General features: G+C 37.0%; 1 protein-coding gene and 1 pseudogene across 2 annotated transcripts; both read left to right on the top strand.

The window, feature by feature from the left end:
- The first annotated feature begins 123,172 nt into the window (after positions 1-123,172).
- Tox (thymocyte selection associated high mobility group box) lies at positions 123,173-436,697 on the top strand. Of its 2 annotated transcripts, none has more exons than XM_090338640.1 (9): positions 123,173-123,628; positions 283,704-283,769; positions 305,632-305,874; positions 384,454-384,735; positions 401,103-401,333; positions 415,057-415,137; positions 426,793-427,179; positions 435,649-435,797; positions 436,411-436,697. In XM_090338640.1, the coding sequence occupies exons 1-9, from the start codon at positions 123,527-123,529 to the stop codon at positions 436,445-436,447; spliced, it is 1,578 nt and encodes a 525-aa protein (XP_090194766.1). In that variant the 5' UTR covers positions 123,173-123,526; the 3' UTR covers positions 436,448-436,697. The 2 variants fall into 2 exon arrangements, with proteins under 2 accessions (XP_090194766.1, XP_090194767.1); XM_090338641.1 differs by lacking the exon at positions 123,173-123,628 and adding an exon at positions 123,639-123,945.
- Positions 436,698-482,190: 45,493 nt separating this feature from the next.
- On the top strand, positions 482,191-483,252 carry LOC150058768 (E3 ubiquitin-protein ligase RNF146 pseudogene; annotated as a pseudogene).
- Positions 483,253-576,716: the final 93,464 nt, after the last annotated feature.

The raw sequence follows: 576,716 nt of genomic DNA, 5'->3' as shown, positions 1-576,716 counted from the left end.
ATGTTCTGTTCTTTTGTCTTGCCTCACTATAAAGGCTTAGCCTTACTTCTTATGTTGCTTAATCTAGTGCCTGATGTTAAGGAGAAGCATTCAGTCTTCTACCATAAATACATGGTGTTAGGGTCTCTTTCAGTGCTATTCATTTAGCTTTAGAAGTGCTGCTGTAATGTTGTGCTAAGAACTTGAGTGAATAATCCATGCTAAATATTTGCAAATATTTTCTGCCTCAAGCATTGCAATCAATAGGCACAGAGAAATCACTTAGTATTGCATCAAAAATATAAAACATGCAGCGCTATTTACCATAGCAAAGATATGGAACCAACTCAGATGTCCCTTAGTAGATGATTGTATCAACAAGATGTGGTACTTATACACAATGGAATTCTATGCTGCCATCAGAAAGAACAACAAACGGAAAGACTTGGGAAAAAAAATCATAGTAAGTGAAGTAAGCCAGACCCAATGGAACATAGGCTCAATAGTTTCCCTCATTTGTAATAATTAGTACAGACCTTGGACTCTTCCAGGAGAGGATTACAGTAGGTCAAAATCTAGATACATACGGCCATATAGGATGAGGCTAAATGAAAGGACCTCCAGTGTATGGAAACCACAGACCTATAGCCACCTAATATTTGGTAAGAGAGCTATAAATATAGGATGGAAGAAAGATGAATTCTTCAACAATTGGTTCTGGCAGAATTGGCTATATATGAGCAGAAAACTGAAATTAGATTATAATATATCACCCTCAACCAGAATCAACTCCAAAGGAATTTTAAAAAACTCAGTGTAAGACCAGATAGACTAAAAATATTACAGAATGGAATAGGTGAAACACTAAGGCTCCTCAGTACAAGTCGAAAATTTCTGAGAAATTTCAAGAATCACAACAAATCAAAGAAAGACTGGATACATGACATTGTATCAAGCTGAATAGTTTCTGCATGGTTACAAAAAAGAAAACATAGCTAGCAAGGGAATTAGAAAGCACACAGAATGTGAGATCTTCACTAGCTATGCATCAGACAAGTGTCTCATACCTAAAAATATACTCAGAGCTCAAAAAGTTAAACCACTCCAAAATAAATTTTCCAAGAAACAACAACTCTATTACATTAATTAGTAGGCTAAACATTTAAAGAAAGATTACTCCGAAGAAGAAATAAGAATGGCCAATAGACATGAAGAGATGTTCTACATCTCTACCCATAAAAAAATACAAATTCAAACTTTCTTAGGTTTCTACCTCACCCCACTTAAAATGGCCATTATCAAGAAAACTAACAATAACAGATGTTGGCAGGGCTGTGGACAAAAGAGAATGCTACTACACTGTTGGTGGGTATGTAAACTTGTCCAGGCACTCTGGAAAGCAGAATGGAGGTTCCTCAAAAGACTAAACATAGAGATTCCCTATGACCCAGTATTCCCACTCCTGGGAAATTACCCAAATGACCACAAACCAGGCCAGACTAAAGCCACCAGCACAGTGATGTTCACGGCAGCATTGTTTACTACAGTCAAGATATAAAATTAAAAAAAAAGTAAAAAAAAAAATATAGAATCAATCCAGATGCTCCTCATTTGGATGAATGGATCAAGGAATAACATTGCTCCATTCATAGGAAAATGGAAAGACTTGTATATATATATATATATATATATATATTAAGAGAAATAAGCTAGATCAAAAGAAACATAGACTACATGATTTCTTAATTTGTAATAATTATAATGTGCCTACAAGTTAACCCAATGGATTACGAAAGACAAATAATTATACTTGGAAATGATTAAACAGCTATTTAAACATTCACACAGTAAGACCAAAGAAGGATATTCTTTTTCTTTTACATTTATTTTTTGGTCCAGGTGATATACAGAGGGGATACAGTTATGTTCCTAGCATAGTGAGTACATTATTTCTTGAACACACAGATTGACTCAAGTAAAACATGAATATAACCCTACCACAGGTTCTCTTGTCTTCTAATATGTAAAGTATACATTTGATCTTTGTCTGTTTTATGCCATAGAACTCCTAAAATACCCAGAATTCTCAATAAAATTTGGGTGATATAATGGTTTATTTGGATGGTAGTCACTTCAGAATGGTTAATTTCCCCAGAAAGGTTGAGCAGGAATAAAAGATTAGAACCTGATAAACAGAAAGCCCACAGAGTGGGAGGAGATCCCCACTAGCCATACAACAGACAAGGGCCTCATATCTAAAATATATGTACAACTCAAAAAAATAAATCTCTCGAAAACAAATCCTCAAAAAAAATAAAAACCATCCCATCAAAAGATAGGCTAAAGACTTAAAGAGACATTTCTCTGAAAAGGAAATAAAAATTGCCTATGGATTTTTTGTTATAGTATCTCACTTTGTTATCTGATATTTATTTGTATTTGGTTATTTGAAATTTGATAGGGAAGGGGGGAAAACCAAGACGGGTGGGGGTGTGGGGGGGAGGGTAATTGGTACCAAGACATGTGAAAGGGTATCAATGTATGTGAATTAATGCACCTTCTATCTGAAAAATATCATGTAACCCTTTTACTAATTACAATTAAAAAAATGAAATTAAAAAAAATTGCCTATGGACATATGAAGTATTGCTCCACATCTCTGGCCATAAAACAAATGCAAATCAAAACAACTTTGAAATTTCACCTCATTCCAGTTAGAATATTCATTATCAAGAAATCTAATAACAACAGATGTTATAGGGGATGTGGCCTAGAGTGATTGCTACTCCATTGTTCATGGAGTGTAAACTTGTTCAACCACTCTTGAAAGCAATATGGTGGCTCCTCAAAAGACTAAACATATGACCCAGCAATTCCACTCCTGGTCATTTACCCAAATGTCCAGAAACAAAGGCGTACTAAACTTACTAGCACAATGATGTTCCTTGCAGCATTATTTACAATAGCAAAGATATAGAACCAACCCAGTAGAGCTAAGGCACTTCCTATAGGAAGTCTAGGAAAGACAGAAGAGGATCTACTCAGGGGGCCAGACAATCTTGATGAAGTATTGTTTTAGTCGACTAATTTCATCTTATAATAAACAAACTATGATTGAGCCTAAGAAGTACAAAGGAAATAAATGGGAAAATACTCAACAAATTGTCTTAGAAAGCCTAATCCGTGAAACCTTTGTCATATGTTAAAACTATTCCCTATTGAGTAGGGAAAATCAAAGAGTTTAGCTTCTGAGTAGAAAAGATCATATCATGTAACCACTATGGAATAGACTTTACATGAAAACAGAATCCTGCATTGTCCATTCTTTACTTTTTTGGCCTATATATATTTATACATATACATATACACACACATATACATATATATAAGCTGTAATAATGATGCTTACACACACTTGGTGGAAATTGTTCAGTAAATTGACATAGCTCTAATCACATATTGTTATCCTTCCATTTTCTGGCAAGAACACCTCAAGTCTCTTCTTTGGGTAAACAATATCCTTTTTACAATTCTATTAGCTATAGCTCATATTTTGTGCATTAAAGCTTTGGACTTATTCATCCTAAATATCTGTAACTTTGTGGGATCTCTTTGTAAATGCTATTTAAATCTGCTGTTCCATGGCAGATGTTATCTTTGGCTTTACAATTATGACAATCTCTGTTGCTACATGGAAAAATGATTTATACAATTTTTGTCTCAGAGTGTTATGGGCAAAGTTAAAGAGATATACATACTGATATCAACAAAGTTCATCCTCGTTAACTACAGGTGCTTGTGTTGTACTTAAGATCTGGCAAGATATAGACTCTAAAATCAAAGATAAAGCTAAAAAGAGTTGAAGAAAAGGAGATGTAGTATAAGGTTAATGGTCACAGGACTAGGACTGTCATTACCATGACATACTGTCAACTAATAATCCAAATTTTTCACTGGAGTTTTACATTCCTCCAAATTAACAGTATTCCTATGGATTGCCAACAAAATCGAAATCAAAATGGGAATTAAGAGAAACGAAATTATTGTTTGATATTCATTTCCAATATTCACCATACATTGAATATAGTTATAGATATCACATTGTTAAGTAAGTCATCAATTTACTACCAGGTTTATTTTTCCATATTTTTCATATTTTGCTGATGTCATGAAAAGTTACTGAATGAGATGTTTCTACAGTTTGACCAACAATATTAAATGGCAACTAAAGTGATTCCATTTCTTCTTTTTTACATTGGCCTCAAAAATGTATAATCTTGTCAGTTTAAGTTGAGCTGTATCTACTTGTGTTTAAAGCAAAAGGTAATTACGTTTACTGCAATCATTCATATTTTCAGAATATTTAAATTTGTGTTCTTTATATTTCATCAGCCAAGATGATTCATTCTGGTCATGTTGTTTCTCCTAGAATACTCAGAGACAAGTTCAACATCCATCAAAGGTGCTTCTTAGATGTAGAAAATTCCAAAATGTTAATGTATTCACTTAACTTAATCAAGAGTTGTTAATAAAAGTATTTCCCTCTTATACTTGCACAATGCCTAATATCCCTTCCATTAATGTCATTTTATAATGGCTATCATTTGATATATGGTTATTTCCACTGAACATTGTATAAGACACAAAAGTTGTGCTAACATATTATATAGAAATGTCTGTTTAATTAACTCATTATTAATCAACCCAGCTTAAGACAAGTAAAATTCAACTTAAGAATGGGTACATTTTGATAAAGATACACAAACAAAAGATCTCAGACTTAGTTGACATGCATCCTGACCGCCTGTGAAGTGGTCACTGTTGGGTAATTGTAATAGTGTGTTGAAAACTCAGATTCTATTGTGACTCAAGAGACTGCTGAAAATAATAGGGAGGACAGTAGAAAAACTCAGGATTGAAAAATTACTTTTTTTCTAAGCCATTACATGGAAATCTTTGACCAACAGTAGCAGGACTTTAGCCATTCTTGGTCTGTTAAAATGACTCATGTACATCAATGGCCTAATAATGAAACAGGTTCTCGTAAGCAGAACAAATGCCCTTACCTCTAAAATATGATAGTCATTAATGTAGTACTTGTATTAATGCAATCCTAATGCACTAAGCAGAGAACAAAAACTTGATGCTATCTCTCACATGGAGGAAAAATGTCATTCCATTGATTGTGCCTGGAAAGAATCAAGTGCCCCATGTTCTAATGGCTTTGAGCTTATATAGTAATTTACAGGAAGCTAATGTTGTGTACTCGGGTTGGAGATGAGAGCTAATTCTGTAACTCTGGAGTGTTTTTAAGATATCAGTGAGGTTGACTCATTTGAAGATAAACCACAAGTCCTAGTATCCAGTATAGTAAATGTTTCTTAAAAGGAAATATATTCCCAGCATTACATTAAAGCTGTTGCTGATGAGACCAATTTAGGAATTCTTTTTAAAGGCGGATACTACTTTCCAGTTCTTTAGCTTACTTTGCTGAGTTTTCCTGCCTAAGTACACAAAGAAAAGGGAGCCCCAGGCTGGAGGTCATGGAGTCAGGAACTGGAGTACTTTAGCAGACTGCTCTTCTTCATCACTCTCCCCTTTTCATCGTGCTCTTTGTGATGGCTGATCAAAACCAGCAGCTGGTTGAGATCAGAGGAGCCACCTTCCCCTGCACTTGAGAAGGCTGATTTCTAGTCATCTCCCTTCTTTGTCTGAAGTCGTTGTGATCATAAACAAAGCAGAGAAGGGAGCAAGAAGAAAGAGAAAATGGAAAGGTTGTGGCAAAGAAAGGCCACAAAACAACCAAAATCCATCCAGAATAGGAAAAAGCAGGAAATTCCATTTATGAATGGGTTCCTGATTTTTAGATAAGTGACTAAGAAAGGCATTATCCTGTTATCCTTTTGAAATTATGTATCAGAATATCCAAGTAAATCACTTGATTTTGATTTTGATTTTGATTTTGACACTTGCAATTGATTCCATCATGGATAAGTTAAAATCAAACCGCATCTTAATTTCTTTTTGTAATAAAATAACTTCTAAAAATAAATCATGTTATCCAGGTAACCTCTAACTTAAAGGATTCTGAGATAAGTTTCAAGACATAGCTTCATGGGCATTCATTTATCACCTACAACACGTTTTCTCTACCATACCATGGATCTAGCACTTGCCATTGACTGCTCTAGAACATCTTCTATGTGGTCCACTTCTCTCTCAAGCTGCAGTAACATCCCTGTAACAACAGAGTGTTAAGCTCCTTCTAGATCATCCATAATCTTTATTACAGTCTCTTGCATAGTTATTTTTATCATTATGGTATTGAAATAAAGTTATTGGATTCCAGGAATAACATTAATCCAAACTTAGAACCATCCTCCCCCCCAAAAAAAACTGTAAGGAAATTGAACAACTCACTCAGAATTAACTATTGCTAAATGTTATCTATATATTTATTTAACTGGGAGTCATAAAGCGGAGACTATCTCCAATTCCCACTTGTAGAGAAATTATTTTTGATAGTGTACTGGGGGGAATGGACTGCTGGTAGCTGGAGGTATCATCATTGCTACTCTTAAATGAGCTAGCACAACCATATTATTAATAGGATTAAATATACTAATTACTGCAAACTACACTGTGTACATACTAATTCCAACCCAACGAGGAAAACTTCCAAACCACCTTATAAATTTAAAACCATCTTACACTTGAGAACATTTGCTAGTTTTTTGCTAATGGTTCAGGCTCATGGACAACAATTTCTAAATATACCTGTGACCCATTCATGACATACTAGCATAGCATGATGACTTTGGGAATGTTTCTGATGATCTGTATGGTGTTATATAGTGCTTTTCATATTGATGTGAATATCAGAATTGATAATCTAGCTTGGATTCTTACCATTGAAAAATAAGATTCAGATGTGATGAATGTATATATAAACACAACCCAATGCCAGAAAAAGAGTAAGGATCAGATTGGATCCAAGAAAAAACATTCCAAAAGATGAGTTTAAGCCAGGCACCACTGGATCACACCTGTAATCCTAGCTACTCAGGAGACTGAGATCTGAAGATTGTGATCTGAATCCAACTTAGGCAATAAAGTCCATGAGACCTTTATCTCCAATTAACCACCAAAAAGCCAGAAGCAGAGCTGTAGCTCAAGAGGCCGAGTGTTAGCCATGAGCACAAAAGCTCAGGGATAGCACTGTGACCTTGAGTTCAAGCCTCAGGACTCACACACACACACACACACACACACACACACACACACACACACACACAAATATGAGTGAGTTTATGTTTACAAAGTCAGAAACATCAATTTCAGATACATCAATTGAGTACTCAATCTCCACTTACCTCAGGGCTACGTAGTGGATACGCAGCTCCAGTCATGAAGAACCAGCTAGAAAACTAAAAAAGAACCAATCTCATTAATACACAGAAAGTAGAGAAGGAAGTAGCATCAATGACAGAAGTACAGATAGAATCTTGGGAACATTAAAATCTGAAGTTTAACAAGTAGAAGACTAGGATTTAAGAGACTGATCTACATGAAAAACAGAAATCAAGAGAATGATGAAGCATCATAGGAGGATAATGCCTAGAGAAATCTGAAGAGAACTACCTACAGAAATGCAAGTCAGAGGTCACTCCTGGTGGTACCTGGTAAAGAGGAAAACAAGTCTTAGTGTACGTACTTGTGGGCAGAGCAGAAGGAACTGTTTACCCACAGCCAGAAGAGAAGAGAATGGAAGCAATGAAGTGAAGCCTTAATTAAGGTAAGGAGTTGGGTGCCAGGTTAGTAAACAGAACTACAGATGCACAGTACATTTGAATTGCAGATAAATGGCACATAATTTTGAAGCACAAATAGGTCTATTGTAACATTTAAAACACTGTTCTGCTAAAAAAAATTATTCACTGTTGATTTGAAATTCAGATTTAACTGGGTGTCCTGTCTTCCATCAACAATTTTAATGAAAGCAATTGAGATTTGGAGGCTATGTGAAAGTGAGCTTTAGCCCTAGACAGTTTCTCAGAGTGAGCCCATGACCCTGGAAGTACTTTAAGAGAATCTGATTCCTGTGCCTGCTACAAAACTGTGTAACCATTGTCCCTAAGGTAAATGCTAGACATCTCCATGTCTGAGGTCTCACATGCTTCTGTGGTTCATTAAAGTATCAGAGAGGCTTCAATAATTAACTCCGAAAGTAGGAAATAAAGAAGCAGATAGGAGATATTAGGGTGAAAAAATACAGATCATTAGTGCTCATTCTCAGTAGAAAGATTAGATTGATAATTCTTTTTATTTATTCATTTTGGTGCCAGTCCTGGGTCTGGGTACTATCCCTGAGCTTTTATGCTAAAAGCTAGGTCTCTACCACTTGAGCATCAGCTCTGTTTTGAGCTTTTTAAAGTGATTAATTGGAGATAAGTCTCAGAACCTTTCCTTCCCCCACAAGCTTCAAACTATGTTCCTTGGATCTCAGCCTCCTGATTAGCTAGAATTATAGCCACATGCCACTGGTATCTGTAAATAGATGATTCTTATATCCAAATTTTGAAGGCATCTGTTCAGAACTGTTGAGTCAAGTTGATAATATGAAAAGAGATTTAAAAATGCTGCTGTCACTGCAGATACTAACAGGAGTTGTCAAGAAATTGGCAACAGTATTAAGAACCCCAATATGGCTTAGCAGCCTTGGTGTGTAATGGTTGATCTAAAGCATAATTTCATCCACTCTTGATGGTGCAGCGATAATAAGAAAAGGAATGGACATTAGATAATGGGGATATCTTTGAGATTAATCAGGCTAAAAGTAGGCGAGAATGTCAGGAAGACAAAGAGACAAAGCACTGAACAAGCCCAGGCTGCAAAAAAAAAGCCCATCAACACCTGAGAAAATGCCAACGACAGGGAAAATATAGAACAATCTCAGAGGTAGATGGCACAGTTGCCATAATGTTGGGCTTCTAAGGAGAATCAAAGCTATTAAGTGACAGGGGAGGATTTCTGTACTCTGGATAGGAGAGTTGCTAGTTGAAGAAATGTAGAGACCAGGCATTGGTGGCTCACGCTTGTAATTCTAGCTACTCAGGAGACTGAGATCTGAGAATCACTGTTCCCAAGCCATCTCAGGGAAGAAAAGGACTCCAGAGACTCTTACCGCCAAAGAAACTTTCAAAAACTGAAGGTGGTTCTGTGGCTCAAAGTGGTAGAGTGCTAGCTAGGAGCAAAAGAGCTCAGGGATCAAGCCCAACAACTAAAGAAAAGGAAAGATGAGATAGAGAGAATGGCCAGGCAGACTACATTTATACTTTTATGGAATTCCACAAAATCTGAGCTATGAGCTAGAGTTAGAAAGAAATCAAGATAGATGAAGCTGTCTAATGACCAATCGTTATTAAATCTTGTTTTTTTCACATTTTTCCATATATTTTTATTGTAATTAATAGAAGGGTCACATTATATTCACCAGATAGAAGGTGCATTGTTTGTTTGTTTTTTAATTGTGCTTATTTATTTGTGGAAACTAAATCATAAATTCTAATGAAAAATTGATTAGATTCTCACCTTTTGTGTGAAAATGTTCCCCCAAATCATCTCTGAGGGTTATGGCTATTATCACAGTCTGCACGGTAACAACCAAAAGTTTACCCTTCTATTTATAGTTCCTCTGTTCTCTTATGATGCAAATGTTTGTTTTCTATTGAAGAAAAGCAGTATTTTCTTTGCAATGATAAAGAGTCTTGGTTTATAGCAATCTGTGAAATGCATTAGGTGAAATGAGATTTTTTTTTACTTTTTCTCGCCTTTCATGAAAAAATTCAATAGCTTCACATTATATGCGAACATTTTCTCACAACTTTCCTATTTAGAAGCTATTATAAAATAGTCAAATGGGAAGTAAATGTTCTCTTCACTTCACAGACCACTTACAGGAAAACACAAATGTACAGATAACAAATTCAGGAAAGTGTAGGATAAAATTCTGAGGATAGCAAGAACAAAAGAAGCATCAATAATGAAGAGTCTCATCATGATTTATGCTACAGCATTTAATGTTTCAAATGTGCTTTCCAAGCTCCTCTACCCTTAGAAGATTATTATCTAGAGACTGTGTTCGTTCTACTATCTATTATCACCAGGACATAAATATATTGGCAGCATTAAACTACATAATAGAACAACTAATTTAATTATGCTAGAATTGTGGAGAGGAAAGTTTCGAGCATTGCTGTGGAAATAATTAATGATGAAATCCAGCCAGAAAGGAGATCTACTTGTAATAGAAACTGGTAAAAAATATTATTTTCAAAATTACGATGTTAGTTTTACCACTGATTATTCTTAGCTGCTCAATTCTAAGATCATCTTGCTTGATGGAATTTTATTGTAAGTATTTTCATTTATTATGGCACTACATGTAATTGAAAATATATACAAACATGCATTAGCTTGCATTAAAATTTTGTATAAAACCCAGGCACCAGTGGCTCATGTCTGTAATCCTACCTACTCGGGAGGATGAGATGTGAGGATTGCAGTCTGAAGCCAGCCCAGGCAGGAAAGTTCATGAAATTCTTTTCTCCAATAAACTACTCAGAAAAAGCTGGAAATTGCGCTGTGGCTCAAATGGTAAAGTGCTAGTTTGACCAAAGGAAAGCTCAGGGACAGAGCCCAGGCCTAGAGGTCAAGTCCCAGGACTGGCAAATAGAGGGGGAAGGAAAGTGAGATGGGAAGGAGGACAGGGACAGAGAGGGAGAAGGGGAAGACAAAGAGCAGGAGGAGGAGGAGAAAGGAGAAGGAAGGAGGAGGGGGGAGGAGGGAGGAGGAGGAGGGAAGGGGAGGAGGAGGAGGGAAGGGGAGGAGGAGAAGGAGGTAGGGGGAGGAGGAGGAGGAGGGAGGGGGAGGAGGAGGAGGAACTTTGAATGGAAAATACAGAATTGTTAAATTGTTACACTACATGGACTCCCAACTCTGATACCTTTCTCAAGGACAGTCTGTTTCATTGCTTTCCTTATACTTTCAAGTAAATTTGTTGTTTGCTTTAAACAAAAAAACAACAAAAAAAAGAATTGCTATACCACAGTATGCACATACAACTTAATACTACCATGCTATTAAAACTCATTTTCTTGAATAATATTTGATCATATAAAAACAGTCAAATTTGTTATTAAGGGAGAAAAGGAGACTCAAATCAAAATAGTTTGTCCCAACTGATAAATATATTTACATATATTACAATAATAAAATTAGACAGCAAGAGGATTCATAGAAGTATTAGTGGTTCTCTCACGTCATGAAATAAACAAATAAATGTATTTGCAATGTAACAGGTAACAAAGTCAGATACAGTAACAATATGAGGTTAACCAAAGGGCAAAAAAAGAGAAGAAAAATAACATGATACATTAAGAAAAAAATTCACAAAAGATAAAGCTCTTGTTTCCATATCCTAGATTTCCTTTCATTTAGTCCCATCCTATATGACCTTATATACCTAGGTTTCGACCTATTGTAATCTTTGGCCAGGAAAGACTCAAGAGTCTTGAGATCTGAAGATCAAAGCCAGCAAGACAAACAAGTCCCCATAAGACTCTCCAATAACCACCAAAAAACTGGAAGTAAAATTGTGGCTCAGAGTGGTAAAAATCAGCCTTAAGCAAAAGAGCTTAGGAACAGTGTCCAGGCCCTGAGTTTGAGCCCTATGACTGGCTCAAGATAAATCATACAGCATGCAATTATTTCTGGGTGGTTAATTGCCCTGGTTGGCTTCAAACTGCTATCATCAGATCTCAGCCTTCTGAGTAGCTAGGATTACAGGAATGAGCTGAGAACACTGGGCTGCAGCATCCAGTTCACCCACTTAATCCTCCATTAAAACATGGAAAAGGATAGCAGGTAAATGAATAGTACAGTAAGTGTACGACAATATGTCAAACTACATACACTGAATAGTCATAGGAATGTGGTAAAAGGGCAACCATCTGGGATATCTCCCAAACCAATATTGAATTTCAACTCTACCCATACTAAAGATGCCATCTGGATAAATCACTTCCATTAAATCTTCTCTTCTATTGAAAATAAACAGGACATTGAGTTGAAATGTAGATAACAGGAGATAAATATTGACAGCACTTTATACGGCAAGTACTTAAAAAATCACTTTCTCCTCCCACTCTCTTCCAGTTGTCAGCATACACAGAAAGTACACATTTATAGTGTCCTATGCTGACAGTGAAACATATACTTAAACATCAAAAATAGTGTGGAATAGTCTCTCAAGATCCAATACAATCAAATCAAACACATCAAATAGAAAAGTACAAAGTACACAATCACTCTGGTATATTTAGAAATCTTTTCAGGTGGTTTTGAAGATAAGCGGGAAAGAATGTTTATAAAATATTTCTACATATTGAGGGAGAATCCAATAATTTTTCCTGAGAGAAAAAAATGACTTTGAAAGTATATTACCTGTCTTTTTATCTACTAATTTATATGGGTAGTTGCTAGAATAAGATTTCTTTACAATGTAGAAATTTGAGTTGACCATTAAAAATTGTTTTTAAACATACTAGGCATATACAATCAGTGTGTACTATTATTTCTAGAAATATTGCTGTGCACAAAAGGGTAATAACTATTTGGACCAATAATAGATCAGTACACTTCATCAGGAAGTTTGCTTTGTTGGTAAACCAAGAAAATTCAACATTTTAATTTCTTCTAAACATAGCAATTGGAAAAAGACAAATCAAAATTAAAATGACAATGAAGAAAATGAGATTTTTAAGTACTATTATTGTTTAATGGTAATTATTTTAATTACTCAACAAACTAAATTTCATTTTAATGTATTTTTATTGTAATTAATAGAAGGGTTACATTATATTCACTAGGTAGAAGATGCATTACTTCACAAACATTGCTACCCGTTCTTATGTTTTTGTCCCTATTTCCCTCTCTCCACCCTCTCCCCTCATCTTGTTTTTCCCCCTTCCCTATCCTCTTTCATATAAACAAATAAATATTTATATACACACAATATATCAAATGACAAGGTAAGATACTGTAACAATATGAGATAACCAAGGGACAACAAAAGAGATGAGAAATTACATAGTACATTAAGAAAAACAATCACATATTATATGGCCTTGTTTCTATATTCTACAGGTCCTTTCATTTAGCCTCATCCTGTATCTCCTACTTAGGTTTTGCCCTATTGTAAACCTCAGGTAGGAGAATCCAAGGTTTAGTCCGAGGCTAATTGTGACAAATGAGGGAAACCATTGAGCCTGTGTTCCTTTGGGTCTGGCTTACTTCCCTTAATATAATTTTTTCTAAGTCTTTCCATTTCCTTACAAATGGGGCGATGTCATTCTTTCTGATGGCAGCATAAAATTCCATTGTGTATAAATGCCACATCTTGATTCACTCATCAACTGAGGGGCATCTGGGATGGTTCCATATCTTCACTATTGGTAAATAATGCTGCAATGAGCATCATTGTGCTAGTGGATTTAGTATGTCCTTGTTTCTGGACAATTGGGTAAGTACCAAGTAGTGGAATTGCTGGGTCATAAGGGAGCTCTACGTTTAGTTTTATGAGGAATAAACAAACTAAATTTCTTTAACAAAAAATAACCACCTACTAATAGAAATTGAAATATAGTCCAACATCACAAAATAGAAGACATTATAACTAAGTTATTTAAAACTTCTATGGAAAATACCGAACTCTCCAACATTTATTAATTATTTAAAATATCACAGAATACATTATTTCTGCATTATATGCTTTATTTGAAAACACAGAAACAAAGAGTTCTGGGGATCATACTCAAGACTAACAAGTATCACTAAGCTACACTTCTAGATCATGTTCAGCTTCTAATACAGCCGCCATGTTCAGATTGATCAATTATAAGGAGTTTGAAAGTAAGTATTTCTAGGAACTGATATTGGTAACTGACACACTGGAGGAACTTCTGTTTTTAAACATTGGGAGATTTCATTCAGAAAATATATTTTCTTCTTATAGATGATTTTTAAATCAGTTTTGCTTTATGCTATATATAATAATTGAAAGTTTGAAACAGTATACATGCCCAATGGTTAGAGACCAACTTAGTAAATGATGGAAAATAGCATGAAATATATGCATGGACTTATTTATAATCATTGATAATGAGTTTGAATGAATTATCCATTGCCATGGAGACATATTACTATGAAAGTCCTTTTGCTTTTCCCCATCCTGGGGCTTGAACTCAGAACCTGGGTACAATCCTGAACTTCTTTGTGTTTAATCTAGTGCTCTATTACATGAGCTGCAATGGGACTTCTAGCTATTTTTGAGTAGTTTATTGGAGGTACGCATGCACTTTCCTTCCCAGACTGCTTTCCAACTGTGATTCTTACACTTCAGCCTCCAGTGTATCTAGGTTTACAGGCATGAGCCACTGGAGCCAGACTGAAAGACCAGATATTCACATGAACTTTTATTTCATCTTTGAGAAGTATTCAGATTTGGGGTATAAGTGTGGGTGTGGGTAGTGAAAAGAAATGAATAGGGAAAATTCACAAATTCTTTTAATACTAATAGAATGAATTATATTACGGGCATTTTTTGTGTATATTTGACCACATTATTTTTTCAGCATTGAGAAAAAAGGATTAAAATTTGAGAAAGAATAACATGCAAAATATTGTGTTAATCTAATCTTTAAGAATTCTTATATTTTTATTCATTTAATTTGTAGCGAATTTTGATTTTTCTCCTTTAAAAGTGTTTCCATTAATTTATCTGCTTTATTTCATTGATCTCATGCTAAACATTTTATTATTTTGTATTTCTATTTGTAGTGTCATTTAAAAAAAGTGTAATTGGGCCGGGAGTTTGGCCTAGTGGTTAAAGTGCTTGCCTAGCATGCACGAAAACCGGGTTCTATTCCTTGGTACCACATATGTAGAAAAAGCTAGAAGTGGTGCTGAGGCTCAAGTAGCAGAGTTCTAGCCTTGAGAAAGTCCAAGGACAGTGCTCAGTCCCTGAGCTCAAGCCCAGGACTGGCAAAAACAAAAAAAAAAGTATAATTGACTGAAATTCATCCAGATGTGACCACTGATACTGGTTAGAAATCCTATTTAAAACCAGAGTGATGTATATATGTGTATTTGGTTATTTAAAGTCAGATAGGAAAGGGAGGAAAATGGGGTAGGGTGGGGGGAGGGAAATGGAGACCAAGACATGAGAAAGGGTATCAATGTGTGTGAAGTAATGAATCTTCTATCTGATGAATATAATGTAACCCTTCTATTAATTGCAATAAAAATTATATGAAAAAAACAGAGTGATGAAAAATATATAGCAAGGTCAATTTTAGTTTTATAAAAATTTTATTATGAAAAAATTGTTTCTCATCAAATTTTAAACCAATTGTTAGGATCAAGAAAATTGTATCCTAGAAACCTAGGAATGTTACAGTATTATGAAAAATATTAGCTTAATTATCACAGATTAAAAAACAGCAGTTCATATTCATTTTGTTGATAACATACTCCAGATTTTAATAAAATAGAAGTATTTCTTTCCTAATAATAAAATTCTGTTTATTATTCAAACCTTTAAAATCCAAAATGTATTTTCAATGAATTCAAAAGCAACAAATAAGGCATCTACTTTTCATAATGTCATATATTAGAGCATAATTAAAATACAAAATATAGGGAGAAAAGAGGATACTATATTCATTCTCTATAGCAGTATCTATAGGAAATAGTCTGAAAAAAAGGCAAAATATCCAAACAGAGTATGGAGTCCATGTATGCCACTCCTGTTGCTGGAAATGTAGTTTTCTTTCTTCTTTCCTTTCTTCAGCTTCTTTCTACATTATCTTTCTCCAATGTTCTCTTTCTTTCCTTTCTTGGTTTATTTGGAGGGGAGTTGTTTTGGGGGATTGCTTTTTTGTTTTTTGTTTGTTTGTTTGTTTTTGTTTTTGTTTAGGTTTTTGTTTCCAATCCTGGGCCTTGAACTCAGGGTCTAAGCACTTTCACTAAGCATCTTTGCTTAGGACAACATTGCCTGCCCTCCCTTCTTGTTTCTTTCTTTCCCTGATATTTCCATAGGTACAAGTAATATACATGAATCATATTCACCTAACACTTTCTTGTTCCTACTCTCCTTGTGCACATTATTAATGGTTTCATCATTCTATTTGCATACATGCATATGATGTACTTCAATCCTATTTTCTCCTCAATCATCCTTTTTCCTCCCTCTTTGAATAGCCATTAGCCACTCTGGTCTCACTTTTAATTTCACTCTTTCTTTCCAGTATATATTCTATATATGGATCAGGCATGCAATATTTGTCTTTGTGAGTCAATTGTGTTTAACATGATGGCCTGCAGATCCATCTATTTTCTTCCAAAGGATACAATTTCCAGAATAGAGTTAATATGGCTGTATTCCAAATGAGCACAAAATATCGAGTTCTATTCATCATTTCTACTTGGCTGAAATTCAAACTGGAAATGAAAAGATTAATTCATGGTAACCAAAAATATAAAATATATTTTAGAAATAAATTTCAGAAATGTGTGTTGTATTATAAAATAATAATAGCATATTTAATATAAATATTTTATTTTTATGTCATTCCTGGGCACAATGACATAGATGCCCCTCTAGATGACTGGATCAACAAGATGTGGTATTTATACACAATGAAATTCTATGGTGCGATCAGAAAGAATGGCATTGCCCCATTTGTAAGAAAATGGAAAGACTTGGAAAAAAATATAATATTAAGTGAAGTAAGCCAGACCTAAAGGAACATAGGCTCAATGGTTTCCCTCATTTGTAGTAATTATTACACATCTAAGACTTTCCTAACGGAGCATTACAATAGGTCAAAACCTAGATACATAAGGTCATATAGGATGAGGCTAAATGAAAGCATCTCTATGATATGGAAACAAGAGCTTTATCTTGTGTGATTGTTGTTCTTAATGTACCATGTTATTTCTCTTATCTTTTTTTGTCCTTTGTTTAATCTCATCTTGTTACTGTATCTGACTTTGTTACCAGGTTTATTGTATATACATTCATTTGTTTATTTGAAATAGCAAAGGGAAGTGGGGAAAGCAAGATGACTGGGAGGGGATGGGAGAGGGAAATGGAGACAAAAACATAAGAAGAGTTATCAGTGTGTGCGAAATAATGCACATTACCCAGAGAAGAAAAAAATTTTTAAATGTCATTTTTTTCCAGTCCTAGGCTTGAGCTCAGGGCCTGAGCACTGTCCTTGGACTTTCTCAAGGCTAGAGCTCTACCACTTGAGCCTTAGCACCACTTCCAGCTTTTTTCTATATATGTGGTACGAGGAATCAAACCCGGGTCTTCGTGCATGCTAGGCAAGCACTCTACCACTAGGCCAAACTTCTGGCCTATTAATTACAATAAAAAATATATGAAAAAAAGTCATTTTATCTCATATAAAAAAACAAAATAAAAAGAATATCTTTAACAACATTCCAACAATCAGGTTTCAATAGATACTGAAAAAGTAGGATGAAGACAACCAAATATTTCATAAGTTATAATTTCTTGATCTATGTAGGCAACAGTTAAATCATTAATTTTTCTCTATTGTCTATTTTTATTTAGTTTATTTCCACTCCTACCATTATTGGTTTTTCCTTTCTCTCCTAAGGTAGAAGTCTGGATAATTTATTTGTAGATATTTTTATTTTTTAACGTATATTTTAAAGTCATAATTTTTTTCTGTTTTTCTTTAACAGCATTTCACATATTAGAATATTGTGTTTCATTTTAATGAGGTGAAACTTTTTTAATTCACAAAGAATTTCTTTTTTGACCCATGGGTTATTTAAAAATGTGTTATTCAATTTGCAAATAGTTGAGGGTTTTGCATTTATCTGTTTTATTGAACCCTATTATAATTACAATATGGTCAAAATGCATAGCTATGTTTCAGTTTTATAATGTTATTCAGACCTGTTTTATGGCTCAGAACATAGATCATTTGTGCATGGTTACCTGTTAATTCTCTGTTGCTATTACAACATTCTCTAAGCATCAACTAGGTCAAGTTCTTTGATATTGTGGTCCTGGTCTTCCATCTCTATTGAAATTCAATTATGAAAAAAAGAGTGCTAAAATATGCAGCTATAATTAAAGGCTTAACTATGTATCTTTAACTGTCAGTACTTGCTTCAAGTATTCTAGAGCTCTATAATTAGGCACATGCACATTAAAGTTTATTATATTTTTGATGTATTCAGTCCTCTGAATTCAAAGAGGAATATTTTACTTTGAGAAGTAGAACATCCCTTTTTCTGTCTCTAGTTAAGTTTTCTGTTCTGATGTATATATATCTTGTGACTTCCTAATTTTTACTAATTCCTATATGTCATGATACAATTTATCCTATTTTTTGGCTTAAATTATTTTTTTATCATTTAAAATAATTTTTTTTCAAAGCACATGTGTTTGGGCTTTCCATCCAACCTGTCACATAAATACACATACACACACACATACACACACACAAATATGTATTTGTATAAACAGATTTCAATTCAACATTTCAGTTTACAAGTATAATGCATTGTCTTTTAATTGGAATTTAATGTGGCATGATTATTAGTATTTTTAGATTTTTAGATTTTTTTTAATGTGGCATGATTATTAGTATTTTTAGATTTTTAGATTTAATCTTATTTTTCACACCTGCTAATTCTTCTTTCCTAATTTCTTCTATCTTTTTATTTTTGCCAGTCCTGAGCTTGAGCTTAGGACCTTGGGTTTTAAGGCTAGATCCCTACCACTTGACCCATAGTAAACATCCTTCTTTTTCTATGTATATGGTACTGAGGAATTGAACCTGAGTCTTGTGCATGGTAGGCAAGCATTCTACCACTAGGCCAAAATCCCAGCCCCTCTTCAATCTTTATGACTTAGCATTATTTTTTATTGCATTTTATTCTACTAATGAGTCATCATCTCTATTTTTATATGTGTATGTAGCTCTTTGTACAATTACTTAAAATAATTTAACTAGGTAAATGTGTAAAAACAGTATAATCATCTCTTCTTTGTGCTATTTTGTCATATATTTTAATTCTATATATTTTATAAAACTTTATAATGCATCATCTCCAAGTCCTAAGAGAGCAGATATATGCAATTATACCTAATTAATATATTTTCACAATATTTTTTTATTTTTATTTTTTTCATATATTTTTATTGTAATTAATAAAAGGGTTACATTATCTTCACCAGATAGAAGGTGTGTTACTTTACATACATTCATATCATTTCTCATGTCGTTCTTTCTGACAGCTGCATAGAAGTCCATTGTGTATAAATACTACACCTTATTGATCCATTCATCAACTGAGGGACATCTGGGTTGATTCCATATCTTTGCTATGGTAAATAGTGCTGCAACGAACATCATTGTCCTAGTGGATTTAGTATGTCTTTGTTTCTGGACGATTGGGTAAATGCCAAGTAGTGGAATGCTGGGTCATAAGGGAACTCTACATTTAGTTTTATGAGTAACTGCCATACTGCTTTCCATAGTGGTTGAACGAGTTTCCACTCCAACCAACAGTGTAGTAGTGATCCCTCCTGGCCACATCCCCTCCAGCATCTGCAGTTATTAGTTTTCTTGATCCTGGCCATTCTAACTGGAGTGAGGTGGAATCTTAGAGTTGTTTTGATTTGCATTTCTTTTATGACCAGAGATGTTGAGCATTTCTTCATGTGTCTATAGGCCATTTTTGTTTCTTCTTCAGAGAAGACTCTCTTTAAGTCTTTGGCCTATTTTTAATGGGATGGTTGTTACTTTGGAGATTAGTTTTGGAGTGATTCAATTTTTTGAGCTGTTGATATATTTTAGATATGAGGCCTTTGTTTGTTGTATGATTAGTGAAGATCTTCTCCCACTCTGTAGGCTTTCTACTTAATTTGCTAGCTATATCCTTTGCCATACAAAAGCTCTGCAGTTTAATGCAATCCCACTTATCCAGCCTTTCTCTGATTAGTTGTGTTTTTTGGTCCTTATTAAGAAAGTTTCGACCTGTGCCTAGGAGACCTAGTGTATCTCCTATTTATTCTTGCAAAGCTTTTACCTTGAGGTCTTTGATCCATTTGGAGTTAATTCTAGTGCAGGGTGATAAAGAAGGATCCAACTTTAGTTTTCTGCAGATGCTTAACCAGTTCTGTCAGCACCACTTGTTGAAGAGGCTGTCTTTTTCCCATTCTATTTTTTTGCTCCCTTATCAAAGATTAGGTGGCCATATGTCTGTGGGTTAATATCAAGGTCCTCAGTTCTATTCCATTGGTCTTCAGGCCTGTTCTAATGCCAGTACTAAGTTGTTTTGGTCACTGCAGCTCTGTAATGGAGTCTAAAGTTTGTAATTGAAATTCCTCCTGTGCTGTTCTTTCCTCTAAGTATTGTTTTTGCTATATGGGGTCTTTTATTATTCCATATGAAATCTTGGATTGCTTCTTCTATTTCTTTAAAGAATGACATTGGGATACAACAGATTTTTTTATATTCACCCTTGTAGCTATTGTTTCTTGATTCTTTTTATACTGGTGTTTTTGTTCACCTGATTGCTTAAGCTTGTTTTTTTAAATTTAACATATCTCATATTTCAAGTCTGATGGTCATACATTTACTCTCTTTCATTTGTCTATGGAAAAGTGTTTATGATATTTAGAAACAAACGTTTACTGAGTAAGAAATTGTAATGTGACAAGTGGTCAGAGCTCTGTGAAATGTCATTTGAATGTCTTCTTGCTTACATTATATCTGACAAGTCTATTTTAATGCTTTGTATATAATTGTTTTCACATACACGCTAACAATCTTAACTCTTAGACTTTATCACTTGTATTCCTTATTATAGATTTTTCTTTTTTTTTTTGCCAATCCCGGGGCTTGAACTCAGGACCTGAGCCCTGTCCTTGGGCTTTCACAAGTCTAGCACTTTACCACTTGAGTCACAGCACCACTTCTTGCTTTTTCTATGTATGTGATATTGAGGAATTGAACCCAGGTCTTCCTACATGCTAGGCAAGCACTCTACTATTAGGCTAACCTCCTGGCACTATTACATCGAAAATTTGAAAGTTATTTGCTGTCTCTTCATGAATTTCCATCTTTTTGTGACTCAAATACCAAATATGTTAGAATAATTCCTGTAATTCCATTATTCACTGAGTATAATTTTATCTGTAGCAAAAGTATAGTGAATTCTTTCATTTTATTACACTTTGATTGTTCTTCTGTTTTGTTTTCAGTTTTTCTGTCACTGATACCTTTTTTTTTTTTTGCCAGTCCTGGGCTTAAGCTCAGGGCCTGAGGACTGTCCTTGGATTTTTCTCAAGGCTAGAACTCTTGAGCCTCAGCACCACTTCTGGCTTTAAGTATGTGGTACCAAGGAATCGAACCCAGGTCTTCATGCATGCTAGGCAAGCACTCTACCACTAGGCCAAACTCCCAGCCCTAGAAGACATTTTTTTTTTGCCAGTCCTGGGCTTGAGCTCAGGGCCTGAGCACTGTCCTTGGACTTTCTCAAGGCTAGAGCTCTACCACTTGAGCCTCAGCACCACTTCTGTCTTTTTTCTATGTATGTGGTACCGAGGAATCGAACCTGGGTCTTCATGCATGCTAGGCAAGCACTTTAACCACTAGGCCAAACTCCCGGCCCCTGTCACTGATATCTTTACATTCATTTACCTCTTTTGAAGTATGTTTCTCTATAAATCCCATATAATATATTCCCGTTTCAGTATTTCTTAACAAGAGCTACATTTGTCTTTTCAAAAATTTTCCATTGTTGTCATGTTTTTCTTTAAATCCTTGCACTTATAGTCCTCTTCTACCAATTCCCTCATCTGTGTCACTTGAGGTACATTTCTCTTTACTGAATTTTTTCCTAGTCATAGAGGCATACGTTCTTTTTTTGTCAGCCATTGGGCTTGAACTCTGAGTGCTGTCCCTGAGATTTCTAGCTCAAGGCTACTGCCCTACCCCTGGAGCCACAGTGCCTTTTCCGGTTTATTGGAGATAAGAGTCTCAAGGTTTTTAGTGCCGGAAGTGGCTTTGAACCTCCATCCTCAGATCTCAGTCTCCTGAGTAGCTAGGATTACAGTCATGAACCACCACACTGGGTAGCATGTTCAATTTCTTGACATAGCTAATAGCTTCTAGTTGGATGCCCAACATAGTGTTATTATATCATTGTTCCCTGGGTTTTGTATTTTTTGTTATGATAGACTTTGTTACTTTCAAAAAACTTTGTTAATCTAGGTCTGCCTTTATCTTGAACATTTTTCATCCCTGTTATTAATGTGAGTCTGTTGGGAGCCATCACTGAATTCCTCAGTTGATCAAAAAGAGCTTTCTATTTGAGGTAATTTAGAGGTTGACTCACTTTCTCTATGTCTGTCTATTGTTAAGACTATTTCATTTTCAGCTCCAAGCTTTTTCCTCTATCTTTATGTATTTTCACTCTATGTGAATGAATCCTAGAATCAAACCAGCACTTAAGGACTCAAGATTTTTGTGTTTCCTTTTCTTTTTTTTTCTTTACTAAATTTTATTGTTGAGATCATGTATAGAGGGATTACAGTTATATTCGTCAGGTAGTGGGTTCATTAGTTCTCTCACATTGATATTCCTTCTCTAGTTTCCCTTTCTGAATAGTCGAATCTCTTCTTTATTCTCACAATTCTTTCACTTTACCATGTATAGTAATGTACAATCAAGAAAAGTCTAGAATAATTCCACATCACATTTCACTTGTGTCCTTCTCAAAGGTCACAGTTCTCTGTTTTCTAATGTGCTAATTTTTTGGTTGCTTAAGTTTTCTGCTTACTCACAGTGCCAGAGAAAACTCTGTTCCATGGTACTCTAATCTTAGGATCTCAAAAATTGGGGAAGGAGGAGACTTTTTTCTTTTGTTTCAGTCCTGGGGTTTGAACTCATGGCCTGAATGCTGTTACTGAGTTGTTTTTTGTTTTGTTTCTAGATTTAATGTTAGCACTCTACCACTTGAACTATATCTACAATTCTGGTTATTGTTTTGTTGTTATTGCTGTTTTGTTTTTTTTTTTCTTTAGTAGTTTTTGGAGATAAAAAATCTCATGGACTTTCCTACTGGGACAAACTTTGATCCTTGATCCTCATACTTCAGCCTCCCTCCGATGTGGGTAGAATGACAGGCATAAGCCTCTGGCACCTGGTGATAAAACCCTTTGTGAGCGGAGTAAAATGATTGACTTATCAGAAATGAAGAACACAATTACAAAGTCTAATAAAGTAGCTACCCTACTGTTAAACATATCAGTAAATAAATGTGTAAGTAATCCTTATTAATCTTATATTATATTGTAATAATTTTATGTTTAAGTATAATCTGTTCATCTTATAACACAAAAATAATTAGTAATTCTTTCAAGTATATTTATACCTGCTTTGCAGAAATTGAACTGTAATTTAACATTTCAGATTTTGGGAATGATTTTTATATTAACAATGTAAGTATTGGATTTCAGATTCTTAAGCTATTAGTACTTTTTAAATAAGACTAAAGGTTTTTCTGCTAAAAATCTTATGTTGGCAATTAATCCCAATTCAAAACATGCCTATTAAGGTGTGTACTTTTATGTGCATGTAATAGAGGGACTCTGTAATGGTAATAGATTCCACCAGATACTTAAAGTTTTATCACACATTTTCCTTAGAATTGGTCTGATTTTTTTTGTGAGGTTATGGGTCTTGAACTAGGCCTGGGTACTGTCCCTGAGCTCTTCAGCTCAAGAGTACCATCCTATCCCTGGGCCTGGGCGCTGTCCTTGAGCTTTTCAGCTCAAGACTACTGCCCTACCCTTGAGCCAAGCCCCACATCCCATTTTCTAGAGGTTAAATGGAGATAAAAGTCTCAGGTCCTTTTGTGCCTGGGCTGGCTTTGAATCTTGATCCTCAGATCTCAGCCTCCGAGTAGCAGAATTTGTCTGATTTGGATTAATCTGTATATAACAGTATATCAACAAAATGGTAGTATTAATGAGAACATTATTTTGGAAAGTAGCAGGAGCTTAGGACAATAATGCGTCCTGTTAATTCAATCATCATTTGTTCATATGATGATAAGACATGTTTGTTGTATCCTTGTTTCCACAGGAGCTAACAAGAAGTTTTGGGATTCATTGATCAGTGTAGTTTTAATTGTATGATTAGAAACAGAACTTCAAACTTTCTTCTAAGAAGAAAAATATGATGCGTGTATAAAAATATAGTTCATGGTAAGGTTCAAAGTTTGTAACTATAATTATATTTTACTTTTTTACCTTCCATTTCTAATTCACATAAGGGAGAAACATTGCATTGCACTGAATTGGGAAGCAATCTCATTTGATATTTTTAAAGTTCTATCTAATATAAATGTGGACTCTTGTAATGATTTCAGCCATGAGAATAACTCACAGCCTATGGTTATGAAAATGGCATTGTCAGTGTGTCTTGCTTCTTGTTCAACGTGGCCTCCTTTCTAGGGATCAGGGCCTCTGTCTCCCCTCTCAGATTAATGCCTACCATGATATTGCCTAAATCCTCGCCCCTCACTTATTTTAAGGTTTAGGGAGGATATGTGGGAGACATTCTCCCCTTCCCTGAATTCTTAGCATAAGAATGTGCCTGCATAGTTCCTTGCCCTAAGGTCACTAAGCAACTTTTGCCTGCTTGTATTGATATGTAAACATCCTACCACCTGACCTCCTACCCTGAGCAGTACCCCAACCCCCTCTTGCCTCTCCTGAAGAGGCATATAAGCCCCTGTGTGAAAAATAAAATTCGCAGCTTGATCAGAAAAAAAAAAGAAAATGGCATTGTCAGAAGAGGAACGTCTGCATTTGCTCTTACTGAAATCAAATAATAAGGAAGAAATGAAGATAGCAAGCAAGAGAAAGATGATCAGTCCCATTTCTTTTCTTCCCACTGGAGACTTAAAGCATGTGAGAGAAATATCATCCATGTGGTGACCGTGGTCACTTTGCAGAAAAGATTGTCTTTAGAAAAGAATCCACATGGGAAAGAGATGTTCTTCCCAGAGTAGCATTTTAGGAAAGCTAGGAGTATCCATAGAAGATATACAATGTTTGAGCTGAAAAGGTATATAGTTATGAATCATTAATTTGGTATATTATCCATTTGGCACATTGCTATTTTCTCATTTTCCAGAAATGTCAGTTTGTCACCCCAGGACACAAGTGCACTCCTTGTAGGAAAGGAGTATATGGCCCATTCTATTTTATACCCAAAGGTAGACTTCAAATATTAGTTCAATTCACTTTCTCTCCCTGCTGTTCTTTTCATTAAAGTTATTTGCTCATACATTTTGATCTTCTAGAGATCCTTGTCTTTCTCTCATCTGGTACCTATGGGGAAAATGATCAAGAGAACTTGAACAGGCCTTATGACTCAGACTCTTAAGAGAAAGGCTTAGTGAAAAGTTTGGAACTTTATGCTCTGGCAGAAATATATTTGTTTCTTTTCACCTTTTGTCGCCTGCATATGGGGAAAAGTAATGGCATTGGTTTGATTGCTTGGCTTGCCCTAACAACAGTGAATCAAGATTCACCTAATGGTTGTTGTTCAGAGCAAGAGCCATCCCTTTATAATCTAGCCTTTTGAATGACCCTTAAGAGCAAGCACAGAGATTACTACATTTTCTGAGAAGATTAAAAATGAAATCTATTATCTGTAAGAGCAGTCAATACCCTGTAGATTCCCTGTTGCAGCAAATGGTTAATAGTTGAGATTTATTACAGATGGAATTAAGACCACCTGCTTCTCCACCTTGAACCATTTTACTGCTAATAATAATAGCATGGAATTTGGAATTAGGAATTATTAAAAGCTCCATTTTGTTGAGAATAAGCAGTTTCAAATCTTTAAAACCTAATACTTAAAAAAATATTTTCATTTTAAATCCGGTCTGATTAATCTTGGCCGACTCTGAAAAGCTCTTTTTCATCAGTGTTTCTTCTATAATCCTATTGCTACAATTGGCACATTTAATGCAAGGCCTCCAATGTATTTAAGTGTTCACATAAGTCACCAAATTTCCATTCATTTATTCATATAATAAATGTTTTCTGATTTACTCTGCATAGCAACCACTCTCTAAGGTACTAGGGACAGAGCATTGATTAAAGTAGTCCAGGGCCTTGCATGCATCAAGAGTAAGCAAATAAAATGCATAGTGTATTGTGCAGTAAGCACTATGAAAACAATGAAAAAAGTATTTCAGATGAAATAGTACAATGTGAGTTTTATGTTAAAGATATGTACCAGGTACAACGTTCACAAGTATACATGTTCTATATGATGGAGGCACTTGGGTGAATCTAGATGTGATCATAGTCTACAATATTGTAAAAGACATATACCAAATCCTTGGAAACCTGAAAATGATTGTGAGCTTCTTAAGTGAATGGTTTGACTGAAGACTGGGAAACACCTATGTAATTTCAGGATGAAGGCTGGTCATAGGAAAGATGAAGGCAGTATTCAAGGATTTGGTTCAACCTCCCACTTCCAGGAAGAGAGAGCAACTTAGGTTAAATATATCACTAATAGGCACAGTTGCTCACTGGTAGAGCACTAGCCTTGAGAAAATAATAAGAAGCTCAGGGACAGTGCCCAGGCCCTGAGTTCAAGCCCCAGAACAGGCAAAAAAAAGAAAGAAAAAAGAAATTAAATGTGTTGGCCACCATGCCCCAGCTTCTCTTTCTTGGCTGTAATAAACTGTACTGAAAAATGTCCTTTTGACATGCTGATTTCATTTCCTTTAGATTTAAATGCAATAATGGGATTGTGGAATCATATGATAGTTTTATTGTAAATTTTTGAGTGTTTGTCGTTAATAATGTCCCTACTAATTTATGTGCTTTTTTTTTTGCTTTTTTTTTTTTTTTGATGGGTCATGGGGCTTGAACTCTGGGCCTGGGCACTGTCCCTGAACTCTTCAGCTCAAGGCTACCGCCCTACCCCTGAAGCCACAGCCCCACATCATCCCTACTAATTTATATCCGCACCAATAATGTGGAAGGTTTACTTTTCCTCACATCCTCACCAACATTCTCATCTTTTGTATGTTTAATGATAGCTGTTCAACTAGAATGATATATAGCTTTGACTATATTTCCCTAATGTTTATGAATGTTGGGGAATTTTTGCAGATAAATTTTGAGTATTTTTATTTAATTTTTATTCATTCTTTTATCTACAGACAATTGTACAAGGAGGTTACATTTTAACATGTTTATCCCTAACTTGCATCTTAACCAGAATGATGTCTCCTATTATTCTTTTTCTTTCATCCACTCTTCCTCCACTCATTATGTCCAATTTCCCATTACCTGTTCTTTACATTCAGTATTATGGCCATGTCTGTCAACTCTTTTCTTTCCTATTCATTCATTCTTCTTTCAGGATCTCACTCCCATTCAAAATATATTTCAGCTTCTTAATACTCATTTTGTTAAACTTTCTACTAATTTCTTAAAGGGTTTATTCCATGGAATTTCTTCCTGAATATATTGTCAGGTTGGTTCTGTATGTGTTTACTTAGAGGTTGTATTGTTGGGTCTAAGATCCACATATGAGATAAAATATGCACTCATTGGTGATTTTTTCAGTATTATTTTTTCCAGAGAACTCTTCCCTGCAAATGATATAAATTCATTCTTCCTGATTGCTAAATATAATTCTATTGTGTGTGTGTTGTGTATTGTGGGTGTCTAGATCCATCTGGAATATTTCTTTTTTTTTCTTTCTTTCATTTTTTTTATTGTAATTAGTAAAAGGGTCACATGATATTTGCCAGATAGAAGGTGCATTAATTCACATACCTTGATACCCTTTCACATGTCTTGGTACCCATTTCCCTCCCCCCTCCACACCCCCCACCCGTCTTGGTTTTCCCCCCTTCCCTATCAAATTTCAAATATCCAAATACAAATAAATTCAATATATCAGATAACAAAGTGAGATACTATACCAATATGAGATAACCAAGGGACAGCAAAGGAGATGAGAGACAACATAGTACATTAAGGACAACAATCATTCATTATATGGCTTTTGTTTCAATATCCTGCTAATTGAAAGGACCTCCATCTGGAATATTTCTATAAGTTGCTACAAAGGATATTTTTATAAATGTTTCTTATGTCTATACTTGATTCTGTAACTTAGTTCTATAATAAATATGGGTAGACAGGTAACATTATTGCATCCTGTCTTACAGTCTTTCAGATAAATCTCCAGGGGGTATTGCTGAATCATAAGTTATTTCTGTTTAGATTTTTTTAGGAGTATTCATGCTGCTATCTATAGTCACTGACTAAATTACATTCCCATCAATGTATAATAGGGTTATTTTATGGACAGCATGTAATGCATTTCTGGAGGTATTTGTTGCCCACTTGAACTTTGTTAAAGTGTCTGTTTGACTACTTTGCCAATTATTGATTAGATTATTCTTTGGGGTTTTAGGTTTTTAGCTCCTTGTATATTTTCATAATTAGACCCTTGTCAGATGTGTATGACAAAGGTCTTTTCTATGTATATTTTACCTCATTTACAATGTCCTTCACTGAACAGAAATATTTTTAGCTTGATATATTCCCATTATCGATTCGTGCTCCTGTTCTCTGAGTCTCTGGAATTCTATTCACAAAGTTCCTACCTATGCCAATAAGTTCTACTGTGTTTCCTGCAGTGGTTTCAAGGTCTCTGGCTTTACGTTAATGTATTTTTATTCACTTTGAATTGATATACATGCAGGGTGTGAGATAGAGAGCTGATTTCATTCTTCTGCATGTTGGGGTCCCATTCTTTTGGCACCATTTGTTGAATAATCTGTCCTTTATCAAACATGCATTTTAGTAAATTTTAGCCTCATTTGTGAGAGCCTTTGCTGGCTGTAGGTGCATGTCTTTCTGGGTCTTCTAGTCTATTCCATTGGCTTTTCTGTCTTTTTAGTGCCAGTACCAAGCTCTTTTTGTTATAATGGCTTTGTAGTATAATCTGAAGTGTGATATTTTGACACACCTGAATTTTTAAAATATTTCCTTGTCTATTCAAGGTTTTTCGGTTTCCACCTTCATTTTAAGACTTATTCTATTTCTGTGAATAAAAACATTGGATATTACATTAAATTTCCAGATTGCCTTTAGCAGCATGAGTATTTTCATGATATTGATTCTGAGTCCAAGAACATAGAACGTCTTTTTTTTTTAATCTTCTTTGATTACTTTCTTCAAGGTTTTGTAATTTTCAAAGCACTTTATGAACATTAATGAGATTTATTTCTAGATTTGGAAAGGATTGCAATTATAGTAAATGGAATTGTTTTCTTGATTTCCATTTCATTCTGTTCATTGTGTACAGAAAAGCTACTAATTTTTGTATATTGATTTTCTCTCCTGTTCCTCTTCTCAAGTGATTTGGTGGTGGAATCTTTATGGCCTTTTAAAGATAGTATCCATGTTGTCTACAACATGATCATGGTTTCTTTCCCTGTTTTGATTCTTTTTTTTTCCTCTTGTCTTATAATGGTGATTAGAAATTCTAGTACTAATTATATGAATTAACATCATGAAAGTGGCAATATTAAGCCCTGTAATCCTAGATAAGGGGACTGAGATCTGAGGATCATGGTTCAAAGCCAACCTGGGTATGAAAGGTCCATTAGATTTTTATCTCCCATTAATCACCAGAAAACCAGAAGTCTCTCTGTTGCTCAAAGTAATAGAGCACTAGCCTTGAGCTAAAGAGCTCAGGAACAGGGCCAATGCCCAGAGTTCAAGCCCCACAAAGAAAGAACGAGAAGAAAATACTGTTTGTGGGAATATAAACTTGTTCAGCCACTCTGGAAAGTAGTTGAAGGTTCCTCAACAGACTAAATATATAGCTTCCCCATGATCCAGCAAGCCCAGTCTTGGGCATTTACCCAAATGACCACAAACCAAGGCAAAATAAAGCCACAAGCACAGCCATATTCACTGAAACATTGTTTACCATAGTCAAGATATGGAATTAACCCAGAGGTTCCTCAGTGGATGAATAGATCAAGAAAATTTGGTATGTATACACAATGGAATTCTATGCTTCCATCAGAAAGTATGATATTACCACATTCATAAGGAAATGGAAAGACTTGGAAAAAATATTTTAAGCTTAGTAAGCCATACCCAAAGATTTCCTTCATATATAATAGTTAGACTGAGCATATAAATCTAAAAGTAAACCCACTGGTTAGTAAAAAAACAAATAATTACACTTGGAACTGATTAATTAAACCTCCATCTAAATGTTCACACAATGAGACCCAAAGAAAGATATTCTTAGGAGAGTATCACAAGGGCTCAATAGCTATGTGCCTATGATCATATATAATGATGCTTTTCGAAAGAAAACTGCAAGATATGGAAATAAGAGGTTTGGTTATTGTACTGCTTGCAGTTCCTTTTTTTCCCCCTCTTTAGATTATTCCCTTTGCCACTGTTTTGTTTTTCTATTTTTGTACCCTTTATCTTGTATATAAGTTTATCTGATTTTGGAGAGGAGAAGGAAACACACAGAAATGGTGGGACAAAAGCTGAACTAATTTAGCAGTGATACTCAGTAGACACTATGTTGGAAATTAATTATGCAACTTGGGGGAGGGGTTAGGCGAGAAAAACTGGGAGAAAATGAGGGAGAGATGTCACGTCTCAAAAAGAAATGTAATCATTACCTTACTTATGTAACTGTAACCATTCTGTACACCTTTACAATAAAATTAAATAAATAAATAGAAAAAGCAGTTTAGTATTAATTAATTAATTTTTTTTTTTTGCCAGTCCTGGGCTTGAGCTCAGGGCCTGAGCACTGTCCTTGGACTTTCTCAAGGCTAGAGCTCTACCACTTGAGTCTCAGCACCACTTCCGGCTTTTTTCTATGTATGTGGTACCAAGAAATTGAACCTGGGTCTTCATGCATGCTAGGCAAGCACTTTAACCACTAGGCCAAACTCCCGGCCCTAATTAATTAATTTTTAAAAATTCCAATACTCTACTGAGTAAGAGTGGAGAAAAAGTATTTCGTGTCCATGTTTTTAGAAGAAATTGTTTCCACTTTTTCCCATTAAGTATGATATTTTCATATATAATCCCTATTGCACTAAGATGTAATCCTTCTCTTCCTAATTTCTTCAGAACTTTTAGTAGGAAAGGATGTTGAGATGTGTCAAAGAACAGTTCTGTACTGAGTGAAATGATCACCCATTTTCTGTTCTAGATTTATTCCTGGTTTATTATATTTATTGATTTTTGTATGTTTAACCTGCCTTACATTCCCAGAACAAAATCCATTCGATTATGATGTACAATCTTTTTGATTAGTTGTTGGATTCTGTTGGCAAATAATTTATTGATGAATTTTGCACTGATGTTCATCAAAGAAATTGATCTATAGTTCTTTATTGTTGTGTCTCTATCTGGTTTGAGACTAAGTGCATTGTTAAATTCAAAGAATGAATTTGATAAAAATTATTTTCTATTTCATGAAAATATTGAAGGTATCGGTGATAGTTCCTTAAGAATCTTGAAGAGGGGCCAGGAGTTTGGCCTAGTGGTAGAGTGGTTGCCTAGTATGCATGAAGACCTAGGTTTCGACTCCTTGGTACCATATACATAGAAAAAAAAGATGGAAGTGGTGCTGTGATTCAAGTGGTAGAACTCTACTCTTGAGAATGCCAAATGACAGTGATCAGGCCCTGAATTCAAGGCCCAGGACTGGCAAAAAAAAAGTCTTGAAGAATTCTTCTGAGAACCTGTTGCGTCATGGGCTTTCCATTATTGGGAAGTTCTTTATTATTGTTTCAATTTCCTTTTTTTTTCTTTTTTCATATATTTTTATTGTAATTAATAGAAGGGCTACATTATATTCACCAAACAGAAGGCGTATTACTTCACATATATTGATACCCTGTCTCATGTTTTGGTCCCCATTTCCCTCCCTCCCCCCCACACCCCTCATCTTGTTTTCCCCCCTTCCCTATCCTATTTCAAATAACCAAATAAACCTATATATAATATATCAGATGACAAGGTAAAATACTGTAACAATATGAGATAACCAAGGGACAGCAAAAGAGATGAGAGATAACAAAGCATATTAAGGACAATAATCACACCTTATATGGCTTTAGATAAAAATGTTTCTTATTCCCTGGTATTGTTGACATTTGCTCATATTCAAGTTAAAGATTCTACTGGTCTTTAAAATTAACATAGCCTATTGGGAGATTGCAAATAAAGTAGACCTCACTGGAGATGTAGCTTACTGCTTAATTTAAGATGTTTTTCTTGCTAGTAAACTTATATTTCTAACTTGTATAAATTAATCACTATCTTTTAAAAATAAATATCATTTCTATAGAAGAGTTTCCAATCTCTAGAGGATATCATATTTAAGGAGAATGGGGCTTAGTCTATAAAGAAGACATTTTCACTTTTTACTGAATCATCTGACTTTTTAATTATTTTAAATGTTAGATACTGTTTGTTAGACTTAGTGACAAGAAATCAAATGTCAATGTCATTGTTGGATACAACTTGCCTTTCCACTAACATGTGCATTACAAAGTCTCTTCATGTTTCACAGCCTTGTTCTAGTTGAAATCACATATGCTTTTTCTTCCTTCTAGTCTTGTAGCGTTTTCTGTTTCCCCTGTGGCTGCCACACTCCTCTTTCCCACCAGATCTACCTACCAGTTGGTAGATTTGGGAATCACTTGAGATCAAATGCATACTTTCCCCATCGAGCAACTAATAGGGTACAGAAACATAAATAGAATAGTACTAAATATCTCTACTTACAACCCTTGTTTGTTGTACAAAAGATGAAATAAAATATAGTGTTTGACTTTTGTTCAGAATGCATGTTTCTCTTTTCAGAGCCTTACACATGACTCTGAATGAGTGCAAAGACATTGCTTATTGATTTGTGTAATACCTACTGTAAACATAGGCAAATTTGCAAATACAGAAGCTGTGGCTCATTGATGAGCTCTGTTTTGACAGATTGGTGGTTCATGGAGATTGTCTTTAAAGTCAGGAGATGAGAGTAAACCAAAAAGATAATAAGGATAGAAAAGAGGCTCAAGGGCAGCTGTTATGAAGAACTCAGTGGATAACATGAAACCAACATGATGGGCAGTGAGATTGCAGAACACTGGTTAGGATGGGATTGTGCTGAGTGTCTTGTTTGCCTTTGGGTTACTAGATGCTTTCTCCATCATCCTCTCCCTGACTCTCTGTCCTAGGAGGCTGATGTTTAGGATGCATTGTACTAATAAACTGACTGAATTGAAACATCTTTGAACAGCTATTGAAAGATAATAAAAAGTTAAGAAAGGGAAGAATCAATGCCCTTGGGGATAGAGCCCTGCAGTCTGTGTGCAGTCCATGTGATTATCTTCTTGGATAGATTTGTGCACTCCATGTGATTATCTTCATGGATGGATTTGATAGATTCTATTTGATAGATTCTAACCTTTGGGAGCCTTGGATCTGATCTCACTACCCTCTTTCCAATCTCCCCAGGCTCTTTCCATTGGCTAATCAATTTCCTTTTTTGTTATAGATCTATTTAGATGATTTATGTCTTCTTGTAGTTAGTAATTCTTATGACTTCTTTAAAATATGTGGCTTGTTTTAAAACTGATTATTTGCATATTTGCTATTCAATTATTTGGATATTTTGTGTAGTCTGGAAATTAACCTCTTATGTGTATAGCTGGTAAATATTTTGCCTCATTCATTAGGTTGTCTTTTCATTCTCTTAATAATTTCATTTGTTGTATACTGCTTTTGAGTTTGATATATTACTATTTAGTTAGTTTTGTTTTTGAGTCCTGTCCTGGAATCTTATCTAAAGGACCCATTCCCAATCTTGAAGCATTTCCCATGCTTCCTTCTAGGAGTGTCATAGTTTCAAGCCTAACATTTAAAGTTCTAATCCATTTTGATTTGTTTTTTAACATATGTTAAGAGATAGGTATTTGTTCTCCTTCTTATGCATATGACATTCTGTTTTCATGTTGACGTTTATTGAAGAAATTTCTGAAATACACATTCTGGAATTTTGCTGGAGATCACACCTACAGATGTGTCCATTTACCTCTCAGCTCTCTATTTTCTTCCACTGGCCTATGTGTCCATTTTTCTGTCAATACCATCTTCTTGTTTTTATTACTATATCTTTGAAATACATTTCAAAGTAAATGAAACACTTTCCGTTTTTGCTACTTTTTATTCTTGAAGATTGCTTTAACTATTCACATTTGCTGGTAATTTCATGTAAATCTTTTAAGTGAGATGTCTATTGATAACAAATACAGTAGAAAAATGCTTAAAATAGTTTATTGAAAACATATTTGGAGTTATTGTCATATAGATGGAATGGTATCAAAGACATTAAAAAGAGAATAACCAAGGAAAATACTTAGGCTACTACTATATAATAAAGAACTCAGTAACATCTCTGAGCAAAAACAACAAAACCAATTATCAAGACCTAAAATACTTTTTTATTAAAGAAGTTATTAACATTGATTTTTTACATCATATTTCAAATGATGTGTTTAACAAACAAGTATTCAAGAAGGGAATCTCTGTATACAATCACTGGCACTTAGATTTTAGAACGTAATTAAAATTAGGCTGAGGGATTCTATATCATAGATGCATATTAATCTGTGTAATAAATATTATGTCTATAGAGTCAAAAATTTTATGTCTATATAGTTGTGTTTATATTTCCAATACCATGTCCATAGCATTGGGTACGCATATATTGAGTCATCATTCTTGTACTGTTAGAATTGGAGGGACACTGGAACTCATAGGCACAGGTAAAAAAATTCCTGAAAATAATCCCAGGGTCACAACAGATTGGAGAGAGACTCAATAAATGGGACTATCTAAAAATAAAAATTTCTGCACAGATAAAATCATAGCTACTAAAGTAGAAAGCCAACCAACTGGGAAAAGATGTTTACCAATAATACATCAGACAAATGCTTAATATCCAGTATCTACAGGGAACTGAAAACCTAAAATATTTTTTAAAAAACATAATTCTTGGGCTGGGAGTTTGGCTTAGTGGTAGAGTGCTTGCTTAGCATGCATGAAGACCCGGGTTTGATTCTGCGGTCCCATACACATAGATAAAAGCCAGAAGTAGTCCTATGGCTCAAGTGGTAGAGCTCTAGCCTTGAGAAAACCCAAGGACAGTGCTCATGCCCTGAGCCCAAGCCCAGGATTGGAAAAAAAAGCATAATTCTTTAATCATAAATATTTTCTATTCTTGATCTTAACCGAAATGAGTATTGTATACTTTCAGGTTGATACATGAAATAAAATGCTATGGATTAGGTATCATCATTGCATGTCATCTCTCTGCATAGAAAACAGTTTTAAAATTATGCAAAAATCTTCAAAGAGCTGAGAACTAGTAGTTTAGGTCTTGTAATCTTAACTTCTCAGGAGGCATAGATCTGAAGACTATGATTTAAAGCCAGCACCAGACGAGAAGAAAAGATTTTTTTTTATTCACCAGCATGGCAGTAGGAAAGAATTTTGGTGGGCCAAGATGTTTTAGGACCCTAAAGACAAAATAGGAGAAATGAGATATGAGGCACTTGCAAGGCTTTTGTATCAAAATACTAGTGAGATATCAATAAGATATTACCACATCTACTAGCGGATAAAAACACGCCAGATGAGAAGAAAATTGGAAGCATTTCTGATGGGTTATGTAGAAATTAGCAGAAACCGTTAAAATGCTTAGTATATAGGTGAAGGAAACTTAAATGCACAGCAGAACTAGAAAGTCCTAATTTAGTTAAGTGCAGTGGTGCATAGCTTTAGTCTGCACCACTTTAGAAGAATCAAAACTAAATTACACAACATCTAAGTTGAATTCTAATAGGCTGAACATGCTGTCAGGCATGTTTCTGACTGGTAAAGGATATCAAGCTCAGCTTCCTCTTTAACACTCTGCAAATCTCGATGTGACAAGGCAAAAGAACTCTAGTGAGCACATGATAATAAAAGTGCTGAGGACTGAGGTATAAGTTGGCTAAGTCAGAGATAGAGACCTACAGAGATATTAAAAAAAAAGAATAAGGAAAAACTGGGATTTTATTTTCAAAGGAGAAGTTGGACTTGATGCTACTGGTAATAGAAATACAATGAGATATCAAGATTACCATGTTTAATTTACTATAAAAATGTTGCTAGGTTTCTGTAACCAATGAACTATTTATCAAAAAGAAAAGTAAAATAAAAATAACATGGGAAAAAGTCAAGCTAAAAAAAGGAGAAATTATTTGGAAAAAATCATAAGAAACTATGTTATCTCTCATCTCTTTGGCCATCCCTTGGTTATCTCATGTTGTTACAATATTTCACCTTGTTATCTGATATATTTTATATGTGCTTAATTGGTTATTTGAAATTGGAAAAGGAAGGGGGGAAATCAAGATGAGCAGGGGGAGGGTGGGAGGGAAATGGGGACCATGTCATGAGAAAGGGTATCAATGTTTGTGAAGTTATGCACCTTCTATCTGGTGAATATAATGTAACCCTTCTATTAATCACAATTTAAAAAATAAAATAAAATTACTAAAATAAAAAATCATAAGAAAACTAAAATCTATGCAATTTTAAAAGAAATGATTGTTGTTTACACATAAGAAATAACTCATGCTTTAGAATGAAGTATACATAAAACAAAAGAATACACTGACCAAAGAATATGTTATTTCACATACTGATATCAAAGTATATTTTTCATATATTTTTATAGTAATTAATAGAAGGGTTAGATGATATTTGCCAGAGAGAAGGTGCATTAATTCACATATATTGATACCCTTTCACATGTCTTGATCCCCATTTCCCTCCCCCCCACCCCCACCCCTCATCTTATTTTTCCCCCTTCCCTATCCAATTTCAAATAACCAAATACAAATGTATGCGATATATCAGGTAATAAAGTGAGATACTGTAACAATATGAGATAACCAAGGGACAGCAAAAGAGAAGAGAGATAACATAGTACATTAAGGACAACAATCATTCATTATATGGCTTTTGTTTCTATATCCTAGAGGTCCTTTCATTTAGCGTCACATTGTATGGCCTTATGTATCTAGGTTTTGCTCTATTGTAAACCTCTGCTACAAGAGCCCAAGGTTTCTACTGATTATGACAAATAAGGGAAACCATTGAGCCTATGTTCCTTTGGGTCTGGCTTACTTCACTTAATATGATTTTTTCTAAATCTTTCCATTTCATTTCCTAACAAATGGGGCAATGTCGTTCTTTCTGACAGCAGCATAGAATTCCATGTGTACAAATACCACATCTTGTTGATCCACTCCTCAACTGAGGGACATCTAGGTTGGTTCCATATCTTTGCTATCGTGAATAATGCTGCAATGAACATTGTTGTACTAGTGGCTATGACTCAGCAATTCCACTACTTGGCATTTACCCAATCATCCAGAAACAAGGACATACTCAAAGTATATTTTAATGTAGAAAATATTTCAAGAGGTAAAAAGCATATAACATAAGTATTCTTCCACCATAAAATTAAAATAAAAAAATCAATATATGTCCAATAACAAATAAAAATGATAATAAATTTAAAAGATTAGATATACCTATACTCATAGTGAGAAACTTTAATATACTCTCAATAATGGCTAAAACAAAAAGATATAAACTATAAATAGAAAATTAACAATTTTAAGTTAATTGAAATAACAGAATAATAATAAAATACATATTTTTTTCAGTTACATGTGGTGCGCTTACCAAAACTGGCCATATGCTGAATCATAAAATAAGCTTTAAAATCTTCAAAAGATTACTTAGTGTCAGAGAATTTACTCTGCCAATATTGAGATTAAACAAAAATTAATGAGAAAAATTAGATAGAAAATCACCACTAGTGAATGAAGCAGCTCATTCCTAAATAGCACAGTAGTCAAAAACAGAAAGTCAAAAGAAATTACAAAATATTGTAATGTATCATTATGACAAAATTACATATTAATATATAAGAAGCAGCTAAATTTCTCAGTTTAAAAAAAAGAAAAAGGTTACAATCTTTTTGGTGGTTAAAAAATACAAGCTAAGATTTCAAGTTAATTAAGAAAAAAGAGCACAAAAATCAGAAAGAGGAATAATTTACTAGAAAGAAAAGTTAATGAAATAAGAACTAACATATAATATTAAAAATTAAGTAGGATGAAAATGATAAAGTTACAAGTATTATGACTTCTTCACTTAAGCCACATATTGTCAAAGTCCTAAGTTAAATAAATAAGTAGTAAAATACTGTTAATTGTCAGTTTAAAGCAAGGTAAACGGCAGTTATTTTACCAAACATTTTTTATGGTAATACATATGTGAAAGTTTACCTATAAGTTTCTCTTTTCTTCTTTCTCATAATGTAAGTTATGTTTTCAATATTATCTTTTTATGTAGCTGTACAAAGGCATTGCCATTCACAGAAGCAGTTTATGAATACAGTGCATGTTGATCAAGGTCACTGTTTTCACCACACATACTCATCACTCCCAACCTACCACTTCCCTTGCTTATCTTAACTTCAGGTTATGTTTTTAATTTTGTTACAATTCATCTTGAGCTGTATCATTACTGCAACATTTTCAAACCACTTTGGTCCACTCCTCTTCTTTTTCCTAATTCAATGCATGTTTGCCTGCATTCTCTCTCCTTGCCCCTTCATTCTTCTACCCCTCTCCCCTTGGCCCTCTCCTCCACTCTTGCAAGGACACATTTTCTTGCACTTATTTTGTTGGCCTTTGACTTAGTCTTGATAAAGAATTGCACTATTTGTGGTCTCCACAGAGAGCACATTTGTAAACCACTAGCTTACCACTTAATGTGTTTACTAGTAGATTTATAAGTACATCTTGGCTATACAAACGAGGGAAGCTGTGTATCCTATGTTTGTCTGTGTCTGGCTTACTTTGATCAATGTAATTTTTTCCAAGTCTTTCCATTTCCTCATGAATGGTACAGTATCATTCTTTCTGATGATCGAGTAGAATTCCATTATGTACATATGACATATTTCCTTGATCCATATACATCCCTGTTCATTCAAAAAAATCAACTTGACCCTAACATTTCCATCATGTAGCACTGACATTATAATATTTTAAAATATATGTTATCTTTTTAATCACATATAAAAGTGCCCAGCATCTAAAACAATATAGGAAACAAACTAAAAACTTAAATATTTATCAGAAGCTATTTTTGAAACTTTAAATGGAAGGGAAAATATGTTAAAATTATCTTTTCAACATATCAACTAATGGCAAAAAGATATGGCAAGTTAACAGAAAAAAAAAGAGCTTGCTAGCCAAAATATAAGATAAGCCTATACAAAAGGTGTTATGATAATCAAAACACTAACGTTACTTTTATTCTGAAACATTTGATGATCACTGAAAAAATGATGACAATGATGATACTGGTCAAAATTAATTGTATTTTTGCTGCATTATTAAAGTCTAGCTCCTTTGTGCAACTACTTACAGATAAAAATAAAATTTTAAAAAGAAAATAAAATGAGGGAAGAATCTGATGGAAATATACTGTAGGGTCTCCTTGTAGTTTAAAAATAAAAAGAGAAAGAAAAAGGATAGTAAGTTAAAAACAATAAATATGTATACATGAACATAGATCAGTATAAGTAATCAAAGCATCTTAATACTGATAGAAATGTGGAAAAATAACAAAAGCTCCTAAGTCCAAAGGCCATTCATCTTGTTCACATTTTCATTCACCTTTGTTCACATAGAAGGGTTTTAGTTTTTCACTTTACATTTTGGTCTAGATCCATTTTGCATAATTCTTTCTTATCTTCATTATCTTTGTGGTTTTATTTAATTTTATTGTCAAAGGTTACAGTTACATACATCAGGTAATGAGAACTTTTCTTAGTCTATGTCTAGGATGGTTCTAGCAGAGGATCACAATAGCGCAATAGCTACATGCATAAGACCCTATAAGATGCGGCTGAATGAAATAAACTGTAAGATCATGGAAACAAGAGGTTTTCCTTTGTGGTTGTTCCTTTTAATGTACAATGTGAAGTTATTTCTTTTTTCTTTTCATATCGTTCCTATGGCATACATTTTTATAAATTTTGCAAGCCTGTGTTTAATACTTTATCTTTTCTGAGGATCTTGGTTCAAAGCCAGCTGGGGCATGAAAATCCGTGAGACTCTTATCTGAAGTGCCACTTTGGCTAAAGTGGTAGAGCACTAACCTTGAACTAAAGAGCTCAGGGACAGCACGCAGGCCCAGAGTTCAAGATCCATGACCAATTGACAACAAAAATACATTTTTTTTTGTCATAACAAAACTACTTCTCTGAACAGTCTATCCTTTATCTTTTAAAATATCCTTGCTATGCTATCAGAAGTCAATTGGTGGCTGGGTGCCAGTGGCTCACATCTGCAATCCTACCTACTCTGGAGGCTGAAATCTGAGGATAAGGTTCAAAGCCAGCCCAGGCAAGAAAGTCCATGATACTCTAATAAACTACTCACAGAAGAGAAAAAGTAGAAATTAGTGCTGTGGCTCAAATAGTAGATGCTAGCCTTGAGTCAAAGAAGCTCAGGGATAGTACCCATGCCCAGAGTTCAAGCCCCAGGACTAGGAAAAAAAGGTAAGTTGACTACATCTGTGCTGGTACATTTCTATGCCTTGTACTTTGTCCCATCACACTGGAGTCAATTGTTTCATCAAGAAGCCATCATCTCAAGTGCCATAACTTGACAGTCTACAGTGAGTTTTTCAATATGTTTTAATTGCCTAGCATACTGGTTATTTTTTATCCTCTGAAAATATGTATGTAGTAAGTTATGTTAAAATTATATCCAGCATGAGAAACTGTAATTTATGCATGTAATTTTTAATTTTAAATGCCTCTTTGCTATGATCTTTGGTGATTTTTTTGTTTGGTTTCTTCATAAAGTGCGTGTGTGTGTGGGGGGGTGTGTGTATGTGTGTGTGGTACTAGATTAATTAAGCTATTCCCCTTTCCCTTCCCTACATTTTAAATAAGCTTCCATGTATCCCTTTGTCCCAGAGCCATAAAAGCAATATCTTCACTATCTCAAGTATACTAAATGTTGGCTGTTCACACTCACAGAGTTAACTACACATGAATTGTTCACTACCAGGGAACTAGGGAGGGCAACCACCTCCTATTACTAATTTCAGACTTACAGCATACACCCCTCTAAATAACCTAATCACAGCAGCAATCCCCTAACCCATAGTTTAATTTTTTGAAATCTTGGTTGCCCATAGTCCATAGTAGTCTGAGTACATAAAATGGAAAACTCCAGAAATAAATACTCCAAAAATATTAAATGATGTATCAATAAATTTTACAAAGTACATTGTTAGAACTCTTCTCTTTTATTATGATGGCTAATCATGAAATGCAACCAGCTTTATCATAAGTATGCATCTATAAGAAAAAATAATAGATACAAGGCTGGATGTGAAACCACAGGCCTCTGAACAAAGTGAGGGAGCTCATTTTTTTTGGATGAGAGAACCAAGGTTCAACAAAGAGTGTGATGAATATACAAGAAGAACTCAAACAAGAGCAAAAGGCAAGTATTCAGGAGAAAAATGTCAGTAGACATTGCCTAGTAGACATCTACACTGCCAAGGTCATTCAAAGTCTGGAAAACCTAAAAGAGCCAACTGGACCATAAAACTAAGTGTAATGTGGGATCAGACACTAAAAGAGAGACGAGACATTAAGTAACAAAAGGAACATGCCAATAAATTCCAATGAAAATTGACACATAAATATTGGTTCATTGGTAGTAAATAATGGATTATATTAACACAAGATACAAAGATATTAAGAAGGGAGACAGATTAGAAAGCATACAGAGTCTCTGGATAATATTTCAAGTATTTTGTAACTTTAAACCCGTTCTACATATTAAAGTCACATTTTCAAAAGACAACGTTGGCTTTAAGCTTACACTTAGGTGGGCTAAAGAGCTTACCTAATTTCCACCTTATTGCCAGAAGACCCTTCCATACATAAATATAAACTGTGAACCACTCTTAAAACAAACTTATTTAGGAATAATAAATGTCATTTTAAAAAATGATACCTGTTGGCAGGGAGTTTGGCCCCAGGAGTTTGTGATAGAGTGCTTGCCTAGCATGCACAAAGACTCAGGTTCGATTCCTCCTTACCACATAAGAAGAAAAAAGCTGTAAGTGGTAAGTGGTGCTAAGGCTCAAGTGGTAGAGCTCTAGTGGCGAGAAGAAAAAAAAAAGCCCAAGGACAGTGCTCAGGCCCTGAGTTCAAGCCCCCAAACTGGCAAAAAAAAAAAAAAACCTGAAAAGAAAAAATACCTGTGGCTCACGCCTGTAATCCTACCTACTCAGAAGGATGAGATCTGAGGATCACTGTTCAAAGTCAGTCTGGGCACAAAAGTCCATGCGACTCCTATCTGCAATTAACCACCAGAAAACCAGATGTGGCACTGTGGCTTGAGTGGTGGAGTGGTAGCTTTGAGCTGAAGAGATCAGGGACAGAGCCCAGGCCGAGAGTTCAAGCCCCATGGCCTGACTGATGGAAAAAAGAAAAAGAAAAAGAGAAAGCTATTTGAAAATATAGCAGAACAAAGAGCTGCTTTAGTTTTCTAGTAGTTCTAAAGATGGCAATTTGATTGAGATTTTCTTTTACAAATCATAACTTATACTATGAAGGAAAAGATGTGTGGAACAAGAGTATTTACTATTCAGGACTATATTTGTACTTACTATTCAGGACTATATTTGTACCACTATCCAGTTCCATTTATAGGAAAATCAGAAGTATTAAAACAAAGCTCTTTTCTACCCAGTCAATTGCTCTCTAAATTACATGAATTATTATTTTAAATGGACTTAATCTTTTATCATCCATTTGAAATATTACCATTCATTTGAGATGGCAGGAGTTACCACACATCTAAAGTGACATTTTTATCTTCAATAAATTCTAATTCAGTTCATACATTAACTGGAGAAACACAATTTTAGAGTGGTTAATCAAAATGCTTTATGTATTCTTTATTCCATACCAGTAATAACATAAAACTCTAACAAAAATAATTATTAAAGTATTCATTTTAATAACCATAAGGAGACTGTTCTCTTTTGACCCATTAAGGAGAACACTTTAAATGTACCAACCTTGTTTGGCAGTTCATAACCCCGAAAATGTCATTATTTTCCTAATTTTCTTTATATGTAAGAATTTCTCTAAGGGCATTAGGACTCATATACTTTTATTTAAGTATTTCTTTATATGTAAGAATTTCTCTGTGGGTCTTATAACTCATATGCTTTTATTATTATTCCAATAAAAAGATCTCTTTCCTAACCCACCATTTACTTAGTTTTAAGGTAACGGACTAACAGGTGAGACCTGCAAAGGGTAGATTGTTCCTTACTATTATCTGTTAAGAACAGGACACTATAGCTTTCTATAATTATGATCCCATTTTCACAATGGCATATTCTGAGCTATTTATGAAGTTAAGTGTCATATTTAATGTAGATATATATGCCTGTAATTATAACATAAATCTTATTTTGAGTTTAATTTCTATAATTAATATTCTAGCATTCAAAATTTATAAATTCTTAATAATACTAATTCTCTCAATATTTAAGAAGCCTACCCTACTTTGTTTACTCTACTATTCTGAGTGATTTTTCAAGAACTTTCACTTCATGACCAAAAGCCATTAAGTTGCTTCTAAACTAACATGGACTTGTGATCTAGTTTTTTTTAAGGTATATTTAAAGGCATACTTTAATTACAATTGTATGCCTACATTACACTAAGTCCTTTACACATAGACACAGCTCACCAAGAAAGTGGTGAGACTAAGGAGAAAGGGAAAAAACGAGTGCAACAGCTATACTCACAAGACAATATGTTGGGAATGAATTTTACAACTTGAGGGGAGGGAGTAGGAGAAAAAAATGGGGTAACAAAAGAAATGTACTCATTACCTTATACATGTAGCTCTTGCACCACTGCAAGTCACCTTGACAAAAAAATTCAATTTTAAAAACAGTACCACCTTAACAAAAAAATGTTTATTTTGCTATTTGTTTTTTAAAATAGTTGTTGCATAGTAAATGAAAACCAGGCATATATATACCCATACATAGCTATATACATACATATATACATATATACATGTATATATTCACATATATATGTATATAGATATAAACATAACTCATATATACATATCCCAACCCCAAAGGCAAGACTCTAATGCACAACGTTCACTTATAGCCATTCTCTTCACTTCAACAAACCAGGTCTTTTGAGCAATTTTAGCCACTTATTATTCTTATTGGCCACTTATTATTATTTTACAATATTCAACTTGTAGTTATTTTAAGACTTCATTTGGGGCATTTACCAAATAAGATTAATCTCTACCTTAGTATATGAATAGGATTGCTGGATGTTTAATAATTACACTAATAACCAGTTTCTCTAATCCAGCTATTCAGGACACAGGGATTAAAAAGATTATGATGCAATACCAGGCAAAAAAAGTTAGTAAAACCTCTATCTCAACAAATGAGCTCCTTTTAGTGTTATGCACCTGTAATTCCATATATATAGGAAACACAGATAGAAGGATTATATTAAGCACAGATGGAAGGAAGCCAGACAGAGAATGAGGTTTAGTGAGAACCTATCCAAAATACACTAAAGCAAAAAGGGCTAAGGGGGTGTGATTCAAGTGGAGCACTGCCTAGGGAGCATGGGGCCTTGAGTTCCAATCTAGTACCACCAAAATAAAAAATTAAAATCATATCCATGATATGCTTCAGTTTCTAACTGAATCTCTTTTTGACTATTAATATCATTTACATCTACAAATTAGTCTTCAAAAGAATCAAATCTTAAACAATTTAGTCATTCCTTCAGGCAATCCTTTCTAGTCTTCACAGAGGATTTTATATTACATTGATGAAATAATTTTTCTTTTTTTTAACACATTCTGAATGTCTCTGTCCAGAAGCAATAACTTAATTTTGACAAATACTAGTTTTTCAGTGAAATAATTTCAGAGCTTTTGCCTTGACATTTTCCTTTCAGTTTTCAATGTTCTTGAGGAGTCTAGGCTGATTATTTTTTCAATTTTAAATACTAGTCTTAGTATTTTTTAATGCCTGTCCTGGGACTTGAACTTAGGACCTGAGTGCTGTCCCTGGACATTTTAGCACAAGGCTAGTGCTCTACCACAGAGCTCTACTTTCAACTTTTTCTGTTTTGGTAACTAATTGGAAATGAGAATCTCACAGATTTTTCTTCTGGCTGGCTTTTAACTTCTATCCTCAATTCTCAGCTTCCAGAGTCACTAGGATTACAGGCATGAACCACCAGCACCCACATTATTTGCAGTATTTTAACTAATAAGAAAATAAATGATGGGAGAGGAGTAGGTCCTAGTGGTAGAGTGCTTGCTTGGCATGCACGAAGCTCTAGATTTGATTCTTCCATACCACATATACATTAAAATCTGGAAGTGGTGCTGTGGCTCAGGTGGTAGAGCGCTAGCCTTGAGAAAGGTCAAGGCAGTGCCCATCCTGATTTCAAGCCCCAGGATTGGCAAAGAGAGAGAGAGAGAGAGAGAGAGAGAGAGAGAGAGAGAGAGAGAGAGAGAGAGAGAGAGAGAGAGAGAGAGAGAGAGGAGGGAGGGAGGGAGGGAGGGAGGGAGGGAGGGAGGGAGGGAGGGAGGAGAGAGAGAGAGAGAGAGAGAGAGAGAGAGAGAGAGAGGAAGGAAGGAAGGAAGAAAGAAAGAAAGGAAGAAAGAAAGAAAGGAAGGAAGAAAGAAAGAAAGGAAGGAGGAGGAGTGGGGGAAAGAGAGGAAAGGAGGGTGGGAAAGAGAAAAACATCAATATATACTACAATAAGCTAAAATCTTGCACAGAGTTCAGAGAAACTTGAATGCAAGTTGGGGAAAATCCACACAGAATCAAGTTTGTGAATTACAGTAGAAAATTGGAATATATGGAAAAATGCATATTGGTGGAGGAGAAAACAAAATATAAAAGCAAAATATGGCTTTCATTTCCTTTGTAACATAACATTTCATAAAATGCTAATTGGGCTCAAACATGGTATTTCAACACAGATAATACAATAGTCCATCTGCTTCATATATAAATCTTATTTGTAAGTAGTATATGCCTTAGTTCCATATATCTAGTTAAGATGGAAGCCATCTATACCCTCTGAATTGGATCATAATCACCATGACTACAAGGTCATTCAATGACCTTGACAAGGAAAAGAAAATAAATAAATTCATAAAATTACATTTTCACACATTTTCAAAATTCCACTTTGAGATGCATTTTTTCCTTTTGTACACAACAATACCCTCATAAATTCTACTCTCACAATATAAACTTAAGGGAGAATGGTGATGAAATTCACATTTTTATATTGATGGGAAATCATAATATAATGTTAACTGAGTTACCTCTAAATCTGTATCTGATTTGAAACGATGGTTTGCAAGCTAAATAATTTTTTTCTGGCTCAATTACTTCTGTGCACAGTAAAAATAGAATTCTAGCCAATGACAAAATTTGAAATTAGAGAGTGAGAAAAAGCAAAGAAGTCTATGTATGATTAGTTACCTACTTGTGGGATTTCAGAAAGAACAAATTTATGGAGTTAATGTAATGAGCGAGTCTGAGATCTTTTCCAAGAACATCAGCTTGCCTAATTAGATTTTTGGACAATTTGCCAACCATAAATAAGTTACAGGAAAAGTTTTTCATTTTTATGAGCAATGTATTTTCTTAATCACTCCATTTCACTAAATTTGGCTTCTTCTCAAATCTCTCATTTATCCTTGAATATTTGTAACTGGTGGTTATTCTTTTATTGATGAGAGGATCATCCTCTTATTTCCAAATAAATTGCCCGGTAACTGCCACCTTCGCGCTTTAAATGGCTCAGGGTACAGCATCTTTACTCTCTTTTTTTGGCTTTCTGGTAACCATGAAAATCTATTCCTGTGAGTCATTATAATGATTTAAATTTTCATAAACCTTAAGAACCTCTGTTTGTGTTAATGGCTAACAATTAATCAAGAATGTAGCAGAAAATGAGGGGATTTTTTATAATTTAACCTTGCACCTTATTTAACTCAGCTTATAACATACTTATAGCTTAATTATACACGATATGGTTCCAATATGCTTCCCAAATGACCAAGAAGTCATAGCATATGGTGAGCTATAAGCTCAAATTCATCATTTTATTTTGACATTAGAGGGATAAAATATCAGTTATGGCAGAAATGAACACCTGGATATTTACGCAGAGAGCTTCGCTAGAGATCTATCTTTCAGAGTTCTACTTTAGCTATGGTTACTTTAGTCTGTTATACATTTGAAAAGGGAAGCCTATCAATTTATCATAACCAATGAATAATATCCTAATTCAATATTTTTTAAGTATCTTAGCCCTTTACTTCCAAGTAATAGACAAAACCCTTTTCAGGGTGATTTCATTTTAATTTGGAGAGAATAGATCAGGGATAGGATAAATCTTTTTGTAAGTGGCAGTTATGCCTCCATGCCACATAAAGACCTACATGCAAGACCAGGAGTAAAGGCCATCTTCCCCCCCAGAGGCAAGAAAAGGAGAGCACCCCCACAGCTTCAGGATGCCCACCCACCTTCAGACAGCTCCAAAGCCAGTTGAATATTTTGTGCATTGTTTTAGAATTGCAGTAAATGTGAGGTCTGTACAGATGATAATTGGTGAGTGGAGGACATAATGTGACCGTTGGAAAATAGCCATCAGAGAAGGAAAAGAGAAGCTTCGGGTGCAGATGTATGGAAGATGATGTGGCATTGTCATCTGACTTTTTGTTTTTTCTTTTGTCTATCTCTCCTGCCCTCTTTCAAAACCAATGGGCTTTCACAATTAATAGCAAGAATAATGAAAGATTTTAACCAAGCTTCTTCTCTAAACCTTATCATCTCAGTAGAGACTCCAGTCTATATACACATACTCACAATGCAACACATCCAAAACAAAAACAAAACTAAAAACACCAAACAGACAAAAATGGAAGCCCCCAATATCAGCAATCATTTGTCAATGAACAGAAAACAACTTTGACTGCCCACCATTTGCTTCTCAGTGAGATTGATGCCTTAGGGCTATGGGGCATTAGAGATTTCTCCTGTTTTTGCTGAGTAAAATCATATTTCTCTAGCTTGTTTCAAGACAAGGCAATGTAGCTGCTTCCACTCTCCCCAAGTCCCCACTCCTTTAACCACTGATTATGAATATCAGCCCTTAGTTAACAACATAGCATTGCCCTGCCTAGCATTGTCTACTGGAGAATAGCAATGCTTCTGTTGGGATCTGTAAGCTGTGGAAGAATAAGGCCTTTCTTTTTCCTTTAATGTGAAATATTGACAATTCTTATCTCTCTTTCCCTCCCCCCTTCTCTCTCTCTCTCTCTCTCTCTCTCTCTCTCTCTCTCTCTCTCTCTCTCTCTCTCTCTCTCTCTCTCTCTCTGTCTCTGTCTCTCTCTGTCTCTGTCTCTCTCTTCCTCCCTCTCTCTCCTCTCCTCCCTCCCTCCATTCCTCCCCCCCTTACTCTCTGAGTTAGACTTCTTACAATATAAATGGACAATGTAATTGCTCATGGGAAGAGGAAAAGAAACAAAAGAACAGAGCTGAAACCTAAAACCTGTTTTCTCCATTCTCCTCTGAAGGCCCTTTGCCTATCTGGCTCCATTGTCTCTCAGTATTGTTAAATGACACAAGTCAGTGCTGTTCATCAATTTACCCTGTGTCTGCCTGACTCATTTGCCACATTAATAGTTCCCCTGAAATCCTATCACTTTGCTAGAGGATTGATGTAAGTCTCCAGCAATTAACATAATTACAAGCCTGATTATCTTCTAATTGCATTATGAGTATTTGGTTATTCACTACTCAAATTAGAGAAAATTAAAGAGGAGCAAGATCCTGTGGTGTGGGCGTTGAGCTTTCTAAAACAGTCATGAGCATTTGAATGCAAAGTGATAACCAAGGTGAAAACCATTTTGAATTTCTTTTAGTTTGCAGTTGATGCACTGCATTTTAGAGAAAGGCTTCTTTTTTCTTCTTTTTTATTAGTAGTACACAAAAATTCTCTCTGAATTATTTATAAATATTCTCTAAAATACCAAGGAGCATAAAAATAAGCTATGGTTTATTGGTTCATGTAATGAAACTATAATTTAAAAAAATAACAAATACCAAGGGAAAAGAGATAGACGAATGAAGACGAGAAAGGTGGGAGAATATAGCCAGAATATTAAATGTATAAATGTGAAAATGGGGCTTGTAAAATTGAGGGTGAGAATGGTAGAAAGGGAGAATGATGAAAGTAGTAACTGATCAAGATGCATTGTATTCATACACTGACTTATTGAATTCAAACCTCTTTGTACAACTATTTAAAAATACTGAAAAGTAAAATTAATAATATATGAATAAATGACAGAGTAACAAAACAAAATATTCCAAGTCACATAAATAAAAGTACCAATGCTTAGTAAAATAATAATAATAATTCCCAAATAAAATTTAATGTTGCAAAGACAATGAGATGTTAAACTTTAAAGTATGCAATCTTTATCCACTATGGTACAAAATCTTATATACAGGATTAAGCTTTGCTTTAGCTAGAGGGCAGAACCAGCCAAAATTGAACTATTTTAGTGGAACAAGTGAGTCACCATTTCTCTTAACATGTCACTGGGCCGCAGTGTTTTGCTTCAATTCTTGTGACTACTTTTCTGCCTGAATCTCAAGGGCCCTACACTACCTCCAGTATTATTGATAAGAAAAATATACCATGATTGGAACTAGCTCAACATGGTAATGGAAAGTCTGCTATTGCCAATTTTTGAGAAAGTGTCACCATTGGGGTAAAGTGAAACTCAAAATGCCCAAGAAGAAAAAGATTGTACTCCAGATGTCACAGTAGGAATTGCTACAGGCCTTCCCATATAATAAATCTGAGTTTTCCAAGTCTCTAAGTGCCACTTGCCTCTTTCCAGAGTATTATCCACAACATTATGACTAGCTTGATAATGAACACCAAACAAAACACAGGTAAAAAAGGAGCGTGGGATGGGAAGGCTTTTTGGTTCATCATTACACATTTGGAACAAATTCTAAGGGAGAATAAGATGAAAATAGTTTTAAAACAAACTAACAAACATTACAAACCTCCTTATTTCCTAAAGACAGGCTGTGAAGTCTACAGGAATTCCTTCAAAAGTCCTCAGGACTTCCTTGATCCTAATTTTTGCCAACATTTACAAGATGGATACTGAGTTTTTTGCCTCGGGAACACAATATTTCAGTGTCTGAAGTTTTTGTTCATGTTAAGACTTCCATTGAGGCCCGGGACAGGTGGCTCACGCCTGTAATCCTAGCTACTTTGGAGGTAAAGATCTGAATATTGCTATTCAAAGCCAGCCACCAGTCTTAGACAAGAAAGTCCATGAGACTCTTACCTCCAGTTGACCACAAGAAAATTGGAAGTGGTGCTGTAGCTCAAAGTGATAGAGCATTGAGTTAAAGAGCTCAGGGATGCCACCTAAGCCCTGATATCGATCCCCCCTCATGATCAAAAAAAAAAAAATCAGATGCGATGGCTCACTCCTGTAATCCTACCTACTCAGGAGGCTGAGATCTGAGGATCAAGGTTCAAAGCCAGCCCAGCACAAAAGTACCTAAGACCCTTATCTTCAATTAACCTCTAAAAACTGGGAAGTGGGGCTTTCCTCAAGGGTAGGGGGACTTGACTAAAGGACAGTGTGGTAGCCTTGAACTGAAGAGCTAAGGGACAGTGCGCAGGCCCAGAGTTTAAGCTCCAAGACTCCCCCACCCCCCAAAAAAGACTTCCATTGAGTCTCTAGCCCCTTCTTAGGTTCCACCAGTGAGAAAATATCATGGTCTTCATTTTTTAGAAATTTTGCAATTTGGAAATATTGGATGGGAGGTTATTGATTTATTTAATAAAGGTCAGTTAAGTTCTAGACATGATAAGCTCTGGATCGCATTTTTCATATGGCTGAGGTCTATCAGGAGTATAAATAGTGCAGCTGCTGTGAAGAAAATAGCAGGATCTCTTTTCAAGTCGAAGACCAAAGAAAGCGTAGCTGATTTGTGAGTCAAGAGAATGCTTTTCCTTGCTGGGTACCTGTAGACACAGCACTAGGGAAGCTGAGTCCAAAGAACTACTTGAGCCCTGGGCAACACAGAAAGACATCCAACTCTTAAAAGGAAAAGGATGCTTTTCTGATGAAGTGCCACTTGAAGTGAGATGTGGAGTCCAAGCAGGAAATTGTGGACAGGAAGACAGTTTATAGAGAACATTCCTGACTCGGGGTATGTGGCTGAAGGGATCAGGGAGCACAGGAGAAGCAGTGAGAAGAAGGATACTGTGAAAGTTCAAGTGGAAAGGGAAAGGGGCTGAGAACATGAGAAGGGAAAATGCAGGACCTCAAAGCTGTCCAGGGCCTCAAAGCTGGAACTTCTCTTAGCAGAATGGACCAAGGTATTCATGATTAGGGTAGAGAAGACAAGGAGATTGGGAAAAGCTCACCCCTCAGAAATTCTGGCCAATTGTGATTATAAACTGGTTGACATAGGTAACAACAGACAGAGAGGTACAGGTGGATTTAAGAGAGACTGAGAAGGTAGCATCTACAGAATAAGACAGAGATGAGACACTGAGGAGATAATGAGGAAGTCATGAGTGTCCAGGGAACTCCCAAGTTTCTAGTTTGTAACTAAAAAGAAAAAGGAAAAGAAACTTGTAGGTCAGCTTTGTGTATATTCCTCTTTGTAAGCTTTGAGATAGAGACAGCCAAGCAAAAGCATTTAGTTAATGGTCACATACCTGGGTGTGGATCATGGGGAAAAATATCTAGATGAGCAAAAAGTTTAATGATTGATTTAGCAGGACACTGGTAACCATGACTATAATCCTAGCTCCTCAAAAGGCTGAGATCTGAGGATCACAGTTTGGTGCAAGCCTACAATGACAACAACAGAACTTCAGAATATTTGGTTCATAGATCCTGAACTAAATAGAAATCTAAGAGAACATGGTTCACTTGGGATAGAAAAACAAACCACAGCAGAATTAAGGGTTCCATTTTCAGTGGCTCAGTTGAAAAAGATGAGAGGGTAGAGAAGAAAAAAGTATTTTGATCTCTCAAAATTTTCTACAGATGAAGGGGAAGAGGATTCTGAAGATGAATTAGGGGAAGGCTAACAGCTGGCATCAAGTTGGGCTTTCATTCAGCAAACCAGGTGCGGCACAGGGGTGACTTGAACTAAAGTAATGCACATGGGATTAAAAAACGGAAAGTGCCAACAATCATTAGTCGATAGACTTGTCAAGGCTGTGCCACTTGATGATGAAATGGATGTTGGAGATGAAATAAAGATGAGAAGTAATAAGATCTGAAATCTGTGGCTTAGTAAATTTATTGAAACAGGAAATAGGAATAGTGAAGGAGCAAGAGGCTTCTATGAATTCACTTCAGAACTTAGAAGGCTTTTCTTTGAAATCTATCAAGAATACTCTCAGTAGGGCAGCAGGGTTCATGTTTTAACTTGCATTGGTAATTGTTTGAATATATTCTCTTATTGTTCCAACTCCATTTTAAGTCTAACCAAGCAGGAAACATATGGGCAAGATAACAGAGTAGAAACAGGAAGGAAAAGAACATGAGCTAGCAATTCACACCCAAAAGGAAATCATTAATAATAATTAAAATGAAATCTTACAACAAATATATTCAAGTTAAAACTAGCATTGTATCTACTTCCAGCAGAAAATTTTTTTAAGAATGTACAAACATTGAAGTTTGTACACTAACATCTTACACTAAAGTACTTATTTTGAGCTGCATTTTTAATGTGATCAGGCATAATACGGCTGCTTTTGTCAGTTTATGTAGATACTAAAATATGAATTAGATTTATCCTAAATGCTTAGATAAGATCTAATAAGAAGTACATTTTTATGAGATATAGTCATTCAAAAAAAGTGATGTAGTCATTTGAAATAAAACTTATGAAAATATTTGTGAATTTAAACCTACTTATTTGCCAACAAATTTGGCAACAAAGTATAAAATGTCATTTTTTCAATGATTATAAAAGTGCAATACACATAGTTAAGTCTTTCTACTTTTGAATTCTACTTTGGTCATTATAGTTGGGTTGAACTTTTTGGCTACTCATAAGGAGCAAAAGTCTTGTCTAATAGACTTGTTCCTCCAATTTCTCTCACCACCATTTATTTTTCCAAGTTCTTTCCTCAACTAGGAAGGAATCTGTGGATGTGTTATGTGTGATTTAGAATCATCAATGGCTCTCATCAAGGCCCATGAAAGAGGTACCTTCAGTCCTCAGAAGTTTTCTGACACAGTGTCTCAAAATATACCATTCACTTTGCACTTCAACTGCAAAACCAATCTTGCTAGTAGTGCTCTTTCTCCAAGGCATGCTTAAGCAGATCCAGGTTGAATCGGTCGGCTCTCCATCCCTGTAACAGACAACTGAAATAAACAATTTATAAAGAGAAATATTTTTTTTTGGCTCACAGTTTTGGAAGTTTCAGATCATGATTGATTGGCTGCAGTGTTTTTGGAGCCTATGGTGAAGCAGCCAATAGAAGAGGTGGCAATTTTTCCTGTTTACTTATTTTGTTTGGCATAGGTTTGCAAAGAGAGTATTCCAAAGAAGAGTTTTATCTCAGAGCCATAGGAATAGGAAACAATCAAATTCAGGCCTTCAAAAATCTTTAATATTATCTACTTGTGTTCCCAATGTCCCCCTTCGCAATATAGCAAAATGAAATAAAATAATAAATAAAAAAATCCAAAATATTTCTTAATTCTCCTAGATCAATTCCTGTGTTCTAATTGTTATCGGCAGGGTCTTTCTAACCAGTACTGTTCCCTAAACTTACTATTAACTTACTTATCTTTGACTATGTATTTTTGATAAGCTATTCTACCTCTGTAAGTGAGCAATTTCTCTGAACAGCCTTTTGACCCAGTAATAATTACTCTTCAGATATGAATAGTGTAAAATATCAAAAAATTTTAAGAACTATAATTATTTTATAAAGATACTAGATAAAATATTTCTACAATTCTATTTTAATTTTATTATAAAAATGAAAAAAATAAATTGATAAACATTTTCTAGGTGGACGTTTCAAGATCTAGCCTGATGAATTCAGAGAGTCATGAGAAATAAATAATAAATATGTATATACACCTTTCCACATATACATATATATGATTTAGAAATGGCAACCTACCTCTCAAATGAAACAGATTACTGGATATAGTGCTTTAGAGCTCTACATTTATTGAAACACTTGGCATGGTACCTTGAGTGTGTACATAGTAAATTATCATTTGTGGAAGTCTAATTGTTTAATTGCTCTCTGGATTTGTGCAGCCTAAGAGCCCTATGCTCTCATGGACCACTTTAAACCATTTATTATAAAATGAAACTTACAATTTCAGGGAAAATAAAAGTAACAGATTATTTTCCATTGTAGGTTGAAATGAATAAACCCTGATACTAAGATGTAAAGCAAAAATACCTTGTTAATTAATTTTCCAGGGGAAGTGGTTTTGTTTTAATAATATTACTAGACTTATTATTATAAGGTTAAAAGGTTACCATTTAGCCTAGTTCTTGGTTTTCTTTTTCTTTTTCTTTTTTTGTATTGCAGGGAAATTTTACCCAGGGCCAGAATTTAACCCAGGGCCAGCACATGATAAGCAAACAAGGAGCTGCATTCCCAGATCAGACTAACATTGTGTTTGGTAGATTTTATTGTTTGGAAGAATTTCCAGCTCAAAAAAAGTGGAACATACAAAGACTTTCCCTTTTCCTACCTCTGTGTTAGAGTCACTTTTCTTTTTTGAAATTTTTTTCCATATAATTTATATTATAATTAATAGAAGGGTTACATTACATATCTAGGTTTTGCTCTGTTGCAAATTTCTGCTAGAAGAGTCCAAGGTTTCTACTGATTATGGCAAATGAGGGAAACCATTGAGCCTATCTTCCTTTGAGTCTGGCTTACTCCACTTAATATGATACTTTTTCATATATTTTTATTGTAATTAATAGAAGGGTGACATGATATTTGCCAGAAAGATGGTGCATTAATTCCCATACATTGATACCCTTACACATGTCTTGGTCCCCATTTCCTTGCCTCCACCCCAGCCCCTCATCTTGTTTTCCCCCGTTCCCTATCCAATTTCAAATAACCAAATACAAATATATCCGATATATCAGGTAACGAAGTGAGATACTGTAACAATATGAGATAACCAAGGGACACCAAAAGAGATGAGAGGTAACATAGTACCTTAAGAAAAATAATCATTCATTATATGGCTTATGTTTCTATATCCTAGAGATCCTTTCATTTAGCGTCCTACTATATGGCCTTTTGTATCAAGGTTTTGTTCTATTGCAAATCTCTGCTAGGAGAGCCCAAGGTTTCTACTGATTATGACAAATGAGGAAAACCATTGAGCTTAAGTTCCTTTGAGTCTGGCTTACTTCACTTAATATGATCTTTTTAACTCTTTCCATTTCCCAACCAATGGGGCACTGTCATTCTTTCTGACAGCAGCATAGAATTCCATTGGGAACAAATACCATATCTTGTTGATCCACTCATCAACTGAGGGACATCTAGGTTGGTTCCATATCTTTGCTATGGTAAATAAAGCTGCAAGGAACATGGTGTGCTGGTAGATTTAGTATGTCTTTGTTTCTGGATGATTGGGTAAATGCCAAGTAGTGGAATTGCTGGGTCATGGGGGAGCTCTATGTTTAGTCTTTTGAGGAACTGCCATACTGCTTTCCATAGTGGTTGAACGAGTTTGCACTCCCACCAACAGTGTAGTAGTGATCCCTCCTGGCCACATCCTCTCCAGCATCTGTTATTATTCGTTCTCCTGATCCTGGCCATTCTAACTGGAGTGAGGTGGAATCTTAGAGTTGTTTTGATTTGTATTTCTTTTATAGCCAGAGATGTTGAGCATTTCTTCATGTGTCTATAGGCCATTTTTGTTTCTTCTTCAGAGAAGACTCTCTTTAAGTCTTTGGCCCATCTTTTAATGGGATGGTTGTTACTTTGGAGATTAGTTTTGGAGTGATTCAATTTTTTGAGTTGTTGATATATTTTAGATATGAGGCCTTTGTTCGTTGTTTGGTTGGTGAAGATCTTCTCCCACTCTGTAGACTTGGATTGCCTCTTCTATTTCTTTAAAGAATGACATTGGGATATTGGTGGGTATTGCGTTGAATTTGTAGATAGCCCTTGGCAAGATTGTCATTTTCATGATATTGATTCTTCCAATCCAGGAGCATGGGAGGTTTTTCCATTTCCTCAGTTCTCCTTTAATTTCCTTTTTCAGGGTTTTAAAGTTTTCATCAAAAAGTTCCTTTACATTCTTAGGTAAGCTAAGTCCTAGGTACTTTATTTTCTTTGAGGATATTGCAAAAGGAGTTGCTTTCCTGATTGTTGCCTCATTCCTCTCACTGTTGGCGTAGAGGAAGGCAGTTGATTTTTGAGGGTTAATTTTATACCCTGCTACACTTCCAAAGTTTTGAATCAGGTCAAGGAGCTTGGGAGTAGAGTCTATAGGATTCTTTAAATACGGGATTATGTCATCTGCAAAGAGAGAAAGTTTTACTTCCTCTTTCCCTATTTGGATCACCTTTATGCTTGCTTCTTGCCTTATTGCACTGGCTAGGAATTCTAATACTATGTTAGAGGAGTGGAAAGAGTGGGCATCCTTGTCTCGTTCCTGATTTTAGAGGGAATGGCTTTAGCTTTTCGCCGTTAAATAGAATACTAGCTGTGGGTTTGTCATACACAGCCTTTATTATATTGAGGAATGTTCCATGGATTCCTAGTTTCTCCAGAGCTTTTAACATAAAGGGTGTTAGATCTTGTCAAATGCCTTTTCTGCATCTATTGAGACAATCATGTGATTTTTTTTGTCCCTGCTCCAGTTGATGTGTTGAATTATTTTAATTGATTTGCATAGGTTGAACCAACTTTGCCTCCCTGTGATGAATCCTGTTTGATCATAGTGTATAATTTTTTTAATGAGTTGTTATAGACGGTTGGCCAGTATTTTGTTGAGAAGTTTTGCATTGATGTTCATCAAAGAAATAGGTCTATATTTCTCTTTTTTGATGAATCTCTGTCTGGTTTGGGGATGAGGGTTATACTGGCTTCATAGAATGAGTTTGGTAAAGAACCTTCATTTTCAATTTCGTTGAAGAGCTTCAGGAGTATTGGTGTGAGCTCTGCTTTGAAGACCTTATAGAATTCAGCTGTGAATCAATCTGGCCCTGGGCTTTTCTTAGGTGGACGTTCTCTTATTGCCATTTCTATTTCAGTGCTTGAAATAGGCCTGTTTAGTTGGGTTAGCTCTTCTTGGTTCAGTGTGGGTATGTTAATATTGGCTAGGAATTCGTCCATTTCTTCTAGATTCTCAAATTTGTTGGCGTAAAGGTTTGAAAAGTATTCCCTCAAGATATTCTGGATCTTGGTAATTTCTGTCGTGATATTACAATTTTGTCTGTGATTTTGTTTATTTCGGTATGCTCCCTGCTTTTTTTGGTAAGATTGGCTAAGGGTTTGTCAATTTTGTTAATTCTTTCAAAGAACCAACTCCTTCGGGCCAGGAGTTTGGCCTAGTGGTTAAAGTGCTTGCCTAGCATGCATAAAGACCTCGGTTCAATTCCTCGGTACCACATACATACAAAAAAAAGCTGGAAGTGATGCTGAGGTTCAAGTGGTAGAGCTCTAGCCTTGAGAATGTCCAAGGATAGTGCTCATGCCCTGAGCTCAAGCCCAGGACTAGCAAAAAAAAAAATGAACCAAGTCCTTGTTTTGTTGATTCTTTCTATAGTTTTTTTGGATTTCAATTCATTTAATTCTGCTTTGATGTTAATAATTTGCTTCATTCTAGTGGGACTAGGGTTGGTTTGTTGCTCTTTTTCCAGAAGTTTAAGGTCACACATTAAATTGTTGGTTTGCAGTTTTTCCAATTTGTTATTGTAGGCACTCAGAGCTATAAATTTTCCTCTGAGTACTGCCTTTGCCGTGTCCCAAAGGAGCTGGTATTTTGTGTGCTCCTTTTTGTTAAATTTCATAAACTGTTGGATTTCTGTTCTGATCTCTTCGATGACCCATTGGTGGTTCAACAATGTTTTGTTCCATCTCCATGAGTTACAGGGTTTTCGTTGGTGGAGTTGTGTGTTCAGTTCCAATTTGATGCCCTTGTGGTCTGAGAGCGTGCAGGGAATAATTTCAGTGTTTCTGAATCTGTCCAGGTTTGTTTTATGGCCTAAAATGTGGTCTATTTAGGAAAGTGTTCCATGTGCTGCTGAGAAAAACGTATATTTTGTTGTTGCTGGGTGGAATACTCTGCAGATGTCTGTTAGATCTAGTTGGTCTATATAGTTGTTCAATTCTAAGGTTTCTCTGGTGAGTTTCTGCCTTGTTCATGTGTTCAAAGGTGAGAGTGGTGTGTTAAAGTCACCAACAATCACTGTGTTTCGATCTATGTATGGTTTCAGTGAAAGTAAAGTTTGCTTGATGAAGTTCGGACCTCCGGGATTCGGTGTGTAGATATTTAGGATCGTTATGTCTTCCTGAAGGAAAGATCCCTTTAGTAGTAGTGTGTAGTAACCTTCTTTGTCTTTTCTCACTAATTTTAGTTTGAAGTCTATTTTATCTGCTATGAGAATGGCAACTCCAGCCTGTTTATGGGGGCTGTTAGCTTGATAGACTTTATTCCAACCTCTCATTTTCAAAAGGTGTTTGTTTTGGGGGGTAAGATGTGTCTCTTGAAGACAGCAGAACGATGGATCCTGTTTTTTGATCCAACTAGAAAATCTATGCCGTTTAAATGGAGAGTTAAGTCCATTGATATTGAGAGTCAGGATTGAGAAATATTTATTAGTTCCTGCCATTTTTACAAGCTTTCATTAGGGCCTGTGTCCTGATAGTTTTTGTGGTACTTAGATGTTATGAGTTTTAGGTGCCATGTCTTTCTTTGTATTACATTTGTGTTGGTTTTCCATGTGTAGAACATCTTTGAGAATTTTCTGTAGTGTTGGTTTCATTGCTACATAATGTTGAAGAATTTCCTTGGAATGGAATGTTTTTATTGTTCCCTCAGTTATGAATGACAGCTTAGCTGGGTACAGTATTCTTGGTTGGTAGTTATTTGACTTCAGGGCATGGTATATATCATTCCAATATCTTCTTGCTTGCGTGGTCTCTGCTGAGAAATCTGGGGTTATTCTGCTTGGTTTGCCTTTATAGGTGATTGTTCTCTTCTCCCTGACTGCTTTTAGGATCCTGTCTTTGGCCAGTTCAGATTATAATGTGGTGGTGGGATGTCCTTTTCTGGTCAGGTCTGTTTGAGGTTCTAAAAGCTTCTTGTGTCTGGATGGGCCTGCCCTTCTGGATATTTGGGAAGTTCTCTGAGATGATTCCCTGAGGTATATTTCCAATACCATTGACCTCTTTCTCTAGACCCTCCTCAATACCAATTAGCCTTAAATTAGGCTTCCTAATTGTATCTTGGACCTCCAGTAGCATTTTCTCATATTTCCTAGATTTGAATTGAATCATTTTCTGTTCTTTTTCTATAACAACTAAATTCTCTTCAACCCCGGAAATTCTCTCTTCTGCATTGTCTAACCTCCTATCAAAGCTATCTACTTTGTTCTTCATCTCCCTTGCCTCTAATTGCTCATTTTTGATGCCTTGCAACTCTTGTTTTAGATCATGCATGGATTTCTTTAGCTCCTTGATTTCTATTTCAGTGGTTAGCTCAGCAGCTTTATTCTCTTTGGATATTTGTTGGAGTTCAGTCACCTTTTTTTTGTGGATTCTATGAATTCATCCATTTTTCTTTGAAAAACCTTTATTATGGCCTCCTTTATGGCTCCCCTTTTTCACATATCACCTGTTGATGGTTTCCTCTTGTTTAGCTGTCGCTTCCTCCCTTATCTCTTTCTTTATGTTTTCACATTTTTCATTAATGATGTTTATCAATTGCATTTGTATAGCACTTGGAAGGCTCTCCTCTAGATTTGCCACTGACTGCTTCATTGCCTGTTTATATTGGGTGGGAGATGCTATTCCTTGATTTGACATTTTTCTTGAGTTTCTTGTTCTGCCGATTTGAGGATGGGAGCAAGATTAATACAAGATTATAATTTTTCAGAAATAACCAACCTAGACCTTTTTAGTTGGCTGACAATAGATTATTACCTCTTTTAGATTGGTAATAACACTCTCTGTTTCTTTTTGTACACTTACATATAAATCTAATACAATCACAGATGATCAATTTATGACCAAAACATTAAGCCCCTCAATCCAATCGCTATTGTATTTAAGTCCCTCTGGACCTAGAGTACAATTGAACACCTAGATACACAGCAATGCTCAACAACCATCAAATGTAGATCCATGCATTATAAGAGTTGAAGGATGAACAAAGGACCAGAGATAGAAAAATAATATGAAAGATGACAAGGGAGGTAGGAAAAGAATAATACAGGAGTGTAAGAATATTATAGTAATGAAGAAAGGGTATCATGTTAGGATAACTGACCTAAGGTGATAGACAGGTAGAGTATTTGTGTAGAAAGTTTAGATGAACTTAGACAAAACTTATCAAAATAAGAAGAGTAATAAGAAGAATATATAGAGAAAAGTGAGAGGTTGATATAGGAGGTTTCAATGATACCAACTTAAGAAAGAAAAGAAAAAAAAGAAAAAGGAAACAAAACATCAACAAAATAAAAGAAAACAGAACACACACACACACACACACACACACACAAAACGAAAACAAAAAAAAGAAAAAGAAAAAAGGTGGGGGGAGATTCCTCACAGTTCTGAGTTCTTACCCAGGAGATACTAGGTTTAAGAACCGTTCATTTTAAAAGCAGGTGACTTTATCAATATGGATATCATTTTTGTTCAAACTGTACCCAGAGCTGTCACTGTGTTTCTAGGAACGACCACAGTGACAGCAGGGATGCGGAAAAAGCAAGGAGGAAAAAAAGAAAAAAAGAATGGCAAAGAGAAAAATAAGAACATTTAAAAATGCAAATGAAATGGGGTAAAAAAAAAAGATAAAAAAGGGTATTCTTCAGTTTTGTTTTTTTTTTTTTTTTTTTTTTTTTTGATGGGGGAGAGGTTAGGAAACTTGCGTCTCCACTAAATTCGGAATCTAAACACTTCACAAAGTCTTTTTCTCTTGTGATTTGGTTTTGCAGTTTTTCGGATGAGATTGCTTGTTTGGTAGAACAAAGCTGAAAGATCCACGGGGAGCTTTGTTTACCAGGTCTGTGGTTGGCGCAGGGGGATGGACTTCAGCAGAGCTAGGGCCAGATTTCTGGCTAAGGGATCTCTGGGAAATCCTTTGCCAGTTAGGTGGCGCTGTCAGCAACAGCTCTCAGGCTCCAATTTCTTTGACCTTGTCGTTGCCAGCAGTCAAGATGTCCAGCTCTCAGCTGGTGGGGGAGGGGCTCCCTCTCAATGCCGTTCCCGGAGCAGAAGTGGAAACTTCTCCTCTGAGGTACTCACGAATTGCTGGATTCTCCAGTTCCGTGAAGCTGGCAGCTCCGTGCACGACCGGGTATCGGCTCTGGGCTCGCACAGCTATGTGTGGCTCTGTCTGCAGCCAGCGGGTCTGTGCTACTGTGGAGCGCTTTCTCTGCTCTGATTCAGAAGAGCCTTTGTCTCATGGCCGCTCCTCTGCGGAGCTCCATGCTCTCTTTTTGCGCCAGTATTCTTCCTTTTTTTCCTCTCTGCCTGAGTTCTCTGTGGTCCTAAGGCTTACTTAGGATCAATTTCTGTTAGAGGACTGTCTCCTGCACTGCCAGTACATCAATCTTGGCAGGAGCTCAGTATGTCTCACCCTGAACCACCTCCATCTTCCGCCGAATCATCTTAATATGATTTTTTTTTTAGTCTTTCCATTTCCTTACAAATGGGGAGATGTCATTCTTACTGACAGCAGCATAGAATTCCATTGTGTATAAATACCACATCTTGTTGATCCACTCATGAACTGAGGGGCATCTGGGTTGGTTCCATATCTTTGCTATGGTAAAGAGTGCTGCAATGAACATCGTTGTGCTAGTGGATTTAATACGCCCTTGTTTCTGGTCGGTTGGATAAATGCCAAGTAGTGGAATTTCTGGGTCATAGGGGAGCTCTATGGTTAGTCTTTTGAGGAACTGCCATACTGCTTTCCATAGTGGTTAAATGAGTTTGCACCTCCACCAACAGTGTAGTAGTGATCCCTCCTGGCCACATCCCCTCCAGCATCTGTTGTTATTAGTTTTCTTGATCTTGGCCATTCTAACTGGAGTGAGGTGGAATCTTAGAATTGTTTTGATTTGCATTTATGACCAGAGATGTTGAGCATTTCTTCATGTGTCTATAGGCCATTTTTGTTTCTTCTTCAGAGAAGACTCTCTTTAAGTCTTTGGCCCATCTTTTGATGGGATGGTTGTGACTTTGGAGATTAGTTTGGGATTGATTCAATTTTCTGAGCTGTTGATGTATTTTAGATATGAGACCTTTGACTGTTGTATGGTTGGTGAAGATCTTCTCCCACTCTGTAGGCTTCCTAATTAGGTTACTAGCTATGTCCTTTGCCATACAAAAGCTCTGCAGTTTAATGCAGTCCCACTTATCCGCCTTTCTCTGATTTGTTGTGATTCTTAGTCCTTATTAAGAAAGTTTCAACCTGTGCCAAGGAGGCCTAGTGTGTCTCCTATTCCTTCTCATAAAGTTTTCAGTCTGTCAGCTTTTACCTCGAGGTCTTTGATCCATTTGGAGTTAATTCTAGTGCAGGGTTACAAAGAAGGATCCAACTTTAGTTTTCTGTAAGTGCTTAACCAGTTTCACCAGCACCACTTGTTGAAGAGGCTGTCTTTCTTCCATTCTATTTTTTTGGCTCCCTAGTCAAAGATTAGGTGGCCATAAGTCTGTGGTTTAATATCTGGGTCCTCAGTTATATTCCATTGGTCTTCAGGCCTGTTCTTCTGCCAATACCAGGCTGTTTTGATTATTATAGCTCTGTAATAGAGTCACTTTTCATAGTATGGTAAAATACCTGAGGAAATCCACTTAAAAGGATAATAAATTTATTGTCTCTCATGGTTTTAGAGGTTTCGTTCTGTTACAACTGGATCCATTATTCCACTGTTTCTGAACGTGTGGTAAGAGCATCATGGAGGAGTATAGTAGAGACAGGGGACTCATGGGTCAGAATGCAGAAAATAGCAGGTAGAGGAAGAATCCAGGGACACAATGCTTCCAAAAGTCCATTGAATTATGTATCCATCAGTGGATTAATCCACTAATTAGATGAGAATCCTCAAGATCTTGATGACTTTCTGAAAGTCTCTGATCTGAGCATTGCATTGGAGACAAAACTTTCAATACATGAGCCTTTGGGGAGCATTTCATATCCAAATTACAACACTCTCCTTTTTTCCACACAGGCAGAGACTTACCTATATGCACAGCTTGCATTATCATTCACTTTGAAAGTTGTGCATTCTATATATCTCACCAAGTATATGGCAACCTTGCTACTTCAGTGCCCTATGGAAGATTTTCAGATCCCTAAGAGTCCTCTATGCCCCACCTGTCCAGCCTCCCATCCCAGCTTCATGCAGCCACTGTCATTTACCTCACTTTTACAGGAATAACTCAAGTTCTTCAGATGTTTTGAAATATCTTTTTGAACTTTCTTTATAGTTCTGATTGTACAAACTTATTTATAGTAACCTCTTACCCATCAACGTGACTGCCTTTTGAAAATAATACCTTTGTCCAAAATGAAAATCTGCAAAAATTAAATATCAATGATACAACCATCTCTTGAAAAACTATGAATTAAGGTACTCCAATAGACCAGTATCCTGTAGGGATACTGAAGTGAACCAACTAGAAAAGGCCAGATTTTCATGTTTTTATTGTATTCCAACAATATCTGATATGACATGGTTCTAGAGGTAGAAAGGGACAATACCTATTTCTGGCTCTCCATCTTGCTTTTTATGACTATCTAGTGAAAAAGCAGCAATATATGATGATGAAAGTGTGATTTAAAAACAGTACCTCAGGTAGGCACCACTGGCTCATGCCTATAATCCTAGCTACTCAGTGGGCTGAGATCTGAGAATCACCATGCAAAGCCAACCCAGGCAGGAAAGTCTGTGAGATTCTTAACTCTAATGAACAAAAACCAGTGAATGAAGCTGTGCCTCAAGTGGGTAGAGATATTGCCTTGAGCAAAACATTCTCAGGGACAATACCCAATCACTAAATTCAAGACCTAGAACTGGTACAAAATAAATTTAAAGTTAAATAAAACAGGTCCTTACTGGGCACAGTGGATCATGCCTGTGATCCTAGCTACTCAGACGCTGAGATCTGAGGATCAAAGTTTAAAGCCAGCCCGGGCACTAAAGACTGGGAGACTCTTAACTCCAATTAACCACAGAATACAATAAGTGGCACTGTGGCTCCAGGGGTAGGGTGGTATCCTTGAGCTGAATTGCTTAGGGACAGTACCCAGGGCCAATGACCAAGCCCCAAGACTGAAGAAAACAAAACAAAACAAAAGATAAATAAATGAAACAGTTCCTCAGAATTGGTGTTTTAAAGGGATTAGCTTTCATGTGATTTTTGTCTTCCTTAAATTATTTATCTATATATTCTAACTAGAAATTTCAAGGGTAGGTGATTCTTAAAATAGAAAGAGGCAATTTTTTTCTTCACTGCTGTCACCATGATCATTATAAATTTTTAAAAGGTTATTACATGAAAATGCCATGTTTGGGGCCGGGAGTTTGGCCTAGTGGTTAAAGTGCTTGCCTAGCATGCACGAAGACCCGGGTTCGATTTCTCGGTACCACATACATAGAAAAAAGCCAGAAGTGGTGCTGAGGCTCAAGTGGTAGAGCTCTAACCTTGAGAAAGTCCAAGGACGGTGCTCAGGCCCTGAGCTCAAGCCCAGGACTGGCAAAAAAAGAAAATGCCATGTTAAATATTTTTTGCATCTACATACATGTTATCTCATCAGAACTAAATACAACATATACTGTTGCTTTTATTCTATCCAAATTTCCATGTTCAAAGTATATTTCAGCACCAATAATCAAGCAGAAATGTTATTTGTTAGGTTAGAGATATAAAATTTATGTTATTATTATTTTCAAATATGAAAATATCCAAGGAATGAGCAGTACATACACAAACAAAAATTATAAGCAAATCCACTATACCTTTCTCAGTGAATTCTGTTCAAATGCCCACTATGTACTATGCCCACTGCTGGATTTAAACCATCTTATGCTAAGTAAGATATAATTCCTGCTTTCTAAGATTTCTGTCTAGAGACCAGAAGTATCAAACAGTGAGCCATACAGCAATATTTACTAATTGCTAAACTAGAGCAGTCAGAGAGCATTTTGCATGCTAAATAAGCATTTTCTCTATATTTCATTCCTCTCTCCACACAGACTTTAAATTCTCCTACATCTCCTGGGCTCCAAGGTTTGAAAGTATGATAATCTTACAATCTTCCTTCTAGTAATACTAGTTGAATCTAAAGAAAGGAGATGTTCTCCAAGTTACTGATTTTGTGACGTCACATCTTCACATGAAAGAAGTTGTGTAAAAGAGGACAAGGAAAGGAGCTTGGGTAGACAATGAAACTGAACAGATATTACTGTTTTTATATTTTTTATTGTGATTAATAGAAGGGTTATATTATATTCACCAGATAGAAGGTGCATAACTTTAAAAACATTGATATCCTTTCTCATGACACGGTCCCCATTTCCCTCCCACCCTCCCCCTACTTACCTTGATTTCCCCCCTTCCCTACCCAATTTCAAATAACCAATTAAGCACATATAAAATATATCAGATAACAAGGTGAAATATTGTAACAATATGAGATAACCAAGGGATGGCAAAAGAAATGAGAGGTAACATAGTACATTAAGGACAACAGTCACTCATTACATGGCTTTTGTTTCCTTATCCTGGAGGTCCTTACATTTACTGTCATACTATTTGGCCTAATGTCTCTAGGTTTTGTTCTATTGTAAATCTCTGCTAGGAGATCCCAAGGTTTCTACTGATTGTGACAAATGAGGGAGACTGTTGGGCCTATGTTCCTTTGAGTCTGACTTACTTCACTTAATATGATTTTTTCGAAGTCTTTCCATTTCCTTACAAATGGGGCAATGTCGTTCTTTCTGACAGCAGCATAGAATTCCATTGTGTATAAATACCACATCTTGTTGATCCACTCATCAACTGAGGGACATCTAGGCTGGTTCCATATCTTTGCTATGATAATTACTTTTAATTAATAAACGCACTTAGGAATTTTGTGATCAACTGATTATTTGCAAATGTCCAAATGGCCAAGTCTGAAAAAAACTAGTTTTTGTGTATGTTGAGATGATTAGTTTTTCTTGCGACTGAAAATAATAACAAAAGTTCTTTCTCCTGGAACAGCATAAACTCATCAATATACAGCAGAGTACATCATTTAAATTAACATTTTATTATGCACATGGTAAAAAAAAAGTATGTCTTCATAGATCAGGTTTAATAAAATACTGTGGTTTAAGATCAAGGCCTCATACTTGCTGAGCTGGTAGCCTACCATTTGAACCACTCCTCCAGTGCAGCTTTTTACTACTTACATTGGAGATGGGATAAGTCTATTTATAGAGGGCTTCAAACCATGATCATAACTGTAGATCTCAGCCTCCTGAGTAACAGGAATAACAGGCATCAGACACCAGTGCCTCACTGAGTTTAGCAGCTTTAACAATTGCTTTTGCACTGTCAATTGCAAGTATCAATGAAGTGTGAAAGGCAAGCGGTTCCCTCAGGAGTTTCTCCAGCATCTGCAAACTGCTGCATTAAGACATTTTACCCATTCCCTCTTCCTGTTCGCTCTTGTTCTCCCTTAGCAAACTCTTCCTTAGAAAAGCGTCTAACCCAATAATATGCACTTAAGTATTCTTCCTACATTCTTCTGAATGGTGTTGTACAATGTGAGAGATACTTCAAAATTATCAGATAGTTCTATTTTCAAATCATTGCGATTAGCCTCCACAAATGCAAATCTAGAAGTGACCTTCCTGATTTCTTTGCAGCACACACAGATAAATCTAGCAAAGATCCACAGCTAATGCATATAGTGAATTTTCAAAACTAGACATTTAAAACCAATGGCAAAATTAAAAAGGAATGCCAATCAAAATGGCTACCTGAATAGATATGTGCTGAAGAGAATACAATAGCTGACAAACTTATGAAAACATGTTTGGCTTCATGAACCATGGGAAATTTTGAAACCACACTATATGATCATTACATAATTATCAGTATGACTGTAATAAAAAATAGTGGCAATACTAGATGCAGAGATGTCAAATCATTCACACCATGCTGAGAGAATGGGAAATGGTACCATTTTATGCGGGAAAAATAATGTATGAGAGATTCCTATAACCCTAACAAAGAGCTAACCTTTAACCCAGAAATTTTACTGTTTGGTGTTTGTAACAGGGAAACATAAAATAATGTCCACAAAAAAGTTCATGAAATACTATGCATCAGCAGGAAGTAAAGAGATACTGGTAGAGTGAAAACATGAATGAAAGCACCAGCAATGATACCATTTTCTATAATCCTAGAACTAAGGTTGACTTCCCTGATGATATGATCCTTCCACACTAAAGTTAAAAAGCAATAGAGTATTGTTCCTTGCTTCACTACCTTACTAAGGAAGGCTAACTCTGTGCTTACCTGGCAGGAAAAATAATTTATTTCTCTGTCACTTTATTTATTCACCTCCAGCAAGGTAAATATAAGTTGTTACTTGTTGTTTAGGTGCCATAAGACATCTACCCTGTCACAGGAAACATGTCCTATTAGGAAAGTAATTCTCTCCACTTCTTTGGGTAGTAACTATATCAGAATTATTTATAAAAAAAGTTTTCAGTAAATAAAATATGCATGCAAGCTAGTTACCAGTGGCTCATGTCTAGAATCCTAGCTACTCAGGAGACTGTGACCTGAGGATCCTGGATCAAAGCAGCATCTTCAGTTAACCACCAAAATGCCAAAAGTGGAGCTGTGGCACAAGTTGTAGAATGCTAGCCTTGAACAAAAAGCAGCTCAGTGACAGGTCCTGAGTTGAAGTTCCAGGAATGGCAAAAATATATACATAAAATATTTTAAAACTGTACAAAAATATACTCAATGTGCAGTATAATTTCATATAATGAAGTCAAAAGTTTCTTAATACTTAGGATTACATATGGCTTGAATATCTTAATTTCACAATGGTGTTTGAAATTACATTAATCATGCTGAGTCAAATTGCTTCCTACACGGACAAATTCAAATTCAACATTGTCATAAACTTAAAATACAATAACTTTAATAGTTAAATTGTAGTAAGAACCAACAGAAAAGACAAAAAAAACGTGTCTGCAAACTTTTTTAACCGATATGCTGTATGTAAACTGAGGCTCTCTGGAATCTGCCAGATGCATTATGCTAACAATCCTGTGAAGGAATTTCTAAATCCTAGGAAACATCTGTATCTCATGGGAAGAAAAGGCTAGATCAATGACCATGGAAAGTATCTTATAGCTCTATTTACTTCAGTCAAATCAAAGAAGAAAGAATGCCAGAAAATCATTATCAGACTGTCTTTGAATTTCTTCCCAAGAAATTCTGTTTTCCTGGGTTTACACAAAGACAAGCTAGACATTTTACTATCTGTGGCAGCTTCTTTTTTCTATTTGCCTCAAGTCTGTTTTGAGAGTTCGATTACAAATAGAGGTTGAAAATTTTAAACCATATATTTCTTTCATAAAAAGAATGGATATTCTACTGTTCCAAGAAAACTGGAATTGGAATGCTCTTGGAGAGGAAATAATCACTGCCCCTGGAATTTCATATTAGGTTGATATTTTAAATAAGTAAATGTGTATATATAGTATGTAAGACTGTAAAGCATTTTGTAATATAAAAAAGGGAGAATTTAAAAAAAGAACTAAAAACAGGACAAATCTTAGGTGAATTAACTCAGTTGTTCAACCATCAGCAAAGTAACAGTGACCATAGAAGCATGGCTGCATCCAGGCTCAAATATGTAATCAGCCTTCCACACTCATGGATTCCGAATCCATAACACAGACAACTGCAGCTGCTAAAAAACACATTGCATCTGTAAAACAAATATACTGACTCCTTGCCTTATTGATAATCTTTAAATATTACAGAATAACAACTATTTCCATGGTGTTTACATTATATTATAAATTATAAGTAATCTAAAAGTGATTAAAGTATAAGGAAAAGATAATGTCTGTTATATGCAAATACTATATTGCATATCTTTGCATATTATTTTATATGACAGATGAGTTTCTGTAGATTTGGGGATTCTTGAAATCAAATCTTCCTAGATATTAGGGGATAAATATGTTAGTTTACAAAAGGTCTGATCTTACATAGTGAAAGGCTGATAGAATGGTAAGATAACCAATCTGCACGACTTTGGTATAACTGTAGTAGGAGACAATTCCAACTTAGAACTGAATAGGCCATTCCTAGAGGTAATAAAAGATTACTTTTGGCGAAGCTAGAGAGAGTACATTTCTTGTTGAACACTGTTACTCTTTCCATGCTTTTTCTACCAATTTCCCTCTCCCCCAACTACCCCCCAAGTTCATTTGCAACATATTATCTTGTGAGTACCACTGTTACATTATGTACTCACTACCTTAGGTATGTAATTATACATCACCTTGACAAAGTTTACTTTGTGTGTTTGTGTGTGTGTGTGTGTGTCTGTGTGTCTGTGTGTCTGTGTGTGTGTCTGTGTGTCTCTCTGTTTGTCTGTGTGTGTCATGGGGCTTGAACTAGGCCTAGGCGCTGTCCCTGAGCACTTCAGCTCAAGGCTACTGCCCTACCCTTGGCCAAACCCCACTTCCTCTTTTCTAGAGGTTAGATGGAGATAAGAATCTCTGGTCCTGGGCTGGCTTTGAACCTTGATCCTCAGATCTCAGCCTCTTGAGTAGTTAGGATTACAGGCATGAGCCACTTTTGGCACCGACTTTTAAAAAAACTTAAAGAAAGAAATATAAAAGCTAAAGAGAAGCTAGATATCACTGGCTCACACCTCAATTTGCCAAGATCTGAAATATAGAATTTCAAGGTCAGCTGGAACCAAAAAATCTGTAAGATTCTATCTCCAAAATAACCAGCCAAAGGCCGGGCTTGGAGCAAAACTCAAAATACTAAAATGCTAGTCAAGCAAGTCAAGTAAGCACAAAGCGTTGAGTTCAAACCCTGATAACCAGGAACAAAAACAAACAAAAAAGAAATACAAAAAAGAGGAAGTCTTAAAAACTAAGTACAGTGGTGTACTCTATAAGATAGTATTAAAATTACAGGGATGTACAGTTTCATAAGTCTAATATAAGTTATATATATATATATCACACATGTATATGACAGATATGGAATTCTTCATAACACTGTTACCAGCCCCATAACATATGAACTTGAGACAAAAGGAGTTAAACTTACACTAGAAGAACACTTGCAGATTCCCTTGGTTTGGAAATGGATTTCCTTGCATTAATCTAGTTATATTTGATCTTTATGCTATTTAAAGTAGTAAAGCTAATAGTTAAATAAAATATTTTAAAGTCTATAAATAAAACTGAGAAAAATTATATGTTCTTTGTTGTATAAAAAGTATGTGACCAAATTCAAGAGTTGCTCATTTCCTTAAAATCCTTTAGCACACTAGAAAGAGAAAATGATCTCTAGCAAAGAAATATCTAGAAACAAAAACAAGATGATTGGTAGGGTGTAGGGGGAACGAAAGTGAGAGAAAAACATAGGAAGAGGTATCAGTGTTCAAGAAGTAACGTATCTACTACCTGATGCATGTAACTGTAACCCCTCTATATGTTGCCCCGACAATAAAATACAATTTAAAAAAAGAAATATCTAGAAATGAGAAATTAAAGAAACACAGTATATTCAGTGATGGGATCCTGAAACTCTAACAACTTGTACTCAACAACTGATCAGGGATCTTGTGAGATAAGAAGAAAAATTGATTAGCATCACATAGCTAATATTATTTAACATAACATGATTGTATATGTAGAAAAATGACAGGAGTCAATTAGGATTAACAAGTAATCTTAAAGATTCTAGATACAGAGTCAATAAAAACAATCATATATGTTTCTATTTGACTTTGTTACCTGGTACATTGTATATGCATTTATTTGTTTATTTGAAATAGGGAAGGGGGAAACAAGATGATTGGGAGGGGGTGAGGGAAGGGAAAGGGAGACAAGAACATGAGAAGGGGTATCAATGTTCAAGAAGTAATTTACCCATTACCTGACAAATATAACTGTAACCCCCGTACATTATCCTGACAATAGCATACAATAAAAAACTAAATTTTTGAAGCTGTTTTTCCTAATAGCATAAGGTCAAATTTAAATAAAGATATATGAGAAGAACACACACACAGAGTCACTAAAAGGCATTAGAGATCTTTAGAAACTTTAATACTGTATTATTTTCACAGATTAGAAAATTTAGTATTGTAAAGATATTTCTCTTTCAATTTATGTATAGATTCACAGACATTCCATTAAAATATCAATTGTCTTGAAGCTAGGGAGCTTGAACTCTAAGCCTGGGCACTGTCCTTGAGTTTCTTTTGCTCAAGGCAAATGCTCTACTACTTGAGCATCATTTGTTGCTTTTTTTTTAGTAGTTTATTAGTGATAAGAGTCTCACTGACTCACCCAGCTCATCTGGTTTTTATGTATAAAACTGTTTTATGAATGAAACTGGTGTATTATGCTACTAAATATTGAGAATAATTATAAATCCATATTAATTAAAATAGAACAATTGCTCAAGGGTTGGTCAACCTTATGATTAGCTAAAGATAGTGCAAATAACCCACTCAAACAGCCACCTAGTTTATTTATGACAAGGGTGGCCTTTTTGCAGGGAACAAGTTTCTGTATGAACTAGTAATACATAAGCACAAAGATAAGTACAAATTGGGAAAGTAGAGTACGTGGTAGTAGGTCACCAGCCTAGCTAGCACAAGGCTCTCAGTTCAAAATCCACAAGCACCAAAATATTTTAAAATATATGATGATGATAGGTAAAATGTAGATGACAAATACATACATACATACAGACAGACAGACAGACATATGAACATACATATGAACATACTTTCATAGGACACATGATAAAAATTATGAAGATATATAGAGACATAAAGACATAGACACCCTGCTCCCTGCCTACCACTATAATCAAACCTCAACTTCAAATTGATTGAAAATCTAAACATAAAAGATAAATAATAATTAAAACAAATTAAAAATACGAAGGCTTCCTCCCCCCCCCCAAAAAAAAACCAGAACTGTCATGGCTATTTACTCAGAAGTGCTGAAACAGAATTTTAAAGAGATATTTTCAGGGTTTAGGATATGGTTCAGTGGTACAACACTTACCTGGCATGAGGATTTAAGAGTGCTATAGCATGAGGGATAGAGAGGGGGTGGTGTTCTGTCCATACTGCCACTTTCAGCCTTGTCCTCAGCATTCTTTATACATAACATTCTTTATTCCCTGAACTGTAGACACACTATGAGCAGAGAGGCATGGTGGGCCCTGGCCTGGTAAGTGTGTCTGGCCCTTTCACAGCATTAGTGCTCCTGGGACTGTGACACATCACAGCAATGCCCTAATGGCTGGTATGATCTGTTGAAAATGTTGGAGGAAATGTCTATTAAGAAAGCAACAAACATGTTTTTTGACTCTTAGAAATCTGTTCTTCAGAAGTAATAGCAAAAATCTGCATGCCTACACTTATTTGCAGTATTATGGACTAGAAAAAGTTTAAATCTAAGAACATAAAACCCAAAAGGGCCAGGTGCCAGTGGCACATGTCTGGAATCTTAGCCACTATGGGGGTTGAAATCTAAAGATTGTGCTTTCAAGCCACTCCCAGCAAGAAATCCATCAGATTCTTATCTACAATTAATCACCAGAAAGCTGGAAGTGGAACTGTACCTTGAATGGTAGAGGGTCAGCCTTCAACAAAAAAGAAACAAAGAGACAGCACTCAGTCTCTAGATGAAACCACAATACTAGCACTAACAAAACAAAAATGAAACCGGGAAAACTCCTCCAAAGTTTTCCATAGTGCTTTCCATAGTTGTTGAACGAGTTTGCACTCCCACCAACAGTGTAGTAGTGATCCCTCCTGGCCACATCCCCTCCAGCATCTGTTGTTATTAGCTTTCTTGATCCTGGCCATTCTAACTGGAGTGAGGTGGAATCTTAGAGTTGTTTTGATTTGCATTTCTTTTATGACCAGAGATGTTGAGCATTTCTTCATGTGTCTATAGGCCATTTTTGTTTCTTCTTCAGAGAAGACTCTCTTTAAGTCTTTAGCCCATCTTTTAATGGGATGGTTGTGACTTTGGAGATTAGTTTGGGATTGATTCAATTTTCTGAGCTGTTGATATATTTTAGATATGAGGCCTTTGACTGTTGTATGGTTGGTGAAGATCTTCTCCCACTCTGTAGGCTTTCTAGTAAGTTTGCTAGCTTTGTATTTTGCCATACAGAAGCTCTGCAGTTTAATGCAGCCCCACTTATCCAGCCTTTCTCTGATTTGTTGTGATTCTTGGTCCTTATTAAGAAAGTTTCAACCTGTGCCAAGGAAGCCTAGTGTATCTCCTATTCCTTCCTGTAAAGTTTTCAGTGTGTCAGCTTTTACCTCCAGGTCTTTGATCCATTTGGAGTTAATTCTAGTGCAGGGTGACAACGAAGGATCCAACTTTAATTTTCTGCAGGTGCTTAACCAGTTCTGCCAGCACCACTTGTTGAAGAGGCTATCTTTCTTCCATTCTATTTTTTTGGCTCCCTTGTCAAAGATTAGGTGGCCAGAGGTCTGTGGTCTAATATCTGGGTCCTCAGTTCTATTCCATTGGTCTTCAGGCCTGTTCTTGTGCCAGTACCAAGCTGTTTTGATAATTATAGCTCTGTAATAGAGTCTAAAGTTTGGAATTGAAATTCCTCCAGCGCTGTTCTTTCTGCTAAGAAGTGTTTTTGCTATATGGGGTCTTTTATTATTCCATATAAAATTTTGGATTGCCTCTTCTATTTCTTTAAAGAGCGACATTGGGATATTGATGGGTATTGCGTTGAATTTGTGGATAGCCCTTGGCAAGATTGTCATTTTCACGATATTGATTCTTCCAATCCAGGAGCATGGGAGGTTTTTCCATTTCCTCAGTTCTCCTTTAATTTCCTTTTTCAGGGTTTTAAAGTTTTCATCAAAAAGTTCCTTTACATTCTTAGGTAAGCTAAGTCCTAGGTACTTTATTTTCTTTGAGGCTATTGCAAAAGGAGTTGCTTTCCTGATTATTGCCTCATTCCTCTCACTGTTGGCATAGAGGAAGGCAGTTGATTTTTAAGAGTTAATTTTATACCCTGCTACCTTTCCAAAGTTTTGAATCAGCTCAAGGAGCTTGGGAGTAGAGTCTATAGGATTCTTTAAGTACAGAATCATGTCATCTGCAAAGAGAGAAAGTTTTACTTCCTCTTTCCCTGTTTGGATCCCCTTTATGCTTGCTTCTTGCCTTATTGCACTGGCTAGGAATTCTAATACTATGTTAAAGAGGAGTGGAGAGAATGGGCATGCTTGTCTTGTTCCTGATTTTAGAGGGAATGGCTTTAGCTTTTTGCCATTAAGTATAATAATAGCTGTGGGTTTGTCATACACAGCCTTTATTATACTGAAGAATGTTCCATAGATTCCTAGTTTCACCAGAGCTTTTAGCATAAAGGGGTGTTGGATCTTGTCAAATGCTTTTCTGCATCTATTGAGACAATAATGTGATTTTTGTCCTCGCTCCTGTTGATGTGTTGAAAAATTTTTATGAGATATCAATGTTTTTGTTTTCAACCACTTTCAAGAGAACTACAGTCTCCTCAACAACACTTTTAAAAAATCTCCTTTCTCTTCCCTTACATATTACTCTACTTTTTTCAAATTCCCCTTTCTTAAGTTATTGGTTGTTCTGCTACTTATATGCATTTTCTGATGCCATTCCTTTGTTTTCCTCATAATACTTCCTCAGTTCTTCATACTACTTCATGTTAAAAGCAAAAGAGCTCATTTGGAAGATGGCCCCTTATTAAACGTGTAGAAAGAAAGGTATTATCAGCATTTGACTAGCTCACACTAGAACAGGAGCTGCTTGAGGACAAGAAATTTTGGTTGATTTCCATTTTGTAGAATATACATGCACTTAAGAATTTGATACAGTGGTTGATAGGTTGGATTTTTAGATATTCTGAGAATCCACCTTTACATCCTAAATACACTTTTTCAGATTTTTGAGGCTGGATACATAAATTTTGAGCAAAACATACTATTTTATTCAAAGTGTATCTGTGGAGAAAATCTGAGTAGGAGTCTTTTATTTATAAAAATGTAATATCTTGGACTGAACTTATTTTCTTGAGCAGTCAAGAGTGTTATGAATTTCACTCTTTATCAGAGAGAACAAAATACAGGACTCAACAAAGCAGAAAGCTCATGTCATAGGTAATATAATGCTTTGGTCTTACAACCCAGCACAAAGAATTTGATCTTAACACTACGTTCTAAATTAGGAATTCTAGGTAAGAAAGATTCTATGTGTCAATGAGTCCAGCAGCCATTTGGAATACTTCCATGGGTCTTAACTAAGACACTTAAAAAGGATGCTCTTTTGAACATTCCGGAATCTTTGTGATAGGCAACAGATCTTTCAGAGGAATCTCACGGTGGAGATGTGGACTGAAAAACATAAATATCAAATCACATTTACATAGCTGTAGTAATCTTTAATGAGATACTTTTGGGGAAGGAATGTCAGAAATCATGGAACTTTAATGTGTGGTTTTCTTTTTATCTTTAGCCTTAGAGACTTGCTTCAACTGCTTATCTTATAATTGAAGTATAGTTGCTATTGTCTTTGGTTTGGTTTGGTTTGATTCCGCTAAAAGTTTGGAGATTACATACTAACATAGCTGAATTGCCTCACTGGCTTTAATTGCTCTTCTGGAATTGTGTCAGGATTTTTCATATATGTTTATTGTAATTAATAGAAGGGTTACATTATATTCACCAGATAGAAGGAGCATTACTTCACAAAAATTGATACCCTTTCTCATGTCTTGGTCTCCACCCCTCATCTTGTTTTCCTCCCTTCCTTATCCTACTTCAAATAACCAAATAAACATATATATATTTATAATATTAGATAATAAGGTAAAATACTGTAACAATATGAGATAACCAAAGGACAGCAAAAGAGATGAGAGATAACATAGTACATTAAGGACAACAATCACACATTATATGGCTTTTGTTTCTGTATCCTGGAGGTCCTTTCATTTAGCATCATACTATATGGCTTTATGTATCTAGGTTTTGCTCTATTGCAAATCTCTGCTAGGAGAGCCCAAGGTTTCTACTGATTATGACAAATGAGGGAAACCATTGAGCCCAAGTTCCTCTGAGTCTAGCTTACTTCACTTAATATGATCTTTTTCTACGTCTTTCCATTTCCTTACAAATGGGGTGATGTCATTCTTTCTGACAGCAGCATAGAATTTCATTGTGTATAAATTATGTCAGGTTTTTGAGTTTATTGTTTTTATAGTAGACCATGTGGGCTTAGGCATAATTGCCATTGCTGGGTGGTGTTTATAGTGCTACCAATTATCAATTGATTTCTTCTTCGGATTAAATTTTTGGGAAAAAATAGCAAATAGTTTTTGCCATCATAATTCTGGTGTTCCTATCTTTAACTGATAAAATGTAACTTTAAAAATACTATTGCATTATCTTAGTTTAACCAGCTGGAGATGGAAAATGGAGAGCTTTTCTAACATCCTTGAGATACAGAAAAATAAGAAAGAATGAAAGAGATGGATGGAGAAAAGAAGAAAGGAAGGACGGAAGAAAGGAAGGAAGGAAGGGGAAATGAAAGAAGCAAGGGAGGAAAGAAGGGAGGGAACAGAAGGAAAGGGAAGAGAAAGGAAGGAGGGAAGGAGGGTGGGAGGTGAAGGAAAAGAAGGGAAGGGAAGCTACAGGGTAAAGGAGAAACAGAAAGGGTAGGAGAGAGGGAAAGAGGGGAGGAAGGAAGGGAAGTAGGGAAGGAAAATGGAAGGGGAGGGAAGGGAAGGGAAGATTCAAGGGTAAAGGAGGAACAGAAAGACAGGGAGAGAGGGCAAAAGGGCAGGCAAGGAGAGAGGAAGGAGGGAGGAAGGAGGGAGGGGGGAGAGAGGAAGGGAAGGAAAAAAATTAGTCTGAAACTCTGATCATCAGTGTCTTACAGAATCATGGAAGCTATTTTACTAGAAGGAATCTAGAGAATACCCCTTTGTGACTTAGACAAGGCACACTTAGTTCATTTGTACATCGGTGTGCCCATATGCACAATATAGATTTTAATGAATGATAAAGTTAATTGTGTGCATCTCCTTTTCTAGGGAATATAGCTTTAGGATAGCCTACAAAGAGGAGAGAAGAGTAAAGCATCAAATAAACTTAGAGACTCCCAAATCTTTGATAACATCAGAAAGTTACAGTAATAATTGAATTATAGAATTATAGAAAGTCACAGAAAAATTGGCCATACTGCACAGAATCCTTAAATTTTCAATTCGGGTAGATCTGAGGTCAGAATAATAGCATACACATATAGTTGGGTACATATGGATATGTAATTGCCAGATGGAAGAAATGTAAAAGTTAACAAAGAAGGCAGAACCATTAATGTGCCGTCAGAAACAGAACAATAATTATGCGGAATTGTATGATGTGTCTTTTTCAATGCTTTAATTATGTGTATTGCGTAATCTCCTCTGGCATCTCCTGCAAGAATGCAATCTTTTATACAATGCCTCCACAGCAAAGAATTGTGTTTTTGCTAGTTCAGTGGATTTTCCCATTCTCTAGGTTAAATTTTGAGTGTGAAGAGATAATCCCAGTATCCTAAGTGAGTATTTTTCATTTCATCCCTCACAAAAACATGTTGTATTTCCAAGAGTAAAAATTGTTGATTATGATTCTAGTATCCTTTGAAAATTGTACCTCACCAACAGATTAAAGTGTTTCCCTGGTATCTTGTTTTATTCAACAGCACAATTTCAGTCAAAGTGAAAAGACCATCTTTATTATTTTAATGTTCAGAATTCATTAACTTTAATGAGATTTTGAAATGCAGAATGACCACAGGATTGGGCCATTAATTCCTCTGAAACATGAATTTTTAAAATGAACATTTGAGGAGGAAACAATATCACAATGAACCTCTTCTTTTGAGCTCCTAGAAGGCGGAAACAAAATCTGACTTATTTTTACAGTATTCTGAAGAGGAATGAGAATGTGATCCCTAGAAGGATTCATGGCTAATTAAAACTTTCAAATTGTATGATCTGAAAATTAGTGTTTGCAACAAAATCAACCACTCAACCTTAAGTATGGTATTCTGTGGGCTCAGCTATAATGAGATGCTTTCATGCCGTGTGCAACCATTGACATTTGTCATAATCCTCAGACCACCCAATATAGCAATCTGCTATTTGGAAAAAGACACCCTACAAGCGATCTCTCTCTCTCTCTCTCTCTCTCTCTCTCTCTCTCTCTCTCTCTCTCTCTCTCTCTCTCTCTCTCTCTCTCTCTAAAGAGTCATCAGTTATCTATAGAATTCACTCACTCATCATGCTAATGGCTTCTATAAATATCCTGACAGATCATTCTTTCCGACATTGTCTAGCACAGAAAGGATAAGAAATGCCTCCTTAGAGGCTTGGCTGGGCAGTGAGCTGACTCTCCACCTCTGGTGAAGACTCTGTTCATGAGCAAGCAAGTGAAGCTCTACCCTGCTGAGGATTCCATGTGCAATGATGCATAAGAAAGTGTTTTAAAATATGAGACCATAGTAATTCTCTTGAATACATTTAAGCTTTTCCTATTCTCATGTTTAAATGGTGAATTATATTTAATTAAAGATTACTTAAAGAAGTCTTTTTATGGGGGAATCAACATATCTAATTTACCATCCTGTCTTATCCCAGGCTGCTAAAACAAAATACTGTAGATGATGAAGTGCTTTTTTAATAGCAGCCACTTCATTCTCAGCATCTTAGTTCTGGAGACTGAAATCCCTGATCAAAGTGGACTATGATTGGTTTCTGGCTTGAAATAGTTGTGTTTTGTTTTGTTCTTGTTAGTCCACGTTGTCTTTTATGCTCTTCTCTTTATTAAGAAAGAGCCACAAATCCCTTCAGGAAAGCAGTAGCCACATGACCATTTCTAAATCTTGAAACCCCATGTACAAATGCCATTCTATTAGAGATTAGGGCCTTAATATATAAGTTAGGAGAGGAGGGTAGAAACATTCACATAACCTTGAATAAAGTCAGTACCTGGAATAGTTTCATCAGTTTGTACCTTATTCAGTGGACATTCTTCGACAACTATGTTTTTTGTGTTTTTTGATTGTTCTGTTCTTCTGGTGCAGATCCGGGGTTGGAGGCAGGGGGGGTTGAACTCAGGATTTGGGCACTGTCCCTGAGTTTATTTTGCTCATGGCTAGTGCTCTATCACTTGAGCCACAGCTCCTGTTCTGGCTTTCTTTTTGGTAGTGAATTGGAGATAAGATTCTTACAGATTTTCTTGTCCAGGCTGGCTTCAAACTGTGATTCACATATCTCAGCCTCCTAAGTAACTGGTATAGCAGGTGTGAGACACTCACTCAGAAACAATGTTCTTTGTTATCTGATATTATATATATATATATATATACATGTTTATTTGGTTGTTTGAAGTAGGATAAGGAAGGGGGAAAACAAGATGAGGGGTGGGAGTTGGGGGAGGGAAATGGGGACCAAGACATGCGAAAGGGTATCAATGTATATGAAGTAATGCACCTTTTATCTGGCGAATATAATGCAACCCTTCTATTAATTACAATAAAAATATATGAAAAAAACAAGGAATTGAAGTTAACAGCTAAAACCTGAGTCTACCAAACAGAGCCAATATAACTTCTAAATCTCTCTTTATTGTTATCTTCTCTACTATACACTGGAAGGAAGTGAAGAATTCAAACTAATATTTGATGACAACTCTTAGATACAAACAATTTTTCATCCAAATTGAAAAGGAGTACAATTAACAATTAGTGTTATCACTGATGCAATGAAAAGTTCTAATTAATCCAGTTATTGGTAACTATTCTAAGAAAACAAAAATAAACTGAGGCTATCCTTGTAATACCCAAGCAGGCTTTGTGCTGAGGCTGTAAATGCTTTGCATTATTGAATATTTTACATACACAACATAGATGGATAGAATAGGTGTCATTATCCTTGCTTGACAGATGAAGAAACAAAGGTTCAGAAAAATAAGATATACTGTCAATCAAGGAACTGAGATTGCTGCAGAGCTGCTTGTTGGCAGTGTTCTAGGACTCTCCTAACATGTTACTCCTGCTGTGAATTAGAGAAAAAAATTAAGAAAAGTGAGGGAAGGGGTTGGTGGGGAAGGCTGGGTGAGAATTATGAGAGGAGTGATACTGATGAAGACATATTCATATACTTAGTTGTTGAGTGGTAACTTGCTTGTACAACAACTTAATAAAAGATATTAAAAATTGACGAGGAGGGAGCATGCTCGTGAATTCTCTGTCTCTCTCAGTATGTAAACAGGTATGTCATTATATAAGACAAATATATTGGCCAGAGGTTTTTAGAGATGGAAGATGATTCTGACTTCAGTAAAAATAAATTTGGAATTTCACAAATCCTCCTATATTGAACAGTGGTATTGACTTCCAGTTCAATCAATTCATGGTTGTATCTCCTACAAAAATATTCTTCCCTTTAGAATTAAGACTCCTAAACAAGCAGACCCCAGCAAGGAAAAGAAGTATTTTTTTTTACCAACAGATAGCAAGGATTCTATTCAGCTAATTCCATTCATTTCCACCTGTTGTTTCCTACTGTCATTAACCCAGAAGCTATATATCACCACATACCGATGCTGACTGAACATAATAAACTTCTTGGTGAACCTTGTCCCAAACCCTCAAAGCATGTCCACCTAAACAATGCCATTACAGTGACTTCAGAAAGCCCCTTCATCATTCCATCAGACCAGTGCTTCAGGATGATAAGGACACTAGTAAGACCAATAAATTCTGGGGTGACAGGTCCATTGTTATATCTTGTTTATCATGAAGTTTCTCAATAGAAAAATGATAATATCAAATGTCATAAGAGTGCATGAAATATGTTATGCCTTTTGGAAAAGCAGTAAAGTCATAGAAAGCAAATTCAAATTCGCATTGAATAACAATCATCTTACTTCATCCAGGAAAATCCACTGCCCCTTTCATGATGCAAGTATTCCAATGTTATCCACATGCCCTTAGGTCATAGGCTCACCTCCCCGGAGATGATGTCAAAGTGAGAACTCAGTGTGAATCTCTTCTGCTAATGAAATAAGTATTCGACAATGACCATAACCATGACAATTTTGTTGAGTACAATCCAAGTTATTCAACCTTTGTTCTACTATCACTGGCAACATCCATGAGTCCATACAGCCATGACAGAGTTAACTACAGAAAAAGGCTGACTGATATCCACAACATATATCATGATGTTTATTCCCCTATTCCTTTGCCAAGATCACTATTATATGCAATAAAGATATCTTCATATTATTTGATCATTTATGGACATTTATTTACACAGTATTTGTCCAGATCCTCCTTCTACTCAATCTTCGGTCATAGTCCTTTCAGATCTTTAGATCTGAGTTAGAGCAAGAGGCCTGTATACCAACATTCATCAGTATTTGGAAGATGCTATGGCCTCCATTCTTCATGGATGAAAGCTCCAAAAAGAAGCTACAGCTAAGTACCCTCTCCCAGCAGCCATCCCAGGTGCCCCGTGAAGGTATTCAACACCATTCAAGAGACTCTGGCTCTGCCTCCCATTCTGTTTGCTGAGCGATTTGACACCAAAATTTAAATCAGAATAAATAAAAGGTTTTACCCAGAAACTTTAAGCATTAGGTTGCTGCTGACTTTAACAATACTGACACAAGCAATTTGAAATACGTCAAGTACGAACATTTTCAAATAGTAATTTGCTACTGAGTCCTGAGTCTTCTGTTATTCCCTGTTAAAAAAGCAGTTTCTCAAAGCAGAGAATCTCTGGAATGCTGGCTAGGGACTTTCATTTCTCTGCCTGCTTCAGTGCACATTTTACTAAATGCACAACAACAAAAAAGGAACATGCTTCATGTTCTATGACCTGAGTTCCATTAAGTCTCAGAGGTGGACTTTCACTGAGAAAGTCACTCTTCTTTCAAGTCATTCCTTAAGGAAGATACAACCCCCGCCCTACCCATCCTACTGATAATTTAAATATATTGCATATGATAAATTACTCTGCCGTTTCTCTCTCCAGCATGTAGTAAATCTGTATGTAAGATGATTTGTGATACTATTTTCTTCTTGAAATGATATATACATCTAAAAGATGCCTTCATTAACTAGATTAAATCTTAGTTTGAAATTGGAGTATTCTGAGATTCTCTGCCATCTCAGCCCAGTTCACCCAAGCTATGCAATCAATAAACATACACTACCTGCTTCCATCCTATCAGAATCACATAGAGTAGCCCAGATAAGAGGGCAACGGAGACTCTGCCAAAGCCTACTGGTCGCCATGTAGTAGTAGTAGTAAGCTCTACTGAGTTTCAGTAGACACTTGATATAAAGAATTTTAAAAATGAACTGGGATTTTAAAATGTCTTGTTTTACAGTGAATATTCAAATGGCTGATATAAATCAAATTATTTAAGTTATTCCTTCAGTATAGGACTGATTCAATAAATATCAGTTGAGAGATGCCACTCTGACAATGTATCTTGGACTCAAATAAAATTAATGTATCTATAAATCATGACAGAGTGAATGTCCTGGGCTTTACCTTCAAATTATTTGGTATTTAAAATATCATTTCCTTTGGTTCTGTTTCTTAAGTTAACATATACATATACATATACATATACATATACATATACGTGTGTGTGTGTGTGTGTGTGTGTGTGTGTGTGTGTGTGTGTGGTGTGTCAGGAGACTGAAAACAAATGCCACTATCTCATTCCTAGCATCTTCTCACACTTACAGGTACTTTTTCCAAAGGATCTCTAGTTTGTGACAAGCAGCATTCTTGCTTGTCTGTTTCTTTATAATGTGCAGTGAACAGTGTCACTTATTTTCATTTCCTCATACTTAATTGCATACTTCTTGCTTCCAACATTAAGCCAGTGGCAGATGGCAGAAGCAATGAACTAAGCTGGGACTATAGCATTACACACTACGTTTCTGTTCTTTAATACAAGCTGGCTGTTTTCAATCCAGTAATCACCACTGGTCGTGAAAAACACTTTTCCTGTGCAAGTTTAGAGTAGGCAGAAGATTCCATGGGGACCAGAATCCAAGGGGGAAGACCACAATTAACTATTTTATTACACAGTATGAACAATAGATGGCAAACAAAATAATTTTGACAAAATTTATAAATTAATCACTAGATTTTGCAATCCAAGATGTAAAGAATACACCTTGCATTCAAAATGGGTTTTTAATCCTAAATTCTCTCTCCATAAATTCTAAGCAAAGCTGTTCAAAATGTCTCAGCAAAAGAAAAAATAAATATAAATACCCATCTATATCATTATTAGGCATATATAATTGCAGGCCACTTAGTAGCAAAATCAAAAATAAATGATGGTTTTCCTCTGCTCAGAATATGACTCTGGTTTTGCAGTCCTCAGGTAAAATTGTTTAACATTGAAACACAATTAAATTAGCAAAAACTTATTCCTTTCCCTCAAGTAAATGCAACAAGTATTGGTTGAGAAATTATTTTTGAGAATTTATTTTATTTATTTTATTTATTGGTTGAGTTATTTTTCCTATAACTGTCAGCAACATAGCAAGACACAGACTTATGTTTTCCAATGATGTCATAGGGGTTGCTAATATGATGTCTTTTGGCATCTGAAACTGAAGAATGTTTTGAAATGATAAATAGTAACGAATATCATAAGAACCTCATTTCCTGAGACAATACACTTTTTAGCTAGGAAAAATAATCAACTCTATTGTAAGGAATGTACATTCTGCTTACTTTAGAAATTTAATGTAAGTTTACTCTGAAATGAAGTAAAGCTCTGTATCACTTGAGCCATAACATCACTTCCAGCTTTTTCTGTATATGTGGCACCAAGGAATCAAACCCAGGGCTTCATGCATGCTAGATAGGCAGTCTACCACTAGGCCACTCTCCCAGCCCTTAGTTTTTATCTATTAACAGCCATAACTGCTGTCCTTGTGGAATATAATTTCCGCAAGGGAAGAATATTTAATATATTTTTCTGATGGATTCCAAACTTGAAGACATTGTCTAGAATATAATAGTTATATATACATATATAATTTGGTAAGTGAGTGAATACATAAATTTCTGAATAAATCATCATCATTAAAGATATCAGAAATGGTAATTTGTCAAAAAGTACTGACATCAGTTGGTTTATATCAAAAAATCACCCAAAGATGATGGAGAAATTCACATTCATACCAGAATATACAGGCTGACTATAAATGTGTAAACTCTACACTGAACCAGAGGGACTTTCCCAACAACAAAAAGTTTTTGGTGCTAAGATATAAATGGAAGCCACCTCTCTAACTTAACTAGATTTCACAACAAATCAAGTCTTTGCGACTATTTAAGACAGTTATAAAAATATACAATTCATATTAACATTATACATTATACTTGGTGTATTTGTCATGTGCTTTGTTAGTTCTGTGCTTTCATTAATGTTACCATTGATTCTTTTCAAATCATTACTCAAAATTTCTTTAATCTTGAAGTTCATTTCACGAAAAAGTAGATTCCCGGTTCAGGTAAATTTGGAAAACATAAAGTTAGGTACTTTCTTTGCAACATGTTTTTGTGTGGATTTGAGTCTGATAGATACCATGATCCTAATTTATTTGCTATCAGAACCTTTCATCAAGAACCTTCTGAAAGTTTGAAAAATGATGGCACAAGTAAAAATATGATTTAGTATCAATTAATGTTCACATTTGTGATGTGTTATTCACTTCAGATATGATTAATAAGATATATTTGTAAGATATCAGACATATGACTTGACATATAGGTACCTAGATGGAAGATTCATATTCAGTAGGTAGAATGACTAACATAACACAAACATGTAGAAGTATTATGCTAATCTTATGTCACACATGTAGGATAAAATAGGAGTTGAAAATTGAACAAAAGATACTAAATAAGGAGGAGAAGCTGCAGAAGAGAGAAAAAAAGTGTTTTTTTAAGCCAGAAATATTTCTAATACGCACTATAAGAATTCAGACTTGAGGAAAAAGTGGAAAACACAAGGAGGTCTTGACGATTATGACCTGTGAGGGTGGATGCTGAGTTGAAGCCCCAGGACTGACAAAAAATAAAATTTAAATAAATAATAGATTAGATGAATAAGTCTCAAATTGTATTCTAACTCTTGTCCAGACATCTAGTCTCCAGGCAGCATTCAAATGCTGAAAGACTCAGAATAACCAAAGCAATATTGAAGGAGAAGCTGACACTTTTAGATTTTAAGACTTAGTATGAAAAGCTACCAACAGAACCATGTTCCTTGAAGCATTATTTACCATAGTTAAAATATGGCACAAGCGGGCCGGGAGTTTGGCCTAGTGGTTAAAGTGCTTGCCTAGCATGCACGAAGACCTGGGTTCGATTCCTCGGTCCCACATACATAGCAAAAAGCCGGAAGTGGTGCTGAGGCTCAAGTGGTAGGGCTCTAGACTTGAGAAAGTCCAAGGACAAGGCTCACGCCCTGAGCTCAAGCCCAGGACTGGCAAAAAAAAAAAATATGGCACAAGCATGGGTGGCGGGAAAGTGGGAGAAAAACATGGGAAGGGGTAACAATGTTCAAGAAGTAATGTACTCACTACCTCATAAATGTAACTGTAAACTGTAACCTGGACAATAAAAAAGATTGATAAAATATAGTAATGAAGGGAAATACAGAATTTGTAAATAACATATGAATAGTAGAATAAGATAAAAATATTTACAGCAGATAAATTTTAGGGAAAGCAAATGATTTAAGAACTTTTTCAGCTTCCTCTGGCATTAACATGAACCAAACAGGCTTCAAAGAGGTGTTTTAATATCTTTATTCAGGGGCTTGATACCATGAGGCTGAGTGTTGAAAAACTGAGAATGAACGATAAATTCTATCCTACAACATGTGAAACATGGGATTATATAGGCTGCTCTGGAGCTTCCTTGAAGAAATAAAAGGAACAGATGAGAGCTGCCCAAAAAAAGACTTAGTATGAAAACTGCAGAAGAGAAAACAGTGTACTAAACATAGTCAACTAGTTGTCAACCTAAGAGTAAAAGCTAAACAATGAAATAAAAATAGTCTTTCCCAGCAAAGGAAGGCACTGATGACTCATACCTATAATCCTAACTAGTCAGGAGGCTGAAACCTGAAAGATAACAATTTAAAGCTAGTCTGGGCAGAACAAGTTCACTAAAGTACATATCCAAAATAAGCTATAAGAACATGGCTAGAGGCACAGCTCAAATGATACCTTAGCCTAGCAAAAAAGTTCAAAACCCAATACTGCGCCCCCTCAAATGTAAAAAAGGAAAAATAGTCTTCACAACAAATGGTGTTGGCACAACTGGATATACAAGTGATGTTAACTTTTTATTCATTTTTCCTGAGAAATATTTGTATTGTATGTTATTGTCGAGGTGATTTAAGGGGTTATAATTACATTCATGAGGAAGTGGGTACATTAGTTCTTGAACATTGATACCCCTTCCCATGTTTTTCTTCCAATTTCCCACACCCCTCCCAATCATCTTGTTTTTCCCTTTACCTTCCTTACTTCAACTAAACAAAAAAGCACATATATATATATATATATATATATATATAGTATACCAGGTACCAAAATCAGATAATAAACCACAAGGGGGAAAAAACAGAAAAGAAATAGCTTCACATAGTACATTAAGAACAACATTCACAAAGATAAACCTCTTTTTTTTTTTCATAGCCTGGATTTCATTTCACTTGGCCTCATCCTTATGGCCTTATGCACATAGTTTTAAACTATTGTGGTCCTCTAGTAGGAGAATCCCACAAAAATTCATTCTAAACAGATCACAAATATAAATATAAGATGCAAAACTACAGAACTATTGGGAAACTACGGAGGAGGAAAGGTTGATGATTTTGAGTTGACGATGAACTCAAAGTCATGATCCAGGAAAGAAAGAACTGCTAAGTTGGACTTCATTAAGCTAGAAGTTTTCTATTCTACAAAAGACATTGTCTAAAATGAATATGTTTTAAATCCATAAACTTGGTGATTGTGTTTGGAATGATATAGCTGATAAACAAGTATTACACAAAACATACTAATAAATTGGATGTGTTGATTTACTCCTATAACCACAGCTACAAAGAAGGTGGAAATATGAGGATGGAGGGCAAGGATGGAGGCTATCTCCAGTAAAAGCATAAGATTCTCTCTCTTAAAAAAAAAAAGCAAACTGAAAATAAAAGGAGTAAGAGTGTGGTTCATCTTGTGCCTAGAACACATAGCACCTGAGTTCAATCCCTACTTCCACAAAATAATATATACTAGTAAGTGCATATACATATACACACACGTACCCGTACACACCTACATATATATGTATAAATGCATATATGTGTGCCTTTTTAGAACTCCTAAAATTCAGCTATAAGAAAACAACCTGATCAAAAACTCAGCACATTCCTTGCCGGTAAGTAACAAAGAAGATATATTGATAATAATCACATTTAAAAATGCTTCCTAATATGACATACAAATTAAAACAAGCTTACTCTAAAAGCATGATGCGAAATGCTTGTGAAGATGTAGAGACAGAGGAATTCTCATTGTATATGAGAATATAAAATGGCAACCACAGTTTGTTCTCTTATCATTGGTAGTTACACTAAAGAGAGTTGAAAACTAACACCCAAACAAAAACCTGCATATTAATATTCATAACAGCTTTAAAGGTAAAAGCAACCAAGATGTCCTTCAGTAGATGAGCAAATCCATTTTCCTCTTGACATTACTATGAACCTAAAAGTACTAAAAACATTGAAGGTTTTATTTTAAAAAGAAACTTGAGTCTGAATATGGTGTTTAAAAAAATCCTTATAGGATTTAAGATATCATGTAAACATTGGCTTTCATGTGCCTTCTAGCATCTGATTACAAATTAGGGTGAGATTAATGAAAACAGATAGTTAAATAGTGACGTTTTCTGTGCAATTTAGAAGACAAGAACCACTAGGCCGGGGGTTTGGCCTAATGGTAGAGTGCTTGCCTAGCATGCACAAAGACCCAGGTTCGATTCCTCAGTACCACATACATAGAAAAAATCCGGAAATGTTGCTGAGGCTCAAGCAGTAGAGCTCTAACCTTGTGAAAGTCCAAGGAAAGTGCTCAGAGTCTGAGCTCAAGCCCAGGACTGGCAAAAAAAAATGTATTTCTCTTGCCTAAAATTTGGTGAGTAACCCCACATAAAATTAAGAATAAATGAGTATAGCTGGTTACTGGTACCTTACAATAGCAACTTGAGAAACAGATATTAGAAAAATCATAGCTTGAATCCAGCCTGGGTGGAAAAGTTCACAAGTCTCTTTTTTTCCCATTTAGGTGCATTTCTTTTTTTTTATAATTTTTATTGTGATTAATAGAAGGGTTACATTATATTCACCAGATAGAAGGTGCATAACTTCACAAACATTGATACCCTTTCTCACGACATGGTCCCCATTTCCCTCCCACCCTCTCCCTGCTTATCTTGATTTCCCCACTTCCCTATCAAGTCTCTTTTTTAAACCACAGCTAAGCATAGTGATAAGTGCCTGTCATCCTACACTACACAGGAAGCTGAACTTCAGGGAATTGTGATTTGAGTCTGGCCTGAAATGGAAAGTATGCCAGACTCCATTCCCATAAATTACAGTTCACACTAGCACGTGAGAAATGGAGGTTGAAACGAAGTCCTCCACTAAAAATAATTGGTTACAAACAAGGCTAGAGGCATGGTTCAAGTGGTAGAGCTACTACCTAGCAAGCATAAGGCTCTGAGTCCCAACACAGTACTGCCAAAATAATTAGAGAAGAAGAAATAAACATTAAAAGACATAATATTTGTAAATTATGTGAGAAGAGAATGTCATTCAACATTTTCAATCAATTATATCCATAGAATTGTTTGGATGAAAAATAAAACATGTTTAGTCTGATATTTATTGTTTCCATTCAGGCAATTTTATTAGAAAGTAAGGTATTTCAATCTGAACATGCACATAACATGTAAATGTATTCAGTACCTTACATATGTAACTGTAACCCCTCTGTACATCACCCTGACAGTAAAATTAAATTAAAAATATTTTTAAAAAAAGAAAAATAAAACATGTATTAGTCATAGTGTGCTAATGGATGTAAATAACAGTGTATTTCAACACTGGTTTATGAAGATCAGAAGCCAACAGGCCCAACCCATATACATACAAATTCAGATATTGAATTAAAACCCCTTTGAACAGCACTTAAAGATAACTTTTAAAAATGTTTAAAAAGGGCCACCAGTTTATCCTAGTGGTAGATTGTTTGCCTAGCATGCATGAAGACCCAGATTCAATTCCTTGGCCCACATACATAGAAAAAGCCCGAAGTGGTGCTGATGCTCCAGAGGTAGAGCTCTAGCCTTGAAAAAGTCCAAGGACAAAAAAAATGCTTAAATAGTCTTACTATAGGTATAGAAAAGGATATTTCCAAAACACAAAATGGGATGTAAGAAAAGTTGAGACTATATGATTAGCAACTAAATTTGGAACATGTAACTAGTTGCTGAAACCAGGATGTGAATGAGGAAGTGGAAATAGTCCATAGCTACATGTTCAAGCTGTATTGAAAATAGCTATGTATATGAGTCTGAGAAATAAATGTTTTATCTTGCACTTGAAAACCATTTTCCAAAACAAAGCATAAGACCAATGTAACACAAAGCATCTACTTTGGAAACAGTGCTAATCTGAAGATAACAGAAAACAGATAATGTCTTTATATGCAGAACATCCCCTCATCTCATCCTTTTCAGTGGGAGTCACATACAAAGAATAATCACCAGCATAATAAGATTTCTGAATTCCAAATAAAGAAATCATAGCATGGCAGAATTTCAGCTAATGGATACTCTTCCTAATTCCCTTGCTGGGGAGGAAAAAGAAAAGCAAAAACTAAAAGAAGCCAGAGAGTCCACCAATGGTAATGCAGATATCGGAGCAAAGCCACAACCCTCACTCTTTAAGCATCCATCACTTCCCCATTATCCTGACCAAGCAATGATTGATGATACTTTCAAAATGAAAGAAAGAAAAGAAAAGACCTAGCTGGGATAGAATTTAGAGACGAGAAGCTCCCTAATTGCTCCTTACAATCCTCTTCATGATACAAGACAAAATCCATTAGGAAGAAGGTGAATAGGACAGATTGAGTCACACAAGACAATGCTAAAGCAGAGAAATCCCATGGCAACAACCCCACCCAGGTTTCTCATAGGGATGAACTCAAAGAGTGGATAAGTTACCTTAGGTCATTTTAAAAATACTTGCTAGGGAAGCCTTCAGTGTGGACAAAAATGGCACCTGACATCTCACTAGTACTCTGCTCTGATAAGCCCAGATATAAACCCCCAAACTAGTACAAAAGAGAACTTCAAAGGTCCACAGTACAAGCCTAAGCTAAATATATGAGTACACTTACCTTGTGTATTCTTCCAAGAGTTTCCTTGTCGTCTCGTGTCAGATCATTGACCTATCTTGCATCAAATTTGTGGCATATAAAAGCTTTAAGGGTTGTTTTATGTTCTATTTTGTTTTGCATGAGTATATCTATTTATTCCAACTCTAAAAATGCAAGCAATAAAACAACAACAACAGCAACAACAACAAAAACCCAGGCCTATTACTGTATGTCTGTAATGCTAGTTACTTCAGAGGGGTGATAGGAAGATCATGTTTCAAGGCCAATCTTGATTACTGAGTGAGATCTTAAAAACAAACCAGGTGGGGTGGGCCACTCAGGAGGTGGAAAATTACATTTTGAGGCTGATCAGGGAAAAAAGCAATATCTGATTAGAAAACCAAAATAAAAGCAAGAGGAATGAGGGTATGGTTTACTTATGTTTGTCTAGCAAGCTGGAGCAGTAGTTCAAACTCCAGTGGAAAGAAGGAAGGAAGGAAGGGAGGGAGAGAGGGAACAAACATTTTGACATCATCAAAAGTGCTTCGAAGGAAATTACGAAGAAAATTTTAAAATTCAGGTACAATGTTCATGTTTATAATTCCAGCACTCAAGAGGCTGAGGCAAGAGGAGAGCAAGCTCAAGACCTGACTTGACTACTTAGCAAGACTCTGTGTCAAAGAACAAGCAAAACATACTGGCAAGAGTAAAAAGATAATCCACAAAGTAGAAATAAGTATTTGAAAATCTAGCAAGTATTTTAAATGATCTAACACAGCCAAAAATATGAAATATATATCCATACAGAAATTGTATGTGACTGTTCACAGTAGCATTATTCATAGTAGACAAATCTGTAAAGAGATTTGTGTTTAGACTATAAAAAGAAAACTTAAAACCTGACTGAGCATGGTTATGTTGACCTATAATCTCAGCTGTGTGGAAGATATGGACCAAGCCAGCTTGAGCAAAGATGAAACCCTATCTAAAAAATAACTAAAAGTCTAAAGGGCTGAGGGCATGTTCCAAATGGTAGCACATACGCATAGAAAGCACAAGGCTTTGAATTCAACCCTAATATTGCCAAAAGGGAAATAAAAACACAGTTACAAATCAATGCTAAAAAGTTAAGTAACTCAAAGTAAAAATGAGAAAACAACTAGCATAAACATGTTTTTAAACATCTAGAAATGGCTGATAATACATGAATAGATGCTCAAAATTATTAGTTATTATGGAAATTCAAATCAAACCCACAGTGAGATATCACTTAATACTAGTGTGGCTAGAATAGAAGAAAACTTACACAAGTATTTTCTGAAGTGGTAGAGAAAGTAGATGCTGCTGGGCATGGAAGTAAAAGGTTTCAGTCACTGAACATTCTCACACTTCCACTAAATATCAAATATAGCATTGTCTTTGGCATAGCAAACTTACTTCTAGGCTTATACCAAACCAAGAGAAATGGAGCCATAAGTTCACAGGAAAGCTCATATGTGAATGCTCTCAGCAGCGTTATTCCTAATAATGATAAAAATCATCAAATGATAGAAACAAGTCAAATGACCATCAACTAATGAATAGATAACTAAAGTTTGTGTGAATAAACTTGAATATAAATATGAAGGGTAAATAAAATATGCATTCATTTGTCCAGACAATGAAGTATAAAAACGAATGGAATACTGGTAACACATTACAACAGGCTTGTTTTAAACATCAGGCTAAGTGGAGGAAGCCAGTAACAGAAGACTTTTATGTTACTCCACATATATTAAATATCTAAAAGTAAATCTATAGAGACAAAAAGAAGATTATTTGCTAGACTATGTGAGCTGAGAAGAGAATGGGGATATGGAGTTTCCTCTCTGGCCAATGAGAATGTTCTGAGCTACTAAAAGTCCATTAATCTGCTAAAAAAAAATACTGAATGACAGATGAATTATATCCCAATACAACTGCTATCAAGGAAAGCAGGAAAGGCCATAATAATACCTGTAAAATAGACTCCAGAACAGAGAAAATTACCAGAGACAAAGGAGCACTACATGATGACAAAAAAGAATATTGCATGCCCAAACTAAGATTCTCATGGTTATACACAAACCACAGAGCTTCCAAGTATATAAAATAAAATATTATGTTTATAATATAAAATAGAGCTGAATGGAGGAGTAGACAAATATACAACTACATTTGGGGTTTCTCCTTACACCTGAACTATTAAGAGGACTATGACAGAAAACCAGAAGATATAAACAATAAAGCCACTCAACAACATTGACTTGAAATATATGAAAACTCCAACTAACAACAGAGCACACATGTTTTTCAGAAGAGAATCGAAATCTCTAGAAAGGCTAATGAAAAAAAAAGAAAAAAATAGACTAATGAATCTCAGAATAGAAAAACGTAAACCCCTGTATCAAGACTAAATATTAGTTAGGTGTCAGTGGTTTCTACCAGTCAACCAAGCTACTAGGGAAGCTGAAACAGGAGAATTGTGGAAACAGAAAAAAAATAGGAGAATAAAGACACAGATGCACAGACTAGAGTTGTTCACAATGTAGTTATGCTTTCAGTCTATTCCTCCCTGCAACTATTATGTTTTCCTGACTTTATTGTGATTCATATTGATACAATGCCAAAAGAAAAGCAGTGCAATAGGTACACATTTATTATTATGAAGCTGCAATGCTCGAAAGGATGTTATGCTTCTATACAAATTTCAGCACTCAGAGTTAAGGTTGTTGGCATTGTGGGTTTCTCAAAATACCTGCTTTGACCCTTGCTTTAGTCATTAACAACACTTTATATAATAATTATAATAATGATGACACAATCATTAAATTAATTTTCTTATTTAAAAGATTATCTTACCATTATCAATTTCTTTTTTCTATTTCTTTTCATTACTTTTCTCTTTTTTTCAGTTGTGCAGCTTTGAACTCAAGGCATGGTCCTGAGCTCTTTGGCTCAAGGCTACAAATCTAGCACTTCTAAAAACAGTTCCATTCTGGGTTTCTGGTGATTAGTAAGAGACAAGAGCCTCAAGGACTTTCTTGCCTGGGCTGGCTTTGAACCATGATCCTCAAATCTCAGCCTCCTGAGTAGCTAGGATTACAGGCTTGAGCCACTAGCACTCAGCTATCATTATCTTTTAAACCAAGATTTATTTCAATGTTTATTTGTACAATATGACAAAAAAAGAAAGGAAGAAAAACGAATACCCGAAATGTCTCAGGAAAACTTGGCTTTCTAAGCACATCTACAGTTGGTATTGTGTGCTCCAAAGAGTACTAGATATATTTTAGATGATGGTCAGTAATTGAATCCTTTTATTTTTGTCAGCAGAAACATTTGTAGGTTATTAATGAAAGCACTAAAATACATATGCATAAACCTTTTCACATAAAAAGGAAGTGTGCATCAGAAATGGCACTGTGGCTCAAGTGGTAGAGTTCTAGCTTTGAGTACAAAGAGGCTCAAAAACAATGCCCAGGCCCTAAGTTCAATCCCCACAACCAACAAAAAAGAAAGGAAAGGAGAGAAGGAATGAAGGAAGGGATGACGGAAGGAAGGGAGGAAAGAAGAAAGGGAGGGGGGAGGGAAGGGAGCATACATCATTAGCAACAGGCCAAAGTTAGATGATTCCAAAGCAGGGTGAAAGTAGAGAGATAGAAATACTTTCTTTTCCCTATGTAAGAAATGTTAGTTAAAGATGCATGCATAATCTTGTTGGACAATAACGTAAATGTATTAAAATAGCTCAAACATGTAATTCTTCTTTCACTTAGATTAAAAGTGGAAACTGCCTCTCTTTTTTATTGCTGCCTTCTAAAAGTCACATGCAGGCTTTCGCTAAGTCAACAGAAAGCCAAGCCCACTGCTCCTAAGTGTACTACCACACAACACAGACTTTTCCAAGCATCACAAATCATGTCAGTTTTAGTCCCTTTGACCATAAAGACTATGACTTCTCTGGGCTGCGTATCAGAGCCAAAAACTTAATAAACTACCTAATGATATTCTTATTATATTTAAATGCTATCCGCACATTTCCTAATTCAAACAGGCTTTACTGAAGAAAAATTGCTTCCTCAGTTGGAAGTTTTAAGAATTGTACTGAATCAAAACTTAAGGCCAGGAGTTTAGCCTAGTAGTAGAGTGCTTGCCTAGCATGCATGAAGTCCAGGGTTCAATTCCTGGGTACCACATACATAGAAAAAGCTCCAGTGATAGAGTGCTAGCCTTGAGAAAGCCCAAGGACAGTGCGCAGGCTGTGAGTTCAAGCCCCAGGACTGGCCAAAAAAAAGTCAAAACTTACACTAGGTAAACTTTATTCATATACACATAAAAGTCTTGTGGTTCATCAAATTCATACTTCAGATTTTCACTATCACTAAAAGAAAATTCTCTTAAGACATGTCTCAACAATGAGACTTTGTCTTTAACTGACAATGAAAAGATACAACTGAAGAGGAAGGAACATTTGGCTAAATTTATATACTTTATTAACAAGTTGGAGCCATGTAGTTAAATTAAGAAAGGATCTTCATTTAATAAATAATATTAACTCATTCCCATTGGAAATAGGAGATCAAAAATGTTGGTTATCATCATTCTTTTAACCATTAAGTGGCATAGATTCACAGAAACTAATTTGTGTAAAAGGTTTCAGATCAGATTCAAGACACTGAGCATAAAGTATTAATGAGGCCAGTTTTACCTTCTAGAGTCTGTATTCTAGAGAGAGCAACTTCACCAATAGATTAGACTAGGTGATGAGACTCACAAGAAAATTTGACTCCATTCTGCTTCCTTAATGGATGGCCCTACTATTTTAAAACTATCTTTATTTACTTAGAAAGCTTCCTGGTACCACAAATTTTCATTCCTGTTGAATGTACATCTGGTACAACTCCAGAAGAATAAACATGGAAAGAATAATAGTCATTAAAGATAATAATTCGCATTGTCCGAATCAAGCCTACATTCTCCTTTCTAATTTTATTCACATTGCCCCGTATTTTTTGCCTTAAATTTTTATTTCAAATAATCTTTCTTCATTCTCCTAAAGCAAGTAATTTGTTTCATCGTTGATATCACAATGCTAATATGTGTACAAAACATAGCCAAATGTTCCTTTGTACCCAGTCATATCTTATCATTGTCAGTTAAAGACAAAGCCTCATTGTTGAAATATTTTTTCAAGAGAATTTTCTTTCAGTGAATCTCTAATTGGAATTCTTGTCTCCTGGCCGACTTGCATAATTGGAGCATAGAAGCTTTTGGATCTCTCACCACGGGTAACAGAAGATTGAAAGCTGCCACAGCAGCTGCCCCTTCAGAAATTCCCCAAACTTGTCCTCCTAGGCCACTGCTGTGCCTGCTCTACCCCCACCTGCCACTAATGGACAGAGCCTGTGCTGATGCAGCCAAATGTACTCTTCCCATGGAGGAAAAAGATCCAGGAGTTCTCAGCTCTGATCATCTCATCAGCCTCATACATCCAATAAAGTAATCTTTGTGTCCGTATTCTAAGAACTACACCCACCAAGTCCATTTCTGTAACTGCAGATAGTCCATACCCTACATATACCATGTGATTTTGTTCTTATACCTATAATCATGTTTTAATTGTAAATTAGGCATGCAAAAAGACCAAACATAATAGATAAATCACGTATGGTGTTTCACTACCATCATGCTAGCTACTTAGGAAGTGAAGATCATTACTTAAATCCCAAGAATTGCTTATTTTTAAAAAAAATGACACTCATGTTATTTGTACATAAAACTCATTTAAATGAGGTGGCCAAATGGAATTTTGAGCATAGAAATGACAGTAGGAAGAATTCAGTTGGCTCAAGCTTGTTTTGTATGACCTGTATTTTGAAATCTCTGTCACAGAGACCAATGTCCAAACACAACTCCAAATTGTTCTTGTGTTTCTCAGCTTTCTGTTCCATTCAGATGCTGCCACTAGGAAGAGGAACCATTTCAAGAACACAGAGGTGGGAAGATTCCAGACAGATTTGAAACCACTATAGCACCCCGCAAAAAGCACTTTCTCAAGCGAGTACTATGCATAGAAAAATTCACAGAGAAATCCAGCCACGAGTTAATCAGACATCATGGGTATGGAGCCAGCCATAGATGGACCAGGAAGTTTCTCTTGTATGGTATATATAAAGTTTATATATAGCATATAGAACACTTACCTTTATAGAACAGGTTTAAGAATAAGATTAGAACTGGGGGCTGGGAGTTGGGTGTAGTGGCAGAGTGCTTGCTTAGCATGCACGAAGACCCGGGTTCAATTCCTCATTACCACATACATAGAAATGAAAAAAAGAAAAGGAAACCCAGAAGTGGTGCTGAGGCTCAAGTGGTAGAGTTCTAGCCTTGAGAAAGTCCAAGGACAGTGCTCAGAGCCTGAGCTGAAGCCCAGGACTGGCAAACAAAGAAAAAGAAAAGAACTGTTGACCCTATCAAACTAGAAGAAGCTGTGGGCACTGCCTGTTGCATTATGTGTCCATGATTTCTTGAATCGCTCTAAGAGATAAAAGAATCAAAAAGAAAATGAAAGTTGAAATGTGAAAGAGATAGAGTTGCATTTCAAAGCAAATTAAAGCAAGATGTAAATAACTCCTAACAGATATAGAAGTTATAATCAAAGACCTAATTGAAAAATACATTCTAGAATACAATATGGAGAATACACTAAGATTTTTTTCACCTACACACATATATTTAAATATATTTAAACTTAATGTGAATTAACATGGAGCCAATCAAATGAAAAACAAGCTAATTAAATATTCATCACATGTTCTAAAATCTTTATTAAAGACAAAGAATATAGTTTATGATGTCTGTCAAAGAGATGTCTAGGCAAATGTTATTAAAGACATATTCAGATTTAAGCATAAAAGAAAGATACTGGTATTATTAGTTTCAGACAGATCATAATTCATGGCTACAGGCATTAAAATAAAAGAGAATAAAAGCAAGAAAGAACATGTATCACTCCTTCACGGGATATACTATGTGCTAAATAACAGAGCATCAGAGTATTTAAGACTTTTAAGATCATATGCATATATTCACAAACAAATGGACTACAGTGATGTATATTCAGGGGAGGATTCCAATTATATAATTCCCTTGGATAATTTATAATTTAACAAAATGAATACAGGAAGCTAGCTAAAGCATGTTTTGTCAGGGGTGAGTGAAATCAAGGGAAGGGGCAGACAAATAGAAAGAGGAAAAATAGGTGAAGATAATCACATATTCTGTGCACATATGTGAAAATGAAACCAGGAAACTTGAAGGGGTTTATGTGGTTGGGAGTGATGGGAGAGAATTATGGCAGATGTGACACTAATCAAGATATATTATATTCATAAACTGACAGGTTGAATTGAAACCCTTTTGTATAACTACTTGAAGATAATAAAGAAAATGAAATGAAAAGAAAAAGATTCTTGTCTTTAAAAAAAATCTAAATAAACTTTGTGGAAAAGCGTAACACATTTTTTCCTGAGTTTTTGTCAGATCACAAAGGTAAGCAGCTTAGAGTAGACCCTGATATCTGGCAGGTCTAAGCATCCAGGGAGAATTCCAATGAGGAGAAACTACAGAGTTCAAAATACCCGGAGCACATTCAATGTATTGCCAGTCAGTGTTTGATTTTTTTTCCCCATAATGCCACCTAACTAAGGATTTGCAGCCTTCCATAAATCTTAATTTTGTACTTTACTCATGTAAATTAAGTTCATTCGATTTTATGTTGATGAAGGAGGGGCAAAATTTCCATTTTCACAGACTTATGGATAAGGAAACTCTCAGTAGATCATGCAGCAGTTTAAGCACAGCTGACCATAACTCAGGATGGACAGATCTTCTCAATCCACTTCCACTAAGCTAAGGAATGTGTATACAGGAATTTAATTTGTTTTGGTTTTGAACATTTTTATTTTAAAAATAGTATTTTATTAACTATACTTGGTCAAAACCATGAGAAATAAATCTGCCGACAAGATTAATTTATTACTATAGAATTACAAAATTAGGTCTTGTGATTTCTGCCGTTATAAAATTGTTTTTGTTTTTATTTTTTGCCAGTCCTGGGCTTGAACTCAGGGCCTGAGCACTGTCCTTAGACTTTCTCAAGGCTATTTTACCTACCACTTAAGCCACAGCACCACTTCTGGCTTTTTCTATGTATGGGGTACTGAGGAATTGAACCTGGGTCTTCGTGCATGCTAGGCAAGCACTCTACCGCTAGGCCAAACTCCTGGCCCAAAACTTTTTACTATAAATATTTTGCTTTCAAAAGTGCATCAAACACTTACAAAAATTTACACATGAAACAAAATTTCAAAGTTTCAATCAGTAAAATCACATATAGGAAACAGTGACAGCTAACTAATATGTGTGTATTAACTGAGTTAAACAATGCTCAGTTAGCTCACAAGATATTAGATATAGGGAGGTCAGGGTCTCCAGGAGAGATTAACATTTGAATAAGCAGACTGAGTAGAGAGGATTCACCAGCACCCATATGGGCTAGCACATTCCAATTCTTTGAGGACCAGGATAAAACAAAATGGTGGAAAGAGGGTGAATTTTTTGTCTTCTTGATTGGGAACATTTTCCCTTGCTATCCAACATCAAGTTCTTGGTTCTCTGGCCTTCAGGTTCAGGCCACAATCTATCACTATCAACTCTGTCAGACTTTATATATTTGATAGGATTGTCTTCTCCGGTTTTCTAGCTTGCAGAGGGTGGCAGGCCAAGTGCCTTGTTCTACTTAATTATGAGACAATTCCCAAAATAAATAACTAGTAGAAAAGTCCCCCCAAAAAATGAGAAGTAGAACAGGAGTAGTTAGAATGTTTGATGGGACTTTTAGATTCTTTTCAGGTATCTACTAATCCATCTTTTCATCTGTCTTGTTTTGGCTACAGTAATTTGTATTTATTCATTTTGTTTTTACTTATAATATGGTAACTTGTAAATGAATAGTCTTTTCTTCCAAAATTAGTATCTTGGGATTATTTTATATTCGCTGGGTATTATGGGATTTTACAACTTATTGTACACCTTTGCTCTTTAACTCAGGAACATAGCTTCTTTCATCCAATACTCGAGAAGTTTTTCCTTCTTTCTGATGTATATTTAGTTTTGGTGAGAAGTGAGGAGAAATGGTGTATTTGCAATTAACTCTCCATTTTTGTTATTTATTTTTCCAGTAATGGAGTTTGAATTTAAGACTCTGGTTTTTCTAGGCCATCAATTTACCACAAGATTCAAAACTCTGTCAACACCCAACTTTCCATTAACCTCATTCTTGAAATATAATTCTGAATCAGAAACTTTTTCCAAGCATTATTTTTCACTACTTTCTGCAATTTGGAGAAAATACCTATCAATAATAATGTTGGGTATATATAATATAAAAGGTATTTTGTGCCATTTATTTATTTATTATATGCAAAGAGATGTACAATATTTGAATTGAATATGTGAATTTACGTACAAAATTCATATTTGTATGTACAAGGCATCTAATGTGTGTCCATTTTTATCTAACTGCTTTTATATCTCACTTCCTTTGCTATTCTTTCTTTCTGTCTCTGTCTCTCTTTCTGCCCCCACTGGGATTTGAAGACAAGGCATGGTACTTGATAGGCAGATGCTGTACAAATTATAGTGCACCTCCAGACCTTTTTCTTTTTTCTCTTTCTTTCTTTGTCCATATTTCTTTTTTTATTTTTTATTGTAATTAATAAAAGGGTTACATGATATTTGCCAGATAGAAGGTGCATTAATTCACATACATTGATACCCTTTCACATGTCTTGGTCCCCATTACCCTCCCCCCCACCCCCACCCCCCGTCTTGGTTTTCCCCTCTTCCCTATCCAATTTCAAATAACCAAATACAAATAAATCCAATATATCAGATAACAAATATATCAGATAACTGTAACAATATGAGATACCCAAGGGACAGCAAAAGAGATGAGAGATAACATAGTACATTAAGGACAACAATCATTCATTATATGGCTTTTGTTTCAATATCCTGAAGGTCCTTTCAATTAGCTTCATACCATATAGCCTTATGTATCAAGGTTTTGCTCTATTGCAGATGTCCATATTTCTTATTTCTTTCTCTTTCTTTCTTTCTTTCTTTCTTTCTTTCTTTCTTTCTTTCTTTTTTGCCATTTCTGGGGTTTGAATTCAGGATCTGGGTGCTGGCCCCGAGCCTCTTTGTACTCGAAGCTAGAGCTCTACCTCTTGAACCACAGCACCATTTCCAGCTTTTTTGAATAGCTTATTAGAGATAAAAATCTCACAGGGACTTTTCTGCTTGGACTGACTTCAAGTTGCCATCCTCAGATCTCAGCTTCCTGAGTAGCTAGGATGACAGGCATGAGCCATTGGCACCTGGCTTGACCATTTTCTTTTTTTGTTTGTTTGTTTCTTTCTTCCTTCATTCCTTCCTCTCTCTCTCTCTCTCTTTCTCTCTCTCTCTTTCTCTCTCTCTCTCTCTCTCTCTCTCTCTCTCTCTCTCTCTCTCTCTCTCTCTCTCTCTGTCTCTCTCTCTCCTCTCTCTCTTCCTCCCTCCTCTCTCTCTCTCGTTCGTTTGTTCTTTCTTTCTTTCTTTCACTCTTCTTTTTGTTAATAAGATCTTGCTTTGGGTCCAGGCCATCCTGGACCACTATCCATTTATTTAAATTTCCTATTTAGCTGTACTAACAGATATGAATCATGTACCTAATGTTTTCATTGGTTGAGATAGTCTTGCAAACTCCCCCACCCCAGGCTGATCCTTTCAATCTTTCCCTAGAAAGTAGGTAGAATGACAGGTGAGATCTACCTTGTTGGGCCTCTCTAGTCTTCAAGAGCTGGGATTGTTAAAAGTATGAATGGGGAATCAATGTAATACATCACATCAATAGAGCTAAGGATAAGAATCATATGACAATTTCTCTGGATGTGGAGAAGGTATTTGACAAAATACATCCATTCATGTTGAAAGCAATAGAAAAAATAGGAATAAGAGGTACATTCCTCAAAATAGTGAAAGCCATATATGAAAAACCTACAGCCAGTATTATACTAAATGGTGAAAGACTGGAACCATTTACCTTAAAATCAGGAACTAGACAGGGATGCTCACTCTCTCCACTTCTCTTCAATATAATGCTGGAACCCTTAGCCAGAGCAATAAGGCAAGAAAAGGACATCAAAGGGATCCACATAGGGAAAGAAGAAATTAAACTATCCCTATTCACAGATGACATGATCCTCTACTTGAATGACCCAACAAACTCCACTCCCAAACTTCTAGAATTAATAAACTACTTTAGCAAAGTGGCAGGATACAAAATTAACCTTCAGAAGTCAGTAGCCTTCTTGTACACCAACAATACACAAACAGAAGGCCAAATCAAGAAAATGATCCCATTCGCAATAGCCCCCAAGAGAATAAAATACTTAGGAATATACTTAACCAAAGATGTAAAGGAATTATTCAATGAAAACTATAAAAGCCTAATGAAAGAAATTAAAGAGGATACTAGAAAATGGAAAGACATCCCATGCTCATGGCTAGGGAGAACCAACATAGAGAAAATGGCTATACTGCCAAAATTGAAGAATAGAAGACCCAGAAATAGAACCACATACCTATACTCAACTTGTATTTGACAAAGGAGCCAAAGATATACAGTGGAACAAACACAGCCTATTCAATTATTGGTGCTGGCAAAACTGGGCAGCCACATGCAGAAAACTAAAAATTGACCCTAGCCTGTTGCCATGCACAAGCATTAACTCAAAGTGGATCAAAGACCTCAACCTCAGACCAGAAACCATGAAACTGCTACATGATAAAGTAGGAGAGACACTGGAACTCGTAGGCATAGGCAAAAGATTCCTGAACAGAATCCCAGGGTCACAACAGATTGGAGAGAGACTCGATAAATGGGACTACCTAAAAATAAAAAGTTTCTGTACAGATAAAAACATAGTTGCAAAAGTAGAGAGACAGCCAACCAACTGGGAAAAGATATTCACCAACAATACATCTGACAAATGCTTAATATCCAGTATCTACAGGGAACTCAAGAAACTAATCCCTCCAAAACCCAATAAACCATTCACTAAATGGGCAAGGGAACTAAAGAGAGACGTATCAGAAGAAGAGATTAAAATGGCAGAAAAGCATATGAGAAAATGTTTATCATCCATGGTCATAAAGGAACTGCAAATAAAAACAACCCTAAGATACCACCTTACCCCAACAAGAATGGCCAAGATTTTGAACTCAGAAAATGACAGTTGCTGGCAGGGTTGTGGAGAAAAAGGAACCCTACTACACTGCTGGTGAGAATGCAGACTAGTTCAGCCACTCTGGAAAGCAGTGTGGAGGTTTCTTAAAGAACTGAAAATAGACCTTCCCTATGATCCCCCCATACCACTTCTGGGCACCTACCCTAAACATTATAACCCAAGATATGATAAGGACACCTGCTCAGCTATGTTCATCTGTGCACTATTCACAATAGCCAGGCAATGGAAACAATGCAGATGCCCTACTACAGATGAATGGATACAGAAAATGTGGTATATATACACAATGAAATTCTACATAGCCAAGAGACAAGATAAAATAATGGCATTCGCAGGGAAATGGATGAACCTAGAGCGAATCATGTTGAGTGAGACAAGTCAAGACCTAAGGAGGGCCGGGAGTTTGGCCTAGTGGTTAAAGTGCTTGCCTAGCATGCATGAAGACCCGGGTTCAAGTCCTCGGTACCACATACATAGAAAAAAGCCAGAAGTGGTGCTGAGGCTCAAGTGGTAGAGCTCCAGCCTTGAGAAAGTCTAAGGACAGTGCTCAGGCCCTGAGCTCAAGCCCAGGACTGGCAAAAAAAAAAAAAGACCTAAGGAACAAAAGACGCATGGTATCCCTAATATGTGGCTATTAAATCCAAAGAGTATAAGAGCGAGGACTCAATAACTGCATACCTAAAGCTATGGACATGGTAATGGAAATATAAACATAATTATATAGACATAAAAACCTATGACTCTATAGACATAATGTTTTATTTCTTAAATTAATATGTTTCTATGACATACAAACCCTTAGCCTAATTTTGATTAAGTTCTAAATACTAAGCCCCAGCGATTGTAAATAGAGATTCCCTCCTTGAACACTTGTTTGTTAAACTTGTCATTTAAAATATGATGTAAAAAGCAACATTAATAAATTCTTTAAAAAAAAGTATGAATGGGGAACCAGATTGCTTCTACAATTTCCCAGCTAGGTAACCTTGTCACATTATTTGTACTCTTTGTGCCTCAATTAATCTGCCCTATGAGGATTAAAGGAGTTATTGAGTATAAATTGCTCAGAACTCTGTCCTGCTTGTTTGTGTTAAAGAGCTGCTGTGAATTGAGTACCTTGAGTATTTTTAATCCTCTTTTTCCCTTCCTTGTGTTTCATTCTTCTTCCTAAATGTAGGGTTCATTTGTTCCAGCATTTATACTTGTAAACATTCATTTTCTTTCTTCTTATTGTTATATCCTGACTCTTACTACATACTTATTAAATTGTTTCTTTCTATCACACAAGTTTCTTTTCTCTTTTGCATTTCTCTCTTCCAGTTTGCTAATTCCTTTTGTAGCTGTTTCTAATTTAATTTAATGATTAAGCAGTCCATTCCATCTCTATTTTTATTTCTAAAACACAATGTATGTATGTGTGTGCGAACATGCATGTGTGTGTGTGTGTGTGTGTGTGTGTGTGTGTGTGTGTGTGTGTGTATGTGCATGCTTCTCTGGGGGCTTGAACTCAGGGCCTAGGCTCTATCCCTGAACTTTTGCATTCAAGGCTAGCACTTTGATCCACAGCTCCATTTCTGGCTTGCTTTTTAATTGGAGATAAGAGTCTCACAGACTTTCCTGAGTTGGCTTTGAATCACGATTCTCATATCTCAGTCTTCTGAGTAGCTAGAATTATAGACCTGAGCCACAATTTTTAATCAAATCTCTCTGATCACTTTTGTCCTTACCTTCTTTCATCAAACTTTTAATAATCTCTTCTTACAAGACATGTTTAATATAATGTTATACATTTTTTTAGAGAATCCTGACAGTTGATTGAAGGGCTTTGGTTGCTCTAACTTGATACTTTTTAAGATTTCAGTTGAGTGAATTCCTTGAGATTGGGGGGTGGCTCTTTTTTGGGGGTGGGGTTGGTTTGTTTTTATTGTTATTGTTTCTCCAGTGCTGAAAATTGAGTTCAGGGCCTCAAGCTTGTTAAGCAGGCAACTTTGCCATGGGAGCCACAAACCAGTATTGCTCTTTGATTATTTTTCAGATAGCTCCCTGCTCTTTTACCCAGCTCTCTCACTCTGATCCTCTGTCTGCAGCCTCCTTAATAGTTAACATTATAGAAGAGAAGCACCACACCCAATCTGAAGCTTTTGTTTTCCCCTCCTTTTAAAAAACTATGATTGTTATGATTAAAGGTGATGTACAGAAAGGTCACACTTATATAACTGAGGTAAAGAATACATTTCGTTTTTAACAATGTCACCCTTTCCCTTACTTTTTCCCACTTTCTCACTCCCATTGTCATCCACAAGTTGTACAGTTCATTTTCAACATAGTGTTTAGTGAGTACCAATGCTGCATTTGTGTATCCTCTGTCCCTCCTTGTGTGCCCTTTCCAAGGCTATTTTAAATGCCCCACCACCCCCGCAGATGATTGGCTTCAGAGCCTTTTGGATCTCGTATATGGTCTAAAATTATGATTTGCATATATATGTACTACCTTGGTATTTGAAAGCTGGAGGGCATCTAGTAGCCAACCATCACTCCCCCTTACTCATCGTTTTTGTTTGGTTAGGGCCTCTCAAGCCTAAATATCCTTTGAATGGACACTTCCGTCTGCAGAATTTCCCTAACAAGTGAACCAGATCCTCCATCAGAAACCAGGGGTTACTCTCTGCTGTAAACACTACAAAGCTTCCCTCCCTCCCTCCACCTTGCTTGTTCACTCTGTTTGCTAGGGCAGTCCTCTTGTGATTCTGTGTGACAGATGTCCTCCCCAAGCTGTGAGTTTATGTGGATAGTAAAGGATTGTCAACTTCTCCATTTATGTGCAATGTGTCCTGTGTTCAGTCATCTCCATACACCAAAAGGGGAGATCTTCCCTTACTACTGCTGTGAAGAGGAGGCCAGTAAAATATGAGCCTTAAAGCAATTATCAGTCAACAACAGTTCAACTGAATTTAGTGTTAGTATTATTTTTTTTTGTCAGTGGTGGGGCTTGAACTCTGGGCCTGGGCACTGTCCCTGAGCTGTTCAGCTCAAGGGTAATGCTCTACCATGTTAAACCACAGTGCAACTTGTGGTTTTCTGGTGGTTAATGGATTAGAGTCTCACAGAGTTGGTGCATGGCTGGCTTTGAACCATAATCCTCATATCTCAACTTCCTGACGAGCTAGGATTACAGGTGTGAACCACCAGCATCTGGCTCAATTAAATGTCCACTTGGTGAATTTGAAGCCATATTTTATGTATTATGTAAATTCAGATGTCTATTCCAGGTAAATATAAGCAAAGTTGATATCTTGTTTCAAGGGTGGAGATTTTGAGACCTCCCAATTTTTAATAACTAGGTAGATTCACATAACCACTATTCCTTTCTGGGATGTTTTTGTAATATACTCTTGAGGGTGTCTGTTGCCTTGTGTGTGGCTCTGTAATTTGACTTTTAGCCCTGTAACTCCCATGTAAAAGACTAACTCACAGTTACTCACTCTATAATTTTTGCTTTTCTTGCCTTTTCTAATCTCTTAGAAGTTCTTTTTCTTTAACTGAAATGCCATCATGTATTTAAAGTATCTTTATTTATATACATTTGTAAAGTTGCTGTTTCTTTTACTACACCACACAGGCACAGAACCAGAATACAAAATTTAACTTGAACCTTTCTGAATGTAATTAAATCTTCTTCAAGCATGTGATTATTTTTGTTGTTTCAAGTGTTTCATGATAGAAATGCAGTATGATTCAGCAAGCAATTACATTTGTTTCAAAAATCTTAATATTTTTATGATTATAAACAGTGTTTCTGCTATAAGTAGAAGTAGAAAAGCCTTTATATCTCTGATTATTTCCCTCAAAAATGCTTTCCTGGATGTGTTATTATTCTGACAAAAGGTATGAACCCTTTTGAGCTCTTGATATGTTTTGCCAGATTGCTTTCTGGAAAGGTTGTAGCAATTTACAATTCACTGCGTGTGATAGGTGAGAAGTGATGTATCATCCATGATTCAATGTGCATTTCCTGATTACTCAGAAGGGTGAACATTAACTGTGCATGTTATACGTTAACCAAGTCCCTTGTAAGAACAACAGATGATTTTAATTACCCAGTTTACAGCTATGTTCATCTCTTTATTCATATTATTTGTAAATCTTACTGTACACATAGCTCTGTATTAAATCCATGGATTAACTCCACAGTCCAGTATACTTGAACAGCCACGGAATAGCTGGCAGGGAAGGAAATAATTATTCGTGACACAAGGAAGTGTAGCAGCACATGAAGGCTTCTGCTCAGGAAATGTACTGCTGTTCCAAAGGAAAGGGCCTGATTTCACAATGTCTAGTATTTACAATGAGCCTTCACATAATTCCTCGCTTTCTACCGAAAAGAAATATGTCATGTTGAAATCTGACTATAAATGATTTTTAATTTTGTTATTTTGTGGTTGATATTGCTCTTATACCACAGGGCTTAAAAAAAAAACATTGAGGACTAATTATTTCCTTTATCAACACCATGCTTGTTTCCACTGTTTTAGAAAAAGAATATGGTAATGGTTATCTAAAGACATGTTGAGATAATAGCTGGATTCCAGTAGCTAATGCCTGTAATTCAAATTACTCAGGAGGCTCAGATATTGAGGAATTTGGTTAGAAGCTAGCATAGGCAGAACATTCTGCTACACTCCATTTCCAAAATAACCAGCCAAATGCTGGAGCTAGGGTGTGGCTCAAGTGTTAGAGCAACCAGCTGAGCAAGCTTGCTAAGCAAACAAGAGGCTCTGAAGTTAAATGCCAATTCTGCTAAAATAAAAAATAGGAAAAAGGAGGGAAAAAAGAAGAAAAAATAAATAAATGCAGAAATATTTCATGAATTATCACAATTTAAGATGCTGGTAAAACCATTACCCTTTCTTAGTTTTATTAATTACATTCATGCAAAACCTCTTCTTCAAAAGAAAATTAAAAAATTTCCCCAAGTGATGCATTTTCAGGGACAGCTGTTCATTCAGCTTCTTGTAATACCATCATAATATTCTACAATACTCCTCATCATAATGAGGCCAGCCGAGATACAAATGTGGCTATCCCAAAACAATGGCAGGAGAGAAGGACACTCTTCCAGTGACCCCAATAGTCACATATCTTTAAGCTGTCTCTCTCCATCTAGCAACAGATTCAGCTGATCACATGCAATGCAGGAGAGGATAAAAGCACATACACAATCTCATTTGTCTGTGGGACCTGGATAAAAAAAAAGAAGCTGAAAATACGTGTGTGTGTTTTAAGTAAGTATACATTTCCATGCAATATATAAATACATAGTGCACATACGATCCTCATTATATACTATACATTCTATAGTTGTTGGTTGTAGGACTCCTTCAGGGGAAGCCTGCCTGGGCTCTATCCCCACCCAGCAGCTGCTGTCTGTCTCTCTACATAACATATCTTCTCCAACAATCTGGGACTGAGAATAGAGCCTCCCACATGAATAACAAATTAAATGAGGTAATACACACAGGCTGCTCAACAAATGCAATTGCTACCCTTTGTCCATATTTTTCATTAAAGTATGCTTTACATTTCTAATGATATTCTTGCTTTAGAGATGAGGACATCGAAGCTTAGAAAGGTAGGTTGTTCTCCTGAAAGTCTTTGTAACATTATTTAGACTTCCGTTGGTGGATCTCAGAGCAAAAATCTTTGTTAATCCTGACAGAGACTCTCCCCCTCAGCAGCTTATTAGCCAAGGGCAGAGACAGATTTTCTTAGTCCCTTAGTAAAAATCCTTCCTTGCATTAGGATAGTTTCAAGGAAAGGAGAGCAAAAGTGAGAGTTGGAGGAGAATGTAATTTCCCTCACTGTATTCTTCTAAGTGTAATGATTAATTATCATGATAAATGAAAACTTGGACCTTAATTTATATATGCACGTCCATAAAGCAAACAAAGGCACATCTGCTTGCAAGCAGATTTGGTTCGAGGATATTGAGATCCTTCTTCATGGGCAAACTGAATAAGGCCAAGATTCTCCCAGTGACTGTAGGACTCACTTCTGTGAAACCTTTCAAGGATCCCTTCTTTGGATCCTCACTACAACAGAAACAAAGCTCTATAGAGCTACTGCCAACATTACGATGGTTTCTTTTCTGTAGAATGCTTTTTCTGTCTGATCACTTGGCAATGAAAATCAATCTGATTTGTAGTCTCTGTATCCTGCCAGAACCTCAAATTCTCAAAATATTTTAGAAAGGAAATGTGCGTACAGTACAAACCATCTGAGAGGACTAGAGAGCTGAAAGGAAGTTGTCCAATCAGAAAAAGTAGAGAAGGGTACGCAGATGGGATATGTTAACTATTACAAATAAACTTCATGGTAAATAAGAAAAAAAATCACAGAAAATTCAGCAAAATTCCATACTGCTTTAGGTTCCCAGGCGAGTGCTTCTCCTTTCTGTAATGCTCTGGATGCACCCTCAACAAATGAAAAGAGCCAAAGACAGTGACAGACACACGCTATCAAGGAATCAGCACAGAGCTCACAGTAGTAGATAGAAGAGGAGCCCCATACAATAAAACTGTTTCTCTAGGGGACCCACTGAACTCCTGTCTGGGCCTGTCTCCTTACTTTCTTTTTACAACTTTCTTTCCACTTCAAATAAACTCTTGTTAACTTTAAACACTTCCTTGATTCTATAATAGGCAGAGAAAAGTCCATACTCCTAGACTTCATTGCCTCCCTCGTTCAATCAGTTCTTCCTCTTCCTTTAAAAATGACTAAAAACATGGCTTAAAACAAGTGATTTTGTTATGTGAGAACAGATAAAGTCAATGTTATTTTCTAGGCTCCCTATTAAATTTTCAATTTCCAACACTGAGAACAAGTGGTTTACAGCCTCATCATTTCTTTCTGTTTGTTGAAGCCAGAAACCCATAATATGTCTCTGAGCCGAAGCCAGGTTTCTTCCACACCCTGAAATCTTTGCTCCAGATCCATCACCACCACTTCTGAGTGGAAGGAAAGTTCCCAGAATTCCAGGTGTTCACACTGAGACATGCAATAAACAGTAAGTAGGATTTTATCTATATACTTACAATCTGTATGTGTAGATTCTAAATGAATGAACTGGATAACAGGTCATGGGAGCTTAATGAATCAATTAAATGAATGTACTCATATGTTTTTGAATTTAGAAAGAAATTAATGTCATGGAATATAAACATTTGGAGAAAGACTAGAAGTGTAGAAGTGTAGCTCTGTGGTAGAGGGCTTGGTCTGAGGCCCTAGGTTTCATTCATCAACACTACACTACATAAACAAACAAATATTCCTGTTTTCCCAATTTATCAGGGAAAAGTATTTAGTCTTATTAGTACTTTTTTGTGTGTATGTGCTTTTGCAACTAAAGCCAAATGATACAGCTGGATGAGTAACTTTCCAATGTATCTTCCTCCAGTCGCCAGGGAACAAAGTCAACACAGTCAAAATGTAGAACTAGTGTGTATATGTCTGTGTGTGTGTGTGTGTGTGTGTGTGTGTGTGTGTGTGTGTGTGATGTGCACACGTGCAGACACACGCACATATACGAGTGCACATTCATGCCCACATGTGTTCAATTCCTTCTTACTGTGATTATAAACTTGTCATTATTTTGTCAACATGTTCTGAAGAACAGGGTGCTTGCGTTCATTTTATATCAGTTCAATTAAACAAATAATTATTAAGGACTTACTGTGTTCAAGAAATTGTGCTGGACATTTCAGGGCTTGCAAAAACAATAGGACATAATGATATTTCCCCTGAGGCTTGTCAGCTAGCTGAAAAAAATACATATCACTGTACAGTACAGGGTGGAATGTGAGAAGTCCTGTTAAGGGATTGCTAACAAGTGCCTCCAAGAATGAGAAGGCTGAAAGCTCAGATTCCCTTGGTCACACAGGAGAGATTTCCAGAAGGCAAGAGCAGTTAAGATGAGAATGGACACATGAAGACAATCATAGGATGTCAGACAAAAGGCAAATGGCTGTTTAGAAACAGAGGCCAGAAAAACTCAAGGAACGTAAAAAAGAATATGAAGTTAACAGTTCTGTAGAAACACAAAAATTAAGAAAGACAAGAAACTCCCATCACGGTGCAGTCACAGAGTGTAGGTAGAGTTCTAACTCAACTCCAACAGTAGTAAAATTGAGCAACATTCTTCAATATGCATAAAATGCCTCTAGAAGCTTCTAGACAGAATAAATACTAGCTTAAATTCTTGATGAAAAGATACTAAATCAGTATGAAGCAACTTTATGAGTTTTCATACGTGAAAGTAGCAGCTTAAATGCTGAATAGAAATTTGTAAATTAATTTACAATTTTTAAGAATGCATTGGAACTTTATCACATTTTACCAAGCAGCAGCCTCTCTGAAAGACCTTTTTGCAGAAATTGAAATAATTAAATTGGAGATTCTGTGTAGCTTTTCAATCATTTTATTAAAAAAAAACTCATTCTGGTTTTCTCTGAGAGAGAGATAAACCACTGCTTAAGAAAGTGGCTAAATCTTTTTTTCAAGTACTGAATTCACCATAAAATATATGACACTATTCCCAAATAACACCTAATAGAAGCCAGTCACATCCACAACAGAGCTTCCGTTCCCTTTTCAAAACTAGCTTTGTGTACTTATTTCTATTCCAAATGTTGCAGAGACAAAAGTGATTGAGATACAAGGCTAATTGAAAACATAGTTTATAAACAAATCATTAGGACCCAGTAAAGAAGGAATGTATCCAGATTGTGAAGGAAAAGGAGAGGACAGATTTTATTTAATGAATGTTCCATTTGGGTCTGAGGAGACAGTTATTGTCTTGTAGTGAGACTCTTGTGTTGGGTTGTGAGGAAGTCCTTCTTGTATAGGAAACACTAGCTGCAGATGCTTAAAAGCAAGAGATACCATTGCAGTGATTTGCAATACAGCAAATGGCTGGGTATATTTGGATCCCAGAAAGCTGATCATAGCCCAGACAATGGCGGTCAGCTTGGCTCCTACTCTGACAAGCGTGGGAATGGGGCAAGGAGTTCTGAAGTGTGTACAAAGATCAAAGGATAGGCTAAAGAATAGTCTAAATGAGCATTGATAAATGATAAGAACTACTAAATTGATCTCCAGTAAAGATGGATTTTATATGTCAAAATTATATATGTGTATATTTGTGTTCAAAGATGCATAGCAACATAGCTAGGTAATGCTGGTAGATAGTTAAAATAGGCACATGGGCCTTAGAAAAGAGGAAGGAGACATAGCCTTTAGAGAGATTAGAAAACGAACTGCAGTTGAAACTTCGGTAGTAGATGATCCTGTAATAGAGAGTGTAGGAAAGTTGCTGTGGATTTGATGTCTGGAACTATGCTTGACGTGTTTGTTGAACAGGTCTTCAACTGCTTGAGGGAATCAATGTATGACCACTCACTCCTGGATTGTGCTTCTTATTTGAGGTCTATAACTTTGGATTACATCATTTCTCTTTCTGATTTTGTGTTTTCTTCCTTCACATTGAGGAATCCTTGGCTGTCTGCCCTCAAAACAAAAAAGCAAGATTACTTAAGATTTTCAAAGTCTTAAGGGGGAAGCCACATTAATATCTCTAAGAAGACTGGAGAAGAGGAGAAATATGGAGATCCTGATGAAATTATATAACTCTTTTCAATAAAGGATATAACCTAATAAAGTTAGTAGAAATCTCAGGTCAGTTTCCATAGAAAATAGGTCAACTGTTAAATGCTGGTGTCTCAGCCTGTAATCCTAGCCACTCAGGAGGCTGAGATCTGAAGATTACCTTTAAAAACCAGCCCTGACAGGAAAGTTAAGACTCTTATCTCCAATTAATCATTAGAAGCTGGAAGTGGAACTCTGACTCAAAGTGATCAAAGTGGTAGATCCATCCTGTGAATAGACTAATATGGGAGATAGAATGAGATGGGAGAGGGGGTTTTGTGAGGTCTTTCTAAAGAAAGCCACATACAGGACACATTCGCAAGAGAACTAGTTCTTGTTGCAAAAGCCACAGGAATATTTGCTTCTGGCAGAAAACAAAAGAAAACATATACAGGAAGACATGGTAGACCCGTATTGAAAACCTGAGCATGTGGTTGCTTGTGAGATATGTTTGCACCCAGTCTATGAAATAGAGCTTAATTTTGTTAGTAGTGCCTTCTAAGGAGATACATTTTAATTCTTCTAACATCAAGTTTACTGAATTTTATTCTATATCAAACCTGTCAACATATAATCTTATATTATTTTCTTATATTACCTTTAGAGTCTTAGATTATATGCAAATCTGTATTCTGTAAGTCTTTGCATTTACTATGAAGTAAAGGTTCATTTGTATATATAGATATACAGCTTTTCCAGTACAATTTTCTGGAGAAACTATAATTTATCTACTGTGTTACTGAAGCATGTTTGCTGAAAATCAATTGACCATGTAAAAGTGAATCTCTTTCCCAATGTCTGTTCTGTTCATTTGGCTTATATGTCTATCCTCATGCCAATATCTCTTGGTCTTCATTATGGTAGCTGCAGTAAGTCAGTGTAATTTTTGTTATCTTTTCCAAATTGTTTTAGATCTTTCTGCATTTCCATAAATTTTTTTTGCCAGTCCTGGGCCATGAACTCAGGGCCTGAGCACTGTCCTTGGACTTTCTCAAGGCTAGAGCTCTACCACTTGAGCCTCAGCACCACTTCTGGCTTTTTTCTATATATGTGGTACCAAGGAATTGAACCTGGGTCCTCATGCATGCTAGGCAAGCAGTCTACCACTAGGCTAAACTCCAGGCCAGCATTTCCATAAATTTTTAAACTAAATTTATTTTCAACAGAAAAGCCAGAATTTTGATGGCAATTTCATTGATTCTATAGATTATTTTTGGCAGAATGACATCTTAATTATATTGAGGTCATCCAACACAGAGCATGGCGCATTTCTCCATTTATCTTGGTCTTCTTTAATTTCTCTCAGCAGTGTTTTATCAGTTCTCACTGCATCTGACTTGTATTTGTTTTTTTATGGTTTTGATACATAAGTGTTTCTGTTTTTTCCATATTCAATTGTTTGTTGCTAGTATATAAAGATGAATGTTTTGTATACTCTTCTTGCATGTCAATTTATCTAAAGTAATAAATTAATTCTAGTAGCTTTTATTTTGTTGACTCTGATAAAGGCTATCTACTGAGAATATATATAGAGGGCCTAAAATTCAATACCAAGTGGACAAATTCAAGTTTTTAAAAAGGCGAAAGATTTTTAACAGAGCCTTAACTAATGAAGATATATTAAGGATAAACATGAAGTGATTCTAAACAATAGTCATTAAAGAATTTTAATTTAATTAATATGATAGTGACCTGCTAAGGTAGCCAACATTAAATAAATCATCACATAGACATGCTAAAAGAACAGACATCAAAAGACTGGTAATGCTAAGATTGTCAGCAAAGATTGGGAGAAACCATTCATTCCAAAGAGGAGTAAATGATGGCGAGGTCATTTATGAAATCAGATAAGAATTTTATTATGAATTTAAAAATGCATTCGTCATACAGTCTAACAGTCACATTCCTACATGTTTATTCTAAAGAAATGAACATGTATGTCTACACAAGTATTTGTCTTTGAACTTTCATCACAACTTTACTCATAATAGTTAAATCTAGAAATAATCCCAAATGTCAATCAACACGTGAATAGAAAATCAAAATTGATAATGAAATACTACTCAGTAATAACATGGAATGAACTACAGATAAATATAATGACACAGATGAAGGCCAAATGTGTATGCTGAGGGATGAAGGTGGATATTCAATATTCCATATTGAATGATCAACTTCCTATGGCTTTTTTTGGGGGGGGCCCAAGTAGTTATAAAAAATCAGGTCAGCAAAGGAACAAAAGGTGCATGATATCCTTAATATCTGGCTATTAGATCCAAACAGTACAAGAGCGAGGACTCAATATTTGCATACCCAATGCTATGGACATGATAGTGGAAATATAAACACAACTACATAGACATAAAACTTATGACTGTATAGACATAATGTTTTATTAGAGAATTATTATGTATCTATGATGTACAAACCCTCAGCCTAATTTTGACTATGTTCTAAAATCTAAGTGCCAGTGATTGTATATAGAGATTACCTTCTTGAACACTTGTTAAACATGTCATTTGAAATATGATGTAAAAATCAATGTTAACAAATTCTTTAATAAAAAATAAATAAATAGATAAATTGATAAAAAGAAAATCAGGTCAGTAGTTTCTGGGGAATGAGAGTTGTTAGAGAAGTGTGACTCTAGAGGTTCTCAGGAGAAGTTTTTGAACCAATGAAGAATTTTGAAATGTGATTGGGGCACTGATTTGCAAATATCTGCATATCTCAAAATTTACCATATTTGTACACTTATAATGGGTCATCTTGTGGATAAGTAATTCCTCAATAGGTCCGCTTCAAAAAATTATGGTGAGGTTAGTTTGCTATAAGTTCAAGTCCATGATTCTAACTATGTTTTAACATATGTTAAATTATGTTTTAACATAGCTCTGGAAAGTCCATTTGATGTGCTATTTGAGACTATACTCCATAATCATTCACAGTAAGTACTTCTGAGGCAAAGCATATGAATATTTCTTCAGTAGGGTCAACACATTCCATGAACGGTCCTTCTCAGTTCAGATTGGATGTTGCTTCTAAGGTTTGTTGCCCATATTCGACAAAACAACTTTACATTTTCAGAGATTTTGCATTTCAGCATTTTTATAAGGTATATAGTCTTGTCCAAGATGTTTGCTGATGTTGAGATTAAGTAGGCAAGATACATAGGTTAGAGAAGTTCAATTCAAAATTACTGTTATTAAATATATGTATTTATAAATTAGTATGTACAATTAAGTATTGTATACATATATGAACATTAAGATCTTATAAATGTATTACTGAATTCCTAGTTTTACGCCCTATGTAAACTTTTGTCTGAGGTCAGCTTGTATTTATTTTTTAGTAAATGAAATCCATGGAAACACTAAACGATAAGATCTAATATAAAAGATAGCAATTTTGGACTTCTTTGGCTCATTTTCCAGGTGAACTTCTTTGTGTGCTATTCAAAATATATTAGCTAAGTTAAAATCCTCTAGCCTCTCACTCTTCTTTATTATTATTATTATTATTATTATTATTATTTATTGTCAGGGCGATTATAGAGAGGTTACAGTTACATTCATAACATAGCCCTCACTCTTCTGTAAGGAATGAATCTTTCCAGAGGTATATCAGTTGCTTTCACAAACTTTCAGTAGTGTGGAGGAGTTTTTTGTCCATCTGTGTGCTCATATTTCAGTGCTGAGTTTTAAATTCAGAGCCTTGCTTTTAACAAGCCAATTTCCTGTATTTGAGTCACACCTCCAAGACCTTTTTGATTTCTTCCCTTCCTTTATTTATTTTTCAAATAAGGTCTCCCACTAATGCCCAGCCTTGCTTGGACTACGATTCTCCTTTTTATGCTTTCCATGTAGCCGGAATGACAAGTAGAGACCATCCTACCAAATTTTGTATTAGTTAAGGTAGAAATTTCACTAATGTTTGCCTCAAGCCAGATCTTATTTCTTGAGTAGCTAGATGTAGAAGCTTGAGCCACCTTGCTCAATGGTTCTAGAGATTTTAAAACCTGACCTACGAAGGGCCCAACTTTTCATTTACAATACTTTCAGAAATCATGCCGGAGAGTTGAGTGCAGTGGCATGTGCCTACAGTCTCCAGGGACTGAATCAGAAGGATCACTTGAGCTTATACATTAGAGACCAGACTGGACAATAAACATACAAATAAGAAAACAGCAACAAAAGCAGGAGAAGAATAAAGAGGACTATGTCCAGCAGTTGTTTACACCTATGATAAAACCTCCAATTTCTACTATTATGTCCAGCTGTCCTATCTTCACTGAAGTTGATTGTCTTCTATTTCTTTTAAGAACTCTTAACAGATAACACCTGAGGACATTACATTGCCTCTCACTATTGCCCTTTCCAGACAGGTCCTTTAATCTTTTCTGAATGTCTTATTTCCCAATCCTTTAATCATCTCAGTGATTAAAATAATAATAATGATGATGATAATAATAATAATGATGATGATGATGATGAGATGCCCTCCTCAGTGTCTCATTGGACGTGGGTACTGGCTAGGATATGTCTTTCCCTGTGAGTTATCTATTTGTCTACCCAGGTTTTACATTTTCTGTCTAAATGAAAATATTATCATTGACTCACCAAATCTTTGGGACAAAAGGCAATAACAAAACATAGCTCTGTATACATTTCAAGAGTAAGGTGTAATGTATACACATAAACCAGAAATAACCTTTCCTTTGTATTACTTGGTTTCTTTTGGGTTCCTACTTCATGTTGGAAAATATAGATCTTGATTATCCATTTTCCTCAAATAGCATTTATGAAGGCAGGAATATTAACTCAGGTAAGCAAAATGATTATTCCTTTCATCTAAGTAATTCCACACCTACTCACCTTCCAATTGACTTTTTATAGGGTATTAGTTTGCATTAAAAAAATCCATCTAATTGCATTGGATAAACCACTTCACTGCCAAGCTCCAGGCCCATACTATGTTGCAGCTGCTCCTATTTAAGGGATAATTGTAGCCTCATTCTTCTACAAGGAACTAATTCTGATTTTGAAAGGATTTGTGCTCACAGTTTATCCTGATGAGAGAGAACTGGATTATTGCCGTGTAAAATAACTGAAGAGTCCTATTACAGCTATTATACCACAAATGTTGTATATTGTTGAAGATCAAAGTACTGTAGCACACTCCATGGTGAGATGTACAAGCATGGCACACTTCCAATATTATGTAAAAAAAGAAATACTACATTTTATGAGTCATTTAGTACCATGTGAGGTATCTGTGCATCCGGTATCATTTCCTTCAAACTTTCCTCATCATTCTGAAATCCTTTATTTTCTGGTTGAAAGACTTACAATCTCATCATTTCTCACTAGTCTCCTCAGGAAATAAACTTCAGCACTCTGTGTTCTTCCATTGGATGATATTACTTATTTCATACCATTCTATTTTACATTTAAATTACTTTAGGAAAGTGTTAAATAACCCCAGAAGACTGCATGTTTTAACTGATAAACTGAGAAAATGTAAATGTTTCCCATCAAACCTATTGGTGTTTTGAGTTTTTTATATATGCGGGACTGAGTATTGATTAAGCAATAAGTACACAAATGAAGCACACAAGCATACAATAAGCATATAATAAGATGCCTAATAATCCAAGGGGCCCATGTCAGGTGCCAAATATATGACAAAGATGGTGACACCAGCAATTCTTCAGAAGCTTACTTTGGAACAGGCTAATAATGACTGGATCTTATTATAGTGATGCAATGTGGAGTGCTTGATGTGTATTAATATTTGGTATTTTAAAAATAATAGCAACTTTTACTTAATTGATAGATGCTGCTAACCTTGAAGAAAAACTAAATCTAAAATCTACCAAAAGGATGGATAATCAGTAGTTCCATTTTCTGTTGAGTGATTGTTTTAATAAAATTCTTATAATCATAGATGGGATTAGTTGTCTAGAAGACTTTTCTCTGAAGTAACAAGTTCTGTCCTTATAATCTGGAATGATCATCACAAGAGTTAGGACCTACCTGCCTAATACCACAAGGCAGTACACCTGAAATGTGGCCAGGAAAAGCAACTGCAAATCTGAAAACACAACAATTCATATATAATTAACAAGAACACAGGTGATGTTGAGGCAAAATGAAGTGCTGAGTGAGGGTTGTAATTATTGGTTAGATTATCCACCATAATTTATAAAAGACAGTGAAATTAAATGTAAACAAAAGTAAGACCAAGTCAATGACATGGCAGGCATGTCACTGACATCTAGTATTTCTATTATACCAACATTGGTAAGAAAAATATTTCTTCATGACACACATTTTCATGGCATAAAGTACATAAAATTTCTAGTCCAATGGCCCTACATAACAGTTCATGCTGGTTTACTGAAGACACACTGGGCAGATGGCCAAACTCCATCTTTACAAGGGCACAGCACAAGAGGGTGTCTTGGTAGTGGTTAGCCTACATGTACCCTTGATCAAGACCAACACAAAATGGCAATCTAGCCTGCTTAATAAAATTTCATGCTAAAAGCTTGTTTATAAAGCTTTCTTTAGGCTAGGCAGTGGTGGCTCACGCCTGTAATCCTAACTCCTCAGGAGGTTAAGATCTGAGGATCACAGTTCAAAGCCAGTCCGGCACTAAAGTCCATGAGATTCGTATCTCCCATTAACCACCAGGGACAGCATCCAGAGTTCAAGTTCAAGACCGACAGAAAAAAAAAAAGGTTTAGTTTGTGCTCATCTTCCTTCCCTTATACAATTGTGGTTCTGAAAATCTCTGGGATCAGTTCCTACTACAAATGAATAGAATCCATGAAAAATTAGGGATGACTACATTTTAAAATAATTAGGAATATATCCACAGGTCACAGGAGACTGGAAAAGATTTTTCAAGAAGTCTACAAATTCACTTAGAGTAGGAAACCATTTGTAACCAATTTGTTCTCTTTTAGTTGTTGTACTTCAAAATGATATAGAATATATAGGCTTAGTGCTTGGGATTGTCTATGTCTTTATTGAATAATATAGAATGCATGGATGAACAAATAAATGAGCAAACTTAGTTATGATGTGGAGTCAGCTAGTTTCTGAATTAAGATTACTTCAGAGGCTTAGTTATTCAGTTTTCCCCAAGTTCTCCCCCCACTATTCAATACTTGATAGGCCTTAGCTAGGGCGTTATAAAGGGATTATTCTTTTGGAATAGAGTTCATGACTTAATCTCTGCTTAAATGGTGAGATTTCAGAGGATTTGTCCTCCATCAGCTTATATTCCTACCATGTAAGGCACACATACACCTCTTGGATTCCATATTCTGAATGCAGGGCCCATGCATTTGGGTTTCTACCTAGATGGAGGAAGGTAGTTGTGCTGATGTATACACACAGAAATATCTTTACTGCCCAGGTGCCAGGATGCTGGTGGCACTATCATTTCACCCCAACCACTTCCTCTTTGTGAAGTTCCAGAGCCACCAAGCAGAAATCATATATGAGTCCTAAGAAAGCTTTTAAAAATTGGCCAGTAATTATCATATGGGTAGAAATTTGAGCGTAGGTAAGTTTCATTTAAAACAGAAAAGGTTTTCTTATTTATTATGAAAGGAAGTACCCAGAAACACATTTTAACATCTATGATTTAATTTAAGAGCTAATGCTATAAACCACAAAACTTCAGGGAAATTTGATTATAAAGATCTTTATTAGCAGGAAGATCAAATTTTCTATTTCTTTTGGATTGTGCCTTTCAGCCTTGTGATTGTTAAAAGAGGACATTTAAAAAAAAATGTTCCATCTTCTCACCTCCAACTCTGCAATGCTGATTCTGATGGTTAGGAGAATGTTGTATTTTGCTACTTACGAAAGCGATGAGGAAAGAGGGAAAAAAGACAAAACACTGACTTCAGAGAAATAGAATGTGAGGGGTGCCAAGGCATAACAGAAGTTCTAGAAACTACCTTGCTTAGAGGAGAAAAAAAGAATGTTAATGTTATCGTTAGTTAACTTCCAAGGCTCTGATTGCTCTTGGAGGGTGAATGGGGAATGTTGGCAACATGTGGATAAAAGAAGAGTGCAGGGTAGCAGAACATTCTCAGTGCCTTCCTTGACTCCAGAAAGAACAGGAAACTAGAAAGAACTTCCTTGGCTTTTGTGTGTAAAGCTGCTCCCTATTGAAAAGGTGAATTTTGACCACTTAGACATTCCAGGGGCATTTTCTTGGGAGTGTGTGTGTGTGTGTGTGTGTGTACACGCGTGCTTGTGTAAAAGGGGAAAAATCTGGTTAGTGAACAAGAGCCCCTAAATCGTCCCAATCACCAGTAGACACAAACTTGCACATTTCCCAGAAAATATGCCTGGTGATGTCTGCATTTACTCCATTCACCTACAAGGAAAATAGAGAAAGAGAGAAACTCCAGTTGAAGAACACGATTGGAGGTGTGGCTACAAAGAGTAAGAGAGCCCCATAAGGGGTTAGTAACAAACGCACATGTTTTCCCTCTCCCCTGATTGTGATTGTATGCTGCTAGTCATTTTCCTCCTTTACCCTCCAAAAGCATCCCTGGTGGTCTTTTATAAGTCCCTTAGGGAGCCTCAGCCTTCCCAAATACTCCAGTGGGGTGTATGGATGGCAGGACAGAAGTGCAAGGGAGCTGGATGGGGAACCCAGTCGGAAGGTGGAGCCCTACTTAGAGCGCCTAGGGCCGGGCTATCAGGACGGCTCCAGTAGGTTCGAGTCCCGGGTGGAGCTGTCCTCTGCCGGAGCGCGCAGAGTGTTCCGGTCCCCCCAAGAATGAGGCTGCTTGGACAAGTCACCTCCTCACCGGGCCAGGAAGAGGGTGGCGGCGCAGTGACTGGGGACCGGACCGCCCAGGAGCCCGGAAAGTGGGTGCGCAGAGGAAGGGGTGGGGAGGGGCGCGGAGGAGGAGGAGGAGGCGGTGGGAGAGGGCGGGGCGGGGCGGGGCGGGCCCAGGGGTGGGGCGGGGCCGGGGGCGGGGCGGGCCGGAGGCGGGGCCGCGGGCGGGCTGAGCCACAGCGCCCCCTGGCTGCGCGCTCCCCACGGTGGCCCCGGCCCGCCGGCGCTGGGACTCCTCCGCCCCTTTGTGTGAGAAGCTCTGGTCCCGAGGAGCACGGAGGCTCCCGGAGCTTTGGCTCCGGACCGGGTCGAGCATTTCTCCCTCCTGGTCCTTAGTTCCCAGCAGCAACAGCAGCGGCGGCCGCCATTGGGGGCTGAGAGCACCCCGCGTTCTGCCGCGCTTTCTGCGCCCCCTTTTCTCAGCCCGGGGCGCTCGCTCTCCTCTCCCCAGTCCAGTTCCTCTCTTGATCCTGCCCCCCACCCCACCATCACTTCACTCTCCAATCTTAGGCATCCAAAGTGGATGAAAATAAACTAAAAGCAGAGCGAGTCCGAGTCTCCCATACAACGCCCAGGACGGAGCGCCCGAGCGCGCGTGCCGGGCGGCGAGGGGCGCGGGAGGCGGGGATGGGGGGCGGGCAGGCGGGGGGGACAATGAGCGCATGAAGTTACCTGCCCGGCAGCGGTGGCCGAGAGGCGGCGGCGGAGCAGGCTGCGCGCTCGGCGCCGACGGGTGCGCGCCCAGGCTTGGGGGGGGGGAGAGAGTTGAGCGCTTTGCCCCCCTCTTTTTTTTTTTCTTCTTTTTTTTTCTCCTCTTCTTCTTAAACAAACCACAAAACGGATGTGAGGGAAGGAAGGTGTTTCTTTGACTCCCGAGCCCAGACACCTCTCTCCGGTCCGTCTAAGGTTGTGTATTTTTTTTTTTTTTTTGGCTGAGCACTTTTGTTGTTGTTTTGGTTTTTTTTTTTTTTAAAGAAAGAAAGAAAGAAAAAGGAAAAGAAAAGGAGTTGCTTGATGTGAGAGTGAAATGGACGTAAGATTTTATCCACCTCCAGCTCAGCCCGCCGCTGCACCCGACGCTCCGTCTCTGGGACCTTCTCCCTGCTTGGACCCCTACTATTGCAACAAGGTGAACGCTCTGCTTTTGTTTGTTTCCCGGGTGTTGGCGCTATTTGTGCCCGGGAGGGGGGCGGCGGCGGCGGGCCGGCGGGCCGGCTGCGCGGCGCTGGGGTCGGCTCTGCGGACCCGGCCGGCTCGGCGGAGGCGGAGGCCGGTCCCGGGCGCGCTCGCCTCCCTCGCAGTCCGTCGCAGCCCTGCGTGCGCTCGGGGTGTAAATATTGTGGAACAGCTCCGGGGGTTTGGCCAACACGGCGATTGTGCGGAAAGTGACACGATTTGCTCGGATTCTTTCCTTCCTGCTGTTTGCGACTCAGAATCCCTGCTTAGGTTTGCCGGGGGGCTGGTGGGGGCGGGGGAGGGAAAGAGCAGGGGCGGGGGGGGGGGGTCCCGTTAGGAAAAAGAAAAGAAGAAGAAAAAAAGCACGGAATACTTTGGGGGTGTGTCTGGGGTCCCGGAACTGAGGGAGAGTCAGAGAATTGAGTTTATTTCCCAGTCTCCCGAGCAGCTGGGGCTGGTGGCATCTTGTCCTAGCCCCGGATCAGTTGCCGCCGGGGGAGGGGATAGGTGTAGCTCAGAGTTGGGGTGCAGGGTCTACCCCCACCTCCACATCCGCCCGGGTCTCCCACGGTGAAAATTGTTCCACAACTCTTTTTTTTTCTTTCCCAGACCGGTTCGGGCGGCCGAACCCCAAGTATGATGTTGCATTGGGCCGTCGGGGGTCACGATTTGGGGGGTACAGGTCCCACTTGGGTCCGTGCGTGCGCGGAAATGGCAAGTTCATTGGAAACCACGCCAGCGCGCCGCGTTCAAGTCCTAATATCTGGTGTCCGACATGGTTTTGGAACGGGGTCCCGACTGGGCTGCACCCCCAGCCAGCTGACCCTGGGTGCCAGAGCCGCAAGGGATCCCCCACCCACCCCCGGGTAAAGCGCACGGTGCTGGTGACCTGGAGTTGAGGGTGGGGAGCGGGATGAGGGTCTCTGGCCGGGCTGCGGCGGACCTGGCCTCGGCCAGTGGGTTAGGACAGTCAAGGTTACCTAGGGAAGGGGTAACCGTTAAGAATTCCTGAAGTCTCACCCCCCATCCCAGGGAGAGGGTGCGGGGACAGCCACCCCCCCACACACACACCACGAACAGCCACAGGGCCAAGCCTAGGCTGGCCCCCGGCTTGTTGGATGTGTGTGAGCAGTCCCTCTGGAAAAAAGGATGGAGGGGCGAACAGAGTTTTCTGCTCCCCGGGGCGGGCCTTCTAGACGCCCGGTTTTCTCTTGGTGTTCAACCCGCCTGGTTTCGTCCCCGCAGGTACGGTGCACGCGAGTTCCCGGGTGCATTCCTAGGTGTGTGTGTGGAGGGGGGGGGAGTCCTTGAGATTACCAACATCTGCCTGGTGGCTCCGCACCCGCAAACAGCTTTTCACCATGGCATCGAGGTGTTTCCAGGGTGTCATCCTCAGCCTCTAAGGCTCCCAACCCCGCTGCAACCGGGACTTCAGACTCACACACGTACACGAGCGCGCGCGCACACACACGCACACTCACGAGTTGGGAGTTAAGTGAACCACAGACAAGAGAGGCTCCTCGCGCTGTGCAATGTAAGACTTTGCTAAAAAGCGCTGTGCTGGTGCTCATGATGTTTCAGTGTGAAGAGGAGAGGGAACTGTGGATCCTGGGGCAGGCAGATTAGCTTTGACTTCCTTGGGAACCTTTGGGGTAGGGGCAAGTTGAAGGGTATTGGCAACTTCTGCCAGCGTGAAGGAGTTGGTGAGATCAAGTTTTATATTTGCTGGTAGCAGGTTTTTTTTTTTTTTTGAGTCCACAGGCTGTTTTGACTTTTCATTTTTTTAAAAAAATTTACTTATACAAAGAACTTGGTATTACTAGCAAATAAGATAAATAGAGTTCTGACTTGGAGATTAAAGACCTGCTCCACAGTTGTTTCTAGATCCAACTGATCAGACCCACTTTTGGCAATGAAACTGGACAAATCTTATTAAATTTATCAGTGATTTTAGGCTTCAAAAAGAAGGTAATGACTTGGATACACATTTCACTCCTCATTCTTGTGGTGCTAGGGTCAGGTTTAATTTAAAAGTTAAATGCTTTGGAAAATCAGGAATTACTTCAATATATTAAATCATTTTCCCATTAAGTGCTTTAAATAATTTTAGTGCGTGGTGCTGTGAATTGAATAAATTAATTTGGAAAGTCTTAAGAATTTCTGTGCTAGCTCATTGAAGTTCCTTTTAAGTCACTCTGTATATAAGATGCAAACTGTTCTTTTTAAATGCAAATTAGCTCTCCTTTCTATAGACTAGTTGCAAGTCTTTTATTTAACTTGCTCAGGGAATAATGGATTTTTAAAAATGCGAAGTCATAGAGTTGTGTTTAGTAGTAGTAGTAGTAGTAGTAGTAGGAAAAAAAAACCTTATGGAAATGTTTTCTCTCTGGACCAGGGACCCCTTCTCCTGCCCATCCCTAGGAGCAGACTATCAAATATACTTGTCACTGATCCCCTGTTTATATTAAATGTACAGGGGTTTTGAGTCCCCACAAAGCCTGAGCTCTCCTGTGCCAACATAATTAGCATTGGTATAACATTTCTGACCAGCTCACTGTTTGAGCTCATTTTTGTGATGTGGGCTTGCAAGGGATGTGGAAGACAGACAGAAGTTTAAAATAAAGGAAGAAAGAAATTTATACCCACATTTAGTAAAAATACAAAGATGGATGGACCAGACTTCCCAACAGACAAGACTGCAAAATAAACCATGTTTTCCTGCCGAGGTGCAAGGGACATGTAGTTGATTACAATCATTGTGTCAGGGTGTTTGTTTTTAATAGAGTGATAAGATCACAAATTACTAATTATCTTTCTTGTAAACCTGTCAGTACTTTTACTAGTTAAAGTTGGTGTGCTAACTACCAATGAAACCAGTACTTTTTTGTGCTTCTGTGGTTTGTAACTGTAAATAGAGTTTCCCAGGAACTTTTTATTATGATGATCAAAATGAGGCTCTTTTTCCTGACTCTTTCTAAACGTTTAGAAATGTAATTGTTTTACTCTCTTGGTGCTTTCTAGCACTCTTGACACTATAGATTGCCAAGACACTACTTACATTTATTCACTTAATATACTCTGTAGAAAACAGTTTGGAAAGCAGTAGAAGCCAGTGATCTATTGTAAGAGCATATTACATTATGAACATATCACTCTGCAGACTGGCCTTTATTTTTGCACAGCCCGTGGTCAGAACAATGCAAGTGATGGTGGGTACAGCGAGCACACGGCCAGAACTGATGGTATGATGTTCTATATAGCTCAGCCTTTGAATGATTAGAATAGCTCAGTGACTGGCCAAAAACATGTGGATTGGCAGGAATAGCATTCAGTTCTTGCAACTGAAAGCCCAGTTGTATTCAGACATTGAAAGATGGGTACCAGAGTAGAGTTTCATCTAATTGGACTATTTTAAGTAAGAGTCTATCCCTTAATTGAATTGAATATTACCAAAAGAAATTGGATTAAATGAGTTCACAATTAGTGTTCAGTAGTAAAATGCAGTCCTATTTTTCTTCTAGTTGAAGATGTCAAATCATCAGTTTAAATAAATACCTACAGAGTAATAACTGCTTTCAGCTTCTTAGTGCACTGTCATTTCTGAAGATTGTTTTCACTGATTTTTATGCTAAAACAGAATGAAGATATGGCATTTTTTCATTTTTACAACAATGTGATGTGTTCAGTTATTGCTCAGTATCTTCCTACATAAGGAGTGGTAATACAATTATGTTATGACATGGCTAATGACAGGGATGCTGACCTCAGACAGTAGTGGGAGAGGAAATAATGGGCTTTACTGTTCCCAGTGGTTGCTTTTGTGGCATGAGGACCTGAATCTTTCTCTGGTAGATTTAAAATTAGGGAAATCCTGAACACAAACTCATGCTGATGCTAGTTATATGCAAAGTGAAGAAAAGACATCTGGAATACTGGGCTTTTGTATTGCCATTAGAAAGGACAGTGCACATTTTTTCAGTATGTGTACATTCTTTCCATGTAAATGCCAGGGAAATGACCCATTTGTCATGAACTCTGCTTGAAAATGTCAGGGTAAGCATCAGATATAGAATAGCTCTGAAAACTCAGGATTCATTATAGACTTGGGAAAATCTTGGTTGGGTTTATTTTTCTATTTATAATGTGTTATGTGCATTATGCTCTAATGTGTCCAGACTTACATTTAAAACATAACGCCTATAGGTATGTTAAGATAGAGTCGTTGGTCATGTTTTGATTAAAAATGTTAGAAAGAGAAGGAGGGTGGAAGGAGGAGGGGAGATGCAGAGGGCCAGGAGAAAGGGAAGGATTATAGGCTATTTGGAACATCATGCTTGATTAGATATCTATCGAACTCTGTAACTTCTTGAACTTTGGGAAATTTATAGTTGATTCTGCATATGTCATTTGTATAATTAAAATTCCCTTGGGAATTTCATTAGCTGCCACTTTTCACAAGTTTGAAGTCTTTAAATGTGCTGTAAGTGATTTTAATTCCTGAAAGAGCATAAATCAAAATATCATAGTTTGGATTGCTAAATTCTATAGCATACAAAGGCCAGAAAGTAGCTGTCTAGACTTTGTGGGATATTTTATTGTCATTAATTCCACTTTTAAATATCTCTACAAAAGAATTGTAGTTATGAACTTTGGAGGGATTTTGTGTTATTTTTAACATAGCATACAAATTCTAAAATTCTCAACATGTATGTTGACTTATTGAATGAAGATATTAAATAGAATTTTGATATTCTGCCTAGAAAAATGAAGTTAATATTTGAATAGATAATTGATATTTTGTTTGTTTGTTCTTGTTTGTTAGTGGTTCTGTTTTTGTTTTTGTTTTTTTAACTCAGGGCCTCCACTGCTTAGCCATGCCTCCAGTCCCCCTGACCTTCTTTCTCAGGATGTGATTGCAAGTGGATTAAGATCAGGAAAACAATAAGATATTTGAAATTGGAAGAATTATAAAAATTTCCAGGCTTAATAGTTACTTCCTGGGTGCTAAGTGTGAATTCTAATGGGCTCTTGTTTTGCTGTGTGGGAGCTATGTCATGCTATTTTATGTATATCTGTAATGGTCTCATTCAAGAGGTGTCTTTAGCTATGGAAGATTATATACATTAACTTTCTCTTCTGGGACTATACTGGTCTTACTATTTCCTCCAATTTTCACCTAAAACTAAACTAAGGATGTGGTAGTCCTGGATGCCTTGTTCTTTTTTCCTGTTTACTGTGGCCACTATCAAAACCATCTTTACATGTCAGGTTTTCTTCCTGTATTTTGACTCTATTTTCAGGTTAATTGGAATACTGTTGACTTTCTTAAAAAACCTGAATTCTGATGCTGTCCGTTTCCTATCCCTAATCTGAATGAATGACATGGTGATGCAATGAAAAACTAAGAAAATTTGGTTGAGAGGGAAAAAATGAGCATGGCTCCTCAATCTAAGCTATCAGTCTCCTTCTTACTACTAATGGTACAAAGAACTCAGAGATCAGCTCCTTAAAATCTATCCTTAGTAAGAATATGTTGACTGGATGCCACTACAGTATGAAGATGATATTGTGGTTCTTAGTTGTCATGAAAGAGATTAGGCAGGTTACAGAGATCAGAAGGGTCAGCATGCTATTGAGCTTCCATGAGAACATGCGCAGATAGCTAAAATGGGAAGAGTTGGCCCTGTAGAACTTAATTAAAATGTGTGTGGGGTGTGTGTGTGTGTGTGTGTGTGTGTGTGTGTGTGTGTGTGTGTTCCTTCCTTCATGCTTACAAGAGCTAGTCCTAAGTCTTGAACTCAGGGCCTGGATGCTATCCCTTAGCTTTTCAACTCAAAGCTAGTGCTCTATCATTTGAGCCACTTTTGGCTTTTCTTTTCTTTTCGTTCTCATGAGGACTTGAACTCTGGGCCTGGGCTTTCCCTCGGCTCTTCAGCTGAGGTCTAGCATTCTACCACTTTGAACCACAGCACCACTTCTGGTTTTCTGGTGGTTAATAGGAGGTGAGTCTCATGAACTTACATACCCAGGCTGCCTTTGAAATGTGATCCTCAGATCTCAGTCTCCTGAGTAGCTAGGATTAAAGGCATAAGCCACTAACACCTGGCCACTTTTGGTTTCTTTTCTTGGTTAACTGGACATAATAGTCTCACAGACTTTACTGTCTAGGCTGGCTTTGAACTATGACCCTCAAACCAGAGCCTCTAGAGGAGCTAGAATTGCACATGTGAGGCTCCTAGTTGAATACTCACTCTTTAGATTCCATGGTTTCCTTCCTGCATTTTAAACTACCTGAATGTGAATCTTAAGATTTTCATGTAATCATAAGATTGGATGTTCTACTTTTACATCAATAAAAATGAAATGTGATATTTGTGAGCAGATTAAATTAAATTTAAAAACCATTAAATTTAAAAACTTACCAGTTATTGTTTAGAATAGAATTTGTATTCTATACAAGAATCTAAAATTTATGTTTTTTGAATGAAAGAAGGCTGTGTCACACCATCATTTTTAAGTTCTGTAGCTGCGACAATCCTAGCTGCAATTTTTGTCTACAGCAGACAAAATGCTTCTGGTTGAAGCATCCAGTACATAAATCCTTCCTTGTTTAAGTGTTATGTTCACATTGGCTATTTGTTTTTACCAATTTTAAGGTTACTATTTTTTTTTCATTTGTTTCCACTTCTCAGCTATTGCTATATTTTCAATTGTTATTCTTTCAACAAGTATCTACAAAATCAATAGTCACTGGTCTTCCTTGGTTGGTAGTAGTTTGTGTTAAATGGACTGTCTATCAGGAACCAAGAATGCCAAACTGCTATGGCTTATATCTGCCCTAATGTATTTCAGAATTTTTGTTTGAAACCTTGTATGCCAAGTTTTATCCTGAAAAGTAATTTCTCATTAAAACAGTTGAGTTACAAACTGCTTAGAAATGTGGATTATAATGGAAGTGCCAACAGACTGTTAATTATAAGTTTTTCCATAATACTTTGAGAGATGGAATTGCCATTAACCTGAATGAGTTTTTCCTAGTTATAACATGTTTCTCCCTACAGCATTCATTTTGAAAATGGGAACATTATATTGCTCTGTGCTTGGATGCTGATAGGGAGGGGAAAGATGGTAACAGGGACTGGGGGCAGGTTCTGCTAGAAAGAAACCATTCTCTTATGAAGAGATAGTGAGTGACATTTTCCTGGCCTCTTTAGTTTGATCTGTGGCAAGTTCCCCTAGTGTGATTAAAAAAAGTTTAAACTTCTAAAAGTGATCCTCTGAAAAGTTATCTCTGTTTATTTACAGTTTTAGAGGTCATGGGACCAGTGACACCATGAATGTATTTCACTTTGTCCATATTTCACTTGTGAGTTTTTAGTATAACCATTTGTTTATTGTTTGTCATTTCTTTAGTTATAACTTTTTATTGGTCTGTTATAGGGCTTGAACTCAGGACTGGGCACTGTTTCTGAGCCTCTTTATGCTCAAGGGTAGCCCTTTACCATTTGGGGCACAGTGCCACTTCTGGTTTTTGAGTGGTTACTTGGAGAGAAGAATCTCACAGGTTCACGGGGACTTTTCTTCTTGGGCTAGCTTCAAGCTGTGATCCTCAAGTCTCAGCCTCCTGAGTAGTTAGGCAGCTTTGGCTTTTTAATGAACCCCTTTTCTCTGAAAAGACGCCTCTAACTAATGAAGGCTATAGTTGATAAATAGCTTTGCCAGTGATCAATAAAGTATCCCTTAGTTTGAGTAACTGTGGGAAGTTACTTGTGTTTAGTCAATAGTACTTACCAAGTCATCTTCTTCCTAAATATGTTTTCATGAAAGTCTAGCCACTTTCAGGAGGCTTCTTATACCAGAGAAATTGTGTGTGTGTGTGTGTGTGTGTGTGTGTGTGTGTGTATGTGTGTGCGTGCATATGTGCACTCATTCTTTAGTGAACACGCAGCAGTATTTCTGTGTAGGTATGTGTCTGACTTGGTGCTAGGTCTGTTTCAGAGAACAACTCCACAAGAATTTATCCTCAATTACTGACTCCATCAATGTATACGACGCAGCAATGAAAGAAGGAAATTGCCCCAACTACTTGGAATCTCCCATAACCATCTTCTTTTAGGGAATTTAAGCCTATTGCACAGTAAAAGGTGCCCATTCATATTAGCTCTTTAATTGGCCATGTATAACCTTAGTAAGAACAGAGAAATAAGTCTTTTGGAGAAAAACCCTAAGCTCTTCGCAAGCAAAGGTTCTTTGTTGATGATAAGAGATAAAAGCCAAATATCCTTACACCTGTGTTGACTTAATACTGGAGCAACAGAAGTCTGAGCAGGAGGGTATATGATTCCCTCTCTGTCCCTCTCATGCTCTGGACAAGCCCAATTTGGCTGTGTGGCTTAGTAAAGTTCTGACATTAAAACCTACATCCACCTGTGTGTGTCCCAATCTCCCATGCATTCCATAGGGAAAATAATTTCTCTTTGTATCCAGGTAGCCTTTTGGAAATGAGGGAGCTGGCAGCAGTAGATTATTTTGCAATCCTGTGATGAAAGATGTTCTAAAACTCAAAGAATGGTAGGCCTTAGTAGGATTCTGAGCTCAGCCCAGATAGTCTATTTCTGCTAGCTCTGGTGGAATAAAGGTATACCTAAAAGTTTATAGACCAGTGATGCTTTCAGGAAGGGAATAAAAGAGATAACTCGGGAGCAGTGGTGGGGGTGGGGTCAAAGACAAATTTGGGGAAAAGGAGCCTGTGTAGATACATCTGTAATCCGCCTCCCTCAGATCTTGTAAGCCCCAGGGGGTCCCCTTTTCCTTCTCCACATTCAAAGGCCTGGCACCTAATGAGAGAGTTGCTATTGATGAGGGACAGATGCCTGTTTTGTAATATAAGAAGATAAGATAAAACTTGAGAATAATTGCTAAAGAGGGAAGGCCTTTCCTGTATCTTTTCTGATACATATATATATATATATACATACATATGTATACATATATAATGGGTCAGAGATTAGGATGATCAAGACTGATTAATGAATGGACCAACTGGATCTAAAGAAAGTGCTGTTGCGTTAAAGAATAACTCTATTCTGCTTGATTTTTAAGTCGTTTAACTCAATGAAATGGTTAATTTAAAAACTGATGGAGTACAATGTTGTATGCATTGGGGTCTTCATACATCCATAAAAAACAGTTCTTCCTTTTGATGCCAATATTCCTCAACTTAAAATGCCAGTAACAATTGTATAAAGAGAAATGTTAATAATCAAGAGGCAGAATAACCTTTCAACGAAAAGTATATTTTATCATTTGGCAGATGCAGTCATGAACATTAATCATAGAAACCTGCAGATAGTAGAAGCTTAATATCAAAGCTAATGATTTATTTTATGTTAATGACTTTCTGCTCAGGCATAAAAGACTGTTCATAATGGACTCTCAGAGCTGTGTTCAGTTACTAAGGCTAATGGGATAATCTTTCCTCTCCCCAAATTAAGCTTTTTGAAATAAATTATGCTGTTATTTTTCAAGGTAACTCAAAAATTTAGTGCAAAACTAATCTTTTAAGAACTGCTTAAAGTAATAAAACAGAAGGGAAAAAAAGATCCCAAAGTAGCGTCTCTAGTTCATGAACAGTTTTCCTTAATTAGAGAAAGTTTGCAAGTGTTGCTAATACCTCTGAACTCGCAAAGCTAAATAATTTTAAAGTCAGGCTTCTGAGATTCAGCCTTCTGAGATTCAGCTCCTGGAAAGACTTCTCACCATGAAACCAGTTTTCCTCATCCATTACCAGCCAATAATGAAGCTGAATTGGTTGTAATACATTGACATTTTATACTGAGAAGTTTTAAAAATCATGTTTACAATTAGTTATAACCAACATTATATTTCAATAAGAGATAATTTGCCTACTAAAGTTCACATAATGTGCTAATCATGTCTAGTGGTTAATAGAGGCCTCCTACCACTCTCCCCTGACGGCTATAAAAGGCTATTATATTCATGGCAGCAGTTCAGGTACAGCTGCTTCGTGTTAATAATGCATCATTGTCCTACTAATCAACACAGCAAAGGTCAGTACCCCTAAGCACCTAAACAACTTCTTCTCTTTCCAAAATATTTATTAATACCTCCACGGCATCTCTGTGCAGTTCCTTCAGCTTCCAAGTCAGTTAAGTCCACTCCAAGCTACTTGTGAGAAAGGTTTTGTTACCTAAGCTTGAAAGCGATTAATATATAGTCATACTAATCTTATGCCATAAACATGTTACCATTTCTATAGTCATTGACTGAATTAGTGTCAGATTGTTACAGCCATGAGCCCTTTTATAATTAAGTAGGTTTGTGCCAGAATGAGATTTTTTTTTAATTACATGGTATTTAAAGAGACATCTAAAAGGAAGTCAACTTTTCAATAACCAGAAACATTCCAAGTACACACAATGTCCTGGATAGTAGGAAGAGATATTTAAAACGTAAAGAGAAATTAATCAGTGTTACTTTATAACCTGATACAGTCATGACATTATTTTCTTAATTGTTCTTTTGGCATAGGAAAGCAATAATAGTAAAAGCTTCTTAAGCCATATTTTCTGCACACAAAGAACATAGTCACAAGGGATTTCCAGTTTGCTGGAAAAATCATGCAAATCAATAAGCCAGCACTTATCTGCATTAAAATTAGGTAGACAATAATTTATAGGCACTGTGATAGTCTAGTTGTCTCCATACCCTCAGTGTTTATGTAAGATAACCCTTGCTTTTTGTGTCCTTAGAGAAAAGCCAGAAGGGTAAGAGAGCAAGATCTCTTTTCCCATCTTATGTTATTGTCTTCTGTTGTTTTGTTTTTTAAACTGATTTTGAGAAGTGTGTGTGTGTGTGTGTGTGTGTGTGTGTGTGTGTGTGTGTGTTTTCTTCAAGAACTGGGAATTTTAAATCTTTTTAGAGGAGGAAAAAATGAAATTTCACTCTGTTCCCATCCTTAGGAGCTCGAGTGAGAGGAGCAAGATTCTGGCCAGCACCCAGTGTACAATGGTACATTTGTCATGCTTTAAATATATAATGCCTACACTAAAATATGTACAGGCACAGTTGTGATCTATGAAGTCTCTGGCTCCAGTGCCATTGTTTGTAGTCTCTACGGTTGTCATACATTGTTCTTTGCACATCATTCCCTTACAGCAGAATTTGACACAATTTCTAGCTTTCAGCCCTGCACCATTTTCATTGCACAATATACATGAGTTTGACAGGGTGTGTTGAGGACAACTCTGGCAAGCAATTGATATTTTGAAGTGGCAAGCGTTTCAGCAGCTGCCTGCTTGTGCAAAAGGCATGATAAGATATACTGTATTGTTAGTTGCAGGGAAAGCATTAAGGTTTAAGCTCTGTAAAAATGTACACATTATTCGTCAGTGGTGAAGCAAGTCTTTTATGTTTTTTTAGAGCTTAGCTCTCTGGCTGATGTGAACTACAATGACATTGGTCAGTAAATGAATAGGAGTACTTTGAATTTGAACTGCTGCCAATTTTGCACCCACAAAGGATCTGACAAAAGAAAGATTTTATGTGAAATGCAAAGCACACCCAATGTTTTTGGGAGGAGGAGGGAACAGGGAAAGGAAAAGAGAGTGTATAGATAGATTGAAAGAAAGATGGGAGAGAAAGAGAGAGAGAGAGAGAGAGAGAGAGAGAGAGAGAGAGAGAGAGAGAGAGAGAGAGAGAAGAGGAGACAGAAAGCAAAAGAGAGACCCCCTGTCAAAGAATATTCTTTAATGCATATTTGTAAGGATATCAAATACTTAAGATACATCTATTTTTCATGCCTCATCAGCTCCAGCCTAAGCTGTTTGATCTAATGTGCTTTTAAAACCTGTTGTATACACACAGGCTTTCAGAGTATGTTCATATGGAATTGCGAGTGTTTTTCTAAATATCTTACTATGCCCCGAAGGCCTGTTGGCAGAATATCAGAGTCACCCACTGCTGGAGTCCTCAACTCTTTCTCTATCTGGTAGTGGGAAATTGTAGTTTAATCAGTTATGGCACTTTCAGTGTGTAACGTTCATTAGCAAGGCAATTTGTCCTGACTCTTAATGGTCAGGATGCATCTGGTTTCTCAGTCACAGAGCCTGATAAGTCAGAAGACAAATATTTCAATATCTGATAGTATTAAGTTGTTTCAAATTTCTAATCCAAAGTTAGTTGCTCAAAACAGACACAGCAGCAGATTAACAAGCATCCTGTATTCAATTTTCCTGGGCCCTGTTTTTGTGGATTTATGGCTTTAAAGCACACTAATACGCTATTAGGAAGGGCACAGTCTTTGATTAGATGTTCAACAGAAACTAAGTTATGAGCAGAGTACCTTCTGGGTTCATCTGGACAGAATTTATGTGCATAATATTTTCTATAGAGTACCATAAATTCAAAGGCTTGATGCATGCAATATTTTTTTTCACACGCTACATATTCTTCTCATGATTAAAAATTCATTTTCTCATTGGTCCATAAGCTGCTGCTTAGGCACTTTTTATCCTTTTTGAGTTTAGAATTTCAGTCTATTTTTTTGTAGTTTAAATTCAAATGGAAAAAAAAACGTTAAGAATGAATTAGAAATGGCCTGTTTTCTTCTAGCAGATTGCTTTATAGGGTCATGGTTCCTAAAAGGGGAAAAAAATAAAGACACTTTCCTTTGAAAAGGCTAGACTTCTTTTTTTTAAACACATGTATTTTCCAGGTATGGCATTGCATAGCTGGGCAGACAAAATCTTCTTGACAACATTTTCATTTGCAATGAAGGACCCTAAAATTCAGAGCATAATGATTTCTTAGAAACTGAACCCAATCTTGGTAAGAAATCCTGTTCTTGCTAGTAAGAAAAGCTGTTACTGTTTAAGTTCCTGTGGAGCCTTTAGTTGGTACGCTTGGCTGAATGTTGTCAAAAAGGCTTTCCTTGTGATTGACAAGCCGGCAGGAATGTGAATGGAGATTTTAATTGCATATCATGTGTGCATATCAGAGTGAGTGAATTCATGACTTTCCTTAGCTCCCTATCTCTGCAGGTCAGCCTTACCAAAAAATACTCTTTTATGTGCAGATTTTCCAAAAAGAGAAAGGTGTGTGTCTACTGAAGTCATTTGTTATTCATTTCTAAACTGAAACACTTGTGTTCCCTTAGCTGAGGAGTTTGAAAGTGGAACAGAAATCTATTTAGAGACTTCTTTCTTTTGCTCTCTGTACATAGACTATACTAGCATGATATAATTTTTTTTTCATTGCAACTTGGGAAAGGTCTGCCAGAGCATACTTTTCTTACGGCACTGGCCATAAAGAAGTGTATTTGTCTTGCTCCCAACCTCCTACCCTTTGCTCCTATCCTAGAGTACTTTGAAAAGAAACAAATATGTAAGTTAGTGGAAAAAAATGTACTGATGTCACTTACCTGTCTATAATTTGCAAATCTTTAGAAAAGACCTTCCCTGGGGGGGTGGGGGAGGGGTAGTGAAGAACAGACAAGAAATAACTTTTCTGAGAAGTTGCATTGTACAACATTGTATCTGAATTTTTACACAAGTAGCAAGGTCACAATGCTTATTATAAAATGACTTAATAAATACATGAATGTTAATTTCTTAGAATAATGACTCCTCAGCTGACAGAAGGTCAAAGATTTATTTCTGCTTATTATTGTTTTGGTAAGCTGTCGCAATTGTAAGGTTCTGCTGGTCCCACTGAGATATCTGCAACAATCCATGTGAGATTGCAAAGTAGAGTAAAACTTCTAAAGGAAGTTGGCTACAATGATCTTAGATCAAGACTTACTTATTAATGGAAGCTGTGTTCAGGTGGCTCATTCCTGTAATCATAGCCTCTCAGGATGCTGAGATCTGAGGTTTGTGGCACAAAGGCAGCTTAGGGAGGGAAAGTCCTTGACACTCTGTCTCTAATTAGCCAGTAAATAGCCAGAAACAAAGCTACAAAGAGACAGTGGGGGGGGGGGGGCAGTTTAAGTCCTAGAACCTAGTAATATAAAAACAGGGTGTGTTGAGGGGCGGGATTCTTAATGAATATGTTATATATAATTTTTCACTTGATTGGATGTGAAAGTTTGGCCCTTGAGAAATGATTTAGCACATAGCTATGTTTCTGTGTCAATTTGAATAGGTTAGAGAAAGATTAGTGTCAGAGTCACTTTAAATATAACTATAGTAAGGAAAGTAACTATGTAGCCTTTGCATATCCCAAGAGGATCTAACTTTATTCTGGAATCTAATATGTGATGGCTCACGACACATTTTAGACTATACCAAATTGTGCATACACTCATAATACAGCTTTAATGTTGTATGTTGTGTAGCTTGGTTAGTGTGTGATTACCTACTATTCCTTTAAAGATACTAAAGGAGAATATTCTACTTTATTTTGAAACTTTAGCTTTCTATATTATGGGATGACATTTTTCTAAACTTATGGAAGCTTATTTTGTACTTTCCAGTGAGAATTAAGGCTAAGGGTAAATCTACTTACAAAATGAAAAAAAGCTGAATGATTTTCACTTCTAAAGATGATATTCTGGTAATGAATTTCATCAAGCAGAGAACATTTCAGTAAAAGTAGTAAAGTAGTTCCTATTTTGGTTGCCTCAGTTAAGGCTGTGGTACTGTTTCCATTAAAACTTGTTATTTTCAGGTAGCACCAATGCAGTTCCCATACAAATATTTGCACAAGGGTGAAATGAGAATTTATCAGCCTAAGTAGACTTTTATTTGGAATGCACTTGTTAGGAAGCTTTGGGCCTTGGTAATAGCACAAGGTTAATATGTTTTGAGAAATTGAGAAGCATTTACTGAACACCAATTAGAGGCAAAACCTTTTTCTGAGTGTGAAGGGGGCAGGGAGAGGCCTAAAAATGGGAAGATCTGGCTTCAGCCTCCATGTGGCTCATCAAGAGAAGAATGTAAATAATCAAGATGCAGTGACAGTGGAATTGAGGGGCAAATCTGAGGTCAGAGTGCTGAGGGTAGAGGAGAACTACTGAATTAAAGATGGAAGCATGAATCCCCGTTGCTTCCTGGAAGAGATGGTATGTCAGTTAGCCTTCAAAGTTAGACAGAGAAAGAGGACAGTTAATTTCAGCATTTTGAATTATTCCTTTTAGATTTTACCCATAACGATGACACAAAATAATTTTAAATAAGCATAGGTCTGGTGTATGGCTAAGTAATGAAGTACTTAGCTTGCCAGTCTCACTGGGTTTAGTCCTAAAACCCACCACCTGCTCTAACAACAACAACGAAACCAAAAGACAACAGAAGAAGCAAAGTAATAGTTATTTGTACTAGCAGAATGCAGAAAAGGAGACAAACACATACCTCTTATATGTTATATGTAGGTATTAAACTATAATTCCACATTTAAATTTGGCACTTACTCTCTCCCAGTAGGAGCAAAAATGGAAATGTGATGTGTGACAGAATTCTGCTTCTCTGAAACACATATTACTACTAATTATTCCTGCATAAAAGTTTTCCTCTGGTGCAAAGCTGCAACATTTTAACTGAAAGACTGCCAAAGACCAGAAGTGGAGAACTATGATGCTATGTAATGGGGAATCTGACTACTGGCTTAAATACTATGGGAAGGTTGAGGGTTGAGACATCAGTAGTGGGGGATGGGGTCTAGGGTATTAGGGGAAGTTTTGGTGCCGTTCAGATTGTATGTTGTCAGTGGGTTATTGTTTGTCTGTATTGAAATCATACCAAGGAGAACTTTCTAGGAAGATCGCTTAATAAGAAATTCGTGGAATTGGGGCTGTAGCTGTAGCTGTAGCTTAGTAGTGGAACACTTACCTAGGATTCCTGAGATTCTGCGTTTGATCTACAATGAGAAGGAGAATTCTACTGCCATGGCATTGTGTTTTGCTTCTCTACATATGAATTTGAGAAGCATAAGAAAACATTATGGGTCCTCTGACCTTATTATTAAAAATGGATCAGCGACCTTGAACAAACTCCATTAGGTTATCTCTGCTTCAGAGAATGGAATTAGAATGCTTGACTTACCTTATTTCTTTCCCTGATTTCCACTAGTTCTCTACTTTGATAGGAAATTGTGACAGAGTATATTTGATCTAAGTATAAACTATAAGGGACATTAGCTAGGGACATTGAGCTAAGGCTCAATGACTGCTGGTGCCCCAGCAGAGTAAATACCATGATTTGAAAGGAGACATGATGAAGAGGCAGTAAGTCAGATATCCTGGGTAGAGTTTGGAAAGAAAAATCCCTTGGTTCTTGGCACAGGTTGATGATGCTTGAGTATAGATGAAGCTAGTCAAGGGTGCTATTATATTGTTAGACATTTGTATAGAGCCCAGCCCTAGAACTTGGAAAGTCCATAAAAAGGAAGGGATCATGAAGAAACTGAACAAGTATGACAATGGACTGGAGGTATTTTATAATGGAAGTGTGATGTACTTGAAGCCATTGTGGGATCTCTAATATAAGAAATAATTGAAACAGATTTTTTCCCCTCTTACTTTCTTTCTATTTCTTTTTTCACATATTTTTATTGTAATTAATAGAAGGTTTACATGATATTTGCCAGATAGAAGGTGCATTAATTTACATACATTGATACCCTTTCACATGTCTTGGTCCCCATTTCCCTCCCTCCCACCCCTACCCCTCATCCTGTTTTCCCCCCTTCCCTATCCAATTTCAAATAACCAAATACAAATATATCCGATATATCAGATAACAAAGTGAGATACTGTAACAATATGAGATCACTGGTGAATATAACTTGTGAGACAATCTAAAACATTTTCAAGATTCCTTAAATTTACTCTCTTAGGTGCCCATTTCCTGACACTGTTTCCCCACTTGTGTCTCCCCTTCCCCCAGAGTTTGGTGATGTGTTCTTTTTCTGAGTAGCTGATCTAACTTCTCCATCACTAGGACATGCTTCCGTAGAGTCCTGTGCCTTCTTGGGAAAACCATAGCTCTGGTGAGAGTAGGTGGATGAGTAGATTTTATATGTGTGAATGGAAGATTGGCTGGGAAATGCCAATCTACTTGATGTCCAAAACATACCATTAAATTAGGGTGGATTTTATTATTGTTTTTCTGAGTTCCTTAAATTTGCTACTTTTAAAGGAATCCTTCAAAAACTGTCAGACGTACCTAAGTCATGGATATTTTCTAGTAATGATAAACAAGTTTTTTTCTCTTAGAAAACCTGTAGATAGATCAACACTATCACCATTGCCTATATCCACATTTGTAGACACACTTAAGTGTCATCTGATGTTGAGTCCCCTTCTGAAAAAAGTTATTTTATGGTGATTTCATCTGAGAATGCCTTAGAGTACAATTTCACATACTGGGTGATAGAAAGATCGTTATGTGCTGTTTTGTCCTTATTAGTAATTTACTCAGTGTTTTCTGAGTGGTTACTGGATGCCAGAAATTGGGCTAAAATTGTGAAGATAATAAAAACATGTGCATTTATAGAAGTAATAATCTTAGAGGTAATTTAAGTAACCCCAGTAACAGAGGAGTGGACCAAGAAAGTTATTGGACAGCTTAACTAGTCCACTTAAATATGACACCAGTAAGAATGGAATGTCCTGTGTTGTTTTTTCCTATATTTTCCATTCCTGTTGCCCACATGATAGAGCTTAGAACTCTTTCTGTAGTCTTTCTGGATGAGTAACTGATAGCCTGTGAGATGTAGTAACTTGGTAACTTAAGCTAAACGCGATTGTTTATGACGTAGCCAAAGGAATAAATTTTTAAAAATTGAAATTCTAATCTTACAAATATTTAAATATTTGGAAATATGATCTAGGTATCATTCAAAGATTAAAAAAATGGAGATTGTACTCAGATTTTCCTTTAATGCTTTCAGGATCTGCAATCAGTAGCTTAACATTATTCAACATGAATTTTATATCTGAAGTCATTTACAAGTTCCGAGTATTTGTAGAATGGTAACATAATCACTGCTCATTTTGTTCAGGTCCATCATAATGGATTTCAAAAGGTGTAAACACTATTGTGTGTTGTTAAATTATTTTTTCCTGATATATTCTATGTATCCTGGGTGATAGTCACTGCAGAAAATGGCTTATGAAATAATTCTGTGAATCTCATATTTTCCTACCATCTCATTCCTTATCCTAATATGGTATGGAAGCAGACTGCAATTACACTTCCACAATTACTGTATTATATGGGCTGAAATATGCTCCTGAAACTCTCATTACCTTCTCCATACACCATTTGCAAAGACCTGCTGTTGCTGTCAGCAGCGCTTCTCCCGGACAATCAGCCTTTCTTAGTGGGTTGTGTTTAAATTCAGAACACCACAAATACAAAGCACCCCTCTCTTTTTGCTGATGAATTTTTAATGTTCAACCATTTATAATAATTCAAAGGACTTCATTATAACTCCTGCAGGATTAGGCCCATGCATTTCATAAGGGTTGGATCTTAATTCATGATCACTGTCAAAGAGAAAGAAGTGAAAACAACAATACCAATTTTTGTGTTTATATTTGTAGCAACCTGAGAATTATGATGTCACCCTGCATTAGAGCCTGTTCCTTGCAGAAAGAGGTTGTTCAAGATTTTCTACTTCAAATAATTTACTCAAAAGCTTTTCTAGTCTCCATAATGACATTTTCTGGGAAAATAGAACACAAACCCACTCCATGACTGTAAAGGGAAACTGGAATACCATATATTCAAATATGGAATACATTTACATTTAATAGCAAAACCAAGAATCTTTCTTTTACATTACAAAGAGAAATATCCTCTCTCTCCCCCCTCTCTCGCTCGCGTGCGCGCGCTCTCTCTCTCTCTCTCTCTCTCTCTCTCTCTCTCTCTCTCTCTCTCTCTCTCTCTCTCTCTCTCTCTCTCTCTCAAGCAGCCAGTTATTAGGGTCTTTGAGAGTCTTCCAATACGAAGTTTGGTTGACTTTGAAAGCCATATGGCACAGTCTGTTATTCTAACTTGATGAATCTTTCCTTCATTTTATTTTACTCCCAAACTGTACTTATATTAGAACAACTACATATTAGGGAGTCCTATATAAAGTTGTGACATTTAAAATGTAAATAATAGGAGATATTTAAAACATAATCACCTTATGTGTTTCCTTCTGTCAAATGTCGACAGAGAGTTCTCCTTTCCCCTTTGAAAAATTAGAACTATTTGAACCAAATGCTAATATTCTAACATGTGGTTTCCTATAAGTCCATAAAGTCAAATTTCTAGAACCATGTAGATAATAGATTACAAAGCTCAGGTTTTTTTTTCAGAGTGCTTAAATGTATAAATATAGTTCTGAAAACAACATAATTATTCATGTATTTGCTATCAAAGCATTTGCTGCTATTTTCCAGGTAACTTATGCTTCTGATTATTGACAGCAATGAAATGGGCTCATTAATTGCCCTATTTGTAGCCTGTGGGGGTAGAAAAATGAAGATGGAGGAGAAATTCCAGGACCTGTATGGTAATTAAAGAGCTGAGCAAAATAAGGGCCAAGTTACTTAACTCTCATCTTTCTTTTCTCTCAGATAAAGTGACAGATATCCTCTTAGACTCTTTGTAGACCACGAAATAGGGTATCCATCATTTTGTTTCAATACTAATCACTCTATCAGAAGAGTCTATGACCTATTACAAACACCAAATTCAGAAACGTAACACTGTTGTAAGTTATTATATATACCACAAGAAGAAACATTATTGCATCCATTTTATGGATAATGATGGACAATGCACAACCAAGTGAATTTTCAAGCAGCAAAACTTGGCAGATGCTGAAATCCATTTCACCAGTTCCTTAAAGAGGCCTTTGCTTTATTTGCCTTGAGTGTAATCTCATTGCGACTAAGAAGAAACTTGAGTTTAGTAAAGTAGCAAATAATAAAACATTTAAAATTTCATTGTGCTAGGAGGAACGTCACAGATCATAAGTTGGAAATGGAGTTTGGAAATCAGAATGAGGATATGATCAGAGGCAGGTGGCCAGAGTCCACGAAGGCAGAGGACAATCCAGGGATTTAGCAAGCTAAGCAGACATACTCAGTCATCTTGATTAAAATAGATTCCTGTCCCATTTGCAGATTTATTATTGTCATTATTAGGATTCTTATGTAGCTAAAACAAATCCTAGCATTTCTGATTCAGACAACTTGGAAGGGACGATTTTAAGTGGGGAGTGAACAGAATCTCTTCATGGGCCTGCATTCTCTCAGCCTGTCCTATCACGCATATTCATAATACCAGCTAGATCTCAGGAGGCAGAATTCCTGACATAACAAATTTCCCTACTGGAAAAATTAAAAATGAAGAGAGAGGATCATGAAAGAGAAAATAATGTTTGTGTGTGTGTATGTGTGTGTATGTGTGTGTGTGTGTGTGTGTGTGTGTGTGTGTGTGGTAGTGCTTGAACTTAGTGCCTGGGTACCCTCTGAGCTTGTTTTGCTCAAGGCCAGTCCTCTACCCCTTGAGCCTCATCTTTGAAAAGTTTGGTGGAGATTACGAGTCATATAGATTTTCCTGTCAGGTCTGGCTTCTGAACCAGGATCCTCAGATCTCAGCCTTCTAAATTGCTAGGATTAAAGGCATGAGATCTAGGCATTTCAATCGCTTATCCTCTCACTATTCTGCTAACCAGATAGTGCATATAATGCAATTTGTCTCTGTTAAGGCAGTGATAAATGATACCCTTTTATAAAATTGAGAGACCCACTGTGATGGATTGGAAAACAACAGTGTGTTTTGGCAAACTGGCTTGACAGCCGTTCATTGAAATCAACGTAAAGAAAACCTCTATGTTTATGAAAGCAATATTAACATTTATATTCATAAGCCATAATAGTTACATATTTGGAAACTTTTAAATTAGTTTATTTTAAATTCTCCAGGAAAACTATGGAGATTTCTTTAGTAGCCTCTACAAAGTATTCAGTCAAAGCCATCACAGAAATAAGTCCTTGCAAACTTCTAAGTTATTTGAGATAGATGGATTTTTTTCCTAGCAGGTCTGGTAAAATGCTGAAAATGAGAAATGTTCCTTGGCATAAGGTGAAACATTGGGTTAGTGTCTTTATTTTTCTGTGCCTCTGTTTCCCATTTCAGATTTTTTTTAGTATTTACAAAGAAGATTAAGTGATAATCACGTAAAGAGCCTCTCCAGCTGCATGTCACAGAAATGTTCAGTAAATACAAATTGCTGTTGTCGCTGTGGAAAACACTGTGCTGGAGGAAGTAATGCTATCCATAAATTCCAACCTTTCTGAAAGAAAGTAGCATGACTTAGAGTCCCCTCAGACTCCAAGAAAATGCCAGCATGGTTGGTAAGATCACACCATTGCAGCCATACTCTGTGAGTTATTGTCTTCTTAGACTTGTAGTTAGAACCTAGCCAGAAATACTGTACTTCGGGGACATCTGTTCCAAAGTAACCAGCAAGCTTCTTGATTCAGGGTTCTCTACATGAAGCCTTGGAAGCACCAAGTACCCATGGAGTTCCAGACTGAAGACACAGTATAGTCTACAATTGAGCAATGATTAAAGCATCTCACCTAATAGTACAGCCCAGTAGTATTCTACTGCTCTCAGTCTTCCAGTTCTGTTTCCTTAATGCACTTATTCAGATTAATTTATTATATTAATAAGCTGACATCCTAGGCCCCACGAATCATCAGATAATGAAGTTTCAACTCAAGGTGCCTCTAGACTTCTGTGGGTAGGACACATCATTTGTACAGCCTGGAAGAAGCAGTGGACCTGTCATGCCTGTAGATAGATGGCTTCACTTGGCTCTTCGCTATTCCTGTAGCTGTCCCAGTGCTCAAACAACTACCAAGAGTCTGTAGCATGACACCCCTGTGCAACCCTGTGCCCTTAGTGACCTTTTATTTTTTCCCAAATTACCGGAAATGATCTTCAAGTCATTGTGTGTGAAAACCATTATCTGAAAAGTGAGAACCAAATTAGCTTTGTTGTGGATTTCTACATTGAGGTGCAGTCTTTTAACTAAGTTATATAGACTTACTGGTTGTATGTGTCACAAAGATTTAAGAACTGCTTTTATGATACTGTAGGACAATGTGGATTTCATCGAACATGCTTTCATTGCACTGAATTTATGACGAAGGAGTGGGGTTTCTTTCACATTGGAGATAAGCACAATTTGTATTGGTTATCACTTTTTGCTTTAGTTTGAGGTTAGTAAAAAGTAAATTGCCACAGCTCAAAGAAGTTAAGATGGGTTAGTAATTCCCAACACACTAGAGAGGGCGTAAAAGCTCTTCAAATGGCCACTATAATATTATTAGAAGTGTTAATGGGTATTTAAAAATTAAACAAATTAGAGTCATTTTTAAAACCATGTTAGTTCATTTTGCCAGGTGATAATAAGAGTATGAAAAAGATATTACTACTCAATTTGTACTATTATTAGTGATTTGATAATGAACAATTAGTCTTTAATTAGTGGTGCCTTGTATAGTTTTTAATGCATTTGTGCATTCATTTGAAATGTATAGTAACACTGATAGAGTGGTAAGGATTAGCATATTTGGATCACTGTTTTACAACCAAGGAAACTGAGATCAAAGTAGTAAAGTGAATTATTTAGGAATAGATGGCCATTAAATAAAATCTGAGAGTGTGCTGTTAAAACCCATCCATCTCCACATATCTAGTTTATAGTTTATGGACATTACTAAAATATCAAGTCATTGGCCGGTTAGAAGTTCTAGGTAAATGCAAATTTATTCTACCTGAGAAGAATCTTTTTTTCCAGTTCTAGGATTTGAACTAAGGTCTGGGCTCTATCCCTGAGCCTCTCTATGCTCAAGGCTAGCACTCTATTACTTGAGCCACAGCATCGCTTCCAGCTGTTTCTGAGTTGTCTATTGGAAATAAAAGTCTCATGGACTTTCCTGCACAGGCTTCCTTTAAACATTGATCCTCAGATCTCAGCTTCCTTACTAGCTAGGATTATAGGCATAAGCCACCAGAGCCAAGCTAGAAGAATCTTATTTTTAAGGAAGGACCAACATTTTTCTTTTTTAAATAATGTTATGGAAATGTGGGTTGAATTCAGAGCCTCTCACTTTCCTTTGTTTTCTTTTGCTCAAGGTTTGCACTCTACCACTTGATCCAGACTTCCACTTCTAGCTTTTTGTTGGTTAATTGGAGATGAGTCACACAGATTTTCCTGCTTAGGCTAGCTTTGAACCATGATCTTTAGATCTTAACCTCCTGAGTAGTAGTTAGGATTATGGGCATGAGCCATCAGCAATCAGCTCAGAATCTATTTTCATATAGTTATATTAAAATATTATTAATATTATCTTTCTTCCAGGCTATTCTTGGCAGACATAAATGCAACAGATATGAAGTCAACATTGATTATGTAAGAATACTACTAAAAAGGCATGTTAGAAATCTGAAGTGTAATTTTTTTCTATGTCAGAATGAGATTATTATCTCCACAATTACAATGGAAATTCAAGGAAAAAAAAGAATTTCTTGAGCAATTATTTTATGAATTTGTGCAGTTGTTATATCTTTCAATGAATGACTTCAATCAATTAATTCAAAAAACTTAACAAAATCATGGAAGATACAACTATGGTTACATATGGTACTCGAGTATATATATATAAGACATTTATGTAATGATGATATAGAATAGTGATAGTTCCATGAAACAAATGCAAATTTCAGTAGGTTTTGAATAATAGTATCCAATACCAGTCTTCGCTTAACATAATTTTTTTGGTGTACAATGTAGCTGTGGCTTTTGTGTGACACTACCTAATATAATGACACCTGCAAGACAGAAAGGTTTCTTGAGTGTGCTTTCATTTGGAACCAGAATAAAAAGTGACCAAAATATACAATTTCCTTCATAGAGTTGTCTATGGAAATGTAAAGTTCCTTAGAGACTTAAATGACTTAAGGACTGTGGCTCCTTCTTCAGAAATGTCAAGCCTGCTTAAAGTGTAGTCTGCAGCACTTTGGAAGGTCGTCTGCACTGATATAAGCCAATGATTGGTTTGCATTTCTTAAACAGATGATGTAGCTCAGAGATCTGTGCTTGCCTAATATGTTTGAGAGTCTGGGTTTAATCTCCACCATTGCAAAGATGTGAAAAATAAATAATAAATAAAATTAAAAGCTTTTTAATTACCATATTCTTTAAAATCAATTATGCTTAGTTACAATGATTGTTTAACAATTAAATATACTAATGAAACCCCTAATTATTGTAAATCCAATAATTATGGAATAATGATAATAACATTAAAGTAATATACAATTACAGTATTATGTGTAATATTATTTAGTGTACATTATAAGTATCTTTCCTCTTTTACCAAATTTTTTCAATGCAGATATCTGTGATAGAGATACACTTAATATATTTAATATTGATTCCATAAAACATTAAATTTTAACCAAATTGAAATCATATCCTGTCATATTATTTTTGTTTTGTTTATCATCAACTTTCAGTAAATTATAATTGAAAATCCTCTGCTTGCCAGCATGCATTACTACTGCCTTAGCTTTTCTGTTATTTTGAATTATAAGTGAATATTTGTCTCCTTTAGTGTGACAAGACAATAGGTACATGAAAATAATGCAGGAAATCTTGCTGTTGACACCTACATACTAATAGAAGTTGACTAAGTCTGTAATTAATTCCTCTTATTGTTATACTCCTTTCCTCCTAGTGGGGATTGAACTATGGAGCCTCTAGACCCTTTGCCAGTTGAGTCTGATAGGACAGGATGGAACACAATAGCTAATTACAATATATCATGGAAGGTGCCAGTGTTCCATAGCACATAGATGAAGGCCCTAACCCAGCTTAGATTGAAAAACAACCCCCAGGGATGAGATGAACAATGGAAACTGAAGACTCAGTAAGAATAAAGGTAAGGGTAGAAAGTGTTTTTCCAGTCAAGTGAGAAGGATAAATGGAGATGTGGAGTGAGAATCTTAGGATCCTTAGGGAGCTACTTGTAGACTTGTTTTTGCTAGAATCAGAAGGATGTGGAAAGTAAGGGCTAGACTTTTCTCATAAGTTATGTTAAAGGATTATGCATTTTTAGTTGATTTTTGAAGAAGTAAGGTATGCAGACATTGGAAAAATATCTCTGGTTTGTGTATAGTGAATGGAATTATGAGATACTAGGGAGGAATATGTCAGACAGATAATTTCTCTGTTTTAATATAGTAGCAGATGTTTCTCTTTGAAATATGTGAATTTTATACTGAGCCTTAATGAGTACAGGAGACAGAAAAATAATGCTAGAGCTTCTTTTAACAAATTTCCTGAACCATTGATTGGAATGAAAAGAGAATAAAAAAGAATGGAGTGGTAGCATTGGCCTACCATGGAGAACATCAATGGAAAGTTTTGCAATGTACACAGGAGAGGAAAGGAAATAATTTCCAGCGTAGCAATATTCATTACAACTACGGATGAGGCATGTCAGAAGCCTATTTTATGTTGAATACTTTAATTCTTACTGTACCCTTAGAGATTGACTATTATGTGTGTATTGCTCAAAAAAAAAGCTTGTTTGGAATGAAGAATAACAGGACAGAAAACGAGTCATGGAGTAGCATAAATTTTAGGGAGTAAATACAAAAAATAAATCGCAAAAGGAAATAGGATGGATTTCCAAGTAGAGTCTTAATAGACTAGTGCCATGAGACAAGAAAATTCCAGAAAAAATGTAACAACAATGATTATTATAATATAATAAAGATGTGAAAAACATTGTCAGTATAAACATCACTGGCAACTTCATAAAAGTGGCTTTAATAAAATGCTGTCTTGAAATCACTATATAGACTGAGGGAAACATCAAGCAGTAGTTGGGGAAGACAGCCTGAATAGTTATTTTTAGAGAGGAGTGAGTTCCTTTTAGATATAAGTGTTTTTTTTTTAAAGTGGAAACTTTTGATGTAGCCCAAACCAGACAAGCTCAGGACTCACTTCTTGTAGCTGAATTAAGCAATGAGCAATGAGAATAAATGCAGAAGAAGGATGCATTATGGGCCTTGAGGACGCTATTCAAGTCAGTGTTCCTGGTTACTTGGTGAACTAGGATCATAGACAAAGGGTTAGCATATAGGATTGCTTAGCTTTGAAAAGATAAATCAGGATTTGGAATGCCTTCCATGAGGTAAGAAACTAATTGCTAACCAAGAGCAGCAGCAAGGATTTGTGAGCAACATTGAGGATCTGGCTAAGGGTAAGGAATATGGAGATGGGAATTTCTTCTTCCTGGAAGGTTAGCATAATTGTACTTCCCTGTAGTGGCATCTTGCATACCCTTCCCTCTCTTTATTTGGCCACTTTTGTTCAAGTCAGATGCTCACAAGCAAGTGACCTCTGATTTGCTTTTTTCCATCTACATTTTTTTTTAGAATTCTAGTTTCTCTATTTCTCTTGAGATGGGATGTTTTGACTTTTATAAACTGTACCTAGAAATACACAAAGTGTATGCATATTCACATTGACTGTCTCTGATATTAGAGGAATTCTGCTCATGTCCCACATTGGAAACGCATTCTACCAAGTGGCTCTTAGATATAAGCAAAACCTAAAAGCTCTCAGGTGTGGTGGTGATACTGTAATCTCAGTACATGGAAAGCCAGAGTAGAAGGATCATAAGTTCAAGATTAGCCTGAACTACATATTGGGATGCTGCTTAAAAAATCACATTGTTATGGCTTAAATGAGTTACCAAATTAAGGGTTTTCTGGACTATGTAGAAAATATGTATGTCTTATAAAATGTTTGATAGGTTCTCCTGGAATAAATTTTCCTAAGTCAAACAAATAAGGACATTGCTGGACTCAGCCTCTTTATATACTAGCTTTTATATTCTTGAAGCTGGATGCTAGCGGCTCATACCTCTAATCTTAGCTACGGGGAAGGCTGAGATCTGAGGATCACAGTTTGAAGCCAGCTCAGGTAGGAGAGTCCATGAGACTCTTATCTCTCTACCAGAAATCTAGAGGGATCACGGTAGCTGAAGTGGTAGAGTATAAGACTTGAGCAACAAAAACCTCAGAGCCAGCTCCCAAGCCTTGTGTGAAAGAAGAAAGGAAGGAAGGAAGGAGGAAAGAAGGAAGGAAGGAAAGAGAAAGAAAGCCCTGTCTGTTGCCAATTCTTTATAGTTGTAGAGAATGTGTTTGGGAAGAAAATAGCTTTTAATCTGACCATCGCTCCATTGACAGTATACTATAGCATATTGATAGCCCGAGTATTGAGATAGAGAGGATGGAAACTGCATTCTCATAGATCGTCAGTATGACCCATCATTTTCTGGCCAGAATGCTGACCAAAAAGCCTTGGCTTTGTAGAAAAGAGGGCACTATTAGTGTGCAGAACCTCAGTAGTTTAGATTAATCAGCTTAATCTTCTTTGAGACTTTTACAGGCCACCAAAGAGTAAATGAAATCCCATAATTGCCTCTGAATCTGCAGTGTCACTTCTGATAGCACACGTTAAATAAGGCATGTACCCTAATGGTCATAGAGGTCAGTATGGCAGAGCAGCCAACTGACTTTGAGACATGACCCTGAAGTGAGAAATATATAACAGGAAGCGAGAAGAGGTTCAACAGCTATTTCATATGGTTCTAAAGTGATACTAGGTCCTCATCAGCATGCTATGTCTATATGACATGCCCTAAGTACTTTATCTATGTCACCAACACCTATATTTACATCATAAACTCATATGATTACGTCTTAAGTCAAATATGATACCCCCTAACTGTGTATCATAGCCTGAAACTCTGCATAGGCTTTTTACAAAGTTAGCACAAAGAGATTAAGCTTATTATAAAGACCTTGATTTCCAATTTGTCATGGAGTGCTATTGTAAATTCTTTCTAAGCTTGTGCTTATTTTATCTTAAGTAAATGTTGGATGTTGAAAACTTGATTTACCATCCACTCGGGTTTAAAGCACTGCATTTCATTAAGTGTTAATACTAAAACTCCGTATTATTTTTAGTTACTGGGAAGCCCTTAGAATGAGCTCTCACTTGTGGCTAATAAGTGCCTTTTTATTTTTTATTTAAAACAATGTGTAGTCATGTCAGTGTTCAAAGCTACCCAAATGTCACATTTGTTTTGGTTCACAGTCAGTGATGCCTTGTCTGTGAGTGCCTGGGCTTCTCTTACACCACAGCTACCTCATTTGCCAAATATGGGAGTGATCCTTTGTTCATGTTAATTGAAAATGACATCCTTATTCATCATATGCAATCTTTTTTAGTCATTAAAATTCTGTCCAAAGCCCATGCAACTAAGGGGAACAGCTAAGTAATACCCTGGGCTTGTTCATCTATTGTTATCAGCCTTCTGCTTTTATTCTTCTGACATGTACTGAAGCAGGATCCAGACTGTCCAAGTTTTGCCTTAGGAATCTGTACTGAAAATATAATTCTGGAGCAATGATATTGATGATCTAGAAACATACTTTTGGTCTCATTCAGAAGATGTCATTCCACTTGGTGGTTCAAAAGCTTAGGCTGGATTATTTTCACCTCAGAAATACAAATTCCTCTTGATAAATTTTTCCTTCACAATGTTCCCGATCGTCGTAGCAGTGGATAAAGATAGTGAGCATAAATGAACTTCTGAAAGAATTTAAGAAAGCTTTACAAATAAATTTGGGTCTGAATTAGACTACTAATCACTGCCTGAATTATGACAGAGCCACCAGCTGTATCTGTTTAATGTCTTATTCTTTCTTTGTAACCTTCTGAGAAGAAGTAAAACACACATTAAAATAATTTATATTAGATGTCAGAAATATGGTTTTCTTAATACAATAAAGGTTTCCATCCCTTTGATTAAATTTATGTTTATATTTGACATGTTCTTGAGGCACATAAATTCACGTGACAGTGTGGCTCTATGTTCCCAGTACCCAGGGCCAGGTTGAGTTGAATTTGGACACATGACATAAATAAAAGTGGTTTTATGTTTCACCTTCATCTGGTAGGTGAGCACTCCACCTTTTCTTGTGAAACATAATCGGTTGTGACATGGCAAAATTAGATCCTGGCTATTTATTATCTTCTGAAATCAAACCCCATAACTGGAAAGCATGTGGTAGGTCTACCAGGGCAGCTTGCATGCACAGAGGGAAGGGGACTCTCCCCTTTTCCAAGCTCAAGGTGATTTTTCTCCAACGTCTTGAGCATTTTAATTAATTACCTCGAAAGACTGAGTAAATTATTATTTGAATACTTTATGGCATTACATGTTAACATTTCAAGGACGAAGTGCTGTACTTTGCTCCTCAACAATGCTTCATCTGTCAGAATATATCTTGGAAATTTATGTAATTTGTGGCAGAGTAAAGGAGGGACAGAGCTCCAGTTCTCTGAATTATTAGGAGACGTCAGAGTTAGATGTGTCTTGGTTCCACAGTTGAAGAAATATTTATCGATATCTGACTTCAGGTTACTAAAATGAACAGTGAAATGGATTTAGCTGAGTGTTCACTATGCATGTGAAACAAAATTAGCTTTGATGAAGTTTTGGGTTTTATTTTAACCTTGGACAAAGCTGAAAACTAAGAAGCAAATGTCTTCAATTCAAAACAAAATGAAATTCATGGAATGGCTTTGGATTTCCAGCCTGGCCCCAGCTTTACTTCACCAAGTGTGATGGGACAACTGTGTGCGTCTGCTTCTTCCTATAGGTAAATGGTGTTTCATCTTAGGTAGTGACACTTCTCAAAAGCGTGTGTTTCACTTTTTCAGGTATGCTTTTTATCCTGCAGAAAATCTTGCATGCCAGGTCTGACAAAGTCTGTTTAAATGTAGAAAGTGCATAATATATCACCGGCTGTTTAGATGATCTCTTGTAACCAGTAACAAGGGTTTCATTGCAGAAATAATCTTTGTTTCTCAGGCAGGCCACTCAACCTTTTACTAACTTCATCCTACTATCAGTAGATTAGATTAAATTCCCATTTACTGCATCATATTAATATTTTCAATGGCACACTAATCCAAGAAATAAATGTGTCAGTTTCTATGGCTACATTGTAATGGGCACAGCCATCAGAGAGTGCCTTAAGGCCATATAAAAGTCTTAATGTACAGATTGAATAGAAGCACATTATTTATTACGCAGTTATCAAGCCAAGAAATTTAGCAATCTCATTTTTTAGATTTGCTCATTTGACCTGAGTCAATTTGCCTGACTGATAATATTGAATATTTAGTATCACAATGTTTTTGCACTTTTAAGGATAAAGTGTTTCTGGCTAATTTGTGATTCAGAGCAGTTTATTGAATTGAGTGATTTTTTTTATGTTCCTGAAATCTTTATTGATAAATTTAGCTTTTAGTCTTAGTGAGTTAAAATTTAAGTGAGGCTCAGGAATAGGCTTTATATAGTATAAGCCTGTATAATATCACCTCAGGAGGCTATTTAGCAAAATCAGTGTCAGAGAGAAATGGAACCTAAGCTGTTATCTGGTAGTGAATCTCTGGGAAGGTAAAAGTAAGGATGAAATAGAGTGGAATGGAAGTATGTACCCCAACTGTTCCTCAAACCTTTATACTCAAATAAATTTTATGCCCCATGGATTTTTGGTGGAACAACTCCTTTTACCCTAAGAATTTGTAACCGAGGATTCAGAGAAAGAAGGATTTGCAAAGAAAGCCTTTCTTTTTATTCCCCTGAGTCACACATCGTTCTTTTCCTTCCTACACTAAGACAAAACTGATAGGACCATTTACTTATGAGAAACTCTTCATACACTTTCTACCCCCCTTGAAAATACTTACATCTGAACCAAAAAAACGTGAAATAAAAATGACAGTTACAAGTGTTGGGGCCTGTGGAATCTTCCTGGAGCAAGATTTCTAAAAGGTAAGACTGTGGGGCAAGGCCAGTTTTGCTGGTTTAAAGGTTTCTGTATCCTAAGGAAACACATAGCTTGTCTTTAAGTGAGGGTACTTCATACCCCAGATGAAACCGAATTCTCCACTTATATGTGCAAAGCAAAACACAAGAAAACAACAAAACCAACTCAATCAAGATAACTCCTACCAGCAAATAGAAACAAAACAAAACAAAAAAACCCAAACGACAACAGCAAGAAGACAATCCAGAGTCATTTGGGGAAAGGTAACTTGTGCCCAGGGAAACTGACATGGCTTTTGCCAAATTCCAAAGAAGCTTCCCTACTTAGGCCAGCAGACAGAACCCATGTGATGTTGTACATTTTAGAAAGTCAGGAAATAAAAGTAAACTTAGAAAATAAAGAAAAAGAAAAAAAGGAAACAAATGACACATTCAAATTGGTAATTTGTATATAGTGAACCAAAAATTGGGTGGAATTTTCAGTGGCAAAGTGTTTACATGGGTTCAATCCCCACTATCAAAAAAAAAAGACAAAAATAATACAGGTTAACAACAATGGTGCCAGGTGCTGTTGCTTCACACCGGTAATCCTACCTACTCAGGAGGCTGAGATCTGAGGATCTTGGTTTAAAACCTTTCCAGGCACAAAATTCCATGAGAATTATCTCTAGTTAACCACCAGAAAACCAGAAGTGGTGCTGTGGCTCAAGTGGTAGAGAACTAGCCTTGAGCTGAAGAACTTAGGGACAGCACCCAGGCCACGAGCACAAGCCCCATGTCCAATCAAAAAACAAAACAAAACAAAACAAGAAAAAAAATGAGCGAAAGAAAGAAAGGGAAAAAAAAGAAAAAACAAACAAACATGGGACATGCCTGACTGAAGTCAAGTTTTCATCAAAGCTGATGTAGACGAACTAGTTTAGCTATTGAATGTGTATTCATTGCTGGAGAGCTACAAATTATTCTGTTGAAATGGCTAATTTTTGTTCACTCTTTCATTGAACTGCAAATACAAATTTAAGAGAATTGCATTTCTTTACATTTACTAATAGAACATCATTTAGATAAATGAATTTTTGGTTGTTGCCATAGGATAATAACATGGATGATTTCTCAAAATCTTCAGGCAGGTACTTAGAATCTCCTACTATTGATTATATTTCTTTCTTTGCATTCTTTCCTGTTCATCAGGACTTATCATTTAGCAGATTTAGGATCTGAAATTGGCCATTATACATTGCTCATTGGTAAATCCAATTGTAATCTGCATTAACATTAAGAAAACAGTACTGTAGTTTAGTTTGGGATTTGGATAAGTATGTTTAAAACTTGTGAATCTTTTACTGCCTTTGAGAAATCTGTTGAAAGATAAAATTATGTTTTTCTAATGCTTCCTTACACTTCCCCTCAGAGAGCTACTACTAACAATGTAAACAGTACCAGTGCCCAAAGCTGACATTTCTAGAATTTCACATATCAGTAAAACAGTAAAACAATGCAAGGAGCCAGTGAGAAGACAGAGAGGCTTAGCAGAGCATTTTAGTAGCTTTAAACAAGTCCTCCCAGTCCACTGAAGTCTTAAACTTTATGTCCTGGAAAAGCCTATTTCTAGTAAGTCACAATAACTCTCATGACAACATTTTGTCAGCTTGAGTGCTAAGGAGAAGTAAAAAAAATATTAATAGTAGGTAGCCCAATGCTGAGAATAGAAAGAAATTTGTTATCTAAGCACCACATTAAAGTACCATATTGGTAGGAACTGATGTATTTTTATTTCACCACAATGTCATCTTTGCCTCAGTTAAGGAATGATTAATGTATACTTTTGTTGTTATTTTCTAGAACAATGTGAATATTATTGTCTCTTTGTTTTCTAAGATATAGATAAAGGTCCTTTGCTCTTAATGGAATACCTATCACTACATTTTTTTATAGTATTAAGCTTATAGTTTGATAATTGAAAGCTTCATGTTTTAGAGCTTCTTTCAAAAGTCATACACAAACATTTAAATTATTTTGATAATAAAATATGGCAAGCCTTTATTTAAAACAAGTCTGTATGTTATATAAACCTAGTGACTGGAATAAGTATTTTGTTAAGAACATTTTGTGGTATATTGAGATGACATGGAAAGTTATTTAAGTCTGTGGGTAAAGAAATGCAATGTTTCCTACCATAATTTTTTTATAAGGTGAACATCAAAGCAGTTATGCACTCTGATCTCTACAAAATTCCGGTATAGTACTGAGATCAAAATTTGCATTCTTACAGCAACAAGTGTCTTCTGTACTAACAGTACTTCTAATTTGAAGTAAAAATATATGAGGACTTTTTTATTCTGCTTTTGGGGATTATTCATGAATTTAGAAATGATCCATGCAAATATTCTTCCAGAGACAATGTGAAAAGGAATTCCTACAGTATCTTGATTTCTAAAACAATGAGGTTAAAACAAAAAGAATGAAATTACTGTCCCTCTTTCCGATGGTCATGAATAATGACAGATATACATGGTGCAGAGTTCACCTACATTATTGTCAGCTGCAGGACTGGCAAGGGAATATTTATTACAGGAGGAGGTAGGACAGAGACATAATGCTGAAAAGAAGACAAGGGCAGAATTCAGTACTATTTTGTTTTTCTACTGAAGTAAACTATAATAGTCCTCCAAGCTTTCTTAATAGCATTTATTTCAGAGCACACTTATTGCAAATATATTTCATCTCTGTAAATGTGCTTTTATGTTGTTGATTTATAGACTGAAATGTCCAGGCACTCATTTTTATTTTATTTTTCCATTACAGCTGTCTAATAACCATGTACATTTGAATAACTCTTCAAATATCACATGAATTGTTGATAGGAAGACCAGTGGATTGTTTAGGTCTTCTTTGCGCATTATGTACATAACAAAATAGTATTTAAAATAGAGAATGCTAGGCCTTTAAATTGGAATTTGAAATTTGCTTAAATCAGTAAAACCAAGAAGCCTAAGTTACAACATAAAGATTAAAAGGTGCATTCGGTGCAGCCTCCTCTCCTGGTAGCACCTCCCCCTCCCCTTCCTTCTCTCCTCTCCCCTTCCCCCCATTTCTAATTTTAGCCTATTAAGACATGGAATTCCTTTCCTGGGTTAGCCTGTCAATTGTCCATTGAGGTACAAAGGGAAGCCTGTCCTTCCTTGGGTTGCCTTTCTATCTTTCTCTGCTTACCCTCTCTCCCCACCCCCAGTGTTAGCAAAGTAGGTCCAGAAATAGCCTGGCTAGTGGAAATACCTGATGGAGGGAATTCTCTTAAAATGCAAAAACAAAAGAAACCAAAACAAAAAATAAAACAAACAAACAACAACAAAAAAAAACAACTTGGCAAAGGGGCGGGTAAAAACAAAAGTGGGTGTGTAGGGGGGCTCTTTTCCTCCAATTTCAAAATAAAGAAAAAATGAGGGACATATTTCTCCTCTTGCATTCATCTATAGAGAAAACAAATATTCTCAAGTGTAGAAATACACAAGTGAAGATATGTTAAAAGAAAACCTAAAAGTAATTTTTATCACTTAGCTGATAAAAATCATATGGTTTCTCTATGTTATACTTGAGAATGATTGTAGTTGTAACAGAGATGTTCTCTAAGATATATTCCCTAGAGGGTATATTAGCTTCTTTTTCCTTTAGGGGTAAAAACTATGCCTTTCTTATTTTCTTCTAAAATTTGTATTACGCATACATCTAGAGGCACTCAAAAATATATGTTTAATATATTTGGAAAAAGTAGTTGTAAGAACATATGTGTGTTAATTAGCAAAAACTGATATCCCTAAATGTATGAAATGTGTGTTAAGATAGAACTGCACTATCATACTGTTTGCAACACTCCACTAGTTTAGATGTTTCTAAGTAGGCTTCATGGAGTAGTTTGGCACCAGGAAACCTTTTAACCTCATGACCTAAAGCCAAGGGCCTCATGGAGCGTGTGGCTGTTAAGTGGCCATCCTGACTCTTGGAATTCATATTTTTGGTTCCCGCATTCTCTCTGGAACATTTTCTTTTTAAAGTGTTTAAAGCTGGATATGCCTATTATATGTAATCCTTGCTATTCAGGTTGAGATTGGGAGGACTGCAGTTCAAAGCCAGCAGCCATTTAGAAGCATAAATAGGAGAATCAGAATCCTTGCTAGGCTGGCAATAAAAGCAAAAAGGAGCTGAGAGGGTGTGACTCATGCTTACCAAGCTCGAGGCCCTGATTCCAAATAGCAGGACTATTCTAGGATATAGAAACAAAAGCCATATAATGAGTGATTGTTGTCCTTAATGTACTATGTTATCTCTCATCATTTTGCTATCCCTTGATTATCTCATATTGTTACAGTATTTTACTTTGTTATCTGATATATTGGATATATTTGTATTTAGTTATTTGAAATTGGATAGGGAAGGGGGGAAAACAAGAGGAGGGGTGGGGGTGGGGGGGAGGGAAATGGGGACCAACACATGAGAAAGGGTATCAATGTACGTGAATTAATGTACCTTCTATCTGGCAAATATAATGTAACCCTTCTATTAATTACAATAAAAATATATGAATAAAAACAAAAAGGAAACAAAAGCAAAAACAAAACAGCAGTCTTTATAATGCATTAATAGTTCTCCTTCATTTGAGAGAAAACAAAACAAAAGAATAAATGCAAATATATCAGAAATATCAGATAACAAAGTGAGATACTGTCCTTCTGTCTGGCAAATATCATGTAACCCTTCTATTAATTACAATAAAAAATATATGAAAAAAAGAATAAATGCTTCTTCCAAAATTGAACTAACCACAAAATTTGCAGCTGTGTGTCTATGTTACAGCATTTACAAGATTAGAGGGCAGGATTGAAACTGTAGAAAGATCTTAAGTAGTCAGAATGAATGAAATCAGTGCTTTAGTTGACTGGAAATAGATGAGAGAACTAAATTAAAATGGATCACTTTGATTATGATGGCGCAAGGTAAAACAGTTTTATCTTTTCTCTTTTTTAGGATATCTGATGATGCAATTTAAGTTGTGAGCAAATGGACAACCATATACTCAGTTCTGGGGAAAGATACAATATTGCCATAACCATGGGAATTCTGCCATGCAGTATTTGTTAGCTGTCTGTGGAGTTTTAAAACAGACTGGAATTTCCTGTTACTGTTTGGCCTCAATTTTCTTCATTACCACCTTCCTTTGAACATGATGTCCTCTGAAGTTTCATTCTGTAGGAAAAGTCACAGTGATGAGTTATCTCATATAATGTGACCAATCACCTTCAGTGGCATTTTATTCTACTTTTCATGGAGAGACACTTTTTTTAAGTGCTGCCTTTCAGTGAGTGATACTGATTGATGCTCTGAACTATCATTTATGCATAGAGTCCTTCTTCTGTTACACTATGGCAAAAATGAAAAGAATCTTAAACAAATGGGAATGTATTGTTCAGGAGCTTGCTGAAGTCTTATATAGGAATCAGACCTACAGTTGTGGCACTTAATTTGTGCTGTAATCTTGCATGGAAACTGCAAACTTCTACACAGGATTACATTCCTTCCATTAAGAAAATTACCATATGTACTAGCTGATACAGCTTCTGAAGTTTATAATGCCCACTAACCCACAGGGAAACTTGGGGAAGCAGGATAGAGGTTGCCGTTTCCAGATTCCTCTGGAGATGGATGACGGGAAAACATTTTCATTAGCAGGGCAGTGAGTGCTCAAACCTCATGCTACCTCAATCGTAAGGATCACATTGGCCCCTGAGATTCCACTTGTTCCAAGCTTAAGGTATGGCACAAGTAGAACTGAGTTTCATGACTTTTGGTGACATTATTTATATTTTATATCATTTAGCTGTGGGCCTAAGTAATACTTTTTTGTTCCCTTTCCCTATTTTCTTTTTTTCCATATATTTTTTATTGTAATTAGTAGAAGGGTTACTTTATATTCACCAGATAGAAGGTGCATTACTTCACATACATTGATACCCTTTCTCATGTCTTGGTCCCCATTTCCCTCCCTTCATCCCCACACCTCCTCTTGTTTTCCCCCCTTCCCTATCCTATTTCAAATAACCAAATAATACGTATACATGCGATATATCAGGTAACAAGGTGAAATACTGTAACAATATAAGATAAGCGAGGGACAGCAAAAGAGATGAGAGATAACATAGCACATTAAGGACAACAATCACTCACTATATGGCTTTTGTTTCTATATCCTGGAGGTCCTTTCATTTAGCGACATCCTATATGGCCTTATGTATCTAGGTTTTGTTCTATTGTAAATCTCTGCTAGGAGAGCCCAAGGTTTCTACTGATTAGGACAAATTCCCTTTCCTTATTTTCTCCCTACTTTTCTCTCCAAAGTTGATTCATCTTCTCCCTTCATTGGTGCATGCATTCCCAAGTGCAGTCAAGGCCTGTGTTGAAAGGAAGAGATTGCTGCTTTTTATGCTTAACATTTATCTTACTGTGATTAGGGGTGGAAATGATCATTCTATATAGAGTTGCTGGTCTTCCAATTACATCTATTCTTTATAGTCCAATAAATAAGTTCTCCTTTTTAATAGCACATTTTCTACATCATAGCCCTTAGCAAACAAGCATAAATCAATAAGTATCGAACTTCATTCTGTATTAACCATGTAAATAAAATGTCAGCAGCCTAAGCCCTTAGTCTGGAAAAGTCTTGATCTTTCATCAATGGCCATCTGGAACCTTCTAAACCCTATTGGGAGGGAGAGAACATACAGGATCAGATCTCCGCCAAAATCATTGCAACTGTGCACGTGTATATATATATATATATATGTGTGTGTGTGTGTATTTGTGTGTATATATATATGCATATGTGTGTATATTTTATGGGGAATGCTGAAAGAGGGACCTTGGGGACCCAAGGGTCAAAGCAATGACACATGCGTTCTCAGGTAGTAAAATAAGAACAAACAAAGCCATAGTGGCTCTTTAAGTCATTTACTTATGTTAGAACTGAGTTGCTTCACTCCTACTCTTTGTGATAACAAATGCTCCAAGGAAACATTCTAAATTTATAAGTGCCATGGAGAAAAGGAGAAATATTTCCTCACTTATTTAGACAAGAAGGAAGATGCTGTAATCACGCATTGATGTGGAGGATTTTTAAAAGAATGGAGGATTAGGAAATAATCTGAGTGCCTGTGGTTTACACTTGTAATCCTCCCTACACAAGTGGCTGAGATCTGAGGACTGTGGTTCAAAGCCATCCTGGAATGGAAAAGTCTGTAAGACTTTTTAATCTCCGATTAACCAGCAAAGCCTGATGTAGAACTGAGGTTCAAATGATGCTAGCTTTGAACAAAAAGGGATAGTTATTGGGCCCTTAGTTCAAACCCCAGCACACCTGTGTACACACACACACACACACACACACACACACACACACACACACCTAATATTAGCTAATAGAGCACCCATGTACAGAGAAAAGAGTGTGTACTGTTGTGGATATAGACTTTAAATTACACAGGAACACTTGTAATTTAGAGGAAGTGTTCATCCTGACCTGTTGGGAGTATGACTTTCTACAAGTTCTTCATCATAGAGTAGAGCTGCCTTGTGTCTTCAGGGAGGTTCTGGTATTATTTAAGAACTCTGTCATCAATACAGGAGTACAAGAGTGTGTGACTCAGCTTAGTCAGTATTCTTGGTCAAATGGGAAAACTGGAATATTTGCATATGTATAATGAGCTATGTATGTCAGTATCAGACACAACATAAATCATGGAAATTTGTTTCTTTAATATATGCCTTATATACTACATAGCCTGAAAGCAACTTTACACTACATATATAGTATATTGTTTAACCACTCTGGAAAGCATTGTGGCAGTTCCTCAAAAGACTAAACATAAACATAGAGATTCCCTTTAACCCAGCAATCCCACTCCTGGGCATCTACCCAAACTTCCACAAACAAGGCCATACTAAACCTACCAGCACGACCATATTTTTTGCAGCGTTATTTACCATAGCTAAGGTATGGAATCAACTCAGATATCTATCAGTAGATAAGTGGATTGAGAAAATGTGGTATATATGCACAGTAGAATTCTATGCTGCCATCAAAAAGGATGACGTTGTCCCATTTGTAAGTAAATGGAAAGACTTGGGAAAAAAATCATATTAAGTGAAGTAAGCCAGATCCAAAGGAACATATGCTCCATGGTTTCCCTCATTTGTAGCAATTAGTATGAATCTAAAATTCTCCAGCAGGGGAGCACAGTAAATCAAATGTGCATGGTCATATGTGCATATGACCATCATAGTCATCATGTGCATATGACCATATAGGATGAGCCTAAGCGAAATATATTCCAGGATAGCAAAAACAAGAGATTTATCCTTGTGGTTGTTGTTTTCAACATACATGTGAAGTTATTTCTTTACCCATTTGTTCTTTTTTTGTTTTTGTTTTTGTTTGACTTAATAGAAATTGACTTTTATAGAATTAAACAAATAGCTGCTGACAGAGTATATGTGGTTCTCTTTATTTTTATTTTTTTGGTCATGGGACTTGAACTCTGGGCTTGGACCCTGTCCCTGAGCTCTTCAGCCCAAGGCTACTGCCCTACCCCTGGAGCCACTTTTGGTTTTCTACAGTTAATTGGAGATAAGAGTCTCACCGACTTTAGTGCCAGGACTGGCTTTGAACCATGATCCTCAGATCTCAGTCTCCTGAAAAGCTACTATTGTAGGTGTGAGCCACTATGCCCAACTTTTGTTTTTTTCTTTTCTTTTCTTTTCTCTTTGCTTTCTTTTTCTCTTATTTCCTTTCCTTTTTCTGTTCTTTTTTTTTCATTTCTTTTTTCGAACTTTTTTTCTCCAATAGTTTATCCCCTGTTGTTGTTGCATCTGACTTTGGTAACTTGAGAAATATATATATATATACATATATATATATATATATTTGTCTGTTTGAATCAGGGAAGGGAAAGGGAAAATAAGTTGATATGACAATGGACAAAGGGCGAACTATTGTAACAGCGATATTCACAGGACAGTATGGTGAGAAATGAACTTTACAACTTGAGAGGGGGAGGGGGGAACAAAATAGTGAGAAAAACATGGAAAGGTGTAACAGTGTACAAGAAGTAATGTACTCACTACATCACCAATGTAACTGTAGCCCCTCTTTACATCACCCTGACAATAAAACATAATATATAGTGTATACATGATTATATATATATTAAATGTTCTGCATAGCTGGTATGTACTGAATTATTCAGCACATGGTATCATGTTGGCATCCAAAAAGTTTTAGATTAAAGAGTATTTGGGAATTTATATTTTTGAATTAGGGTTACTCAACTTGTGTAATTTGAGGGGATTGTTGTGAGGGTTATAATTAATATAAAATGAACTATGTGAATTTTCCCTGTGTGAATTTGAACACAGACCCTGTTCTGGTATTGATACAGATTCACTAAATCTCAGATGTTATTTGACAAGATTTTCTCTGGATTTCAGTACTGAGAGACATGTGTAATTCCAATAGATAGCAGTACAGGATGAAATATAATGAAATAAATGTATGACTGGTATTTGGGGATACTAAAGAGATCTGCTCTGTAAGACCCAGTGGAGAGAGTCTTTTTTAACAGAGATATTCTTTACACTTAAAGTACACTTGAAACAACTCATAATAATTTTTTTAAATTACCCCATTATCAAAGATTACTAGAATGAAAAATGTCATATTAATCACATCACATATTATTAATTTTCCAAAACAAGAGATTTCAATCTAAGAAGAGACCAAATATCTTTGACATCATACCAAATTTGTGTGTGTGTGTGTGTGTGTGTGTGTGTGTGTGTGTGTGTGTGTGTGTGTGTGTGTATTTGTGTGTTATTAGGGATTGAAATCTGACCTTACTACTTGAGTCATAGCTCTGGTCTGAATTCTTTCTTCTTTTCTTAAAGAATCTAAGTATGTTTTATTTGATTGGTTGTAGCAATGTGAAAATTTACATTTGCATACTAAATGAAGCCAACTATCAGAAGCATTGTTCCAGCAAAGGCCTCCTGTACCTCATTATTAGCTTGCTGTTCCCTTATAAGGAGAACCTCCATATCATTGTGCATAAGTTACTTTCCTTTGCAGAGACAAATGTCTGCTCATTTTCACCTGGCTGCTAGCCTTTTCTCAGGAACTCTCTGCTGCTTGACTTTTTCTTCAGCCTCCTTACTAATATACTGTCCGGAGACATCCATTGAACTACCCCAGTTAAGTCAGTTTTGTCCTCAGTCTTGGAAGCATATTGCAAAGGTGAGGTCTCTCACCTTGGGGGATTCTGCCTACTTGTTTAACTGCCTTAGTCTCTTGGTTCTGCTCTGTCTTTTTCACTTTGTGATTCCTTTATGTAGGGCGAGCACTATGGTTCCTTCCACTGATTGCCTCCTTCCTCTCCATCCTGACTGCTGAGCAGGACACACCTCTTGTTTACGCTAGGAGCTACAAAAACATCTTCAGTTTCACATCTCCAGATGTAGGAGAGGAAAATGACTTTCCTCCTTTCCTTTTAGGTTCTCCACTGTGACTGCTATAATAACAGGGTAATCAAAGAAGAAAAAAAGCATGTACTTTCATATTAAATTAATTGAAAGCATGTATTTGATAGGAGTTTTCTATGGAAGGGACAATTTTATAAGAAATGATGACCTAAAACTAAATAATGACCTAAATGATGAAGAGTGGACTGAGTGGCAGAAAATATGGTAGGATAAAAGAGTTGGAGCTAAGTGCAGCTAATTTAAGAAAACTCAACACTGCCTGTCTGTTGGGACCCCTCTACTAGAATGCCCATGTTTGGAGGGAAGGGTTCTCCTTTTCTCTGAGGCAGAAGAGTACCCCTCTTCTCAAAAAATTCCAATGTCCTTCTTTAGAGAAATAGCCTTATCTCTTACATCTCTACAGCATAAAATCTTCAATATCCAAAACTCCATTTTGGGGGAACATGGTTTTATGAAACTCATCACAGGTGTTTTCAGACCAACAAACTGCAAACTGCATTTGTCAATTCTTCTCAGTTCACAGTTTGTCACGAACCTCTTTCGGTTTCTAGATCTTCAAAGTAAAAATCTGGGAATCTACTCTGTGATGTTTTTTTACATCTTATTACTAAATGTCTTATTGGACAATATCTGAATTTCTGATTCATGGAGAACCTGCAGTTCCTGCTTTCTGCCCCACTTACATGTGTTTCAGGAACAAATAGGCTTGTCGTCCTGGGTCACAATTTAATTTTCTCCTTCTTCTGGTGTCCACTTGTCCTCCCTTGCATGAACTCTTCTACCTTGTGTGGCCTCCATGTAGTATGGCCAATCCAGAACTCTCGAAGTTCTGTGAATTCTTAAGTCTGTCCTCTCGTCCTGCTCTCTTACACTGAATGCTCACATAACACTCAATTTTTTTTTCATTGAGGTACAATTGCAAGGCGTCTTTTAAACTTTTCCAGAAATTCCAGTTTACCTTGATTTTTTTCTATAATTTCTGTCTCTACAACACCAAGAAGTATTACACTCTAATATGATCCCATTTTGAAACCTTACTTTATTGTTACTTTATCTTTTTTTAAAAAAAGAAAGAAAACAAAACACCTGTGGCTTGAACTCAAAGAGACTGAGTGGTATCCATGAGAGTTTTTTCTCCCAAGATTTGCTCACTACCACTTAAGCCAACAGCTCCACTCCTGGCTTTTTGGTGGGTAATTAGAAATAAGTCTCATGAACTTTCCTGGCCCAGCTGGCTTTGAACAGTGATCCTGAGATCTCAGCTTTCTTAGTAGCTAGGATACAGGACTGCTCTCCTGCCTAGCAATTGTGTGTGTGTGTGTGTGTGTGTGTGTGTGTGTGTGTGTGTAAGTAATAGCTCAACAGTTAGGATCATGTCTCAGGAATCATATATATATATATATATATATATATATATATATATAATCTACATGTATTTGGATGTCATACAAAACACATTATAGATAAATGTTCATCCAATACTACTGATTGCCAATCGTTTCTTTGGCTAAGAAGATGCTTCTTTCTGAACAGATAAGTTTTCCCTGTTCCACAAATATTTAACTTTTTGCTGACAAATGTAAATTTACTTCCGTGATGTTGGAAGTCTTTTTAATACTTAGCCACCCATGTATTTCTTACTACTTGTCAAATAAGCACTCAGGCAGCAGTATCAATAGGGGCCTCATGTTCTTCTGCCCTCTTCCCTGGAAATATGTGTGCAGATAAATGATACATAGCATGTTTGAAGATGGATTTGTTTTTGAAGAAATGAACAAGAGATTAAGTGGCTATCCAAGGTTACTTATTCTGTAGCAACACTTATCTTCATAGATTAGAATAGAGAATTGAAATTATTACATGGACAATCTTGAAAATAGAAAGCAAAACTATGTATGTGTGGTGTCATTCTCCTGCCATCAAGGTTGCACAGAAGACAGACATTAAGAGGATAAATATTCCAGGTGAAGCAAAAGGGACGAGAAGAAAATCTAGCCTGGAAGTAAGTATGGAGTCCTGAGTTCAAACCATAACCCAGCAAAGCAAATGAGAAAGGAAAATATATACTTATCAAGAAAAGTGGGGCAATGGAGAATATTTAATGAAGCTTGAAAATTGATACTTCATCTGAATAATAATAAACATGAATGGTCCTGACAGTTAACTTATTTAGATGAAGGACCTTGTAGGTAGCATCTAGTCACATCTAGTATATTGTGGGTGTTTTGGAGGGCAGAGAGGAGTATTGAGCATATTGTATTATCATTTCTCAATGGAACATTTGATATTGTTTAAATCAGGTCTTTCAAATATGCTGAAAAGAAGACTCTCAAATTTAATTACATAGATCTCTAGAAAACCTGGACATTCTTTTCTAGCTCAGGGATTTGTGTTTAATTTTCTGGGATACTACCCAATAATAATGACTTAAGCACTAGACTCCTATGACAAAAACTAAAATTAGAAATGACATAGTACAGGTACTGTTCTCAAAATGAATTAAGATTCTAAATACAAGGACTATGGTGACCATAGTCGTCATTCCTCATGAGCCTTAGTAGCAATCTGGTTATTTAGTTGGTTTTGGCAGATGCTATTTTGGAGAGTCATTGCTGTGGTCTTTTCTTATCATTTTCTTTCTCTCTTAACTCTCTCTTTACCCTTTTCCATTTTTAAGTATGTTGAATAAGATTTAGAAATTATAGCAGCTCTGAAATCTTACTGAAGTACTTATGCTGATACTTGAGATGTTTCTGAGTCCTTCTAAAAATAATAACCAAAGCATAGATACAGGGTTCTAGGTTCCCAGGTAAAGTTGTAAGAGTTGTTGTTGACTATTTGACACTGATTTTAGTTCTTACTTTCTGGCTAAAAGAGTTTTATAGATATGAACTCACCCATAATTATCACTAATACTTAATATTCACAAATTATTTGATCAAATCACATGATTAGATTACATTTTATATAAATATTATCCTCACATCTTATTATGACCCTCATATCTTTACATACTGAAGACATTCAAGGACATGGTAGAATTTTTCTTTTTTAAAAAATTTGATTTTATTGTCCTTAATGTACTATGTTATCATCTCCTTTGCTGTCCCTTGGGTATCTCATATTGTTACAGTATCTCACTTTGTTATCTGATATATTGAATTTATTTGTATTTGGTTATTTGAAATTTGGTAGGGAAGGGGGGAAAACCAAGACGGGGGTGGGGTGGGGTGGGGGGAGGGTAATGGGTACCAAGACATGTGAAAGGGTATCAATGTATGTGAATTAATGCACCTTCTGTCTGGCAAATATCATGTAACCCTTTTATTAATTACAATAAAAATATAAAAAATTTTGATTTTGTTGACAGGGAAATATATCAGAGGGGTGACAGTTACCTACATAAGGTAGTGAGTACATTTCTTGTTGAATATTGTTACCCCTTCCCACGTTTTTCTTGCACTTTCCCTCCTCTCAATTCCTCCCCCCAAGTTGTAAAGTTCATTTCCAACATATTATCTTGTATCACTGTTACATTGTCCTTTGTTTTGCCATTTTGTTGTTTCCCTTCCCTTCTCTAATTCAAGTAAACATATATACAGTACACTAGGTATTAAAATCAGATAGAATTTTCTATCTCAACAAAAACCACAGAATGAAATGTGACTTTAATGAGAGGGAGAGGTTTGAAAAGTCTTGTGTGTTAGAAATGCAAATAAATGGTTAAAATAGGAGTCTTTATTTTAAAAAATGAACCTATGACACATTCTGATCAGGAATGGTGTTGTAAGCATTACCATCTTGGTAAAGAGAACTAGTCCTTGAAGTTATCTTCTGTTTCAGATGTTTTCCTAAAACACCTTTAGGCCAAGAAAGCCCATCAAAATTCAAATTTCAGGTCAGTTTTCCATACTATATGGGGAAAAGGGGTTGAGTTATGAGTCATGTACTATGTTTGCTATTGAGGATTTTTTTTAAGAAAAATTGTTCTGTAATGGGAAGATCCAGTCTACGGCCTTACACATACTGTGGCCATGCAAGTACTCTACCACTGAACTGCAGACCCCAACTCAACTGTTGGGGGTTTTAAATTGGACCATTAATTAATTTTATAACATTGCTCTTTTATCCCTCTTTCCTACTTCTTCTTCTCTTTTTATCTCTCTCTTTCACAAATGAAGAGAGATTCCAGGAAATTTTTCTATGTTTCTCATTTATTTCAAAATTTACAAATAGTAGTTCCCTCTCTCCTTTCTGAATGCTCAGAAAGATTAAAAGCCACACACAGTCTCTATAGAAAAGGGAGCTGTTTACTTTGCTATACAATTCAGTATTTCCTGAAACATTCCCTTCTTTGCCCCAGTATCTATTAATATCTTCAAGCGCATTAGTGTTCATTGGAACACAGTTTGCATAATATTGATGTGTTTACCCATTTGAATTCATTCCTATGAAATGTTGAGAATTATTATTATTTTTAACATTAGGTTCTGTTGCTGTGTAGCCATCATAAGCTTTTGTTAATAATGAGTTTGACCCTCAGGCTTGTAAGCTGAGAATAACTGACAGGGAACAAGGAAAATTAATTTGCAAATTAGACTCTTGGGGAGAATTTTTGTTTGCTTTTTTTCTTAACAGTAGCCAAGGCCCTCTTGAGTTTAAATGGCCTTCATACTAGAGTTCAATGTAACATTTCACAGAGCAGAAAAAGTAGTAGATTGTTTCTGAAAGAATCATGGGAAAACTTTCCAGTGAAAAGAATTACTGAGATACATTTAATGCCTTTGCAAGACATATAATCTGGTAGAGGGACAAACAGAAACTGCATGATTAATAGAGGATAGGAATTCTTTGTGTTACTCGTTGTCGTAGATATTCAATATCATGAGATTTCCCTTGTATCTGTTATTTGATTGTGTGTGTGTGTGTGTGTGTGTGTGTGTGTGTGTGTGTGTGTGGTGCCACTGGTTAAGATCACAAGCTCATTTAATATGTTATTAATCTGTTCTGAACAGGCAGCTGTTGTGTGTTTCACTGGTTTGTACTTTACTGTGACCTAATAATGGAGGGAGAAGCTAATGAAAGCTCACTAGTGTTCCTTTTGTACCAGTGTAGCAAACTTGCTATTTGCCTAGGCTTTTACCGTGACATATTTGTTCATTAAGTTATCCTGTAGCACATGTATAAAACTATTGTAGGACTGTGTCTGCATGGTGGAAACCATTTGGCACAACTAGGCCACATAATGCTTTTCACTTTCCACAAGACTGGCATTCAGCAATATCCAAGAAGGGGTGGGACTGTTTTCCTGTGGTTTGGTATATTTTCCCTCCTCATTTAAATGTTCCTCCTCTTTTCCTGTGTATCTTTCATACTTGAGCTTGAACAGTGGGGCTGATTTCACTGTCTTTTTATCTACCTGAAGGTATTGAGCTTCCAGTACTGGGTGTGCTTTCACTCAGCTGTCATTGGTAAATCATGGAATCATCTTATTCACTTATTGCTTTATTCCATGTGTGAAACTTAACCTGATTATTGGATAATTTTTGTTCCCTTTGGAACATGAATTTTGGCTCTCCTGTGAGCTTTTAGGAAGAGAGCCAGGAGTGAAAAAAACGAATGGAACTTGGAATGGCATTTCATTTCTGCCATAATTCACAAAGATGGTGCACTATATCTGTCCTGTTTTTTTGTCCTTTCTAGTCTGACAGATGTGGGTAGTAGAAAACTGCTGAGTTCCAGATCTAGTCCTTGTAAGTAGCTAAATGATTAAGAACAAGTCATTTAACTTTGGGACCTTAGTTTCCTCTTTTGTACAAGAAGGGAGTCAAAGAAGTTATTTTTAATCTAATCTCAGATAATATTCTCGAGGTCTAATATACAAGTAATAAAAATACAAGATATGAAACTTCTTCTAAGTTACTTCCTCTGAAAAAACATTAACAACAGAACTTGTTGTCTACTTTGTATTAACTTCACTTGGCAACAGAGAACAATAATGACTCCCGAATCACTGAAAACCACTGACTAATGTGCAAAGCTGATCCAAATTACTCACTTTTATTCTTTGCTTGTTTTTTTTTAAGTTACTGTGATAATTTTTTGCTAGTTCTTTGGAAAAAATCTTTTTTTCTGCATGTGTGTAATTATGAAAATGTTATTTCAGTCAATGTAATTTAATTAAAATGAGATTTTTCTGCCAACTATTTTAAATAAATACAGTATTCTTTTCCTGGTATGAAAGGAGTACCTATTTGCTGTCTTCTTTCCTCACTAATGTGCTGGCCTGTTTAGCTAGAACCTGAGCTTGTGGAAGTTTATTCTTAACCAAAGCAGTTCCTTTTTCATGTAAGTAGGTTAAATGTGCATTGAGAGCCTCAGGGCACTTAAAAATTTTTTTTTGTCCACTTTTAAAAAGCTCCCTCAAGTGGGCCCCTTATACAAACCTAGACTCATATGTTTGGAAGATTGATCCAAATTAACATTAGAATGGTCCTTTCATTTAAAAAATTATACAGACTATTTAAAATAGGCTAAACTGACATAGATTGAATAAAACTGAATAAGGGAAGTAACATTTCTTGTTTCAGTCTACTTTTGTGTTGAAAGAACTGAAGTCAGAGAAAGAAAAAAAATGTAGTCTACTAAGGTACAATTTCTACCTCCAAAATTACAGGAGGAAATTATTTGTGTAAAAGGTACAAATTAATGTCATTCATTTTCTTGTGATTTTATATGCCCTAGTACTATAGAAGCTGATCAAGAGTGTATGTATGTTTTGACTTTTGAAACGCCTGCTTATTTCTTTTTAAAGAAATATCACATTTTCTAGATATACTAGCATTAGATGAATGGCTACACTGTTCTCATTTGCACGTTATGTAGCAATTTTTATTCAGGGCTAAGACAACGCAAACATTTTAATTTGTAGAAAAAGATGGAGTTATTAAATGTGGGTAAAATTGCTTAAACTGAGTTTTTAAAATATGCTAGAAAATGAGAGGACTACAAATTATACTTTGGCTCTAATTCAGTACTATACAATAACTCAGGTCTCTAAAGGTCTTCCAAGAATGACAGAGAAGCCATGATTTTTAGACATGTGCATTATATATGATAATAGCTTTGCACTGAGAAAGGTCTGTATCCTAGTAATAGAGGAAACATTCATTTTAGCATTTCAGACCATAGGGAACATAGTAATTACAAAAGCACTAATATCTGGCTCTTTTTCTAGCCCTGTTCTCCCCTCCCCCATGCCAGCCCAAGCCCTTGAATAATCCCAATGGAATTAGTCAAAGGACTTTAAAACCTATGTCATTTTCAAAGTCTTTTATTCTTTCTATAGTACATTCTGAGCAACAGTGGTCCTCCAGGAATGTCTAACAGCTCCTGAATATCATCACAGAAAAAAGAATTAAGGCTGTTTTTCTTTACTTAATATGTATGTAGACATTTCATTTATGTGACTTACAGTGATGAAATTTAGAAATAAAATACCTTTTCATAGTTGCAATTAAGTCTATAAAGCTGTGCTTTCAGTCAAAGTTTGCCTATTTAATCAAGGGTCTAGCCAACAGCCTATCTTTTGGAACAAAATAAAACTGTGACTTTTTTTTATTGGTAGTAGAGAAGCATTAAATATCATCACCTAATTTACTGTATATGAACTACAGTATTTACGAACATGAGATAAGTTTACAAGCAAATTCCCTTTCACTCTGACTAGGCTAGAGCACAGGTATTTGCAGTGTTTAACTAAGATGCTTACAAATGTATTGTGTTTCATTAGCTAGAAAACTGAAATTAATATTAGGTAAAACCATGCATTTTTGAAACAAACAAAAGGGTCTCTCCTGAAGAATTTTTAGCAGTTTGTTTGTGCTCAAAACAGGCAAAGAAAAAGTATTTATATTATGTATCTATTTTTCTTTATTATGATTTATATGACTAATTACTTATTAAAGATATTAAGCTGAATCATTAAAGAAGTATTTTAACTGAATCATTTCAAATGTCTCTTTAAGCTGAATCATTTAAAGAAGTTAATCTATAGTGTCAGAAAGAGAAGCTGATTTAAAAGCTAATAGACAGGCTTGCTTTCTGTCCAATTTGAACTATTCCTCATCCACACATTTCCCTTCTCTCTGACAATAATCCCCATAGTCACAGATTATCCACTCGTTGAGGAAACATCAAAGTCTGTGGATGACCTTGAGTTCCTTAGTAAGGAGTAATAGATTGAGAAGTTTTATGGTTCTTTCAACCTCTCCTCTAAGGAGCAACTATAAAATAACACCTGTTCTTAAGTTTCCTTTTGAAAGGCGAAAGCAATCAGTGCACAATAACCCTTTAAGCTGTCTTCCCAGAGCTGCTAAAAACCATCATCCAAGGAAGACATTCTGATAAAACATTGATACAAAAGCTCTAGGAAACTCTTCCCCTCCTAGCTCTCATTCCACTTCCAAATTCTATTTGTATTTAATTAGACAGTTAAGTTTTCCATATTTGTGTTGCACTTTCTTGTATATTTCTTTTCTTTGTTTTTCCTTTTTCTTTTCATTCCTTGCATTGGGACTTGGCTACATATTCGGATTCTCCTCTTTTCCATTCAGGACTAGTGCTCTACAACTTGAACCAGGCCCCAATTCTATCTTTTTGCAAGTTAGTTAGAGGTAAGAGTTTCTTGTAAAATTCTGCCTAGCTGGCTCTGGGCTTGAATTCTCAGATCTAAGATTATAGGTGTAGCCACGACTCTTTAGTTTCCAGATCTCCCAATTATTTCTTGATACTCCTTTCAGCCACCAGTACCTTGCATCACTTCTTGTTGATGTGTCCTTTTTTAAAAGCTAATCTCTGTGGACATAGAATTGTCCTCACCTCCTTATTAGGATCATATTTAATCTCCATTACACGGTGAAGTCTGGAGACTCCCCAAACCTGCCCTTGCAAGAGTTCTGAGCCCTTCTCCTGCAACTGCTCTTCTGTCTTGCTATACCTTCACTCCCATTAGAGGAGCTATCACAGGGCTTTGTAGTTTCTTTTTGAGAATTCATAAATGTCTTATTTTTGATGTTAAGTCAGCCCATCTTTATCTTTTGTATCCCCAATTCCCCAGTTTCAAGACGCTCTGTGAGTGGAAATGGATGAAAGCAGGAAATACTTAGGGGAAATGTGAGTGAATGAATGGATTAATGAGTAAGTGAATGAAGTAGGAAGAGGAAAAGCACTTTGTGATGAGATAAATGGATATTACATAGAACTGTTTCTTAGTGCCATTCCAATTGGCTTGGAATCTTTGGTTCTGTGTGAGGCAGGACCCACGGATGCTGGTGAAGGTTCTTCTGGGTTTGGAGTCCCAGGAGATCTCAGCAGTGTGCCAGGGGCCTTCCCTTAAAGTATTTTGGTTAGAAAAAGTAAATATTACTCAAAAGAAGATTTAGACTTTGGAAATAATTAAGCAACATATAAAAGAAAATACAAAATCCTCCCCTCCCCCAATAAAATCTGAATCTGGAAAAGTGAAGATGGGACTCTGCTAGGGTGGGCTCACCCACATAGACTTGGTCAGATGGCCACAGATGGCCCGTTTGCTCTTCTCTAGCTCTTCATTTCTCTTCTGTGGTTATGTCATTACAACTCTTTTGAATTTTTTCTCATCAAGATTTGTGTAGGAAAGTGATAGTGGCAAGACCAAAAGCAAGGGAATAGGCTTGATTCAGAATTCTTGTCCTTTTATGAGACCCATTGGCCAGAGGACAAAGGACAAACCAATCAATGATGCTCACCAGACACTGTTAGCAATGAACATTGCAACTTGGAGTGGGGGGGGGGGGATGAGAGTGGGGAGTGGTAAGTGGGAGAAAAGGAGGGAGGGTGTAGCAATGTTTAAAAAGAAATTATTTTACTTCTGTGACTGTAACCCCCCTGTTTATTACCTTTGCACTAAATTTTTTAAAATACTGAAAAAAAAAGTGGTTAAGAAGTTCAAAGGCGAAGTGGGGTTTTTCACTACTAGCAAGGGACTAAAGGGAAGGGGACGAGAGGGGATTTTCTTTTTACCAGATAAACATTTAAAAATTATTTAAATATTGGGGTAGAGGAAACTACAGAAGTGAAGTCCATCAAAGGCAGGAAATGCTAGGTAATTACAGAACCATTACCGAACATTATCTTTTAGAAATCCGTGCTCCATACTGATATACATCAGATCTTTACATCAAATATATTTAACAGGTGCTTTGGTTGCATTTGTTACAAATGATACACATTGTTTAATTAGAAGCTGACATATGGCCATGTATAATACCTAAATATTTTTTATTAAGTGGTATGTTTTTGTGCACATGTATTCATATGTACAAACTGTGCAATTGTAAAAAGAAAACAGTTCATTCTCAGCGTCTGTTTTGCAATGCTGACAAGTTATCAACTGTGTCGTACAACAATCTCTTGGTAATTTCCTGTAATCTTTGCTGACTCATTTCTCAGTAAAACTGAAGAGATGTAGCTTTATGGAAAATTTTCAAATAGAGAGTGAAATAAAAGAGGGTACTACTAAGCCTGAAAACTTCTATTATGTTTTTTTCGATTGGGTTTTCCTCCAGCAGAAGTTGTTCTCTAGCTGGCCTTAGTTAGTTTTAAATAGTTCAATTTCTAATCATTAATATAAAATATGAATGATGCCTAAAACAAAAGTAAACTTATCTGTTAAGGCAGGGGTATGAACCCTTTCTAATTTATAATAAGGGATAATATAATAGAGTAACCTAATTTATGATATTGTTAAGAGAATTGATTGAAAGCATATGAATATTCCTTCAAAAAGTTATTAGTACTCAATAAAACCTGCTATTAATACATTATCATTACCGTGCAGTGATAACGTCAAGGATGGTGGTCAAATTATAAGCCTGTAAGAAAAGAATGAAGGGAAGAGTGAGGATAAGTAAATCTGTTGAGATCCATTTTAGTAATCCATAGATGAAGACACAAAAAATAGAACTTTTGCCATGATGAAATAAAACCCTCTGTTACTAGTTATTATGAAAATAGTGGTCAAACTACCTGGAAGGATAGTATCCTAATTAGATGAACAATAGTTGTAAAATTTTAGTTTCTTGTCAAAAATACTTTTAGTCTTGTCTAATTATGGAAAAAATTAAATTTTAATTGATCAAGGGAAAAATGATACCAGATCAACATACTCATTTGTTATAAAAATCTAGATTATTTTCCTTTGAAAAGTTGTTTTAAGACCTAAGTGTGGAAACAAGAATTCAGTCACTTCTCAACAGCCATGCAAACTACTTTCTCCAAGTTCTCTACTCATTTTTGGCCCAACTAAGAATTCTTTTGTAACAATGCCACAAAGCAGCAGCAAATATGTTCTCTCCCGCATGCTGCATGTAAGGGAAATCAAGTAGGGAACAATTTCACTAAGTCTTTGCCAAGGTCAATGTTTCTGTTTTTCAAAGAGTAATGTGTTTTCCTTGACAAATAATGTAATCCTTTCTGCACTGAAATATGGGCCTCCTGATATGGAATTCTTTCCTGAATAATAATATAAATCCATGTTATCTAATTTGACAGTAGACTACTGTGTGGACATTTAAGAAACAATACTAGCATTCAAAAAGACATATTTATTACTAGTGCTTTTTCCTTCTTTTTCTATTTTGTATTTTACTAAGTAGGTGATAGTTCTTAGTAAAGTAAAATAAAGAGCAAAAGTTTTTTTTTTTTTCCCTTGCTCTAACCTTCAATTAAATTGTTTTCTTCTTTAATTGGGCCACTGGTAGGAGCTAATCTGATCTTTTGATATTAAAGAGAGCCCCCTCCCCATTTCTCAATCTCTAACAAGGCAGTCTGAATTTCATTTTAATTCTGCTGAATGGAGACAAGGGAAAGAGAAAATGATACTTTTTCTTTATACTCTGGGAAATAATCATTTGTAGCAAACTGACTCTTCCATAGTTATCGTTGCTCATTATTTCAAATACTGCTGCTTCTTCCCAGCGCAAATAGGAGAACAGCTAGAGTTCTTGAGAATCATAAGATGAATTCTGAACATCTGGCCAGATGCTTGTTATCCTTCAAGAGGAATTTACATTTGCTTGTTTGTTTACTTTTCATCCTGTGGAAAGGGCTGGTCTTTTTGTCATGGTAAGAAGTTGTTATCCATGTCCTTCACCAGCAAAACTAAAGACCAGGACTGGATATCATCTTGAATACTCTAAGCTTTCTGTTACATTTTTTAATCAATGAAAATAAAGTCTTTGAATGAAGAAAAATGCTAGGAATTCTTTCTTTTCCTTGGGAGGGGGGGTGTTGCTACTCAGAAACTCAATCTCTCTCTCTCTCTCTCTCTCTCTCTCTCTCTCTCTCTCTCTCTCTCTCTCTCTCTCTCTTCTTTCTTCTCTCTCTCTCTCTCTCTCTCTCTCTCTCTCTCTCTTTCTCTCTCTCTTCTTTTTGCTCATTGTTGATGTTTTACTACTTGGATCATGCTCTAGTTCTGGCTTTTTATTTTTTAAGCATTCTTATATTTTGTTATTTTATTATTTTTCTCATTTAGCTTATTCTGAATTTCATTTACTCACTACACAAGTTACTTCATCAAAAAGCCTTTCTTAATCCCCAAGCTGGGCTTGTGTTGTTCTTTGCTGATGAATTGGAGATGAGTCTCCTAGATTCATCCTTCCTGACTGACTGAGCAATGACTCTCAGATCTCAGCCTGCTGAGTAGCTAGGATTATAGATATGAGCCACCAGCTCCTGGCTAATCTGGTAATTTTTGTTTGTTTGTTGCAAGTAACCAGATAAGGGACACCTGAAATAAAAGAAAGGTCCTAGATAAAAGCCTTTAAGGAGAATTACAAGTGCAAACTGTACTTTTTTTAGAGCTTGGAAAGCTAGATTTTTCTGATTCTGACTAAATAGCCCATAAGGGATAAAGAGGTGAAAGAATAAATACTGTGGCCTCACATGAAAGACTTCCCATACACGTTGATTCATTAGCTGGGGCAACATGATTCTGAAAATGTGGCTGTTTTTTTTTTCCTGAACTTTGATTCTCTAAAAGCAAAAAAAAAAAAAACAAAACAACAACAAAAAAAACCCCACCACCAACAAAACCCCTGAGAGTTGAAATAATGAAAGTGTCTCTTGCTGGTGCATAAGCACTTGTCTTCAGACCACCAGTCATACCACTCACACACACTCGTGCTCAGTTACACACCTTACCTCCGTCTCCTGCTGACCTGTCCACCTCCCATTTGCTCCTTATGGACCACTTGAAGCAATCCATTCATGCTATTTGCACTCCCACTTGAGTGTCATCTTGAGGACTTACACCTGAAACATCCCTCCATCATGCTTTGCTTTTCATTACTGTTGTTGTTTATTTTTCTCCAAAGCAAAGCTCTTGCCCAAGCTTCATTGTCCTAGAAGGCCACCATGGAAGGAGAGGAGGAGAGGTCCAGACAAGTTGCTCTACCTTTCGAATAACCGATACCATTTAACAAAGCTCAGAATATTCCACTCTTTCACCTCAGATGTCCTTGCTGTGACACAACAGACCAGCCCTTCATTCCTGATTCTTTTTTAAGCTTCTGAATAGTGGGCAAATGAGTGGTCAAAGAAATAGCCCTTGATACAGGCATAGTAATGTTTATCTTTTATCTACAATATATGGTTTTTATACCTCTTAGAGCAAGGACTAACCTGTGCTCTACATCCTAGGGCAGCCTCTGGGTCTTCTCTAGTGACACATTCATTTTCAGCTGCTGACTTTCAGGGAATTTGGTATGTGTAGAGCATCATGCACGAGCTCTTTGTGCCCAGTGAGGTACCTTTTAGCTCAGTAACAATTTGCAGTAACATTTCTTAGTGAAAGAGAAATTGCTTAATATTATTAAATGGTGAAGAATAGGATGTGCTTCAAACTTCTAAGTTTTTGTGATTTAAGTCTTTAAAGCAATCATTATAATGTAGATGATTATGTAAAGGATACATATCATTTGTATAAAGTTTGGTAGGGTGAGCTATTAAAATAGGTAATTGTAGCTTATTAGTTTTGGCTTACTCCTGTAATTACTCAGGTGGCTGAGATTTGAGGATCTCAGTTCAAAGCAAGCCTGACCAGGAAAGTTTGTGAACTAATCACACACATAAAAAGGAAGTGAAGTTGTGGCCCAAGTGGTAGAGCACTAGCTTTGTCACAGACAGTGCCCAGGCATTGAGTTCAAAACCCAAGATCAGCACAAAAAAGAAAGAAAGAAATTCTACCATTTACCATACGTTGTGTTTCAGCATTTATACATATAATATATAGATATATACCATTCTGTGAATACTGTTCTAATTTTGTGTGTATTGTGTGGTAAAGAGGGAAAGTAGGGAAAAAGATGAAGAGAAAAATACCACACACACACACACACACACACACACACACACACACACACACACACACACACACACACCAGGACACATACATAGAGACAGTTTATTTGTGTTAAAACATAGGCTCTGGGTTATTTGCTATTACTAAATTCATTATGCCTCTGGTATTTGTTGCAAGGCAGAAATGAGGTACTAGGAACTACTATTTGCTGAGTGTTTCTGTTGTAGTGTTGTTTTAAGCATTTTCTTTTACATACCGCCTTTTTATTTCTTGCAATAAACCTGTTGTGTGCTGAGGTGTTGTTTCAGTGAAATAATGTCTGTCAAGAGCTGTGTGTACTGTCAGAGGTACAATGAAAGCTAGCTATTTGTATGTGGTTTTTAAAAATATATGTTGTAACTAGTTGGTTATAAGGTTTGTACTATTCTCAAGTAGTAAAGTACTGAATATTTTAAGTTTCAATATAAATGTATTGGTTTTGTCTTCAAATTTAAATCTAAGGATATGTTTCCTCCTGTCTTTTTCTAGAGAAAAAATTTAGATCCTTTCATTAGTAAAGGCCAGGGCCTACTTTGAATTATTACCAATCATCTGACAGTTTCTCTAGACATGTCCTGACGTTACTTTACTTCCTGAGTGGTTAAAGCTCATACGTGACTCTGGAGACTCTTGTACAGTTGGTTTCTTGATCAAGTATTTTCTGAACAGGTAGAAGGTAGCTTTCCGGTTACAATAGCTTGCAGTGGGAGTTTCTGCTTTCATGTTCTTGTCTTTCATATATTGAGTGACATTTATTGTTGGAATACTGACGGCCACAGATTCCATTTTCTAAATTAATGATGGAAAGGATCACAGTAAATACAACCCTAAGGACAGTAGAAGGAAAGCACCCAGCAGGTTTGTCTCAGACATTCTACTGAGCTTTCTTCCTGGGTTTATTAGAATGATGCAATGACAGTTTGGGAGAAACTGCCAAGAAAAATTGAGAAATATTCCTTTACACTGATTTTTATAGGATGCTTGGCCAGAACTTGGATCACTTTTCCAAAAGAAATGTTACAAGTCTTATCAGAGAGTCACTTTATAATTACTCCAAGTAAGGCTCCTTTTTATTTGTTTGTTTTTTCCTTGTGCCACTACTGTGACTTGAACTCAAGTCCTAGTTGCTATTTTTGTTAGCCTTTTCACTCAAGGCTGATACACTACCACTTATATCACAGATGTACCTCTGTCTTTTGGGTGGTTAAGTAAAGCTGAGTCTCATGGACTTTCTTTCCCAGGATGGCTTCTAACGATAACTCTTAGATCTCAGCTTCTTGGGTACTAGGATTATATTTGTGAGTTACTGGTGCCCAGGTAAGTAAGGCTCTTCTCAGCATAAAATTTAGTGCCATCTTCCACTAGGGTAGGCCTTGCCTTCCTATCCCAGGCTTGTCTTCATGTACTCTGGTTAAAGCTGAAGCCTCGGACAGATAAAAGTTAGTGATGACTATTGGTAATAAAGCCACTGAGGATTGCTAGGAGTACAGATCAAGTTTGCAGGTTTGAAGAAAATCAGATCCTTAGAGTTTTATGTTATACCTAGGGAAGCTTTCTCCACTTTGAAATGAAAGAACTTTACATTTTGATTGTTTGGAGTTTTGTTTTAAATGATTTGACACTTCTGTTAATTTAGTTTTATCCAGAGTATGAGGCACGGAACTAATAGCCTTCTCCATACTTCTCCAATGGAATCTTTATCATGTATTTGAGTAGGGGCTACTTTTTTTTTTTTTTTTTTGCCAGTCCTGGGTCTTGAACTCAGGGCCCGGGCACTGTCCTTGGGCTTTGTCAAGGCTAGAGCTCTACCACTTGAGCCACAGCACCATTTCTGGCTTTTTTCTATATATGTGGTATCGAGGAATTGAACCCGGGTCTTTGTGCATGCGGGCAAGCAATCTACCACTAGGCTAAACTCCCGGACCTGAGTAGGGGCTACTTTAAGCATGTTTTTCTTCCGTTTTGGTTATTTAGTGTGTACATTCCTGGTGGCTGCATCAGAATCCTCCCTTCTTACCCAGGCCCTCCTGTCTTGTTACCTGAACTATGTGCTTGCAAAATGCTAATAGGCTAAACTAAAGGGAGGAAAACATGCATGGAGATCCTGGTTCTTTTTTTGTAGGCTCCTACATAAGTAACTGCTGTCTCTGAGGGGAGTAAGCAGTGAAAAAGCCTCCTCAGGTCTCTGCAAGCTAGTAGTGATTCAGTGAGTAGGTTCCTCTTGGTGTACAACACTGCTTTTCCCCTTGGGTCTGTGTGCAGCTGATCTGAACACAGCTCTCTCTTTGATGTTACTGCAAGCTCAGTGTTTGCATCAACTCTAGCATAGCTCAAAGTAAGACAGTAAACTGATCCTAGAATCATCTCTGTGGTATGTTGCATAGTCTGAGAAAAGCTACTGGAAAACTATTACAGTAAAACCAATTATACCCACCTATCCTTTCCCCTTTCTTTTTCCCTCCATCTTCTCTTTCCATTTGTCTTTTCTATTCCCCCTCCTCTTCCTCTTCCCTTTTCTGCCTCTTTCCATTCTTTTTGTCTTCCTTCTTCCTCTCTCTTCTTTCTTTTTTTCTGTCTATGAGATGTATAACTAGTAGTACGTGGCAGAGAATAATTTTACAAGTTACGAGAAAATATACGTTTAGAGGAATGTATTTGGTCTGTGGTGAGGCCTAAGCTGTCATGGGCAAGCCTTTAATACAATTCACAGAAATATGTTTTATTTTTAATTGTTGTTCTTGGAAATGTTGCTAAACATATATTTTTTTAAATTTCCAGTCTTGGGCTTGAGTGCCGGGCCTGAGCACTGTCCTTCTGTTTTCTCAAGGCTAGAGGTTTACCTCTTGAACCACAGCACCACTTCTGGCTTTTTTCTATGTATGTGGTACCATGGAATCGAACCTGGGTCTATGCATGCTAGGCAAGCACTGTTCCCCTAGGCCAAACTCCTCCCGGCCCTAAACATATTTCTTGAACAATGTGTCTGTCTCCATCAAACTCTTAATACCACACCCCCACTTGTCTTCCCTTGTAGTTACTGAATACCAGTCATTTTGAATTACACATGCAAATTTAGGTGCCAATCCCTGAGAAATCACAACTATCTGAGAGGTAGATGATCAGAATAAAAGGGAACAGTTTCTGATTTCTGAGGTTTGAAAATAGTGGATGAGGTTCTGAAATTGTAATGGATGTAAAAGTATTTTATTTCTTTTCTACTAGAGGAGCAAGTAAGTAAAGATTAGAATGAACATGCTATGCTAATGACCTCTGTATCATGCTTATTTATGAACTGTTTATAATAGAGTTAATTATAGCGTGAATTATTTATTGGTATTATAATGCAGCCATTTGATTAATAATTAAAATAGGTTGTCATTATGCATATGTAGCTCTAAAATGCTATAGAATTTTCTTAGATCATTTCAGATATTCGTTTTCACACATTGAGCGATGAATGCTGAATGGGAGATTGATTTTCAAGTTAGTTCAAACAGTTGAACTAACCACTTTTTTTAACCATTCCGTGATTTCATTTCTAGTTAATTAGTTTCTAGTTAATCTAGACTGCAGATGTACAGCTGGCACGTGGTGCTCAAAAAATGTGCACATGTTTTTCTTTTGGAAACCATGAATTCTATTACTTTACCTAATCTGCAGTAGTATATTTTTACTTTACATACAATATGCATGTTTAAAATACTGCTTGGTCTTGAACTAGTATAATTTTAAGAAAAATGATGTTAAAACATCATTAAGGAATTTTGCTTTTTGACAGAACTAGATTAGGCATTGAACATCTCAAGTTTACAATGAAATTCCAACCCTAAGCAGCAAGCAGGCATTCTCAATATCACTTACTCATTGATCCAAATTCCTCAGGTTCCATCAGAACACAATGACTCCTGAGCAATAACTCTTCCATAACACCATTTGAAATACATGACAGTTACAGAAAAATGGTATAAAAATGTCAGCACTGAACATAAGTGTTAGAAAGACGAGGTTGCTGGATATAAGACAACTGAATTATTGGTCTTATAAAAGGAACAAAACACCAGTCAAGATTATGTTTTATGTTTTTTCTAGTTGAAGCAGACCAATATATATATATATATATTTATATTAAACAAACCTGCTGCAATTCTGAATTACCCCTCTCCACACAGACACACAGCAGAGACAGAGAGGATCAGAGAGACAGAGAGAGAGAAAGAGACAGAGACAGAGAGAGAAATATCAGCAGACTGGGCAATATAAACTATGTGTTCTGTTGATCTTTACACTAGGGATTGAACTAGGGATTGCAGTCTTTATCGTTTTATGGGTGACCTTTTTTTTTCATTGTAACATTAAAATATTGAAAGGGAGAAGAATTTTTGCAATTTGGGAGTCAAAACATTGCCTAAGCCAATGAGGGCATGTATATGTTTACACATTAAACAAAATGCTTTGAACAAAAATGTTATCACTGACCTAAATAGTTGTTGGTTTGATAGTATATTTGATTTTTCTTCATTCCGGAAATGTCAGGGGCATACTCTGAAAGCAATAATCATCATTAGTTTTATTGCTACATTTATTTCAACAAGATATTTAGACTTATGTAAGTGTTGAACCATATAGAAGTCCGGATTTTTGTTTCTATGTGATACTTAGAGAATTTAAAATATTTTAGTCTTATAAAATATTTTGCAGCAAGGAATTGAACCCAGGGACTTGTACCTGCAGGTAGATCTACCTGTGAACTACCTCTGAACTATACCTTCACCCTCCTAAATATTTAACTTTATTATATGTGTGTGTGTATGCGTACGAGTGCATACACACACACACACACACACACACACACACACATTGACACTAGGGCTTGAACTCAGGGCCTGTGTGCTATTTCTTAGCCTTTTTGTTTAATACTAAGATTCTACTTCTTGAGCCACAGCTCCACTTCTGGCTTTTTGGTGGTTAACTGGAGATAAGAATCTCATAGACTTAACTGCTTAGGCTGGCTTTGATCTCAGCCTCCTGAGTAGCTAGGATTATAGGCATGAGCCACTAGTGCCTGATTTTTAATTTTTTTTTATAATTTTATCATTATTTATTTTTTATTAGTTTATACATTTATTTTAAAGCTTCTGTATGTAATGCTCATTTCTAAGAAGAAAACACCTATAAATATGTTTAATTTTCATTCTGCCAAGATGAGGTGTATTATATATTCTAAGGGATATCAGTGGCATCTCTATGATGCCTAAGCTAATGTTTGTAGAAGAAACTGAGGAACGGAGATGCCATGTTCATCCAACTAGTAAATGGAAGATCATCCAACTAGTAAATGGAAGAACAGGATTGATGTAGAACAATGCTACCTATTATAAAAAACATAATAGTAGAGATGGTAATTCAATTCCAATAAGATCATTGATTTTAAGAATAGTCACATTTAAATATACACATTTGAGTACACACTTGAATTAATTCTGAAAATTCAATCCAAATTATTGATCCTATGCCATGTTGGGTGTAGGTTATCATAAAATTCAGAAGGGAAGTGTGATTTATAAACAGTGTGATGTATGTCTATATCACATGTGACATTTGATTTTATTAAGCAAATAGCCCAACACCTCAGTTCATGCTTTCACATGTAAAAGCATAGAAAATGACTTTTAATAATTCACGTCTTTTTTGTGAGAGTACACTCTTTGCATGATGTTAAGTTTGACTTAAATGTATTATGTTAGGCATAGTATGATGTTATAATGATCCCTAAGTATGTTTCCATTATATATTTAAATTTTTACTTCCTATTAGCTTTACAGAAGGATATGATAGAAAAATGCTATGAGATGATTCATTAATTCCATCCAAAAACGAAGGGATTTTTGTTGTTGTTGTTGGTTTCAGATCATGGAGGATAGGACCTCTTAGTATTATTTTTTCCTTTCTATGCAAATTCTTAATGAAGATTCTGAAAGAAAATCAAAATAACCAAAATGTTGAGCAAAATGGCGTTAGGGTTCTTCAGACATCCTCATTTGATTGACTCACTAACGACAGCCTGTCAAGTATCTCTCATTGATTTTACAATTAACACAAACTCAAAATGAATGTACTATTGCGACTTGAAATCTGAATCTGGGTGTTTCTAATAAATGTGTTACTTTGTTACTTGTACAAGAAATCTAAACTCAGCCCAGGCCGAGTTCAAGCCCTATGACGACAGAAAAAATTAAAAAAAAATAAATTCCTAAAAGACATTATCGACCCCACAAATGTAAGGCTGAAAGGCAGTGAAAATCACCTTCAGTGTTTACCTCCGGGTGTTTATAATGATACAAAGAATTAGGAATATATGAAGGTGTGAGATATTCCTCGTTATGTTGTTGCTTTTGAATTTATAATAGACATTAATTAAACTAGTGTTTTTGCATTGTATCAAGGAAATATTTTAACTCAGTAAGAAGTACTTTTTAAATTTTACTTCATAAATTTGATTGGAGGAATTGGGTCAAAGGAATATTCCATTCTTTATTTTTTTTTCTTGCTGGGGATTAAACCTAGGCTTTATTTTTCACATTATAACCAACTACTCTACCACAGAACTACATCTTCAGCCCAAAGTATGGGCTATTGAAATGATGTTGCGAATAGGTGAGAGTTACACTCAGTTTATCAATTCTAAAGTGTCAATAGACTTGATTAGTTTATGTGACTTTGGAAAAATCCACTCCAACAACAGCCTGTGAAGAGAGAATAAAACAACCCAGGGTTCCAACTCCAAGTCTACTTCTTCTATCAGATCTGAACTGTTGTTAAATCTGCCTTTCTCCTGCCCTAGCCTGAATTCTGTGTAATGAGCTCTACCATGGGACAAAAGTTACAATACACCATCACAAAACATGAAATCACAAGCTCTCTTATATTTAGTGCAAGGCTTAGTAGGGAGAGAACATTCACAAGGGATCAGGTTACTGCAAACTAACCTCGCTTGAAAAGAATCTGGAGATCGATACCAAGCTTATGAAATTGCCAGTGTCAAGCATCGTCTGGCTGTGTTTTATTGCTTTTATTAGTATGACTGTATAATACAAGACCATAGACTTCTGTGCTTTTAATTTTCAAAGCCTACTTCAGATAAGAACCCCGACCACTCTACTCTTCTGTCTTCTTTGACCAAGTTCCAAAAAAGAGACAAACTTTCTAAATACTCGTATTTCAAACAGATTCACTTTCTTTTGGGAAACTATAAAGCACTCTGTGATCTATAGAAGTGGCTTAACTCAGGAGTTCATAAAGGTATCAGTAGCCAGCAGAAATGCTCTTCTACCTGAGGGTTAGAAATCCATTGTTTGAAATCCTATTGAATTCCTTTTTCTTAAGCAAGGGATTTAAAATAATTTATAGATTAGAAAAAGGGAGAGCTGGTCTACCACACTGCTGTTCTCATCAGGCTGAATAATTGCTTAGGTACTGGCCTGCTTTAGTATCTTATTCAGTCAAGGGAGATTTTTTTTTTCTTTTTCCACCTAAATTTAGTTTCTAACACAACTTTGATATATTGTAGGTACGATTATTAACACATTGGATTTTAAAAAGTAGAACAAGATGTTAGATTTTCAGGTCTTTTCAGCTGAGAATATTGATAGAAAATGTGTATTTCCTCCAGTTCATTTAAAGAATGGATATAAAACTTTGGAGTCTTTGTTATCATTGAAGAGGAGAATTTATTGATCAGCTACTTAATTGTCATTGATTCTCTGGATGACCACATAATTACTATGTGAAGTGTGAGTCACAATTGTTAATACTTGAGTGATTAATTAACTGTTCTTAGGGTACCTAAGCAGAAAGAACAAACTGATTTATGTTATGGATTTCAATACAATTAAGATGTTTTCAAAATATATATTCTCTTACATCACCAGCTGTATTTTTTTATATTCTTACTACCTGATCTAGTAACAACTGATTTTTTATACTATTATTTAAAATGACACCATGGCCTGATTTCAAACTACATAAAAATTGCTCATGGTTGCTAAGAAAACCTATAAAAATAGTTTTTTTCTTTACAATAACCATTAATATCTCTAGTGTGCTTGCATATACATAAAGATGAATAGTAGATTATAACAGAAGTAGGTAACTTCACGCAGGATTATGATCTTTTACTTGGCTTTCGTCATGTTTGTCTTGAGATTGTTTGATGCAGGAATAGCATCTGTAAAAAGACCACCAGGAGTTTCTTACTTGGTCATCATCTTGCTTCACCTCATTAAAAATATTTCCACTGGGCTAAGAGAGAAAATTTATAAGATGAAATAATTTTGAGAGGTTTTCTTATTTTGAACGTTTGAGTAGTTGTTCCTGGAGTCTGAGATCATGTGTGTCTGTGTTTTGTGAACAGGAAAGAATATAGTTTGTTTAGTGTTAGGAAAATAGAGGTAAATATTGACTTCGGATATATTTTGAAATTGTACTATTATAGTAATAATTATTTACAAACATTTACTGTTAGATTCACTTCTGCTGAATGTCAGTCAAAATAATTGCTAGATTTTTGTTGTTGTTGTTGGTCCTGGGGCTTGAATGAAAAGCTTGAGCACTGCCTTTGGGTTTTCTCAAGGATAGCACTCTACCAGTTGAGCCACAGCACAACTTCTGGATTTTTCTGTGTATGTGGTACTGAGGAATCAAACTCAGTGCTTTGTACATGCTAGTCAAGCACTCTGCCACTAGGCCACACTCCCAGCCCCAATTGATAGATTTTTTAAAGCCATGTGGAACTAATAATTTGTGCTGCCAGAATTTTCTGATAATATTTTCTGTTCATTTATATTGCAAAGATGGAAAATTGAAAAAATGTCATTAAACCCCTACAATTTTGTGATGACTTAAATACCTATTTATATCATTCCCTGATTTCTTTTTTTTCATTATTTTTGTTGGTACTGGGGCTTCTTGAATACAGTACATGTGTACTCTACGATTTGAGCCACAGATCCACATCTGTCTTCTTTCATTTTTTAATTCCTCCTTTCTTCTTCTCTCCTCTCCTCTCCTCTCCCCTCCCCTCCCCTCCTCTCTTCTTCTCTTCCCTCCTCTCTTCTTCTCTCCTCTCTTCTCTTCTTCTCTCCTCTCCTCTTTTTTTCTTTCTTCCTCTTCTCTTCTCTTTCTTTTCTTTTCTTTTTCTTTTTCTTTTTTTGTATTTGTATGTGGTTTATTGGAGAAAAGGGTCTCACAGACTTTCATGCCTGGGATTGGCTTTGAACTGGAATCCTCAGAGCTCTGCCTCTGAATTAGTTTAGATTGTATCTTTTAGGTCTGTTCTTTTAAAGCTTTAGATTTGTCTCTGGGCCTTCTACTAGCAACATAGTTAATTGTAGAATTAACCTACATGTAGTTATGATGAACAGTGAGTATGTGTGAGAATTCCTAGCAGTGACCAGAAATATAGGAAGGCTCTCTACCTATTTCCTTTTCCTTTTCTCTATGTCAACAACCTATGTCAAGGTGCATGGCATTATTACCCAAGATGTGACAAAATATGTACTGCATCTATAGTTTGAAAAGCTTATCACTTGTTATGGATGATGTTAGAGCTTATTGAGATATCAGGCTCTGAGTATTATTTTGCAGCTGGACAATGGTGTTAGCTTTTTCTGTGCTTCAATTGCTCCCTGTCTGTAAATTACAAACCCTAAGCATTGGTGAGTTTCATTAACACCTTGGTTATTATTTACTTCTTTGAAATTGCATGTTGCCTGATAAGACCCTAAGGACTGAAAGTGTTCATACTGCTTGTGTATTTATTTGGCTGTCTTGAAGTAACTAATCAATAGCAGCACATATAACTAAATATTTGATTTATAAAAGATTCTGTAATGCCAATATTTAGGTTTCATGGTCTGCTTCTGAAATTGAAAGTGGACTGCCCCTCAGTAGACTCCATATGAGTTTGGGATTTCTTTTTACCATAATGTCAGTGGTCATTGCCCAAAGAAGAATTAGATAAAATTGTGCAACATAGAAGGTAGAAATTACCACCAGACAGCAATAGATCTAAAATTGTTGCAGTTCTCTAAACATCGGTATGCACAGAAGGCCTTAAACCCAGGTGTTCCTTGTGACCATTGGACATACACACAGGCAGGGGTTAGGATTGCCAGACTTGACATAGCACAATACAAGGTGTACCTGCGTAGTCCAGGACATAGAAAGGACTGTACTGATACCACCATTGGTGCTACGTGTTTTCATTCTACCTTTCTGATACATTCTCTGAGGACAAAAGTTAATTTTCAAATGTTTATTTAAGAATAAACATAGGTGGGGCCAGGAGTTTGGCCTAGTGGTAGAGTGCTTGCCTAGCATACATGAAGACCCAGGTTCTATTCCTCCGTACTACATACATAGAAAAAAAACTGGAAGTGGTGCTGAGGCTCAAGTGGTACAGCTCTAGCCTTGAGAAAACCCAAGGACAAAGCTCAGGCCCTGATCCCAAGCCCAGGATTGGCAAAAAAAAAAAAAAAAAAAAAAGAATAACCACAGGTAGGCCAGGTGGTGTGGCTCATGTCTGTAATCCTAGCTACACAAGAGGCTGAGATCTGAGGATTGAGGTTCAAAGCCAGCCCGGGTACTAAAATCCATTAACCACTAGAAAACTGGAAGTGGTGCAGTGACTCCAGGGGTAGGGCAGTAGCTTTGAAAGCTGAATGGCTCAGGGACAGTGCCAGGCACAGAGTTCAAACCCCATAATCGACAAATAAATAAATTACCTCAGGTACTCTGCCAGCAGGTATTTGTTTGAATTCTATAAAAGTCAATTTCTATTAGGTCATTACTTAATCCTGATTTTTAAATGTTGATTAGGTTTTTTTTTTCTAGATGTGTGAAGAAGGGCGATCATGGGGTCCACAAGCCCAGAATTTTGATGATCTGATTGGATTTTTTGAGCATCTATAGTGTTTTGCTTCCCAACTGATGAGATTTAGCTTCCTTGGCTATTGGAAGTGCCCCAAACACTCTAGAATTCCTTGTGACCTTGGGATGGTTTGCAGAATTAACAACTAGGCATCTAGATTATGCCATTATTCTAATAACAACCATGAGTAGGATATGGAATTCTGGCCATTAAACATCAAACATAATTCCTTTGTGTCTCAGCAACAGTATTGAATCTTTTCTAGGCTTGCCTATGAATTATTTAAAAAAATAAAATCCTGATCTCTGAGGCATTTTTGAAAAATCTTTTATTACTACCATCACATAAACATAGAAAATAACAGATGGGTACTATTAAAGGTGAAACTCTTTCCTATTTTAAAGAAACACATTATATTTGTTTCTAAATATGCTTTGTTAAAATAATAACTAAGAAAAATACAGTATATCTTCATGTAATTTAGACAGTGAAAATTAAGAAAATCAAATTGTGCGAAAGTAGGGAAGGTAAGTAGCCAAAAAAAAAAAGAGTATGAACTGATAGAGGAAAAAGTAAGTCTAATTTTCATCCAATGAAAGACTGAACAGTGTAAAAATCCATCATAGTATTGTGTTAAGATAATTCTATTGAAAGGTGAGTATACCAAGAATGGAACATGAACCTGTGGTTCGTATAAGGCTTGAGAAATCATTTGCAATCTTTACAGGACAGATTGGTATACTTCTCCTGGGCTCTAGTCAGCTGCTTGTGGCCCATCTGCCTGTGTTGATAATCTTGTGTAGCCCATGGATGATGTGCTCTTAGCACGGGAAAACAAAAACAACAGCTTTGCTTAAGAGAGTGATGTATACAGGGTTGATGACCTAAATTTCCTAAGCAGTTCTGTAATGAACATTTAGGTTTTCAATTGATAATGTGTGGCCAGGTTGTTATTTATTCATGTAATTATTCTACTGGCTCTCCATTCTATAATTTCTTGTGTTTGATAAGGCAGATGTATATAAATTGCATATAGGGGTCGGGGGTTTGGCCTACTGGTAGAGTGCTTGCCTAGAATGCATGAAGACCCAGGTTGGATACCTCAGTACCACAAACACAGGAAAACCCAGAAGTGGTGCTGTGGCTCAAGTGGTAGAGCTTTAGCCTTGAGACACTCCAAGGACAGGGCTCAAACCCCAGGACAGCTGAAAAAAATAAAACATTATAATTTGCATCTAAATATCTCTTATTGAAATAATAAAAATGTTTTATCTTCAGGTAATTAAGGAAGTCAAAATTAAGAAATACCTTTGAATAATGCCAGCCGTTGTAACAACAGATACTCTCATTTTTTCTTTACTTTTCACATAACATGAAGAGGAGACAGGTTGTATTTTTAAGGAATTGTCTAGAATTTTAAATATTCTGTTATTAAATAATAAAAAGGAAATTTAGTGGTTTGAGAGTGTGAGCTAGTAGTAGAGTGCTTGTCTAGCATGCACAAAGTCCTGTGTTCAATTCCTTGGACACACATAAAGAGAAAAGGCCAGAAGTGATGTTGTGGCTCAAGTAGTAGAACACTGGCCTTGAAAAAGCCCAAGAACGGTGCCCAGACCCTGAGTTCAAGCCCAAGGATTGGCAAAAAGAAAAGAAAGAGAAAGAAAGGAAGGTTGATTTAGGATTTTAGTGATTTGTAGTAGATGAAGAAAATATATGTATACAAATGTGTATGTGTACATATAGGCACATATATATCCAAGGATGCATATTTATGTTCACATATATAATAGGGAAATAATTCATTTTAAAACATAAAAATTCCTTTACCAAAACAACCTGAAATGCTTTGATTATCAAGTATTATAAATATCCTGTTTTCTCCTTCAGGATTTTAGGGATATTATCTCAGTTTATGGAAATATGGACAGGGAAATTAGCCCTCTAAAGCCATCCAGGGACAGGTGGGAAATGGTGTTTTGGAAGAAAAGTGCACTTGTAGTAGCAAGTTACCAGGGTCAACTTTCACCTCTGCCAAATGTGTGATTGGCTTAAGCTACTTATATTTTCAAGTCTGTTAATTATTCACAGTGCTGGCATTGCTGTTGCTTCACACAGTGTTGGTGGCCATTTTCCACCTTTTTTTTTATTGATGAGTGCCATGAGAGAGAAAATAAATTCCTCCCCCTACCTGCTGAAGTTTTAATGATACCACCATAATTTTTTGCATTTCAAACAGTCTCACAGTTTTATTATGGAATGAGTGTTAACCTCTCAGCATAATTTTGTGGTTTGTAAGTGTTTTACCAAAGCTGGTTCAGAGAAATGGCTGTGCACAGAGGACTTGAAGGGTTCCAAAAGAGAAAAGGGAACTGAAAAAAGGAAGAGTAGATTTTTGTGGTTTTAAGATCTATGATGCAGGATACCCCTTGGGGACAAGTGCCACTCAAAGACAGGAAGTGTCCATTCATAAGTCTTGGTCCTTCTCTACTGTATTTGGTATCATAATTTAAATGAATTCAGGGCTGAATGCCAGCACCAATCAGTTCCACATGTTTAATCAAATCTCCATTCTTGCATACCTCGTCCTTTCAAAGCCCCCAGCACCACAAAAGAAGGAGGAAAAACAAAAAAAGAGAGAGAAGGAAAAGAAAGCCTACTATAGCTGAGAGATGATAGACTTATTCCAGGATCACATTCTTTCAGCACTTCTGCCCCAGGAGTGACTTATATGGTGACCCAGACCTCTACCATCAAGAGACCTGAAGATTTCTAGATCCAAATAAGTGTTGTCCTCTTTAGCCCTCTACAGTGAGTTCCAAAACTTTGTTGCTTTTTGAAGCAAGTTGTGAATGCCTTTTCCATAATTGTCTTTAGAAAAGGAAATTATGACTCAGGATGAATTTGAAAGTTTGTGATTTGGTTTACACTTGTTTGTAAAGTCAATCTGCTATGTAACAGGCTGCCTACTTTATTCGCTGTTTAACTTTGATTGCTCTCCCTACAGTTCAGAATTGTGACAATATTCAAACAAAATATTTAGTTGGAAGTTTGAAGACAGTTAATATCATAGCATTTTTCTATGTTGCTCTAGCACATACAAAAACATACACACATTATGGTACTGTAGTTTAAACTTAGGGCCTTGTGCTTATAAGGCAGTTCCTCTACCACTTAAACAATACTTTATGTTTTTTAAAAGCTTTAGTTGGGCCAGGAGTTTGGCCTAGTGGCAGAGTGCTTGCCTAGCATGCACGAAGACCAGGGTTCAATTCCTTGGTGCCACATATTGAGAAGAAACCTGGAAGTGGTGCTGTGGCTCACGTGGTAGAGCTCTAGCCTTGAGAAAGTCCAAGGAAAGTACTCAGGTTCTGAGTTCAAGGACCAGGACTGGCAAAAAAAAAATAAAAATAAAAGCATTAGTTATTTTCTATTCAGGGTTTTGTGATTTCCCCCCCAGAATTAGCCTTACACTGTTATTTATTTATTTATTTATTTTTTGGTGGGTCATGAGGCCTGAACTTGGCCTGGGTATTGTCCCTGAGCTTTTTAGCTCAAGGTGACAGCCATATCCTTGAGCCAAGCCCCATTTCCCATTTTCTAGAGGTTAATTGGAGATAAGAGTCTCAGGTCCTTTTGTGCCAGGACTGACTTTGAACCTTGATCTTCAGATCTCAGCTTCCTGAGTAGCTAGGATTACAGAAGTGAGCTACCACATCTGGCCTGGACTGTGATTCTTCTATGTGGGATTCTGTCTAAGTGGGATTATGCCATTAAATAACACAGCATTGACCTTTAACACACATCTGGTTGATGTTTTGGAAGTTTCTCTGAACTTGAAATATCCTAAAATTAACTATCTGTGGGTAATTAGGGAAATAAAAGTTACTTTTTAATTCCAAAACTAATTCTGACATAAATCCATCTGAATTACTTCTTAAAATTTTTATTTATTTATTTATTTATTTATTTATTGCTGGTCCTGGGTCCCAGGGCTTGAACTCAGGGCCTGAGAACTGTGTCTAAGCCTCTTTCTGCTCAAGGCTAGCACTACCACGTGAGTCATAGTACCACTTCAGGCTTTTTTCTGACTAGTTTATTGGAGATAAAAGTCTCACAGACTTTATTGCCCTTCTTGCTTTGAGATCCTCAGAACTCAGCTTCCTGAGGAGCTAGGATTACAAGTATTAGCCATCAGCACCTGGCTCAACATTACTTTTTCCAAAACTAACATTTACGATTTAAGTTCCTATATTCTGCCTTAAAAAACCAATTATATCACTATAGAGTCGTATCTCATTCTGGCATCAGACCATCTGAGGGCTTGACTTGAATTTTATATCTTTAGGCACACGAAGTAATTTAGGACAACATAGTTAAGAACTAAAAATATGGACTTGACAATGGATTGAAACGAATTCATTAATAACTATTACTGTTGATTTCGCCATGTTGTCTAATAATTGTAAAAGTAGTTCCCTCAAAGGAGTATTACTTTCAGTTGTTCTCCCTCTGTTTACATTATGGATTAACACATAAAAATAGCATGAGACATGAACAGATAATGTTTCCTTTGGCTTTAAAAATCTTTGATTCAATAAGCTCTGTAATGGCTTTGTTACTTTACCTCAAGTTTTCAGGGTAGTAGTAAAGTACAGTAAAGTAGATAATGAGTAAAGGCAAATGGTGTTTTAGTTGATTAGTCTTACTTTTGTTAAGTCTTATCCTTTGCTGTCTTTGACATGCGATATGATACAAACATGTGCAAATATGAAATTGCTGTCATATTAAATTCATTAGGCTCTTAACCCTTTATTCTTAGTAATCATCATATTTCAATGGCTGAACACAATCTTGGCTTTACATGGAATCGTTTTGCTATATATAAGTGCTCCTAATGGAAGGAAGAAAACTGTGGAAAAGAGAATCATTTTTTAATACCATTTAAACCCAGCAATGTGTATAAGAAATTCTCTGCCCACATTAGTTCAAGGAAAGTTTACATAAGTTTCTCTGAAAGATTAAAAATAACACATGAAAAGAAATACATTAGCATTTTAAACATAGATGAGACTTCAGAGAAGTTACTTAGCTCATGTATCTTTCTTTTTTCATATATTTTTATTGTAATTAATAGAAGGGTTACATTATATTCACCAGATAGAAGGTGCATTAATTCACATACATTGATACCCTTTCTCATGTCTTGGTCCCCATTTCCCTCCCCCCCATGCCCACCCCTCTTCTTGTTTTCCCCCCCTTTCCTATCCAATTTAAAATAACCAAATACAAATATATCCAATATATCAGATAACAAAGTGAAATACTATAACCAAGGGACAGCAAAAGAGATGAGAGATAACATAGTACATTAAGGACAACAATCACTCATTATATGGCTTTTGTTTCTATTGTATCTTTCTTTTATATGGAACAAATTGTGGATCATTTAGATAGGCTTGTGTGTTGTTTCCATTCATTAAACTAAATACACTAATTCCAAGACAGGAATGAAGACTCTTAACTGCTATATTGGTTTCCTAAAATATGTCAAACATTGCAAAACCAGAGATTTTAATTGTCTATTAAACCTAAAGACACTGACAATTATGTCACTCGCTCAAGTTTGCCTGAGTGAGTGGCCCAGCTTGGAAGTGAGTCATACTGGTTTGTTCCAGAGTTCAAACTTCTAATCAGAAGATACAATTGTTTTGCACAAGTGAGAGGATGAATGAATGAATGAATGAATGGCGACCAAGACATGAGAAAGGGTTTCAATGTATATGAATTAATGCACCTTCTATCCGGTGAATATAATGTAACCCTTCTATTAATTACAATAAAAAATATATGAAAAAAATAAAAAGTTGGTGTCTTTTCAGCTCACATTTCCGTAGTTTTTCTTGTTGCTATGTTTTTTGTTTTTTTGTTTTTTTTGCAGTTAAGGAGGAGCCAGGGAAGGTGGGCAATGAGGGGCTGGGGAGGTCAGCCAGTGGGATTCATGCCAGTCCTGAAGACAGCACATCCCTTTCCTAAGGCAATGGCACATGCAGCTCTGAATTGTTGCTCTCTTAAATCTACCTGTAGCTTTTACTGTAAAAAAAAAAAAAAAGCTACCTGTAGCTTTGTCTATGCCATGCTGATGTGGCTTTTGAGGTCCAGCAGCAGTGCATAATTGGGTCTATTACACCTCAGTAGTTGGCCCAGGGACGCAGTTGGTTCCTGTGTCTGAGCAGATTATGGTCATGTTGACAGTTGTACAGTCAAATGGTTTATTTAACTAGTGATTACTGCTTTTAGCACAGAATATTAGCAGTCAAATTGGTGTTTGTAAAGCTTGAGAAAATGTGGGTGGTTTGCAGAGTTGAAAGCCACTGCTGCCCCATCAGAGGCCTGAAACTGACCTTAGCTACAGTGTAAGATCAAAAAAAAAAACAACAGGACCTGTGAATTTTTCTGAAATGGAAGGAAATTCTGTGTGGATTTCTGTTAAACAAGGATCAGTGGACGCATGCTTTTGAGTTTTGTTTTTAGGGTTTTTTTTTCTTCCTTTATTGGAGAGGAAACTGGGTGAGTATATCTACAGAATTAAGTGTTAAACACAAAGTGTTGTTTCAGCAAATAATGTGTCGTGTCTGCTACAGTCAAAAAATTTGTGTTTAAATTAGGTTTCCTGCACTCAAATTCAAATTTAAATTTTTTGAAATTATTTTTCTGAAAGAAAGAAAAAAGAAACAGCAAAACCACTCTTGACAATTTATAGAAATGTTTTAGATTCTTCATGTTTAGCCTAAAGGAGAAATAAGCGGGTTGCCAGAATGAAGTAGTTAGCATTATGATGAAAGAAATGAGAAAAAGAAAGAAAGAAAGCAAACATGGAAGTCCATTATCCTGTGGTCAAGTTAATGAAAGGAGACAAGAGATTTTCTTTAGAAGGAAGGAAATATTAATGAAAACTAAAAATAAATAGTGTACAGCAATGGCTTACTGTTTTCAGAAGTGTTAGCACTATTGAAGTATAATAGATCGTATAGTACAGGAACAGTCTTTTGGACTCACTAGAAGAAAATTGGGAAAACATTTGATAATTATTTATTTCACTCATACCAGATACACAAATAATATACTTGCAATTCATTTCATATCAAATCCATTTGATTAAGGTTGGTTGAGTTTGACATTCTTTGCTTAATCCAGCTTGCTCATACTTTTTTTTTTAGCTAAATCCCACTAACAAATGGCTGATGTGAATTGACATAATGTAGGATTATCCCAGTAAGGCATTTCTTAAGTGCCTTCAGTGTATTTGGAGAATACTGTTTTAATTCTAAAGGCTGGGAAGAAAGGTCAGGGGTCACTGAGCCTAACTGTTTTTACATAGACCAAGAAAACAAATTCTTAGAGAATCCAAAAGTCTTTGCCTGGGGCTGGAAGCCAGTTAGGAGCAGGTAATGATTTCATCTAGTAGATCCAGGATCTAAGGGTAAGGGGTGGGAGGGGGGGGGAGAGATTTCCTTTTTTATTGCTTTAGCAGTCAACTTGTTATTGACTGGAAAATGGAACAAGCCAAAAAGGTTAGGAACAGAAGAAACTCAAACTGCCCACTCAAATAAGTGGCTGGAGAATCTAACATTCTGTCACGGGGGGGGGGGGGGGGGGGGGGGGGGGGGGGGGGGGGGGGGGTGGGTATGGGGAGGCTGCTAATTAAGGAGCTTGGAAGATAACAAATGGCTTCCTCTTTTGGAGAAAGACTTTCTGCATGTTTTAACAGGCTGAGACTGGAACTGATCAAACCAAAGGTTTCTTCCAGCCTTAACATTGTAATATAAGCACTTGGGTGTCAATGAGAACCCTAATTAAGGGCATAGTGTCTTCTACCTTATCTAAAGGAGGAAAAATAAGCCCTGTAATCTCTCAGAAATGACTATTTTAGTTCTTCTTGAGAAGTGATACCAGTGTTCCCCAAATTCAGATGGAAAACGCTGATAACTTAGCTCAATCAAAGGGAGGAGGTAGCACACAAAAAGGAGGTTTAAACTTTTTGATTACAAGAAAACAAAATCAAAACAAAAGCTTGCCTTGTGCTTGCTGTTCCATAGCCATCCATGAACAGACATTTATCTCACTCATGCAAAGTTTAGAAACTTACAACTGAACTTTGTTTATAGCAGCTATATATTGTAAAAGGCACTTAAACAGTTCTGTTGCTTTAAAGCAAGATTATAGACTCAGTATTAAGACAGAATGGATTTTAAGTTTGTTTCCTTTCCTCTGTTGCCTATCACATGCTGGGAATTGGACATTCTAGGCAATATTCTACCACTGAGCTATACCCACAGTTCTCTCCTACCAGTCTCCGAAATTAAATATTTAAAAGACTTCAGTTAAACTGCCAAGATTACTGTTACAATTGGTGTATATGTAGAACAAGTATGAATACAAAATATCAGACAATTCAGATTGGATGCTTCAGGATTTAATTGGTGTCACCAGCAGGAAAACATTCCAGATCTCAGAAAATTACATATAAAAGAGAACATGTGGTACCTGTCTTACCAGGTTTGACAATGTGGTCAATTCAATACCAGTACTATATCAGTATCTATAATATTAGCCATTTTTTATCTCTCTCCTGTACCCACCCCAGACTTCAGAGGAATAAATTATAAATGATACCAATGTTAAGACCAATGATCAGTAAAACAAAATCATCTTATCAATACTGAAAAAGAGAGGATAAGTTAACTAACACCAATTGGTTTCGTTGATTTTTGCTAATTTAGAAAAGAGTTTCTGGTGCCTCGAAGATTTGGCATACAAAATATTTTTAATTTCTCAAAGTTGTAGTCCTCAGTGAGACCAATAAGCTCATGAAATGATTAAACAATTACTTGGGGCAGTTTTCTAAAGAATTCAGAATAAAAAGTGATGGAGACAGTGAAAACTGAGGGTCTATGTCTGGGTCAGAGGGTATGCTGTTTGGGCAACTCTCTATCCTGAAAACTGTAGTTTCCAAGACTAGTCAGCTGTTTCTGAGCACAATGACTTTCGTTATGAATTCCATCTGGAACTGCCTGTGTTGCATTCGTTTCATGTAACTGCTCCCATTCTATACTTAAATTTTTACTTAAACACATCTCTTTCTAGAGGCTTTCTAAGTATTCTCCCCCATCAACCTAAGTCTGGCCCAAGTTTCTTTTTTCCTGAGCTTTCAGAACATTCTAAATGCAGCTATTATTTATGGACACAATCATCCATGCTTGATCAGTGAAAGGACTAGAGCCAGAAACCAGCCAGACTACATCAGGGACCCAAATGGCAACTTGGACTTGTTCACTGAGACCATGAAGAATGGCCTGAATCTTTTGCCTCTCAGAGCCACTTGCCCCTCTGTGAAGTATGGGTAATAACCACCAGTTTTTTGTTAGGGTTCCACTGGCAAATACCTGAGATTATTAGCTTCTAATAAAGTCAAAGTTCTTGGAACTCACAGTCCATTATCAATTGGTCCTGTCAATGTGGATCTGTATTGAGGCTGCACATCATGGTGGGAGTGTAGGGTGGAGAAACATTGCTTCCTTTATGTCTGAAAAGCAAAGGAAGCAAGAGGTTGGAATCCTGCTCTACCTTTTGAGAGCATGTTCCCATTGACTTGGCTCCATTACTTAGTTTCCACCACCTCCCAATGATGTCAAATTGGGGACCAAGCCTGAAACACATGAGCCATTTGGAGAAATCAAAGAACCAAACAACACAGCTTCATAATGTGGTTATAGGGCCTGAATGAGTTCATAGATGTACAGCAGTTGGACCAGTTCCTGCTGCAGACAAGAAGCTCCCTACACTCGGCTTCCTGGTTTGCCTCAGCATCATTTGTCATCATCATTACTGTTACAATTACTTACCATCCACGTTGCTGTCATCCCTGATTTTAAGTGCAAACAAGAAGACTTTGTCATGCCATTTTAAGGTTTTTTTTTCCTTTTTCTTTTCTTTTTTTTTTGGTGGGTCGTGGGGCTTGAACTCTGGGTCTGGATACTGTCCCTGAGCTCTTCAGCTCAGGGCTACTGCTCAACCACGTTAGCCACAGTGCTATTTCCAGTTTTCTAGTGGTTAACTGGAGATAAGTCTCACAGAACTGAGGTCTTCAGATTTCAGCCTTCTGAGTAGCTAGGATTTCAGGCGTGAACCACTGGGGCCCAGCTCCATTTTAGGTTTTCTAGCCTCAATATCTAGAACTTGTGTACACTCTTTTTTTTCGTTCAGTGTTTGCTGAGTAAGTGATAGAAAGGAGTGAGTGATTGAAAAGTAGCCGGGTATTTGTAGGCTCTGAGAAGACATTGTATGTCAGCTATGAAATGCATGGCTTTTATTTACTTCAGCAAATAAAAAAAAATAGGAGTGGAAGTTAGTCTTTGGAATTATTATTTTACTGTAGCCACTATAACTCAGTCACATTAGGTTACTAGACTGGTTTTCCATTTACATACATATTTATGTTGCTTAGCAATAGAAATGTATTCCTTTATTAGATTGAGTGTATGGACGTATACTTTTATGAACAATCTCACTTATTAGTTTTTACAGCAGACCGAGGAAGAGGAAATGGGAAGGGGACAAGAGGTAGAATACATTTCATAATGTTCTTTGAGTTGAGCTGTGAGTTGAATGAATATTCAGAAATGTAGGACACACAAAACAATGTCCACAGTGATTGCCATTCCAGAGGGAATGGGAAGAATATATTTTTGTTTTGCTTTGTTTCTGAACAGGAGTCTCCTTTTATCCACAGGGAAAACATTCAAAGACTCCTAGTGGATGTTTGAAACCAGGGGTAGAGCAGTGGACTCTATACACATTTGTCCCCATGAATATATAACTGTGGCAGTTTAGTTGAATAATCAGACACAGTAAGAAATTAGTAGCTGTAGTGGTCAAATTGAAGTTATAGTACACTACAAGAAGTTATTTAACATGTACACCTTTATTTCTGGAATTTTCCATTGAATATTTTCAGACTATTATTGCTACAGGTAACTGAGGCCAGTGACACTGAATTAGGAGATGTCTGTATATCTTTAGTTTAAACACACTCATTTGTTTTCAACAAAGATCTAGTTAGGTAAGTATTTCATTATTCAGTAGTAGAGTAGGCTAGGGGAGAATGTTGTAGCATTCTCTGAAAGTATACTGGTGCTGGGTTTGAGTTATTGGAGGATCAATGGCATGGAAAGATGTGCCAGGTTTTTCTTTTGCCTACTGGGACTTGTGAGGGAGCCAGGCCCTACCCAGTGGGGCCTTCTTGAGAGATTCTTCTCACCTTGCTCTGGCTTTTTCCTTTTATGAGACTTTGAGCTGCTTCTTAATTTCTTTGTGTCTAAATTTGCTCATCTAGCAAGTGGGGATTATGTTTGCTCTCATGCCAGAGTCACTGGAAAGATAAATACTTTCTTAGAAGCACTCTGAACGGGATCTAACCCATACATAAAAGCTGGATATGCTGGGTGACATTGAAGTTTTATTCCCTTTTCTTCGAACTTTGTCTTTCTTGCTAGTAGGAGAATGAGATGTAGGTGAATCAGGAGGGTAGGGAAAGGTAGAGGGAACTCTTCAGTTCTCTTTCTCACCACCTGCACCCAACAGTGGACCTAGCTTCTTGGGTGTGCATCTAATAGCTGATACCAAACCACCAAGTTTTACTTCTTAAAGAAATGGGGCCTTGTACAGGACAGCTTCATTTGTGATACAGTTTAGTTATTGTGTTGTTCTCTTCCTGGAAGATGAGGGTGTGGGGGCAGGGTGTGGACAGGGAAGGGCACTCCCATCAGCTGTGTGTCCAGGTGTTTGCAAGGGCACCCATAACCTGGCCTCCTTGTTCCTGCCTGCGTCAAGAGTTTGAGTTTTTGGCAGCCCCTGGTATAGTAATTAGAGTAGAGATTACTTTAAAATAGCACTGGCATAGATTTCAATCTTATCTGGTAACCGTTCACTTATTAATGATCGTTTTGGCCAGTTGGCAGCCAATCTGTCTTTAAACTGTGAGACTGATACAATCTCCTAGGCTGTGAAGGATAAGTAATTGGATGGGTGAGCTTGAAGAACTCTGGGACTTTATGAAATGGGTTTGCATGAACTCAGTCTTGTCACTCCGAGTGGGACTGCAGTCATGTGTTGCCACTCTCTCAGTGATCCAGATACCAACCTTGCCAACTTTGGAGTTTTGTTGGGGCACAAAAATTTGTGTGTTTCCATGAAGCTTTCATGGGTAAAGGTAGGAACAGCTAACCAACAGCTAGAGAAATTTGCTCTAATGTAGCCTTGTCTCCTGAGAGCCAAGGGTCAACCCCATCCTGTTCTCCTGGGTTCCACAAAGTACTTCTACACACTAGGTCTTTCAAGAGACTAGACAGTCTGCTTTGAACACAGTTTTTATGTACATTCTAATGTTATGTCTCCATTGTATGTAGTAAATAGCTTTCTTCTGATGACAAGGTAGAGATATTAGACATATAACTATTTCTAGTTCTCATTCAGCAAGACCTGTTTTCTCTGTGTCTTCAAATCTGAACTATACCAGAGGTTTACACTCATGTTTGGAATAAATTACACATGACTTCTCCTTTCTTGGAATACTGATGACTAAGTATTGATCTTTAAAAAAAAAAGTAATGTTGAGGTAGGTGCACATGAAACTTACCCCTTGAGCCATCTCAGTGGCCTCAAGTACTTTTGTGTGACTATTACCATCACCCGACTGCAGCAAGTTTTCATTATCTCCAGCCAGACCTCTAGCTGTTCAGCAGCCACTCAAGCAGCAAGTATTGTTATTGACCACCTTAATATATGGTTGAGATGCCAGCCTGGCATCAAAGGTGAGACTCATGTAATCCTTGCCTTCTAGGGTCACATCGCAGGAATGTCAAGGAATCTGGGACACCATATTTGAAGCCCTTTTATGATTCACATTGTAGTAGAGAACTTTAGAAAAAAAGAATCTTGCCAACCTTGGCCATCAAGAGAGGCTTTTTATTTGAGATGTTTAGGCTTCATGACTCTTTAGACTTCTTATTATATATTGGGGTTATATTGATATCATAGTGTCTGTTGAGCGTTAAATAAAATCATGCAGTACTTCAATGAGCCCTGGGCCTGCCACTCAGTTAATAGTCATACGCACTAGTCTTCACTGTTATGAAGAACAGTGGAGGCACTACTTAGAGGGGTGGACACACAGGGAGCCCAAGGCATTACAGCTTACATAAGGGTTCCCGGGCTCCTATTGCAAGCAGGGTAGTGAAACATCAAGGAGGTGATCAACATCAGATTTGGAAAGAATATTTGTTTATGGCATGACTAACAGCAATAAATAGACAATAAGATTATTTAAAGTACGTGACTCTAATAGCAGCTATTCACACATTAAATGGTATGGGGAAATATTTTTAAGAGTGATGATTCCACTATCTCTCAGCTCCACTTGCAGTCTTTTTTTATTGTAATTAATAGAATGGTTACATTATCTACCAGATAGAAGGTACATTACCTCACAAACATTGATACCCTTTCTCATGACATGGTCTCTATTTTCTTCCCCTCCCCCTAGCCCCTCCCCTCATCTTGATTTCCCCCCTTCCCTATCCAATTTCAAATAACCAATTAAGCATATATAAAATATATCAGATAACAAGGTGAAATATTGTAACAATATTAGATAACCAAGGGACAGCAAAAGAGATGAGAGATAACATAGTACATTAAGGACAGCAATCACTCATTATATGGCTTTTGTTTCCTTATCCTAGAGGTCCTTACATTTAGTGTCATACTATTTGGCCTCATGTCTCTAGATTTTTGTTCTATTGTAAATCCACTTGCAGTCTTAAAGGGATCATGAAAGAATTCTAGAATTTTTTTCAGTGAACAATTCCTCCCCCCATGTTCCCACCACAAAAAGAGGCATTGAGTAACTTACGACAATGTCTTCAAAGTCACCATCGATGCCTTTCTTCTCCCTTCATGTCTATACCTGTATTTCCTACATCTCTTTCTCTGGTATCTCATAGGTCCAGTCTAGACAAGTCATGAGGGGAGTTCACCTGGCTTTCTGTAGATTTTTCCTAACTAGTCTTGGTTTTCCTCTTACTGTATTCCTCTACTGCTCTTTCTGTACCTGGAAAGGCAGATGAAGTCATCAGTTCACATTTTACCCTTGATCCCTGCCCAGTAAACTTTGGAGGCAAAATTCTTCTCCCTCCCTTCCTTCCTTCCTTCCTTCCTTCCTTCCTTCCTTCCTTCCTTCCTTCCTTCCTTCCTTCCTTCCTTCCTTTCCTCCCTCCCTCCCTCCCTTCCTCCCTCTCTCCCTCCCTCCCTCTCTCTCTTTCTCTTCCTTCCCTTTCTTCCTCCTTCTCTCTCCCTCCCTCTCTCTCTCCTTGCCCCTGTCTCTTCCTCCCTCCCTCCCTCCTTCCCTCCCTCTCTCCCTTCCTTCCTTCCTTCCTTCCTTCCTTCCTTCCTTCCTTCCTTCCTTCCTTCCTTTCTTCCTTTCTTCCTTCTTTCCTCCCTCCCTCCCTCCTTTTCTCCCTCCCTCCTTCCCCCCTCCCTTCCTTTCTTCTTCCCTTCCTCCTTTCCTTCCTTCCTTTCTTCCTGCCTGCTTGCCAGCCTTCCTTTTACTTAATTTTTCTATGCTGGTCCTGAGGATTGATCTCAGGGGCTGGACACTGTCCCTGATCTTTTTGCTCAAGGCTAGCACTCTGCTACCTAAGCCACAACTCCACTTCTGGCTTTTCTGGTAGTTTATGGGAGATAAGTGTGTAATGGACTTGATTGCCTCAGCTGGCTTCTAATGGTGATCCTTAGATCTCAGCCTCCCAGGTAGCTAGGAATATAGGTGTGAGCCACCAGATCTAGCCTGGTTTCTTTTGATGGTTAGGCCTGATCATTCTTCAGCTCTTGGCCATGTGGGCAATCTCATTTAGTAATTTTTTCTAGTTTATTTATTTAGCTGTAGTGATTCTCACATTGGCTATTCTTGCTCTATCTAACCTTGGTTACAGACAATTTTAGATCGGCAGAGTTTTCCTTAGACTGTTTTACAGTTAGTCACATCTTTGCTTAGGTCACCTTTTCTCAGAGAGGCCTCCTTTGATTGCCCAATTCAAAACATGCACCTGTCAGTTTCTATATCTTAATGCCTACCTTTGTATTCTTTCTGAATCTGTATTATTGGAAGGTACACCACTTACTTGTTAGCTTTTAATCCCCATTAGAACAGAAGACTCAGCTTTGTGTCCCCTAACTTATGATCTATGATTAGACAGCCAGCACTGGTGTATATTGAGTAGATTAATTGCAAGATGAGCACATGATTCTCATTAAAATCCACCAATGTTTGACTTGTTTTGAGTCTATGCTCCCTGAACCCAGTGAGTACTGGGAAGAGAAATATGCTGATCAGTCCTAGAAGTGTTCAGTGCCAAGAACAAAACACATCTAAGTTGTATTTACTATAGAAAAAAGAAGTTTCATAGCATTAGTAATTGAGATTAATGAAATAGCTTACATTTAGTGTGGGTTTCCATTTTCAATGATGCCTTAACCTAATCTCTTTTCTCCAATCTAGTTTATCGTTGTTTATTCCATGCACACTGGTTTTCTTGTTCATTTGCCTTTCCTGTAAATAAACTAGAAAAAAATACAAAATGAGATTGAATATCATCTAAGTAGAATATATTCCTCTCTCCCCTGGGGGTGGATAACTAGAGAATTGCTTTTAAATCTCTATGTCTCCAACAATTCCTTCTTTTGTATATTGTAAATATATCCAAAACAGTAAGAAATGTCCCTTAGTACTTCTTACTGAGGCGAATTCTGACCTATAATGTTTCTGACATAATGACCCACCACGTGCAGTAGTTTTCTAAAGTAAAACAGGAGTGATCCTGATTCTTCTTTTAAACATACACAGGTAATACCTGCCTTTTCAAAAGTTAACAGTGGGAATCCTCATGGCCATAATGTAAACACTGTAAATAGGCAATCTGTTATCAATCATGTTTTATTACCATTGGCGCATGTTGAGTGCCTGGGTAGTGATCTTGGGAGCCAATAGCCTCAGTAGCTTCCATGTTACCAAGGAACTCTAGAACAACAGCCTGAAACATTGACCTTCAACCTGCCTGGAAGCAGATGGAACACTTTGTGAACAACTGGCCATGTGTAAATGTTAACCTGTTTACTTTGTGACGTAAGAACCAGCAAACGAACAGCATATGCCTATGTTTTTTTTTCCATTTCATAGAGCTCCAATAGCTTTTGTTAAGAGAAGTTTTCCAAATATTAAACAAAAAGCTGTAAAATATTAGAATCATTAGAAATGTACAATTTGCTAGGACTTATTGCAGTTGCTTTACCATCAACTGCGCAGTATGCTTTAAAGAAGTAATGTGCACAAACATTACTTATTTCTCTGGTTGTCAACATTTAATTAAACAGGGCCCCTGTATCCTAAGATATCACTGTTTTGTATATATGCAGTAAAAGGTTTGAATTAAAATACTGTACAATTAGTTTGCACAGAAAGAATGACTTTTGCAGACCTCTACAATAGACAGTTTAGAGAAATAAGCATTTTGTGTTTAAATTGTGCTCCTTAGTATTTTAAACAGATGGCGATGGCTTTCCTCTTGATTATAACTTTGAGGCATGCTTTACTAAATGGAATCAGCGGGGTTCATTAAGGTCCCATTTGATGTATCAGTATTATAAAAATACCATGTTAATTATCCTCAAACGTTGCAAGTTACCTCCATTTTCCTGCAATCAGAAGATGAGAGAAACCCTGTGAAGCAAATTAGTCCTAATTGAAAGAGGACTGATTAATATTTAAATAAGGCATTGTGTGAGGGATTCTGCCATGAGAAAAATAGGCTGAACATCTGAATTAATTGCATAGCAGGTTAAATTAAATTTCATATAATGGGTTGGAAGATGAGTTGGCACAGTGCTTTAGCAGTGAGCACAATGACTGAAATACCAGTCTTTTCTTTCCCTCTTGGCTGGATTCCATGGAGGTCCTTGTAGCCATTACCTCTTTGTTGTCTCTCTTTCAATGCAAACAAAGGTACTAACAGAAAATTGCTACCACATTTAAAAAAATGTTAATCCTTTTTGGGAGACAGCACCTGTCTACATTTTCTCCATTTCTCTTCCACCTTGGCTGTAAAATTGGGAAACATTAGTATCTTTTTCCTTGCCAGGTTTAATGAGGATTGATGTCATAAAATGCTAATGGCTGGAATATAGTTAGAATTGTGCTATTAGTGGGTTATCACTGTCTGACATTTTCACTACTCAGGAGCATGCATGTGGAGCCTGTTTAAAGTGATTGGGTTACTTAAGGGTCCCTGTTAGGGATATTTAATCCAACATAAATTACTTATGCACTTTGTTAGTGTTCAAAGGAAGAGTGTCACGTTGTACATGCTGGCAGTGTTCCAGTCAAGAGCTGTTAATTACTGTACAGCAAGTGAATGCGTTTTTTGTAGCAGTGCAGGCTATGTTGGGGCTGGGGGAGGGGCAGGGACTATATCTATTTTCCATCTAACCAAAAATGAATACATGAGAATGTGCAGAGAAAGAAATAGACTGAAGTCATTCTTGCCCCCAGGAATTATAGTTCCATTTGTTTTCATTTTGAAAATAAAAACAAATGACAGTATGATTCCCTCCAGGGGAAAAGTACTTTAGTTAGAAAACATTCCTGCCCCCAAACGAGAGCAATTATCTATTTGTATGCTGATGAAAACCAAATAAATGTCCTACATCCTCAATTCACAAATTTACAACTTTGTGAGCCTGAATATTTGCTGGGAAATAGGCTAAACGATCCAAAATGAAGGCAATAAGAAAAATTTTGATTTTTTTTTTTAGTATTTTAGGGTTAGCAGTCACTTTTGAAAGCTATCTTTACAAACTTGGATAGATCAGAACTGTTTTTTCAGTGTAACTCTGAAGAATGGAAAGACTTTGTAAAGCATATTATGAAAAATCTGAAATCTACTGTTACTTGAAATTCTAAGTTCCTTCAAAATGAGTACACTTGTGCGTACACACACACACACACACACACACACACACACACTTTTTTCCTCCTTTGATGACATAGACACAAAAGAAAGGAGCCAACCTGATCTGAATTTCTGAGGTTATATTTTTGATGTTATTTTGTTCAGAGGTTATCTATACATATACAATATACAATCTGTATACCATATACAATGGACATTAAACATGTATTATACACATGTATATATTAGATCTTCCCAATACTAAACATTTGCTGAAATAGCCTGAAATTTTTAGTATGCATTTTCTGCAAACAGTCAATTTTCTCTGCCTAAGAAGATAGAAAATTTTTCTTCAGCCTTCATAAAATCATCTTTTTGTTGAATTTTATAGCTCTTATAGCTATCAGCTTTAAATTAAGATTGGAAATATGTGCATAGCCAATTTATGAACTCTTATTTGAAAATAGAAAAACGAACACCCTTAGTTTTCTTATGGTGGAATGATAAGCATAATTAGGCCAAACATGTGCTGCTATTTTAATAACAATTAAAATATTTTGATTAGCACTTTACAAGGAATTTCTCATGAAGGGAAGCTCAGTGCCATTTTATTTGAATGAATCGTAGTAACAGGTACAAATCCATACAGTTAGTTCTAATGTGTAGTATATTATCTATTTATGAAGTCATGCTTGGAAAGATTTCAAAGATGCTTCTGCTTTGAACATAGAGTTGTAAGACCTAATGTTGTGTGTGTGTGTGTGTGTGTGTGTGTGTGTGTGTGTGTGTGTGTGTGCGTGCGTGTGTGTGTGGTGGGGTGGTTGATGTTTAATAATTCACATGGGATAGCAGTGAAATATGAAGCTCTCCTACCTCTAACTGGCTAACAACCACAGGAGTTAAGTGCAGTGGGTCATGGTTACGCAAGACAGGATCTATTACCTCATTCAGATACATAGAAGTCTATACTCATCTTCTGATGGAGAGTGTATGTGTACGGGTACCCCCTCGCAAGACTAATGGGAGTTCACCAGAAACATCCTTTGTGCACTTCTGGGCAATGGACCAATCTCATGAGTGTAGTGTAACTGAAGAGACTGTTTCAGTAAAGTCCATAAAAAATCAGATTGAGCAAAGGTAATAATTCCTTCATAATTGGCTTAATGATGAGAGGGAACATAAAAGATATAAATCTGTGCAACAAATCAAGAATGTTTTAAGGAGGGTGCTTAGACTCAAACCAGTTGGTACTGTCTAACAGACTGAGTTTAAATGAAAATGTTTCCACATTTTAAACCATGTTTAAATCACTGAAAAATTAAAAAAAATTTGTTGAGATTCCCCAAAGCTGCATTTCATGTGCCTTACACAGAAACAAAGACAATGGACAGTAAAAATGTCTTCAGCTCACAAAGATGACATTTTCTTCTTCTTTTTTTTAATCTGAAATGCAATCAAAGAATGATTTCATGGTCTGTAATTCCAGCATCTTTAGATAGATAGGCATTGCTGCCAAGTGGAGATTTTGTATGTGGAACTCTAACAGCTAGAATCTTCTGTGTAACCTAGGGTTGTACTAATGTAGTATCACTGTGCCTAGGACCAGATACTCTGAACATCACTTGAACATCTGGCTAATGAACCAGAGAGTTTCCTCTGTAGTCCGTTTCTTAGCAGGCTTGAAGTGTTCAGACAAAGATTGCAAAAGTATAAATGGAATTTGATAATCGTGAAAGCCTTCAGCAGTCACTCTCCTGCCTCCAGAAGCTGTCTACTCCATGCTTGAGGCTTGCCTCCCTGCTTCTGTCTAATTGCAGGGATATTTTGTTGTTGTTGCTAGATTTATTTTACAGGGTTTCTGCAGTTGTATTTGCACATAAGTTGATGCACATAAGGACAGACAGAAGATAAACATTTGTTAAAAATCATTCATTACCTTAATTAGGTAACTGTAATCCCTCTGTACTTCATCTTTACAACAAAATAAAGTTAAATAAATAAATAAATAAATATCAAAACATGCAACTTGAAACTTGGAGAAGTTGTGATAATATCGCTGTATCTAGTACATGATACCCAAATATCACTCAAATGGCAAGTGTTAATCGTGTTACTCAGTATCCAAGGGTTACCAGCTTATGGGACTGACAAAAATGGTGGATTCTAGGTCTGCTAAGCTTTCTTATCCAAACCGAGGGTTGGACAAGTTTATTTATCAGATTGAAGGCAGTCCCTGAAGAATCCATTCCAGTGTGTGTGCATGGAGTTCAGAAAATTGATCAAATGAAACTCCCACCTCCCTCTCCTTCTCCATTTTTGTTTGTTTCTTTGTTTTGGCTGTTGTCTTAAAAGAGAGAGGGATTCAGCCAGCCTGGAGGCCAGTGAGTTCAAGACCTTAGAAATTAGGATTACTGCGATCACAAAGTGACCGAGGGGAGAGGGGGCAGGGGACGCTGTACTAGGCAGAGACATGGGGAATGTTGAAAATGTAGCAGTTATAGAGTTCAAATGGCTTCAGGGGAAGCCAGAAGAGTTTGCCTTGCTAGGAATGTAGGATTTGCTGCTTTGCTTCTGTAGGACTGCCACTTCCCTGAGTGGACTTTGGTTCACCAATAGGAGCAGGGATTAGGCCTCAGTCTCAGAGTGGATAATAGGTATTTGGTTAATGAGTATCTAGTGAATTAAATTAAATAAGTAACTAATGGCTTTATTGATTAAACAAACTTACTACTTCTTTTCCTTTTGATATAAACAACTCATACACAACTGTATTAAGAAGTATTATGCAGTTCCCTAGAACCAGTCTCCAGAAGGTTCTTTAAGATCGTCTTGTCTAGAATATAAATTTTACAGATACTCCAGATGGTATGTCCGAAGTTCAAGTGTTAGGAGCTATATATAGTCTTTTGAAGTCAAACTTAAGTATATTTTCTACTCTACCATGTACTTATTGAAATGATTTTGAAATATCACTAAAAAGTCATGCTACATCACTTTTTCCATCAGGATTGTATTTTTTTTACCTTTTTTTTAATGTAATTAGTAAAAGGGTTACATGGTATTTGCCAGGTAGAAGGTGCATTAATTCACATACATTGATACCCTTTCACATGTCTTGGTACCCATTTCCCTCCCAAGGATTGTATTTTTATATCAAAGACTGTGATGAAGATCTGGGAGTGAGGACCTGGGTTTGATGCCAAGCATCAGAGAAAGGAAGGAAGAAAGTGAGAGAGGAAGGAAAGGAGGGAAAGAAGGGAAAAAATCAAGGAAAGAAAAGAAGAGAAATAATGAGGAAAGAATGAAGGGAGGGAGGGAGGGAGGAAGGAAGGAAGGGTAAAATACGATCTTCATTTTTGTGTCATTTCAGAATACAAAAAATTCTGTTGATACAACTTTCTTAAATGAGTGGTTACTATCTCTTTTTTGCTGATGGACAATAGTTAAAGGTATCTTAGTATTATCTTTAATAGTGCCATTACTTGACAATCGTACCAGGTTTGACTGACTTCTGTTTGCTAGCTGGCACAGTTTGTGGTAAGGTTTCTTAGAGCACTGTATTTAGAGTAGCAAATGCAGGGTGCTGCTGTGAGTTTATTAGCTGACCACAAAAATGTGAGAACATGTCAGGTTTAGCAAGATCCTAAAAAAGTGTTTTGAAAATATTTCTAAGAGTGAAGATTTAGTGCCACTGAATTCAGTTCCTAGATCCTATTTTTGTATTTCCACAGGATAACATTTTTGTGGGACATAATAGTAATTAATTCTCCAACCCAAAACACAGATTTACCAAGAAAAGAATTCCATAAACCTTTTGTTTTAATAAAGTAGTGATATAACTTAATTTGGAGATATTTTCACTCTGCATGTCAAACTGTTTTAGAATGTCTTCCCTGTTTGAACCATAAGCTAAAATCAGCTCTGCCTGTGCCCACACTGATGCTTCCCATATTATGCCATGCACTGTGGAACCAGTGGGGGAATCGCACAGGTGAAGAAGAAAAGAGGTATGTGGCTTATCTTTATAATCCAGTAGAAGAGACCACTGGTAATGTAAGCACCTTGGCCAGGAGAGAGACCCCCATGTAGCCATGGAACTCCCTATAGGTTCTGTGGGGTTCTCTTTCCCTCTTCTCTTAGTGTATTGTGAATTCTTTTCCTTATTTCTAGTCACCTTAAAGATAATTTTGCTGTTGTTGATGTTGTTACAATACTGGAGATGAGTATAGGACTGCAGTTCTTTAGGTAGTACTCTACCACTAAACTGTACCCCATTATGCCCTTGGTTCTAGTCTATCAAGTCATTCATCCAATTTGGGAATCCCAAGTTGAGATGTTCCTGTCTGATTTTTCTTATATGAAGGAAGAAGTTTGGTGAGTACAGGCATATTCCTTTTACCTTTATCATCCCCCTCCCTTCACCAAACCTAAGCCTGGTGACCAAGAGTATTATGTTGGGACATGATACTTTATTGCTGAAAAACAGCCTATTTGGTGCAACAGAGCTAAATGTTGGAGTTGATATTATCATTCCTAATTTGTTGGTGACAAAAGTAAGCTTTAAACAGGCAAAAGAAAAGAAAAGAAAAGGTCTATATTACTAATAAATTCAATTTGTAGTGAGTAGTAGGCTCTAAGTTTAGAAAATTTTTGCATGCTTTTTTTTTTAGAAGTGTGAGCTTACTTTATAAATTTTTGCTTTTTGACATACAAACTCCATTTGTACCGTAAGGTAGTCTTGAACTTGCTTAAGTAGCTTAAATTCATGATCCTCCTACCTTAAACTCCCCATCTGGAATTGCACCTCCATCATGCTTGATCCTAGAAAATATAATGTAGTGACCATAAGAAAATAAGGTCTGTTGAATGTAAAGAGCCATGGTTGAGGTTCCTAGCATGAATTTTATCACTTATGCATGGGGTACTTTCAGCAAAATCCTACTTTCCCTGAGGTTTTCCCCCTAACTCTAAACTCATTAGATAAAATATAACTATTTTCTTATCCATGTGAGATTCTGAAATGCTGAAAAACAGAACCAGATAATAATGTTTAATGAAAATATTCTATTCAAATATTCCTGAGAGTAGGAAGGCTCTGTTAACACTATAAGAATGATCCGCTATTGTAGCAAGGGGTCCAGGTCCATCATTAACTGTGTATGTAACCAGTTTTAATTTATTCTCAAAACTCTATAAAAGGTGTTGCACACATGTAAGATAAGCTGTGGACTCAATGGTTTTTCTCAAAGACATTTAGTTTCTCAGCAAGATGGTTTGCTGAACCTCGTTAGTTTGCAGAGTAGAGGGCTTCAGGAAGTGGCTGCAAGGTACAGTGCTCAACTCGCCTGCTCCAAGTCCTGCTTTGCATCCTCAGCTCTGAAAAATAAAGTATACAGCAGAAATTGCAATGCAAATCTCATTGGCCACTGAGACTTTTATGACTTAAATATCGCCATTAGTGAAAGGACTCCCAGTTCTTTCCATCTGAGTATGACATATGTGCTTTTTATAGAGACTGTCTGTTCATTTTTCTTCTTTGACTGAGGAGGGCAAAGATAAACCTTGCTATCATTGCTTAACACAGTGGCCTGTGAGGCAATGTAAGCCAAAGGGCCAAGACTACTGCATGTACTGTTTGAACCTCCTTGCTTTTCATGACTATCATCCCCTCCTTTCCTGTGACGTTTTCTTTTTTTTTTTTTGATTTGCATTTCTTTTTTTTATTGTAATTAGTAAAAGGGTTACATGATATTTGCCAGATAGAAGGTGCATTAATTCACATACATTGATACCCTTTCACATGTCTTGGTACCCCCCCACCCGTCTTGGTTTTCCCCCCTTCCCTATCAAATTTCAAATATCCAAATACAAATAAATTCAATATATCAGATAACAAAGTGAGATACTATACCAATATGAGATAACCAAGGGACAGCAAAGGAGATGAGAGACAACATAGTACATTAAGGTCAACAATCATTCATTATATGGCTTTTGTTTCACTATCATGGAGGTCCTTTCTGTGACGTTTTCTTTTAACAGTTGTGGGACTTGAACTCAGGCTGTAGTGCTGTTCCTGAGCCTCTTTGTGTCCAAGGCCAGTGCTCTACCACCTGAGCCACACCATAGCACTACTTCTCATGTTTGAATGGTTAATTGGAGATAGAAGTCTTACAGGGACTTTTCTGCCCAGGCTGGCTTCAAACTGCTATTCTGAGATCTCAGCCTCCTGAGTATCTAGGATTACAGGCGTGAGCCACTGGTGCTAGGCTATGACTATGCTTTTCAATGTGCCTAAATGTTACTTTATTTGAGGCAGTCTTCCATCAAGAAAGTTGAAGAAAGCAAAAGACAGGCCTAACCTTGATGGCTTCTACTATGTTAGTCATCTGTCATCACCTGTAAATTTCACACATGGTGGACTTCCCCCTGGATATCTTTGGTATCTTCTTTTCTCACCATGACTTTACAACACATCTGCTCTGTGTTGAAAAGCAGAAATGATTTCAAAAAGATTCAATCCATTACCATGTATGACTTCACATGTATTGAGGCAGGATGATGTATAGGAAAAAGCAAGAACTGTGATCTTGGTACAGCTTTGTTGTTGCAGTTGAGTGGATAGGAAGACAGTCTCCCAATGTCTTCATTTGCAAATTAAGTCTAGAAAGGACCTCTCAGAGTTGTGTGCAGTAAAAGAGAGTCATGACAGTGGAGAGATCCTAGAATGCCTCAGGTTTCTTTTTTACTGGCCCTCCCATTCCATTTGGGAGACAATTGTGGGTGACTTAAATGCACATTAGTAAGTTTAAGGACTAGAATCCTGCCAATGAAGTTAAAAAAAAAGACCTTAAATTTAAGTTTGACTCTGTTTGCTGTATGATTACAGTTTCTAAGTCATAGTTAAAATATTCAGACTAATTTAGAGAACCTAAATTGACATAATGATGGCTCATAAACACCTTCTCCATTTAATCCAGGGTGCAACTTAAAATTTCCCAATTAAAATAGTGAAATTTCAGAGGTTGATAAGTGACACATGGCACCTATAATGATCCCTTTACAGGATATAGGAATTATTTCATAACAGGAAATAACACATTCCATGAAGACTTTTAAAATCTCTCATGTAGGACTACAATAGCTCAAAACCTAGATACATAATATGGCATGTAGGATGAAGCTAAATGAAAGGACCTCCAGGATATGGAAGCCAGAGCAATATAATGAGTGAATGTTGTTCTTAATGTACTATGTTATTTCTCATCTCTTTTGTTGTCCCTTGGTTATTCTCATATTGTAACTGTATCTTGTCTTGAAATCTGGTATATTATATAAATGTTTATTTGTTTATTTGAAATAGGAAAGGGAAGGAAGGAAATCAAGATGAGGGAAAGGAGTAGGGGGGAGGGAAATGGGGACAAAAACATGAGAAGGGGTATCAATGTGTGCAAAGTAATGCTCCTTCTATCTGGTGAATATAACTGTAACCCTTCTATTAATTACAATTAACTATCTCTCATGTATGTAGAAACTTATTGGTGATTTAGGTGATTTTTCTCCTTTATCTTCTATCATGGCAATACAACATTGCACCAGACAGGTGTCTATGACGCATGTCTATAATCCTAGCTGCTCAGGAGGCTGGCATCTAAGGATCATGGTTCAAAGCCAGCCCAGACATGAAAGCTCATGAGATTTTTATCTCTAATTAATCACCAAATGTTTTGACGTGGAGCTGTGGCTCAAGTGATAGACCACTATTCTTGAGCAAAAAAGCTCAGAAATGGAAGACATGCCCAGAGTTCATGCTCTTTCTAACCAGAACAGAAAGCAAACAAATAAACATTGTGCTGTTTATTATATTATAAAAATTAATAGATCTAGGAACTGGTGGTACATACCTGTAATTCTAGCTCTTCACGAGGCAGATATCTGAGAACTGCCATTTGAAGACAGCTTTAGCAGGAAAACCCAGGAGATTTTTATTTCCTATTAACCACCTAAATGCCAGAAGTATAGGTATGGTTCAAGTGGCAGGGCTCTAGCTTCACATGAAGACCTTAATGGACATTGCCCAGTCCTTGAGTTCAAACCCCAGTACTAGTACATACACAGTGAAAGTTACTGGAAAACTTTAAGAAAAGTTAATGAAAAGATAGCATTTGCCTCAGTGTGACAGAAGGAATTTCAATCATAATTTTGGCTCACTACACATATTTGAAGAAAAGTAAAAAGGATATGGCAGTATAATTATAATTCTTAAAAGGTGTCTGTCACCTTTCTTACACATCTGTTTCATTCTTTTAGGAAAAAAAAACAATTTGCTTTTGTACATTGGGACCTCCTTTTTTAATCACATTCTCGAGAGCCCTTTCTTTCTTGGAAGGGAACCCATTCAGTGAAGAAAATGTATGCAATACTTTTTTCTTTGCTTCTAGAAAACCTGTTGCCTAGCAAATGACCTTTATTTCTGACAACAGATGGCAGTGTTTTCAGGGACAATAGCCATATATTTACTAGCATCTAAATAATCTTTTACTACATTTATCCTTCTGACCTCTCCCTCCCAATTCACATCCTCCAAAAGGAGTAGATACACTTTGGAAAACTTTGACTTCATAGATAAAATAGGTTTGGGATGATTTTTTTTATTTTTCATTTAATTTTTTTCAGTGTGATATACAGCTACATACATGAGGTAGTAAAGTACATTTCTTGTTGGGCATTGTTACCATTCCCATGTTTTTCTCCCATGTTTCCTCCCCAAGTTGAGTTTCTTTCCAATATATTTTCTTGTGGGTATCACTGTTTCATTGGTTCACCTTATGTTCTTTTCTCACCATTTTGTCATTCGTCTTCCCTTCCCTAATTCAAATAAGAGAGATGAGAGAGATGAGAGGGAGGGAGGGAGGGAGGGAGGGAGGGAGGGAGGGAGAGAGAGAGAGAGAGAGAGAGAGAGAGAGAGAGAGAGAGAGAGAGAGAGAGAGAGAGAGAGAGAGAATGTGTGGTGTGTGTGTATCTGTGTCTGTGTATATATACAATATACCAAGTACCAAAATGAGATACAGTGACAACAGAGAATAAACCATAATGGGAAAATAGAAAAATGAAATAACTTCACATAGTCCACAAAGAAAAATCTCTTGTTTCCAAATCCTGGAGTTCATTTTGCTTAACTTCATCTTCCATGGTCTTATGTACAGAGCTGTGGAGCTACTGTTGTCCTCTGCTAGGAAAATACTAGACATATACTACCCCTGATGCTAGAAAATTTTACATGTTTTCTCCTCTTACATGCTTAGAGGGCTTAAAGTTCCTTTGTAGTTATTGTGTGTGTCCCGTGTGTGATGATGGCCAAGCATGCACACATGTGCACAAGTCCTGGGGTGTGAACTCAGGACCTGGACACCGTCTCTGAGCTTTTTTGCCCAAGCTTGGTTCTCTATCACATGAACCACAGTTCCATATCTGGCCTTTTAGTGCTTAATGGGAGATTAGAATCTCATGGTGTTTCCTGCCTGAGCTGGCTTTGAACCTCTATCCTGAGATCTCAGCCTCCTGAGTTAAGATGAAAAGAGTAAACCACCTGCAGATGCATTTTTAAAAGTGAAATGGTAATTATAAAACTGCATGTTTATAGCATCAACTTTTCTTCTCTTACTTTCAGATGAAACTTATAAAGAAATCCGCAGATTTCTGATGATATAATCAGTGAACCCCTTTTCATAGAAGTACTTGGCACGTAGGACTTATCCAGGAACTCTAAATCCATGTTGCACACATTTATTGTATAGTAGCTGTGGGTATGGAGCAACACTGTTCTGCAGCTGGGCCTAGAAATAAAGGAAGTGCCAAACCAGCGGACAGGGAAAAGTAAAGCAATCTCAGCAGGAAGTTTCCCAACAGAGAAGTCAGGAAGTCATGAAAATGTCAAATAGTTCCATTTATCCTAGTGAGGGACTGGGAAATGGAGCTAGTTCCAAGTCTTGTATGAGCCCATGGACCAGCAATTTTCATACTAAACACCAAAACTGTGTGTCTTTTTCTATATATAAAATCTTGGGTGGGTGCCTAGCTCAGTATAGTTTATGAAAGAAAATAGTTGCTTTTGAAGGGTCTTTGAATCATCACTTGAAATTGTTGATATAAGTTAAAATCACTCATTCATCTGAAATACTTCATACCAATCATTTTTCACATTTTGGAATATTTGAATATACATGAGAGATCTTGAGGATGAGATCCAAGTTTTGATATGAATTTCACTTATGTTTCCTATATACCTCAGATGTCTAGTCTATATATTTTTAATAATGTTGTGCATGAAACAAAATTTCATGGCATGAAATTTTCTCTTGCTTTGTCATGTTGGACCTTAACATTTCAGAATTTGCAGAATTGATGTTTGAATTTAGGCTTTGAGTTATTGTAAGGTTAGCGATGTAACCTATTCAGCTCATTGTGAGACATTGTGAGATTTGACTAACAAATAATAAAATTGATTTTTTACATAGTCAGGTAGTTGGCCAAAATGTTTGGACAGTAAAGTATAATAATTACTCTGGGAATATTTGAATGAGTTTTGTGTGGATTAGCAGTTGTGTACACTAAATCAAAGCCAGTCCCTGACAGAAAGAGTGTCTCCACAGATTTCAGATGGGTATTTATGTAATTGCACAAAAACATCTCAAACTGACATATTTCTTTGAACTTCTGCCTCTTCTCCTTTGTTGGAAGACAATCAGTCTTTTATTCCCTTCATTTGAAAACAATACAGAAGCTTAAAAGAATATTTTTCATAAGATAAAAATCTGAGATTTGGTAGTATTTTGTGTTTTAGATTTTTGAATTAGGTATGCTAACCTTCCCGGTCTTCTGAAATAGGGTGAAAGCTACCACAGTAGCAACCTCTCATAACACGAAATGGATATGCAGTCATTCATTTATTAGCCTATTGATTTTATTAACAGTAACTATTATGTACTGTGTACTTCTTTCATAAGTTAATTTTATTTAATGTTTAAGATTTGAAAGTAAAATAAGTTTCGTTACAGAGATACAATCTAGCTTTGTAAGATATTTTTGTGGAAAAAAAACAAATCAACTTCTTAAGTGTTAAATAGCTAAATTGTATGAAACACACTGCTCATTAACATGATAATCTGCAATTCTGGTGAAGTAGATAAATGTACATTTCAAGGCATAGGCTCACTGCAGTTTGCAGAGTCAAAAATGAATAACTTCTACTCCCCTTACTCATTCATACTGTGTGCTCATTGATCTAAAATGATTATATAACTATGAAAAGACAAGATTGTTTATTTTACTTAAAAATTGTTTATCAGTTGAGACACAATTAAAATTTCATTTTTGATTGGGCAGTCATTGTTGTATTGTCTTCAGTTTTCAACAGCAGTTTGTGTCCACTGTGTGCACATAGAGTGGGTGCCCTATTTCTGTCTGTTTCCATTACAATACTTTCTTTACCACAGTCTCTTTCTCTCTGCTCTTAGTGAGATATTAGAGGTACTGTAATTGCTTTGAAAAGATCGGGGTTGTGGATCTATGTGTTTATTTCACTTACTTATTTGCTAGTAATCCAGCATCAAGGCTAAGAAATATCTTAGTTAACAAAATGTACTTAAAACATAACAGCTTGAAAAATATTCTGGTTACTAATTTATGTACTATCGTACATAAAATTTCTAGATCATGTAATTATTCCTCAATATGAGAAAGCATCAGGTAATCTTTAAATTTTAACTATTAAAGAAAGTATGAATGTAAAACAATGCTTGCCATAAGAGACAATTGAGATTTCTTTAGCATTTTTAAATAAAATAAATGTTAACAATATAAAGTCTCACATTAAGATAGCAGTAAGATACATAGTAATAGTGCTTACCTAGACTAGAAAGCTTAACAAAATAAATGCAATTTTCAGAAGCCTTCTGAATGGTTTTGGTAAGTAAACTCAATTAGAATAGATTATAAGCCAGGGAAACCATAATAATCTATACCTTAAAAACATAATTATCACATGAGAACTTAGTTCCACCTATGGAAAAAATCCATAATTATTATTTTCTACATTTTGGGTAGTTACAGCAGGAATATTGGGCTCATCTTGAAATTGAGTAAAAACAAATTGTTTCTGCAAAAAAAGACATTCACTGTGAACTTATTACTAAAATCAAGAAAATGTGTCAACACTTCCAGGTCCATAGCTCTAGAATTGACCTTAGTATGTCTACAGTCAAACTTTTTCCTCTCTAGTCATTAGAATATCTGAACAGGAATAAAACAGTTGAGGGACATCTTAGAGAGGGTAGGAGTGAGAACACGCTGGGAATATAATCAGAACCCCTGGGAAAATTTTACACTAAAGACACCCATTGACCTTTACTTAACCTCCTGTGTCCCATATGATCAAATCTATTTGAGTGGAACTTCCTATCATGCCCCTGGAACCCACCTTGAGAAATGTTGTTCTGGAAACTTCCTCATCCTGAACTGAACCATGAGGACTCCTCTGTATTGATGGTACAAGAAAGAAGAGCCATGTCCCACCCATTACCCTAATTCCTTTTTCTCCCTAGCACACCAGATTTAGACCTACCCTGGTTTCCTGAATCTTTGTCCGCAGAAGATTCAAGTCTATTTCTTTCAGAAGCATCTATGAAACTATCATAGTATCACATCAGGTATAAAATGACTCTGTTGGTTTCCATTCAAAATCCAGTGGATTTGTAATATCCTACTGAAATTTAGGATCCCCTCCCCACAAAAAAAAAAAAACCCAACACGCTATAGCATTAGATTGTTCATGAAGTTTTGAAAAGGAGAGTCTTTGTGTCAGTAGGGAGCAGAAAACCGTGCTGTGTGTATTTATCGTTTACCATTGTGGTTGTTGGTATAATGGAGAACATTCTCTTTTTCTTTTTGACTGGAACACATCAAGGTAAGCAGTTGAGGGAGACGGAAACCAACTGTTTTTCCATTCACCTTATTATTGAGCTGTGGTTATACAACTTCCGTTTTTGTTATCAGAAGATCTTAACTAAAGCTTCAGTTATGCAGGGAGAAAGAGTTAACATTTAAAAGTGTAGGAAAATAGCTCTAGACACCTGTTCCAGAGCTTGTAATATAATATTTAGAATAATATTACCTGCTAAAGTACAGTTGAAAGCTGAGGTGAGAAACCTACCTTATTATATTGCCCATCATGCATTTAAGCTCACTGATGTTTGTTCTTTTTACTTAGATTTTTGAAAAGCATATTTAATTCCTGAGAGATGTAGCACCTAACAGGTACCTAATAATGAAATCTCTATGAAAATTATCTCAAAGATGTCCTCAGCAAAGGACAAGCAAATCATTAAATAGGAGTTTAAAACTGACTTCAAAGCTTTGCAATTAACTGCCAATCCATGCTTAGGGTGAAGCTAGTTTCCTCTGGGGATCCGGTGGTGCCGGGGGTAGCATCTTGGAGAATGTAGGAGAAAGAGAAGTTAGTGAAAAATCTCTCTAATGAACAATGTCATTTAGGAGGAAGAGGTAGGGGGGGGGGTGAAGAGATAGTGTGTGTGAGAGAGAGAGAAAGAGAGAGAGAACAAGGAAGGAAAGTAAGAAGGAAAGAAAGAAAAGGACAAAGCAAGGAAGGAGAGGAAGAGAGAATAAGCCAAGGCATACCTTACATAAAATATTTCCAAATTCCATTTTAATTAAGAATTCCTAAGCAATCATTTGACTGAACACATTCCAATGTGATATGCAACAAACACACACACAAATATATATATATAGATATAGATATAGATATATATGTATATATATGTATTGCAGCTAGGGGAGTCCTTGCAGGACATAGTTGCAATTGTTCAGTGTGAACTCTATACTGGGTGTGCAGCAGCTGAGTGGAGGCATCATGCCTCCCAGAGGTGAAACACAGGCTCTTCAAGAAGGAAGGCCTTCATCCTGGTGCAAGGGTTATGGCTCTGAATAGTAAAGAAGCAATACAGACATTGTCAGGCAGGAGTTATTAACCTTCAAGCCAGAAGAGGTGATAGATAATATTTGGATTGGGAGAATGACCCAAAAGCTCTACCAGTCTTGCACTCTATGAAAGCTATGAAAGTCATAAGTAGAACTATTTTATTGAAAACTCAGCATCTTAGACAGGTAAAGCAAATGGAAAGGAATAATACAGTAAAAAATAATTTATTCATATATACATAGCTTATTTTGTTGCACAAGCATAAATTGCCTTTTCCTCTGCTGCTAGTTTGGATCCAATTGAATACAATAAATGTCTTGTGACAGTGCTTGCATTTTTGCTTTGTGATTTGGAGTAAATGCAGAAAGATAACTGATGCACTCCTAGTATAGAAATATGGTCTCTATTGATTGCATTGACATGATAAATAGCAGTTTTACAGGTTAATTTTTATTCAGAGGTGCTGTTGCATCTATTATGAAAATAGCACGTATAGAACATTTATTGACATTCATTTTTAATTGAGCTAAAGTTATCATTTAGATTGTCATTAGCTTTCTGTAAATAGACATTTGACATTTGAATATATATAGTATAATATGTACTAATTGGGTTTTCCTGGCTCCATTAATCACAATTTTAAATGAAAAAAACTGATTTGATAGGTTTAAGAAGTGGGTGATTCCAGTTTGGAAAGGAAGTATGTAAATAAAAGTGCTTTATAAAATAAATGGTTTCTCTTTCCCTGGTTGTTGAAAATAATCTACATTATTTTTAACCAGTAATAATGGAACACAGTAAAGTTTATTTTCAAATGTCTGCATATATCCTAGTATCCAATAGTTTTCTATATACAGTAGATACTTATATATTGATTATGGGAACCAATATATTTTCAGAAGAGAAGATAAATTTCACCACTGAACTCCATTACAAATTGAATTCTTAAAAATGTGGATTTCTTTAATTTGTTATTAAATAGGCTGAAAATAGCTCTATAGAGATTATCATTTAAGATCATAAAACTAAAAGCTGGAGTAGGGGGAAGATTAGTAGTACCAAAGTATTTTCTGTATTATCTTTTATGCCAATGTAGCAGTAGAAATATTTCAAATGACTAACCATTAAAGCTTAGCCTCGCCATGAAAAAAATGGCATGTTTTGGTACATCTTCATCCTGTATGATTTGCATTAAAAGAGTCCATTCTTTTCCTTAAAATTTATTATTATTTTCCCAGCTTTCGTTTCATATTTCTGCAATCATCTTTATAGTGTGTGTTTGTTTTTATTTTAGGGTCAGTCAACTATTTATTTCATTAGTATCAAGTAAGGCAAGCCAGCAGATAAAGTACTATCTTTTTTATTATATCTTTTATAATCATTTTAAGTAATAAATTTACATTTTATAATCATCATCATGAAATTGCAAATGAAATCAGTTCCAGAAAGATTAATTCTATCATGCTCACAGCTGTGAAGATTGTAGAAATAAATATCATTTTGCAATAATGTATTCTTGACAAAGGGCATAACAAAAGAATGATTTCTATTCAGAGATAGTGGGTATATTTATTTTGCATGTTGGGGGAGGGGCATTCAGCACTAGCTTTTCGACCCTGACCTAGTTTTGTAGCTGCTTATTATTCAGCTATATATTTGAGAAATCTCTGTAATTTAATTTGGCATCCTCTTCTGCATGTCTGCACCTAGCAGTAGGGGCTCATAATATTAGCAGTGTCCCATGCTACATCGTATTTATTTTAAAATATCCTAACTCACTCGTAACTCAGAAAGAAAGTGTTAATTGTTACCGGGGAACTGCCTGATTACAGACTGGCTGTCCTGTCCAGCACACTGCCATAATTAGTAACCACTGTTGACATTTAGATTTAAATTGAATTTCCTTCTAATTAAACCCAGAGGGGCTTGATCCTCTCAGATGTACAGGTTAATAAAATTAGTCAGAAACTGTTAAACAGTAAGCTGAATTCTCCAAGAGAGCTGTCCCAATGTATTGTTAAGAATTCTGTAATTAATATTAAAGGCACTCATTAAATTTGAATTGTCTTTTTCTGCTTTGAGTTGCATATGGTTTTGTAGCAGCTATTTCTTTAATTAGGCCTGTTTCCTTTGATAAGTATGGTATTACTAATTTCTCCCTATGTTTGTACATTTTGCATTATAAATATCATTCTCCCATTCCATCCTGCTATGCATAATCATACAACCATTATTCTAGGGGTACCCAATGAATAATAATAAATGCTAAAAATAAATACAGTAGTAGAGTGAGATCTGGGTATTCCACGACTCTTAACTGCTGCCTATTTATCACTGTCCTTACAACAAAGATGTTTAAGCCTTGGACTGAGCTGTTTGCATTTCTGTTGCTAGATTTTTCTATGTATTCTTCACAAGTTTGAACATTAGCAATAGCTTGAATTTGCTTTGTCTCTGGATAGAAAGTGCTGGTGTAGCTACTTTGTAGATTCTATACCCCAGAACAATGTTTTTCCTTACAGGAACTTGGGAAAAATGACAAAGCTCACCCTGGACTTGAACGCAGATGATTGAAACCTATTAAATGATCAATCACAAGGGAGAAAATGAATTTAGTAATTTTTTCAAAGTTGGCCACTTTTAACTTATTGATAGCTTCTGATTAAAAGGGACTTTGGCAAAGCCACACTATTAATGGCTGTTATCAGTGATAGCATTTATTGTGGTGTCTTATGTTCTTATAGAGTAAAAACATATTGTGAATGTCTTCATTGTACAAGTCATGTTTATAATAGTCTTATAACTTATTCTCAATAAATACTGTTCTTTAGATAAACTAGATAAGTTTCTTTTCTACATTAGAACATTTCTAAAGTGATGCTGTTCTTCCTCCTTCCACTCTCCCAACAATAATAATAATAATAATAATAATAATAGTAATACTCTTTAATCAAAATCTCTAGTTTCTTTGGGATAGTAGGCTTTAGAAAGAAATCGATTCATCCAAGATTTGTCAGGATACTTTGATATTCTACTTACTCCTCAAAAGAGAAACATTGGACTATGAAATGCTTCTTCATTTCCTAATTGGAATAAACAGAAGGAAATAACACTTCACTTTTCTTGCTTAGTCCAAATTGAATTAAATCAACATGTTCTGAGTTAGAATTAAGTTCAGATGAGGAAAGCAATAGGCTAAGCATACAACTAGCTCATGTGATGGTTAATATCCCAATCCTATTTTCATTTATCCAAAGATCTTTTTTTAGTACAGTCTGGAACCTCACATTTGTGTCTTTGGACCATAGATAATTGATGAGGCCACTGCAGTCAACTCTGAGGAAGGGTAATACTCCTCAGGTCTGTCAGACTCTCAAGTGGAGAGCGGTATCCCAGAGCAGACTCTAGAGGAGACAGATTGACAGTAGCAAGCCTCACCTAGCAGCTTGCTGGTTGGAAATTCTAGAGTTGAGAAAATACCATTCTGCTAATCATTACATGAAAGTCTATGTTAAAACTAGCACATGGTTCTATGCTGTATGTACCAATGGCAGGAGATTTGCTCACATAATTACAAAGAGCTGGCCATTATGGTGTGAACCACACACTTGATTTATTTCTCACCAATGTTTCCTGACTCAGTTTATTTTAGGGTATTTTTTTAAACCTCTGGAACAGTTGTGGGTGGGGAAAGAGTCCACTGCCTGGGAACAAGAAGTGTCTGGTAGAACAACAGAACGAACTAGAGCCAGTCATTTCTCTCCTAGTCTCAGTTTCCTTCTCAAGAGGTTGCTAGACAGTGAGCCCTTCTTACCTGACTGTGATTCTATTATTTCTGAAGTCAGAGAGAAAGTGGGGTATTTTTGTAAAATGATGATTCTTAAAAAAAATGTGTGTGATCCTAGTTGCTTTTTTTTATTCATGACAGCTAAAATTATGGAGATGGAAGAGGAGTTACTTTTCTAGTTAGGTTGCTGTTAATTATCATTCCTGTTTGCCTCTTTTAGAAAGGAAACAATGTTCTGATTCTGGGTTTAAGATAGTATATTAATTTTTAACTTTTCCAGAACTAGCTAAGATCATGTCAACTCTGCCAGCCAGAAGTTGAACAAGTCAAGTTGTCCCTAGTGATGGGAACTAGGATGGACCTCCAGTTCCATTTACCCTACTTCATTGGACATTGTTGACCCACTGTTGACCCATTGTTGGCCCCTCCCTCACTCCCTGTCCTAACGGTCCAGTGTGCCCACAATTCTTAAGGCTGAAATGTCCATTCTTAAGATTCCTCCATTCTTTCCCTGAACATCAATCATCTCATTTTCAGTCTAAACTAATAATCAAAGATGCCCCCTCTTATTTGCTCCAAACAGAATATGAGTTATTGGCTTAGTGCACTATTAAATCAATAATCTTTATTGTAGGATTTTAGGTCATTAATGCATTTTTGGAGAGATAAAAGGATTGGTCACTTTTTTATTTTTATTCTTTGCCAGTCCTGGGTTTGAGCTCGGCCTGAGCACGGTCCTTGGACTTTCTCAAGGCTAGAGCTCTACCACTTGAGCCTCAGCACCACTTCCAGCTTTTTTCTATCTATGTGGTACCAAGGATTCAAACCCAGGTCTTCGTGCCCGTGAGGCAAGCACTCTACGACTAGACCAAACTCCCGGCCCTCGCATTTTTAGTGGCTATACGAGAGATAGGGAGAAGAAAGGAGAAGAGGAGGGAGGAAAAGGAAACACAGAAGGGTGGGATGATGATGATGATGATGATGACGACGATGATGATGATGAAGATTATTCCCATCTGACAAATTAGAAAAACTGCAAAGAGGGGTGGGTATTAAATATTTTGATGTTCCTGACAATGAGAGACAGAGTTACTGAGCCTTCAGCTCAAGGTTAAACATATTTTGAAAGAAATATGTAAAGGACAAATATAGATAGTTAGTCAGAAGATTTCATGACCCTGGAAAGAGAATTGTCTGAGGTTTGTCACTTAAAAGGCTATGTTCAGAAGCATAGGTTGTCTTAAAAAGCAAGCCTAAAAATTGCCATTCTTCTCTCTCCATTCCCTGTCCTAGAGCTGTTGTGATAGAGGCAGCAAATTTGGTATGGGCTTTGCCACTGCTGCCTGCATACTCTTCCAGAAGAGGTTGTTACTTGGGAAGAAACGATTCTTCTGTGGGCAAAATCAACTTATTGTGCTTAGGAGATGGAACAGAATAGAATTTTCCTTCAAGAGAAAGCGTTTTCTAATAGATTGAAATCACATTGACAGCAGGTTAATCCAAGGTCTCTTTGTTTTTACCCTTGCTTTTCCTAAACAATGTCCAGTTACTATCTCTGTCTTTGTTTTCTTTAGATAAATTATGTGTACTAGTCAATCCTGACATATTCCAAGTGAAAATTCATCTAAAAGCACAATATATGGGGAATCAATTTCACAGTTTCACCATGAGTTCTTATTGTGTCCAGGCAAACTTCATTCCCCCCAAAGCTCTAGCTTTCGCTCATTTTCCAATGCACTGATGAGAGACACCTTTCTTACATCTCCACTGATTGGATGATGATGTCGTTATGCACAGGGATACAGGCACAGGCTACCGAGCTGTATCCAAGGGGCTAATGGAGTTGACATATACAATGATCCTTTGTCAAAAACCCTGCTGATCTTTCCAATTAACTCCCAATTGTTTTTAATAGGAGTTGTGACTACAAGAGAAAAATACTTATATTCTCGCAGTGCAAAGAATGTGGGTAATAGCACTTGATGTGTTTAAAGCACTGTCAAATGCATTATTAGAGTTGATCCTTATGATAACACTAGGGGGTAGACATTATTAGCCTAGTTTGATTGAGGAAGGCTGGAATGACAGAAACTCAGGAAGGCTAAATGGATTTCATGATCTCACACAGGACTGGTATTTGGGGATTGTGTAGCTGGGGTTGGGTCCATCAATATGCACTATATCATAGTAGCCCTACTCCCTCCATTATTACAGTATCTTAGCAAATGTTACATTTCAATTGCAGCTGGACTCTTAAAATTATATGTAATATCTTAAATTACCTTGTTGGCAATTCCCCATCAGCAATCTCTTCCAATTTTTATATTCTTCTGTAATGATCTTTCTGCAAGATAAGTAATAATAATAATGTCACCATAATAGCTGACATTTATGAACTACTTATTGAAAGTTACTCAAATGATTAAGTGTTTTACTCACCATATCACTTAATATTTATGATAAACTTTTAAGTGTTCTTTCTATCCTCATGTTATTTGTAAAAAAAAAAAAAAAACAAAAACCCTCAGAATTCCAGAATTGAAGTAAGTAGCCCATGATTTCACAGTGGGTTAAATGGAAAAATAGGAGCTGGTAGTCATACCCCCCCTCCTTTTTTATCAGGCATAAAGTTTGAAGGCCATTTCTGAAGTCAAGTGGATAGTTCTAATTTTAAAAGTCAAGAATGTAATTTTCAATAGCTCTCCAACCTTCTCATTCAGCCTCACTACAAATTGAGACAAGATTTCCTATTTTCCTTTCCTGTTCATTCTGAAAATGGATGACAAATTACTTACAGCTGGTCAGATTTTTTATGCATGTTTATTTGCATACTTCTTTCCTATTTTTAGTTACCCCTTGCTGATACAGTGCTGTGAGTGAGATTAAGTGGCAGAACCAGGAACAACAATGGGAGTTGTGACTTTTTATTTGATTGCCCAGAGGTTATGGCCAGAACTTATTTCAGAAAAGAAAAAGATTTAAGACCTCTTAAGTAGAATAAAGAAATAGAAACATACAATGTGGAAGAGCAAAGGGAGCTGGAAAAGAGAAGATTAAAGACCCAGGTGAACATAAGCTTCTCCTCAAAGCTTTTGCTTATTAGGAAAGAAGAAGGAAGGAAGGAAAGAAGGGAGGAAGGGAGGAAGGGAAGGAGGGAGGAAATGAGGAAGGAAGGAAGAAAGGAAAGAATGACAAGAGATAAAGGAAAAGAAGGAGAGAGGAAGGAGGGTGAAAGAAGAAAGAGGAAGAAGGAAGGGACAGAGAAAGGGCTTTGAGGAAAGGAAGATGCTAACCAAACGGTAAACTGCAAGAAAGTACTGGAATGGACTATCTGCTGAATTCTTTCTGGTCCCACTATGTGGTTTAATGAAAGAATATTTTAGTGTGATAACTTTGGTGATTTGCTAGTAAGTTTTGTACAGAAAAGTGTTACCAGAAAGCTACCAACTTAACAAAATTTCCCAAAGCCATTATTCTGTGGTATTGGAAGACATCAGAATTGCTACTGCCATAAAACCTGTATTTGAGCATCTTTACATTCTATTTAAATAAGGTCATCATATCAATTATCTCATTTCCTGGATAGAATGATTAATATAGTTTATGTGAAAAGGGTCAAAAACACTCCTTTATTCCATTACTTAATTCTTCCGTATTTCCTATACATTGTTCTAGACAAGACTGGAGGAGTTTCCATTGTTCACTTAATAATAGAGTTCCTTCCTGAAATTGTGGTCTGCTGCTAAACAGATGACATCATTCACGTACTGGTATTCAACATTTCTTCACTAGTTTCTACCTTCAATTGAAAGTTTCAAATACTTTCATAATTTTTTTTATTTTTTCATATATTTTATATTGTAATTAATAGAAGGGTTACATTATACTCACCAGATAGAAGGTGCATTACTTCACATACATTGATACCCTTTCTCATGACATGGTCCCCATTTCTCTCCCCCACACCAGCCCCTCATCTTGTTTTTCCCCCTTCCTTATCCTATTTCAAATAACCAAATATGCATATATACAATATATCAGATAACAAGGTGAACTACTGTAACAATATGAGATAACCAAGGGACAGCAAAAAAGATAAGAGATAACATAGTGCATTAAGGACAACAATCACTCATATGGCTTTTGTTTCTATATCCTGGAGGTCCTTTCATTTAGCTTCATACTATATGACCTTATATATCTAGGTTTTGTTCTATTGTAAATCTCTGCTAGGAGAGCCCAAGGTTTCTACTGATTATGACAAATGAGGGAAACCATTGAGCCTATCTTCCTTTGAATCTGGCTTACCTCACTTAATATGATTTTTTCTAAGTCTTTCCATTTCCTTACAAATGGGGCAATGTTGTTCTTTCTGACAGCAACATAGAATTCCATTGTATATAAATACCACATCTTCTTGATCCACTCATCAACTGAGGGGCATCTGGGTTGGTTCCATATCTTTGCTATGATAAATAGTGCTGTAATGAACATCGTTGTGCTAGTGGATTTGGTATGACCTTGTTTCTGGACATTTGCGTAAATGCCAAGTAGTGGAATTGCTGGGTCATAGGGGAGCTCTATATTTAGTCTTTTGAGGAACTGCCATAGTGCTTTCCATATTGGTTGTATGAGTTTACAATCCCACCAACAGTGTAGTAGTGATCCCTCCTGGCCACATCCCCTCCAGCATCTGTTGTTATTAGATTTCTTGATCCTGGCCATTCTAACTGGAGTGAGGTGGAATCTTAGAGCTCACACCAATACTCCTCAAACTCTTCAATGAAATTGAAAATGATGGCTCTTTGCCAAACTCATTCTACAAAGCCACTATAACCCTCACCCCAAAACCAGACAGAGATTCATCAAAGAAAGAGACCTATAGACGCAAAACTTCTCAACATACTGGCCAACCATCTTCAGCAACTCATCAAAAAAAAATTATACACTATGATCAAACAGAACTCATAACAGGGAGGCAAAGCTGGTTCAACATATGCAAATCAATTAATATAATTCAACACATCAACAGGAGCAAGGAAAAGAATCACACGATTGTCTCAAGAGTAGTAGAAAAGGTATTTGACAAGATCCAACACCCCTCTATGCTAAAAGCTCTGGAGAAACTAGGAATCCATGGAACATTCCTCAGTATAATAAAGGCTGGGTATGACAAACCCACAGCTAGCATTATAATTAATGGTGAAAAGCTAAAGCCATTTCCTCTAAAATCAGGAACAAGACAAGGATGCCCACTCTCTCCACTCCTCTTTAACATAGTACTAGAATTCCTAGCCAGGACAATAAAGCAAGAAACAAGCATAAAGTGGATCCAAATAGGGAAAGAAGAAGTGAAACTCTCCCTCTTTGCAGATGATGTGATTCTGTATTTAAAGAACCCTATAGACTCCACTCCCAAACTGCTTGAGCTGATTCAAAACTTTGGCAAGGTAGCAGGCTATAAAATTAACCCTCAAAAATCAACTGCTTTCCTATATGCCAACAATGAGAGGAACGAGGCAACAATCAGGAAAGCAACTCCTTTTGCAATAGCCTCAAAGAATATAAAGTACGTAGGAATTAACTTAACTAAGAATGTAAGGGACCTTTTTTCATGAAAACTTTAAAACCCTGAAAAAGGAAATTAAAGCAGAATTGAGGAAATGGAAAAACCTCCCATGCTCCTGGATTGGAAGAATCAACATCGTGAAAATGGCAATCTTGCCAAGGGCTATCTACAAATTCAACGCAATACCCATCAACATCCCAATGTCATTCTTCAAATAAATAGAAGAGGCAATCCTTCATAATTTTTTTAAAACACAACTCTTTGGTTTATGTTTGCCTAATGTCCTGTTTTTAAATCATAGTAGCTAGTTTACTGCAGAAGCAATTAGTAAACACAGATGCCTACTGCCAAATGCTTCAAAGTTCACACCTTGTTCTATATAAGTGCCATTTCTCTCTGTATTTCCTCCCTATTTGAAACATTCACAATATTGGATATTCTCAATGGATTAAATAGACTTTTCAAGAAAGAAGTAGCTCATAGAGCAGCGTCAAATGACACAATTAAATGAAAAATTTGCCTAATTAAAACAACTTAAAGGAAGAAATGAGGCTGGCTCCATATTTTCCACCAAAGCACTGCTTAAAAATTAATGGACTGTCTTTAACAACCTAGAAAAGACAAAGAATTTCTCATACCTCTTAGCTTTGCAATCTAGGATTTTGCCACCCAATGCTCTGCATTATTATTTGGTATTATTATTTTTTTCCGGTGCATAGTATTGAACACAGAAGATTGAACATGCTCTGCCCTGAGCTTTGCAATATTCTTGTGGAAATTAAGAATGGAAAGTAGTTTGTCTGTTCTAGAGTTAGGAAAGAAGCTTTATAGGGAGGACATAGATCTTGAGATTTCCATGAACCAGTTAAAACTATTTGAAGTTTGAACCTGTTTCTCATTTTCTCCAAGAATTAGGTTTTGTTCCAGATGTCAGGCCACAAAATTAGCCAGTTATTCTAAATGTGTGTGTGTGTGTGTGTGTGTGTGTGTGTGTGTGTGTGTGTACACGCATGTGTGTTAGTTCTGTTTAAATTCAAGGCATCGCTGTATGGTACTCAGGGATTTTACCACTTGAGCCAGGCCCCTAACATTTTTCAATTTGTTTTTAGATAGGTTCTCAAGCTTTTTCCTGATCACTTTTGGATTATGATCATCATACCTCTACCTCCAAAAAAGCTTAAATTACAGGAGTAGGCCACCATACTTGCAGTTACAATTAGCTTTTAAACTTAGCAGTTTAAAAATTATGTATTATATACATGCATAGAAATGCCACTACCACCCTCCCTTCCTTCCCCCAACTGATATATGCTGACAAAGGTGTTAATTAAAAAAAAAACTAAAGGTCATGTCTACTTAAGACTAAATTTATGCATTATGCTTAAAAGAAGGTTACTGGTATTGTTGCCAATATTAAGTTACTGATTAGTGATTGATTATTCACCAGAGGAAAGATATTTAGTAGTTCTTTAGCAAGAAATATAAAGAATAGAACAGCCAAGACACTTATCCTTGATAAACTTGAAATCTAGCAGTCTTTAACAATAGTGGTAGAATTATAGGACTTTAAAGAGAACAGAAACATCTAAGCATATATCTAATTATAACTTGTCCTGCTCTTTTCTCCATTGAAAACATCCATCATAATAGCTCAGCAATTACCTTTCCAAAAGGGAAAGAAAAATCCATCAGGGCATACAATTACCACAAAAGCCAGTGAAGGAACCTAGTGAGTTAGAGGAACAGCATCCCAGCCTTTTCTGAAATGGTTTCTTTTGTTCTTTCTCAGAAGCCTAGTAGTCTATGTCTCTGCACAGGTTTGCATCTAAGACCAGAGACTTAGAGTTATATGTAAAATGGGTTCTTTTGCTAAATAAAAGAAGCACAGACAGAATTAATGTACACCATGAGTGCTGAGAGAACATTTGTTTCCTGACAACTGAAAGTGATAAGTATTGCCATGCTTATTCGAACATTAGATGATCTGGAATCCATACAAAATGGATCTGTGAGCATGATCCTATGACAGGGCGTGCTTTACACAATCACTCCATGTGCACTGACAGACTGAGACATGGAGATCAGCCAAAGGCTGTGCCTATAATGGTCTGACAAGTGCAGACCCCAGAGTGTGCTGCTATACTTCTAAAAAAAGATTGGAAAATGAAAATGCATTAGAACTACTCAACAAATGCTTCTGAAGCCACCCCGGACAGCACCTCTCTTTCAGCCTGAGCCAAGGGGCTGATAGGCATTAGGCATCGGGCATTGAGCCTCCCTGTAGTAGGTGGAAAAAAGAATGTAAGACATCAAGTTTCAATTCCAGCAGGTTGTCTGTGAAGAAGTCTGTCATTCCTAAAAGCAGCTCAATAAGCAGCTCCATCCTCATTGTTTCCTGTTCATTAAAAAGCAGAAAACAAAACAAAGACTCCACACATTAAAAGTTGGGTGGTTAATGGCTTTGCATATAGTGATTCCTAGTGGAAAACTATGTACATTTTACTATGATCATTTTTACTATTCCAAATTAATATTTTATTATTTAACAAATACACCAATATGACAAGTGGCATTACTTCATGATATTTTCATGTTACATTTACAGGAAGTAAATTTCTGATAATATTTAGCATCATTTGTAAAGTAAAATCAAGATAGAGCCCCTCATTCCAAGCAGAGGCTTGATGTTGGAGCTCTTTCAATTTTGGAATAAATAAACAGCTGCTGTTATTTACTATGACCAATAAAAGCATCATGTTATTATTAGCACTAAATAATAATGATAATAACAGAAAATAACCCAGCATTAATAATAATACTTCCTTACTTTATTGTTTGGAGTAAATACCAAGAACTCACTTTACAGCATTTCATTTCATAAGAGGCCTTGAAAGAGGGATTTTATCCTCTTTTATAGATTTCTGACTTGTATCTCATAGAGAGCTGAAATAATTTGCTCAACTTTTCATAATTAATGCATAGAAAGCTGAGTGTCTCACACAAAGCCCACACTCCCTGATTTTCAGCCTAATAAAAACATCCCCGTAGACTATAAATGTTTAAGTTGTACAGTGAATGCATGTGCCCCAAATCTCTATTTTATAAGTAGAAACTAAATATATGGATTAGTATCCTGCTTTCTCCTTCAGAGTAGCAAATAAATATTTGACATACTGAACCATCCACAAAAAATTGAGATAGTGTGCTGCAGATGATTCTAAAAGTCACCTCAGTGGGCTGTGGGCAAGATAAAGGTACAGAAAATTGCCACTGACTTGACTCAAACTTCATGAGTTGCTCACAATTGATCATACGTTGTACAACTGTAGCGATAAATTAGAACATGGAGTACTACGATAGGAAAGTGACTTCCATGTCACACAGACAGTATGACTACTTTTATCTCTCAGTTGTAAACCATAGCTTACAGTGGCTAAAATGACATTGAACTGTTTTTCTCTTTGATGATTTACAGCCTGTATAGTGTATTTGTAAGAGCAGATGTCACATTTTATGCATTTGAAAGTGTCAACTCTGCTGACTTATGTCTAAAGATTCTGTTCTTGAATCAATGGAATGGAGTGATTACCATTTCTTTTAAAGTGATTTTCCTAACACATAAAAAACACATAGTTGCAATGTTCATCATTATAATGCTTTACTTAAACTCTTATTTTTGGTCTTAAAAAACCAAACACATGTTAAACTGTTGAGTATTGCTTTGTGAAATTTGACTTGGAAAAAATAAGACAACAGCCAGTGATCTGACCATATTATGCTTAAGCAAATTTTTAAAAATGTTCTATTTCAACCTGGACCTACCTGTCCAAAGTCTAAGATGGATTGAGCAAAGGCAAATACATCAGGGTTTTCATAATAAAAATTATTCCTGGAAAGTCCACATATACTTTATCCATCCCATATTTCAAATTGATTTTCATTTTATCATTTAGGGTGCAGTTACTGTAGTCCCATCTTTTAAAAAGTCAAATTTGCATTTAAATAGAAACTGTTTCAATCATTTAACATCCAAACATTTTACTCATTCTTTTTTTTTCTCTTTTCCTGCATTAGAAAAATCTTGTATTGAGGTTTTCCATAACTGTCATGAATTCTGGATTGCATAGGATTATAGTGTTCCAATCCTCCTGGAACTCACAATTTCATTACTAATGGTTCCCTGAGCACACCCAGGGCTCAGGTGAGAGCAGAGTGTATACGTATAATAAGGAACTTTACAGACGATGAGTCATGGTAAGACAATCTCTTTTTAATCAGAGCTGGGAGACAAAAAATTTCAATTCTTACTTGGTATGAATAACTCAGCAAATGGAGGAAACAAACTTCAAAACAATAATATACAAGTTATTATTCCAACAATATGTTGGAGTAATTGAATTTTGTAATGCTACCCAATAATTAACACTGGAACTATCTTCATGAACAAGTAAATATGTTAAGATGTTTCAAAGTTTGGTTTATGATTGGTTAAAATAAAAGGTATTTCTTTTTGGAAGAAGATTGAAGTCAGACATGGATTTTTATCAAAATATAATTAGCTCAGCGGCCTCAAGTACTTGAAAAAAGAAAAAATAAAAATAAAGAAGAAACAATTTGTAATTTAAATTTCAAAGAAAATAAGTGTAATTTCCATCACCAGCATTTATTAGTTTCTATATATCTCTTTTTTCCTTTTCTTTTCCATTATTCTCTATCTCTTTTTCTGTATCTTTCCTTCCTGCCTCTTGACCCACTATTTCTTTGGGTAGTGAGATTTGAATTCCAGGCCTCATTCACTAGGACTTGAGCCACACACCCAGTTCTTTTTGTTTTAGTTATTTTTTAGGTAGGGTTTTGTGGGTTTTGCTCAGGTCACCCTATTTAAGCCTCTCAGAGAGTTGGAATGACAGGTGCAAGCTAAGGTCCCCAGATCTTTATAACCCTTTCATTAAGGACAATTTCCAATTTAAGAACATCAAGAAATGAACTGCATTGGACTATAGTGTGCTCATTCTGCAAACGAATATTTAATGTTAATGACTAATTTATTTGTGGTGAGAAAGATTAATTCATATGATTCGTATTCTTGGCCAGTTACTATTTCGTTGGTTTTTACTTTTTAAAAAACAGAAGAATCTTCCAAGTGCTGGTGGTTCATGCCTGTAGTCCTTGCTACTCAAGAGACTAAGATATGATTGCAGCTCAGTGCCTGCCTAGGGAGAAACTTCTGTGAGACTCATCTTTGTTTAACCAGAAAAAAGCCGAGCCTTGAGTAAAAATGCTGAGACAGTGCTCAGGCCTTAAGTTCAAACCCCAGAAACAATATACAAGAAAATGAAGGAAGGAAGGAGAAGGAAGAGGGGGAAGGAAGGAGAGGAGAGGGAGGGGAGGGAGGGAAAGAGAGAGAAGGAAGGAAGGACAAGGAAGAGAGGGAAGGAAGGAGAATAGGGAGAGAGGGAAGAAAGGGAGGGAAAGAAGGAAGAAAGGAAGGAAGAAGGCAGGCAGGCAGGAAGGAAGGAAGGAAAGAAGGAAGAAAGGAAGGAAGAAGGAAGGCAGGCAGGCAGGCAGGCAGGCAGGCAGGAAGGAAGGAAGGAAGGAAGGAAGGAAAGAAGGAAGAAAGGAAGGAAGAAGGAAGGCAGGCAGGCAGGAAGGAAGGAAGGAAGGAAAGAAGGAAGAAAGGAAGGAAGAAGGCAGGCAGGCAGGAAGGAAAGAAGGAAAGAAGGAAGAAAGGAAGGAAGAAGGAAGGCAGGCAGGAAGGAAGGAAGGAAGGAAAGAAGGAAGAAAGGAAGGAAGGGAATGAAGAAGGAAGAGAAGGAGGGGAAGGAGGAGAGGGAGGGAGGGGAGGAGGGAGAGGAGGGGAAGAGAGGGATGGAGGGAAAGAAGGAAAGGGAATGAAGGAAGAGAGAGGAGAGAAAGAAAAGAAAGGAATATAATAAGCATGTCTAAAAAAGGAAACCAACAGAATACAAAATAGGGATTTTTATATTTTTATTTTTTTGATTAAAAAATCTCGGGGCTTTGTACTTACTTTGCTGCTTAATTTATTCCCCATATCCCTTTTACTCTGGTTATTTTTGATATAGTGTCTCCTCTTAGTGGTAAGTGTGCCTGGACAGTAATTCTTCCCTATATGCGTCCTACATAGCTTTTAAAACAGACACATGCTGCCATAACCGACTTTTTTTGTTGGTTAGTTCAAAGACTTTTAAAATCTTTTCTGCCTGAGCTGGTCCTGAACTATAATCCTTCTGAGTAATTAGGATGATAGTCAAGCCTGAGCCACTGGTGCTCAGACAACACCGGTATTTTTAAAATCTGTTGTTCCATTCGTGGATCCTTGTCTGTAAGATAGGTAGGACTTCTTTAGAAGTTTCGATTTTTTATCTGTAAACTTGAGACTCTTTAAAATGCACAATTCTCTTATTTTCCTCATTCAGTGCTCACAGAAAGCACAAAATGTACCCCTTTATGCTCAGTTTGTCAAATGATTGTCCATTAAAATGGATAGATTGCTAAATTAACTTTCTTATCATAGAATGGTTTTCTTTTCTTCTATTTCTGAGTATTATTTATTTTTAGGGTGAGAAAAAGACATGAGTATCAGGGACGTGAACACTTGAACCCCAGCATTTAACATTCTTTTTGAATAAAACTCATCATAGAATTAGAAGAATTAAAAGAAAAACAAAGCCACCATTAGGTAACTCATGCTGCTTTTTGAGCATGAACATCATAGTCTACATCAGAAACACCATAACCTTGATATTTAGTCCAAAATTCTACCTGGGAAAGGTCCTTTATGCCACAGCAGAGGTAATTTGAAACTGATTAAAAGAAATGTAAGTTCTTCCTAATATTTAGCAGGTCTATGGTACAAGTCTATAATTATCTGCCTTGATCACCAGCTGTGAGGGTTGTTCTAATTCTTGTGGGTCTCTGTACTCTGTCTCTCTGTAGAGTCTAGATCTATAAGACATACTATGGTGAACTTTACCGAAAGAGAAAGATACAAATGAGAAGAGAAAGTATCTATATATTTCCTAACTGAATTGCCTAGTTTGAATTTAATTTCTCAAATTGTATTGGTATTTTTCATAGTGCTATAAATTTGTACTCTGAGATGCTATGTCGCAAAATTGAACTTCATGTGTAATGTGGTTTTGACATGAATTCTACAAGCTTGTGTTGCTGCATACTGATGTAGTATTGCTATATAGATATCAACTATGACAGGCATTTTCAACTTTCAATTTCTACAGGTGGTAATACTAAAAGATTCAAAGCAATACTGACTTAAAAAAGCAAGACACTAAACAATAATGCCAAGTAACCTAGGTCAAGTTAGTAGTACAGTGGTAGAATTAAAAGATTCTATGCCAAACTGAGCATCTAGCCAAGAAAATTCTGGCACTATTGGGTTGATCTGAAAGATGATTATAAGAAAAAGATTTGGGGTTAATTTAGAATGCATCAGATAGGACAATATCTAATTGTGTTTTTCTATAGCATCCACTTCATTTTTTCCCAGTGAACTTTAAATAATATTCATGTAGCCTCCAGCACTTCCTTATACACGCTGTATTCCCATAGTGTCTTCACTATAATTACTTTATTATTTCTGGAGTGTATAACCATAGACACAATTTCCCTTCTTATCACTTTCTCTTTAATATCACTTCTCCCTTGCTGCCAATCAATTTGACTTAGCTTTATTTTAAAGTCCCCTCAGCTATTAGCTATAAGACCTGAATATATACATCTGTTCTTTTCATTTTCTCCAAAGGATTTCCCACATTCTACCCTGCATGAAATAGATCTTTTTAGATCAAATTCTTTCCCCTGTATAGGACTGACATTTTAAATAGGTGCCCAATTCTATGCATGTGTGTTAAGAAAAAAAAAAGAGTTGTAATTTGAGTAAATATCCAGTCACCTACCTTATCCTTACTTCCCTGTCTGGAATTTTGCACTTGTACAATTCTGAAGAAAAGTAATTTAATTTAAAATTCTAAGTTTGAAATTTGAAATCCAACTAGCCCTTTTTTATCTGTTACAGAGGTTCTATGTAGATTATACATTGGCTTGTTTTTCCTCTCATGAGGTGATAGCAACTCACTCAAGTTAAAACATCTAACGTTCTCTAGAAATCCTCTAGAATCATGTTGTAACTCTGACTTGATAGCTCCCTATCTATCTTTCTAAAAAATAAGTATCACCATACCACTTCATCTAAAGGACAGTTCCTTCCAGTGATTTGATCTGCTTATCTTTGTCTTACTATAAAATGTCTTGCTATAAAAACTCATGGAACTATGCTGTTTCACTTGAGTCTTTTATGCCTGCATTTAACCTCAACTGACAAGATTTCCTTTCAATTCCTGTTTCCTATCGAATTATGACTTAAGTCATCATCCACTTCAGGATGCACAGTGTTCAGTGTTCCCATAGTAGCCTGAACAATCCTTCTAATTCTTCTTGTCTAGATTTCAGAAACTTTACTTCCTTATGTCCTTTGTGCTTAGACTGATGAAAGCATGTAGACTTCATGTCAATTTTCAAATCAGAATGTTTTCATTTCTTACATCTCAGCCTATGTATTGACGCACAAAGATCAAAGAATTCACCTTTCATTTGTTTTTGGAATTCTTTTATCAGGCATATTATCAATGATCTGTTTGTTTCAACTTCTTTAAGTCAGTCATATTTTATACCATGACTGTAATACTGAAAGGGAAAATATTTTATTCTCTATTAATGGTAGAACGATTACCAATTAGAAGTACAGAAAAACTCTGCAACAATTTGTACTTTGTTTTTTTTTTAATTTACTGGGAATTACAGCTGCTCTTAGGAACTCATGTCACCAAAACAAATGTTTTAATTTTAAAGCAAACATTTTGATTACAAATGTGATGCCAAAGAAAACATTTGGTAAGTCTCTGAAGCAACAGATTGAATGGGATTCATATAATAAATTAGTAACTAATGATTTTGGAATGTGTTATGTTGGAAAGCCTTATGAAGTTCATCTAAGTTTCTGCACTTATGCTACCTATGGTTTGAGATCAAGTTCACCAAAAAGACTCGCATATTTAAAATAGACTATCAGGATCAGGCAATGAAGTTTTCCATTTTGTAATTGTTTAAAGACAAATACATATTTTTAAGCTGCTACTAATAAAGGGTTAAGTATTTTGCAAATTCTAGTATATATTTAATTGAATCAATGCTAATCCTTTCACTCGTTTTGTTAAGTATTTTATGCATTCAGCCACATTTGCCATCTATAATCTCATATTAACAAAATGAAAATATCTGACGTTGTAGTGCAACCATTTATGTAATGCTAATAATGTAGAAGAAGCAATCTCCAAGTTGTAATTGTACAGTGCAGAATAGCTATCTCTTTAAATGCAGGATTATAAGAAGTCACCAGCAAAAATTAGTTTGACTGTTATTCTAACTAATTATAACCTCCCTCCTTTCCTTTTCCTCTTCCTTTTTTCCTTTCTTCCTTTCTTCCTTCCTTCCTCTCTTGCTTCCATCTTTCCTTTTTATTTTTTTACTGGTATCAAGATTTTAACTCAGGGCTTATTTGTGTTGATGGTGTTCTACCACTTGAGCCACATATCCTGCCCAACTTTTTGCTGGTCGATTATAGATGGAATGTCATGTAGTTTTCTGCCGTAGCGGGCCTTAAACTTCAACTTTCAATCCCACAGATTTTTAACCTACTGAATAGCTAGGATTACAGGAGCCTAGCTGAACTTTTATCTTTAAAGATACTGTACATGACAAGCAAAATATTGAATGGTAGTCTACAAACACAATATATGTTTATACATTTGACATATATGAGTATGTCAATGTGTCACATATATGAATATATTACACAATAGCCTACTTAATTCACTGACTTCAATAAGCTTGTAGAATCCTGCTGAGTCCAGCTGTTCCATGGGCTTTCTGGAGTCTTGTGCTTTGGAAGCTTGTGTCTATCAGAAAGTTTCAGAAGTCAGTGATTCATCCAAATTGTAGGACCACTGGCTATTCCAGCCACTAGTTCTTGGAATTTGGGAACATTCCATTAAATGTTACTCCACTCACTTCTCTTCAGCCTGGCTCTTGCTTGTTTCTGTTCTCTGCTAGCCATGCACTTTTGTAAAGTGGCTTTCAGAGTGTATGGGCAGAAGACAACCCAGGCAGGCCCCAGTGACTAGTGTGAAGAAATGTACTTCATGTAATTATGTATTTCTGTAAACACTTGGTAGACTAGAATTCAGCTCAGTTGTGCAAATCTGAAGAGAAGCAATAGGAACAGGACATGGTCGAGGCTGAATTAGGTGCTATGGCAGCAGAAAACCCAAATGTCTCGTTACTGGAAACTATTGGTGTGAAGACTTCATTGCTGTTGGTTAAAAGGTGTTGTTGGGTAGTAATATTGGAGTTTACATTCAGCATTGTAGTTTAATAGATATGCCCTTATTGTGTGTAGTTTACGTTTCACTTTGTAAACTAATCCTTCTACCTCCACTTCTCCAGTAGTTGGAATTATAGGGCTATCACCTAACTATTGTTTTGATTATATAAGCCAAAAATAATGTGTTTTTAATGAAGATAATTGTAGCTACAATTTGTCCACAAAATTTTATTTGCCTATAAATAGTTTTTAACGCCAAGTTGAGCATACTGGTATAATTTAAACTATACCAAATATTTTTAGCAAACAATAAAAATACAGGAGAAAGTACCACTCCATTAAAGGACACAGTGCAAAGAAATCACTTTAGAAAAGAAGCATTGTCCTGATCTATTTCCTCACATTCATCATTAAGTTACTTGGTTAAAGAATTGCTTACCTTGGTAAGGCCTCCTTTTAGTAGAAAGGAAATCAAGAAAGGTAACTGGGCCTAATCTAATCTGTGTACAGGATTGGATCTTGAGAATTCTGACAGAATGTTCTTCGAAGTGTGGTGTTTCTCTGACATGAGACTTTGGAAGGGAAGACACTTAAAATTGTACTTAAAAATTGACTTTGCACCTACGTAGAACCATTCCAGTCATTTTCTGACTTCTCTCCTTAGTTGCCTAGAGTCGTGAGAACATTGGGAAGCCTTTGTTGTAAAAACTAGTTAAACAATATATACAGAGAATTTGAACCCTAAAATATGTCCTACATACAAAAACCCTTTTTAGGAAACAGTGCATGTTGTCTAGGACCAAAAGGAGAATGAAAACTGCTTGTCAGAAAGAGTAAAACGGCTTCAAAAATTACGATGTTCAAACTGGACGTGGAATAGATTTCCATATTTATTGAGTAAGGAGAGAGAAGCCCAGGGATGGAGGGAATACCAACAAGATGAAATGTGGCATCTGGGACAAGTAAATTAAAATGATTCCCAGCCCTAGGAAAAACCCACTAAAAACAACTGCTTTTTACTCTATCTCATTACTGAGTGAGTCACCTCAGTTTTGAAATGGCACAGAGTAATCAAAATGATATTTTACCTGTTGGTAAGGATTCATTCAAGCAAGTACATCAGTTGCTGAGGTACAAAATGTTAAAGCATACTTTTGTGATGGAAAAGATGACCAAGGGATGGATGTGGGGATGGTTCTGATTTCCTCCTTCCAATTCACTGTGTTTTTCAACATAAAATGAACACATTTAGTTTTCCATTTTGGAGGTAATCACTTTTGTGTGCCTTGCTGGCTTTATTGTTCCAATCTTGCACTTTTAGTCATCTGTGTTATGCAGAAAAGTGGAGAGATCTTGATAAACAATTTCTGGGGGCTATGTGCAATAGTTCAATTCGATGTAAATAATTACCACTCATGGTCACATTAAAATGACACAAGATGATGATAGTCCCTTTGTGATCTTCATCTTGCTATGTAAAGACATCACTGCTCACTGCTTTTAAGTTCATTCTCAGTAATAAGCAGAAAAGAAATTTGGAGTACAGAATCAGTAACTCAGAATCCTAGTTTTTCAGGAGGTTGTGATACAAGGATTGTGGTTCAGAGCCAACTTGTGCAAGAAAATCCATAGACTATCACTTCAAATTAGCTAACAGAAAGCTGGAAACAGAACTGTGGCTCAAGTGTTAGAGTACTAGCCTTGAGCAAAACAAAACAAAACACAACTAAACTAAACTAAAAACTAATCAAAGGGCCTGAGTTCAAGCCCTGGCAGCATTATGCCTGGGCACCTGGACACACACACACACACACACACACACACACACACACACACACATAGGTGCACAAGAAAACAATGTCAACCAACTCAGGACTATCTTTGGTAAACTGAAATTGAAAAATCAGAGTTTGGAAAATAAATCCATAGATTCTATATTATGAATTTACTGCTTGTTCATGTATAGCTAACATGAAAAAACTACTCTCAGAGGCCAAACTGTGATGTGTAATAAATACTATGTTCTTCTCTCTTCAGAATTATAGCAATTTTTTATCAGATGAAACTTATTGAGCTAAGTGACTGAGGATACTGGTGGTGCTGATATTTGTGATGAAATATTTGAATAGTTAAATAAGCTTTGCTTGTGAAGCATAGAAGTAAGACATGTTCACTGCCAGTGAGAAGCTCACAATCTTAACAGAACCACTGTTGGGTAATTAATTCATCGAAGGTGAATTTAATGTATGCAACAATGTAAGGATATACTTGTGCACAGGAGAAAGTGTGGCATTGGAAGAGGGGTGGATATGAAGAAGAATTTGACTAATGTGACCTGGAAGTAATATAGAGCCAGCTCTCTCAATCCTGAGGACTTGGGAGGATTATAGTGTTTGGACAAGATGGCTGCTGCTAATGTGACATCTATTTGTTGAGTCATCAATTTGGAAGTGAGAGCTAGACCAAAGAATTAACAATATCCATATTTGGGTCCACCACTGAAGGATTAAGAAATAGCTTTCAAGTTTTGTATCATTTAGTATATATTTAACATGTATGTCCTTAATTTACATGGATAATTTTGCTGTAGAACTGCTGCCACTGAATGTGCTTATGCCAAGACAGAAATGCTGCATTAGAAACCAAAGGCCTTTTCTACCAGAGGGATTTGAAGTACCAAAGAGGTCTACAGGGATTTAGTCCTTAATTTAACTCTGTGTGTGTGTGTGTGTGTGTATGTGTGTGTGTGTGTGTGTGTGTGTGTGCTGTATGTGCATATGCATGTGTATGTATGAGAGAGAAAAGAGAGATTAAGTGTACACACCATACAGTCTATACCTGTGATTTTTGAGAGGTATAGTCTAAATATAGTTAAATGATTTTATTGATTATTTACCTTCATAGAAATCTGTGTGTATAGGGGCCGGGAGTTTGGCCTAGTGGTTAAAGTGCTTGCCTAGCATGCATGAAGACCCAGGTTCAAGTCCTCGGTACCACATACATAGAAAAAAGCCAGAAGTGGTGCTGAGGCTCAAGTGGTAGAGCTCTAGCCTTGAGAAAGTCCAAGGACAGTGCTCAGGCCCTGAGCTCAAGCCCAGGACTGGCAAAAAAAAAAGAAAGAAAGAAATCTGTGTGTATACAGGCATATCCATTGCACATTTCCTTATCAAATGCAAAGTTGAATAAATTCATCCCTTGTCACACTACTTAGTCCAGAGTTTATATCTTCTAGACTTACCATGCTACTCCATTGCATTCCTTCTAGAAATGCAGACATTTCTAGGTAATAATCTATACACTATTGAAAGATAATCATTGCATATGGGTCTTTGGATAGCTGCCCAGAAAGGCCATTTCTAATTATCCATTGATAATTATCTGGCTGTTCTAGCACTGGCTTAGGTTTCTAGAAACCTATGACAAATATTGCAAGAAAATGTGGATCTAGGTTACAATTGGCTGTGTTCTATTTTTGAAAACTTTTTCCGTAGGTAGAACGTTTCATAAAGTCTATACTTAGACTGCACATTATGCTACCATGGCAACTGGTCACCCAGCGAGGCAAGGAATGCTCATCTCTGTATTCAGAACAAACTGTGGTAGATGTCTTTCCCCTTAGGTCATCATAGAAGATACTAGAAATACTAATAAACTGAGGATTCAAAGCAGACCATAAAATAAAACAAGTTAATGACTCAGGAATAAAATTCTTTGACTCTAGATTTAAAAGAATATTTGTATTATCTCTCCTGTCAATCCTGTATAGAGGATAGAAAGTTGAACAACCAAGACAGAACTGAAATCTCTTAGTCCCAGAACTGTCTCATACAGAAATTCTCAAATCCATATTGCTAAGTTATCATTTTACTCTTCTTTCAACTCCAGGGCCAAACTGATGCTTATAGGTTCCAGTTACATTCTGTGGGCTTACTCTTGCTCTCTGCCTTGATGACAAATTTCATTGCCAGGACATATATCATTGATGCCAGGCTGTGACCACCTGGATCTTTCTTGGAAAAAATACCCCACATTTTCTAATTTTTTTTGTTTCCTGGTGTCTTGACTTTCTTTCGTAATTTTTATTTTTCAACATCCACTGTTGGAATTTTATAAAATGAAAAAATCATCACTGTGACATAGTTTGGTTCACAAATTACCAGAATGATAATTAGAGAAAGATAAGTTCCTCATGTATTTATCAACTTCAAACTTGATTTCATAGATTTAAAAAGTGAAAAATTATAAAAACAAAAGTGTCAAAAGTTCTAGTTAGTTGTTTTTTTAAAAAAAAACGTGAGTAGTTCTTAATGCTAAATACTTTTCCTTAAGAAAAAACAGTCTCTGTATCTTAAATAAACAGAGGGGTGGCTAATGACTGTAATCTCGCTACCCAAAAGGTTGCGATCCAGAGTATCATTGTTTGAAGCTAGCACAAGCAAAAAAGTATATTACATTCCAGCGTAAAATAACCAGCAAAAATAAGGACTCCATGTGTGGCTCAAGATGTAGCATCCTATTTACCACCCATGAGACCCTGAGTTCAAAGCAAATAATAATAATAATGATGATGATGATGATGATAAAGATTCCTAAAGTTCAGAAATTGACAGAGTAAGGTGACCATGAATCCATTTAAGAGTGGAAATACAAGTTTACTGAGAAACAAAAAAATAATGTTAGGTGGCCAGGAATGTGGCCTAGTGGTAGAGTGCTCACTTAGGATGCACAAAGCCCTAGGTTCGCTTCCTCAGAACCACTTATACAGAAAAAGCTGGAAGTAGCAATGAAGCTTAAGTGGCAGAGTACTAGCTTTCAGCAAAAAATTTCCAAAGACAGTGCCCAGACCCTGAGTTCAAGACTAGGACTTGCAAAAAAAAATTATAATGTTAGGGCTCTAAATTATATATATATATATATATATATATATATAAAGAAATAGATATAGATATATGGTTGCTCTTGCTAGAGATCCAGCCCTAAACATTGAATAGTACACATTTGCTATACCACTGAGCCATACCCTTGCACATTCTTGAGTGTAATTTTTTTTTTGCCAGTCTTGGGCCTTGAATTCAGGGCCTGGGCACTGTCTTTGGCTTTCTCAAGGTTAGAGCTCTACCGCTTGAGCCATAGTTCCATTTCTGGCTTTTTCTATGTATATGGTACTGAAGAATCGAACCTGGGTCTTTGTGCGTGCTAGGCAAGCACTCTACCACGAGGCTAAACTCCAGCCTTTGCGTGTAATTTTATTCATTTTTCTTAGCATTCTTTTCTAAAAAATATTTTAAGTAGTTTTCACAGGAATTTCAATTTAGCATGTCAGTTTATGTGCACAGAGTGTCCTAATTAATTCCACCCCTTCTCTTCCATCTCTCCCAGCGCCACCCACAACTTCGAGTTTTCTGGTTCCATTTTCACAAATGTACATTGAATATTGTGATTTTTTTATTCTCCCATTCACTCTATTTGTATGCCCCCCCTTTCCTATGTATGTGATTTGAAAGGAAAAAATTATTTTGATCCATCTGAATACAAATCTTTTCAATACTGTAAAGTACACTGTTTATGCCAATACAAAGAAGAGAAAAAATATGTACAAAAGTGTAGCACTTTTTCATTTTGGAAACATTGATAAATTTCTACCTTTAGCAACCATTTGTGTACACTGACTGACCAAGACATCAAGAGCAAAATCAGCCAGTCAGCCTTCAGCTGTCAGTCAGCTGCTAACCAGTCAGCTCCCATCAGAATTCCTGTAGGATGAGGCTTTTGTGTTTTCAGTTGATTTTCAGTTAGTGTCTGCTTGCCCCCCTTCCGCTTGCTTTCTTTGTGGTTCAGAAAACAACTATTTTTACATAAACTACAAAGTCACAGCCAGCAGCAAGTGTAGCAAAGACAGATAGCCTGGGGTTTCCCAGGGACGTTTTTATTTTATCTTTGCCCAGAGCCAGCATGGCCTGCCAGGTACAACTACTATAACAGGGCTCTGGTGTGGGCCCCATGCAATTGGCTCTACCATGCTGAGATCTGTGGCTGGTGAACTGGCTACTGACAGCCAGGGGAGAGTCTATGGATAATACTGTCTCATTGACTGCTGCCTGAAAGAGCATTAACCCTCCTTAAATCCTGAGATACATTGCCCCCAAGATGATCTGCTTGTGACATCAGTGTGTGACGAGGGAGCTTTCAGAACATGAACTCATTGCTAGAGACAAAAGCCATTCACCAAAGAAGGAAATTTGAAACAAGTCAGAGTATTATCTGACATGTTTCTTTGAAATTCTTTTAAAGTCTCAAGCCTTACTTGTTTCATGTTATTTGGGCAAAAATCAGATGTGAAATACATTGATTTCTGACTCATGTTGAGCATTTTTAAAAATGTTTCTTGGAGAATGTAGACTTAAAAATGATGCTTTTATTTATTTATTTATTTATTTATTTATTTATTTATTTATGGCCAATCCTGAGGTCATGAACTCAGGGCCTGGGCACTCTTCTTGGGCTTTCTCAAGGCTAGCACTCTACCACTTGAGCCACAGCACCATTTCCAGCTTTTTTCTGTGTATGTGGTACCGAAGAATTGAACCTGGGTCTTCTTGCATGCTAGGCAAGCACTTTACCACTAGGCCAAACTCTCAGATCTCCCCCACAAAAAATGATGTTTTTTTATTAAATATATATGGTCCAGAAAAACATTTTGAGGAGAAGAGTGATCAGACTCAGAATGAGTAACAACTCACAGTCCCAAAGGAAAATGTATACTTGTTTTGACTCTTCTTAATTTTGGTTTGCATATTAGCTTTCTGTCACTGTGAAAAAAAAAATAGTTGAGGTAAATCAACTTAAAGGAAGAATGGCTTACTCTGGCCCATAGTTTCAATTGTCTGTTCTTGCTTGTTCGTCCCCTTACCTTTGACCTGGGGAAACACAGTACATCATGGAGGGATGTGTGGAGAACACTGCATATCTCATGGAGGCAGGGAATTGGAGAGAAAAAGGGGACATGTCCCCAATAGCTTAACTTTCTCTGAGGTTTCTCAATAGTGCTTCAGAAGGGCAACAAATCCATGAACACACTGGATTCTGGAGGGGGGGGATATTTGAGAGCCCAAACTGCAACAGCTGGTAAAGACACTGTTAACTTGTGTCGATCTGTCATGTTGGAAAATTAGACTTCCTCTAATGCTTGAGAAATAAAATGAGTCACACTTTTCTAGCTTGAAGGCCAATGCTTAATTATCTTATTAACTATGTTCTAAATAAGCCATTCATTTCAACGTCACTAAATAGGATAATTTGGAACATGCAATAATAAAACCATTTATATCTATCCTAATATGTGTTTGTCAGCATACTTTCCTGGATCATCTGGCCCCTCTGGATGGGATAGTTGAATGGTGATGGCAATAACAACCCTGGAGCCTTTTGCCTAATTCAAGCCTAGAAGCATACTTCTTTCTGCCCATTTTCCTCATTGGTAGCATTTCATGTAATTTTTATGGGGTGTATAAAAAATAATAGCAGAAAAGCCTTTAGAAAAGTGATCAGTTGTCTAAGTGCTTTATACATGTTACATTAAAAATGAATGAAAGTCTCAAAACAAAGGAACTTAGCTTGGAGAAGCTAAGAAATAAAATCTCACCTGTTATTCTAAAGGAAATAGTTGGGTTACATATTTAACTTAACTGTGGTCCCCAAGAGGGAAGGAAGAGTAGAAATTGGGATTGTGCCCGTGTGCCAAGGTAAATGAGTACCGGCATCTAGCTGAGGGGCTGGATGGTAAGGAAGAAATTTGGCAGGGAAGCTGGGAAAGGGAGAAGCTTTGACAGTGAGCAGCAAGTTGGTAGGGAGCTGACTGCAGGGCTTCTTCATTCTAGCTGTGTCCCATCTGTTCCATGTTATTTCTGTACTATAGAACTGAGGCCTTAGTGGTGGGTCCTGAAGGTGACTTCAACGTCCTCCACATATGGTTTAGAGAAACAAGAGAAGATTTTCTCCTCTGTTGAATTTCTCTGGGTTGCAAGTGGTAGAAACCAACTCTTGCCAGCTTAAGCAAAAAAAAAGGCAAACAGAAAGAAATATTGAGAAAGAAGGATTTTGGAGGGATTTATGCATTCCAGGAACTGAAAAAAAAAAAAGAAAGCAAGAAGGGTCAGCAAACCATGAGAACACCACAGTGTGTCTCAAAAGAAAAGTCTAGAGATCTATATCTTGGCTATATTTTTCTCCCAGCACTTTGTCAAGCTAGCTGTGATGGTCATGCGGCTAGATTTTAACCTGCTCTGTACCTCAATTTCCCCATCTGAAAAATGAGGCACCCACTTCACACTGTCGGTATGAGATTGAAACAGTATCTCAAAGAGCATCAGACAGTAGACTTACCAAGAAGGCAGTTATGACAAACCATAGATAGAACCTTCCAATTTGGTACGACCATTGCTGTGGACTCTGAGATTTCTGGTGTGAATCCACTTGGCCTGGCCTGGCAATGTGGTTTTCATGAAGTGTGGGTAATACAGCTATGGGGACAGCATCTCACTTTAGGGATTTGGTAATGAGCCTCCTGACCATAACATGCTCTTCACATTCTGGGTACAAAAGGAAGAGTGGTCCTGGGACACTGGATTTGACAATTGTATTAATAGTTAAAATATTATCAAGCACAGCAAATAGGAATGCGCTTATTTTTTTCCCTGTGAAATACCAATGCTCCTACAACTCTGATATTTGAAGAGCTTAATGAGATGCAAGTGCAAGAGCATATGTACTTTTGTTAGTGCTGAAGAAAAATGACTACTCAAGCAAGCGATTTAACTCATCGTTGATGGGGACAGAATACCTGAAGCAGTAACTGTAGCTGCTCAGGACGTTCACCAAATACTGGGAGCAGAATTGCATTGTGGGAACTCCCTTCTCTCATGGTTATCCTATGTCTCCACACCAGTTTAGTCTCTTTCGTGGGAAACCCATGTTTATAGAGAGAAGGCATTTTATCATGCCAGGTAGTAAGTGTAGTAATGTTTTCTAATTGTGTAATTTACATGCTATCTGACTCATGGTGGCTAAACTTATTGTTTGGAAAGAATCTAATGTTCACTCAAGGAAATAAATGATTCTCCTCAGTGTTGGCAGTTTTCCCTCGTCTGTCTTTTTGCTCCAGATCATATAGTTTTGTAGATGACCAACTCACCAATTATTGTTCTGTCATTAGTCACCTCTGTGTGTACAAAACACTCACTGGTCCAGCAAGTTTGGGAGACATTGACACTGTAACTCACCTTGCTTTAGCTTGAAGCTTAGCAGTCCATATTTGTCAGACTGAAACTGAATACGTTTTAAGAAATGTATTATTCTTTGACATTTCTTCAGCTTTTCCCAAACTTACTGACCCATTCAGTCCATTTTGTTGGTGTTCAGATTATGGTAGAGTTTGAATTCAGGGCCTCATACTTCCTAACAACCAGGTTATTATTCATCTAAGTATAGGATCGTTTCATCAAACTGTGTCTACATGCTGCTGTCTTCATAATGGCAAGGAGTCACTTTTTCCCCCTGGGTATTCACAGCCTCAGGACACGTACGATTTCTGAAATACTACCAAGTAATTGTGTAATTTGTAAATAAGGCTTTTCTTTGAGCTTTAATTTCCTCCAGAGGTCTTTGGAAGGAAGCAGTTTGTTATAGAGCAGGAGTCTCCATTAATATTAGAAGGTACACAACCTAAGAAACGGGAATCTGATTCCCCTTCCATGAACCTCACTTTTTCTGTCAACCTCACTTCTTTTTAGTCTTCCAGTAATTCTAGTGACATAAGCCAATTGCCAAAGTGACCAAGATCCCATTGGTTAAAGAAACCAAATACTCTGAAGTTCATTGCTGAGCAACTGCAGCTACTTTATGTGATGTCTAACTAGAGGCTTTGTTGTCAAGGAGAATTCTGACTCTATGTTACTCACCTTAGAACTGTCTTAGGATTTTTTTTATCACTATCAAACCTGCCCACCTACATTTCTCCCTTCTCCCTCCATTCTCCTCTCCTTCCCTCCCTCTCTTCCTTCCCTCTATTTAATTTTTTCTCCTCTCCCTCTCCCTACCCATCTTCTTCTTCTCTAATTTTTTCCCTTCCCTGTCTCTTCCTTTCCCACTTTCTCTTTCTCCCCTTCCCTGCTTTCCTCTCTTCTCCTCCCTTCCCCTCCTTTCTCCTTTTTCTCCCAGTGCTGAGAATTAAACCTGGGACTTGGCACATTCTAGGCAAATACAAGTATGCTACCACTGAACTACATCTGACCTCCAACCTCACCTTCTTGAGGAAATCTTCTCATTCGAATCAGAATTAACACATTGTTTTATTTTATATTCATTTTTGTATTTCACGAATTTTAAAACTCACCCTCACAAATGATACTTGAGGCTATCTGTACTATCACAGAAGAAACAAACTCAACTCTGTCTTGACCAAAACCAAGACAAGTTGAAAGAGATTATTTCCTCCCATGCCATTCCTCTTCAGAAATACAATCATTTTCCCCCTGTGTCTGGCTGTATGTCTATTATATCCAAAGTTCAAATGAGACTCCATGACCCTCAGTTAAGAAAAGCTCGGAACTTTATTAAGCTGCATTGGCATTTGCTTCCCACTATTGAGATAGATAATGAAAAATGGCCCAGTGCATAGGCTGGGGAAGGTTTTTAGAAACATGGATTACAAAAGCGGGCCATGAAAGTCCATTGTGTCATAATTTCATTGGTGATTATTTAGTGCCCTTTAAGCCCATTCGCTCTTCATCATAAATATTAGACATCATAACTCTTGGTAGGCTTTCCTTCAGGGGTGCCATACCGTGGCTGTGGCTATTTCTAATTGGAGGGCAGTGGAGTCACCAGTAAGCAGTGTTGCTAAGACAAGCAAGCAAGCAGATACAGAAGCAAAATGGTGGTTAGCCTTGGGATATTTGTGTAACATGAGCATATTTTTTCCTGAGGGGGCCTGATCTTGACTATTGTAGTGCAGCTGGAAGACCAAATACCACAAAATGTTTTCTTTCCCTAAATCATCTCAGGTGGCCTTCAGGTCCTTCTGGGCCTTGAAGTTTTAACTCCTGACTTCTGGGTTCTTTATTGCTCATTAGTATGAGGCCAGGGCCTCTCACTCAGCTCTTTTTCTGAGGCAGAGCAACCTGGTGGTGACCAGATGTCACATGTCCTCTAGGCCTTTCTCTTTATGGTGCTGAGAGGATTATCTATGTGGCCATTGGCATCCTACTTGTCCATGGGCCTGAAATACATGTATCCACTTTTTTTTCTCATAACTGCAGGCAATGGCTGAATTGCCTGACTGATATCACAAATTCCAGGTCAACCTTAGACAATGTGTAGGGTTATTGCACCATCCCCAGCTTCTCCTCAGGCACGAAGTTGAGATTGTAGCTCTCATCATGTTCTCTCAGCTTATCCAAACATATTGATGTCAAGCTCTAGGTTGCTTATCACAGCTTTCAGGGAGACTTCTTACTTAGAGAGCCTCCTTTCATTGTTAGTTCTGAGTTCTCCGCAACATAGCAAATAGCAGGGAGGATGCTAAAGGTTATAGGATGGTTAGGCAGTGTTCAAGCCCACCGCTTCCCCTCTCCCATTTAGCCTTCTGTCTGCCCTAATTCTACTGTATTCCGTTTTCTCTCTTTATTCTAGGTGGTCAGTGAATGTATCATTTATTGGCCGGTAAGTCCTCTGACAAGATAGCCACTTTGTATGTAATTTTTCTGTTTATTTATGTTTTAATGATGAGCCGGCATGAGCTCAGCTTCCCTTAGATCCTGTGGACAGATCTCTTGACTAATCCTAAAATACTGAATTGCCTGCCAGAGCAAAGTATCTGACGTGACTTTTACTTTGTATTCCTAAATGGTCATAGATATACATTTCATTGTCTGTATGAAATAGGGTATGTATGTATATGTATAATTCAGATTACTCTTTGAGCTGAAGAAAAAAGATAAAAAGCATATTCTTCCAATCTCTTGCTGATTCCAGAGGCTTATTCAATCCACACTGCTTGAAGTCATTTTGAACTGTAGGAACAAAGCAGCAAATTATAATCTCACTTGCTTTTCTGTGGTTGTAGTTGTAACCCATGGAATTATTTACCAGAAATCTGAGTTCAAGGATTGAAATCAATATTCTGTTTCTGAACCCCATGTTAGTTTTCTCATTAAATACCATGAAGATTTTCCCTTCTCATTTTCAATGTCTCCACTGATGAGCAGAGCCCTGAGTGCTTTCCTTAAGTGCTTGATCTTTCCTATCTGTTTCTCCATCAGTAATTTGAGTGATGTTCTTTGAGTGCAATGTTTTAAGAGTGGTAAGACTTTTAAATGATCTACTGATATACATTGAAACTACATTATGCCATTTATCATTACAATGATTCATGTTTGACCAATAACCAGAGCACACAAATTCTAGGTCTTTGAGAAGTTTTCTTGTTCCTTATAAGATTTATTACTATTGATTGATAATTAGATGCTCATTCTACTCTCACAAATTGAAAAAGTGAAAATTTGAAAACTGAGAGGACTCCTAGAAAACATTTAACACATGGTGCCCAAAGAGTAAGAAATCATTTCACTAGATATTAGGACACCCTTCAGCCACTCACAAGAAACCAAGCAAGAATGACACTTGTACTGTCACCTGATGTCTTAGTACAGTAACACAGCATGGCAACAAATGTATACTAACATTTTCTGTACTTAATCTTTTAATAATTTGTTCATCATGGATTTTTTTCAGCTATCCTATAAAATTATAGTAAAACACACAAAGAATTTACCATCTGATTTATTTGTTTCTCTTACAATTTATTGTTATTATTGCTATTATTATTACACATTTTGTGCATGAGTGCAGTCCTAGGACTTGAACTCAGGATTATCTTGCATGGCTTTTTCACTCAAGGCCATTGCTTTACCACTTAGCTGTACCTCCAATTCCTGCATTTTGTGGTTAATTGGAGATAAGAGTCGCATGGATTTCTCTGAGCCAATTGGCTTTGAACTATGATCCTGAGATGTCAGTCTTTTGAGTAGCTAGGATTATGCAGTTCCTCATTCATTTTTTTTATGTACAGGGTTCACTGCTGCTAAGTACACTCATATTGTTATTCAACCCGTGTGTCTTACTTGCTTCCCTGTACAAGCAAAATTGAGCCCATTAGACTATAGCTGCCTATTTCCACTTCCCACAACTCCTCCCCTAAGAATCAACAACTACTTTTTGTGTCTATAAATTTGATAAAGAATCATATATTACTGGAATCATACAGTATTTGGTTGTTGCAATTGTATTGTTTTACTTCACATAAGGTCCTTGAGGTTCATCCATGTTTAGCATGTGTCAGAATTTCCTTTTAACATCCATTGCTATCTGTATCCATTTGACTATCAGTGAACATCTGGGTTATTTCTACATTTTGTCTATTCTGTAAATGTTATTATGACCATAGTACATCTATATATTCTAGATCTCACATTCAGTGTTTTCCTGTATTCAGTGGATTTGCTAGATCATATGCTAATACAGTTAAACTGCTTTTCACAATAGATACACCATTCTACATTTCCAATAGTAGTACACAGAATCATAGTTTTTCCATATTCAAACAGTTATTATATATTTATTTTTAATTTATTTAGTAATATCCCAATGAATATGAAGTGGTATTTCATTGTGGATTTGATTTTTTATTTTTGATGGATTAGTGACATTGAATATCAATTTATATGTATTTGGTGCTATATGGGTAAACAAATGTATGATTTATTGGGTTTTCAATTTAGAGAAGTATTACTTTTGCAATCTAATTTAACTGCTTTTCTTCTGTTGTTAGGAGCATACTCAAGAACACTTGGCCAAATCCCATGAAAATTTTCTATATTATGATGGATTCTTTGCATTGATTTTTATTTTAAAATATTATCTTAAAATATCATTTATTCTGGTTTGTCAGTCCTTTAGCACTCCTATAAGTTTTTCTCTGGAGGCAAATTCATCTCATTCTATCACTGGCCATGGATTTCAGGAGCACAAAGGGAATGAGCCAAATTTATCTGCAGGAAAGGAAGCTTTCCAACGGCTGGGCTACCTGGTTTTCAGTGTACCCTGCAAACCTACCAAGGACATTCTGAAATAGATTTGTTGAATCTTATGTTAAGTATAAACAGTGTGCATATCAAACACTTTTTAAAGATGAGCTTTTGTAGGAAAAAATGGAAGTGATTATTTCCCAGGAGAATAAACTCAAAAACATACCCTAGAGCAAAAGAAATAGGCACTGAGAGAAATGTCATCAAAACAGATTTGGCATTCCAAGGTGGATGGCTTAATTATTTTTATTCATTTGACATTTATTGATATGGAACTCTATAGATTTCCAGTGACTGATTTTAACAACCATGCTAGATGTACACAGGTTTGGCAGTATCATACTACCGCTTTCCATATGAAGAATTTGAAATTCAGAAAGTTTTTTGATTTATGCAAACTTCCATACATTTAAGAAGATGATAATGAATTTAACCTACAGCCTTTAACTCTGTGCTACTGGTTCTCCAAAGAGTGGATCTTGGAACAGCAGTGAGTGCACCTGAGAACTTAAAGATGAAAATTCTCAGGATCCATCCCTGACCTGCTGACACAGACTCTCCAAAGTAGCCCAGGACACAGGAAGTGAAGAAAAGTCTAGAGAGCTCTACTGTATATCATGTATTGGAACTATCATGGTACACAGTGGTGTATGCACAGGCACAGATAGACACCTCAGTCCCATAGTGTCTGTTCTCAAAAAGTTTAAACCTAGGCCACAACCCCTCCAGCATCTGTTGTGGCCAGGAGGGATCACAACTACACTGTTGGTGGGAGTGCAAACTTGTTCAACCACTATGGAAAACAGTATGGCAGTTCCTCAAAAGACTAAACATAGAGCTCCCATATGATCCAGCAATTCCACTACTAGGCATTTACCCAACCGTCCAGAAAGAAGGGCATACTAAATCCACTAGGACAATGATGTTCATTGCAGCACTATTTACCATAGCAAAGATATGGAACCAACCCAGATGTCCCTCAGTTGATGAGTGGATCAACAAAATGTGGTATTTATGCACAATGGAATTCTATGCTGCTGTCAGAACGACATTGCCACATTTGTAAGGAAATGGAAAGACTTGGAAAAAATCATATTAAGTGAAGTAAGCCAGACCCAAAGGAACATAGGCTCAATGATTTCCCTCATTTGTCATAATCGGTAGAAACCTTGGGTTCTCCTAACAGAGATTTACAGTAGAGCAAAACCTAGATACATAAGGCCATACAGTGTGATGCTAAATGAAAGGACCTCTAGGATATAAAAACAAAAGGGCCGGGAGTTTGGCCTAGTGGTTAAAGTGCTTGCCTAGCATGCATGAAGACCCGGGTTCGATTCCTCGGTACCACATACTTAGAAAAAAGCCGGAAGTGGTGCTGGGGTTCAAGTGGTAGAGCTCTAGCCTTGAGAAAGTCCAAGGACAGTGCTCAGGCCCTGAGCTCAAGCCCAGGACTGGCAAAAAAAAAAAAGCCATATAATGAGTGATTGTTGTCCTTAATGCACTATGTTATCACTCATCTCTTTTTGCCATCCCTTGGTTATCTCATATTGTTACAGTATTTCACCTTGTTATCTGATATATTTGATAAATGCGTATTTGGTTATTTGAAATTGGATAGGGAAGGGGGAAAAGCAAGATGACGGGTGGGGGTGGGGGGAGGGAAATGAGGACCAAGACATGAGAAAGGGTATCAATGTATGTGAAGTAATGGACCTTCTATCTGGTGAATATAATGTAACCCTTCTATTAATTACAATAAACATATATTTAAAAAGTTTAAAGCTAGGGGCCAGGAGTTTTGCTAGCAGTAGAGTGTTTGCTTAACATGCATGAAGATCCATGTTTGATTCCTCAGTACCACATACGTAGAAAAAGCCAGAAGTGGTGTTATGGCTCAGGTAGTAGAGCTCTGGACTTAAGTAAGAAAGCCTAAATACATGCTCAGGTCCTGAATTCAATCCCCTCTCCAAAACCTTAAAGCTAATAGAATGAGGGGTATGAACAAATATTTCAGATGCACAATGGTATCAGCGGTATAGAGACACTGACAGTGTATTTTTTATTTTAGAAGAACCATAAAATAATAGCATACTTTAAGGATTAGACAAGGGGGCAGGAAAAGGATGGTGTAATTTGGATAGTTGGAGATAAGGTTACACATTCTAGTCAAAAGAACCACATAACTGAATGCAGAAAGGAGCGCATGTGAAACATCTCAATTTATTAGTGGCTCTGGCTTCACTAAGTAGGAAGCTGGTGGCATAAAACTTTGGATATCAGAATAAGAATAAAAAGGAAATCATCTTGTTTAATTAGCAGTAAGAAGTCAGGACATATTTTTGAGCAGGGGAGAACTGTGATCAAAGGTGTAATTTAAGGAAATCATTCTCAGAATTATGCTTGATAAATTACAGTAAGAGAAGCAATTGGGAAGAGCTTCGGGTTTGTGCTTACCATGTATGAGGCCTTGAGTTTTATCCCCAGCATTCACATATGGAAACACGCACACACACACAAAGAAAAGGAGGAAACAATGGAAAAACAGTTATATAATGATGACAGCAGTCCAGACAAGAGGTGAAAAGAATATAGACAGGAAATGAATAGGTGTGGCTGGGTATTTGAGCACTATTAGATGTATAAGATTTTTTTGTCAGTTGTGGGGCTTGAACTCTGGGCTGGGTGCTGTCCCTGAGCTCCTCATCTGAAGCCTAAGGCTCTACCACTTGAGCCACAGTATCACTTCCAGTTTTCTAGAGGTTAATTGGAAGTTCACACACTTCTGTGCCTGAGCTGGTTTTGAACCTTGATCCTCAGATTTCAGCCTCCTGAATTAGCTAGGACTACCGGCCTGAGCCACCAAGACCCGGCTTAAAGAATGTTTTTTCCAGTCCTGAGGCTTGAACTCGGGGCCTGAGCATTGTCCTTGGGTTTATTCAAGGCTAGCACTCTATTACTTGAGCCACAGCACCATTTGCAGCTTTTTCTGTGTATGTGATACTAAGAAATCAAACCCAGTGCTTCGTGCATAGTAGGCAAGCATTCTACCACTAGGTCATGCTCCTGGCCCTAAGATTTTTGGAATTGTGAACTTCAGGGACGATGAATCATGAGTTCTGCTCTAAAAAAAAGACTGATTTTAGAAGATGGGAAGAGTTAAGCCTTGCTCACAGTAAGATTGGGATTCTGACAGGTTTCTGCAATGCAGATATTCAGTACAAAGTAAAACTGAAAAGAGAGACTCAAGCAGAAAAGAGTATTCTTGCAAAGGTATTTAAAGTCACCTCTGCAGAAAGGAGTGTCTTCTGTAAGATGATGTAATGAAGCTATACCTTAGTGAGCACTCAGAAGTGAGGACAAGGAAACATGGCTATGGCAAAAGCAGTTGAGTAGATCAGGATGAAGAGCAAAGATGGCAGGACTCAAGAGGGGCTAATCAGTTCCGAATAGGGGAAAGAAAATAAACTACATAAGGAATAAAAATGTTCTAACAAATATTCAATAAAAGGTGGATGCTGAGAAAAAGTATGCAGCAAGCATACAAAGTCACTTTGAGTTTTGCCATATATAATAGAGAGACATTAGATAAACTAATAACATAAGGGGATAGTGGAGTATAAGAAAGATCTGTTGCTTGTTTGAGTTTTTTATGTTCTTAGAAAAGAAATTCAGACTTTTTATAGGCTAAGGAGTAAAGAACAATGAAAAGCAACTGATTGAGCAAATCAGTTGAGAGAAAACAGTCGAAGTTCGAGGAGAAGAATATTTTTGGGGGGAGAGGAAATATATCTATGGAGCCAAGATGAAGGGAAAAAAAGAATGAAATTTCAAAGAAAATTTTGATGATGAAGCATAGGAGAATTGAAGGACCTTGTTGAGGTTGAATTTGTGCCCAGGAAGAGACAAGATTATCATCAAATAAAGCTGTAAGGGACCACGTATGCAAAGATCAGAAGTTTGATGTAGGCAAATGGAACCTGTGGTGGCTGCTTAGTGGAAAAGTTGACCATAAGGTTACACCCCAGACAGGATTGGAAAACTTGACTTCACAGTGGAATTAACCAACCTAACCTCACAATTATATCTAGTAATATTAAGTAGCTGTTGAAGAAGGGACAAAGAGTATGAGACTATGAGATTTCCTAGGGATCAGGAATGAGGAAAATTGCTAGGCAAAACCAAAAAAAAAAAAAACCTACCAGAATATCAAAGGAACAAGATTATGGAAACAATTGCCCTGCCATTATCAATGCTGGAAACTGGGCTGTATCTTCTTGGGGTCAGTGGAATAAAATTTAAAGAGATGAAGGAATTAAAGTAAGTAGAAGAGCAGAGATTAAAGAATGGAGGCAGTGGAAGTTGCAAAGATATTATTCAAAACAAATTTTACACCTTCACTTCAAATCCATCTCCATAATGCCTTGTCTGTGTTACTGCCAATGCCTCCAGAAAGTGAACATACAATCATTAATTAAAAATGCAGTAACAGGGCCGGGAGTTTGGCCTAGTGGTAGAGTGCTTGTCTAACATGCATGAAGACCCGGGTTTGATTCCTCGGTACCATATACATAGCAAAAAGCCAGAAGTGGTGCTGAGGCGCAAGTGGTAGAGCTCTAGCCTTGAGAAAGTCCAAGGACAGTGCTCAGACCCTGAGCCCAAGCCCAGGACTGGCAAAAAAAAATGCAGCAACAGGGGCCTGGAGTATAGCCTAGCAGTAGAGTATTTGTCAAGTATGCACAAAGCCCTGGGTTCCATCCCTTGGTACTACATCACAGAAAAAGCTAGAAGTGGTACTATGGCTCAAGTGGTACAGCTTGAGCCTTAAGAACACTCAACTCAGGGGTTGCCCTGAGTTGAAGCCCCAGGACTGGCAAAAAATGGAGCAACAACAAAAAATGGAGCTACCTTTGAAGAAATCATTAACACAGATGTATAGATCAGAAAGTACAAAGAATTCTGATTCATAGGAACATAGGAACAACTAAGAAAATGGGATATGACAAAAATAGAAGAAATGTGATATATGTAGATGGCTTAGACTCAAAAAGAAGTTGAGAATAGGACTGAAATAATGCTCTGGGAGGGACTTATTCTAGTCTAATTCTTGACCCATGGAATGAAGGAGTACAAAGAATTATATTAGGAAGATAGAAACACCATAAAAAAGGGCAAGTCCAGGTGGTCTGGGTTATATCGCAGGTCTAAGACCTACTTTTTCAGAAAAACCCTGGAGGGCAGGGATGTAGCTCAGTGCTTGCCTAGAAAGTACAACATCTTGGGTTCAATCCCCAGTACTCCCCCCCCCCAAAAGACAAAACCAAACATCCCTGGAAGGTAGAATTGTGATTTTTAAAAAAATACTGGCTTAACAAATAAGATAATAACTGTTAAACAACTATTAGCCAATGAGGTAAAGTTACAAAAGTGATATCTGCAATACTAATGGTTTGTACTTGACATTTCAAAATTGACATACAAAAAATTTAGTGCATATTTGTGGGTACCATGTTGTGTTTCTATATCTGAATGTACTATGTAATGTTCAAGTCCAGTTGAGCATATTTATCTCCTCAAACATTTATTATTCTTTGTGGTAAAATTTCTAAAAATAGTCTCTTATACGTTTTTGTTTTTGTTGGTTCTTATAGGTTGTTTTGTTTTGTGTGTATCTACCAGTATTGGACCTAGAACTCATGGCCTTGTTCTGTCTCTCAGCTTTCGTCTCAAGGCTGGAGCTAGACCATTCGAATCACATCTCCACTTTGGGATTTTATTGGTTAATTGGAGAGATAAGAATCTTACTGGCTTTTCTGCCCAGGCTGGCCCTGAATCTGTAATCCTAAAATCTAAACAACTATGAGCCAACAGAGCCTGTCTCTTGTAGCTCTTTTGAAATATAAAGTACATTTCATTATCTTGTGTTTACTCTTGTATGTAGTAGAAAAACAGAATTTATTTCTCCTAGATAACTGTAACTTGGTGCTACTGGCCAGTTTTCCCTGTTGCTCTCATACCCTGCCTCTGATATATTCTATTTTGTTCTCAGCTTTGTAAGGTTTTGATTCTCCATGTGAGATGATGTTGTGTTTGTCTTCTCTGTCCCTGACTTAACTTCTGTTAACAAATGGCTACCTGTTTCATTTACATTCTCATAAATGACAGAATTTGATCCTTTTTTTGTGTGTGACTAATTAGTCTTTTTTAAATCTTGATTTCCTTTCTTTGATCATCAGTTGGTGCATAGTTAACGTGATTATGTTTGTTGGCTTTTGTGAGTAGTCCCGAAATAAACTTTTGTTTGAGATGCTGATTTTGTTTCTTTTGCCTGCATATCTAGTAGTGGGATTGCTGGATCATGTAGCAGTTCTGTATGTTATACTTGATTTTAAAGAACAAGGTGGAAGGAAATGAAAGGTTTAGAAATAGACTTGAGACACATTCTCAATAATAAAGTAACTCTTAGTATTTTCTGATCATTCACTCCCAGTTTGGAACAGACCACTCCGTCACTATACAGTTGCAGCAGTGGTCTGCATGCTCCCATATGAAGAAACACATCTTACAAAGGGAAGTGTAAAAGGGACATGCTCTAGCTCCTTCAGATAGCCCTTCTTCCTTCTGGTATTCTTCAGATCTTACTTTCAGGCTTCCTCCTAATTAAATAATCAAGCAACATGATATATTTTTACATAATAGCTTTATTTAGGTATTATTTAATTATCATGAAATTCCTCTGTGTTAAGTGAACAACTAGCTGATTTCTTACTAAATTTACAGTGATGCAACCATCTCAAAAATCCAACTTTAGAAATTTAATTAACCCCAAAGGATCTTTCATGTTTTTAGTCTTGCTGATGAATTTAATATGAGGTAATAGGTATATTTTTTAAGTAATTCCTTTGATCTGAGTCCATGAAAGCAGTTTGTGAAGTACATATAATCCTCACAGTGAACCATTAAATAAACAGTATCATTTCTTCATCTTTCAGGTAAGAAATTCCAAGTCATGGTTCACATACCCTGTAAGTGTCCAAGCCAGGATTAGAACTCTAGCATGTTGACTCCAAGACTAGAGTCTTTAGACTGCAGTAGTAATTTAAGTCTCTACAAATTATATAAAAAGCAAAGGGAAAACATCACAACTATCTTTCACTCACTTTATACTATCAGTGTGTGAGAACTACAGCTTTAATGCTAAAATATGCATATATTTACATATATTTCCCTTTAGAAGCCAATACTGGAGATACTGAAAAAAATGAAGGATATTTTTATACACAACAGAATGTAATTGGTATCTTGGCAGTTAACAAATTAAATAACTGAGATAAAAAATATATTTTATAGCTTGAAATATCTAGTATGGCTGTCTATTTTTCATCCAATTAATAGGATAATTGCTAGCTCTGTATTCTACTTTGTTCTCTACCAACATAGCCTGAAACAAAAATGGACTCTTTGTCCAAATTATATAAATTTAGTCACTTGCAAACATTCTGGTCACTAACCTAGAAAGACTATTGAGCAAAATTGGATGTGTTCCCAGAAACTCAGTGTGAGTATGGAACAACCCAAGAAGTATGATTGTAATACTGCTTCTTTACCAAATCAACCACTGACATTGTAATTCCTGTAAATATCCCTCACCAATTATAAATGTTATTAGGAAGGTTTCATGTCAAATGCTCAAAACGTTAAATAGGTATGTATTTTCCACGAGTCTTACCTAATACTAATTTAAGAAAAGTCCAGCCAGTACTCTGTGGGGTAGGAGCTAAACACGGAAGTCTTTATTTTTAGCAATTGTACCTTTCAGAGGGGGAAAGGAGCAGAAAAGAAACCATGAACATGAAATATGTAGATAAATGATTAAAACTCACCACCATAATTATTTTATGTGGTTCTGAAGTATCTCTAGGCTCCCTTTTCTTATCTACTCACTTATGCACTTGCTAGATAGTCTTCCTGCTGAGTATATTGTTAGTATGTTCCACTCATTTTTGCCATGAACCTACAATTGCTCTGAAAAAGAAAACTCATTCATTAAAACCAAATGAACAAACATGTTATTTTAAGATCAAATCTGTTTATTTCGTTTTTCAGTTAAGAATGTGTTTAGTTAAAAATGGTAAGATAGTTTACATCCTCTAAGGTTTTCTTATATGAAAATCACTCAGTCAGTTTTACAGGTGAGACCTAATAGCATAGAGAATGTCTGTTATTTCAAAGCATGAAAGATAATTCAGAATAACTCTTCCTAGAATTTTGCTTTGTGTAATTTTTGTTCCCTGAACTCTTCTAGGATACTGGAATCCCATTCACACTGGTTACCCTTGCCTACCACTCATTTATCCATTTGTGCATGGTCTACCTCATGATCGTGGGCAGTCTAGAATCTCCCAACTTCCTAGGGCTCTTGGCCTCTCTATCTATTCTTGAGACATCTCTCTAGCTTAAGGACCACTTGATGAGAAAATCACAGCCACAATGTCAATAGCCAGTTAAATGAGTAGACAAATATTTTTCCTTAAAATGTGTGCAATTGAGGACTTCATTGATATGAAATTCTTTGCTCCTAGAAGATAAATTAAGCATAGATTCTTCTTCTTTAGAAACATCAAAAAGGTGACTTTTGTTTTAAAATAATTCTTGCCCTCATAGTGTTTATTATCTGTGCACACCGGTAATATTAAATCTGTTTATATTTACATGTGCTTTTCTTTTATCTATTAAAAGTACAAGAAACATAATGTATGCTATGGATTGTATTTAACTGCCTTTCACTACTGAAAAGATAGCCCTTTTCAGTTTTAACTGATTGTATAATATTGTATACTTTTGTGGCATGCCATATGTTAATGTTTCTATGTGTGTACACATTATGTAATGTTCAAAGTAGGGTAAACATAGCTTTTCACCAAAATATTTACCATTTCTTTGTGGTAAAAATGTGCATTTTTTCTTAGCTTATTAAAAATATACAGTTGGGCCGGGAGTTTGGCCTAGTGGTAGAGTGCTTGCCTAGAATACATGAAGACCCGGGTTTGATTCCTCAGTACCACATACCTAGAAAAAGCTGGAAATGGTGCTGTTGCTCAAGTAATAGAGCTCTTGCCTTGAGAAAAGCCCAAGGAAAGTGCTCAAGCCCTGAGTTCGAGCCCCAGGACTGGCAAAAATATATATACAGACATTATTGTTATCTGTATCTACACACTACTTAATAACACATCAGAAACTTCTCAGGTCTAACTCTAGCTTACTGCTAATTTTTTTATCCTTTCCCATCCACTCTCCTTTTTTGTCAGTCCCTGATAACTACCCTTGTACTCATAACTATTAACATATCAGTTTTAAACGCTTCAAGATTTTACTTAGGACTGTGACCATGAATCTTTTTGTGCTTGTATTATTTCACTTACCAATCTCTCCTTCCACCCATGTTGTCACAGGTAACAAAATTTCATTATTTTTTTAATAGCTGGATAGTATTTCATTGGCTATAGGTACCATATTCTTTATTCCAGTCATCAGTTGAAGGTTAATCCCTTCTTCTGGCTTTTATATATGGCACTGCAGGGGGTGTAGATGTCTCTTCAACATGCTGATTTCATTTCCTTTGGATGTACAGCCAGGAATGAGGTGGCTGAAACATATCATAGATGTATTTCTAGTTTTTGAGTAGTTTCCATACTCTTTTCTGTAATGGCTGGTTAATTTACATTCTCAGTAACACTGTGCAAGGGTTCTTCTTTTCTGTTGTTATTGTTCTTTTTTTTCTATAACCTTATTTTCTTTTGTCTTTCTGATGATAACCATTTTAACAAGAGGTGATATCTCATTGTGGCTTTGATTGTCATTTTCCTAATGATTAGTGAAGATGGCCATCTTTTTCATATGCTTGCTAACTAGAATTTCCCTTTCTAAGTAGACTAAATCATTTGGAAATACTCACTTTCCCTAAGAACTACTTAAACACAGTAGTGAAATTCCAATTCCATTAAAAAGATTAATACTTTCATCTACTCAGAATACTAATGGCTTTAATGAAGATGCAGCATATTGCAAACAAATAATTAGTTTTGCACAGAGAAGAATAAATAGAATCCTAATTAGCAATTTTTTCCTCAGAGCTTTTTGAATATAACCATGACAAGTGGAAGTTTTCATGAGTAGTTTGAAGAATTTATTTTGTTACATTTTGCATCTAGAATAATTGAAACCCAAAAGTTTAGATAGAACATATACTGTTTGTTTATTTTGAATTAATGGAATTCTGTGACTGCTCATCAGAGTTCTTTACTTCTCCTTTAGAATACCACACTCAAAATACCCAGAATAATGCATAGGCTCAATCAGAGTTAGGAAATTCTATATCATGTTATACAGCCTACTAAGGACATTACCAAGTGTTTTTTTTATATGACATGATCAACTTAGAATTTAAGCTTCCTCTATAATTTATTTGAATCCTTTTATAGTTTATCTCATCCCTCATCTTACATCCCTCATTTTACATCGAGCAAATGTCCAAAACTAGATATTCAACTCATGGTAGACCAGGGTTTCTGAGCAACAGCACTGCTGTCATGAGGTGACACTATTCTCTAGGGTCTGTCCTATACATTGTATTATGCATAGAACTGTCCATGGCCTCAACTTCCTATATGCCAGAGGCACCCATCAAACATATCAATGTAAAACATCTCCAGATATTGTCAAATGTTAAGTGATTTCCCTGAAGAAGTTTAGAATCACCCCCAGTTGAGAATCATTTACACAGAAGGGTATAGATTATGTTGCACATACATCAAAAAATTATTAAATAAAAATGAGCAGGGCAGTGATCAAGCAATTGGAAAAGCAAAATTAAAAACCCTTAGATATAAAAAGAACTAAGAAACTGCTAATAACTATTTAAATAATAGAGTTGCTTAAGTTGTATAGTTAATACAGTTGGCATCACAGAAACCTATTATTAAGGGAACTTAATACCTCAGAGAATGTTTGTCTGAAAACAATGATCTGTGGTTGCTCATGGAGAAAATATAAAGCAAGGACATGGAGAAAATAGCACATGCAAAGAGCCTCACAGGCTTTTGTAAAAAATGCATTTCACCAGCCCTTTCCTTCCTAAGAATCAGACAACATGAAAGCTATTCAAAAAGTACAGTATACACTCCGTTAAGGGTAGAAAGTACATGTTTTGAGAAACTTTGAAACCACTAATACAAGTGAACTGTTATAAATGAAACATCATTGCCTAAAAATGGAATGCAGTAGGGGTATTGTAAAATGAAAAATTTTAAATATTAGATATTTGATATTTCCTGTCATGTATCTAAAGAGCTTTGTTGCTTAAATTAGGTAAAATGGAGAATAAGCACTCAGATGTAACTTTTGGCGGAAAGTTATATTACCTCTGAAGAAAGCTAACATTGTTCCACTTTTTAAAATTAAAATCCATTTTAGATAATTCAATCTATTCTAATGTTTAGTTTCCATCATATTCTTGCTTCAATATGTGCTTAAGTTATTTGTTCAAGTTTAATATCTCAAGTAACATTGAAGGATTTCTTGGAGACAAGACTCATTAGGTATATTTAAAATATATACATTCTTCTCTGAATTACTTAGAAGGTATTTCAAGCAAAAAATTTTGAAACTACTTAATCTAACATTCATATTAATTTACATAATAGTTATAAAATATGCCAGAATCTTTCATTTCAAATATGTAATGTGCAAAAGATATTAATAATGTACTGCTTCTCGCTGGAGTTTAATAACAGGATAGAGAGTAATAGAGATGATCTAATTTCTTTCATGTGAGCAACATAAATATAATTGATTATGGAAATAGCTTAAGTTTCTTGCTAAGTTATGTGATTGTAGAGCTAGTACAAAAATTATCAATTCAGTGGAATACAGTAAGTTATTATTAACTTATGGATAATTTAATGCATAAAATGAATAAGCTACGAAAAATAAAATGTCATATACTGTCGCATTGAAATATACAACATTGTATTTTGTTGGGACAAGCTGTCAAAAACTTACTTCCTATGGAAATAAATTAGCTTGGTACAATATTATTGAGTGTGATTACGAATTACTTTACTATGAGTAGATATTATTTTCTGAATAAAGTAAGAGAAGAGTTCCAGAGCATCTGAAATTTCAGATAATCCATACAGGCATGTTTAATATTATTCCCTAAGAGCTGTTGACCTGGGTAATACAAAATAACTTAAATACTAGCCAAATAAAAACAAAAAAGAAAAACAGTATGTACGCAAAAAGTATATAAATACATGCACGTACAAAAAACGTGTAGGCCAGGAGTGTGGCCTAGAGGTAGAGTGCTTGCCAGCATACATGAAGGCCTGGGTTTTATCTCTAGATACGACATATACCAAAAAAGCCAGAAGTGTTTCATATGGTAGAGTGCTAGCATTGAGAAAGTTCAAGAACAATGTCCAGATCCTGAGTTCAAGCCCTGGGGCTGGATAAAAACAAATGTGTATCCATATGCAAGCCCATACATGATGAGCTACAAAAGTTTTCATTTACTTTTTTTATTCTTAGCTATTGTTGTTGTTGATGGTGGTGGTCTTGGGGCTAGAACTCAGTGCTTGGACACTGTCCCTGAGCTCTTTTGCTGACGGCTAATGCTCTACCACTTAGATCCACAGCTCTTCTTTTTTTTTTTGTATTCTTTTTTTTCTATTGACCAGACAGAAGGTGCATTACTTAACAATCATTGTTACCCTTTCTCATGTTTTTGTCCCCATTTCCCTCCCCCACCCCATCCCCTCATGTTGTTTTCCCCCCTTCCCTATCCTATTTCAAATAAACAAATAAATGTATATGCAATGTACCAGAAATGTAACAATAGGAGATAACCAAGGGACAACAAAAGAGATGAAATAGGATAGGGAAGGGGGAAAACAAGATGAGGGGACTGGGTGGGGGAGGGAAATGGGGACAAAACATGAGAAAGGGTAACAATGATTGTTAAGTAATGCACCATCTATCTGACAAATATAATGTAACCCTTCTATTTATTACAATAAAAATATTAAAAATGAATTCACTGAAACCCAAAGTATGTAAAACATTTAAAAAAAGAATCACACAGGGACTTTTCTGCCCAGACTGACTTTGATCCTGAGTAGCTAAATTACAAGAAAAAGCCACCGGTGCTCAGCTTGTTTTTATTCTAATTTTCTTTTGTCCCTTCCAATGTTTTTCTCTATAATCTTTTATGAGATGGCTATTTTATATACATAAAGATAAAAATATGTCTATATATCATTTTCCATATCAAATACATTTTAACAGACAAATTTAGGCGACACTAATTTGATTTTTTTCTGCTACTTTCCACCTTTTCGTCTTTCCAATTATTGGTGGAAACAGTTAAATAAATTTGCCAAGAGGGGAAATACCATAGTTTCCAAAATGAAGCACACCATATATAAATATTTAGCTTTGCAGTTTATAACTGCTTTGATGTATCTTCCTTGACTCTGACATAATTGCATAAAGAAAGTATAATTTTCCCTCTTGATCCTAAGACTAATCTACTAGAAAATGCCAAGGCTAGACTCCTATTTCGAGTCTTTCTTCAAACCTCTTCATGATGCCATCTCTCCTTGCTTCTATCATTGTCCCATACTTATAATACCTGGAATTAATTACCCACAAACCACTTGGGAAAGGGTAAGACTGAACTGCACTCCGTCTGCCAGCCCTCGTGGCTTTTATTTGTGTGCTGGTGTAGAGTATATGCAGAGGCAGATCACAAGCAACTTTATGTAAAATCTTGGATGCAAACCACTGAATGGAAACAGCCATCAGAGCATTGTGGATCAAGGACTACACTATCCTATACTACCAGTTTTTAGCTATAATCTAAGTTCTCATAAAATGAACTTTCAAATTACTCAAACTAGATTGAATGAAGAAAAACTGTCTCCTATAAGATAGCAAGAAATAGAACACTGACATACATTTCAATTTGTGGAAACTTCTGTTTCATGTCCCTGGAGGATCAGTTATTTTCATAAACAAAAATTGCTTTGGAAGTATATGCATAGGCAATAAATGTTACTGCAGAATACTGGAAAGGTGAAATGTCAGAACTACTTTTAGATTGCACTAAATTTCATTTAGTTGATTCATGTCATTCGGTAAGTAATATGTGCTAAACATAAGCTAAGTTCTAGGGATGGGGAGATACAGAGGACAGTTCCTGACTTCACAATATTTATAGGTCAGTGGAAGAGAGAGACAGTGGACAAGGACAGTGTAGGGAGGTGTGGATGAGACAATAGGAAGGATAAATAGTATAATGAGAAGTTGGTTGAGAGAAGCACAAGACATCACAGATAACTTATGCAGACGCAGAGAATTACCATCATGGGAGATGTCAGGGAAAGCTCACCTTCTAGCGAAAAGACTTCCTTTGGCTTGCAGAATCCAAGTTTATAAGTTCAAGTTCATGATTAGTGGTATTACCTCCTTTGAAACTCTGAAATTTTCCAAATTGAATGATAAATTTCACATCATCTTTTCATGACGAAATATGAAAAGAACAAGAAGGTATAAGCAGGAAGGTGTCTTATGTTGATGGGGAAGGCCAAAATTCAGGGATTCTGTGGCCATATACAAACCACAAAGCAAGGACAAGAAACAGTGACACCAGAAAGTACAGCATTAGATGAAGACAGAAGCAATCATCATAAGTGTGTGTGTGTGTGTGTGTGTGTGTGTGTGTGTGTGTGTGTGTGTGTGTGCACTGGCTGGAAACTGTTCCTGAGCTTCTTTTACTCAGGGCTAATACTAGCATTTGGGCCGTGGCACCACTTCTGGCTTTTTTTCAGAGTAATTTTTTGAACATAAGAGTTTCATAGTCTTTTCTTTCCTGAGCTGGCTTCAAACCACAATCCTCAAATATCAGCCTCCTGAGTAGCTAGGATTACAGGTGTGAGCCACCAGTTCCTTGGTTAATGACCAGTTTTTGAGGACTTTGTTTCTTTATTGTTAAAAATGGCATGAACACTGTCTGTATGGCAGGGGTATTGTGAGGACCAAGTAAGTCAATCACTGTGTGCATATTCATAAGCAAGCCCCCAAATAAATATTTGTAATTAATTATGAGATGAAACTACTCATAATCACATTTTATCTTGGAGTGTGTCAATTATTACTTAATTTCAATGTACTATCAAGTCTGTACTGGGTGGCACATGCCTATGACATATGTGGTAAGATTTTTCTCCCAATTTTTCAGCAAAATTACAGAGTGACATTCCAGGAAGTAAGATGAAGGAAACCAATCATCCCTTGCCATCCAGAATAAATAAGATTTTGAGTGGAAGCTGCCATCTTGAATTCAGCAACAAGACATTCAGATTTAGTTCCAATTATGTTTCTGAAAATGATCATGATCTGAAAAGGTTAAATGCCTTAGGGAAGGAAGTAGTTTAGAAAAACTACAACCTTGCTCTAAAAAGGTAAAACAGAATAGACAACTTCTCTGAGGTGCAGTTAGAACTTCTATAAACAGGGAATGAACAATCAAAAACCTTTAGGAATGAAACCCTAAAATATATGTAAAAAAGTATGCTTGTGAAGTAATGCACCTTCTATCTGGTGAATATAATGCAACCCTTCTATTGATTACAATAAAAATATATGACAAAAGTATGCTTTGGGACGAGGGCATTGTATATGTATGTGAAGCTTTAAGTTGAAGCATGGAAACTGATTCCATCTTCATATTACTGTCATTAAGGAAAGTTATACGCAGTTATGAGTTATATCTCAAGGAGAAGGCAAAAAATGGATGCATCCATATAGTACTTGAAGATGTTAAAGCAAAATGCAAAATTATACCCCTCTGGGTACAACGCATATTTTGAATTGCTTCTCAGATTCCCTAAGAGCTTTTCTTCTTCTCACAATGGACAGATCTATACTCAGCCACAACAAACTACAATACTACTATTTTTTTCTAAAATTCTTTAAAGTGCTATCATATTTTCATTAGGAATCAAAAACTCAGGAATCTGACAAGGTAAATGTCAAAAATCTCTAAATGAAGTAAATTGAAACTGAACCTCTTGTATTTCTAGTTGGTTAGCTCTACCCTGAATGTACCAGAATACATTTTTGACACCTGTCCTACCATTAGGAGATTTTAATTACCAAAAATCTATTCCTGTAACATAATTGTTATACATAGTCACAGTGCTATTTGTCTGAGTAATAGTAATAGAGAAGTGAAAATATCCATTTTAATAACCCTACACCTTCTGAGTATTTTAATTTGGCACTATCATTTCTAATCTCAAAATCATTTAATAGTTATTTGTCCTAATTCTTCTTTCAAAGTCCACCCAGTTTTCATCCAACTAGTCCATTAATCGTTTTTCTGCTCTAATACCTCTGTCATCCATTTGCCATCATCTTTACAATGTGCTGAACTTCCTTTTTCTTGTTTTGAGGTTCCCAGAACTGAGCAAACTTTTCCAGACCAGATATGCATCAAAAGTATTCTCACCTTTTTCATCTTCATGTCAGATACTGAAAAATGTTCACCGTGCTTAAAAAAGGAAGAGCTGCAATAAAAGAGCCAACTATCCCCAAAGTAACTGCTTTCATACTTTTCATTCCACATCTATGTAGGATTACTGTGGTAAATGAGGTGATAGCTGATACAGTGTGGACATAGGCAGCCTAGGTAAGGACTGCCAGTACATTTGATGTACTGCTAAAATGTTCTGCTTATAGATAGATTCATGGGGAAGAATGCCTAAAACAAGACAAGTCAGAAGAATGTTCTGAGATAAACATTTGGAATAGTGCTCAATTTCAGCCACGCAGTATAGTTTTACAGCTTTAAAATTTCAGGAATTGCTTAGGAATTCATTAAAAAAAAACTGTGCAAGGAATTAGAAAACTCTGCTCCTTGTTTGCTGATTACAGAAACTTTGTGATGGCCTTTTTGTGCAAAATCCCCTGAGTATATCATGAGTATTTTCAGCTAGTTAAATTTCCATTAAAATCAAAGAATTCTTTTATAGTTAAACTCATATCTACACATTCTTTTCTATCTTAAAGAATACACAATGAAAATGATTTGTTTGGTGTTGAAAATTTGAGGTTAATGAAAGTCTGTTCTTCACACAATGTACTGCTTTGTTGATAGAAGTCTTCTGTACTTGTTACTGTTGCATAAATTCGTTTATATCTTTGAGTAAAATTTAAAATCAAAGGAATGACTCCCCAAAATTATAGAATGAAAGCAGAACAAAAGCAGAATAAGATGGGCATAGCACATAGTCAAGAACACAGTCATTTACCACTTGATGCTGCTAATTCTGTCTTAATGTAGGTTAGACAGCCAACAACTGGTAGAGGGCAAGCTCCTATATTAACCCAGGAAGCACAAGCTCCAGAAGTCTAAAGGAGGGGAAAGGCACAATGTTGGAGGAGACAGAGGGAATAAAATCAACAATGCATGAGTGCTGGTTGCTGGAGCTGAGGTACAGGTGTTGAAGGGTCAGGACTTCCTCAGCCCTTACCTAGGGGAAGAGTTTAGTATCTTCTTTGGGGATATTTAGGTCTATAGGTAGGTGGATAGCAGCAGAAATGGAATCTGTGCTACATGTCCCTATGAATGGGGTCAACCATTCCTGGAAGCAAAAGTCATTGGCCAAGGCCTGAACATCACACAGGCTGAGTCCATTCGATTAGAGTAAGACTGGAGTCACTGTAAATAATTTCCTGAACTGTTTTGAATTTTCTCATCAATAGACTCAGAGGCCTCATGGACGCTATTTCACTGTCATGACAAAAATTGAGTGTCTTAATATAGTTAAGGGGATGGTAAGTGGGAGAAAATGAGTGAGTGAATAACAGCGTTTTAAAAGAAATTTACTAGTTACCTTATTTTTGTAACTATAACCCACCTGTTCATCACCTTTACAATCAATTTTTAAAAAGAAGAAAAAGTACTTCCAAAAATGGTTTGAACCATGAAGACATTCTTTTATACATGGAGCTAATTGGGTGACTTCTAACAACAGTCCAGTGACAATCCAAGTAACTAATTTTAGTGCATTTTAAAAACTAACAATAAAATCCAGTGCACTGTTGCCTTGCTTTTATGAGCAGGGGAAAACTTCTGTCCCTTTCCTTGAGACTCATGTTGTTTTGGAGCCATTTCCAAAGACAGCTTTAGGGTAAATGCATGGTATTATTATTCTAAAAATATTTTAGTTTTCCAAGTTACCCAAAGGATAGGTGATAGGTAATCCTTCACAGAATAGATCATGGAAACAAAAATGGGAATCTGAACTCAGTGCTAAAGTGAAGCCTAAATTCTAAGCTGTAGATTTAGTCTTCTCTCTTCAAGGAGTCACTTGTGCTCTGCTTCTTTCCCTTTCCACCCCATTCAGGACTGCAGTCTAGTGTTTACTACTCAAGTACAGTGACAGGACCCCTACCCAGAGAGACTCTCCTTCCTTACTTCAGCTCCAAATGCACCTGGTTGCACACACATTAATACAGAACCCTAGCAAAGTAATTCCACTTTCTGTCCTAAGACTGTGGGAAGCCTGGCTGTGCCTGTGGAAGCCACTTGTCCAGTTCACTATGCTCAAGACTTCTCATTCAGCCGCGCTCAGCATGCAGATCATCTGTTCTGAGCCTGCATTGTGCCAACATGTGCACTTTGAAACTGGGAGACGCAGTGACAAGCATTCTCTCTCCAGGGCTTTTGACCCAAAGAGAACTGTGAGGATGTGTAGGCTGGATATCCTTGTTTTCTGTGCACTGTACTTTACTGGATGTTACTGTATCTATGAACACCATTACTTATTATGTGCACATTGTCCCATCTTCTATGCTCGGCTTTCCCAATGCTTTGTTCTAAATACAATAGCAAAAATCACCAGTAGCTAACCTTTATAATTTCACAACTCAGAATGTTGAAATCTGATCGTGGTGATTTAGAGCCAGCTTGGGCAGGAAAGTCCATAAGATTCTGATGGTCAATTAACAACAACAACAACAACAACATCAGAAGTGGAATTATGGCGAGCTTTGGGCACAAAAACCAAGGAAGAATGTCCAGGTCCTGAGTTCAAGCCCCAGTATGGCACATACACATAAATACATGTCATAATAGCTGACATTGAGTTAAATAATATAAAATGGAAAGTTTAACTAAGTGCTGTTGGCTCATTTCTGTAATTCTAACTACTCAGAAAGCTGAGATATGAGGATCACAGTAAGAAGCCAGGCTGAGCAGGAAAGTCTATAAGAATCCCTCCAATTAACTACCAAAAAGACAGACTTGAAGTTGTGGCTGACTGGCACTAGCCTTGAACCTAAGATTGTGAGTTCAAATCCCAGGACACATCACACACACACACACACACACACACACACAGAAATTCTCTTTTAAAGCCTATTACCCTCTCTCATTCTGATTTGTTACACTGTATCATCTAAGAACTGTCCAATTAACTCCCTGCTATAAGCAATACCATTTTTAGCTTATTTCTTTAAAAATCAAAGTATCAAATATTGCTCCAAAAACACCCCAGAATGTCAGGATTTTTCCTTTGTAAGGTAATACAATGTGGTAGTGTTTTATAAATTCCATGGTTTTTTTTTCTCCTCCCTCAGCAGCAGTTTTCTGGTTTTCTTTTAATGGTTTCCCTAAAAAGATCTTATTTTCTGTACCTTTGCCAATGATTGATTTATAGTTCACATTCTGTCTTTGATTTCTCATGTTTTAGTGGTTTTGGTAGACTAATATTGCCTAGTTTTGCTCACCATTCACCATGGTCAGACTGCTAGATGTCTGCTTTCAGTTTTTAAATAGAAAAAATAATAACTACCTAGTTTGAAAAGCTCTTGGGGATTATGAGTTTGGTTAATATGCTCTAAAACCAATTTCAAAAAAAACTGTCGTAGAAGATTATAAATGACTTTTTATGTGATTGCATCCCCTGGTGTTTTGAAATAAAAACACAATAAAGAGAATAAAAGCACTTGGTTAGAAAGGGTAATCCTGAGTTGATGTCATTTACATTTAGATTTAGTCTTATTTATTCTTGCAAACCTTGCTTCAGGTTTTAAATTGAGAGTACAATGGAAATTAGAAGCCCTCATATGCTTATATGTATGTTGAAAAATCACAATACTAAATTCATTTTACTTCTAAGAATTTAAATAACTTATCAACACAGGGAGAAAGAAAATACAGTTATGTTAATGAAACTATTACTAATTGTTATTAATTACTAATAATGGTTATCTAATATGGGAGTCTACATCATTAGGATGAACTCATAAACAGTGCTGTGCCTTCAGATCTGATAGGCATGAGAACATGCAAATATATACATATGTAGACATTTATGTATGTGCTTTATGATGGCTCAACTTCATTAGTTTTCAGCTGATAATGGTATGCAAGAGATACACATTCAATATAAACCACGATGTTAATTTTTGTATATATGATGCTGGGCAAGCACTATATCCCCAGTCCTATTCTGACAATTTTGAATATTGTTCTTTTCCTGGGTCAGCAAAATTAATCAGTCCTCTCTGACAACACTGGAAGCAAGTCACAACTCCCAGTCAGGCAGGAGACCTTAAGAGAGGCAGCCGACACTCTCCAATGTGCAGTGTTGCAGAGCTGTGATAGTCAGCAGGCTAGGTGCATTCACTGTATTTTGACTCAGCAATACCCAGCCTGCACCCCATTGTAAATCGAGGACCTTCAGTAGCTATAGGAGCCCTCTTCCCACTTTTGATGGGTTAGGAAATGGAAATGGATATAGAACAATGTTTCATAGAAGACAACCTTCCTATTCAGATTCAAGAACTTGATGCTGATTCCAGATGGTTTGCGTAATTGTTAGTCTGTTTCTTCCATCATGACATGCGAGGTTCAGAGAAATGCTCTCAGGGATCTTTCCCAAACTAAATTTCTAGGATTATTCCTCTACTTCAAATGATAAATCCACAACAAAGGATGCCTTTTAAGATTGTTGGAAAGCAGAGGTCCTGCAAAAGACCCTAGTAGCATCTCCTGGACAATATGTGGTTAGGTGACCTATAAAAGAGGTGAAAAACAGGTGATGAAAGCTCACACCTATAATCCTAGCTACTCAGGAGGCTGAGATCTGAGGATTGTGGTTCAAAGCCAGCCTGGGCATGAAAGTTTATGAAACTCTTATCTCCAATTAACCACCAGAAAACTAGAAATGGTGCTGTGACTCAAGTGGTAGAGCACTAGCCTTGAGCTGAAGAACTCAGGGACAGTGCCCAGCCCCAAAGTTCATGACCAATTCCCCCCCGCAAAAAAAAAAAAAATACAGGATGATAAGCCTGGCCTGATGAGGGAGCCAGCATTAGGATGTGATTATTCTCCTCCAGCTACAAGCTTGAAGCACAAGGAAAATGAGGGTATGTTTTAATATATGCATTTTTGGCATCTCAAAATTTCCCGCCCCACACAGAGGTCATACACATCTGTATAGCTACATTTGCAGATTCCTGCACAATCCATATATTTTTTTTATTTTTTAATTTTTATTGTCAGGATAATATATAGAGAGGTTACAGTTACATTCGTCAGGTAATAGGTACATTACTTCTCACACATTGATACCCCTTCTCATGTTTTAGTCCCCATTTCTCTTCTCCCACCCCCTCCCAATCATCTTGTCTCCCCCTTCCCTCTCCTATTTCAAATAAACAAATAAACCTATATACAATATACCAGGTAACAAAGACAGATACAGTAACAATATGAGATTAACCATAAGGGAAAAAAAGTGAAGTGAAATAGCGTAGTACATTAAGAACAACAATCAAATCCATATATTTTTATATGAAATGAAATTCTATAAAGGAACAAATCTTGAGGAATTAATATAAGGTTGGAGCCATGCCTTGGTTATTTCTGTACTTTATCTTTCTTCTTCTAAATGCCTGTTCCTATACCAACCAGTATTAATTGGCTGTAAGAATTTGAACCAATCTCTTCAAATACTAATAATAATCTATGCTGAGTGTGTATCCCAGTGGTCTTGTGTTTGCCAAATCTGTTTGAGGCCTTAAGATCCATCCTCCATACCCCAAAGAAGACTAAAAAGAAAAATGATCAGGAGCTTCCCCGTGTAATAATTTCTACTATTTAACAGTTCCACTTTTACCCAGCTATAAAAACTCTGCAGCATCTAGACCCAGTGTAACCTCTATGATCCCAACAATGGGGTTTGCTCAGGAGTGTACCCTAATAAACTTTCCTCTCCTTGCCTTAAAAAAGAGAGATTGGGCTGGGATTTTGGCCTAGTGGTAAAGTGCTTGCCCAGCATGCATGAAGACCTGGGTTCAATTCCTCAGCACCACATATATAGAAAAAGCTGGAAGTGGTGCTGTGGCTCAAGTGGTAGAGCCCTGGCCTTGAGAAAACCCAAGGACAGTGCTCAGGCCCTGAGTTCAAGCCCCAAGATTGGCAAAAAAAAGAAGGAAAGAAAAATGAAACAAAAAAAGCATTGCAACAGTCTCTGAAATTTGAATCTTTTTCTCGTTGTTGCTCATGGAGCTGTGGTCAAGTAGTAGAGCATTAGGCAAGGGCAAAAAATCTCAGGACAATACCCAGGTCTTGAGGTCTAGCCCCAGGATCAGCACATGCACAAAAATTCGCTTCCCTTTTCTAGGACATTAATTTATTTAATCAAGCAAATACAACCAAGAGCCAATGGCTTGTACCTGTCATATTAGCTACTCAGGAGGCTAAGATATGAGGATCACCGTTCAAAGCCAACCTGGGCAGGAAAGTCTATGAGACTCTTATCCCCAAAAAACATCAGAAAAAGCCAGTAGTGGCACTGTGGCTCAAATGGTAGAGTTCTAAAGAAGCTCAGACACAGAGCACAGGCCCAGAGTTCAAGATTCAAGACCTCAAAAAAGGTAAAACAAATGCAAATCAAATTTCCTCAGTTAGACATCCTAGGATGAAGAGGCACTTAAAATAACTAAGATGTGCACCATGATCTCTAGTAGCTTACAATCCAGAGGCGGAGGTATTCTAAGAACAGAATTTGCCCAGAGATGGAGGGTCCAGAGACTCAAGATGACCAGGCCTTAGCTCAGGGACACTGAAGTATCTAGGAAACATTTCAAGAAGTAGAAGAGAAGGAAGGTATTATGAACAAAGGGAGTGATTGTGCATGTTGTTTATAAGCACAAGAAATGTGCCTGTTAGGGAACAAGATACAGACTCTCATAGCAAAGCAATATCGCTGTCAAGTGACAGCAGGCAAGCATATTGTAATCCCTTCACAAATATGGAGGGAGGGGTTTGTGTGCCTGATTGTTTTTTGCAGTTGTGACTTTGCTATAGTCTAGGCTGTCCTAAAACTAATGATCTTCTAGTCTCAGTTTTCTAAGTATTTGGATTACAGATGTGTATCCCCAGGCCTCACTAGAAATATGCTTTTGAAGTATTTCTGAATATTCTCATTGTAATCAAAGAAACTACTTTTATTAGGGTTCTCTAGAGAAACAAAATCAGCAGTATGTGTGTATACCTGGAGGGGAGAGTGTAGGGGAGAGAGAGAGAGAGAGAGAGAGAGAGAGAGAGAGAGAGAGAGAGAGAGAGAGAGAGAGAGAGAGAGAGAAGGGTACTGGTTGTCACACCAAAATCCTAGCTTCTCAGGAGGCTGTGATCTGAGGATCACAGTTCAAAGAGAGCCCAGTTAGGGAAGTCTATAAGACAGTTATCTCCAGTTATTTACCCAAAGTCAGAAGTGAAGTTGTGGCTCAAGTAGTAGATCGAAAAAGCTCAGGGACACCATCCAAGCTGAATGACCTGCATAAGAAAGAGGTGGGGGGAGGGACACATTGAGGGAAGGGGAAGGGAAAGGAGAGGAGATTGCTTATGAAGAATTGGTTCATGTGATTATAGAGGCTGAGATGTCCTAGCATTTGCAGTTACGGTTGGCAAACCAAAGAAACTGAATGTATAGCTCCAGATTTAAGGAGAGCTAATGTCTCAGGCCCAAAGACTGGAAAATCCTGATGTTCCATCTCAGGTGTCTAGAAGGAGGGGACCCAGGCCTTCAGCAAGTTGAATGATACTTGCCTGTATTGGGAGGACTACCTTCTTTACTCAATCTACCAACTCCAATACAACCGTTATCCCAACACTCTCTCATAGGCACAGCAAGAGAAACACTCACCAAATATCTGGGCACTATCTGCCTAGTTAAGTTGACACATTAAAATGAATTATCAAAACCTCTACATGCTTTAAAACATCTAGTGCTATTCTTCTTGGTTAACTTAAATTGTCAACTCTGAAACATTTTTTTCTTTCTTTGTGGGGAGGGAACTTCACAAAACTACAAAACTTCTATACAATATCTGAAAGTCATTAAGCTATAGGCAAAATATCCCTCTTGCTGCAATTGTTGGAATACAAGAACTTCAAATGTGAAATTTTATCAGAATATTTAGGGGAATATCTATGTCCATATAGTGTGGTGTCTTGGGGCCAGAACTTAAACTGAAGCAAGACATGCATCTGTTTCCTACATACCTTACATATTTGATCTGAAGGTAATTTTCTGCACTAAAAGTAGTACACCTGCATTTTGACTGCAACATGAGGCCAGCTGGGGAATTTCCCTCTTGTCGCCATCATGTCAATGCTCAAATTGTTTTGAATTTTGAGGCTTTTCAGAATTCCAGTCTTCATATTAGGGATGCTCAACCATAGAGCTCTTACTTGGTTACAATAACTTATTAATGTTATTTTCAGAGTTGACAGCTCGTTCATCATTATGATGCAGAATATGTTGATATGCTCTAGTGGTCGAGAGCATGTGTCAATCTGCTTAGGTTTGAATCCCAGTCATGCCTCTTTTAAGCTATGTGATTTAAACATCTAAAGTTATGTATGTCTTTGTATTATCATTTGTAAAAATATAGGTAAGCATAATAATGTCTAACATATGGTTGTTCGATGATCAACTAATATATGCTAGTGAAAGCGTGTATGGAGAGCAAAACTCAAAAATTAGTTATAAAGTTCATAGCCTCATTTCTTTAATTGAAAAATGCTATTTCAGCCTTGTTTCTGAATTTCTGGTACTCTTTGAGGGGGAAAAATAACTTTATCCAAAGCAGTAACATGATATACTCAATTAGCTTACACTTTGAATAGACTAAAACCAAAACTTCAAAGTCTTAGTTGGCTTGAGAATGACACCAGATTTAGAAAATGAGTTAGAGAAGATGAAATAGAAAGTAACACATTTATAGAATTGCACAGGCAGTGGAGTAATTGATTCACTTCACTACTTCTGTTTGCTTTAGTTTGTTACAGTCAAAGAAACTGTCCATATTTTAAACTGTGCTTTGGCATCTCAGCATTAAAAATATTTGCAAACAGGCTACTGTACTCCTACAATGGATGAGGCTAGAAAATGCTCAGTGGAGTTCTTTATCAGGTCTAGAGTTGTTAGGAGAAAGGACTAGATTTGAGCTAGACTGCCTTTAGGCTGAAGTTGGTCAGATCCATGGAACAGTACCCTTGGGTAAGTTGCTGAAATTCAAGACTTTTAAGTTCGTAATCATTGCAACGAAAATGGGCAGCCTTCCTTTCTGCCTGTGTTATCTCCGATTCCTACTAGTGACTAAATGGGAGCACATCTGTTTGGATAAGCTGTTTTCAGGACATGAAATGTATTTGCAGGTGATGTGTGAGAAACTCTGCAACTGTTTGAATTTAATCCAGTGAGTCTATCAATGTCTCTAGGAGGATCTTACTTTTAGAACACCCATTTATGTAAATCTTTGAGGTGCCCCCTAGTGCTAAGTGTAAACTTAGAGACCTTGGTAAGTCCCTAGTGTTTGGAGAACTTTATTATATGAAGTTAAAATGTAATGACTATAATACAATGTTTCTTTTTGAATGTAACATTATATATATATAAACATACATAAACACTTATATATAATACATATATATTTGGTAGTATATAAAATGTCTCTATTAGCTTGCAGTTGTACCTCTATTAGTTTTGAAAAGTAACTTCACATTTTCATTTTTCTTGTCTAAAAAGTCTGTTTCAGCTATATTCAAAATCATTTGTTTAAAGTTGGTTGCATGTGTCCATTTGATTATTACCTTAGAAAAGAACTCTTTCTCTAATGAGGAATGTTTTGCCCATTTATCAAGAGGCTAAAGACAGCAGAGGATTAAGTCTGAATGGAGTGATTACTGCTTTCAAAAACTGAAATCATGAAAAGTATTTGTTGTTGTTATGGCTGTGGCTTGAACTGTTGAATAGTCAAGCAACTGAGCTACCCTGGGCATTCTCTGCTTCTCTTGTCTTCCTAATTTACAAATGTGTAGCTGAATTTTTAGGCATGTGCTATCCTTACATCCATTCTGTAGTTCTGGAAAATTTCAGAAAGAAAAATGTAATCATTGTGCCTCTCGCTTTTTGTTGCTATTCATTATTCTTTTATCCATTCTGAGCTATTGTTGTGGTGGCATATGCTGTTTATGAATATTACGATGAAGTTAATTCTTTTAATTGGAAGGCTTTGATTGTGAAACTAGTTTTAGTCTATTATGAAAACTTCACTTTTTCTTTTCAGAGCTAAACTCAGGATGCACTGGGCAGTGTCTCTGTATTATTTTTCATTATTCCTTTCTTTTGGAAACCATGCCATTCATTTAATTCTTCATTACGATCGAATTGCAATATGTATACATGGCATGCAAAATGAGCCATTTTGTTTTAAAACAGATTGCAGATGAAAGGAAACCATTCATTTCTTGCTTGCTTGCTGTAATTACTAGAGCACTAATTACTCCAATCACTGACATCCAGGGTCAGTAAGGATGACAACAGAAACATCAAAGAAAAGATGTGGCTTGATTGCTGTGACAGATTTTTCATATTTCCAGACACAGTCTTTTTTTTTTCTTTTTATGGCTACTGTTTTCCAGTTTGACAGTGAAAAACAAAACAACAAAAACAAAAGACAAACATACCCACAGTCAAGATCGCTGAATGTTTACTATTATTTCATTCGCAGTTTGACGGTGAGAACATGTACATGAACATGACAGAGCCGAGCCAGGAGTATGTGCCAGCCAGCCAGGTGGGTTAATTAATCTTCTCTGCCTTGTTTCAAATTGTAATTAAACAAATTCAAAGAGTTGCATTGCAAATGAGTCACACTATCAGTAACTGCCGCAATCAGGAATAATCATAATTTATAAACAAAGCATTTAAGCCTTGTTTCCAGTTAATGAGATAGAGCTGATAAAATACCAGAGTTGGCATTTGTGAAAAGATGCTCCGTGTTTCCTCTCCAGAACGGCAAGCAGCTGTTTTGCCAGCGTGATCTTTCCTAAACAGTTGTTTTACCTTTAGGAAATAAAGTCTTTACAGGTGCAGGTTATTTGTGCTTCTGACTGTAGACAAGTTAATCACTATGAGCAACACAAGCCACAAATAGCTTTAATTATCAACTGTGGGGGCCATTTTCAATAGCATGTTACTTTCCTCACCAATATCACACGGTCAAGGGAGCCCTAATACCTTGTTTTGAGATCTTCTGGGGTAGATTGTTGGGGAGTTACTTTTCAAGCCCCCAAGCAAGACGTGATTGAAAGCTTTCAAGGGCACCTTGTATCCATTACACTGGGAATGGTTGACATGCTATTTAATCATGAGAAATGACAACACAAAAGTCCAATGAGAATGTAGGTGGTTACATTTATAAAAGTAAATGCTTGGTCATTTATTTTTAGATAGTTAAGACCAGGACTTTTAATCCACAGAGGGCATTTAAAGCAAAATTATAACTGCCCTAGGGTATCAGTGTAACATAAAATATCAGAACACTGTAGGCAAAAATAAATAAGTGAATAAGAGGGAGGAAGGAGTGTTCATAGGATCATTTAGTGAACATGAACCTTTTTTTTCTTTTTCTAGAATGGTAAAGTAACAGTTGCTTGGAATTTCACCTGTCACTATTGTTTAAACTCTGGCATAGTAATTTTCAATATCTAATTATCTGTTTGAATAGATTGGATGACTGTAAAGAGAAGTGGGCAGAGAAGAGTACAAAACTGGTTTTCTTCATGGCTGTTTTCAAGGAATTAAATTCAATGTCTATATGTTGGAGATGTAGCCCATGAGAGAAATGTCTCCTGCTTAACTAGAAACAGGCAGGCCTGCATCTCCATGAAGCCTGAATTTAAGAATCATTATGATCACTGGCACAAGTTCTAGACACTCTGCTACACTGTGCAGCCAAAAAGGTCATCCTAAAGTTCAAAGACCCTGACTACATTTCCTCACATTCAATTGAGTCTATCAGTCTAAGAATACCTTCAGAAAGCAAGCTGTGCATTTAGAATTCTTTCTTCACTGAATTCAATCTGCTAAGTAGCCTCCTAGATCCATAGGTAGTTCTGAATAAGACTGTTTGATTAAAAAATGAAAAATGTTACTATTAATTTTCTTCTAACCATCAATCCCAAAACTGTACTGACAAGTTTAGTATTACTATTAGATTAAAGCAAGCCGGTACCATCTCTTTGGTGCCTTTAGGGTTTTGAAGTGTAAGGGCTAATTGAATTTGTTTGAAACAGTAGAAACACAAACTCAATAAATGATTACTGTTATAAAGCAGCTGCTTCCTTTCAGAGAATCATTATGTCTGTCTTAAAGAGTTTTGGATAAAGGATTGGAAATTCAGAACATATGCATCATAACAATTCGACTCCTTAGATTTCTAAATTCAAGTGCAATGGGTAGTATTAAGCTTTTACTAAAATCAACAACTAGCATTATATTTTCTAATATGTCTGTCAGGAATTACTAAGAATATTTCCAATACCAGTGGAAGAATGATAAATAAAAAAAGAAATAAAAAGATCCAAATATGTTTGTGCCTTTTAAAGATATGCCAGGTTTGTGAGCCAGAAGCAAACTATTTTTAAAATGTGTAGTATATATGAAAATGTTTTTAAAATGAGCTGTTTTAAAAATTAGACTAATGTAAGATAATATGTTCCCTGGAGAGGAATAAACTTCACAAATTACATAAGTTAAATAGCTTTAGCTAAATTTTATACTTAACATTCCTTTTGTTTACTGTAATATAGTATATTCAAGAATTCATTACCTGGTATTCTTTTAGGGAATTTTAATCAATCTACCCTTGAGGCAGTCATAAATAAGATTTTAGTCATCCTACAGGAAAAAAAAAGTAGTTTTGTTCCTTTTCCTACACTACATCAAACATCTGCATAGTTTAATAATCCAAGACAACTTGCCTCATAGCACACTCAACAATTATAATTCCTGTTCAATTTTCAAATCAGTACATGCTCTGGGACTTATAGAGTAAGTTGCTAAGTAGCAACATATGGTGCACTACTGTTTCTGTGATGTTGCTGCAAGCATATAGCATAATTCTAAACTTGAAATGATTTTTATAGAAAGCCAATGCTGGAACTGCTCCAGCCCTGAAAATACACTGTAAAAATTAATGGTATTCTTTTAGACAGTCCCAAGGGGCTTGCTGGCTCTATCTACTGTATGTATTCCATACCTCTTAAACTGATATATACAAACTCTTAAAAGAAAATTTTTACATATACCTTTGTAATTAATCAGCAGCATTTATATTGAAAATACTGTTTCATAATTAGGCTAACAAATATGTAATAAAAAAAATTGTAACCTGGGCCGGGAGTTTGGCCTAGTGGTAGAGTGCTTGCCTTGCATGCATGAAGACCCGGGTTCAATTCCTCGGTACCACATACATAGAAAAATGCTGGAAGTGGTGCTGAGGCTCAAGTGGAAGAACTCTAGCCTTGAGAAAGTCCAAGGACAGTGCTCAGGCCCTGCGCTCAAGCCCAGGACTCGCAAAGAAAATGGTAACCTTTCCAAGACACGATAGCAACACTTGTAGAATAATGGTTATTTTCTGCTGTCGGTGGAGGCCATGTCGCTTGAACTTGCAGGATTGCTCCTATAAGGTGTCTAGGGTGATGTATGGATGGGCCAAGGAAGAGAAAATCAGCCTCTCAGGGATCTACTCCTCCAATGAAACTCAGTGCATTTGATGGAGTTGACACAGAGGACCTCAAAAAGATTCAAAGTAGCAGATATGAGGATGAGCAGATCTAGAAATCCAATGTGTAATGTGAGGACTAGTTTTGAACTGCAATCCTCAGATTTCAGCCTCCTGAGTAGCTGTTTACTGGTGTGAGTGTCCAGCGTCTGACATGAACACTTTCGACATCGCTTAAGCCAGATTTTTTAAAAAGGGTAAACATTAGCCTATTGGCCTGTCATCCTAGCTACCCAGGAGGCTGAGATCTGACAATCATGGTCAAAGCCAGCCTGGGGAAGAAAAGTCTGTGAGACTCTTTTCTTCGATTAACCACAAAAAAGATGTCAGAAATGGAATTTTACCTTTTGCCTGAAGTCTCAAATCTCAAGGTTAAACATGACAGGGCATATCTGTGGTTTGGACAAGTATCTCCTAAAAGGCCCATGTGTTAAAGGTTTTCTCCACATGATGGCACTATTGGGAGAAGATACAGCTTTCCAGTAATAAGTCCAATTGCAAGCCCTCAGGTCAGGAAGGGCCTGCCCTTGAAGGGGATTCTGGGATTGCAACCCCTTCCTTACTGCTCTCTTTTGCTGCCTAACTTCAAGTTGAGCACTTTGTCCTGCTATGTGCCTACTTGACATTTCCAGCAAGCAAGTTTTCCAGAGGCCTAAAGGCACCCAGTCATTCCAGCAATGGAGAGGAACATCTAAATCCTTAAGCCTAAACAAAACCATTTCCTTCCATAAGTTAATTACCTCTGGTGTTTCAATATAGGAAAGGCAATCTGACTAGCATAATAAAATGAAGCAATTGCACATTTTTCTAGAATCTTGTGACTCAGCATTTGACATAGATTTCCTATTATACATTTTCATATAGAAGTTGAAGAGCATCTGTATAACTAGGGCAGATAACTCATGAGTTTCAGGTTTGATTTGTATGATCCCCACTAGACAACATGCCAGACAGCAGATCCAACTCAGTGTATCAGTTCATCAAAATGCAATTATTTACCTCCAGTTTAATGCCTCATCCTTCGAACCTCTTATATGGACTGTAGATTTAAATGCAAACACCACCCATCCTAACAAGAGAATAGAGACTAGAGAAGGTTCCCTTCTCTCAGACACTAGCTAATCCTAGATAATGTCAATACTGTTTTCTTCCTTAGGTTTTAAAGATGACTCCTTTTGCCATTTATCCAATGATTGCCTTAGCTCTGCGCCAAATGATTTCTTATGAATTTATCCTTTTCTTACTTCCAACTTTCCAATTCTTTCATTGTTGCTGAATAATATACATCATGACTTAACCAGTGTGAAGTAATGCACCTTCTATCTGATAAATGTAATATAACCTTTCTATTAAATACAATAAAATATATGAAAAAAGTTTTGCAAACATCCCAGTGACTCTCTCTATGTTATAATTACATGTTTTCCTAGTGAGAAAATTCTCCAGGTCAGAGTGTAAATGGGGTATGACAAAAAGAGCTTAGAAAGTATAGATTTTTTTTTCTGAAAAAAAATCTCTTTACTCTGGGCCATAAAATTTCCATGATTGTGACATAAATTTGAACCATAAATTAGACCAATTACTTCAAGATTGGCTCCTTTTGGAAAAATTTCAGGAATAAAGTCAACTTGACTTTTTGACCATTGGCTCAATAAAATGATAAAGCTGCCGTGCTCTGAGTACTCTAGTTAGTCTAACAAAGTCTGGCATCTTAACAAGCCCAGACTAGTTACTCAAACCAGTCTTCAGTGTAACATTCAAATGATTACTCTGTGCAGTCCCAGAGGTATTCATTACAGACAAAATTGCTCTTGTTGCCTTGCATCCAAGCTGAGTTTTCAATGGGAAATGAAAGGATGCCTGGAAAAATAGGCCACCTAATTAAGTTAAACTACTCTAGCATTTGGCTTGACATCTTCATTACTCAAAATTAAAAAGATGCTTCACTTGAGCACACAAGTTACTATTGTTTATGTTGTTTTCTTCCTAAATTGGCTTCTTACATGGAAGTCTGTTTTTCAGCATTATATCTTGAAATAGCTCACATGTTTCTTACAGTTTGTGAAAAATGTCTTAATAGCTGAATGAATGCTGAAGACAAGCATCACACAAATATATATCTTTGAGCTCTTCATCATTAAACACACATTGATGTTCCTGTCTATCTTCTCGAACATTTATATACTAGTCCAGTTAAACTTTGATTCCTTATTTGCTCATCCAGGCCTTATTTAATCTTCATATTATGTTAGTTGGATATTGACTGTTAGTGATAAATGACCACCTACATGAGAAACAGAAATTCCTTTAAAAAAAAAAGACCATAAAATTTAAACTGAAATTCACTTGTCCAGTAGAAGTGTTCTACATAAGCTTGGGAATGGAGCTATTTTAGGAACATTTTTAAACATAAACATGTGCAAAGCTCACCATACACTGATTACCAGTTTCTTCTCACTGACACTAATGAGGCTGCTGACAGGTTAAATGTTGTGTATCATACACATTTCCAAGCAGTGGGATTTGTGAATGTAAGGCTCATTTTTTATTTTAGAAAAGAAATGTTTGTTGTTAGATAGGCATACAGATTTTATTGTAATTGACTGCTTTTTTTAAGCATTCAGGTAATTTTTAATAATAAAAAATTATGAAAATATCTGGGCAGAATAGCCTGAGTGGAAAAATAAAACAGATTCTTAAAACTTCAAGCTCTATTTGGAGCATGGTTTACTCATCAGAAAAATGTCAAGATGCTGAGACATTTAGGCAGTGGGAAGATACTTGTGGCTCTAGTACAAACCCTGACCACTAAGTTACACAGTGGCATTTGCTACATTTTGAAAATAAGCTTTTGGCCTGTTCAGTTTCTTTGCACATAAATAACAATGAAAAATAAATGATCTTTTCTGGCAAGTTTGCCACTATAATATGCTATATTTTTCTGCCTCTTACAATAATATGAACCAATCACTTAATGGTGCAAAAAACCTAAGTGGAGTGTTTCCATTTTAGATGAATAATATTCGAGCCATATGCTGATAGTTCATGTCTGTAATCTTAGCTGCTTAGGAGGCTGAGATCTAAGGTTCAAAACCACTCAGGGAGAAAAGTCTGTGAGATTTTTTAAATCTCCAATTAACCAGCAAAATGTCAGAAGTAGAGGTGTGGCACAAGTGATAAAGCACCAGTGAAAAAGTGGAAAAGCCAAGTGAGAGCAAGGCTTTGAATTCAAAACATGTATGTGTGTACACACACACACAGCAGTATTCCAGTAATGTAGCCTGTTTACACAATTGTTTTTGTGAAACTTAAAGATGGTTCTATACAATTTATAAAACTGCAATGTGTGGTTTGCCCAATTTTTGGATACAGTACTGGGGATTTGTTAAAGCTTGGGCTTTTTGTTTTTTTCACCAATCTCTCTCTGTTCTGAGATCTTCATATCTTTGCCCATATCCTGAACACCTTCAAAATGTATCAAGCTTTCCTTAGCAGTTTCAATTTCTCAGCTTAGGAATAAACCTTCCCAGAAACACAAAGAGGGGTTTGGCTTAATTTTTAAATCTTCTTTATTTTTCTGTTTTTTTTCCTGTTCCATAGAATATAACCTTAATGATTTGAAATTAACTACTAGCTGTCTTGGAAAATGTTCTCCATTTCAGATCATTGATCTTATGGGTAGCAAAGCCAAAGACTCAATATTAAATTATTCACATGAGATAATTTAGTATGAAACCACAGAGCTCTGAGGGATGAATTGAGTCCATTAGTGAAGACCTTCCTGGATACTATTGGTCTTCTTAGTGTTTCAAGAGAAAACTCTTCAAGGGCTATGAGCCTGCTAGGGGGTGTTATTTTTCAAAATCACAAACCAGAGTGGGCCTTAGAGGATTTGAGGATGGAAACGTAAGAGGTCAGCAGGATGGGGCTGGACCAGCAGTTTCATGACACATCACTTTCAAGGAAAGTAGACTCATCTGCACTGTGGGTACTGAGTCATTTATTTCCCAAAGCAGGCACAGTTGTCTCACCTGTCTTCCCTAGCTAGCATTCAAAGGAATATCTCAATGGGCAGACCATCAGTAAATGGTGTGTTAGTTGGAGGCTTTGTCCCCCCAGCTTTTTCTTCCTCTTGTTCTGACTTCAGTTAAACTTGCTGCCTTTAAAGATAATGGTTAAGAAGTAGAACTGTGACTAAAAGTGGTAGAGTACTAGTTTTGAGTGAAAAAGGTCAGGAACAGCTCCAAGACCCCTAGGTTCAAGCCCCATGACTGATTTTAAAAAAAGATAATGGTTATTTTCAGTAGGAAGCTTCTGCTTCGCTGGAAGTTTAGGTCCAAATGTGTTAGCCCCAAGGTTATGAATGAATTAGATCCATGAGAATAATAGTAGCTGTCAGATTCAAGCTCCCTATTGCTGGCAATAAACTAAGCATGGGATTTGCAGACATTATCTCACTTAATCTTTACAACAGTTCAGCCACAATGAAACAGATTAAGTGACTAGGGAAACATAAAAAATATAAATAGTAAATTTCAAGAGTGAGGACTCTGGCTTTGAGAAAGTCTAAGGCCCAAGTCAGACTCCATCCTTGATTCTATCTTTAATTTTACTGTACAGCTATAAAAATCAGAATGTTGACATACTAATTTCAGTCCTTTCCATATTGAGAGAGCCACAATGTGTTACACATTTGAAATATTCTGAGAAATGCTAGGTTGAGCCAAATGAAACCAAGGGTATTTGAACTTGCTTTGGCTACAAAGTCAGGAAATTGACATGTGTTCACATATAAAAGCCATGGAAATATAAGGTGGCTTTTTATTTTACCCAGATTCACTTATCCAAAGTGGCAGTTCACCCCCTGTCTTTACTAGCTGTTTTCTTGTGTATATTAGTCCTACCCTATATTTGCATATGAGGAAAGTGAAGTTTAAGGATTGGCTTGTATTTAAAGAACTAGTTGGATAGAGGGGGAAAATCCATAGCATTATTATGTATATTTTAATAATATTTAGCAATTGAATGAAATTCAGTAAGCTGTAAATTATTTTTGTGATTGTTATTACTATTATTATTATGATTATTATTTTGTCCCCATATTGGGGTTTGAAATCAAGGCCTGGAACTGTCCTTTAGCTTATTTGCTCAGAGATAGCACTCTTCCAACTTGAACTACAACTCCACCTCTGGCTTTTTGGTGGTTAATTGAAGACAGGAGGCTCACAGACTTTCCTTCTTAGGCGGGTATTGAACCATAGTCCTTAGATTTCAGCCTCCTGAGTCACTAGGATTACAGACATAAGCCATCAATGCCTAGCTTAAAATATTTTAAAACTTGGGCAACCTTTAATTTTTAATAAAATTTTATTTTAGAAAGATCCCATGAGGTGATTTAGGCACCTGCTTGGACATTCTGTGGTTCCATTTAAATCATGTCTCTACATGTTATTGGAAAGAAATAAAATTATTCAGTACAGTGATTCATGTTAGAAAAATTGTGAATCTCCTAAGTGGACTATGATAGAACATGAAAACAATGATAACATATGTAGTTATGGAGACAAATATGAACTATTTGGACAGTGACATGACGATACCTATTGGCATGGAAAATGATTGAGTCCATTTTATGAGATTAGATTAAATTATAAAATGGCAGAGCAATAATAATATAGCTAGCTAATAAAAGGCTAGCTATATTATTATTGCTATATGTAAACCAATGTACTACTTGGAGCATGTTATTGTATTATTTATCTTCTTTAATTGTAATCTCTTTTTTTAATATTTTTATTGTAATTAATAAAAGGGTTACATGATATTTGCCAGATAGAAGGTGCATTAATTCACATACATTGATACCCTTTCACATGTCTTGGTCCCCATTACCCTCCCCCTCACCCCCCATCTTGGTTTTCCCACTTCCCTATCTAATTTCAAATAACCAAATACAAATATATCCAATATATCAGATAACGGAGTGAGATACTGTAACAATATGATATAACCAAGGGACAGCAAAAGAGTTGAGAGATAACATAGTACATTAAGAACAACAATCATTCATTATATGGCTGTTTCAGTTTCCTGGAGGTCCTTTCAATACTATATGGCCTTATGTATCAAGGTTTTACTCTATTGCAAATCTCTACTAGTCAAGCCCGAGGTTTCTACTGATTATGACAATGAGGGAAACCATTGAGCCTAAGTTCCTTTGAGTCTGGCTTACTTCACTTAATATGATTTTTTCTAAGTCTTTCCATTTCCTAACAAATGGGGCGATGTCGTTTTTTCTGACAGCAGCATAGAATCCCATTGTGTACAAATACCACATCTTGTTGATCCACTCATCAACTGAGGGACATCTAGGTTGGTTCCATATCTTTGCTATGGTGAATAATGCTGCAATGAACATTGATGTGCTAGTGGATTTAGTATGCCCTAGTTTATGGATGGTTGGGTAAATGCCAAGGAGTGGAATTGCTGGGTCATAGGGGAGCTCTATGTTTAGCCTTTTGAGGCACTGCCATACTGCTTTCCATAGTGGTTGAATGAGTTTGCACTCCCAACAGTGTAGTAGTGATCCCTCCTGGCCACATCCCCTCCAGCATCTGTTGTTACTAGTTTTCTTGATCCTGGCGATTCTAACTGGAGTGAGGTGGAACCTTAGCGTTGTTTTGATTTGCACTTCTTTTATGACCAAAGATGTTGAGCATTTCTTCATGTGTCTATAGGCCATTTGTGTTTCTTCTTCAGAGAAGACTCTCTTTAAGTCTTTGGCCCATTTTTTGATGGGATGGTTGTTACTTTGGAGATTAGTTTTGGAATGCTTCAATTTTTTGAGCTGTTGATATATTTTAGATATGAGGCCTTTGTCCGTTGTTTGGTTGGTGAAGATCTTCTCCCACTCTGTAGGCTTCCTAATTAATTTACTAGCTATGTCCTTTGCCATACAAAAGCTCTGCAGTTTAATACAGTCCCACTTATCCAGCCTTTCTCTGATTTGTTGTGATTCTTGGTCCTTATTAAGAAAGTTTCGACCTGTGCCAAGGAGGTCTAGTGTATCTCCTATTCCTTCTTGTAAAGTTTTCAGTGTGTCAGCTTTTACCTCGAGGTCTTTGATCCATTTGGAGTTATTCTAGTGCAGGGTGACAAAGAAGGATCCAACTTTAGTTTTCTGCAGGTGCTTAACCAGTTTTGCCAGCACCACTTGTTGAAGAGGCTATCTTTCTTCCATTCTATTTTTTTGGCTCCCTTGTCAAAGATTAAGTGGCCATAGGTCTATTATTTAATATCTGGGTCCTCAGTTTTATTCCATTGGTCTTCAGGCCTGTTCTTTTGCCAGTACCAAGCTGTTTTGATAATTATAGCTCTGTAATAGAGTCTAAAGTTTGGAATTGAAATTCCTCCGGCGCTGTTCTTTCTGCTAAGAAGTGTTTTTGCTATACGGTGTCTTTTTTTATTCCATATGTAATTTTGAATTGCCTCTTCTGTTTCTTTAAAAAGTGACATTGGGATGTTGATGGGTATTGCATTGAATTTGTAGATAGCCCTTGGCAAGATTGTCATTTTCACAATGTTGATTCTTCCAGTCCAGGAGCATGGGAGGTTTTTCCATTTCCTTAGTTCTGCTTTAATTTCCTTTTTCAGGGTTTTAAAGTTTTCATCAAAAAGGTCCTTTACATTCTTAGTTAAGCTAATTCCTAGGTACTTTATTTTCTTTGAGGCTAATGTGAAAGGAGCTGCTTTCCTGATTGTTGCCTCATTCCTCTCACTGTTGGCGTAAAGGAAGGCAGTTGATTTTTGAGGGTTGATTTTATAGCCTGCTACTCTTCCAAAGTTTTGAATCAGCTCAAGGAGCTTGGGAGTAGAGTCTATAGGATTCTTTAAATACAGAATCATGTCATCTGCAAAGAGGGATAGTTTTATTTCCTCTTTCCCTACTTGGATCCCCTTTATACTTGCTTCTTGCCTTATTGCACTGTCTCAGAATTCTAATACTATGTTAAAGAGGAGTGGAGAGAGTGGGTATCCTTGTCTTGTTCCTGATTTTAGAGGGAATGGCTTTAGCTTTTCGCCATTAAGTATAATACTGGCTGTGGGTTTGTCATGCACAGCCTTTATTACATTGAGGAATGTTCCATGTATTCTTAGTTTCTCCAGAGCTTTTAACATAAAGGGGTGTTGGATCTTGTCAAATGCCTTTTCTGCATCTATTGCGACAATCATGTGATTTTTGTCCTTGCTCCTGTTGATGTGTTGAATTATGTTAATTGATTTGCATATGTTGAACCAGCTTTGCCTTCCTGATGAGCTGAATAGTGTTATCATCCCTATTTTATTGACTTAGAAAGTGAGACCTAAGCAAATTAAGTAACAGATGACCCGAGAGCTCCATCTGGAATTCCCAGCTCCAAAATCAGGCTTCTGTGATCAGACTTATGTTATGGAAATCAAAATCAAAAGCGGAAAATGAAATGTAACCCTATAACCATACTGAGAGGAAACAAATCTCTTCCCTGTTCTTGTATCATTAGTGAAGTTAGTTTCCTAATAGAAAAGCCAGAGAAACCCCCGAATATAAAAGCTAAGGGCTTTTCTGGCAAGCCATGGGAAAGGGACTGAGGGAAATCATAGCACCAGCTATGACAAAGGAAACTATCCTCTCCCACACACATTGCTCAGTACTCTCACAATGTTTGGGGCTTGTGCTTATTAACCCTGAATTCAGGACTCAAAGATACCTCTCTCCCAAGCCTGGCCCCAGGAAGAGCCTTTGTAAGGCTTTTCTCTAGGGGCTGGCTCAAATCAACTGTGTTTTCTGGTTGTATTCAGGCTTTTCCCATTGTGATTTTGTTATCGTTTTCCACTGAGTTTTTGCCTCATACTCTAGTCCTAGTAAATCCCGTATTGATTAAGCTCTCGTGTTGATTTGTTTTAACTGCTACCACCAATCTTGCCCGTGAAATTACCTCGAAAGTTGAAGACTGACTTTGACCTTGACTTTGCTTTTAAGCTTGCTTTGCTGGACTTGTGCATCTACTTTGACTGGGTCTAGGGTATAAACTGTGATCCTCCTCCATCCCTTGTCATATCTCCTAGAAGTCCTATCTCATATTTCCAAGTCCTCTTATCAGAGTAAATCTGTTTAGAGCAATCCTTAATCATACCAATCTTAAGTAATTCCTCTTTCCTTTACATTCTGAAATGCTTTAATCCAACACTTCAGAAGTACTACTCTTTATTGAGAGCCCAAGTCCCTATTTCCTTCTAATTCACTTCTTGCTTCAGAGTGTGTCTTTCTGGCCCTTTGCATCTCAACTTATTGTAGATACCTTGTACATAAGAGGCTCACAACAGCTGTTTCTATACCAAATGAGCACTCACTGTCTTTTATTGAATACAGGCTTCCAAAATTAATGAGCAGAAATAAAATAAATCTCATATTTTCCTACCAAAAATTCCTTTGGTAACTGTTGCTTGAAAAATTAGTACATTGTGTGTTTTTAAATGAAGATGATTTATTGCTATTGTCTAACTTGTGAAAAAAGACAAAAAAATTGTTTGCAGGATCATTGGCTTGAGCACATCAATGGCACTGTCGGACAATTCTTGCTGAGTGTTAAGATGATTTATGTAACAGAGCGAAGCTTTCCACAGTAATACATTATAGTCTCAAGCTATCAAGCCTTGTTCATGCAGAGACAAAAGAATCTGAAATAAAAATACCTTCTTCTTCTGAAGGTCTACTAAAAAAAAAGGCTATAGATGCTGCTTGAATCCTTTGGGGAAAAAAGTCACCATTTTAATGCAATATCTCAACTTCTGAAAGTGTACACAAGGAGTTTACTATTTTTCTAATAAGTTTTTCAGTTCCCTTTGCTTTCTGTTGAGTTATTCAAATCATGCGACAGGAGTGTTCAATAATAAGGAGATAAAACATAGTGTTTAAACATTGACATTTTTCTCTCCTTGACTTTCTGAATAATTTTACAGATTTAAAATTAAGGCATTCTGGATCTGTTTGATGTTCATAGTATTTATTTATCTTTCAAATAAAGATCTATATGAGAAACATATTTTACAATGTTATAACCATACCCATATTTTCTAGGCTATGCATGATTGCATGAATCCATCACATAATTTAAAGATGAATACAAGATGATGTCTTTTGAATTCTTCTGAGTTATGGGACTTCTTGTCACCAAAGATTGAGTGCTGTGTATAATGATTGTAATATGTGGACAAAACCTCAGAAATATAGTTCCCCCTTTGGTAGACAATTCAGTGTTAAAAAGAGAAAAAAAAAGGCAAAGTCTCAAAGAAACTAGTCTTTATTGGTTCAGTCAGCATGTATTAGGCCTGTGTCTGGACAGTATAAAAACAGAATTTCTCTGCCGTCAAAAGTCAAGTCAGCATAATTAACATTCCACTTGCAGATGCAATAATGTAGAATGAGAATCAAAATCAGAACAGACTGTGTTTCAGGAAATGTGGATTGCAAAAAGGAGAAATAATGTAAACAGGATACCCATGGAATATGTAAAGAAGTATGATGAAAAAAGAATACAAATGTGTAATTAAACTAACAAGGGACATGAGATCTTCCAGAAATTAAGTGAGAAATTTCTTTTTCATTCCCACTGAAATGATATTAGAGAAAGAAAAACATGTAGAACAGATGTTGGCATTTCTCAAGGGGTTACAAGGACATACATGCTAGTGGATCAATTCAAAGCAGGTCAGAAGAATTCCTTGGAGTTTTTCTAACCCCAGTTACATAAAAGTTGAACTATAAACAACTTACCAACCCTGAGTTCTCCTGGAAGGAGCCTAGCTGTGGGTACTCACAAGCTCTTTAGCACCTTCAGCATCTTTGTTCCTCCCTGTCCTCTATTTTCCTTATTCTTGAATTTAAAACATGTAGCTTAGTTCTGCTAAAATAAAGGTTCCCACTATTTGGTGGGAAGGCAATTAAATAACATTATGTGTGAATGGGACCTTATCAATGAAATTCCTTGACAATACCACTGTGGGAAGCATTTCAATCTCTAGTATAATCTCTAGTAAGTTGCCTACAGGTGTTTATTTATTTAGACATGGCCTTATCCAAATCACATATAAGCCGATTTAATTACCATAGTTACAGAAGGTAGCTATCACTCTTCCATTTGAGTCCCAGCTTTTGGTTGGAAAATAAGTCTCGTGGACTTTCTTGTCTGGGCTGTCTTTGAATCATAATCTTCAGACTTCAGCCTCCTGAGTAGCTAGGATTACACAGGCTTGAGCCCCTGGCACTTGAATAGGTTGCCCTTTATAACGAACTTTCGAGTCTGGGCGTGGTGCCTGTAATCCTACCTACATGGCAGGTAGACTTAGCAGGATCTCATGATCTCAGGACAAAATTGGCAAAAATGCAAGACACTCACGGAAAAAAATATATATATAGGGAAAAAGGGATTAAAAACATGGCTCAAATAGCAGGCTGATGATCTAGCAAGAACAAGTCTCAAGTTCAGTCCCCAAGATTAAGAGGAAAACTTATCTAGAAAACATATTCTTAGGCATTTTTGTTTTTAATATTCTTAGGAAGTTCATGAGTTGAGCTTCTATGACTTCTGCATACGAAGAATAAGAAATCTGCTTGAAACCAAGCGCAGAAGTGCTCTAAAATCTCTGGATGCAGACTTGTCTTTGGACTCCAAAGTCATGGTTCTATTCCAACCTCCCCTATGACCACACTTACTACTCGCTGAAGGACTCATTATGCACACTCCCAAGTAGCCTAAATCTATCTGTTTTTCATCAGAGAAAGATGGAGCACTTTATAAGCTAAATGTGCAAATACCACCTCTTAAAATTTGAAGAAAATGACACCCAAGAGTCACCAACTATTATTTAAGACTATAAACATACTCTCTGGAGGATGATAACATATTTAAAGACTACTTTAATGATTTCACCAATCCTCTTGTAACTTTGAATACTTCATTTCTTTTCCCGAATTAGCCAAAGTCATGCTAGTATGCCCCATGACACATTTGGACCCCTAAAATGTCTCCTCCTTCAGGCAAAGTGAACAGATGCCTCTGTGTTGGAATTCAGGGGTGCAAACATGAATCTCATGCACACACTACCATGCACACACTTCCTTGTGTCTGTAACCAGTGAGTAGCTTGAGATGAGGGTGATTGGGTTGAATAGCAATCATGTGATTTTAGGTTCTTTTAATCACTTGCATGTGCACGCATGCATGCATGCACGCACGCACATGCACACGCACACACACACACACACACACACACACACACACAGAGGCATAGTTCAGAACAAATCAGTTTACATATTTACTTGTTTCCAGTTTGATCTAGGGTAAAATGAGAAATATTAACCTGGATTTTATCCAACTGTCCTTCAATACGTTCTCTTCTTTTGTATGGATGATTATTATTGGTCTCCATGGATCGGGAAGAGAGAAATGGCCCAATACAGGCTGTGGTTAGACTCTGGCTTTTAGAACAGGGTAGATAAGAAAGACTATAGGCAGTTATCAGGGGTACAATGCCCGATTTGAGGGCCCATACCTGGCCCACCCTGTCGTTTTACACTTGATCGCTGTCCATAATAGCCTCTCAGAAGATGGCACTCATTCCTTTGAGGTTTGTAACCCAGATTAATACACACACACACACACACACACACACACACACACACACACACACACACACACGTGCTCCTGAGGTTTCATGGGGATATGGGGACTCTTTTGGAAAGACCAAATAATCTTTGTTGCTGAAAAAGGAGAGGATGGCTGATTGTTTAGAGTCCATGCCACACTGAAACTTGTGGGAATGTGAAAAGGATCTGAAACAGTGGCAAGCAAGGCAGGTTCCTTCCTGTTACCTGGCCTTACAGAGCCTTCTTTGATTGCCCCAGTCCCTGATACTTCTCACCACAGTGCCTTCTCATCACACTTGGACCTTGACACTGAGCAAGCATGTACATTGAAACCACAGCTGAATTGTGAGCTCAATGTCCCCAGCATTCCCCTGAGATAGCCCGCTGCCTGCCTGCAAAGGGTATCACAGTTAGACAACATGAGAGCCAAGAGCATCCTGAGCTCTACTTCCAGAATCCTCTGGAATCTCTGTGTCACTGCAGGATATCAGTGCATCCCACTCTCAGGATCCAGAGTAGCAGCCCAAGGGACACAGATTCTAGTCCATTCCACACAGCCTTCCTTAGGTTTCCCAAATGCTGACTGTGCCAAAAGGATATTTTTGGACTATTTACACACTGTGAGTTGAATGTTACACACTGTGTTGTCACCCAGCCAGGACAGTCCTGGGAATACAAGATAATTATTCAACCCTGTGGAATAACAGTATATTCACAAACTTCATGCTTTTAATGATTCTCTGTTGCATTCATCCAGGCAGGCATTCAGTGATTCTTTTGTTTATTCATTCAGCAAACATCTTACACAAATTGTAACCAGCCTCATGAGGAATAAGATAAAATATTGAGTCATATCCTATTACATTATATACCCTTCTCAAGCTACAAATCAGCTCTAAAGCTTCACCACTGTTAAGTTAAACATATTCCTATTATATTTTTAAAAAATCAAAGTAAGGTTATCCTGTCATAGAAATTGATATTGGGAAATTAGCTAATTGAATCTCAAACTTAAAAATTAGTAATTAGTCTGACATTGAGCACTTTTCATATTCTGGGACAGTTTGACGTTTAAACAATTACCACAATACTTTTATATGGCATTAGTTACACTTTAATAGTCTCGAAGCAGATAGCCATATCAGGCTTTATAATGCAAAGCATAGAAATTGCTAGGTAACCTTAGGTTGTTAAAATTCCTGACCCACATAACTACTCATTACCAGTTAAGTTGTGGAATCTGTGGTTTTGGTATATAATTGCATGTATTAAATAACCTTAATGTGTAATTACATGAAAATAAACCATGTAGCTTAGCTAAATTGCAGTACAATTGTTATCACCGAATGTAAAGTGATACCAATTAAACCTTCCCTTTAAAACACCACAAATTAAGATTTAACTACTGAAGAAACTTTAGAATATAAAACATTACCATACCCTGAATAGCATATCCCTTAGTATTTGCAGAGGTGTAATGGCTTTTCTAAAATTGAAAACATGTTTTCCTGTAACTTTGTATTAATTGTGCCTTATTCAGGGAAATTTTAAATAGGCATTGACTGATTCCTTAAAAGATACATACCAGACTGAGTGCTGGTAGCTCACGCCTGTAATCCTAGCTACTAAGGAGCCTGAGATCTGAAGACCACAGGGCAAAGTCAGCTGAGGAAACAAAATCCTTGACACTCATATCTCTGGTTATTCAGCAGAAAGCTGGAAGTGGAGAAGTGGAAATGTTGACTCAAGTAGTAGAGTTCCAGCCTTGAGTGAAAAAGCCAAGTGAGAGTTTGATGCACTGAGTTTAATTCCCATTATTGTTGGGGGTGGGAGAGTGCAGAACATGTGTACAACAGATTCTGCATTTGCAATATTTATAAAGAGACAAATTATGAATTTCTGTGCTCATGTCAAGTAAGTATTGAGTTTTAATGGATGGACTTTGGGTATAATTTGAGTCAAAGAAAAGCCTGTTGCTAATACTAATATTAATTCTTAAATTATGAAATTCTGTTTAAAAAAAACCATTGGGTAATGACAATTTGGCATCATTAAAACTATCAAAATAGTAAGACTTGAATCACTTAGGTAAATATCACTGCAACAAAAATTCTTTTTTCATCTATATTGAGTAAACGGTTTACTAACCTTGTGAAATTAGACAAGTTGTTAAGTTTCTGAGCCTCAGTTTCCTCTTTAGAAAAGTGAGGATAAATAATAAACACACCAAGGATTATTATAGGGTTTCAGTGAAGGAAACAGCCAGGTATTGATACCTCATACCTGGGATCTTAGCTACTTAGGAGGCTGCAATCCAAAAATTGAAACTTGAAGCCAGACCATGCAGGAAATTCTATGTCTGTAATTAACTACTACCAAAAAGCTTGGAAGAGGAGGTGTGATTCAAGAGGTAAAGCACTGGCCTTGAGTTTAAGAGCCAAACAAGAACAAGAAGTTCTGAGTTCCAGTGCCAGTGCTGGCACAAAAAAAGGAGAGAGGAAAGAAGGGAGGGAGGAAGACAAGAAGAAAATTAAATACTTTCTTCATAGGAAGTAAGCATTAATAAGCTTCCTTTCAGCAGAGCACCAGTGGCTCATGCTTGTAATCCTAGCTACTTCAGGAAAGCTAAAGTTCATAGCTGGCCGGGGCAGGAAAGACCAGAGACTCTTATCTCCAATTAAACACCAGAAAACCAGAAATGGCACTGTGGTTAAATGATAGGGGTTGTTAGCCTTGAGCTGAAGAACTCAGGGACAGCACCCAGGTCTAGAATTCAAGCTTTGCAACTGACAAACAAACACACATACCTTCTCTTCTACCTCCCAATTGTGCATCTTTTATGCTTCACAGAAGCGTATTTAGAACTATACACCTGGGCCTAAAATATATCAGAGAATTTGATCAAACTCTATCTTGAATACAGAACACTAACATATATTTTCAAATCAGAAATACATATATATATAATATCTACATATTGTTAACAGAAGACATTGGTAACAGATGATTGAGCTCTTGGAGCTAGTGACTTTATTTAAAAAAAAAAAAGAAAGAAAGAATGTTGGGTAAATGCCAAGTAGTGGAATTGCTGGGTCATAGGGGAGCTCTATGTTTAGCCTTTTGAGGCACTGTCATACTGCTTTCCATAGTGGTTGAATGAGTTTGCACTCCCACCAACAGTGTAGTAGTGATCCCTCCTGGCCACATCCCCTCCAGCATCTGTTATTATTTGTTTTCCTGATCCTGGCCATTCTAACTGGAGTGAGGTGGAATCTTGGAGTTGTTCTGATTTGCATTTCTTTTATGACCAGAGATGTCGAGCATTTCTTCATGTGTCTATGGGCCATTTGTGTTTCTTCTTCAGAGAAGACTCTCTTTAAGTCTTTGGCCCATTTTTGATGGGATGGTTGTTACTTTGGAGATTAGTTTTGGAGTGATTCAATTTTTTGAGCTGTTGATATATTTTAGATATGAGGCCTTTGTCCGTTGTTTGGTTGGTGAAGATCTTCTCCCACTCTGTAGGCTTCCTAATTAATTTACTAGCTATGTCCTTTGCCATACAAAAGCTCTGCAGTTTAATGCAGTCCCACTTATCCAGCCTTTCTCTGATTTGCTGTGATTCTTGGTCCTTATTAAGAAAATTTCTACCTGTGCCAAGGAGGCCTAGTGTATCTCCTATTCCTTCTTGTAAAGTTTTCAGTGTGTCAGCTTTTACCTCGAGGTCTTTGATCCATTTGGAGTTATTCTAGTGCAGGGTGACAAGAAGGATCCAACTTTAGTTTTCTGCAGGTGCTTAACCAATTCTGCCAGCACAACTTGTTGAAGAGGCTCTCTTTCTTCCATTCTATTTTTTTGGCTCCCTTGTCAAAGATTAGGTGGCTATAGGTCTGTGGTTTAATATCTGGGTCCTCAGTTCTATTCCATTGGTCTTCAGGCCTGTTCTTGTGCCAGTACCATCCATAAACTAGGGCATACTAAATCCACTAGCACAACAATGTTCATTGCGGCAGTATTTACCATAGCAAAGATATGGAACCAACCTAGATGTCCCTCAGTTGATGAGTGGATCAACAAGTTGTGGTATTTGTACACAATGGACTTCTATGCTGCTGTCAGAAAAAAAGACATTGACTCATTTGTTAGGAAATGGAAAGTCTTAGAAAAAATCATATTAAGTGAAGTAAGCCAGACTCAAAGGAACTTAGGCTCAATGGTTTCCCTCATTTGTCATAATCAGTAGAAACCTTGGGCTCTACTAGCAGAGATCTGCAATAGAGCAAAACCTTGATACATAAGGCCATATGGTAGGAAGCTAATTGAAAAGACCTCCAGGATATTGAAACAAAATCGATATAATGAATGATTGTTGTCCTTAATGTACTGTTATCTCTCATCTCTTTTTCTGTCCCTTGGTTATCTCATATTGTTACAGTATCTCACTTTGTTATCTGATATATTGGATTTATTTGTATTTGGTTATTTGAAATTGGATAGGGAAGGGGAAAACCAAGACAGGGGAGGGGGTAGAGGGGAGGGTAATGGGGACCAAGACATGTGAAAGGGTATAAATATATGTGAATTAATGCACCTTCTATCTGGCAAATATCATGTAACCCTTTTTTTAATTACAATATATATATATAAAAGAATGTTAGGTAGCCTTTAAGAAAAATCATTGGCATGGATGAATGAAATCATCTCTTCATACACTTCTATACTCCCACATACATACACACACACACACACACACACACACACACACACACACACACACACACGCTTCTCCATCTTAATTCCAGATGTTCTAAGCAGCTCTTCATTTTACCTCCTCTTCTGACAGCACCTAAACAAATACATCAAATCTTGTGCAGCATTTAGCGATTGCAACTTGGAGATTTTCTTTTCCATTAGACAAATAGAAAGCATCTGGAAAAAATAAACCCCGATTCTTGGACGAGAGTATAAAGCTTATTGACTGAACAGCCCTTACATTACTTTCTTTGGCTCCCACCCTTTGCCTGTTCATTTCAGACCTTGCCACAGTACAGCAAGAGCTATGCAGTTAGACAAGAGATCCTTGTTACCCTCTGTGCATGCAAACTGTATGAAGGCCCTCTTAATTTGAAAGGCAGACTTCAACTTTACTGTGAACGCTCTCTTAATTTGAAAGATCGGCTTGTAAGAATTATCTAGACCAAATGTTTCCTTTCATATTATAACACCTGTTCGACAAAGGATGGCTAAATATTGCTGTGTATTGATATTAATTGCTAACAATGTGTCTTTATTCAGTTCTTTCTTTCTGTGTACCACATTCCACTTCAAAATGGGAGAGTTTCCAGATAACCTTTTCCTTCCTTCTCCCGTCCCTCTTTTCCCATTTTATCAAAAGTTAGTTTGTAAAAGAAACGCCCCAGGTTTACTAACGATATTTGTTCCACAGACTGACTCTTATTTCAGAATTAGTATCATAATAATATTAGTATTTTAGTTTGTCTTTCACAGCGAATTGAACTGATTGTAATATTATTTATCAGCTTTTAGGCAAAAATCAAACAAATGTTATTTGAAATTATGAAAGCACTCTTTTATTTCAATGACAACAATCTTTGAAACAAAATTGATTTTTGATAGTACTTAAAAATACATCAAACTTTCAACATACTGGTACTTTGGCAATGTGCTTAGATTACTTCTTTTCTAATAACTTTTCTTTTGTCAACTCTGAGCAGGTAGCTTTGAAAACCCAAAAGCAATTGCTACAGACTTCTGGAACTCATTTTTATTACATCCCATAATCTAAGCAGTAGGGAGTCTATGAAACATGTTTGATCAAATATTAATTTTATAAATTGCCTTCCTTCCCTACAATTCTCATGAAAAAAAGGTATTCAGCTAGATTAAAACTCTGGAAAATTTTAATGGGACCCTTTGAAATCTGTTTGAATTCAACTTCCTGGAAAAATAAAACCGCCTAATGGAAGTGGTCTTTATACCAGAAGTGGATATGCCTTTGAGGCAATTTTCTTCCCTGCATAACAGTGAAATCGTAGCAGGGTAATCTGAACATTTGAAACGTCTTGGCCAAATCCATAATGCTGCTTGTAATCATATCCACAGGCTCATGTGCAATCGTTCACGAACAAAGAGATGCTCACTGGAAACAATGTCCCTCTTGTCTTTTCAGTCCTACCCTGGTCCAAGTCTGGAAAGTGAAGACTTTAACATTCCACCCATCACTCCTCCCTCCCTCCCTGACCACTCACTGGTACACCTGAATGAAGTCGAGTCCGGTTACCATTCTCTGTGTCACCCAATGAACCACAATGGCCTGCTCCCATTCCATGCACAGAATATGGACCTGCCTGAGATCACGGTGTCCAATATGCTGAGCCAGGATGGAACGCTCCTCTCCAACTCCATCTCTGTGGTAAGAAACGGCTACCTGCTTGTGTCAGGGAGTGGCAGACAGTAAAGCTGAGGGACAGTTTCATACAAGACCCATAGAGGCATTTTTCCATAGAAAATATTCTCTGTGAGTCTCATAAATTGCTAAAGTAGGGAGCACTTGTGGCTGGTACCTGTAATCCTAGCTACCCAGGAAGCTGAAATCTGAGAATCATAGTTCAAAGGAAGCTGGGGCAGAAATGTTCATATGATTCTTAACCAGCAAAAAGCCAGAAATGGACTTCAGGTGGTACAGTGTCAGCCTTGAGCAGAAAAGCTATGTGACATTGGCCAGGCCCTGAATTCAAGGCCCAATACTTTGACACACACACACACACGCACACACGCACCGAGTAATAATATAATAAATTACAAAAGCCATTTTAATTTTCATGAATAAGTCAAATAAGTCAGTTATTACATGTGACTCACTGGTATTTATAATCTATCATATTAAGTGCTATTTGACTGTGCTTGCTGTCATTCAAAGTGGCTTACCAGGTTTCAGATAAAAAGCAATCATAAATGATGCCATCTCCCTTGCAGTGTCGGATTTCTCTCCACAAGTAAGAGGCCCACATCTTCTGAACAGGAACTGCTGTCAGTCTTTAATTCCTCTTCAGTCTCAAATTCAGCACACAAAAAGGAATGTTCATTTCTATTTTGGATGTATATTTCCTTTGGTCAAAATCCATCTCCATGTAAGAGATATTTTATTATTCTGAATTACTTAATAGTCAAAACTTCTCAAATTTAGTGGAATATTTATCAGCCTGAAAACTAGCAAAGAAAAAAAAGCTAGATTCCCAGCCCCTTCCCAGAAGGGCTCAAAAGTCTATATTTTCAACAAGCAGTGCATAATTGAGAAACAATGGCTTGTTACAAGAACTTCTGGTTTTAATATCATCTACAAAAATAGTTTTTCTGGGTTCTAAGGAGTGAAAAGTATTGTCAGTAGTTAAAGGCCAAGGTCAGAGCTTCTGATAGTGTCAGTGTGTGCTTTGGCTTTTGCCTTTCAGTTGCATAAACATCCAACCAACTATATTGTTTTTATAAGCCACCAGTGTAGTCATCTTCACAATGAAGAAATTGACGAGCTCCTCATAGCACATGTATATTTCTACTTATTGGAACCATTTGCAAATATATCGCTATATTGAATGACTTCTCAGGAAGGCTTTTCTGGCAATCTTCAACAGGATAGAGTTGATTACGAGTTGAAAGAAACCCCAGAGTAGTTGCTTTGGGGAATGAAGAGGAATGCCACATGGTACATAGAATACTGAAATCTGCAGCTGACTATCCCAAGCGGGGAGAGGTAGAGGGAGAACTCATTTTCAATATAGGAAATCCTGCACTTGCCCTGCTTTGTCAGAATATTTTCTGTCTGTGTTGATGTCACCTATGAGTATTAACCATGACTTCATAGAATGGAAACTGCATTTTTAAAAGCAAATAAGCTAAGTGTATGAATCTTGAAAAAAAAACACATACCTAGACTCCGTTAGATTAAGACTGAAGATTCAGAGCCTCATGAGGCAGTCAGGTCCTGCCTTAGCCCACTGACACTGCTTCATGTGAAACCAAGGAAGAAGGTAGCCAGTGTGTGTGACATTCTGCATAGTTGTGTAAGTTTTGCCTTCTGTGCTCTGTCCTTGAGGTACAAACAACATCCACAGGAGGATTTCGAAATACTCAGCTTATACCATTTAAGTCTCAAAAGCCTTTTTCATCATGACTTTTACCTCTTTTCTTCTTACCCTTAACAGCGCTTCTCTGTGTGCAGGCCACCAGTCTGGGTTTGAGAGCTGTGTGTGCAACTTTAGTAACAGTCAGTGTGGAATCTTTTCCAACATACTGTCTGCCCGTGGCAGCTTCTGAGCTCATGGGGCACACTCAGAACCCGACTTACCTCCAAGCCAGAGGCATGCCACTTTCTAGAATCCTTCTCCAACTCTACCTTCCTTACTCTCCTCTCCCCAGCCCTTTGACAAACTGGACTTGGTATTTTTTAACCTCAAAATGTTTTCCTTGGAGCTTGGAGCTCCTGAATGAGCTCCAACCACTCTGCAGAGGTGTATGTCTACTTTGCCTACTCACGATCCCCATCCCTGCACTTAGTGCTATAAGCAGTGCTTCTACAGCTGATGCCAGTGTTGATGAGGCTTTGGATAAGCTTTGGCTCTGCTCCATAGAACTGTGTGTGAAGCACTGGTCTTTTGTAACTTGGTGCCCAGTAACCACAGCTCCTGGCTATTGTGCATGGCCCATGGGACTGAAGGAGAAACATTGTACTTGATTTACATTTATGTCTTTGACATTTTAGAAGCCATATGCATGCCATGTGCAGTGGTACATGCCTATAATCCCAGCACTTGGGAGGCTAAGAAGGCAGGAGCATCATGTGTTTAAGGCCAGTGTGGAGCTATAGAGGGAAATAGATCCCATCTCAGGAAACCCAAAAAGAAGAGCAGGAGGTGGAGAAAGGGAAGGGCCTGGTAGTTTCTATATTAGACAGTACAGTCTAACTAATGATGCGGATTCTATTGCCAAGTATGTACAAGACCTAATTTTTGTTTTCAAGTCAGCATGATCTTGGAGAAAGTTGATGTAGAGATAAAATTTGTTGCTTCTGTTTCAAGGTTTGAATCTTTCTGGCTGGATTCCATGAGCCAGAATTTAATCCATGCTAAAGTTGCAATCGAAATCTTAAGAAGTTGGAAGAAACTAGGGCTATCTTTTGTCCACCAATTCCTTTAAGAAACAAAGAGCCTCTTCAGTTCTTGAGCTATTGCATGACTAGAATGCCATTCCTCAGAGTGTATGTCATTCTAATATGGTCATGAGTTTAAAGATGAACAACCATTCATCCTCCATAGCTTCCTATTTTCAATTTTAAAAACACTAAGGGATTGTGTTCCTTGAAAATGATATTCCATCGTATCTCCTTATTAAAAACTTGCTAAAACTCTAGTCTGATAACTTTACTCCTGCCTTATGTGATCACAAATGCAATTAATCAATACACAATGCATATGGTGTATCAACTGAGATTTAATTCTAAAAATATCAAATACAAATAATCAAATAAAAAATAATCAAACTATTTAATGGCTTGCCAAATTTTCTGGAATATATTTATAAGTAAGGACAATTTATATTACAAATGCCATGAAGACCAGACAAGAGTAGCTAAGGACATCAGGACATAAACACTGTCTACCTTGCAATTAGAGTCCTAAGGTCTTTCAAGGTTACTTACCACAGAAGAGCTATCAATAAAAACTAAAAAGTATAGATAGTAAATAAGGAATTTGCTGTAAAATTTTTAAAGTTTGAGTGTAAACCACATTGAACAGATAGTTTATACTTGTATATCTGTCTGTCTTTTATCTCCAACTGTCTTTTCCAGAACTTCTCAATGTAGCAATTTAAGTTGAGCCTTTTGCTGATAGGATTGGTGATATCTTTGAGTTAGTGTTTTCCTATGGTAGAACTTAGTATTTAGATGGGTGAGGGAGGTAAGTGTATTTCTTATTTATCCACTGAGTATATTTTATACATTATCGTGATGGCTAATATATAAAAAATGGAAGTTAGAGTGGGAAAGTGATTTCTTGATGGCTCAGCTAGTAAATACTCCAGCTTCATCATCCAGAATTGTGGAAACAGTAATAGGCCTTACTTCAGGAAGATAAAGGATTTTGAAAACTGCTTAGAGCAATGGCCAGTAGGAGGAAACATTATTGGCTGGGTGCCGATGGCTCACACTTATAATCCTAGCTACTGAAATCTGAGGATCAAGATTCAAAGCCAGCCCCGCACAAAAGTCCACTGAGATTCTTATCTCCAACCAGCCACCCAAAAACCTGAAAGTAGCCCTGTGGTTCAAGTGGTAGAATGGCTAGCCTTGAGCTGAAGAGCTCAGGGACAGCGCTCACACCCAGAGTTCAAACCCCGCAACAATAACAACAACAACCAAAATGAAAACAAGTTTGGCACTGGCAGCTCACAATCTATGGTTGTAACTACTCAAGAGGCTGCAATCTACGGATTCCAGTTTGAAGCCAGCCTTCCCAGAAAAAGTCTATGAGACCCTTATCTACCCCAAAAAGTTGGAAGTGGATGTGAAGCTCAATTGACTGTAGCTTTGAGCAAAAGTGTTCAGAGTCATTGACCATTCAAGTTCAAGCCTCAGGACCAGAACTAAAAATGACAATGACAATAGCAAACTATAAAAAGATCCCAAAAGTCACTTGAGTAGATGGATAAAGTTGAAGTAGATTAGAGGCAGAAGGAATGATATAAGGGACATACTCATACATTGATGTGTTGAATTGAAACCTCTTTGCACAATTACTTCAAATAATAAATAAAGATGAAAAATGTAGCAAAATCAAAGGAATACAAGGTGGAAACGTGAAGAGAGGAAAGTGGATATAAAATGTTGAATGTCATGTGTTACTTCCTATAAAGCAGTGCCATGCACAGAGGAAGCTCTAGACACCTTTAGTGAAAAAAAATCTCTTTGCTGTAAAAATTAAAATCCACTGAGGTAGAATATCTGCACTGTCTTCTAAAGTTTACCTTAGACATATACTGTGTGCACACACAGTAGGAGCATTCCCGCTTCCCAAATTTCCCGCCACTGCTTCCTCACACATTCCTGCTTATGCCTTTTCACCATTAGTCAGGATGTTTAACTCAGTCGTGTGTCCTCATCCCTGCAACAAGTTAGATTTCTTGCACTTTTCAAAAGATTCCATTTCCTTAGAGTCTTTCTATTCCAAGAACAGACTATAAAACAAGGGCGAATTTCTATAAGTACATACTACTGAATAAGTGCCAATTAATTCTTATTCTGTAGGTCCAAGTTCAACAGCCATTCATGACCCAATAGGCAAGAGTTCCAATTTCTCAAAATTCCCCTGAGTTATTTTTATCGTGGGTAATTGATTTGTCTGCACTTCTCAGAGAATGGAGTCTGCTTAGAAACTGCACAGAGGCATGAAAGGGTCAGATAAGTTTGTTAACCGTGGGCAAATCACACACTGTGTCCACCAGTAGGGTTGGACTTGTTCACTGGGTCCAAATGTAACTCTCTGAGTTTTCCAATGATTGATTATCAGACCATACAACCCTTGCCCAGAATTCACAACTCACTCGACTTATCACACGCATTCGTTACTTCGTTATGCTTCTCGTCATGGATATGGCCTTCTCAGTGGCTTAACTATCCCCTCCTTCAAAGCCAAATATCTGAAGATATTTGAACCTGCTGAATAGATCATTTCTTTTGAGGGGAAAATGTTATTCTGCCATGAAAGTGGAAGTGATTTTGCTCTGTGTGGATGGATGGGGTTTTCATGTCGTTAAAAAGAAGCTAGAAAACTATTTGGGGGAAGAAAGAAGAATAAGAAAGTGCTCATATTAAATATTCATGGCTTCAGAAAAAAAAGTCCTTTGATTCGTACAAACTGAAATCAAGCGCCTCTCTTCTTTTCTCCCTACTCTCATACATTCACTGCTGAGTTTAATCATGGATTGGTGGGAAGAAAAAGTAACCTTGTATAAAGTCATCCAAGCCTCTCTGCTCAGCCTATATGTGGCGATTGCTTGTTTTTTTTTTTTTTTTTTTTTTTTTTTTTTGTGCAGTCAACAGAAGCTCTTTCATACAAAGAAAGACCGTGCAAAGTTTTAGAATGGCCTCACAGAAAAGATTCATTTAGAACCTGGGCTTTTTTGTGGAGTATAGTTCCTAATGACACATTATAGAAAATTTACAATGAAAGAAAGCAACAAAGGAGATTTCATTTCTTTCAGTGCTTCAAATTTCCAGTTCTGGGGTTTAAAATGGAAAAAAGATGTTAAAAGGCAATAAAATTGGGGGGTTTATTTCCCAAATGCCTTTTTTCTTTTCCAGGCAACAAAAGCAAGCATAATGTCTATACTCAGATTTATTGTCATTTTTAGCAGTCAGTCATGGCACATGTTATATTCAAAGGCCACTGTACAACTGTTTCCACAACTGTCACTTTAGTAGGAAGGATTCAGAACTCAGGGAAAGGAAGCCAGAGTGTTCCTCTGGGCTCGTGGGGAGTGCTGTACATCAGGGAACTTAGATGTATTAGAACAGCATGAATTTCTAATATGTTGCCATTATAGGAAAGACCACTGGAATATTGAATAATACAGCTTTCAAAGCCAAGCAGCAAATGTGATTATAGACAATTTGATTGCTGTTTTTTAAATAAATATTTTCAAAATCTTGAGGTATTTTATTTCATGTGCTGCATAATATATGTAACTGTGTGTGTGTGTGCGTGTGTGTGTGTGTGTGTGTGTGTGTGAGAGAGAGAGAGAGAGAGAGAGAGAGAGAGAGAGAGAGAGAGAGAGAGAGAGAGAGAGATATTTTTCAGGACAGGATTGAACCCATGATGTTGATCCTATTTAGACATCAAATAATAGAAGCTTTAGTTTAAGGTGGGAGAGATGTCACAGTGGCGTGTTTCTTTCAAAAAATAAGAAAGGGGTAATGAAAAAGAAATGATTTTCCTACTTGACAGAAGAACAAAGGATGAAGAATAAATTAAATGTAGCATTATGTTCATAATTCATCCAATAGTTAGCAATTATAGTTTGGTTTTCCCCAAAACATATTATCCTTTTATGAATAGTGCAGAACATGAAGCAATCTATAAAACCATTTAGTATTATAAAGAATTTGTTCTTACTTTTGAGCATATGTAAATGAGCTTTTTTAAAAAAAACATATTCATAATATACATTGTTCGTACTTAGTTATAAAGGCCTCCTTAAGTCCCTTCTTTGCTCAACATCAGTCTTAACTTTGTGGCAATTAAAAAGTGGTTCTGTGGACTCAGTAGGTTCATGATTTGGGACTATTTTTTAGTGCTTTAATAAAATACTCCAAACTATAGATCTTCTTAATAGTGTTCAGGAGAGGAGCCAATTCAAAACTAACACTTTTCCTTTTCATGCCAAATAATTCAACTCAAGCTTCACCGGTATATAAGACTTATTTTTTTCTTTAGTTTTAGAGCTCATATTAATGTGGGCCTCCCTTGTGCACATTAGAAGTTAAAAAAATCTATAAAAAATCTGTAATATGATCTTCTGTAAGTAAACTCTGGAAGTTACTCAACTCAGCCTCTTCAGTTTATGCAGGGTAAATCTAAACCATGTAAGATATGTGGTTTCCTATCTAAAAGCCAAGATTCCATGGATTTCCTTGGTAGTCTGTTTGTGTTTAATTAACCTGGTGACATTAAGTTAAATTGCAGTAAGAGAGTTAGGTTCCTTCCAGGAAGTTCCTTATTAAAATTAAATCAAAATCTCTTCCTACAACTTCTGCCTACTCTGCTTCAGTCATCTAAATGTCTCAAGAACAGTTGATTTCAACCATTTGACATTTATTAAGCCAATTGTATAGTTGTGTTTTACCAGGCCCAAGTAACCCCAATTCCATGAACCTTTCCACAAAGGTCATTGTTTTTCAGCTTCTAAATCAAATTCACTTTCCCTCAAAAAAAAAAAAAGTACATTTAGGGAATGTTGACCCTTCTGAAGGCAAATGCTGAACATTTTGAGATTAGAGAAGAAAATCTGAATGTTTCTGATTGTTGTCTGACTCATCGTAGGTGCTTTATTCTGGTGTCTTCAGTAGTCACTAATTACTCATATACTTCATCTTGGTCTCTCACTGATCATTCGTTCAGCATTCTTCTTACAGCATCCATTTTGTCTTTGTATATCACATTTTACATCATGAAAGCAAACATCTGGGAAGGCCATCATAGTGTTATTTACCCTTCAAGGAATCTTTGGCTGGGTATCTATTAGTTAAATAGCCCTTAGCAAATAAGGAGAAGTAATGAAATAGAGTTGCTTATACATAATTGTCTTTGGACAAATGGATTCTAAGAATGAGTTCCAAGCTACTTAGCAGTGAGTTTTTAATCCCTAGCTGTAACCTTGAAATGGTTTAGAAAAATGCTTTCTGAAGTGTTGAGGAGGGTTTGTGTGTGTGGGGGGGGAGTAATTAATATAGAACGTGGATGAAAAAAATAGAAGCAAAAATAAACAGCAAATAAAGTCATAGCCTAGAAGTTTTGGGCTATGCAGAGTGTAGCTCTGTGATAGAGCATTCGTTTGGTAAGCACAAGGTTCTGGGTTCAATACTTGAGATCAAAATTCTAATAGAACATAGTAAAACGATGTAAGCAGAACCTTGCTGTGGACCACTGCGCTAACCTGGAAGCTGTGCCTGAATGTGTGTTTCTGTGTGGTCCCTTCCTCACTGACTTTTCTAGTACTGAGCTCTGGGTGCTTTCTTTGTCTGTTGATCTTATTTCCATCTTATTGAACGTTTCATCTTCTACCTCTAAGCAGAAATGGAGATAACCTTTCAAGTATCCATGACTTTTTCTTTGTGTCCTATACAATCTAGAACGAGAACACTAAGGTTATGTACCACCTATGGAGAAACTTGTTTCTTGTTATCTCCCACTTTGCTTCAAGCTCCTTAGACAGAAGAGGATTTCCAACCCTGAGACCCTGAGAGCTGTCTTGTTCTCATTGTTAAGACCATACAAAAATTGCAGACATTAATATTCTTAGATTTTCCTAAGCCATTATAGTTGCTCAGTAACTGTTTCTAGCCAGATGTATGAATAAAACTATTGGTTCCCTTTGAGACACTGTTTTGTTTTAAATAATTTTTAGGTAAGTACCCAAGAGTTGCAGATTTTAGTTGATCGTTTATTCAGATGAGTGCTTTTATTTTTTGAGTAGAGTTTTTTTTTTAATGGAGGAAAACTGTCAGTAAAATGAGAAGACATTTAAGGGAACATATTTCTACCTACTTGGCCCTAACTCTTAGGGACAAGTTACTAGCATTATGAAGAATTAATGAATATGAAAGATTTGCCCCATCATATTGTTGATCTTTTTCTGTATTGTTAAATGTCAGCTGTGGTGCTTGAACTCAGAGCCTCTTTGTACTTCAGGCTAGCATTCTACCACAGTGCTGCTTGTGTTGCAGAACCATTTCTGGTTTTTGAGTGGTTGATTGGAGATAAATGTGCCATGGACTTTCCTTCCCATGCTGGCTTTGAACTGTGATCTTCAGATCTTAGCCTTCTGAGTATCTAGGATTACACGAGTGACCCACTGACACGCAGCTTTTTGGCCTTTTTTAAATTATAAAATAACGTTACCTTTTACTTACTTTCCATTTGGTTTATATAAGTAAACTGTCAATATTAAAATGTTGCATCACATACCTGTTTTATTATGAAGTTATGGGAGGATTCATCTATGTGTTACAGAGAACAATGAACCGGTCTCAGCTCAAAACACCACTTCTTTCGTTATTCATTGACTATAATTATCTAGAGCATATGGAAATTTTTTAAGAGCAGATTGGGCTTTGTTACATATTTTTCCAATTCAGGTTTTTTCTTTCCAATTTGAAAGTTTCAAGTTCTCTTACATGAACTAGTGTCACCTACAAGAATTAACATTTGTCTTCTTGTATGGGCCATTTATATATTCTCTTGTCAATAGACAAAACATACTTCATGGCAGAAAAGTATGAAAAGCTGTAGGGATTTGAAGAGTTAGTTTCAATCATTAAAATATTATACTGGATCACTTAAACATGATGAATATAATCAACTAGACAGCATGTCTTTTTCCTTCACCTAATGAAAATATTTCAATAAAAATGTAAGCACAAAATTGATAGTTGCACTTGTGAATTCATTGTATTGTAAATCTTCCCAAGAGAACCTTAGAAAAGACTTGAGAACAGCTATTAAACTCCTTATAGTTCAAAAAAGAACATTTCTATAAGGTTCTAGTGCATTCTTTAGTCATCATGTTGAAGATATTACTATTATATCTAGTAACAAATGCCAGCTCTGTGACAAGTAGCCAGTGACTGAAGTTTCACACCACGGTTTTGCTCAAAGGACCCTGTCACCTTTTCATTGCACAGCAATCCTCCTCTAGGTCAAGATTCCAGGCATCTCTCTCTTAGACTAGAGATTGAGGCTGGCCCCAGCAAAAACCATGAAACCCTATCTGAAAAATACCAAAAGCAAAACAGACAGTGTTGTGTTGTGTTTTCAGTGGTAGAGTGGCTGCCTACTAAGTATGAGGCCTGAGTTCAAACACAAATACTGACCTCCCTCCCCTGCAAAAAAGGAAAAAGGCAAAAGAATTAAGCCCCTCGTGGGCTTCAGAGGTACAGGGAGCAACTGCTCCCCTATTTCTGAAATGTGGAAATACTTGGCATGTAGTGTTTTCCTCTCTTAAAATTGAACACTGTATATTTTTTTCAAGTTATAATAGGTGATAAGAGGTTATTTTTCCTGAATGGTCTTGGAATTTCTTTCTTTTCTTAAGAGAATTTATATAAACTTAATATTTTGCCCATGTATGTCACTGACATACTATGAAGTAAGGCTCACCCATGCCCTATGAAAGTGCTGGCCTTTTTAAATTAGAAATAGATTCAAATTTTGGACATCTATAGGGTTTGTGCCAAATGTGGGTTCTCTAACTTGTCATTCAAAGCTTGGATATCAATAGTGGCAGAGGTACACGTGGATGAGTGACAGTAACCTGACTGTTCCAAAAACATATGTGTGCAAATCTAGGAAATGCTTCTCAAACACAGTGCCACAGCAAGGGAGTAGGGGTGAGATGTATCTCACATCTTCTCACACCATGCTGTAATAATCACATTTAAAAAGTGAAAATATGGAACTATTCAAAAACTCACAAAAGTACACAGAAAAGAAATGACTGTAATACATATTTTCCTGAAGAGACTAGGGGAAAAAGGGGGAAAGAGAAAGAATTAAATCTCCCTGGGCAATCTATCAAAATGTGGAGAAAATATATTACTAATGAGAAAATATCCAACACCTATTGGGAGACAAACGCACATAACAGAATTGTGGATCACAAAAGAGTTTCCTTGGGCACTGCAATGACAACTTTATGATGTATAAAATAGTGGATTCTCTCTATTACAGGTTATTGGATCAACGCTTCCATGAATGCAGGGTCTTACCATCCAGGGAAAGATGGATCTTGGCCTGAGGGTTCTTGAGCTAATCTGTGAAAAGATACCACTTAGGAATAAAATGCATAAGATGAGAAAGCGATTAGGGTCATGTCCACAGGAGCTCAAACAAATGTTTGGACAAGGAAGAAACCTAGTTATGGGTTCTCTCCCTGAGCATTTTTGAAGTGAGCAGAACAACAATCCTCCCAACTATTATCAGAGAATTTCCTTTCAAATTCTCCCTACTTTTGCCTAGTATAAAAATATGGAAGCAGCTCTCCTCTAATATATACTGTACCATTTGTAAATCTCTCCTTTTTATATTTGCTGCCACTTTACAAATGATGGAAAATTGCAGCATTTATCCAAATGCTAAAATGAAAAATTTTTATCTGAAATAGGTGTTTAAGGCACAAAATCTTCACATAACTGCAATGTATCATTGTGTATAACATCTCTTTTTATAGATAGAGCTTGAATTTCTACAGTATACTGGATCTTGACTTTGGGGGAGGGAAGGAGGGAGGGAGAGAGAGAGAGAGAAAGGAAGAGAGAGAGAGAGAGAGAGAGAGGGAGAGAGAGAGAGAGAGAGAGAGAGAGAGAGAGAGAGAGAGAGAGAGAGAGAGAGAGAGAGAGAGAGAGAGAGAGAGAGAGACTGAGAGACTCCTGAGGCTTGAACTCAGAGCCTGGGCACTGTCTCTGAGCTTTTGTGCTCAAGGCTTGTACTCTACCAGTTGATCCACAGTTCTACTTCTGACACTTTGGTGGTTAACTAGAAATAGATAAGTTTCAAGTTATGGCATAGGCATTAGGCTTTTGGTTAGGTCCTTTATTAGAAGTGTCATATCTTAGAACTTCAAATTCACAAGCTTCCAAAATTGAGTCAGAACCCCCATTTTCTTTCTTGTGTTGCATTGAATCATACACAAAACCTTTGGGTCTTAGAACAGTTGGACATCTGCACTATATAGTAAATGTGTCATTCAACTTAACATGGTTTGAGACTAGGAAGTAAGTAGCTAATAATAATTGGGCCTACAATGGACACTGTCCTGAGGACTGCCTGAGGAATTCTTTTCTGTAATTATATGGGAGAAAGTGTGCATACTGATGAGGAGGATACAAAATTTTATGTAAGAATAGTTTCTGTCTCTAGCTAAACAAATGAGTCATCATATGACCCAGTCATGTGATAGTTCAAAACATGACAAAAAATGATATAAAGAAACCAATAATTATGAGGAATCCTGACTACTTGAGTGACCTTTGAGTAGAACCTCATAAAATAGTTTACTATTTGCAGGGGAACTGGAAAAGCCACTGATGGTTCAAGACTTCCTTGAAGCCCAAAGCCTGGACTTCATTCTTGGTTCATCTTTTTCCCTCTTGCCAAGCACACAATATAGAGCAAGGTTGGATTCGTTATCCTCTACAATATATTTGGAATCTGCCTTCATCATTTCTTCATTTCTTGCTCTACTGCTCCCACTCTAATCCAGAGCATGCTTTTTTTTTTTCACTACATCTTAACACCTGCACTGGCCTTTTCTACGTCTTGGCACTCTAAAATACATTCTTCACTCAAAAAGTCAGTGTGATCTTCTCAGCATTCATTTGATTGTCTCCTTGCCTGTTATACAGGCAAGGATAGAATAGGAAAAAAAGACCCATTTTTCTAGACATGATATGCAAGTTCCATTGAGATGTCTGATCTGGTTTTGCAATTGTCTGTCCCTTATAGAGACAAGTCACACTGGCTTCCTGTCTCTCTCCCTTCTCACCAGATGACCTCTGCATTTACTCTTTCCAGTTAGAAAACTCTTGCCTCAGATCTTCACATTCAGGTCTCAGTTCAAATGTCACTTCTTGGAAACAGTGGTCTAAATTGGCACTTTGCCCCACCTCCACCACACACCCTTAGTCATAGTGCTGTTTTATGAAACCAGTTAACAAAGTTAAGTACACACAGTAAGAAAGACATGCACACATGCTACCCACTGGGAGCATTGGCACTTTCTGAAATGTTGTAGTTATGGAAGGACTTGGTATCTGTCTCCAACTGCAAGACTAGGAGCTTTGCTCTGGTGACCCTGAAGTGTCCCTCATAAGTATAAGATATGACATAAAGGGATGTACATAAGTGTTGAAAGACAAACATATATAAAATGTCATTTCTATGGAAGATTAAAATAAGTCCTTAACCACTGGACTGGATGAAAGTTCACATTTCCTATCTCAATAAAACAGGTAGAACCAGGTTTTTGTATACACAAACATATCACCTTTATACTGATCAAAACATCTTTCCTATGTTTCCTTTCTTTCTGGCCCCTTCATTTTAAATTTCAATCCTAGGGATTGTCAAGACCATCCAAAAAACATACAGCTATGATGCAGGTGCCAGGGAGATTATTTATAAGTCATATGAATTATCCTATTTTTAACTTACCTGCTTGTGGTACCTTCTTTTAGGAAGACCCTAAACTGATACTGCTACTATTCATAACTCTGATGCCTTAGATGGTTTTCTAGAGTCTGGCAGAGGGAGGAAATTAGGAACCAAAACAATGTCACAATTCTTCTTATTACTCCCTTGGTATCAGATGCTAATCCTCAAAACGGTCCAATCTGAGACTGTAGACTATATAACCACATAAGAAAATCTATACAACTAATAAACTTCCAATGGACTTATGAAGTATAAATATTAAATTAAGATGTATCTAATGAATTGGCTGTGGACATTAAAACTTAATTTTTGTCCTCTGAAAGAAAATTTTTAAGAATCTAAGATAAATTTGGGCAATATTTTAATGATTTAGATTTAAAAAAATAAAGCAAGCACAAAAATTACAATCTAGAAAGTTTTCATGAGATTCTGCTAAACTAGCAAATAATATTTACCAAACATATGGAGACGATAAGAAAAGAATTTGAAGTCTTTGTTTCTCCAAGTTTTGCCTCTAGGAATTGAGCAAGGAGCTGAGAGTTTATTGAGTAGAGAAATTAATGTTATTTTCAAGTTATTAGACATATTGGATATATGGCTAAAATATTGTAGTAAGTCACTTAACTTTCTAAGTCTTGAACATGTAATATATTCTTATATAGCACACATGCTTAACAAAACTTTTGTTTAAAAATCGTACAATTTTTGATAATAGTATGGCTTTGGGAATTGTCATATGGATGTATATTTTAAAGAAGCATTTGTAAAATTTGGATCTGGTCCATTCTACAGTTGGAGTAGCAACTGGTTATTTATAGGAATGGTTGGAAGCCCCATTTAACTCCATTTTTACTTCATTCCTAAGGTCAATTAATGAATAATAGATTTTCAAAAATAGCTACTTTTATATCTCTTAAAGTTGAAATATTTTTAAATTTATATTTTTGTTTTAGTTTAAAAATGACATATAGCAAGCATATCACATGGAAGGTAGCTATAGTCCCTAAGTTGAATTGTCCTTTAGATGTTCTGTATGATATGGCTCTTATAGACCCTAGAATTATATTCTCCAGAACTATCAGAAACTCTAAAAAGTAATTTCCCAGAGAAATGATTTTCTTGCTTGCTGTCTAGATCAGGAATTTTTTTGGCACAATTGACATTTTTAGTTACATAATAATCTCTTAGTGGGGAGAGGGAGTGACAGCTCTCACATCTCCAGACATTTTCAAGTGTTGGGGGATACAGGTTACAGGGAGTGGGTGTGTGTTTTGGGGGGAGGAATGCCTCTGAATGAAAGCCACTCCTTTAAGTAGATCATTTCAGTTGTTGCCTAATGGGTAGTCAGTAGAGATGTGTGGACACTTAAAAGGACACTGTAAGACCAAATGGAGAGTCTTACGTAGTTACCATCAGTGTCTTAGGAGCCCTTCTCGACCCTGAGGTGGAAAGTATGTGGATCACTATGCAAAACTTTTATTTTAATGGCCAATTCATCTTGTCTGAGAACTATTCAGTATCGCCTGAGTGTATAAAGTTACCAGCAGGGCTACACCCACACCTCCCGACTTGCTTCGAGTTATTCCCATCTTGCTTCATTGCTTCTCCATAAAGGAGGCATTGATATTGACAGCAGAGCTCAGGACTATAACCTTCATCGTTTTCCTTGGGTAACCATTTTGACAAATGCCACTTATGCCAGTTTCCATGGTTTAGTCAACTGCAGAATAAGGCCAGGTAGACCTGCCACCGCTACAATTTTTTCCACTCCATCGAGCACACTTGCTGATCACTCTCTCCATTTCGTGTCATTCCAATAACCAGGTTATGACTTATATTTTCATTTAAAAGTGACTAAGCTGGCTTTGAGAAAAACAGCAATTCCTACACTCTAAGTTAAATAAATCCAAAGTGTTTTCTTTGCAAGCATTTAGAAGTCCAGCAACACTTCTAAATATGACTTAGTAAAATGCCCTCGATACATTTAAGGATTGATAGTCATATCATTCAATACTTAATATTTTTATTATCTACTAGTTTGAAAAATATATGAAGCTATCTCTGCAAAACATATGAAACATCATCTGGGTACTGTGGCTCACATCTATAATTCTAGTTAGTTGTGCATTGGAGATCATGAGAACAGAGATTAAAGACAACGTAGGAATAAAGTTTCCAAGACCTCATTTCAATCCACAAGCCAGGTGTGGCGGTGTGTATTTGCAATCCCGCTATGTGAGAAGCACAAACATGAGAAAACGGTTCTATCTGCCCAGAGTATAAATATGAAACTCTATTAAAATATTTGAAGAAAAAGGGAAAATGGAATGCCTCAAGAAATAGAGCACTAGCCTTGGAAACATGAAACCCTGAGTTCAAATCCTAGGATTGCCAAAAAAATATGAAAAATCTTAGAAACATGTATGAAGGAAATGCTGTACAAATCACTGACTCTAAACTAATAGATTACTTGCTGTGACACCAGTGACAGGTAAAGAAATGGAAAACAAAATTTTGAAAACAAAAATTCAAATTTCATTGAGTACACTTTTTGAAATGGGTACAATATTCACATATACAAAAAAAATAGTAAGCATAAGGTAAGTGAGAGCACGAAGGAAAACAAGTGAGAAATGGGAGCAAAATGCCAAGGACTACAAAACATTGGATTAATGGATGTGGGTAAGAAAATAAAGCTACATTGGGGCCAGTTTATAGATGCCATAGAATGTGAAGCTAAGGCATTTAGCAAGCCTTCATTGGTTAAACAGTGGGGTCTAAGGCTGATGTAGTCAGAGAAGACATTATTGGAGTTGTGCAGCTTGCCTATACTTTTTGTGTGTTTGCTTTGTCTTGTGCCTTTTTATGGGTTTCACATGGGACTAGGGAGCTCTGCCTTAGACAGGAATAAAGGTGCCCTATTGTGAACCAACTAAGAACAGAGGTGTTAGTACACCCATGTTCCCAGAGGGAAAGGGGAGGGTTTGTGCATTTGCTGCACCTGAGATATTGTGGTAATGTAGCAGAAGAAATGAGTAAGTTCATCTAGAAGCTATGAAAAGCCTCATAATTTGGGGACATTCCTAGATCTTCTGAATCAGAGGCTAGTTGTTGGGACCTCCATGATACTTGCCTGAATACTCAAATTTGAGAACCATTGTTGGAGAGGAACTTGGTGTGATAAAAGAGAAAGTTATATCTCCTCTATAGCTAGAAAAAAAAAGTATACTATCCTGGACCTTACAACAAAAGAAACAAAAATGCATAATCTTTGTGCTTAAAACATACCATAGGCAGAGTTTGATCTGTTTTTAAGATATAATCTAATTATAATAAATACAATGGATTAAGTCCCTTTTGCTTATTGTATTTTTATGTCCATAAGACAGGAAAACCAGTTCACTTAAAGTCTGATTTAAATTCCTAAAACGTTCATTGTACTTCCTTGATTTTATGATATAAACTAGTTACCTTGAAGAAAAAGTGTATATTTTGTGTACTTGTGTGAAAGTGGAAAAATGAAGCTCGTTGAGATTGGTTTTGGAAAAAAGCTGATCAGGAATGAGGAATGTTGGCGAGAACAGTATTAATGTGTGTGTGTGTGTGTGTGTGTGTGTGTGTGTGTGTGTGTATAAATATCTATTTATGTATGTGTGTGTCAAAATGAAACCTTCTTTGTACAACTAATCGATGCTAATTTTTAAAAACATGAAAAAAAGGAAATTACGATAAGTCTGTAGAGGTAAGCAAGACGAAGTCATAGTTAAAAAAATTAGGAAAGGAAATATATGATCAAATATAATGGGCACTAATGGCATATACTCGTAATGTTAGCTAATCAGGAATCTCAGATCTGGCTCAAAGTCATCCCAGCCAGGAAAGTATTTGAGACTCTTATTTCCAATTAACCACCGAATGGCCAGAAGTGTAGCTATATTTTAAGTAGTAGAGCACTGGTCCTTAAAACAAAAAGTTCAGGGACAGTATCTAGGCTCTTAGTTCTAGCTTCAGGACATGGCAAATGCATACATATATACATGCATACATACATACATACATACATACATACATACATACATACACATGTGAAACACTAAAACTATATTTTACTTTTAGCTGACTAGTTATGGTAGCACAGGAAGTTACACTGAAGATTAATTGAACCAGAGTATCATTTGTATCCTTCTATTTTTCTGCTTAGATGACCTGATCATCTTACAGTAAGGTTCAAGATGATCAACTCCATTTCAATATAACATGTAATCAATTTGGAGCAAAGTAGAATTATCAATGAAGGCTTTTATCTACAGTTAATATTTTATGAAATTGTACATTTCTGATTTTAACCCTGTCATTATTACAATACAATGAATTCAGTAAGTAAATTACAGGTATATCTACATGTTAAGTATCTACATACATATATGTGTGTACACACACATATATATATACAGAACTGAAACAATTTTATGGTAGAGAAGATATTCCTGATCTATAAACATTGCCATTTGCTTCAAGTATTACCATTAGGGAGTCAGAACATTTCCAATGATTTCTCCAACTATAGATGTGAGCTATTAAATTAAATAACTATTAATGAGAATGATTGAGAATGACTCACAACACCCTCCTTCATTCAACACTGCCAAAGGAAACTGTTTCAAACGGATCATCATATATTAAACCAGGAAATAAATTTCCAAAGGAATTTCAAGAATATTTTAAGATTTTGGACTTTGACAGTAAAAAGGAAAGACTGCAATAAATACTAAACAAAGCAATGCCTCTCTGAAGGAAAAAAATGAGAACTGTTAAATACTTTGCCAAACAATTACATATAGAAATATCTTTAGGGAAAAAGCATGCATGTATGTCCAAGATGTGTCTTTCAATAGTTGTGAGAAGTTGAGCAATATTTGACCCTGAATGAGGACATTTGCAAATATTGTTTGAATCTTTAAAAGTTTTACACTGAAGGTAGAGCCCAGAACTGGGCATCCCCATAGTTAAAGCAGAATATAAATAAGCCTTCTATGTGTCCTATTTTTGTACTTGAGATGAATTTACAAGGCAGTGACTGACTGAGGAAATGGTTTCTTTAACAGGTATTTGTGGGCCGGGAGTTTGGCCCAGTGGTTAAAGGGCTTACCTAGCATGCACGAAGACCCTGGTTCGATTCCTTGGTACCACATATATAGAAAAATCCGGAAGTGGTGCTGAGGCTCAAGTGGTAGAGCTCTAGCCTTGAGAAAGTCCAAGGACAGTGCTCAGACCTGAGCTCAAGCCCAGGACTGGCAAAAAAAAAAAAACCAAACAGATATTTGTAAAGTGTGTGTGTGTGTGTGTGTGTGTGTGTGTGTGTGTGTGTGTGTGTTTACTTGGGCTTGAACTCAAGGTCTAGTGCTATACCTTAGCTTTTTTGCTCGATCCACACCTCTTCTTTTTATCATTTTGCTAGTTAATTGGAGAAAAGAGTCCTACAGACTTTTATTGTCCAGGCTGACTTCAAACCACCATCCTGAAATCGTAGCTTCCTGAGTAGCTAGAATTACAGGTGTAAACCACAAGCACCTGACTATCAGATACATTTTGGAAAAATTAACTCATATTTTCCAACACATTTTATTCTCCAACACATTTTCAAAATGTAATTCTATCGGAAAGAAATAAACTCTCAAATAATATAATTCATACTGTTCTTTCTATACAACGTAAGCCACGTTTTATATGTGATAATATATCTAGTATAAAGAGCCAGTTAGATATTGAAATCCTGTTATTTCTCTTCAGATTATGTTCAGTAAAAATCTACACACTCTTTCACAGGTGACATGAAACATATAAACTAAAAAAGTTCCAATCAAGAGGTGACACACTTCCAAAGGAAATGGACTCATTACCTGATTTAACCTACCTGTAACCCCTTCCTCTGTGCATCATCTTTACAATAACAAAAAGTTAATTTTTTAAAGTTCCCAAACTTTTTACATTTTAACATCGAATTTCTACAACTTTATATTAGTTGAACTTTTGAGATTTATCCATTTTAAAAAATGGATAACTTCAGCCAGGAACAAGTGACTCATACCTGTAGTCGTAACTACGTAGGAGGCTGAGATCTGAAAATCACGGATGTCAGCCTGCACAGGAAAGTCCACTGAGACGCTTATCTCAAATTAACCACCAAAAGGCTAGAAATGGAGCTGTGACCCAAGTGGTAGAGCGCTAGTCTTGAGCAGAAAGCTCAGGGATACCACCCAGCCCCTAAATCCAGTCATCAGGACTGGTATTCATGAGTACACACACACACACACACACACACACACACACACACACACACACACACACACACAAATGCATAAGTTCAAACATATTTTGACAATTAGGCAATTTCAAGTGATTTCAAATGGTGCTAGAGGCTAGAATTCTAATTCTTTCTTTCTTTAACCCTTATCTTACAGGAACAATGCTCCCTAGTGGTCATTTTGGGAACTGAACCCTAAAAGGGATTAAGAGAGTTGAGGGCTTTTAAAATTCAGTACTTGGCCAGGAGTTTGGCCTAGTGGTAAAGTGCTTGCCTAGCATGCACAAAGTCTTGGGCTCGATTCCTCGGTACCACATATATAGCAAAGTCGGAAGTGGTGCTATGGCTCAAGTGTTAGTGCTCTGGTCTTGAGAAAGCCCAAGGACAGTGTTCAGGCCCTGAATTCCAGCCTCAGGACTGACTAAATAAATGAATAAATAAATGAATAAAATAGAAGTCAATACTCATAGAAATCAGGATCTTGCTAAGATGTAGATTCTACTTCAGCAAATCCGAAATGGGGCCACATCCTTAAGACATTTGGTTGAATTGTTCTAGGATCCAAAAATCTATAATTAAATTAATAATTCCCAGGGTATTCTAACATACAGCCAGGGTTTATAATCAAGAAGCTATATTTTCTTCTATGTTCCTAGAAAGATCATCAATCCCCAAACCTGCTAGTTCTTAAAAAGAGAAGACAATGTCATCCCAGTAATGAGAAAGTCTAGAATATAAATGATGAAAAAGGAGAGAAAGCTGTAGGCAATGTTCAACTTTGTATAAGAAAATGCTTTGTCTAAAATAGTGCTGCCAGTACCTTGATCAGGCTGTTTTGTACATTTTGTCCCTACACGCAGATAGAGGCCAGAGAGTTCTACGCTGGAAAGGGACACACAGGATGTTCAAATTAATTCATACAATAAATAAATTGTGTATGTTCCACCTGTAAAGTTTAGACCTAGCAACAATAAAACAACCTTTGCCTCTCGTACAGATAAGAAAGCACAAAAATATCGTAACATATTATGATTATGGCTTTGGAGGCGGTATAGACAAATTGCATGAGGAAGAGAGAAGAAATTCTACTCAAGGCTAATGCTCTACCAATTGAGCCAAAGTTCTACTTCTGGCTTTTTCTTCTTTTCATATTTTTATTGTAACCAACAGAGGGATTACAGTTATATTTTCCAGATAGAAGGAGCATTACTTCACACACATTGATACCCCTTCTCATGTTTTTGTCCCCATTTCCCTCGCCCAGCCCGTCCCCTCATCTTGTTTTCCCCCTTGCCTTTCCTATTTCAAATAAACACATAAATGTATATGCAGTATTACTTCTGGCTTTTTAGTGACTAATTGGAGATTTGAGTCTCATAGATTTCCTTGCTACAATTGACTTAGAACCATGATTCTTCTATCTCGGCCTCATGAGTAGCTAGGATTAGAGGACAGAGCTGCCAGCTCCCAGCTAATTTACAGACTTTAAAATTAAAAGTCTGTAGACATAACTCCTAAAATGGTCAGGATATTAAACATTATCACTCATGACACACTAAATTAGCTCATCTTTCATTTAAATGGACTCTCAAAGACCAAGAGCAAAGTATGTTTGTCTTGTGCATTCAGTGTTTGGGACTTTTCCCTGAGATCTAATATGACAAGCTGGACAATCCCAAGATTAAAGCTGTCAGGTGTTTTGGAGGGAAGGAAAGGAAATTCGTGCGGACTTGGGCTTGAGAAATTCAAGGAAAAAATATCCCACGGGATGAAGTTTCTCCCTGTTGAATTTAGCAACGTGTTCCTTTCATAGTCCAGAAAATAACCATGAAGATACTTAGATTACCATTACTATAAACTAAAGAAATTTCATGATATGCAAGACAATTAGAAACCAGAACAGTCACAGTGTTGGGACTGTTTATTCACAGTCTCCTGCCAGAAGAGAAAGGACACAAGCAAATATTTTTGTATCTTGAAAAGAATGTTTTATTTTGTAACATCTTGAAGGAACGAAGGCAAACAAGCCTGGCTAATGCCTTTTTAAAAGAGAGAATATGTTTTTCCTAGTTAACGACAAAGATTTCACTGAGATGGGGGGAAAATGTAGCATTTATAAAAATGTTGATGTAGATATAATTAGATCCATTTTAGGACCAAAAGTTTTATGCAGAAACTGACAGAAGGATACACAATAATTATAGTTTCCTGACAAGCTGAATAGAGTTTTCTTTTTTTATCTTACGGTTTTAGAAAACCAAACTGTAAATAAATATGCAGTTTGACAGATTGTAATTGCGATCAGCAAGGCGTCTTTTCATTTAATCAGATGGTGTTATTAAAATGGGGTTACAATTAAACATTTTATAATGTGACGTAGAACTCCACTAAAATTCTTCAGCAAAGAGCAATTTACATGGGATGCTTCAGCATCCTTTTCTGTTTGCAGAAATGGTAATGCCTGTGATCTTCCACAGGATGGGTGTCTGTTGTTACTTTCAAAATAATATGTTTTCACTGTTTATTTACACAAATACGATGTTGAGTTTTAAATGTTCTTCTTGGATTATGGTGAACCCTGATAGAAGACATACTGGACCAAAGGTAAGGTTTGCGTAAAGCATGTTTGCTTGACAGGAAATTCATTTTCTCTGTTTATATAATAGTCATCCCCATCAACTTCAAATTAATATTGAGCTTACAGTTAAATTTGTTTCAGAGAAAGATTAATAGGAAGCTTTTGCAAAGTGTAAATATCAGTTAATATTTTATATTCCTAGAAAAGTACATCCTTAAACAGAGAATGAAAAGGTGTGAAATTGAATTTGACAGTAATTAAAAGGAAAACAGTCTCAGATTGGTGGCAGGGGGAAATTATGAGGTGCTTTTCTGTTCTTGTTTGAAGTGTTTGGTAGATTGTGACAATATATCACATTCAGAAATGTGACTAAACACTGCCATAGGATTCATCTGGAATGATTGGAACATCATGGAATAGAATATCCAAACTGTAATTTCCACGTGTTTGACAATACAAAGGAAAATACAATCATGGTATACACTTGAACTTGCACTTGGCAATCCCTGGCAGTTCATCTACCTGCATAGCACAGGGGAACCTCTAGAACAAGAAGCAAATTCAGCAGAGACTGTGAAACTCTTTCAGTGTAGTGTTGACCATAGCATCCTACCTATACACCTTATCCAGACAAGCGGGCAGCCTTTCTTTGTAAAAACCAGGCTCCTCATCTGATAACATAAGCATTGAAAGTATTTTCCATTTGCAAAACAGACATCATGGCACTGTAATTAATGACTTCTCCCCCAAGTGACACCTTTTAAATTAGAGAACTGTTGAAATGATAAACACTACCTTTTGATGTCAGTGAGAACTTTCACAGAGAAAACTGTTGAGCAGAGTCATCATATAATTAATAAGTATAATCACCCCCCCAAATTCAAGAAATAAAACCATTTTGAATCATTCCAACTCATTTAGCTATGTTTCTGTAGTACAAATGTTTGAGTTCTCTCTCGCTCCTCAGCTGACTTCTCTTCCTTGCATCACTGCCTCTGAAGGAATAGAAAGCCACATCTTTCAACTTTCTTGAGGAGTTCTGCAATACCTTATTTATCCTTTCCTCAAGCCCCTTCTCATTTTACAATTGAGGAACAGTCTAAGGACTGGGGAGCTAGCTGAGTGTGCAGCTAGATCCTGGGTGAACGTAGATGAGGGTAGAACAATCTTGTTCCAGTCCCCATTCATGCACTTACTGTCAGTAAATACTTACAGAGCTCCTACTATGTGGCAGACAGGTTGAAGTCAAGATGAGTTTTCTGAAACCTGAAGTGGAATATATTCTTAGCCAATGCTATGTGAAAAAAGGAAAAGTGGACGATGGGTCATTAACACAATAAGGACCCTACTGTCACTGATTGAGAGTGAAAAGTAGAAGTGATTGATGGGGTGTGGCTGTTGGCACTTGCCTGTCACAAATACAGTGGTGGAGCTTGTCATTGTGTGTCAATAGAACACAAGTGAGGGCTGTTTTCCACTATCTGCAGCTTTCACTCACAGGTAGAAATGGGTCTCCAATCCCCAGTAGATTATGGAAATAAGAGTGAAAATAGTGCATGATGAAAGTGCTTTTTTTGTAACCTAGAAAGCCCTTAAGTGTTCAAATATTTATCACACCCCTGTTGAGTACGGTGCTTTGTGTCTTAATAGCATGTAGAACAGTAAGAACAGTAAATAAAACAGGAGATTTTTTTGCCTATCTGCCACTGATATAGCATGCTATAATAGCATATATCAATTTTATACATATAAAATAATACAGTTCTCTAAATATAATCTCTACAGTTTAGGGATATTTGAAGCATGTATATCCCCTGAGGATCAAGGTTGCCTGTGGTCAAATATGTGAGCATGCTTGACCTTGGGGAATAAGATAGGACTCAATCTTTCATATTCCACTTCAGATACATAAAAAGATTAGGCCTACAGGGAAGAGGCGGATCTTTCATATAGGGTCTTTTGGATACATAGAGGTTTGGCTGAGAGGGGAGACCAAGAGGGGAGAGAAGGGAAAGTGGTTGATGGTTGTCTTTAGAGAAGGAAAAGTGGTCGATGGTTGTCTTTCTGGCTACTTCCTTCTGACATGGGGTGTTGTTTTAGGGGGTGATCTATTCCTCAGGAAAACCATTCAAATTGCCTTTGGAATATATTTTTTAATTGGGACAGATGATGATCTAGACTTATATCCTTTTATAAACTATGATCTAGACTTAGTTTCTTGCAAATATGACCTTCCTTAAAATCTTCAATGAGAATTTGATATGGCTTGTGTGATTCTTTTTTTTTCTCCTAGTCATGGTTCTTGAACTCAGGGCCTGGGCACTGTCCCTTAGCTTTTCTGATCAAGGCTAGTGCTCTATCACTTTGAGCCACAGCCACTTCTGGTTTACTGGTGGTTAATTAGTGCCAAGATTCTCATGGGCCATGCTGCCAGAGCTGGCTTTGAACTTCAGTCTTCACATCTCAGCCTCCTGAGTAGGTAGGATTACAGGCGTGAGCCACCAGTGCTCTGTGCTTGTGATTCATTTTTATACTATTTGGCCATCTAACCTTTCTGATGAAGCACGAAAGAATTATTTGAAATTCACAGAGAACATATAGCCAGCCTTGAATCTGAGTAGCATCCAGAGTTCTGGATCTGAGTTGATATATTTTTCTATAACTTTGGACAACTCATTAATTAAATATTTTGTCTGATAATAGACTCTGGATCTACTTAGCCCAGTAGCCCTTGGGTTTTCTCCCTTAAAGGAAAAAGGTAAGACTTGGTGAACCTTAAAATCTCTCCATATTCAAAATTTCTCTTATTTCCTATGTGCCCTGGATTCACTGAGATGTTTAGTAATGCAAATATTAGTCAGTATACAAAAAGATCCCTTGTGAGACTGGGAAAGTCAAGAGGAGTGTTCCTGGAGTAGACGAAAAACCCATCTGAGTCCACTTTTACATTCTGTGAGGGGTAGAGACACAGCAGCTGTTTAACAATGCACAGAGAAACTACATCTGAATTTTGGATTAGAAGTGAAGTATACCTTATCCAGTTGGAACTACAGAGGGAATTTAGATAGGATGTAATTACACAGCTGGAATTTGTCCAAAAGTTTTCAACTAACCGTCCTCCTTCTACAAGAAGTACATTTACCATGAGATCTTTAATGATGGCATGTGATCAAGACCCTCAGTTTTAACTAAACACAGTCTAAAAGAACAGAGTCCACTACACATTTGTAAGACAGTCAATTCCCCTAATACCAGTGTTGGAACATTTGCTTAATCCTGTATTTCAACAGTACTAGTTCTTACAAAATGTGTGTTTCCTCCAGGTCACTAGATTTACTCTGATTTAATTCTGCAATTCTTAATTTCTGAGATTAGTGCCTGGAATAGACTACATCAGTCCTATTTGCTCATTTAGTGGCGGGTTTATCTGCCTGCCTGCCTACCTGCCTGCCTTCCACCCTTCCTCCCTCTCTTCCTTCCTTCATCCCTCCCTTCTTTCTTTCCCTCTTTCTGCCTCCCTCCCTCCCTCTCTCCTTTCCTTCCTTCCTTTCTTTTTTCTTTTTCTTTTCTTTTTTTCCAGAACTGAAGTTGAACTCAGGGTCTTGTTCTTGCTAGACAGGTATTTTACCACTTGAGTCACACCTCCAGCTCTCACTGTATTCTCACCATGTTGGGGTTTTTAGCTCTTCTTGTCCCCTGACCCGCAGGAGGGACAAGGAGAACCACCACCCCCCCTGCCCCGCCTAAGTCTAGACTGAGAAAGGATAGGGCAGGCCTTCACCCAGCCCTCCCTCTCCAGAGGGAAGACACAGACATGACAGGTAGAATGTCATATCAGTAACTCTTTTAATGGGAAATTACAAGGGGCTAAAGAAGCAGGAGTCTATCAACATAAAAGTTGGCAGGACAGGGGGAGGTAGGTATGGTCAGAGAGGGCAGCAGGGCCAATCCATGGGTTCGAGGTAGCCTTATTTTACATCACAAACCACAGCCAAACCTCCCAACCAGGAGACAGCATAGTTGGATTTCCAAAACCAGGAAGTGAGCACTGGGCCACGAGGTAGGCCTTTTACCCTTGATGTGACGTGCCCCACATCACCAAAATTTAAACTCCATTCAAAGACATTGATTTTTAAGTAGTAAACATTATTATTCTTTCCAGGAAAGCTATTTTCATCTTTTAGGAGTTAGGCTAGGCTGCTAGCTCGTGTTTGCTTAATGAGGGACTGTGGGGGGGGTCACATACACCCATTCTAAGGCTTGTAATAGGACTGACAGAAAAAACTAATAGAGCTGATATTATTTTAAGCTAGTGGATATTGAGTAGAATTCATAACAATTTGTGATATTTGCTGGGTTTTCAAATGCTTGCAAGGGAGATTCAGCAGTGACTTAGGCATAATAATGGGACAAGGAAGAGACAAAGAACCACATTTCAATATGAAGTTGACATAATTCAATCAGCTACTGAAAGGAAAATGAATTGAATTAATTCAAGTGACCATAGTACAGGAAGATTTCTATTCCATTTTTGACCAAAAAAAAATCCACATCATCAATAAACTTATCTTTCCATGTAAGATATGTCTTCATAATAAAGCTCCAAGGCGAACTGGAAATGTAAACAATACTCTCATTCTACATTTGCAGAAGTTTTCTAGCTTGTGTTTTAAATTTCTAACTTGGTGTTTCCTCCCACCATTACTCAGCTTTGAGAGATTATGTTTCAGTGGGTCAGGATTACCATATAATGCTCCGACAGGTTCCCTTCCAATAGCTATCAGCTAAGAACAGCTGATTTGGAGCAGTATATAAATAATGGAGTCTTTTTTAATCACAAATGCAGATAGAGGCATAGTTTTTCTTTTTCAGTCCAGAAATTCATAATGACTGATAAGTAACTGCAATAAGAGAGAGTTAAATGGATTCCATTAGATAATGGCTGTTACTTTTGCATCACAAGGGAATACATACAGCAGGGTAAGGAGAAAATTGGTAAGGAAAGCATACACTTGAACGAATCCTGCCCTGGCTATTACCCAACATTGCTGTTTTTAACACAAGAGAATAAGCTGTGTATCAAAATGTAGAAATAGGTAACCAGAATCAAGAAAATGAGAATAATGCTTAGAATTAAACCAAAATTCAGGTATTCCACAGTGAATGTGAGATTTTATTAATATGCAGCACATTTCCTTGTTGACAACTATTTGCCATGTATTCATGGTCTATCCTGGTCCTATCCAATATATCTTCAACATACAAATATCTCTAGCATACATGTACCTATATACCTCTTTGTGAAATCTGCTTAGGTTCTTTTATGACTGGCAATGTGCTTTCTCTTTTGTTGTATTTTGCATTTCAACTTGTATGTACCATATATTTATAAACCGTCGTGATCAAGCTTGAACCAGTTTGATTACTTTTGATTTGTGCTCTAAGATTTCTTCATTCTTCCTGGAAATTTCAAGACATTTTACTCTAAACCTATTCTTTCTTTAGATTTATTTACTACCTTTAGAAGTAGAAAAGTCCAATTTCAATCATGTTTGAAATAACTCATTTTAGACAAGTACGTGCTGCTCTGCTTACAAAACATGTATGAGTGGAATATGCAATTACTACAACTCAGTTTCCTGCCACAGAAACATTTCAGCATTATAGCATTACAGAAATAGAATGACATGCATAATGAAAGATTTCAAGATTCACCCAAGGCATTTATTCTCTTCACCTTAATGTTCTCAGCAGTAGCAGAGTATCCATTAAAAGGTACTATGAATTATGGTTGCCTAGCAACTGGAAGGAGCTTGTAACAGCACCAAAGAATGAAATGGCTGGTTGATAAAATGAATTTTCTCTGAGCATTAGCCTGTTGAAACTGCCTTTTCTTGTGGAACATAAAGTGCATTTATTTGTCTCATGCATTTTTTATTAGAAAATTATTTGAGTTCCAGGGACTTGAATCGTTTTGCTACAGGAGATATTTGATTTTAATGTGTTGTACTAAAATAAGTAATAAAAGACACTTCCTTCAAAGCAAAGTCACCAAACAATCCTATGTGGATTTTTGAAAAGAGAAATAAAATATTTGATAATCTATTCCATTACTGGTTTATAATTAAGAATGGCCTCAGACAGAATTCAAAATTCTCTGGATGCTACCCAAGGTATAAGGTTTAAATTGTCAAATCTTCTTGATCATAGGGTAGATTATAGAAATAGATTACAGAAATAATCTGCTGATAATGAAATTTAAGAAAACAATAGATTTATTACTTTACTCTGATATTTGTAAAGATTCACATCAACTAAGGTGTACATATTTATCCCAAACATTTCTAAATATACATATTAGCTTCCTTCTAGCTTCTCTAATTTTATTGTTGCAGATATCATCCTAATATTTTATCTATTTGAATACATATATTTGACTGACATTCCAACACTGTCCTTCTTTACAATGATTAGGTTATAGTCTGTGTGTCATATTGTCTTCCCAGATTCTTGCCCCAAGAAATATACTCAGAACTAATCAATGGTGTCATCAGCTGGTAAACATACATATTCAAAATTCTGTTATTATTTGAGTATCTTTTCAGCTTAACTCAGATCTTTTGTGTAGATTTGTACAAAAAGTAAAGAACTAAAATCTGAAAAAAATAACTTAAGGCAGCTAAAAGTGGAACATACTTAGTTATGATTTTTCTGTTGGATAGTCATTTTCTACATTCCACTATTATCATTATGTACACATCCAAAATGTTTTATACAGTATTTTTATTTCACTGTAAAATATAGCACACTATATATTCATCTACTCTTGTGTATATGGAAATTGTATTGCTTAAATGCCAAGCATTACATTTTTAATACCATTTTATATAATAAATTGCTTCTGGGTATTCAATACATGAATCATTTTTATAACAACATAATTTCTGGTTGGGAAAAATTAGATCCAGTTGATGTTTATTCTATTGGGTAGGTAGTAGATGCTTTTTTTGTCTCTAAGTAAGTAAGTAACTCAGACTACAGCCAAAGCAAGTTAGTTTTATGAGTAAGGGCCAAGCCATGTAGACAGGAAATGAAAGGATCATCTCTTGAAATGAAAGTCTTGGAGTTGTTATATAACTCAACTAAGAAAAAAAATTCATTAATGTAGGCAAACAAGTCAGCCAATGACATACATTCACAGTATTTTCTCTGGAATCAGGATTTCCAACAGTGGTTTCAGATCTTCAGTAAGCATGTTTAGTTTTTCTCTTTTATAATATATTTTATTGGAATTAATAGAAGGGTTACATTATATTTGCCATATAGAAGGTATATTACTTAACAATCATGCTACCTCTTCTCATGTTTTTATCCCTGTTTCCCTCCCCACACCCCCTCCCTTCATTGTGTTCCCCCCCCTTCCCTATCCTATTTCAAATAGCATGTTTAGTTTTTCTTATGTTATTTAACTAAAACTGGGATAGTGGGATTTTACATCTTGGAAATTATATAACTGACCCAGCTTTCTCATTTTCAAGGTGAAGTTCTCTTCTGAACACTTTATCACAATTGTGTATGGGATTCAGATATCGTTTTGCTTGAGCAAGTCTCAAAGCTTTTATCAACAGAGAAAATGTATATCTTTTAAAGAGACTAGTGTCATTTTCAAGCCCAGATTCTGGCTAGAAATTTAAAAATAAGGGTGTCGGTTTATATTGATGATTAGTATTTTTCCTAAAATGAATATCTGAAGTTCCAGTTTTCCCAGGTGTAAAAAAAGCTTATACTTTTATTAACCAGTTATTGCAAAGTCAAGACTTTGCACTAATGTGAACAGATCATGTTAGTGTGAGCCTTATGTATTTTTATAGCTTATGAAGAACTCTCATGTAGATGAATGCATTTGATTTCTCCACTATCTTATAATATATGGAAGAAAAGTTGCTGTCAATAGGGTTTACTGGGAAAAGAACTAGACTTGGAATGACATGAACAGGTCAGGGCTGTACCTTAATTTTGTCTCCTCATCCAAGTTGCTCAACCTTCCAGAACCTTGATTTCCTTTAAAGGGAGTGACATTGCCTATCTCAATGAATAAACCTCATGATTAAAAGTCTAATCTTAGCATGTAATATATGCTGGACAAGCAAGACTAGAATCTGACTTGAAATAGTCAATTTACAGCATTCAGCTGTGGGGTAGACAATGGATTTCCAAAGATAAGCTGCTACACAACACAAATGGGGATGAATATCTGAATCCTACTTAAAGACGTATGGGAGTTCCACTCCTGTGAGTTGGAATGCAAAGGATCGTGGGACTTTTCACCTCAGAAGAAACTGGATTGGGAAGTCAAGAGATAACTTAGACTCAAGAAAAGGTGTACACACAATTGTGTTATCTGCTATTGTGAATCTAAATGCTTCCTTTATCGGACAGGCAGAAAACATCCCTCCCTAGCTCCCTGCTCACAATTTCTGAAATTTAGGCCATGAAAATGTATCACTAAGAAATATTGTGAGTTCCAGGATGAGTTCCTACCCCTAAAACAGATGTTTTGTAGAATAAATTTAGCTTTAATCTTTAATGCATTAACAGTTGTATTAATAAAGTAAAATGTAACATGTTTGAAGTAACATACATACTTATCTAGTCTATCTAAAAATAAGAGGATAGAGAGGTAAGAGAGATGTTTTTTATGCTGTATATGGATGATCAAACATGAATAAACTAAATATTAATCAGTGCTAATATTTTACAAAGGTGTAAATTGAAATTCCAGAGAGAGCTTGACAGATTTGATTAACAATGAGCTTAATACAGCAGAATCCCACTTGAACATAAAGCTATTACCCTTGTAATAATCCTATGTGGCTATTGAGTGAGTCAAATTGAAAACTCTTTCTGATATTTGCATAGAATTACAAGATACAGCCTGTATGTGTTTACCAGCTTTTAACGGATTTGTAATGGTGAAAGATACCTGAAAATATTTCTATGTGTTTTATCAACTTTACTTTCAAAATAATTTGATATTGATATTTGATATTGATATTAAGACTGTGGTTGTGAAAATGAGCATGAAATTCAAATGAATTTTCTTTTTATATTAAAATATTTCCTTTAAAAATGAAAAGGATATTAACCAAAATGTATTTTACTTACAAACTGACACAGTGAATTGAAACCCCTTTGTGCAACTATTTAAATAACTAGATTAAATTAAAAGTTTAATAAATAAAAATAGTTTCTCAATAGAAGCAATTAGGAGCTAGCCAATATTCTTAATGAATTGCCAAACCACCAGAATAAAGAAAAATGTAGAAATATCCAAGATAAGAGAGCAAACAGGATTTATCATTCATGGAAATTACATTCATTGTTCAACTACAATTGTTACTAACTCATGTGTGTAGGAATTTTTTTAAGAAAACATTTCTATTTAAATGAAATCCCACTTCTACAGCCTTCTATGAACAAGTGGCAGAATTTAACATTTTAGTCTTGGAGTGACTATAGCCTCATGAATATTCCATGGCTGACAGTTGCCAGAATCTTCAAATAAGCAACAACAGAAGGTCAAAAAGAAGCAGAGAACACATTACTGAGTTCTACTTGGTGTTGCAGTTTGCTTTTGAGTGATATATTTCTCCATGCAATGAGATCCCATCAGGCCATGGTTGACATGCACTTATGATATATGGCTTGTACCCTCCGGAATGTGTTCTAAAGACACTCTCTATACAAAGTATTGTTTTGTTCACAGGCTAATTTAGCCTGTAGTATTCAGAAATTCCATATCCAAATCCTAAATAATGCCATGCAAGATAGCAGTGGGTGAAAAGACTAAACTGATTGCTAATCTTACATAAAATATAAATATGATTATAAAGTAGGATAATTAGTGAAAATGGTGATCATAATATAGGAAAAGCAAGACAATTTCACATAAGTCAATTTGTTTTTCAAACCTATGTAGGAAAAAGACAGGGGGAAAAAACAGACAAATAAAAGTCTAAAGAAATTCCTTAGAGGCCTTTGTGCTGTTTAAGGCAGAAGACATACGCCTCATTTCACATTCAGGAATAGGTTGCAAAAGTAAATCTCAGCATTTCTTTGTGCATGAGGCAAAACGGTGAGTTCGTCTTGCCTACTCTCATACCAAATGTCTCGTGGTTCATGCTGAGTAACAACTAAACCCAGAAGAACAGATGAACACACTGAATAGTATTTCATGTTATAGACATAAAGCTTAAAAACCCTGTTAAGATAATCTGTAATCTGAAGGTCAATTCCGTTGCCTATTCCAAGAGACCAGTGAAAAAGCTCTTGCTCCACAAGTTTGTAGTGTTGCTTCCTCTCATCGTATTGTTTGCACCCTAAATTCATCAAGGCTCTGTCTCTGAAGCCTTCCTGTGACCGTGGCTAACATACTGTCATATCATGGCATCAATATTTAACCTCATGTTTTGATATAACCAAAAAAAGGAAATAATGAAATTTAGGGGATCAAATATATGTGAACAAGAGAATTTTACTGAGATGAGGAAATAGGTGGATTAAAAGAGGGAACAAAAATTCCAAGTAACATTTGTTGAGCATTCTTCAAATTCATTTTTGGAACAATTTATGTACCCGTCAGTCATTAATAACATCGAGGTCTTATCCTACAGGTCAGGCTCACACTCGAAGCCATGTGGCTGCGTTATTAATCTTTGCCATCTCCCTCTGAGGGAGTTACTATTACTAGAATCTCCCTTTTTGTAAGGGGAGAAACAGAGACTGTAAAGAGTTCAAGTAAACATTAAAATCCAATTTACCCCTCCAGCAATCTTTACAGAGCACTCCCAGTCAAAGCATTTTGGTATGTTATGCAGAAAAGAAAATGGAATTCTGGTGTCTTCCTGCCTAAAACAGATAATTACTACAGAAATGCATTAAAACAGATTCACATCATCTCTAAGTCAGGAAAATTCAGTCAAATAAGATTTTTGGCTTAAAGAACCAAAGAAACAAATGCAGAAACAAATGCTTTAACTATGAGATTCCTGTCTAGCATTGGCTAACAAGTGAGTATTGAGTCATCCAGGCATGGAGGCTCAAGCCAGTGATCCCAGCAACTTAGGAGGCTAAATTCAGGAGGATGGCATTTCAAAGCCAGTCCAAGAAAAATGTTCCTGAGATCCTATCTCAGCAACAAACAAAGGTAGACAGAGGAGCTGTGGTTCAAGTGGAAAAGAAAAAGGTAGATATGGTGGTTCACACCTTTTGTCCTAATGATTCTGGAAGCCTAAAAAAGGAAGAGCACGATCTATGCCAGTCCAGGAGAAAAAAAATAAACAACAAAAAACCCTATTGCAAAAATAGCCAAAAGCTAAAGGGGAAAGAGCCATGCTTCAAGTAGTACAACAGTGTCTAGCAAGTGTGAGGGGCCCTGTATTCAAACCTCAGTACCATCAAAAACAATATAAAAAATGATTTTAGAAAAACCCAATTGCTGATGGGTTTTGGTGCCTGTAATTCTTGCTACCCAGAAGGCTGGTATCTAAGCATCCTGGTGTGAAACCAGCCAGGCAGAAAAATCTGAGACTCTTCTCTCCAATCAAACAGCCAAATGCCAGAATTGTAGCTGTGACTCATGTGGTAGAAGACCAGCCTTGAACTCAGGGACAGCATTCAGGCCCTGAGTTCAAGCCTGAGACCAGCATGAAAAGAAGGAAGGAAGGAAGGGAGGGAGGGAGGGAGGAAGGGAGGCAGGGAGGGAGGGAGGGAGAAAAGGAGGGAGGGAGGAAGGGAGGGAGTTGAGTGGCAAGCATCAGATTACTAAAAATTTAATAGATGATAATACTTACACCCCTTCAAAGCTTCTCTGTTTCTGTAGCTTTGTGCTCAGTATATACACTATGTATATAGTATACAAATGTTCTTTATTGTAATTAATAGAAGGGTTACATTATATTCACCAGATAGAAGGTGCATTACTTCACAAACATTGATACCCTTTCTCATGACATGGTCCCCAGTTCCTTCCTCCCCTCCTTCTCCCCCACCCCCGTTCATCTTGATTTCCCCCCTTCCCTATCCAATTTCAAATAACCAATTAAGCACATACAAAATATATCAGATAACAAGGTGAAATATTGTAAGAATATGAGATAACCAAGGGATATCAAAAGCAATGTTTTATACTACATGTATTTACTTAGATTTCAATAATCTTCTTCATAAAAGACTATAATCTTTTTGCTTATATAAATGGACTCACTGGGCCGGGAGTTTGGCCCAGAGTGCTTGCCTGGCATGCCCGAAGACCTGGGTTTGATTCCCCAGTACCACATGCATAGAAAAAAGCTGAAAGTGGTGCTGAGCCTCAAGTGGTAGAACTCTAGCCTTGAGGAAGTCCAAGGACAAGGCTCAGGCCCTGAGCTCAAGCCCAGGACTGGCAAAAAAATAATAATAAAATAAATGGACTCAGTAAATCTTTTAAAGTATTCCAAAAATAATCAGACTTTAAAAATATTCAAATAACATTCCAAATAACCAAAGCCCTACAGTTACCAAAGTTGGTAAGAATGCACATATTAGGAAATATGCAAAAAGAATTTAGATTTAAAATAGGAAAATAGGTGATTAGGAAACAAAGTTATATTTATTTTCAAAAGATTGGGTAAGATATGTAGTAAGCTTCAGCTTATTTTTTTAACTTTTTAAATCTGTATCAATAATAAAAGGGTAATGAGCCCCAGGAATGAAACCAAAACACCTAAGTTTTTAAAACTAGTTTTTTTTAAGGTTCAGCTCACCTTTTTACTAATCTAGGATAACAGTTAATCTGAAAGAGACTTTATTGATCCATCAGCAAATTGGGTATAATAGGATTTCCCACCGAGCTGCTTGGGAACTAACTGTTACAATGTTTGCAAAGCACACGCACTGATCACTATAAACGAATGCAGTGAAAAGCGTTCAATAACTGAAATGCTCCTGAATCTCACTGATCACAGTCTTCTAGGGTATAGCAAGATTTTCAACTCTCAAAGAAACACTGACACTTGCTTTTGTGCTGTTATTTTAAAGCATTTAAGTGTAATTTGGGAAGATTGTGAACATAATTAAAAGGATAGGGTGTGTTCTCTCCACATTTTCAATAAGGTAAAGGACAGCTCGTGTGGTGCTAGAAAATGGGGTTTTGAGTTCAGTTAAAAAGTCATCTTGACTTTTGACTTCCATAAAGACAGGGCAGCCTGCTCCAATATAGGAAGGGAAGACTTTCTCAGCCACCACCCTGGGTAACTGTGTCTTTTTATTTGCTCCTAGGAAACAGACACACAATATCCACTGCTTCCTGTATTTTCCACTGCACACTGTCATTCCTGCAGCCTTCCTAGTTCCATGTTAATTTTAATGCCAGTGTTCAGTTTCATCTTGAGATGAAGTAGCCAACAGCTTTTATTACTTTCTTTATATGAAAGCAACCAAATCAAGACTGTAAACCCCACAAACTAGAAGAGGTGCTCATTTGTTTTAAGAAAGACCTATTAACTCATCTCAACCAAAAAAAATATGGGGAGAATCAAAATTGCATTGAACTTGTGGCAAATTAAAGAGTTGGTGAAACTACACTAAATAAACGTATGTGCCATAAATTTACAACTGCAACTTCTGTTTTGCAAAGGTCTTGAAAATTGTTTCTAGGCAAAGTACACATTTCTAAGGTTTCACTGCAGTAGTGAGAATTCTCTAGAATGGGTAGTACTATATTAGGAATCATTTGAGAAGATAGGCAAAAAGTAAATAACATCTTTGGGGGGAGAAATAAAAAGATATTCTTTAGCCAGCCAAAAGTGAGCATGTAGTTGTTTAAAACTCAGTTTTTCCCACTAATATAGCTTTGTGTGAGGATGTATACGTGTACATGTTCGCGTGTTCTGAGGCCTTTTGAAGGAAGTTATGATTTCCATGCAAAATTGTAACATTTATTTATTTGTTTATTTAATTCATTTACTTATTCATTTTTGTAGTGGTAATTGGCCTTGAACTCAACCTGGGAGTATCTGTGCCCCTTTTTTTTCTGAAGGCTGGCACTCTGTCACTTGAAATCAAACTTCTGACATTTTTGTAGTTTACTACAGAAAAGAATCTGTTTCTGCATGAACTGGTATTGAACCTTGATCCTCAGACCTCAGCCTTCTGAGTAGCTAGGATTATAGGTATGAGCCAACAGTCAACAGCTAACTTTTTTTTTTTTTGCCAGTCCTGGGCTTGAGCTCAGGGCTTGAGCACTGTCCTTGGACTTTCTCAAGGCTAGAGCTCTACCACTTGAGCCTCAAGCACCACTTCTGGATTTTTGCTATGTAGTGGGGTACCGAGGAATTGAACCCCGGTCTTTGTGCATGCTAGGCAAGCACTCTACCACTCGGCCAAACTCCTGGCCCCCAACAGCTAACTTTTTATAGTTATTGTAGGTGTGAAATTAAATGGTGATAGGAGCAAAATAAATTGTATAGCATAAGAGTGTGATAGAAGTGCAGATAAATTCATCTCAACAAACATATACTCCTACATATTTCTAGGAACAGTTAATTATACAGTATTGTAATATTTTCTATAATTATTGTCTGCATCTTTATAATTCTAATATTTAGTTTCCACAATTACTCTTACTTTCTTGAGCCATTGAGAGTTACATTTTATAATGAAGACAATTATGACCTTCCAGGTTAAATGACTTGCCAAAGGTCAAACAGAATTAATGAAAAAAAAGAGCACAAAAACACAAGTTGTTGATTCCCAAAATAGTATTTCACCAAAGACCACCTTAGCCAAATCTGATGTACACAGACTGCATGTGAGACAAATTTGATTGTCATGTGAGATTTTACTTGTCTTGTAACACTATACAAAGCCTCTGCAAGGCCTAATTTTTGGAACAGGTGATACTTTAAAGAGAGCTGGAACCACATAAATTTGTCTCTCATCTGTTTATTATACAATCTAGTCAACAACTTTCATGAAGCTATAACACAAATTTTAATCCAATATTGGTTTTTCAGGCTTATTTGCTCAGTTTCAGTATCTATTAGAAAAATATGGCAAGCTGAAGGCTTCTCTCTTTATCTCACTTTCTTTTGCCCTTTCTCCCTCCTTCCTTCTTTCCCCCTTCTTTCCTTTTCTTCCTTATCTCCCTCCTGTTCTCAATATATACTATTTCTCTCCCCTTATCCTTGTTTCTCTCCCGTATCCTTGTTTCTCTCCTATCTTGCTTTCCCTTCTCTTTCCCCTCACATCTTTTCCCTTAGACCTTTGTATCTTCTAGTACAAAGTTCATCATTGTTTTTGCACAAACGCATGCAACATAGTGAAGAAAGACTTAAATCCAAAATATTAGACACTGTCCATAGAAATTAGAAGAAAAAATCCTACCAATGGTGAATTGTTGGAAGTTGCTAAAACGTTTGCTGGTCTATATCTTTAGACATTATTTCTACCCAGAAGTTATATTTTGTGAATCTGTCTCGCTTCATCTAATGTTTGCTATGAATATGAAGATGAATATTAGTAAAACAGGCAGTAGAAAGTTGGTGATACTAGTGTCAAAACAAGTCTAAACAGATAAAAAAAAAACCCAGAATTGTGTTTGATCTATCTGGCGAATATAACTGTAACCCCTCTATTAATTGCAATTTTTTAAAAAAGAAAATTCAGATTTTAAAAAATGTGTTTGAGCCAGACATCAGTGCATCAGTGGTTCATGTCCATAATCTTAGCTACTCGGGAGGCTGAGATCTGAGGATCACGGTTCAAAACTAGCTGGTGCAAGAAAGTCCAGGAAGCTTTTATCTGCAGTTAATAGAAAGCCAGAGATATGTACATGGAGATATGGCTCAAGTGGAAGAGTACTAGCTCTGAGCAAAAAAAGCTCAGTACAAGCCCAAGGACTGTCACACAAACACAAAAAATAATGTGATTGAATTTAAGTTTTCATTCTTTCAGTTCCCAGCTTCAACTGTATAGCTTAATGTCCATGTCATGAGGAAATCACAATTTTCAACCAAATGTCTGTGAACTTTCCTCCTTCCCCTTCAAATGTGCTGTGTGTTTCTCTTTTCCCTGTCTAAGCAGTGTGGCTGGAGTGATTACACAGTGGGTAAGATTAGAACAAATTAGTAAACTACTGCAGTATGGACCCCATTCACTAACATAACCATTTCTCATACTAACTTTGCCTTAGTTTCTTCAAATTGCATATCACATAGGCTCAATATTAACAGTACCCAGTGTGTCTTAGTGCTATTCCTTCCTTTGGGCATATAATAAAGAAGCTTCTCTCTTTTCTTTTTACTTTCCTATCTTGTCCTTTCTTCACACATATATGTATAAATCTGTTCTCTACTCTCTTAGATTTCTATTTATTTTAAACATTGGACATTTCTCTTTGGGACATTGTTCTTTGGGAAAATACATTTGGGTATTTTTAATTATATTTTATTTGGGGGATAATGTACAGAGGGTTTACAGTTACATTCATCAGGCAATGAGTACATTACTTCTCGAAACTTGAGACTGTTTCTCATGTATTTGTCCCCCTTTCCCACTCAATCATCTTGCTTAGATATTTTTAAAAAGGAAACCCATCACCATTTTCAAAGATGCCTATTTTCTCCAGTACATTGAATATCATGACTATTTCTTCTCTTTTTTTATTGTCCCAAATCTCCAAGATAATCTTGTTCTTCTATGAATTCATGGAGACCATTGGCCTTACTTTGCTGTCACCTAGTGACAAAAATTTGCTCATTTATAAAATGCATAGAAAGGAAGGGCCGGGAGTTTGGCCTAGTGGTAGAGTGCTTGCCTAGCACAGGGGTTCGATTTCGTGGTACCACATACATAGAAAAAAAAAGCCAGGAGTGGTGCTGTGGCTCAAGCAGTAGAACTCTCTAGCCTTGAGAAAGTCCAGTGACAGTGCTCAGGCCCTGAGCACAAGCTCCAGGACTGGCACAAACAAATGCATAGAAAGAAGAGGAAGAGAAAACCGTAGCAGAAATCATGTTAAATACAAAGAACATGTTGATGTTTAAAACCATAGAGAAAATCATGTTAAATACAATGAATATATTGATGTTAAAAATCCTTTCCTGACTGGATATGATTCTAACTCTCTGACTTCTCACTAATTTCACCTCTTCTTCCAATCTCAAGTGCAAACTTATGGTTCTCCATCTCAAACAGAATCAAGATGTTAGTAATCACCTCATTCAGGAGACTGATGATTCTCATTTGAAACTTTTCACCCACATTACTCACATATTCAGCTTTAAATTCCAGGTCTTCAGTGAAGAATCAGTCAAGATATTCAGCGTACACATGTGAAAATGGAACCAGTTAACATAAAGGGATGGGTAGACCCAGATCATATAGCTCAAGATGCATTGTACTCAGATTGACATGCTGAAATGAAAGCCCTTTGTACAACTAATTCAAGATAACAGAATAATAATGATGATGATGATAATAATAATTCTTTGCCTACAAACACCTAGTAAATATCATGCTTGGATCTTTCTATTAGCATTTCACATAATTTACTTACCACATCAAGTCTCATCTTCTGACTTCATCTACATCATTACAGTTCCCCTAGTTGCAGGAATCTGACACATTACTACCAATATCTGCTCACCAGTTTCAGACTTCATCTCTCTATCTCAGTTTATCTCTACGTCTTTATTTCTCATGCGTACTTTCACCTTCCAGCACCAGCATCCCATGAAAATGTCTTTTAGAAATTCTCAACAAGAGAAGTACTGCCTCTTATCAATGTATTCACTCCGCAATCTTTCATGAGTACATTACCAGATTAATTCTCTAAAACTTTGCTTTTTCTATTTCATTTCAGCATTCATAACTGAACTAGGTCCCCATTGTATATTTTATGGGCAGAATCTCTGGAGTGGGGTATCCCAGTGGCCTGTCCTCTTTTCTGTCTAATATCAAACACAGCTTACCTCCAGTTACAAAGTTATCCTTCTATATTTTTCACCTTCTCTATAAATCCAGTGAAGAGTTGATATGTAAATATCTTGCCACCTCATGAATACTTCCTATGCTTTCCTGCCTAGCTGCAGTTATTTGGACTTAGAATTTTTTGCCACTTGTTGAAATTTTACTAACTCTTTAAAATTCAGATCGGATGCTTTCAAATGAACAGTCTATGTCCCAATTTCATGCATCCTTTCATGTTCTCCTTTGATGCTGTACCACATTCTCCCCTTAATTGCTGGTGTGTGTCTTCAATCCCCTACTGTATGATAAGTGCTCTGAATATGACACTTATATTGGACACTTATATTGTTTCAATTCCAACTAAGGTAGAATACTAGCCATACTGTGTTGGCTAAAATAATATAGTATCATCAAATATTTTGTTTTTAATAAGAACAAAAAATAGATGTTTGTCAAAATTATCTTCATAGGATATTTTGCAATATGTGCAGGGTAAACACACCTCACTTGTCTAACTTTACACTAGCCTATCTTTGTAAAAATATTTTTCAATGTTCACACCCAACCTTTGTGAATAATACATATCCATCTGGAAATCTGTGAGTCATATGTCATAACATATGTAGCCTCTAAGGTTTTTAAATTGGAAATCATATTTTTGTGTGAAGAGATCACTTAAGTCACATTGCAAATATTGAACTTTTGATAGCTAATGATGTACCTTTCATTAAGGTTGAAATACAAATTTAACAGTTTTAAAGTGATTACAAGATACATGAGCATTTTGTTTCTTGGTTTCTGTTTGGATTTGCACATTTTACCCTGTAGAAAATACCAAGAATAATAAAGGATTCGGAATATCATCTACTAAAATATACCAAGACACTTAAAGATCACAACATAAAGTCTTAGGAAAGAAATAGAAAGACTATAAACCAGAAAATCTGGAAATAGTCTCAGTGTTGTATCTAAATATATAATAGAAATGCATCAGGCAATATACTGACTGGCTCCAAACTAATGAAGGAGCTGTTGTTCACTGTGTGCCATTGAGTTAACTGGTGCTCACTGAAACATCCTTAACATCAGGATATACTCTAACATTTTATCCCTCAAAAGAAAATGCCTAGGATAGATTAGTCAAATTTCTTAAGTTTGATAAAGCCAAAGGAAACAGACAGTACTATATCTAAAAGGACAGGAGGGATTGGGGAGAGAGAAATGGGGACAAAAACATGAGATGTGGTATCAGTGTGTGAGAAGTAATGCACCTACTGCTTGATGAATGTAACTGTAACTGTAATATTACCCTGACAATGAAAATAAATAAATGGACATTGTGAGTTAATGTATCACATACAGAATGCAATTTGACATATCTACTAAAATGAAAAACACAGTTTTTATCTGAAAATTCCACCACCACTGTGCTTTCACTCAAGCACTCTACCACTAGGCCAAACTCCCGGCCCTACACAATGTAATTCTATCCTGCCATCAGAAAGAACGACATCGCCCCATTTGTAAGAAAATGGAAAGACTTGGAAAAAGTCATATTAAATGAAGTAAGCCAGACCCAAATGTACATAGGCCCAATGGTTTCCCTCATTTGTAAAAATTAGTACAAAACTTGCACTCTTCTAGCAGAGGATTATAATAGCTCAAAACCTAGATACATTAAGGCCGTATAAGGATGAGGCTAAATGAAAGGACCTACAGGATATGGAAACAAGAGCTATATAATGAGTGCATGTTATTCTTAATGTACTATGTTATTTCTCCTGTCTTTTGTTGTCCCTTGGTTATTCTCATATTGTTACAGTATCTTACCTTGTAATGTGGTGAATTGTATATGCATTTATTTGTTTATTTGAAAGGAAAGGGAAGGAGGCAAAAGAAGATGAGGGCAAGGGGTAGGAGGAGGGAAATGGGGACAAAAACATGAGCAGGGGTATCAATGTGTGAGAAGTAATGCACCTTCTGTCTGGTGAATGTAACTGTAACCCCTCTATTAATTACAATAAAAATATATGGAAAAAATTGATCCCCAAAAAGATAGAAAAATCAAAGTAAAATAATGTCAAAAAAGAAATTAGTAAGTTGTCAAAAGTGCTGTTTTATCCACTAAAATAACACCATTTCTAAATAAATTTCAGGGTCATTCTAATAAATAATTAAAGCTGTCAGATACTACATGAAAGCAAAGGGGGTAAGAAAACAACTTTTGGAGGACAGAGATTGAAGGAAACATTGCATTGATTCTAAAATATTGCCAAGAACTAGACACGTACGAAAAAGAGAAAACAGACTCACTAATGAATATCAGCAGAAAAGTCTCAGTAAAATATTAACAAACAGAAATTAGGAGTAAGGATACATCTTGACCAAAGAAGGTTTATTACAAGGATGCTCAATAATAGGAAACACATTAATTTTACATGAACTACATGATAAGTCCACAGCACTGTCTGAAAGATTCATTATCCTTTCTCATTTTTTTAATTTCATAAGAAGACTCAGTGGTTACTGCCATAATGAAATTGAATATACTTATCTGATCATTTAAAGAAAAGACTTTAAGTTACAAAGGAATCATAAGAATCACATTCATTATTGTTAAAAATAATAATAATACAAGGATGCTCCTATAACAATTGTCTTTAACATATGGAAAGTACTAGCCAACAAAATTTATTAAAAGCAATAAATTACAGACAGAAAAATTATGTGTAATGTGGAGGGGATTAAAATAGTCTGTTCTTACAATAATTTGGATGTATGCTTGGAAACCCTACAGAAATCTGTTCTAAATCTACAGCAAACGATAGGGCAATTCAGATGCAAATTTAGTGTAGAGAAATGAATACTCTGCAGGAGTAATTGTTACTATGAGTATTTAAAGAATATATTTACATGGTCTTGTCACGGGAGCATCAAATGTATTTCTTTTTAACCATTAAATATTTAGCTTTTTTAAAACCTAAATACAAGCAGAATCTGTAATCTCTTTGTCACTGATCTTGTAAAGAATCTTCTTCAGACACACACAAGTGAAGTCTTCAAGTCTCTGTAACTGGGACTTAAGGAAGGAATTCCTTGGTGATGTCACTGTGAGGTCAACAACTTCAATTATTGTTGTTTACAGCAAAAGATAATAGATGGATTAAACAATGTAATACAATAACTAAGGGTAGTTACACTTTGGAATTCAACTTTATGGCAGTCACCTCTATCATCTTTCTTAGTATCTGGTTCTTCCAAGAGAATGTTAAGAATTTAGGATTGGTGGAGGTAGAGGCTGGGGCTTGCAGTGCTGTGCTGATTAAAGGCTGAGTTGTTTCAGAATGTGTAGGCAGGAGCATACCCAAGTAAGGTTGTTTGTTCTTTTCTGACACTCTTTAGAGTCTTGTCCCCTTTTGCAGTCTCAGTCAATTGGTGAAATGCATTTTTGGAACAATCCTCTGGAATAAATTGTGCCTAGCATTCAAGGCTATGAAGGCACTGAAACCTCAACCTTAACATTCAGATATCTTCAAGGCTCCAATCACAAAATCATGTTGTAGACATGGGGTTATGTTTTGATATTGCAACAAGGTCCAAGAGGTTGCATATTCTCCACTCTAGGTAAGATTTTAATTGATATTTCAGGACTTATTATATGCACATTCATAAAGGAACAGTCAAATTTAATAGCATCATTATTATAAGTCCTTATTAGCATACAAGCATGAGAGTTTGGTACATAGTATTTGACCTGTGCAACTCAACATAGCCAGCACTGCAGATTGGCTGATCACTCTCATAGGCACTATGATTTGTTAACCATGGTTCTTGCAGGTATGTCATAACTCCCTAACAATTAGTCCACAAAAATATCAGCTAAGGACATGCAACACATGATTCTGAATTAAAACGAGGCTCTGGTGATATTTCACATTAGCAGGACATATTGGCCCTCTTTTTCCATAACATAGAATATCCAAATAAATTATTTTTCCCACCTGAACAGGCTTATTTGGTGTGAATTTATGCATCTGCCAGTATGAGTCAAGTAAGATAATATAGCTGTAGGTGAGATTTAACTCATCGCTAAAGCTATCTGGAAAGGAGACTGGAAATGAATACATCTACCTCAGTTTTTCAACCAGAAGTAGCCTCACAGTGGTCCTAATCTGACAAACTGTTAAGTGATTTATTTTAAATAGTACACTCACAGCCATAACATTATTTCTTTTGTCCCATTTTCCAATATCACATGGGAATGAGGGATATTACGATGTTTTCCCATATATTTTTATTGTAATTAATAGAAAGGTTACATTATATTCACCAGATAGAAGGTGCGTTACTTCACAAACATTGATACCCTTTCTCATATCTTGGTCCCCATTTCCCTCCCTTCACCCTTGCCCTTCATCTTGTTTTCCTCCCTTCCTTATCCAATTTCAAATAACCAAATACACATATATACAATATATCAGATAACAAGGTGAAATACTGTAACAATGTGAGATAACCAAGGGACAGCAAAAGAGATGAGAGATAACATAGTATATTAAGGACAACAATCACTATAATGATGGCTTTTTTCTGTTATGTATATCCAAATTAAGTACAGTATGCATAGACTGTGTCTCATTCTTTTTGATTGCAAAAGACCCTATTACAAAACCTTTCCTAGTTTCTAAAAAAGGTTAATGCTATTTTAATTTTAGCTTTGCTGGTATGCAAATAGCAACTGGAAATATATTTAATACTTTTGAAAATAGTATTAAAATATTTTGAAAAATCTCATTGCTATACGTGTTTAAAAACAAACTTTTCTGCTCAAGTTGAACTTTAAATCACATCATTACAGTGTTAGCTCAGAATGGTAAAAATTTAGGAATGTATTTACTGTGCATACAACCCAAAGGGTTATTTGCAACTCTGATCAGGAATAATAACAAATAAAAACTAAATAAAATTAAAAGAAGGGTTGAGCCTCATCTTCTGAGAATAAGTGCAGAAAAATAATGTAAAGCATTGCTAATACAGTAATAATTTAAGATAAGGCTGAGGGTGTTGTAAAATAAGTTTTAAGCTAACAAGAGACAGCATGATAATTGCAGGTGGTGTGTAGTTTCTCTAAGTTATCATAGTTTGGGTAGAAACACCAGAGAGAGCCTTTTTTATCCACAAGAAGCTCTAAGATAGTCTATTGTAATGCGTTTCAACCAAGTTATAAATCATTTTGCGAAGGGTAATGATTTATTACTGCTGTAATGAACTTCACAGGCATCAATGCATTAGGATCCACTTTGAAAAGAAACGTGTCAGGTCCTATTGGAATGATGATCAGTTTACTATTGTTATTAATGGCCCTGATCAGCTCTTTAGATCTATGAATAACCTTTTTAGATGACAGAGGTCTTCCATTTGGGGGAAAATCAATGCATATGTAAAACAAAAGTATATGCCGTTCTTCATCCCTTTATCAATGCCAAGGATTGTTGTCAGTTTTCAAAGCTACGACTTCAAAATTATTTTCAAATCTACCTAATTCAGACCTATTAAAATGCTGCTGAATACCTCTTAGAAGGACATTGTCATTCCAATTGCTTGTCTCCTTGTTACTAAATTATGGTGTTTTCTTTCTTCCTACTTGAAGCCTCAGCTGGATTCTGAGGCTTCCACTAAAATAAAAATTATCATGTTAGAGCTCCCCCCCCCAACTCCTTTCCTTTTTTAATGTTCAGTGATGTCAGACATTTGACCTATGAGGCTTTTAAAACTGACCTTGTAGCCTCTTTTCATTCATTACACTACAACCTTTGCCCTTGTGTCATAAAAGATAAATGAAGATTCACACAATCTTTGTTTAAGAAAAGATTTATTGTTTACATTAATGTAGATTAAGTGGAAAGATACCAATTATTTCTCATGTCACTCAGATGTTTTCTTTGAGGTTTCAATTTATGGACTATTTCCTGTTATTTTAATTTCTGTATGGTCAATGGCCATTTCTTTTTTAAAAAAATTAAACAGTTTTCACAGACATCATATGAAAGAATTTTTTAAATATAGCATTTCCATAAGTGATTAAAATCAAGTTTTAGGCTGCTAGTGTTTATTCTGCAAGGCTGTCAGAATGATTAACTTCAACATAAAGCTAGTTAAAAGTTTGGAGAAAAAAAACTTTCAGAAAGTAATTCTAAGAATAGAAGTAATACCATATTTTCATTACAGTATAAAATTCTTTCAAAGTATTTTGGTCATGAGCTACACAAAAAAATAAAGTAGAGAAATAAGTCAATTCAATGTAGAGTATTTTTCAAAAAATTTATAGGATGTATCAAGAAATAAGCAAATCAGTTTTTCTGGCAGGGGAGCAAGGGTCGTGCATTGGAGAATGGATGTGACTAGAATTCTCCACATGGTAGGCAAGTGCTTGAACACTGAGCTACAACCCAGCCCATCTAGTTAAGACTAAAATTGTTCCTTTTATATAAATTCAATAGATACTATTATTAAAGCTCTTTCCTTTACTGGTGAGAAAAGCAAAACCAGAGAATTTAAGACATGACCTCCTGTCGTAGGTTCACATACCTGAAATGACAGTGACCCTGGGTGTTAGTAAGTCATCTAGTGACTAGACTGAAAACTCCAAATAGGAATTTTAAACTCTGAGCTTAGCACTGTGCTTGATCTGCTAAGATGTCTGATGACTTTGCTGAGAAAAAGATAAGAACAAGGATCACTGAGTATATAGGATAAAAGAAAGAGCTGGTGAGCTCTAACATGTAACCCCTTGAACTCCTGCTTATTTGTCTCTTGTTTAAGCACTTTTTACCTAGGTCTAATAGTTTGGCATCATCTAATTGTTTTATTTGGAAATGGACAATTGTAAGTGAAATACAATTTCACTGTGCCTTAAAGAACCTGTGTGTCACATGCACTACAGGCTCCATCGGTAAATAGGTTAGCACAGGCAGTTTGAAGGCTGTTGGAGTTGATAGGGACTTCATCGAGTTAATGCCCCCAGTTCAATAAATACATTCCTCCACATCTCCAGCATGTAGTTGTGTGTGGTTTCTATGGATTGCTACCAGAGCTGACATCTTTACATAGAAAATCATTCCAATTTCCTGTAGCACATTGTTAAAAAATCTTCATTCCAAACTTAAAATATATTAAAAAGTCCAAGTGCGGTGGCTCAGGCCTGTAATCCTAGCTACTCAGGAGGTTGAGATCTGAGGATCACAGTTCAAAGCCAGCCACGGTTCAGGAGACTCTTATCTCCAATTAACCACCAGAAAACCAGAAGTGACTCTGTGGCTCAAGGGATAGGGCAGTGGCCTTGAGCTGAAGAGCTTAAGGACAGCACCCAGGCCCAGAGTCCAAGTCCCACAACTGAAAAAAAAAATTAATTAATGAATTAAAAAGTATGGCGACGACTGTGTGTTCTAAAATAAAATGGGTCAATGTCCACTAAAACCAGTCTCGCTGCATAGATTCAGGTGCTCTTAAATTTAAAGTTATAAAGCAGAACAGATACTGTTTGTTAAACTAATCAAGTTGTGATGTGTTTACTGAGAGGCTATCTATGCCTTTTGGTGTCCACTACTCAAGGATACATTCAATACGTACAGTCAAATGGGTAAGAATCAGTCTCTCAGCATGCTCAAGAAATCCAATTGCTTTCTCTTAAGCAATGCTACAGTAGACATAAATAACTTAGACGATAGTACACAAGTACTATTGGTAGTAGTGTTCAAGGACAAACTCAGCACTTCACTTTGAGAGTGTGCTCATCATCCTTATAACCCGTTCCCTGCTGTTTGGCTTTTCAGTTTAGCTTTCATAGTCTTAGGCTAATAAAGAGAGAGGTTGCCAGCAGTTCCTATTGTTTAGTAATCCTTCCTCTAACCACTGAAGGAAGGCATCATCAACTGTTTCCATGATTCTCAGGATTATTCCCTACAGAGAGATTACTTAAGTTACAAAGTCTCTTTTCAGATAATGACTGCAATCGTAGTCACCATCGTTAAGATCTTAATGTATGTCAGCCAGCATATGTACTACATGTCAACAATCATTAGTGACATAGCAGCCAAGACACTAACACACACATCTTGGTAGTCACAAAAAGATACAATAAAAGGAAAAATCGTTAGTTCCTGGTAATGTCCTTGAATTTATGGTGTAAATACACCATAAACTTGGTTTGTCAATTTCAAAAAGAAAAACGTAACATGATTTGGTTTGAGATATTTTACTAACATTTTGTAAGTATAGACTTTTTGGTTTTTGTTTTTACTTTGTAAGCATTTCTTATTCCTCTGTTTATCTGGAGCTTTTAACATGTTCAACCGGGATTGTTTTATAGCTTTCAGTTATGTGGGTATTTGAAATATTTTGGATGTGACTATAGGTGATAAGGATACTTTTTAACACTACTTTTTACTTACATTACTGGCATGGAAGATGGAATTTTATACATTATTTTGAATATAGGAAGTTTGGTACTGAACAACAACAACGAAAAGAAATGGATTGCTTGATACCTGCATGCCTTAGGATGGGTGAGTGACGGTATGGGAAACCAGGAAACCATTTCTTTTCCATTTTTAGCAATCAAATAATTAATACGTATTCTGAGGTTTGACGTAGACAGTCCATTCAAAAGAATCCTGTTTTCATTGTGGTCAACTAGACACAGTCTGGTTTTATTTCATTTAGCTTTACTTAGGAAATTCTTTGCTTGCTGTGAGCTGGTTCCTTGAATTTTGCAGGGAAAATAATGTGACGTTTCCCAAAAGACCAGTCAACCAGAGTAAAGAATTTATTAGACAGCTAGATTACATGACTGAACACTCTTAGGGCATATTTTTTTCATTTATAATGCAGCATATTTGTTTGATGTAATAGCTGTGATTAAAAATGTTGCTTTATACTCTTCCAAATCACAAAATTAGGTGATTCCTGTGGTCTTTAAATAGCAATGAAATAGGTTTCCATGAAATATGATAATGTTACTTTGAAGAAAATTAATTTTTATTCTTCTGGGAGGACATCTGATTTTTACTTAAAATTCTGGAAGGCTTGAATAATTTCTAAATTATATGCACTAATTGACATTTCATTCTAACCACCATGGCAAAACTATCTAAAATAAATTACCATAGAAACAAAAAATTCTAGCTAACATGCCAAGAGTTTAGTTTGTTTTCTATACCAAATATCAAAGTATCCTCAATCCTATAGAATTTTAATTGGAGTCCTTTGCACATGAAGGTAGCTGTTAATGGAAGTGCGATTTTATTCATTTCCTTTTGTTGCATTTAACCAAATACAATTCTTATATGGGGAATGGGAATCAACCTACTAAGGAAAAATGTAATATTCTCCCTACCCTCCCCCTAAAAAAAATCCCTTTAGGAAGATCTGTTTTCTTTTAATCCATAAGAGAACTGGAAGCTACAGAAAAGCCCTGAACTAACAAACATTCCCTAAAACCAGAATTTCTTGTCTAAGACAAGCCTAGCTGGCAGTGTAAAGCCAAGTATATGCTGCTGTAGTTAGCAAGGGAGGGGGGTCTGGGGTGGGGGAAAGGGAATTATATGAAGTAGAACTTGACTGATGATTTGTCTGCTTTCATTTGGTATGGTTTATCCTCATATTCACCTAACGACTAAGGCATTTCAGAACGAATTTGAAAAAGAAAGCTGGATAACTTTAAGGCTGCTTAAAAATAAACAGGAGAGATCACATATTCTAAAGTTTCTTTGGCACTAAAGAAATCTACCATCTGAGGACCAGGGGTTGAGTTAGCCATCTGTATTACTCCATATTCTTAGTGTTGGCTTGAAGCTGGGAGAATAAGGGAGATTTTGAATTATTTTTTAACTCTATCAAACACCTAAGGTTGAATTAATGCCTCTTTCTACCTTCTTATGAAAAAAAAAGTGGATAAACTGAAAGCTCAAGGCCCTGTTAGTGGTGAGTTTCCAAGCTGACTTCTGACCTAGTAAGATATGTATCCTGTTCTTTGAGAACTTTTGGACATGACATTCAGTATTCAATTCCATCATTCTGTTCTTATTCAGGCTGACCTAAAGCAACCCCTTTTACATCTTCTTTATCCTGAACAGTCATCGGGGTATGGAGAGCAGGAAATTCAATTGGAGAGTTTTCCTGAAGATCCTTCTTTTCTTGCTTTCCTGCTTTTTACCTACCTTCCTTCCTTCCATTTTTTCATGGTGACTTTCTCAAAATATTTATCTGCTCCTACAATGAAGTAAGTTATTGCTGGAACTAGGTAGTGTGGTGTGTAATAGGCCTAGACTTTTTAGTACACGGCACAGCCTTCATGTTGCTCTGAATGACAGATATATTTTCCTTCTGCCTGAAGATTCTGTTTATTTTGTGAAGTACAAGTTTAAAAAGACTGAGTCTAACTGAAGGGATGTTCTTTCAGATCCTTGATTACATATATCTCTGGTGGTGTGAGTTTTATTGGATTATGTGCAGTGCTTTGATTCAACTGTGTGCAAACAGCAGGCAAGGTTGGAAAGTTATTAAAAAGGCTTGTTGACTCTCTACCTCACAAGACTGAGAAAGGGAATACATGTTCTATAAGCAGTGTGTCACTACAGAAGTACAAAAGTTTAGGGAGAGTTGAGTTGGGCCAAACGTTCCCTCTTAAACCGCTGCAGCTGGCAACATTTATGCTTCTGTATTCTTGTAGTAGGGATTTAAGATGGACTATTTCCCTAGCATGCACAAGGCCTTGAATTCAGCAAAATACATATAAATATACACACACTCATTTCTTGTTAGAGACAATTATTAAGGCAAAGTATTTCATGTCACTTTTTCTTCGATTATTTTTGTTATATAAAGTAAACATCAGGATTTTAATATTTGTGGAGAAATTACTTAAAATTCACAGGTACATGTTCTCTATACCATCCAAATGCAGCAAAATATTAATGAATAAGCACAATAGAATGGAAAACCATTTCAGAGTTTAAAAAACACAATTATGAATTTGGTCTCAGCTTTGACTACTTTTGTAAACTGGGATCTCAGGAACTAGGACATAAATCATTCTGTAAATGCAATCTTTCAGTCAAAACTATAGTCTCCATAAATATGTTAGCAGCATTTATGAGGCTTTTAATTCTACATCATCTCACTTGAGTTCACTTCAAAGCTAAATTATTAATGTGTTTCATCCTAAAAGTTCAAAATATAATACACTGATAATGTTGTAGTAATTAGAATTCAAAACACTCTCTGAATGTCTAAAAGTAGACTTCCCGTGCTTATTTACAATTCTATGAGAAAAAGTAGAAGTAGCAAAGCAAAATTGTAGTTATTTTCTTCCGCCTAACAAAACGCCTGGCATGTAAGAATTGGGCACTCCTTCATTTGTTGTGGAATGAAAGATCTCAGATGCAAGTTTTATTTTGGTCTTTGAAGTGTTCTTTTCTGCTCCTAAACACTCAGACTTTATATGCTGCCCACTGTTTGCACATAGCTGGACCCATGTCTTTTCTGTTCCTCAAGAAACTCCCCGTGTCTTCTTAGACATTTGAATGTGATCACAAAAACTTTCAGAGGAAAACAAGCCCCTGTTAATTCAATGGAGATGTAAATGGTTGTGATTTTCATGTATTTACTGTTGCTCTCTCTACACTATTTTAAGAGAATTATGTTAATCCAAATTAATGAATACCTAAAAGCACCTTTTAGACAAGAGACTTGGAATTGATGGGACTTAGATTACCTCAAACCACAGCTCCTGCTGCTCTATTCCCTGATGTACAAGCCAGGAGTGTTGGATCTACCCTGTAGTGCTATTTTGGAAGTGGCTACTGGGAAATGGCAGTTCAAGGCCCGCCTGAGTAAAGAGTTGCTGAGACTCTAACACCCCCAATAACTGGGTGTCATGTAATGCCCCTATTATCCACACTACTGAGAAAGCACAATGGCTAGGCCTCTCATTCCTCAGTGACATGGGAAGCACAGTAGGAGGATTGTTGCAAGCCAGCCCAGGTATAAAGCAAGATGCCATTTCAAAAAAAAAAACCAGTGTAGGGCCGGGAGTCTGGCCTAGTGGTAGAGTAATTGCCTAGCATGCACCAAGACCTGGGTTCAATTCCTCAGTACCACATTCATAGAAAAAAGCCAGAAATGGTGCTGTGGATCAAGTGGTAGAGCTCTAACCTTGAGAAAGCTCAAGGTCAGTGCCCAGGCCCTGAGTTCAAGGCAAAAAAAAAGTGCAAAAAGGGAATAGAGGCATGGGATAAGAGGCTAAGCAACTACTTTGTAAAGACAACACCTGAGTTCAATCCCTAGTTCTGACCCCACAAAAGGCATGTGAATAACTTTTACTAGAAAAATATGTTTAACATAAATTATGTGATGTATACATTTCAGAATCATTAGGGTAAGTCACTTTAGAGCATCACTATCTTAATTTCTATTCCAAAAACTTCATATTAACGTTTACTTTTGAAAATGCTTATATTTCTGAAATATCTATCTCTAAATCTACTTTATCAATGAATATTAACACTTAGGAAAATGGTTGGAAACTATTAATTATTCTAACTGTGCAAAGAAAAGTAATCTAACATAGAGATAGATTTGCCTTTATTAGAATACTAGTTGTACAAAGTCATGAGTTCATAACATGTCTTACATGTATACAGTGTATTTTCATATCGGTCTTGATTTTTATTTTTGGTAGTACTGTAATCTGAATTCAGAGTTTTTTCATTGCTAAGCAGGTACTCTAGCAATGAGCAACAACTCCAGCCACTTTTTTTGCCCTGGCTATTCTTGAGATAGGGTCTCAGTGTTTTGCTTGGACCAGTGTGAACTACAATCCTTCTCTTTATGCTTCCTGTGTTAGTGAGGATGACAGGCTGTACCACTACACCCGGCTACTGGTTGAGATGAGATCATGAACCTTTTGCCCATGAGGCCCTCAAACTGTGATTCTCCCAATCTTAGGTGCATGCCTAGGTAGAATTATAGACATGGGTTATTGGTGCCCAACTAGATGTGTCTTTCTCAATTAAGAATCATAGCTTGATTTTTTTTTTGTAGTCCTTGTCTGTCATGGGGCTTGAACTCAAGGCACTGTCCCTGAGCTCTGGCCTTGGTGGTTAATTGTAGATAAGGATCTCATAGACTTTCCAATGCATGCTGACTTCAAACCATGATTCTCAGATCTCAGCCTTCTGAGTAGCTAGGATTATGGGCCTGAGTCACCAATACCTGACTGGAGCTTGTTTGTGTTTTGCTCAAGCTGTTCACTCATACAATACCCAAACAAGAGAACATTGAGAGCTGTCTAATCTCACCTGATAGTTTAAAGAACAAAAGCTGAGGCAGGAAATGTATTTTTGCCTTCCCATTATTACAGAGTGGCATAGCTCTGATCTTCCAACCCTTCCCGAACTTTTGCTAGGACCTGTCATTCCTTCTGCCCATTCTCTTTTTTTCCCATGGACAAAACCAATTGTCAAAGGATGGCACTAAAATAATGAAAGAATTTTTTTTACAATCTTGGGGCTTGAACTCAGGGTCTAAGCACTGTCCTTGGGCTAACTCAAAGCTAGCTCTCTACCACTTGAGCCACAGTACCACTTCCAACTTTTTCTGTGTATGAGGTACAGGGCTTTGTACATGCTAGGCAAGCACTCTACTACTAGGCCACGCTCCCAGCCCCATGAAAGGCTTTTTGGCAATCAAGTACTTATGTTTAAATTATTATAGTACACAACTAGGAGACTGTACATTGTAGTCTTCTTGAAGTGCTATGCTGTACTTTTTAGGGTATTTTCCCATTCTAAGAGTAAACTATTTTTCTGAGTCTTTAGACTGTTATAAAGCCTCTCTTGCAAAATAAAATCTTTGAAGTCAGTGAATCATCTTTAAGAAGCTAAATGACTGAGAAGAAATGCAGGAAGTAACATCATACACTAGTACATTATCACTTTTGTGGACAATCCACATACCACAGTGTCAATTCTGAACTACTATTGAGTCAGTGAGGGAGGTACTTGCTTGCTCACAATGTCAGAAACCACTACCTCTTTTTTATAAGAAATAAAAGAAATATCTGAGGTGAAAGATCGCCTGCACTGACTTCCAGTGTAGTATTGAAAGCCGTAGGCAAAAGCATTAGTAGAAAGGCCTTGTGCCTAGTTCCAAGTACTAATGTGTACGGTTAAAGACATCTTGAACAACGGGTTGTACTAAGTCCTCCTCTATGTTCTATTACTCCCGGAAAGTCAGAAAAAAAATTTAACCTACAAAATTGACAGAGGTAATAGAAATCTCCAGTCTTTTATTATTGGACATATGCATATATATATATATATATATATATATATATATTTGTTTATTGAACTCAGGTCCTGGGTGCTGTCCTTGAGCATTTTTGCACAAGACTGTAATTCTACCACTTGTATCGTTTTATGGTGTTTAGTGATAAGACCTCACAGGTTTTCCTTTCTCAGGCTAGCTTTGAACCACAATCCTCAGATCTCAGCCTCTTGAGGGGCTATATATTTTTACATCTTTTTTTTGAAAAACTGTTTTCTCCTCTTGAAAGATTTTCATAGCATGGTTTTAAACTAAGGTCGATTAAAATTAAGCTTCTTTCATTCTGGATTTTGCAACATCTACTGAAGCTTTTAGACGTGCTTCTTTGGAATTGTGTCCAATACAAATAACTTCCCTCTCTTAAGAATAAATAGTTCATGATTCTTGTCTTTGGCTCTGACTTTCTAATGTTGGCTCAGAAGGGCTTGGAAGTGGGCGAACAGAAGCCAGCATTACCTTATTGCTTGCAACATTTTAGGAAGCCAAAATATTCTTGAGAACACATACATTCTTACCACCATCAACCCACACGTACTGAAAACATGCCTCACAAATTTCTTTCACCAAAACAAAATAAGATCCATCGTTCTGGAGAGGCACTCTTGTATTTTATAGAAACCAAATACTTACTAAAAATTCAGTACCCAAAAGAAAAATCCAGCAAGGAAAGAGGTTAGGAGGAAAGAAACGTGGGTTGGCTAGTTACTGCATTTCCTGAACCTTGAAATCTAGTACAATGTATGCCTGGCAAAGCAGGCACACAAAGTTTGTAATAGGAGACTCACGAGCCAAAAGGAACACTTTTGCCCTCTGGATAATTAGTAATAGGGCTTAGTCTTTTTTGTTGTGTCTGGGCAACAGTTAGTCTCATTTGTCATGTTTAGAAAAGAGTCTTGGCATTCCCACTGGATATTTCCTATAGATGGGACAAGTCATTAAGGAAATTTCTAACCTTTACCCTTAAACACCATCCAATATTTTTGAACCTTCTAGCAGCCAGTCAAGTAGAATCACCCACATGAGTAAAGACCAAAGTCAGATGTTCTCCATCATAATTCAGTGTTTACTGGAAGTTCAGTACCTTTGTTTCATGAGTTTCCATTAAATGTCATTCAGGGAGGACTTACCTTCAAGCCACACTTTGACTCACATGTGAAATTATGGCATGTAGCAAAACTTCTATAGAAAACTAAAAATTTTAAAATGTCATGGGAAGATCAGGAGAATGCTTGGTTTAAATGAGATTTTTTTAAGTATCCAGTCATTTTTGGATAGGACCAAAGCAGTATCTTGGTGGTCCGTTCCAAATTTCCTTTTCTCTGTGATCTTTGTATTCTAAACAGGATCTCATCCAAAATACCACATTAATTTGCATTTAGTCCTTGTATCTCTTTAGATTCTTAACAGTTATGATCCCTTCTCATACGTTCCTTTTTTTAATGACCCTTACAGTTTCTTTTTTTTAAGTTGTGGTTAGGTACTTTACAAATTCCTCTCTCACTGGGATCTCTTTGATGGTTTTCTCATGATTGGCCTAGGAAGAATTTCATAAAGGTAAAGCACCAATCTCACGGTATCACACTGAAGGTTGGTGATGAATTACCACTGCTAAAGCTGACTTTGGCATCATCATCAGGAGATAGTGTTTGTCAGGTTTCTGCATCACACCGTTTACTCTTTTTATTTCTCCCTTTCCACCTGGGGAGAAAGTGGTTATGTTCAGCGTAAGCATACGGATTGTACTTGCACTTCCCCTTCTTGAAGGCAAATGTATCCATAAGCAATGTTGAAATTCGTTGGCATTGGGAAACATCTCTTGTTCCATATATTTATCCATTTCCTCCATCATTTACTTTTACCATTATGGATTCCTACTGTCTGTAATTGTGAATGTCTCTAGGTTTATTATATTCTCCCTGGTCCTATCTTAGAGCTAGGTACTTCCTCAAGAAGTTCTGATTTCTTTTGTTGAAGAATGATTATAGAAACTGAAGTCTGGGTCCAGGCAGGGTGACACATCTTTGGAATTTTCTTGTTTCAAGAACCAGAATTAATAGACTAGGGAGATACATGTACAGTTATTTACTAAAATATACAGAGATATCTACAAATACTTCTGTGTATAAGTATCTGTATCTATGTTAAGTTAAACATTATTCGTAGGCTCCAATTCTCATCATTCCCCATAGCCTTCTCCTTGTAATCTCTCACCATAATTATGAGAAAGATGGCTGACATCATCCTCTGCTCATTTACTTTATCATTCATTGCATAATGTATGTAGAATTACAAACTCATTACTCTATAGGAAACAGTTTTAGCAACTAGGGAAATGGGTTTGTGCAATTCTTTTGCTTAGACTTCTGGAATTTCATTGTCAGAGTTCTTACTTCTTATGTTATTTAGAAACTAAGAGATTGCCATCTTATTCAGTCATGTTTCCATATATTGGAATCACGTGAGGATCTTTTTCTCTCATTATAGATTCCAGCCCATGATTCCCCCAGACTCCATAATTTTTTTTCTTTTCCATTTTTTTTTGCTAGTCTTCTGTCTTAAACTCAGGGATGTTCTTGAGCTTTCTCTAAGCTAGCATTCTACACCTGAGCCACTTCTGGACTTTTTTGTGTATATAGTAACCAAGGAATCAAACCCAGGGGTTCGTGCATGCTAGACAAGCACTCTACCACTAGGACAAACTCCCAGCCCTCCATACTCATTTTGAAGTATGTGTAAATTAAAGTATAGTGCAGTTGACTTGTATTAAAATTGACTCTTAACTCCTATGTATTTACATTGTAGTCGCCATACAGAATACTACTCCATTGTAGTAGTAATAAAGACTAGTTTTAACATCTTAAAAATTCCTTTTGTTTTCCCTATATACTTACCGGCCAGTGTTTTCCATCTCAAGCTTTGTAGAGATGTCTACAATGTCCTAAAATTGTAATCATACTGTATGTAACTTCTTCTGATGAATCTCTATAACTTATCAATATACATTAAAATTTTGTTATATCTTTCATGGCTTGATAGCTCATTTCCTATTATCAGTGAATATTTCCCATCTTAGAGATATAACACAGTTTATCCATTCACGGAGGCTTTTCAGTGATTATAAGTCAATCTAGTATGAGCATTGGAATGCAGGTTTTGATGAAGACATGTTTTTAAATAATTGAGTAAATCCCCAGGAATATGTTTATCATGTGGAAATACTGCATTTATTTATTTATTTATATATTTATTTTTGCCAGTCCTGGGCTTGAGCTCAGGGCCTGAGCACTGTCCTTGGACTTTCTCAAGGCTAGAGCTCTACCACCTGAGCCTCAGCACCACTTCCGGCTTTTTTTCTATGTATGTGGTACCGAGGAATCGAACCTGGGTCTCCATGCATGCTAGGCAAGCACTTTAACCACTAGGCCAAACTCCCGGCCCCACTGCATTTATTTTTTAAGAAACTGTTTGTTCAACTGTTGTCCATAGTAACTACATCAATTCTGCTACTATTGGAAGAAAAATCGTGTTGTACATTGTTTCATATGAAGGTCTAGTTATTCCAACACCATTAATTGAAAAAAAATATTTTTTTCCACTGATTCACTTTTATTGTCTTTTCAAATATCAGTGAGTATATTTGTGGGATTTATTTCTGGATACTCTTACTCTATTTCATTAATTTGTGGGATTTTTTTTCTGCTAATAGATTTGTCTTTGTTATTTTACCCTTATAGGAAGTTATGCAATCTATCAGTATAAATGCAACTGTTTTCTTCTTTGAATTTTTCTATTACAGGTCCTTTGCCTCACCAATAAATTTTAGAAGCAGTTTGTGAATGTCTGTGAAATACTTTGCCAACATTTTGTTGGGATTTCATTGAGTTTGTAGATCAAGTTGAGTAGAGCCTGACATCCAATATTGAGTCCTTCAATCTGTGAACATTTATCTAGGTCATTCCATTTTTTGTTGATATCATATAGTTTTATATAAATATATAAACATATATATATGTTTGTTAGATTTATGTATTTGGGTATGATTATAAATGCATTTTAAATGCTCAAATTCACCTGGTGCCAACAGCTCACACCAATAATCCTAGCTACTAAGGAGGCTGAGATCTGAGAGTTTCAGTCTGAAGCCAGCCAGAGCAGAAAAGTTCTTGAGACTCTTATTTCCAATTAACCATTAGAAAACTAAGTAGTTCCATGGCTCAAAGTGATGGAGTGCTGGCCTTGAGTGAAAAAGCTCAGTGACAGTGCCCAAGCCCTGCAGAAAAATAAAGATTAACAATATTTTTAAAGTAAACATTAAATTCCAATTTCTAGGCTAGAGGCAGGGTGTGGCTTGAATGATTTGAATGTTTTCCCTGCAATAATTATATCCAAATTCCAATTTGGGGCTGCTAGTATATAGGAAAGCCTTGCATCTTGCATACTCACAGTATTGACATATTTCCAAGAGCTTTATTGTTGTTGATTCTTTGGAATTTTCTACATATACAATCATTTCATCTTTGAGCAAAACCAGTCTTATTTATCTCTTCCTTTCCAGCCTACATAATTTTTTCATATCATTTAGTCACATAAGGTTGGGCATCTAATGTGATACTGAACAAGAGGAGTGAGAAATGATTTTTTTCTTGCTCTGTTTTTCTACTGTCTGTCTGTCTCATCTATTTATTTTGCTGGTTCCTGGGCTTGAATTCAGTATCTCTCACTCTCCTCAGCTTGCTGCCCCTTGACTTGTCCTCCACCACTGAAGCAATGCTTCCAGCGTAGCCTAGCTTTTTAGCTAAATTGAGGCAAAATCTTTTATATATATATATATGCATATATATACATATATATTATTGTAATGCTAGATAGTATGTGCATTACTTCTCACACATTGATTCTCCTTCTCATGTTTTGTCCCCATTTTCCTCTCCCTACCCCCTCCCAATCATCTTGTTTTTCCCCCTTCCCTTTTCTAGTTCAAATAAACATATATACGATATGTTGAGGCAGAATCTTAAAGACTTTCTTGCTGGGGCTAGCTTCAGGTCTTGAGCTTCTAGGTCTTCAGCTCCCAAATATGAATGTAGATTATGTATGACCCATAGTTAGTTTATTTCATCTTGACTTGTTTCTGATGTAGCAGAAAAAGCATTCTGTCTTTCTGCAGTACTACATGAATATTACATTTTTAAAGAGTTTTAAAAGTCATATTTTAAAATTTTTCCCTATTGGTAGTTTGCTGAGAGATTTTTAAATCATCAATAGATGTAAAATGTCACATTTTTATTCTCTAAGGACAATATGAACATATGATTTTTGTTGTTTAGCCTGTGAACGTATTGGATTACACTGATAAAGTTTCTAATGTCGGACTCTTCTTGCATGCTAGAATAAATCCTACTTGTCTGTGGTGAATAGTTGCTTCATATACTCTTAGATTCAATTTATAGATATTTTATTAAAGAGTTTACATTTGTATTACATTTATATTCATGAGAAATATCAGTCTCTAGTGTTAGCTTCAATTTTTTTCTAGTTTTGTTATTAGAGTAAGATCTTGCACTATGAGTAGTAAAGTTTTTCATCCATTTCTAATTTTGAAAGATTTGGGGGGAGAATGGGGATAAATTTTTGGTTAAATATTTAATAGAAACCTTCTGGAACTAGTATGTTCTTTCTGGAAAATTTTTTACCTGTTGATCTGATTTTTAGTAGGCAAATGATTATTTGGGTTACAATATCTCTCTTTGTGTGAATTTGTATTATATCTATATTTTTAGGAATTGATTTATTTCATTGAAATTATCAGAGTTGTGAACTGAATTCTCAAAATTAAAAGTAAAAACGAGCTTTTGGCCCTTATTTTGATTATTGTTTTTTTCTGTAGTCAGTTTTATTGATTCAATTTCTAATTTTTTTATCATTTATGGCCTTCTGGATTATGCTTAAAATCTCCCTCTAGCTGTAGTTTCCGAAGGTGGAAACAAGTTGCTGATTTTAGATTTTTTTCCTAATATGTTTATTGGTTTAAATTTCCCACCAAGTGCTACTTCTGTTTCATCTCAGACATTTTATTAAGCTGTTGTTTTATTTATAATTAGTTCTTTCTTAAGCTACTAATGTGTCAAGAAATTTTTAACTACTTTCAAGAAGTTTTAAACATAAATTTTGTAATATTTTGGAAGCTTGTATCATAGTTTGACTTCCACAAGTCAAGTTACTGTGTGATCATACTCAATGGATAGAAACTGCTTACTTTTTTGTCTCCATTAAAAAGTACTACTCCAGGACCACCAAGAGATAATTTCGTTAATGGTCCCTCCCACCAAAAAGACAGGTCAGAGTGCCAGTTGCAATCAATGTCTATTGACAATTCTTTTTTGTTTGGTTGGTTTTTGCCAGTCCTGGGGCTTAAACTCAGCCAGGGCACTGTTTGGGGGCTTTCTCAAGGCTAGAGCTCCTGCACTTGAGCCACAGCACTGCTTCTAGTTTTATCTATGAATGTGAAACCCAGGAATCAAACCCGTTTCTTCATGCATGCTAAGCAAGCACTCTACCACTAAGCCAAACTCCTCGCCCTCTGCTAAGAGTTTTATGATGTGAACTAGCAGAAAAAAACAATCAATGAACAACAGGGCAAAACTGCCTTGTCCACTTGGAAAACTATCTCATGGCACTGCAACTCATTAGCTGTAGCCCTTACCTCCTTTATGAGATCAGTTGTTTAGTATGACGCCTGACCTTGGCCCTGAGAACTGAACATCCTCAGAATTTAGATTCTGGTCAAAGGAGTCAAATAGTAAAGAACCACAATAGGCTGTGCCTGGCTACTCAGACTTGAGTTCATCTACCAGCCACATGAATACCATCTTCACACTTGTTAGAAATGCAGCGTCTAGGCCTTTGCCTAGATTTCCTGAGTCACTATTCCATTTCAATAGGGTCTTTACTGAGGATCCTGCTCATATGAAAGGATTCTTCCTCATATGAAAGTTTGCAGAGCTGCCCTATATAATTGGAGCTATGTCATGATAAGATGAAAGGATATTTGGGTTGGACAAGAGGATCTTTGAGTAGGCTTGTCAGGGAAAAGAAAAAAAAGAACAATCCTTTTTGAGACAATTGCTTTTGGGTGATACAGAAGGGCAGACTTACTTTTTGGATTCTTTCTAGATCTTGTCCAGCACCAATATGTGACACCCATATTACAGCCAAGAAAAAGGTGACCAGGAATATTATATGTATTTTGTAGTTATCTCACTGTGTCCTTAAAAGAGAAAACATTAAAATCTAAGCAATTTTAGTCTCTGATAATAGTAGCCTGGGTGAAGTATAATGCGCATTTTCAAAAAGTACTGGCTTTTGTCTTTTCCAAGAGCATTTTGAGTCAGAAAATAAATTATTGCTGGAAAATTCTATTAGCTTTTGTAAGTGTAACGGCAGAAAAAATGATCAGCTGGTTTTAAATTTAAAAACTGCTGGGTAGATATTCTTTTTCTTTCGGTCATAATAGGCTCCAAACTTTAATAGTATGAGTTTCTCTTTATTTCCTTCGGTTGATCAATGTAATTGAGATTTTTCCCATTTATTGGAGCTGTCATCTTGTGGTCACATAATTATGGCAGAGATATTAAATATGCTTTAGACATAAAATTGTAAATACAATACAGAAGAACTGGGAACTTATTTCCATATCATTAAATCACATTTTACCCATGAGCAAAGCACATTTTTCATAACTTGCAAGAAATGTCTTGCCATGAAGTAGCACAAATCTGCTTGGTTTGACATTGGTATTTGGGTTATTGTATTATCATCGAGTATTAGGACAGTAGATTTACAAGTATCAATATGTACATGGCTAATTAGTAAGACTAATTCTATTCTAAATGGTCATTCTGACAGCTTAACATTTTTTTCAGGAGACAGATTAGCACTTTAGAGAAATTCACAAAAGTTAAGATTGCCTCCTGGTATTAATAAAACAGAATAATAGAAAGCATAAAAATGTCGTGATGGAGAAAAGTTCTGATGAGCCCTTTAGCAATTAATTTTTAGTAACAATGCTTTTGTTTTTATTCTTGTACTATTGAAATGTTTAGGGTTTATACATCTAATAATTATGGAAATCCTAAATAAACTTATCATTTCTAATGGCCAGAATTCTGCCCATGTTAGACTTTGTTGTTGAACCAGACCTTGACAAACTTGTTCTCTTTTTCATAAAGCAATGTCTACCAAACCAAACACAGCAAGCTCCTTGATAGTATGGTATCCACTGGTAATAGATTTAACCTCAAATAGACCTTAGGATTTATCTAAAGGTAATAACAGATCATTTTTATTGTTAAAATATATGAATGGCTCCTTCCTGTAATCCTAACTACTCAGGAGACAGAAATCTGAGGATAGTGGTTGAAGAGGGAAAGTCTGTAAAACTCTTACCTTCAGTTAACCACCAAAAAGCCAAAAGTGAAACTGTGGCTCAAGTGGTAAAGTGCTAGACTTGAGAAAAAAATTAAAAGATTGAAAAGTATGAAAGGTATGAAAAGTAGAATTATAATTTAGGAAAAGATGAGTATTGCTTTTCATTTTAAAAAATTATTTGAATTCACTGCCATATTTAGTAAACCAACCAAACTTATTCAGCTAGACATTGCTTTATGTCTTTTCCTTCTTGTGTTTCTTTTTCTTTTTTCCTTTAGGTTTTGGTCTTTTCTTTCCTTGCCATATAGGATTTTAAAAATAAAAAATATTTGTCATCAGAAGGATGTGTCCACAGATTTGCATACAGTAAGTCTAGTCCAGTCCACAGCCACAGCCTTCAAGATGCAGAGAAATATTTTGTTTCTGAAATTCTTCAAGATATAGGAAACTTGATACCATTGAAAATTAGATGTGTTGCAGGGATGGAAAAATGAACAGATGCATTCTACAAGGGTTTTCTACAGGAATGAACCCCCCAAAATACCTACTAGGATGCTACATTTATATTATAATAGAATAAGGAAGGGGGTAGCACTGTTCAAAAAGAAATGTATGCATTGCCTGAATTATGTAACTGTAACCTCTTGGTACATCACCTTTACAATTAATTTTAAAATATTTAAATAAAAAATGAATTACATTGGAAAGGATGCCTTTTTCTTAGGATGATTTGTACATCCTTTTTAAATTATATTACACAAATTATTTGCAGTATTTAGAGTTAACTGCTAATTTCATTGAATTCTTATTTTGAGATAATTACTACATTTTGTTGTTGTTTGGTAGTATAGGGATTTGATCTTAGGGTTCTCTCTGCCCTCAGATCATATAATTAGCATGTGTATTCCTCATTCTTCCAAGGTAGATAATTTAAGAACCTTACAATAGTATACAAATGGTGGCCACAACCTTTGCTGCTGAAGTTGGGTTCAACAGCTTCCCAGCATCTCTGTCTCCACTCGTTCTCTGCTTGGGAATAGATGACCAACTGGTATCTAATGATGTCATCATTAAGGATTGAATTTAATGATTAGAAGGTCATCTTTTCTGTGGTAAGGTCCTGACTCAGCTCTCCCAAATCATGGACATCCATCTATTCTTGTACTGTTAAAGGAAAAAATAAACCTGTTTTAAACAAATGATGTAGACTCTCCAACGCTCGACTTCACAATGAATCCATTCCAAAATATTTCCCTTTTCTCTGTCTCTTAAGCTTTCATGTGAGGAAACAGTGAGCTCAAACTAGACCCCAAGTCAGACTTGCATATACAGTTGTCTCTTGGAGAGTTCCTGGCTCCCCATTCCTCTGGATCAGACCTTCCTGGCTGCCACTGATGGACAGGCCAAAATAATGGAAGATTGTGATCAGCATGATTGAATTGGTAATTCTTTAAAAGCAGAATTTATGTGGCAACATTTTTCGCTAATGAAATACACGTTGTAAAGATCCAAGTTGCTGAGCCCATAAATATTTTAGGGCCCAATGAAAAACTCAATTCTGAAACACTGGTCTCTTACTTAGAAGCTCTCATTCATAAAGGGGTTTTTCTGCAAGGTAGCATCAGATGTTAGTAAATATTTAAAGTGTTTGAACTCATGTCCTTAGAACAACTTCCGTACTTTGGAATATTGTCATTAAACTACAAACGAAACCTCAGCTACCCTAACTTGTAAAGGATGTAATATTTGATCATCAAATTTTAAATTCCCAACTGGAAATAAGTAAGCAAAATTGTTCTTGATCAATTTTTTGATATGAAAAAGTAATACTTAGCATCCTTGAGGTGTAAAATCATACTTTATTTGGAAGTCATAATCTACTCTTCATCCTTTTTATATATTTTTATTTTAATTAATAGAAGGGTTACATTATATTCACCAGATAGAAGGTGCATTAATTCACATACATTGATACCCTTTCTCATGTCTTGGTCCCCATTTCCCTCCCCCCCACCCACACCCCTCATCTTATTTTTCCCCCCTTCCTTATCCAATTTCAAGTAACCAAATACAAATATAGCCAATATATCAGATAACAAAATGAGATACTATAACAATATGAGATAACCAAGGGACAGCAAAAGAGATGAGCGATAACATAGTACAGTAAGGACAATAATCACTCATTATATGGCTTTTGTTTCTATATCCTAGAGTTGCTTTCATTTAGCGTCATCCTATATGGCCTTATGTATCTAGGTTTTGCTATATTGCAAATCTCTGCTATGAGAGCCCAAGGTTTCTACTGATTATGACAAATGAGGGAAACCATTGAGCCTATGTTCCTTTGAGTATGGCTTACTTCACTTAATATTTTTTCTAAGTCTTTCCATTTCCTAACTTCATCCTTTAGATAAAATGCCACTACTATTTTATCTTGTTCCATATTATTTCACAGTGTTTCAGACAAAGTATGTTTAAGAAAATAGCAAATATAGGCTTACTGTCCAGTAACACAGTATATCTAATGTTCAATATTTTGCTCATATATATATATATATACATATACTGTGAATAAGTAGAAATTGACTCTAGGATCAAAATATTATATATGTATATATATATGTATATATATATGTGTGTGTGTGTGTGTGTGTGTGTGTGTGTGCGTGTGTGTGTGTGTGAATTCCTTCATTTAAAAGCATTCCTAATTCCAACAAATGCTTACTGCACTTTCAGTTCAGGATAGAGAGATTGAATGTTGCAGCAGTATTTGTTTTAAATCTGTAATAGTGTAGCTTTGTATACAGCAGGTAATGCTCTCTGACTTATATTGTTTAATGTTTGTCAGCCTGTGAAATTCTTGAGTACTGAGACAATCTTACTGCCTTTAAATACAGTTTCCTACCCAAGGAATCAATCCATTGAGTTCAGTTATTCTAAGTTAAGGCTGTATCCTTGCCATTAAGGCTTCCAAATATCTTTTGTTAAAAGGATATTCAAAAGCATAAGATCCTGCACTAGGATTATTGTAGGTATCATGGTTACAAAAGGAGCTTGGAGAGCAGGCCTCCGTAACAAGTTGCAACTGGTCCACTCACTGATTAACTACTTCATTGCCTCTCTCAGCCTTTGTCTCTCTTAATACTATGGCATTGATAACAGAGGTAGAATCACCTATTCATTGAAGAGGGTGGTACATACTTTTCTTTTTAGCATTGTGCTCAACAGAGAAGTTGGAATTAATGTTATTAGTAAACCTTCTTAAGACATGGTTACTGCGGACTGAGAAGGATTGGCTCAGGAGACTGACCTGTGGACAGGGATCAGTTTACCTGATAAATACCAGGTTAAACCCCTTATGTAAAGTTTGCTGGAAAAAATGCACCTAATATGTGAGAGATCCATTTTGATTTTATTATTAACACTAAATCTATTTTATACCATTTGCCATATGATGTTATTACACAGAATTATAATCTTGGTTGTTTTTTTAACTCTTTAAATATAAGTTAGCTAATTTCAATGTCCATCTGGTACAGGTTAGAACTGTTCATGATATATCTATCATTTATCCATATTAATCACTCATATGTTTAATATTAATATGCCACTAGTAAAACCGTCTTATTGGTTGAGAGGGTCTCTGTTAACAGGCATGGAAAGCTAAAAAAAATGAGAGGAAAGAAGGAAGAAAGGAAGGAAAGAAGGAAGGAAGGAAGGAAAGAAGGAAGGAAGGAAGGAAGAAAAGGAAGACTATATTTGTCCAAATTAAAATTAGTTCCCATGTATCTCATATATTCTAAATGAACACGATGCTTCTGTAATAATAATTTTATTATCACCAAGTTACAGGATAGAGTTTTAATTATGACCTTTCTATCAGTGGAAACCATGTATTTAGGATTAAAACCCTACTCTTTTAACTAGTCTTGTTAAAGACTATAGCTTGATACATTCTGGGTTCCAACTTTTATAAAAACCAGAGAACACTTCTAATAACACTTTTCTAATTTCATGGTTCAATGCACAGCCAGTAAAGATTTAAATAATTCAGAAAGAAAGCCTATTCTCTTTTCTTTATTAGAAGTTTGAGTCAGGCAAATTCTTTGACATTTAATAGGTTTTTAACCCTTTTAATAACTTTTTATAATGAAATTTACTGGCAGTTGTTTTAAAGAAAGGGTTATTATATTAGCATGAATAGCAGGCAGTATTTTTTATGATTAGCTTTGCGACTTTGACCTTATGTGACTTAAAGGGTATAAAAGTATAAATGAGTAATGTTAATATTAACTAAATTAGGTATACCCTGAAATATAGACTGTGTATAGCTACATTCATCCCATTATCTAACATGCTATAAAAATTTGACAAATATTTGACTCTTTTAATTGTTTTAAAGGAGCTTAAGGTCACTTACAGAGTCAGGCACCTTAAAAGAAACTGAAAGACACTGTAATTTTCCTAGATGATTTTCCTAAGTTATTAATATGCTCTGACATATTCTAGCCTTTTCCTAACTCGGTTTCATGCTATTTTAATATTTTCTAGTATATTATTAAAATGAATGTTGGATGAGTTCCATAATAAAAATACTGATTTAAAATTATACTTTTCTTCAAATCCTTAAGTAAGTTGGGAACATACAAATATTCTGCATAGGGGAGCTATCTGATGAAGGCAGACTACAAGGTTTTAATTTTGCTTCTTGAGATACACTTTGTAGCTGAATGGCATGTGTTTTTAATGATATAAGGGCCTCCAGATGAACTTTAATATCACTGTTCTGAACTGATGTGAAGAAGTCAATATTCCACTTGACATCTCCATTTTTACTAGCATCCCATTAACATTCCAGTGAGAAGTATAAGAAAGCAAGTTAAATTCTCAAGTTTAAGTATAGTATGAAGAACCATTTTGGCTAAATTGTACTGCTATAAATCTACAGAGCTCTTTCTGGCAGGTAAACCACAGATCCCAGAGGCCATGTCTTCAAGAGCTTCCCAATTTTCTTAGCACTTGCTTTGCCAACTCATTCTTTTTGTTTCAATGCGCACAATCTTTTGAAAATACTCTGAAAATCCAGCGCATTACTCAATCCCTTCCCTGGGAAACTCAAGGGGAAGGACATGTGAGCAGACATTAGCATGTATGAATACACCAGACTGAATATACAACATGATGACACCATGTGAGCAAAGCCCTGTCTATACTTTGTAGTAAAAATACAAAGGCTATAATTTGAACAGATCAACAGCTCCATTGAATAATTATAGGTAGACCCTGAGAAGATTCAGAGTGACATTAAATGAAAACATTAAGGATAAAAATATATTTTTGAGATGAGCATTGGTAGCTCACAGCTGTAATCCTACTCGGGAGGCTGAGATCTGAGGATTGAAGTTCAAAGCCATTCAGACAGGAAAATCCATGAGACTCTTATCTCCAATTAACCGCCAAAAAGTAAAAGTGTGGTTCAAGTGGTGGTGTGCCAGCCTTGAGCAATAAAAGCCAAGGGAAAGTGAGAGGCCCTTAATCCACCTCTCATTACAAGAATAGGGTCTATAGATAGAGATCTAGAGAAAGTTTAATATATTAATATAAATAGAAGTCTCATATATATGCAGATATGTAATAGATAGATAGATAGATAGATAGATAGATAGATAGATAGATGTATACCATCTTTCTTTTTTTTGTGGGTTATGGGTGTTAACCCAGACAGGGCACTGTCCCATTTTCTAGAGGTTAATTGGAGATAAGAGGCTCAGATCCTTTTGTGCCGAGGCTGGCTTTGAATCTTGATCCTCAGATCTCAGCCTCATGAGTAGCTAGGATTATAGGCATGAGCTACCCCATCCAGCTCCACCTCTCTTTTTTTATATTTTTCATTGTAATTAATAGAAGGGTTACATTATATTCGCCAGATAGAAGGTTCATTAATTCACATACATCGATACCCTTTCTCGTGTCTTGGTCCCCATTTCCCTCCCCCCCAACACCCACCCCTCATCTTATTTTCCCCCCTTCCTTATCCAATTTCAAGTAACCAAATACAAATATAGCCAATATATCAGATAACAAAGTGAGATACTCTAACAATATAAGATAACCAAGTGACAGCAAAAGAGATGAGCGATAACATAGTACAGTAAGGACAATAATCACTCATTATATGGCTTTTGTTTCTATATCCTAGAGGTCCTTTCATTTAGCTTCATACTATATGGCCTTATGTATCTAGGTTTTGCTGTATTGCAAATCTCTGCTATGAGAGCCCAAGGTTTCTACTGATTATGACAAATGAGGGAAACCATTGAGCCTATGTTCCTTTGAGTCTGGCTTACTTCACTTAATATGATTTTTTTCTAAGTCTTTCCATTTCCTAACAAATGGGGTGATGTCATTCTTTCTGACAGCAATGTGGAATTCCATTGTGTACAAATACCACATCTTGTTGATCCACTCATCAACTGAGGGACATTTGGGTTGGTTCCGTATCTTTGCTATGGTAAATAGTGCTGCAATGGACATCGTTGTGCTAGTGGCTTTAGTATGTCCTTGTTTCTGGACAATTGGGTAAATGCCTAGTATTGGAATTGCTGGGTCATAGGGGAACCCTATGTATAGTCTTTTGAGGCACTGCCATACTGCTTTCCATAGTGGTTGAACGAGTTTGCACTCCCACCAACAGTGTACTAGTGATCCTTCCGGGCCACATCCCCTCCAGCATCTGTTGTTATTAGTTTTCTTGATCCTGACCATTCTAACTGGAGTGAGGTGGAACCTTAGGGTTGTTTTGATTTGCATTTCTTTTATGGCCAGAGATGTCAAGCATTTAGTCATGTGTCTGTAGACCATTTTTGTTTCTTCTTCACAGAAGACTCTAAGTCTTTGGCCCATCTTTTGATGGGATGGTTGTTACTTTGGAGATTAGTTTTGGAGTGATTCAATTTTTTGGAAATTAAAGTAGAACTGAAAAAATGGAAAAACCTCCCATGCTCCTGGATTGGAAGAATCAACATCGTGAAAATGACAATCTTGCCAAGGGCTATCTACAAATTCAACGCAATACCCATCAATATCCCAATGTCATTCTTTAAAGAAATAGAAGAGGCAATCCAAAATTTCATATGGAATAATAAAAAACCCTGTATAGCAAAAACACTTCTTAGCAGAAAGAACAGCGCTGGAGGAATTTCAATACCAAATTTTAGACTCTATTACAGAGCTGTAATTATCATAAACAGCTTGGTATTGGCACAAGAACGCGTCTGAAGACCCAATGGAATAGAACTGAGGACCCAGATATTAAACCACAGACCTATGGCCACCTAATCTTTGACAAGGGAGCCAAAAAAATAGAATGGAAGAAAGATAGCCTCTTCAACAAGTGGTGCTGGCAGAACTGCTTAAGCACCTGCAGAAAACTAAAGTTGGATCCTTCTTTGTCACCCTGCACTAGAATAACTCCAAATGGATCAAAGACCTGGTGGTAAAAGCTGATACACTGAAAACGTTACAAGAAGGAATAGGAGATACACTAGACCTCCTTGGCACAGATCAAAACTTTCTTAAAGAATCACATCAAATCAGAGAATGGCTGGATAAGTGGTGCTGCATTAAACTGCAGAGCTTCTGTATGGCAAAGGACATAGCTAGTAAATTAATTAGGAATCCTACAGAGTGGGAAAAGATCTTCACCAACCATACAATGGACAAAGTCCTCATATATAAAATATATCAACAGCTCAAAAAATTGAATCATTCCACCTCTCTTTTGAAACTCATCTTTCTTTAAAAATAGAGCTTGTATAGCTGGATATTAGTGGTTCACACCTGTAGGAATCCTTGCTACTTGAGAGGTATAGATCTGAGGATCTGTATGAAGTCAGCCCAGGCAGGAAAAAAGGACTCACGTGGTATAATTCTAGCCTTAAACACAATAGCTCAGGGATAGCACCCTGGTCCTGAGTTCAAGTCCCAGGATGGGTGTACGCATATACACACAAGCCAAGCACACAAGCACACGCATGCGTGTGCACACACACACACACACACACACACACACACACACAACTTGTGCTGTGCATAGGTATTGTTTCGGATTTTTTCTTTTTTGTCATTATCAGGGTTCAGTGTCAAATACCTAATATCATAATGCTAAAGTTTACATAAGCTACACATTTCTAAATAATAAATAGCTCACACAAGATCATGTAAGGACAATTTAGTTAATTTGTTTGGACAACAAATAATTAAGCTCTGTCTTGGAAATGCATTTAGGAAAATGATAAATGAAATTTGATTATTAAATTTACCCACACAATTTGTTCTTGTGTATATATTTACATATTAATTGAATTCCCAGCAAAAAAATGTAATAGAATTGGGGACTTAAATAATATTAACATTTACATTCTTCTCTGTTTGGAGCAAGATTATTCTGAAGGAAAAAAAAATGGAACTGCTTTGCTTTTCTGCCCTAATTAATCTTGCAAGGTTGTACAGTCAACCCAGAGTAAGGCTCCAAAATGTTTCTTTAGATGCTAAGAACGGTATGTGTTTGATACTGTACATGAAAGGGACTGAGAGCAAGCACTTGTCACAGCCAAAGCCAGCAGGATCTCCTCATGGCCCTAGGGAAAGTTCTCCATGGCAAAGGGTGTCAAATGCTGACAGACAGGGGTAACAAACAAGGCTTCAGAGATTCTTCACATTCTCCTTCTCCTGATGCATCTGGCTCACATCCAGGCATCAACTGCCTAGACTACAGAAAGCAGCAGCTGGTGAGCCACATTAGCAAGGAGAGCCTCGGGGCTACCCCTGTTCCAGAGCTCTGTTCACCAACTGCTGTTCACTCAAACAGCTGCATCTGAGCAAAGAGAGCCAAGGCGTCGTTAGAGTTTTATGTGTACAACTGTTTTGATATAGATTGTCTGCTAACGGGGAAGATAATGATTGCTTTCAAGGCTTGCATGTTGGTCTGGAAAGGTTGCTGATATTCAGTGGAACAGAGCAGATACAAGATGAATTGTGAAACACACTACTTTAACACTGACACCAAGGCCTTCGGTTTGGCCTATATCCTTGAAGAGTGCAATTTTCACACTGTCTAGTAAATAATCCAAGCAACATTACTGCAAATTGTCTTTGAGGAGGGGCAGCATGTATGCCAGTTACAACAAAAATGATACGTTAAAAATGATCATCTAAGATGGCAACACATAGTTTTCCTTTTCCTTTTCTTTTTCAAACAAAATCCAAGGGAAATGTAGAGGGACATATGGTAACAACAACAACAAAAACAATCAAATGTCCCTGAAGTTTAGCACTTGAGTTCAGTCTCCAACAATATCGCACTCTGCAGGCATGAACATCACAGAAGAACAAGGCAGATCCCAAGGAAGAATGCATATCCCTATTTACTTTCATTTCCTGGCAGATTTTAGTAGGACATTCACTTTGTATAAGGTGGCAAAAGTTTTGGAGGAACTCTTGTGAAATTTTATCTTCATCACTATAATCCACCTCCATTATTCTAACTTACAATTTTAAGTTCATAGAATTACAGAATAATCTTCATCCTGAATAGCAAATCTGGAAATTTTAAGGCAACAGACCTGGTTTTTGGAAAAGTAAATTCTAGCTGCACTTTCAATTGAACTGGGTTTTTCAAAATCAAGTGGGGAGAAGAATATTCAGAACTATTCAAAACTATAACACTAGTCACGTAAACAACTTTTAACCAAGACAGCATGAAAATAGAAAGTTCACTTCCATTGAAAATAAATAAAGTGAGGAAAGCACATGTACAATATAGAAGGTAAACTTTAACTACTTTCTATGTTTCTGAGCCCGATATTAAGCTAATGGCATTTCCAAGACACAAATAAAGATTTATACTACTGTTTCCATGAAGCCAGTATCATCAATCCTAGCAGTGCCAGAATAAAAGTTCCCTTCAATGTAACTCACGAAAGTCCTACTACGTGTTCTGACCTAGGCTAGACTCAAAGGCTACAGTAGTGAAGAATTGTAGACTCAATCCCTGCTTTTCAGGATTTTAATTTATTACATTGTATTGGAATTATGTTCAGTTGAATATAAGAGAAAGCTTCATTGATGATGAATGAGTCTGTAAGGACGATCACAATAAAAACTCTATAGTAGTAAGTTGTCCAACTCCATGATAACCAGACCCTTTATATATCTTTGTTTCTCTAACATTCTTTCACTTCTGCCTGAAACATTATCCCATACTTTCACCAACAGTAAGTAGCAAAAGAAGAGCCTTTTTCTTTAAGGAAACTCCTTGAAAGCCTCTGTACAACATCTTTACTTCCATTCCATGGTGTAACTAATTATATGTAGCTGCAAGGGAGTTCATGCATGTTCTCCTTTGTCACCTGCTATGCTAAGAGCTAATACCAGGGGCTTGTTCCTCAGGACTAAAGCAGAATGTTAGAAGTAACAGTTGAATGTTTCTGTACAAAAGGAAGTAGTCACCTAATCAAATCTTTTCATCTTATGATTAATGCTAGTGAAAAGTGAAAAATAATTCATCAACGTGGTTAAAGCTTATATAGATAGTATGCACTTCTTCATTTATATACTGATATACATAAGTATAGAAAGTTCCTTGAACTTTGAGGATAAGCTGACTTTGTAGTGGAGGAGAGAGCAGGGGGCTTGAACTCAGGGCCTAGATGCTGTCTCTGAGCTCTTCCTCTCAAAGCTAGTTCTTTACCACTTTGAGCTCCAGTTCCACTTCCAGTTTTCTGGTGGTTAATGGGAGATAAGAGTCTCACAGACTTTCCTGCCCAGACTAACTTTGAACTGCGATCTCAGCCTCCTGAGTATGAGCCACCAATGCCTGGTGATAACCTGATTTTTGAACTTGACTTTGAGATTGTTAGAGTTCCGATATATCAGGTTGGTGACAGCTTCATGATGTGGTAGAAAAGTACAGAGGTATAAAATAAAGTCATGTATATTTATTTCAGTCTTTGTTCAATAAAGATAGGTAAGATTGTTTAACCTTTCCCCTTCTTGACAGATTTGTATAAAACCTCCATCCATATGGCTATGTACAGAGGAGTTATAAGGTTCAGAAGTTAAAAGCAATTATCTAACTACAAATAACTGAGCACAGTTTGGATTGTTTTCCTCTTTATCTTTTAACATTTCAGACAGCAAATGTTCAGCAAATGGTTATTTAGTGAGCAAAGTACAGAAATAGAAAGACACAAAGATACCAGACGTTGGTGGTTCATGCCCATAATACTAGCTACTTGGGAGAATAAAACAGGGAGGATCAGCGTTCAAGGCCAATTTGGGCAGAAACTTTTGTAAGACTACTTCTCAACAGAGCTACATACAGTGTCACATGCCTGTCTATCCTCAACAAGACAAGAAACCTAAAATAGGCAGATCCTAGCCTCACTGTGTGACCCAACAAGAATGGAACACTCCAACAGGTAGAGTTCTTCCAAGTTTTCCCCATATCAAACATTAAGCCAGGGTTAATGCCATATAGATGCTATGATAACAAAATGTTTAACTTCTAAAACAAAAACACCATAGTAAGATTGAGTTGTCTGTAAGTTCATCTGAGAGTTGCAAAGAAGGAAATATTCTCTCCCTATATATTTCCTCCACATAAGACACTACCTCTCCTTTGATGAAGTGTCAAATTCGCTGTCTACCTGTTTTAACACCATAGAAGATGTGATATTTTGAACTAATGATACTTCTATAGGAGAAAAATCTCCTCTTGGACACTTCTCTTTCTTTAATTCACTTTTATCTTCTTTCATGGCCAAGCCCATCTTACCCTCTCTAGGACAAGGGCAGGAGTTCCTATTTCATTATTCAGAGATCTACCCACAACACAAATCATTGTGAGAGTTCAATGGCCCACACCTGTGTTTCCAGTTAGTCAGAAAGTTAAAAGCCAGAGGATCATGGTTAAAAGCTGGCTCAGGTAGAAAAATCTGTGAGAATCCATCTCAAAAGAAAGCAAACCAAAACAAAAACCCAGCAACAGAAAGCAGGACTGGAGGCACGGCTCAAGTGGTCAAACATCAGCAATGTGAACATGGGACTAAGATTCAAACCCTCAGAATTCAAACCAAAAAAAAACTCTCCGAAAATAATTTAAAAGATCGTAAAACAATGGAGGAAATAGGTATTATAGAAATGAGATGGATTTTAGAATACTTTTCCTACGATATGACATTAAACTTATATGATTTCTAGGAAATTAAAAGGAGTGGTATCAATTTACACAAATGAGAAATATGGATATCAAGTAGTTAAATATTTTTAGAAAGATAGCTCAATTAAACTATGATTGTACTAGTATATAATTTTAATTTCCAGGACTATAAAATGTGTTTTATAAATACATGTGTAAATATATATATGAGTGATTATTTGGGGTTGCGTTGGGTGAGCGGACTCTGCTCTTTAGCACAATGTTCATGTATGGGCATTCATTCTATGCCCCTAATAAAAAGTGTTCTATGTGATAAGGGCCTAAGAAAACAGTAGGAAACTTTAAGACATTTGAGGGTAAGCCTGAAAAGAAAACAAAACAAAACAGTGCATATGACCACTTCTGTGTATTTTCGTGGGGCGGGGGAATTGAACTCAGGGGTTGCACTTGATAGGCAAGAGCTCTAGCACTCTACCATTCTCTGTCCTTCTGATTGTTTATCAAATAGAATCTCGTGCTTCCACATGGTGGCTTCCCACTATGTCCTCCTATATAGCTCTGCTTTGAAGGACTAGCAGGAATTATAAGCCTGCAGCACTACCACAGGCTCTTCTCAGTACTTATAAAAAGTCAGTCTTAACTTTTTTTATTTTTTTGCCAGTCCTTGGCTTGAGCTCAGGGCTTGAGCACTGTCCTTGGACTTTCTCAAGGCTAGCACTCTACCAGTTGAGCCTCAGCACCACTTCTGGCTTTTTGCTATGTATGTGGGGTACGGAGGAATCGAACCTGGGTCTTCGTGCATGCTAGGCAAGCACACTACCACTAGGCCAAACTCCCGGCCCCCAATCTTAAATTTTTATGTTTTTTAAAAATGTCAGAAATTTCTGTGAAAGCTGTCATAGGAAGATCAGCTGTAGAGGTTATAAAAACATCTGAGAAGAAATAAAGACTTTTATTGTGTATCAGTGGGGGCAATATGAATGAATGGATTAGGAGAGAAAACAATTGATAATTTGAATAGAAAAGTGTTTTTAAATTATTACTGATTATAACCCTCTCTATGGGATATGTAAAATGTGAAATCAGCTGCTCAATTCAGTGGAAAGTATTGAGGACTGAAATTGGAAGATGCAGACTTTTAACTCTAAATCTGGTTTGTGGCAAATTATTTAACATGTCTAGGTTTTACTCATTTACTTGTTCATTTATATTTACATAGGTATTTTTTCAACCAGCTGTCTTATACTCTACCTACCTCTGCCAAATTTCCTCTCCTATAAACTGAGTATCTCTGAAAGATTCTGCCATTATTATATGTGCTATTAAACAGTAAGAACTATTTAATGAAGGACTTCATAGAAAGAAGTTGTGAGCTACATTTAAAAGATGAGAGGAACCCAGTTTGAGTTACTGTCAAAAAAGTTTAGATTATTAGAGTGACAGCTACAAAATGGAAAAGCCATTCTGAAGAATCACAAGTCTGGGCCAGATTGTGGCCTCAGAACAGCTACATATCATTTCAGGAGTATCATGCTAGCTTGGTGAAATGACTTCAGCACATTGCTAGAAAGTAATCTCATTATCATAGATAAAACTAGAAGCAAAGCCTAAAACCCCATTCCTCAATTGACCCACACAATATTTCCAGGTCACAGAAACATTTTGGTACTACTAAACATACTCAATGTAGGAATGTTTTAAAAAGAAACAGTAAGATAACATTATTAGTTTGATTTTTCTCAGTCACAGCATATAATTTTAACCATTTTAAGCACATATTCCTTCACAGCACTCTCTTTTTTCCATAGTTACTTTTTTTCTTATCTTGATTGCTCGCCATCTTCCTTATTTTTCAAGCCCTCTAAGAGGGATACCACAGAATATTCATGATTATTTTAAGTTTGAAAATACTGCCAAAATGTTAAGTGAAATCCACCACACTCCTCTTACACAATGCATTTGACCTCCAGATAACATTAAGTATTTCATCCTTCAATGCTTTTAATTCTAATCCTAGTAGAGATGAAATTCATTGCTTGAATTACAAGAGTGATTCTCGTTAGGGCTAAAAAGCAGTGACCCAAATAGCATAATGGATTAATATATGATGACCTTGCAGTTTTACAGTTTTACTTTCAAATCTGACAAATCATTTCAACAATCAATTGACCAATACCAGGCTGTAAACATTCTGGGTCTATTGGTTAGCAAGTCATTCTGACCAGTATTGTCCTGTAAAGAATTACCCTGAGAATAATTCACTTATGAACTTCTAAAACCTTTCTATAATGCTAAGATTGGGGGGAAACAGTGGTTAGCAAGTCATTCTGACCAGTATTGTCCTGTAAAGAATTACCCTAAGAATAATTCACTTATGAACTTCTAAAACCTTTCTATAATGATAAGATTGGGGGGAAACAGGATTTAACGAGTGGCCATGATGCTATAAACATTAATTGAACAATTTGGTCACTTGAATAAGTGAAACTTACGTCATATAAATATATTATAATATGCATATCACTGTGCATATAATATGCACAGAATGATTATAAGCATTCACTGTCAAATTCTCTCTTATTTGTTTGTAGAAGTGGTGCTAGACCCTGAACATGTCTAGAGAACACACTACTGCTGAGTTACGTTCCCCATTTCTTAATTTTGTACTCTCACTTTGTGTGTGTGCCAGTACTAGAGCTTGAAGCAAGGGGCCAAATGCGTTTGCTTGGCTCTTTTTGCTCCAGGATGTGGCTCTACCGCTTGAGCCACAACTCTCTATTCCAGGTTTTCACTGGTTAATTGGAGATAGAGTCTCTTAAGATTTGCCTGCTAGGGCAGAATTACTGGATTCGTACCATGAAACATAGATCTCAGCCTCCTGAGTAAAAGATTACAAGCATGAGTCAGTGTTGCCTCGGATTTGGAACTTTCTGAGCTGATATACAATTTGGATTATTGTACCGTCGCTATGTGTATATAGCTCAACAGAATGTACTGCAGTCAACAGAAATGAAAGTTTTGCCATAAACTTGCTTGCAAAAATTTATCTTTTAATTAAGGCATTTATTTATGTATTCACTTGTTTCTTTTAGATGCAAGATATACGGAACCCAGAAGGAGCTCAGTACAGCTCCCATCCCCAAATGGCGGCCATGAGGCCCAGGGGTCAGCCTGCAGACCTCAGGCAGCCAACAGGCTTGATGCAGCACGGGCAGCTGACCACCATCAACCAATCCCAGCTAAGCGCTCAGCTTGGTCTGAACATGGCAGGAAGCAATGTCCCACACAACTCACCCTCTCCACCTGGGAGCAAATCCGCTACTCCTTCTCCATCCAGCTCAGTGCACGAAGATGAAGGAGATGATACTTCCAAGGTAAAAAACAGGTGACTTTTAGAACTCATGGTTGTCCCCTTCTTTGACCTCACCTTGAGAGATACAGGTGGACCCCTCAGAGTGAGGAGAACTTAATCTCACTGTGAGATGTATCCGTTTTTATTTTTCAAAGGTAAAATATATGTGGAGAATGTACACTTACAAACTGGGAGGATGAAACCACAGGCTTTTTTTGCTGGTCCTGGGATTGAACTCTGAGTAAGGATGCTGTCCCTAAACTTCTCTTAGTCAAGGTTAGTTCTCTACCACTTGAGCCACAGTGCCACTTCCAGCTTGTTCTGTGTGCTTTGTTGGAGATGAGATTCTCACAAACTTTTCTGCCCTGGGCTGACTTCAAACCATGATCCTCAGATCCCAGCCTCCTGAGAAGCTAGGATTATAGGTGTGAACCACCAGTACCTAGTTGCCAGTTACACCTTTAAGTCCCTAAAACAAGTTCTCAGTACACATGTATTAAGAATTAAAGTCAGTTGTACCTCACAAAAGTGTGTGGTCTTCATAGATGAGTAAGACAGAATAAATATTGTAGGACTCAACCTCCAAAATTAAGCCTGACATCATTCATTCAAAAACAAAGAGAAGTTAGCAAGTGTGTGTGTGTGTGTGTGTGTGTGTGTGTGTACACAAACACACCTTGAGATCTCTGGCACCATTCCATATTGTGAATGAGGTCATATAATGACAAAATATGGCTGTCTTCCCAAAACAGAGGCCTGGAGTGTTTGTTTCATAGTCTTTGTTACCACTATGCCAGTGTGGTTGTTTTCTGTCTGTCCCTGTAGTGCCATTCTGCTAAATTACTAGATGGAAAGTTGGGTCTTAAATGCCCTTAGACCAGAAATTAATTACAGAAGGCAGTTAACTGTTCATAGTACTAGAGGCAACTTGAAAACAAAAATGGATGTACCAAAATTCTAAAATCACCAATCTTCTTCTGCCTTTGTTATTGCTGAGATTCATTCTGATAAGGACCCAGGTGATTAAATATTTACTGTGGAAAATATTAACAATCAAATAAATACTATGTCTCCTATTTTTCGGCTTTGAATATCTTACTAGTAGGGCTGGGAGCACAGCCTAGTGATGGAGTGCTTGCCTAGCATGCATGAAACCCTGGGTTCAATTCCTCTGTACCCCATACACAGGTAAAGTTAGAAGTGGTCTGTGGCTCAAGTGGCAGAGCACTAACCTTGAGCCGAAAGTGTCAAGGACAGTGCCAGGCCCTGAGTCAAGCCACAGGAAATGGAAAAAAATCTTACTAGTAGAATGACTATGCCACCATTCTGATTTCTTTTTCACACTTCTGAAAACTTTGTTTTGGGGAGTTAAAATAACCCCGAGAAGCACAATACAGCAATGTGTTAGCAATGGATTTTTAACAATGGGTTAATATCCAATAGCTATATTTACTTTTTTTTTTTTTGCTTAAGCTCAGGACCTGAGCACTGTCAGACTTTCTCAAGGCTAGATAGAGCTCTACCATTTAAGCCTCAGCACCACTTCTGGCTTTTTTCTGTGTATGTGGTACCAAGGAATCAAACCCAGGTCTTCGTGCATGCTAGGCAAGCACTAGGCCAAATGCCTGGCCCCTATATTTACTTTTTAAAAGTCCAGATGAATTGTGATCCATAGCCTGGTAAAAAAAAACAAAGCTGCAGCGTTACCCATATGGTCTACATTCTTAGTATTGTGGTTTCATCCTGGAGAGACTGTCCCTTGAAGGACTTGCCCCTCTGGAGGGAGCAGTGGAGTGAGCTCTGCTTTGATATACAAAGAGAGCACTGTGGCACTGTTAGCTCACACCTGTAATCCTAGCTATCCAAGAGGCTGAGATCTGAGGATCATGGTTCAAAGCTGGCCCAGGCAGTAAAGTCTGTGAGATTTTTATCTCCAATTAGTTAGCAAAACAACAGAATTAGAAATATGGCTCCAGTGGTAGTGTTACAGTGTGGAATTAAACAAACAAATTAAAAAGTAGCATAAAGCCCTGAGTTAAAAACACAGTATGCATCCTTCCTCCATTTCCACGCCCCTTCCAAACATGAAACAGCCAACCCAGAATCCACACCTTAACCATCTCCTGATCAGACTCTCACACACCAGGCCCATTTCCTCTCCACCCTACCTCACTCCAGAGCAAGAAATTAGACAAGAGACATGCCCTATAGTTCAGAGTCTCATGGTATTATTCAAACTATTCAATCCTAACATTTCTCACTGAGCCCTGAGTCATACTCTGCCCAATCTCTATTTCTGTGTCCAGATTGATCTGGGTGCTTTCCCACATGGCTGGCAGGACCTGCCTTTGTGCTCTGTGGACCTGTGAACGTACACTTCTTTCAAGACAGTTGTTTCTGTTTTGTCTTCTCATAACTGGTTCTAACATCTGCCCTGTCTAAATCTCACAACAGCTGTACAACCAACACTGCATTGTCAATTCTCTTTGCTCTCATGATCTTTCCCTATTGTCTGTGAATCTCACCAAGAAATGAGCAGAAAGAGATGTTGATACAACATAAATAATGCATTGGGTTAGTAAAAGCCCAAGTGTTAACTGGCCATTCGGAGGAAAAAAATTTTTTTTTTCAAAAAGTGTGGATTAGTCTAATTGGCCATTAGGCCAGTGAATACCAGGTCCTAAAGGCACACACCAAAAATTGATTTGTGGACAGTGATATGAATGTTGGATTATGTAAATACGATTCCAGTCAATTTCCAAAACAGGAATGACATGTATGATATTTTAAGGGGAAAAACTTAATGCTCTGCTCACTGTAAAGATCAATACATGTACAGTATCTGGCTCGAATCTTTATCAGTATTCCTTACTGACATTTCAGGAAATTAAATGCAGTTAACATCTTCTATCAGTGCCTATTATATAAGATTATTAATTACAAGTGTACTTTTCACATTCTTCAACTTATTTAAGTAGATAAGTAAACAGAAACCTGAAATTCACTTTACAGATTGATGTTAACCTCTTAAATATAAATTTCATGATTTTGTTGATGCAAAAATTTGTATGCTGCAGGTTTCCACAATGGTGTGTGGAGTCTTTCAAGTGGGTTTTCTATCCAATTACTCAATATTCACATCCCCAAGTAATATCTAGTTCTCTATTAGTGACTGTGTGAGCACTGGATAGATTTCATAGCCTGTAATGGTAGGTTCTTCAATTATTGATTTGTACAGGTGTAGGGATATATTTCTCAAGAATGAGTGAGTTAAAAATAGTTTTTTGCCTCCATAAATATTCCCAAGGTCCTGTATTTCTTTAGTATATTTTCCATCTCAAGAAAATTCATCCTCCCTATCCAAGTTGCTCGCCATTCTTCACCTTTTCTTCAATTCAGGATCCTCTTACCCATTTATCCAACTTGTGTTTATTAAATTGCTAGAAAAATCCTCTGATGGGAGGCTGGAGCATTTTTTTTAGCACAGTTAAGAATTAAAGTGATATTTTTTCCTTTCTATGTGAGGAAGAGGATTTATGTGGAATGTTATACTACAACAGCTCCAGTTAAATGGGAAACAGCATTAAGTCAAAAAGATCATTTAAATCATTTTAACAGGAGAGCCAAAAAACAAATATTGAGTTCCACAGAAGAAAAAGCAGCTTTTAAAGCTGCTTCCCTCTTAACACTGTATGCTCTCTTTAAGCAATTACATATTGATTCCAGTTTACCTAATTGAACAATTAAATGAAATAAGTCTGTTTTGACAGAGAAATATTATAAATACATCACTAGAATTAATTACCACCTTATAAACAGTACCCATGATTTTGATTGCTCTGAAGCTGTGTTGACAGCTTTAAGTCATAAATGAGACATATAGTAATACATCAAAGAAATATAAACTTAGACAGCTTGTGGTTCTAAGCCTGTAATCCAGTACTTGTAATTTAACAGACACTTTAAGACACTTAAAGTATCTGGCATTACAAGTATATTTTTGGAACAGTTTTTCCTTGAAGGAAATTATAGGGTAAGAATCACAGTATATATTTATTCTTTCTTTTACTTTAAGTTTTTTTTCTCTTGAAAGTATCCTTATGTTTTATATGTATCTCTTGTAAATGATATATAGTTAGATGATCTTTTACTTTTGAAAAGAAATTTTACACTTACACTAGTATACATACTAAAGTACCCTGGTTTGTCTTTCAAGTGTGATGCTATTTGCCCCACAAATGTTCTATGTGCTTTGTCTTATCACCTTAAAATTATTTTTCTTTTTCTTGTTTCATTATTTCTGATTTGAAGATTGACAATTTTATATTCTACTTCTTTTATTCGCCTCCTTACAGACATAGCTGGGAAAAGTTAAGAGACTGATAACCTCTGTTCTCTTTCTGGAGTTACTTTTATCCCCAATTTCCTTCCCTCCACTTTATATTGAGAGTTCTTATGGTTATCGATCATTTGAATTATATTTTGATTGAATTATATAACTTAATAAACTTTATGAAATACTATGTTTTATTACGTTCTGAAGTCCATTTTCCTTTAGGTTTATTTTTTAACCTGACATCACTTTGTAACTTTGAAAATGTCCTTTTGTTAGGATTTGTTGGGGACATACTTTTGCTGGGTGAAGAACTCTAGATGGATAGTTCTCTTTCAGCATTATATAATTCCATTTAGTCCTGGTTTCCATTGTTGCCTTTGAGACACTACCATTTCCCTGTCTTTATATTTTTTTGGGGGGTGGTTTATGGGGCTTGAACTCTGGGCCTACCTTCTCCCTGAGCTCTTCAGCCTAAATCTACTGTCCTATCCCTGGTCCTGGGTGTTGTCACTGACTGCATCAGCTCAGGGCTACCCCTGAGCCTCAGCCTCACTTTCCATTTTCTAGTGGTTAATTAATGGAGATACGAGTCTCATGTTCTTTAGTGTCTGGGCTAACTTTGAACCGAGATCCTCAGTTCTCAGTCTCCTGAGTAGCTAGGATTACAGGCGCAAGCCACCACAGCACCCTGCATCCTATCTTTCTTTGAAAATAGTGTCTTCTACCTGTGATGTCCTGAAGCTTTACTGTGACTTACATGAGTTTTTTCACATGTATCTTCAATTTCATTTTCTCTGTCTTTTATCATTTCTGAGAAGTTTTAAAGCATCATTTTTCTCCAGTGTTGTTTAGAGCCCATTCTTCTTCCCACTCATTGTCTAATTGTCAGGGAATTAGGATGAAGTTAGATGTTCTCATCTCACCTCCTCAGCCTCTTTTTTTTATAGGTTTTATTGTAATTAATAGAAGGGTTACATTACATTCGCCAGATGGAAGGTGCATTACTTCACATACATTGATACCCTTTCTCGTGTCTTGGTCCCCATTTCCCTCCCCCCCCCATCTTGTTTTCCCCCCTTCCCTATCCAATTTCAAATAACCAAATACAAATATATCCAATATATCAGATAACAAAGTGAGATACTGTAACAATATGAGATATCAGATAACAAAGTGAGATACTGTAACAAAATGAGATAAATAAGGGACAGCAAAAGAGATGAGAGATAACAGTGCATTAAGGACAATAATCACTCATTATATGGCTTTTGTTTCTATATCCTAGAGGTCTTTTCATTTAGCTTCATACTATATGGTCTTATGTATCTAGGTTTTGCTGTATTGCAAATCTCTGCTATGAGAGCCCAAGGTTTCTACTGATTATGACAAATGAGGGAAACCATTGAACCTATGTTCCTTTGAGTCTGGCTTACTTTTAAGTCTTTCCATTTCCTAACAAATGGGGTGATGTCATTCTTTCTGATAGCAGCATAGAATTCCATTGTGTGCAAATGCCACACCTTGTTGATCCACTCATCAGCTGAAGGACATCTAGGTTGGTTCCATATCTTTGCTATGGTAAATAGTGCGGCAGTGGACATCATTGTGCTAGTGGCTTTAGTATGTCCTTGTTGCTGGACAATTGGGTAAATGCCTAGTAGCTCCACAGCCTCTTTACCTGCTGTGTTACATTCTGTTCAATTTATTTTGATTTCCTAGTTCATGGTTCTCTTTCCAGCTATATCAGCTACAAAATGCATAATCATCTGTTGAGGTTTTAATTTTTTTTTTTGCCAGTCGTAGGGCTTGAACTCAGGGCCTGCGCACTCTCCTTGGACTTTTCTCAAGGATAGAGCTCTACCACTTGAGCCACAGCACAACTTCCAGATTTTTTCTATGTATGTGGTACTGAGGAATCAAACCCAAGTCTTCATGCATGTTAGGCAAACACTCTATCACTAGACCAAACTCTCAGCCCAAGGTTTTAATTTTAAATATTTTTCAGAACTCTTTTTTTCTCTCATTTGCTTGTTTGTTTTAGTCACTTTTTGTCATCTAAACGTGTTAAATATCATTCTTTCCTGTCCTGTCTGTGCTAATTCCAATTATGAAATTTTTGTGGTATGAGTTGTTTTTTGTGGGTGTGCTGGTACTGCGTCTGAATTCAGGGCCTAGGTATTGTTTCTTCGCTGTTTCCCTCAGGTTGATATTCTGCCAGTTGAACCACAGCTCATCTGGATTGTTGCTGATCAAGTGGAGATAAGAATTTCTTAGGTTTGTCTGACCAGACTGGCTTCGAACTGTGATCTTCAGTTCTCAGCCTCCTGACTAGCTAGAATTATAGGCATGGGCCAAGGTCACCATTTTGATTGTTTTTGGTTGTTTCATTTTTGGCTTTAGGGATGATAGATGATTATTGAAATTTTGTAAGAATTATTACAGATCTACTGTAGGAATAGATGCCTGATGATTTATGTTGGCTTCTACCAGATTACTGGGGCCATGTGAGCCTAACATCCGATTTGGAGTACTTCTAAATACTGGCTTCATTTAGGTATCACAAGATTTTTATCCCCCATTTCTGAATTTCCATGGGATTTTTCCCCTTTAGTATCAAGATTAAATACTAAAATCCTTGGAGCTCTCAGAGAGCACACATAAGGCAAATGATTTCACTTCATCCTTGCATTGAGATTCTGAATCTTTTTGTTTGTTTTTGTTTTTGTTTTTGTGGATCATGGGGCTTGAACTCAGCCTAGGTGCAGAGCTCTTCAGGTCAAGGCCCTACCTTTGAGCCAAGCCTCACTTCCCATTTTCTACAGGTTAATTGAAGGTAAGAGTCTCAGGTCCTTTTGTGGCCCTGGGCTGGCTTTGAACCTTGATCCTCAGATCTCAGCCTTCTGAGTAGCTAGGATTACAGGTGTGAGCACCTGGCTTCTGATTCTTTTTGTCTGTAATGGAATTCTATAAATATCCTGCCTTTGGGTTTTCATTATTGGTCCTGGAGCTTGAACTCGGGACCTAAGCTCTGTCCCTGAGCTTCTTTCTCTCAAGGCTAGCACTCTGCCACTTGAGCCACAGCTTGACTTCCCAGCTTTTTTTAAGTATTGTAACCCAGTATCCCATTGATTCATCCATATCTTTTTTTTTTTTTTTTTTTGCCAGTCCTGGGCTTGGGCTCAGGGCCTGAGCACTGTCCTTGGACTTTCTCAAGGCTAGAGCTCTACCACTTGAGCCTCAGCACCACTTCCGGCTTTTTGCTGTGTATGTGGTGCGGAGGAATCGAACCTGGGTCTTCGTGCATGCTGGCAAGCACTCTACCACTAGGCCAAACTCCCGGCCCCTGATTCATCCATATCTTGATAAAGAAAGCTGTCTTCAGTATTCTTCTTGCTCCTCTAGATTCCTACTTTTACTTAGTTTTTGTGTCTGATCTTTGTTTTGCTAATTTGTTAGTTTGGCAATGCATATGCTCTGCCACAGTAGAGAGAAACAGTATTATGTCACCATGGCAGTATTAAATGAAAGTTTAGAGAAGTAGTTTGTATTTTACCACTCTCTAGATGCGAGATTCCTGCTATAAAAAAAAAAGTTACACAGTTTTCTATAAACATTAAGTGAATTTAAACAGTGTTAGAACTAAATGTCATATCACTATATCTAGCAATGGGACAGAATATTTAAAATTTGGACTTGAAATTCTGGCATTTTCCATACTGAAATATAAGATATTATGCAGTTATTCAACACTTCACATGGAATACTATGGGTGATACTTTAAAAGAATTTTCAAGATCTTAGTAACCAAATTAGCAAATGTTCTCCATTTAGTTTTTTAAAAAGAAAAAAAAAAACATTTGTTGGAAATGAGCCTAAAAAGCTATAGCTAGTACAGGGGAAAATGACAAAATTCAGCCATGTAAGCCAGTACAGTTTCTAAATGATTCTTTCTAAAAATCCATTCAAGTAATTAAATTATACTAGAGTATAGTATTTTGAAGAAACACATGTTCTCAGACATATGAGATGACTGAGCAAATTTGATTAATTCATGGAATAAAAATAAAGTGAGAGTTAACATAGCCACCTGGCATTTAGTTCATCAGGACCATACCTCAACAGCTTGTGTTCTTTATAAGAAAAGACACTCTCTATCCAAGAGAGGAAAAAAGTAAACATATTGCCCAACTCAAACATAGAAAAGATCAAGTGAATCCAACAGAATTGACAAATCTAACTAGTAGGTGTATAAAATTACAACTCACCCTTTTTTTCTCTTTTTAAAATAATTTTTTTCTGGACAGTAGCCCATACTTTCTATTCCATAGAAGGCCACTGAGTGTCTATACTAAACTCATCCAAAAATAATAATCAGCTCTGTTTGGCAGAATCAAGGATCCTTAAAAGTGAATTTGCTTTGCAAGACTGATACAATGCCCTGCAGTAGTGAATCATTTAAAAGTAAAACCCTTCATAAGCATTTTTCTGTAATTGATCTTTTGAGTCATTGAATGTACTGTTATTATTAATGACAATAATAAACCCATTGTAAAATGAAAGAAGTGTTACAGCCTTGCTGATTTCACAGTAACTAGATGACTTGCTTTACATGCTTATTTGAGTTTATTTTCATAGGGGGATTTTAGATGGCACCATTTAGAAAGAAAAGAGAAGAAATTTAAGCAGCAAAATCTTCACTGATAGAAACAGTTCTACAAACCCCCCCATGCCCACCCCCAAGTGCTGTGGTGTGCCCTGTTTCTACAGTGAAGATTTTATAATATTTATTTTCTATGATAAGAGTTATAAGTGGAGTTCTATGTTGTTTGTTCAGCCTATTATGCAGATGGTGCTTGATTAAAATCTATTTTAAACTACAACGATTACTGCAAGCTAGTGCACATTAAGGAGCTCTCTCAGCCCTGTTACAGGCTTTGAGACCATGGCAGTTTATTTTAAATATGCTTATAGACATTTCTAACTTCTCTGGGGACATTTCAATATTATTACTCTCTTTCCATGATAATCTATTTTTTTCTTTTGCAACATTGGGGATTGAACCCAGGGTCTTGTGCATGCTTAAATAAGTGCTTTACCACTGAGCCACACCTCCAGCTGCATTTCCTTGATAAGAACTTATATTCTAGATACTTAAGAAATGTTATCTAAGCTACACTGTTTACACATGATTTTTTTAAATTTTATTTTTTATTGTTGGGGTAATGTATAGAGAGGTTACAGTTACATTCGCCAGATAGTCGGTGCCTTACATCTCACACATTGATACCCTTTCTCATGGTTTTGTCCCCATTTTCTTCCCTCCACCCCCTACCAATCATCTTGTTGAAGTGAATAATTGTTTTCTTGTGATAAACAAGTTACATGCCTTCCAATAATTACACAATAATACAAGGCAGGAGATTAATCACTAGAAGTATAAACTTATTTCTAGAAATTCAAGAAATATGTCTATTTTGACAAGTAAGTTATTAAGCATATGCCACTGTGTAAATTTTATGTATAATAATTATTTATGAGTAATATTTATGCATTTCCATCATTTGGTCCCTAATTGAATATGAAATAGGTTTGTAGGTAATCAGGGCTACATTTAGAGCTTCAGTTCGGTGATCTTTTTAGTTATTATTATTTCCCTTCTAAGCCTTTCTCTAGTACTGTAGAATACAGAAATGCAAGATGATCTACTTCATGTAAGGTAATACACTAAAGTTATGAAGGATATAAATATTACTTTCAGTGTGCTTCTCACTATAGGGAGCATTATCGTTTGCATTGTAAGTTTTCACCAGGCCCTTCCAGGCACCAGCGGCTCATCCTTATATTTGTAGCTACTCTGGGAAGTGAGGGGAGCTAAGGAGCTAAGCTCTGAAAATCATGGTTCAAAGCCAGCCAAGGCACACAAATCAGAAAGATCATATATCCAATTTATCAGCAAAATTCTAGAAGTACAGGAGTGGCTCAAGCAGTAGAGTGCCAGCCTTGAGTGAGAAAGCTGAGGAAGGGTAAAAGATCCAGTATTAAAGCTCCAATACCAGGACCCCCACACCCAAAAAAATATCTTAAACTCCAAAATTTGACACTGGAATTAAATTTAACTGCCCAGTTGAAAAACCCTACCAACATGACAAATACTATAACTAATAGCAGTGTCCAAGATAGTTCAGTACATTTTAGGAACCATTAGTATGTACGATTGTTAACATTTTAAGCTAATTCAGTAGGCATTAATTTTTAGTTCCTCAGTTTCACTAGCCATATGTAAGTAGCCTATAGGCACATGTGGCTACCTTTTGAACAGTGCACAGAACAGTCTCTCATTTCAGAAAGTTCTATGGAACAGTATGCTATACTGGACTGTAAAAGTTAGAGCTTCTTAGAGAGTTAACATATAAAATTACAAGTGTCTTATCCAACAATGCAAGGAATCCAGATCCAGACGACAGCTAAAATTAAGATCTAGGGGCCAGGAGTTTGGCCTAGTGGTTAAAGTGCTTGCCTAGCATGCATGAGGACCCGGGTTCGATTCCTTGGTACCACATATAGAAAAAAGCCGGAAGTGGTGCTGAGGCCCAAGTGGTAGAGCTCTAGCCTTGAGAAAGTCCAAGGACAGTGCTCAGGCCCTGAGCTCAAGCCCAGGACTGGCAAAAAAAAAAAATTAAGATCTAGGGTCATATTATAAATCAGTTTCCCTAATTTTTACACCATGATTATATTCATCATCATTGTGTTCATTCTGAAGTGTTGGTGGTCAGAAAAGCCAAGTATTTTCAAAATACAATCTATTACTCACATAGAAGTAGATCAAATTGTAGCAACATTTCTTTCTTTCAGAAGACTTTTCATGTGCTTTTCACATATGTAACAGAACTATCCTTAGACTATAGGCCTTACAGTTTCTCAGTTTATTACGCAGAGTCCAAAATGGCAGCTCATTTCTACATCAGTTCCATGCTAAATGAATAAATAAATAATAAGAAAAGAATGAGGAAAGAAAAACCCCACAAACAGGATGGAAATGCCAAGTGTTCACAAAGCAAATAACTTTATCAGACCTTGCCCAAGTACTTGGATGAAGAAAACATCAAACCACATCAGTAAAATTTTAGTCTGTTGTATTTTATCCTAACAGCAATGCTATAGGGCATACCTACTGAGCCTTAGTACAAGAACATTGAGAAATATAATTAACAATTTTCTCCAAAGCATATTTTATTGTTGTGAAAATGATGTTACACACACAGTTTTATCCTCCTTATGTAAATCTTCTAAGAAAATCAGAGCATTATTTCACATCATAAGTTGAGTTTTAGGAAGCCAGTTCCATGAGTCATCAGAATATTATGATCTAAGAATGAGCCAGCTCAATTAACAAACTGAAACTGAGTGATAACTATTTTACATCTATCTTTTAGATTTGTTTTCCTAGATGAGAGTTCCATTGCATGGCAAATTTAAAAAATTATTATAAATATAAAAGGAAGGCACAGTGTGATCTTACACTGTTATGTATAATCTGCTTTAGTGGTGTAACACCCCAGCTTCTTAGCTTAGTGCCTCGCAGGTACACCCCATAACATATTTTTAAAAAATGCTTCCATTGAAACTATGGAGATAATATACTATGATCACTCATGAATTACTTCCTTCTACTAAACTGAAATTTGAGAAAGACAGCATCCTGCTGGCCCTAGAGCCAAGTGGAAAAACCTTCCTGATGACCAACTGAATGGATGTGTTACTTCATGGATTGTTCTGGATTTTCTATAGGGTGGCTAAACATTGTTCCTATAATTTGGTTTTGATATGAACAATATTTGAACTTTTTACTGGGCTGCATCAGATCAGAAAGTAATGGGATAACTGTGCTAGTATTCATAGCAAAGGAAATAAAAAAAAAATAAGTGTCTATTGTTTGAGTATCCACAGGTTTGGACATGTGAAAGGGCAACTAAACAAATTGGAGAAACCCATTAATAAGAACATTTACATGGGATGATAAAAGTTGTGACTGGCATTTGATTATTTTCCAAAAAGATTGATAGAATCTGCAATGGTGAAGATTTCAAGGTGTCAGATCATTTTAATTAAAATTTAAAATAAGCCCAGTCACGATTCCATATGGAGGTTTCACTTATCTAGGCTATGATCACTCATTCCATTCTGAAATAGAACTGGAGCTTTTTAAAGGTGTACGACGCAACGAAATTTGTATGTATTTATAGTATACAATATGATGATGTGATATACATGAACATTGTAAAATAGTTGCCCTAACCAAATTAACACATGCAATACTTTACCTGCTCTTCTTTCTATTTCATTTTCACTCTTTTTATTTAAAAAAAACAATTTTTAAACTTTATATCTGGGGGGAGTTATTTGTACTACAGTTTAAAATAACTTAGCCACCTTTTAAAACACTTCCAACCCAGCTTTATACTGGACATTTGGAGGTGCAGTTTCAGAGACTTTTCTGCCACAATAGCTTCAAACCATAATCCTCTAGATTGCCTTCTTAAGAAGCTAGAACTAGGATTACAAGTGTGAGCCACACAGTGCCTATTTTCTTTCTTTCTTTCTTTCTTTCTTTCTTTCTTTCTTTCTTTCTTTCTTTCTTTCTTCTTTCTTTCTTCCCACCTATCTTTCCTTCCTTCCCTCTTTCTTTCCTTTTCTTTTTCTCTTTCTTTCTTTCTTTCTTGAAAAAGAATTCTTGAAGTGTACTCTTGTAAAAAATTTTCAACTGTACAATACAGTATTGTTAACTATAGTCACCATAAAAGAAAGACTAACAACTTTACATGGTAGTATATAATTACAGGTTTAATGTGTGCTATGAGTGGAAATCTACAGAACTTAAAACAAGTGCATGACAGGAGTCTGATTTGAGTTTGAGTCACCATGGAGAAATGTCAAGTCACAGTTTTTTTCTGTTCATGAAAAGCTCCGGGGAATCATGCATTTGACAATCATCCAGCCACAATGGAAACCCTACATACTTATAAGATTAAGTCCATACAGACTCATAGGAAAAGGGGATTTATAGGTAAAGGAGGGGGAAACCTACCAGGAATGATACCCCATGTAGCTGTGTGAAAAATAATGAACCAAAGAAATAATTGTGAAACAAGCTAGGCCAACAGGCTAGGAGTAAAACTCAGAAAAGGTGGTATTCTGGGATTAGTGGCAGAGAAAGCTTTCACAGTGAAAAATCAAGGACAGCACTACAAAACACATTGGAATTAGCAGTGTGGCCTTTAGTGCCTGCGTTGAATGCTAGGAGAAAGCACATAAAGTGATGGCAGAAGATGTTTATAATCAGAACCAACAAGCCCTTGAAGAAATTTGGCTGTGAATGCCTCAGTATACTTGAAACACGGAGAAATTTTGCTTATTTCCTCCTGGGTTTTTTTTTCCCCTCAAAGTACTTAAACATTAGTTGGAAAAGTAGAGTATGGCCAATCTCCTACCTCTAGAATCTGACTTCATCAGTCTAGGTATAGGCAGTTAGTTATGAAAGCTTTGCAGGCCATTTGAATGCACAGCCATAGTTTGGAGACACTGTGCTAAGTCATATCTGCCAATGTATGTAGTTTTGAGCTAGTCCACAAGATTGCCCAGTCTAACCTCTGCCCTTTCATGCTTGTCCTCTGCCAGTTTACAGGGGTCCAGCTATTTCACAGGATCACCCCTCTGACCTGCCCTACAATCATAACCTAGTGTTAACCTCCACTAACATGCTAGTGAAGAGTTTCCTGTCTGCTTTGATCTGCTTCAGTAGTCAGTTTCAGAATGGTTATTTTTCTAAACGTGTGTTTCTCAATGAAGACAAAAGAATTCACTCAGCTTTCTTCCTGTTTCTTCTTGGTACTTCAGCAAATCTTTCCAGCTGACTGACTAGAAATTGTTAAATATTAAGATCATTTCTTTCTAGTTGTTCAATGAATTATTTTTGAAGTTTCTAATGTGCTTAGTTAATATTTGAATGTCTTTTTAAATTTTTAAAAACATGTTAAGTATGGACCTCTCTGTAATTAGAGAATGGTACAACTGTACCATTCCAGTAGAAGAAGTTAGGCCCCAGAAATTTACATTAATGAGATAACATAGACAAAAATAGTAAAAGAAGAACATGAAGGCCTCTTGGTCAGTCATATTTCCTCTGCAGTGGTGACAGTGTTTTACACAAGGACTTTCACCCAGCTCATTATGGGGTTCATATGTATTACACCATACTTGCAGATAGGGAAGAGCAACAGAAAACAAAGATCAGAATGGCATCTGTCAGGAGATACTAGTGCATGTGAGCCAGGCATATAAAACAGAATATTTCACATTTTCCCCTACTGTATATCCTTCTCTATTCATATACTTTTAGAGCTGGAAAGAAATCCCAGCCTTAATCCCTCCTTTTATAAAAAGTAGAGGAAGTAACCTCCTATCTAGTTAGTAACAAAGATAACCTTCAGCTGTTGGTGTCTTAAATTTATTCAGTGTACTCTTTCCCAATTTAATTTTAGCAATTAAAATACCCAACCATTCATACTTGGGGACAATGGGAAAAAATGAATCTATTTTTAAGCCGAATTAAAAACTTGTTCTAGAAATCTCTAAAATTAAGTTTGATCAGGAGATTCTCTACTATGGTAGTCATTAAACACATGGAGCTATTTAAATTCAAAAAAGTCCTCAATTTTAGCTTCTTACTTCAACAGCTTCAGAATTTGTCCTTCAGTGCAGATCATTTCATTGGACTAACCTTATCTAACTTGTAGGTAGTGCCACTGTCTAAAGCACGAACATTCCTAGGTTTTTCCAAAAGCATCCATGGACTTCAGTGCAAAGTCCAAAGCCATTTCACTTTTTTATTAGAAATGTTGTGACTATGGTCTTAGAATCATAACTATTAGGAAATAAGAATTCCATGAGGAAAAATATCAAATTGCAGATTGCTCATTCAATAAGGTGAATCTGCTGATGCCATATTTACAGCAATAAGAAAGAGGTAGGAAAAGGAAAATATTTAATTGCGCAGTAATATACAAGAGTCAAAAAATGTTCATTGCAGCACTATTTACCATAGCGAAGATATGGAACCAACCCAGATGTCCCTCAGTTGATGAGTGGATCAACTCATTGTATATTTATACACAATGGAATTCTATGCTGCTGTCAGAAAGAATGACATAACCACATTTGTAAGGAAATGGAAAGACTTAGAAAAAAATCATATTAAGTGAAGTAAGCCAGACTCAAAGAACATAGGCTCAATGGTTTCCCTCATTTGTCATAACCAGTAGAAACCTTGGGCTTTCCTAGCAGAGATTTACAATAGAGCAAAACCTAGATACATAAGGCCATATAGGATGACACTAAATGAAAGGACCTCCAGGATATAGAAACAAAAGCCATATAATGTGTGATTGTTGTCCTTAATGTACTACGTTATCTCCCATCTCTTTTGCTGTTCCTTGGTTATCTCATATTGTTACAGTATTTTACCTTGTTATCTGATATATTGTATGTATGCTTATCTAGTTATTTGAAATAGGATAGGGTAGAGGAGAAAACAAGATGTGGGGCATGGATGGGAGGGGGGAAATGGGGACCAAGACATGAGAAAGGGTATCAGTGTTTGTGAAGTAATGCACCTTCTATCTGGTGAATATAATGTAACCCTTCTATTAATTACAATAAAAAATATATGGGAAAAAAGAATCCAAAATTTGAAAAGCAATGTAAATTGCGATAGACTACATGAAATATGAAGGTATGTTTGGTTGTGTCTCTTCAAACTTTACTTAGTAATGTTATCAATCAGACCTAAGGCCTTACACAGTACATACTAGACAAACTCTCTCACAGAGCTCCATCCACAGCTCAAAATATGAAGCTTTATCCAAGAAAAAAGTAACAGTAACCATACCATCCATTCCTTGGGAACATCTGTTTCTGGGTGGTGTATATGAATACAAAAATAATATCTAGCTGGATATATACTTTCTCTCTAATTCTGTCTTCTGTTCTTATTTTAGGTCAATGGTGGAGAGAAGCGGCCTGCCTCTGACATGGGAAAAAAACCAAAAACTCCCAAGAAGAAGAAGAAGAAGGACCCCAATGAGCCCCAGAAGCCTGTGTCTGCCTATGCATTATTCTTTCGTGATACTCAGGCTGCCATCAAGGGCCAGAACCCAAATGCTACGTTTGGTGAAGTTTCGAAAATTGTGGCTTCAATGTGGGATGGTTTAGGAGAAGAACAGAAGCAGGTAGGAAAGAATCAGACTGCAGTGAGAATCTTCAAGGTGTGAGATGAGACTGTGGGATACTCTAAGAACTCCTTAGGAGATTGCTTATGAAGGTTCCAAACTATGTTTGGGAATGCACTCCGGGAGAACAAGCTGTTAAGAGAGGGCACGTTATCTTATGCGCCTTTATTAGTCCCTTATAAATCACATATTAGTTCTTTTGTTTCAAAGTTTATACAGTGCAGCTGCTTTTGGAAGGACCTCGCCATATCCCAGCCTTGATTACATCATACTTTAATGTTGCCAATGTGATCATAAAGACTATTTTTTCAAAAGTTCTAAAAGTATTTTTGACAACTGTCCACACCTCTCTTCAGCACTCATGGTTAACACTTTTGTCATCAAAACCCCTCTTTGCTCTTTGCAAATGAACCTCAAATTTAAGGGTTTCTACCCTTAGCCATTCCCTAAAGACCACCAGGGTATGTTATTTAATCCCCCATATATATTTAGAGCATATTTCCAGGCTGTGTTAAATAGGACCAGATGCCTGGGTTTTCTTTCCTGTCTTGTGAATTGCTGTGCTGTGACTGGGGCCTAGGTTTAGAGAGAGAGCCACAGGAGACACCCTGGCAGGGGGGAGTGTAAGTAGCCCAGGTCATCTGAAGTAGGTATGGGGATTCCGTGAACAGAGCAAAAGTTTTATAAATAGATGGTGCCACTCATGAAGAAGCAATGTTGAATTGATCCACTCTGTCTAAACTAGAGGTAGATGGCTGCTGTCACCGTGTCAATCATGGTGGTCACAAAAGAAACTTAAATCATATGCATGACCATGAGGTCATTGAAATGAGACCATGTTTTAGCTACTGCAGTTGTATTCACAATGTATTTATCTCATTTTTGATTATTTTTTGTGTGCTCTGGGTCTTGATGCAGTTCCTGAAGACTGTTTTTCTCTTCCTTAAAATTGGAGGACTAATTCCAGCTTTTTGATAGCTAATTGGAGAATCTCACAGACTTTCCTGCCCTAGCTGGCTTCAAATCACATTTCTCAGCCTCCTGAGTAGCTGGGTTTATAAATGTGAACCCCTTGGGCACCCAGTTCATATGCGATTTTTTTTTGCCAGTTCTGGGCCTTGAACTCATAGCCTGAGCATTGTCCTTGGGCTTTCTCAAAGCTAGAGCTCCACCACTTGAGCCACAGCACCATTTCCAGCTTCTTTCTACATATGTGGTACTGCGGAATAGAACCCAGGTCTTTGTGTATGCTAGGCAAGCACTCTACCACTAGGCCAAACTCCCAGCCCCTTATTCTTAAGAGAGACATTTACCTTTCTTCATCAAATCTAGGAAACTATGTAAAATCTAGACTATCTCAAACTTATTTATTTATCTAGAATGGGTATATATTGCAATGATATATCTATCTATAATACATATGTAAGGTTTTTTAAAGTTTTTAAAGCCCGATTGTATTATTTTTCTCTTGTGCACACTCAATCCTCTTAGATACAAAAAGAATTATGAAATGAGACCATTCATTCACTTATTTTTCCATGTGATATTTTTTAGCACACATGTGTTGAATGATTGGTGTAATACCACATGGCTACTCTCTTGAGTTTTTGTTTGATTATTAGGGGCTTTTTGTTGTTTTGGTTTCATGTTTTGTCAGTACTGAGGCTTGAACTTAGTGTCTTATGTTTGCTTGGCAGCTGCTTTACTCATGAGCCATACTTCTAGCAGTTTCCTTGGTAAATACTGTCGCTTTTTCTTTAAAAAAGAAAAAATAGAAATAACACCATCGTTTGTTGCTTATAAAAAGCAAATGTTGTAAAATCTGACAATTTGTTTAAGCAGTAGCAAACCAAGTTATTAGGGGCAATTTGTGTCTCAGATAATTTACCCCATGCCTGGTTTGCCTTACATATGGATTGGTAAAAACCAGTTGCTAGGAAAACATTGAACCTGCCCGTTAGACCTCTTTCGTCGGGGTCAGAGTTGTCCTCTATACTTCTCAGCCGCTATACATTTTCTATTTCCATATGTCTATTCACAATTGCCAGCCTGATCAAATGATTTCTAGTAAAGCAGACGCTAGCTCTGTGGACCACTGTGTGGTACAAGTCATTTCAAGGATACCAAAGTTTCCCACCACTGAAATTTTCTCTGTGCACTCAACTAAAATAATCCTCTTATTTCTAACAGTTGGCATTGTGTTCATGTGATTTCAACAAAGCCCAATATTGTTTCTGGGATTTGGGCCTGGTTTCTGTGCTAACCCAGGTGAATTTCCTCTTACACTCTCAGATATGATACGGTTCCTAACTAATATTGGAACTATTCAGAGGCCACGTTCACATCCTTAGAATAATATGGCTAAATGACAAAGTATTCAAAGACAATATATCCCAACTGTGTCCTTATTTTCTACCTTATGTCATTTAGTACCTTTCTGTGTCATTCATAATGTCACATACCCTCTGTCTCTGTCCTTATAACCTCTCTGGGTATTTTTGGACAGCCAAGAAGCTTCTAGAGAAAGCTTCAGAAAGTGACTCCTTTCCCTATATACAGTAGCTCTTACATATCAGAAGATCTATAAACATGATTTTTCCCCTGCTCTACTCAAAAGCCCATAGCTAGGCTGGAAATATGACTCCAAATCTCCTGTGTACTGCCATAACCTTCTGCTTTGTCAGAAATATCAGTTGTCCAAATGAAAGATCAACTTTCTTCTATCTGCCCCTTTGGCCTAGGCTTTCCTAATTTGTTTCTGTATTTAAGACCAGTGTTAAGAGAGGGATGTATGTAAAGTTTTCTCTAGCTTAGGACTGGTCCTTTGCATCACTTATATTAGATACCAAATATTTTTCTGTTGCAAAAGAATAGTGTTGTTCATGATCAAAATTTAATAATTAGATAATTCCTCAAGGTGGTAAATATAAAGCAGCAGGTTTATCCCAGAAATTCTACAATAATAAAGTTTTTGAATTTTAATATCACGAAGGGAACTATTAAGAGAGCATCCCACATTCTTTCCATATGAACATATGAGATGTTTACAGACTCAAAGAATATGAGATTTGCTATTCTCAACTGTGATATTAAAAAGGAAAATTGCTCCCCTTCTCCCATTCTGGTTTTCAAAATTGAGATTGAGCTTTCTAAACATAGACATGATTACAAATATGTTGTAATGGTCAAAGCTTTATAATTGCATACATACAAGGGCACAATGTCCCCTTTTTCTCTTATACATTTTATTTCTCTTTTAGTAAGTAACTCACAATGAGTATTCCTTTGGAGTCTCTCCTAATAGAAATAATTGAAATGTTTGGGGGGGGAAGAACCTGTTGTATAAATAAAGGATGAAGCTGTACAATAGTTGTGCTATATACTTCTGAGGTCTTCTGAAACTAATCATCAAGAGTCATACTGAGATTACTCAGGAAAAACTATGAGATAACCCTATCTTTTGTTTCTTATCAAGAGTAAATATTTTCAAATCTCAGAAATTGCATTGGGCACTAACAATACAAAGTACTGGGGAAATTTGTGTCTGACAAGATTTACCCCATGTCTGGTGCTGTTTTTCACTGCATAAAAACTCAGCATAGCCTATTCATTCCTCTGGCTGGGGGGATTCCTGTCTTGCTTAGTTACGTAAGTAACAATGTGAAGTGTTTATATAGGTTTGGTTTATACTCACAGAAGGTAGATCCATCCAAAGGGCAAGCAAAGGGGGAGTCCCAGGGACAAATTGCTTAAAAAGAGAGTATGGAAGGGCCGGGAGTTTGGCCTAGTGAAAGAGTGCTTTCCTAGCATGCATGAAGACCCAGGTTTGATTCCTCAGTACCACATACATAAAAAAGCTGAAAACTGTGCTGTGGCTCAGGTGGTAGAACTCTAGCTTTGAGAGAGGCCAAGGACAGTACTTAGGCCCTGAGTTCAAGCCCCAGGACTGGTAAAACAAAAAAGAGACCATGTTATAAAGATGGCCCTCCACTCTGCTGCTCTTCCCTAATAGCTTGCAAGAATTTCGAGAAAAACAAACACATTTACCTTAAGTGCACATTTGGTTATGTATCCAGAAAATATCAGCAAAATGTCCCCATGTCATTATGCTGTGTCACCACCTGGTCTCTACCTTTATATTGACACTTTGTGCCAACATCCTATAATATCTGCTTCAAACTCACATGAATTTTTTTCTATCCCTATCTCATATTCAAATTGGGAAGCACACATACTGATCTCAGTTTGTGTGTGTGTGTGTGTGTGTGTGTGTGTGTGTGTGTGTGTGTGTGTGCGTGTGTGTGTGTGTGTGTGTGTGTGTGTGTGTGTGTGCTGGTACTAGGGCCTACACTTAGGGCCTAGGTGCTATGCTTTAGCTTTCTTGCTTATGGATGGTACTAGTACTTGAGCCATAGCTTTACTTCCAGCTTTCTGATGTTTAATTGGAGGTCAGGGTCTTATGGGCTTTCTTCCAAAACCACAATCCTCAGGTCTGAGTAGCTAAGATTGCAGGCATGAGCCGCTGGCACTTAGTAGTGTTCTGTTTTTAAAGGTAGATTTCTGGAGCCTTTTATAGGTTATTAAACTTCAAGATTTCCAGCAAACATGTATGTAAATAAAACAAACCCATGTGATGCTCCTGGCATTGTATAGACAGCTGGTTTGTGGAGAAGGCTAGGATTTTCCTGTACCACATTTGTTCGTAAGTCTTGCTCTTATAATAACCTGTACTTGTGAACAAGCATAAATACCAACTGGGAAAAAGGAACAAAATCATTGATGACATATTGAGGGAGGAGCTCTGAAGATTAAAAATCTTTAAGGAAAAACAGCTATGAGTGAGATTGCAAGAAATGGTCTTTTTACCTTTAACTTAGTTTATCTCTGATTTTAGGTTTTTAAATTTAAATGTAGTTAGTAAGTCATATGAAGCGTATATTTCATTGTGAAGAGCATAACTGCTTCCCTCGCTCCCATCTCTAGCCATAAGTTGTCTATTTCATTTTCAACATGGTATCTTGGTGAATATCCCTGCTGCATTCCTTCTCCCTTTCACCCACTGTTTATGTTCCCCTGTCTTGCCCTCCCCAAGACAGATGAACTTACAAACCAGACAAAAGGTACAGAAATCAAAAACAGCAACAAATAAATTATTCTTTAAACATCAGCAACCTCATGATAGTCAAAAGAAACAGGACTTAATAGAGATGTATCTTTCTATCAAGTGCTTCCTCATGTGGACTGAAAAAAGGCATAGGAAACCACTGCAGAAGAACAGATCTTTATTTTTGAGAGCCATGGTGATGGAGAGACACTGCTTCTACTTTGATCCTGCAATGAATGTTTCAGAGAAATGAAAAGGAATTTGAGAGACTGATTTAAAAAAAAAAATCCTTCAGGAATACGGAATTTCTCTCTGATGAAGCATTCGTACCAAAGCCATTGAACAATCTCCACATGTAGGAGAACTCTCCATTTTAATACTTGGGAAGATGGTGCTGAATTTAGAATGGAAAGAGAATTGTGCTTTGGATTCCAACTGGGGGTTTTAAATACTAATGACTGGCAAAACAATAGAGAGCCCATTTCCTAAGCATACTAAGTTGTTAAAAAGGCGCCAGATGGAGGAAGGGGAATAAAGCACAAGTATTGCTGTGATGTTGGGATTTGCTACTTATCTCTCTGACTAACCTACAGAGAAAGAAAAATAGTTAACAATATTGTACCCTTTGTCTTTTGGCTTTTTGGAATTTTAGCAACTCTCAGCATCTTTTTTTGTTGTTGTTGTAAGTGAGATCCCAGCTAAATTTTTAGTTTACCTTGGTGATTTTCTCTGATTCTGGTTATTGAGGTATATAGACCCTGGATTCAAAGTCACAATATAGAACAAATCAAACCCTATGAAATAAAAGAGCCAGTTGTGTTTTGAAGCAGAAGGCCTTGGTCCAAAGAGCTATAAAGGGTTCTTGAGTCCTTTTTTAGCCATGGAAAGTCACCTTAAATCAGAACCAGATGTAAATTACTAAATGAACCTTAAGTTCCTAATTGGAGACACAGTCGGGCTGTAAGACATTTAGCAAATTACAAACAAAATGTTCTTGTTTACATTACATTAAATGGCTTTAAAGCTGCAGCCAAAGAGCTAAATAAACATGCTGCTATGCTAAAAATGGAGTGGAAAGCCTATTCAGGACTTGGTGTATTTGGGAGAAACCACAGCCCACGGATGCCCAGAGTGTATTTTTGTAAATGCTAGTCTTGTTGTGGAAGGAGAGAGTAGCTTTACTTCAAGTTGTAGAGCCTAATGAGCACATCTCACTTGCAGGGAAACTGTTTGAATACTGTAACATATGCCTCCTTTCAGGATGCATAATTCATATCCAAGGATATTAGCCACAGCAGTTCAGCTCAATAGCAGCACCTCATTATTTTATCTCTCAGTATTTATTCCTATGTTTGACGCCTCATGAAATTACTGTTAATGTGTTTATATAAGGGCAGATCTGACACAAGTGGGAAGAATGTAATTTCCTCCTCGTTCTTTCCTGCTGCTGTGTCCTCTTCCCTTGTAGAAGTGGCAAGTGTAAATAGTTAATTTGCTTCAATTATGAGCCTGTCCTGCTAAATTAGAAGCAGCAGGAATATGAAGAGCCAGAATTATACTTAGGAGGAGGCTGACAAATCTCCGAAGCCATGAAATCAAATCACTTACTCCTCATCTGGACTCAAACATCCACTGTATAAATGCCGCTGGGATTTTTCTTCCCCCTTATCTTAGGATAAAATTTGGGATTTTATGTCAACAATATTTAAGGGTAACAAAAATCTTGTTGTACTAGGTTTGCCCATGTGTTTATCTTGGCCATGTCCTTTATAAGCACATACATACTTTTCTTTTCATGTGACCATGTGTGTGAGTGTGTGTGTGTGTGTGTGTGTGTGTGTGTGTGTGTGTGTGTGTGCATGAGCTGGTGCTTGAACTCAAGGCCTGGGTATTGTCCCTTCGTCTTTTTGCCTAAGGCTGTCTCTACCCCTTGAGCAACATTTCCACTTCTAGTTTCATGTGCATGTGTATGTGTGTGTGTGTGTGTGTGTGTGTGTGTGTGTGCTGGTGCTTGAACTCAAGGCCTGGGCATTGTCCCTTAGACTTTTTGCCTAAGGCTGTCTCTACCCCTTGAGCAACACTTCCACTAATAGTTTTGTGGGGGGCGGGGGCGGTGAGGTTAATGGAGATAAGAGTCTCATAGACTTTCCTCCCTGGACTGGCTTAGAAACATGATCCTCAAATCTCAGCTTCTGAGTAACTAGAACTAAAAAAACTACAAGTACCCAGTGGCCAATTTGTTTTTTTTTTTAAGATAAATAATTATATAAAAGAGTTGTTCATTAAAAAAAACTCTAGCATGTAAATGAACTTCACATTTATATATATTTAAAACCAATCAATTAAGATCATTACATGAAAATACAAACAGGTTTAGTTTGAAAATCCAGACCCTAACGTGAATTATACATATATGTGTGAATCAGTACATTATCCATCAAGAAAATAATATATATGATATATGTATATAAATATTCATAGGATAGATAGCAAAACAGATTACTCATTTGAAAGTTTCCATAATGTTGGAGAGAAAACATCAGCATGTTAGTCCTTCAGAATCGTCCTGATTTGTGTGTTATTTGTAAAAACATCTGGGGTGGCTTTTATATATACTAAATCCTGCAGTTCCATTGATGAATGTTTAGAAGTAATTCAGCAATCCATCCTTAGCACTCATTCTAATGCTGATTCATAAAAAGAATGGTCCCCTGCCAAGAGCGGTGTACTCACTAGCACTGTTTCCACCAACAGTCCGCATATACAATAGTGGTTCTATAAAATTATGTTACTTAGTGACATCATAGCCATCTTAGTCTTGTATGTGCATTTTGTCAAGCCAACACCAGTGACAAGATCATCCACTGACAGGTTGCTCAAAACATGTCTGTTATTAATTGATGCCTGTTTCCTCAACACCTACTATGTACCAATCACTACACTGCATGCTGAGCCTTCCTGGTGAAAGTCCGAGAACAGACCTTGAGTTACATATCTGAAAGAGCCTTCAAAAGGCAGTCTTGTAACTAGGAGGCAGCTTCTGAGTTTGGACTCTCAAGATGGATTCTTTAAAAAAATTATATCTGTATTATTTTTAAGTAGTTACCATTCAGCAAATGAATCTTGATTGACATCACTGCTTTCGTCAAAAGGATTTATTGAACCAGATTAGTTGGATTCATATCATGGCTCTTCTGCATTAGACTTTTTGTAAAATAGTGGGTAAAACTCATTACCATTATAGTCTGTTTTCTTAGCTATAAAATGGGAGTATCCATACAAGTGCAACAATTTTGCATTAAAAGTAATGTGCACGGGTATAATTTTATGCCCTTTTGCATTTCATACCTTTAGTGCCTCATACTACATAAGTACATAGCAATCTACTGATTAAGACTAATTGAACAGCAGCAATTTTCCTAGTATTCCTCATTTGATAAATCAGTAAATACATTTTATAGCCATCTTTTAAGGCAAGGAGCCTGACTTGGGCTCCTACCAGCCCAGAACCAAGTTGCACCAATGTTGTTGGAACAGTTAGATAGAGCAGACAGTGCTAAAAGAAAGCAGCTGGGAGTTTGGCCTAGTGGTAAAGGGCTTGCCTAGCATATGCACAAAGACCCAGGTTCAATTCCCTGGTACCACATACATGGAAAAAAGCCAGAAGTAGTGCTGAGGTTCAAGCGGTAGAGCTCTGGCCTTGAGAAAGTCCAAGGATAGTGCTCAGGCCCTGAGCACAGCAAGAATTTTGTCAAATCATGTAATACTTTCAGTTTCCTGAATGCCACCTAATAAAATTCTCTTGAATTTTGAAACGCGTAAGAAAATGCTGAGCAAATCACACAAGATGGAAATTGGTAACTACATTTAAGGACTGAGCGCTATACAAAACACAAATGCACTTGCTCTGACTGATGTAAATAATAACAGCCCAAAATAAGTGACAGGTTTTAAATTTCCAAAGGACATAGCTGGGAAATATGATTAAATTCTTCATCTCTAAATATTGTTACATATTTCCTATAAATACAAAAGAGTAGTGAAAAATGCACTTGAACTTAGCCAAAAAAGAAAACACCATCTAGGTTTCTTTAATAGTGTTTGAATGAAAGTCAGAATTTGAAGAATTTTGCACTTTTTCTCTTATGATTGTAAGAACTGTTGAAATATGACTAGAGATTAAAGCCAATGCAGTAAAGAAGGAAGGAAGAAGGAATTAAACAGTGTATATAAGGTTTTGCTTTTCTCCATTAGATGAATTGTTTAGAGAAAGAGAAGAAAGCTAAAGAGTAAAACAGGCTTATTTTCTTTTCAGTTTGTCATATTCAGTGACATTGAGCGGCTGATTTTAATTAGGGATTATCAGCCTATAAAAACACATGTAACTTGCTGGTATTTGGAGCATTTTAAAAGGGATTTAGTGAATCATATGCACAGGACTTGTGTTCCCTAGAATTACTATTTGATGTCTATCTACGTATGTTTCCTTTTAGCCATCATATGTGTTTTAGTTTAACCACTAAGATGCAGTCCTTAGATAGGATATGGTAGCTTTCTTGGAATAACAAACCACAGTGTATAACTAAGTTAGGACAGGATAAATTCAAAAGTGCTTGGATGAGCTGGGGAAAATGATAAATGATGTATTTTGATTTCTAAAGCCTCATCTGGCCAACTTTGTACTTTATTTCAAACAGCTGTGGACCATTTTGACCCATTTGGTAGCACAACTGAGTACTAATATTTACTGTCGGAATCACATACCTTTAAAATATTTGTCTTTCTCTGAGAGAGAGAGAGACAGAGAGACAGAGACAGAGAGACAGAAAGAGACAGAAAGAGACAAAGAGACAGAGAGAGAGACCCCATTTCTTTCCCAAAGTTAACTTTGACATAAATCAGACTCATCCGCCTAGTGTAGGTCTGTGTACTTGACCGTGGCAGTGATTATTCATTGCAAAGGCATTCCCCAAGCTCTTTGGTTTCTGTTGAAAAAGGACTTTCCCTATCTGTAACTAGAGGCTTTGAAACATTTTTGAGAAACTTTTCACTAATCTCTTTTTTTTTTTTTCCTGTATGCGGTACTAGGACTAAATCACAGCTCTACTTTTGGCTTTTTGGTGATTAATTGGGCAGGAGTAGAAAAAAAGGTATCTCATGAACTGCATTTGCAGCCTGGCCTGGCTTTGAACTGAAATCCTCAAAACTCAGTTTCCTGAGTGGCTAGGATTACAGGCATGAGCTATCAGAGCCTAGTTACCAATTTTTTTTTTTTATTTTTTATTGTAATTAGTAAAAGGGTTACATGATATTTGCCAGATAGAAGGTGCATTAATTCACATACATTGATACCGTTTCACATGTCTTGGTACCCGTTTCCCTCCCCCCCCACACTCCCCACCCGTCTTGGTTTTCCCCCCTTCCCTATCAAATTTCAAATATCCAAATACAAATAAGTTCAATATATCAGATAACAAAGTGAGATACTATACCAATATGAGATAACCAAGGGACAGCAAAGATGAGAGACAACATAGTACATTAAGGACAACAATCATTCATTATATGGCTTTTGTTTCAATATCCTGGAGATCCTTTCAATTAGCTTCACATTATATGTCATAGTTACCAAATTTTTTAAAATATGTTTCTAAAATAAGATTTATACACACAGACACACCTTTCCTTTCCTTGTTAAATTCTTATACATTATCATCATTCTTTTGTAATTGAGGTCTTAGGACTCTTCTTTTTTATTAAATACAGGAATCCACATGTCATCATGACCCAATTTTAGAAACAGCATCAGGGAGATAAACACAGGGTATTATATTAGAATTCTTTGGTAGTTCTCAAAGGTGAAGGGCCTGATTATCATTGGGGAGGCCATCTCGGACTTCACTTTTGATCTGGGCTACTCTCCCTTAAACACAATTATAGAAATATACCTTGACTTTGCCGCCCCCCCAAATTCTCCCCCTGAACATCAGCTGGTATTCAGGATAGAGTGGATCTATCCATCCATATAATGTGACATGATGTGTTCATTCTTTTCTAAAGTGATGTCTAGGCATTTATACATTGATCCCAACATAGCTAATCATCAATAGCCAATAGGGAGTCATTTGTAGAAAACAGGGAACTCTGAACGCTAGGCAGGTATCCTCTAATAACATTGATCCAGGCATAAAACCCAGGGCAGTGTTCAACCTGAAATGCGTGGAGTTAGCCACCTTTCTCTTATGGTTCTTAATCACCAAATTTCAGGACATTTAACACGTTGTGCAATGTTAACTGCCAGGATCCACAGGGGGATAGTAGTAGAGTGACTCAGTTGCTGTGTCAACAGAAACCAAATGGGAGAAAGCTTGGGAGAAGCTAGACTCAGGACATCTGACAATACCATCTTATCTCCTACTTCTGGAAAATGCCTGTTGGGTATGCTGTGGACCAAAATGTATTGTATATCTTTGGAAGCTAAAAGAGCCCTACTTAGCTAAGAAAGTCCCTTGGAATAGCGTACTAATAAAAATGCGATAAACTATTCAGGGTACACCAATGTATATTGACATCAAAGATATTTTTAAATATTTTTTTCAAAGCCCTCAATAGATAACTATGTGGAAGAAAATCCTATCTCTAAAACAGGTTTTAGGTATTAAAAATAAATGTAAACCCTGTCAGCTTAATACTATTCATTATAAATACTGTCTTAGAAAAGTGGTTTAAGGAAAAGCCATAAACAAAAATCAATCTCTTGAGAAAACAAAATCGATCAAATTTAGAAAAGCTCTATGTTTGTGAATATAGTCACACCAAGATATGCAATAAACCCGAACTATTATAGGCTTCACCCTACACTAGAATTTTTATTCCACCAACAACCGTCCAGAAATGAATCTGAGTTTCACTTCCAATAACTGGATCAATAATTGAGAACACTCCTGCAAATCTATTGCTTTATTTAAAGCAAACAATTATTAGCTTTTTGCTGAAAGCAACAACAAAAACAAAATTTCCAAATTAGGTATTTGTAAGTTTGCTTGGATGGTGGCAGAATGATTCACTGATAATATTGTACTAATTCTTTATTCTTATTTTAATTATTTTTTATTATACTAAAATGCCAAATATTAAATCAACCTTGCTAGAGTAAATTCACTTCATAGGGTCCTATTATGATTCTGTTGACAAGATCGGTCATTCATGTACTGAAAGGAAAATAGTCTGCTTTAATTAAAATATTCATGAGTAAATAATATTTCTCACATCTTGAAATTCACAGTTGGGTCCCTGGACTTGGCAAACCACAGTCATCATTGGAGACCAGAAATTTCCCCATGCTGCCAACTGGCAGATACTTGTATCTTTAGACATAATTTATAGTTAACTACTCAAGCTGATTCTAAAACCACTTTTTCCCAAAATCTGGATCTGGTTTTGAGTTCAGCATTACAAAATACTAGCCAAGCCTTAATGTCTTGCTATAAAATTTGAGTTATGGGAAATTGAAGATAGTTGTATCCAGAAAAATGAGTTTCAGTGTCCACAGTCAATGCTGAGAAAGATTCTGTTCTTTGGGACTGATTTCAAAAGGTTGCCAGACATAGAATCCAAACCCCTGGAAGGATTAGCCTAATAGCAGCAGATGATCGTGTGTGCTCAGTAAGCACAGTCTGATAACTCCTCTCGGTTCAGCTTAGCAATCTGACCTTTCATGTACAAGTAAGTCATTTCAATTCTTGTGGATGATTTCAGATCATTTTACTTTGGTGTTTGAGATGAGAAAGTCTCAGAAATGAAAAGCATATGTAAATGGAGGTTCATTTCAGAATACTTTACACTTTCAAAATGCAGTATTCACGTAGGTCCACGTCCTTGTGTCTTTCTTGCAAAAACACCAGAACAGGCCTCAGAGCCTGGCATCTGTGTGACTCTAGCGTTCTCAGGGTCCCAGCTCCTGGCCTGAAGATGTTTTTGACCATCATCTCTAATTGCTGATGTTTGGAAGTAGAACTTGGAGATTAGAGTCTTTAGAGTGTGATGATCCCCAAAAGTCTTTTACATATCCTTTCATTTTCTTATTGAACATGGCATGTCACCTTAGAATTCCAACTTTGCTTTTGTATTTCACCTACGTAGCATGGGATATATATGCATATGCATGCATATATATGCTCATGTATATATGCTAACGATGTTACCTATATTTCTAAATATGGTAACTACAAATATGTATTTGCACATGACTGTACTAAACAATCATCTGCCCATTACATAAATATGAAAACCTAATTCACTCCTTCTGTGGTTCTGTGGTTGATTCTCCAAGGAAACCTCCCTCAACAGTCTCTCTCTAAGCCAAATACTTCCAGTCTCAATGTATCCCAAATGAATTCTTCCATAGGCACTATATAAAACGTAGAGTTTTTTTTTACTATTGTTAATCTTACTCTCTTGCGAATCTGTGTTACAGGAAAATGATCTTGAGAGAGATATCTATTATTACATAATGATATGTATGTGTGTGTGTGTTTTATGAAATTATCATTGAGGATGGTATGTCTCTGAAAACAAAAGCAGATTTACTTTCTAATTTAAGATGCTTTGTTGTCGCAGGTCTATAAAAAGAAAACCGAAGCTGCAAAGAAGGAGTACCTGAAGCAACTTGCAGCATACAGAGCCAGCCTGGTATCCAAGGTAACGTGCAATTGTGTGGTATTGTGATGGACCGTGGCCATCTCAGTGCCAACTTTGATAGTCATTTAAAAGCATAAAATATCACGTTAGCATGTCTGCACAATTTTCTTTGTTAGAAAAAAAAAGTACATCCTAAACAAAGCCGTATGTTATGGGAATATTTGTTCATCACTAGAAGGCCAGAGCCACCTCTTCTTGGCCTTTTGTAAAATGCTGTCTACCTGCTGATTATTGGTTTTGTAATGTAGATAAAGCACATTTTTAATCAAGAGCCAATTCTCCCATCTTTCCATACTCAGGTCTTTCAACCCTTCCTCCAGCAGGCCTTTACATAAGAAGAGCTGCAAGAAAATGTATGATTGCATTGTTTTGTTGGAAAATTAAAATGCCACTGAGAAACACTGTGTGCTTCAAAATCTTTTGAGTATCAATTCTGGTTGCTATACTTACTATTTTTTGACTCTGTCTTATCCTGTGCATTTAAAGTTTCATTTCTCTTTGTGGAAATGGCCCGAGTGCTGGACTGAGTCTAGGAAGGGCTTGATACTCTGTCTTGGGGATTATTTTGCTCACTCTGACCCCAGGCTTTCGGCTTTCATCCTACTTATTCTAAGAAAATACCCATCCCCATTCTAACACTCAACAAAACCCAATCTATAATTTTTTGTTTATTAAAGAAAACACATGCAAAATATATTGTCAGAAAAGAAAAAAGAAGGCAAATTCATATACATAAAAGATTTCAGTACAATATTGGTCTAATCTAACCTTATGTTCAACTACTAAGGAAAGATAATGTGAGAAAACATACAATTTATGATCTAACCTTAAACTTTCTAACACTTGCATTATCTCACCTTTTAATTTGCCTCACTTCTTTGAAATATTTATATTTTCTGCTGATACCATTTCATGTGTTACCATACATATACAATTCACAGAGTATGCCTAAAATTATAACAAAAATATGAAGCACCATAATTGGTTATTTGAAATTGGATAGGGAAAGGGGGAAATCAAGATGAGTGCGGGGAGGTTAGGGGGTGGTGGGGAATGGGGACCATGCCATGAGAAAGGGTATCAATGTTTGTGAAGTAATGCACCTTCTATCTGGTGAATATAATGTAATCCTTCTAATAATTACAATAAAAAATAATAATTTATGGTAAAAAAATGAAGCACCAAATAGAACATCCACGTAGCCATTAATTGGGCTAAGAGTATATCAACTTAGTATGGCAGAAAATATAAGGAAGATTTTTGTCAACAAATAGTCCTCTAAGATAAATTTCTCTTGGAATATCTTATTTCTTTTTATTATCCTTACCTAGTTACAACAAAGAGATTTGCATTCAACATGTAACTTTGTGAATACAATGCATCTTGAGCAACTAGAATTTTAGTCAATGCATTTTTGTATAGAAGAAAATCAATATGGAAAGTGCCACCCTGATACAAAGCACTCAAGCTAATGACATGCAGATTGCTAGAACGCAGTAATACTGACTAAGCCTTTACTTCTGAAACAAATGTCCTCAGATTTGCTCCTAGCTGCAACTTTCTTACTATTCAGTCTCAGAGTTGCAACCCGCTGTATATAGATGATTTGTATAAATGCTGTGAGTTGCCATTTCTACATTTAAGAAACCAAGCACTTTTCTTTACAGCTTACTCAGAAATTTTTCTTATCTTTGGTGGTGGAAAGTTTGCTGGAGCTGTTGAATCTCTATGTACAACTATATGTTATGTGGGTATAAATTGGAGGAGTGTTACATTGTCCCCAGGTTAGATGTTGTATAGAAGCTTGTGTTGGCTGTCCACCTTCTAGTCACTGTAGTAGAATTAACCAGCCAACCTCCCCGCTTCATATGTGATACAATATATAAAATCTATTTCTGTTCCCTTTTAATTACAACTAGGCAAATAACAGCCATTTATATGTAAACAGACTTTTTTCTACATTGTTATTTCTTTTACTACACTATAAATTATTTTCCTATTTCCAAAGATCTAAAGCAGCCAACAGAATATACTCCATAATACAATAATTGTGATTCCAGGGAACCTCCAATATGCCAGCTAAACTCCATTTTTTTTATTATTTTTTTTGTTATCGTTTATCCATTTCTACATCTAGCAGACTTTTCTGGGAATGTTATCAGTGTCAAGCTCACAGGATAAAATAGACAAGGCAAGTTCATCCCTTGCACGTAAAGAACTTTCTCTTCAGTCAAGGGCAACCAATAGTGAAAGCATGAACTACTCCATGATCTGTGCTTTGAGACTGGAAAGTCAGAAAACAAAGGCTTTGCTAAGTTACTTTGCAGAAACCTCTTGGAACAGGTGACACTGGAGCTGGGGATCCAAGGAGGATCAGAGCTCACAGAATTGGAAGCTAGAATGGAGAGGAGGCCAACCAGCTCTGCGAGTGAAGAGGTCCATGTAACCAAAGCTGAGTGTTAAAGCAATGGTGAATTGAGATATAGCTGGGAAGATAGGCAAGCTTCCGGTCACGGAGGCCTCGCACGATGGTGAAAAGGACAGGGTTTATTCTCGGCATACTGAATGGGCTTCAATAGAGCAGGCATGGCTGAATTGATGCCTTTAGATTACTTTAGGTGTATAAGTTTCCTTAGTCCTTATGCCTTATCCTTGGAATAAGCTTGAATACTAGCCTTGGACTAAAGTACTCTGCAGGGAAAAAAAAACGTGTCTGGATGGCATTAATCTTGGATTTTTTTTCTTCTTTTTTTTCATATATTTTTATTGTAATTAATAGAAGGGTTACCTTATATTTGCCAGATAGAAGGCTCATTAATTCACAAACATTGATATGCTTTCTCATGTCTTGGTCCCCATTTCCCTCCCCCCACCCCCCATCCCTCATCTTGTTTTCCCCCCTTCCCTATCCAATTTCAAATAACCAAATATAAATATATCCAATATATCAGAAAACAAAGTGAGATACTGTAACAATATGAGATAACCAAGGGACAGCAAAAGAGATGAGAGATAACATAGTACATTAAGGACAACAATCATTCATTATATGGCTTTTGTTTCTATATCCTAGAGGTCCTTTCATTTAGCATCATACTATATGGCCTTATGCATGTAGGTTTTGCTCTATTGCAAATCTCTGCTAGGAGAGCCCAAGGTTTCTACTGATTATGACAAATGAGGGAGACCATTGAGCCTATGTAATCTTGGATTTTTTTAAATACCCATACATCCCCACCCACCTGTGATCTTTCTGCTGAGCTATGCTGCTTGTGGTTCCTAACAGTATCTCCTATGTCATCTAAGATCCCACTGGCCCCAAGTCATGGTATCATTCTCTCTTCAAGGCTCATTATTGTTCATGGTGATGTGATATAGCCAGTGTATTGGGCCCATCTTCTTTGTTCCTTAACAAGTTCAATTTACATCCTCAGAGCTCCATATTTTGCCATGTATTATCTATACAATACATGCATTTTTTACCAAAAAAGGCTATATATTCCTAAAACAATAGATTGTGCCCTTTTACATCTGTGTTATAGTCAGTTATTTCTCAGTGCTTCCTCCATATCCAGATGCACTACATCTTTCCTTGTCAGACCCACAGCCAGGTGCTGAGAGACAAAGATGAATGGGATATATACAAGTGGCATGTTTCCTGATGCTTAAATGATTTGAAGCTGTACTCTAATAAAATTAGCTGCTTCTTCCAGAACATAATCAGAAATAGAAACACCGAAACCATGACCATTCCTCGGAAACCAAGTCATGGAGTTAGAGTAATTCCCTCCCTTTCAGACACTTATTTAGTCACACATACCATGCACAACTAGTACAGTCTCTTCATCATCATGACTCTAGGCTTATATAAAGTGAAAATCTACCCAGGAGAAATGTACCAATGACTATAAGTGAATATTCTCACCTCTATGAGAATTATCTTCAGCAAGACAATACTGACACATATTTAGCAGGTTTTATCTAATTATAATGGCTCCATTAGAAATGGCATTTTCCTATCAAGCAGATCCTCTGAGTGATAGAGTGCTAATCTGTAGATTCCAGCTCTTGGTCACAGCCCAGTAAGTCTAAGGACATATCATCTCTGCTCATCAGGCAAAGATTAAATAGCTCTCCTACCATAGAAGAAGGTCACACTGACATTAAAGACTCCAGGTTTCTAGGCTTTCTCTACCTGAGTGATCATCCAATTCATTTGTATTTATAGTGGGTTTCTCTTATTATCTCCATTAAAATTCACCCTAACTCTTCCCTATTAACAACTCAGAGTTTATTCCAATCTGATATTTAAAAGGCCAACTATTCTTAGTGATCCACTACTACCGCCGGAGGCAGACAGAGACATTCAGTGGAATTGAAACCTGGTGCATGGTGGGAAAATCTACCCTGTGCCATGCTCTTCCATGGGGGATATGTTACCTGGTCATATGAAGCCAGCAGGCACCAGTCACTGATTACCTGGGCAAACAAAAATCAAAATTGATCAATGATGCTTCAATAGGAGTTTAAAGTGCTATAAATACAATGCTGGGTAAACAGCAGAATAACTTACTCAATTCTAGGTACTATCATTTAAAGGGAGATGTTACAGAAAAGAAATAGTGAAATGTAAAAGGTTAAAAGGCAGTCATAACTCACTCTTGTAACCTTTGCTACTCAAGAGACTGAGATCTGAGGATTTTTGATTCAAAGCCAGCCTACACAGGAAAGTCAGTGAGATACTTTTCTCCAACTAACCACCAAGTAGTCTCAAATAGTCAGACTGAATTTTCCCTTGGAAAATTTAAAAGCAGAAGCAAAAGTTGTGAGAGTGGGGGATGATCTCTGGGGGAGCTTTGCTCTCTGGTCTTCCATATGGAAGCAAAGGAACCATGTTAATGGATCCCCGAAAGGGACACCAAGCCAGGAACCAGTAGCTTATTCCAATCCTAGCTGTCAGAATTAGCTCTACAGAGATCAGACAGACATCATACCTACAATAGACAATCATTTTTGCATACTTACAAATTTGTTGGTACAGTAGGTCTTACCATTAAAAATGATTGAAAATTTAAAACTCAAGTATAGAAATCACAGCTTAGAATTAAATATAGGAGTTAAGTAATCTCAATAATTATCACTAATAGATCTGATTTGAAGGTCATTAAAATTTAGCTGAATCACTTTAATATGGCTGCAAGATGATATAAAATAACTTTGCAAATGACATTAAAAAACAAATAAATTTCCACATAGCTACTTTCCTTTACAAAAATACAAGGTGAGGGCTGGAGTTTAGCCTAGTGGTAGAGAGCTTGTCTAGCATGCGCGAGGACCCGGGTTCAATTCCTTGGTACCACATACTTAGAAAAAAGAAAAAAGCCAGAAATGGTTCTGTGGCTCAAGTGGTAGAGCTCTAGCCTTGAGAAATCCCAAGGACAGTGCTCAGGCCCTGAGCTCAAACCCAGAACTGGCAAAAAAAAATACAAGATGATCTAAATACAAACAAAAATACAGTCATCTTGGAAGTTTTCTTATTTGAAATGTATTATCTAAACCCTACAAAAGAAGCCAGGCACATATGCTAAGATAACTTCTTGCCTTAGGCAGTTTTACATGCTATGAAGAGTCATACTAAGCTGGGCTCTTAAACAAAGCATAGGAGAATCTAGTTTTTCTATAGATAGACTAAGAAATTCCTAGACATGGTTCTAAAGTACTGTGCTGAAAACAAGGTACAACTTTAAAGCAATGGAACTAGTTTCATTTCACCACACAGACCAGAATTTATATTCCCAAAATGAATGTTGCATTCAAAAGTAGTCACCTTGGGAAACTACAAACCTATTTTATTATTGCTCCCAGAGTTTAAAAAACAAATTTTTTTAGAAACTCCTCTTTTAGAGCTGCAGTCAGGAAAAGTTTATGAGCCACTCTAGAAAATCAATCTTCTTACATTGTTTTCACACCTCATTCTTTTCCCTAAACATCATCTAGATAGAATCCACAGCCTTGGCTTCAACTGACTGTTAGCTCTTTCCAAAAAAATGAAATTTGCCATCAAAAGTCAAAGAGTTGTCTGAGGATATGTAAAACAGTATCCCACAGGCTCTGAAGAGAATTCCAGTAGGGACGTTCCCAAATATTCCTAGTAAAAACAGCACTATTGAAATGACAGCAAAGCTTCTCAGGATTGCCAACCAGGAAGGAGACACAGTATTCTGGATGTCTACTATGTTAAATAACAGCAGTCATATTCATGGCTTTAAGGCCACACATCAAACAGGAGATTTTGTTTCTACCCTAAGGAATAGTTTGAGCCAGGTGCTAGTGGCTCAAGCCTATAATCTTAGCTGCTCAGAAAGCTGAGAGCTTTCTGAGGATTGCAGTTCAAAGCCAGCCTTGGCAGGAAAGTCTGTGAGACACTTATCTCCAATTTACTTCTGAAAAAAAATACCTGGACATGTATTTATGGCTCAGGTGTTAGGGTACAAGTCTTGAGCAAAAAAGCTAAGGAATAGCACCTAGGCCCTGAGTTCCAGCCACAAACAAAAAATAGGAGTAGTTTATGAGCTAGCGTGCCAATGTTTACATAGGACAGTGGAAACTCTTTTTTAATAGCTAGCTCAGAACAATATTTACCTGAATATGAATATCTATCTGTCCTCATGATCAATATACATTTTTCCATTTCATTAAAGGGGAGCAAATTAGAAAAAAGGGAAGAAATAGTTTCTTTTTGCAGAATGGGCTGAATTCACTCTTATATTGTAGAGAGAATTATTGAGATAAATACTGAGCCTAAATTTGTAAATGAGATGGATTATTTTATGACTGTTAACATAAAATTTGCAGCTCTGTGAGCCCAGATTGTGATTTAAAGATAATAAAATCTCACGCTTCAGGATATAAGTTAATCACCTGCGAGGACCAGAAAGAATTTTCCTTCCAGAAAGTAACAGCACACAATTGAGTGGGTGCATAAATTTTGTTTAATTTCCAATGCATCGAGTATTGGTCAGTGCTAAAAACAAGATCAAATTAGATGGGCTATTAATTTGATTTGGTTCAAGAATTCCTACATGGTTGCTTCCAGTGCATTTTATGTCTTCTGTTTATACCTTACTATTTTAAATAACAATTACTTTGTCTATCTTCCACTTTTATAGCACATATCATACCAGAATAAGGGTATTTATCTGCTATACAGTATTAACTTCTTGCTACAAAGTAAATGGGATTGAAATTACCTTGAATATTTATCAACTCTGTTAATAAGTAGCTTAAGACTTATGCAGTTTTATTCACTATTTTTCACATAGCAAAGCAAACTCTCTACTGCTAAAACCCAGAAGGTCTCTATTGCTACCATCTTCTTTTTTATTTATAAGTAATGATTTGGAAAACTTGTGATCAAAAAGCCAAAAGGAAACAGAATATACTTAGAAACTAACAGCCAGAACAAATCCTTTCCTTAGAAATGCCATGTTCATGGTTGACTTTTACTTGGCAATGGTCATCTGAACAGCACAAAATCAAAACAAAAATGCTTAATAGAGTTGAAAGTAGAAACAAAATCATAATACATAATATATGTAATAAAACAGTTCTAATTTATGAATGGTAGTTTACTATGAAGATATGCACTAGAATTGATTGGCAACCTATTACTTTGCTTTGATAGTTTAAGGTAGAACAGTGACAGAGTATTAAATTTATCAGTTCTCCATTTATCCACACAACCAAATTAACAACTTATGACTCTTTGCTACTTTTAAATGAACTTATTTTATCTATATTTCAAAATAGTAAAGCAACATTGTAGTTAATAGACGGTCTACTGTATTACTCTGATTAATAACTAATCAGGCTGAGCACTGGTGAGGCAGACAGGTGCCAGTAATTTTTGCCTATAATCATAGCCAATCTGAATTGAAGCCAACCCAGGCAGGACAGTTTGTGAGACTCAACTCTCCAATTTGCTACCAAAAAGCTGTAAGTGGATCTGTTCTTCAAGTGATAGAGTTCCAGCCTTGAATGAAAAAAAAAAAAAAAACCCTAAGAGACAGCACCCAGGACCTAAGTTCAAGCCCCCAGCACCAGCCCCAAAATAAAAGTAATCAGAAGCGAAAGCTAAAAGCAGTCTTGCTCCTATTCAAACAAGTGACCTTTATGTAAAAATGAAAGTTCTCTCAGTCTGGATGGAAAAGAGAAAATTCCCTTGCTGGGGCTTCCTCCTCAGATCCAATGAGGCTGGTGAGAGGTCTCAGCCAGACCTGATGGACTCTGCCCAGAAGGAACTATTGACTCACTCAATAAGTGGGCTGCTCCCTGTTCTTCCTGCGCCTTCACATGTTAATCATCATGTCATTTTCAGACATTTAAAAAGTTAAGAGAAAAGGTATTTTAGTAACACATTCTAAAATTTTAATTCCATCTATGTTTAGTTTGAAATCCACAGTGGTCCTAAATAAGTGAAAGTACAAGTTCCTGCTATTTTAAAATAGGTTTAGGGAGCCTGGTCTTCCTGTCTGCCCTGGAGAAGGTAAAGAACACCTTATATACAGAGAAAATGTTTGTGTTTAATTATCTGTGGGTGAAGAAAACCTCTACAAGATTGGCAAGAAAATATCACAAAATAGGCTGCTGTCTACTTGTATAAATTTCCATATATCTATCGCATCTACTATGTATTGTCTGTGTTATATCTACCTATTGATCGAACTATATTAACTATATAATAGATAACATGCTATTATATATTGAGCAGAATGAAGGAAGATTGAATTCGTTTATTTTAAACTGGATGTTTTTATATCTATAGCCAATATTTCTTCATTCTCTAAAAAGGAAATATAGAGAGAAAAAAATTAGGAAATATATAAATAGAGGTACTTCATAGTTTGATGGTACAGAAAATGCAAATCATTTATATTTTTAATTCAAAACAGCATAAGCAAAAATAAAAATGTGCAAACATATGTTGATTTCTATTAGATGTAGCTTCCTTTAAGTAGGGAATTGAGATTGTCCATAGCTATCTATGAAATGAACTCCTCTCTAGGGCTAAGGAATGCAAACGTAAGAAAAACACATTCCCAAATGATATCAGCACACAGATATATAATAACCACCCACACGATTACTTACTTTCAAGATTTTATCAATGGTAGTACAGGTCACAATGTGCAAATTCCCACTATTTATGAAACTTGAATTGGCCCGTTTGACCTTTTCCTTAAATTTTGTTAACTGTTTTGTACAACAATAAGAATTTTTAAATGAAGGCCGGGAGTTTGGCCTAGTGGTAGAGTGCTTGCCTTGAGAAATTCCAAGGACAGTGCTCAGGCCCTGAGCTCAAGCCCAGGACTGGCAAAAAAATAAAAATAAAAATAAAAAATAAAAAGAATACCTTTTAGGAATTGTGTTTTTAAAAATTTAATTTTTCTATAATCTCCTTTAAAATTTTGTTTGAGGAACAATGTGTGTTTGTGTGCTGGTACCTGAGTATGTCACACTCTCGAAGCATTTTCATCTCAAGGTTAGTGCCCTGTTGTTTGAGCCATACCTCTGGTGCAGACTTTTGCTAGGTTTTTGTTTGTTTGTTTTTTGACATGTAGTCTATTCTGGATAGACTGACCTCAAGCATGAACCTCGCAGGTCTCAGCTTCCCAAGTAGCTAGAAATACAAGAATGAGCCACCAGCGCTCGACTCAGCATGTCTTATACATGTACATCACCTCTTGCAGAGCCAGTAGAGGAGCTGGGTGTGCAAGCACCATGGCTGTATCTGCACTCTGTTTAGGAGCTAACACAAACACATCATTATTCTCCCTGTGGGCCTCATTTCATTTCCCTCCATTTTTTTGAACAAGTGCCCCATTCTGCCCACAGTAGGATATGCAGATTTGTGATCATGAAGCTGACTGGCTTGAGTTTCTCCAGTGGCAGGCCATTCAGGTACAGTGATTTGTCCACATCATACACAAACAGTCTGCCTGCTACTCCCCACTGCAGGTTGTGGTACCTGAGCATCAGGAGCAGGGTGAACTTCACAGAAGGCACAGTACTAGTGGAATAAGAAACTCCCTGACTGGTGACAGACTTGACATCAAGCGTGCAGAATGGGGGTCTTAATTTTGACAAAGAGACATTTTTCTCCAGAAGGGTATTTTAGCATTTCTCCCTCTTATTGGCTTCACCAGTCCTCGTGGGACTGTCAATCTCTTCCTCTTAACAAAAGTAGGAGTTAGGCTCCTGTCCAAGAGGAAATACTACAGTTCATCCCTGATTCTTTTCATCTCTCACAGAGTTTTCAAGTCAATTATAAGATTATTAGAAAATGACCACATGAGGGTGTAGGAAAAAATTAGGACACAATTTATGATGGAGTCTAAAATTTCTAAGAGAGATTATTATTATCTTCTTCATTAAGGGGACAATTCATCAGCAACTTCTTTTTAAAAAAATCAAGATGAGTTCTCCAGTTACTTTGAAGACATATTAATGTGATTTTATGTGACTTTAGGTTGGTATTTTTTTTAAAGTCTTTGGAAGTCATTTCCATCAACCGGCTTTGTTTCTTTGTACAAATATGTAGGCCAAGCCTCTTTGAGAAAATTGAAAGGGAAAAAAACTCAATGTAAAATCAATACAAGAACCTCAGAGATGAAATAACCATCCCTTGTTTCCTATCAGGGTGATCATGATATCTTCCCCACACTCGTCTTCTTATCTTTGTTTGATGAGAAGAATCAGCAAGTTAGAGCTTCGCACTGAGAAAAAAGAATGTCATTACTGATTGCCTTAGATTTCAGAAAAGTGATACAATTAAATTCGGTGTTCTATAAGTTAATGTTAAAAATAAGGATGGAAGCTTGGTGCTAGTGGTTCTTGCAGGTAGTACTAGCTACTCAGGAGGTCTAGATCTAGGGATTATGGTTGAAAGCCAGCCCAGGTAGGAAAGTTCAAGCAATTGTTATCTCCAGTTAACCATTAACAACTCAGTGACAGTGTCCAGGTACTGAATTTAAGCCTCAGGACTGGCACAAAAATAACAACAAGATGGAAGAATCCTTGGATAAGAACGTCAGGAATAGCTATAGATAACCTGTCTACAATCCTAGCTATTCCAAAGGCTGAGATGTGAGGCTCATACTCAGATTTAGCCTAGGCAAACATTTTTTTTGTCGATGGTGAGGCTTGAGCCCAGAGTTTGGGTGCTGTCCCTGAACTCTTCTGCTCGATCACTTTAAGCCACAGCACCACTTCTGGTTTTAGAGAGAAGAGTCTCCCAGTTTTTCTGCCCACAGGAAAAGGGTTTAAACCCAATCCTTAGATCTCAGCTTCCTTTGTAGCTAGAATTATGAGCAAATACCACTGGTGCATGGCACCAAGAGACACCTATGTGTTCTTAATCCGCAAAAATTTGGACTAGAAGTATGGCCCAAGTGGTAGAGCACCAGATGTAACTGAAGCAACTGAGAGAGCAGACATTGAGTTCAAGCTCCAGTTGTAGCAAATAATAACCATAATAACCATGAGAGTTGATTGTCATGAGAGCCCATGATATACTCACAAAGCTCACCCATCACATTTAGGCTGCATGGTTCAGCCTCTGCCTCCTAACAGTGTTTCCTTTTGTTTTTGCAACAGAGCTACAGTGAACCCGTGGATGTGAAGGCATCTCAGTCTCCTCAGCTGATCAATTCCAAGCCCTCAGTGTTCCACGGGCCCAGCCAGGCACATTCAGCTCTGTACCTGAGTTCCCACTATCACCAACAGCCAGGAGTGAATCCTCACCTCACGGCCATGCATCCTAGCCTCCCCAGGAACATCGCTCCCAAGCCGAACAACCAAATGCCAGTGACTGTCTCTATAGCCAACATGGCTGTGTCCCCCCCTCCCCCGCTCCAGATCAGCCCTCCTCTCCACCAGCACCTCAGCATGCAGCAGCACCAGCCACTCGCCATGCAGCAGCCCATCGGGAACCAGCTCCCCATGCAGGTTCAGTCTGCCTTACACTCGCCCACCATGCAGCAAGTGAGTGCATTGCAGACCCCAGAATGCAATTAACACCTGTGTTTGAAAGGGGGATGGGGGATGAATCCAAATGAAGAGAGAGCACAAGGGAGAGCATATCCAATTGGTATCTGCTCATTTCAGGGGAAAATGCAATTCGCAAGAGGTTTTTCAGCAGGATCCCTTCCCAGTAGTTGAGAGTTGCTTCTCATCAAAATCACTGGTTTCTTTTCCACAGTAGACACTTTGCTTCAGTCTTCATAATTATCCTTTTATTTTCTGTTTCTGTACGAGGGTACAGTCATTATTTTAAGATACCTCAGACTGCCATAGATCTCCTTAGAATAGAGAATTCTCTCCCTCTTTTCTTAATGTTGTTTGAAAATAAGAATGTCGTGACTAATATGCCAGTTGAGCTCCATAAAGGATGCAAAATGAAATACAAGTCCAATGCCCAATTTGGTAGAATTCTGAAAATCTTGAGAATGGAACATTTTAATAAATTTTATTTAAAAATGGATATTTGAGGGTCTGGAGGATGCCGAGAAATTGAACAGCTGCCTAGCATCTAAGCATTGGTTTCCGTCTCCAGCATACATGGATGGATGGATGGATGGATGGTAAAGGATAGATGAGTGGCTAGATGGTTGGATAAATGATAGATAACACAAATTGGTGGTTGATATCAATATTCAGATATGTAATTGGAAGATAGATTGATAAATGATAGATAGCTACACTGACAGTTGATATACACATAGTTACATAAATACATAAATATATAGATATATAGATCTAGCCTCTATATTAGGAAAAAATCTTCCTACCTACTCCTAAATTTTTTAAACAATTTGTGAACAAATTCATTATTTTTTAATGAATTTTTCCTTCTGGATTTTGGTGTTATTTCCAAGTTTGAAAATTAGGAGCAAACTATACAAACTCAACCAAACATTAAGTATTCAAAAATCATAAAAGCTTGTCTCAGAAAGTAAAGGTAAAAACTACAAATTATAACAAATTCAACTGTAATTTTTAGAGCCCAAATACTCTTCTGTCTCAGAATTGTAGGTAAACAAGTAAACATCACTCTCCTAGTAAACTGATGGTCCGCTGTCTGTGTAGTTTGATTCTATAGTTAGACTGGGAGAGTAGAAGACAGGAATGAGGCAGAAAGATGTATCAAATATAGGTGGTCCAAAGGCAGATACCAGTTGCTCATGCCTATAATCCTAGCAAATCAAGATCTGAGGCAGGAAAGCCCATGAGATTTTTATCTCCAGTTAATCACCAAACAGCTTAAAGTAGAGCTATGGTTCAAATGGCAGAATGCCAGCCCTGTTAGAAGTAGCAAAAGGACAGTTCCTATGCCCTGAGGCACTATATCACTGTGTGTGTGTGTGTGTGTGTGTGTGTGTGTGTGTGTGTGTGTGTGTGTGTGGTCTGAAATCCATTTTTATTATCATAGAGAAGATTTCTGAGATCCAACAATGGCAAATCTGATAACAAAATACTTGATCTCTTCTTTAACCCTGAGAAAACTTACAGTGCAGACATTAGCATTGACTTCATTTTAAAGACAAGGAAGCAGAGGCCTGACAGAGTTAAATAATGTACTCACAAGGTGGGAGCTGTGATTTAAACCAGATCTGTGCAGAAGCTAGAGCCAGGATTCATGAATGCACTACGTGCTGCCCGTCCCCTCAATCATTCCTCTAGATTAACCGCTCTGTATTAGAAAACCCATTTCCCTGAAGAATTTAGAGAGTCTTTAAATCCTAGTTGATTCTAAAATCAACACTTTTATGAAGAGCAAAGGAATTCATCTCCTTACCAAAGTCTTCCTTGATCCCTAGACTAAAAATATTGATACAGCCATGACAAGTACCTTACCTCCACACAACAAACCATTTGTATGGTACCCTGCTGCCTTGTCTACACTGGTGTTTATGACAAAGGGCTAGATTCCTTCCCATCACACATCATTCATATGAAAAGAGACTCTTGCCAGGCGCCATGGCTCATGCCTGGAATTCTAGCTCCTAGGGAGGCTAAGATCTGAGGATCACGGTTCAAAGCCAGCCTGGGCACTAAAGTCCTTAAGACTCTTATCTCCAATGAACCACTAGAAAATCAGAAGTGACACTGTGGCTCCAGGGGTAAGGTGGTAGGCCTGAACTGAAGAGCTCAGTGACAACACCCAGGCCCAGAGTTCTAGCCTCAGGACAGAGAGGGGGGGGAGAGAGGGAGGGAGAAGCTCGTAGATGTGCTTATATTGTAATGAATCCATTGTATTTGGTTGAAGAAATAAGACCTGGAGGATCACCTTCCACTGGATAAGTTATCTCTTCTTCAGATGGGCTCGGAGTCTATGTTAGGGCTCATGGTATGTGCTTTAGGGCTGTATCGGTGTACAAAAAAAAAAAAAAAAAAAAAAAGAATACTCGAGGCACAGTTCCCTCTCAAGTTGATGCCTAAAGCTGTGTCCAGAGAGGAGAACTGTTCCTAATTTATTCACTCAGAAATATCTCCTTGAGCTGGGAATCTGGCTTAATTGTAGATTGCTTGCGTAGCATGCATGAAACCCTGGGTTCAATTCCTCAGTACCACATAAATAAGGAAAAAGAAAACAGAAGTGATTCAAGTAGCTCAAGTGATAGAACATTAGCCTTGAACACAGACAGGCTCAAGCCCAGGCCCTGAGTTCAGCCCCAAGACCAACTAGCAAAAAGAAAAAAAAGCACTATCCTTTGTAGCAAAATGGTTGTTTTATTATCTTTTCTGTCTTTCTTACTATTGTAATCTTTAAGTAGTTGTACAGAGGAGTTACCATTCAGCAAAGCAGTTTCTGAATACAATCTGTCTTAATCATCATGTACCCTTTCAACGTTCTCCCTCATCCCTCTCCTGCCTACCCTTCCTCTCACTTCTCTTAGTTTTGTAGGATATGCATTGAGTTCTTGACTGCAATGCTTCTCCTCCTCTTTGTTTATCTACCCTCTCCTCTGCCCCTACCTGACTTTACCTTTCCAAGCAATTATACTGGTTGAAGTCTCCCATGAATCTACAGTATTTCAAGTGATACAGATTTGAGGCCATGACAGGCAAGAAAGGGGAGAGGGAGGAAGGGGAGGTAGGAAAAAAGAAGGGAAGAAAAGAACGGAAAAAGAGGAAGCTAGAAAAAGAAGGAAGGGAAGGAGGGAGGGAAGGAAAAAGGGAGGAGGGAGGGAGGAAGAGAGGAAGGAAGGAAGGAAGGAAGGAAGGAAGGAAGGAAGGAAGGAAGGAAGGAAGGAAGGAAGGAAGGAAGGAAGAAAAGAAAAAAAGAAAGAAAGAAAGAAAGAAAGAAAGAAAGAAAGAAAGAAAGAAAGAAAGAAAGCTGGCAAGACCCAAATCTTAACCAACAGAAAAACTGGGTGCAGTGGAAAACATTGTCATCCCAATTCTTGGAGAATCCTATATAAAAGGGATGGCAATAGATACAGCACAAAGGTCTGTGAGTAGCTCAAGTAGTAGAGTGTCTGTCCAGCAGCAGCAGGGTTTTTTTAAGTCTCCTTTTCTAGTTCTGCTAATACATCTGCTAAGCTAGCTGTGATTCAGAATAACATTCCAATATTTCAGAATGCTATAAGACCATATATATCAATCCAAGACATCTATCTGTCTTCTCATACAGGATCTGAGCTGAATGGGAAGGAAAAAATTACATTGGTATTTGTCAGTCTTTCATGCAGTTTTATTAGAATATCTCAAAAAAATGAGAGTTGAACCGTATTGCAATTTACAATAATAATAATAGAAAACAATAAAAGTGATGGCAAGAACACAGATAAGCTACAAAGCTGGCACTGACCAAGTTCACTTTAACAATGCCTGGATAAGATCGGTAGTCAGGAAAATAATTTTGGGGACAATGAACAACTGAAAATAATGCATGTAAATGTTAAGACTGTTGGAAGAAATTATAGGTTAGGTTGTAGAATCTCATTTTCTTGGAAAATATTTACATATTTATTATCCTTAAGAAGTTGTACAAAGGGGTTTCCATTCTGGATGTCAGTTTATGAATACAATGCATCTTGGTCAATGCATCTTCCATCATTGTCCTCATCTTTTTCCCCACATCGCTTCCATGTACCTAGTATCTTAGAAGATTTTCGTCAATTCATGAGATTGGAGGTATTTTCAATGACCCCTAGTGTGTGGCACTCATTGCCTGGACTCTGGCAATTCAGTAATAAGGAGGAACAGAGAGAATAAGGCCGCTGCCCCTCCTTGGGGGAAGATGGAAAGCCAGGACGAAGATGGCAAGGATTGGAGACCCCATGAGTTTAGAGGGGGGTGGGCAGGCAGAAAGACTGCTTAAGCTAGGATAAACTGGAAGAGGAAAGCTTGCTCAGAGACCTGAAGGATGAGAAAAACAAGTCTTTAGATGTTGGAAGCTTAGGAAGGGAGGGCGTGGGACATTTCCACAGAGAGCCACTGTCACAAAATGACCAGGAGAGGCAGATGAGTCAGGAGAATGGTGGGGAAAAGGTAGGGATGATAGGTAATCTGAGCAAGAGCCTACAGTGTCAGGAGATTTGACAGCCCCAGTCAGCTGCTTCCCCAAGCTGACAATTGACTACAGTCTGGCATGGCTAGTGAAGCCTTCGCCTGTTGGCATATCTAAGGTTGTGAAAAAAATTCGACCTATCTTACCCACCATCCAAAGCACAGTTATCCTGTGATGTTTCTCTCTAGTGTGGGAAATCATGCTTACCTTCAAACCCTACACAGAGGAAAATTGTTAATGGCTACTGTATTTTGGGAGCCTGGGCTCTGTCCCTGAGTTCTTCAGTTCAAGACTACCGCCGTACCCTTTGAGCCATGGTGCCACTTCTGGTTTTCTAGTGATGAATTGGAGTCTCACAGCCATTTGTGACCGAGCTAGCTTTGAAGCAAAATCTTCAGATCTCAGCCTCCCCAGTAGGAGGATTGCAGGCGTTAGCCACCAGTGCTCCAGCTTTGGTTACTGTATTTTTTAAATCTAAGTCTTCTTTTTCAATATTATTTTAGTTATTTCTTTATCATTTTGAAAATGTAAAAAAATGATTATAGAGCCTGCCAAGAGCAATAGTTCTTTCTTTTCTTCTACAATAAAATCTATATCTAGATGGATGGATAAATTGATTGATTGGTTGATTGATTGGTTGATTTTTTTGGGTGGGGCTGCCAGTGACTGAGCACTGTACCTCAGTGGTTTTTCTCAATCTAGCACTCCTTGTTTCAACTCAACTTCCAGTTTTTTGGTGGTTGGTTAAAGATCAGAGTCTCATAGACTTTCTTGCCTGGCTTGGCTTTGAACCATGATCCTCAGATCTCAACCTCCTGGACAGCTAGGATTACAGGCATGAGCCACCAGCACCCAGTTACAAATAACACACCGAATCCATAGAGTTGAATCTTTTCTGGGTGTGTGGGGGTCCAATTTTCTTCCTTTTCCTTCTGCCTCATGGTATTTTTGAATGAGGTCAATAGAAAATAAATCATTAATATCTGTCAACTTTTTTTCTAACCATCAGAAAAAAAAATCCTTGTATGATATCACACAGACAGATTTTCAATTTCCTTGTGTAATAAACAGCTGCTTTAAGATTTGGGTGTAATTTAAAGGTTTAAAAAATCACATTGAGATTGATGAATAAATCAGTTGCAAAGACAAAAACATTGATGCCTGCTGAAAATATCTCTCCAGACAGGCAGGAAATGAAATTAGTTCTCAGCAAAGTGTGGATACAAGGACCACAGACACAGTTTGGTTATGATGCCAGCTCTTTTTTCTTCTTCTCTTTTGGTCTTCTATGGTGATACAACACACTGCAAGGGCTACAAAAATCTAATTAAAGAGCAAATGTCCCTTCTGACATCAAATTAATCTTTATCATGTTTCCTATTTTTATTTCAATCTGGCACCAGAAAATGAAATTTAGAATTCCAGGCATGCTACAAAACAGTTTGTGATTTTTCTCCTGAGCATTAAAATGCAAAATATTCAGTCTTGTTTAATTAGATGGCTAAGCAAACATTTTTCAAATGTTGTTTCCTATTTATATCAGTAATAAAAATGTATGTCGTTCTAACGTTAACCTCAACATTTCTTTACAAAGTGTTCAGAACTATGGTTTGTTTTCCAGTTTGAAAGGAAAAACCAGTGTTAAATAATGTTCCTTCAACATTTGCCTATATTTTTCTTGGTCTTTGATGTTTGTGATGTACTTAAAGTTAGTCATGGAAGGTAGCTGAATCTTTCATCTTTGAACTTTGTACAAAAATTAGGTTCATGAACTGAAGTCACTTAAGGAATTTTTATTAAAGACTTTATTAACATTGATTTTTATATCATATTTCAAATGATGTGTCTAATAAACAAGTATTCAAGGATTGAATCTCTATATGCAATCACTGGCTCTTAGATTTTAGAACATAATTTTTAATGTTTTCGTAATAGTCTCTTCCTAATGTAAGGATATAGTTTAAGAAAAGACACAATAAAGATCTGGTGTGTGTGTGTGTGTGTGTGTGTGTGTGTGTGTGTGTGTGTGTGTGTGTGTTTTCCATGCTTTCAGCTAACTTGATACTTTCAGCTACCATTTGTTTTGATCCTTGTTTGATTTTAGCTTATATTTTGTCAATTGTTGTGTAAAAAATCCAATATGGAGAACTTTACTTTAAAAGATAAGACAGACCTGGCATTTGTACATCTGTCCCATAAGTGTCTCACCATAGCATCACATCATCTGTAGTAAATGTTATTTATTGAAAACATGATTTATTGAGCTATTACTATGGGAAAGCTCAGTAAGTAGGGTACAGGTTCAGGATGCTCGTGCAGCACTGCTGATGGTGTTAATAAAGCAAGTCAACCCTCTTTCCCCCAGTGTGTTCTCCTGCTCATCACCCAGCACTGCAGTAGACACAGGAAGGAAGAGGAGAAAGTTGGGCTCTAGGAAAAATAAAACAAAGCATTGAAAATAAAGACACTTCATGGAAGCCAACCAAACACCTTCCATGTTAGAAATGCACGATGATCCAGAGAAAGAATTCTGCCTGAAACACAGAAGACACCCAAGCATCTAGTTGGGTCCCTTACCACCAACTTTTAGTTTAGGAATCTGTTTAAAATTCACATTATAGGTGGTATCTACACAGACAAACCAGTAGTTCATTTAGGAAATTTATCCATTCATTCAGGTCAAAAAGCCAATCTGGCTGAATTCTGTACTTTTCAATGACTTGGTACTAGTCATTCTGAATTCATCTTTCTTCACAGTTGTTTAGACATTGGCTTGAAATCAATTGAGGTAATTCTGAGAACTGAAGATGTGGTATAGTACATGACACTTTTTAGTGCCGTTATAGAAATGATAACCAAACATGAATAAAAGTCTAAGGATATCCTTAGTTTAAAAAAATCAATTCTGTGATCACTCTGCTAAGTTTAAGGACAACAGTATTCTAACCTTTAAAAGCTGCCTGCAATAAATGGAGAAGGTATATATTTTTTCAATCTCTTGATTTCAGTAACTAAAAGGAGTCATGGCTGGAATCTGATGTACAGAGACAATTAATAGACTAATTAAATTGCTTTTTTATCACTCCCAGCAAAGCTTGCTTATGCTGATCTTGAATTTATCAGATAAGCTACAAATAAATCTTTGTGTATAATGCTTTTTGTTTATCAGATATAGCTATACACTTGAAAGATTCTGCCCTTGGATTTTTTTACTAGGATTAAATGTCAAAACTTATCCATATTAGTGAATTAATCACAGTGTTGTCTGCAAATTAATAGATTTTTCAATTACAAAATATTCACTTTGTCTTACACTTTTCCCTCTCCATTTTCTAGCAGCACGTTGTTTTGTATTTCTTTCTCTGTATTAATCCAACCACTTTTAAAAAGCTTTGGTTGGAATTTTTTGTTAGCTGAGAGAGAAACACAAATTTAAAAAAAAGAAGAAGAAGCAGATGGTCCCTTTGAGATTGAATGAAGAAAAAGGGTTTTGAGAACAATATGTGAATAGGTGTAGTCTAATAAAACACTCAGCCACCTGCTGCCTGAATCCTTCAGAAAAGATTCTGTTACATATTCTGGGGATTAACTATTAATGTATCCTTAGGTTTGATAGAAAACAAACTTTGAAGGCTATAAGCTCTTTGCTTCCTTTGTTTTGATTGAATTAGCTTTTCTACATTTTAAATGTTTCTGTATTCAGTCTGCTTAAGAGTACAATTAAAGGTTATTTTGACACACAGTTAAATGAAGAAAGCATGTATACAATGCGATGCAGACCTCCCTTCTCTACTATTGTTTCCTAGGCCCTTACCATAGGTATGACACCTCTTGAGCAGAAGCAGGAAGGTCTGTACAGAGAATACATAAATATTTAGGAGTTTTTCTTTTAAAAAGGCATTCTAATCCTCACCTGTGGACTTGCATATTCCTTTCAGGGATTTACTCTTCAACCTGACTATCAGACAATTATCAATCCTACATCTACAGCTGCACAAGTTGTCACCCAAGCAATGGAGTATGTGCGTTCTGGGTGCAGAAATCCTGCCCCCCAGCCCGTGGATTGGAATGACTACTGCAGTAGTGGGTAAGCGGCCTGCCATCGCCACCTAGTGGTAGATAGTGCTCATAGCATGTGCCCGAGTCCATCCCGCTTTTATTATTATTATTTTTTAATTTTTTTATTGTCGGGGTAATGTATAGAGGGGCTATAGTTACATTCGCCAAATAGAGGGTGCCTTACTTCTCACACATTGATACCCCTTCTCAAGTTTTTTTGTCCCCATTGCCCTCCCCTCACTCCCTCCCAATCATCTTATTTTCCCCACTTCCCTTTCTTATTTCAAATAAACAAACATAATGTACTATGTTATTTCTCTTCTCTTTTTTTGGCCCTTTGGTTATCGTTACTGTATCCGGCTTTGTTACCTGGTATATTGTATATACGTTTATCTGTTTATCCTTCCCGCTTTTATTCCTGCTTTCCAATAGATGATATTCAGGAAAGTAGCTGCAACAACTTCAGAAAAAGTTGAGCCATTATCCAGCCCTTCCAAGAATAATGCCTTTAGATCTCTCCTCCCTGAAGATGCAGTTTAATGACGCAGACCCTTTCCCAGAGACTAGTTTCATCCCTCAAGTTAAACCAACTCTACCCAGGCTGTCTTGTAACAAGGATTTTATGTTTTCTCTCCCTACAGGGGTATGCAGAGGGACAAAGCACTGTACCTTACCTGAAAAACTAAACACCTCTCCTTTCCACTGAGGAATTCAGGGAAGTCTTTTCACCGGATTGCTTTGTACAGTCAAGGCAATTCTCCATTTTATTAGAAATTACAAGTTGCTAAGCACTTAGGACCATCTGAGCTTGTGGGTCACCCACTCTGGAAGAAATAGTTATGCTTCTTTATTATTTTTGTAACCCTTTATGAACATTCTCCTCCTCCTCCTCCTCCTCCTCCTCCTCCTCCTCCTCCTCCTCCTCCTCCTCCTCCTCCTCCTTCTCCCCCTCCCCTCCCCTTCCCCTCCTCCTCCTCTTCTTTCCTTCCTTCCTTCCTTCCTTCCTTCCTTCATTCCTTCCTTCCTTCTTTCCTTCATTCCTTCTTCTTCCTTCTTTCTTCTTCCCTGAAGGAAATATGGACCATTCAAAGTTTATGTTGGTTTTTTGCTGTGAAGTGCTATATGCTCTAGTAACGGCCTTAGCGATGTCTCGGGTAACAGTCCTGGGTTTTCCATTGGTTTTCATAATGGGTGTTTATATGAAACTACTAAAGACTTTTTAAATGGCTTGATGTAGCAGTCATAGCAAGTTTGTAAATAGCATCTCTGTTACACTCTCCTAGAGTATAAAAATGTGAATGTTTTTGTAGCTAAATTGTAATTTGAAACTGGCTCATCCCAGTTTATAGGTTTCACAAGAGGAGTTAAATTGGCAAACATTCATATTTTTACTTCATTTTTAAAACAACTGATTAATAGTTCTATATTTTCAAAATGTTTGAAAAAATATTCCCAAGTGATTTTACTTTAAAACCAAATTGGCTGGTCTCATTAATCAGACACAAGGAAAACTAATGTTAAGGGAAGCAAGGACACATTTATTTTGTACTGCAGGAAAAAAATGCTTTTTTTGTATCACTTTTTGTGTAATGGTTAGTAAATGTCATTTAAGTCCTTTTATGTATAAAACTGCCAAATGCTTACCTGGTATCTTATTAGATGCAGAAACAGATTGGAAACAGCTAAATTATAACCTCTACTTATGGCTCTGTATTATTGTTTCTTCATACTGTGTCTGTATTTAATCTTTTTTTATGAAACTTGTTGCGCCTATTTATGAAATAATAAATATAGGTGTTTGTAAGTAAATTTGTTAGTATTTGAAAGAGGTTTCTTTGATGTTTTAACTTTCTCTGGCAAAAAGTAATAATTCACGCTTGTGAATATTTTATTGTTTAGTTTTACAGTGACACAAATAAAGCCAAACCTGCTTTTCATTTAGCAGCAAATTCAAGTAACCAATCTTCATTTCTGCATTGCTTCAGTTGATGCAAATGGAAAACTATTCTATTAATGAATTTTCTTTCTTACCATACAACAGAGATTTGTTCCCCAAAGATTTAATAGATATGTCCTCTATCTAAAATGAATTGCTTTATGGTTCTCGGCTGTTTTAGTCAGTTCTGAAACCCCTTCCCCCACAAATAAAAAAGAAAATTTTAAATCATGCATCCCAAAATTCTTCAAGCCACATACTTCTCACAAAATTTCGTAAACATTTAAGAATCAAACAGGGGCAAAAAGAAATGAAAGAGAGAAAACACTGCCTAGAAAGCATCTCAAAAATGGAAAGTATCAGACAACAAAAGAGAAAGGAAAACAACCTTCACAGTTGAGAGTTCTGCTACTTTTCTTCCCAGAATTTCTGTGTCTTCTTAGTGTGTTCTGAGAATACTAGAGCTTTGCTAAGGGTCAGAAGCACTGAGGATCTTTTTGAGGATTTGCATAGCTTTTACAACAACAATAACAACAAAGATCTAGCAAATTACTCCCTTATTGGGGATTGTGTCAAATAAGTTAAATGGTTGGAAATCAAGAGAATGGTAATGTTTCTTTCACAGACTGTGTGAAATAATTAGTGATTTAACTAAATACAAATATATGCATTATGTAATCCAGTCAAAATGAAACAGACAAAAGGTATGTTTACTTTGGAATTATTCAAAAGGTATGTTTACTTTGGAATTATTTTAGCCATTGTACCACCTTGAATCACTTGAGCATGTAATAACTAATAAATAATGCAGATCCAATGTGATTATTAAAATGACTGTAGCTGAGAGCTCTAATTTTCCTGTCTTGAAATTGTATATGAACTCACACGATTAAGTTCAGTTTATTGTTTGTCTGTTTCGTATTTTAGAAATATACCAGCACTACTAATTACCTAATGTCTTTTATTCGTTACATTATGGTAAAGTAAAATTTTCTCCTGCATTAAGTCTAAACTGAGAAGGTAATTACAGGGATGAAGACAAGCAGCTTTGACTTTGGCAGGTAGTTTGTACAGGGATGTTCTTTACAGTTTTTCCAGAGCAGGTGCACACCAAATACAGTTACAGCGAATGTAAATAAAAGACAGTGCATCGTCAATAGAATCTCTTAGCATGTGTGGCCTTCCTCTGTTTGGTGATCCACTAGAAACTAAAGGACAGGCCTAATCAGATGAGAAATCCCAAGCTTGTTTCAAGACAGAAGGACACGTCTGCTATGCCTCAGAAGTGCTTGAGCCCTGACCTCTTTAAGACATCTGCCATCTTTAAGTCTGCCTTCTTCCAAGAAGCCAGAATCTAGTGTAGGCACAGTAAGTCATGGCTAATCACTCAGAGAACAGTGCCAGTGTAATTCCAGTTCTTAGCTGGAGTGCACCCAACTGTTCCTGAGCTAAGAATAAAGTCACTCAGAGAGATGTAGCAAGAAGAGTGAACACAAAACACAAAGTATTTCTTACCACAATACTCCAATCAGAATTTTTTAGCCTGGAAGAAAAAGACAAAAGAGGAGGAGAAAGGAAATAGGAGTAAGTCATGTCACTACCCTAATCAAGAAAGAATAATTTAAATCCCAATTCTCATCACCTGAGAATGTGCTGATAATGGAAAAATAAGTCATATTATACTTTCCCATTAATCAAACCTATGAACTAAGTCTGGAGTTGGTCTCTGGGACAACTCTTAGCTGTCTTAAGGGAAAGGAATTCCTCCACAGGCAACATAAACTTTCCAAGAAAAACATGATTAGTGAAGACCATCCTCTGGCTGGAAGTGTGGCCCAGTGGTAGAGTGCTCTCCTAGCATGCACAAAGCCCTGGGTTTGGCTCCTCAGAAAAGGCTGGATGTAGTACTGTGGCTCAAGTGGTAGAGTGCTAGCCTTGAGAAAGCCCAAGGACAGTGTACGAATTTGTTTTTAATCTAGGAATTCAAAATTTATAATCACCCCAACATCCTACCTCCATTTTCCATGGTCTTAGCACCTTTTTACAAGAGTTAGCCCAACTCATTTGAAAAGGTCATTGATTAAATCATAGGAAATTGCCAAATGTGAACCTTACCTGCATATGTGGTAACTTCATGTGACCCACTACAGGTGGGGATATTGTTATGTCTAAAGTTAATTGTGCCTGACTTTAGATATAGTTTCTAATTGAGGTAGAAGTATGTACAAGTTCCTAGGTAGAAAATCTTAAAGAAAAGACATTGGTGGCTTACACCTGTAATCCTAGCTACTCAGGAGGCTGAGCTGTAAGAAACAGAGTTCAAAGCCCAGCCTGAGTCCATGAGACTCCAATTAACCACTAGAAAACAGGAAGTGGAACTGAAGTTCAAAGTGGTAGATTGCTGGCCTAGAGCACAAGAGCTCAGGAACCGCACCCAGGCCCTGAATTCAAGTCCCAGGATTGGCACAAAAAAGAAAAAGGAAAAGAAATTGATTTCTTTAGAATCCAAGCTAGTCATATTAAAGTCTATTCTAAGCTATCAGGTTTCAATAAATCCCAGTTTCTACTTGCATTTATTTGTTAGAGTACAATGGTTTTTGCAGACATTTATGATAGATTATTCAAAAATATAAAAAAATATTGTGACAAATAAATGTTTTCTGATGTTTTTTTCACTGAAAGTAGGATTGACTCAGACTCATAGCTTTCATGGGAGTAGGGGGTGGCAGTACTGGAGCTTGAACTCAGGGCCTCATACTCACTAGTCTGACATTCTACCACATGAGCACGCTTCCAACTCCGTTTATCACTGATTATTTTTGAGATAGAGTATGCTCCCTACCCAGCACATGCCTGAGCTGAAATTCACCTACTTTAGGCTCCCCTAAAGTGGAGGTGGATGGCAGCAGTTGGTGGGGGGGGGCGGGGAGGTTATGCTGTGCCTAATGCCTCTCCAAGGACATAGAATCTCTCCAATTGTTTTGCTTAGGCTGTCCTCAAACCTCAAATCTCTGCCTTCAACGTAGCTAGACTAACAGGTATTAGCCACCAGTACAAAATTTCATCATTCATTTTTAGGAAAAATTAAACTCATGGAAAAATTATTTCTGATGGGGAGAAGTATAGCAGCAATGACATGGATGAAAATGACCACAAAAAATTATTAAAGGGCGAAAATCAGAAAGGTCATATTATTTTGGCCTACAGAATTAAGAGCATGTTTCTAGTCATGAAAGAAGTAAAAGATATATGTTTATTAGATCAAGACAATAAGAATTGGGGGAAAGAAAGGTGCTAGACATGTAGGAATGTAGGGAACAAGAGAATTTGGAGAAAAGTCCTATGGGTTGCTAAATTCAAACACAGATGAATGAGTAGGATACTTAAGCCTTCTTTCTAGTTACCAAGAATGGGAATGACTTGGTCAAATACGAAAAACTCCTTTCTTGTATCCAACATAAATGACATCAGGATGAGAAGAAATTAATGTATTTTTAACAGCCTCCAAGGATATTTCCATAATTTCATTTGGCACTCTTTCTTCATGTGGGAAGACCTTTCCTAATCAAAAAATAATAACAGTCTCCCAATCCTTAGAGAAAATGATTGCACTGAGAAAGTGAATGGGAGCCATCTTCACTGTACCAACCACAAGGGAAGGAGCCTGGCAATGACAGAAGAAGGGAGCTTGAGAAACCAGTTAACCATAGTTGATCTGATTGTCAACCAGATACTTGACAGTTTCATATATATTCAGAGAGCTTCAACTTCAAATTCTTGGTGCAGACTGAGTCACACAGATCTTGTCATTTGCCTCCAGCAGCAGATTTCACTAGAGTAGATGAGAAGTAGAGCTGTGGTTCTAGTATCCGTATGGAAACAATTGAAAACAACATTGTGTTGTTCTCTCAGATCTGCAGCTAATTAAGGAAGGCCACCAGCAAGAATCATTTCACATTTTTATTAACAGCTTGCTAGCAAAGACATTTAGAAGTAAAATTTTACTTACATTGACATGAGTCCAGGAGAAAAAAAAATAGGGACCAGAAAATAAAAATCAAAGACAATTCTACAGAGAAAGCAATAACAAAATACCCTTCTAAATAGACTATGAAGCAAACTACAGTATTTTTTTTAAGTCTGGAGTGTCCCTGTTTGACAATTGTGTGTTTACAATAAGCCCAAACATAATTGCTCTGATGAGCTGTCAGGGAAAAGATTAATTTGGCAAAGATTAGTATTGACTTGCTGTTTATTAAGGCTTTTAAACAGCTGTATCTGGCAACATTCCTGTAAGTGACTGTCATATCTGAAAATCAGGCTCACACGGCAGTGCTAGCCAGCTGTTTCTATACAATCTTCCATCTCTTTGAATATCTTTCTCCAGGCCAAACAGCAAGAGCTCACTATTGCCAAATGCACCCTTTTCTTCTTCTTCTTCCTCTTCCCTCTCTTTGTCTCTGTCTTTTGTTCCTTTTAGTGAATACTGAAATGGCAGCTTATGGCTGATAGCTTAGCTGATAAGAGGGTTTAGAAGCCAGTAGATGGTTTGGGTGCTAGAGAGAGCTCAGCAAGGCCAGCCATCCCACACGGGGGAGGAGGAGGAGGAAGAAGAGGAAGAGGAGGAAGAGGAGGAGGAGGAGGGCAGGGAAGGAAGGAAGGAAGGAAGGAAGGAACGAAGGAACGAAGGAACGAAGGAAGGAAAAAATATACCTTGCTATTGTGATAGATAAAAGATTTCAAAGATGGTTGAATGCTGATGCATCCTTTAAGTAAATGAAATTGCAAAAGTAATGTCCCCTTTCCTCAGGCTGGACTGGGCCCTGCCTATAAGGTCTCTACAAAGAGATGTGTGGTGAGAGGTTGAGGAAATGTTGCTTAGTACCATCCGTCTAAGCCTGGGAATGGGAGGCAGGGGTTATCCCCTTTGGAACTCTGAAAGAGGACAAGCCACCTGGTAAGATGTACACCCTTCTCTTTGATTCAGTGGAAACTTGTATGAAACTGGTTTTAAAGTTGAAAAGAAAGCACATCTTGAATTATACTCAAGTATTGTCATGAAGGCAATGAAAAGAACAGCATTCCAGTGGATTTAGACAGCAGACTACAGAGGGCCAGGTGTCATGGCAGAAGTCATTTTTGCCTTTCCAAGGGGACTGATTGGATTTGTTTGTTTGTTTGTTTGTTTTTGTGGGGTTTATTGGCAGAGGAGTCAACCTCAGCCTTTTCACATCACATCAGGCTGCAGTGATCTCTTGGGCCATTTACTAAAAAAAAAAAACATTGCTGTCTCTTAATCTGCTGTACTTCCCATGGCTATCTGGTGGCCTAGTGGGTAAGCTTTCTAGAAGGACATAAAAGAAATGTTTGCAAAAGTGTCACCTCCATATAACTTTGTTTTTACGTTTGGTGTTTGTACAGTCATCCTTAGGACTGAATTAAGCCAGATCTCAAGGTCTATGAAATGAACAAAGGAACCATGTTGTTCAGTTCTGAGAGTATGCCTTTCTGTCATGGATATTCAAGAGCTCTCAACACCATGTTCTTTTCACATGTCATGATAGGAGACAGTAGTTGGATGACAATTACTACTGGTACAATTAGAGAAATAGTGAACACAGAAGGCCTGTTGTGCACTGGCTTGAGACTCTGATATGGCTCTGCTGCTGAAGCTCAGCAATATATGCTATAGAGAGAGAGGAAAAGCTAGACTGCAGGATCAACTTAAAAATTAATCTGGAGATGGGGAGGTTGGCCTAGTGGTAGAGTGCTTACCTAGCATGCACCAAGACCTAGTTCTTCAATTTCTCTGTACCACATACATAGAAAAAAAAGCTGGCAGTGGTGCTGTGGCTCGAGTGGGAGAGCTCTAGCCTTGAGAAAGCCTAAGGACAGTGCTGAGGCCCTGAGTTCAAGCCCCAGAACTGGCACCAAAGAAAAAAATTAATCTGTGAAGGCCCAGAGGTTGGCCTAGTGGTAGAGTGCTTGGCTAGCCTGCACGAAGACCTGGGTTTGATTTCTTGGTACCACATACATAGCAAAAAGCTGAAAGTGGTATGGTGGCTAGCCTTGAGAAAGCCCAAGGTCAATGCCCAGGCCCTGAGTTCAAGGTCTAGGCCTAGAAAAAAAAAATCTGTGACTCTAAGTCACAGGATGTTCTAAGTTCTAAAATAACTCTGGACTTTTAGCTGCTTCGTCTATTTTCTCAAGTAAGAGCCATTCTCCATGGAGACTGTGCTTACTCAGGCCATCTTACATCCTGAACAAATATACCCTCTTACTTGCTCTAAAAGTAACCTTTGATTTTAGAAGTGCTGCAACAATACCATCACTAAACTCAAAACATGCTGCTTCTAATCAAGTAAAGACAACACACACAGCTGGGAGTTTGGTCTAATGGTAAGAGTGCTTGCCTAACATGCATGAAGACAGGGGTTCAATTCTTCGGTACCACATATATAGAAAAAAAAAGCTGGAAGTGGTGCTGCGGCTCAAGTGATAGAGATCTAGTCTTCAGAAAGCCCAAGGACAGTGCTCAGGCCCTGAGTTTAAGCCCCAGGAATGGAGAGAGAGAGGGAGAGAGAGGGAGAGCGAGAGAGAGAGAGAGAGAGAGAGAGAGAGAGAGAGAGAGAGAGAGAGACGGAGACAGAGAGAGACGGAGACAGAGAGAGAGAGAGACAGAGAGAGAGAGAGAGAGACATAGAGGGGGGGAGGGTTGGGAGGAGACAGGGAGGAAAGCTGGACAGGAGGAAAATAGGCCCTGAGTTCAAGCCCCAGGAATGGAAAGGAGAGGGGAGGGAATCGTCTATGGGTAGTCTTACCATATTTTTTATTAAATAATTTTTATTGTGATTAATAGAAGGGTTACATTATATTCACCAGATAGAAGATGCATTATTTCACATACATTGATACCCTTTCTCATGTCTTGGTCCCCATTTCTCTCCCCCCACCCTGCCCCTCATCTTGTTTTCCTCCCTTCCCTATCCGACTTCAAGTAACCAAATACACATATATACAATATATCAGATAACCAGGTTTATAATATAACAATATGAGATAACCAAGGGACAGCAAAAGAGATGAGAGATAACATAGTACATTAAGGACAACAGTCACTCATTATATGGCTTTTGTTTCTATATCCTGGAGGTCCTTACTTTTAGCATCATTCTATATGGACTTATGTATCTAGGTTTTGTTCTATTGTAAATCTCTGCTAGGAGAGCCCAAGGTTTCTACTGATTATGACAAATGAGGGAAACCATTGAGCCTATGTTCCTTTGAGTCTGGCTTACTTCACTTAATAGGATTTTTTATGTCTTTCCATTTCCTTACAAATGTGGCGATGTCATTCTTTCTGACAGCAGCATAGAATTCCATTGTGTATAAATACCACATTTTGTTGAGCCACTCATCAACTGAGGGACATCTGGGTTAGTTCCATATCTTTGCTATGGTAAATACTGCTGCAATGAACATCATTGTGCTAGTGGATTTACTAAGCCCTTGTCTTACCATATTTTTACAGGACAATATTTGGCAAGTGTTTTCTTCCTAGCTTATTTGTAAGTTTGATTACCTCCCATTGGCCTGTAATTGTTTGGCTATTCAGATATGGTAATTACAGGGAGAGAGTTGAAGGGATGAATCCAACAAAACCAGTGAACTAATGAAGATCCCTCTCCAACTACACAGAACCAAGATCTCTCTCACCATTGCTTGGGATCCATTCTACCAGAAACAGAACACTTTGGGTGTAAGACTCAAACATGTAGAAATTAGCCCAAAGAAAAATAACTGACATTTTTATCCTGCTAGATATTTTTTGGATGGGACAATGCAATTCCCCCAGCCAGAGGAAACTTCCCAGAATTTCTCTCTACATAAATTTCTGGGTAAAATTACCAAATCTACATAGTTACAAAGAAGTGGTAATGAGTCACATGATGAATTCATTTCCTTTCTTACAGAGTTCTATACACTCCATCGAACCCTTCCAAAGGTGTATATACCAATTCACCATACATCATTAAAAATAACTTTTGAAAAAATACAGATCTCTTTTTCCCGTATCTTGGAGTTTCCCATATCTTGGATACAACACACACACACACACACACACACACACACACACACACACACACACACACACACGTGTATATATATATATACATATGGATATATATTTTAAATAAAAATATATTTTAATATAAATATAAAAATTCACATGGGCATTGTGTCTACATGTTTCTCTCTTAAGAGTATCTTCTTTTGGTCTCACTATGTATGAATGCCTAGAATCCTGTATAATTTATTCTATCCAATGAACATGGATATGCAGCTGTTTTTAACATATTCTGGGTCATTTTTAACATCTGGTTTCATGATGTGGTTTTTATCAGACAAGAAGCAATAGTTCTTTATGCAGTGGGAGTTGTGTCTCCTTTCCTCTTCCTCCCCTCCTCCACTTCTGACTTCTGTCTTTCCTTTCTTCCCTAACAGGAAACACAATCTGCTACATTATGTAACCTCTACCTTTCCTGAAATAATTCTGGCCTCGCACTCTCAGAAGATTCACCTTCCACATAGCATTTGGAAAGCCAGATTGTGCACTGCTGGGCATGAGCTGGCCACCAGCTTCCCTGTGCTGATCACTTTGTTAATTCCCTGATAAATAGAGCAAGAGTGTGTGCCTGTTTTTCTCTCCTCCCTTCTCTGATCAGAGGTAGAACCATCAGAAATCTCCAAGGGTTACTCTGTATGACTTCCCATTTCACACCACAGATGGTTTACATACAAACTATTAGTTTCATTTATTCCAACAGCTTCATTTCACCAAAATGAAGACTATTTTTAGCATTCTGCCTAAAGGTTTGTTTTCACATTTTGTAGCCATAAAGGAATTTTGCTGGTGTGTAAAGCTTTTAATCTCGTCATCCTGCCATCCAACAGGCATCAGGACTAGAATGGAACTGGTTCATCCACTAAGAAGGAAAGCACTTTTTTATCCTTTTTTTAATTTATTTTTTATTGTGATTAATAGAGGGGTTACATTATATTCACCAGATAGAAGGTGCATAACTTCACAAACATTGATACCCTTTCTCATGGTCCCTGTTTCCCTCCCACCCTCCCCCCACTCACCTTGATTTCTCCCCTTCCCTAACCAATTTCAAATAATCAATTAAGGACATATAAAATATATTAGATAACAAGGTGAAATACTGTAAAATATGAGATAACCAAGGTTTGGCAAAAGAGATGAGAGATAACATAGTACATTGAGGACAACAATCACTCATTATATGGCTTTTGGTTAGAAGGAAAGCACTTTAAAAACATGCCATTCAAATTGCTTTATGAATTTGATTTATGTATATTTTCGGCCAACCTTTGAGTGTTTGCATTTTTCTGCACTGTTAGTTTTGATCATTTTATTTTTAGCATAAGCGTTCTACATGTTTTTTAATGTAAATTAAAAAAACACTTTATCATTGTTTTTACTTAATGTCATTGCTTTAGAGACTATTTTTCTTTAGAAATTGTACCCTATAGGGAGGGGGCATAGAAACAAGTCTTCAGAGATTGTATATTGAAAGAAAGTAAACAGTCACAAATTTCCCCACTTCTCATTGCTGTGCAGAGCTGATGTAGACTTGCTTGGTGTTACTTTGGGTTCAGTTCCTTACATTAGTACAAGAAAATATAGTGACAACAGATAATAAACTGAACAATAAAGAAAAAAGAAATAACTTCACACAGCCCATTAAAAAATAAAAGCAAAGAAACAACAAAAAAAATCTCTCTTGTTTTGGCATCTTGGAGATCATTTCAATTAGCATCATTTCATATGGTCAAATGTACATACCTATTAGAGATATTGTGATCTTCTGCTTGGACTATCCTAGATATGTAATCATTATTACAAAGGAGGAAAACCATGGACTCTATGTTTCTTTGGCTCTGGCTTACTTCACTTCATATGATTTTTTTGCAAGTCTTTCCATTTCCTTAGGAATGGGGCAATGTCATTCTATCTGATGGCAGCATAGAATTCCAATGGGTATAAGTACCACATCTTCTTAATCCATTCATCTACTAAGGGGTATCTGAGTTGGTTCCCTATCTCCACAGTGATAAATAATGCTAAAATGAACATAGTTATGCTGGTAGCTTTAGTGTGACCTTGTTTGTAATCATTTGGGTAAATGCGCAGGAGTGGGATTGCTGGGTCATCTATTGGCTATTCTTATTTCATCTTCAGATAAGTTTCTTTTTAATTCTTTAGCCCACTTATTAATAGGGTAGTTGTTTCTTTATGGATTTATTAATGAGGGAGATAATCTTTTGAGTTCTCTATATGTTTTAGATATAAGGCCCTTATCTATTGTATAGCTAGTGAAGACCTTCTCCCAATCTGTGGAACAGTTATACTCACAAGCACTATATTGGAAATGAACTTTACAACTTGTGGGGGAAGGAAAACTGGGAAAAAAACAGACGACAAGAAATGTACTCAGTATCTTAATTACATAACTGTAACCCCACTGCCGTCATCCTTACAATTAAATTAAATTCTAAAAGAAGAGAAAGCCTGGAGCTGGTGGCTCATGCCTGGAATCCTAGCTACTCAGAAAACTAAGATCTCTGTTCAAAGTCAGCCCAGGCACAAAAGTCCATAAGACTCTTATTTCCAATTAACCACCAGAAAATCAGAAGTTTTGCTGTGGCTTAAGTGGTAGCGTACTAGCCTTGAGCTGAAGAGCTTAGGGACAAAGTTCAAGCCCTATGATTAACACAAAAGAAGAAAAAGAAGGAGGAGGAGGAAGAGGAGGAGGAAGAGGAGGAGGAGGAGGAGGAGGAGGAGGAGGAGGAGGAGGAGGAGGAGGAGGAGGAAAATACATTTTTAAATTAGTTAAATACTAAATAGCAGGTGGAAAAAACCTTAGCAATTGACTTTAATAGATTACAGAGTAAAGACTCTAGGATTGTATGGAAATTTGACTGCTTTCTCAAAATGTAAACAATGCAAGCTGTTCAACTTGACTTCCATCTCCCATTCTCTCTTCAGTAGTCCTCAAGCTTTCATTTCTCATATATATTTAAAGGCTCCAAAGACTGATGTTATCTAGGACCAACTGAGAGCATGTCAGCACCACCAAAGCCTGACTCTCTGACCACTAGGTTTAAAATTAGCTCATTGAATTGTATTGTTAACCCATCCACATATAAGCACAACACAATACTATGGACATAAGGTCACTGTCATTGACTGTCTAATTGTAGCCCATTCTAACGTTCTAAGTTACTCTCTGTGTAGGGGCATGCACAAATGTGGCATTTCTCTATACTTGTTGAATTAAAAGTTAATCTCCATGTTCCCTTCCCAGAAAATCGGGTAGAGTTAAAACACACTGAGGCCCTACCATCTATGATCCCACAACTGCCCATAGAGATCACTATTTAAGAATACACAAGGGCTGGGAGTTTGGCCAAGTGGTTAAGGTGCTTGCCTAGCATGCACGAAGACCCGGGTTCGATTCCTTGGTACCACATACATACAAAAAAAAAAAGCCGGAAGCGGTGCTGAGGCTCAAGTGGTAGAGCTCTAGCCTTGAGAAAGTCCAAGGACAGGGCTCAGGCCTTGAGATCAAGCCCAGGACTGGAAAAAAAAAAGAAAGAATACACAAGCTAATTAGATGATAGGAAGTCAACCTGATCTTGCCGTCAACTTTCAAAACTCAGAAACACTTTGTTGCCAGTATACTAGGATAATGTCATCTTGAAGAACTAGTTTCTGATACTCAAAATATACCCAGCTAATACAACTCTAAATCATCTAATTAATACTCTCAAATGGTTTGTGCAAGATCATAAGACAGAGACAAGCAGGAACCCAATAATTACATCTTTAATATATAGACATTTGTCATCATCCTATATTGTTATAGCAAGGGAGAAGGAGGAAAAGCAGAAAGCAAAATGGAGAAAAAATGATGCCCAAATCTCACACACTTAGGTCTCACTGGTCAAACATCACACATGGCCAGTCTTTACTGCTCATTTCCCCTTCACTAAAAATCAGTGTTCCATAAACAAGTAAGAAGAGTAAAAGGAGCAAAATTTGCAATAAAAGTGGCAAGACAACAGGCTGGAGTTGCCATCCTCATATCAGATAAAATAGACTTCAAACTAAAATTAGTGAGAAAAGACAAAGAAGGTTACTACATACTACTAAAGGGATCTTTCCTCCAGGAGGACAACGATCCTAAATATTTACATACCCAATCCCAGAGCTCCGAACTTCATCAAGCAAACTTTACTTACACTGAAACCATACATAGATCGAAACACAGTGATTGTTGGTGACTTTAATACACCACTCTCACCTATGGACAGATCAACAAGGCAAAAACTCAACAGAGAAACCTTAGAATTGAACAACTATATAGACCAACTATATCTAACAGACATCTGCAGATTATTCCACCCAGCAACAACACAATATGCATTTTTCTCAACAGCACATGGAACATTTTCCAAAATAGACCACATTTTAGGCCATAAAACAAACCTGGACAGATTTAGAAATACTGAAATTATTCCCTGCACTCTCTCAGACCACGAGGGCATCAAATTGGAACGGAGCACACATCTCCACCAACGAAAACCCTGTAACTCACGGAGATTGAACAACACATTTTTGAATCACAAATGGGTCATCGGAGAGATCAGAACAGAAATCCAACAGTTTATGAAATTTAACAAAAAGGAGAACACAAAATAACAGCTCCTTTGGGACACAGCAAAGGCAGTACTCAGAGGAAAATTTATAGCGCTGAGTGCCTACAACAACAAGTTGGAAAAATCGCAAACCAAAAAGTTAATGTGTCACCTTAGGCTCCTGGAAAAAGACCAACAAACCAACCCTAATCCCAGAAGAAGGAAGCAAATTATTAAAATCAAAGCAGAATTAAATGAATTGGAATACAAAAAAAACTATAGAAAGAATCAACAAAACAAGGAGTTGGTTCTTTGAAAGAATTGACAAAATTGACAAACCCTTAGCAAATCTTACCAAAAAAGAAGGGAGCATGATGAAATAAACAAAGTCACAGACGAAAATGGTAATATCACCACAGAAATTACCAAGATCCAGAGTATCATGAGGGAATATTTCTCAAACCTTTACACCAACAAATTTGAGAATCTAGAAGAGATGGACGAATTCCTAGCCAATATTAACATACCCACACTGAACCAAGAAGAACTAATCCAACTAAACAGGCCTATTTCAAGCACTGAAATAGAAATGGCAATAAGGGAACTTCCACCTAGGAAAAGCCCAGGACTAGAAGATTCACAGCTGAATTCTATAAGGTCTTCAAAGCAGAGCTCACACCAATACTCCTCAAGCTATTCAACAAAATTGAAAATGAAGGATCTTTACCAAACTCATTCTATGAAGCCAATATAACCCTCATCCCCAAACCAGACAGAGATTCATCAAAGAAAGAGAACTATAGACCTATATCTTTGATGAACATCGATGCAAAACTTCTCAACAAAATACTGGCCAACCGTCTACAACAACTCATCAAAAAAATTATACACTCTGATCAAACAGGTTTCATCACAGGAAGGGAAAGCTGGTTCAACATATGCAAATCAATTAATATAATTCAACACATCAACAGGAGCAAGGACAAAAATCACATGATTGTCTCAATAGATGCAGAAAAGGCTTTTGACAAGATCCAACACCCCTTTATGTTAAAAGCTCTGGAGAAACTAGGAATCCATGGAACATTCCTCAATAAAATAAAGGCTATGTATGACAAACCCACAGCTACTATTATGCTTAACAGCGAAAATCTAAAGCCATTCCCTCTAAAATCAGGAAGGAGACAAGGATGCTCACTCTCTCCACTCCTCTTTAACATAGTACTAGAATTCCTAGCCAGTGCAATCAGGCAAGAAGCAAGCATAAAGGGGATCCAAATAGGGAAAGAGGTGTTGGAGACTATTGCTTTCAGCCTCCTGAGGAAGTAAGATTATAAGTTGGCACCTGGCAGCTCGCTAATGAGTCAGTACTTGTTGACCAGGAAGTGCCTTTGCATTCGTTGATTTGTTTTTTCCATGCTTGTGAATAGAGTGAATTGCTAGATTTCTTCCAGGTTTGTTTGCTGCTTTGCAGATGACCTTTACTGTGATTGGCTGCTTAAGGGTATAAATAGTGTGGGGTTTGAGGAGAGGACGGAGACAGAGAGAGATAGGACAGAAAGAAGACGGAGAAGGGAAAAAGACAGAGAGGCAGCCGAGAAAGGAGAGAGAAATAAACGACCTCTGCTTGCAGCGATTCGAGTCTGTGATCAAAAAATTGAATCACTTCCAAACTAACCTCCAAAGAAACAACCATCCCATTAAAAGATGGGCCAAAGACTTAAAGAGAGTCTTCTCTGAAGAAGAAATAAGAATGGCCTGTAGACACATAAAGAAATGCTCAACATCTCTGGTCATAAAAGAAATGCAAATCAAAACAACTCTAAGATTCCACCTCACTTCAGTTAGAATGGCCAGGATCAAGAAAACTAATAACAACAGATGCTGGAGGGGATGTGGCCAGGAGGGATCACTACTACACTGTTGGTGGGAGTGCAAACTCATTCAACCACTGTGGAAAGCAGTATGGCAGTTCCTCAAAAGACTAAACATAGAGCTCCCCTATGACCCAGTAATTCCACTACTTGGCATTTACCCAACCGTCCAGAAACAAGGACATACTAAATCCACTAAGTGCACAATGATGTTCATTGCAGCATTATTTACCATAGCAAAGATATGGAACCAACCCAAATGTCCCTCAGTTGATGAGTGGATCAACAAGATGTGGTATTTTTACACAATGGAATACTATGCTGCTGTCAGAAAGAATGACATTGTCCCATTTGTTAGGAAATGGAAAGACTTAGAAAAAAGCATATTAAGTGAAGTAAGCCAGACTCAAAGGAACTTAGGCTCAATGGTTTCCCTCAGTCGTCATAATCAGTAGAAACCGTGGGTTCTCCTAGCAGAGATTTACAATAGAACAAAATCTAGACACATTAGGCCAAATAGTATGACACTAAATGTAAGGAGCTCCAGGATAAGGAAACAAAAGCCATATAATGAGTGATTGTTGTCCTTAATGTACTGTGTTATCTCTCATCTCTTTTGCCATCCCTTGGTTATCTCATATTGTTACAATATTTCACCTTGTTAACTGATATATTTTATATGTGCTTAATTCATTATTTGAAATTGGGTAGGGAAGGGGGAAAATCAAGATAAGTGGAGAGAGGGTGGAGGGAAATGGGGACCATGTCATGAGAAAGGGTATCAATGTTTGTGAAGTTTTGCACCTTCTATCTGGTGAATATAATGTAACCCTTCTATTAATCACAAAAAAAAATTTTAAAAGATAGCTGAAAAAAAATCACTAGGGGAAACAGCAAGTAAAATGGATCTAGGGCTCCGGGAGAGGTACAGCAGCCTGTAGTGGTTTTCAGGTGCATTCCTTAAGGGCACAATCACACATACAGTTATAGGAAATACAAAGAACGTCTCCTGCAACTCTGCATAGGATAGCTAAAGTTGAAAAGAACCTAAGTATTCATTAGTAGGAAAATGGGTAGGCTGAGGACCATTCCATTCTCACAATGCAAAACTAGAGAGCTGTTGAATAATGATCTTGATCTACAATGCATCAGTGCTAAACTAAAAAATAAAAGCATGTTGAATGAAGAGTGTTACAGACCAGCTGGGCACCAGTGGTTCACAAAGGCAAGCCTAGCTTCTCACCAGGCTGAGACCTAAAAGATTACATTTCAAAGCTATCCTGTACAGAAAACTCCATGAGAGTGTATGTCAAATTAACTAGCAAAGAGAAGGATTGGAGACATGGCTCAAGTGGTAGGGCACCAGTTCTAAATTTAAACTCCAGTAGTGTCCAAAAAGAAATAGCTATATACAATATTGTATGAACTGTATGTATTTTAAAACATGTACTGGAATAATATTTACCAATTCTAGCCAGATTTGTGTAAAAGAAGTGTCAAAATGAGTAAAGAGAATGAGGGCTAAGTTTCTAAGAGCAATTGTCTTCATGGAAGAAGGAAGAAACAAAATCAGAGAGATTGAGTAGGAGAGCCACTTGTATGTATCCACAAGGATTTGGGTTTCTTTCAAAAAATATACCTAAAGATATGATGTAATATTAAAAGCCCAGCCACCCTGAGTGATAGGTTCATTGGTATTGATTTTAACTATTGATGTCTGCATATTTCAAAGATCCTAGAATTTGAAATTTCTCTCTTTTCATCTCAAATACCATATCCTGTAAGAGCATGGAAGTCTATGAGCATTACATCTGACACAATTTCCATTTTCAGATCCAATGATTAGCTCTTCTCTCCATTCCTATCCCACTACTATCACTTCGTGAAAATCCACTACCTCCACAGGACTTTAGTGTGCAATTCTTGCAGCTTTGAAGAAAGAGTCCTGTTACACTCCTGAGTTAACACAATGGGAAGAAAAGACTAAGAAGTCTTACATAAAATGACACAACCAGAAGATGTTGGAGCCTGAAGTGTGACATATGCAAGAGAAGTGAGGCCCTTCTCTCTTCTCATGGTCCAAGAATCCCAAGAAAGCAGGGAAGGAACTTTGGATTCCATAAGTTTAGAAAGGCTCTGAGCAGGTCTCACTAGGTCTTTGGGAACAAGATTTCAGGTACATAAGCATATGCTATCTCTAGTCCTGTAGTTCATAATAAAGAGATCTCCAGAACCGTTAGGCAAATATTTAATCATGACTGATAATCAGAACTTCTTTTTCTTCTTCTAAGACATTACATTTTCCCCTTTATATACTTGGCTGAGCTGAAGATGAAAATGATAGGAAATTTCCCAGACTGTCTTTTTTTTTTTTTTTGCTAGCACCTCAGAAAATTACTGGACCCTTCAGTCCATGCTATCTGCTTCATAACATTCTAAGTGGGAGAAAGCTTTTCTTCCCAATAATGCAACAGAAAAGCAGAACTGAAACCCACACCAACAGGTGAAGCAAGTGGTCTGTGACAAGCAATACAGAACTTTTTATTCCACAATTTTGTTTCTTTCTTCTCCTCCTCCTCCTCCTCCTTCTTCTATTTTCTCTTAACTAATTTGTTCCAAAGCCTGGCATTTTGGAAATGATAGCTTGAAGCTGAAATAGCAAATAGGTTTCTGAAATGTCAACAGACCTTTGTAACCAACAGTTAAGGTTTAAATGCTGTTCATTCCCTAAGCATTTGTGGGTTGGAAGTTTGATCCTCAGTGTGCTGATAAGTAGGGCATAGTAAGTAGGTCATTGGGTCCAGGAAACTCTAAAGAGGAAACTCTAAAGAGGAAAAAAATTGAATAGCTCTTGTGGGATCCCAGTTATCTGTTCCCTCTTTAAATCTGGCTCTGGCCTCCAGTCTGACAATGTGATTGTGCTTTCTCCTGTATGACCTCAAGATGACCCATCATGAGGTCTTCACTAGAACTGATGCCATTCCTTTGGACATCCAAAATGGTGAACTCAATAAGCCCTTTTTCTTTATCAGGACCAAGCCTTGGGTGTTTTGATACAAAAATGAAAAGGGAGTTCATTGATGAATTCAGCTATCACTCGTTTTCTCATTTTTCCCTTCAAGCCCGAGATTGGAACCAGAAGTGCATGAACTGAATAAGAATATTGATGGCGCATTTCACCTGCTTGTATGTGTGTGTATGTATATGTGTCATAGAAGCTGTCCCTGCACTTTTTTGCTCAAGGCTAACACTCTACCACTTGAGCCTCAGCTCCATTTTTGGCTTTTGGGTGGTTCATTAGAGATAAAAGTCTTATGGACTTTCCTGACTTGCTGGTTTTGGACCTTGATCCTCAGATCTCAGCCATCTGAGTAGCTAGGATACAGGTGTGTGTCATCAGTACCTGTATGTTATCTGGTCATTTTAATAACTTGTTATTCTACAGTTTGTTTTTAAGACTTATCAAAATGTCTCTCTATACAATGAAACCCTTGTGTATAATAAATGTTAATTTTTTAAAAAGCGAGAGTGAAGTGTCCCTCTTCAAAATAACCTCATCCAGCTGAATTCATTGAAAAAGTCACAGCAGAGTGGCTCATTTCTACACATCTAGGGTGTCTGTGAAGATGAGTGAAGAACAAAAGTGGAGAGAATGCCACTGAAGATAGAAATATTCTAAAGCTTTCCAGCTTTAGAATGGGGACATGGTAGAGACAGAAATATTTTTACATTTTCTCCATCTTAGTAAGATAAAAAGTCTGCCTGTGATCCTTTTACATTTCTGCCAAGCTCAACCTGTAGGATCTCCTCTTCTAAAACTGCCAGGTACAGGTGATTAGACGGAAGCAGAGCAATAGCTCATTGGTCTCTTTCCCCTGCACTTCGTTTTCTTTTTCCTTTGCCTTTTCCAATACCTTTTCTCTTTAGTGAGAAATTCCATTAATAGAAAATTCTGTCTGGTGCAGCCAGAGTGAAAATTTTAGTTGAAAACCAAAATGATACCCACTGGATTTTTTTTTTAAATAAGAGGAATAGGAATTTCTGTTCATTTCTGATCCTCAGCAGAAGGGCTACTGGCTGGTGTGTTGGGATAGGCTTCTTGGCCTTTGCCTTTGGCTTTTGTGTGTTTGTTGGTGTTTCTAATGGAGTGTTTGAACTCTCTAATTTAACTGTGTGTTTTAGGGCTAAGGATATGACTCTGTGGGAGAGTATTTACCTAGCACGTGCAAGGCTCTGAAATCCCCAACATTGCAAGAAAAATAATATACTTCTCTAGGTGTATGTTTTAATTTTTTTTAATAAAAATAAGGGGCCAGGAGTTTGGCCTGGTGGTAGAGTACTTGCCTAGCATGAACGAAGACCCGAAGCCAGAAGTGGTGCTGTGGCTCAAGTAGTAGAGTTCTAGCCTTGAGAAAGCCCAACGACAGTGCTCAGGTCCTGAGTTCAAGGCCCAAGCCTGGAAAAAAAGAGGGATAAAAAAATAAAAATAAAAACTCAAAAGAGACTTTTTTCCCACGTATATGAGGTTTCGGTTTTTCCCTCTCCCTCATTACTCCCTCTTTCCTCCTCCCCTCACCTCCTTCTACTAGGTAAAACAAGTCAGTTGAAAAAAATCTCACAGGCTGGGTGCTTATGGCTTATGCCTGTAAAATTAATTGTTCAGGAGGCTGAGATCTAAGGATTACAGTTCAAAGCCAGCTGAGGCAGGTTATTCTCATATTGTTACAGTATCTTACCTTGTTATCTTGTATATTATATATACAATCATTTGTTTATTTGAAATAGGAAAGGGAAGGGGAAAACAAGATGAGGGGAGAGATGGGGGAGGGAAATGGGGACAAAAACATGAGAAGGGGTATCAATGTGTGTGAAGTAATGCACCTTCTATCTGGCAAATATAGCTGTAACCCTTCTATTAATTACAATTAAAAAAAAACCACTTGAGATTACTCAGGAGGAAAAACAAAAGAATGTCTGTGAAACTCTTATTTCCTATCAGCCAAAGAGTTAGACGTGGAGATGTAATTTAAATGGTAGAATGCCAGTCTTGAATTTTAAAAGCCAAATGAAAATGCACGGCTCTGAGTTCATATATCAGTTTTGGCACACAAAAGAGAGAGAGAGAGAGAGAGAGAGAGAGAGAGAGAGAGACAGAGACAGAGACAGAGAGAGAGAGACAGAGACAGAGACAGAGACAGAGAGACAGAGAGAAAGAGACAGAGAGAAAGAGACAGAGAGAAAGAGAGTAGAAAGAAAGAAACAAACAAAGGTAGATCTCTCTTCTTTAGCCATGTGATGGAAAAACTATTGAATAATTATTAAATGTTTGGTAGGAAAGGACAGAAATACCATTTTCAGGAAATAAAAATTAAAGCTTACTGCGAAGGTGAGCCTGATTTCTTTATGGGGATAATTAAGAGGGTAGATTTTATTTTTTATTTTTTCATATATTTTTATTGTAATTAATACAAAGGTTACATTATATTCACCAGGTAGAAGGTACATTACTTCATAAATATTGGTTCCCTTTCTCATGTCCTATTTCCCATTTCCCTTCCTCCCTCTCCCCTCACAATTTGATTTCCCCTTCCCTCTATTTCAAATAACCAATTAAGCATATATAAAATATATCAGATAACAAGGTAAAATATTGTAACAATATGAGATAACCAAGAGACAGTAAAAGAGATGAGAGATAACATAGTACATCAAGGACAACAATCACTCATTATATGGCTTTTGTTTCCTTATCCTGGAAGTCCTTACATTTAGCATCATACTATTTGGCCTTATGTATCTCGATTTTGTTCTATTGTGAATCTCTGCTATGAGAGCCCAAGGTTCCTACTGATTATGACAAATGAGGGAAACCATTGAGCCTAAATTCCTTTGAGTCTGGCTTACTTCATTTAATATGATTTTTTCTAAGTCTTTCCATTTCCTTACAAATGGGGAGATGTCATTCTTTCTGACAGCAGCATAGAATTCCATTGTGTATAAATACCACATCTTGTTGATCCACTCATCAACTGAGGGACATCTGGGTTAGTTCCATATCTTTGCTATGGTAAATACTGCTGAGTGAACATCGTTGTGCTAGTGGATTTAGTATGTCCTTGTTTCTGGACGGTTGGGTAAATGCCAAGTAGTGGAATTGCTGGGTCATAGGGGAGCTCTATGTTTAGTCTTTTGAGGAACTGCCATACTGCTTTCCATAGTGGTGGAAGGAGTTTGCACTCCAACCAACAGTGTAGTAATGATCCCTCCTGGCCACATCCCCTCTAGCATTTGTTATTAGTTTTCTTGATCCTGGCCATTCTAACTGGAGTGAGGTGGAATCTTGGAGTTGTTCTGATTTGCATTTCTTTTATGACCAGAGATGTTGAGCATTTCTTTATGTGTCTATAGGCCATTCTTATTTCTTCTTCAGAGAAGACTCTCTTTAAGTCTTTGGCCCATCTTTTAATGGGATGGTTGTTTCTTTGGAGATTAGTTTTGGATTGATTCAATTTTTTGAGCTGTTGATATATTTTAGATATGAGGCCTTTGTCTGTTGTATGGTTAGTGAAGTTCTTCTCCCACTCTGTAGGCTTTCGAGTTAATTTGCTAGGTATGTCCTTTGCCATACAAAAGCTCTGCAATTTAATGCAGTCCCACTTAATCCAGGCTTCATCTGATTTGTTGTGTTTCTTGGTCCTTATTGAGAAAGTTTCAACCTGTGCCAAGGAGACCTAGAGTATCTCCAATTCCTTCTTGTAAAGTTTTCAGTGTATCGGCTTTTACTTCGAGGTCTTTGATCCATTTCTTGGTGAGGAATTCTAATACTATGTTAAAGAGGAGTGGAGAGAGTGGGCATCCTTGTCTCATTATGATTTTAGAGGGAATGGCTTTAGCTTTTTGCCATTAAGTACAATGTTAGCTGTGGGTTTTTCATACACAGCCTTTATTATACTGAGAAATGTTCCATGGATTCCTAGTTTCTCCAGAGCTTTTAGCATAAATGCTAAAATGCCTTTTTGAGGGCATATTTTAATTCTTATTATGAATAGACTTTTAGACAGATTTCATTATCAAATAGGTGCTTTCAACTTGGTCATATTAAACTATTACTACAAATACACTTTCTGAAGATAGACCCTACCATTGTTTTGAGAGCTAAGAAACCATATAGAGTTTTAACAGCACTTGGGTTTATCTGGGTGCAGAGGAGTTTTCACGATGTTGATGGCCTTGGGTGTTGTCTGTCCTGCTTGGGCAGCCAGTTTGGGGTGCACCTAATTCTCATGTATTCATTACTGTCTCAAGCTACACATGCCAGGCTCAAAATGCATGCAGTCACCAAAACAGGTGCCAACAACCCCATATCAGAAGAGTAACAGGAGTTCTCCTTGCTCAGAGCAGTATCCACACCACCACATCTTGGGAGGATGAGAAAAAAAAGCCATGCACCTCACTGGTTAGAGCATTGGAGACCATGTCCAGAGTTGAAACTACTAATCCATTCACCAGAATGTATACTCACTTACAAAATTCACCACAGGCCCAAGTGCCCTGAGTCTGAAAAACAGAATGCAAGAGAGCCTCTTAACCTAATAACAACTTTATTTTCCCTGCCTTACATCAAAGCTCCTTTGGGGTTGTTTTCTGATCGTAGATATTTGGGGGGGGGGAAAAACTGTTGAGAAATAGAATGAATGATAGTGTCTCTAGGCCAATGTGTAGAGAAAGGTAGGGGACAGAGAGAAGAATCATAAGTAGGACCAAGGGCATTGCTTATTTGTTTGTTCCAAATTACATTGTCCACTTGTGTTTAACAAGATAGGATTTCTTAGCTAGTTACCAGTAGCACACAGCTACTTAGGAAACTGATATATGAGGGGTTGTAGTTCAAAGCCAGTATGGGCCAAAAGGTCCATGTGATTCTTATCTCCAATTAACTATCAAAAAGCCAGAAATGGAGCTGTGGCTCAAATAGTAAAAAGCTAATCTTGAGCAAAAAAGTTCAGGAACAGCAGATAGGTCTTTAACTTTAAGCCTCAGTATGATTTATTTTTATTGAATTTTATTGTTGGGGTGATGTATAGAGGAGTTACTGCTACATTCATCAGGGAGTGGGTACATTACTTCTTGAACGTTAATACCCATTCCCATGTTTTTCTCTGATTTACTCTCCCCCCACTCCCTCCCAAATGAGTTTTTTAAAGCATGACTTTCTGAGACCTTTGCAAGGCATTAGAGAAAAGCCATAAAATGATACCAGTACCAAGATATTATATCATCTTATATTTCATCTAAATCTTGAAATATATATGAATGAGAACAGCTATACTTGGGGCTGGAGGCATGGCTCAGTTGGTAGGTATTGAGACCTAGAAAAAAAGAAAAGAGAACAACTACACTGGAAGGGCAGGGAAAATGAGGTCATCTTGAAGCAACCCAAGTGTGTGTACACCTTACCACAAAGACATATGGTCTACAGGCGACTGCTTTACCTTTACACAAACACAATTTCCTTATCCATAAAGTTGAACAGCAACTCCTCAGGAGTTGAGAAGCTGCAGAGGATACTGAAATGTCCAGTCAACTGTGATACACAGCATGGTATACATGCATGATCTTGGAAAGTTTTTCTCAATAGCAACATCTTGTCAATTCTGGAACAGCTTTCAGGCCTCCAGATTTTTGCCACAGTGAGCTGGATAGCAACCTTCCAGACCTTGACAGCTCGCTGAGTCAAGTCTCTATGCCAGGACTTTTCAGGAAAACATACGCATCTCTGTTCTGGGACACATTTCACTGTCTCAGCTTCAAAGAGTGAACCCAAACAATTCTCTGAGAGAACATACTCTCCTTGGCATCATTTGAATTCAGATACAAGCCAGCCAAGGTTGAGTACATTCTGGAGCTTAAGATTGATCACCTAGACCTAACATATTTTTTTTGCCAGCTCTAGGCTTGAGCTCAGGGCCTGAGCACTGTCCTTGGGTTTTCTCAAGGTTAGAGCTCTACCATTTGAGCAACAGCACCACTTCTCGCTTTTTTCTATGTGTGTAGTACTGAGGAAGTGAACCTAACACTGTACCAGGAGGCCAAACTCCTGGCCTCCTAACAGATCATTTTTACATAAAACAATTAGAAAACAACTTACTTCACAAGTACTTCTTTCCAGCTTTTTGTCCATCAGTGGACATCCATAAACATCTAAAAGTTCTGAACATGCCAGCAGAGAATGCCTGGATAGATACAAATAATGTCTATAATATAATAGATATAGATACATGATATACATGATACAAGCACACCCACAAGCATGTGTGGGTGTATGTATGTCTAGGTGTGTATATTCCACACTTTAATTTCCAAATCAACCAAAAAATGTTCATTGGTGTATTTCACAATTAAAACATTGAGATAATTAATTGTTAAAGAGAAAATATTTATTTTGGTTCATGGCTATAAAGGTTCCAGTCTATAATCACGAGATCCCACTGCTCTAAACAAGGCAGCACATCCTGACCAGAATGTATGGCAGCATGAAACCTCTCAGGTCTCCAGACAGGAGTTAAGAGCAATATGGAAGCACCCTAGTTCCCACAATCCTCCTAGAGGTCACACCCTCTGTGACCCAACATCCTCCCGTGAAGCCCTCCAATCCTCAAAGCACTAACCTCCCCTTAACTCCACACCAGGTGCTAGGTTTTTACATAGCCATTTGTGGGGACAGAAACAGAGTCCTATGAGGAAGAGCTGGACCAAGTTTTAGACACAGTTAAGAGTGAATCCCCTAAGTACAATGGACGTTGAGTATGACACATACAAATGGCTCCTTTCAGGTGTATCAACCTCCAGTCTTCCCAGGATGTGGTTTAACATCCTCTGGGAATTTTCTCAACCAGACAAAGTTGTTGTTCTAAGAGCCCTGCCTACTCCTTCTAGGCAGCATATTCCCAGGGATCTACGCGTGTGGCTGGAATAGGTCCAGTGCACTGGCCTCAGTCCTACAGTCCTCCAAATACAGCCTCTTCAGAGACCACACAGAGTCATCTTTCTGTCCTTTCCCTCTTCCCTCATCTTCCATACGAATAACCCCCAGAATGTTCCCTATTTTCTTACACATATGTCTCCTTTCCAGAGTCTATTTCCTAGGACACCCATCTTAAAACAATTGATTGCCCCTTATCTTAGTTTCTTGGAGGAAAGAGAAAGTCATAATAAATAAAGATGTGTTAAATAAGTCTCCTCCCATGAGTAACAACAGCCTGTCTCTAGAGTAAGCCAATGAAAGACACACGGTAGCCAAACCCCAGTCATGATTCAAGGAAGATACAGTCACAACCAGCAAATGGGATGAAGGCTTTTAGCTATCAGTGTGCATGTTATTTAATTGATATTCTGATACAAGTATTTAAAACTTATTTTCTATGCATGAAGCTATATTTTAAAAGTTCCTTATTTTCTGAAATATCTGACATGGCATTAGTCATCTGAGAATAGAGAGATCCTATTCATTAATTATTATTATGTACTTGTTCATTTACGGAGATCTACATGAACAGCTGATGGTTCTTGGGAAGAAAGGACCCTTTATGAAGGCTTAGAAAGTGTATAAGAAAATCCCATAGGATTTTTATTGTGCAAACATCTGAGTATATCTCTTTATTCCTGGACTTTTATTCTACTGTATTTCTCTACTGAAGACTCTGCTAAGACGAAGCTAAGTACTCCCATAAAGGGAAATTCCTATCATCTTTGACTTTTCTTTTTCTATATACATCTATGTAAAGAATCTTGCTGAAGAGTTTCCTTTAGGCTTCTGGTTGGACAAAAGTTTCACAGTTTTACAGTAAGAATTCTCTCAAGAGAATCAGTCAGAAAGGAATTTCTGTGCACGAGTGAAAGAAAATGCCCTTCACGATATAATTCTTTGTCATCTGCAAAGGTCTGTGATCTCAAGGGCAGGAGGACTGTATAAAATAATAGATACCAAGTTCCCTTTAGAAATTACTACATACATATAAATCCTTCCTGTTAAATTAAGAAGCATAGTATATTTGTGGTGAAAATTGAAGCTATGCAAATGAAAGTCATGGAGCCAGAAATAATTAGGATTTTGCTGCACAGAAACCTGATCTGCCTTGAAGCCCTAGAGGGAATGTCAACAAGAACTGAACAGGTGAGGTGTTACACTGATCCCAGGATCTATCCTTTGTAGATATAAAACCTTCCTTCACAGTTGCAAAGCAATGCCACTAAACTCAACAGTGGGCTGCAAAATGGTGTCTCAAAGGAACCACAAGCCACTCTCTTTCCAGATATTTAGGGTTCTAGCTTCTGTTTAAGAATTGTACAGCAATTAAAGTCATCTGCTTCTATAGATTGAATCTGAAATATGTAATTCGTGGCATGAAAAAAAACAAACTTCTAGAAAAAGAAAAATTTGACCTTTCACTTGAGTGGTATAGTATATCTCCAAATCCATGATCCCAAGTACTTAATGGAATCATTGCTGAAGGATATGAACGGGGACAGTTCTTGAAAACACTGTGCCTGTGCAACCTAAAGTTTCAAAAGTGGAAAAATCAGAGTTGTTGCCATTCACAGCATGACTTCAGCTCCATGCCCCACCTCCTCTGTCTGTCAGCACATGGATTCCAGAATGCTTCCCGGTGGCAAATGGAGAACCTGAGTCCCAAACTTCAAAAAGGTGACAAACAGGTACCTGTGAGTGATAGCCAAGAAACTCTTAAGTGGCCCCAGTCAAGGGTAGAGCTGTCGAGCTAGACATCCACTTTCCCAAGCTAACGAGACACATCCCAGCCAGGCTCTGTCTTCAGAGATCACATTCCTGGATACAGATCAAGAATTGGAGTGCGTGATCAAGTTCTGGCCTGGCAGTCCCTAAAAACAAAACAAAAAAAGACAAACTTTTTCCCCCCCAACAGAGAGATGAATGCAAGCAGAGTTGAGTATAGTATTTGGTTAAGTTTGTCATGTGACAGTAAGGTAACTCCTAGAACAACAATCAGCAATAATTGAGAATTCCATTGTCAATTTATATTAAAACTTTGTATTTCAGTACTTGTTCAGAATATCTCCATCCATCTATGATTTCATATAAAAATGCAACATGAAAATGGTCATAAATCAAAATATTTGCATGCATACACTGATTTAAAATTTTAAAAAGTACTAGTGGTGCCCCAAAGACTGTAGACACTGAATGTTAGGCAGTAGAGCATATCTATTTGGCTGCCTTGAAGGTCCAGCCTCCTCTTCTCTCAGCAGCTCTTTTCAGGAGCCTTTGTAGTGATGGGGCACATTATTCTGCCCCTACTTTTGGGTTTCAAGTCTCTGACATTTTGTTGGCTATCTCTACTTTCGCTATTTAACTTTGACTTGAACCTTGAACTTTAGTCTCAAAAATAAACTGAAACTAGAAAAGGTAGATGGGAGTTTTATAAAAGTAGCATCTACTTTTCTCTTACGACTCTCTTGGCCCTCAATGGATTCATGTAAATTATTTCAATCCAGTTGATAGATTTACAAATTGCAGAAAGGAAAAAAATGTATTCCATTTGAGTCAGGGTGTCAGTCATTGTGCCATGCAGTCAGTGGGCTCTTGCTTTGTAATGTGACTAGTGCAAACCTTCTTGAAGGAGTAAAATTAGAAAATGCTAGCCGTCCTCAAGGTAAATGAAGCCAACCAGAGAGTGACTTGAGACACAGAAAGCTCTTCTCTTGGGTGTCTTGTGTACAACGCTACTTCCTTCAACAGCAAGACTTTCCAGTCACAGCTGCATTATTGCCACATTAGAACTCGATCCCACAATCTGAAAAGGACTGTTTTTGTGATCTCTGTTCAACATAAATTAGGTGGCTTATGTTTTATTCTAATTTATGTTTTATTTTATCCTATGACTTAGAGCTAACGTGATCTCTTGGTCCCAATGTGCTCACAATTCTAATATAGTGAAGTGTGGAATGGGAATTGATAGGTTAAGGGGAGGAGACAGTTTCCATACAAGTAATAAATTTACTATCGCAGACAGGAGCTCTGTGCCTACAGCTCTGATTCTCATCACAGGAGCTTTGGTGTGTATTGATGAAGTGTGTGAAGCAGCCTCTACTAAGTTGAAATCCTGTCTTCACAAAAGGAGTCTCCAGAAAGGCCTACGGTTTTAATTCCTTGGAGAGGCTGAACATGATATGTCAGGAACAAGCAAACTCCAAAGCGTCTCTGTCTTTCCTTAGCTGACATAAATCAGAGGAAAATGTTAGGTTTCTATAGCTGATGGGAATCAATCCATATGGCTCTCAAATGGTTGACTGAGACAGTATTCTGCAGACCCCAAGGATCATTCACACTTCAAAACTGTGTAAAATTTATGACTGGAAATGCCAGCAGGAGGTAGTTGTGAGTTCTACTGGTGGAAGTTCAAGTGTCATTCAGTTGTGCTTACACACACAAAGTGTCTATATCCTGAAATTCACAGGGAAATAGAAGACCAAGCAATCCTTCCACAAGCCATAAAGGAGGACCCCAAGTTCACAGGTGGCAGATGATGAAGTAGAAAGGTTACCCAGAGAGGCAGATCAATGGCCTTCATCATTTTCTTGTTATCATATATAAAATAACAAGAATGATCTCAATATCTGTAAGAATAAAGGAATAGGCCTGGTATGGTGGTTCACACTGGCTACTCAGGAGGCTGAAGATTGTGGTTCAAAGCCAGCCCGGGCACTAAAGATTGCGTGAGAAACTCTTATCTCCAATTAATCACCAGAAAATAGGAAGTGATGCTGTGGCTCAAAGGGTAGGATGGTAGCCATGAGCTGAAAACCTCAGGGACAGTGCCCAGGCCCAGAGTCCAAGCCCATGACAAAAAAATAATAATAATAAAGAAGAAAAGAATAAGCCATGATGTGCTTAGCTGGAGAATAAAAGGAGTCCTGGAAAGAATATCCTTTAGAAACACACAGAGCAGATTAGCATCTTCCTTGTAGGCTTCCAGAAAGTATACCAATCACTCAGCAGCTACAACAACAACAAATGAGATCACCATAGTAGCAGGCTATCTCACCCAAAGAAATTCTAGAAGGTGCCAGATGGGATTCCTGTCAGTGCCAGTGGGTCACATGGGGTCATTTGTTACTAGGTGCTGCCAAGGTGATAGCAAACTGTGCCTGGCTACAGTCAATTCAAGTATCATTCTGGAAAGAGCAACACCTGAGGGAAACATCTGCTGGAGATCACTCACGGGCTTAATTGTGCAGCTCTTATCATCCAGGAGTGTTTATCTATACACCACATGCAGTTCCTTCTGTCCCACATCAAGGAATACCCACCAAGCCCAGAGCAACACAGAGAGCTGATTAGTAATTTGACTCATAGCAGGATGCTTTCAACCAGACTGGCTTCTTTGATAGAGAAGCTGGACTTTGGAATTCAAAATTTTTACCTTGAATTTTTTTATGGAAAAAAATCTTGAATTCATCAAGAGTTGTTATAGAAAACTACATTTGCTTTCTTGATCCCGGATGGCAGATTTTTTTTCCCCACTACACAATGAGCACATCACAGGTACATCATCATCATCCTGATAATATCAACATAAACCTAAAGCACACTGAGGTAGAACACAGCTGTCAGAAGCTGTATTCTGACAGCTGACAGAAGCCTTATTTTAAGCTACAGAAGCTCCCCCTTCTGGAGACCTCTCCAGGTGGTAAACAGCCTCTGTCTCTTTGCTATTCCAGATCAGGCGCACTTAAAGTAAAAACACCATTTCTGCCCTTTCCAGGCTTTTGCATTCTTACTGCAGACACACAGAGGAACTAGCACATGCTTCTCTTTAGGTTTTCCTGCTCACTCAGCAGGAATGCAATGTTGAGAAATAGCAGATTATTAGTAACATAGCCAGAATCAAGGTTCACAATTCCTGCTTCCTGCTGATTTTGCTTGTGCCCTGCCTTCTAAGACCTGACTCTGAAGACCACAAGGTGGGTGCCCTATGTCAAAGACATCAAACAACCTGAGAAAAATAAAAACAGTCACTAAATGCATGTACTTGTTTGTGAGAGAAATAAGTAGCCAGACAGATATATCTAATGAAATGCATGGAGATAAAATAATTCCAAGGAAGCCTAAAGAAATTACTCTTCAGAAAGTCTGTGAACTCCATACAGCAGATGACTTTTTAGATGCTCATCTTCTCTAAAGAGATGCTAAAACGTAAATATAATGTGGCTCATGTGGGTACCTTTAAGATTTGGGGCCTAGTTTTCCTATTATTCTGAATTCATGTTCTCCTACAAAATGCCTGCTATACCAAAGAAGTTTTGTAAGGATACAAAAAAAACCCTTCAAGAATATTGCCCTCAAGCTGGCTATTGGTGGTCTCACTTGTAATCCTAGCTATTCAGTAGGCTGAGATCTGGGGATCACTTTTCAAAAGCAGCCCTCGCACAAAAGTCCATGAAACTCATTTCCAATTAACCACCTGAAAACCAGAAGTGGTGCTGTGGCTCAAAATGCTAGGATGCTAGCCTTGAACTGAAGAGCTCAGGAACAGCTTCCAGGCTCAGAGTTCAAAACCCATGACCAACAACAAAAGAATATGAGCCCCCACCTCCAGTCTGCCTGCCCTCAAGACTCCCACCTATAATTCTAGGTACTTATGAGGTTGAAATTTAAGGATCAAGGTTCAAAGCCAGCTGGGGAAGAAAAGTCCATGAGTCTCTTATCTCCAATGAACCAGTAAGAAGTAGAACTGCTAGCCAAAAAGCTAAGGGAGAGCACCAACTTCAGTATTGGCACGCGCGCGCACACGCACACGCGCACACACACACACACACACACACACATACACATCTACCACTCACAGAGGGTTTTTTTAGGTGCTATTTTAACAATAATAACAAACATGTTATTATGAGTTTGGAGAACTGAATTATATCCACACTAAAGCAAAGGCCAGCTTCTGAGTAGTTCAAAGTCAAGGATGCAGACAGGCAGCCTGGGCTCTCAATCTATGACTCACTACCAACCCTTCACTAACAAAGAGCAACAAGATTATTCATTGTGTTTGTCCACTGCTACTGCTACTGAGCTCAAATAATTACCAGATGTGAATTCTTTTTCAATCTCTAACTTTTACTTAGTCCATTTATTCCCTTAAGATGATTCCTAAAGGATGTTATTTATAGTGACCCTGTACATTTCTGTTAGATTGGTTGAGATTTTAGACAAATATTTCTGGTAAGATTAAACCAATTTCGGGCCAGGAGTTTGGCCTAGTGGTTAAAGTGCTTGCCTAGCATGCATGAAGACCCGGGTTCGATTCCTCGGTACCACATACATAGAAAAAAGCCGGAAGTGGTGCTGAGGCTCAAGTGGTAGAGCTCTAGCCTTGAGAAAGTCCAAGGACAGTGCTCAGGCCCTGAGCCCAAGCCCAGGACTGGCAAAAAAAAAAAAAGATTAAATCCATTTCTTGATTGGAATTTTTAATCACCTCTCTACCAAACCCTTTCTCTTTCTTAACTCAAAATTACCGGATAGTTAGAATGAGGAAAAAACTATCTTATGTTCTCTAAATAGGTAATAGACAAGAGAAAGACCAGATAGTTCTTGCCCTCACTGATCTAAATACAAACATGAAAGTCATTCTCATTTTTTTTTCTTTGGACTTTTCTTTTTTATTTTATTTTTGGGGGTCCGTCATGTGGCTTGAATGTAGGGCCTAGGCACTGGTCCTGAGCTCAAAGCTAGCACTCTATCACTTCAGTGCCACTTCCAATTGGTTTTTGTTTTGTTTTGCCAGTCCTGGGGCTTGAACTCTAGGTCTGAGCATTATTCTTGGGTTTTCTTTTTTTTTATATACTTTTTTTTCTTTTTTTTATTGTAATTAGTAAAAGGGTTACATGATATTTGCCAGATAGAAGGTGCATTAATTCACATACATTGATACCCTTTCACATGTCTTGGTACCCGTTTCCCTCCCCCCCCCCGCACCCTCCACCCATGTTGGTTTTCCCCCCTTCCCTATCAAATTTCAAATATCCAAATACAAATAAGTTCAACATATCAGATAACAAAGTGAGATACTATAACAATATGAGATAACCAAGGGACAGCAAAGGAGATGAGAGACAACATAGTACATTAAGGACAACAATCATTCATTATATGGCTTTTGTTTCACGATCCTGGAGGTCCTTTCAATTAGCTTCACATTATATGTCCTTATGTATCAAGAGTTTGCTCTATTGCAAATCTCTGCTAGTAGAGTCCAAGATTTCTACTGATTATGACGAATGAGGGAAACCATTGAGCCTAAGTTCCTTTGAGTCTGGCTTACTTCACTTAATATGATTTTTTCTAAGTCTTTCCATTTCCTAACAAATGGGTCGATGTCATTCTTTCTGACAGCAGCATAGAATTCCATTGTGTACAAATACCACAACTTGTTGATCCACTCATCAACTGAGAGACATCTAGGTTGGTTCCATATCTTTGCTATGGTGAATAGTCCTGCAATGAACATTGTTGTGCTAGTGGGTTTAGTATGTCCTTGTTTCTGGGTGGTTGGGTAAATGCCAAGTAGTGGAATTGCTGGGTCATAGGGGAGTTCTATGTTTAGCCTTTTGAGGCACTGCCACACTGCTTTCCATAGTGGTTGAACGAGTTTGCACTCCCACCAACAGTGTAGTAGTGATCCCTCCTGGCCACATCCCCTCCAGCATCTGTTGTCATTTGTTTTCCTGATCTTGGCCATTCTAGCTGGAGTGAGGTGGAATCTTAGAGTTGTTTTGATTTGCATTTCTTTTATGACCACAGATGTTGAGCATTTCTTCATGTGTCTATAGGCCATTTTTGTTTCTTCTTCAGAGAAGACTCTCTTTAAGTCTTTGGCCCATTTTTTAATGGGATGGTTATTACTTTGGAGGTTAGTTTTGGAGTGATTCAATTTTTTGAGTTGTTGATATATTTTAGATATGAGGCCTTTGTCCGTTGTTTGGTTGGTGAAGATCTTCTCCCAGGCTTCCTGATTAGTTTACTAGCTATGTCCTTTGCCATGCAAAAGCTCTGCAGTTTAATGCAGTCCCACTTATCCAGCCTTTCTCTGATTTGTTGTGATTCTTGGTATTTATTAAGAAAGTTTCGGCCTGTGCCAAGGAGGCCTAGTGTATCTCCTATTCCTTCCTGTAGAGTTTTCAGTGTGTCAGCTTTTACCTCGAGGTCTTTGATCCATTTGGAGTTAATTCTAGTGCAAGGTGACAAAGAAGGATCCAGCTTTAGTTTTCTGCAGGTGCTTAACCAGTTCTGCCAGCACAACTTGTTGAAGAGGCTGTCTTTCTTCCATTCTACTTTTTTGGCTCCCTTGTCAAAGATTAGGTGGCCATAGGTCTGTGGTTTAATATCTGGGTCCTCAGTTCTATTCCATTGGTCTTCAGGCCTGTTCCTGTGCCAGTACCAAGCTGTTTTGAGAATTATAGCTCTGTAATAGAGTCTAAAGTTTGGAATTGAAATTCCTCCAGCGCTGTTCTTTCTGCTAAGAAGTGTTTTTGCTATACGGGGTCTTTTATTATTCCATATGAAATTTTGGATTGCCTCTTCTATTTCTTTAAAGAATGACATTGGGATGTTGATGGGTATTGCATTGAATTTGTAGATAGCTCTTGGCAAGATTGTCATTTTCACAATGTTGATTCTTCCAATCCAGGAGCATGGGAGGTTTTTCCATTTCCTTAGTTCTGCTTTAATTTCCTTTTTTAGGGTTTTAAAGTTTTCATCAAAAAGGTCCTTTACATTCTTAGTTAAGCTAATTCTTAGGTACTTTATTTTCTTTGAGGCTATTGTGAAAGGAGTTTCTTTCCTGATTATTGCCTCGTTCCTCTCACTGTTGGCATAAAGGAAGGCAGTTGATTTTTGAGGGTTGATTTTATAGCCTGCTACTCTTCCAAGGCTTTGAATCAGCTCAAGGAGCTTGGGAGTAGAGTCTATAGGATTCTTTAAATACAGAATCATGTCATCTGCAAAGAGGGATAGTTTTATTTCCTCTTTCCCTACTTGGATCCCCTTTATGCTTGCTTCTTGCCTTATTGCACTGGCTAGCAATTCTAGTACTATGTTAAAGAGTAGTGGAGAGAATGGGCATCCTTGTCTCGTTCCTGATTTTAGAGGGAATGGCTTTAGATTTTCACCATTAACTGAAATACTAGCAGTAGGTTTCTCATACACAGCCTTTATTACATTGAGGAATGTTCCATGGATACCTAGTTTCTCCAGAGCTTTTAACATAAAGGGGTGTTGGATCTTGTCAAATGCCTTTTCCGCGTCTATTGAGACAATCATGTGATTTTTGTCCTTGCTCCTGTTGATGTGTTGAATTATATTAATTGATTTACGTATGTTGAACCAGCTTTGCCTCCCTGTGATGAATCCAGTTTGATCATAGTGTATAATTTTTTTGATGAGTTGTTGTAGACGGTTGGCCAGTATTTTGTTGAGAAGTTTTGCATCGATGTTCATCAAAGATATAGGTCTATAGTTCTCTTTCTTTGATGAATCTCTGTCTGGTTTGGGGATGAGGGTTATACTGGCTTCATCGAATGAGTTTGGTAAGGAACCTTCATTTTCAATTTCGTTGAAGAGCTTGAGGAGTATTGGTGTGAGCTCTGTTTTGAAGACCTTATAGAATTCAGCTGTGAATCCATCTGGCCCTGGGCTTTTCTTAGGTGGAAGTTCTCTAATTGCCATTTCTATTTCAGAGCTTGAAATAGGCCTGTTGAGTTGGCTTAGTTATTCTTGGTTCAGTGTGGGTATGTTAATATTGGCTAGGAATTCATCCATTTCATCTAGATTCTCAAATTTGTTGGCATAAAGGTTTGAGAAGTATTCCCTCATGATATTCTGGATCTTGGTAATTTCTGTGGTGATATTACCATTTTCATCTGCGATTTTGTTTATTTCGATATGCTCTCTTCTTTTTTGGTAAGATTTGCTAAGGGCTTGTCAATTTTGTTAATTCTTTCAAAGAACCAACTCCTTGTTTTGTTGATTCTTTCTATAGTTTTTTTGGATTCCAAATCATTTAATTCTGCTTTGATTTTAATTATTTGCTTTTTTCTACTGGGATTAGGGTTGGTTTGTTGCTCTTTTTCCAGGAGCTTAAGGTGAGACATTAACTTGTTGGTTTGCAATTTTTCCAACTTGTTGTTGTAGGCACTCAGCGCTATAAATTTTCCTCTGAGTACTGCCTTTGCTGTGTCCCAAAGGAGTTGGTAGTTTGTGTGCTCCTTACTGTTAAATTTCATAAACTGTTTGATTTCTGTTCTGATCTCTTCGATGACCCATTGGTGATTCAACAATGTGTTGTTCAGTCTCCATGAGTTACAGGGTTTTCGTTGGTGGAGATGTGTTTTCAGTTCCAGTTTGATGCCTTTGTGGTCTGAGAGTGTGCATGGAATAATTTCTGTGTTTCTGAATCTGTCCAGGTTTGTTTTATGGCCTAACATGTGATCTATTTTGGAAAATGTTCCATGTGCTGCTGAGAAAAACGTATATTGTGTCGTTGCTGGGTGGAATATTCTGCAGATGTCTGTTAGATCTAGTTGGTCTATATAGTTGTTCAGTTCTAAGGTTTCTCTGTTGAGTTTTTGCCTTGTAGATCTGTCCATAGGTGAAAGTGGTGTGTTAAAGTCACCGACAATCACTGTATTTCGATCTATGTATGGTTTCAGTGTAAGTAAAGTTTGCTTGATGAAATTTGGAGCTCCGGGATTGGGTGTGTAAATATTTAGGATTGTTATGTCTTCCTGGAGGAAAGATCCCTTTAGTAGTATGTAGTACCCTTCTTTGTCTTTTCTTACTAATTTTGGTTTGAAGTCTATTTTATCTGATATGAGGATGGCAACTCCAGCCTGTTTATGGGGGCCGTTAGCTTGATAGAGTTTATTCCAACCTCTCACTTTCAAAAGATGCTTGTCTTTTTGGGTAAGATGTGTCTCTTGAAGACAGCAGAACGATGGCTCTTGCTTTTTGATCCAACTAGACAGCCTATGCCGTTTAATTGGAGAGTTGAGTCCATTGATATTGAGAGTTAGGATTGAGAGATATTTATTAGGTCCTACCATTTTTAAAAGCTTTTATTTGGGCCTGTGTCTTGACAGTTCTTGTGGTCCTTAGGTGGTATGCTGTTTAGGTGCCATTTCTTTCCCTATATTGCCTTTATTTTGGTTTTCTATGTATAGAACATCTTTCAGAATTCTCTGTAGTGTTGGTTTTGTTGCGACATATTGTTGCAGCTTTTCCCTGGAATGGAATGTTTTTATTGTTCCCTCAGTTATGAATGAGAGCTTAGCTGGGTACAGGATTCTTGGTTGGTAGTTATTTGACTTAAGGGCATGACATATATGCTTCCAGTCACTTCTTGCTTGCATGGTCTCTGCTGAGTAATCTGGGGTTATTCTGATTGGTTTTCCTTTATAGGTTACTGAACCCTTTTCCCTGGCTGCCTTTAGGATCCTTTTTTTGGTGTCTACTGATCCAGTTCGGATTACGATGTGGCGGTGAGATGTTCTTTTCTGGTCACGTCTATTTGGGGTTCTAAAAGCTTCTTGTATCTGGATGGGTCTGTTCTTGGGCTTTCTTAAGGCTAGAGAGAGCACTACTACTTGAGCCACAGCACCACTTCTGGCTTTTTCTATGTATGTGATACTGAAGAATCGAGCCAGGTTTTTATGCGTGCTAGGAAAGCACTCTACCACTAGGCCAAATTCCCACACCCCCCACTTCCAGTTTTTGAGTAGTTAATTGGACATATAGTTGCGAGGGGATTTTTCCATTGGAGCTGGCTTTGAACTGCAGTCTTCAGATCTCAGCCTCCTGAGTAGCCAGGATTTACAAATGTGAGCCAGAGTTACCAGGCATGTTTGAACTTTTGTAATAAGAAAATGGTCCTTGATTTGCATTTCTTTTATGACCAGAGATGTTGAGCATTTCTTCATGTGTCTGTAGGCCATTTTTGTTTCTTCTTCAGAGAAGACTCTCTTTAAGTCTTTGGCCCATTTTTTAATGGGATGGTTGTTACTTTGAAGATTAGTTTTGGAGTGATTCAATTTTTTGAGTTGTTGATATATTTTAGATATGAGGCCTTTGTCCGTTGTTTGGTTGGTGAAGATCTTCTCCCACTCTGTAGGCTTCCTAATTAATTTACTAGCTATGTCCTTTGCCATACAAAAGCTCTGCAGTTTAATGCAGTCCCACTTATCCAGCCTTTCTCTGATTTGTTGTGATTCGTGGTCCTTATTAAGAAAGTTTTGACCTGTGCCAAGGAGGCCTAGTGTATCTCCTATTCCTTCTTGTAAAGTTTTCAGAGTGTCGGCTTTTACCTTCAGGTCTTTGATCCATTTCCAGTTAATTCTAGTACAGGGTGACAAAGAAGGTTCCAACTTTAGTTTTCTGCATGTGCTTAACTAGTTCTGCCAGCACCACTTGTTGAAGAGGCTATCTTTCTTCCATTCTATTTTTTTGGCTCCCTTGTCAAAGATTAGGTGGCCATAGGTCTGTGGTTTAATATCTGGATCTTCAGTTCTATTCCATTGGTCTTCAGGCCTGTTCTTGTGCCAGTACCAAGCTGTTTTGATAATTATAGCTCTGTAATAGAGTCTAAAGTTTGGTATTAAAATTCCTCCTGCACTGATCTTTCTACTAAGAAGTGTTTTTGCTATACGGGGTTTTTTATAGTGAAGTAAGCCAGACTCAAAGGAACTTAGGCTCAATGGTTTCCCTCATTTGTCATAATCAGTAGAAACCTTGGGCTCTCCTAGCAGAGATTTGCAATAGAGCAAAACCTTGATACAAAAGGCCATATAGTAGGACACTAAATGAAAGGATCTCTAGGATATAGAAACATAAGCCATATAATGAATGATTGTTGTTCTTAAGGTACTATGTTATCTCTCATCTCTTATGCTGTCCCTTGGTTATCTCATATTGTTACTGTATCTCACTTTGTTACCTGATATATCAGATATATCTGTATTTGGTTATTTGAAATTGGATAGGGAAGGGGGGAAAACAAGATGAGGGGTGGGGGTGGGGGGAGGGAAAAGGCACCAAGACATGTGAAAGGGTATCAATGTATGGAAATTAATGCACCATCTATCTGGCAAATATCATGTAACCCTTCTATTAATTACAATAAAAAATATGAAAAAAAAGAAAATGGTCCTTACTCTATGCTGCTGTCAGGAAGAATGACTTCACCCCATTTGTAAGGAAATGGAAAGACTTAGAAAAAATCATATTAAGTGAAGTAAGCCAGACTCAAAGGAACATGGGCTCAATGGTTTCCCTCATTTGTCATAATCAGTAGAAACCTTGGGCTCTCTTAGCAGAGATTTTCAGTAGAGCAAAACTTAGATTCTTAAGGCCATATAGAATAACGCTAAATGAAAGGTCCTCCAGGATAGAGAAACAAAAGCCATATAATGAGTGATTTTTTTTAAATGTACTATGTTATCTCTCATCTCTTTTGCTGTCCCTTGGTTATCTCATATTGTTACAATATTTTACCTGGTTGTCTGACATATTGTTTATATGCATATTTGGTTGTTTGAAGTTGGATAGGGAAGGGAGGAAAACAAGATGGGGGGGCGGAGATGGGGGAAGGGAAATGGGGACCAAAACATGAGAAAGGGTATCAATGTTTGTGAAGTAATGCACCTTCTAGCTGGTGAATATAATGTAACCCTTCTATTAATTACAATAAAAAATATATGAGAAAAAAAAGGAAAATGGTCCTTATACTATCCCTGAACTTAGATCTGTCCTTTTAATATTAGAAACTTACCATGGAAATACCTGCTTGCAAACCTTCGAAGGATGATAAAATTCAATCTTTTTGTAGCAATATACATGAACTATTGAACTTTTCAGTTCCAAACACAAGTATGGAGCTGTGTTTCCCAAGCTTCACAATCTCACTCCTTGACCCATGCTGTTCCTCAGTCTATAATGTTTCTTCTTCCTTTTCCACATGGAGGCTCAAGTGTCGTCTTCTCCAAGAAATCTTTTGTCGTTCCTGCTCTCCCTTGTTCTTTCTTCTAGCCTTATAAGTAATTAGAATAGAGCACCTACATATATAAACTATTAACACATCTCTCCCATATATCATATTGTAAGTTTTCTGAAGATCAACTGTCTTTTACATTCTTTTCAATGCCTGCCTATAGCACTATGCCCTGCATACAATATGCTTGTACAAATGTGCATGTGTGGTAGGGGTGACATGTGTGTATGTGTGGCACATGCACATGTGCCAATACTGGTGCTTGAAGTCAGGGCTTGAGCACTGTCCATGAGATTTTACACTCAAGACTAGCACTGTTCCCTTTGAGCTACAGCTCCATGTCTGTCATTTTATGATTAATTGGAGATAAGAGTCTCACAGACTTTCCTGCTGAGGCTGGCTTCAAACCGCAATCCTCAGATCTCAGTCCCCTGAGTAGCTAGGGTTACAGGTGTGAGTCACCAGTGGCCAGCTTAAAATATTTTTTATTAAATAAAAGCTGAGTGACTATTGAACTTTTCTTATGGATTCTGCGTCATTCTGCTGAATGGTTTGCTGGTCCTGTAGAGTGTTTCCTATATCTCTGGGTCACCTGTTATCCAAATCCTCTGATAACTCCTATTCCTTTTAACATTTATTCAGTGATATTTCCTTTTATTTCATCATATCCCTGGATGATAGTCAATACCTTTGTCAACCATCCTGAAATGATACTTCCAGATATTTCTGTCTGGTCTAGCATGTTTATCCAGCAGTGAGGTATATTTATATGGCATAATGACTATGTAGTTCTTTATACCTCTTCTAGATTGAATCAAATGGTTTTCTTTTGTCATTGCTGAATAGCCACCAAATGAAGTATTCTAAAAGATACTCCAGATTATAGTAACCATAAAAAAGAATAACCCATATATACTCAGGAGGCTGAGATCTGCGGATCACGGTTCAAAGCCAGCCCAGGCACAAAAGGACCTGAAACTCTTTATCTCCAGTTAACTTCCAGAGAACAGGAAGTGGGGCTTGGCTCAAGAGTAGGGTGATAGCCTTGAGCTGAAAAGCTCAGGGACATTGCCCAGGCCCAGGGGTAGGGCGGTAGCCTTGGGCTGAAGAGCTATGAGACAGTGCCCAGACCGAGTTCAAGCCCCAACACCCACAAAAAAATTTATAATAACCCATATCTATCAGAACCCAAAATATCAGCATAGACCTAGGAAAATTTACATAACATCAACTTGGCTATATCCAAAAAGGAAGCCAGTTGTGGTAACATATTACCACACAACTCAGAATGGTAACTAATTCCAAAATATAAATCTTACTGCCTTATTCTTACCTCGATAACAAGACATGAGGAGCATAGCATCCCAATGTAAGACATCTGCTTAGTTTGGGTGGAGTTGAAGTTTGGGTAATGCTACCCTTTTGAGACACTCTTCTGGGAATGCAGAAATATATATAATTCCCCTTTTCTAGGAATAAAAAACAATAGCATCTACACTATTTGGCTACTTTTTCTGTCATCCCTTCACCAGCTTCCCTATTTGTCTTCATGATGTTAGAGAAAGTAACATTTTCATTCATGTTCAGTAACTCATTTGACTCTGTTTCTGGATTAAGTCTTAACTTCTGAAAATGGTCAGGGTGACCTTACAATTGTGTCTAATTCTCTTAATGGATGGAATATAATCTACTAAAAGTTCAATGTTTTAGTGTGTGTGCACATGTTTTGAAGCAAACTATTTTGCCATAATTATTTAGCTTTGAAGCTGAAAGAAAAATCCTGTTCTTATTTGGCCCACCATACATAGAACCTGGTTCTGGATAACTAGTTATCAGTAGTACTGATTTAATACAGAAATGAAGTTCATCAATATTCAATTCTAATGAACAGTCTCCTCTTTCTGGATGCCCAGTGTCCTTGGCTTTGCCCTAGAACATTATGATCAAATTCTGAAGATGTAACACGTTTAACAAGGCAGAGACAATAATAATTCCCTCTCATAATTCTCCACTGTATGCCCAGTCTATTCCTTATAAACTGACCAGTTGGAGACGTGATAAAGTTGGCTGACACAACTTCGAAAGCTCCAACAATGAGGTCTGTTTATAATATGGTATCATGAATATTTACATATTTATACATATTCTAGATTATTTCTTACCACTTGCTGTCTGCTTGAAGGTGAGTTATCCTCCTTGTAATAATTAATTTCATGTGCCTAATTCCAAAAGTCAAACACGAGTTTGGCTATTGCTATGAAAGAGATTTTGATGTGATTTAATTCAGAAGACTTTGCATTGAGCAGACTGTTTCTTCATAATGTGAATACGTCTTGCCCAATCACATAAAAACTCTAGAAGAAAGACTGAGGCCAACTTACCAAAGAGAAATTTGACAGCCAGACAGCCTTTCCATTCCAGATTATAACATCAGCTCTTTTCAAAGTCTCAAGGTTCCTCAGCCTGCTCCACAGAATCAGATTTGGATTTGCTCACCTCCAGAACTTGTGTGCCACCTTAAAAGAAACCTCTCCTACTGCTCTACCTCTCACCCTTCATTCCCCTTCCATTTCTCCCTCTCTCTTTTGTCTCTTTCCTACTTTCTTCCTTTTCTATCTATTCCAGCTTCCCCCTTTCCTCTCTCTCTCCCTCTATTCTTCCCTCTTTCCTTTCCTCTTTCCACCCTATCTACCATCCCTTTATTCCTCTTTTTCCTCCCTCTCTTCGTCTATCTGTTCCTCCCGCCCTCTCTTCCTCTTCCCTTCTGCTTCTTCCTTCGTTTCTCTCCTCTTTCCTGCCTCCAACCCCCACATACTAATCCACAACCCAGTGGTTCTGTTTCTCAGTAACACACCCTTAAAGGCACAAATCCAAGGCTTTCCGCATCTGAAGGAGAGAATCTGTAGCAGCAGCATTATTTTCTGGCTCATTAGCTCCTCACCTGGTTTCTATGCTCCACCAGTTCCACTGAACACTTGGTGAGTGATTATCTAGAGAAATTCTAAAATGTGCCTGGAGTAGCCACATGATTGCAATAAGACTGAAGCAGGAAATTTGATTTTATGTCTAAATTAATTTTTAGGGATGTTGCTATAGTGCATCTCCATTCTTGGCTGTTTCTTGGCAGAGTTTGTTTACAGCATGCATTCTGTTTTCTACATGATTTTCCTAATTTGTCTTCATACTTTGCCTGGTGCACTGCATTCTTCTTGATATTTGTTTGTTGGTTGGTTTATTGTAGATCATGGGGCGTGAACTCTGGGCCTGGGCGCTACCCTGAGCTCTTCTGCTCAAGGCTACCACCCTACCCTTGGAACCACAGTGCCACTTCTGGTTTTCTGTTGGTTAATTGGACATAAGAGTTTCACAGACTTTGATGCCCAGGCTGGCTTTGAATTGCAATCCTCATATCTCAGCCTCATGAATAGCTAGAATTACGGGAGTGAGCCACCACACCCGGCTCATTTTTTAATTTTTAAATTGATACAGAATTAATGCAAAAATTATAGATCTATTCATTGTATCTAATATATAGTCATTGTATATAATATGTTCACTGTATATAATATATTCATGTATAAAATATATACTCATTGTGTATCATATACAGCATAATCTAATCCATATTATATATCATATGTAATATTAAGAATCTAATATAAAATTGATTATAGTGCTGGAAAAACTATCCAAAGTAATAACTAAAGGAAATTAACTCTTCAATTATTTTCAGAGTTGCAGTAGGAAATTAGTAAGTTCAAAACATAGAATATTCTATATTCTAATATGTTTGTCACCAAAGCCCCAGTTATGGAAGATTTATGATAGTATTTCCACATATATACCAGTTATCATTCATATAATTTTAAGCCAATTTTTCTCAAACTGTTAGAGAAATAAAAAAATTGAGCATGGAAATAAGACATTTTAATGAAAACATCCAACTGTTTAAGTTACCATTGATGTAAGGTACATATAAAGAAGGTCTTGATTTAGAATAAATAAAATAAGAGAAATAATAAATAAGTAAATAAAAATACTTGAGAATGCAGTATGTATTCGGTAGGTGTTGGTCATTTATTCTTTTTCTTTTTTTTATATTTTCCAGTTCTGGGGCTTGAACTCAGGGCCTGGGCACTGTCCTAGAGCTTTTTCAAGGCTAGTGTTCCACCACCTGAATCATAGCACCACTTCCAGCTTTTTCTGTGTATGTATGCGGCACTGAGGAATCGAACCTTGGGCTTTGTGCATAGTAGGTAAGCACTCTATCACTAGGCCACACTCTCAGGCCTAGTCTTTGACCTGGCCAGCAATGTACAGTAAAATCCTCTCTGGTGATGTTGGGAGGTGGCTACATGCTTACACTTGAAATGGACTGTGCTGTCAAGCTCAAGCTCTGTTGCTTAGTCCATTAAGTGGACTAAACAAGTGTGTGTGTGTGTGTGTGTGTGTGTGTGTGTGTGTGTGTGTGTGTGTCTACATTTTATTGTTTTGTTGTGATGATCTTGAAGCTTGAACTCAGGGCCCAGGCTCTGTCCCTGAGCTATTTTGCTCAAGACAAGTGCTTTACCATGTGAACCACAACACCACTTCTGGCTTTTAGGTGGTTAATTGGAGATCAGACTCTCATGGATTTTCCAGCCTGGGCTGTTTCAAACTGTAATTCTCAGATGTCAGCCTCCTGAGTAGCTAGGATAACAGGTTTGAACTACCAACACCCAGTAGATTCAATTAGTTTTTAACTTACAATACTTTCAACTAACTTCTCTAATATGTTAATCAAACATATTAGTTAAACAGCAATTAGTTGTACAAGGGAGATTTCATTTTGACACGTCTACATATGAACCTTGATCAAACTTACCTTTTCTGCCATTCTCTTTCTTTCCTCAAACCCCTTTCTCACACCAATCTCAACAAGCTTTATTGTTTCATTGGCATATGTACATACAGCATTTTCACCACATTTACCATCCTTCACCCTGTTTTCTCTCCCACTTCTCACTAATATCCACACTCAAGGCACCTATTCAATTTACAATGGATTTACAGAGATAGAACCCCATCTTAATCTCATGAGCATCTGTAACAACCTGTTTACAGTAGAAACCTACATGACATTATATGAAAAAAATTCCCAGTCATTTTTCATTCACTTAAAAATTTATTCTAGCAATAGTACTCACATAAATTATTGAAAGGGAAGCAAGTCATCTTACTTGCTCCATCTTAATATGCTGTTTTACTTCTTGAACAATGATTTAAGACTTGTAGGAAGTGAAACATCAAGAGAAAGTGCATACTAGAAACTGACTTTGCTTCATTCTCTACACTTAATAGGTTTAGAATATCTTCTTTGCTGCAGACTTGGGTCACACACTGACTCTTGGGATGGTTTAGTTAGCAGGAGACTTGCCCTACTCCACAGAGACATCCATGGGCTTTTCTTGACTGTTAGCATCCAGCAATTGCTTCACCCTGTAGTTAAACTGAAGTCCTCTCACTGGTCAGCAATGCATGATTAAAAATCCTCCCATGGGGGCTCCAAGGCTGAAGAGAAAAGACTGCGAGCTGCCCATGGCTGTGGCTTAGAGAGCACAGAGAATGAACCAGCAGCAGAAGAGAAACCACTGCAAGTTGGCTGACTGCTGGTAAAGAAGATGCTTTATTTTTGTGGCAAGCATCTGTGGAATCTGTAATGGAAATGTGCTTTGTTGAGTTAAAAGTCTTACATTTACAAAAAGAAACTTCCAAAAGTCTTCTCATAAACTATAACAAGTGAATTGAAGATGGAGGAATGTGTTCATACGGCTCACAACACAAAGGGATGGTGGGCTGTGGTGAGATTGATCATTCGATGAACATGCTTCCTACAAACAGGAAAGAAAATGAGTCCTGTTCTAATAGTACACCATCTCTACCCGTTCCTGAATGTGCCATTTGTCTGTAAACTTGTGTTCACCCTGTCAGTTTGCCCTGTAAACATGTTTTCTGCTATCTGTGTAAAAGGAGCTTCATGGCTTGGGAAGAGATGTGCCCTTTGTCGACAAGAAATTCCAGAGGATTTCTTTGATGAGCCAACTGTGTTGTCACCAGAATTCAAGGCAGCAAGTGGAGGAAATGGTGAATATGCATGGTATTATGAAGGAAGAAATGGGTGGTGGCCGTATGATGAGTGTACCAATAGAGACCTGGAAGATGCTTTCTCCAAAGGTAAAAAGAACACTGAGATGTTAATTGCTGGATTCTGTATGTTGCTGATCTTGAAAATATGGTTCAATATAGGATAAATGAACATGGACGTCACAGGAAGATTAAGAGAGATATAATAGATATACCAAAGAAGGGTGTAACTGGACTTAGACTGGATTGTGACACTAATACTGTAAACCTGGCAAGAGAGAGTTCTGCAGATGGAGTGGATAGCATATCAGCACAGAGTGGAGCTTCTGCTCAGCCTCCGGTGTCATCTTCTGTAAGGCTCTTAACATCAATAGATGGGCAGTTAACCAGTCCTGCAACACCCTCCCCTGATGCAGGCACTTCTCTGGAAGACTCTTTTGCTCATTTACAACTCGATGGAGACAGCATAGCTGAAAGGAGTCATAGGGGGGAAGAAGAAGATCATGAATCACCCAACACTTCCAATGAAGAAACTGAATCTGATGCCAGTAGTGAGAGTGAAGATGTTTCTGCAGTTGCTGCACAACACTCTTTGACCCAACAGAGAATTTGGTTTCTAATACAAACCAGACAGTAGCTGATCGGTCAGATCGATCAGGAGCCAATCGTTCAGTAGCAGGGGGAGGAACAGTGAGTGTTAGTGTCAGATCTAGAAGGCCTGATGGACAGTGCACAGTAACTGAAGTTTAAATAAACATCTCCAGCTACATGCTCAAGGCTGAAATGGTGATCTGTAAATTTCTGCCCACATAACATTATACTCATCCCTAATAGTGCATTTTGGGAGTTGGGGTGGGAAGGGATATGGGAAGGATAGGCTGGAAATTAAAATGTCTAACATATCTCTGTTGAGACATTTATTTAATGTAAGAAATTTGGGTGTTAATAGTTGAGAGCTGTTTAGTAGTAATCCAGTTTTCCTGACATGTTTACATTAAAATTTTTAAAGGATTTCCTTAGTTCTTTTGGAGTGTGTATTTTATCTGTGCATAAACGGTCCACATCTGACTCTTGCACTGTTTTATTTTTTTGCATGGGTCAACATAAAATCATTACTAAACTTTTGCCCCAGTAAGATGTTCGATATCCTTATATGCAGGGAGCTTAATTTAATGTGGATTTGAAGTATTGAAATGGAAATGTAAAGGAACAGCTAGTAACTTATGTTTCGGCATCTTTGTAACACTTCATCGTGTTCTTTCCCATACGCTTTGTTGTCTAGTCCTTGTACTTTGAGGTTTCTCTTGATCTGCATTTTTCTTTTTGGTTAAAAAGTTTATAATTTAATAAATACTAGAGTTTATCAAAAAAAATCCTCCCATGTAGTTTAGTTCACTTCTTTCTGGATCTCAATATTAAATTTCCATTCTAGTCCTGCTTCAACTTTTCAACAAATCTACCACCTGATACTTCAGTAGCAAACTGCCTCCCTCCATACGAGTTCAATTCTGTCGACTTCAATTGGACGTTGAAAGTGGTATTTATAGAAGATTGCATAATGAAAATTAATATGGAGTGCATATCATATTTTTGTTGTATATTCTCAGAGTCCTTGACTTAGGATGTTAAGCCATGCTTCCAAAGGAAAGAAGCACAAGAGAAAGCCGTGTTTACTTGGTCACATTCACTGGGATTATCTGGCGGTAGGTACTCTGTGGATCTTCTAGGCCATATTATTTGACAGTCTACATGTTGAAGTATCTACTTTGAACATCCATACTTTGCTTAAAAATTACTGGGGCTGAGAGTTTGGCCTAGTGGTAGAGTGCTTCCCTAGCATGCACAAAGACCCAGGTTCAATTCCTCGGTACCACATACATGGGAAAAAGCCAGAAATGGTGCTGTGGCTCAAGTGGCAGAGTGCTAGCCTTGAGGAAAAAGCCCAAGGACAGTTCTCAGGCCCTGAGTTCAAGCCTAGGACTGGCACCAAAAAAAAATTACTGAGCAGTATTTAGAGCAGAGATACAATATATATATATATATATATATTCCCTATAATTACATGAATAATCTTTGAGATTATTTATCCTTTGAACAATTTGATCCTTTTTGTGTGGGTGTTCCACTTGTGTCCTTTGACTGAATGAACAGTGGTTTCTAGCTTGACTTCAACTCACAGAAATATTAAAAGTCTTGGGAAATAACAATGGATGTGTCTAGGAAACTATAAAGCACTATATATAGAATTTCCAATTTTAGTGATAGCCAAGAGATGCTAACCCAGGGTAACATCCTGGAATATAAGAGGTCATCAGGAATAGCTCATTCCATACTAGAGTTCCATAGTCTTTGTTATATAGCACCTTAATAAGCTCAGCTAGCCGTTATATTAATTGAAACCCAACAAACAATGTCACAAACATATTTTTTTAAGTGAGTGTTTTTGCTCATGTAATTTTGTTCCAGAAGAGTTCAAGGAAGAAGAGGAAGTGGGGGAGGGGAAGATGGACAATAAGACTTTGCTTCACGTTGTCATTCAGGGAAACAGATGCATAAAGAGCTGGAAGAGCTGCATGTGGTAGGGCTTTTGAGCCAAGCCTGAAGGACATGCTTACAATGTCCATTTACATCTGTTTCATGGATCAAGGCTGAATCGCAGACTGACGTTCTGTAATAGAAGCCAAGGAATCCCATCTGCTGCACAGGTAGGGTAACTAGTCAGTCTACCTCCAATGATAAGTTTGGGCAACGACTAAATTGTTTCTACATACACTGTCTTTCCTATGTGGTATGAGCCACTATATATATATATATATATATATATATATATATATATATATATATATATATATATATATATGTATATCTGGCTGAATGCAACCCAAGAACCTCTAAACTGTGTAAAAGTTAAGTCATTGCTATTAGCTTGGATGTAACTCTTTGGAATCCAAATTCAGTTAAAGTGACATGCAATTGTTGAAGAACCACATTTTATATTTTTTTAGCTTTCCATCCTCATGTTGAAAACTCTCTAGTTCTTTTATGATTGTTCACAGAGGTTTCATAACTGTGGTTTAAAAGCAACAGGTTAAAAAATAATAAAATAAAATAAAGCAACACGTAAATAAGTATAGTGTCTTGGCATCTATTAAGGATTGGTTCCATGATCCTATACAAATACCAAACTTGTAACTACTCAAGTTACTTCCATAGGGTAGCAGAGTATTTGCATATAACCTATACATTCCATTCTATATACATTAGTTCTGGATTGTCCCTAAGACAAATTAAATGTAAATGCTGTGCAAATAGTTGTTAGTTTGCATTGTTTAAGGTAACAAAAGTCTGACATATTTGATACTAACACCATTTATCCTAAAATATTTTTCAATCTGCAATTTGTTGAAGCCACTGTATTTGTGCTGTAGCTCCTTCTTTCTCAAAGTCTTTCATTACCTACTTCCTCTTACTTTTGCCTGCTCTTTCCAAAATCTTTTCCTTTTTTTTCAGACAGGAGACTTGAACTCAGGGCCTAAGTGATCAAGTCTAGTAGCACTGCACCACTTCAAGCCACAACTCCACTTCCACTTTTCCGGTGATTTATTAGAGATAAGATTCTCACAATGTTTTCTGCCAGAGCAGGCCTGGAAGTGTAATCATCAGATTCCTGAATAGCTAGAATTATAGGCATGAACCACCAATGCCCATCTTCCAACATCTTTTTTAACATCCCCTGGTTGGTGGGAGAGAGTGGAATGAAATGGAAAGAAGTTAATTTCCACAGCTGTTACCTCTGGGCCTGCCTAGCAGCCTTTAGACTCTTCTCCTTGTCTTTCTTTTTTTGTTTTCTCTTTAGCTTTGGGCATTGCTCAGACACTCTGAATCCAATATACACTGGAAATATGAACACAGAAGAAAAATGAGATATTTTTGAAATCAAAGGAACTTTCAAATGTCAATTTTAATTTCCAGTCCTTAGATATCATCTCTCTCCTACTCCCTCTTCAATAAATAAATGGGCAAGCACATAGGAGATCTTGGTCTGCTTTAAAGATGAAAAGAATTGCTGAAGAAAGGACATGTGTTTGTTCTAGATTCCAGCAAAGTGAGTCATGGATTCATAGACAGTACCAAAGGAATATTTGTTTCTTCACCTCAACAAGATTGTGAGGAAATAAAAGCATACACATTTAAAGGGCTATGTTAGTAGCAATATATCATCAAATGTAAGAAAGAGAAATGATGAAAATAATTCTGGACCAAGTTATAAAGAATTAACCAAACTTGACTATAGGCAAAGGGATTTAAAACAGGGACAGTCCCCACTGGCAGATGTCTTAGTTTATTCAATTTGCTATGACAAAGTGCCAAAAACTGGAGTTGGGGGCTTATTTTAAAAGAATTTATCTATTTATTTCTCACAGTTTGACAGGATCAAAGTTCCAGATTAAGGCATGGAAAATTCAACATCTTCTGAAGATGCACTTCTGGGTTCATGGATGGCAACAATTATCTTCACATGGTGGGAGAGGAAAGAACTCTCTGTTGCTCTGCCATAAGGGCATATCACTCCCAATACAGTTGCACTGGTGATTGGTTTCAACGAATGATTTGGGAGGACATAGAAATTCCTACTTTGTTAGGAAATTCAGGTACAAGAATATGCAGGACTTTTGTTTGTTTTTATCATTCAGTTTTTATATGTAAATTTTTTGCCAATCACACACACACACACACACACACACACACACACACACACACACACATCCCACATTTTCTTGGATTGATTCCATACCTTAGCTATGGTAAATAGTGCTGTAATGAACATGGTTGTGCTGGTAGCTCTAGTGTAGTGTTGCTTGTGTTCAATTAAGACAACTTCCCAAGAGAGGAATATCTGGGTCATAATGAAGTCCTATTTAGTCTTCTTTTTTTAAAAAAACTGTATATTTTGTCTTCTTTTTCAGTCCTGAGGATTGAACCCAGGACACTAAACTTCCTAGGCAAGAACTTTGCCATTGAGCTACCTCCCAGCCATCTAAGATAAGTCTTTTGAAGAATCTCCATACTGTTTTCTAAAGTGGTTGAACAACTTTACATTCCTACCAACATTGTAGCAGGGAACATTTTTGGTCACATTGCTGCAGGCATCTGTTATTAACTTTTTTGATAGTGACCATTCAAAGTAGAGTGCAGTGAAATCTCAATGTTGTTTTGATTTGCATTTCTTTTTTTAAATATTTTTATTGTAATTAATAAAAGGGTTACATGATATTTGCCAGATAGAAGGTGCATTAATTCACTTACATTGATACTCTTTTACTTGTCTTGGTACCCATTACCCTCCCCCCACCACCCCATCTTGGTTTTTCCCCCTTCCCTATCCAATTTCAAATTAACAAATACAAATATATCCAAAATATCAGATAACAAAGTGAAATACTGTAATAATATGATATAACCAAGGGACAGCAAAACAGATGAGAGATCACATAGTACATTAAGGACAACAATCATTCATTATATGATATTTGTTTCAATATCCTAGAGGTCCTTTCAATTAGCTTCATACTATATGGCCTTATGTATCAAGGTTTTGCTCTATTGCAAATCTCTGCTATGAGAGCCCAAGGTTTCTACTGATTATGACAAATGAGGGAAACCATTGAGCCTAATTTCCTTTGAGTCTGGCTTACTTCACTTAATATGATTTTTTCTAAGTCTTTCCATTTCCTAACAGATGGGTCGATGTCGTTTTTTCTGACAATAGCAGAGAATTCCATTGTATATAAATACCACATCTTGTTGATCCACTCATCAACTGAGGGACATCTAGGTTGGTTCCATATCATTGCTATGGTGAATAATGCTGCAATGAACATTGTTGTGCTAGTGGATTGAGTATGCCCTAGTTTCTGGATGGTTGGGTAAATGCCAAGTAGTGGGATTGCTGTGTCATAGGGGAGCTCTATGTTTAGCCTTTTGAGGCACTGCCATACTGCTTTCCATAGTGGTTGAATGAGTTTGCACTCCCACCAACAGTGTAGTAGTGATCCCACCTGGCCACATCCCCTCCAGCGTCTGTTGTTATTAGTTTTCCTGATCATGGCCATTCTAACTGGAGTGAGGTGAATCTTAGAGTTGTTTTGATTTGCATTTCTTTATGGCCAGAGATGTTGAGCATTTCTTCATGTGTCTATAGGCCATTTTTGTTTCTTCTTCAGAGAAGACTCTCTTTAAGTCTTTGGCCCATCTTTTAATGGGATGGTTGTTTCTTTGGAGATTAGTTTTGGATTAATTCAATTTTTTGAGTTGTTGATATATTTTAGATATGAGGCCTTTGTCTGTTGTATGGTTGGTGAAGATCTTCTCCCACTCTGTAGACTTCCTAATTAATTTACTAGCTATGTCCTTTGCCATAGAGAAGCTCTGCAGTTTAATGCAGTCCCACTTATCCAGCCTTTCTCTGATTTGTTGTGATTCTTGGTCCTTATTGAAAAAGTTTTAACCTGTGCCAACGAGGCCTAGTGTATCTCCTATTCCTTCTTGTAAAGTTTTCAGAGTGTCAGCTTTTACCTCGAGGTCTTTGAACCATTTGGAGTTAATTCTAGTGCAGGGTGACAAAGAAGGATCCAACTTTAGTTTTCTGCATGTGCTTAACCAGTTCTGCCAGCACCACTTGTTGAAGAGGCTATCTTTCTTCCATTCTATTTTTTTGGCTCCCTTGTCAAAGATTAGGTGGCCATAGGTCTGTGGTTTAATATCTGGGTCCTTAGTTCTATTCCATTGGTCTTCAGGCCTGTTCTTGTGCCAGTACCAAGCTGTTTTAACAATTATAGCTCTGTAATACAGTCTAAACTTTGGAATTGAAATTCCTCCTGCACTGTTCTTTCTGCTAAGAAGTGTTTTTGCTATATGGGGTCTTTTATTATTCTACATGAAATTTTGAATTGCCTCTTCTATTTCTTTAAAGAATGACATTGGGATATTGATGGGTATTGCGTTGAATTTGTAGATAGCCCTTGGCAAGATTGTCATTTTCATGATGTTGATTCTTCCAATCCAGGAGCATGGGAGGTTTTTCCATTTCCTTAGTTCTGCTTTAATTTCCTTGTTCAGGGTTTTAAAGTTTTCATCAAAAAGGTCTTTTACATTCTTAGTTAAGCTAATTCCTAGGTACTTTATTTTTTTGAGGCTATTGCAAAAGGAGTTGCTTTCCTAATTGTTGCCTCATTCCTCTCACTGTTGACGTAGAGGAGGCAGTTGAATCAGCTCAAGGAGCTTGGGAGTAGAGTCTATAGGATTCTTTAAATACAGAATCATGTCATCTGCAAAGAGGGAAAGTTTTACTTCCTCTTTCCCTACTTGGATCCCCTTTATGCTTGCTTCTTGCCTTATTGCACCAGCTAGGAATTCTAATACTATGTTAAAGAGGAGTGGAGAGAGCGGGCATCCTTGTCTCATTCCTGGTTTTAGGGGGAATGGCTTTAGCTTTTTGCTGTTAAGTATAATACTAGCTGTGGGTTTGTCATACACAGCCTTTATTATACTGAGGAATGTTCCATGGATTCCTTTTGACATAAAGGGGTGTTGGATCTTGTCAAATGCCTTTTCTGCATCTATTGAGACAATCATGTGATTTTTTGTTGATGTGTTGCATTATATTAATTGATTTACGTATGTTGAACCAGCTTTGCCTCCCTGTGATGAATCCTGTTTGATCATAGTGTATAGTTTTTTTGATAAGTTGTTGTAGACAGTTGGACAGTATTTTGTTGAGAAGTTTTTGCATCGATGTTCATCAAAGAAATAGGTCTATAGTTCTCTTTCTTTGATGAATCTCTGTCTGGTTTGGGGATGAGGGTTATACTGGCTTCATAGAATGAGTTTGGTAAAGAACCTTCATTTTCAATTTCGTTGAAGAGCTGGAGGAATATTGGTGTGAGCTCTGCTTTCAAGACCTTTTAGAATTCAGCTGTGAATCCATCTGGCCCTGGGCTTTTCTTAGGTGGAAGTTCTCTAATTGCCATTTCTATTTCAGAGCTTGAAATAGGCCTGTTGAGTTGGGTTAGTTCTTGGGTCAGTGTGGGTATGTTAATATTGGCTAAGAATTCATCCATTCTTCTAGATTCTCAAAGTTTTGGCATAAAGGTTTGAGAAGTATTCCCCAATGATATTCTGGATCTTGGTAATTTCTGTCGTGATATTACCATTTTCATCTGTGATTTTGTTTATTACCATTTCAGTGGTTACCTCAGTAGCTTTATTTTCTTTGGACATTTGCTGGAGTTCGGTCACCTTTTTGTCTGTGGATTCTATGAATTCATCCATCTTTCTTTGAAAAACCTTTATTATGGCCTCCTTTATGGCTTCTTCTTTTTCACTTATCACCTTGTTTATGGTTTCCTCTTGTTCAGCTATGGCTTCCTCCCTTATCTCTTCCTTTATATTTTCACATTTTTCATTAATGATGTTTATCAATTGCATTTGTATAGCACTTGGAAGACTCTCCTCTAGGTTTGCCAGTGACTGTTCCATTGTCTTTTTATATTGGGTGGGGGATGTTATTCCTTGATTTGACATTTTTCTTGAGTTTCTTGTTTTGCCCATTTGAAAATGGGAGCAAGATTAATACTAAACACGATTATAGTTTTTCAGATATAACCAACCTAGACCTCCTTAGCTGGCAGACACTAGATGTTCACAATTTTTGATTGGTATTATCACTCTTTCTTTTTGTGCACTTACAGACCAGTCTAATACAACCACTGATAACTGATTTATGACCAAAACAATAAGCCTCTCAATCCAAACTCTATTTTATTTAAGTCCCTCTCAACCTAGAGTATAATTGAACACTTAGATATGCAGTATTGCTCAACAGCCATCAAGTGAAGATCCATGCATTATAAGGGTTGAGAGATGAACAGAGTACCAGAGATAGAAAAATAGTATGAGAGAGAACAGGGGAGGTACAAGAGGAATAACATAGGAGTGTAAGATTATTATAGTAATGAAGAAAAGGTATAGCGTAAGGATAACTGACCTAAGTTGGTAAGCAGGTAGCATATTTGAGTACAAGTTTGGAAAGTATTAGATAAAACTTATGTGTTGCTGCATAACTAGCTCTCAGCCCAACCAGTGGCCTCACAGTGGGCCGTGGGATGGATCTGCGAGCTTAAGTCTGAGCGTGCTGGGCAGACAGTTGGTTTTCCTGTGCTGCTTCCAGGAGCAGGCCACTGGCCAAGGGTCTGGGATTTGGGAGTTTCTAGGGGCTCTCAGCAGGACCAGCAGGAGCCTGCTCTGTTCCCAGGGGCGGGCCCAGCTGAGGATGTGGGCTCCTTTCTGATTCTCAGAAGGTGAGCCTGGCTGCTGGTGGGCCCTTCAGTTCCCTGCTGTGTTTCTGCACACCCCACCTGCTGTTGTAAGGCAGGGTCTCAGCCCCCCCCCCACTCTCCAGACCCAGTGGCCTGGGAGAGGAACCTGGTGGGTGGGTGGGAGCTGGGGCAGCTCTGCCTCCCCTGGTGGGATGCTGGGTCTTAGCATCTGCCCTCCTGTCAGTCTCCAGTCAGAGGCCTGGGAGAGGAGCCTGTTGGGTGGGTGGGGGCTGGGACAGCTCCGCCTCCCTTGGTGGGGTTCTGGGTCTTAGTATAGCCCACCTGTGGACTCCAGTCACAGGCCTGAGAGAGGAGCCTGTTGGGTGGGTGGGGGTTGGGACAGCTCCACCTCCCTTGGTGGGGTGCTGGGTTTTAGCGTTCACCTGCCTGTCAGTCTCCAGTCAATGGCCTGGGGGAGGGGGCTGTTGAGGGAAGGGACAGGATTCTAAATTCCTTGCCCCCCTGCTCCTGCCAGTCTTTCTCAGGTGGGGTGGAGGGGTCTGAGTTAAGTTCTATAGCTTGGCACCAGCTCCGCTTTCCCAATGGGTTTGGGGACCCGCTGTGCTACTCATGCCTCTGCATTTGGCTGTGGGTGCTCCATGGTGTTGGAGAATCTTTCACTCCCCATGGATTTCCACCACCACCTGTGTTCTGCGTCTGGGTCCTGCTGCTTGCTGTTCTGGTTCCGTGTCTGGGTTCCGCTGCTTCTGTAGCTCGCTGGCCTGGTCCAATTCTGGGTTCTGCGGGTCAGGGATGGGCCTGGCACCCTCCATGGCCACTTTTCCCGGCTTGGAGCTGGCGGCGAGGGGTGCGGGAGGGGTCCTCGCACTCCAAAATCTTTGAGAAAGTTGGATGTAGGCTTTATCTGGATTTTTTTTCTTCTCCATTGCTTTTTGAGTTTGTTGTTGTGGATTTCTTAAGGTAATCGGCTTGTGGGACTCCCTGGTTCTCTCTTTTTGTGAGAGAGCTAGGCAGTATCCCTATTGTCTCGGCGCCATCTCCCGCCAAATTTTCATTTCTTATTGCCAGAGATATTGAACATTTCTTCTTCTATTGGAAGTTCTTACTTCAAAAAATACACTGTGACATGATAAGTTATTCAGGTCTCTAGACATTCACACAGTGAATCCAAATGAGGATATGCATAGGAGTAGAAAACAAAGGCTCAATAGCTATGTGGATATGATCATATAAACTAACATTTACTTACATGAACTCCAAAAATGGAAACAAGAGCTTTTTGTTGTTGCTACTGCTGTTTCCATCATCTTTTCGCTTTGTCTTGTTAGTTTATTTGTCTTTGGGAGGGGAAGGAGGGCACAAAAAAGGTTAGACAAAGAGTGAACAAACAAATAAAGCAGTGGTTCTCATTAGACCTGTTGTATAAAATGACAACTAATTGGAGTGTGGCCTAGTGGTAGAGTGGTACAGTGCTTGCCTAGCATGCACAAAGCCCTGGGTTTTATTCTTGGTACCACGTACACAGAAAAAGCCAGAAGTGTTGCTGTAGCTCAAGGGTAGAGAGTTAGCCTTGAGAAAGCTCGAGGACAGTGCCCAGGCCCTGAATTCAAGCCCTAGGACTGGAGAAAAATAGTGACAACTTGTAGGTAGAGATGGAATAACTAGGAGAGAGCAAGGGAAGGAGTGACATGATTCAAAAAAGAAATGTATCCATTGCCCAACTTATGTAACTGTAATTCTTCCCTGTGTACATCATCCTTATAGTATCAATAAAACATATTAAAAAAACAAGTGTATAGGAAGTGGAGCTGTGGCTCAAGTGGTAGAGTGCTAGCCTTGAGCTGAAGAGCTCAGGGACAGCACTCAAGCCCAGAGCTCAGGCACAAGACCAACAAAAAAGCAAATATCTATCTATCTATCTATCTATCTATCTATCTATCTATCTATCTATATATCTATATATATGGAAATCTATCAATATATATGAAAAACTTTCCTTTGTCCAAGCAATTTTACTTTTGATCACTTATCATAAAGACACAGTAAGATAGGCATGAAAATGCATAAATGTGTTTACTTGATTATAGTGTGTTATATGATGGGAACTTTTTCAGAAACCTTTGACTTTATAAGACATAAATTAAATGTATTTTGGTACACACACAAAAAGTAGTACCACAGGGAGGTGCCAGCAGCTCACACCGCTGTGATTCCAAGTGGTTGAAAGTCAATCAGGGCTGGATGGTCAGCGGGACTCTTATCTCCAATTAATCACCAAAACACCAAAACTGGAGTTGTGGCCCAAGGGGTAGAGTGTTATTTATGAGCAAAAAAAGCTCAGAGACAGAGCCCAGGCTCTGAATTTAAGACCCAAGACTGACAAAAAAATGCACCATGATTTTTTAAAATAGGGGCTTAAAGGCATCAACTATTTACAGTAAATGATGAAAGGGAAATTAATTAAACATAATATAATCCTCATTAGGGAAAACTGTTTGTAATGTCCTTAGAATGTCCAAAATAATACTTAGTAAATTATGTAACATAGTACAAAGCATTCCAGGAATTGTTAGAGTTATCATTCTATCATCATCATTATGCACTGGCATGGTTATTGTTGTCATTTGGGAAAACATACCATGTACCAGACACTAAATTAGGTCATTTACAAACAGATCTCATTAAGTCCCTATGACAACTCTATGTTAGGTATTGTTATACAGACTTTAAATAGGAAAAAGGAAAGTACAAGAAAGAAACTTGACCACAAGAGAGAAGGAAGATGGTGCCGAGACAATAGGGACGCTGCCTAGCTCTCTCTCACAAAAAGAGAGAACCAGGGAGTCCCACGAGTCAATTATCCTAAGAAATCCACAATAACAAACTCAAAAAGCTACGGAGAAGGACTCAAACCAGAAAAGAAATCCAGATAAAACTCACATCCAACTTTCTCAAAGAATTCAGAACACGAGGACCCCTCCCCCACCTCTCTCCGCCAGCTCCAAGCCACGAAAAGCAGCAGCGGAGGGCACCTGAGGGAGCCTGGCCAGCCAGCCCAAATGCTGCAGAAACCAGCACAGGACCGGGCCAGCAAGCCCTGGAAGCAGCAGAACCCAGACACGGAAACCAGAACAGCAAGCAGTGGAACCCAGACGTGGAACACAGGCGGTGGAGGAGACCTGAGGGGAGTGAAAGACTCCCCAACACCATGGAGCACCCACAGACGGAACACAGAGGCGTGAGTAATACAGTGTGTCCCAAACACATCAGGAAAGCAGAGCTGGTGCCAAGCAATAGAACTTAACTCAGCCCCCTCCACTCCGCCCAAGAAAGACTGGCAGGGGCAGGGGGGCAAGGAATTTAGAATCCTGTCCCTTCCCTCAACAGCCCCCTCCCTCAGGCCATTGACTGGAGATTGACAGGTGGGCTACCTAAGACCCAGCACCCCACCAAGGGAGGCGGAGCTGTCCCAACTCCCAACCGCACAACTGGCTCAACTCCCAGCCCTCTGACTGGAGACTGACAGGCGGGCCGACCTTAAGACTCAGCACCCCACCAGGGGAGGCGGAGCTGTCCCAGCTCCCACCCGCCCACCAGGCTCCTTAAATTAGAAAGCCTAATTTAAGGCTAATTGGTATTGAGGAAGGCCTGGAGAAAGAGGTCAATGGTATTGGAAATATACTTCAGAGAATCATCTCAGAGAATTTCCCAAATATCCAGAAGGGCAGGCCCATCCAGATACAAGAAGCTTTTAGAACTCCAAACAGACCTGACCAGAAAAGAACATCCCACCGCCACATTGTGATCTGAACTGGATCAATAGAAACCAAAGAAAGGATCCTAAAGGCAGCCAGGGAAAAGGGATCAGTAATTTATAAAGGCAAACCAATAAGAATAATCCCAGATTTCTCAGCAGAGACCATGCAAGCAAGAAGTGACTGGAAGCAAATATGTCATGCCCTGAAGTCAAATAACTACCAACCAAGAATACTGTACCCAGCTAAGCTCTCATACATAACTGAGGGAACAATAAAAACATTCCATTCCAGGGAAAAGCTGCAACAATATGTAGCAACAAAACCAACACTACAGAGAATCCTCAAAGATGTTCTATACATAGAAAAACCAAAATAAATGCAATATACAGAAAGAAATGGCACCTAAATAGCATACCATCTAAGGACCACAAGAACTGTCAAGACACAGGCCCAAATAAAAGCTTTTAAAAATGGTAGGACCTAATAAATATCTCTCAATCCTAACTCTCAATATCAATGGACTCAACTCTCCAATTAAACGGCATAGGCTGTCTAGTTGGATCAAAAAGCAAGAGCCATCGTTCTGCTGTCTTCAAGAGACACATCTTACCCAAAAAGACAAGCATCTTTTGACAGTGAGAGGTTGGAATAAACTCTATCAAGCTAACGGCCCCCATAAACAGGCTGGAGTTGCCATCCTCATATCAGATAAAATAGACTTCAAACTAAAATTAGTAAGAAAAGACAAAGAAGGTTACTACATACTACTAAAGGGATCTTTCCTCCAGGAAGACATAACAATCCTAAATATTTGCACACCCAATCCCAGAGCTCCAAACTTCATCAAGCAAACTTTAATTACACTGAAACCATACATAGATCGAAACATAGTAATTGTCGGTGACTTTAACACACCACTCTCACCTATGGACAGATCAACAAGGCAAAAACTCAACAGAGAAAGCTTAGAACTGAACAACTATATAGACCAACTAGATCTAACAGACATCTGCAGAATATTCCACCCATCAACAACACAATATACGTTTTTCTCAGCAGCACAAGGAACATTTTCCAAAATAGACCACATCTTAGCCCATAAAACAAACCTGGACAGATTCAGAAATACTGAAATTATTCCCTGCATGCTCTCAGACCACAAAGGCATCAAACTGGAACTGAAGACACATCTCCACCAATGAAAACCCTGTAACTCATGGAGATTAAACAACACATTGTTGAATCACCAACCGTTCATTGAAGAGATCAGAACAGAAATCCAACAGTTTATGAAATTTAACAATAAGGACCACACAAAATACCAACTCCTCTGGGACACAGCAAAGGCAGTAGTGAGAGGTAAATTTATAGCACTGAGTACCTACAACAACAAGTTGGAAAAATCGTAAACCAACAAGTTAATGTCTCACCTTAAGCTCCTGGAAAAAGAGCAACAAACCAACCCTAATCCCAGTAGAAAAAAGCAAATTATTAAAATCAAAGGAGAATTAAATGATTTGGAATCCAAAAAACTATAGAAAGAATCAACAAAACAAGGTGTTGGTTCTTTGAAACAATTAACAAAATTGACAAACCCTTAGCAAATCTTACCAAAAAAAGAAGAGAGCATATCGAAATAAACAAAATCACAGATGAAAATGGTAATATCACAACAGAAATTACCAAGATCCAGAATATCATGAGGGAATACTTCTCAAACCTTTACGCCAACAAACTTGAGAATCTAGAAGAAATGGATGAATTCCTAGCCAATATTAACATACCCACACTGAACCAAGAAGAACTAACCCAACTCAACAGGCCTATTTAAAGCTCTGAAATAGAAATGGCAATTAGAGAACTTCCACCTAAGGAAAGCCCAGGGCCAGATGAATCACAGGTGAATTCTATAAGGTCTTCAAAGCAGAGCTCACACCAATATTCCTCAAGCTCTTCAATGAAATTGAAAATGAAGGTTCTTAACCAAACTCATTCTATGAAGCCAGTATAACCCTCATCCCCAAACCAGACAGACATTCATCAAAGAAAGAGAACTATAGACTGCACTACAATTAAATCCAATGGATCAAAGACATCAAGGAGATACACTAGGCCTCCTTGGCACAGGTCGAAATTGTCTTAATAAGGTCCAAGAATCACAGCAAATCAGAGAAAGGCTGGATAAGTAGGACTGCATTAAACTGCGGAGCTTTTGTATGGCAAAGGACATAGCTAGTAAATCAATTAGGAAGCCTACAGAGTGGGAGAAGATCTTCACCAACCAAACAACGGACAAAGGCCTCATATCTAAAATATATCAACAACTCAAAAAATTGAATCACTCCAAAACTAATCTCCAAAGTAACAACCATCCCATTAAAAGATGGGCCAAAGACTTAAACAGAGTCTTCTCTGAAGAAGAAACAAAAATGGCCTATAGACACATGAAGAAATGCTCAACTTCTCTGGTCATAAAAGAAATGCAAATCAAAACAACTCTATGATTCCACCTCACTCCAGTAAGAATGGCCAGGATCAGGAAAACGAATAATAACAGATGCTGGAGGGGATGTGGCCAGGAGGGATCACTACTACACTGTTGGTGTGAGTGCAAACTCATTCAACCACTATGGAAAGCAGTGTGGCAGTGCCTCAAAAGGCTAAACATAGAGGTCCCCTATGACCCAGCAATCCCACTACTTGGCATTTACCCAACCATCCAGAATTTAGGGCATACTCAATTCACTACCACAACAATGTTCATTGCAGCATTATTCACCATAGCAAAGATATGGAACCAACCTAGATGTCCCTCAGTTGATGAGTGGATCAACAAGTTGTAGTATTTGTACACAATGGAATTCTATGCTGCTGTCAGAAAAAACGACATCGACCCATTTGTTAGGAAATGGAAAGACTTAGAAAAAATCATATTAAGTGAAGTAAGCCAGACTCAAAGGAACTTAGTCTCAATGGTTTCGCTCATTTTTCATAACCAGTAGAAACCTTGTGCTCTCCTAGCAGAGATCTGCAATAGAGCAAAATCTTGATACATAAGGCTATATAATGTGAAGCTAATTGAAAGGACCTCCAGGATATTGAAACAAAAGCCATATAATGAATGACTGTTGTCCTTAATGTACTATGTTATCTCTCATCTCCTTTGCTATCCCTTGGGTATCTCATATTGTTACAGTATCTCACTTTGTTATCTGATACATTGGATTTATTTTTATTTGGTTATTTGAAATTGCATAGGGAAGGAGGGAAAACTAAGACGGGGTGGGGGTTGGGGGGGCCGCGGAAGGGTAATGGGTACCAAGACATGTGAAAGGGTATCAATGTAAGTGAATTAATGCACCTTCTATGTGGCAAATACTATGTAACCCTTTTATTAATTACAATAAAAAATTTATTAAAAAAAAGAAGACTGAAAAAAAGAAACTTGAGCACAATCTAACACTTAATGATTGCATTGTTGAGCAGAACTCAAATACCTCTGTCTGACTTTAAATCTCCTATTCATTTCAAAACACTCTGACTGCTTTAGATACTTCAACTACTGGTGGGGGACAAATGTTAATATTAATAAATAAATATGTGTGTATATACATATACATACATTTAAGAATGAAGTGACAATAATGATAACAATTTTAACATGATTTAACAGTTCCTGCTTATGAATGTTTTATAGTATGATTTCATAACCCATGATAGATTATTAATCTCCTTTGTAGAAAAGAAAACCAAGTCTCCAGGAAGGTAAGAAACATCCTCAAGGTCACACAGTAATGTATACCACTTCTAAAAGTAATGTAAGCCAGAAAGCAATGAGTTTTCATGGGAGGTGAAGGGACGAGATTACTCCCCAATAGAGAATTGTAAGCTTTCTGAGAGTGAGGTCTTGGCCTCATCATCCAGGGTCTTGCAGAGAGGTCAGCACTGAAATAAATGTTTGTTGAATGAGCAAGCTTTCATCCTGGAGGAGGCATCTCAGAACTATGAGACTTGGACAGTGGTTAGATGTTAGGTAAGTAGGTACATTTCAAATAGAGGAAGTAATGTGAGTTCCTACAGGCTCTGAACAGCAAGTCCTAGAAACGTTGTAAAGACTATTTGGCTGAACATTAAAGTTCACTCAAGGGGTTATGGAAGATAATTTTGGAAGGTTATGTTAGAATTGGGTGATAAAGAACTTTGAATGGAACAAGTTTAGGTTTCAGTGGAAAAATAAAACCAAAATTGTTAGGATTTTTCTTTTTGATTTGTTTTAAGCAGAAATGTAAGAGAATGCTGGGAACTGGTGGCTTATATCTGTAATCCTAGCTATTCAGGAGGCTGAGATATGAGGATCCTGGTTGGAAGTCAGCCCAGGAAAGAAAGTCCATGGGACTTTTATGTACAATTAACCACTGAGAACCAGAGGTGGAGCTGTCATAGTGGTATAGTGCACTAGCCTAGAGCAGAAAAGCTTAGGGACAGCGCCCAGACCCTGAGTTCAAGACCCATGACTGACAAAAAAAAAAGACAAAATGAAGTTGAGAATAAGGTATCAATGAAAACTTAATAGCACAGATGAGAGAGATTTTTTAAGTGTGCCATGATAAGAAGGGAGAGAAGGAAAAAGCAAGTTATTTTGAGATTGAGATTTGATAAAAGAAAGAACAGAAATATCAATATCCCAATGTCATTCTTTAAAGAAATAGAAGAGGCAATCCAAAATTTCATATGGAATAATAAAAGACCCCATATAGCAAAAACACTTCTTAGCAGAAAGAACAGCGCTAGAGGAATTTCAATTCCAAACTTTAGACTCTATTACAGAGCTATAATGACCAAAACAGCTTGGTACTGGCACAAGAACAGACCAATGAAACAGAATTGAGGACCCAGATATTAACCCCAAGACCTATGGCCTCTTAATCTTTGATAAGGGAGCCCAAAAAATAGAATGGAAGAAAGACAGCCTCCTCAACAAGTGGTGCTGGCACAACTGGTTAAGCACCTGCAGAAAACTAAAGTTGGATCCTTCTTTGTCACCCTGCACCAGGATTAACTCCAAATGGATCAAAGACCTTGAGGTAAAAGCCGACACACTGAAAATTTTACAAGAAGGAACAGGGGATACACTAGGTCTCCTTGGCACAGGTTGAAACTTTCTTAATAAGGACCAAGAAACACAGCAAATCAGAGAAAGGATGGATAAGTGGGACTGCATTAAACTGCAGAGCTTCTCTATGGCAAAGGACATAGATAGCCAGTTAACTAGAAAGCCTACAGAGTGGGAGAAGATCTTCACTAACCATACAACAGACAAAGGCCTCATATCTAAAATATATCAACAGCTCAAAAAACTGAATCAATCCAAAACTAATCTCCAAAGAAACAACCATCCCATTAAAAGATGGGCCAAAGACTTAAACAGAGTCCTCTCTTAGGAAGAAATAAGAGTGGCCTATAGAAGAAATGCTCAAGATTTCTGGCCATAAAAGAAATGCAAATCAAAACAACTCTAAGATTCCACCTCACTCCAGTTAGAATGGCCAGGATGAAGAAATCTAATAACAACAGATGCTGGAGGGGATGTGGGCTAGGAGGGATCCCTACTACACTGTTGGTGGGAGTGCAATCTCCTTCAACCACTATGGAAAGCAGTATGGCAGTTCCTCAAAAGACTAAACATAGAGCTCCCCTATGACCCAGCAATTCCACTACTTGGCATTTACCCAACTGTCCAGAAACAAGGGCATACTAAATCTACTACCACAATGATGTTCATTGCAGCATTATTTACCATAGCAAGGATATGGAACCAATCCAGATGTCCTTCAGTTGATGAGTGGATCAGCAAGATGTAGTATATATGCATAATGGAATTCTATGCTGCTGTCAGAAAGAACAACATCGCCCCATTTGTAAGGAAATGGAAAGACTTAGAAAAAAATCATATTAAGTGAAGTAAGCCAGACTCAAAGAAACATAAGCTCAATGGTTTCCCTCATTTGTCATAATCAGTAGAAACCTTGGGCTCTCCTAGCAGAGATTTACAATAGAACAAAACCTAGATACATAAGGCCATACAGAATGACACTAAATGTAAGGACCTCCAGGATAAGGAAACAAAAGCCATTTAACGATTGTGATACTTAATGTACTATGTTATCTCTCTTCTCTTTTGCTGTCCCTTGGTTATCTCATATTGTTACAGTATTTCTCCTGGTTATCTGATATATTGTATATATGCGTATTTGGTTATTGAAGTCGGATAGCGAAGGGGAAAACAAGATGAGGGTCAGGGGTGGGGGGAGAGAAATGGGGACCAATACATGAGAAAGGGTATCAATGTATGTGAAGTAATGCACCTTCTATCTGGTGAATATAATGTAACCCTTCTATTAATTACAATAAAAATATGAAAAAAAGAACAGAAAAAGAAAAATGTCTCCTCGAATGAGATACTGGTGGCTCATATGGTAATCTTAGCTACTCAGGAGGCTGAGATTATGAAGATGATGAGTTGAAGCCACCTAAGCAAACAAATCTGTGAGATGCCATCTCCAAAACAACCAGTAAAACACCAAACTGGAGGTATGACTCAAGCAGAAATTTGCCATCCAAACAAGTGTGAATCCCTGAGTATAAACCCCAGTACTGGAAAATAAATAAACAAAATATCTCCTCTGAAACTAGACTGAGTTCAGGGCATTGTGGTCTGCTGACATGATTACAAAATTCTTCATCACTCCCTCTCTTGGAGGTGGAATTAGTTCTGTTCCTCATGAGCACGAGCTGAGGCTGCTTCAAACACAGAATAAAGCAGAAGACTTTGCAATGGACTTGCAAAACCAAGCCCTTTTGACCTAGTCCACCAGTTAGTTGTGTTACTTATGGACAGCTCACTTCTTGAGAAGCTCAAGGTCGGTATCCTAGTCAACTGTCCCAGCTCAATCCAGCCTTTCCTAATCTCTTGCCAAAAATAAAATAAAATAAAAATAAACACTAAAAAGTGTGTGAGTAGGGCATCCTTTAGCCCTCCAGAATAGCCCATCCTCTGAGTACCAGCAAGTGAATTCATTCTTTTAAAACCCATGGAGGTAGATTGTTGTAACTAGACCACGTATGCACTTCTGACTCAGAATCTTGAGCTGTATGATAGTTGTTGTTTTATATCATTACACTCGAAAAGTAATTTATTACATACATAATTCATCACAGAAACCAGGACATTTTGGGAATGGAAGTGGATATTAATAGTTATACCTAAATGAGAGCTTGATGAGTATATGTTTTTCCTATCTATAAACTTTTTGGAGTTTTTTGTTATCATTACACCAACAGCACTTAACATAGACAAATCTTTATTGATTCAATAAATCTGAGATTTTTCTTCCTTACTAGTGTGTGCTTTCTATAAAGTTGATAAATCTTAAGTGTACAGCAAGAGAAAGTTTTAAATACAGATTAGATCCAGTAATCACCACTCAGACCAAAATGTAGGCACCTATTCCAACTCTCCCATCTTCGTTTTCTCTCCTAGACTAGAATCCTCCTGGTGTAAAGTAGCCATCATTTTAAGCCCTCATCTCTTTCTCTCTCTCTCTCTCTCTCTCTCTCTCTCTCTCTCTCTCTCTCTCTCTCTCTCTCTCTCTCTCTCCCTCTCTCTCTCTCTTGCTGTGAGTAATGCTCAGATACTCTCAAATCAGTTTTGTCTGTAGATGGGATTCATAAAATTGGAATCATATAGTGAACTTGAAATCATACCTTTGAAACATCATCTATATTGCATGTAAACATAGGTTGTTATTTTTCATTTCTAAGTAAGATTTCATAGTGTAAATATAATTTATTTATCTATTCTCTTCTTAATGGAGATTCTGGATAATTATTTTGGGGACTGTCATGAATAATACCAATGCATGTTTATACATCTTTATATCTACCAGTTAACATCTCAATAAGGATTTGGGGGGGCTTTTTGAAAATTAAATTTATTCATTTTATCAGTTCTGGGAATCATAATGTAAAAACTTTTACAGCATTGAATGGGTCATTATTAACTTGCCTGCTATTACTTTGCTACAAGTATCTTTTTAAAATACTGTAATCAGAACAGAGCAGGTGTAATAGCGTTAAGTTAAATATAGCTCGTTGTATTTTATGTCTCAACTTAATTTGTACCAGAGCCTAATCTCACTCTGGTAAGGTGGTATGTACTATTGCCTACCACAGTTTCTGTGTTCTAGAAAACATACTATGTCAATAACCAATTATGCCTAACATGATACTGGCAGCAAAGGAGGTTTGTATGTGCATTCTCAGATAAACAATGCTAGCACTGAGTTCTCATGGAAATTCAAGATCTAAACCTTGATTCTCTTTAAGTGCTGCTGTTCATTTGTGTGTGTGTGTGTGTGTGTGTGTGTGTGTGTGTGTGTGTGTGCTGAATTCAAGGCTCTCACTCTCACTTGGCTTTTGTGCTAAAGGCTAGCATTCTCCCACTTGAGCCCTACCTCTACTTCCTAAGCAAACAGTTCCTGAATCTCTCAATATGACCAGGCATGGCACTAAGTGCTGAGCATCCATCAATGGATTGCACAGATATATCCTACTATGCTATGAGTTTACACTCAATAGAAATGACAGTGACACATGTAAGGGACACTGATAGATCTAGTTCTTAAAGAAGGACTAGTCAGAAGAGACCTTTTCATAAACCTCTAGGGATGTTTTCATTGCTTTGAATTTGTCATTTAAAAAGCTGTTGCATGCTCATGTGTGTATATATATATATATATATATATATATATCAGCCATTGTATAACTATACTTTTCATTAAAGATACCAATCCCATAACATACTGAACCCTATCAGTGTGCACCCCTAATCCCTGACATCTTATTGTTTAGGGTACCATTCACATTTCTAGTGGAATTTCAAATTGTGTATTTTCTGTCACTATGAACTTAATAAACATGTTCCAATTTTATAGATCTTACTTTTTATGTTAGGAACAAACTAAATCAATATTTCACGTATCAACACTTACACCCAAGCCAGGGTGTTTTATTTAAATTTACATGTTATAATCCTTCACAGAGCTATGCACAGAATTCAGGTTCATTAAATTGGTAATGACTCTTCCCTGCTGAGAACATGGATTTTCATTTAGTCATAAGCCACAGTTTCATTCCTACTCCAAAACAAGAGGAACTCGAATAAGTTGTTATGTGAGGTTTGCTGAAAGGTTTGTCCCAGAACAACTGTCCTCTTTAGCCTAGGAGATAAACATCATTGCCAGTTAGTGTGTATTCCAAGAGGTGCTAATTGTAAAATCATCTAACATATGTCTGTCACATGAATTCATACTTACAAAATCTGAATGAGGGGAAATATCATGTCATATAACAAAGTTATTAGTAAGAAGACAGAAATAGTCTTTATCAGTCTGAACATGTGTATGATCATTTTCAGTATCTAGTTACCTAATAAGGACCCAAGAAAAGATAAGAGAAGAATTTGCTTCTTAAATCCTCTCTTCCTTATTATAACAATCTTGAAATGAAAGTATAGGAGGAAACAGGGACTGTTCAGGGATATTCAGAAAACTCACCATTTTAAATACCCCACAGCCAGGAGGGATCACTACTACACTGTTTTGGGAGTGTAAACTCATTCAACCACTATGGAAAGCAGTATGGCAGTTCCTCGGAAGACTAAACATAGAACTCCCCTATGACCCAGCAATTCCACTCTTTGGCTTTTACCCAAACATCCAGAAACAAGGACATACTAAAGCCACTAACACAACAATGTTCATTTACCATAGCAAAGATATGGAACCAATCCAAATGCCCATCAGTATGACTGGATCAACAAGTTGTGGTATTTATACACAATGGAATTTTATGCTGCCATCAGAAAGAATGACATTGCCCCATTTGTAAGGAAATGGAAAGACTTGGAAAAAAATCATATTAAGTGAAGTAAGCCAGACTCAAAGAAACATAGGCTCAATGATCTCCCTCATTTGTAATAATTAGTACACATCTAGGACTCTCCCAGCAGAGGATTACAATAGTGCAAAACCTAGGTACATAAGGTCACATAGGATGAGACTAAATGAAAGGAACTCTAGGATATCGAAACAAGAGGTTTATTTGTGTGATTGTTGTTCTTAATGTACTATGTTATTTTCTTCTCTCTTTTGCCCTTATGGTTATTCTCTTATTCTCATATTGTTACTGTATCTGACTTTGTTACCTGATATTTTGTATATACATTTATTTGCTCATGTGAAGTAGGAAAGGGAAGGGGGGGAAACAAGATGATTGGGTGTGGGTGGGGGGGGGACAAAATCATGAGCAGGGGTATCAATATGTGAGAAGTAATGCACCTACTACCTGATGAATATAACTGCAATCCATTTATACATTATTTAATCAGTAGTAAATAAATAAATACACCTCAGGCACAGACTGGGCCTTGAACTCCTATCCTCCAGCTGTTCATGAGAATTACAGATGTTTCCTCTAAGTTTTGAGGGAGGATTGCCTCCTAGCTTATACTGAAATAGATTCCTGAACAAACCTGCACCATACAGGTACTATGCTCTATTAATATTGTGGTCAAGTAGAGGAGGCAAGATGTATGAATTTGACTTGATTATATATTAAATTTCAAGTGAGATGTACTTGTGTGTATGTATGCACACGTATGCAAGGACTGTGACTTGAACTCAGGCGTGATGCACTGTTCCTTAGCTTTCTGCACTCAGGGCTGGCACTCTATGACTTTGAGACATACCTCATTTTCTGGCTTTTTGCTGGTTAGTTGGAGATGAGTCTCATGGATTTTTCTTTCCAAGCTGGCTTTGAACCATGGTCTTCAGATATCAGCCTCCTGAGTGGGTAGGACTATAGACATCAACCACCAGTGCCTAACTTAGGATGAATGTCTAAATTCAGGTCTTAGAGCTATCATCTCCTTAGTATATGGAATTAATGATCAAATAATGACTTCATATTCCACCATTTCTAACTCAGGAGTCATCCCACAAACTCTCGTTGGAATAGATGAGTATTTTTCCTGAATGAAACTGGTGTGTGTGTGTGTGTGTGTGTGTGTGTGTGTGTGTGTGTGTGTGTGTGTGTGGTTTTTGTTTGTGTAGGCTAAGAATACAACCCAGGGCCTCCCACATGCTAAATAACAATGACAGTCCTCCCTGCCCCCCACCAACCAATATTCTTAATGGGAAAAAAAATCTTAAAAGTTAATTTAAGTATCTTATCATTTTCTAATTAAAATCTGTCAGTCCAAACTAATATGCATCTGTGCTTCAGAACATTTAATTAAACCATCAATTTGTACAATGTAAACAGAAATTACACAAGTTACTTGATGAGCTGGATATGCTTCCAGGTAGCAGCAGGGTATTCTGAGCCTCAACTCTGCAGACAGCCACCTGGATCCCACCTGTCTCCTCCTCACCTTCTCTGCGGGAACTTGGGGCAAGTTGTTTAATTCCTTTCAGCTATTTTTCCTCCTTGGAAAATGGGCCTTAAAATAATTCCTACTTTGCAGTTTGTTGTGAGGGAAAAAATGGAGATAATCCTGGTAAAGTACAGGTCGCACATTACATGTGTTCACTAAATATTAACTGACATTATCACAGTGGGGAAAACCCTGGAGGAATTATTTCTTATCTCACTCAAAAGCCACATAAAAATATAATTAATTTGGCTTTACGTATTATTCCCCATTCCTATATTTTTTTCTTTCATCTATGGCCACAAACAATTGGTTTGTGGCTATGAGCTGAACGTTTTAAATATATTTAAGAATATTCTGCTTGTAAAAAGTCCTAGATTATCTATAATGCCAGGCTGAGACAAAATTAAATGCATTATATTTTTTAAATTCTTGCTTTAATGTAAACATAGATTCAAAATTCATGAGCTGTTTTTTCAGGTTGTCAAAGATAACTGTGGATATTTACAGATTAATTAACCTTAGAGTAAGCTTTGCATTAGAGAAAGGAAGTTTGAAAAGATTCTTCAGATGTCTGGAGTTTCTCACAGAAATCTAAGATTCCAGAATACTTCACAAAACACCCAGAAGAAGTAGAAATAGGATTATAACTCATCGGAGCTGTCTTTAACCTATAATTACTCATTTACTTAGTAACTCATCATGTTTGGAATTTTAGGTCCATTTTGCCATTTAATCTGTCCTTTCTGTCATGCAAAGATTAGTGTAATGCTAATTAATCTGTTATTGTCCACGTGAAAAATAGCTCCTGAATTTTTAATCTATGTTTACATGCAAGCAAGAATTTTAAAAATTATCATGTATAATGGAGAATGGGTTTGATAGACTAATCTACTCATTGTCTTTTCCTTGCAGTTTCACACATCTCTGCAAATACAATGTGAGGAATAGTCTATTTAATAAACAAGTATTAATGTCTGGTCACATTTACTTTTTAATAAAATTGTTTAGCCTGAATTACAAAGACAAGAAGTTTTTATTTTGTGGCATAATTTTTAATATTCACTTGGCTCTTTGTGCATGTGGGTGTGAGATTATGTTAATTAGAGCTCTAAATTATTTTCTTCTTCAGATAGAATGGTGTTTGTCATCTATCTCACTGTTATTATTTTTTTTTTTTGCCAGTCCTGAGCTTGAGCTCAGCTCAGGGCCTGAGTATTGTCCTTGGACTTTCTCTAGGCTAGAGCTCTACCATTTGAGAGCCTCAGCACCACTTCCGGCTTTTTTCTATGCATGTGGTACCGAGGAATCGAACTCGGGTCTTCATGCATGCTAGGCAAGCACTCCCGGTCGTCATCTCACTGTTACATTAACATATTTCACTCTTGTCTAGAACTGAGGAGATCTGATTGCATCACTCCCGATAGTGTCTGGATCTAGGGAGCCAGTTGGGTTTTCCAGATGCAGATGCTGAGATGGAATTTGGGTATAAAATCCTTAAGAGAGGGGCCAGAAATGTGGCCCAGTGGTACAGTGCTTGCCTAGCATCCATGGAGCTCTGGGTTCAACTCTTCCATTGCACATAACATACACAGAAAAAGCCAGAAGTGGTGCTTTTGGCTTGGGGACACCTTGACTTCGTCTGGCTATTGCCTTTAAATAAAACATGCTCTGGCTTTTGCTTCTACTTTGCCATGTGAGTGATTTTATTCATTCTTTTCTGTTGTGGGAGATTTTGTAATACTGATTACAGGAAAGCATTAAAAAGATGAAGTAACTTCAATGAGAAATTGTTGCATATCTGCAAGGATTGCTATAATAAAAGGAAAACATGGATAGTAAAAAATGATTAACAAGGATATGGAGAAGATTAGAGCCCTTATGTACTGTTCTTAGAATTGTGCAATGATGTAGCTTCTATGACAATGTAGCACTTCTCCAAAAATTAAAAACAAAGGCTAGTCATGATGTTTCTTCCCTGTAATCCTGGCTACAAGGAAGGTGGAGACTTATGAAAAAAGTTAGTGAGAGCCACATGGTGCTTTTAACCTCAGTTACAATGGTAGATAGGAGGTTTAGGGTCTAAGGCAGGCCCTGGGCAAGAACATAAGACTGTACCTAAAAAATATTGAGTATTGTGGCTCAAGTAGAAGAGCACCTATTTAGAAAGCTAAGGGCTTTGAGTTCAAACCCTATTAAAAACAAGATTAAAAACTAGAATTATTGAACCAGGAGTTTGGCCTAGTGGTAGAGAGCTGGCCTAGCATGCCCGAAAACCTGGGATTCAATTCCTCCTTACCACATACACAGAAAAAGCTGGAAATGGTGCTGTGGCTCAAGGGGTAGAGCTCTAGTCTTGAGATAGCCCAAGGACAGTGCTTGGGCCCTGTCAAGATCCAGAACACAACAAAAAAAAATAGATAGCCTGGCATAGTGGCTCATGCCTGTAAGCCTAGGTACTCAGGAGGCTGAGATCTGAGGACTGAGGGTTAAAGCCAGCCTGGGCACTGAAGCACATCAGACTCCAACTTTCTGCAACCATGTATACACAAAACATAAGATCAAAAACAAACCATGAAAACCTTAAGAGAGAAATGGAGAGACAAAGGGTAAACAAACACAGCATTGGCTCTCACTAGACACTATGTTGAAAATGAACTATACCATTTGTGGGTAGGGATGGGAGGGAAAAACTGGGAGAGAGCAAGGGTGAAGGGAGCATTATCCAAAATGAAATGTATTCATTATCTGACTTATGTAACTGTAACCTTTTATAATAATTATTTAAAAAAAAAAACAAAAATTAAAAGAAAAAAGTCTTGAGAGACCACTGTTTGAAGAGGAGTATGGTGGGGCTATCTGAAAACAGAACACTGATTCTAGAATCCTTTGACAGTGTCTCCTTCCTAAAGTCCTTACTCACAAGCCCTGAAAACATGATTATATTTTAAAATACATATGAGAACATGCAAAATTGCTTTTTAAGAGAAGCCTAAGAGTTAAATGGTAAAAAAAAAAAACAGAATAAAAACTGAAAACACTTAATTTAGCTTTGAGGAATGAAACAAAATTAAACTACAGACAAGGGAATAAGTACCCCCCTTTTATCTTTCCAGCTAGCCAAAGTCAAAGCCAAAAACCAAATGAGCATTGAAAATGTCAATGGGTAGCATAGACTTAAAAGGATTTGCACAGTATTACCTTGTTTTGTTTCTGTTTTGGGGGACGAGTGATGTCTTAAATAAGTACAAGGCACAACAGCACTGAAAGATGGTAAGAAAAAATAAATAGAATCAGTCTTATTATACATGGCTCTCTTCTGTGTGAATTCACCTACTGTGCTAGTGTCAAAGGGCTCACATGCCTAAATAAATTTTTTCAAAGGCTCACTATTGGCTTTTGTACTAGAACATATCCTATTTTTTTTCTACCCAATTCCTTTCAAACAATAGAGGACCTGAGAAAGATTGAAATCAGGTAGAAATAAGAGCTATCTAGAAAAATATCAATGTCAAAGATTATAATTATGAACTACTTAAAGAAACATGAAAGATTAACTTATATTAATTGATTTATACATTAACTTCCTCTACTGTGGAATTACATTTATTTCATCAAAGAGAAAAGGCAGGTGGCATGAAGCCAAGAGAAAACAAGTTGGTGGTGTGGTGGATTTCACAGTAACCATCACACAGTTCAAGACTTCATTCACCTTTCAAAGAGCAGCAGCCATATGGACAAATGTATTTCATAAGGATCAACAAATTTCGATTTCTAAAACGTGTCATGCATTTATTTATCACTTTAAGAAACTTAGCTCACTCAATTACTCTCTGAGTTATACAAGTAAAATGCTATTGGTGTGATCTGAACCATTCACAAATATCCAGGTGTCTAAAAAGTATCCAGAGTTATTGAAACCATCAGCATGATAGAGTAATCTGAAAGTCTCCTACAGTACAGTGCTGCATTTGTTATCCACCACGACACCAGATGCCAAATGTTCCATTTTCATCAAAAAAAAACATCTAGAATGACCCATAATCATAAACAATATTTGCATGCATGAATTTTGCATTTTTAATAATATTAGAGCCGTCATAAAGGAGCAAAATTACTCTCTCAGAGCATGGTGAAAGAAAGAGAGTACTTCGCAAATAGCACCTGCCACTTCTCTGAGATAAGACAGAGTTTGAGTTTTGGGGTATTGTTTGTTTTGTTTGTTCTTTTTTCATAACTATAAGTGATACTATATAGAAAAACCAAATGTGAACCCCAAATTTGTGGTCACTCAGTTCCCCCAAAGAGAAAGCATATCATACAAAAACAGAGAAATTATCTAGCTATGATAATTTTATTATAGCCAAATTGTCTGTGCTAAAATAGTGGGTAAAGCTGCTCATTGACAGACAAGTGAATTCACAGACAGTCACAAAGGAAAAGTGTGTAAAACTAGTTTAAAAGCATTTGGCTAAGAACTATAAAAGGATCACCCAGTATCAAAAACAGTCTGAGTTCAATTCCTCGGTACCACATACAAAGAAAAAAGCCGGAAATGATACTGTGGTTCAAGTGGTAGAGCTCTAGCTTTGAGAAAGCCCAAGAACAGCACTCAGGCCTTGAGTTCAAGCCCCAGGACTGTCAAAAAAAAAAACCCCAACAACAGCAATAAAACTCTTGTTTTCATATCGAGTTCATTTCAGTTAGCCTCATTTTATATAGTTATATGTACATAGCTCTTGAACTATTGTGATCCCCTAAGACTATCCAAGACATATTATTTTTTTATTAGAGAAAAGTTTATTAAGTAAAACAGAACAAAAGCATTCAATCCAAGAATATTAACAGCTAAGGAATAAAGGGTGAATACAATTCACTAGAAACTCTAGTGCTGTAATAATCAGGATACACACATGGGCTACACTTAGAGGTTTAAGGAAAAGAGAAATATTGGATTTAATAAAATACAGTAATCTTGAAGGATTCTCAATGATTAAGATCACATAATCAACTCAAAAACAGAATTAGCAAAATTACTGCTATTAGCATCAGTGTGCACAAATGAGAAATAACAGATTTAGACTCACACAAACTGCAGATGTTTATCTTGTTGGATATGTGTCATAACTGTATGAAATGTTTTTTAAAAAGTGAAATATTCAGTATATAGCAAGACAGTCATTAAGAATTCATTGAGAATAGAAAGAAAAATGGAGCGTGAAAGACCTTTGGACAAGACATATACTAATTATTAAAAATGAGGGAAACCATAGACCCTGTGTTTCTTTGGGTGTGGCTTACTTCACTTAATATGAAGCCTTTCCATTTCCTTACAAATGGGGAGATGTCATTCTGATGGAAGTTAGAATTTCATTTGCGTATATATTCCATATTTTCTTGATTCATTTTTCTACTGAGGGACATCTGGGTTGGTTCCATATCTTAGGAACAAAGTGTAGACCAATGCAACAGTGATACTCTCAAGACACAACGTTGGAAATAAACTTTACAGCTTGGGGAGGTAGAGCAGGGTTGGGGAGAGGGAAAGTGGGAGGAAAATGAGGGGGTGGGTAACTGTTTGACAAGAAATGTACTCATTGACTTACTTATGTAACTGTAACCCCTCGTATATCACACTTATAACAAAATTAAATTAAATTTACAAAAGAGAATATGGGAGCCAGAAGTTTGGCCTAGTGTTAGAGTGCTTGCCTAGCATGAACGAAGATCCAGGTTTGATTCCTTGGTACCACATACAGAGAGAGAGAGAGAGAGAGAGAGAGAGAGAGAGAGAGAGAGAGAGAGAGAGAGAGAGAGAGAGAGAGAGAGAGAGAGAGAGAGAGAGAGACAGACAGAGAGACAGAGAGAGACAGAGACAGAGAGAGGGGGGAGGGAGAGGGAGAGGGAGAGAGGGAGGGGGGAAGGGAAAGAGGGAGAGAGAGAGAGAGCGAGAGAGAGAGTGAGAGCGAGAGCAGGAGAATATGGTCAGAAATAAAAAGAAAGATCACCTAGATTTGTCATATAAAAGCCATATAACAAATGTGATTTTGGTCCTTAGCCAAGGAATGTTAGCTACTAGAAACCTCAAAATGGTCACAGCCTCATACAGCCAGGAACCCCAGCCTGTATCTTAAAGTCATGAGTGACACCAGGGTACCGTTATTAGAGGTTCACTCATTAGATTATGATTACCAAAAAAGATCCAGAAACCTTAGATCCATTCTGAATGGTTACATTTAATATAATGCTGCTAATAACAACACCATCAGTTATTGTACATTTTTACTCTGTGCAAAGCAGTAAACCAATGTGCAAAGCCTGCCTTCATATGGATTGTTTTATTGAACTCTTACAAGACATGTGGCAAAAACTTTTTTCATTCCATTTCATAGATGGAAAAAAGTGATATTTGGAATGAATAAATTAACTGTTGGATTTTTTGTGTTTTGTACTTGAAAAGAGACATTCCAGAATCTAAACTCTGGGAAACTGACTAAACGTCAGAATTCTATTACTGAAAATATTCCCTAGGAACTGGGTGTGGGATAACCTCCGTGATCCCAGCTAGTTGGCAGACAGGGATTGGGAGAATCTCAATTTGAAACTAATCTGGACAAAGTCTCCATCTCAACAAATAAACAAGGAATGGTGGCATGCATATATGATCTCCACTATGTCGGAAGTACAGATAGGTCACAGAAGACTGGTCAAGACAAAAAGCAAGACTCTATTGGACAAATTACCTACAGCAAAACAAGATGGAGGTCTGGCACAATTGGTAGAACATCTGCCTAGCAAGCACAAAGGTCCTAAGTTCAAATCACAGTATCACCAAATAACAACAGAAACACTCTCTAGGTGATTGAAGTGAACACTGGAAGTGACTGAATTACATGAGGCCAGATGGCACCTTTGCCATGTGAAACGCAACCCAATTTCCAGGAGAACTAAGATCGCTTTGCAGAAGTCACGGGCAGATACACAATCAGCTATGAGCTGCACCTTTCCCTCTTGCCCAATTCTTAACACCGATGGCCACACAAGGATTGTTTCAGATAGAGCAATTGGAAACGTTCTTACCATGGTTCCCATTTGTCTGCAGGCTCTGCCTCCAAGTAAGTTCTACTTTGAGCTGACAGGAAAGTTTGGGAAAGAAGGTGGAACTTTCACTCAAGAAAAGGTTTGCCTAATCTACTAAATGTTCTGAAATGACACCAGAAATTGAGACCTGTATTGAAAATCATATATTCCAGTCTGCCATATATATCATCCACACAGCACCACGGGCTTTTCCTTCCTATCCTGAAACATTCATATTTTGCACAGCCGAAGTATGGACTGGAGAGAATCAAGACACAAATGTCCTGGGGTAGACACGTAGGAGCCTTCCTGTCACTCCAGACTGCACTTGAGACCCAAGCCAAGCACTGATTAAGGAATACAGGGTGATGAATGAAAAAACCAGAATTCACATCTGAGCTGTCATCAGAACATGCTGATTTGGGAAAGACAAATTTCAAACACCTCACCTTTCTTGTGTACAAAGTAAAGATTGAGACGTCTCTCTCGTATGAATTTTATAGCTAAGCAAGTTGATAGTGCATGACAGACTAATAGAAATTCTCACATTTGGTAATTACTTTTCCTTTTTTTCATAAATTTTGTATGTGTGCATAAGTGTGTGTGAACACACGCATGTGTGTGTGCGTGCATGTAAGTAACTATGTGGCCTGTTTTCACCTCAGTAAATTAAATTAATGGAATAATCTCAATGTCATTATTGGGACACAGTTTATTTTCTTCTTGTACAATTGTTAAGAATCTCAAAGTTATGCTTAAAATAAAGGAGAGGTCACATTGCAAGGTATCTACAATCCCAGATGCAGAAATTATTTTGGTCCTTAATAACTTCTTAGAGATACAGAAGAGGAAAAACTACCAGTTAATAATCCTTTTTTTTTTTTTTACAAAAACAAATATTTAGAATTTGTAATAGTCCTACCAGCCTTTGAAATTTTTGTAGAAAACATTTGCCTTTTTAAAATTGATAAGATCCCGTAGGTTTCTTTGAGCTTTGCAGCAAGAGTACTACATGAATAAAAGATGTTCTTGGGGAATGATTTTTTTTTTTTTTCCTCCAGACTGAGAAAGCAAAAGGTTGCATTCTCTTCCAGGACTCGAGCCCTGGCAGAGCCACGACCTGCCGTTAGAGGGCGCTCCGCTCAATCTGTTCCCAGCTCACACACTTGGCTTCCTCTCATCAACCCATTCCCTCCTTTGCATTTCTAGCTCCCCAAATCTTTTTCACTTTCCCAACCTTTTTCACTTTCCTACTGCTGAATTCACTCTCTTTAGTCTCTTCAGCAGTACATTAAATGCTCCATCCTCCACCGACTGAACAATTTGACTTTCTCTCCTAGAAGCCTAATTAGAAATTCCTCCTTCGTTGTGACTGCACCACACAGACAGCACATTCTCAGAGAACTTGCCACCAATGTGACAGCACTTCACTGTGAAGCATCTGTACTCTAAAATGAGAGTTCAAACTCCAGTATTCTATGATCAAGAGCAAGTTTCTAGCTAACAAGCTTTCTGAGTTGAGTCTGAGCATGTATCCTGTCTTAATTTCCAAGGTTAAGTTCCCATGCCTGTCTGCCCACAAACCCCGTTCTCAAATAGTAATACAGGAAGTCCTGGTCAACTTCTTCCCTTTATCTGAATCACAACCTACCTTGATCCCTGTTGTCTCCCACCAATCAACAGACCTCTGTAGTTTGACCTCTTTCCTGGACATCTGACTGCAACTCAAAGCTCCAGCCTAGAGGACCATGTGGACGCCAAGTCACATCAGAAACGTTTATTGTCAGCCATCTGACTTGGTTGTGCCTTCCAGGCTGGGTGCAATGCTTGCCTTTGTGCAAAGTAGGTATCTTTATCCTAGGAGTTGCAGCTGGGGCCAAAGATACCACGTAGCCAGGGCAGAGTTTACTATTGCAATAGTGGTGGTTAAGTCTGGGCCAAAGGCTTTAAGATGCTGCAGCTAGAGGCTAATTGGGGGAAGAAGTGGGTAGGGGAAGAAGGAAGTGGGGGGAGTTAACAATTGTGGCCAGGCCTGGTCTGGACACAGTTTCTGGCTTCTGATTTCGGGCTAATTATTTAAGACAGAGTTTGTTAAGTCAAAATGGAGAAGGACATATCAACCACCACTTTACATCATTAATTACATGCTGCCCAACTGAGATGACTCATGGTACAGGTTGTTCCCCAGAATCAATGGTGGCCCAGTGAACAACTCAGGCTAACCTGGTCCACTCCTATTTTTTTCTAACTTCACTACTGAATCTCAAGGTATAAATGAGAGTATGACTCACCTCAATGGATCTTTTGGAAAACTCAGAGTCAAGATATAGACATAGTTTTCCCTCTCTCTAAATTTTATTTCTCTTCAATTTATTGTCTGGGAGAGTTGGGCTTTTTTTTTAAATTAGGGCAAGGCCAGATTATGAAACTAATAGAAAAAAAATCTTTTGTCTTTTCAGCCACATATGAACACTATCGTTCATTTATTCACTAATTATCTACAGAAGAATATTTTTATTGCTTCCATAATAAAAACCCGTTTCCATTTTTGTGTACTAATCCATCTACTTGCTCACAATATATTTCTGAATGTGGAATTGCTGATTCAATATATAATCTTTTTAGTACTCTTGATATATTTGATATATAAGCTGAACATCACTATTTTAAACATCACAAATCTCAAATGCTATAAACCAAAAACTTTAGAGTGCTAACATGATACCTCAAGTGGAAAATGTCATACCAAACCTTCTATGATAGGTTGAGTCAAAACATAGACACAATAAGTACATATTCTATACAATTTTCTTCAGCTATACATATGGTCCATATGGAACATAAATGAATTATGTATTTAGATATAAATACTACATTGAGATACGTCATTTTATATATAATCAGAAATTTTAACATAAAAAATTAAATCCTAAATTTTTGGCAGCAAGAACCATAGAAAATGAATATTCAACCTGTGTCTGATCCTTAGAAAGCTGTACCAGCGCACTAACATCTGTATGAGTCCTAGGGAAGACACATCTGGACCTTCTGATGTTCTCTCATGACAGATATCATTACTTACTGCTTGGATGCCCACCTGAATCTCTACACATGGATTTATACCAGACTCACCCTCATGCCCCTCTCCCTCTTGCTTCTCTCCGCCTTCCCAAATCAGTCTCAACAAAATTTCCTGTTCCATTTTCACACATGTACATGAACTATATCAACCATATTACCTTCCCCATTTTTCCTCCCCCTCACTCATTAGTGTTAGGTCCACCGAAAAGAAATGACTCCTTCCCTTGGCTTTCTCCCCCTGCACCCTGGAAACCCCACCCAGCATCTGTAACCCTGGCAACTGGCATGCCCAGGGACAGTGGGAGGTTTCCCAGTCTGAGGTATTTCCCCATCCTCTGAGGTCACATCCCCTTCCACTGAATAATCTCTCACTTCCTTCCATAAGTTCTATTACTCCACCTGACTCCATCTTCAGTGGCAGGAGGTCTGCTCTCTCCTCAAACAATAAACCCTCTTCTCCTGAACTGCATGGAGCTTCCTTTCAGCAGACCTTACAATTAGTACCCTCATCTCAGATAGTACCTATTATACCTTCCTGTCCTTCTTTTTAGTGCATGATAATTGTTTAAAGGGTTTTACTGTGGCATTTCATATCATATACCTAAAAGACAAGTGTATATACACACACATCACAATATGGGCTTATGTAACAGATTTGTAATTCTGAGACTGAGGTGATCAAGGGGGGAGAGGATTGTAGAGAGTGAGCAATACAGAATTGCATTTCATCTGAGCCTAAAGATGGCAAAGTGAAACTTAAAATTTTATTTTGGCCTAAGTGTCTTGGTAACAGTTCTTTCTTGGGTTCCAACAATTTGTTATTATTATAGATAAATCAACTTGAATTGGGAACTTAAGGTTTAAATGAAGGCAATGAGATTTGTGTTCCTAGAAATGACTCCTATTTTTAAATTTCATAAGCTCATGTAGTAGAGCTTCGATATTTAGGAAGTTTTTCATATTACCAAGAAGGAAATTCTACTTGGATAAAAAAGTCTGTAGCTCAATACAAGATCCCACCTTCTGGTATCTTTCAAACCTATCTCTTTAATTGATGGACAAGGCTGAACTCAGAAGCCAGATGTGTTTTCCAAGAAGTTGCTATTCTTAAAGAAGAATGCCTGACACATGACAAAAGGCAGAGATTCCCTTGTTTACATTAGTTGTTCAATGTAGAACAAATCAACAATATGTCTCTTTTCAAGGATACTTGGGCAGAGCTGTAGCTTTTTTTCTATTTAGAAATCTCTACTAACATAATTACAAGATTGCTTTTCTAAAATCTTAGCCTGATGTTATCTAGCCTGCAGCTCCCACACACCACAGCTCAGAATCCTTTATCCTCTAATGGACATTTTTACAAGTACAGCTCTAATGGCAGACAAGTATACTGTTTCATGTTTGCTCTCAAATAATAGGCTAAAAATTTGGAAGAAAAAAATTGAATCTTTCCAAAACAAATCTTCAAAGAAACAATCATCCCATTAAAAGATGGGCCAAAGACTTAAAGAGAGTCTTCTCTGAAGAACAAATAAGAATGGCCTATAGACACATGAAGAAATGCTCAAAATCTCTGGCCATAAAAGAAATGCAAATCAAAACAACTCTAAGATTCCACCTCAGTCCAGTTAGAATGGCCAGGATCAAGAAAACTAATAACAGCAGATGCTGGTGGGGATGTGGCCAGGAGGGATCACTACTACACTGCTGGTGGGAGTGCAAACTCATTCAACCACTGTGGAAAGCAGCATGGCTGTTAGAGCTCCTCTATGACCCAGCAATTCTACTCCTTTGCATTTATCCAATGGCCCAGACACAAGGACATACTAAAGCTTCTAGCACAACGATGTTCATTGCAGCACTATTTATGACAGCAAAGATATGGAATCAACTCAGATGCCCTTCAGTAGATGATTGGATCAACAAGATGTAGTATTTATACACAATGGAATTCTATGCTGCCATCAGAAAGAATGACATCACCCCATTTGTAAGGAAATGGAAAAACTTGGAGAAAATCATATTAAGTTAAGTAAGCCAAACTCAAAGGAACATAGGCTCAATGGTTTCCCTCATTTTTAACGATTAGTACAAACCAAGGACTCTCCTAGCAGAAGATTACAATAGCTCAAAACCTAGATACATAGGCCATATAGGATAAGACTAAAAGAAAGGATCTTCAGGATATGGAAACAAGAGCCATATAATGTGTGATTGTTGTTCTTAATGTACTATGTTATTTCTCTTCTCTTTTGTTGCCCTTTGATTAATCTCATATTGTTAAATATCTGACTTTGTTGCCTGGTATATTGTTCATATGTTTATTTGATTATTTGAAATAGGAAAGGGAAGGGGGGAAACAAGATGATTGGGAGAAGGTGGAGAGAGGGAAAAGGGGACAAAAACATGAGCAGGTTATCAATGTGTGAGAAGTAATGTACCCTCTATCTGGCAAATATAACTGTAACCCCTCTATACATTACAATAAGAAAAACTGGACAGAATAGTGGAGGGAGCAATTATCTGATGATCACATCAAACATTCCAGATTTACAGAAAAGCTGTGGATTGATTGTATCATATAATAACTCAACAAATATGTCTCAAATTCTAACGATAGGGCAAGAACTGTGGACCATAATAAGATTATGATATAATAGGACGTGAAACAGATATGATGAAAACTTACCATGGTAGAGTTTCTTAGGGGATTTTTAAGTTGCTTTGCTTCTATCTAGTTTGTAAAGAACTTAATCAATTCAGCTCTAGTTTCTTTGTAGCCTCAAATACAAATGGAAGAATGTTGTTGCATCCTGAGGATTCTCTGTGAACTCTGTACTGGACACTTCTCTGTCTAGCAATCTAAATATCAGACGAAGGCTTCGTGTATGTTCTGTTATTTCTTGCAGGTAATAGGAAGGTACATGGTGCTTGAAAATATCTTCTCCATGGGGTGAAGGGTGTTACTTACTGGTAAAGTGCTTGGCTAGCATGCCAAGCACTTTAAAAAATAAAAGAATTCTAGAATGTTTATGTCTATGATATTTTCTCCCAAATCTGTTACACTAGGATGACCAGAATCCCATTCCTTCATTCTGTAATTCCAAAGACACTTATTAAGTCTTAGCCAATTTGTGCCTTTTAGGACCACAATTTTTCTTTTTTTTTTAATTTTTTTATTGTAATTAGTAAAAGGGTTACATGATATTTGCCAGATAAAAGGTGCATTAATTCACATACATTGATACCCTTTCATATGTCTTGGTACCCATTTCCCTCCCCCCCCACACCCCCCACCCGTCTTGGTTTTCCCCCCTTCCCTATCAAATTTCAAATATCCAAATACAAATAAATTCAATATATCAGATAACAAAGTGAGATACTATACCAATATGAGATAACCAAGGGACAGCAAAGGAGATGAGAGACTACATAGTACATTAAGGACAACAATCATTCATTATATGTCTTTTGTTTCAATATCCTGGAGGTCCTTTCAATTAGCTTCACATTATATGGCCTTATGTGTCAAGATTTTGCTCTATTGCAAATCTCTGCTAGTAGAGCCCAAGGTTTCTACTGATTATGACGAATGAGGGAAACCATTGAGCCTAAGTTCCTTTGAGTCTGGCTTACTTCACTTAATGTGATTTTTTCTAAGTCTTTCCATTTCCTAACAAATGGGGTGATGTCATTCTTTCTGACAGCAGCATAGGATTCCATTGTGTACAAATACCACAACTTGTTGATCCACTCATCAACTGAGAGACATCTAGGTTGGTTCCATATCTTTGCTATGGTGAATAGTGCTCCAATGAACATTGTTGTGCTAGTGGGTTTAGTATGTCCTTGTTTCTGGGTGGTTGGGTAAATGCCAAGTAGTGGAATTGCTGGGTCATAGGGGAGTTCTATGTTTAGCCTTTTGAGGCACTGCCACACTGCTTTCCATAGTGGTTGAACGAGTTTGCACTCCCACCAACAGTGTAGTAGTGATCCCTCCTGGCCACATCCCCTCCAGCATCTGTTGTCATTCGTTTTCCTGATCCTGGCCATTCTAACTGGAGTGAGGTGGAATCTTAGAGTTGTTTTGATTTGCATTTCTTTTATGACCAGAGATGTTGAGCATTTCTTCATGTGTCTATAGGCCATTTTTGTTTCTTCTTCAGAGAAGACTCTCTTTAAGTCTTTGGCCCATTTTTTAATGGGATGGTTGTTACTTTGGAGATTAGTTTTGGACTGATTCAATTTTTTGAGTTGTTGATATATTTTAGATATGAGGCCTTTGTCCGTTGTTTGGTTGGTGAAGATCTTCTCCCACTCTGTAGGCTTCCTGATTAGTTTACTAGCTATGTCCTTTGCCATACAAAAGCTCTGCAGTTTAATGCAGTCCCACTTATCCAGCCTTTCTCTGATTTGTTGTGATTCTTGGTCCTTATTGAGAAAGTTTCGACCTGTGCCAAGGAGGCCTAGTGTATCTCCTATTCTTTCCTGTAAAGTTTTCAGTGTAGGACCACAATTTTTCTTAGGAGCTTTCTCTCTCTTTCTCTGAATAAGCTTCTTTCTTCCCACACAGTGCCCTTTATTTTGTTGAATGTTTTACTATCATGAAGTAGTTGTATACAAGAGTGGCCATTCAACCAAGATTATGGATGTAATGTGTTTTGATTAATGTCACCCCTTTTAACATTCTCACTCACCTCTCCCAACCTGCTCCTTCTCTCACTTTTCTTAATTTTTAGGTTGTATATTGATTTTTTGGCCATTTAACCAAAAAAGTCCTTTAAAAATTGTATTTTGTCAGGCTAATTAATAAACAATCTGCAAGGTCAGGCTTAAGTTAGTCCCACATTGTGTAACAAGGTTTGTGCAAATAAGAGAACAATTATGTGACCATGGTCCCATAACATAAAGGAGCTGAAGAATTTCTAAAGGCCTTATGGTATGTATCTATCCTAAGCTCACAAACCTAAAGTGATGATGGTGGAAACAGTCACGTTTCAACTCCAATCATGGGCAAGCACAGTAGTACAGGTATGTATGGAAGAGGCCACCTAAAAGATGCTTTTGGTTGGTCTTATGAATTAACTCAGAGCTGGACAACCCCTCACCCTGTTTGTACCTGGGCCTTCTCATCTGAACTATTTCCTACTACAATCATTGTACAATCACGTTAGACTCCAGAAAGAACAGGATTCTTGTAACAAAATAGGTATCTTGTAACAAAAAGAAAACTGCCCCTGGAAAAGTCCTTTTATTTCTTTTTTTCTGAAATAACTGCAATGTGTGGTGCTTTATGCAAAATCACAGCACAAGACTTTTTCTCTACCCCCGCTGACTCCCAGATTCATCTGGAACCACTTCCTGTCTTACAAGTTCCATTCAGAGGAAGTCAGACAGGTTAGTCTTTTTTTCTTTTCTTTACTTTTTTTCTGTTGTTGTTGTTTTTGTTTTTGCTGGTCCTGTGACTTGGTACTGTCCTTGAGCTTTCTCAAGGCTAGCTATCTATCACTTGAGCCACAGAGTCACTTCCAGCCTTTTCGGTGTATGTGATACCAAGGAATCAAACCCAGGGCTTCATGCATGCAAGGCGAACACTCTACTACTAGGCCGCACTCCCAACCCTAATGTGTGATTTGCTGTTGTGGTTCACATCAGTTGTACAGGACAGATTTGTCTCAGGCATAAAGTTTTCCCATCTTAGGCTCACAAAATTACATGGCCAAATTAACATACTCTAGAGGAGATTGTACTCATTGAATCTGTAGATTCCAGATTTGCTTTCCACAAGCCATCCTACACAAATAGTTACATCCTAAAAACTGAGTTTTCCATGTCTACCATTAATATGTTTACAGAAAGACTATAGGAGCTCCCATAAGAAGAGACTGGATTGCAAACCATTTATCAATTAACTTCCCTCTAATTATCCAAATGTGAGACAGGCCTCAGATGGGAAATAGAAGACCACCAGAGAGCTACAGAATGGACTCAATTTCTTTCCATTTCTGGCTTTGGCAATCTAAGTTGGAGCCACTGTGTATTATTTACATGGAAACTAAAGTAAAGAATAAACCATATGCTATTACACCTCACAGGTGTTTTTGCTAAACATTTCCAAAGTGAAGCTCTCCCAAGGAGCTGAGACTTGGAAAAGTTCCATATACCAGGTAAATGAGAAAATCATGGTTCTGCCCCTCTCCCCAACCCCAACCACTGTAAATGAAGATCTTGAGTGTCATCACCACGCTCTTGGAAAGAAGGTGGCTCCGAAAGTTCTGGAGACCTCTGAGACTTATCTTACTCCTGAGAACCCAGAAGCTGCAGGAAAGAATCCTTCCCCAAGAAGTTGAGCTCTCTTTCTAGGACATTCTTTGATGGACGAGTACCCTCACTTCTCACCCCCAGCATCTGTGTAAGGGGGTACAGAACAGAAATGGTGAAGCAAGATCTCAGGGCACATTGTGACAATCAGAAACTTTTCTTCATTTAAAAATATCCCCAGAAATTATTTAGAACGCCTTCAATGTGTCTCTCCATTATAAGTTGTCCAAGAAGCACCAGTGATTCCACAGTGTCTGAGGAAAACAGACATCCTGGAGCAGCAACCATTCAGATTGAGTATCTGTTTGCCAATATTCAGGGTGCACTTTGTCTTCTAGTGGACACAGTGTTGTGAGGACCTCATAGTATAAATTAGAAGAACCAGAAGAACCTGTGGTTTTACTAAAGAAAATAGTGTTTGGGGTCATTTCTTGATTTTTACACAATATTGCAAATGCCCTTTTGATTTTTCAAGTTTTAAAGAACAGTAGATGAATGAAAATGCTTTTCCAGGGTTAATAAGCAAAAGAATGTAATCACATACATTTCCTAATTAAATTTGTATTTTTTTCATCCAATGTAATAGAGGTAATTTTTAAAACCATCTTCCAGAAAGAAATTGAATGTGTGCAACCAAGACAAAGACCATTTTGAGACAACGCACATCTGTGGCTACTGAATGCCTGTTTTGAATTACATTCAAATTGCCTGGAGAGCATTTGGCAAATGGAAAATTTTAACTTGGTTTAAGCTTTTCCATGGACAATTTAGGTTTTGTACTGTTATTGTTATATCTATGCTTCTGCATTCAAATCTTTTCAACCAGTATGGAAAAGAGAAAAACATTGTGTTAAAGGCTTTTTAATGACATAGTAAGTCCTCTTGACAAACAGTGGGTCTGTTCCATTATCTTATCTGCCAAAAAAAAAAAAAGAAATATCTTCCAAGAGGATAATACGTGCTTAATCATGAAAGCCTTCAACTTTGAAAGCTTCAAATGATAGAATCAGCAACAGAAACAAGTACTCTATATTCCCAAATGAGATGTGTTCTGATTATCTTGCAGTAACATCTGTGGTAATACTACTTTCTGGAATCTGTTGCTGATGTTCTGAAAGAATTTTACCAAGTTTTTCTGGTTTATCATATTAAAAAATCAGTGATTAAAAAGCATGGTATCATCTGAGATTGGATAGGGAACGGGGGAAAACAAGATGAGAGGTGAGGGTGGGGGGGGAGGGAAATGGAGACCAAGACATGTGAAAGGGTATCAATGTATGGGAATTAATGCACCATCCATCTGGCAAATATCATGTAACCCTTCTATTAATTACAATAAAAAATATATGGAAGAAAAAAGAAAGCATGGCATTGTCCCTCTCCTTGTCCTTTATGTTTGCTGCTTTGCCAGAAGTTTAAGAACATGTCCCTAAACTGTGACTTTAAAGTGCAATAGTCTGCTAATTTCTGTGCAGAAGGCCCTTTGTATCTGTGGTTTCTGTATCCATGGATTCACCAGCAGTGTACTGGAATGACTTGAAAAGGAAATTGCACTTGTACTGAGCATGTCAGACCTTTTCCTTTATCATTGTTCTCTAAGTAATACAGTGTAACAGCTATAATACAGTGCTTACATGATCTGAACTATTGTAAGTCTGTATACATGATTAAGAGTACAGAAGAGGACTCCACAGGTTATCTGCAACTACTACAGCATTATAAACAAGAGACTTGTGCATCTGCAGATTTGGTACCTACAGGGGTCTTAGAACCAGTCCCCCATGAATATCATTAAGGAACAACTACCATCTCCTGGGTAAAGATCACCCAGGAGTAGAGTGCTATCCTTGAACCCAAAGAGACACAAGGATAACAAGCAGGCCCTAAGTTCAAAACCCAGGACCAGCAAAAAAAAAAAAGGTAATATATGGACAGTTCCCATGATGCATTTAATCCTGGCCTGTCAGGAGACTGAGATCTGAGGATCAAAGTTCAAGACTGTACTGAGCAAGAAAGTCCCTAAAACTCTTTATCTTTAAGCCAAAAAAAGCTGGAAGTAGAGCTGTGGCTCAAGTCATAGAATACTAGCCTTGAGCAAAAATAGGTAATGGATAGCACTTAGACTCTGAGTTTTGGTCCCAGTACCAATTTACAAAATGAAGTAATGAAAATATCCCCTCTTAGAATAAATGTAGGTTTCCAAAGCGTGATCCACTGGTAGTGTTTGCCTAGCATGTACGAAGCCCTGGATTCTATTCCTTGGTACCACATACACAGAAGAAGCTAGAGGTGGTGCTATGGCTCAAGTGGTAGAAAGCCCAAGGACAGTGCTCAGGCCCAAGTTCAAGCCCAGGACTGGCAAGAATAAGAATAAGGATATATGTATTTTCCTGACTTAAAAGGATATTTTGTGAAAATATTTCTATCCCCAAGGTTAGATTATTTTGCATATGAGAACTCATATAGTTCTAAAGTTTATTTCACTTTGTGGTCCTAAAGACCATCACTTTGGCACCTTCTGTGCATATGAAATTCTATGATCTGATGATATCATAAAGTAGCCCCTGTATGCAGAATCAGTGGTTCATACATGTAATCCTATTTATTCAGAAAGATGAAATCTGAGGAATATGGTTCTTAGCTAGTTCAAGAAGACCAACTTGGGAGATTGTTATCTCATATCAACCAACAAAAAGCCAGGATGTATAGTTCAAGTGGTAGAATGCTAGCCTTGAATGTAAAAGCCAGGAAGGGCATAAGGGCCTGAATTCAATCCCCAGGACAGGCACAAGGAAGAAGGAAAGCAAGAAAGGAAGGAAAGAAGGGAGGGAGGGAGGGAGGGAGGGAGGGAGGGAAGGAGGGAAGGAGGGAGGGAAAAGGGAAAAACATAATGTGACCAAATGTAATACAGTCATGTGAGATGATTGCATGTATTCTCATGCAGACATCATTGGTAAGATTTGCCTTAGGTAACAAGGCAGGAAGGCAGAAATTTAATAGAAACTCATTCTCATAGTATAATGTGTTTTTAAATAGCATACAAAATTTAGGTTTTAGTCATCCCAGATGTGTTTATAACTCCTTCCTTTTCTTGGGGCAGTTTTTTTTTATGAGTAACATACAATAGAGTTGGGTCATGATGATGGTAGTAGTGAGTTTTTGCAGAGCTGGCATAATGCGCTAATTTTATTGGGTCCATGGGAAAGACCTTTCTCTAATATTGAGGGAGGATATATGGCTATTTAAAATGAACCCAAATATATTTTAAGAAGCCTATTGCTTACACAAGTGGCTTTGAAATTAGAATATTAAAAAGAAAAATTTAGAAGTTGACACCTTGATTTTATTGAAACTCAATGACAACTAATGCCAGTATTTATTTTAATCAATGAAGAGACAGGATATGTAAATTTCTGTAGTTGAACCAGGTTAATATGGACTCCTGCCAAGTTTATCCTTCTGCAGATGGATATTTTTGGGAGTCTCTGTTAGCTTTCTGCCACATTGGCAAAATATCTGAGATAATGTCCTTGAAATGAGGATAGGTTTATTTTGGTTCATGGCTTCTAGATTTCTGTCCATTTTTTCTGATCTATTGCTATTAGCCCTGTGGCAAGACAGGAAATAATGGAGCACATTGAGGAAGAGGAGGAAAGCTACTTGTGTTGTGGTAGCTAAAAAGAGAAAGAAGAGAGGGATTATGACTACAGTATTTTCTTAAGGAGCAAAACTTCAATGATCTCACTTCCTTCCACTAGGCCCCACCTCTTAACAGACCCACAACTGACAATCAAGTCTGTTTAACACATGAGTGTTTTGAGACTCTCATCTAAAACATAGCAGCATCACACTACAATAGCTATAAGGGTCAACTCATCACAGTTTGGATACATTTTTTCCCTGTTACATAGAAGCTGATCAAAAAAAATCTTCAAACGTTGCCTGTCAATTTGGTCTGAATGCTAAAATTATCTGAGGAAATCGTATTTAGAATCAATTATTTTGATAATTGGAATGAGATAAATTGCTAACATAAAAACTGGTGTTACAGTTCTAAAAATAGGTGATTTCAGAAGCTATGAAGGCATTCTCATCTTGCAAATCACATAAAAATTAGGACCCAGAAGTGGCACTGTGGATCAAGTGGTAGAGCACTAGCCTTGAGAAAACCCAAGGACAATGCCCAGGCCCTGAGTTCAAGCTCCAGGACTAGAAAAGAAAAAATGAAAGAAAGGAAAAAGGAAGGAAGGAAAGAAGGAAGGAAGGAAGGAAGGAAGGAAGGAAGGAAGGAAGGAAGGAAGGAAGGAGGGAGGGAGGGAGGGAGGGAGGGAGGGAGGGAGGGAGGGAAGGAAGGAAGGAAGGAAAGAAGAATTACTGAGCTGACAAATGTCAGTTTGGAGGGTGTCACTAAACTTAATCACCTTTTGTTTTGCATTTCCAACTTTCTGTGGTACAATTGACTAAACATATTTCCTAAGCAAATTTTCTAGTTAAAGATTATTTTTCTCAATGAAACTGGTTTCCTCTATACAGGAAACATTTAACTAACATTAAAATATATTAGGAAATAATTACAAGATTTCCCAGAACTTGTCTTTTTCTTTTTCTTTTCTTATTTTTTTCTTTTTTGCCAATCTCAGGGCTTGAACTCAGGGCATAAGCATGTCCTTGGGCTTTCTCAAGGCTAGAGTTCTGCTACTTGAGCCACAGCACCATTTCCAACTTTTCCTATGTATGTGGTACTGAAGAATTGAACCTACAGCTTTATGCATGCTAGGCAAGCACTCTACCACTAGGCTACAATCCCTGCCCCCAAAGGTCCCCTATTTCTTTATCATAATCTGATTATATGGGAGAGAAACAACAGAACTCATCCAGAAACAAATATTTATGAGAACTCACAGAATTTAATACACTCCAGGCTAGCACAGTCAATTCAGTGTCATCTGGGAAAGACCACGTGAAAGCATGAAATAGTAGCAAGCCTCCTTTCTTTGGTCCAAACAAATTTTAGGCACAATAAAAGGAATCTTTCTCCCTCAGCTATTTAATTTTATTTTCTTCAATCAAGTTGGCCAACTACAAACACAGGGTGAGATCTGGTTTATCCATGTTGTTACATTCCATACAAACCATCAGAGCTGAAAGTTCTACCTTTGCCCCAAAAGTCATAGGAAAAAGTGAACCTAGTTATTTGTGATAAGGAAGGAGCATGTCCCTAAGGGAGTGGAAATCTAATGGCATCTTCCTCCACAGAATAGCCAATCAAACAGTATCTACACCCAGTACAGAAGCATAATGATACTTTCTCTAAACTAACTCGGTGTGATTCAATTTCATGAGCTATCCTGTTTTGTCAGTTAAGATTTAAGAAATAAATTGGTTCAGCTTAAAAAAAGACACTCCAGATGACTATTTTTCCATTTTGTTTTTTAATATATATTAATTATACAAAGCAATTCATTATTATATTTCTATACATGCATATAAAATGCACTTGGATCAAATAGGTTTTTTAAAAAAATCAGCTTCCCACAAACACTTTGTAGCTGATTGCTCTAAATGTATAAAAATAGTCATTGATTGGATATGTTTCTTCTGTGTTATTTCCAGTCATCAGAAATAATAGCTGAAATAGAAGAGGTATACAGAGAAATTGTTGGAAAACCAGTGGTGGTAGACAAAGGTCAGAAGATGAGAGAAAGAGCTCTCAGTACAATGCAATGTATACATGAAACCTGTGAAGGTTAAGTAGTCGAGTCCTATCAAGGCTGGGGTAGTAACTAACTGTACTGCCTAGCCTACCATCAAAGATGGGGAGCAGGTTTGAATTTATGTGTCCCTAGATTACTATTTTATGTATAAACCCAAACAAGGCTTCATCAAATTCTTTATTTTTGCAGTTTCTAAGTACATACATATTTATGTGTATGTGTATATAAACATCTTTTACATATATACAAGAAAATGCAAAATGTATTATATATATGTGTACTTACTTCTATTTTACTTAATATGTGGATATATAATTTAGATAAAATAAAATGTGTGAAGTGTTGACTGTTCTTTATTCTTCTTTATGCTATGATAATCAACATGAAAGTCAAGACACTTCTCCTTATCCTTGAGTAACTACACAGCTAGTCAAGTGAAGGATAACTGTCTAATATGGCATAACCATTTTATATCAGCATTGTTTGAGAGATTGGTTGTTTCAGAAAAAAATGTCTGAAATGGCCAGCCTGTGAATAATTAGAAAGGGAAAGGAGTCCAGTGAAAAAGGAAGGCTTTCTCCCAGATTGATCATTGTAAAAGAGGAGGATAATAGCTAGCATTTATGATCTCTAAGATATCAACATTAGTCTGAGTACTGAGCAAGTTGATAATCAGCTGAAGATTGAATACTCCGATGGCATGATTCCAAATTCTTGTTCCTACCAGACAGAAGAAAAGAGATGCAAAAAATAAAGGGACATAGAAGCATCTCAAAGGTATGTTCCCATTTGTGAGGATAGACTGGAAGGCCATAACCGAGTCTGGTCCTATCAGGACACGCTGGGCAATTGTAGATATTCAGTTCCAGGTATTTATGATGTTTGGGATCTTCAGTGCCCAGATGGAGAGTGGATGGCAAGCCACATTTATGTGGCTTATGTGTTGAAATTTTGATCCCCAAGGCAGTTGTGTTCAGAAGCTAGGTATTTGGGAGATGATTTGATATTGATGGCTAATGAGCTCATTAATGGATTCATAGTTTGATGGTTAGGTGGAAGGGAATTTCTTTTTTGTTTTTGTTCAACTCTTCTTTATTATTAACACAATTTTCACATATTTAATGGCATGCATATGGAGGGGCATGGTGGGCAGAACAAGGCTTTGATATTTGCACAAACATGGCTGTGTTGATACTGGCCACCCATGCTGGTGGTCTATCACTTAGTGCCTGGACAGATGGCCCTTTGCAGAAGTCAGGGAGAAGGTGGGGGCCCCCAGTGACCCATGTCTGACCGTATGGAGCAGTTTCCCTGTACAGCTTCTGGGCCACTGGTTTGAAAACCCAACCCCTTAGCACCAGAGTACTTTTTCTCCTTGCTCTGCCCACTGGAAGGAAATTTCTTATGAATATCAACTCTTTCTTCTTGCTTCCTGACTGCCATAATCTGAGGCAGTTTCTTCCACCATGTGCTTCCACCATAATGATGCCCAAGCACAAATGTAAAAGCAACTATGGACCCAAACCTCTGAAATGATGGGAAGTAACAAATCTGTCCTCTTTGAAGTTGATGTCTCTCAGATATTTTATCATAATAATGGGAAAGGGGTTAACACATTATATGTAACACAGGGGAGAAGATATTAGAAAAATTTGGGGGAAGAAAAAACTGGATCTAAGGAAGAAATTCTTTAGGATGGGAAAAATCACTAAGGAGCTGTCTTAAGTCTTGGCTTTTATCTGTCATGGTCAGAGGTAAGGCAAAAAGTCTTTGGCCCATCTTTTAATGGGATGGTTGTTACTTTGGAGATTAGTTTTGGACTGATTCAATTTTTTGAGCTGTGGATATACTTTAGATAGGAGGCCTTTGTCTGTTGTATGGTTGGTGAAGATCTTCTCCCACTCTGTAGGCTTCCTAATTAATTTACTAGCTATGTCCTTTGCCATACAAAAGCTCTGCAGATTAATGAAGTCCCACTTATCCAGCCTTTCTCTGATTTGTTGTGATTCTTGGTCTTTATTAAGAAAGTTTCGACCTGTGCCAAGGAGGTCTAGTGTATCTCCTATTCCTTCTTGTAAAGTTTTCAGAGTGTCAGCTTTTACCTCCAGGTCTTTGATCCATTTGGAGCTAATTCTAGTGCAGGATGACAAAGAAGGATCCAACTTTAGTTTTCTGCAGGTGCTTATCCAGTTCTGCCAGCACAACTTGTTGAAGAGGCTGTCTTTCTTCCATTCTATTTTTTTGGCTCCCTTGTCAAAGATTAGGTGGCCATAGGTCTGTGGTTTAATATCTGGTCTTCAGTTCTATTCCATTGGTCTTCAGGCCTGTTCTTGTGCCAGTACCAAGCTGTTTTGAGAATTATAGCTCTGTAATAGAGTCTAAAGTTTGGAATTGAAATTCCTCCAGTGCTGTTCTTTCTGCTAAGAAGTGTTTTTGCTATATGGGGTCTTTTATTATTCCATATGAAATTTTGGATTGCCTCTTCTATTTCTTTAAAGAATGATATTGGGATATTGATGGGTATTGTGTTGAATTTCTAGATAGCCCTTGGCAAGATTGTCATTTTCACGATATTGATTCTTCCAATCCAGGAGCATGGGAGGTTTTTCCATTTCCTCAATTCTGCTTTAATTTCCTTTTTCAGGGTTTTAAAGTTTTCATCAGAAAGGCCCTTTACATTCTTAGTTAAGCTAATTCCTAGGTAATTTCTTTTCTTTGAGGCTATTGTGAAAGGAGTTGCTTTCCTGATTATTGCCTCGTTCCCCTCACTGCTGGCGTAAAGGAAGGCAGTTGATTTTTGAGTGTTAATTTTATACCCTGCTACCCTTCCAAAGTTTTGAATCAGCTCAAGGAGCTTGGGAGTAGAGTCTATAGGATTCTTTAAATACAGGATCATGTCATCTGCAAAGAGGGAAAGTTTTACTTCCTCTTTCCCTACTTGGATCCCCTTTATGCTTGCTTCTTGCCTTATTGCACTGGCTAGGAATTCTAATACTATGTTAAAGAGGAGTGGAGAGAGTGGGCATCCTTGTCTCCTTCCTGATTTTAGAGGGAATGGCTTTAGCTTTTCACCGTTAAGTATAATACTACCTGTGGGTTTGTCATACACAGCCTTTATTATACTGAGGAATGTTCCATGGATTCCTAGTTTCTCCAGAGATTTTAACATAAAGGGGTGTTGGATCCTGTCAAATGCCTTTTCCGCATCTATTGAGACAATCATGTGATTTTTTTGTTCCTGCTCCTGTTGATGTGTTGAATTATATTAATTGATTTGCGTATGTTGAACCAGCTTTGCCTCCCTGTGATGAATCCTGTTTGATCATAGTGTATAATTTTTTTGATGAGTTGTTGTAGACGGTTGGCCAGTATTTTGTTGATTTGCATCGATGTTCATCAAAGAAATAGGTCTATAGTTCTCTTTCTTTGATGAATCTCTGTCTGGTTTGGGGATGAGGGTTATATTGGCTTCATAGAACGAGTTTGGTAAAGAACCTTCATTTTCAATTTTGTTGAAGAGCTTGAGGAGTATTGGTGTGAGCTCTGCTTTGAAGACCTTATAGAATGCAGCTGTGAATCCATCTGGCCCTGGGCTTTTCTTAGGTGGAAGTTCTCTTATTGCCATTTCTATTTCAGTGCTTTAAATAGGCCTGTTTAGTTGGGTTAGTTCTTCTTGGTTCAGTGTGGGTATGTTAATATTGGCTAGGAATTCGTCCATTTCTTCTAGATTCTCAAATTTGTTGACATAAAGGTTTGAGAAGTATTCCCTCATGATACTCTGGATCTTGGTAATTTCTGTCGTGATATTACCATTTTCGTCTGTGATTTTGTTTATTTCGGTATGTTCCCTCCTTTGGCTACTTACTGTGACCCTCACCAATACACAGAATAACCCAAAGCTTCCTATCCACCACAGAACCACTTCATTGTTAGAACCACATATTTAATAATAATTAAGCACTTATTCATTTGATGTTGAGTATGATTTTGCATGGACAAGATAACTACTGTTCTCAGGAAGCTGACATTCTTATTTAGAAAGCATGTAAGGAAGTAAAAGACCAGTACCTCATGCCTGCAATCCTACCTATACCTAGGAAGTAGAAATCCATAGAGTGGTGTTTTTGAGGCCAGGCTAGGAAGAAAAATTCACTAGACTCCATCTCCAAACTAATAAGAAAAAAGAAGGTCTGGAGGTATAGCTCCTGTGGTAGAGGGCCAATCTAACAAGTATAAGGCACTGCATTCAAACTCCAGTAGTTCCAAAAAGAAAAAGGATAAAATACATGTATGTAAAGGGCCATTAAAATGATGAGTGAAATATGCATTTTGAGTGCCTAACCATACATTAATATTTTTTTCCTGGATGTCTCACTTGGTCTTCATAGCAATACTTATCAATCTAAATTAGCATCACAAGCTTGGTCCCATTCATGCTCTATCTTGGTTGATATTACCAACATACATTTTCCCGTCCATCTGAATTAAAATACAGGGCCATTATCGATGCCTCCCACCTTTTCTTACGTACTAATTAAATTCTTAGTTCTGTACATTTATTTTCCATATTCATCCAGAGTCCTTTGCTGGTTCAGGTACATACTCACAGCATTACTTCTTATATCTCAAAACTTCCTCCCGTTTTATCCTCTACTCCTCTACTATTGATCCCTGACAACATATCTGACCACATCTACATCCTGACCAGAGATCTGGATCTGACTAACTCATAAATGGGCTCTTACAGTGTATGCTCTGTATATATATTACAAGGCCTTTCATGATGCCTAGCTAGCTAACCAGCCGTGTTTCATTTAAGCCCCTGCCCAGCTACCACCTTACTCTTAGACCAAAGTACTGTGTCTCTCCAGATATTCCTTGCATTTTCCTGTTGTGTTCAATGACAACATGCTATTCGTTTTGTATCTTTTTCATTTTTATGAAGTTCTTCTTGCCTTCTTCAGAGAACTGTAATCTTCCTATTACACTTCATATGCAACTCCCATGTAGAGTTCTTATTTTCATCCTTCATACATCTGCCTTTTCTAAAACTGTTAATCCTTCGCCACAGGAACTATGTAATTTCTTCTCTCGACTCTATGATGTGGGCATTTTGTTAATAATATTGGAGAAATGAATGAATAAGCATAGGTTTTCAAATTGTTCTGGACCAGGAGTAGCAGCTAAAATCAAGTTATGAAACCCTTTTGAAGTCTATATTCTTCATATGCTAAAAATCAAAGTAACTATCCCAGAAGATACTGAGAAATTTGATTAGAAAATGCACATGTATCATATCACCTTATAAATGTTGTATCTTAGTTCATCTCTACCCTTTCTTTCATGACACTACCATTGTTAAATTATTTCTTAAAAATGGTCAGAAGGGACCAGGAGTGTAGCCTAGTGACAGAGTGTTTGCAGAGCATACATGAAGCCCTGGGTTTAATTCCTTGGTACCATACACAAAGAAAAAGCTAAAAGTGGTGCTACCATTGAGAAAAAGGCATCCAAGGACATTGTCCAGGCCCTAAGTTCAAGCTCCAGGATTGGCAAAATAGAATGACCCGAAAGCACAGACATTCACAATCACGTAGACAATGAATGCACTCAAATAAGATTGACTTGATTTATATGTATACTATATTTTCAACTTTGTGCATCTATCAAATTCTCACAGTGTGGAATTTTCCACGTGGATGTGAAATGTTTTAGATTTGGAAGCATTTTCAATCTCATATTTTCTGATTATGATATTCTATCTATATTGCACAAACTGTTAGCAATATTCTCTCTCTTTTTCTAAGTAGTAGTACTTTGGGCTTGAACTAAGGGCCTTGCACTTCCTAGGCAAGCACTCTACTATTTGTGTCATGCCTCCAACCATTTTTATTTCAGTTAGTTTTAAAATAGGCTATCATTGTTCTTAATGTTCTATGTTCTTTCTTTTCTCCTTTTTTCTTCCTTATGCTTAATCTTATGTGGTTACTGTATCTGACTTTGTTACCTGGTATATTGTATATACATTTATTTATTTATTATTTGAAATAGGGAAGGGAAAGGGGAAAACAAGATGATTGGGAGGAGGTTGAGAGAGGGAAATGGGAACAAAAACATGAGAAGGGGTATCAGTGTGTGAAAAGCAATGCACCCACTACCTGACAAATGTAACTGTAACCCCTATATACATCACCCTGACCATAAAATAAAAATTTGCCTGGGCTGGCCTGAGCCATTATAAACCTATTTGTAATTCTTTCACAACTAAGAATAACAGGCATGTACCACTCTACTCAGATCGTATTGGTTGAAAAAAAACTGTTTAATTTCTTGCCCAGTCTGGCCTTGAACTGTGATCCTTCCTAGCTCTACCTACTTAGTTTGGACTATAGACATATACCATGATGCTGGCTAGTCATCAATATTCTTAAACTTCCCTCAGCAAGAGTCCTGTCATTCACCTGTCTGATAAACAAAGAAAAGGAAAGAAGGAGAAAAGGAAGTAGAAGAGGGGGAAAGGGAGAAAGAAAGCATGTAGGGGAGCTAGCATCTAAAAGACTAAAGAAAATTTCCTGGCAGCCCTCTTAATCTGCCTTTCAAATAAGAAAGACTGAGACAAGCCAAATTAGAGATATTTCTCAGCAATTCCTACTGTCTAAGCAGATAAATGTGATGCGTTCATTGAACACCAGGTTGGTAGCCTGAATTAGAGTTGTATAATCCTGTGTATTCTCCCTTTCTGAAGGTTATATATTTTTGTCCAGTAGTTTACATTTATTTTAGCTGTCTTCTCTTGCAATTTTAAGAAAAGCCTTCATTATCTCTTCATAAAAGAAGCAAAACTCAGTATAAAAAAATGGAACCACTTTTTCCTTGAAAATTTGCATTATGATAGTGTGCAATTAGGAACTTTATTACCATAGCTTTTGTATATTTTCATCAAACATACATTAAGATTCCTTTTCTGAACTTGTAAAGCAACTTTTCAGTTTTCTTTGTCAGTGTAAATTTCTATTATACCTAAAGTAGCTGCAGGACTGTTTGGTAGAGGGTGATTAAGGAAGTTGGGTAATGTTTGATGATTTCCTCATTTAGCCTACAGGTTTTTTCCCCATTAAACATGGGGGGGGGAGAATGATTACAGGAATAAATAGTAGGCCACAGCTTTTCCTCTGTGTCTAGAGCTGAGCCCCTCATTTAGGAAGGCCAGACCATATAACTGCTCCTCAGTAATGTGGTCATAATCTAGAAGTTTCCCCCTGAAATGATCCATTCTCCAAATGACCACTTAGAAGAAACAGCACTCTCAACTATAAGTTATAGCATCTAAATTCTGCTCTCCATGCCTACTACTTTATTTCTGTCCCATTTACTTTCCAAATTTCCTCATCTGTCAGAAGAACACAAGAATAAAAACATCTTGCAATGTTTTCAATGTCCCTTAGATTTTTCTGTGGATAAAGATTTGGATCTTGTGTTCTGCCTAAAAGATTCCCTTTAACATTTTTTCATTGAGTGTCCCAGGAGCGCTATATACTTCACAAGAGCAAAATATCATTAAAGTGCTTTGAAAGCATTTATGTCCATAAATTAGAAGGTTATAAACCCAAAGCAAAATGATTTTAGTTTATTTTCCCCTTGTCCTTATGGTCTTTGAGTAGCTGAGCTATAGCTCACAGGTTGGATCAGCAGGGTTATTCTAACTGCATTTATGGAACTCATTATTGTGAATTTATGCAAAAGAAATTGAGGATGTACACATAGCACAGAACACTTTTGAGAGTGCTGAAATAATAGACTTCAGGCTGGGTTTTCAAGGAAAATGTCTCAACATTGTACAGCCTGCCTGTACCACCAAGGTGACTACTACTGACTGTTGTACAGTCCAGAAAAGGTTTGAACAGACAGAGCCTCTCAAAATCATCTCAACATAGATGCTTCTTCACATGCTACTTCCCTATAGGACTTATTTGCTTCTTGCTTTTATCTTGAGTTGATGATAATCATTCTATCTCATTATGCAGAACATTATGATACTTTTATATGTGTATATTGTGAAATGATTAAGCCAAGTAAATTAGCATATCCATCACCTCACATACTTAGCATTTTTGGTGAGAATACTTAAAATATATTAGCAATTTTGACATGTGTGATTCATTATTAGTTCTAGTTAATAACTTAAATGAACAGTAGACCTTACATTGATTTGTCCCATCTTACGGAAACTTTGAAACTTTTTACCAACTTTTCCAAACTCTGTCACCACTGTCAGACCCTGGCAACAATTATTCTATCCTACATTTCTTTTAAGTTTGACTTGCTTAGATTCTAGAAGTAAAAGAGAACATATGGCCTCTATCTTCCTGCACTTGGATTATTTTTAAAATTTTAGTTAGTATACTATTTTCTATGTTTATCCATATGCAATTAATAGATGTTTCTTTTTATTGTAATTAATAAAAGGGTTACATGATATTTGCAAGATAAAAGGTGCATTAATTCACATACATTGATACCCTTTCACAAGTCTTGGTACCCATTACCCTCCCCCCCACCCTCCCACTTTGTTTTCCCCCTTTCCCTATCAAATTTCAAATAACCAAATGAGGGAAACCATTGAGCCTAAGTTCCTTTGAGTCTGGCTTACTTCACTTAATATGATCTTTTCGAATCTTTCTATTTCCTAACAAATGGGATGATGTCATTCTTTCTGACAGCAGCATAAAATTCCATTGTGTACAAATACCAAAACTTGTTGATCCACTCATCAACTGAGGGACATCTAGGTTGGTTTCATATCTTTGCTATGGTGAATAATGCTGCAATGAACATTGTTGTGCTAGTGGATTTAGTATGCCCTAGATTCTGGATGGTTGGGTAAATGCCAAGTAGTGGAATTGCTGGGTCATAGGGGAGTTCTATGTTTAGCCTCTTGAGGCACTGCCATACTGCTTTCCATAGTGGTTGAAGGAGTTTGCACTCCTACGAACAGTGCTGGCCACATCCCCTCCAGCATCTGTTATTATTCGTTTTCCTGATCCTGGCCATTCTAACTGGAGTGAGGTGGAATCTTAGAGTTGTTTTGATTTACATTTCTTTTATGACCAGAGTTGTTGAGCATTTCTTCATGTGTCTATAGGCCATTTTTGTTTCTTCTTCAGAGAAGACTCTCTTCAAGTCTTTGGCCCATTTTTTAATGGAATGGTTGTTACTTTGGAGATTAGTTTTGGATTGATTCAATTTTTTGAGTTGTTGATATATTTTAGATATGAGGCCTTTGTCCGTTGTTTGGTTGGTGAAGATCTTCTCCCACTCTGTAGGCTTCCTAATTAATTTACTAGCTATGTCCTTTGCCATACAAAAGCTCTGCAGTTTAATGCAGTCCCACTTATCCAGCCTTTCTCTGAATTCTTGTGTTTCTTGGTCCTTATTAAGGAAGTTTCGACCTGTGCCAAGGAGGTCTAGTGTATCTCCTATTCCTTCTTGTAAAGTTTTCAGAGTGTCAGCTTTTACCTCGATGTCTTTGATCCATTTGGAGTTAATTCTAGTGCAAGGTGACAAAGAAGGATCCAACTTTAGTTTTCTGCAGGTGCTTATCCAGTTCTGACAGCACCACTTGTTGAAGAGGCTGTCTTTCTTCCATTCTATTTTTTTGGCTCCCTTGTCAAAGATTAGGTGGCCATAGGTCTGTGGTTTAATATCTGTGGTCTTCAGGCCTGTTCTTGTGCCAGTACCAAGCTGTTTTGAGAATTATAGCCCTGTAATAAGAGTCTAAAGTTTGGAATTGAAATTCCTATTGCGCTCTTCTTTCTGCTAAGAAGTGTTTTTGCTATACGGGGTCTTTTATTATTCCATATGAAATTTTGAATTGCCTCTTCTATTTCTTTAAAGAATGCCATTGGGATATTGATGGGTATTGCGTTGAATTTGTAGATAGCCCTTGGCAAGATTGTCATTTTCACAATATTGATTCTTCCAATCCAGGAGCATGGGAGGTTTTTCCATTTCCTCAATTCTGCTTTAATTTCCTTTTTCAGGGTTTTAAAGTTTTCATCAGAAAGGCCCTTTACATTCTTAGTTAAGCTAATTCCTAGGTAATTTCTTTTCTTTGAGGCTATTGTGAAAGGAGTTGCTTTCCTGATTATTGCCTCGTTCCTCTCACTGTTGGCATAGAGGAAGGCAGTAGATTTTTGAGGGTTAATTTTATACGCTGCTACCCTTCCAAAGTTTTGAATCAGCTCAAGGTGCTTGGGAGTAGAGTCTATAGGATTCTTTAAATACAGAAACATGTCATCTGCAAAGAGGGAAAGTTTTACTTCCTCTTTCCCTACTTGGATCCCCTTTATGCTTGCTTCTTGCCTTATTGCACTGGCTAGGAATTCTAATACTATGTTAAAGAGGAGTGGAGAGAGTGGGCATCCTTGTCTCCTTCCTGATTTTAGAGGGAATGGCTTTAGATTTTCGCCGTTAAGTATAATACTACCTGTGGGTTTGTCATATACAGCCTTTATTATACTGAGGAATGTTCCATGGATTCCTAGTTTCTCCAGAGCTTTTAACATAAAGGGTGTTGGATGCTGTCAAATGCCTTTTCCGCATCTATTGAGACAATCATGTGATTTTTTTGTTCCTGCTCCTGTTGATGTGTTGAATTATATTAATTGATTTGCGTATGTTGAACCAGCTTTGCCTCCCTGTGATGAATCCAGTTTGATCATAGTGTATAATTTTTTTGAAGAGTTGTTGTAGACGGTTGGCTAGTATTTTGTTGAGAAGTTTTGCATCGATGTTTATCAAAGAAATAGGTCTATAGTTCTCTTTCTTTGATGAATCTCTGTCTGGTTTGGGGATGAGGGTTATACTGGCTTCATAGTTTGGTAAAGAACCTTCATTTTCAATTTCGTTGAAGAGCTTGAGGAGTATTGGTGTGAGCTCTGCTTTGAAGACCTTATAGAATTCAGCTGTGAATCCATCTGGCCCTGGGCTTTTCTTAGGTGGAAGTTCTCTAATTGCCATTTCTATTTCAGAGCTTGAAATAGGCCTGTTTAGTTGGGTTAGTTCTTGGTTCAGTGTGGGTATGTTAATATTGGCTAGGAATTCATACATTTCTTCTAGATTCTCAAATTTGTTGACATAAAGGTTTCAGAAGGATTCCCTCATGATATTCTGGATCTTGGTAATTTCTGTCCTGATATTACCATTTTTGTCTGCGAGTTGTTTATTTCGGTATGCTCCCCTCTTTTTTGGTAAGATTTGCTAAGGGTTTGTCAATTTTGTTAATTCTTTCAAAGAACCAACTCCTTGTTTTGTTGATTCTTTCTATAGTTTTTTTGGGTTCCAAATCATTTAATCCTGCTTTGATTTTAATAATTTGCTTTCTTCTACTGGGATTAGGGTTGGTTTGTTGCTCTTTTTCCAGGAGCTTAAGGTGAGACATTAACTTGTTGGTTTGTGATTTTTCTAACTTGTTGTAGGCACTCAGTGCTATAAATTTCCTTTTGAGTACTGCCTTTGCTGTGTCCCAAAGGAGTTGGTATTTTGTGTGCTCCTTATTGTTAAATTTCATAAACTGTTGGATTTCTGTTCTGATCTCTTCGATGAACCATTGGTGATTCAACAATGTGTTGTTCAGTCTCCATCAGTTACAGGGTTTTCATTGGTGGAGATGTGTGTTCATTTCCAATTTGATGCCCTTGTGGTCTGAGAGCATGCAGGGAAAAATTTCAGTGTTTCTGAATGTGTCCAGGTTTGTTTTATGGCCTAAGATGTGGTCTATTTTGGAAAATGTTCCATGTGCTGCTGAGAAAAACGTATATTGTGTTGTTGCTGGATGGAATATTCTGCAGATGTCTCAGATCTAGTTGGTCTATATAGTTGTTCAGTTCTAAGGTTTCTCTGTTGAGTTTTTGCCTTCTTGTTCTGTCCATAGGTGAGAGTGGTGTGTTGAAGTCACAAACAATTACTGTGTTTCGATATATGTATGGTTTCAGTGTAAGTAAAGTTTACTTGATGAAGTTCGGAGCTCTGGGATTGGGCGTGTAAATATTTAGGATCGTTATGTCTTCCTGGAGGAAAGATCCCTTTAGTAGTATGTAGTAACCTTCTTTGTCTTTTCTTACTAATTTTAGTTTGAAGTCTATTTTATCTGATATGAGGATGGCACCTCCAGCCTGTTTATGGGGGCCATTAGCTTGATAGAGTTTATTATAACTTCTCACTTTCAAAAGATGATTGTTTTTTGGGGTAAGATGTGTCTCTCGAAGACAGCAGAACAATGGCTCTTGCTTTTTGATCCAACTAGACAGTCTATGCTGTTTAATGGGAGAGTTAATTCCATTGATATTGAGAGTTAGGATTGAGAGATATTTATTAGTTCCTACCATTTTAAAAAGCTTTTATTGAGGCCTGTGTCTTGACAGTTCTTGTGGTCCTTAGATGGTATGCTGTTTAGGTGCCGTTTCTTTCCCTATATTGCATTTATTTTGGTTTTCTATGTATAAAACAGCTTTGAGATTTCTCTGTAGTGTTGGTTTTGTTGCTACATATTGTTGCAGCTTTTCCCTGGAATGGAATGTTTTTATTGTTCCCTCAGTTATGAATGAGAGCTTAGCTGGGTACAGTATTCTTGGTTGGTAGTTATTTAACTTAAGGGCATGACATACATGCTTCCAGTCACTTCTTGCTTGCATGGTCTCTGCTGAGAAATCTGCCTTTATAGGTTATTGATCCCTTTTCCCTGGCTGCCTTTAGGATCCTTTCTTTGGTTTCTATTGATCCAGTTCGGATCACCATGTGGTGGTGGGATGTTCTTTTCTGGTCAGATCTGTTTGGGGTTCTAAAAGCTTCTTGTATCTGGATGGGCCTGCCCTTCTGGATATTTGGGAAATTCTCTGAGATGATTCCCTGAAGTATATTTCCAATACCATTGACCTCTTTCTCCAGACCCTCCTCAATACCAATTAGCCCTAAAGTAGGCTTCCTAATTATATCTTGGACCTCTTGAAGCGCTCTCTCATATTTCTTAGATTTGGATTGACTCATTTTCTGTTCTTTCTCTATAACAACTAAATTATCTTCAGCCCCGGAAATTCTCTCCTCTGCATTGTCTAGCCTGCTATCAAAGCTATCTACTTTATTTTTCATCTCCCTTGCTTCTAATTGCTCATTTTTGATGCTTTGCATCTCTTCTTTTAGATCATGTATGGTTTTCTTTAGCTCCTTGCTTTCCATTTGAGTGGTTAGCTCAGTAGCTTTATTTTCTTTGGACATTTGCTGGCGTTTGGTCACCTTTTTATTTGTGGATTCTATGAATTCATCCATCATTCTTTGAAAAACCTTTATTATGGCCTCCTTTATGGCTTCTTCTTTTTCACTTATCACCTTGTTTATGATTTCCTCTTGTTTAGCTATGGCTTCCTCCCTTATCTCTTTCTTTATATTCTCACATTTTTCATTAATGCTGTTTATCAATTGCATTTGTATAGCACTTGGAAGACTCTCCTCTAGGTTTGCCAGTGACTGTTTCATTGTCTGTTTACATTGGGTGGGGGATGTTGTTTCTTGATTTGACATTTTTCTTGAGTTTCTTGTTCTGCCCATTTGAAAATGGGAGCAAGATTAACACTAAGCATGATTATAGTTTTTCAGATATAACCAACCTAGACCTCTTTAGCTGGCAGACACTAGATGTTCACAATTTTTGATTGGTGTTATCACTCTTTCTTTTTGTGCACTACAGACCAGTCTAATACAACCACTGATAAGCGATTTATACCCAAAACAATAAGCCTTTCAATCCAAACTCTATTTTATTTAAGTCCCTCTCGAGTACAATTGAACACCTAGATATACAGTATTGCTCAACACCCATCAAGTGTAGATTCATGCATTATAAGGGTTGAAAGATGAACAGAGGACCAGAGATAGAAAAATAGTATGAGAGAGAACAGGGGAGGTACAAGAGGAATAACATAGGAGTGTAAGATTTTTATAGTAATGAAGAAAAGGTATAGCCTAAGGATAACTGACCTAAGTTGGTAAGCAGGTAGCGTATTTGAGTACAAAGTTTGGAAAGTATTAGATAAAACTTATGTGTTGCTGCACAACTACCTCTCAGCCCAACCAATGACCTCACAGTGGGCAGTGGGATGGATCTGCAAGCTTCAGTCTGAGCGTGTTGGCCAAGGGTCTGGGATTTGGGAGTTTCCAGGGGCTCTCAGCAGGACCAGCAGGAGACTGCTCTGTTCCCAGGGGAGGGGCCCAGCTGAGGACATGGGCTCCAAAGGCGGAGCAGTGCCTTTCTGATTCTCAGAAGGGGAGCTTTGTTGCTGGTTGGCCCTTCAGATCCCTGCTGTGTTTCCACTGCTTTGTCTGAGAGTCTGTGACTGTGTGGGGCCCCTCAGTGTTGTCTTGCTCAGGATTCTGAGCTGAAGGATGCCCCGCTCAAGAATTGAGGGGGGGCAGATGCTGGCTCCTATTTTCCCCCCGCATACCCTACCAGCTCTTGTACGGCAGGGTCCCAGTGCCCTCCACTCTCCAGATCCAGTGGCCTGGGAGAGGAGCCTGGTGGGAGGGTGGGAGCTGGGACAGCACTGCCTCCTCTGGTGGGGTGCTGAGTCTTAGGATCCGTCTGCCTGTCAGTCTCCAGTCAGAGGGCTGGGAGTTGAGCTCATTGGGCACGTGGGAGTTCGGACAGCTCCACCTCCCTTGGTGGGGTGCTGGATCTTAGGTAGCCAGCCTGTCAATCTCCAGCTGCTCAGATGTGCTGTCTTTTCTTCTCCCAAAGTTTTAAGTTAGTAGCTTCTGACATTGGTTCTGCAACCTGAGATCCCTTCAATTCACAGCTCCCAAGGTCCATTGAAGACATCCTGGGCACTTGGCTTGGGTGTGTGCCCCTTGGTCCAGGAGTGTGTGGATGCCAGGGGACTTTTCTCTAGCTGTGGGAGCTAAGTTGAGTTTCTTTTTTAAAAATCATGGTTTGCCTCCTGAAACACTGTGAGAGCAGAAAATGTATTCAAGTGACTTAGTAGACTATTCTGTTCTTCCTGTGAGCAACAGAGGCCACCAGGTGGAGTCTCCACTCTGACACTCTTCCAAGATCACTGTCAGGCCATGGGGACCAATGCGGCCCCAGTCCAGCTGTGGCTCATGGTGCAGAGCTCACAGCCCCACATAAGGCAGGAAAACCAGGGCTACCAGTACCAGATCCACTGCCTGCAGAAGCTGCTTCTCCTGCTGCCGCGTTGGGACCCACCAGCCTCGACTTTTCTTGCTGCAAGATGGAGCCGATCCACACGTGGGCCAAGGGCCATGGAAGAAAGCAGCAGCAGCCAAACCCTGGCTCTTATTCTCCTTCACTTCCTCTGCACTTCTGCTCTAGATGTTAATTTTAAAAAAACTGATGGTATTCTGTTATTTATATGTGACAAATTTTCTTTATTCATTCATCTGCTGATAGACAAAGGTTGGTTAGATATCTTGCTTGTTGTAATTAATATTGCAATGAACAGGAGAGATTCGCTGTCTCTTTTTTGTAGCAATTTCAATTCTCTTGAAGGTGTGGGGATACTAGATTGGGTGGTAAATCTACCTTTTGAGGAATGTCCTTATGTGTTTCATAATATCTCTACTAAAGTACATTCCCATCAAAAATGTACAAGCGCTCCTTTTCCACACATCTTCATGGACACATTCACTTTATCTTTTTTTAGCTTGAACTTTTTAATGCTAGCCCTCCTAACAAGTATGAGATGATGTCTCATTGTAATTTTATTTTGCAGTTCCATGATGATTAGCCATGTTGAGCATCTTTCCATATGCTTAGTAGCCATTTGAAAAATCTAGTTTTGAGAAATGTCTATTCAGTTTCTTTCTCATTTTAAAATCAGCTTCTTTGCTTTCTTGCTCTTGAATTGTTTAAGTTCTTTCATATATTTTTGATATTAGCCCTTTATCAGATGTATGGTTTCCTAATACTTTTCTCAATCAGTGGGCTGTCTATTTACTCTAATAATTATTTGTTTCCTATAAAGAGGTTTTTAAATTACTTAGACCAGTCTTGTAGAGCATTCCTCTTATGTTTTATTGGCTATTTCATAATTTCACGTCTTAGAAAAAATGAAATAAGCTGGGCATGGTGGCTAATGCCTGTAATGCTAATGCCTGTAATCCTATCTACTCAGAAATTTGGGATCTGAGGATCTCAGTTTAAAGTCAGCCAGAGCAGTAAAGACCAGAAGATTCTCTTTTTTCATATATGTTTATTGTAATTAATAGAAGGGTTACATTATCCTCGCAAGACAGAAGGTGCATTAATTCACATCCATTGATACCCTTTCTCATGTCTTGGTCCCCATTCCTCTCCCCCCCACCATCACCCCTCATTTTGTTTTCCCCCCTTCCCTATCCAATTTCAAATAACCAAATACAAATATATCCAATATATCAGACAACAAAGTGAGATACTGTAACAATATGAGATAACCAAGGGACAGCAAAAGAGGTAAGAGATAACATAGTACATTAAGGACAACAATCATTCATTATATTGCTTCTGTTTCTACATCCTAGAGGTCCTTTGATTTAGTGTCATACTGTATGGCCTTATGTATCTAGGTTTTGCTCTATTGCAAATCTCTGCAAGTAGAGCCCAAGGTTTCTACTGATTATGACAAATGAGGGAAACCATTGAGCCTAAGTTCCTTTGAGTCTGGCTTACTTCACTTAATATGATCTTTTCTGTCTTTCCATTTCCTAACAAATGGGGCGATGTCATTATTTCTGACAGCAGCATAGAATTCCATTGTGTATAAATACCACATGTTGTTGATACACTCATCAACTGAGGGACATCTGGGTTGGTTCCATACCTTTGCTATGGTGTATAGTGCTGCAATGAACATTGTTGTGCTAGTGGATTTAGTATGCCCTAGATTCTGGATGGTTGGGTAAATGCCAAGTAGTGGAAATGCTGGGTCATAGGGGAGCTCTGTTTAGCCTTTTGAGGAACTGCCATACTGCTTTCCATAGTGGTTGAAAGAGTTTGCACTCCCACCAACAGTGTAGTAGTGATCCCTCTTGGCCACATCCCCTCCAGCATCTGTTGTTATTAGTCTTCTTGATCCTGGACATTCTAACTGGAGTGAGGTGGAATCTTAGAGTTATTTTGATTTACATTTCTTTTATGACCAGAGTTGTTGAGCATTTCTTCATGTGTCTGTGGCCATTTTTGTTTCTTCTTCAGAGAAGACTCTCTTCAAGTCTTTGGCCCATCTTTTAATGGAATGGTTGTTACTTTGGAGATTAGTTTTGGATTGATTCAATTTTTTGAGCTGTTGATATATTTTAGATATGAGGCCTTTGTCCGTTGTTTGGTTGGTGAAGATCTTCTCCCACTCTGTAGGCTTCCTAATTAATTTACTAGCTATGTCCTTTGCCATACAAAAGCTCTGCATTTAATGAAGTCCCACTTATCCAGCCTTTCTCTGATTTGTTGTGTTTCTTGGTCCTTATTAAGAAAGTTTCTACCTGTGCCAAGGAGGCCTAGTGTATCTCCTATTCCTTCTTGTAAAGTTTTCAGTGTGTCAGCTTTTACCTCGATGTCTTTGATCCATTTGGAGTTAATTCTAATGCAGGGTGACAAAGAAGGATCCAACTTTAGTTTTCTGCAGGTGCTTATCCAGTTCTGACAGCACCACTTGTTGAAGTGGCTGTCTTTCTTCCATTCTACTTTTTTGGCTTCCTTGTCAAAGATTAGGTGGCCATAGGTCTGTGGTTTAATATCTGGGTCCTCAGTTCTATTCCTTTGAAGACCAAGCAATTCTTATCTCCAATAATATCTGGAAAATGGGAAGTGGTGCTGAGGCACCAGAGAAAGTGTGGTATCCTTGAGCTGAATAGCTCAAGGACAACACCCAAGGCCCAGAATTCAAGCCCTATCACACACAGACACACATGCACATGCACACTCACACACACACACACATACACACACAAGAAAAAGGAAAACAAAAAATAGATAAATAGAAGGATCAAGAAACTCCAAAATTGCATTATATAAACTCAGTAAGTTAGTATAAAGAGAATGTTTTCCTTCCACCAAAGATACAGTATGTAGGGGGGTGGGGGGGAGGGAAATGGGTACCAAGACATGTGAAAGGGTATCAATGTATGTGAATTAATGCACCTTCTATCTGGCAAATATCATGTAACCCTTTTACTAATTACAATAAAAAAAATTTAAAAAAAAAGATACAGTATGTAACTAGTCTACAGCTAGCATGCTCAGCTGTGAAAAGTTGGTAACCTTCCCCCAAGACTGGGAACAAGGCAAGAACTCTATGGTTTAGAATTGAGCTTTCCCCAATTTCCACTAAATGCTAAAGCTCACACTTGGAGAAATTAAACAAGGGCAAAGCCATACAAGGCCTCCAGACTAGAAGGCAAGAAGTTAAACTTGTTGGTTGATGCTCTTGTTGGCAGAAATGTTTTAAAGTTTTTATTCAAAAACTCTTAGAACTGGTGATTAAATTCAGTAAATGTGAAAATTTGAAGATTGAAAAATCATTGTATAAAATATCAGTAGAATTTCTGTATACTAACAACAAACTATCCAAAAATAAATTAGAAATTCAATTTCATTTATAATATCAAGAATAAATTCAATCAAGAAAGAGAAAGATATGACACTGAAAACTACAAAACACTGATGAAAGAAACTAAAGATAACATAAGTGAAAAGGTAACTTGTGGGGCCAGGAGCATGGCCTAGTGACAGAATGCTTGCCTAGCATGCACAAAGACCCTAGTTTGATTCCTCAGTAAATGCCAGAAGTGGTGCTGTGGTTTAAGTGGTAGAGCACTAGCTTTGAGAAAGCCCAAGGACAGTGCCCCAACCCTGAGTTCAAGCTCCAGAAACAGCAAGAAAAAAAAAGATAACTTGTGTTCATGAATGAGAATATTTAATATCATTAAAATGTCCAAAACAATGAAATTTTACAAATTTCATGCAAATCCTACTGAAATTCCGCAGTCATTTCTTATGGATATAGAAGAAACAATCTTAAGTTTTAGTGGAATCTGAGAAGACCCAAATGTCACAGTATTCTTAAACAGAAAAAGAATAAAGCTAGGGGCATCCCTGATTTCAAAACATCTTACAAAACCACAATAATCAAATGACATGATACTGACATAAAAATAGACACATTAACCAGTAGAACAAGAAAGCTCAGGCACAAACTTACATATTTATGTATAGATAATTGATTTTTTTGCCAGTACTGTGGCTTGAACTCAGGGCCTGAGCACTGTCCTTGGGCTTTCTCAAGGCTAGAGCTCTACTACTTGAGCCACATCACCACTTCCTGTCTTTTCTGTGTATATGGTACTAAGGAATCGAATCCAGGTCTTCATGCATGCTAGGCAAGCACTCTACCACTAGGCTACACACCCGGCCCTAACTGATTTTTTTAAGAAGAGCCAAATACCCAGTGGGGAAAGGGTTGTATCTTCAATAAATGGTATTGGATATTCTCCTGTAATAAAGATGGACTTTTATTTCAACTCAAACACAAAAATCAACTGAGTTTTCAGTCACATGCTCTGAATGATTATATCCATGATAAAAATAAATAAATATATCTCGAGTCTCAGTCCAGACAGATATAACAAAAGTAGCATAGACAGGTTGGGTTAAGAGCATTTATTTCTTGTAGTTCTGAAGCAGTACAAATTCTGCCCTGTGTGATTATAAAATTTGTGGCATGTCATAATCAGTCACTAATGTTAAGTCTGCCTGGGATAACATTTCTCCCCCTTTCCTCTCCAGTAATCACCTGTGGATCACCTGTGGGACTCTGACTTCACTTCCTCATCTGCTAAGGTCATTTCCTGAGCCTCCCTGGTCATGCCTCCCTCAGGCAGTGAGAGATTCCCCAGGCTCTCAGATCATTTCTGCATTCATTGTGATCCCTCCTCCCAACTTTTCCTATATAATATGGCTCAACAGCAGTCCCCTCCCTCCCCCCCCCTTTTCTTCCCCCCCCCCAACCCAGGCCAACCATCTCCTGTGGGCCAACAGTTTACTCTCCTCCAATAAACTCTTTTCTGCCTGAACCATGTGGTGGTTTCCTTTTCGTGAACCTTACAACTAATACTCGCACTGGATTTAATATAATTAAAAAACACTAAAGCAATCAGACAATGAATGTTGGTTGGCTATCCATTAGTGCAAAAGATATTTTACTGAAAAAATAAATCAACGCAGAAAAATGGGTGGACCTAGGACAAATCAGGTTAAGTGAGAGAGATAAATGGCACATGTTCACTTTCATATTCAGAAGCTAGATCTAAAGTACACCAGGACAGGATAAATTACATAGAACACTATGCAAACACGCAATGAGACCAAAGGGGGATACTTTAGGGGAAGAGCACAAAGGTGCAATACCTATTTGCATCTGACCATATAAAATCATATTTATCAAAATGCTCCAAAAAATGGAAGCAAGAGTTTTTTTTTCTTTGTGGTGTTTTTGTTTCCTTTTTGTCTTGTTTGCTCTTCGATCTGGTGGGGGGGGGAGTTTGGAAATGGGGCGGGTATTGTGCAAAAAGAAATACACTCAGTACCTAACTTGTGTAACTGTAACTCCTCTGTATATCACCTTTTTTATTTTTTTCATATATTTTTAATTGTAATTAATAGAAGGGTTACATAATATTTGCCAGATAGATGGTGCATTAATTCCCATACATTGATACCCTTTCACATGTCTTGTATATCACCTTTGTAATAACAATATAAAGGCAAGGCGAGGTGGCTCATGCCTGGAATCCTAGCTACTCAGGAGGCTGAGATCTGAGGATTGCGATTCAAAGCTAGCCCAGGCACTAAAGACCTAAAGAGTCTTATCTCTTGTGGATCAAGGGGTAGGGCAGTAGCCTTGAGCTGAAGATCTCAGGGACAGGGCCCAGACCCAGAGTCCAAGCCCCACAACCGACAAGCAAGGAAGGAGGGAAGGAAAGAAGGAAGGAAATATAAAAAGACAAAACTCAAAAGCACTATTCAATGCTCTCCATTGTTTCACATATCTAAGTGTTTGCAGAAACTCTTCTGCCTGCAGTGATCTTCTCCCACTCTCCTCTATTCATCAGAACGCCCAAGAATGCTCAGCCTTGCTCACATAAGGTAAGGTATGAATCAAGTTTCGCTCTTTCTTGAGCCTTTGAAATCTCTTAGGATCTTATCACTGAAAGAAAAACTGAAATATGACTTACCCAATGCATACTTATTATTTCCTATAACCACAACAACAACAAAAAAGATAGAGATTGAAAAAGAAAGAAGCTCCCATGTTTGTGATTCAGCAATACTATGGTGCCTACAAGAAAAAGCAGCTTGTCCTACTTTTACTTCTCTCCTCGGGCCTGGCTTCATGTCACAACATGAACACTCCAGCCAGATGCCCAGTGCTGACATAATTGCAGTCAAAGCCAACAAGAGTGTCTCCTTCCATCAGGGGAACAGTCTGCTCCAGTCTCATCTGTAAAGCTACTTTAACATTTCTCTCCCAAGGTTGTCTCCCAGGCTCTCACCTAGACCAATGGCTGACCAGGAGAATAGAAAAGAAGTACAGTGATTGATGTTAACTTGTGAACATTTATGTTTTGACCTCAGGAGAAGAACAGTGAATACCATCAGTAAATCAAGGCTCTTCCAGCAAGAAAGGAGAGGGGACTAGGTATATGGCATTAGCTACATGCTTTCAACCCTTCTGAAGTACCCTACTTCAGCAGTCCTATAGCAGCTCATAATTAAGATAATCGTAGCATTTATCACATTGTCAGTTCACTTCTCAGTTCTGTCATCCTGTGAATCCCTTTTCAGGCAGGGACTCTTTATTATTCACATGCATCACTAGGCATAGCTCAGTATTTGTCACACTGAGTGTATCCAACAAATGCAAATTGAACTCAAATAAGTTGAATTATGTAGGTCATGATTCTAGAGATGTAAATAGATATTAACCACTCAGAAGAGTTATGATTTTGTTCTTTAACTAGACCACACTTAAATCACCTAAACTATTTTTTGCACGATTAAATGTAGTTATATTAAAATGTCAAAGAAGTAGCTGGCAAGGTGGATACAAAACAGCAAACCTTGCCTTGCCTTTCTGGATCCTGTTAAGTAGTTAATCCTAAAAGTTAATCATTTCACGTTCACTTTTTTTCACTTATGTCATGTCTTTATAAATACAGACATAGTGTCATAGCTTAACTAAGTGAAAACAGTTTTGAATTAAGTGAGGAAACATGTAAATAGTCACACTAAATCTATGTGCTACTCGTGAGGCAACAGAACAAGTAGAGCAAATACTTTAGGCTTATTTATTCAACATACTTTATACTTAATACCAAAATAGAGGACCAGGAACTGGATTTACCCTCCACCTAAAACAGCACAAAATGAACAACAGCATCAAAAATGAAATGGCTCACAAGTCATGAGAGAGTCAGTCATGAGGAACAGTCAACAAATGAAGTCAACCTGAAAATTGCTGTAACTTAGGACCTTGATAGACTTTCCAAGAAGTAATGCAGATAGGGGGACGCAGTGAACCCAGGGGACTTAGTGGTTTGAAGAGATAAAGCAGGACAAACAGCCCAAGTGTTCACAGAGAAGAATACTGGAAAAGAGAAAGTTGCATAAAGATCTGGTGAGGGCTGCACTCACCTATCTAGAAGAGGCCAGACCAGGATGTGAAAACCAGAAAATTATCAGAACATAAGGAATGATAGTGTTCAGGGCTTTCACTGAGAACGGTGCCTCTTCAGACCAGCCCAGTTGAAAACCTTCAGGATTTATGGAACTTGGAGGAAAGTTATCAGATGAGTCTTCACTTGGTACTCAGGGAAAATTATCTCTAGAAAGGCACAGTTCCAACCTAGATCAGTAAATACTAGAGTTGAGACTTTAAAATATTAGGGTATTTCTGTGTAACTCAATATATTCCAGAGAGAAAAACCTCAAAAATATTTACAAGAATATAAAGAAACAACATCCAACAACACAGAATTTATTAAATCTGGGACTCAATAAAAATTATCCAAATGGGGGGGGAGGGAAATGGGTACCAAGAAATGTGAAAGGGTATCAATGTATGTGAATTAATGCACCTTCTATCTGGCAAATATCATGTAACCCTTTTACTAATTACAATAAAAAAAAATTAATACAAAAAAAAAGTATCCAAAGATGAGTGCCAGTCGTTCACACCTTTAATCTTAGCTACTCGGGAAGCTGAGATTTGAGGATGATGGTTCAAAGCCAGCCTGGGCAGGAAAGTGTATAAGGCTCCTTTTTTCCAATAAACTACTCAGAAAAAGCCAGAATAGCTCTGTGGCTTAAGTTATAGAGTGCTATATTCTTGAGCACAAAGAGGCTCAGGTACAGCACCCAGACCCAGAGTTCAAGCCTAAGGGCCAGCAAAAAAAAATAATAACAGAACAGAAAAATTACCAGGCATGCGAAAAAATAGAAAACATAACCAATCTTTTTTTATATTTTATTAACATTGATTTTATATCATATTTCAAATGGCATGTTTAACAAACAAGTATTCAAGAAGGGAATCTCTATATACAATCACTTACACATAGATTTTAGAACATAATTAAAATTAACCTGAGGGTTTGTGTGTCATAGATACATATTAGTATATGTAATAAAACATTATGTCTATAGAGTATATAGCCCATCATAGATTTTTATGTCTTGTAATTATGTTTATATCTCCAAGACCATCTCTATAACCTTGGGTACCCAAATATTGAGTCAACTCTCTTGTACTGTTTAGAACTAATATCCATATATTAAGGATACCATGAATCTTTGGTTCCTTTGGTCTTGACTTATCTCACTCAACATGATTCGCTCTGGCTTCATCCACTTCCCAGCAAATGCCATTATTTTATCTTTTCTGATGGCTATATAGAATTCCATTGTATATACATACACCACATTTTTTGTATCCATTCATCCACAGCAGGGTATCTGGATTGTTTCCATCACTTGACTATTGTGAATAGTACAGAGAAGAACATGGCTGAGCAGGTGTCCTTAACATATCCTGGGCTATGATGCTCAGGGTAGATGCCCAGGAGTGGTATGGCGGGATCATAGGGAAGGTCTACCTTCAGTTTTTTTTAAGAAACCTCCAAACTGCCTTCCAGAGTGGCTGTATTAGTTTACAATCCCACCAGCAGTGCAGTAGGGTTCCTCTTTCTCCACAATCCCACCAGTATTTGTCATTGTTTGAGTTCAGAACATGGACCATTCGAACTGGCACAAGGTGGTATCTTAGGGTTGTTCTTATTTGCATTTCCTTTATGACCGTGTATGATGAGCATTTTCTCATATGTTTTCCTGTCATTTTGACACTTTTTTTTTAACAAGTCTCTCTTTTATCCTTTGCCAATTTAGTGATTGGTTTGTTGAGTTTGGGGAGGATTAGTTTCTTCAGTTCCCTGTAAATACTAGATATTAAGCATTTGTCTAATGTGTTAGCTGAGCGTGGTAGCTCACACCTGTAATCCTAGCTACTCAGGAGCTGAGATCTGAGGATCAAGGTTCAAAGCCAGCCCAGGCACTAACCTCACCAGAAAACCAGAGGTGGCACTGTGGCTCAAGGGCCAGGATGGTAGCCTTGAGCTGAAAAGCTCAGGGACACCATACAGGCCCAGAATTCAAGTCCCACAACTACAGAAAAAAATTACATAACCAATATTAAGGAGGGAAATTAGTTAATCCAACAAGAATGAACTTAAATATTAGACTTAGCAATCAATTTATGTATTCTATATGCTCAAAACATAAAACATAGGGGCTGTGAGTTTGGCTCAGTGGTAAGAGTGCTTGTCTAGCTTGCACGAAAACCCAGGTTGATTTCTTGGTACCACATGTATAGAAAAAAAAAAGCTGGAAATGGTATTGTGGCTCCAGTGGTAGAGTTCTAGCCTTGAGAAAGCACAAGGACAGTGCTCAGCCACAAGTTCAAGGTCCAGAACTGGCAAAAAAAAAAATAGAAACATAGAATATATTTTGGAAAGACCCAAATCTAATCCTTAGAGAGAAAGAAGTATAATATCTAGGATGAAACTTTATACTGCATGAGATAATAGCAGATTAGATATTGCAGAAGAAAATATTTAAGACAAAGACACTTTCCAAAACAAAGCAGAGAAAAGTAAGAATCTTTAAAGCCCAACAGAACATCAGTATACTATGGAATAACCTCAAAGGGGTAGGGCTGGGAACAGAGCAAATATTCAAAGAAGTGACAACTAAAAACTTCCACATTTGATAAAATCTATGAACCCACAGATCCAAGAACCTGAAAGAACTTCAGGCTCAAGAAACATAGAAAAATTGACAAGACGCATTATAATCTATTTGTCCTAAACCGGTGGCAAAGAGAAAACGTTAAAAACAGACAGTAGAACAAAAAGAAATAGAGGGCAACAACATAAAAAGCTACCTGGAAAAATTCCCCAACAATATAGAATCTGTAATCTCATGGATCTAATTTAAAACAAAAACAAAAAAACCCCACAACTTCCCAGGCATGTAAGAGACTAACAGATTTCTCATCAGAAGCAATGCACACAAGGAGACAATAGAGAAAATGCTTTAAAATACTGAATGAAAAACAAAAACTAGTAACCTATAATTTCCTTTCTTTCAATTTGATTTCCTTTCACAAGTTAAATAAAAGTAAAACTGCTGCTAAAAAAAATCACCAAATCATAAAGAATGTTTAAGAAAATCTTTGGAGCTAAATAGAAAGCCCACTGAGTGGAAGAAGATCTTCACTAACCACATAACAGACAAAAGCCTCATATCTAAAATATATCAACAGCTCAAAACATTGAATCAATCCAAAACTAAGCTCCAAAGAAACAACCATCCCATTAAAAGATGGGCCAAAGACTTAAACAGAGACTTCTCTGAAGAAGAAACAAAAATGGCCTATAGACACATGAAGAAATACTCAACATCTCTGGCCATAAAAGAAATGCAAAACAACTCTAAGATTCCACCTCACTCCAGTTAGAATGGCCAGGATCAAGAAATCTAATAACAATAGATGCTGGTGGAGATGTGGCCAGGAGGTATCCCTACTACACTGTTGGTGGGAGTGTAAACTCCTTCAACCACTATGGAAAGCAGTATGGCAGTTCCTCAAAAGACTAAACATAGAGCTCCCCTGTGACCCAGCAATTCCACTACTAGGCATTTACCCAATCATCCAGAAACAAGGACATACTAAAGCCACTAGCACAACAATGTTCATTGCAGCACTATTTACCATAGTGAAGATATAGAACCAACCCAGATGCCCCTCAGTTGATAAGTGGATCAACAAGATGTGGTATTTATACACAATGGAATTCTATGCTGCCATCAGAAAGAACGACATTGCCCCATTTGTTAGGAAATGGAAAGACTTGTAAAAAAAAATCATATTAAGTAAGCCAAACTCAAAGGAACATAGGACTCAATGGTTTCCCTCGTTTTTAATAATTAGTATAAACCTTGGACTCTCCTAGCAGAGATTTACAATAGGGTAAAACCTAGATACATATAGCCATATAGGATGAGGCTAAATGAAAGGACCTCCAGGACATGAAAACAAGAGCCATATAATGTGTGATTGTTGATCTTAATGTACTATGTTATTTCTCATCTCTTTTGTTGTCCCTTGGTTATCTCATATTGTTACAGTATCTTACCTTGTTATCTGATATATTGTATACATGTTTATTTGTTTCTTTGAAATAGGATAGGGAAGTGGGAAAACAAGATAAGGGGAGGGGTGGGGGGGAAATGGGGACAAAAACATGAGAAGGGATAGCAATGTCTGTGAAGTAATGTACCTTCTATGTGGTGTATATAATGTAATCCTTCTATTAATTACAATAAAAATATATTTTAAAAAACTTTTAAAAAAGAAAATCTTTGGAATAGAGAAAAATGAAAGCCAGAGGGAAATCTAGATTTATACAGCAGACTAATAGGTATGAAAAAATCTATAAGATTTTTTAAATTACTTAAGTCCTCTTTAAGAACAGGCAATTGTGTAAACAAAAGTTTCAAAATATACACAAGGCTTAAATCTCATGGATAAAAAATAGGATAAGACTAAATGAAATGAACTCTAGGATATGGGAAAAATAGTTTTATCTTGTGTGATTGTTGTTCTTGATGTTCTATGTCATTTCTTTTTTATTTTTTTTCCTTTATGGTTACTGTATCTGACTTTGCTACCTGGCATATGGTATATATGTTTATTTGTTTATTTGAAATAAATAAGGAAAGGGGGAAAACAAGATGATTAGGAGGGGGTGGGGGGAAACAGGGACAAAAACAGAAGAAGGGGTATCAATATATGAGAAGTAATGCACCTACTACCTGACTAATGTAACTGTAACCCCTCAATACATTATCCTGACAATAAAAAAAAAATGTATGACAAACTGGCATGGAAATTGCAAAGTTGAGGTTAAAGTATTTCTACATCACCTGATGACAAGAATATTTTCTGAGAAATGCATCATTATACAATTTCTTCATAGTGCAAACATCACAGTGTATTCTGTACAAACTACAATGTCTCCGGATAGTATAGTCTCTCGCAGGACCACTGCTACCAAAACTGAAGCAGGACTGGATTCTATTGTAGAATCATTATACTAGATGTATGTTGACTAATTGCCCCAGGGTAACTGGAATAGAGTTTCCTTTAACAGCAGAATTTCAATACTAAATTAAGACAGTCCAGTCATCTTAATATATCAAATATTGCTGTCAATTGAGAGTTTACCACAATAGCCATGCTAACTTTAGCCAAACCATTTACTCTCTCTATGCTTCAGTATATATATCTCTGAAATAGGAGCAATGATGCTGACTTCATTTTACTTCAAGAACTTAACCATATGCTTTTAGAGGAATGGGAAAGAAAAAAGGAAAAAAGAGGATGAATAACTTTGATAAACACTGCAATTATGAAAATAACACAAAGAGTCTCAGTGGGAGGTGTTGATCAATAGGGGATTAGAGAAAGGAAAAAGGATAGGCTCTGTTAAAGTGGTGAGCACTTGCAACAAGAAGTTATATTATCAAAGGAAAAACAAAACTTTTGGCATGTATATAAATAGAATAATAAAACTTTTTTTTAGGAAGAGGGTAAGGGAAAGTGGTAGCAGGAAAAGATTGACTGGAGTACACTATGTACACGTGTGGAAATATCACATACATTCTCCCCTTGCATAACTAAAAATGTAAGCTCTCATGAAAATAAATTTGAAAAATATACTGTACAATCTATACTATAGATTTATAAATAGTGGGTTTTCTAAAGCTAAGAGTTCTGAATATGCCTGTCCTATTTGTACCACTGAGCTACATCTCAGCGCCTAAACAGCTATTATTGTGGCCTTAGTTGGTTTGTGGGGAATCAATGTTACCTGGAAGAGAATGAATCAGAAATTACCAGGGCAGAAAAAAAGAGGAAGTTTATCCATCAAGTACAGTAACTAGTCAGAGATGGTGGAGATTAGAATAGAGGAAGACAGTAAATGAAAGAGCTCCAGAAAAAAGGAGAGCCACATGTATCCAAAGGACCCTTCCCCAATAGATATTCCCTGAGCACCAGTGTGTTCTGGGCAATGAACTAGGTGTGCGTACACATATTAAGGCACACACAGATATACCCCCCGACACACACACACAGTGAGACTAATGCACACTCAATTATCTCTAAGAAGTTATTTCATGTTTTAATTTTGACCTTCAGATTCAAACACTTTTTACTAAATATACTCAACCATTGAGTAAATTTTCTAAACTGTGCATTAAAAAGTTTTACAAGTGGAAAGAGTATTTTCAGTCAAAATATGAGAATATTTCCCTCTTTAGACTTACTCATATAAAATGCTAAGCCTTAGAAACCCTCCCTTTCCTTAGTAAAATTGTTTTAAGTTTTAAATGTTCATTAAAAATAATGCATGTAAGGGCAGCATTAAATTTATTAGATTTTGCCTGTGGAGACTTATAAAGATAAAAGGAATGTGATTAGCCGGGAGTTTGGCCTAGTGGTTAAAGTGCTTGCCTAGCATGCATGAAGACCCGGGTTCGATTCCTCGGTACCACATACATAGAAAAAAAGCAGGAAGTGGTGCTGAGGCTCAAGTGGTAGAGTTCTAGCCTTGAGAAAGTCCAAGGACAGTGCTCAGGCCCTGAGCACTGGCAAAAAGTCCAGGACTGGCAAAAAACAAAACAAAACAAAACAAAACAAAAAAAAAGGAATGTGATTAACAGCTTTTAGATAGCATTGTCTAAAATGTTATGAAATATTGCCATATTTTCCTATTTGTGTTTCCTAACATTTGTGTGAGCTACACAAAATACCAGTTTGGTTCATCAAGCTCTTCTTGTTGAGGGTAAAATTAATATTCCTTCTGTGTATCATATAGCTCTTGGCATTTTAACAATATCTGATGGCTCAAGAAACATCCTACATTGTTTAAATACAAAAAGCATACCCCACCGGGGGTTTTGCCTAGTGGTAAAGACCTTACCTAGCATCACCAAGACCTGGGTTTGATTCCTAGGTATCACAAACATAGAAAAGAGAGCTGTGGCTCAAGTGGTAGAGCTCTAGCCTTGAGAAAGCCCAAGGACAGTGCTCAGGCCCTGAGTTCAAGCCCCAGGACTGGCAAAAAAAAAAAAGGATACCAGCAGAAGGAAAGGGCTAATGGAGGGAGGGAATGAAAATGAGCATGATCCAAGTAGCTTATTTGCATATATCAAAATGAAACAATGAAACTTGGTGAAAATGTTTTAGAGAGAAGTAGAAGGTAAGACACAGTGATAGAGGAGTGTGATTGATCAGGACATGTTGTATGCATATGTGGGAATGTCACAAAGAACCCCTCGAGCACAATTAACATATGCTACTAAAAAAAAATTAAAATTCGGGCTTTATGTAGGTTTTTAGTCTCTGTGGATGTGTTCTGTTTTAAAGTCTAAAACATCTATCTGCTTATTTTTAGAGTCTTATAATCATAATGAATTTATTTTTGTGCCTATGGGTAACATTTAAAAATTAACAAACAATAGAAATGCTTAAAATTGTCAAGGAATGCTAAATGCGCACTCTTTCAAGTTGATTTTCTTTTTCCATTCTCTAAAGAAGTAAACATTCTCGGAAGTATTTTGGACCCAACTGCTCTGCTATAAAGGAGGAAGGAAGTGGACTCTGTGGAGTGGTGCTTTACATGACAAAGTACAGCACTTAAATTTAAAGTCACATGAACAGTTGATTTTCTATCAGAGTCTTTGCCTGGAAGACTGGACGGTCTTAGTGAACAGTTTGGGGGTACCAGTGGGAGTTGGGGGGGGTTGGGAAGAAGGGCTTGGGAAGAGAACGTGATCATGTCAAAATGAAACTCATTGTTGTAAAAGGGGATAAAGAGAATAGAGGGAGTCAAAAGTCTAAAAGAATATCATATGCATGTATGGAAAAATCACAATAAAATCCCCACATTCTATAGTTCCTATGCATTAAGGAAAATATGGAGCAACAAAAAAATGATCATCTTAATTTATTTATAGATATGCTACACCAACAAACCTTCAGAGAAAGGTAAAAGGAAACGATCAGGTCTTAGAATGATAATATTCATTTATCATATTTGAAAATAAGTAATACGGTCTTGTTTTCACAGGGCTTCTTGACTCCCCAGGACAAAGAGACTGCCAGGTTCACAGACAAGCAAACTGGATTCTAGCAATCCTCACTTGGGAAGAAAGCCATTACCAAAAAATAAATAAAAATCTAAGTGAAGTTCTCTACTGTATTGTCAGTCAGGAAAAAAAAAGGCCTGTTACACTTACTCTAAGTGGAGAGTGTCATATGTCCTTTATGATCCAAGTTTTGCAATTCCTAATTCCCATACATTTAACGAATGATTTCACTCAGAAAATGTAAAGGCTAATTTATTTCTGTCATTTCAATTATGTGAAACTAGAAGTCATGACTTTATTTAATATATGCCCTTTGCAGTAAATGCATCTCAAAGTAGCCTATCACTTTCTGCAATCTATCATCCCTTCATCAACCAAGAATAACTTGTATTATTTGCAGCTAAAAAGTCAGAACAAAGAAACCTTATTTTTCAAGGACACAAGGAACAGCAAATGCTGGTGAGGATGCTGGTAAGAAAAGGAACACGTATACTTTGTTATGGGGATGTAAATTAATACAATCATTATAAAATTTTCTTTAAAATGTTTCCTAAAAAGCATGATAAAGTTTACCTTCTCCCCCGCCCCCCCCAAAAAAACACAACCCCAGGCACTAAACTAAAAATAGATAGAGCTACCATCAGATCCAGCCATAGCCACTCTTGGGCACATATCTGAAAGAATGTAAGTCAATATGTAACAGAGACACTTGCACATCCATGTTCATTGCAGCACTATTCACAATAACCAGATTATGGAAAGAGCCTATCTGCTCTAAAACGAATAAACAGATTAAGAAAATGTGGTGCATATGCAATATGTGTATGAGACACATATATAAAATGGAGTATTATTCATCCATGAAGAAGAATAAATTTGACAAAGAATGATATTGTATAACATAGGCTTTATGGTTTCCCTCATTTGTGGTAACTAGAATTAGAATTTGTCTAAAATCTGCAAGTAAATACACAGAATTATATAAGCACACACTGGGATATGAAAAATTATGTAGTACTCTGGTCATTCACATACTGAGGCCAATGGAGGGTGTGCATAACTGTGGTTAACAAAAGCTCAGTGGCTAGGATGATCACAGAAAATAATATTATAGGGGCCAGGACTGTAGCCTCGTGGTAGAGTGCTTGCCTAGCATTCACAAAGACCAATTCCTCAGTACCACATGCATAGAAAAAGGCAGAAGTAGTGCTGTAGTTCAAGTAGTAGAGCTCTAACCTTGAGAAAGCTCAAGGCCACTGTTCAGGCCCTGAGTCAAGCCTCAGGACTGGCAAATTATAATAATAATTATATTGCATGAAACAAACTCCAAGAAAAGGAAACAAGAGAAACTGTTTTAGTTACCATTGTTGCTGCTTTGATTTTCTTTTCCTTTTTTTGGTTAGTCTGTATTTGAGAGGGGATGGGAGGGCACATTAAAAGTGGAACAAGAATAAACAAATTCAGCAGTGGTGCTCACTGGGAACCACATGGAAAATGAACTGGATATGGTGTAGGTGGGAATGAGAGGGAAACCCTGGGAGAGAGCTATGGAATAGGAGATGTGTCAAACAGTATTGTACTCATTACTCATTATCTGATTTCTGTAACTGTAAGCCTTCTGTACATCAACTCTACAATACCAATAAAAAAACAAATATTTATTTTGTATGTGGATGGCAGATCTAGAAGATAAGCTTATACATAAATATATCATGATCACATTAATATCTATGTTCTTAATAGTGAGACTAATTGAGTATTGGGGAGATGGAAAAATGAAAAGGATATGATAAAAAGTGAATATTGAATGTATATGTGTGTAATAATAGTAAAACAAAATCTATTGAAAACTATCAAATAATAAGAAGTGAGGGATGAGGAACAAGCAATAGAGGGACATTAATATGGTTCCATTACATTAATAATACTGTAAAAAAATGACTGACAAGAATGTAAATCAAATCCTGTCCAAGGGATTTGTGGGTAGGTATCAGTGAAAGAGGAAATGGAGTAGACCAATATGGTAAAGGTAATTTACATTTGAGTAATTTACCTTTGTTTATTTGAAATAGGAAAGGGAAGGGAGGAAAACAAGTTGACTGTGGGGGGAGGGTAATGGAGACAAAAACATGAGAAGGGGTGTCAATGTGTGAGAAGTAATGCATCTACTATGTGGCAAATGTAACTAACTGTAAGCCCTCTATCATTACCCAGACAATAACAAAAAATTAACAAGAGCCATATAATGTGAGATTGCTGTTCTTAATGTACTGTTATTTCTCGTCTCTTTTGTTGTCCCTTGGTTATTCTCATACTGTTACAGTATCTTACCTTGTTATCTTGTATATTGTATATATGTTTATTTGAAATAGGATAGGAAAACAAGATGAGGAGAGGGGTCGGGGGAAGGAAATGGGGACAAAAACATGAGAGGGGGTATCAATGTTTGTGCAGTAATGCATCTTCTATCTGGTGAATATAATGTAACCCTTCTATTAATTACAATAAAAAATTTAAAAAAGAAAAGAAAATGGAGCAATTGAGTATGGAAATCAAACAATGGACTCTGTTTAAAGTATTATAAGAAAGAAAGAAGGTGAAGAAAGCGATTCAGTGGATGAATCCAATCAAGATACATTCTAATCTCTCATCAAATGAAATAATTTTTATAAAAGTGAATTCGATAAAATGATACATTTTAAGCAAATAAGGAGTCACAGGGAAACTTCCTGTGCAGCTAAGATATGCTAATAATTTTTTTTTAAGATCTAGGCAAAGTTAAGCACAGTAGTTAGTACCTGTAAAGAGTCTCAGCACTTCAACCCTTAGAAGGCTGAGGCAGAGGAGTGTGAGTTTGACCCCAGCCTAGGCAGTTTAACAAGACCATGTCTACGCAAGTAAAACAGAGACAAAGATAAGAGACTTCAGCAAAGGTGCTCCTCCAAGAAGAAGGCCAACAGAACTTCCCACCTCCCTCCTAAACCTGCAGTTTCCTTATCCTTTCTTCCCTCCTGTGAAGGCTTCTGGTTCCTCTTGGATCTACTAGAACGTAGCAAAACCTCCTCTTCCATTCCCTCCTTCTCAGGAAGTAATTCTATTAGAAATCTTCTGATTTGTGTCTATCAGGACTCTAATAGCTCAGAGGCAAAATTATTGACTTCCCTGGGGCCCATAAGAGATGAGGAAGAAGCAAGAGACAAGATTTAAAAAAAAAGTCACTGTCTAGTCATAAAGAGTCCCAAAGCATTTTTTTTAAAAAAATCTTAAAAGCAGCTGCAATTCTTTAAGAAGTTTTAATCTTTTTCCCCACTGAGAATATTCAAAGCTCTAAGCCAAGAAAGACCTTTAGCATTCATAAGGTCTAAGATTATGGAAACACACTGAAAACACATTACTTGCATCAAACTGCCAGAGAGGATTAGTCCATATTCTATGTTAGTTTAGTGCCATCAAGTGGAGTAGTAGAAGAAGTTGCATTTCTGAATGTTTATCACTGTCAAACTTGTAAATGTTTAGCCCCCTTTCATGCCTGAAGGCATTTTCTGAAAGTAGAGTAAATGAAGGGAAATTTTGACTTTATTTTCATATTCCATATGGCTATAATTAAAGGAGTTGGCCCACATTCCCTGCAAAATTAAAAAATAGATTGTCATTGTCAACAAATGCTACTAAGCACTTATGGTTAATGCTACATATAGCACTTATGGTTAAAAAATATGACTATCAAAGTTCAGATGTCTAAATATTTATAGTTATAAATATTAAGTGTTTGAGCATATTAAACTATGTATTAAATATTTCCTAGAGCTAAGGAACTATGATTTATCCTAAATATTCAACGAATATCACATTCTTTTCTGCTTAAGTAATACATAAGGAATTAATATAATAGTGATATTATCAGTATCAAAGTTAAGTAATAGAACATTCTCAGGATCTGAAAAAATCCCTGGTTTTCTTTGTTTATAATTTAGCCTCAAACTATGTATTCTTTTTTTGTATTTTTATTGTAATTAATAGAGGGGTTACAGTTATATTCGCCAGATAGAAGGAGCATTACTTCACACACATTGATACCCCTTCTCATGTTTTTGTCCCCATTTCCTTCCCCCTCCCCCCTCTCATCTTGTTTCTTAAATGTCTCAAATTAAGTATTCTTAAATAAAATGCTTTAACTTTATCTAAATGGAATCCCAGAATCCCTCTACCTTGTTCCCTCCCTTCTTCTTTCCCTCCTCCCTCTCTCTAAATTCTTGCCATTCTCCTTCCCTCACTTTTTCTCTCTCTCTCGTGTGTGTGTGTGTGTGTGTGTGTGTGTGTGTGTGTGTACATGTGTGGGTGTATATGTCTATCTGACTTCATTCAGTCAGTCATAGAATTTAAGATACAGCTCCAAAGAATCATGTGGCTTTGATGAGCTTGATTTTGCTGCTACCTAATCTTTCATTACATGTATTATTTACTCATTCTACTGTAGTTGAACGCCTGGATGCTCCTTGCTTGAGACTGTTATGAATGAACTAATGGATGGACAACTATGACTGTCCAGTTGTTATTTCCAAGAGGATCTTGGCTAATCTTGGTTCTTTATATTTTCAAATAAATATCATAATTGGCATGTCTACTTTCCTAAAAAAAAAAAAGAAAGTGAAGATTTGATTTGGATTATAACTCATAGCAATAACATAGCAATTTGGAAACGATTTCCATCTTTATGTTAGTATCTTCCAATCTGTGCATATACTATATCTTTCCACATAACTATGTTAAAAGTCTCTTGCTATAGTTTTATGATTTTTCTCTATTGAGATCTAACACATTTTTATTTATTTTTATCCTTAGATACTTGGTATTTTCTTTTTAACCTCACTGTCAATGGTGCATTTTTATATTTGTTTTTTCTTTCTGGTATAGAGAAATATGGTTGATTTTTATGTGTTAATAAGTCATCCAAATATTTCATTTATTAATTATTCTATTCATTATTACGTTCAATAATTTATATTTTAAGTGTGGTATCATTTTTGGCAGGTAATGATAGATTGATTTCTATCTTTTAATTATTTACATTGTGTTTATTTGCTTTGCTGAAGTGCTACAGTTTGGCTCTAGGTGTAAGGCCTATATATTAAAAAAACAAAGTCTTGCTTCTCATCCTGTAACAGAGTTCAAAGATGAAGGAAACCTGAGAATGTAGAATCTAGCAGTAGGAGGAGGGCTTTGGGTCATCAAAACATGACCTTCAAGGGATTGTGGGAAAGCTGTTCCTCCTCCTCTTGGTTATCTTGTTGTATTGTTCTTGTCTCAAACTCTCTTTCCCTCCCTTCCCCACCTCCCTGCCTGGGGTTTGAATGCATGGTCACATCCACAGCCTTTTTTTTTTTTTTTTTTTTTTTTTTTTTTTTTTTTTTTGCCGGGGCTTGGGGGGATAGGGTTAGGGAAGTTGATCTCAAGGCCTGTACACTGTCCCTGAGCTCTTTTTGACCAAGGCTAGCATCAACCACTTTGAACTACAGCCCTACATCTGATTTTCTGGTGTTTAATTAGAGATAAGTGTCTCTGGGACTTTCCGTCTGGGCTGGCATTGATTCACAGTCTGAAGATCTCAGCCTCGGGAGTAACTAGGACTACAGGCTTGAGCCACCAGTGCCCAACCACCCACAGCTTTTTGCTGTTCTTACTTGAGACACAGGATCTTGCTTCCCGGCCCCCACCCAAGGCTGATCTAAACTATGTTCCTCCTATTTATTCTCCTGGACCAACTCCGATGACAGATGTATCCACCACATACAGCTGATGGGATCTCAAGAACATTTTTTCCCTGAGATGGCATCTTTGCTTCATCTTCCCGATCTTTGCCTCCTTCGTTTCTATGCCTGACTAATGCTTTCTCTTTATATAGTTTGTTGGTAGTGGCACTTGGACTCAGGACGTCCTCTCCCACTTGGGTTTTTCCACTCATCTCTGGTTCTCTACCACTTGAGCCATGCCTCTAGCTCCAGTCTCAGATGTTTGTAACAATAATAAAAATGTAGCAGAACACAAGTAGTTAACTAGCTAGACCTCTCATGGGACTTGAACTCAGGGCCTGGGAACTATCTCTGAGATTATTTTGCTCAAGTCTAGCACACTGTTATTTTGAGTTTGAGCCACAGCACCACTTCCAGTTTTCTGGTGGGTTAACGGTAGATAAGAGTCACACAGATTTTCCTTCCCTGGTGGCTTCAAACCATGATCCTCAGATCTCAGACTCCTGAGTAGCTAGGATTACAGAAATGAGCCACCAGTGCCTGGCTTTTACGAATGTTTTCTAGAAATTATTGATAGATAAAAAATGTTTATCACACTTGCCTTTTGGCATTTACTGCTTACACTTTTTTCTCCTCCATTCTATTCATGTAGTTTATTTTATTTTCAATTTTTATTGTTATTATAAAGGTACTGTACAGAGGGGTTACAGTTACATAAGTCAAGTATTAAATATATCTACTTTTGGACAATGTCATTTCTTCCCTCACCCTCTCCCACCAATTGTGTCCATGTAGTTTAAATAGTGACGATAGTCAAATTGTGCATGACAGCAAATTGCACATTCTGGAAGAACCCAGATTTCCTGTGATAAATTGTCATTGTTTATAAATAAATAAATAAATGTATACATATTTCCCCTCTCTTTCCTTGTTCCTATAAGCTTTGAACATCAAAGCTATGTTAGCCAGAGTTGGAAATTTGCTTTCTTTCTTTCAGAGGAGTTTATATAAGACTAGAATTTTTATATAAATATTTGTCATAACATTGTTGAAATCATCACAGTCTGTAGTTTCCCTTCTGACATATTAAATTCAAGTTTTAAAGTAGTTATTATTAAAAAAGACTATTGTCAGCTTCTTCTGAAAAATTTGTATGCAATATTTTTCTCAGAGTGTAGTCATTTCATGTAAATTTTTCAGATTTGTAGGTCTATAGCTATGCATAAGACCTCTAATCGTTAATATTTGTAAAACCTATGAAGCATTCCTTTTTTGTTCTGAATTATAGTTATTTGCTTATTCTTTTTTCTTACCAGGATTTATCGGTTTTATTAATCATTTTAAAGACCTAATTACCAGCTTTATTATGCTCTTTCTATTATATTTTTTGTTATATCATTATTTTCTGCTATTGTTTGGATTACTTTTGTATTTCATATTCTTAAAATTTATTAGGCTATTCTTTTACTATTTTGCTAACATAAATACTTAGTTCATTCTTTGGTTCCATTTATTACTATAAAGGTTGCGTGGTATTTTTAACATAGAAATGAAATACTTCCTGATTTATAATATAAATGCTCCTTGTATTCATAGGCCCTTTAAAAGATTTAAAATATATAAGCCTCCGAGAATTTTCTTGCCTCTAACTCACAATGGCATTGTAGGAATATATTATACTATATTATTTCAGTCTTTCCATATTTTTGATGTCTGCCTGATAGATCTATCCATGGATCTGTCTATTTTAAATGTTCCTGCTCCAAGGAACATTTAAGCCCTGTGTGGTGGCTCACACCTGTAATCTTAGCTACTCAGGAGGCTGAGATCTGAGGATCTCGGTTCAAAGCCAGCCCGGGCACTAAAGTCCATGAGACTCTTATCTCCAATTAACTGCCAGAAAACCGGAAGTGAGGCTGTGGCTCCACAGGTAGGGTGGTAGCCTTGAGCTGAAGAGCTCAGGGACAGTGCCCAGACCCAGAGTTCAAGCCCCATGACTGACCAAGAAAAAGCGTTCCTGATCCAAAGGCATAGGTACTCTGAAGCTGTTTAGTGTAGGGTCTTGTAGTTGTTAACTGTGTCATTGATATACTTTCTGTTATTTTCTTTTATTTCTGTCAGTCCTGGGGCCTGAACTCAGGGTACTGTCTCCTGAGTTTCTTCTACTCAAGGCTAGGGCTCTACCACTTAAGTGGATCTGTTGCTCCACTTCCTCTTTTGTGTTTTGTTTTGTTTTTAATCATTCTAACAGTTACTGAAAAAAAAGCAAATTAAAATTCCCTACTTGTTCGTTAAACATGACATTTGAAATATGATGTAAAAATCAATGTTAATAAATTATTTAATAAAAAAATCCCTTTTTAGGAACAAAAGGCGCATGGTATCCTTAATATGTTGCTATTAGATCTAAACAGTACAAGACCAAGGACTCAATATTTGCATACCCAATGCTATGGACATGGTACTGGAAATATAAACACAATTACATACACATAAAAACTTATGACTGTATAGACATAATGTTTTATTACATAAATTAATATGTATCTATGATATACAAACCCTTAGCCTAATTTTGATTATGTTTTTAAAACTAAGTGCCAGTGCCGGGGCCAGCCGGCAGCAAACCAGGGTTCGCAGATTGGGATTCCTGAAATAGGGGCAAGGACTAGGAAAAATTAAAAGAGAGACAAACAGATGGAGTTCAGGAGGACTACAGCCCAAGTCAGCAGTCCAAGAAGACTGTGAGCTCCAGACTGCCGCCTAAGACTGTCCTGTTTATTTTAAATTCCACCTTAAATACTCTTCTTAAAACTAGGGAACTGCCAGAGGCTACATTCATACAAAATAGTAAACAAGTCACATATAGGATAAATGAGAAAGGATTAACATTACTTAAAGTCATCCTGATAAGAACTGATTGACATTGCTTAAAGTTATCCTGATAAGAGTTACTTCCTTGTGTATACAGTTGTGTAGGTCCAAGGTCAGGCCCAAGGTCATTGACCCCACAGTAGGTCCCCAACATGCCAGTGAATGTATATAGCGATTCCCTATTTTTTAATTTATTTACTTTTTATTGTAATTGATAAAAGGGTTATATGATATTTGCCAGATAGAAGGTGCATTAAATCACATACATTGATACCCTTTCACATGTCTTGGTGCCCATTACTCTCCTTCCCGCCACCAACCCCCCCCCCCCCGTCTTGGTTTTCCCCCCTTCCCTATCAAATTTCAAATATCCAAATACAAATAAATTCAATATATCCGATGACAAAGTGAGATACTGTAACAATATGAGATACCCAAGGGACAGCAAAGGAGATGAGAGACAACATAGTACATTAAGGACAACAGTCATTCATTATATATCTTTTGTTTCAATATCCTGGAGGTCCTTTCAATTAGCTTCATACTATATGGCCTTATGTATCAAGGTTTTGCTCTATTGCAAATCTCTGCTAGTAGAGCCCAAGGTTTTTACTGATTATGACAAATGAGGAAAACCATTGAGCCTAAGTTCCTTTGAGTCTGGCTTACTTCACTTAATATGATCTTTTCTAAGTCTTTCCATTTCCTAACAAATGGGGCAATGTTGTTTTTTCTGACAGCAGCATAGAATTCCATTGTGTACAAATACCACAACTTGTTGATCCACTCATCAACTGAGGGACATCTGGGTTGGTTCCATATCATTGCTATGGTGAATAATGCTGCAATGAACATTGTTGTGCTAGTGGATTTAGTATGCCCTAGATTCTGGATGGTTGGGTAAATGCCAAGTACTGGAATTGCTGGGTCATAGGGGAGTTCTATGTTTAGCCTTTTGAGGAACTGCCATACTGCTTTCCATAGTGGTTGAATGAGCTTGCATACCCACCAACAGTGTAGTAGTGATCCCTCCTGGCCACATCCCCTCCAGCATCTGTTATTATTCGTTTTCTTGATCCTGGCCATTCTAACTGGAGTGAGGTAGAATCTTAGAGTTGTTTTGATTTGCATTTCTTTTATGACCAGAGATGTTGAGCATTTCTTCATGTGTCTATAGGCCATTTTTGTTTCTTCTTCAGAGAAGACTCTCTTTAAGTCTTTGGCCCATTTTTTAATGGGATGGTATCAACAACTCAAAAAATTGAATCACTCCAAAACTAATCTCCAGAGATTCCCTTTTTGAACACTCGTTTGTTAAACATGTCATTTGAAATGATGTAAAAATCAATCTTAATAAATTCTTTAATAAAAAATCCATTTTTATAATTTTAGATTTATTTATTGTTCTTCGTGGTTTGCTATTTTCTTCGTCTATGCCTGAAAGCATACACATTATTTAGAATTGATGAAATGGGACACTTATTAACTCATTAACATGAAGTAACTCCACATATGCCTAGAAATGTTTCTTCTTGTTTTTTTTATCACTTGTGGGACTTGAATTCTGGGCCTAGACATTGTTCCTAGAAATGTTTCTAACCTTAAAATCTATTGACATCCAGCTTTTTTATACTGTTGGTGTGGTATATGGTTTTCTAATCCTTTTAAACTAAAATTTTCCAAATCCTAATGTTTTAGACATCTTTCTCTTATAAATACTACATACTTGGATTTTGTTCATTATCCAGTACAATATTTTAATTCTTTTAAATTAATTTCAAAGTCACAAAAACATTACAACAATATTATAGAGTTTTCATATCTCTTAATTCCACTTTTATTAATAGCTTACAGAACCATGGGATAATTATCAGGAAGATAAATATAACCTTGGCACAATGTTATTATCTGAACTATAATCTTTATTTGAATTTCATTAATATTTTTCTAATGTCATTTTCGTTTTGCAAAATCATGTCCAGGATTTCACTTTTATTCTTTGTTTATTATATTTCATATCTTCTACCAGGAACAGGTCCTTGACTTTCATGATCTTTGTACTGTGTGTGTGTATGTGTGTGTGTGTACTCACATGCAAGTTTGTACTCGCACCTCTGGGGCCTGAGTGCTGTCCGTTAGATTCACATTCCAATCTAAGGACATAAGTGGAGCCAAAGCTCCACTTTTGATTTTTGATGGTAAACTAGTCTTAGATTAGACTTTCCTGTATGGACTGACTTTGAATTGTGATCCTCAGATCTCTGCCTCCTTAATAGCTAAGATTTCTTTTTGCAGTTATAAGCCACCAGTGCCTGGCCAAGATCCTTATACTTTTGAAAAATACTCTTTGTTATTTTGTAAAAATGACCCTCTGTTTCAGTTTATTTGGTATTTTTTCATAACTAGAACAAGATGGTGTCTGCTAGGGTTCCTACTATAAAGTTACTATATATCTGAAATGGATAAATGAAGACAAAACTTGAAAAGAATAAAGTTCTGTTTTTCCTCAAACTTTTTAATTTAATTTTATTGTCAAGGTGATGTACAGAGGAGTTACAGTTACATATGTAAGGTAATGAGTTTATGTCTCATCAAGCATTGTTACCCCCTCCCTCATTTTTCTCCCACTTGCCCTCCCTCCCAATCCAGCCCCTCCTCAAACTTTATCCATCAACTTTAATATTTAACACTGAATATTGCTTGCAAATTCATTAGCATACTATAGCTATAACAGTGATTTTCTGTTTCTTACTCATTTTTTTTTGCCAGTCCTGGGGCCTGAACTCAAGGCCTGAGCACTGTCCTTGGGCTTTCTCAAGGATAGCACTCTACCACTTGAGCCATAGCAGCACTTCCAGCTTTTTCTATGTATGTGGTACTGAGGAATGGAACCCAGGTCTTCATGCATGCTAAGCAAGTACTCTACCTCTAAGCCAAACTCCCAGCCCCTCCTAATCTGTTTTTAATTGTATTAGCTGGAATTCTACCATGTTTGGCACTCCTAATAAAGAACTTACTTTATTTTACATTTAATATTATCATCAATGCCATTGAGTTAGTTATTTAAAAACTATATACAGTGGTTAAATAAGGCACCAAATAATTTTTTCCCAAATAACACTACCAAACTATATGTAACTAAGTGGTTAGCCTCAGTTGTTTAGTCTAGCAAAATAATCACAAATTTATGTTCTGAAGTCAAATTCAGGCAAATTAAAACATAGTTATGTATAATCTGGTTAACTTCTCTAAACCATGTTCCTTAGTCTAACACAGATTATAATTATTAGCATCTTTCTTTTTTTTGCCAGTCCTGGGGCTTGAACTCAGGGCCTGATCACTATCCTTGGGCATTCCTCAAGGCTAGAGCTCTACCCCTTGAGCCACAGCACCACTTCAGGCTTTTTTCTATGTATGTGGTATCAAGGAATCGAACCCAGGTCTTCATGCATGCTAGGGAAGCACTCTACCACTAGGCCAAACTCCCAGCCCCTATTAGCATCTTTCTTAAGGTTCATCTTTGTCTCTTAAGTAATCAGTAGAACCTAACTTTTTCTAATTTAGAGCGATCCAATTATTTAGAATCATCTACTTATTTTAGAGAATCTTAATATCTTAAGGAATTCTCATGTCCTATTTCAACATTTGAATACAGTGGTTTAATTGACTTATATCTCCATCCTCATCATTGCATCTATTTTCCATGGGGCATAAGTTTTCTGTCCCTTATATTTACAGAGATTTCTGGTTTGTAATTGGTGGCTTATGTGTATTTGTTCAGTAAATGACTGATAATGTGAACAAGAAAAAAATAGAATTCCCAGATTCACTTCAACATTGTCTCTATCTACAAACAAAGATTGAATTGAAATCCAATGGAAGCAAAACCAAACTTTTAAACCAACTAGTTTCAATAAAGCTTAAATACAGAAAAGAATTTGTATGTTTCACAATGCTAACTCTTAAACGAATAGTCTTAAATTCCAATGATTTTATTAAAATATACTTTAATTTTTAAAGTATGTTTATTGAAGGTGCATAAAGGTGGGAAAATAATGTTTTCTTATTCACAATTGTGATACAAACTCAGCTCCACAGATACTAACTTAAAAGTATACAGAGAGCCTCAAATCTTTATGGGGTGGTAGTGTGAGAAGGAAGCCTGAAGATTTTTTCCAAGATGGAGAATAAAGGAAAAATCTGTTAAAATAGGCAACTAGGTACAGTCTCAAAAGTCATTTTGGACTGAATAATTTCTTTAGACTATATGCTAACATTTCTCTGCCTCCAACCACTTTTGTTCTCTAAACCTTTTCCATTTCAGGATGAAAATGAATACACTCATACCTTCACCTACCACAGTAGATCAGGAACCAGCCTCCAGCATTTATCACTTTATCAGTCCTAAGCTAACAGAAGAAAGCCATTGGGCATGGCTGCAATCTGAATTGCTAACACAAATTTCTGGTACCTAGGAGTCCCATTCAAATCCACCAGATAGAAGCCATTATTTCCATGCTAAACAAGGATATTTCAACTGATATATCACAGATGCCCCAGAATCCAAACCTGAGACATTAAAGCAAAGATTAGGTCTTGCTCCATAGTAGTGTCTACTTCTAAGACCTTGACATTCTACCAGACACATTCTAGTTCTTACGTTAGTTATCAATTGCAGTGGCTTTCCCCTTCAGGAAACACTACAACTTGACCTCAGGGAAATATTAGGGACTAAATAGGACAGTGTTAATACCAACACAGTATGAGCTAACAATTACTTAGCACAGCCAAGACTTTCTATGTAGAAATAGCAATTACTCTTTATAAGGTCAATAATATTGATACTCCACTTTTAGTTGAGAAAACGGGGCCTTATCTAATGACTTGCTCAAGATTACATATGTAGTAAGTTGTAATAACTACCAAAAACCCAAATCAGACTGGAGTCGGTTTTTATCTCAGACTATAGAGAAAATAACTGCAAGGGCTATGCTCATAAATTAGTCAATGTTATCAGAAGGACCTAATTTACACAACACTCCATAATTATGTATAAATCTTGTTCAGTATGACTCTTTCATCTACTGTATAACTGGTGACATTAAACATTGTAAAAGGTAGATGCTGGTGGCTTACATCTGTAATCCTAGCAACTCAGATGGCTGAAATCTAAGGATCCCAGTTTTCAAAGCCAGCCCAGGCACACAAACCCATGAGACACTTACCTTCAGATAATCAGGGAAAAAAATCCAAAGTGGAAGTGGAGCTCCAGTGGTAGAGTTTATCCTTGAACAAAATGTAAAACAAGCGTACAAGAGTACACACACACATACACACACACACACACACACACACACACACACACACACACACACACACACAATATGGAAACTCTCTGAGCCTTAACTGTTTACTTCATTACTTTATACTGTGCAGATTAAAAGAAATGGTTCATGCAAACTAACAATGTCTGGTATGTTTAATAAGTGTTATTATGACTGGATTGTTTTTAACCCTACTGTTATTTCCACATGTTTGAAAAGTCCATATTCAACACATTTATAAAGAAATATATAAAGCAATTTGAAATCCACAATATTATAGTTTTTACAGTATTTGTACCATAAATTAACTATCTTAGTTTACATGGAACTATAGCAAAGTATCATACACAGGGTATTTTATAAATAATTTCTTGCTTTTCTCACAGTTCTGAAGGAGATCTGATGGAGATCTTCTTCTGGGTTCACAGCTGATGCCCTCCACATGTGCTCCTGGCAGAAAGAGTAGGCCAGCTTTGAAGGGTTCTTTTGAAAGGCACAAATCCTATCCAAGACGAATCCATCCCCAAGACTTCATCACCTCCTCGAGTTTCCATCACCTGCAAGTACCATCACACTTGTGATACTAGATTCACATGCGTTCATTTCTAGGAGGACACAAATATTGAGACCATACCAATGAACATAAAGCTTACTTTCAAACAGAGGTTCCTAAAGTAAAAGAGAGCAACGTGGCTTGAAAAAGTATTTCCACCTACCAACTCTATTTTCCGGTGATTGGAATAAGCAGTAAAAAGTGTTCTTGTTGCATCTAGGGGTCTTGACTACTCTGTGAATCACACAAACTATTTTTTAGTATTTTTCACAATAAGAAAAACATATATGAGTAGATTGATTCATTATAGACAGCACATATATAAAGAAAGGAAATTAAAATATCCTTAGTCCCACCAACAAAGACAACCACATTTAACATTTATCTTTACATAAATTTTATATGTAATTTAGTAAAAATAAAGAATAGGGCCGGGAGTTTGGCCTAGTGGTAGAGTGCTTGCCTAGCATGCACGAAGACCCAGGTTTGATTCCTCGGTACCAAATACACAGAAAAAAGCCGGAAATGGTGCTGAGGCTCAAGTGATAGAGCTCTAACCTTAAGAAAATCCAAGGACGGTGCTCAGGCCCTGAGCTCAAGCCCAGAACTGGCCAAAAAAAAAAGAATATACATATTATTTTATAGACAGGCATTTTTATACAATGAAATACTAGAAACATCATCCAGTGTAAATATTAATCTACACAAACATTTTTTACTTGTTCCATTAAGACAAGTTTCTGCTGTGTAGACCATGCTGGCTTCCACTCTATAGCACAGACTAACCTGAAACCTACAGTCTTCCTTCGTCTGTCCCCTGAGTGTTGGATTATAGGCAAACCCCACCTCATTTAGAGAGTAATGCAGAATGTGTCAATTACTAATCTACTTTCTGTCCTACTGATTTCTTTGTTCTGGAAATTTTATATGAATGGAATCATAAAGTGTATGGTCTTTTGTCAAGGGTTTCTTTTCATTTCCAAAGCTAAAACATGTTGTAGCGTGAGTAACTTCATCCCTTTAAATATTCAAATGTTCAAATGTATGCCACACTGTAAAATCCGATTGATCCTTGTCACCAGAAATGTATCTTAGCAAGATCAACTATTAATTTGCCTTTTACTTATTTTGATTTTTGCTACTTTTGTTGTGAATCCATTGGCTACAGATATTTGGGGTTATTTCTCAGATCTTTATTCAGGGCCATTAGTCCATTTTGTTGTTGTTGTTGATGTTGTTGTTTGTTTGTTTGGGTTTTGGGGGGTTGGTCATAGGGCTTGAAAATGTGGTGTATAAACACATGGAATTTTATTTAGATATGATGAGGAATGTACATTTGTAAGTAGATGATAGACTTGGACATAATTGTGTCCAAAAATAAAAATCAGGGCCAGTAAAACTAATAACACATACTCTCTTACATGGGAGAGAGAAAAAAAAGTGGTCCAAAAGTATAATAGTGATTATAGGAAGTTGGAAAGGAAGAAGAGATAGGGATTAAAGGAAAATTAGCTAATGAGTACCAAAACATAGTTATAAGAGGGAGTATGTACTAAAGTTGCACATTATAGTTGGATGACAATAGTTTGCAATAACTTATTATATTAATTGATGAAAAATTAGAACAGTGATACATAAAGGCTCTACACATAAAAAAAATGATGAGAGGGGAATGCTAATTACTCTACTTTGATCAATACATGCTGTGTATATGTTAAATTATCACACTAACCCTCCTAAACAAATATATTTATCACATTAGTACTCTTTAAAATACAAGGCAGTTTTACTTCTTTGTAGAACTTTTTCTCTGTTTCTATGGCCATTCTTGCCAATTTTTTGCCTATTATGGATTTAGCCCATATTTTAATCTCTAGAAACAACTTCCCATTTGCCTGCAGCTCAAAGTGTTCCTTAAGAAATATTTTCAGCCAAAACTGGGACTCTACCTCCAGGTAGTTCCAATGGCCTTCACTTCTGTAAACCCTCTTTCTTCAATGTCCCAGCTGAAGTGGTAACTTAACTACTGGCTTTACCTGAAAATAGAGACTATTTGTACTGTGAGTACTTTTATTAAAGTATGTCATTCCATCTTTGAAATGTCAGCACAGGCTAC

The sequence above is a fragment of the Megascapheus bottae genome, chromosome 9 (genome assembly GCF_031878675.1).
Source record: "Megascapheus bottae isolate mThoBot1 chromosome 9, mThoBot2.hap1, whole genome shotgun sequence".
In the NCBI taxonomy this organism is placed as follows: domain Eukaryota; kingdom Metazoa; phylum Chordata; class Mammalia; order Rodentia; family Geomyidae; genus Megascapheus; species Megascapheus bottae.
This window is presented reverse-complemented; position numbering and strand designations above follow the sequence as displayed.

Coding starts and splice junctions, on each gene's coding strand:
- Tox (XM_090338640.1), top strand. CDS start 123,527: ATGGACGTAAGATTTTATCCACCTCCAGCTCAGCCCGCCGCTGCACCC. Junction 283,770..305,631: donor AGTATGTGCCAGCCAGCCAG/GTGGGTTAATTA, acceptor TTGTCTTTTCAG/TCCTACCCTGGTCCAAGTCT. Junction 305,875..384,453: donor TCTCCAACTCCATCTCTGTG/GTAAGAAACGGC, acceptor TGTTTCTTTTAG/ATGCAAGATATACGGAACCC.